This window comes from Chelonia mydas, chromosome 12 (genome assembly GCF_015237465.2).
Source record: "Chelonia mydas isolate rCheMyd1 chromosome 12, rCheMyd1.pri.v2, whole genome shotgun sequence".
Taxonomy (NCBI): Eukaryota; Metazoa; Chordata; order Testudines; family Cheloniidae; genus Chelonia; species Chelonia mydas.
Window position 1 is genome coordinate 36962987 of NC_051252.2, and position 503751 is coordinate 37466737.

General features: G+C 42.3%; 2 protein-coding genes and 1 long non-coding RNA gene across 30 annotated transcripts; 1 reads left to right on the forward strand and 2 right to left on the reverse strand.

Moving 5' to 3' along the window:
- Positions 1–5316: 5316 nt before the first annotated feature.
- On the reverse strand, positions 5317–27125 carry CA5A (carbonic anhydrase 5A). The gene is made up of 7 exons (XM_037877650.2): positions 26889–27125; positions 23433–23630; positions 17005–17123; positions 14346–14441; positions 14126–14188; positions 12060–12215; positions 5317–9688 (listed from the first exon to the last, which is right to left on the reverse strand). The coding sequence occupies exons 1-7, from the start codon at positions 27025–27027 to the stop codon at positions 9509–9511; spliced, it is 951 nt and encodes a 316-aa protein (XP_037733578.1). The 5' UTR covers positions 27028–27125; the 3' UTR covers positions 5317–9508.
- A 92-nt stretch (positions 27126–27217) lies between these two features.
- On the forward strand, positions 27218–448056 carry LOC102936124 (BTG3 associated nuclear protein). 28 transcript variants are annotated; one of them, XM_037877649.2, is made up of 21 exons: positions 27218–28020; positions 30637–30702; positions 78333–78483; positions 79186–79354; positions 81556–81650; positions 86132–86331; positions 114794–114916; positions 116336–116511; positions 156263–156502; positions 182050–182217; positions 186414–186461; positions 199029–199159; positions 203948–204019; positions 206830–206874; positions 290701–290844; positions 296498–296703; positions 303824–303878; positions 308804–308902; positions 369068–369133; positions 377552–377631; positions 381147–383582. In XM_037877649.2, the coding sequence occupies exons 6-16, from the start codon at positions 86246–86248 to the stop codon at positions 296567–296569; spliced, it is 1305 nt and encodes a 434-aa protein (XP_037733577.1). In that variant the 5' UTR covers positions 27218–28020; positions 30637–30702; positions 78333–78483; positions 79186–79354; positions 81556–81650; positions 86132–86245; the 3' UTR covers positions 296570–296703; positions 303824–303878; positions 308804–308902; positions 369068–369133; positions 377552–377631; positions 381147–383582. The 28 variants fall into 28 exon arrangements, with proteins under 28 accessions (XP_037733577.1, XP_037733565.1, XP_043382203.1 ...); XM_037877629.2 differs by lacking the exons at positions 27218–28020; positions 30637–30702; positions 79186–79354 and adding exons at positions 52890–53069; positions 298627–298688; positions 306217–306335; XM_037877632.2 differs by lacking the exons at positions 27218–28020; positions 30637–30702; positions 79186–79354 and adding an exon at positions 52890–53069 and having other exon boundaries at positions 381147–381618; positions 381872–381932; positions 382045–383582.
- LOC119563688 lies at positions 320195–330352 on the reverse strand. The gene is made up of 3 exons (XR_006285202.1): positions 328470–330352; positions 328036–328136; positions 320195–326374 (listed from the first exon to the last, which is right to left on the reverse strand). It is a non-coding gene; the product is annotated as an uncharacterized LOC119563688 (long non-coding RNA).
- Positions 448057–503751: the final 55695 nt, after the last annotated feature.

Here is a 503751-nt window from a genome sequence, read left to right on the forward strand (position 1 = left end):
CCAGAAGCAGCGGCGATGTGGCCAGGCAGCTCTGCACACTGCCCCGTCCGCAGGCACCATCCCCGCAGCTCCCATTGTCCACGGTTGCTGGCCAATGGGAGCTGCGGGGGCAGCGCTTGTGGCAGAGGCAGCATGCGGAGCCCCCTCTCTGTGCCTACACGTAGGAGCTGGAGGGGGGACAGGATGCTGCTTCCAGGAGCTGCATGGAGCCACGGCACATGTGGAGCGGGGTAAACTACAGACTCCGCTTCCCGGCAGGAGCTTGAGGGCCAGATTAAAACGTTTGAAGGGCCTGATGTGGCCCCTGGGCCATAGTTTGCACACCCCTGATCTAGTGCATTTAAAATTAGCCAGCTTGTGTAGGCATTGGGGAAAATAGAGCAGTTTCTTTACTGAACACTAGGTTTTGAATGCAAAGTATTTCTTGTGTAAGTTTAGACAGGCTATGTGACCCTGGGACCTGCCAACTGGCGGAGGGCACAGGTGGTGCATAGAGTTGTACAGGGATCCTGTGGGCCAGATACATGCAGTTCACCAAAGGGTGGCATGTGAGGTCTTTAGCAAGAGACGGGCTAGCCCACTGGTCATCATAATTATTGTGAAATGTATGTACCAATGATATTTAAGAATTATGTAGCAATGCTGAACAGGTTCCTTTCGGGCATGTGAAACAGACCTTTACGTTCCTGTCTGATCATACATGTATTGTCCACCTCATAACTCATGTCTGTTTGCCTACTGAGCCTGATGCTAATCAAATGATTAAAAATCAACAAGATAAAAGCCACAGGAAGAAGCAATCAGCAGGGCAGTGTCCTGTTTATGAATTAGGACTATGGGTTGTTAAATCATATCTAGGGGTATCAAGAGACACCATGGATCCTTCACTGAGGAGACAAGCTAACAGTGTGGTTGTCTTATGAAAAGAGCATCACACCCACCCTGGCACTAACATGGTGAAAGGACTTTGGGTGAGCTAGTTATGACAGTATCTTGTTAATTAAGTCTAGGCTTTATAATGGGTGTTATTTTATATGTAACCATTTGTTTCCAATACTTCCACTGGCTATTGCTTTAAATCTGTTTTGTTAAAAAAATCTATTCTTGATTTCTCTGTAAACATACCTAAGTGCTGTTTATTAAGCAGAGCAGTGATCTGAGGTAGAACTGGTAAGCTGAGGTGTACCATTTCTTTGGAAGCAGCAGATCCTGAGAGTGGCCAGTGGAACAGGGGCTGGAACACTCCAGGGAGATGCTTGCAGGGCTCAAGGGTTGGGGTGTGCCGATCACTGACCTGCAGAGTGACAGAGAGGCCTGTGAGGCCTAGAGGAGATTGCTTGTGTTGTCTGTGGCCAGTGGATTTGGGGAGGTGACCCCTGGTAGGCACAGCTGACACTTCTTCATGCTAAGGGTGGGTGGTAGCAAGGTGCCTCCCAACCTTGGGTATCCCAGAGAAGCATCACAGATGGAATGGGTTTATTGTGAACATCCACCATTAACTGGATTAGGCATTTTCTTTTAACCCCATCATCATGTGTAAGTGGTGGTTTGCAAATCCAAGTTTAAAATTAAAACACAAAACACTTTCACATCAAGATCTTATGTGCCAGCTTCTTGCTCCGAGCACAATATTTACAGAACTGCAACCATAGGAGTTTGTGCATGAACTGAACTGCTGTAATAGATACAGCTAATCATAACACACTTCACCAGAAACTAGCAGACAGGATCCAGAATAACTGAGTCAATAAGTCAGATGGCACATCGTGTTTTGTAGGGATGTACACATTTAGTTACACAGCTACATAAACAGGACCACTTGTCACTGGATTTATTTTACCATTGGTTTAGACTAAATTCTTACCTTGTGGAGTTAATCCACTTATATTAAGGAGTGGAACTTTTCCCCAAATTTCATGTCCAGTTCATTTGCATCAGTGACATTGTTTATCCTTTACCCATTGCCCAAAGCTTTCTTGTGCTTTCAGTGTGGGTTCCGAGAGCTCCTCCTTCATCCAAAATTTGCTCTATTTATTCCATTTCTATACAATCCTGGTCCTCTTTGGTGCACGGGGGACCTTGCTAGCCGCAGCGTAAGGACTACAGCATTTCTCCACCCTGTCAGCTAGGCATACTTATCTCTTTATAAGACCCCAGTGGAATGCTGTAGAGTGACGCTAAAGGCCAGTTCAGAGAGCTTATACTACATTACACAACGAATTTAATCTAATTACAGAAACTGAAGTTTGATATACTTAATTGGAACACTTAATTTAAGTTTACTACAGCTAAAGTTGAAAAAACATTTGCTTAATTAAAATGCATTGGCAAACTTATGCTTCATCATCATGTCCCGCATTAATACTTGCCTGTTGTGTAATCAGACTGCTTTAAAAACACTGCAAAACCGGAAACCTGAAAGTATATACGCTGTACTTCCTCTTGAAATAAATAGGGCGGGTCTGCTCTCATACCAGTATTTAAGTGTCGTTTGGATTTTAGGGTTAATTTTGCTGCTGCAAGTGCAGGTTACCAGCTCCCCTCTCTTTAGGTTAGGGATCACATGAGACAAAGTAGACTTGTTCAACAATCACTGTGGCTCACTTTAAAATAGTACCTTTTGCCTCATGGATTCAGAGCTACATAGTTGCCTTATTCTTACTGCACAGGATATTGCCCATTGATTCAGAATGACCATCAGCTTCTCTTCAGGGAAAGGTCTAGTGGGAGAACAGGATCTCCCAACTCTGACATCAATTCCTTTTGCAAGGCCCCAGTTCAGCAGGCACATGTCAAACTTTAAGCATGCAAGTAGCTTCACGGATTGCAATGGAACTATCCATGTTCTTAAAGTTAAGCACATGCTTGAATACCTTGCGGGATCAGAGCCTTAATTCTCCGTAGCTCAGTTTCTTCACCTGTATAATGGGGAGAACACCAACTGCACAGGGGTGGTGTTGGAATTAGTTCATACAATGCTTTGAAGATATAAACCAATATGTAAGGGCTAACTATTTGTATTACTTCTGACTGCTAACTTATTAGCTCTGTTCAGGTCTCCAAGTTATTCTGCAGAATCTTTGATGATGATTTGATTAACCAATCAATCCTCCATATGTTAATACTCAGACAGGGTGAGTTTGTCACATCAAAAGGACCTCCATAAGAAAGGCAAATAATGACCTGTATCGCAAGTAAATTGGCCTTTTGGTTATGAACACACAGGTTACTTCTATCAGGAAAACTGCCTTGATCATAAAAATCAGTTAGTCTACTGTAATCAAATAAGCCAATTCTCCAGAAAACATCTTGGATATACAAGTCTATTGTGTCTAATCAATTTCAGGCAGGAACAGTTAACCAGTATCTTAAATTTCCCGCTTTCACATCAACAAATGTATGTTTAACAAAATTAATTCAAATGGGAATCCACAATATCCATATGACATCTGAATCTTAAAGGTGCTATGGTATGGCAGGGTAGGACTGAAATTTCCTCATAGATTTCCTTCACAACTTCAGCTACAACCACCCATTTACTAAACTCTCTCTAGAACACTCCCACACCAGCATCTGTGTCCAGATACCATGATCAGCTTCAACAATGGAACTCTACAGATAACTATATATAAGAAACCCGTATATCACCACATCTACCTTCACTGATCCAGTAACCACCACAAACAGACTAAGAAATCAGTTATCTACAGTCAGACACTCAGATACCGCAGAATATGCTCTGAGGAGGAAGTCCAGGATATACACCTTAACACAGTTCAAACCACCTTCACCACACAAGGACACTCCACCAGCGAAGTAGATTCCACCATGGAACAGGCCACCCAAATATCCTGAGAGAACTTGCTTCAATACATAAATAAAATCCCCTGATTGCACAGCCCTAGTTGTCACCTACCGCCCAACACTGGAGCTCATACGGGCTATGTCAAACAATTACAACCCATACTCGATGGGGATCCCAACCAGAAAAATCTTTCCTGAGCCCCCTCCTTCTGGACTTTACACAATCCCTCAACCTCGCCACGCTCATCATCCAAAGCAAGCTCCCCACAGACTATGACACTCCACTTCGAAGCACCACCACATCCTGCCAGAACAACAGATGTGAAACTTTAAAACATATCTTCACTGCTACAGTGATCAATACTCCACAGTACACACCTTTCAAGATCCAGGGTTCCTACACATGCCAATCACAACACGTGGGGTACCTCATTCAACAGCCTCTATGTGGGTGAAACGAGACAAACAGTATGCTCTCGAATGATCACCTTCCTGTGTGAGTTCAAAGACAAGAATATTGTCACCTTTGGGTGAACACTTTTACTAAAGCAAACACTCTATACCTGACCTCTCCATCCTCATCATCAAAGGAAACCTGCACAACACCTTCAAAAGATGAGCCTGGGAATTTAAATTCATAACTCTGCTAGACACTAAAAATCATGGACTGAACAGACACACTGGATTTATGGTGTATAACAAACTACCCCTCCACCCTGAATTTTTTTCTCTTTTCTGGCTGGAGAGGAGTTAATAGGGCACTTCACCTTCAATGGTCCTTTGAAATGTGTGTTAACTACTTACACTAATAAATTTGTTAGTCTCTAAGGTGCCACAAGTACTCCTTTTCTTTTCACTTATACTAAACAATCTGTTCCACCTTGTATTTAGCTGATACTGTGAGAAAATCTGTCACACCTGAAGAAGAGCTCTGTGTCAGCTCAGAAACTTGGGTCTCTCACCAACAGAAGTTGGTCCAATAAAAGATATCATCTCACCCTCATGGTCTCTCTAATATCCTGGGACCGACAAGTCTACAACACCACTGCATATAAAGAACTGCAAAACACAAAATGTGAAGGTCAGGAAATTATGAGCTATAGCAATAATACTTAAGTATGTTCAGTGTTAACAAATATGCAATATTAAAAAAGGAACTTAGCTGACAGTTTCTTTAGGTGATGTCTAATGCTAAGTGTTGAATGAAACAGTAGAGTAAATGGATATTTAAAATGTACAGTCCTCCTTTCACACAGCTCAAGAGGACAACGAACCATTAAATATTCTTCAGTCAGTACTGCTTCTACACAGCCAAGTTCATTGTTTCAGAATTCCAATTCCAATACAGTTCAGTAGAGTCTTTCACAGCTTCACAGATCACAAAATGTTTGACATCTGCTTACGCTCTACACATGAAGAACCAGTTCATTGTTAGGGAGCAATTACATTATTTTATTGAAAGAAGTTTTGCAGAACTGAAAAAAACCTTAGTTACACAAATACACATGCAGATTCTCTTGTACTATTTTATTGTGTATATATGCACTAGTTGAATATTTTCAAAAAATACAGCAGCTAAGAACTTCTTTATATCAGGTAACTAAGAATAAATGCATTTATCCCAGGAGAATAAACCAAGCCTAAAATATTCCATGTTACCAGATGATTCAATAAGTAAATAATAATTATGAGCATAGGATATACTCATACATATGTTAAAATACACAGTGCAATAACTGCCAAGAAAATAAGTACAGATAATGAGGAACATAAGGTTAAAAAAGAAGGCTTTCAAACTTGACAGCAAATATGAATATTAAATAAGGAAAACCACTACAACGTTAGTTACATTATGAACACCTAGGATTACCAGGAAAAAAAAGGTCCCTTAATATGAAAAATGAAATTCCAGTACTCTGGTAGCAAGCAGACTTTTGAGAGATCAAGATAATCTCCCAGATAGGTATGCATTTCAAGGCAAGAAGAATTCTCTTCGCCAAGACTTGAGGTCAAAAACAATGCAGCTCAAGTATAAGTTAATCACATACTGAATAGTGGTCTGAGAATTCTGGAATGTAGCAAATATTTTGTTGCAAATACAGTCATTCTAACATTATGAAGCCACCAAACAGCTAGGTTTTTATCAGAGTGATATTTAACTCACAATAATACTCCCTGTGCTGAGTTTGCCATGTTACTGCACACAAGTTTGACAGTAAGACTGGACAGGTACTGCCCTGCAGTTACAATCCTCATTTCAGCCTTCCCTATCTTAATACCACTAACTCCGAGGTCATCTTTACCCTGCAGTAAATTAGTGCCACAGAAGTCCCCTCTTCCACCAGTTCCCAGGGGTATAAGCTGCATATTTCCAAAAAATGCGGAAACTTTTAATTACAGCTGTATTAAATAACTAAAATGGTCATCATACAAGTCAGAACAGAATTATATATTCACACCCCTTTACACTGTGATATCTAAAGTAAGTTAAGCCTTAAGATAACTATGTGGACATCTGTCAGACTTAATGAGCCTTGCAAAGTCATCATGAAATGTAATTACACACTATTAGCTAACACATCAAATCATTTGCTTTTTACCATGATGCTGGAGAAATGAGGGGAAAGGCTGATGTCCCTCTTGCTGCTCCGGAAAGAACAACTCTCCCTGGGTGAACACAATTTTGCAAGGCTGATATAATCACCATACACGTAAAAAATAAAAGTCAAGCTTCTACTAATTGCATGAACATGGGACAATTTACCCTGTAATTTAAATATATATTCTTTCTTTGCCACAGACACACAAAACCATATGAACATGTAAACACAGATGCAGACACAGTTTCACTACTACTTGTAACAGAAAAATCCCTGTAAAAAACTTGTTTATTGTGCTAAGAAAATATAACAACAGTCTTTAATATTGAAATCTGCTTCCAGATATTTTACACTCATCAGAGCATAGACTATCTAACTGAAACGTACCCCCTGACTGCAGCTTATCAGCTGCATAGCTAGCATGTGTGCACATGTTTACGATAGACCCCGAAGAACAAAATGTATTTTGCATCTATGTATATCATGAAAGCTGTATCAACTAGTGAAATAATCTTTGCAAATCAAAAGAGAACAAGAACTTGCTAATAACTCATCAAGGAAGCTAAAATGCTTAAGTCCTGGGTATGAAATTATCTAAAACCTGCAAAATCCATTCCACTGCCAGTGACTTAAAAAAAAAAATTTAAAGCAGTAACTAGTCAGAAAAGTAACTTAGAGAGGTGATTGTGGAGTTCTGACTTATTTCAAACTAATATTCACTCCGTTTTTCTACCAGAAGTAACCATTTTACAATCACTTCTCCCCACTATACCCATGTGAATATTTTAGATTAATTTAAGATACATTCAAATAAGATAAATTCATGGAGGATAGGTCCATCAATGGCTGTTAGCCTGGATGGGCAGGGATGGTGCCCCCAGCCTCTGTTTGCCAGAAGCTGGGAACGGGAGACAGGGAATGGATCATTTGAGGTTACCTGTTCTGTTCATTCCCTCTGGGGCACCTGGCATTGGCCACTGCCAGATGACAGGCTACTGGGCTAGATGGACCTTTGATCTGACCCAGTATGGCTGATCTTATGTTCTTAAGATTTATTTACTTATAGAATCCTAGTCATCACTAGCCTTTAAATGTAAATACAGCAGCATTAAGATTACAGAATACCGCAGTCAGCCATTTTTAACAGTTTAAAATATCACTCCCTTACTGGGAGAGTGGCCGTGATGGGGGAAGGTATAAAAGATACCTTTAAATGATTGATTTAAAGTTACTGTCATCTTCAAGTGTGGTTCCACTCTGAAAAGTAGTTGTAGGAATGGCATTGCTGGGCTTCATGATCACTTTCAATGAATCCAGGCCAAGCATGCTCAGTTTAAAGAGCAAAATGATGCTTTTCCCAGCTTGTTTGCACTGTTGTTCTAGCAGCGTTGGTCCTAGGACACGAGAGAGACACGGTGGATGAGGGAATATCTTTTATTGGACCAACTTCTGTTAGTGAAAGGGACACGCTTTCAAGCTACACTCTGAGTACCTTTCCCAGACCTGACGAGCAGTTCTTGTAGCTCAAAAGCGTGTTTCTCTCACCAACACAAGCTGGTCCAATAACAGATATTACCTCATCCACCTTGTCTCACTTTTCCTAGCTGTGAATCCAGCAAACTTCACCTCGTCTCCAAGAGTCACACTGGGATCTTTCATTCTCACGCATAATCATGCATATAAGTTGTTCTACAGACCAAATTATGCAAAAAGAAAAGGAGTACTTGTATGGCATCAGTTACTCCTTTCAGCCCCATGGTATTCAGATGATGCCCGCAGTGACATCTGTGCCAGCCACTGTTTTCAGTTACAGGTGACTGAAAGTTAATAAACCGTGCTGTTGATGATGCACAAGAAGGAATGGAATCCAGCTCAATTCCACCTAGCTGTGGGGGCTCTGAAGGGCTAACAGATGTGAAAACGCTTCAGTGCGCAGATCTGATCTGACTACGCACAGGAGAGCAGATCTAGGGAACGAGAAAAGCCATTTACACACACTTGCATTTTAGAATAGACCCACACTTTAAGGCAGATGGGGAAATTTTATTCTCAAGGCAAAAAGGCAATCAGCTAGAGGCAGGGTTACTGAAGGAAGCAGGGACAACACTAAGCCACTCAAATTAACTAGCCAAAAGCCCACACTCAAAATAAACAGAGCCTCCCACCCCTCCACCCCATCCCAAAGTGTTTTTGAATCAAATATGCAAACTTGAAACTCTGTCATAAGGCTCAAAATTTAGCATTGAAGGGCTAATGTACTGATCTCACTCACACCGAGTGACCTCAGTTATTGGAGTCTTTCCCATTTGCTAGCTAAGGTCAAGCTTTCTCATTTGTTTTCCAAAATGACTTAAACTAATCTACTCCATATAACTTCTAAGGTCTAAAGACAGACTTAGTTTCCATCAGAAATGAAGTGTTATCCATTTGTACACAAATTTCACCCACATGATGGACATTAAACAAAGTAAAATATACAAAGTAAGTGAAACATGATGAATATAGAGAAAACTATGGCTAGCAGAGGTAGATAAAAAAAGGCCATCTGGACCATACTTTAGGATCAGCACCACATTACTCAAGAAACTGTTTTCAATCTTTACAAAGTGTATCTATTTTCTTTTTGCCTATAGAAAGCGGTTTTCCCCTCCTCCCACAAAGTAATCCTACAGTGGACATGATCTGTTATCTATGAGAGACTTCTTTTTGTGCCCCCAGTTTGCTAGTGTTGCTCTGTTGGGGTTAGTAGTTTGAACAGAAGTCTTTAAGCAAAAGCATTTCATGAGATACAAACTAACCATGACATGGGATAGGGTGGTGAAACCTCACTCCCTTATTTTGCTTTAAATTCTGAAAATAACCCGATACATGCTATGAGTTATTGCTACTTGCTTTAGAAGTTTGGTAAAAAATAAGTATGTACTGCTACAGAAAAGCTGACCCACTGAAGGTGAAATGCCAAGCAGTAAATCCCAAATCCCTTCAAACGACTGACCATGAAATTCTATAGTGTATACACACACTACATACAGAATTTTTAAAAATAAAGTGTCTGTTAGTAACTTTTAGATAGTGTAACATGTACTGTCTCTTTTTAGGCTACCCTATGGGCTACGTAGGTGGGCATGTTCGCTGGGTCTTGTTTCAACATTCAATAGGTGGTGGTTTCGGAAGGATGAACGGACGGTCCGATTCATCAGTGGCTGAAGCGGGCGGAAGTTGTCTACCATCCTCTTTTCTTCCTGCCCAGCTGAGGTAAAGAGCAGCATTCGAAACTCCTCAAGCTGGGAATGAAAAATGGTGAATGAGTGACTTAGCAGTCAGAAGAACAACCGGAGTAAAAGGAATACAGGATCACTCAGGTTTGGAAACTATCAGAGCTTGCACTAAACTCAGGTACGGAGAGGTCTGGGCATTAACTTGCAGCATATCTTCACCACCTGCTGGTAAAGAATATGTTCTCAACTATATCAGTACAAGATATGAACTGCCAATCATCTGTCATCTTCAGGTGAACTACATCTTTATTCACTTTTTATTTCTTGCCAATCACAAAACAGCGACGAGTCCTGTGTATTCCTGGGTTGGATATGCACCACCTTTATATAAATCTTTCTGTACTTCAGCCTTCTTAGATTACATCCTGCCTGCAACTTCTGTCCTCCTAATTCAGAAACACACATGTTGATGCATGGGAAACAGTAAGTTTCAGCAACAGTCACAAGTGTTGCTGCTAGCTCTCAAAAACCAGGCATCCAGCAGATGACGTTTTTAGTAGTTTCTTTAAGCCCATAAGGGAATTAGTGACCTGTTCTCTGTCATTAAGGGATGGGATTTTTAGGGAGAGAAAGGGAAGAGACAATACAGAAGAGTCTGAATTGAAAAAGGAACACATTACACCTCAAATTAAAGTTTTCTTCTTTGCTCTGTTATACCTTTCTCTTCCTTTCAAGTCACTCTGTAACTCTTGCATTCCCCTTTGTGTAAAATAGAGCCATATGCCCATGTATACTCCTATTCTTGACAATTTGGAATTTCTGAATTTATTGTTGGACATTAACTTCCCACAGAGTTTGTATTGGGAACAGACAGTCTTGCCATGTGTCATTGTAAAACCCTCAATAACTTGGTGAAAATGAATGAATTTGCTTTCAGTGCCTCCTAAACTAGGAGGAATTGTCAGGTCAGATCATGTGTCATTCAAATGGCACATTTTCCCATTTTCCCTAGATCTGAAACAAATCACTTTAATTCAGAGTGGTAGCCGTGTTAGTCTGTATCAGCAGAAAGAACGAGGAGTATTTGTGGCACCTTAGAGACAAACAAACTGTTACTCACACCTTCTTGTCAACTGTTTGAAATGGGTCATCCTGATTATCACTACAAAAGTTTTTTTTCTCCTGCTGATAATAGCTCATCTTAATCGATTGGTCTTGTTAAGAGTTGGCATGGCAACCCCCATTTTTTCATGTTCTCTGTGTGTGTAAAAATATATATATATATCTTCCTACTGTATTTTCCACTGCATGCATCTATCTGATGAAGTGGGCTTTAGCCCACGAAAGCTTATGCTCAAATAAATTTGTTAGTCTCTAAGGTGCCACAAGTCCTCCTCGTTCTTTCTGCAAACACTTTCATGCCACAATAATTTGGCCATTCTTGATGCATGTTTCCTTCGATGGGTGGAGAATACTGAAGAGTGCCAGCGAAAATTGTAATTTTAGCCTCTTGCTGCTCCTAATCTCTGTGCCTCTTCTGCCAGTTTGGAACTTCTCCACCTCTATTTCATGCCAAAGAGCAGTATTAAACTGGCAACTTGAGGCACTACAATTAACAGCAGCAGGTAATACACAGTGACAAGAACCGGATGAATGTTAGAGCACTAAGTATAAATATCAACCTAAAACTGCCAAGTTCCTATTTGAGGTGGCTTGTAAATAGCCCATTTGTGGGCACCCTTTTTTTTTCTTTTTCTTTTTTTTTTTTCCAAGACTGTCGCTCTAACCAACTATTAACAAAACAATCCCTCAAAGGGCATTAAAAAAAGCTGATAAGCTTTGAGCTCACTGCACCTTCAGCAGTCAGAAGAAACCAAAAAGCAATTAGGGACTCTCCCCTTTTTTTTTAAATATATCCTTGGAACCGTGCACAAGGGGAAGGGAAGCAAGGGTGTGTGTCCCCAGTGCTCTGTAGAAGATTCTGGAAGTTTATAATACAAGTGCCTGGATTCCACAAGCATGAGCATGTATAGGCAACGCTCACTGCCACAGGAAGACACTGAGGGCAAGAACTTAGCAAGACTCCTAAAAGAATTAGACATTTCTCTGGATAGTTAACACTATCAAAAAATTTTGAAGAGCTATTAAACGTCATGCTTAAGCCAATTTCTTAGATCAGGATGAGACCTCTTTATGGGGCAGATTATCCCACATCTGCTACTGTGAGGTTCTTACACCTTACTCTGAAGCATCTGATGCTGGTCCCTGTCAGACACAGGTTATTAGACTAGACAGACCTTGGGCCAGGTGGCAATCTCTATGTCCTCCGCCTTACTGGTAAGTAACTTCTCTTTCTGTGGAGTGTTTATTTCCCCCTCTATCCCAGCAGGCAATAAACCATCTTTATTAAAAAGCAAGCTATTAGCATGATAAATACCTGATTTTGATCAACTTCTATTGGTGTCTTCTTAATAATCCAGGTGACAGATTCAGTAAGTGGTGGAGTGGTCAAAGATCCATCATAGGTCCAATAATCTGGGCATGATGGCACCAAACAGGAGGGGTCAAAGACATCAAACTCAACAATTGCATCCTAGAATCCAAGAAAATTCATGTATTAAATATTTTAACTTCTGAAAAAAAACCTAGAGGATATATTTGAAAAATCTAAACAGTGATAAGATTAGGAACAATACAATTTGTTATTATTGATTAAATGCTGTTGATATTATTAATGAGCAACCATAAAAAAAAGGTTAAGCCCTTAAGTCCACTTTCAAAAGTCCTGAGTGTGCTTTGACTTCAATCACAGGAGCAGAATGCTCAGCCTTTTGGAAATCAGGCCACTTACTTGGGAACCTAAAAATAAATACCTATTTTAAAAAATGTCAGCCCAAGATTATTTCAGTTTTATATGCTGAATGTGTATACACTCAGAGTTGAGCATTCTGTAGAATGTTCTTTTCAATGCACTGGAAGTTCTCTCTGAGCACGCTTGGTCAACATTTATTTAGAGGGGCTTTCATGGCATAAAATATATATATAAATATTTTTTTTCTCTGGAGAAAATTCTCTCTTAGAGGGTCTATTACAGGAAGAGATGAGGAGAGATTAATAAGACTGTGACTTTTCAGCTTGGAAAAGAGATGCCTCAGGGGGCATAAGATAGAGGTCTATAAAATCAAGACTGGTGTGGAGGAAGTACACAAGGAAATATTATTTACTCCTTCTCATAACACAAGAACTGGGGGGTCACCAAATGAAATTAATAGACCGTAGGTTTAAAACAAACAAAAGGAAGTATTTCTTCCCACAATGCACAGTTAACCTGTGGAACTCCTTGCCAGAGGATGTTGTGAAAGCCAAGACTATAAGAGGGGTAAAAAAAGAACTAGCTAAATTCATGAAGGATAGGTCCATCGATGGCCATTAGCCAGGATGGGCAGGGATGGTGTCCCTAGCCTCTGTTTGCCAGAAGCTGGGAGTGGGCAACAGGGGATGGATTACTTAATGATTACCTGTTCTGTTCATTCCCTCTGGGGCATCTGGCATTCGCCACTGTCGGAAGACAGGATACTGGGCTAGATTGACCTTTGGTCTGACCCAGTATGGCCGTTCTTATGTTCTAAGAGTGATTGCAAGTCATTGGGTTGATATATTTTCAGTACTCTCGGAGGCAGGTCAGGCATGGGTCAACGTAGGCTCAGGTTCAAGGACATTTGCAAGAAGGACTGGAAAACTTTCAATGTTGACACTGCGAGCTGGAAAGGCACAGCTAGCAACATGCTACACTGAATCACTGCACTTTATCAGGGAATCAAAGAGGTCACTGATAAAATGCGTAAACAGCACAGAGCCAAGAACCAATCCCTGCAGGATCCCACTGGAAACACACCCACTTAATAAAATCACCCTTAATATTAGCTTCCTGACTGCGAAAGTAGGGGCTGCAGAGACTTCAAAGTTATGCTCAGATAAGAAATCCTGACTGTAGGCTTTGATTAACAAATGTACACAGGAGAAAAATAATGGATACCAGAAAATCTAATATCACAGACAGTAACCACTGACTGTCTCTCTTTACAGCACTGAGTGATTCTCTGAAACAGTTGGCTTTTAGTTACCATGTGAACATTTTTTAGTAGTTTGGATTTGTATCAGAGGTCCTCAACCTTCAGGTAGGGAAAATACTAAGCATGTGTCATGCCCCTCTGGAAAGATACAGTCTACATGCTTTTCTTGATTCAGGCAGATTGGAAAGCGATCACATAAAATCTGAAAGGTTAGTGATTTTCTCTACTTGAATCCAACAACTTTCCCTGTAGTTTCAAAATGCCCTAACCTCAGTCCAGTCCCCAACCCACACACATCAATGACAGTAATAAAGAGTTTATTAATGCCTTGATGCTATCAAAATATTCTGTATGTTGATAAACTCACTAACAATAAGGATAGTGAGATGCAGTGGAATATTTAAACATTTCATTTAAAAATATGTATTACCTTGTGTTTAACTGCTGGTAACGCATCTACTAACTTCTGTAGTCCTGCATGATGAGCTCCCAGCTGCATTACACAGATATAAATGTGTAAGTCATCAAGAACACATTACAGAAATACCCACCACAAGAAGTTTAATAAAAAAAAGTATATATATTTTATCTGTTTTAATTTTTAAAAATTATATATAAAATGCATCACTACAGATGCAGTAACAGTTTACCTTCAAAAATACTCCTATGACAACCAAACCATTATTCTCCATGATAGCTTCTTCAAAGCTTGTGGACGTGACAGGATTCCAGTGTACTAAATGTAGCTGAAATACAAGTGAATGACAATTTCACACACATACACCAGACAGACAAACAGAATCAAAACAAATGCAGTTTCTCCTGGTCTCTGTCCTACATTTGACCCTTGACAATTTGAGATGTATAGCAGCTACCTTAAAAATCAAAAGCCACACAATGGGAAACAAAAAATATACTTGAAACTAGTATTTGTTTCTTTAGCTGCTTTTTTTTAAAAAAAGAACTAACCTCAGCCCCATACTTTGCATTTCACAGAAGACTGATTTGGTTTGTGGGTGACAGATTACAAGAGTGTTATTCAAAGGTGCAGAAGGAAGTTAGCTGCATTAGGCACCTACCTCCCCTTTGTGCCTTTAAAAATCAAATGGAAAATTTCTCTCATTATAAGAAAGAGATGAGAGATATAGAACAGACAGCTCTCCTAAGGTTAAATCCACCCCAGCCGAAGAGCCAGCCCAGCACAAGACCTATCTGCACAACTTTAAAGTGCCACATAAGCCTTATCAATAAGGAACTTAAGTCTTGTGCTAACTCTCTACATGGAGGTTAATTTGACATCTTATTCATAGTCTAGTTTTTAATAAATCTCAAATTACCAAACAAATAAGCAGACCCCACTATGGCATCATCAACTGGGGGGGAAGAAAGAGGAAGAAAGAATCATTTTCAAGTCCATCTCCATTTTCGTTGAATAAAAAGAAAATTATTTTCACATAAGTCACACTTTCCTCTCTGAGCCTAATGGGTATTTTCTCCCCTAGTCCCACCTCCTTTATTCACTGCTCTCTAATCTTAAATTTCAGAGTAGCAGCTGTGTTAGTCTGTATTTGCAAAAAGAAAAGGAGGACTTGTGGCACCTTAGAGACTAACCAATTTATTTGAGCATAAGCTTTCGTGAGCTACAGCTCACTTCACCCGATTGTAGCTCATGACAGCTTATGCTCAAAGAAATTGGTTAGTCTCTAAGGTGCCACAGGTACTCCTTTTCTAAGCTTAAGGCTTGTCTAGACTAGAAAGTAGTACTGCTTGAACTACGCTGATATAGTTAAAGCAGCAAAACATCTCCCCTCCCACATGGTGGATCCAGTTATACTAGTATAAAAATGGCGTTTACACCAGTTTGTAGGCTGCTGGCCTGTTCACTCAGCACAGGAATGACTGACACCATGCCCAGAGTCTGGTTCAGGCCCTTCCGAATAAGAACGTTCAATACAATTATCCCTTCCCCACTAACCCATGATCTCCTGAAGGATCCTTACTACTCCCTGTGACGCTCTGTACCTCTGGGGAACACCCTACACCCCCATGTTCATCTTTATAAAATGATTGTGTGGTATCCAATGGAAAGTTTGTCATGTTGGGTGTCTTCGGAAGGCTCATAATACACGGAGCATGGTTGTTAAATTATTGTTACAGTTATGTTATAATTTAATGTATTTAGTTATGAGGCTGAAAATGTATCCTCATGGCTTAAAGCGACTGAACCACTGATCAAAGGGGAGAACCTGGCTGAAGAGCAGCTAGCCAGCCTGTGGTGAGAAGCATCTAAGTTTGTAAGGACATTGAAAGTGTTAAGATCAGCTTAGAATGCTTTTATTTCATTTGACCAAATCTGACTTGTTATGCTTTGACCTATAATCACTTAAATCTACCTTTATAGTTAATAAGTTGGTTTGTTTATTCTACCTGAAGCAGTGCATTTGGTTTGCAGTGTGTCAGAGACTCCCCCTACATATCAATTTCTTTGTTAAATTGATGAACTTATATAAGCTTGCAGTGTCCAGTGGGCATAATTGGACACTGCAAGATGGAGGTTCCTAGGGTTGTTTCTGGGACTGGAGATATTGGCTAGTGTCATTCGCTTGCAAGTAGCTGGGAGCAGCTTACATGCCAGATGAATCCGTGACCTCCATGACAAATTTGCAGCCTTAGTTACAGTTTATTCCAGTCTGAGAAGCAAAATAAGCTCTACCAGTGTAAAGCACCCTTATACAAGTATAACTACATCCACAACAGAGTTCATAACAGTATAACCATCGGTTAAAAAATATCATTCTCAACCATCATAGTTAAATCGGTATAGCTTTTCTAGTGTAGACCAGGTCTTCGTCTCATCCCCTCTATTTTCTCTTCTACCCTTTCCCCTAAATGAGAGTAACACAATTTGGGCAGAGACACAGTCCTACCATCCAAAGCAGCATGGACAGTAACAGCAGTGACATTTTGTTGCATGCCAAGCGCTCATTCTGTGGCTTTCATTGTCTGCATTCAAAGAGTGCCATGTACCAGAAAAAATGCGTTACTGGAATTTTCATTCAAGTAACCAACAACCAATTTTAGGACCACGTGCTTTTCTGGAACGTATGGCAGCTCTCGGCTTATTAATGGGACAATGGCTGAACTTTGCTGCTAACTAGGACTGACGGTTACTGGTAAGCAGCAGTTCTGTACATTGACCACAGCTCTGTACTAGCTTTCTAGGCAGGATTAGGGCTGGAATCACTGAGTTCTAGCCTCCTCCTTGTGCAAATATCAGATAGGAGTACCGTTCAGCATTCCTCCCCGTACCTCTGCTGGGTAGACTTTGCTGTCAACCATGTGCTCTGAACCCCATTCATTTATGGCTCCCCAGTGGAAGTGGAACTGCTTTAGCCTGTAATGATTTTCCAAGGGTCCTCCCATAATTACTAAAAAAGAAAAAGAAAAAACAGAAAAACAGTTACATTTAGCTGATAACTGATTTAAAACTGCCTCTGTGACATGTGAAAATAATACAGCTTTCTTCTCTCCTTGCATTGTATTTACCCAGGAAAGCTCAGATGCAGCAACTGCTTTACAGTGATGTTTTCCCCTTGGTTAATTTTACAGATCAGTTCACTAAATCATCTCAACAAAATTGCTTGGGGCAAGTGTGAGACTTTAATTAGCCCACAGATGAACTCAAGCTAAAGTTAATTTATGACCTCCCATTTTATACAGTAAACAAAGCTTCTTCACCCAACTCCCTGCAAGGGAAAGAATCTTTACAAGTTCAACCAGGATTTGTCTGGCAGTCATGGTGGCTATACATAACACCTTCTCTGAGCAGGTGCATCAGAAGTGGTTCACTGGGTTTTCACTGAATATTTACATCATCAGGACTGAAAGACAAAAATAGTCTCTCCATCTATGACACGATCAGTGAAACCTGGAATTGTAGGAGATACTGGAATTTCTCAGGTGACAATACAAACCATGAATATCCTCCAAATTCTTATTCTTGTACCAATACAATTAGTACATTTTGGCAAACATACAATTTTAAATCTTTTTTAAATGTTACAGAAGTTTAGAAAACGTGACTCTGCAAGAACTGTGACTGACACACAATTTTAGAATATCAGTCCAATATTAAACTATTTCCAAAATGCAAGTAAATATGCTGATATTTTGTATGTTGAAAACAATTTGGGTGCTGATCAGGAAGAATCGAAACACTGTCTGCATATGTGCAAAAATCCAAAGCTTGTTGAAGTTAGACTGTATTATTTACAAGTGATATTTTGAATTGGCCTAGGTCACAATTGAATGTAATTCTTCTTAGCCTCATCTTTATTAAATTATTAAAATAGCAACTCAGAATTTAGTTTAAGTAGGCGATAGACTTTTTGTAATTGGTATACTCACCAAAACTCAAATTATGTATCTGGTTTTGAATTAACTCCTGATGTTTACCTTTTTTCCTGGTGGGAATGATTCACTGGGTCACTCCAGATTAAAAGACAGGATCCTCCTGATTCTAAATCCCTTTTTGCTAGTCACTAGATCATAGCACCTTCTAAATTACTGGTACCAATTACATCTAAAGGACTATTAACTAACATTATTATGTGCTTTACAAACTGATTTACTGATGTTAAATACATAGTACATAATTACTATTTTATATCAAACCACTATATGGATTAATTAATCCTAACCTCACTCTTGGAAGGAGGGGAATTAATTCTTTCCAGAGGAGGAGAAAACTAAGGTAGAGGGATTAAAGCCCAAATTTTCAGAAGTGACCAATGACTTTGGCTGCCCAATTTGTAAAACCTTGGGCCTGCTTTAAGCGAGCACCACAATGCCATATCATCCACTGACCTCAGTTAGAGTCATGAAAGTTCAGCATTTTTGAGAACGTTAGGCAAGTCACTAAAGACAGAGCAGCTGAGTGTCAGAACTTGGATTAGAACTCAGTCATTCTTGGATTTTAGTTCCATGTCCAGTCCACTAGACAATGTTGCTTTTCCAGCCATAGTTAAACCAGCCCAACATCTTGGCCTTGGCCTTCCAGAGTAGGTGTACTCATTTTTCAGAGCAAAATGCAAGACTCCCCCAGCAACCTTTCTATACACCGGGGGAAGCAACTCTAGAGGTCAGAGTACAGACCAGGAGTCACATGACTCATTTGTGCCAAAGACTGACTATATGACCACTGGCAAGTCACTTGTCCTCTCTGCTGCTCAGTTTCTTCATGTGCATGCTAACACTTGCTCACCTTTATACACCACTAGGATCGGGGGGAATAAAAGGACTATGGTCTTGATCCTCCAGCATGGAAGCCAATGGGAATTTTGTCACTGACTTCAATGGTAGCAGGATCAGACCCTATATAATACAAGGGTGTCATTACTAACAGAGATAGTGATTTGTTCACCTCCTGGCTAAAGGAAAGACACTTGAAAACAGCTGATGGAGCCATGTCTTTTTAAGAAGAATTTCATGCATTTGCCTCAAACTTCCACTCACACTGTAAAATCCTAATTATTTGTTAAAGGAGCAGTATACCACTAAGATGTACAACTTGACATTTAACTCATCCAACACCCCAAGGCTAGTTATCTCAGCTATTTCTTTGCATCAGTGAAAAACTGAACATTAGTTTTAAAATACATTAAAGCTTTCTCTCTTCGTTTTTTTAAGAGGTTCAGAGGAGACAGTAAAGCACAGTAAGTATAATGAGAGCGCACCGGGGGGGAGGGAATTAAGACCCCACTCCTATAATGACCTCCACACCTGATCCTATTTGTACATGTGCATCCGTGAGTACTTAGACTCATGCGAATAGCCCCATTCACCTACACAGGTTTACCCACGTGAATAAAGTTACTCACAAGCATGTCTATTTGCAAAATCAGACCCTTATGATGGACATGATAGATAAAGATAATAAACAGGGTTTACAATCTCTTTCCAGTCACTGACATTTTTCGGTTTTTCATGGCCTACAACAATGCTGATTGGTTTTACAACACCACACTTTAAAGGGACTCCATCTTTTTTTTTAAAGCAGCAGCAGCTTGTCTGAAACTTTTTTTTTAAACCTAGAAAGAGAAGGTGGATGAGATAATATCTTTTACTAGACCAACTTCTGTTGGTGAGAGAGACAAACTTTCAAGCTCAGACAGAGCTGTTCTTTAAACTGACAGGTTTCAGAGTAGAAGCTGTGTTAGTCTGTATCTGCAAAAAGAAAAGGAGTACTTGTGGCACCTTAGAGACTCACAAATTTATTTGAGCATAAGCTTTCGTGAGCTACAGCTCACTTCATCGGATGCATTCAGTGGAAAATACAGTGGGGAGATTTATATACATAGAGAACATGAAACAATGGGTGTTACCATACACACTGTAACGAGAGTGATCACTTAAGGTGAGCTATTACCAGCAGGAGAGCAAATACTTACCAGCAACCACACACCACACAACAGAACCACTAACCCAGGAACCTATCCTTGCAACAAAGCCCGTTGCCAACTGTGTCCACATATCTATTCAGGGGACACCATCATAGGGCCTAATCACATCAGCCACACTATCAAAGGCTCGTTCACCTGCACATCTACTAATGTGATATATGCCATCATGTGCCAGCAATGCCCCTCTGCCATGTACATTGGCCAAACTGGACAGTCTCTACGTAAAAGAATAAATGGACACAAATCAGACGTCAAGAATTATAACATTCAAAAACCAGTCGGAGAACACTTCAATCTCTTTGGTCACTCGATTACAGACCTAAAAGTTGCAATTCTTCAACAAAAAAACTTCAAAAACAGACTCCAAGGAGAGACTGCTGAATTGGAATTAATTTGCAAACTGGATACAATTAACTTAGGCTGGAATAGAGACTGGAAGTGGGTGGGTGATTACACAAAGTAAAATATTTCCCCTTGTTTATTCCCCTCCCACCCCCCACTGTTCCTCAGACGTTCTTGTCAACTGTTGGAAATGGCCCACCTTGATTATCACTACAAAAGCTTCCTCCCCCACCCACCCCCCTGCCAACGATGGTAATAGCTCACCTTAAGTGATCACTCTCGTTACAGTGTGTACGGTAACACCCATTGTTTCATGTTCTCTGTGTATATAAATCTCCCCACTGTATTTTCCACTGAATGCATCCGATGAAGTGAGCTGTAGCTCACGAAAGCTTATGCTCAAATAAATTTGCTAGTCTCTAAGGTGCCACAAGTACTCCTTTTCTTTCTTTAAACTGAGTAATGTTACAAGTCCATTTCCATCCAATAGATGGCAGTGGTGCATATAAATAACCAGTACATTACATACCTTTCCCACACTCTTCCGTCCGCCCCCCACCCCCCGACTTCTCTTCATTCTCCTGTTCCGCTTGTCTATAGCACCCAATGGCAGAGCTAGTCTCCTCTTTTGCAAGAGGCATGTTTTTGTCTCAGCTCAGGAATTCAGCATTTCTGTTTACCTTGGATATGCCCTTCTCTTTTCATCATTTTTTACTTTTCTTCAACATTTTCAATCTTATTTCAGCTCCATTGCATTTGTATCCATGTTGCTTTCACCTCTCTCTCTCTCTATTGCAGCTGAATGATAGAAGCTGGGAGGAAGATAAAGCAGAAAGAGAAACCAAAGATAGAGGAAGAATAAGAGAGTGAAAAGCAGACTGTGGGGGAAAGAGGGAGAGAAGTTTAGAAAGTTGAAAGGTATATAAAAGAAAATCTGCCCAACTAAAAGCAGAACAGGTTAGAGTTTTCGTGCACTAAGTACAGTACAATAGGATGGATAATGAACTTGTGCTGCATCTAAATAGTGCAATTATCCTAGACTGCTCCACTGTAACTAGAACACTAATAGAATTACACACTACACTGTAAAAACATGAACGTGCTACAGTGTGATTTCCTTGTTCAATGTAGACCTGGATGATGGATTAATATACAACAATATTACATTTGTGAAATAGTGACATGGGTTGTTATAACTTCAAAGAGGAACCTGGAAAGACACAGGGGTTTCAGAAATGGTGTACAGAAGTTGTAGCAAATGAGGTCTACACACGAAGTAGTTACATGACAGGCATTGCAATTTGGCCAGTAGAGACGTTTTAGTACGCACAATCAGTTTGGGAGTGACTTTAGGATCTTCTGTTCCCAAAGACAGAAAAAAGGGAGTGATCGTCATCAAATGACATGAGGTGTTAACACTTGCAAATCTCTGCTAATAGCAACTGAAGTGCAATGCACAAATGTTTATGACAATAAGGAGGGGCAGACAGGTGCTTGACACTCAATTTTGAGGGGAAATGATGGCTCAGAAGGACTGGATAAATAGAATTCCCACACTTCCCTCCATCAGGAGATCTGTTTCTGTGCTTGTAATAAGTGAGAACAGGGACAGTCTCCACTTCAGCATCTGAATCCCAACACTGCAAAAAAGCTTTCTGTAAGGCTATTATTTGGGCAAATTCAGGACTTGTAAATCTTCCTTTTCTTGTTAACCTGGGGAATCCAGCGTTCAAAGAACCCACAATAACGGATCTTTTTTATAACATTGTTTTCTCAATCCCTCTCCAAACATCAGCCAAAAAAAGTGTTGGTATCATAGAAATAAGATGTTTACGAATATAGCACTGGGACACCTTCCCCAGAGTTTTTCTGACAGAAGTATTAAAAGTGTGAACCTCCTAAGCTAGAGATGTTCACAAGCATTTTCCGCCTGCCCCACAAAAGAGTCAAGCCTTTCCTGCACTGGAGAAATACTCATCCCAGACCACCTGTCATTCTAATTGGGAAGGTCTGAACTCATCCAGCTCTAAATATTATCTTTCCACACTGACAATTTGGATAACTACAGCGAATCAAATGCTATCCAATATCTGTGACCAACTGCTACTACTTAACAGAAGTTATTAAATATTCTATTCATACCTAATTGTAATAGAAAACTGCACTAATACACTTTTGTCAAGTAGATTTTAAGAGGATCAACGATCAAAAACCTTCAGTTTAGCAGTAATATCTTGAATTTAAACTCACTTGAATTTTCAGTCCAAATTTAAAAAATGTATCTTGCAGAGATAAAGCATTTAGCTACTATCTATTGGTAGAGCTTGGAGATTTTTTTTAAAGCAACTTGATCACATGTATTTGCTTACCACATTATCAAATCAGCATTATTTATTTTCCTCAAGAGTTTACTCAGATTAAATAGTTCTAACAGAACAATGTACTCTTCAAAAAGGAACATGAACCTTGCTGGCTAATTATCTCAAATGCATTACTTTTATGTTAACACAAAGAGATAAACAGCCGGATTATTTCATTAATGTTTAATTCCAGAATTACAATTTTAAAATCAAGTACATTCATGCAAGCACTAGCTAAAAAAGACAATGAGATAAAATCAAAAGGAAGGACATAAAGGCTTGTGCAATAAGTGTAGAAGGTTTGCACAAGGCACAACTGAAGCCCTTAATACAGGGCAGAACCAATGCATTGTGATACTGATTACAATGAATCCTTGCTTAGAGAGAAGCTATTCCGTAAAAAGGGGAGAAAAGGCACCTTCTTTAGAAGAGGGTTATACTCTAAGTTGGTTTTCAGCCTTTGTTTTCTGATTCTTACTGAGAGAGAGAGACAGATCTTACAGTATGGCATGGACAGGATTTTTCAGCAGCAGACGGAAATAACACATTAACCTGATCTTGTTGCACTCCTTACCTGATTTGTCTGTGGAATCGTCAAATTCAACCTGGAATGAGTACCCATTATTCCAGATATAGAGACATGTGTCTGGGTCATAGTGGATTTTCAGGGGCGTCAGTTGAGGGTCGTAAACACTGTCTCTCCACTGGATGTTGATTGGAGACTGCCGAGTGCCCCCCGAAACTGAAAACTCGCTCTGCCAAAGCGGATGCACTAAAAGCAGAACCCAGAATCAGTCTCTAATGTGTTGTACAGAATTTATGACAGAATGTTAGATCTTTCTGGCAACAGAAAGTGCCTCAGAATAGCATATTCAAAGGCTAGATTCACATCAGCTGGTCTATAAGAAAATAAAGAAAACAGTACATTCCCACTTATATGACTCAGATTTACCCAGGGAAGTGTAGTAACTTGCTTCACAGCTGTATCTGTCACAATAATAAAGCTATTCAAAGCAATTTTGTTTTCTCTCATTTGTCAGGGATAAATTTTTCCTCAATTGCCAATAAATTTACATAGGTCTTCTGTTTCGCTACTTAACATATATAGAGCTGTGTCATGCCACTTTATTTTTGCTTATGTGTAGGCGTGGCAGGATTCAATTTTAATTTGGAACTATCAATAAAATGTGGATTTCAGGGGACACACTGAAATCAACAACAACAAAAGTCAGTCAGTAACAATCAGCATACCTGCAGGGATCAGGTATCACCCCCATGCAGGGAGCCCTCTGTAGCCCTGCTGATACAGGAGTGAGTGAGCAGGTCCATGAAAGCAGAACTACAGAGCTATGTTGCCTCAGGGCCGGTAACACCCATTCCTTGCAGGAACAAGGGGTGGGGGAGGCTGTGTTTGGCCTGGCCCAGTGGAGAAGAGACCCCTGGTCAGGACTGCATGGAGGATGAGCCCCCAGTTGTGGGAGAGGCCATCCTGCTGCTGAACAGTTCCTGCCAGGGGATGGCTCCCACACTCCCAGCTGGTGGGTTAGCGAGTGAGCGGGACGGTGACACCCTATCCCTACAGGCACAAGGTGAGGGGAAGGCTATGATCCTGGCCTGGTGAAGCACTGACTCCCCAAGCCAGAACTGCAAGGAGTAATCAGCGTTGTCATTGTCCCTGGGAGTGGGGAAGGCCACCCTGCTGCTGAATGCCTCAGTCCCCAGGCAGGAACCATTGAACAAAGGGATGGCCCCGTAGCCAGCGAATCCTCCTCCTTGCGGTCCTGGCCAGAGGTTTCTGCTATCCCCCACACCTTGTGCCTGTATGGATCTTGTGTCACCAGGCCCTCGGCCAGGCAGAGAGCCCTCAGCAGGTCTGCAATCACCATCCACAAGTGTGGAGTCAACTCTAGGCAGGAACTCTTCAGCAGCAGGTTGACCTCCCCTGCAGCCACGACTTGTCATCCTCCTTACCGTCCTGCCCAGGGTCACTGCTCTGCCAGGCCAGGACTTCTGCAGCCTCCCCCACACTTCGTGCCTCAGTGTTTTGGGCCTCTCTGCTGCACAGGGAGTCCCCTGCAGTCCCATGGTCAGCAATGCACTACCCCATCCCCCACAACTGTAAAAATAAAGTTAAAAATAGAAAAAAAAATTGAAAATTGAAAAAAATCATCACAATTAGAAAAAAAAATTGAATTCTGCCAAGCCTCCTTACATACCAGTATGACCAACTGATATCAGCTCAGCTCCAGAGGCAGCAGGTAAACTGCCAATTCAGAACAAGAATATTCTTTGGAGGGCTCCATAAAAACTGGGTCTTTTCCCATCACCCTCCTCTGTTTATGTGGCACGTGGCTGGAAGTGGATCCCTATTAAGCACTTTTAAAGCACTTATTACAGCATCATCACTGATCTCACAAGGTGGAATAAAAAGGCAGATCTTTGTGCCTGCAAGGAGCCCCACTAACTGCCTAGGCAGATCAACTCGCAGGATCGGGACCTACGCATGTACTCAATTTCCAGAGAATCAGATTCAACTCATGTAAGGAAATGAGAATCAGGAGGCTGACAAAACCTGCCTGGATCTGGGAAGTCGCAGGTGCTAAATGACTGAAGGACAGTGGTTCTCATAGTCGATGGATCCCTGGAGGTCCACCGACAAATTTCTGGTCATCTACCAATTGGTCTGAAAATTAACCATAAAAATCTTGGAGGTGAGATGGGCTCAGATACTTTATTTAAAAAAATTGTACAAATTTACCTGCCTTATTTTCTTCTATGTGAAAGGAAAGCTTAAATACTGTAACAGACCATTCACATGACAGGTGACTACACTGTTTTCCCTCCAGCCCCTCAGCAAGAACCTGGGCTCACTGAAGGTCACTGCTCCTGAGGAAGCTTGCAGCGCTGCAGCTCACTTATACATCAGCCAGTCCCCAATCAGGACCTCACCTCTAGAGCAGGGATTCTCAAACTGGGGATTGGGACCCCTCAGAGGGTTGCGAGGTTATTACATGGGGGGGTCACGAGCTGTCACCCTCCACCCCAAACCCTGCTTTGCCTCCAGCATTTATAATGGTGTTAAATATATTAAAAAGTGTTTTTAACTTATAAGGGGGGTCTTACTCAGAGACTTGCTGTGTGAAAGGGGTCACCAGTACAAAAGACTGAGAACCCCAGCTCTAGATGAAATGCACACATTTTTCTCCTATTATTGTTAACACTGTTTCTGGACACTGTAATCAGGAAAAAGAAAAGGAGGACTTGTGGCACCTTAGAGACTAACCAATTTATTTGAGCATAAGCTTTCCTGAGCTACAGCTCACTTCATCGGATGCTCAAATAAATTGGTTAGTCTCTAAGGTGCCACAAGTCCTCCTTTTCTTTTGCGGATACAGACTAACAGGGCTGCTACTCTGAAACCTGTAATGGGGAAAGTGTAATTAACAAGCTGCTGTAAATCTCAGCCACTTCCATGTAACTTATGAAGAACAGTCAGTCTATCAAAAAACGTGGAACTTCAAACGTGAGTTTAAAATTAAACAGAGACAGAAAAAGTGGTGATGTTAAACCAGACCCATTCTGCAGGAGGAGAAGAATGTTGTTTACAAGGGGGCTGAGCCTGCGGCTGCATCAGCCCAGGATGTGATGGGGGAGCGAGAGACCTGCAGCAGGGAGGCTGAATGCCTCCACCCTGGGTGTCGGGCCGTGCCGAGTGTGCGGGGTGCCCTGGAGACCCCAAGGGAGGGTGCAGGGTGCCCAGGGGAGGGGCCGGGGTGCAGGGGCTGCCCCGGGGCAGAGCGGTTCAGGGGGCCTGGAGGTTTCCAGGGGACAACAAGTGCTGGGTGCCCCCGCAGGCAGAGGCTGCGGCAGGATGCCGGGGGGTTACCGGGCAGCGGGTGCAGGGTGCCTCGGGGGGAGGTCCCGGGGACCATCCCGGGGAACGGGGGCCCCCGAGGAGGGACTATCCCGGGCCGAGGGGGGCCGGAGGGCTCTGGGGCGCATGGCCGGGGGACCCGGGGGTCGGACTCACGGGCGTCGCGGAGGCGGTAGGAGGAGCAGGCGGCCAGGCTGCAGGGCCTCGCCCCGCGCGGCGCGGCGCAGGGGGCCGCGGGCGGGCGGAGGCGCTGGGCCGAGGCCGCCAGGGCCCTTCGCAGCAGCTGCAGCGGCATCTCCGCGGGGCCGACAGCGCCGCGTCCGCCCTGCGCCAATCCCGGCCCCGCCGCCGGCTCCCCGGGGCCGGGGCCGGGGCCTGGCCCTGCCTCCGCCGGGCCCGCCCTCCCCGGGCCTACGCGGCCGCCGGGCCCGCCCGCTCGGCGGGCGGCCAGAGCCGAGGGCGGGGGGCGGAGCTGGCAGCCCCGGGGCCCTGGGTGGGAGCTCGGCGCCCCTCTGGCCTTATCCATAGAGTGTCTGTGCCCCTCTCTGCCGCCCCGCCTTGGCTTGTCCTGCCGGTAGATTGTCCGTCTGTCTGTCTGTCTGGCCTGGCCTGGCCTGGCCCTTGCACTCTCATTGTCTGTGCCATGTCTATCTGGCCTTGTCCCGAGACCCCCCCGTCTGTCTGTCCCTCCGTCTGTCCGTCCTGCCCCTAGACCCTCCGTCTGTCCATCCTGCCCCGAGACCCTCTGTCTGTCTGTCCCCGCGTCTGTCTGTCCTGCCCCGAGACCCTCCGTCTGTCTGTCCTGCCCCGAGACCCTCCGTCTGTCCGTCCTGCCCCTAGACCCTCCATCTGTCCGTCCCCCGTCTGTCTGTCCTGAGACCCTCCGTCTGTCTGTCCCCCCGTCTGTCTGTCCTGCCCCTAGACCCTCCGTCTGTCTGTCCCCCCCTCTGTCTGGCCCTGCTGGTAGATTGTCTGTACCCCCTGTCTGTCTGTCTCTGGCTTCCTGTCTGTCTGTCACTGGCCCGTAGACTTTAATTGCATGTTCCTCCATGTCTGTGCCTTTGATTCTCGCCGTGCCTACTCCTGTCCTGTTGTCCTTCCCTTTGACTTTTCCTCTGTCTGTCCTACAGTCTGACTCTGAAATAGAGGTTTTACACATTGCTGCATCGTCCCCCAGAATGATAATGTTGTGGCAGGTCATATCCCACCGCAGCGCAGTCTTGCTTCAACAGTTGAGATGCTTCCGTGCATGTCACAAGACGAGAAAGTCTGGACAGTCCTGCAAACGGTAGGCCAGGTAGCAGCCTTGCTGTGCCCCACTCCTCCAGCTTTAGATCTCCGGGTGCCTTACTGATGTGAATGAATTAATCCTCATAACTCCCTGTTACCAGGGCAGAAACTAAGTCATAGAGACTGTGATTCATTTGTTCTTAAAATCTCTGTTATACTAGCACTAGTGTAGCCAGGGCGCAGGCGCTTTAATCATGGTGTCTGCGGTGGAATAGGTGCTGCTCTGTAAACATGTATGAGTGCTGTATGTCAGGGGTTCTCAACCTTTTACTTTGAGTCGATGCCTGCCCCCCAAACATGCTATAGAAACTCCACGGCCCACCTGTGCCACAGTAACTGGTTTTCTGCATATAAAAGCCAGGGAAGGCGTTAGGGGGTAGCAAGCAGGGCACTTGACTGGGGCCCCATGCCACAGGGGCCCCCACAAAGCTACATTGCTCAGGCTTTGGCTTCAGCCCTCAGTGGTGGGGCTCAGGGCCCTAGGCTTCAGCAGCATGCGGTGGGGCTTCAACTTTCTACCCTGGGGCAGAGCGAGTCTAATGCTGGTCCTGCTTGGTGGCCCCCCTGAAACTTGCTCATGGCCCCTCAGGGGGCCCCGGACCCCTGGTTGAGAACCACTGCTGTATGTTGATTGCAGGTATTTACTATGTGAGTATATTGGTATAGTTTAGTAGGGAGCTGTAAGGAAAGACAAGCAAGAAGGAAAAAGATGGCTCAAAATAAGCCAGAAAGGTGTAGTTTGGGAGCAACCAGGCTGCAGGAACCAGGAACAGGGACTACACTGGGGTATTTGAAGAAATTAGTAGGGCTGTTGATTAATTGCAGTTAACTCAAGCGATTAACTAAAAAAAATTAATCGTGATTAATCGAACTGTTAAATAATAGACTACCAATTGAAACTTTAAAAATATTTTTGGATGTTTTTCTACATTTTCAAATATATTGATTTCAATTACAGCACAGAATACGAAGTGTGCACCGCTCACTTTATATCATTATTTTTGGTTACTAATATTTGCACTGTAAAAATGATAAACAAAAGAAACAGTATTTTTTAATTTGCCTCATACAAGTACTGTAGTGCAGTCTCTTTATCGTGAAAGTACAACTTACAAATGTAGATTTTTTTTGTTACATGACTGCACTCAAAAACAAAACGATGCAAAACTTTAGAGCCTATAAGTCCACTCAGTCCTACTTCTTGTTCAGCCAATCGCTAAGGCAAACAAGTTTGTTTACATTTACAGGAGATAATGCTGCCCACTTCTTATTTACAATGTCACCATAAAGTGAGAACAAGGTTTGCATGGGACTTTTGTAGCCGGCATTGCAAGATATTTACTTGCCAGATATGCTAAACATTTGTACGTCCCTTCATGCTTTGGCCACCATTCCAGAGGACGTACTTCCATGCAGATGACGCTTGTTAAAAAAATAATGTGTTAATTAAATTTGGACTGAACTCCTTGGGGGAGAATTGTATGTCTCCGGCTCTGTTTTACCTGCATTCTGCCATATATTTCATGTTATAGTAGTCTTGGATGATGACTTAGCACCTGTTCAATTTAAGAACACTTTCACTGCAGACTTGACAAAACACAAAGAAGGTACCACTGTGAGATTTCTAAAGATAGCTACAGCACTCAATCCAAGGTTTAAGAATCTGAAGTGCCCTCCAAAATCTGAGAGGGATGAGGTGTGAAGCATGCTTTCAGAAGTCTTAGAAGAGCAACACTACACAGATGTGGAAACTACAGAACCTGAACCACCAAAAAAGAAAATCAACCTCCTGGTGGCATCTGACTCAGATGACGAAAATGAACATGCGTCGGTCCGCACTGCTTTCGATTGTTATTGAACAGAACTCATCATTAGCATGGATGCATGTCTTCTGGAATGGTGGTTGAAGCATGAAGGGACATATGAATCCTTAGCACATCTGGCATATAAATATCTTGTGACACCAGCTACAAAAGTGCCATGAGAACACCTGTTCTCGCTTTCAGGTGACGTTGTGAACAAGAAGCGGGCAGCATTATCTCCTGCAAATGTAAACAAACTTGTTTGTCTGAGCGATTGGCTGAAGAAGAAATAGGACTGAATGGACTTGTAGGTTCTGAAGTTTTACATTGTTTTATTTTTGAATGCAGTTATATTTTTGTACATAATTCTACATTTGTAAGTTCAACTTTCACAATAAAGAGTTTGCACTACAGTACTGTTATTAGGTGAACAGCAAAATACTATATCTTTTGGTTTTTACAGTGCAAATATTTGTAATAAAAAATAAATATAAAGTGAGCACTGTACACTTTGTATTCTGTGTTATAATTGAAATCAATATATTTGAAAATGTAGAAAACATCCAAAAATATTTAAAATAGATGGTATTCTATTATTGTTTAACATTGTGATTAATCGCGATTAATTTTTTTAATCACTTGACAGCCCTAGAAATTAGCCCTGCATAGGTTATCATCAGGGTAGGTAAGACTTTAGGTAAGGCAGGTATGTACATAGACTGTTGTTTTAAAAAAAACTTTTTATCTAAATGCTTTGTTTCTAATGCAAAATAAACAATACTTTGTTAAGAAGGCTGTTTTGTCACTGTCAGAGACTCGTGAAGCATTGGTGCCTGAACTCACTTGGATCTGCTGGATAACAACAATTGATGCGTAAGGTACTGTAACTCAGGGCCCAGCCTAGGAGTAGGGGAATCGTGGGATTCCACCCTGGAATAAGTAAAGGTATGAAGCTCAATACCAGGAGGGGGTATGCTCAGGCCTAGTTTACACTAAAAATTATGTTGGTTTAACTACGTCAGTCTGGGATGTGAAAAATCCACACCCCTGAGTGACATTGTTAAGCCAACCTAAGTAAGTAAGACAGAGCTAGGTTGATGGAAGAATTCTTCCATCAACCTAGCTACTACCATTTGGGGAGGTGGATTACATAGGCCAATGGAGAACCCCTCCCCTCAGCATAAGTAGTGTCTGCACTGAAGCAGTGTAGCTGTACCGCTGTAGTGTTTTAAGTGTAGACAAGACCTCAGAGAGGCCACAAAGGGGACAGAGGTGCAGCCAGACCTGTAACCATGACAGTGTCATTTAACGCTGCTCAGAGCAGGTCTACATAAAATGGTTTAAAATGTCGGCAGTTGCTGCTGCCTGATCTATATTAGGGCCTTGGGCTGCAGGACTAAAAATTGCTGTGTAGACATTTGGGTGAGGGCTGGAGCCAGCGCCTGAACATCTACATGGCAGTTTTTTAGACCCAGGAGCCCAAGCCACATGTGCCGGAATCAGCTGACCCGGGCCAGCTGTGGGTTTTTTAGCCCCGTGTAAAGATACCCCATATGGTTAAACACTTGGCTTGATCACAGTGCTCAGCTTTTTGCAGGGTTGAGCCTTGAGTCCTTCTGATGAGACTGCCCTGTTACCAGACCTAGAGAGTTCTGTCTCAAGAACCAACTCCAAAAATGCTGCATCAGATAGTCACAAAAATTAAGAAACATAAAAGGCAGAAGCAATTTCTCAAGTAACCAGGTCCCAGGCTATTGTTGGTATCACTGGTTGTGACTAGGACCTAGAATTGCACCCAGAAGCAGAGATAGCCCATGAACAGAATAGAACTCAGGTGTGATATGCTCACAGTGCCCCAGCTCCCTTCACTCAGAAGGCAGGTAGCAACACTCAGCAACAGATTTAGCTTCAGGGTTCAGCAAAAAGGCAACTTAATCTCTTTCTGAAAGGTATGTGAAATGCTGTACCAAACTTGCCAAACTGGTACCTGTTGTACTACATTTTTTAAAATACCTTCAGGGCATGACTGAATCTTAGTATGTGTGTGTACATACCTAACCAAGTGGGCCCGAATTGACCCTTATTGGGGACTGGTTTCAGAGTAACAGCCATGTTAGTCTGTATTCGCAAAAAGAAAAGGAGTACTTGTGGCACCTTAGAGACTAACCAGTTTATTTGAGCATAAGCTTTCGTGATGCATCCGATGAAGTGAGCTGTAGCTCACGAAAGCTTATGCTCAAATAAATTGGTTAGTCTCTAAGGTGCCACAAGTACTCCTTTTCTTATTGGGGACTGTGGGCACTAATATACTGCAAACAGTACAAATTAATCAGAATAAATAAATGTATTTGCTACAATTTTTTAAATGTTATGTCCCACATGGGAATACATACTGCTCAAATGAAAACATAGATTTAAAAATCCTCAGATGTCTATTAATTACCAGTTGTGTCTATGGATGGTATATAGGCTTTAGAAGGCTATGAAGGGGCACCATTCTGCCCTCAGCTATGCCCTTGCAACTCTATCCACTTGAAGGGGCTGATGATATCGGTGCAGCAGATTAGAAGCTGGCCAAAGATACAATGTTTTAATTATTTGTCAATTGTCTTAGAAGTTTTATTCTAATGTAACTAAAAGGGGACACTAAATTCAACAGAATGACTCAGTGAGAAGAGATTAAAAGGACTGGGACTGCTCAGTTTAGAAGTGAGATGACTAAGGGAATATATAAATCATTAGTGGTGTAGAGAATGTGAATCAGGAAGTGTTATTTATCCCTTCACATAACACGAGAACCAGAGCAATTAAATTAATAGCCAAAAGGTTTAAAACAAACAAAAGGAAGTATTTCTTCACACAGTGCAGTCAACCTGTAGAACTCGTTGCCAGGGGATGTTGTGAAGGCCAAAAGCATAACTGGGTTCAAAAAAGAATTAGATAAGTTAATGGAAGATAGGTCCCTTGATGGCTATTAGCCAAGATGGTCAGGGATGCAGTGCCATGCTTTGGGTGTCCCTAAACCTCTGACTGCCAGAAACTGGGAGAGGATGACAGGATGGATCACTCCATAATTGCGCTGTTCCGTTTATTCTGTCCTTTCCCTCCACCCTTTGCTTTGTTTGTTACCTCTTTGTCATGTCTCATGTAGGCCCCAACCCTCCTCCTTGGGGTAGGGTCCTGTCTACCATCTGTCTGTTAAGTACCTACAGTACTATGTTGCTGTAGGAATAATGATGAATATTGTAGACCGAGAAAAGATCTAAATGCAACAGAACAAATCTCCTATATGTGTTATACCCTCTGAACTAGTGCAGTGATATTTGATTTCAATTTACTCTGTTATATAAGCATCTTTACTCTCTGGCATCATCATGTCCTAGATTTTTTTCACCTTTGCTGTTTGAGATTGATAGATTAAGACTACCTGAATGGCTTCAAATGTCTTTGAATTGTAATTAGTTGCAGTTGCAGGGATTTTACCAGAGCTATTTGAAATCACTCTTGAAAAATACATTTGGTGCTGATGTCAGAATCAAAAGCCTTAGGGAAAGCTTCTCACAGACGTTTAGTATCTTCAGAATTTACTAAAGAGGTGGGCTGCAATATATAGGGTAGGTATTGAGACTGGTGTATTATACTATTCAGACTTTAGGATCGAGAATCAATCATTGGTAAGATCTAATGGGTTCTAGTTTGACAAATTGAAAGCGGAAAAGTTGAAACACTCTTGTTATTTATGTTGAAGTTTGAACTGCCCAGAGCCATGTGTGCTGCCAGACAGTTATTATAACTTATACAAACTTCACAGAAAAGAATTTGAAAGCCTGATTCTAATCACAAGTAGAGCAGTGTAAATCCTTAAATAACTGGATTTACTCCAGATTTATACTGCTGTAACTGTGATTAGAATTGGGCCCTACATCTTTTCAATGATATATCAGAATTTGCTTTTGGCAGAGACAAAATAACTTGCACTTGTCTACAATTTCCTTAGATACTCCTGTGAAAAAGAAAATCAATAAGAATTTGGGTATGAAATTAGAAGAAAGAATATTAAAGTTAATCCCCCTATATTTCAGAGGAGTGAGAGGGTTAAAATGACAATTCCAGTTGGTTCTCAGGTTTATGGGTGGTCAACTTTCTTTATTCAACAGATCTTTTAAAATTGCTTTTTAGTGGAGAATCTTGGTTTGTTTCCATGGGGAATCCCTAGAACACACTGTACGCAACTCTGAAGCAAAACAGTGAGGACAGGATACCAAACATTTGGCAAACTAAACATTTTGAGAACCACACCCAGCTAGAGGGGAAAAAAAAATGCTAATGCTGAGCTGGTGGTGTACTTTCCATGGCAACACCTTCTAAATGGGGGAATCCACAAATAAACATATAACCAAAACAACATAAAGAAACATATAAACCTTGAGAAATTGTGGCTTTGCTTCAACCACTTGGATTGAATGTTAACAGAGAAGTCCAGAATGGGTTGATTTCTTTTTATGGCTCACACAATGAATGTCTAGATTTGCTGGGTGATAGCATTGATTACTTGGCTATGTTCCGTCATGACAAGGTGTTGAAAAGTTTTGTTGAGTTTATGTCAGTTTTGGATTATGTTGCAGGCCAGTTTATTGATGTAAACAGTCTAATGCCTTTACTTTTATCAAATGGTATGTAGCAAGTTCTGTAAGCTTGTTAGGAAAGCAGCAGCGGATTGTTAAAGGTTGAGCTTCTCTTTGCTTCCAAAGTGTGTGGTTAAGATAGGAACCTGATAAAAAGCAGGTAATTCCAGCTGGCAGGGTAAAGCTAATATGGACTTAATCTTCACTACAGATACACTGTTACTGAAATCTTCCACTCTTTATCAAGCAGGCTCAAAAACTTGGGGAGGTTTTGGATCTTGGACTAACACTAGCATGGGTCATTCAACATGTCTTCATAGGTGACTAGTAAAGAAGTTTATTTGTTAATTTATTTTGACTGAGAAGAAATAAAAAGCACCTGCTCACAAGCTCTGGGTGCCCTGCCAATTACAAAAACAAAATACAGTGCCATCAGCTGAGCTTTCTCCTCCAGCCGCAGCACCTACTCAAACACTGCCCTCCACCCCATACAGTGGCCAATACCTGAATTCACCTAGTCTAGACGTGATAAATCGACCCCCGAGCACTCTCCTATCGACTCCTTTACTCCAGCTCCGCGAGAGGTGCAAGCGGAGTCGATGGGGGAGCGGCAGCAGTCGACTCACCGCAGTGAAGACACCATGGTAAGTCGATCTAAGTATGTCGACTTCAGCTACGTTATTCACATAGCTGAAGTTGCGTAACTTAGATCGATCCCCCCCCTTACTGTAGACCAGGGCTAACACATACTTCAGAACATGCTACATACAGTAAATCAATTCACTTAAACTCTTTGAAGACCTAATAATTGATAAGGTCTGATCTTTCTGATTTTAAAACGAACACACCATCACTCTTCTTCAAACAAATGAACAATGCCTTAATCTTTTGTTTATATATGTTTTTAAATGGAATAAGTCAAGCTTCCTGAACAGTCCTGCAATACAGTAGAAAATAAAACTAGCAGGGTAGCAAGTACAAAACTTTTAAACAGACTGTCATCTTGTGCTAAGAAAACATCTAGAAAAGTCAGAAAAGGGAAAAATACTGTCATCTGACTAATTCAAACTGTGCACTAGAAATAAATTACTAGATTTTTTTGTGGATCTTTTTCTACATTAACAAGGTCTGGCGCTAAGCTAGGTTCTGGAGAGAGAAAGTATGCATTTTTTCCAGATTAAAAAGTAAAGGACGTTTTTCAATGCTGGTGAAAGACCTATAGTTACAAGTTGTGCCACTTGTTGAATGACTTATTCTGTCTGTTCTGAGAGGATTTAGTGCAGCTTTACTCACTGAAGTTTTCAGAACACAATAAACCAACTTTACATTTTCTGTTCTGTGGAGGACAAAACAAGGAATTGGCTGAAAGTAATTCAAATTCATTAGGGTAACATTGCACCTTAGATCCTTGTAAAATTATGTTATGAATTAATATGGAATTGCTGAGTGACAAAGAATCTTGCATGTTGTATGTTACATAAGGATTCCATGCTCTGGAAGATTTATACAATACAATAATGCATCACTGCATTTGGAGACCAATCTCACAATAACTGGCTTATTGAAATGCCAAGCAATCAATGGCAGAATATTTATTTTGTGGTTTCAGAGTAGCAGCCGTGTTAGTCTGTATTCACAAAAAGAAAAGGAGTACTAGTGGCACCTTAGAGACTAACCAATTTATTTGAGCATAAGCTTTTGTGAGTGAAAGCTTATGCTCAAATAAATTGGTTAGTCTCTAAGGTGCCACTAGTACTCCTTTTCTTATTTTGTGGTGTTACCTGCCAAAATGCATTTATGAATGAGGAACTATTAAACATCCGCATTCTGCTTTGTTTTCTGCCACCCAGGTAAAATAAAGCTGTTTGGTCGTTACGCAGGTGAATATAAAGAGTGCTGTTTGATTATTCAATTGAACAAAGTATCACCTTTCTCTATATTCAAACAGGGCCAAAATTGCACTTTCTGAGAAAACTCAACAAAACTAATACATTTACAGAAATGAAAAAAGTATTCTGGATGAAATGCACTTTCTATGTGTAGGGTTTTATTATTTGTTATTACCCTGTGACATGCTCTCCATACAAGTGATTAGACATGCCTACCTCATGAGGAGCCCAGCCGCAAGTCATTTGTAGATATGTTAATAGTATTGTATACCACTAAACCCCTTGTGTCACCCAATCTTATTTTGCATTTTATTAAGGAATTTAATGTGGATCTTCTATACAGCCCATTTGGGGGCTCTGTGTATTTCTATCAAACCCTGTTTTCTTGAATTAATAATTTCAGTGTTTAATCTGTATAAGCCTGATCCAGAGCTCTTTGAAGTCAATGAGAATCTTTCCATTTACTTTGATGGGCTTTGGATCAGGCCCTAAAAGTGGTTTCAGTTACATTTACAAATATGGCTTTCATGGAAATCAGTCAGACCATCAGATAGAAAAAATACTTCTTTTGCACCCTGTGCATGGTTACAATTTAGAATCATAACCAGACCAATGACACCCATTGGCTCTCACTGCACAAATACTGAAGAATGATGTTTTAATCTCACACAACCAGGAGTGAAGGAAATAGTCTAGATAACATCAGGCTTTTCCATCTCCAGTTTCTCTCATTCTATTATCTTTTGAAATTCTACTTTTGTTTTTTTGCAATCTCTTTTCAAGGTCTCAAGTTCCCTGTGTTGGTCTCTACTGCTATATTAGAAAGACAGTGAGAGCAAAACTTATTATTCTTATTGTCTGTGCCCCTCTTTGATAGCCCTCACTGTTGCTAACTCATACAGGTGTTCAGGGCACTATTTTAATCAAAATGAAATATACTCACATGCAGCATTCCTGTTTATCTGAGTGCAGGTGACCATGCTGCAGGGTCTTGCTGGCACCAATCGCTGCCCCCGAATAGTTTTCAGCTGCTTGCATAAATGTGCCAGACTAATTACCTTTATGCTGTTCATTAGTACAATCCTGGCACCTCGGTCAGACTTAAAGCCAAAACAGCTTTCAAGAGGCTGGCAACCTATCAACACAAAGCAGAGATAAAAAGCTATGCAAGTACAGCTTTAAGATAACCAAGTGATCCCCGATCCTTTTTATAAGCCATTCTAACTGCATGGTACACACCTTTTAGGGGGAAAAGAGACAACCACCCTGAACAAACAGTTAAATTTCAACAGCTCCCTGGTCTGGCTTCCTCATTGGTTGTAAAAAAAAATTTGGGGGGGCAGGGCTAGTTGATGATTATTCTGCATGTGCTTTTCATGCCTCTTTTTTTGTCTGGCTCTGCAAACACTGCAGATTTGGAGAAATCATTCTTGTCATATGGAAGGAAAGGTTTCTTATTCATAAATATTACAATTGCTTCAAAAATCTTCGTGTTCTGTTACTTTTGTGGCGTTAAATTGATCTTAATTTTGTTTTTATAAAAATCACAAACATGACAATTGCTTGTTACTCAAGCTGAGCAATTTAGAGAAGGCAACTGGGGCAGGGGAGATATAAAGCCCTTGCAGGAGAACAGATGGAGAAAATATTTTAATACAACATGCCATGCAGTGCAATCTGATGCATTTCAAAGGCTATGAATTTGTTCTTTAGAATTATCTCGATAAGACATCCCAGGAGAGGAGTAGTTTTGTAGTATCTAGAGACAAGGATGAGCTTCCCCAGAATCAAGGAAATCTCCCTCACTGTCCCTTTCATGACAGTTCAACCACTGTATCAGCCAGGCAGTACTGTTTCCATTTGGGGACAGATTTAGGATTTTTCCATCCTGTATTTTTAGGAATAAAAGCACAAACATTCTATTCCCTATTTGTATTCTTTCACATATTTTTTCCAAGAACTCTATTGCTTTATATGACATGACTGTATTTAAATCCCTTCCTTTCATTTCTTCATTTCCCCCTCACAATGCTCAATATTATGACATGGCACTTGGCTTCGGAATCTCTGTGGTGGTACTGATACAACAAGTAGCTTCTGGAGCAGGGTTTCATTCACGCTAGGTATGCAATCTTGGGCAAGCGTTTCACTTGGTAGTGGCTATTCATAATGTTATGAAGTAGCAACCAGGCCTGGATAAAGTGAAGCTATTAGAAACTGAACCCCCTAAACGCCTGATGGCACCTTTCATGGTTCTCAAACAAGTGCTTACAGAAATTACATGGTTATGTGCGTATTGTAAGGAGAGTTTCAGGAAGAATGTATTTATAACTGTGTTTAAGGAAGAGGAAAGGTATTTTCTGAGGAACGTTCCTCAGGGTAAAATAGAGTCATTTATGAATTGGTAGCAACTGTAAGATGTTGATTAAATTGTGAGGTCAAATGTGTGTTGCTTTATTTTGATCTTAGCCCTCAATCCTCCCTATGTTGCTGTATGTTAGAGTCTAATTAGAGGAAGAATGAAGAGGACCTATGTAGGAGACAATAGTCCCTGAGTTCTACCACGCTGTACTGCCCCCTCAATTTGTCGATGTGTGAAACTAAAATACCAAATAAATTAAAGTGTCAGTCTTCATCTAATGTAACTTTTTCCCCACAATAGGACCTAACCAATAGGTCAGAGAGCCAATGACTGGCATGGTTTCAGGCTCAGCTACTGAAAAATCAACATAATTCCACTGAAGTCCATTGAACATAGCTCCATTGAGGTAGATCTGGCATTTTGTGTGGCTGTATAACACAAATGGCCGTGCAGTTTGGATGTTTTGCAAAATCCTATATGTTAGTATCTACTTCTAAGCTTAGAGCTGCTCCCCAAAATGTCCTTGGCTCCAAGACCTGGTCAACAAAGTTTTGGAGCCAAAGCAAGCTTATTTTTGGCTTCAGCCAAATACGGCTTTGGTTAAGTGCACCAGAGTTTCCAATTTATGCTTCCTGCAGTGAGTCTAGTTTAGCAAGTGGGTTTAAAAATATTTGCTGATCTGTCTTTTCAGAGGCTTCTCATTCCAATACCATATTTTAATCTCTTTCCCAATTAATGAGTTAGATTAATTAATGTCTTCAAAGCACTTTGAAGATGGAAAATGCTACATAAGGACTCTTACTATTAATAATTTAAACAAACTTTCTCTGCAAAAAGGAATATTAGCAAAAGTAATAAAAACACATCTGACCTACTTTTTCTTATGTTTGTTTGCAAACTCCTTGCAGTTTTAACCCCACAAAACAATTGCTTCAATTAGTACTGTCCACTCATTATTTTATGATTAGTCTCACAAGATTTGGGGTTCTCTTTAAAGCTCCCTCCCCTCCCGAAGTCAGGGGACTACATGAAAATCTCAGCATTAATTTAAATAGAAAGTAAGTTTCTAGCCTTTATGGTTGTAAAATAAAGCTTGGAAAATATGACCACCCCCTGCCTGCGACTCAAAAACAAAAGGCAGATGAAAAGTACTCAGAATGTACTGGTAACCAGCTCTTGATTTTTAGGGGCTGACTCACAATTTTTGAATGCTTGGGCTCAGTAATATTTGTTCAATGCTCATTTTCCCCCCTAAACACTGAGGAACTGTATGCTAGGTCAGGCCAATAGCTTACCTATGACAATGCAGATGTAATAGGAACGGCCAAAATCTGCTCTTATTTACCCGAGTGTAAATTTGTAGTATCTTCACTGACATCCACCGAGTGCAAGTGAGAGAAAAATTTGGTTTATATATTTTGAAGCATAGAGATTCATCACAGGAAAATGAAAGTGAGGAATTATGAACTTCAAGACCTAAAAAAAAATATTTTTTAATTCACTAAAAGTAAACGTGAAGCATTTTTTACAAGTTTTAATGTTCTTTTTAAAATCTGTTGAAGCACCTCCTACTCGGTCTGGCTTCAGGCTAACTGATGCCTCAGTTTCCCCCACTCAGGTCGGATTCCTTGACCTTCCCAGGAAGGATACACTCCCATGCTCAAATTTCCTTCCAGGCACAATTTTATTCTTCAAACATAAAACTTTGGCAAAACCATCAAAACCGAAATTGTTCTTCTGCCCACCACAGGTTATAGATCCCAGGGACTGTTCCCTTTGCCTCTCTCAATGCTGAAAGAAAACACCCTTCCTTTCAGTCGCAGAATCATAGAATATCAGGGTTGGAAGGGACCTCAGGAGGTCATCTAGTCCAACCCCCTGCTCAAAGCAGGACCAATTCCCAACTAAATCATCCCAGCCAGGGCTTTGTCAAGCCTGATCTTAAAAACTTCAAAGGAAGGAGATTCCACCACCTCCCTAGGTAACGCATTCCAGTGCTTCACCACCCTTCTAGTGAAAAAGTTTTTCCTAATATCCAACCTAAACCTCCCCCACTGCAACTTGAGACCATTACTCTTTGTTCTGTCATCTGCTACCACTTAGAAAAGTCTAGATCCATCCTCTTTGGAACCCCCTTTCAGGTAGTTGAAAGCAGCTATCAAATCCCCCCTCACTCTTCTCTTCCGCAAACTAAACAATCCCAGTTCCCTCAGCCTCTCCTCATAAGTCAAGTGTTCCAGTCCCCGAATCATTTTTGTTGCCCTCTGCTGGACGTTTTCCAATTTTTCCACATCCTTCTTGTCGTGTGGGGCCCAAAACTGGACACAGTACTCCAGATGAGGCCTCACCAATGTCGAATAGAGGGGAAGGATCACGTCCCTCGATCTGCTGGCAATGCCCCTACTTACACATCCCAAAGCGCCATTGGCCTTCTTGGCAACAAGGGCACACTGTTGATTCATATCCAGCTTCTCATCCACTGTATCCCCTAAGTCCTTTTCTGCAGAACTGCTGCCGAGCCATTCAGTCCCTAGCCTGTAGCGGTGCATGGGATTCTTCCGTCGTAAGTGCAGAACTCTGCCCTTGTCCTTGTTGAACCTCATCAGATTTCTTTTGGCCCAATCCTCTAATTTGTCTAGGTCCCTCTGTATCCTATCCCTACCCTCCAGCGTATCTACCTCTCCTCCCAGTTTAGTGTCATCTGCAAACTTGCTGAGGGTGCAGTTCACACCATCCTCCAGATAATTAATGAAGATATTGAACAAAACCAGCCCCAGGACTGACCCTTGGGGCGCTCCGCTTCATACCGGCTGCCAACTAGACATGGAGCCATTGATCACTACCCGTTGAGCCCGACAATCTAGCCAGCTTTCTATCCACCTTATAGTCCATTCATCCAGCCCATACTTCTTTAACTTGCAGGCAAGAATACTGTGGGAAACCGTGTCAAAAGCTGCATCAGGGCCTAGTACAGGAGCCCATTTCCCCTCCCCAACTCCTCTCAGTTGATAGCCCTCTGTTCTTTACAGGGATCACCTGACACACACTCTCCCCCTTCCCAGCTGGGTCTGATCACTGAAAAGGACTGAATTGACCCAGCCCCTTAAAGGCGCAGATCACCTTGTTACAAATTCACTTATAACAAATGTGGTTTTGAATAGGAAATGTCTTTCCTTGCTGAAACTGGTTTTTGTTCATCATGCACATGTACTTCAATTTGTTATTGTAGGGTTGCTCATCATGAATGCAAAGCTGAAGGTGTTGGTTTTATGCCCTTTAATCTCATTTGCTTTCGTGTTCTACTGAGGTTGATTTATCTGTGGTATTTTTCTTTCTAAAACCTACTGCTTAGGGTGAGTTGTCTGCAGGGGTGAAAGTAATTTAAAGGACTTACTGGTACGCCGAAGTCTTGGGCAGGGGGGGCGAGGCCTCAACCGGAAGGGGTGGGGCCTTTAAATCCCCAGGCCCTTTAAATCGAGATTTAAAGGGCCTGGGGCTGCGGTAGCAGTGGCTGGAAGCCCCGGGCTCTTTAAATCACCACCGGAATCCCATGGTAGCGGTAGCGGCCGGGAGCCCCGGGGCTCGGGCAACAATTTAAAGGGCCCGGGGCTGGGAGAGTCCCGGGCTCCTGGCCGCCGCCGCGACCCCAGGGCTCTGGCAGTGATTTAAAGGGCCCGGGGCTCGCTGTGGTAGCAGCTTCCGGAGCCCTGGGCCCTCTAAATTGCTGCCAGAGCCCCGGACCGCCACCGCTACCCCGGGGCTCCAGCAGTGGGGCTCTGGCGGCGATTTAAAAGGCCTAGGGCTCTGGCCACTGCCGGGAGCCCTGGGACCTTTAAATTACCGGCTTGGGGAAGCTGCCCCCTGCCGGTATGGTTGACTATGTACCACCGGACCAGCTTACTTTCACCTCAGGTTGTCTGTTAATACATTGCTTCACTACCTGAGCCGCTAGCCTGGAATCAAGGTGCCTACAGGCCACATGAAGTCAATGAGAGTTCTGCCTCCAAAAGGATGGCAAGATTAGGCCTTTAAGCATGCTCACAGTTATGAGTGTTTGAATGCCTGCTGTGTCCCTGAATTGTGCGCAATGGAGACACACTCCTTCTCTTCATGGAAAACTGAAAATCTGTTGTCGTCACTGTCAATTTCACTTTTTCTGGGTGTACTTTTCAGATTGCACGGGGCAAAGCTGATGCAATTAATTAAATATTTGCTTTCTTTCAACATACAACAGGGTAGTGCCATTATGTAAGCCCCAGCCAGCTCCAAACCCATGATATTAGTCAGAGGAAAATAGTACCCGAATTAGGATTCCACTGGTTTGGAATTGTCCCACTTGGTTTAGGACTGAGAGAGGAAGAAATGTTACGAATATTCTTCTTCATGTACCAGGACTTGGAAACAACAGGTGCCCACCCACAGACCATACCAGCACTTCTCTGAAGCTACTATCTTTTTCTCACAAGCTCAGCTTTCATTCAGAAAAGAAGATTCAAGCTGTTATGGTTGCAAAGAAAACCTCAAAATAAATAAACTGAGGGCTTGTCTACACTTGAAACGTGACAGCAGTGTAGACCTGGCCTGAGTGTAACAGATACAGAGATGAGTCTGCGGAGAGTCTGGAACAATAGCTCTGCAAGGGCTGAACTGCCCCATTGGTATCAATGAGGTGTTAACTCAGATGCTCAGTGATTATAATTTGAAAGTCAACATCATTGGCTATTTAATTATGCATGAAAGAGAAGAGAGGGTGAGTCACAGATGTGCACAGTTTACTCTGAGTAATGTCCATGCCATAAGTAGGTGATGTTGGGGAGGTGCCAACACTTTTTTTCCCCCAGTCAAGAAGGAACCAAACCCAGGAACCCGGGAGAAGCCCAGTGAAACCAAGCAGCACCAACAATTACAGTCAGTATATTTGCACAACCTACTGTGAGCCATGTCTCATTAAGGTGATTAAGTACTCCTTTTCTTCTCATGAGTGGAGCTTTCTTGTTCAGTGTGATCCCTGCCATGCAGAGACGACCTGTACCTGCCAATGACGTTGGGGCAGAGTGAGGGCAATGGCTTCAGCAGATGTTACTGAGCATGCTCAGTCTGCGTGAACATGCTCAGTATAAGCCAAGCTGCAACTCTGGGGGAGCACGTGATCTGCCATCATTATTACAGACTGAATTAGTTCTATTAAAGTAATCCTACTCAATTAGTCCTATTAAAGTAATCCTGAGTCTTCAACTTTCCTACAGAGAGCTGGCAAAGGATGATATAAATTTCATTGTTCACAGCTGTTTCTCTCAGGCCTTGATCCTGCTTGGTATGCAATTGTGAGTGCAAAGATGTTGCACTCCAAACAAGCAGGAGTGGAAGCTAGATGCTGGCACAAGGAAGGGTAACCATGATGCTTAGGTTGTGTCTACACTGCCCCAGTTCAGACTCCGGGGGTGTGAATAGAAGTGTGCCCCAAAGTGCTGCATTGTACCTCGCCCATGTGGATGCTGCTTTGAGATTGGATTGATGTAGTCCTGTTTGAAGAGAATTATGTTAACGTGAACTAGCAAACTTTTAGTTCGGGCTGCAGCATCCATGCGGGGGAATTACAGGAAGCAGTTTGGAGTACATTGCTGTTCACAACCCTGCAGTCCAAACTGTGGGGCGGCATAGACAAGCCCTTAGTCTTCTGCACTGAAGTCTCAAGCCTTCAGCATACCAGTTTCTTTGTAAATAAGCAGGGTAAAAAGCTGGTGGAAACAAGGGGCATCCAAAGAGTTTAGCATTTCCTTCATTGGCCTCACCACTATTGCCCGGTAAAAGTAACCTCATGACTCACGTCCTTAACTCCCTGTACTAACTTCCCATAGAATTCTGAATCAAGCTCAGGGTCTCAATTCTTATCTTCAAGGTGCTCCATGGCCTGGACCCAGGACACCTAAAAGACCATCTAAAACTCTTGGATTAAGATCGCTCCTCTACCACAATGAAACTTTCCAGAATAACAGTACAGCTGGTCTGTGCAAGAGACAGAACTTTCTCCAGGGCCTATGGGCCATCCCAGACTGGAACGAACCCTCCCAGGAACTGATCACCACAGTCCTCACCATCTTCTGCTCCAAATGCCTTTTCTTTAACATTGCCTTCTCTAACGTATCTCTAAAAGCAAATAAATCCATACCTAAATCACTCCACTGCACATGATTCTTCCCACCCCTGGCAAGAGGATGAAAGAACAAACAACACATGGCAGATGTTGGTCATATTGCTTAATGCATGACTGGAAGTCCCTCAGAATCCATAGTGATATAAGAGCCTACACAGAATAAAACAGCTGCATATGTTAGCAGTGTCCTCATTAGCATGGGATCTGATTCCCCTGTGCTCCCTTCGTGCTCAAGACGTTGTTTCAAACTCAGCACTTTAGGGAATAGTTACTCGTGAGCAGTTATTTTAAGGGCACAATATTTTACTGTTAGAAAGACAGTTAAAGCGAAGGAAATAGACACTTAAAACAATGATCAGAAGAAAAGAAGCAATGGCTGCTCAAACTTGCTGGGTACATTTTAGATCTTAGGATCATAGAAATGTCGGGCTGGAAGGTGACCTTGAGCAGTCATCAAGTCCAGCCCCTTGTGCTGAGGCAGGATCAAGTAAACCTAGATCATCTCTGTCAGGGGTTTGTCCCACCTGTTCTTAAAAACCTCCAGTGATGGAGATTTGACAACCTCCTTTGGAAGCCTATTCCAGAGTTAAGCTACTCAGAGGGCACATCTTCACTAGCAACCTTAAAGCACTCTAGTAGCTCTAAAAAAACCCACCTCCACGCGGGCAATAGCTACCAGCACTGGGGCACTGTCTACATGGGCACTTTATAAGCACTGAAACTTGCAACACTCAGGGGGTGCTTTTTCACACCCCTGAGCGAGAAAGTTGCAGTGCTGTAAAGTGCCAGCGTAGACAAGCCCTTACAGTTAGAACGTTTTTCCTAATATCTAACCTACATCTCCCTTGCTGCAGATTAAGCCCATGACTTCTTGTCCTGCCTTCAGTGGACATGAGAACTATTGATTCCTGGCCTCTGCATAACAGCCCTTAATGTATTTGGAGACTGTTCTCAGGTCCCCCCTCCGTCTTCTTTTCCTCATAGGCATAGGTGCTGACCTTCTAGTGTGTTGGGGGGGGGGGTGCTCTCCCTGGCTCCGCCCCAGCTCCCCTCACTCCACCCCTTCCCCAAACCCCACCTCCATCCTGCCTCTTCCCGTCCCCGCTACGCCTCTTCGCACCCCGCCCCGCCTCTTCCTGCCCCCGCCCTGAGCACACCCCACCCTTGCTCCTCCCTCTTCCCCACTGCATACCCAGTGCGTCCTGCGCACCGTGGAACAGCGGATCCATGGCGGGCGGGAGACGCTGGGGGGAGGAGGAGTCACTGATGGGGAGCTGCCAGTGGGTGCTAAGGACCCACCATTTTTTTTACATTTCTCTGGTACCTGAAATCAAGGGGGCTACTCATGGGCAAACAGTTATGCATATGCATGTTTGCAGGACTGAGGCCTACGAGACTCAATTGCTGCTTAGGGTAAGGCCATGTCTGCACTCCAAACTTTGGTCCATGCAAGTTACGGTAGCGTACAGCTACCAGAGTTTGTACATCGCTCATGTGCATGTATATTTGGCCGCTTGCATTCGTGCTGCACATACTCACCAGGAGTGCTTGTATTGTTGCAAAGTGAGGTGCAAAGTCCAGTGTGACACAAGCTGCCATCTGGTGCAATGCCCTTTGGGAACTTTTCATAATGTGTTGTGGAATAGAAATGACTTGGCCAGGCATCTCTGAGAGCCAGCGATCAAGTTCCCAGCATGCAACTTTCTCCATCCCATAATGCCATCCAAGTCCCATAATTTTGATGCCTTTTTTTTTAATTACACAAACCCTTGCAGCATTTTTCGGTGTCCCCCACCTCTGACACAAGTATGGAGCCTCCAAAGCGCTGTAGTAGCCTCATTAACATTGCAAATCGAGGACACTTGATTATTCCGTTTTTCCAGACCTGCAAGAAGTACCATAACACCAGAGGACACAACAATTTATTGAAGGACAGTTTGTTGAGGGACATAGTGTGACGGACGGACAGTTTCCTGCAACATCCTGGGCAAACCTTATGGAATTAAGATAAACTTTACTGAACTAAATTAAACCTGATTGAATTAGGTTTAATACTTTTCTGATCCATTGTATTAAAAATACAGTTGTGTATGTGCTAGTGTGGAATTGTATGTAACTCCTCTAAGAGGAGGAGGATGCTCATGAAATTTCTCTGGTTATTAGCCCCTTTGAAGCCACCCTCTGGAGAGGTATGCTTATACTAGTTCAAACTGGATTCTCCAGGGACCAACAAACAAAGAAACGACTAATGGATCAATAGCCTGGCTTTACACAGTCTGAAGGACTTCTTCCTGATCAAGCAAATGGACAGGATGTCTGGTCCGCAGAGGGCCCCAATCCTTAGGGAAGGGTTGGAAGAAATGGGCCTATTGAGGCCCCACAAGACTGTGTGTGTCTGTTCTGAGCTGAAGCTGTGATGAACTTGAGCCCACAAGGAAACCCATTGGGTGGGGTGTTGAAGAACGGCTCCTGCAAGAACTCATGTTGGGGTTGGGGTGATCTCTGGTAAGCTCATTAGCATGCATGCAGGTTCTTTTATTGTTTTTAATATGTTTTCTCTGCAGTGCTTGTACTCTCAGAATAAAATGGGCTTGCACAGAAAGAGTTGTGTGGTAACTGTAACTGGGCAGTCACACTGTTAACCGTCTCTGTAGAGAAAGCAAGCAGCCCTGCTTGGGCAGCCTGTCTCTGCTGAGAATAACACAGTGATGGCAGGGAACCTGCTCAGCCTGGAGATAATCCAGTCAGAAGGGAGAGCAATACGTGTCTCCACCCAAGAGAGGTGATGGCCAGGGGAGCCAGAAGCCTGAGAGTGGGTGTTCTTGGTGGACCAGTGAGGGGAAATACCAGTGTAGTTGCCCTGAACTGGGACACATAATGGAAAACAATTCAAGGTTGTTGGTGGCATTCACAGTAGCTGGAAATGGTGAAGCGCCACTTCTGGGCCCAGGAAGCAAGCACTGACTGGTGGGATCCCATTACAATGCAGGTTTGGGACGATGAGCAGTGGCTGCAGAAATTTCAGATGCGAAAGGTCACATGCCTGGATCTGAGTGCTAAGCTCACCCACCCTCCCCCCCCGCATTGTCCTCCTCACTGTTCACAGTAGGGGTCTCTGTCTCCTCCAAGGTATCCTTGTTGGTCTGTGGTACTGGTGGGGTCTCTGCCAAGTATGGTATGCAGCTCGTTATAAAAGCAGTAGGTCTGTGGTTCAGTACCAGATCTATTGTTGGCCTTGCTGGCCTTGAGGTATGCCTAGCGCAGTTCCTTCACTTTCACGGAACACTGCTGCTGATCCCTGTCATACCTCTTTGCCTGCATCCCCTGTTCATAGATGCCAGTGTTTCTACATCTGGTCCCTAGCTGTGCTTGCACAGCCACTTCTGCCCACAGGCCCAGGAGATCCAATATCTCTTGTCTACTCCAGGCAGGAGCGTGTCTAGTGCAAGGACCCAGCATGGTCAGTTGGGCAGTTGCACACAACAAACGAGAGCTGCTAAGTGTGCTCACCAAGGTGGGCAATCAGGAAAAGGCATTTCAAAAACATGTGAGGTGTCTTAAAGGGGGAGAGGGATGGTCTCCACTCTTGTGAGCCCCCGGGCAGTGGAGTTTAAAATAGTGACCAGTGTCACAGGGAATGGGGCATTGTGGGACAGCTGCTGAAGGATTGACAGGGTCCATGCAGGTCATGCAGTATCTACACTCGCATTGCTTTGACCTCAGTAGGTCAACCGTGGCTCCATGCGATTGGAGAGGTGGTTCTACTGTGTCACTGAGACATATTTGAGCTTAGACACGTGCGCAAATAGGTCAACGCAAGGTGACTTACATTAGCCTATTGTAGTGTAGTTTAAGAGTGAAATACATTTAGCAGAGGTGTGGAAGCAGTACTGAAATTGCAGGAGACGCTGCAGGTTGCGATTGAGGTGCACTGACAGATATGACTGTGGGAATCCAGGATTTCAGTATCATGGATGTTTCAGATCAAACAGATGTGACTTAATAGTCAAGGCTTACGAATCTCATTAGCAGTCATAAGATGATATCATTACAGAGCTCTGTTTCAAAAATGCATATTATGTATTTTGTGACATTTTGATTGAACAGCTTTGCTTTTAACGTGCACCATATGTCAGTTCAATGTATTGCGACAGCACAATGTGCCTAGGACCATGTGTATGCTTCTTCCTGGGTGTAAGGTTTATTATCCAGAAACTTAATAAAGTTAACTCAAACAAAAATCTCCAAATATAGGTCATATTCAGATGCCATCAGTGATCCTAACTGCAAGTTCCTGACCACAGATTTTATGCATGGTCAAAGAAAACATCCCTAAAGAGATGTTGTAGCTAATGTTCTCCAGCTGCTCATATTCTCTTATCACCTCTTCTCTTTTCCGCCTATGTTGGGTTTTCATCTGCCCACAAATACCAGTTGTGAATGCCTGTCACTTGTTTAAACAAATGCCCTGGAAGAGTACATCTGTCTCTTTGGCAACCTTTGTTCTCCTGGTGCTGGTACAGTTGCAAAACTGTGTGCACAGAGAGTTAATTTTTTACCTCTGATAGTATGCTAGGCCTTGTGATTTTTTTAAGAGCAAGAAAGGGAAACTGATGAATGAGATACCAACTGGTGCCAGACATGGTGATCCATACTGGAGATGTTAGAGTAGCAATTTTCCCAGGAAGTTCTTCTCAAATGAAAGCTAAAACAAGGGGGAAATAAAACAGATGTAATCTGTGAGCAAATGATTTTTAATAGCACTGTAGATAAAAGTTAGCATCTCTCTCTCTCTCTCTCTCTCCAAAAAAAAAAAAAAAAAAAGTGGGCCAAAATTTGGCCTTTTGAGTTCAAATAACAAATCAGGTATTGTTATCTGAGTGGGAATAACAAAGCACCTTCTGGTAAGACACATTTGGATCTATATAAATAAAGAATACAATTAATATCCTGAAATTCTCATTCATTTTTCGCTCCTGTTGAAGTCTATTGGAATTTGACCCAAGTTAAAAACTGAGATCCAGATCAGGCTCTGTTGATCTGAGCGCAGAGGAGGTCTCCAAGGTGGATTCCCCCCAGCTTGCATGGAGGAAGTGGGAGGATCAGTTACCTCTTCCGTGTGTCACCATCTATCACCACTCCTTCCCATACCCTTCACTGGAATCCCTCTCTGGCTGTGTGGATACATATGAACAGGGAGAGATGTGGGTGCTGAGATGGCAAGAGTGAGATGGAGATTGCTGTATGACTGTCTTAACAAAAGCTTTCATAAGAAAAAGCAAATGGGCACTGATGATTATAAAAATCTAAAATAACACTTCCCAGTAAACTGGGCGAAAAACCCTTAATGGAGTTAATATACTTTTATACTACCACCTAGTGGCCACATTTTGTTTTCAATAATAAGAGGTCCTAGATATTTCTTTACAAACCCAACGCACAGGGAGGTATACAGGACAACAGAGCCACATTCAGCCAAATGCAGCAAGCTATTGTAACTCATCTGGTAGCTTTGAAGCCAAAATCAACGATGACATAAATGGTGGTATAAATAGGTAGTAAGATGGGTGTTGGGGTAAAGTACTGTAACTCGTACAGATTTGGCATTCAGTGGCTGTGCAAAACATGTGGAACTGATATGCCAAGGGAGGAGCAAAATAACTAACAGGAAGGTGTATGAGGGTGCTGCACAAATGCACCTTCTTCAGAGTCTGGCTGTGAGCTTCAATGCTCTTCTCATGCACAACTGTTTCATACTAGACATGCTTATGTGCTATACGGTTACTTTAGAAGAAGCCCTACACCCTGGTACCAGACACTTCTCTTCAAGGCAGTGATCTTATCAGTTCTCTACCTTCACCCACCACTAAGCCTGTCACACGAGCATCAGCTCCAATCACACCTCGGTACTCCTGGTGCACTGGTGCTACTTTTGGGGCAGCAAACGTTGCGACTGGGCTCTGCATGGTGGCCGCTGCTGTCATCTCTGCTCTTTGGAGCAACTCTTCTAGGGTCCCTCAGCTTGCTTGCTTCCTTCTCTCTCCTCATGACTATCCCCAATGATGCCTCACAGGTTTTCTTGCCTGTTGCTGTCTCTAACGTGCAGGTCTGTTGAAGTGCTGCACCTTTCCACCTGGCTATTGCTGCTCACTTCCTCCAGGATCCCCTTGCTTGAGCAGTGCATTGCACCAGGTCTCTCTGCCACAATAGCATGCAGAGTGCTTCTAACCCCAGAGCTCTTATTATCACTCTATTTACTATTGTTGCAAAGGGGCAGTGTGCTGCTGAAGAACAGAGCTAAGGATGGAGAGCACTCCCTGGGGCCAGTTCTTTGCTGCACCCTGGTACTTTAGTAGAGCAGGTGAAAACATCCCCTGGGTAACATTCCCCATGTGAGTGTGCCCCAGCCAGCAGTGAGCTGCTGCAATGCCCATATGCTTTCCTCTGCATTCCTAGTGCCTGGTGCAGGGAGAAACCAGACGCAGCAAATGGAGGAAATACTGGTGACTGGAACACATTGCATTCTTACTCTCCAGGGCTGGTGGATAACCCCTAAAGGGACATTTTTTTTTTTACCGGAGCTTAAACGAGAGCAGTCCTGCTGCTTCTCTGACTTATGCCAGAGCCCATCAGGGCCCTCAACAGTTTGAGAATATGGGGAAAACAAAGGTATTTTAAAGCCACCTTTGCCTAATCCCCAAGTCATGCTCCAAACACGCGAATGGAGCAATGGAAACCTAAGCCCAGTGTGTTATTTTTGCCAATTCCTACTGGCAGCCTGTCTTTCGGCAATATGCTGAACCTTGCTAAATGCTGCCGTTCTGTTGTTCTTCCCTCGGCACACGGTCAACCTGTGGAACTCCTTGCCTGAGGAGGTTGTGAAGGCTAGAACTATAACAGGGTTTAAAAGAGAACTGGATAAGTTCATGGAGGTTAAGTCCATTAATGGCTGTTAGCCATGATGGGTAAGGAATGGTGTCCCGAGCCTCTGTTTGTCAGAGGGTGGAGATGGATGGCAGGAGAGAGATCACTAGATCATTACCTGTTAGGTTCACTCCCTCTGGGGCACCTGGCATTGGCCACTGTCGGTAGGCAGGATACTGGGCTGGATGGACCTTTGGTCTGACCCAGTATGGCCATTCTTATGTTCTTATTTGTTTTTGGTTTTTTTTTGACGCAGCACAAGTTCTGCAAGATCCAATAACCTGCCCACAGGGATGAAAATGTTGGAGTTTCCTTTAAACACACATTAGGATCTGCAGTTGACTTACAATCCACCATTTGGACATGGGTAGACTTCTTAGGGAGACTTGGGAAGGGAGTGATAGAAGGCAATGTGTCAATATGTGACAGGCTTGATGGTGGAGGACCTATAGTTCTCATAGAGTTAGCCAGCCTGCTGCCAATTTTACAAGCTCAGTCAAGTGGCTCTTTGAATTGACAAATCTGAAGGGGTTTAAAAACACAAGACACAACACTGGGTTTTGCAAAACCCCTGCGATACCAGACCAGGAACAGAAAAATGGGTACAGTCTGGGTTTCCCGCAATAACCAGACACAGAAGCCCCCGTGTGACTCAGCATTGGTGGTTATGCATTAAACCTCACCGAGCCCTGTGATGAAGTCATGGGAAAATCTCCCTACTCCACAGCTCAGTGCGAGAGCGCCGCACAACGCGGTGCCAGTGTGTGAAAATATCATAATGCTGCACGATGATGTCATGTCACGTCATGTCATGATGTCATGATGCCCCAGCTCAAGGTGATGAGATTTCATGGACTCCCAAAATTCATCCCTCTGGGGGGACACGGGGATGTATTCACCCAAGAGTAGTACCTAACGGGCATGAAATGGGGCTAACTACCCGCCCCAGCTTTCACAGAAGACGATCCAGGGCTCCTTTGGACTACAACTCCCAGCAGTTACTGCGACACGTTATGGTACTACACCTCCCAGCCTGCCCCACGGGAGCGCCGGCCACAAGGCAGCGCGCTTTGGCTTCTGGGAGTTGTAGTCGACATTGGCCGTGCGGCGGTTAAGGGCGGTTGCGAGGAGGCTTCTCTGGGCGGCTGCGCAGCCTCCCGGGCAGGACGGGGGAAGCAGTGGGAGCGGCGCGGCGGCGCCTGCGCAGTGAGGACGCGGAGATCTCTCGCGAGGAAGGACGCCATTATCGCAGCCGCTCGACAAACACCACGAGAATTCGCCACCACACACGGTAACCGCGGCTTCCCGCGGCCGGATGGCTCGGGCCGGCTGCTGTTGGGCCCGAGGGCCGCGGCCCAGCACGGCTTCCCCGCTGCTCACGGCGTCGGCCAGGCAACCGGGCCGCGAGCGAGAGGCTCAGGGAGGGGCCGAGCCGGGGGGGGCTCTGCCCCCGCCCCTACGGTTTGCGGGCGCTGGCGAGTCTCCGCCCCTCCCCCATGGGGCTGCTGGCACCGTGTTGGGGTCTCCCCGGGGGGCTGCAGCCCTCACGTCCGGGGCTCTGGCGGCGGGGGGGGTGTCTCCGCCTTGACCCCCCTCCCCCGGCACTAGGCCCCTCACCGCACTGTGGGGGAGGGGCAGTTCTCTGCCTACCCCACTGCTGTCCCCCCCTCCCCCAGTCCTACTGGGAGGGGCGGGGCTCAGCCCCCCCAGGCCCATTGGGTTGCAAGGCTAGCATTGGGGGGGGAGCACCCTACATTTCTCCTTCTCCCATGAGTAGCACTATAATGGGGGAGCTGTTCCCACCCCCGGTTTTGTGATGGTCTTTCTGAGAGGGCTGGTGTGAGGCAGATGTAATCCCACCCCCACTCTCCCAATGTGGCGCACACACTGCGTTGCCAGTGAGTTTTTAGAAGGAATGGCTGTTTCTCTAGGTGCACCTTCTACCCCCATAATAGATTGTAAATAAAACTAGAGGGGGTGTTGGCGCCCTTTACCCACCCCAAGTGTCACTTGTGGACTTCTGTAATGGAAAGGGGTTTGGGCTTGCACATACAAACACTTGATTGCAAAAATTATGTAGCTGGGCATGTTGTTCTTCATGCAGGTGAATGACCTTTTCCCTGCTCTCCTCATTTGAGTTATTTTCTGAATCAGTCTGCACTTAGCCATCAGACATTTTTTTCCTCTTGTCTTTGGAATATTAAGATGTTTTAAAAGATTTTTTTCTCCTTATATGGTGAAAAGTATGAAACTTATAACCAAATATAGTCAATTAATTCTGCTAGGGGGCTATATAGTTTGTATACTCGTTTATTTTTAGTATTCCCAAGAGAAGAGTTTTGTTTATCTTTTAACAGAAGCACAAATTTAAAGGGGCATTATGAACTTAAAAAAAATATCATTTTCTGAAAACTGCCTACTATTTTTACTGATAACACTTCATATTACTGTAAGGGAAAGTTTAGAGCTTTTTTTTTTTTTGGCTACTTCTCCAATTAGTTTACTTTGTTTAACCTTCCTTTCTGAATAGTAAATTTCAGTTTAATTATAAAAGGAAAAGGAGTACTTGTGGCACCTTAGAGACTAGCAAATTTATTTGAGCATAAGCTTTCGTGATTAAGTGAGCTGTAGCTCACGAAAGCTTATGCTCAGATAAATTTGTTAGTCTCTAAGGTGCCACAAGTACTCCTTTTCTTTTTGCGAATACAGACTAACATGGCTGCTACTCTGAAACCAGTTTAATTATAGTTTCCCCTCTTTTTTAGGTCTTTCACACAACATACACAGAGAGAGAAATACTTAAAAAATGGCTGTAAAACAGTGGTTCTCAAACTTTTGTACTGGTGACCCCTTTCACATAGCAAGCCTCTGAGTGTGACCCCCCCCTTATAAATTAAAAACACTTTTTAATATATTTAACACGATTATAAATGCTGGAGGCACAGTAGGGTTTAGGGCGGAGGCTGACAGCCCGTGACTCCCCATCTAATAATCTCGTGAGCCCCCTGAGGGGTCCCAACCCCCAGTTTGAGAACCTCTGTAAAACCATCAAAATATGCAGGGATAAGGGTGGTACTTGAAACTATTTTTAAGTTTTGAACACCAGAACTTAAATTGAGTGTCCCTTTAATATTTTCTCTGAATAAAACAACCAATAAATTAATTTATTTAAATATGTATTAGATTTTACACAACATTCATTTAACAACTAAAAATTCTAATTGATCCTGAAACCATAATAAATAGCAAACTGTATTTTAGCCTAATAACTCAGTTTGCAATAATACATTGGAAGATGACAGGTAGAAGAACTTGATAAATTGTTAGGGCAATTAAAGATTGAATCCAGTTTTCATAGATGTGAACATCCTGCCTGTTTCAGAAATTGTTGTGCACATTCTGTGGATGTTGCTTTGCCCCAAAATCTAATTTATGGTAACTTACAGGTTTTAACATCTTTATGATCTTGTCAAGTTTAATTCATCAGGTGGCTGCAATACAGACCTAAAATTGTAAGGCTCTTTAAAATACTAGTAATGTTAATGCTTAATAGTATCACACTAATCCAGTGGACATTAATTTTGGTGTCTGATAATGTTATGTTTGATGATCAGGATTCAACCAGTGCGTGTTCTGCTAAATAATTTTTTTGAAATAGTCCTTGCTTATGTTTAAGTCTACGTTTATGTCAAGGAAGTCATGGAATCAGTGACTTCCAGAGACCTGGGTGACATTCTCTGCTTCAGCCCCAGGGATTGCGGGACTGAGCTGATAGCCAGCGGGGCCCTGGCAGGGTTCCAGCGACAGGCGATAGGGGGCCCCCTGCAGGGTTCCAGCGACAGGTGACAGACTCCTGAGGGGGCCCTCCTCAGGGTTCCAGGGATGGGCAACAGCCTTGTGCAGAAAGGGGAGGGGGGAAGCAGGGGGATGCCTTGGGTGAGTGGTTGGGTGTTTCTCGTTTTCTCTTTGGGAAATATGGCCCCCTTGCAGCTTCCAGCTGCCCTGAGCAGAGGGGGAACCCCATAGCTCCCAGCCACCAGGTGGCAGGGGAAATCATGGAGCCACAGCAGCAAAAGTCACAGAAAGGTCACGGCTTCCGTTAATTTTTGTTTATTGCCCGTGACCAGTCCGTGACTTTTACTAAAATTAACCATGACAAAATCTTAGCCTTACTTATGTTCCCTGGACAAAAATCACAGACTTTTTTGTCATGCACAAGATATGTTTTATACTGGTTTCCACTGATTACCTAAGGAAAGGTTAAATATATGAGATATGGATCTTCATACCCTAAAAGAGTATTCAGGGTTGTCCTGAGTAAGATCCTGATTCTACAATGAGTGCAGGGTAGGTTCAACCCACATTAACCAAATTTGCATTGACTTATATGTGGATATTGTAGGTTCTCTCTACCCCTTATTTTCATGTTGATTCATATTCAGATAGGAAAAAATTAGATGAATTCACAGAACATGTACATTCTCATCTTGTTTATCAGAACTTCCAAGCTCTAATATTTTTTTAATGAGGCATTGCTTGAGTTGGTATTTATGTGGTTCTTGTAAGAAATGTGTACATAAGGCTACTTCTCACAATAAAGTCAACCATTTGTTTTTAATGGGAAGAGATGGGAACTTCTCTGCATACACAGAAGCACATACAAAAATAAGACTATTCTAAAGGTCTGCAGAGTATTGCAGAAATTGAAGCAGGAATATATGCAAACCTACCAGCCACACATTTTTTGTTGTTTGAAGTAGTAATGCTGTATATACAAAACTCATTTCCAATAAAATCTTTTCTTCATGGGCGTAATTTCCTGGAATTTGGTACTTAGTTGCGATTTTAAATTATTGAAATTACTTATTTTTTATCTGTATTTTAGTTTAAAAAAGTAAAGATTCCATATTTTCATTTTCTTAATTTCTGTGTGAAAAAGGAAATAAACAATTTATTTTAATTCAAATGCAGGGCCTGTCTCACCACAGTTTAAGATTTTGATAAAGCTACGTCTAAATCCTTAATTTGCTCTGTTGCTGTGTTGCAGAACATATAGTAAGGCACTAGTCAGAATGCGCAATAAGTTTAAATTTCCTTATTTTAAGTACACTTGTATTCTGGTCTATAAATAAGACCATGTTTTGACAAATAAAATCATCCATTGGACAGAACCCTCTAATACCTTTCTGCGAAACAGTCATTTAAGGATCACTTGGAAGTCTGAACTTATTTTACTTTTGTTCTCTTACTGTAAATTAGAGCTTAATTATTTTACAATTAAAAATCAAATACTTCTTTATGTCCTGGGTGTGGATTTGTAGAAATAATAAAAATTAGGACTGGATCTGCTGCATAAACTCACTCATTGAACTTGTCTTCTAAAGATCAGTGAGTAACTTTTGAAAGTACATAAACATTCATAGGTTTAAAGGCTGTAGCTATCCTCTTTTTTTGGGAAGACTTATGAAGTGGTGTAAGCAAAATAGGATTGCCCTAGGAACATGACGTGCAATTCAGAAGCTGAGGAAGAACCTCAGCATGTTCTGCTCATGATTATAGATTGTTCTTCAATTTAATTATTTTGAATTATGTATACTTGGCAAGAATTTGAACAATACTCTTTTTCTCTCTGTATCTTAAAGCTCCGTGTGATAGTTACATCAGTTTCCTAAAGCTTGATGCCCTGAATAAACAATTAAACTACTTCCTTTTTGTAAAAAGAAAAGGAGGACTTGTGGCACCTTAGAGACTAACCAATTTATTTGAGCATGAGCTTTCGTGAGCTACAGCTCACTTCATCGGATGCATACTGTAGAAATTGCAGAATTTGAAATTGCATCCGATGAAGTGAGCTGTAGCTCATGAAAGCTCATGCTCAAATAAATTGGTTAGTCTCTAAGGTGCCACAAGTCCTCCTTTTCTTTTTGCGAATACAGACTAACACGGCTGTTACTCTGAAACCTTCCTTTTTGTAGAAATCAAGTGTTAGTTTGCAGGAAGTAAACATCTTAAAACAGGTTTCAGAGTAGCAGCCGTGTTAGTCTGTATTTGCAAAAAGAAAAGGAGTACTTGTGGCATCTTAGAGACTAACAGATTTATTTGAGCATAAGCTTTCGTGAGCTGCAGCTCACTTCATCTTAAAACAGTTCTTTTTGAGAATAAGGAAGGGCTTCGATAAATGAAAGTAACTAACTGACTTGTTTATAGTATATTATACAGGTTCATTACCATACTTTTTCTAAATTAGCTTGCTTGGAAGCTTGTATTAGAATGTTTACTTTTTCTAAAGTGCTAGGTCAGAAGACTATTTTAATATAGAAATTTAATAATGCATGCTAGAAAGAGAACAAAGTCACATTGCTCTTTCTGGTTGTGAAGCATTCTGATTGAGATGAATCGCATAAGAATAAAACATATTATTAAACAAATATTTCTCTCCGCTAGATGCGAGTGTATCCAAATCTGAAGTCTCTACAGATTTGTAAGAAGAATAGTCATTTTTATTAAAGGCTAGTTTCCTGAGTCAAATAAGACAACCTGAGTCAGTATTTATTACTAGTATAAGTAATGGTGTCTGTCCTCATACTAAGTGCCTGCTCTTTGCCTGATATGAACAACATTTCTCAAGGCAGAAACCTCCATGACACCATAATAAAGCAGCTTTATTAGACAGAGAGAGGTTTCAGAATAACAGCTGTGTTAGTCTGTATTCGCAAAAAGAAAAGGAGTACTTGTGGCACCTTAGAGACTAACCAATTTATTTGAGCATAAGCTTTCGTGAGCTACAGCTCATACAGTATGCATCCGATGAAGTGAGCTGTAGCTCACGAAAGCTTATGCTCAAATAAATTGGTTAGTCTCTAAGGCGCCACAAGTACTCCTTTTCTTTTAGACAGAGAAAGGAAAACTTAGCATGCAAGCTGAAAGTTTGCAGTACTGTGTGTGGCAGTGAAAAGCCTGAATTAAGTGTTGCATCTTACAAAGCTTCCTGAATGAAGCCAGATTCATGTATGGGTCTTATTCCTGGATGGTGGGTAAGGTCTTTCACTGAAAACACTGTCTGCAGCTCCCTTCAGCCCTACCCTTATAAAACGGCTGGACAAATATAGTTGGTCTGATGGGTCAGAGGGATGCTGACCGTTGAAGCAGCTGTGCCGTAGGCTTTATACATAGGAAGTGAGCTGTAGCTCACGAAAGCTTATGCTCAAATAAATTTGTTATCTCTAAGGTGCCACAAGTTCTCCTTTACTTTTTGCCGATACAGACAAACACGGCTGCTACTCTGAAACTTAGGACTCTGTGAGTGGTAATTATCACTTCTAATTTTACGAGGAAGGTAACTGAAACTTACTGCAGCTGTTTTCTGCACTAACTAGCGTTTCCCAGTGGTCTTCCTAGTTAGCTCAAGAAGGTATTGTTCCAGTTTTCCATCCTAGAATAAACACAGGCATGTATATAACCTTGGTGATGCCCATCTCTGTAAGGAAAAGGCTTAAACTTTTGATCAGCCAAAGATTAACAAAGACGTTTCTGGCCACTGTTGTAAGCTGGCAGTGAAAGAAGAGTTGATTTTAGTAAGACCCAAACAGAGATGGAAAGGTAGAGAATAGAACTTTGATTAGTTTTCCTTACGTGCTTTAAAGTTTTCACAAGTGATATTGAGTAGAATTGATCATTTTATCAAAAATATTTTTGAAGAATAATTCAATTTTTGATATTTTTTTATTTTTTGATGAAAAACTGAAAACTATTTTTTTTTTTTTTTTTGGAGGGGAGTTCTTTTTTGCAAAAAAACAAAACCCGCACAAAAATATGTCATGGGCAATTTTGATGATTTTTTTCCCCACTAAACTTCTTATAAAACATTATAAGTACCTTTTTTTTAACCAGAACTTGAACTATTGAAACAACATATACTGTTTTGTAACACCTGTTTTTCAACACGTTTACATAAAACTCCATTTTCCAGGTACTAATAAGCAATATTTATTGATCTGTGAACCAAGGTAGAATTTTCTTCTGCAACATTTATCACTTATTTGGTATTAGCTTTAGACTTCTAAGGCAAAGTGGTGAGAACCTTTGGTCTAAAGTATCCTCTCAGAATCTCATCCATTTACCCCAGTGGGAGGCAACCTGTGGGCCCGCACGTGACCCATCGGAGTAATCCACTGGCTGGTGGTGAGACAGTTTGTTTACACTGACTGTCCACAGGCACAGCCGCCCGCAGCTCCCAGTGGCTGTGGTTCGCCATTCCCGGCCAATGGGGGTTGCAGGAAGCGGCGGTCAGCACGTCCCTGCTGCCTGCACTGCTTCCAGCAGCTCTCATTGGCCAGGATCAGCGAACCGTGGCCAATGGGAGCTGTGGGCGGCCGTGCCTGTGGACTGTCAGTGTAAACAAACTGTCTCACGACCTGCAAGTTGCCCACCGCTGATCTACGCCTTTCTCTGTGGAAATAGTGTTAGCTTGCTACCATGACTCTATCCTTCCCTTCCTCTGAATATCACTCTATAAGGCTGGGGTTCATGTTATAGAAAGGGGTGAAAAATACGGGGTGGTTCATTTTAATGTGGCTGTATTGGAGCAGAGCTGTCTGGGGCAAGATCTGATGAAGAGGTGCATGACCTCCATGTGTGTTTCATGCCATCACCCATGTTTGGGGGCAGACTGTGCAACCTTTTGCACTGAGTCAGACCCTGACCTTAACCCTCTCCCCCCAGGATAAAGTTGAGGAGCTCTGCAAGGAAGAGTCCATCTTTAGAGTCCTGTCTTGTGGAGTTTTCCAAAAAGAGGCTGGTTGAGCTTTTATAATTAGGTAACAACATTCATTTGAACCAGACAAAAATACTGTCTGTTTAGTTTTCTACTGGACTCAACCTGTCACTGTGTTTGTTAAGCTGTATATTGTAAATGCTAAAATATAGAGATTTTTGTGTCAAAATCCTTACTTTGTTGTACTGAACCTGGAGAACGTATGTAGTGGAAATCTGAAATTACATCTGAAGATAATGAAGAATGTGGTAGTTTCTCTAAAACCTCTTCATAGACACTAGTACAAATACATTCCAATCCAATACAAAATAAAATGGTTTAATAAAATATTAAATAGGGATTTTTTGTTCAAAATATCAAAAACAAGGAAAGGCAACAAACAGATGTCATAAAATACCTAAGGTGGTGTGTCAGTTGTGTATTGTTTTTTAGCAATAGGAACAAAGCATTAGAGGAGAAAATAGGATTTTAAAACAAGCAGCCTACGCACACTTGTTGCCTAAAGTCCTACTATCCTTTGATGCTGAAAGGCAGGTTTGACTTCTCCAGATCAGCAGGTTCTGGTGTCTTTCTGGCTCCCTCCAAACAACTACTGCCTCTTTCTTAGTCCTGCCAGAGTTTCTTGTTCTTCTGTGCTTGGTGGTTCATAAGTAAGGCTGCGTGTCTGTCACAGAGGTCACGGATTCCGTGACGTTCCACAACCTCCGTGACTTCTGCTGTGGCCGGTGTCAAACAAGTTTACTAGAACACCCAGTAGTTGGAGGCTGATATGAAAGAGGAATTGGGGGAGCCCACAAGCAAGGTACAGGAACATCATCACTCTATTTACTATTGTGAGAAACCTAGTTGCAACTAACCTACCCCTGCTGGGAAGGGTGCTGTCCCTATCTTTCATATACAGAACACACATGCACTTCTGCTGGAAGCAAGATTGAACTTTCTCTTTTCCCACACCATTTTGACAGTTGTGGGTTCACACTGTCTTGGCTGTACAGTGGGAGAGGTCTTTACTACTTTTCTTTCTTCCTAGCTGTCTTTAGTGGTAGTGAAACTAATCAGTCTGGTTAATTTCACTCTGCTACCACAGTACCTAGGAAAGCTGTGAGGTGCTGCAAGAAATGGTATTGGTTATTCAGTAGTGGGCAGTCTTCGTTCAGAATTTATACCAAGCCCATGGCCCAGCAAGATGTTATGAACAAAAGGGTTTTTTTGAGTTATCGGCTTTGCAGTGAGATATAAAGTAAAGTTTGTAATCAAAGGTCACGTAATCCTTTTCACAAGAGTAAGAGAGTTAGCCTGGGTGTTCTGGCCAAGTTACCTCTGAGAACTGTTTTCCCACCTTATTCATTTTAGAAGTTTAATAATCTTTCCAGAGCTCTTACAGTACTTTTCATCTATACTGCTCAAAGTATCATCCCCATTTTACAGATGGGGAAATTGAGGCACATATAGGGGAAGTGACTTGTGTAATGTCACTTAGCAGTCCAATGGCAGAGCCAGGAATAGAACCCAGATCTAGACTTGGACTCACTTCGACAGATTTCAGAGTAGCAGCTGTGTTAGTCTGTATTCGCAAAAAGAAAAGGAGTACTTGTGGCACCTTGGAGACGAACACATTTATTTGAGCATAAGCTTTTGTGAGCTACAGCCCACTTCATCGGATGCATTCTCCTGAGAACCCAGGCCTCCTTTACCAGCTAGGCAATTCTTCTTTCTGCTGTTCTGTTAGTTACATCTGATACTCTTCCTGTGTAGAATTGCTGAACAGCTGTTACATTCCACCCTGCTTATGGCTGGCTTTCACTGGTGGAAATGATCCTTTAGCATTCCTTAACTATCTCAGATAGCTGTTGTGCTTTGAAATCCACTGAGGGTCACCAGAAGTACAAAATATTTTAAAAATAATTTAAATATTTAAACTCACCACTGCTTTTGTTGTATAATTTGTTTACACACATTGCGTCAATCAAACGAGTTTAAACAAAGTTTCACTAGGTATATCTTCTAATTCACCTAAAATGGTATTGTGGACAGGCAAGTCCTCTTTGCCATATGTTGTGGTTTACAACAATAAGGCAATAACAATGCAGAATTTGGGCTTAATTATATTAATGTTCCATTATTTGCTGTCTTGTTCCCACTTATTACCTCAGCCAAGAAAAAGTTAGTTTTTTAAAAAAATTGTAGAATTGGATCATCATTTTGTTGGGAATGTATGAGACCAGACCTTTCATCAAAGCAGTCCAAAATAGTATTTGAATTTATATCATGTATTCATAGCAAGAAGTGAGACACTGTCTCTTTTGATTCCCTTCTGCCCTGAGACATCTTATGACCACTGAGTTTCAACTGTGTTGTGTGTGTTAAACTGAGGATATTCCTTCCTTGAACACAAACCTCATTGATTTTAATTTAGTTGAATGAAAACATGTAAGTGGAAATTTTTTTACCTCTCATGCAGTCTGCACTTTGCATTCATCAAAAATGGGTTTAAAAATATATATGAACATAAACTTCAAAGCATATGATTCAGATTGATATAGATACATATGTCAAGCTGTCTAGAGTAGCTCCTGAGCATGAGTGCCAACCTCAGGGCAGATTGTCAAGGGACAGGGCACAAATCCCCAACTGTTTGTATGTTCTATAATTAGATTTCACCAACCAAGTAACAAGTGTGAACTCCTAAAGTACTGTAACAATCTTAATGTGGAGTCACAGACAGTCTCCTTGGGCACTCTGGTCTATCTTGCCACCCTGGCATGCCTGTTTTTATGGTACATGGTCCCTTACACCAAAAATCACAACAGTTACTTCCAGTCCCAAAGAACCAATGACTTACCCAGGTCAGTTGTCTTTAGTTTGAGATCTGAGGTACAATATTTGTAGACAATCCTATGATACCAACTAAATATTTATTAACTAAGGCCTTGTCTACACTGGCAAGTTTCTGCACAGTAAAGCAGCTTAAGTTCTGACTTCTTATCAGAGGAGGACCATTGCATTAATTGAAAGCAAACAGAGCCCTGCAAAGTAACAGGAAATTTTCTTAAACCTTCATAGTGCATCGTCTGCATCAATCACAATCAACTCCTAGCATTACAAGCACTGCACTCCTGAGCATAGCAACAAATATGAATGGCTTTCAGCTTCAAATTGCTGCCTCAAGGCATCCCTGATCCGTATGGCCCCACGCTGCGCCTCTCTAACACAAACCATTGAAAGGTTTCAGAGTAACAGCCGTGTTAGTCTGTATTCGCAAAAAGAAAGGGAGTACTTGTGGCACCTTAGAGACTAACCAATTTATTTGAGCATAAGCTTTCGTGAGCCACAGCTCACTTCATCGGATGCATACTGTGGAAAGTGTAGAAGATCTTTTATACACACAAAGCATGAAAAAATACCTCTCCCCACCCCACTCTCCTGCTGGCAATAGCTTATCTAAAGTGATCAGTATCCTTACAATGTGTATGATGATCAAGTTGGGCCATTTCCAGCACAAATCCAGGGTTTAACAAGAACGTCTGGGGGTGGAGGGGGGTTAGGAAAAAACAAGGGGAAATAGGTTACCTTGCATAATGACTTAGTCACTCCCAGTCTCTATTCAAGCCTAAGTTAATTGTATCCAATTTGCAAATGAATTCCAATTCAACAGTTTCTCGATGGAGTCTGGATTTGAAGTTTTTTTGTTGAAGAATTGCAACTCTTCAACAAAAAAACTTAAAATCCAGACTCCAGCAAGAAACTGTTGAATTGTAATTCATTTGCAAATTGGATACAATTAACTTAGCCACTCCCAGTCTCTATTCAAGCCTAAATCATTATGCAAGGTAACCTATTTCCCCTTGTTTTTTCCTAACCCCCCTCCACCCCCAGACGTTCTTGTTAAACCCTGGATTTGTGCTGGAAATGGCCCACCTTGATTATCATACACATTGTAAGGAGAGTGATCACTTTAGATAAGCTGTTGCCAGCAGGAGAGTGGGGTGGGGGGAGGTATTTTTTCATGCTTTGTGTGTATAAAAGATCTTCTACACTTTCCACAGTATGCATCCGATGAAGTGAGCTGTGGCTCACGAAAGCTTATGCTCAAATAAATTGGTTAGTCTCTCAGGTGCCACAAGTACTCCCTTTCTCTTTGCAAACCATTGAAAGATGGTGCCAAATCCAGACAGAAGCACAGGGATTTCACGGGGCATTGGGACAGGACCCAGCATGCCCCGCGACCCCCTCTGCCTTCCCACAACTCTTAGCAGCAGAAGAGGAAGAGATGCTCTGTGGGATAGCTGCCCAGAGTGCACCACTCCGAATACCACTGCAAGTGCCACAAGTGTGAACATACTATTGCGCAGGCAGCTGACAGTGTGAACACACAACAGCGGTTTCCTTTCAGCGTTCTCTGAGCGGTGCTGTAACTGCCGGTGCTGTAACTCTACCAGTGTAGACATACCCTTGAGTTATTTACAAGGTTAAAGCAGGTAAACATACGCGCCCAAATGAGATACAGTCTTACGCTCCAAAATGTAATAGTCGCTGATGTAATATGACAGCTCCGTATGTCCTTTAGAGCTAATCTAAGCGAAACATCTTGGGGGTCCCTTGCTTATGCTTAGAAATTTTCCCTCTCTGAATTCCAAGCAGCATAAGTGATAACAATTCCTCTTTGACAGGGATTTTTATACCCTTCCCTCAGCATTCAGGCTATGATGGGACTAAGGCTTGGGGGGAAGCAATCAACAAAGTCTTTTGTCTACTGATGTCCCACAATGGCTTGTCTGGCATCTATGCCTTCTATTGTTGGGGAGAAGACACCTCTTGTGGTTAGTTAGCATTTCACGCTTGGTAATGCTTCTCCATTGGCTGTGGGGATTTTCAGTCTTAGCAAACATTTTTATGGTTACAGAGCAAACATTTAAATGTTACCACATAACATGGCATACAGATCTAATAAGCAAGATCTTACAAGCATTTCATAAAGTCTAAACACTAAATTCACTCTTCTAACTCTGTCTGTTTTAACAATACTAACACAAAGGTGAGTCAGACTGCTTTTCAGCTGTGCATTTGTCAATATTCAGTGAGGCCCAGGGGCTTTAGCATTAGCTGGCACCGTTCTGCCAGCATCACTACATACGCACTGTTATTTTCATACCTTTCTGTTTGTTTGTTTGTTTGTTTTGTTTTGTTTTGTTTTGTTTTGTTTTGTTTATAGAGGTAGTCTAAACATCTTGGATAACCGAATTAAAATTTGCCCAGGCTGAACTTGCAGACAGGTTGTTCTTAGACCAGAATTCGCAAACGCATTTCTGAATAGGGGATGAATTAAATTATGAGTAAGATTTTTTTAAATCTTGGATATTTTCCCCTTTCCATGAACATTTTTTCATATGTGAGTACTTCATTTGGTCAGAACTTTAAGGTATGGTGAATCTCCCCCCTGCTGCCTTGTTGGTATATGCCGCCACCAACTTTTCTCAGAGCAGTATTGCTGAAATGTAGCCAACTTCTAACTACCCGTACTTTTATTTTTCATACCCCTACATAAGTACCCACAATGGCAACTACATTTGTTAGCCCAGGATGCCCCTTCAGGCAGCAAAACATTGTTCAGTGTTCTTTGAATGGAAGATAAAATATACTGGAATTGGTCCCTGAGGTGTCCACCTGGAGTAATATCCTTGTCTAGACCAATTTTCTGAAAATTAGGAGCAATTGTCAGTAAAGATTCTCCACCTAGTGGATGCAAGCAATACAACTAAATAACTACATCAAATTCTGTACACTGTATTAACCCTAGGAAGGGCTGTAACTGATGTGGGTGAGTAGCTCTTGTTTCATAGAGGTGGTCGATACAGAAAACTTACATTGGCATAGCTACGTCTCACAGGAATGTGGAAAATCCACACCTCTGAGAGACGTAGCTGTGCTAACCTAACTCCCAGTGTACTCAGTGCTAGGCCGAGAAGAATTCTGCTGTTGACGTCACGGAGGTGGATTGACTACAGCAATGGGAGAACCTCTCCTATTGCTGTAGAGTGTGTCTACATTGAACTGCTACAGTGGCACAGTTGCAGCCATGCTGCTGTAGAGTTTTAAGTGTGGACAAACTCTTAGGGTGTGGATTTTTCACACCCTTGGGAGATGCAGCTGTGACGATGTAAGTTTTCAGTTTAGACCAGTCCTGATTTGTTATTGTCCAGTAATGAAACCTATGGCTGAAGTTAATTAATAGCCAGAATAATTAAGTGTTGCATACTGGCTGCGGTACCTCAACGTATGCATAAACTTGGATTAATTTAGGCCTGGTCTAAACCTAAAACTTAGGTTGACCTAGCTATGTCACTCAAGGCTGTGAAAAATTCACACCCCTGAGGGACATAGTTAAGCCGACCTAATCCATTGTGTAGACACTGCTAGGTTGATGGATGAATTCTTTTGACCCAGCTACGGCCTCTCAGACGGTGGATTAACTACTGCAATGGAAAAGTCCCTTATGTCACTTTAGCAAAATTTCTATGCTACCATGCCATAGCAGCACAGCTGCAGCATCTGTCTGTAGACAAACCCTTAGTCATTCTGCACATACCTATCTCTGGGTATGTCTCCCTTAGAAACGCTACTGCGGCACAGCTGCAGCGCTGTAGTGTAGACACGTACTACGCTGACAGAAGGGGTTTTTCCGTTTCTGTAGAAAATCCACCTCTCTGAGAGGTGGTACCTAGGTCGATGGGAGAATTCTTCTGTTGACCTAGTGCTGTCTACACTGGGGCTTAGGTCGGCTTAACTGAATCTTTCAGATATGTGGATTTTTCACACCCCTGAGTGACGTAGTTAGGTTGACCTAATATTTTGATGTAGACCAGCCTTCTTTGTTCAAAGGCCTGGTCTACACCTAAAAATTAGGTTGACCTAGCTACGTTGCTCAGGGATGTGAAAAATTCAGATCCCTGAGAGAGACAGTTAAGCCAATCTAAGCCCCAGAGTAGACAGCACTAGGTTGATGGGAGAATACTTCTGTCTACCTAGTTCCCGCCTTTTGTGGGGGTAGATTAACTACAATGATGGAAAAACCGCTTCCATTGCTGAAGCAAGTGTCTATGCACTGCTATACCTTCAAAGCCACACTCTCTACTGTTTATAAAGGAATAAAACAGTTGTGTATTGTTCATTTTATACTATAGTTAATTGTAACCTATTGTCATTGTTACCCCATCAGCCGTAGTTATCATGGTGTCAGCTAATGTGACTCTTCACAATGATAGTTAAACATACTAACATTTTGTAATGTAGATAAGCCCTTTCAGTGTTTGGTTTAATAAAAATAAATAAATAAAACAGACATGGACAAATGGAGAAGTACCATGGGAGAGCATCCAAGCAAAGCTTAGTGGTGGGATACTGGGCAAAAGTAGAGTTTGAATGGTTAGTAAGGAGAGAAGGAAAAAGATGACCAAGCAAAACAGAGACTTGTACCAGCTAGGATGCAAAAGAGGGGAAATTATCTGAAAAGAAACAAGACAATGAACCTGAAGAGAACAAGAGTTTCTGCAGATTGTGGAGCTTTTATGGGTTTAAAACTGAATCAGTTTTATTTAAGTTTTTAAGTTCTGACTTCTTACCAGAGGAAGACCAAACTTCGAAGATCCTTTGCTATTAAGGCATCTATTTAATTTTTCCTGTTATCATTCTCAATTTTTGGGATTTGCACTGTAGCCCATCAAAACAGTGTCTGAGCACCACATGATCAAAGTGATATTTTTAGGTTACCTACTTGTCTTACGTTCACTTTCATGCTAATCGACACGTACATTGGGAGGCCAGATTTCTGTGCTCTGGCTGCAGTAATATGTTTCTATAACCTGCATTCCTCTCTTTTGAGTCTGTTCAATACAGAGGTTGAAAGAATTCTCAATGTCAGCTGTACAATAGTAGCTCATTCTTAAAGGATAAACTGACCAACACCTATGCATGAGGCTGTAATGACTCCCAGTTTGTCCCCCTGTCCCACTCACAGTTGCCAGAAAGACAGTAGAGAAGCATTAAATATAATGATTTTTTTAGTGAACCAAGTCCAGTATTATGATGGTGCCTGGCTTTTTGCCTACAGGATCTTTCAGGGGCATCTCATTACAGACATACATTTTGTTTTATTCTGTATAGGGATACTGAAAAGTATCTTTGAAATTCCTTAGCACTTTATAAACTTTCATATGTAAGCCCCATAGTCCTCGGTCAGTGGTGCAATATCGTTAGGTATGGCCTAACAGGGCCAAAAGCATTTACATTACAGTTTGGAAACTAAGAACTTCCTAATATCACATGTAATAGAGCTTGTTATAATTCTTATTATACATTGTAATATCCTAGTATTTTTATAATTAAACAGTAACAGTTGTGGTCCAGTTTAGTTACAGAATATAGGGTATAAACAATGAATGTTTTTACTTACCATTTTTGAGTAATGTGGAGTAGGAAGAAGAAAGGTAAAAGTTCAGAAATTTTAAGATGCGTTTTTTTCTCTTCATAGCTTACAGTGCAAGTCAATGCAGTGTAAAATCGGACTTTCTATTTAAAATACTTTTGAGGTTTCATATTTCTATTTCCAACATGTTGGTGCATGAAGTCCATAGGAGACTTGGCAGTTCTTCTGTTTACAATGCATTTGACCTTATACACTATTTAAAAGGCTTATTTTTATTATGTTTTACTTATTAATATGTTATAGTATGTAGATATATAATGTATTTTGTGAGGGAATTATTCAGTAGTGTAGGAAGACTCAGTTCTGGCTGCCAAATGGAGTGACTCTCGTCTAGACACAGAGCCAGACTTTGGGCTTATAAAGGTTTTGAAAGTCACAGAGGTGAAAGCCTGCGAAAAGCACTGTTGGGCCCTGATCCAGCAAATATTTATGCACCTGCTTTACTTAACACATGGTGAGTAGTTCCATTGACTTCAACGGGACTGCTCACAGTGTGTAAGGTTAAGCATGTATTTAAGTCTGTAGGACTGAGGCCTAAATCAGTAGTACCCACGCTGGATGCAGGGCAAATAAAGAAGGGGTTGACTGGTGGCATGGAGAAGAAAATATATATTTGCAACAAAAAATAACTATTTGAAAATGTGTGTTTGTGTTTATCAGTTTTTCCTCTTCATTGGATTTATTCTTGTTTAAAGCAAAACAAATGTAATTTAAAGTTTGGAGCAGGCAGAGGGGAAGTAAAATGTCACATTTTGGATTATATGGTAAATTGGAACAAATGTCCTCCTGTTACATACAATTAAAATATTGTAGCAGTCTGGCCACAGTGAAGTAGCACTCAGGAACATCAGCCAATATTTGCAGTCACTGAAACAGGATCAGCTGATGTATACATTTCATGTATTGAAACTCTACGTTTCTAAATCACCCTATTCATACCCCACCCCCCCAAATTAGTTTTACAAAGTAAAATTATGTTTGATACATGTTTGTATATTAGAAAGGCTGTTGACCACACACCTGTAACCTGTTTTCCCACAGATTTTAGTATTTTAAATTAAATTTAGCCAAAAAAGATAATGCAGTCATATACATTTACCTATAAATATTTGTTCTTAAAGAAACATGGAATGTAAACAAAAATAGTTCTACCCTTGTCAGCTCTGCCTGTTATACACTGGTGCTTGTTTACAATTCAAACATCACAAATAGGACTCCATGTATTTGTGAATAAATGCTTTCAGGTAAAAAACAGAGTTACCTCTCTGTGGGGTTTCAGGCAGCTCTCTGTCTTTGCCCCCTTTCCCATTTATGAAATTGCACTCTTCCTAATCGATTTCACTGTTGGAGTATCAGCAGTGATAGTAATAATGTTAAAAAAGCCCCAAAGCTGTTCTCAGCTCTGTACATTTGCCATCAACGGGCCTTTCTTCCCTCCCCCAAAAAATTTTGTAAACATAAATATTCTGTTAAGTTGAAAAAGAAACAAAGTGTGGGAGTCTGGAAGGTAAAAATACTTCAGATATTGGCTTCATTAGTATTTATTGTTAACCATACTTGGCTCTGTACAGAACATAGATTAGGTAAGGTCCCTCAAGAAGCCTACAGTCTAGGTATTGTATTTATTTGAATTAATAAAAATTGTCTCTTCAAGACTCTTCAAGTTATTTTATAGTCAGTCATTCTACATTGATCCAAACCCATTAGATGGAAAAACATCAAGGTGACAATATTCAGAAAATGTGTTAGGCCACGCCCAGAGGGATTAGGGTTGGGGTGGGAGGCTGAGGAGAGAGTGAGTCTTTAGAACTGAGGAACTGCCACAGTTTAGTTAATTCTTGAACAACAAAAAAATCACTCCAAATAAGATTAAAGTAATGGTTCATTGAACCAATCGAAAATGGTTGCAACCATTTCTTTTGGTTCAGACTTTGTCTCAGTTTCAAACCTTATACTTTTTTAATTTGAATCTTTATCTCAAGCTCTGTTAAATGAACTTCAGTTTGGTTTTCATAGCCTTTTGCTAAGAAGCGTGTAGAACTGAGGTGAAACCAATGAACTAGGGTACACTGTTTCCACGAAGTAAGCAGATTGGTGTGCACGAGTGAGGGGACTGGCACTCGAGTGTAACAACGTAGGATGTGTGAATTGCTAACCTGCAGAGGGAAAGAGCCCAGAGCAGAGCAGCCAAAAGCCACTAGCTGGAGACAGTTTCCTTTAGTGCGCACAGTCAGGGCTCCCTCCTGCTGTAAGCAGGTGGTAGTGATTTACCCCCGATACTTCAGGCAACCCCCAAAACAGTCACAGCCAGGAGCTCCACTTGCCGCTGTTTCTTTTCACCAGCTCTGCTCCCCTGTTTCTTGCCCCATCCTCCTCACAGATATCCCAAATTTTCCTAGACCTTCTAGCGCAGCCAAACATCCCCATGTTTCCTCCATGGCTTCCCTCAACACCCACATTCTAGCTCCTTTCCCCCCATTCACAATCCCTTTCTTCCACAATTCCCACAGTCATATCCCTGCTCCCCACCATGCTTCCTACTCTTCTACCACATTCAGCTTTTAAACACTGGCACATATCAATACTGATTCTTTCCAGATGTCAAGATGAATTCTGATCAGTGTTGATTTCCTCTGGAATTTGTACCTAACTTTATCAGCCATGCAAAGAAGAAGAAAGGAAAAAAAGAAAGAAAGGAGAGTGGGAGGGGATTGTTCCTCCAGCAATAGATCTACTTCAAACAAACAAAAAACAGTACACATGCTTACTTTGCAAATCTATATTACTACCGATTAGCAAAACCTCCTGGCCTAATGATCCCTTTACAAATTACAGGAGCTATTACATTAACTTCATCCATCTGTATTTTAGAAGGTGGCATTTCAAAAAATACTTGTCTTTGTAGTAGCACTTAGAACATGAATGAGTCACTGAGATGATTAAACCTAAAGATATATACTACATTCCTTGCCTTCCTGTATCCCAAGAAAAAATTATCCTTCCAAAATTTGGGGAAATGTTCCTAGATTCTGAGAGACAACTGTTATCATTACAGAGGAGTAACAGACTATTATATATTTTGATGACAGAAATTTTTAATCCTCTGAAGGTTAATAAATCTTCATCTACCAAAACTTCATAAAATTAATTTCACTTCAAGTCAATTACAAGTTTAATTTAGAGACTGAACTGTGTTCACTATCCTGTATCACGTTTAAAAAATCAAAAGGCAGAGAAGGGTGATCAACAGTTCATGGTGTTCAGATAACCACTTGCTGAGACAAAGTTAACAGGTTCAAAAGTACCTGACTGCCTTCTGCCATAGAGAAATACCCCAAACTGTCATCTTGTCAGATCTCATATCCAAAGGCTGCACGAGTGCTTGCAATGGGAGACTTTTAGGCGAAAATAGAGGATGATGCAGCAAACAGTCTAGTAAATGTGTACATGGGACCTTTTCCTCCTTATCCTATATACCTTTTATTCCTTGTCACCCAACCCCACCTCTCACTTGAGCATCTGTATCTTCCTACTGCTAGTCCCTGGCCTGCCAGTCAGCATAAAGTGTTCAATGTTTGACATCAACCTAAAATTTTATTTTGTTTTAATTTTTCCTGGTAGGGTTTGAGCAAAATCCAGTCAGACATTTTTGGATTAGTTAAGTGGGAAGAAACATCTTCTTCCACTATTAAATAATAGGCCATTTTTATGCACAGAAAACTTGAAAACAGATGAACTTAAACATAATGCTATACGTGGTTAACCCTCACTGAGGAACTGTAATTGTTTTCTGGAACTAAAGCATGCGCTTGCTCCCTGCTGGGAAATTCCAAGCACCTTAAACTGAAAATAAGCATTAATTGAAGTTTTTCAAATAGGAGAGTGGATAAAAAGAGATTTTTTATTTTTAATTAAATACAAGTTTCTTTTTTAAAAACAAACCTATTTGAAATTGACAACTTATGTTAGGGCCTAAATTCATTATAATCTATATTAAAATCATTTAAATTAAATGCAAAAAATAATATTAATCAGTATATGTCTGCTGGCAAGTTTTAAAGAAAGTCAAACCATTGAACTGGTGGAAGTCACTGACTGAGCACCAACAAACTATGGTTCCAGAAGTGCTAAACCAGCTTTTGAAAGCAGTAGGCTCTTCTGCAGGTGCAGAGAGAATATCTTCTTCGTTTCAGTTTATTCAGCTAGTTCAGTTCAATGACTATTGCATTCAAAGTTAAGCCAATTTGGATTTGTAAAAGCAGGAAAGCTTGTTGTCCACTTCCAATCTGTACATTAAAAACTAGGTGTAAAAGATTAAGATCTTCTAGTGACAAAATCTTGCAGGACAAGGTGACCAAAAACAATTACTACTTTTGTTTAATAAGGTCTTGTGCACCCTACACAGTTTCTTCAACAAAAGCCAGCTTTTGTCGATACAAAAGAGGATGTATACACACTAAATTTAATGCTCCTCCCACCAACTCCCCTGCTATGCTGACATAATAAAACTACCTCAAGGAGAGGCGTAAGGCTTATGTCGGTGTAGTTAGGGCGATGCATGTCTGTGTAGACACTACGTTTCTTACATCTGCTGTTGGCTGTCGTTCATGTCAATTTCATGGCTCTAGCTCCTGCCTTCTGAGCCAGGCTCCTGCCCAGTCTCTGTTCCAAACCAGGCCGCCATCCAGGCTCCTGGCTTGGGCTGCTGCCAAGGCTCCCCACTCCCCGCCGGGAACATGGCAGTTGACCAGACTCTGGGTGTGGATCTCCGCACTGGAGGCGAGAATCCCTGGGTGGCTTCCCCCGGCTCCCAGCTGGGAGTGCGGAGGCCAGAAGCCCAGGGCGGCAGCTGGGCTCCTGGTGGGGAAGTGCGTGGAGCTGAGCCCTGGCTCTCAATCCCCCACACTGCCTCTCTTCGTGCCCCTCTTCAGTCAGTGACAAAATCTTCAGTCCTGGTGAGGACGCACACCACCAGCAGAAGAAGGGTAGTGTGGACATCAGCCACTGCAGCAATTAATGCAATGGCTGTAAGTCAACCTAACATAGGTCAACTTGTCTACACTCTCCTTAGGAAAAAGCAATGAAAACCAAATTAAAGTTTATTTAACAGAGCTTGAGATAAAGATTCAAATAAAAAAAAGTATAGGGGCTTGGAAACATAAGGTTATAATTACAAGAAAAACAAAAAACACAATAGGTAACCTATACTTATTAACAAGTTACTTTCCTGTCTAGTAAGGTATTTCTCACCCACTGGTTCTTGCAGTGCTCGTCCAAGGAGGTGAGATCCGCTGTTCGTGAGACAACTCCCACTGGCAGAGTTATTCCTCTGTAATGGATAACCATTTGGGCCATTTCTTCTCGTATACAGTCACAAGCTATTGTCGCTTAGCCCAGGAGGCCGCCTCTTCGAAGAACTCTTCTGGGGTTCATTTGTCTTTATAAACCTCCCGCCTGCATCTACTCCAGATGGTAAACATAAGCCCCGTCCATGGATGTTCAATGTCCTTATGTTGATTAGGTCAGCTCTTCGACTTCCCCGTCTCAGGTGATAGGTTTCACTCCCAACAGATTTGAAACATAAATTCCTTCATGTCACATAGCTCTAAAGTTATTTTCTGTATAAATATTTCTCATTAACCATGACAATCGGCTAGTTCTTAGCTTTTAGCGGATACCACAAGTCACCCTCTTTGGTGAAATATTGAGAAGATGGTCGGACATGGGTAATACACGCGCTTGGGCCTGTCTGCGTTACACTGCTCCCTACCGGCCTGCTCAGGCACTTTTCTTATCATGGTGGCAAATCTTCCCATGCTAGTTGTCATAGTCTTGATTGTAACAGTGATTGTAAACAGCACATTCAGTGATCTTGGAGAAGAAAGGGAGAAAGGAAGTGGGGTAGTAATGGGAAAGGCAAGCAATAATGCTGTTGGGAGCCTTTATGCACCCATGCCATGGGGCAGAGCTACTAGGTTTACCTCCCGCTGCTCCGGGCCCCTGCACAGCCACAAAACCCCAGGCCACTTGCACTTTTCTGCTAAACCATCTTCTCTCTCCAAACCCCCCGCATATCCCCTCATGCCACTCTAGGTATCTTTCTCCCCTCTGTTATAGCCCTTTATTCTCTGCTGCCCACTCGGTCTCCTTGGCTCACCAGATGTCTGTATGGAGCACAGCTGGTGATGGGAAATAGGTAGCTGAGGTGTCGGAGTAGTTCATAGATTTTTAAGGCCAGAAGGGACCATTGGATCAGCTAGTCTGACCTTGACCTTCTGTCCACTATTCATTGGGTAGCTCAAAACTTGTTCTGAATAAGAGGAATAACTTCTCTTTTTATGTGTATAATTTTTAACGTTTCAGAAATGGATTCGGATTGGGACATTGAAAGAATGTGTGTGACATTTGGAGTTTGTGAGGACTGATTTTTCAACTCAAGGAGTCCAAAGAAATATTGGGAAAACAGCAACATTTAAAAATAGGAGCATTTTAAAATGTTTCCTCTGGAAAAGTTAATTTTACTAGGAAAATTGTGTAGAAAATTCTGTTGTCCACTGAAGACTTATTCAAAATTTGTAGACTAAAGGTAGGTTTCCAAAAGTGCTTAGTGCTGGCCTAATTCTTCTCCTATTGAAGTTAATAGGGGTTTTACCATTTACTTCAGCGAAAGCAAAGTTAGACCAATGTTGAACTCTTCTGAAAACTCTACCCTAAATTTAATCTTTTAAAGCATTTTACTCCAGCTTTAATTTCAAATTTCTGTGCAATTTCTGTAAAGTTACCAATGCCTCCATAATCCATGTATTTGTGTGTGTGTGTGTGTGTGTGTGTATATATATATATATATATATATATATATACAAATAAACATATTTTTCCTTAATGTTTTGGTGGAGGTTCTTTCTGAGTCTGGGGGCTCCAGACTCATGTTGTGCTATGCCCGGTGAAAATGTAGAAATGGTAGATTCTTGTTTGTAAAATACTATGCTTCATCATGACCTTGACCAGTTGCCTGTGCGCAATGTCTGATTTATTGAAAATATGTTTAAAAAGGTGAAAATTAATAATGTTATGAAGAAATATTACCATATATGTGTGCCATTTTATAAATTACCATATCTTGGCTGTTTTAATCCTTTATATTCATTAACTGCTAAAAGACATCTGTCCGAGCTAGGATAAAGTGGGGCTTTGTGCCTGGAATTTTTTTTTTTTTTTTAAAACGTATGCCAGTATTTCACCAGAACATGACACAAGAGGCTGGGAGTGGAGAAAGGAGGTCAGAAACGGGAAATTGTTTTTCACTTGCACTAAGGGAGGGCTTAACTAACTTGAACTAATTTTGTTATAACAAATGGATTTTGGAAGGGGAAAATGTGTGCATTGTATATCGGACTAAATTGAATTTAAACAAGTGAGTTACAGATCCCTTGAAAGTGATTTATAATATGCTGATGTATTCATAACTAGAACAGCACTGCTGGGCAAGGCTAAAATGAATCATGAAATATCACTGCTATCTAGTGTTGTAAATACGATTTTTTAAAAAAATCAAGATTTGACAGTTTGTCCCTTTTCTAATGTGTGGATTGAAAGATGCATCCCTTCAGATTAAGGGCAGGGTTCTGAATAGTACGCAGTTAGTGACATTATGAAACAGTAATTCTAGCACAGCTGTTTTATTATGTTAAGACTGGCCGGTTCCCAGGACTTCTGAGAAATGGCAAATTTAACTTGCCAAAATGGCAACCACATGCACTAACCTATTGCCAGTTTTCTTGGGCACCTTGCCATAGTCTATACAATCCCAACAGTTTTCATAGTGATCAGAATTTCAAATGAGTCAATATTGGCAGCAACATCATTTTGAGTAAACAACTCTGATATTCTGTGGCGTCCTCATTCAAAAGATACAGGCTTTTCTAATGAGCAGCTGCTGCTGCGGCCAATGTCAGAAGTCTTTGGTAACACTGTATTGTTTTTGAAAAAATTGCACTCCACCTGCCTGGTTTAATTGCTTTCGTGTGTTCAAGTGGAAGAAGGAAAGAGGAAAATGTTTATGCATAGTTGGATTAGATTCAGTGTCAAGGTTAAGGGATAAATTACCATTTCCATTGGTAAACCTCAAATTATCCTACTAGTATTCTTTGTGCCAGGTATTAAAAAAGACTGGTCTTCTGGCATGCATTGTCCATCCTTCTATAACTGTGGGGAAACACAGATGTGAACTGTTTCTATGATTTTAATTCAACTTTAGTAACCATATTAAGGAAAATCTTCAGCCTCTAAAGACCTTTGACAGAGAATTCTGCAGGAGAAGGGCTGAGAAATGTTTGGCTCTAGAATCAGGACCATGCTTTGGAAATAGATTTAAGCTTCATCAGAACTGAGCTGTAGAAATGCCAGGCAGAGGTTGGAGCCAAGAGAGTAAAAATTGAACTTTGGTTCAAATTTAGTTTTAATTAGCAGCAGAGAAGTCCCTAATCTCAGTGTGTGCTAACCACGATTTTTACAGATCCCACAGGAATGTCACAGTTGCAGGGACAATGTCTCCATATATGTTTGTACGGGGCATTGCAGAATGGGGGTGCAGTGTTGGTTTGGGTCTTTGGATGCTATTGCAATATAAACATTAAATAATGTACCTGTTTTAAAAAAGCTTGTAAATGAAAAGAACCCTGCAATTTTGGAATGTTATTCCCTTAGTAAAGAGGCCAAAGTGTCTTCTGTTTTATTTCTTTCTGTAAATGTATGTATAAGTATTGTTGTTGTTGTTTTTAAAAATTAAATTTTAAACAAAAATTATATTTAAAATAAAACACAAACACTTTACCGTGTATTTAGTGTTGGTGAATGGCACTGAAGTGCCAAACTAGGGAGTGAAGGGACTGTCTTTATTCACAGAAGAGATACAGCACATACACTGGGATAGTGCAGGGTTTCCTCACAGGTCCAGATAGGACCAACTCAGAAGTGATAGGGGTATTTCAGTCTTGGTCCTCCTTGGAGAGCTACCAAACAAAGTGGCAATTAATGGCAGTTGACTTTGTAGTTTCTGTGATATGGACATGTGTCCGCTAGGAACTGGGCCAGTATTTACCCTATCTATTTCACAAGGATCGCTGAATGTTCGTTAGGTGGCCATAACCAAACCAATCTGGATTTGAACCAGTGACCTAAAGGTGAAAGGCTCTGATTCTCACTATCAATCCTCTGAGCCACAGCTCCTTTTAAAGAACATGAATAAAGTATTAATTTACTCTGTGTGTTAACATTCTTTTTTTGCTGCTGTCTTTCAGGGTTGTACAAAGTGGCAGACCTCAGAGTGTGAGTTTGGGGCCTTCCGTGGTATTTGAGCGAATATTGTTGCCTGATTCTGAATGATGTCAGAACAGGATTTGGCAGATGTGGTTCAAATTGCAGTGGAAGACTTGAACCCAGATCATCCAGGTACAGTAGGGGGTAGCATTGACACAAGGAAGAGCAGTAAAATGTTATCTTCTAAATAGGGAATAAAAATCACTGTTGGGCTCATTTTACAAATTCAAAATGGTACAAAAGTTTCCTAGAGAATTTAATTCTGCCTTTAAAAATGAGTTTGTTAACATTACATTCCAGTAACTTTATCAACATGGCCTGAATTTTCCTTCTAGAACAGTTTTTTTTAACATTTTGCATTTAACATCTTTAAAAATAGAGGGCTATATCCTCTCCCTGTTCTTTGTACAGAAGTAGTTTTATGTAAAAAATCTAGGGTTAAACATTGCCTACAGTAAGTTTTTCTTCTTGCTGAGCATCTTTCTCAGGCTTTCCTCCAAATGAGAATTGCTACCCAACAAGTTATGAACCATAGCTTTATAGTTGGTGTTTATTATTTCTTCCTTTACATGATTGAAATTCTTTGTATTGTACCAAAGTGGTAGCAGATTGAAATCACCTCCAAAAGCATTATTGTGACATTCATTGTTCTTGAGAGTTTTTGTTAAGGGAAAATGTCAGTATTGGATACTAGTTATTGGCCTCAATCCATATATGGCCCACTGGAGGTAGTGGGTCTATGTGTATGTGTAAATGTGTGCAGGAGTGTTTGTAGGATTGTGCCCATAATTTGGGAAGACACTGATGTTAACAAGGCCCCATTCCTGCACTCAGAATCACATGGGTGAACGAACCTCTGCACTAATGAAGAACTCCAGTGAAGCTGTTTTGGTTCTGCATGTGTGCAGTGGTCTACCCATATAGTTCTCATAGCAAGACTGGGGACTAACTTTGGAATGCGGTATTAGACGATATGAGGAAGCAATGAAACACTGAAGACATTGTAAGCCTATTTGGTACACTTTTTTTCTTGTTTTTGTCTAATATATATATTTAGGACATATTACTTGTTTGCGGGGAGCTATGTTATTTATTTAACTTAGGTTTCTGCACGATTTATTAATGCCAAATGCATCGTCGTGAATAGATGTTAATATCCAAGTGCCTAGATGCTTTGATAGGTACCTTTAAACAACAAATGTAAATAAAAAAAATCTAGAATAAGAGAGGTCACAAAAACGTTATATTGGTACATCAGTACTTTTTTGATGAAGTTTTAAAAAAATGTGAGAGGTGTGTAGTATACAAATGTAATTTTATGTACTAGTGGTTATTTTAATTTATAGTATTAGAATTTGTTTGCTGTAAAATGCTATATCCATGAAAAAGATCTGGAACATTCTTGAATTTTTTCGAGTAAACATGGTTTTACATCAACATGAGGAAATTCACAGCTGAGTGTAGATCTTAAGAAGGCTGAATATTTAAAATATATTTCTCAAAAAACAGACTACAAATCCCGTAGAAATCATCGAAACATAGGGCTGGAAAGAACCTTGAAAGGACCCTGTGCTGAGGCAGGGCCAGGTATACCTAGACCATCCCTGACAGGTGTTTGTCTATCCTGTTCTTAAAAACCTCCAGTGATGTGGATTCCACAACCTCCCTTAGAACCTTATTCCAGAATTTATACTTAGAAAGTTTTTCCTAGTATCTAATTTAAATCTCCCTTGCTGCAGATTAAGCCCATTACTTTCTTGTTCTGTTTTCAGTGGACATGGAAACCAGTTGATCACCATCCTCTTTAAAATGGATCGTACCATATTTGGAGACTGTTATCCGGTCCCCTCTCAGTCTTCTTTTCTCAAGATTAAATATGCCCAGTATTTTTAATCTTTCCACATAGTTCAGATTTTCTAAACATTTTGTCATTTTTGTTGCTCTTTTCTGGGCTCTCTCCAATTTATCCACATCTTTCTTAAATTGTGGCACCCAGAAGTGGACATAGTACTCCAGCTAAGATTTCACATTTGCTGAGTAGAGGAGTACAGTTACCTCCGGTGTCTTACATATGACACTCATGTTAATGTATCCCAGACTGATATTGGCCTTTTTTGCAGCTGCATCACATTGTGGACTCATTTTCAATTTGTGATACACTATAACCCCCAGATCCGTCTCAGCAGTACTACCACCTAGCCAGTTGTTCATTATTTTGTAGTTGTGCATTTGATTTTTAGCTTCCCTAGTGTAGTACTTTGCACTTATCTTTATTTAATTTCATCTTGTTGAATTCAGATCAATTCTCCAATTTGTCACAGTAATTTTGAATTCTGATCCTGTCCTCCAAAGTGCTTGCAATCCCTCCCAGCTTGGTATCATCTGCAACTTTTATAAACATATGCTCCACTCCATTATCTAAGACATTAATGAAAATATTGAATAGTACTGGACCCAGGACAGATCCTGTGGGATGCCACTAGATATGTCTCCCCAGTTTGACAGCGAACCATTGATAACTAGTCCTTGAGTTCAGTCTTTCAACCAATTCCATCTAGAACACGTTTCCTTATGAGGATGTCATGTGGGACTGTCAAAAGCCTTACTAAAATCAAGATATATCATGACATGCTGCACTCAGCATTTCAATGTTGCTCTTTATGAATACGCCATTAGAATTATTTCATAATTTCTCATAATATTGAGATGATTTTCCTCATTCAAAAGTAAGCGAATTACCAGTATTGCAGTAGTTTCTCTCCCTTGAGATAAGCTCACCATTATTTTTTCTAGATAATTTACGTGAGATATTTAAGAAGCTAATATGCAACACATCATACTTAAGTTGTACATGGACATACCATATATGTACAGTGCTGGATATTTTCGTTAGTCCAGGTTATGTATTTTAATACTTAGGACTGACATTGTTTCAGAGAGAAATATGAGCGCATATAATGGATCAAATAATTGAAATATTCGGTGTTCAAAAGGTGCTTTTCTTATGAAGTGCTAAGTAGAGTGCTTACCCATTGTTGTTACATTTTAAAATAAATAAGCAAATAACTGCTCTGCATAAAGCTAAGTCAGGCTAGAGCTGTTTTTCTCTGTGCTGCTGGATTCTTTCAGTTAGTCACTTCACTGTCTTCATAATTTATTTTGCCCCCAGAATTGTGGTGTGACCATGCTTACTTTTGCTTGCAGTTGTATTGGAGAATCATGAGGTGACAGATGAAGATGTAGAGCCTGCTCTGAAACGCCAACGGATAGAAATTAACTGCCAGGATCCCTCTATTAAGGTTGTGATAATATACTTTTCTCTTGTTCAGAAGATCAGATACATGCAATTGCTTTTCTTTGGGGGAAAAAGTATGTTTAAAACAGAGGATGGATAATAAAATATTAACAGTATATTTAAATGTGAACTGGGAGGGAGGGCGGGTGGTTACCCTTTTTGGAAATGTTTTAGAATGATTATTATTTTAATTATTTATCATTATTTATATGACTACAGTGCTCTGAGTTATGGATCAGGACCCCAGTGTACGAGGCAGAAAAAACACAGGAAAATAAAACGGGCTTACAATCTAGGTGGTGGTGTCCGTAGTGATTGAGAAAGGAAGTACTGGGGAGGCTTTGGGGGGAGGGGGAGAAGAACTCATTTTAGCTATGTTGAGCTTGAGCTGATTGATAGATATCCTTAAGGAGATCGGAGAGAGAGAGGCCTAGATTCTAGCTGAGACAGATCTGGAATAGAGAGGTAGATCTGTGAGTCGTCAGCATAGAAATGTTAGTTGAATTTGTTTTGTGCGGATGAGGTCACCCAGAGATGAGGTGCAGAGGGAAAAGAGAAGGGGAGAAGTATGGAGTTCTGTGGATCCCGCATGGAAAGCTGTAGAGGGGGATGAGGAAGACCCTCCTAAGGACACAGTGAGGAAGTGATTAGAGGTAGGAAGAGAACCATGAGTGGAAGTCAAAGAAGCCAAGTGAGGACAAGATTTCAAGAATATGTGCATGGTTGACGTGTTGAAAGCAGCTGTGACAGGTCAAGGAGATGAAGATGAAATACTGATTTGAGCTTTAACTAGGAATATATCATTAAAGACTTTGGCGAGAAAAGTTTCAATGGCATGCAAGGAACGAAAGCCAGATTGGAGAGGGTCTAAAATGGAACTGGAGCGGAACTTCAGACAGTGATTGTAAACAGCACATTCAGGGATCTTAGAGTTGAAAGGGAGAAAGGAAGTGGGGTAGTAATGGGAAAGGCAAGCTGGGTCATGGGTGGGAGTTTTTAAGATGGGAGAGACTGAATACTGCTTGTTTGTATGGGGAAAGAGCCAGAGGAGAGTGAGAGGTGAATGAGAAGAATAAAGGGGGGGATGAGAGTAGGCATGAAGAAGATCAGGAGATGGGATGGGATGAGGTCACTGGGATTAGAGGAGGAGAGAAGATGAGAACCTTCTGCCTCCGTGACAGGAGAAAAGGAAAGAATTGTAGGAGGGGAAGGAAAGGCAAGCTATGTGGGAGGGGGAAAGTCTCATCAGATTTTGTCAGTTGTCTCTTGGAAGAAATTGGTGTGTGTTTTATTGGTAGGTAGCACAAACACTTATATGGCTTAAAAGCTGGAGGATTGCTAAGTACCTCATTATCTTCCAGAGCCAAATCAGCTCGGTTACCTTTTAAAAACTCTTTTAAAATTATAGTTTTCTTTGAATCAGGCCAGCCACATTTGACTTGATTTCCCTGTGCTCACAGACCTTCCCCACCTCTCCCACATATGTTTCTTATTGTTAGTGAGTATTGGTAATGTTTCAGTCTTGAGCACCAACAAACACGTAGATAATATTCTGCTGCTACACAGATTGGCGTATATAGTCTTACCTTCTTAAGATTGCCCTAGAATCTGTGAAGATCAGACAAGTCTTCCCAAATTAAGAGTGCAAGCTGGTCAGCAGCATTATCAAACAGTTCTATACTGCTCATTTTATACAATGTTTTCTGTAAGCTAGGCTAGCTGTGTAAATTTAATTTTAGATGGAGGCCACTAGGTGGCATGCTGGCTGTTTCTTAAAGTCAATTCAAGGCATATGTATTATCACTAGGGTTGTCAGTTAATTGCAGTTAACTCACGCTATTAACTCAAAAAAATTAATTGCAATTAAAAAAATTAATCGCTATTAATCACTATTTTAATCACACTGTTAAACAATAGAATACTAATTGAAATTTATTAAATATTTTGAATGTTTTTCTACATTTTCAAATATATTTATTTCAATTACAACACAGAATACTAAGTGTACAGTGCTCACTTTATATTATTTTAATTACAAATATTTGCACTGTAAAAATGATAAACAGAAGAAATAGTATTTTTTCAGTTCACCTCATACAAGTTTCAACTGTTTATTGTGAAGGTGCAATTTACAAACGTAGATTTTTTGTTTGTTTGTTTGTTATGTAACTGCACTCAAAAACAAAACAATGTAAAACTTTAGAGCCTGCAAGTCCGCTCAGTCCTACTTCTTGTTCAGCCAATTGCTAGGGCAAACAAGTTTGTTTACATTTACAGGAGATAATGCTGCCTGCTTCTTATTTACAATGACACCTGAAACTGAGAACAGACATTTGCATGGCACTTTTGTAGCCGACATTGCAAGGTAATTACGTGCCAGATAGCTAGACATTCGTATGCCCCTTCATGCTTCGGCCACCATTCCGGAGGACATGCTTCCATGGTGATGACGCACATTAAAACAATACTACGTTAATTAAATTTGTGACTGAACTCCTTGGGGAAGAATTGTATGTCCCCTGCTCTGGGTTTTACCCGCATTCTGAAATATATTTCATGTTATAACAGTCTCGGATGATGACCCAGCATGTTGTTCGTTTTAAGAACACTTACAGTGCAGATCTGACAAAATTCAAAGAAGGTATTAATGTGAGATTTCTAAAGATAGCTACAGCACTCAACCCAAGGTTTAAAAATCTGAAGTGCCTTCCAAAATCTAAGAGGGATGAGGTGTGCAGCATGCTTTCAGAAGTGCTCCAGAAAGTGCTTCAGTAGTGCTCCAGAAACTATAGAACCCCAATCACCAAAAAAGAAAATCAGCCTTTTGCTGGTGGCATCTGACTTAGATGATGAAAATGAATATGCATTGGTTTGCACTGCTTTTGATTGTTAATGAGCAGAACCCATCATTAGCATGGACGCATATCCTCTGGAATGGTGGTTGAAGCATGAAGGGACAGATTAATCTGGCCTGTAAATATCTTGCAACCAGACATGCCAAACCCACGAAAAAAATGCAGAAATTGGGCTTGAGTTTGGCTTAATTGGCTTGTGAGTTGCTTGTTGGCCAGTTTTTCACTTGTAGCTTGTTGCTTCTTTTTTTTTGATCGTCTCCCGGCAAGCAGGAGCAAGGGGGCGGGTAAGGAGGGGAGAGAGTTAGGGGTGCATAGCGGGCCCACCACAGTCCCAAACTGCATGCTGGGGGGATCTAGTCACATAGAGTGAGGTTCTTAGGGATTGGCTTGTTTTGGCCTTGTTTTGAAATGGGATTAGCTTGATTTTTGGCTTATTGTGAATGTTGGGGTGCTTATTTACCATATGAAAGTTCGCAACTGTGCATTGCAATGCCAACTACAACAATGCCATGCGAATGCCTGTTCTCACTTTCAGGTGACATCGTAAGCAAGAGGTGGGCAGCATTATCTCCTGCACACGTAAATAAACTTGTTTGTCTGAGCGATTGGCTGAACAAGACGTCGGACTGAGTGGACTTGTAGGCTCTAAAGTTTGATATTGTTTTATTTTTGAATGCAGTTATTATTTTGTGCATAATTCTACATTTGTAAGTTCAACTTTTATGATAAATAGATTGCACTACAGTACTTGCATTAAGTGAAATGAAAAAGGCTATTTCTTTTATTTTTACAGTCTAAATATTTATAATAAAAAATAAATATAATGTGAGCACTGTACACTTTGTATTCTGTGTTGAAATTGAAATCAGTATATTTAAAAATGTGGTAAACTTCCAAAATATTTAGATAAATGGTATTCTATTATTGTGTAACAGTGCGATTAATCGTGATTAATTTTTTTAATTGTGCGATTAATTTTTTTAATCACTTGACAGCCCTAATTATCACTGTTTAATTACATAGTTTCCTCCAGAAAAATCTTGCAGAATATGCCTTTCAAAAATGGATATATTTGCTTAGGAAAACAGATCTTGTTTCTTTCTTTGCATATGTCCAAGTTAGCTGTTTGATATAGAATTAAAGTTAGCTACACTTGTTGCCTTGAGGTTATGTTGTTTGTTTTAATGTATTGATATGATCGTTGTACACATTTGTAAGCAGCTAACTTTATCTTTTTGGGGAGATCTTATCAAACTTATCCATTCGTGTGTTGAAGCATGTTTATAATCTTTTCTTTTTTATGCATGAGAGCGAGCAAGATGTTTTGGCTTGTCATCTTAAACTTTGGTGTGGCAGGTGAAGTCACCTTAATAAGATGATTAGGTAAAAAGTTGTTCAGTTTGGATGCTGTTGGCTTCTAAATGAAGAATTACAGGAAGTCTGTGAATGGTAATAATGCTGCTGGATTTCATCAGTTTTAAGGATGGTCAAATTTTGTGACTAGAAAGGTTGATAGTGTCCCTTGAATTGTTTGCCAATCATATTTAGGTGGCTCTTGCTATACGTATGTTCCTTAAGATAAATTTGTAAGTTTCTAAAAATGGCTCTTTTTGCCTTCTCTCCTCCTCAGTCGTTCCTGTATTCCATTAACCAGACAATATGCCTGCGACTGGATAGCATTGAGGCAAAGCTGCTGGCACTAGAGGCTACCTGCAAATCGTTGGAAGAGAAATTGGACCTCGTCATGAACAAACAGCATAGCCCTATCCAAGTCCCCATGGTGGCGGGTTCTCCCCTTGGTGCTACACAGACGTGCAATAAAGTGCGATGGTAAGAAAAGAACAGGCCAGTCATCAATAAACCAATGTACCTTTTCAATACTATCCCAAATCCATTTCTCTGGCAGTACCAAGCTTTGCAGCTTTATGTATACCTGTCAGGAGCTTGGTATTTTGGTTAGAATGTAGAATTAATTCATCTTGAAGGCAATTGCTGTGCCAGTTCATGACGTTACTTCTGTTTAGACTGAGACTAAACATATCACATTGGTACATGAATGGCTTGGAACTATTTCCACATTTCATTTTGATTTAGACCAGACTGATTGATTCATCCTTCCTTTGGAAAAGTCGCATCAAATATTAGATGTGTTTTTTAAGCTTTTATTTCCTTTATTTTATATTAAAATGTCTAGTTAATGTGTTTATTGATTGTTTAGGCCATATCATTCTAATCACATCTCATTTTACTTTTATCTACTACAAATTAAACAGAATTGCTTAGTTACATGTGGCTGTTCCCTAAAAGTTCTCAGTAGAATAATATCTAGTGTTTATTTCTCAGATAGAATCATAGAGATTAGAGATGGAAAATACCTGTTAAATCATCTGATCCATTTCACTGCAAATGCAGACTTGACCTACAGTATATTGACTTGTGCATTGTCCCGTATGGTTTTAAATGTCTGAAGCATTGGTAGTCCACCCCTTCAGTTTGAGAATTAGTCCAGTCTAATAGATTTGACTGTCAAAGGGTTTTGTGTAATGATGAGCCTAATTTTTCCCCATTCATAATTTCATTCAGTTTTCCTAGATATGCTCCCATAAATAATTTGACCTAAATAATTAATCTCTATCCTTGTTTACAACTTTGTAATATTAATAGAGTGTTTTCATAGTCCATCTCCTCCTTGGTCAATTTGTAGCCAAGATAAACATATTTAACTTTGCTTTCATAAGTCAATTTTTCCAGCCTCTGATCGTTTTCATTACTCTTCTCTGAATTCCGACTAGTTTCTGAATTTTTTTCTGACCCGTGGTACTCAGAAATAAACACTACGTTCTCGGTGCACTAAAGCCTTATATAAAAAAGCTATTACCGCCTTGCTTCGTACTGTGAGGCCCATGAATGTACAGGTTAAAAAAACAACAACTTTGTCCTTCTTTTACTGTCATGTTGAACTGCAAATATCTGTCCAATTTTCTGGCCACTGACATGTCTGGTTCCCCTTCAGCATTACTACTTTATAAGTAAATATGTCTTTCAGCTTATATTTCCCCCAAGATACACACTTCCATTTTTGCATTTCTGGCCTGAGGGGTGTTTGCAGCTCGCATCAATTTAGTAATGGCAAACAGTTCATTAACATGTTGTTTACACTCTCTCTCAGGTCATTAATGAAGTTGCTAACCCAGACTGGACGTAATACTGATACCTTAAAAAACCCCCATAGATTCAGATATTTTACAGACAGAAGGAACCATTACAATCATGTGTTCATTCTTACTTACTGCATAACACAAGCCATATAATTCTGACCAATAATTCCTGCACTGAGCCCAATAACTTGTGGTGGAAGTAGAGTATATATTTTAGAAAGACATCCAGTCTTGATTTAAAGACTTCAGATGATGGATACCAGTTCCTTGGTAAACTGTTTCAGTGGTTCAAATGCATCTTGATTTCTAGTTTGAATTTGTCTAGGCTTCAACTTTAATCTACTACTGGATAGCGTGCTGGTCACACGCAGCCCAACTGACTATTTTGGGAGCAGTTGAGAGCCCAGTACTTTTGAAAACAGGCCGCTTATTTAGGTACCTAACTATGAAGTTTGGAATCTAACTTTAGGCACCCTTTTAAAAAAATTTTGGCCTCTGCTGCTTTACTGGCTATAGAAGTTACTCATGGGAGATCCGTAATTGTCAGGATTATTCTTTCTTTGAAACAGGTACCTCATAATTGGCTATGATCTTCAGAAATAATTGTCAGCAATAGGTAATTCCCTTAATAACTAAGCTGCATTTATTAGACTGTGGTCTTGTATGACAGGTGCTGAAATGTTGTATGTTAAAACATTTCAAGTATCCTGTCACCTACCCTTTATCTTTATCTATTGTTACAGGGACTTCCTTTCTTATTATTCAGACTATTTGTATATACATGTTTCTGTTAAATACAGATTTTTTAGAAAGAAATTCCGGGTCCTGTATATAATTTAAAACTGTCCCCTTATAATGGGCTTTATACACAAAGCATACATTTAAAAGATTTATTCACAAGTATGTGACCTGGTCAGGAACCTATTGATGGATATCCAGTGAGCATTATCCTTCATCAGTAGGTTTTTCTAATTATACTGTTTTAATTCTCTAATGAATTTAGTCTTCAACCTGAGGCTGCGTTCTCTCTCTAAGGCCATGCATGTTTGCTGTACGCATTCCTATGAAGTTTAGCAGTTAATCTCTCACTTTAGGATTTCAGATTTTTGTGTCTGTTTTTCTGGTAGTCTGAAAACATTTTAGGTGATAGGGCCCCTGCCACCCTGCTTCACATATACTTTTCAGAATTATAACTATGAACTAAATTATCTTAAATACTTTGTGCATTTGTTATTAAATATCAGAGAAAGTGGATTCCCAATCCAATGATTTCCAGCTAGTGTGTGGCTAACTAAAAGCTAATAGCTTCTTCGCTGCTCAGGGGAGTAGGTAGGGGGAAGAGTAACTTGGTATAGCTGTGTCTGAGTGTGTTTAAAGCATTCAGTTTGGTTTTTCTATTTTGTAGAATTACTTTTTTTGTCCTTTGATTTTAATTAAAGATAGTTAGCATAATATCCAACAAACAGAAGCATTCCCTCCATTAATTATTTTAATGAAATATGAGTGATAGGTACAGTACATCAACTTAAAAAAGTTTTAAATTTTTGACAGCAAGTAATAAATTTTTAGGAACATCTTCAGCTTTGTTGTTAAGAAAACATTGACTTTCCCTGAAGTTCAGTTCAATTTCTGGGCTATGTAACCAAAAAGAAAAATAGGAGTATATTCTCAAAGGACGCATGTATTTAACTTACAGATCATTTCTGCTTTAACAAATCTTCTGGAGAGTAGGTGAAGAGCTGTCAGCTAAATACCAGAGACTCATTCACTTGGAAAGGATCCAGACCTGGTTCTGAGCCAGCCCAGCTTTGTTAATAGCTGGCTCAGTTTCACTGTGATAGGATGTATCACTAAAGACCCTATCTCTCATCTCAAAGAAACTGGTTCCACTTGTTGATTATTTCTAATTAAAAACCTGCATTCACTGTTCTGTTGTAGGACTCTCTCTTTATGTTCTCCCCCTCCTTAAAACACAGATGGCGGTGGAGAACTTCCAACTTCAGTTGGTATTTCAGACACAGATTTACAGATTCTACACCTGAATGAGATCCTTCAACCCCTTTCTCCTCCTGCCATTACAGTAATACCAGTTCCTCCATTGTAATAAAACCATTGTGTGCTGATAGAAGAGCTATGTCAACCAGATGGTGTTACATTTCACAATATCTTAGTTGTGTGCCAGCAACACAGACTTTCCCTTTTCCCCCCAATAAATTCTTTAAGGTTATGATATCTCCTCTTTCCCCTCAAAGCAACTTTGAATGTTGTTTATGTATTTTATTTGGTGATTAGCTGCTTGTATTAATGTGATACAGATTTGCCAAAATCAAGGTTCATTTGTTACAATATTATATAGTAGAGTGTATAAATTATAAATTCACACATCAATTTTATTGCTCTATGATGTTTTGCTATTTTAAAATACTTGTTATATAAATTCGTTCCCTAAGGTATGTCGCTTTCAAGTGAGTCTAGGCCATCTTGTAATGAGAACAAGGGTGACTTGGACATGAGCTATTTTTTTTCCCTGAATCACCTTGTGGTGGCATCTGACAACTATAGTGAAGCAGCAGAGTTCATAGCTAAGCATCCTAGATCAGGCCATCCTAGATTATGATTTGGAATGTCATACTACCTGCTTCTGCTGCAGAGACCAGAACAAAATTACACAAGGCTTGTTTATAAGATTGAGTGATATAGTATAATCTGGCTATGCAACTGATGTTTTATAGAGCCAGGAGTTTCACTTATGTAAAAATTGGCAGCTTGAAGCTCAACTTTCTATTGTTTTCCCTTGTAAGCTGAACATACTGATTTATTGGGATAACTCATGCTTTCCTCCGTTTTTTTTTTAATGCCAATGTGTAGTTTCCAAGTTTTTAAAATTCTCATTAGGGAAATGAAGCAGAAGTTTCAAGGAGATTTGTAATAAATCACGGACCTCACTACATTATTAGCTTTCAGAGCAGAAATTTGTTGCATTCAGAATCTGAATCTGATTTCTATCTTTATTAAGTAGAACTTTTCCAACATTCTTTCTTGGTTTTATTTTTTTGTTTTGTTATTCTTGAAGACTTGCTGACACCTCTTGGGAAAACTACAAAATATTGAAAAATGACTATTTCATGTGCTTTTGATGTTTTCACTAAATACATTGCATAAAAACTGAAGTCTTGTTCCCACAGTTGCTCTGTTCCTCTTGACTCCCACCTGATGACACACCAACTAACTGCAGTGGAGATGGATTTGATGTTACTCTAAAAGATTATAGTCTTGGGTAGCAAACAAGCTGCATGAACAGGTGGAGTCTTGAGAAACAAAAAAGATTAATCTTCAGAACACTTAGTAGAAAGGAGCAGATAAAGAAGTCACAGAAAATCTGACACATGAGGAATTCTTTCTAAGCAGAATGTTACTGAGTTTTCCATGAGATGTTGGTAGGTTTTTAAAAAGGGACTTAAAGACAGTAAATACATACAAATAAGGCTTGCAATCATTAAAACTTAATAAAAAAGACTTAGAAAATATTTTCTTAATGCTTAGTGATTGCTGTTTAAAAATATGTGGTTTTCAACCTTATCTATGAAGCCAGGAATTTGATGGTTCCATAATATAACTGGTAATATGAATTAATCCCCCTCCATTTTTTTTTTTTCAAAATTAGTGGAATAGAAAGATGTTCTTAGGCTGTAAACAGAATTGTGTTTAACTGTGTAGAGCCTTAAAATAGCCAAGAACAATACTACAGTAATGTAATAAATATCTTATTAGTAGGAGAATGTGTATTGTTTTGGTGTTCTGAGTCTTGTCTTGTCTGACGTCATTCAGCCTCTCACTCGCTCTGTCCAGAATCTGACTGGCTCTCTGTCTCTGCCTTCATCATTTTTCCATAGTATGGCCATCAGCAATCCCTTACTTTTGAGGTAACATGCAACCAAAACTTTCAATAGCTCCCATAAGATTTTGGAGAATTTAAGGTAGTTCCTTCAGTTTGCTGTAGTGCAACACTTGATATCACTTAAACAGAAAGCTGCAAACTTGGAGCATGTTCAGACAGAAGAGAGGTGGTTCATAGATTTACTAACTAAATATACGGACCTGATAGTGCAATGAAACTCATGTTTGTATATCTTTTAAAACATGTTCCCTGGAAAAAGTCAACCTAGATACAGCATTTTTTTTTTTTGGTTAGCACCCTGGTGTTACCCAGTTTCTCAACTGGGTTAATCTAGGTAAAAGCTGTTCAAATGAATGGCTTCCAATCATACAGTGAAAAAAATCAGCCCATCGCTAATTGTAGTTTACCAAGATTTCCTTCTCTTTAAACTGTTACAAAGATGCTGTTCACACTGTAAAACTGAAGTTATATATTACTTTATCCTAGATCATAATGAAAACTTTGATTTGCCACTAACTTGCTACCAACACCTCTTCCCAAACCTCAAAGTGTCCAGTCGGTAGATTAGATTGCCCAGCATGTGAGATTGAGCTATTTGAGTTGGTCAGCCCTGTTGCTGTGCACTTGGATGAGAAGTGGAGGAAGTTCTCTGTTCTCTTTGTGGTGGTGGTGGTGAGTCTGATTTGTACCTGGAATTTGGCACACATGTAGACTGGGTGTGGTTGATTCTTTATCATAGGGGCTTCTCGTTAATTGGTTAATGATGCCGACTCCTGATTAAAACTACAAGGTTGTTATATTTTTCTGTACAGAACATGGACTGCAAGGCTAAATGCATTGCGCACCATTGTCAAAAGATCTCGAGTGACACCCATGAATAGGAAGATTTGCTCATGTTGACAAGGGAAAGCGGGTGGTGTCACCTTTTAAAAATGGAATTATTCTCCATAGTCTCTCCTCCAGCATACCATGTAGGTAGCATCTGTGAACTTAATTTTTTTTGTTTCCAAAAAGCAGTGTTTGTAGCATTTGACTAAGGTTGCTAAATAGAAAACAAAAACGGCATGACAGAGTTCCACCACTAGGTGGGATATGCAAACTTGTTTTTATTTGTTTTTATATGAGGTGGTGTTTGTCCTCTAATCAAGTAAAATCTGTCAACAGGGTGGGTTAGGTTTTGATTAATAGGATTTATTCTTCTAGTATGTATCTCCAGTGTGCCAACTGGAATGCCTTTTGGCTTTGGATGTCCCCAGTTCAAGGAGTTCAAGAACTATATTTCTGGACAAATGTTTCTTTTTGTTTTCAAGTTGTTTTGCATTCCAGTGATATGGAACATTAAAAGTTAAGCGAGAGGTTAATTTAAATGGATTTGCAAAGCATTGCAGCAAGAAAACAGAATTAGAGTACAGTTGTAATTCAGGAATAAGATAAAAGAATGTAAGATAAATTGCTGCATCGAAAGTCTTTAAGAAAAAACAAAACATGGGGGGAAAAAATCCAGTCTATAGAAACAGAATCTACAACTAGAATCCTAGGGAAAAAAGTAATTAAACTATATATAATATGAAAAAAATATATTTTCTGTCAACTACAATAGGAGTAACTAGCCTTACACACATGCTTATGTGCTTTGCTGGACTGGTGCCAGTAGAATCAGTGAACTAAGAAATGCAGCTCCCAGACCTCTGCAGTTCTCTGTCAACAAAACTGGTGTACAAACAAAGCTATTTTAACTTAATTGCGATGGGCCCAAATCTGTAACTCCAGCCTACACAGAGTTTCTTTTAAAAATCAGTGGGATTTTTACATGAAAATCAGCTCCTGAAACGGCATGATTGTTCAACCCTCATGTGAACAGTTCTTAATCACACAAGTCATCCCACTGATGTTAATGCATGGGAAAAGATTGGTTGATTGGGTCTATGATCTGTGCTGAACAAAATCTATCATGTTCATTTTAGGTCTGTTTGCAAAATGGGGGAATAAAACCAGTATTGCAAAATGGAAAAGGACTATCTTCAGTGTGAAAAAATAGATCTCCAAGTTTCCAGAATGTTACAAAAATAAAATGGGAAAAACCTTCAAAACTATATGGAGAATGTCTTGTTCTTGTAAGATAAATTGTATTTTTCATAACAAAGTACACCTTAAAATAATTTTCATATTAAAAAAAATTAAACCTTTTAAAAAATACAGTGCAGTTTAGACTGGTGAAGGTTAGTAGCATTATTCAGATGACTTTGGAAGAGAAGGAAGTTAGTGATTGTCCTTAGAATTGCAGCTGTTCCTTGGAGGAGTTTAATGTATATTTGTTTCTGTGATATTCCATGCCAGGGGAAATACTGTGGCTCCTAATAAAGGGATGGATGAAAATCCAAAGACACTGCAGTAGTAGCACAGTCATTCTTGGGAAGGTGATTGCATATTTGACAGTGCTGTTGGAATGTAAGGAAGGACTATTTTAATTTAGTCTTTTTGAAGCTGGTTAACAAATCAAAGACTGGAGTGCTGAGAGTAGTCGAGTTGTGTATCTTTCCCCATATCCATGTCACCCAGAATAGTAGAATTTTAGTTTCTCTTGGATTCAGTCTGAATGAATTCTTGGTCTAGTTAGTAAACTTCCTCATTTGTCACACGAACACTTCAGAGACATGTATGAAAAGTTTGATGTTGATTCTTCCTTTGGTGGATCTTGGAGTTACTGATTTATGTGGATTACCTACCTTGCTGGCCAAGCCACGCTGTGTGTCACGTGTGTGTATTCATGCTCCAGACGAGGTGGACCTGTATCATTCTTTGTACTTAGATGCAGCACAATTCTGCACTGAAAACCTTTTAGACCAATTCTTCTGTTTGGTTGTTGATATTTTATCATTCGTGCTAGTTTAAGATGCACAGAAGCACTCTCCTAAACTAGAGTTAGATCCTGATTCTGAATATTAGAGCTGGATACAGGTACTTCTGAATTTAACCTTTTCCATTTCCTTTATTTTAGGTATATGAAGTCTTCATAAATTCAGACTTAGTTTTTGTGTTATGAATTGTTGAACAAATACTGAAATGCTGTGTGTTTTATCATTAGTGTAGATTGCACTTCCTCAAGGGATTGCTCATGTTGATTCCAACTAGGTGTATGCACGCCACATGCACAGTCACCGGAAGGTTTTTCCCCAGTGGTATCTGTCCGGTTGGCTATGGAGTCCTCTGGAGTTGCTCCTTCATGGCGATGTATGTAGGTCCCTGCTGACCCTTCGCCTCTTCAGTTCCTTTTGCCACCAGTGATGGTAGGTAATTTGAGCAGCTCCTCTCTTGCTAACAGCCAGTGATCCCATAGTGGACTTTTTCTCCTTACCCGTAAATAGTTAAAAATCTTAGTGTGTTAGTTCAAATAGTCTTAGTTAGTTTAGACAAGTTTCGGTTGGGGTGTTCCGCCCCACGTTTCCCCTCCCGGGGACCGGGGCATGCCTTGGTCTCAGGGTTTCAGACCATGCGGGTCCTATCTGAAGCCTATGCCAAAGGGAGACCCATACGACTCCTGTCTGAAGTGCTTGAGGGAAGCTCATCAAACGGATAAGTGTAAGATCTGCAGAGACTTCTGACCCAGGACCAAGAAGGAAAGGGACTTTAGGCTGAAACTATTCCTCATGGAATCAGCCCTTCGTCCCCAGCCGGCACAGGCGACGTCCGACCCCAGGCCCAGAACTTCAGTGCGGAGTGTGGTCAACAACACCCACTGTTACTTCACAGTCCTCCCCTTTGGCCTCTCGGCAGCTCCTCGTGTGTTCACCAAGTGCATAGCGGTCATGGCAGCCTTCCTGCGGAAGTGGCAAGTGCAAGTATTTCCGTATCTAGACGACTGGCTAATCAAGGGTCGCTCCCGGGCCCAGTTGGAGGACCACATGAGCCTGGTGCGGATGACATTCTACAGACTTGGCCTCATTCTGAACATGGAAAAGTCAACCATAACTCCCACACAGAGGATAGAGTTCATCGGAGCTCTCCTAGACTCCATTCCTCCCAGAAGCTCGCTTCCTCACCATGGGTGCCATCATAGAGATTTCTCAGAAGATTCCCCACTACTACAGTGTGAAACTGCCTGAAACTGCTCAGACATATGGCTACTTGCATATATGTGGTCCAGCATGGCAGGCTGTGACTCCGTGCCCTTCCGTCTTGGCTAGCTAGGTGTACAGACCAAACTGAGACCACCTAGACAAATTGGTCACACTCACTCCTCCAGTCCCTCCGGTGGCGGCTTGACGCACAAGCAGTATGTGTGGGAATACCCTTCTCCAGGTGTCAACCATCACTGTCCCTAGTCACAGATGTGTCAGCGATAGGATGGGGGCCACACCTAGGAAGACTCAGGACCCAAGGTCTCTGGTCCCAGGCAGACCTTTTGCTGCACATCAATGTCAGGGAGCTACATGTGGTTCGCCTTGCTTGCCAGACGTTTCGAACTTATCTACAGGGCAGATGTGTATTGGTATTGATGGACAATACCATAGCAGTGTTCTATATAAACAGACAGAGTGTGCTTACTCCTCTCTCCTGTGTCAGGAAGCCCTCAAGCTTTGGGACTTCTGCATTGTCCACTCCATACATTTGGAGGAATTGTACCTTCCGGGCTTGCAGAACGAACTGGCCAGTCACCTCAACAGGTCCTTTCATGGCTACGAGTGGTCCCTCCACCCAGATGTCGCAATCAACATCTTCCAAAGGTGGAGATTTCCCAGATAGACCTGTTCACGACACGGTGCAACAGGAAGTGTCAACAGTTCTGTTCCTTCCTGAATCATAGCCTGGGCTTGCTCAGAGATGCCTTTCTTCTCCCTTGGAAGGGGCACCTGCTGTATGCATTCCTGCCCTTCCTGCTCATTCACAAGTTCCTGCTGAAGGTCCGATGAGAGGGAGCATCAATAATCTTGATAGCATCAGCATGGCCATGTCAGCACTGGTTCACAACGCTTCTAGACCTGTCAGACACGCCTATGACTCGGCCCCTGGTCCTGGCCTTGATGCTGCAGGACCATGGCTGCCTCCAACATCCCAATCTAGAGTCTGTCCACCTCACGACAAGGAAACTCCATGGCTGAATCCATTAGAGCTTGTATGCTCAGACTCAGGCTATGTCTAAACTACCGCGGTAAGTCGACCTACGCTATGCAACTCCAGCTACGTGAATAACGTAGCTTAGGTCGAGTTACCCGCGGGGTCTACACTGCGGGGGGTCGACGGAGAAACTTGGCACCGGTCCTGTGACCGATCGGCGGAATGGGATCACCGCTCACCCTCCTGCTGGCACCTGTCGCTGAGACGCGAATCCCCTCAATTGGGGAGATTTTACTGAAGATTGGCCCGCTCTGACTCCTGGTCCCCCTCTAGATCTCGGTACAGGTCAAGCAGTGTGAGGCATAGATTGCTGGTCTATCGACGCAGATCTGCTGAATGCCGAAGATCCCCAGGGTTCTGCAGGAGGAACTCGTCCCAATCGGACAGATTGGCGTCGAGGCACAGCGGCCGGCACTGCACTGAGGAGGGCCACCAGGCCAGCTGGTTATGGTCACTCTGCAGCGTTCACTCTGCTTATGACTCTGGTGCTGATCAGGAGTCCCTGGTAGCAGGACAGGCCCCAGCACCAGTGGTATTGTCGACCTCATTGGCACCGCACCTGACCCCGTGGCCTCTGGGCCAATGGCCGGCAGTGTGGTACCCCTGGAATCCTTGGGGGTTCACCCAGCCTTCCGAGGCCACCCGGTCAGTGGAGGGGGCCTCAGATAAGCCATCGGCTGCAGCATCCTGCCCTCCTCCGGAGGTGGAGGCCCCACCTGGGAAGACCTAGGGGAGCAGCCAGTTGGACCACCAGGGGATGTGGTGGATTCCTCGGCGCTGGCTTCATCCACCTCTTTGCCGGATAAACCGATTATGGGTCCCCCTCACCCAATTGTGCAAGATGACGCCAAGGCTCATCAGGAGCTTTTGAAGAGGGTTGCCTCTAACCTGGGGCTCCAGGCAGTCGTCGGACTCACTGTTCGACGTTCTTTGCTCCATGGCACCTGCTAGAGTAGCTTAACCCCTACACGAGGGGGTATCGAAAATAATTAATGCCCTATGGAAAACCCCCTCCTTGCTACTACTCATCTCAAAAAGGCGTGAGTGCAAAAATTTTGTGCCAGCTAAAGGCCATGAGTATCTCTATACTCGTCCAGCCCCAAACTCCCTCGTAGTTGAGGCCATTAACCAGAGGGAGAAGCAGGGTCAACCCGGGGCCACGCCCAAGAAGAAAGACTCGAAGAGATTGGATCTGTTTGGGTGAAAAATGTATTTGTCTTCCAGCCTTCAGTGGAGAGTGACCAACACCAAGCCCTCCTTGGCCGCTATGACTACAATATGTGGCAGTCTATGGCCAAATTCAAGGTCTCACTGCCTGAAGGGTCCAAGAAGGAATTCCGGGCGATTCTTGAAGAGGGCACGGCTGCAGCAAGAGCGACCCTCCCAGCAGCCCTGGACACAGCAGGCTCCACGGCTCACACCATGGCCTTGGCCATCTCCATGCGAAGGGCGTCCTGGTTGCTCCTCTCGGGTCTGTCAACAGAGGCTCAGCAATTGATACAAGACCTCCCCTTCGATGGCCAGGCCCTATTTGCAAAGCAGAAGGACAGTAAACTGCATGGCCTTAAGGATTCCCGCACTACCCTGTAAACTCTGGGGCTGTACGTTCCCAGTCCAGCCCGTAAGTGGTTCAAACCACAGCAATCTCAGGGACAAAGGAGTCAACCCTGCCAAGGGCCCCCCCCCCCCCGCCAAAAGAAGAATAGGGGCTACAAGCGCCGGCTGAGATACCTGCCTCCTCTCTCTGCCCAGTTGGGCTTGACCCGCAATAAACAGGGGGGCAAGCAAGCGTTTTGAGGGTGTGCTTGAGGGCGACCTACCAGACTTTACTCTGGATCCGTCTCTCCCGCTGTTCTCCAACTACCTTTTCTTTTCTTTTTTCTTCCCTGCATGGACATCTATAACTTCAGACTGCTGGGTCCTCAATACTGTGATAGAGGGTTATACCCTACAGTTTACTTCTACCCACCCTTCCCACCCCCCTTTCCCATCCCTCTTCAGGGACCCTTCTCACAAGAGTCTCCTTGCACAGGAGGTAAAGGGGTTGCTGCAATTGGGTGCGGTGGAAGAAGTTCCTCTCCAGTACAGGAACAAGGGGTTCTATTCCCGGTACTACTTAATCCCAAAGGCCAAGGGTGGTCTGTGGCCCATCCTGGACCTCAGGGACCTCAACAGGTATCTAAAGAAGCTAAAGTTCTGCATGGTCTCCTTGGCTTCTATCATCCCCTCCCTGGATCTGGGAGACTGGTATGCCGCCCTCGACTTGAAGGACACATACTTCCACATAGTGATCTTTCAAGGTCACAGACGCTTCCTCCGGTTTATGGTGGGCCCCCACCACTATCAGTTTGCGGTCCTCCCGTTTGGCCTTGCGACAGCACCCAGAGTGTTTACCAAGAGCATGTCGATGGTGGCTGCTTACCTCAGGTATCAGGATATTCAGATCTACCCGTACCTCGATGAGTGGCGAGTCAAGGGCAACTCCAGGTCTCAGGTCCAAGAGGATGTCGCGGTGCTGCAAGCCACATGCCGCTTCCTGGGCCTACTGGTGAACAACAAAAAGTCTGTTAGTTCCGGTGCAAAGGATAGAGTTCATCGGAGCAGTGCTCAACTTGACCTGTGCCAGAGCATTCCTGCTGCTAGAAGGGTTTCAGACATTGATGGACCTCAATGAAAGTGGAAGTCTCCGCTTTCCCCCTAACTACAGCCAAGGTTTCCCAGCACCTGCTGGTTCACATGGCAGAATGCACATACGTTGTCTGCCATGCCAGGCTCTGGATGTGGCCCCTGCAGCAATGGCTGGCAACAGTCTATTCCCAGTCCAGAGATCAGCTGGACAAGGTCGTTACTATTCCCCCGAAGGTACTGCGATGGTGGACAGATTGCATGACGGTCCTAGAGGGGGTTCCGTTCGACACCCCTTCCCCCCCATCACTCCATTGAGTTGGTACCGGATGCCTTGGACTTCGGCTGGGGTGCGCACCTCGGCGACCTCCAGACCCAGGGCATACGGTCCCCGGAGGAGATGATGATACACATAAATGTCAAAGAACTCAGGGCGATCTGCTTGACATACGGAGTCTTCCTACCTCACCTGTCGGTCAAGGTGGTGAAAGTCCTGATGGACAACACGGCCTCGATGTTCTACATCAGCAGGCAAGGGGGGAGCACATTCATCGACTCTCTGCCAAGAGGCACTCTGTCTCTGGGACTTCTGCATCAGCCACAAAGTCCATCTGGAAGCTTGTCATCGAGAACAAGCTAGCGGATCAGCTCAGCTGGGACTTCGCTCACCACAAGTGGTCGCTCCACCCGGACGTAGCCTGAATGATCTTCCAGAAGCGGGGACCTCCCCATGTTGACCTTTTCGCCACCAGGCTAAACAGGAAATGCCAGAGGATTGTTCACGGCAAGGCCTGGGCAAGGACTCCCTTTCCGATGCCTATCTCCTGTCTTGGTCAGGGAACTTGATGTATGCGTTCCCTCTGATTCCTCTCATCAGCAGGGTCCTAGCAAAGATCAAGAGAGACCAGGCATAGGTTATCGTGATCGCCCTGGCATGGCCTTGCCAGCACTGGCATGGCCTTGCCAGCACTGGCTCGGCACGTTCATGAGCCTGGCAGTGGCCCCTCCCTGGCCCCTGCCCAACCGACCGGACCTGCTGTCACAGGACCACGGGCAGCTCCTGCACCCCAACCTCGTGTCCCTCCACCTCTTGGCATGGATGCTGCTTGGCTGAACCTGGAGGAGCGGAGCTTCTCAGATGAGGTCCAGCAGGTCCTCCTGGGAAGCAGGAAGGTCTCGTTCACTTGGCCCGGTAAGTCAGTCTGGTTAAGGTTTTCCTGCTGGACGTTCGTGCATTGCATCTCTCCCTCGCGCTCTTCCATACAGTCTATCCTAGACTACCTGCTTCATTTGAGGAACCATGGTCTGGCACACTCTTCCATTAGAACATCTTGCAGCCATCTCCACTTTTCACCTACTGATCCAGGGGCAGACGGTGTTTTCTTATATGACGGTCAGATTCTTGAGAGGCCTCGAGAGACTCTTCTCGCAGGTATGGACCCCGTCCCACAGTGGCATCTTAACTTGGTCCTCTCCAGGCTCACAGGCCTGCCTTTTGAGCCGCTAGGCTCCTGCTCCCTTTCCCACCCGTCATGGAAGGTTGCTGTCCTGGTGGTGGTGACATCAGTGAGGGGAGTCTCTGAGATTAAAGCCTTGATCTCAGAACTGCCGTACATGGTATTTTACAAAGACAAGGTCCAGCTGAGGCCTCACCTGGCCTTCCGCAGAAGGTGGTGTCTACTTTCCATATGAACCAGAACATCTTCTTCTCAGTGTTCTGTCCTAAGCTGCACAAGACGAGTGAAGAGAAGCGGCTGCATGCCCTGGACGTCCGAAGGGGCTTGGCTTTTTACGTAGAGTGTACCAAGTCTTTCCGTAACTCTTCATTGCCACAGTGGATAGGATGAAGGGCCTTCCGGTGTCCTCACAGAGTATTTCCAACTTGTTCACCTCTTGCATATGGACATGTTACGATCTCGTGGGGGTCCTGCAGCTGCTGATTGTCAGAGCCTACTTTACTAGAGCTCAGGCATCCTCGGCAGCCTTCTTGGTGCATACCCCTATCCAGGACATCTGTAGAGCCACGAAGTGGTCCTCTGTCCACACGTTTACCACTCATTATGCCATCGCTCAGCGGGCCAGAGACGATGCTGGGTTCAGCTGAGCTGTGTTGCAATCTACACGTCTGTGAACTCCTATCTGCCTCCAGGGGTACTGCTTGGGAGTCAGCTAATATGGAATGGACATGAGCAAGCACTTGGAGATATGTTGCTCATGTCCATTCCCTGACCTGCCCTCCTTCCCCACTCTCGGAGTTTCCGGCAAGAAGGAACAGAGGGCGGGGGAGCTGGCGGCGCCCCTTATACCGCATCATGCGGGCACCACTCCAGAGGGCGCCAGAGCCGGTCCCCTACGGATACTGCTAAGGGAAAAACTTCCGGCACCGGTGCATGTGATGAGCACACACACCTAATATGGAATGGACATGAGCAACACATCTTGAAGAACACCAGTTATGGAAAAGGTAACTGTCTTTTCTTCTATTGTTGCACTAAGATGTTAAGGAGCCAAGTATGAGGTAATTAGGTGTCAGGATATCACAAGTCCAGGAAAACATATAACTTCCAATGTAAATGTTTAGTGTTGAGTTTCACAAGGTCAATTAAAATAACCACTTAATAACAAAAAGAAAAGGAGTACTTGTGGCACCTTAAAGACTAACAAATTTATTTGAGCATAAGCTTTCGTGAGCTACAGCTCACTTCATCGGATGCATCCAATGAAGTGAACTGTAGCTCACGAAAGCTTATGCTCAAATAAATTGGTTAGTCTCTAAGGTGCCACAAGTACTCCTTTTCTTTTTGCGAATACGGACTAACACGGCTGCTACTCTGAAACCTATCACTTAATAACAAAATTTTCATCTGCATTTAAGAGAGGAATACAATAATTTATACAAATATGTTGCTGAATGCATCTGTCAAAACATTTTGAGAAGAAGACCTGACTGAGATCTGACCTGGGTTGATTCACATTTCCTAAGCCAATTGCTATTAGTTAAATGGTTTCTAATGAAATATTGTGAATGGTTGTTGGATGATTCAGGTGGCAGTTTATTAATGATGGCTTCAAGCATTTGAAAGATTAAAAACTAAGAACAGATTGGAGTTGACATTTTTTATTTTGGGCTTGACTTTTAATCAGGTATAAAACAAAAAACCTACTTTTTAAAAGAAGATATTACTTTAATTTTTTTAATCAAATTTAATACTGTCCAGTGAAACTTTTCAGTAACATGAACTTAACATAAACCAGACTTAATAAAATCTCTGCAAGCTTTAGACTTAGACTGATTTTATTATTTTTTAAAGGAAAAAGAAATCTGAGAAAATAATCTTAACGATAAATAAAGGAATTTACAGAAGTGCAAAGGTCTGTTTTATAATGCAACACACAGATATTTATAATAGTGCACCAAGAAACAACAGAGTGCTGAACACAAACACACAAACAGTTGATCTTGACCTCTCAGAAATGAATCTAGTTTGGTTATAAGTGGCCTGAGGATGAAAATCAAGAATAAATGCCTCCAGCTTTCATTAATAAAGGTTTGGTAGTGTGACTGATTTCTAAGAACATACAGTAGAAGCGTAGAGATCAGGGTGCATTTGATTTAAGTCACTACTCAGGAAGGCTCGATTTAATCATGGTTTTCTGCATAAAAGTGCATTCTTGTTGGTTCTTACAACCTTAATACATATTCTTCACAGCTCAGATAAAGATAGATGTAGATTTCATTTTTAGAAGGTACACACTATGCATTTTTAAACAGTGATTTATTTTGAAAACTTTTCAGATTAGTTTTACAGCTATATCAATAATGGATGATTATTTGGTTATTTCATTTACCACAGGTAATTGAAGCAGATATTTATGAAGTCATTGGGAGGTGAACTATCTCCAGTTCAACAGGTTAATCATTAATATTTGGAGGATTTTCTTGCCACGCTGTATTAGGAGGAGAACATCGCCAGACAGACATTTAAATTGTTTTATTTAACTAAAACAACAATGTTATGTATTCTGGATTTTTTTCTTCAACAGCAAACATATAATATTTTAACAAATCAAGCATGTCTCCCTCGCTTCTCACATTTATCTCCAGACTTCTTCTCCTTGTCCAGATCTATTCTGCCCCCAACAATCTTCTGTTCATTGAACTTTTTGAAACTTTGCACTTTTAGAGAGAGGAAAGGGATTGACACTCTGTACACAGATTTGCAGAGGGATAATAGAGTTGAGGTCTGTTGTTTCTCACTTCTATATATTATTTATTTATTTAAAAACATTTTTGCTGTTAACAGGCATGTTATCTCAGAAGACACAAATCCACAGTTCGAGACCTGCAAAACTAAGCATCTCTGATGGGATCTTCTAGACTGAGCACTGAGTCCCACTGGGTAGATAGAAAGATTAACCTAAATAATCTATACAGAAGCCTGTGGAACCCCATAAGATTGGGTCCCTAATCCATGAACTATTGGAACTCATTTATAAAACTTTTCCTAAAAATTACATGAATATAGTGTCTCATACTGTAGAATTAGAATTTATAATCCCTATTCCATCATGAGATATCTTTGAGCTATAATGTATCTTAATTAAAACTATCTTTAGATAGGTTTTTTCCTCAAAAGCATTTTATTAAAAAAAACCCGATTTAAATAAAAAAAAATCCAATTTTTTTATTTAAAAAAAAATGATGGATTTTTATCCACCCTGGTAGAGATACAAAATACTTGGATTAAAAAACAAAAGCACAGGATTGGATCAGAGGATTTGTGGGTAAATCCTAGTACCCCCATCAATTATTGGATTCTGTGAATGTTAACAAGTCATGAATTTAAACACTTACATTAGCCAGATGTTAGATGTGACTGACTTGGGAGAATAGTTCAAGACAATCCCCTTCATTTATTAATTTGTTTCTTCCTCTGTCCAAGTAAATAGAAGGAGGAAGTTGTTCAGCCTAGTTAATGTAATTTTTATCTCAACAATATAAACTATTTAGAATAGTGGCTGCAATCCCTGTTATGTAAAATCATCAATAGAAATTGCTTCCTTGAGTATTTCTAAAGTGAAGAAGAGTGACTATTCAAGATAATATTATAATGTAGCCCTAAAAATTGTGATATACATTTGAAAGCAATACAGCCATATCTTGGGAGCATATGTTATACACTGGGTATTGATTGGGCTATAATATATTAAGTTTATAATAAACAGAAGGGGGCAGAAAAGCCTTATGTATTAATTTGAGCTTCCATCATTGGGAGTTTAGAATGTATTGCCAAACATCTTTATGAAAATGCAGAATCAGGTTAAGAACCAATTTTTAAAAGCAACCTTCCTTGAAATTCATCGTATAAATCAGGGTACTTGCAACTAAGGTACCATAAAAAAAGTGAATCAGAAGAGATCATGTTACCAAATCATGACTGAAGGGGATTAACTTTCATCCCTCTTTGGCGGGCATTAGGTGCATAATGTCCAAGTTGTAAATAAATGTGCAAATTATGAATTACACCAGAGTAAGGTGTCTATAACATATGTCACCCATTACAAATATCTGCCAGAAAACGAATGGTCTGATCTCCTAATTTAATTAAAGTAATATTTAAAGTTTAGGTTTCTTAAAAAAAAGGAAGAAGTAATATGGCCAAAGACGGTGTCTTTGGTGGATTTCATTTAATTTCTTTGGGAGAAGTGGATTCAGAACTTTAATGAATAGGATCAGACAGGACAACTTCAGCAAGGTCTGTACAAGAGATTGGTGTAGTGCCATATGCTTTAGTTGGCAGCTGATGCCATTTTAATGATACACTACCAAATGTAAAACACAGATTATTTGGAATCTGAAAGACTTTCCAAATAGACTTTTTCCTTTCTGTAGCACTGTGCGTTTTCATACATCTTTATCCCATTCTCTTTGTTCCATACTGAAGGGTGAAGTATGAGAAACTGACAGGAAAACTGCACATAACTTCTCTAAAAAGTTATTTTTGTTTTGAAACTGAGTACCTTAAGAGGTAGGTAGGTGTGCGTGTGTGTGCGTGCATACCTTCATGGTTAAATATGAAAAATAAGGTACCTTCCTATAATAATATCCGGGACTTATGTGGTTAAATTGTCTTTCTAAATACTGCACATATTTGTTATTCCGTCTTCATTCTCACACTCTGTCTTCAATTGCTGTACTTTTCCTGGTGCTTTCCTTCAAAGAATACTGTATAAAATTGTTTTTCCCTGGGTAAGTCAGTTGCATGGTGAGCTGTGCAGCAGACATTAAAACCGCCTGGCATGTAATTATACTAATGAGTCACTAAGTAGTATTGACGCTTTACACAAATCTTTGATCTAGGAGTAAAAATATTCTTCTAAAAATAGAATATATAAAAATATATACCAATGTGAACATAATGTTTAAAGCAAGTACAGTATTCATTGGGCCTTTTGTGTATTACCTTAATCCAGAGAAGCCTCATTAAACAGTTTTGAAGGAACATATTTAAAATTACACTCTGGATGTAGTGGGCTCAGGTTGTGCAACTGTTGACTTTTCTTATTTCTTCTCTCCTTGGTGTTTTTCTGAATACAATGGCTCCCTCTGACGATAACAGAGATGTTGGCTAAAAAGCCCTCAAATTGAGGATATTAATGGCATGACAGGAATAAAAATTGTCCAGTTAATGCAATACCATTCACTGAGACACTGGAAATCTGTGGATAATTTTGAAAAATAAGCACAGATGTAATCAAATTTATGTGAGTATTAGTACCCAAGATAATTTGTCCCTTGATAGGCGTATGTCCTTTTTAGATAATAAAGTCTGCATTACTTAGAACCATGGCTGTATTTTTTGCCCAGGAGAAGTCTGGGTAGTTAAAGTCTCCCATGAATATTGTAAACTGTAATTTCAAGATACCTTGAGAATTGGTGCAGGAATTTTTCATTTTCTCTCTTCTACACACTTGATGAATGATAACTTATATGTTCTGTGTTGCCGCTTCGGTTTCATTCCTTGTTTCTTTACCTGAATAATTTTGCTATCACATTCTGTTTAGTTGTATCTGTCTGACACTGCAGTTACTTTTGAAATCTAAAATGTGTAGCCACCGTTTTGCTTCTTCACTTTTTTTACTTGTGCAAATGATATGCATCTATGTTGATATTTTGGTTATGTGAATCAGCTGATAGGTTTGTGGCATGCCCATCAGATCACTTTTAGTTCTTGCTGTTTGTTGTACTCCTTGCACGTGAAGCTCTTTGACGCAGGAACTGCCTTTTTGTTATATGTTGGGCTCATAGCTATAGATTCAAAATGAGAAAAGGTTAAAAAAACTGGGCATGTCTAGTTTTGAGAAAAGTAGACTGAGGAGGGACCTCAAAATATGATAAGGGCTGTTACAAAGAAGATGGTTCTCAATTGTTCTCCATGAGAGAGACAAGATGGGTGAGGGAATATCTTTTATAGGAGCAACTTCTCTTGGTGAAAGAGACAAGCTTTTGAGCTACACGGAGCTTTTCTTTAGGTCTTTGAACAGCTTGAAAGCGTGTCTCTTTCACCCACAGAAGTTGTTCCAATAAAAGATATTACCTCATCCACCTTGTCTCTCTCATAGCTGTGTTTGGGCCCAGGATATAACAACTCTGCAAACAATTGTTCTCCATGTCCACTGAAGGTAGGACAAGAAGTAATGGGCTTAATATGTAGCAAGAGAGATTTAGGTTAGATATCAGGAAAAGCTTTCTAACTATAAGGATAGTTGAGCATTAGAATAGGCTTCCACGGGATGTTGTGGAATCCCTATCATTGGATGATTTTAACATGTTAGACAAACACCTGTCAGAGATGGTGTAGGTGTACTTGGTTCTCAGTGCAGAGGGTTGGACTAGATGACCTCTTGAGGTTCCTTCCAGCCCTACATTTCTATGATTCTGTGCTACCACAATAAAAACTATACTATTTTTAGGTGGAGACTAGCAAATATAAACACATCTTCTTTCTCAAAGGTAGTCCAATATTCTGTGAACCTAGAGTGCTCCTCTATGCTGGTCTCTCTTGTCAGTCGTTCTTTTCTCTCACTCAGTGAATCAAAGAAGTTCCTCTTCACTGTCCTTGTTTCACTCCAGTTGCCAGATTCCCAAAGTTATCCTTGATCTTGGCCAGATTTACAAAAGCATTTAGCATAGGTGCCTAGTGGGATTCATAAAAGTGCCTAACCTGCTATCTGTATCTTTAGGCACCTGAATATGTTTGTAAATTTGCCCTCTTATCCTGTCTTCCTTTTCTTGCCTTTTTTGTTTCCATATGGACTGTAATTTTTGGAAGTCTACCTTCATTCTGCAGTGTCCTCCACTCTTCTTATCATATATTTCCTATTCCAGTACCAGGAGCCAGTATACCATTCTGTACTCTTGATCTGTAATCCAGGTAAGTCTGGCCAACTCCTTTCCTATGAAGAATTATGTATACCTCTTCCTTAGTGGGAAAGCTGGTGAGGATGAGATCAACCTTTCTGATCCCTAGTGGCATATGATCTTCAATGGGCTGCATTACCTGGTCATAACTCAGAAATTTAAGGCTCAGGGGATGGTTAACGGCCATACATTTTTTTTTTTATGTTTGGGTCAAAGATTTAGTTACTTTAATTTTTACATTTATATATATAAAAACAGGTTTTGTTAACGTTAAGTTACAAGTTAGTGGTATATATTATTCTATTTTTGTACCCTTTACCTGACTGTACATAACAGTAGAATGTTAATAGTTAAAGGAGTTAATACAATTTCTGATTGTTTTAAAATAGCCCAGTTTTCTTACACTCTGCCTCTGTCAATTGTAACACTGTCCAGAGCTACTGTTTTTTTTTCTGTTTCTCTATATCACCACTCAAGAGCTGAGGCCAAAGGGTTCTTTGGAGACCACATATTGCTGTAAATTTAATTTTCAAAGCACTTCAGTTGTGTTAAAAATAACAGGAGTAATAAAGAAAATGTGTGACAGTTATAGTTATCGACACATGGGTATTTTAAACTCCATTAAGTAACCAGCCTTTTTTTTGGTGGTGGTAGTAGAATCCTTGGGTCCCTTGCACAATTATCTTACTATGGCTTAGTAGGTTACCGTTTTGAAATTTTCATTTATGATTGGTTACAGTGGTTACCATGACAGCGTGTTAAATGGCATCCCTCAGAGAACAATAAACCACAACAGACTTTGTTTAAACAGTTTTCCTCATTGGTTGGTGAAATTTGTCTTGAAACCAGTAAATCATCTCTGTGTGTTTGTCAGCCAGTTCAAAGGTAACACCGGCCTTTGTACATAAACTCTGCATAAATGTCTTTTGTAATTTGGAAAATCTCTGGTTCTGACTTATATATTTGAGCTGAAAATATCAGAATGCTTAAAATGTTACATTATGTTTTAATACATGCTGTTTTTTTATTTACCTTTTTGTACTATCAATTGCCTACACCTTCATAAATCTGTTAAATACATAAGTCGCTCTGGGATGATGGCTGGTGTACTTTGGCCTCTGTCTGTAAAGAACCTAATCATAAATGCTCTTTATAAAGTCCGGCATTCTGTGATACTCCAGATGCTAGGGACCCAAAGATAATTTTCAGTGACTGAACCCTTGTTACATTTTATGAATAAAATTATAGTTCTGGATGACAGTCAGGTGTGGCCGGGGGATGAGAGATGTAAATGACAAGAATCAGTTATTGAATGTCTGTCCATATGGAGCTTTTGATACCTCATCTTCTAGACATCAGCCTGATATTTTCCTTTACCTTGGTGCATGATGCATTCATTCTCATGATCTTTCCTCTCTGGGACTTTCGGGACCAGATTTTAAAAAAAAGAATTGAATTTGTTCATTGCTTTGCATCCATCCATACAGTAATGCAAATCCCCAAGTCAGGGATTTCCCCACTCACTGGTAGTTGGGAAATCTCAGGTGCACCTACAATTCCTGTCACAAAGATCAGCCTAGAGTAGAAGGACCCTGTGAATGAAAGCAATGTTGACCAAGATAAAAAAAACCCAGTAATCTGCTGATCAGAAGAAGTGAAAAGATCTATAAGAACAGATATTCTTCTTAAAGATGCACTCGGGTACCAGCGAAAGAAAAAAGATGTGGATAAAGAAAGTTAAATTTTAAAAATGTTTTCTTGTACCTTACTTATTTGTCTGCTTGTGGGTGCAGTTCTCTGATTTGTGCATGCATATGTGGGATTGTACATGCAGAGTAGGCTCAAAGAGTCTGTCAAAACGTGAGGCTCTGTAAGTCCCCCTCCGCCCATCCTACTTTCCTTACCAGTTGGAGTTGTGCTATAAATATCTCATCAGTCTATATAAGTGTGTCTAAGGATGCAAGAAGAGAAACTGCGTGTCTGAAATGTTCCTGTCTCAGTTTTTCCGTAACTCATTTCCGTCCATCTGGAGAAACTTTTGATCTTGTACCTTATGGGAGACGAAATGTCAGTTGGTTCCTACTGTTTTATTTTTCTCTCCTAATTAGAAAACTAATCTGGGAAGGGGAGAAACATTGGTTTTGGGGGTACCAAAAGTTATCTTCTTTTATTGTCTGCATTCTGTATGACTGAAAGGTGATTATCCAAGAAAAAACAACAGCTGAGACTGATGGATATGAGTCATACATTTTCCGAGTTAAGAATTACCTTTGGCAGGAACCTTCCTTTGCAAAGTGTACAAAGTTCTTTTGTGTGTGTGTTCTTTTTTTAAAGTCAGAGACTAAAATATAAATATTTGAAAATAATTATATTACTTGAAAATCATTAATTTTCATGTTCATTACTTATATAAATAATATTTTGTTGGGAGGTGTCATGGATTGTTGACTTGGTAAATTGTTTTGGTTTTTTTCCCCAATCCATAAATATGTATTTACCTACAGACAATGTATTTTTTTTTTTTGAAGGACATTTTTATTGTATTCAGAGCACCCAAAAATAGCTATGAGTATTTTTTTTCCATACTCCCTCAACTCCCTAATCTGTCCCCAGAAGTGTATATGCTGGCAGCATTGATAGGAAGAGTTGTCTCATTCTTCCTATTGCTAGTTGATCTTTCTGTATTAACACAGGAATAAACGTCACATTATTATTTGTCTTCATTGATGAATTTGTAGCTTCTGAAAAGCTCTGTCAGTTTCTGCACTGAATATTTAGTCTGTTTATTCTGCTTCCTTCTTAACTATGGAAGAGGAACAATTTAAAGAGGACTACCTAGAGATGAGAGGGAGCAAGAAGAAATTACAAAGAACCTTATAATAAAATTTTCCTCTTTCAGATCTCCTGTGGCTGGCTGTGCCCAGGATTTTCATAGAATTGTAGGACTGGAAGGGACCTCATGAGGTCTTCTAGTCCAGTTCCCTGCATCCAAGGCAGGAATAAGTATTATCTAGACCCTCTCTGACAGATGTTTGTCTAACCTGCTCTTAAAAATCTCCAATGATGGAGATTCCAGAACTTCCCTAGGCAATTTATTCCAGTGCTTAACCACCCTGACAGGAAGTTTTTCCTAATGTCCAACCTAAACTGCCCTTGCTGCAATTTACACTCATTGCTCCTTGTCCTATCCTCAGAGGTTAAAGAGAACAATATTTCTCCCTTCTCCTTGTAATAACATTTTATGTACATAAAAATTGTTATCATGTCCCTTCTCAATCTTCTCTTCTCCAGACTAAACAAACCCATTTTTTTCAATCTTTTGACCTGGTGTAGAGCTTGTTGGTAGTTTTGTAGGTATTGTGCAGACTTCTTCATGTTGTCCCTGAAAACCTTGATCTGAAGGTCCTGTTCTCTTCTAGATTTTTCATTTTTTTTTCCCTCTTGCAAGTGCAGAATTGAATCCTCGTTGAGAATGGTTCTGTAGATAGCTGTTCAGTATGCTGTGGTATTGTGATTTGTTTATTTTAATAAAAAAGCGATAGCATCTGGGAGGATGGAGGAGTGTTTGTAAAGGGGCTTGATTCCACAAACCGATCTATGAAGGCACACTCTTGTGCCTGTGTAGTGTCCCATGGATTTCAGTGAAACTCCATGCAAGGGGGCCTCCGGTGTAGAGCAACTTGCAGGATTGAGGCACTGGTGTGTAACTGTTGTCTCTTTAAAAAATCATTATGCTTGCAGATTGGTAAAGTGGCCTAAATCATAAACTCCTTTATCTCCCAAATAGGTAATTGCTTGGGCTTGAAAACATCAGCCCAGAATAAACTTCATCTGGTATAAAGTACAGCAGCCTACTTCAGCAACATGCATTGCCAAGAGCCCATCAGCCACTCTGGTGGCTGCCCTGTAGGATACTGATCTAAATTTAAGATCTCGATCAAGTTATTTTTGAGGTTCTGAATGGACAGGAACCAGGTTACCTAAAGGACGGCCTCATCCTCTGGACATGGATTGCCCTCAACAGCTCCGCTCCTCAGGAATGGTAGAATGCATTAAGAATTGTAAACTCCTTCATATTTAGGATCCATGTCAAATTCAATGAGTAATACCAGTGTCTTTGAACTAGTAGATGAAAGGTTCCTGTTTCCATGTTCTGTATCTACCACCAGTATTTCCTGGCACTAGATGGGGAGCTGCCTACTGTTATTCTGAAACCAGATGTAGCCTCCCCACACTGCTAAATTAGCCAGTTCCAAAGGGTTAATAAATCTGTGTCTGGATTATTAACCCTGGGTTAAGTGCTTGCAGATAGAGCCTCTTTCTAGCTTTTTTTGTTTGGTTTTGGTTTTGCTGTGACACAGTTTCCTTCCCAGAGAGACTATTGTCCCCAGCAATTGTTGAAGCAGAATAGCTATTTTGTTCCTAAAGGATAACATAATAGACACAATTTGGCAGCTTCTTGTTTATAAGGTTAATCATGGTAATTGTACATGGTGTCTGTATAAGTCTGTGTGTGCACCGAGATATACAGCACTTTTTCAACAAAAGCATGTTTAGAGGCCATACAAGGAGTATAGTGGCTTAAAATCTGAATCACCGTGCTTTCACCTCACTGCTTATATTCCATTTGACCCATTTGGCCAAAATCATCCCTAGTGTAAGCCCACTGATTTCATGGGCTTTTACAGGGGATGAATTTGGCCTCATACAGAAACACTGAATAAAGCAACAGTGAGCAAGCTGTGGTGCTATTGCAGAAAAGGTGGGGCAAACAAAAAACTGCAGTGTATTGACAAAGCAAAATTCACTGAGGAGCCAAAACACTATGTGGCTCTTAAATCCAATGTTAATGGCTTATATCAGGGTGTTTCTGCTCTGTTCATTTTTAAGTTGGCTTATGTTAACTAAATGCCATCAGGCACACTTTAAAATGCTCTTAAAAATGAATTAGTTATTTTTTTTAAAAATGGGTTTTTCCCATTTTAGATCAATTCTGAGTTCTAAGACTTTGGGGTGGTGGGAAGAAAGCCTGAGGACTTCATAAATAGAAGCTTAATTTTACTGCATTTATCTCTATAGCTGCAATTAATTATTCAGCGTATCCATTAAAAATTAAGCCTTGGTAAGTGACACTTTTAAACATGCATTCAAAATTTATTGAAAATGGGGGAAGTGATGATAAAAAGAACAATGTCTAAAAGAAAAATAAAATGTCTTGAAAGAGTCTCAATCTGTTCTTATAAACTTCAAAATATAACCATGTAGTACATATAAAAGATGGGAGAGGAAGGGAACAGAGACCGGAAGCAATGGGAAGGAGTGGGTAGAGCAGGGCTCTAGTATTGCTAACGTTCATGATTTTATTGAGAGTCTTATGATATTCAGTGCTTTCTTAAAACTGCAGCTGCTGGAATCAAGAGATTACATGAGAATCTGAGCTTTGTTAGATAAAAAAATATTCTAATTACATAGTCAAGGAGAAATGCTTGAAAATGTGACTTGAGTGCACCATAAACACTCAGAACCCAGAAAGCAAATTAAAAGAATTTCAAATGCATTATTTAAAACAATCTCATGATTTTAGGCCAGTCTTGTGATCTTTTGAGACCTGACTCATTTTAAATGTTTGGGGTTGGCACATACAAGTTCCAGTACATTCTGTACTTGTTCACAGTTCGATTAAACCCCCTCCAGAGTATGTGAGGTTCACAGGGCTTCAGATCCAACAGATGGTTGTCAATCTATAATGAATCCCATTTGTTATGGGCAACAGATACAATTATACATAGATTACACACACATCCTTTGGCAGTAGGGCTAGAATGCTGTTCTTTTAGCTCATAAATACAGAGTTCCATCATGGAGATAAAGAACAACTCCCTTAATTTACTGTTAGTTCTTGTAGTATGTGGCTTATCGTCTCTGTAGGCCAGTCATGAAAGGGGTGACATCACATGCATATGGAGACATACATATACACACACACATACAGTATGTTAGAGCTGAAATAGATAGAATACTGCTATTATCGGATTGCTCAGGTTATTTCTTTTGTGTGATTGTAATATATGTCAGACTAAAGTTAAGAAAAATGAATAAATATCAGTAATATTTTTCAGATGTTGACCAATAAAAACAATAGAAAAAGTGCGTACAGTATTGAGAAATTATGTAGTCTTCTCCATGCCACCCCAGCAGGGGAAAATATGTGTGTGTTTTAAGTGTACTGTTGAGTAAAATGAAAACATTTAGTTTTGCACACCAAAACTATCCCATACTTTTGAAAGATTTTGTAATGGCATGAGAATAATAGGATGATGATAATCTCTGAAACCAATTAAAATAATAAACTGCCTGCCAAATAATTTTATTTACTTTACCTTTATTTTTATATTAACCCAAAATTTTACCCTATGCATTTTTTGTTTGGATCATGGAATTCTTATCAGGTTTTTTTTTTTAACATTAAGTGCACACAAACAATGGTCTAGTCCCATCAGTAACTAAAATTAGAGTCTTTTCCTTTTTCTCTGTTCTGCCCCCATGTCCTAAAAAAAAACCAGATTTGTTAGAAGATCAGGTGTCTTCTCGGTTAAGCCCATCAGCTCAGTTTACAGCAGAATGCTTTCCCCCTCCTTTTCCTTTGGGGGAAATATTCCATTAAAATGTTGCTTTTTATTGTACTGTTGCCGGTTTACCTTACAAAATCTTCACCCTTGTAGTAATTCTCCAAAGCAGAAATTTGAGGGCTCTTAGTAACTTTTGTTTACAGACTTCCTCCTGATTATCTTGAGTTGGTAAATTCTTTATCACCCTGGAAGGGGTCACAGACTGTTAATAATTTCAGTGAAGCAGTCGGTCCCTTGGAACGGTATCGATGTCAAATATGTGGATTACAAGCTGTAGTATTTGATACATAGTAAATAGCTGTGATGTTGGGGGTGGGGGAGAAACAAACCCAGAAACAGCCTTTCAGTTTTAGTGTAAGAGTTCATTTAAATACAAAGACTGGGTTAATGTATTAAAAACGGTTTGCTTCTTTACATTCTGTTTCTCTCTGTTTTTGTCTTGCAGTGTTGTCCCACAGACTACAGTTATACTGAACAATGATCGGCAGAATTCAATAGTAGCCAAGATGGTTGGGCAGGAAGAGCCATTGAGCAGAACAGCGGATTCTCTGGAAAATATCCTTAGCAAGTTAGTAGCAACAATTGAAATCCTTCCCCTACACTTCATCATTTCTTACAGGAAAGCCAATAGGGGTCTGTCTACTGTAATTACAAGTGCAAAATAAGAACATCCTAGGCAACTGAACCTGTGGAAAAAATATTCACAAAGTAGTGAAAAGGGCCAGATTGACAGCCCTGCATAGCAAAGTCATCTATCAATAGAACAGGTACAGCGCAGTGCCTCAACCTTGATGTGGAGGGAGCATTTCTGAGGGGGAAGGGTTAATTCAGTCTCTTTGGCCCACTGAGTCCTTGGCGTCCATGCTGAGCTTTCCAAGAAGGGGGCCCATTGTGATGGGTTTCGCGATGTGGACTCTTGTCCTCTTTGAACTGTACTGAGACCTACCAACTCATTAACTAAAGGACATTCAGTGGCCATCTGTAGTTATCACTTCTGTTCTGGCCAAGGCTTGATTTGAACTAATTACTTGAAAACAAAGGCTTTGTATTGAAAACTGTTTGAAGTAACAAGCCATGCTAATTTAACAGTTATGTAAAGAAGTTTCTTTATACTTATTGGTTACATGTTGTGTATAGACATTTTGTTGATAACATTTTCAGATAGACTTAAACAGCAAACTACCTTCTGTGTAATTAACATTAGATAGTACCTATAAAGCAAGCCAAACAGCACTTACTTTTAAACAAATATTGACACTTACAAAAGGTTTTCATCTTCTAATGCATTTAATTTATTTGTGAATCAGTATGTGTAGCTTTTTCATGCAATTTGTATAACGTTAACACACGGAAATTTATTTTAGAAAGCTGGGGTTATTTTTAAAATTTCTGACATCTGTATAAGGACATGTCTCTTTCTATAAACTTCCTTAGCTCTTTTTGGAGGCTAATGGAGTCAGTTGGGATGTCTTCTGTTCATTCATGCCATACAATTAATAGAATATACATTTTATTTAAAGCTGCTTAACTGAATAGCTAAAAGCAATGGAGGGAAATTAGTCAATTCAGTTTTCTATAGATTGTCCTTCATCTGAACCAGAGGCAAATGGCTTTATTTTTATTTAATGTCCTACAGGGAGAAGAAGAAGAAACAAAATTCTTGTGTAGCCTCTTGTGTATTAATTTTTGTTACTATCAAAATATTTTTGGGTTTTATGTTAACTTAATTTGCAAAAATATAGTATGTATTTCATTACTTGATGTCAAACACCTGCTGAATGCAAACCGTTTTAGGGTTATTCTGCTACTGTAGTCTTTTCAGCTAGGTAGCTCTTAATCTAGACAGACTAGCTTTTACGAGAAGAGTCATATACTCAGTAAAAAATCAAGTTGTTAGTATTTTTCAATGCACTAGTAACAGTATATTACATTCTTTAAGTCTAGAATCATGCTTTGCCAAAGTGTGAATTCTTCTTTTCTTTCTCAGTGCTGTTCCGGGTCGTAGACAGAACACCATTGTGGTGAAGGTGCCAGGGCACGACGACAGCCACAATGAAGATGGAGAGAGCGGGTCTGAGGCCAGTGACTCAGTTTCCAACAGTGGCCAGTTAGGAAGCCAAAGTATTGGGAACAATGTTACTCTTATTACACTGAACTCTGAAGGTATGTGATCAAACTGTAAGGCCATTTGAGCAAAATGAGCAGGGTGGAGGAATGAGCTAAAATTCTATGAGAAGCTCTTGAGATCATGTCAGCAGTTCAATCCTTAAAGAACTGTGGAAAAAATGCTGAAGTGGCCTATCCTATAGGAATCATCAGAAAAAACTGAGTAACAAGCCAAAATAATCCAGTTTCCTTTAACTCGCTGTTCATTTTTCTAGGCGGAAGAGCAAATTAAGTGTATTTGTAATACTTAATAGGTATGCCCCAGAGCGCAGCCCTTGATTTAACAGACTCTGTTGTATTAGCAGTATAAGAACACTTAATTTCAATGTTTTTAAATTTAAAGTTTTGCAAAATGATTACCAAATACTTTGGTCCTATCTCAAAGTTGAAATAGAGAATTTGGGAAATAATTGCATTCTCTGGGAAGCATCAAAATGTACCAGTTCATTGCCTCCTGTAACTTATTATGCCATTCCACTGATGCTAAAGTCTTCTGAAAGTAAACAGTTATTTTGGAAACTCTAAACAGTTTTTTAACAGGAAATTTCTATAAAAAATGTATTGTTTCTAGGGTAGTTCTCTCAACAGTTTCACAGTTTTCTACAACCTCTACACAACCCAAAATCTCTGCAAAACAAAGACAGTGGAATATAACACTTTGAAATGTGTCTTTTGTAGACAATCTGTTATATCAGTGGTTCTCAAACTAGGGCCGCCGCTTGTTCAGGGAAAGTCCCTGGCAGGCCGGGCTGGTTTGTTTACCTGCCGCGTCCGCAGGTTCAGCCGATCGCGGCTTCCACTGGCCACGGTTCGCCACTCCAGGCCAATGGGGGCTGCGGGAAGCAGTGCAGGCTGAGGGATGTGCTGGCTGCCCTTCCTGCAGCCCCCATTGGCCTGGAGTGGCGAACCGTGGCCAGTGGGAACCGCGATCAGCCGAACCTGCGAACGCGGCAGGTAAACCGGCCCGGCCCGCCAGGGGCTTTCCCTGGACAAGCGGCAGCCCTAGTTTGAGAACCACTGTGTTATATGTTGTAAGTACTTAGGGTATTAAAATACAAAGTAAATGCTAGCTGCTATATTTTATGCAACCACAAAAATGTTGAAAATATAAAACAATTAGAAAGACGCATGTTTTAGGTGAAAAGTGTCATGTGAGTTAAAAAAAAAAAAAAAAGATCACAATAAATCATAGGTTTTTTATAATTGGCTTGATTAATCATGTCACTAATTTTTAAACAGAGGCCTGTAATTTGAACCTTAGACTATAGAGTCTTTTAATTAAGTTAATTATCCGCTAGCTCTTCTTTTATTGAATTCATAAATGAACCATTCCCTATATTTATTTCATATATGTTAGTTTGTGGTTATATTCATGCACTACAGGGCAATATATTAGTATTTGGGTACTCAGTTTATCATATCTTAATGCCTGATTTTTCAGAAAATGCTGAGCATCCACCCTCTGAAAAACAGGTCCCTTTAAGGTATCTTACACTGAGCACCCAAAACCTGAGGCTCTCAGAATGACTAACAACTTTTGAAAATGTTGGCCCATGCTATTTGGGGCAGGGACTGTACATCTTTTATATATACATAGGTTATGGTCACTACCAGAAATAAATGCATAATGTTTAGACTATTTCTCATGGAGTGCTTCTTGACTCTTCCAACCTCTGACATGCCTCCCGTGACAAAATCTGCTTCCAAAAAGTAGTCTGTATTGGGGGGAAAGGCAGGAGATCCGAATTTTGAGGTGCCCACATTACAAAATAGGCTGGATGAGGATAGTTTTGTCATTGCCATTTGAAAAATCAGGTCCTGTAGCAATGGGATTTGGAATACCTTATTTGTGCAATTGCTGATGTTTTTGGCAATTTATGTATGTAGGTATGTATGTGAAGAAATTGAGTTTCACTGTTCTGGTGTCTACAGAGTCAAATTCTTCTCTCAGACACATATGTTCATGTCTTATTGGCTCCCATTGTGAGGACATTTGTTCATACTTTGTGGATAAAATCATGTGGAGTTAGTCCCGAGCTGACTGCTTCGTTAGGGTGAGGGAATATCTTACAGGATGAATGCCAAGTCATCTGTTCTCAAGTTTCAGCCAGTGTCATTCTCTGAGATACTAGATGTGTTGTTTCAGAGTAGCAGCCATGTTAGTCTGTATCTGCAAAAAGAAAAGGAGTACTTGTGGCACCTTGGAGACTAACAAATTTATTTGAGCATAAGCTTTTGTGAGCTACAGCTCACTTCATTGGATGCATTCAGTGGAAAATACAGTGGGGACATTTATATACATAGAGAACATGAAACAATGGGTGTTACCATGCACACTGTAATGAGAGTGATCACTTAAGGTGAGCTATTACCGGGGGGGGGGGGGGGGCGGGGAGGGGCGAACCTTTTGTAGTGATAATCAAGGTGGGCCATTTCCAGCAGTTGACAAGAACATCTGAGGAACAGTCGCGGGGGGGAGGGGGGGAAATAAACATGGGGAAATAGTTTTACTTTGTGTAATGACCCATCCACTCCCAGTCTTTATTCAAGCCTAAGTTAATTGTATCCAGTTTGCAAATTAATTCCAATTCAGCAGTCTCTTGTTGGAGTCTGTTTTTGAAGTTTTTTTGTTGAAGAATTGCCACCTTTAGGTCTGTAATCGAGTGGCCAAAGAGATTGAAGTGTTCTCCGACTGGTTTTTGAATGTTATAATTCTTGACGTCTGATTTGTGTCCATTTATTCTTTTACGTAGAGACTGTCCAGTTTGACCAATGTACATGGCAGAGGGGCATTGCTGGCACATGATGGCATATATCACATTGGTAGATGCGCAGGTGAACGAGCCTCTGATAGTGTGGCTGATGTGATTAGGCCCTATGATGGTGTCCCCTGAATAGATATGTGGACACAGTTGGCAACGGGCTTTGTTGCAAGGATAGGTTCCTGGGTTAGTGGTTCTGTTGTGTGGTGTGTGGTTGCTGGTGAGTATTTGCTTCAGGTTGGGGGGCTGTCTGTAAGCAAGGACTGGCCTGTCTCCCAAGATCTGTGAGAGTGTTGGGTCGTCCTTCAGGATAGGTTGGAGATCTTTGATGATGCGTTGGAGAGGTTTTAGTTGGGGGCTGAAGGTGACGGCTAGTGGCGTTCTGTTATTTTCTTTGTTGGGTCTGTCCTGTAGTAGGTCACTTCTGAGTATTCTTCTGGCTCTGTCAATCTGTTTCTTCACTTTAGCAGGTGGGTATTGTAGTTGTAAGAACGCTTGATAGAGATCTTGTAGGTGTTTGTCTCTGTCTGAGGGGTTGGAGCAAATGCGGTTGTATCGAAGAGCTTGGCTGTAGACAATGGATCGTGTGGTGTGGTCTGGATGAAAGCTGGAGGCATGTAGGTAGGCATAGCGATCGGTAGGTTTCCGGTATAGGTGTGTTGGGTGTACTTCAGTTTTACAGTCCACGTTCTGGACACCTGTGTTCTTTCTCGCTGGAAAAAGCCATTGAGAAGGAGGCTCAGTCAGATAAGACTGAGGTTTATATTGGTTAGCTGGGGGAAGCAACTGGAAGATGTGGCACTGATGGCATTTGGCCTTCTGATTGCTGTTTTATTGTTTGTTTTCACAATGTGGAATTCTGATTAGATCACTGGCTGCTGCTAGATGATTTGGTAGGAGCAACGGCTAGGAGTGCATTGTCCATTTACCAATGCCTAGGAGGGTTGTGACTGTTCAAATGGACCTTGCGACTGTCAGACGTGCCTTTGTCATTTTGAGATTAGATTAGTGCAGTATGTTGCACGTGGGGCTACATCTTAAATACATCCAGAAACTAAAGCTGGTGCAGAATTTGGCAGCTCATTTGCTCTAAGCAGCATATGTTAGAGTGAGCATTTTACACCAGTGCTCCATGATCTGCATTGGCTGCCATTTGGTTTCTGGGTGGAGTTTAAGGTCCTGGTTTTGACATAGAAAGCCCTGAATGGCACAGGATCTGCCTACTACTCTCCTCCATGCCACATTTGTGGCCTGCAAAGATGTTAAATTTGGAGTTCCTTCGGTATAAAAGATGGGAGCTGCAGACATGGTATTCTTAATGAGGGCCCCTTTGTATATACCTCCACTGGAGCTGGGGGACTCAAGCTAGCATGCTAAAGATAGCTGTGTGGATGTTGCGGCACCAGCAGAGGCTTGGGATAGCCACCTGGTATCGGACACAGGGAGTAGAGTGAGCTTGAGCTCCAGTGGCTAGATCAGCTTCTGTTGGTGCTGCTGTGTCCACCCAGCTTTTAGCATGCTAGCATGAGCCCTGCTGAGATGGGTCTCTCTTCCTGGGCTGGGGGCTTGCTCCCAGCTGCAGTGTAGACATGTGCCTTGACTTTGGAACTCATTTTCAACTCCTCCATCTACTTTTGTCTGAGTATGTTGACCAGTAGAGTATGCTGCAAACTCTTTGTATTTTCCCTAGCTTCCAGAGAGCGGGCGTAGGATGATGAGCAAGGGGATTTCTTGCTCTTATTTTTTTACCTGTCTGTAATTTGTTAGGATGAGTTAGGTGCAATTGGTAGAACAGTAAATTATAACAATTGTATTTTTAAATATTGTCAAAGGCCCTAGAGGATGTGCTAAACTTTTTTTATTTTTTAAAACAGAAATTGAAATTAAAAATAAAATAAATATTTATTTATATTACTTAAGATTAATGTCATGTTTATGTGTTTGTTTTCTCCTGAAGATGGCCTTTGCAAAAGTCTAATGTAAGTCTGACTAGTTTCTGAGATGAGAATTTTGACATGCATGCACACTGTTGTCAGAAAAGACAGTTTGTGACATTGTAATGCATATATAGTTAAATACTTATAACAGCAAAAAAGTATTTAGTAACTCTTTCCTAAACTCTTGTCAGGTGGCAGTAAAATGTTGCAAAGACTGCACTTTCTGGGAAGAGAGACCCCCTGCAATTTAAATTTCAGTAATCTCACGTTTTACTGAAATTGTGCTGATTTGACAACTACTCAGGCTTTCAAGATGGATTTAATTTTCCTGGGTTTAGGGCTTTTTCCTGCAAGGGAATCTATCTACAGGAGAGGCTGATGTTGCTCAGCACCTTGCAAAAACCAGTCCTTTAATCCTCTGCTCCTTTGGAATGGCAAAATTCATCTTTTGGAACTACCACATTTTTATCAGCAAAATACAGACCAAATAGTTTATTTGTTAAAATTTCATACAGCTCTGTGTCAGTTATTTGTTGCAGGGACGAAGTTTCTAATACTTTATGAAAAATATTTGTTGTAATCTGCCCTCTTTGTCATGCTTGTTTGGCATAGGTTTGTACAGAGACAGACGTTGGCCTTTTATGTGATTGTTGTATATGTAAATGTAGGTGAAACAGCTAATTCATTAATGTGGCACATCCGATTTACTTTGGACCTTTGGTAGAATCATCCCTTAAAAATCTCTCTGAGATTTATGAATGCTTTGAGAAATGGATTAGCAATTCCCCCTCTGCCCCTCCTTCACTCCAAGATTAGAGAAAGCTTTGCTCAGCTGTAGAGAATACTAAGGAAACGAGTTTACCATATGTCACAGAAATTAAATGATTAATAAGAAAAGTTTTGCAGAATGATAGGTCTGTCTTACAGATTAATTTTCTTTAGTGATAAAAGCCAAAAGTTGCAGTTTACTCTTATATTCTGCAAAGAGCAGAATTTTGAATGGCTAAAGTTGTTCAGAGGAATCTTGAATGATCATAAAAATTTGTATTATTTCTTGAGAGGCCAGAATGGCACAGAACAAGTAAGCCTATCTAGTGGCAACAAAAATTATCTAGTCCTGTCTACTTTACAAAAATAACCATGTTTAAACAGGTTTGTGAAGTGTTATGGTTTCTGTCAAAGGATAGTTCCAGTCCTGTAGAGGGATCCACGTGGACTGATCCTTGTGGACCTGCACAGTTATAAGGGTCTGTCATTGCCCGTTTAGATGCCTTTGCAGGAACAGCACCCATATGATAACATTTATATTACATGTCAGTATGTACAAAAACCATGTTATAACCATGTTGAAGAGCCATGCTTTAGCTCTTGTAGATTACTAGACTAAAACATAGTTTTCCAATATGATTGTAACATGTTTTTTTTCTACCCACAGAGGCAAGAATAAACCATGTTAAACATAGTTTGGCCACAACTGGCTTTGAATATGGTAATTTATGTTGTGACAGTGTGGATAAGGCCAAAATTATGTCAAGACATACCACAGGCTTTCAAGATACATCACACGATAATCCTATCTGGGGGATGTTACTGTGCCTCATTCCTTGTAGCTTGTGATGCTTCATAAACTAACCTGGAAATGATTTCAAGTCACTATACCTAGAGACTCGGCACTATGGACCGGATGCTGTAAGGTGCTGAATGCCTCCTCAGAGGTAAGGGAACTTAGTACCTTGAAGAATCAGGTTCATAGTATTGGATAACCACATATTTAGGTGTTTGTTCGCTGTTTACAAAGGCCATTTTCCCCTACCCAATAGTCTTTCTCAGTCTTAGCAACACAGTTTGTGCTCCATATCTGAACAATCCAGTTATTACTAGAGGTACACTGAATCAAACCCCCAGATTCAAGAAGCTCCAAATCATGGGAATTTTGTAGCTTGTTTTTATTAATAGTGATTCAAAATAGTTTTGTATGTGCAGTAAAGGATATTCTTTGTTTCTTAATAAAACAGTCTGCTTTAAAAAAACTCATAAAAACCTAAGGTATTTACCCATAGTATAAATTCAAATTATTGCCTGCAGAATTTCAGTTTTAAAAATTTAGCAGTAATTTATATGAAAAAAGCATCTGAAAGTGACATGCTTTTAATTTGTATTTGTTAAATTTCACCCCTAAAATGGGCAATGAACACCCCTTAAAATGGGGCTCACAGTGGAAATACAGACAACTTAGTGAAATACAAATGGGACTGTAGTAATAAAACTGGCGCATATGAAGTAATTATGCTGTATTGAAGATAAAGCTCAACAACATGTGTTTTTTGGAGAACAATATCGGTCAAGAAATTCCCAGTGTGAGTCCACTTTAAACAGGCTGAAAGGCTTATTTTAAATAATAACCACTACTTTCTCATGTTCTTACATTAATCCCATATTTTTTGGCATAGAAAATAGCAGGTGCATCCTTAATTAGTCCACTAAGAAATAACATTCTTTATACTGAACTCATATTTTACCCCTCAGCTATTAATAATACTGTCAGCAAAGATTAGCCTATTGTCATTTTGAGTGTAGGCTTAATAAAGAGTGTGTCTTGTACGGTATATAATATCTTAGTTACAGCCTGAGTTTATCTCTTGGGAGATCAGAGAAGCGTGGTGTGTGAGGACTGGTTGTGTGAAGAGTACAAGGACATGGCGTAGCATTTTAGATTAAAAACCACGTGTCTGAGGATGGGTGATCAAGTAATGTTGATGCAAGTTGGAAACTTTTGTTCCAGAGTATCTCCTTTGAAGAGACTGCCTCTTCCAGAAATAATATTGTAAAAATAAATGCTGCTGATTTGCTAAGTGATTAAATATGGGTGGTGAATCAACTTAAAAATGGTGCTTTGCTTTGGGCCTTCTATTTCTGGAGTTTTGGGTTTAAGCCTTCATTTAATTCCTAAGTGAAAATAAGTTTGTGCTCACTTTAGTCCACATCAGAAAATCCCCCATTCAGTTTGGCACCACTAATAGTCTCCAAGTAGAAGGGCTTTAGTTTGGAATAGCAACTGTGGCAGTGCTGATGAGGGGTTAGGCTCACACCTTGGGTTGTGTGTGGAAGATGCACAGAAACTGCTTATGCTAGCCAGTGCCATTGATCTTTTTGCTTCCATGAACATCAAATGTACACATAGTTAACAAAAAAGGTTTAAAAACCTCCTTGAATCATTTACACTTATAGCTGCACAGTAATTTAGTTGGCATTGATGACTGATTCCCCCGACTGGAATGCTGTCACTGCTAGACTGAAAGATAGCATTTGTTGGTTCAATAGCACACCGATGAAACAGGCTTATATTATTGAAGTGCTTCTCTGAGTCCTTGCCATTGATTGAGTGGCAGTATAGCTACTAACTTTTTATTCATACCATTGAAAGGGAGAGAGATTTTAAGCTGAAGAAAAAAGCAGTCTTAGCATGAGGAAGTACTCCGTCAATATGTCTCCAGACTTTTGTGCAAGCACCTTTAAAATTATAGTAGAGGTCAAAGGAATTATTGCTGAATTGAGAAGCAATGGTGAGATGCAACACCTACCATCTATGCCTAGGAGAAATGAGAAACTTGGATAATCCGAATTTCCTTTTCAGTACTTCTGAAAAGGCCAGAAAGGTTTTTGAACAAACATATATAGTGCATCAACCAGAACATCTACTGTAGTTACAAGTATCAGATCTTTAAAGCTGCTAGTAATATTTTTTTTCTTAAAGATGAGACTTGTTGAATATGTGTACCAGTAATTCAAACTTCTCAAGACTTTAATGAGGGTACAACATCTACTTTTTAAAGTTTATCATCCATATGTTCTTTTTTAAGATATATTTTGAGTTGTGTCTGTGTCTTCTCTTGTCTTGGTTATTATTTTGAATAAAAATCCCCAATTAACTCACTACCTTTATCAGAAACTGAGGGGCCAGCTAGATTTAGCTGACATGGTTTATCTGAACAGAATATAGTTTTTTCCCCAATATTTAATCAATCTCTTCCAAAGCAAATTAAGCTTTTTAAACTGAATTCTAAATGAGTGTGTCCACATAAGGGACAGTTTAATTGATCCACATTAAATTCTCATTTTTAATTCATTTGGATTAATTTTCCTGAGTGTCGCTATGTAGACAAGCCCTAATATATCAGTGAAAACAAGAAACGAAAGTTATGCAAATTTTAAAGCATTGATTACATGTATCTTTAGGAAGACAAAATAAATAATATCAGCAATTACTCCATTTGAATAAATGCCAAAAATCATAGCAAAATCTCCAGTGGAATACCAAAAACATGTGATTGAAAGCTGCCTGTCTTTTATCCTGCCTTCTGAGGTTAAATCTTTTACAATCTTTTTATATATTATTTTACACTCCAGGGGGAGCTCTGTGTCAAGTGAACTCAACTAAAGCTTTTTTTGATTGCATCTAGTTTAATTTATAGACTTTTAAAAAAGAAATTAAAATGTTTCATAATGTTTGATGAATTAATATTTGTAGTTGATATAGACGTGAGAGGGGAACTGAAATATAAACTCTTTTTCTGTATGGTATTTTCTTATTCTTTACGTAATTTTTCTGTAAAATTGTACATACATTTTAATGAAAGTCCCACTCTGGTTAAAATAGATTGAAGTCTTTCTAGATGATATAGGTTAAAACTTCCAGAAATGCTGAAGTGACTTGAACCTAAATCTCATTTTCAAAACAGAGTTAGGCACTTAAGAGCTTATGTTTCATTGACAGTTAATGGGACTAAGGCTCCTGAGTGCCTAAAGTCACTTCTGAAAATGGAATTTAGGTTCCTAAAATCAATTAGCTGCTTCTGAAAATGTTACCTATAGACTGAAAGATGTATGTTAAACACTCTTTAGATCCATGACAGAGTTCGTTGTTACCCTTTCGTTGTTGAATGTGTGCTCAGGGTAACACAGAGCAGTATTTGGAGGAATCATTGGACTAGAATCGGCTAAACTGCTGGCTCTGTTGTGACTGTTTCGATTTACTTTACAGTTATGATGAGAAAAATGAACTGTTTTAGTCTTTTGCTATATGCATTTCTAGTTCTCAAGGTCATAAATATGAAGATTATATCTTGTGGTGGAAGCACATCAATGGAGTGTCCATCTGCAGTGAAGTGTTTTCATACGAGTGACAAGGTGATAGGTTGAATATTTGTCAAAAGTAGCATTAAATGTTCTTATAAATCCATTTTTTCCCTCTGAAGTATGGCTTTTAGATATTTGTTGAGTTACCCGAATGTTTCCATGTGCACACTGTTCCCATCTGCTTCAGAAGTCTTTTGGATAACAGTCATTCTCTGAATATATAGACATTTTTGTTTCAGCACAAATGCTTACTTAAAAAAACATTCTTATGAGTTATAGCATGATCTGTCAAGTATTAAACAAAACATTTTGCCACGCCAGCATTTATCAATTTGAATAGAGACTGGTCTTCTCAAAAGTTTTGGTGGATTAAAACCGAGTTAACGTTCATGAAAACCAACTCTTCCCCCCCCCCCCCCCCCCACTTTCTCATCAGGCACTGTACATTTTTCTTACTTTAAAGGAAACCTGAGTTTAAGTCTGTACATAGAGATCTTTTTCTTTTCATTGTTCTTAATTAAAAGTAACTTTTTTTGACAGTGCAGATTTTTTAAAGTGCATTTTGTTTTGTTTTTTAAAGATGAATGGTTAGGCGGGAGAGATTTTAGGTTGACACTAGTGATAGATAATGTGCCTTTGTTCTCTGTTTTGTTTAGCAGTCCAATATTATTGTCACATTAACATTTTCTTAAAGTTGTTTTGGTGGGCAGCATATTCTCAATCTTTGTTTGACTGTTGCAGCTTTTTTGTCTGAGAACTACTTTTAGTTAAAGTTTATAAAAAAAAAACAAATTAATTGTTCTGAAAATTCTCATTTAAGATTCCGGCACCCACTTTACAGTGTTCCCGTTTATCTTCTAACGATGGGTCAGAGACCCTCACCAACTGCTACTTACGGCCTGGTTGTGCGTAGAAATTCCAGCAATATATATGTTTAGGTATATAGTGCATTTACCCACACCCAGGGCCTTTTAGCTTCTATTAGGTAGGAATGGATGTGTGTCTGTTATATTTTGGGAGGGTGTTGGGGTGGCGGGGGGTTAAGGGAAGACTCATTTATCTAGGCTATCTTCTGGAAAGGTCCCCAAAGCATGGAATAAGTTACATTTCCTCCTTCTGAGTTTGTGTATCTTGACTACAGATCTGTGAATAACTGATATTTTTGACTTGCTGACAGTTCTGAATAATCAGAAAAAAATTGGTTTGGGTTGAACCAAAACTGAAGATTTTCAGAGTTTTTGGCAAATTGAAAAAGTCAGGAAAAATTTTTTGGGTTATTTTTAATAAAAGCAAAGGCAGTTTCTGAAGGAGACAATATTAAAGGCACAACCTCAGATTACCTGATGTGAAGGAAATATAGGAAGAATACTAAGAGCCCAATATTGCCTCATCAGGAGCTCTTTAATGACCTGAATATCCAAAAGGAATCGTACAAAAAGTGGAAACATGGATGAATTGCTAAAGAAGAGTACAAAAGAATAGCACAAGTGTCAAGGTTCTTTCCCCACTCTGAGCTCTAGGGTACAGATGTGAGGACCTGCATGAAAGACCTCCTGAGATTATTCTTACCAGCATAGGTTAAAAACTTCCCCAAGGTACAAACTTTGCCTTGTCCTTGAACCCTATGCTGCCACCACCAAGCGTGTTAAACAAAGAACAGGGAAAGAGACCACTTGGAGACATCTTCCCCCAAAATATCCCCCCAAGCCCTACACCACCTTTCCTGGGGAAGGCTTGATAAAAATCCTCACCAATTTGTACAGGTGAACACAGACCCAAACCCTTGGATCTTAAGAACAATGAAAAAACAATCAGGTTCTTAAAAGAAGAGTTTTAATTAAAGAAAAGGTAAAAGAATCCCCTCTGTAAAATCAGGATGGTAAATACCTTACAGGGTAATCAGATTCAAAACATAGAGAATCCCTCTAAGCAAAACCCTTCTTTGTAATTTTTCCATTTCTAATATATCTTTTTTGAGATGGAGTGACCAGAACTACATGCAGGATTCAAGGTTTGGGCGTACCATGGATTTATATAGAGGCAATATGATATTTTCTGTCTTTTTATCTATCCCTTTCCTGATGATTCCTCACATTGTTAGCTTTTTTTGACTGCTGCTGCACATCGAATGGATGTTTCCAGAGAACTGTCCACAATGACGCCAAGAGCTCGTTCTTGAGTGGTAACAGCCATCGTTTTGGATGTATAGTTGGGATTGTTTTCCAATATGCATTACTTTGCATTTATAATTTCATCTACCATTTTGTTGCCCAGTCACCCAGTTTTGTGAGATCTCTTTATGACTCTTCACAGTCTGCTTTGGACATAACGATCTTGAGTAATTTTTTATTATCTGCAAACTTAGCCACCTCACTTTTCACCTGTTTTTCCAGATAATTTATTAATATGTTGAACAGCATTGGTCCCAGTACAGGTCCCTGGGGGACACTACAATTTACCTCTCTCCATTCTGAAAACCGACCGTTTATTCCTAGACTTTGTTTCATGTCTTTTAACTAGTTACTGATATGTGAGAGGACCTTCCCTTTTGTCCCATGGCTGCTTACTTTGTTTAAGAGCCTTTGGTGAAAGACCTTGTCAAAGGCTTTCTGAAAGTCCCAAGTATGCTATATACACTGGATTACCCTTGTCCCCATGTTTGTTGACCTCCCTCAAAGAATTGTAATAGTTTGGTGAGGCATGAGTTCCCTTTACAAAGGTCGAGCTGACTCTTAGCCAACAAATAGTGTTGTTATCTATGTGTCTGATAATTCTGTTCTTTACTATAGTTTCAACCTATTTGCCTGGTACTGAGATTAAGTTTACTGACCTGTAACTGTCAGTATCACCTCTGGGGCCTTTTTTAAAAATTGGCATCACATTAGCTACTCTCTGGTCATCTGGTACAGAAGCTGATTTAAGTGATAGATTACATACCACTGTTAGTACTGCAGTTTCAGATTTGAGTTCCTTCAGAACTACTGGGGGAATACCATCTGGTCCTGGTGACTTATTACTGTTTAATTTATCTATTTTTTCCAAAACCTCCTCTATTGACACCTCAATCTGGGACAGATACTGAAACAAATTATTAGTCAATCTATTTGTAAGCACATAGAAGATACTACAGTTATGAAGAATATCCATCATGAATTTGTCAAAAACAAATTATGCTAAATCAGCCTAATTTCCTTTTTGACTGGGTTAAAGGTCTAGTGATTTCGGGGTGAGAGGAGGAAGTAGTAGACAAGATACATCTTGATTTTGGTAGGGCCTTTGACACAGTGCCACACGACATTCACATAAGCAAACTAGGGAAATGTGATCTAGATGAAATTACCTTAATGTGGGTGCACAATTAGTTGAAAAACCATACTGAAAGAGTAGTTCTCAATGGTTCTCTGTCAAGCTGGGAGGATGTATAGGGCAGGGGTCTGTGCAAAGGTCTGTCTTTGGTCCAGTACTATTCAATATTTTCATTTATGACTTGGATAATGGAGTGGAGAGTATGCTTTTAAAAGTTGCAGATGACACCAAACTGGGAGGGATTGCAAGCACCTTGGAGGATGGGATTAGAATTCAAAATGACTTTGACAAATTGGAGAATTGTTCTGAAATAAACAAGATGAAATTCAATAAAAGTGATAAAAGGTTTAGAAAACCTGATGTATGAGAAAAGATTAAGAAAATGGGGCATGTTTAATCTTGAGAAAACAAAACTGATAGGTCTTTGAATATGGTAAGAGCTGTTATAAAGAGGGCTGAGACAATTATTTTCCGTTTCTTAATCTGCAGCAAGGGAGATTTAGGTTAGATATTAGGAAAAAAATTCTAAACGTATTAAGGATAGTTAAGTTCTGAAATAGGCTTCCAAGGAAGATTATAGAATCCCCCTCATTGGAAGTTTTTAAGATCTAGTTGGACAAATGCCTGTCAGGGATGATCTAGGTTTACTTGGTTGTGCCTCAGTGCAGGGGACTGGATGTGATGACCTCTCAGTGTGCCTTCCAGCCCTACATTTCTGTGATTTCTAAAATTCTATGAAATGAAGGGCTAGTTTCACAAAAATGGGGAGATGGTGCCTTTCTTATTACCTTTTGTCTAATGGTTAAGGCACTCACCTGGGATGTGGGAGACCAGGTTTTGAATACCTGCTCTAGAGGAGGGACTGGAATCCATGGGTTGCCTCCTCCCAGGTGAGTGCCCTACCAACCAAGCTATAGAGTCAGTCTCACTTTCTCTGATCCAGTGACTATTAAAATATTTGGTACAACTTGGAACAGATTCAACAGGGGAGATTGGGAGGGACATACCCCAGAATACCCATAGCCGGGAGGTTAGGACACTCACATGAGAGCGGGGAGACCTGAGTTCAAGTGCCTCTAGTGTTCTCACAACAAATTTTTTGATGGCCTTAGAGTGCGGCCACCAACTCTTGCTGGTGGCCGTTATGACAGTTTTTTAAAAAAAATGTAATTGACTTTAGGAAAAGCAAATAAATATGTACATATACATGTCCAAATCCTTGTAATTTATTTATGAAGGGTTGTTTTTTTTTTTTTTTTTTTTGCAAATTCGATAACAACAACAATGTACAGTTGTCTCTATTCTTTACTGGACCTAAACAGAATAGAAACACAAATAAGGTGCTTTGCATGTTCTTATCTTTTTTGTTGTTGTTGTTTCTTTTGCTTTTTTGGTTGTTGTTTTTTTAATAGAATTGCTAGCAAGTAAGTCTTCTTCTGTGAAAAGTGATATTTGTATGTTTGTTAATATCACTTTTCACAGCAGCAGACTTGTTAACTAGCTGGGAGGCAGTGAAAAGCGATATTAACACAATACAAATATAACTTTTCACCCCAGACTTACTCAGCCCTGGCAAGCTGGGGAACAGATTAAGCCTCGGATCGGGGGGTGGTTAGAGAGGCATTGGAGGCCAGGGGCGATGGGGTGGATGGGTCAGGGACTGGAGAAGGCAGCGGGGGCCACAGGCGATCAGGAGGGTGGTGAGCCCGCCACCGTGTGGCTGCAGCTTGCCGCCTGCCAAGTCAGGGCTGAAGTCTGAAGCCTGAACCCCACCGCCCACGGAAAGGTGGGAAACTCACACTGGCTGTCTGCTCCTCCAGCGTTTGTGGCTCCAGAGTGGGGCAGGGCCCAACCCCTCCTTTCAGATCCAGGGGAGGAGCTGCTGTTTTGCCCCTCTCCCCAATCACCACCCAGGAGGCTGTGGCCACAAGAAAAACCTCTGGTAGCCGCATTTGAGAAATGCTGCTCTAGAAGCAGGGATTTGAGTCTGGATCTCCCATATCCCAGGTCAGTGCACTTACCACAGGCTAAAGGTTATAAGGGGACTATTGCCAATACCTTCCCCTCCAGTGGTTTAATAAATGGTGCCTAAATCCTCTTTTGGATCTAGCCAGAAAAATCAAAATGTTTTGTTTTGATAATCTTGAAATGGTTCATTTTGGCACTTCAGAATTTTTGGTTTTTTTCATTTTGACTGAAGCAATTTGTGGAAATTGACACAAATTCGCCAAATGTTTCAATCGACCTGAATCTGCATTTTTCGTCAAAAACTTTTGTCCAAAACATTTGTCCAGCTTTAATCTTGACTTCTTGACTTGATGCTGGAGGTGCAAATAGGGCCCGAGAATTCACTGTACTTAAGAATATGCTTAACTTTAAGCATATGAGTAGTCCCCTTGAAGTCATTGGGACTACTTATTTTTAAAGTTATGTGCTCAAGAGTTTTGCTGAACTGGGGCCTTAATTGGGAAGTAAGGTTTTCATTATACTCATGTTAGTCCCAGCTCCAGAGAGCTTACAGTCTGTATCTAATAGAAGGCTGAGAATGGTGTCTAGGATTTTAATGCCAGTACACCATAACCATAGCAGCATGAAGTTTAGTTTTTAAATTTTCAATGTAAAGACCCAAAGCAAACTGCTGGATCTATTCCCTCCCCCACTCCAAATTTTGTGGTGCTCTGGATGCAGGTATTGTGCTTTGGGTCTATTTCGACTGAAAAGATAATTACCTTATTTTAATTGTGGATGTTGACATTTTCATGGTTTGTAGCAGCAGTCATGACCTCTGGGTCAGGGATTTCCTGGCGGTTAAAGACTAGCTGTAAATGAGCCCAAAGCAAAATTAAAGTAGACTTGGATTCTGCACTGTAGCTGATCGTTAGCTGACAGAGCGTCTGACTTGAAGGTTATTATTGCTTAATTATTTTCTACTTATCTCTCTGTATGCTTGCATAAGTCTGTTACCACACCTTGGTCATAAGGTCTCTTTTCCTACACGTTGTAAATCAGTCACATTCCATTTATTGTTATTGGGTCATGTCCGGGCTGCATTACTTCCCTCAGGACTTTTATGTCTATCATGGGCCTTTTTCTTTTGCTTATGTGTTGTTTTCACTACTAGATACATGTTTATTTATTGATACATCCTCCCCTTTGGACTGTCTTTACATTCATCAATATGTAGCTCTCTCCTTATTACTTCCCTCCTTAGACTTGTTTGTTCAGAATCCTTGAAATAGCAATTTAAGATGACTGTCGGATGGGGATGGCATATCATAGAACATCAGCAAGTCCCGCTTGACAATTTAGTTTTTCCAAGTCCTCCTGTTGCGTTCTGTAACATATTTTCTGTTTCTGTGTATATGCTCATATCAACCCTGCACGTGTCACTGGATTTCAGACTAGGAAATTATATGATGGAAAGGGAGGTCTTGTCATGTAACTAAGTGGTGGGCTCGTTCTGAGCTGTTCTGCTATTCTCTGTGGTGCTTTTCAGCTATTTTCTTTCTTGCCCTTAATGCCTGGGCAGAGGAGCCTTTAGGTGATTAGTTGTGATTTGGCATCTGATTTTTCTGCTTTTCTAATGTTTTATGTTGTCAAGCTTAGAAGTATCTACGCAGACTCTGAAAACATTTCACCAAGTTGAGAAGATACTGTTGATGTTTTTGTATCTTTGCTGCAGCTAATCACAGAATTTATTTTAGCAATTGATTCCTCAGGTTTTCATGAAGTCCTTGCAAGTAGCTGCCAGGTATTTTTCTTCATTCTGATGTTAGTAAATGTGATGGTTTTGGTGTGTGGCAGTAAAGTTTCCAAGGAGTTGTCTTTCTCCTAGTTAAGTTGTAGCATGGCAACAGCAGAAACTTTCAAACTCACCAGTCTGTTCTGCAAATGCATTTGAGAATGTCATGGAAGAACTTCTATAAAACTCGTTAATGAGTGAGACGTATTTGTCAACATGAAGCGAAGCTCCAATATTTAAGAGCAGCTTTTATGTCTTGCATATTCTTTCTGCATAGAATCTGTAAGGTATGGCCTTTCCTTATTCATCCACACGGCTAAAACTCTCATCCAGGCTCTGATTATTTTGTGTCTCAGTTATTGTAACACCCTTCTCTCTGGCCTTGACAAAAGCAATCTTACCCTACTCAGTTCTGTCCACAATGCTGCAGCAAGGATAATTTTTCTAGTCACCCCTCTCTTTGCATCCCTCTACTGACTTCTTTTTTGCATCAAACATAAGACACTTGTCTTCACTTTCAAGGCCTTTCACAGTCTGTCCTCACCCTACCTATCCTCTCTCATTCACTGTTCAGATGCCATACCCTGCCTCTGACTGGCCCGTGATACCAGCCTCTGTTGGTCGCTTGTTAAGTTTTCAAACAAGCACCTTTGTGCTTTCTCCCATGCTGCCCTTCACATTTGGGTTCCCAATAAACATCTGCAAAATTAACTTATCTTCCTCCTTCAAAACCCTCATGAAAACTCTTTTTCTGTGGTCCCTCCAAAAAGCTTGACAATGGCTCATCCATTAGGTGTGCTGAGACCACTGCTTATCCTGCTAACCAATATTGTCTCATTGTTTTCTTGTGCTCCCCTGTCTGTAGCCATCTGTAGTTTCTTGCATTATAGATATTGATGATAGATTATTAGATAGTAAGCTCTTTGGGGCAGGGAGTGTGTTGTGAATTTTGTGTTGTGTGGGTTCAGTGCCCGGCACAATAGGATCCTGGTCCATGACTATGGTTTCTAAGTGCTACAGTAATACAAATTAAAAAATATCTCACAAGCTTTTTTGAGATTCTTTTATAGTCTTCCCTTTTTCTCCCTGTTGGAGATAGGAAAAAATCCTGTTTTTTTTTGTTTGTTTGTTTTTTAATTCCTTACTGGATTCCTTGTCTTTTTCTGTTTTGTTTCCTTCTTTATTTGTTTAAGGATTTAAAACAAAGTAGTCATATAATATTTAACTGGAGTGTATTGTGAGTCTGTATAACCAGATGTGGACTTTGCAGGGGTGAGGTGGTAGGAAAGGCCTCATAAGGGCCCTCTGTCCAGCAGTGAACTTCATCCAAATATTGTTCTTTTCCAGCTTGGAGTGTGCTGTCAACCATAGAAATGGGTACTGTAGAAAACATTAGATCCTCGACAGTTTTTAATTACATCATAGTCATAAGCCTAATTGTAAACAACAAACATGATTCAACATTTACTCTAATGTTAAAAACATAAAAGGAAAACTACAAGTGTTAAAAAATGAGGATAAACAGCCTTTTCACAGAGAAAAAATAACCTTAGGGTACAATTGCTCAGTTAATTAAATATTGAAATCTGACCATGGATTTTTGGTTCATATTGCTTCCAGACATAGGGACAAAAATTAATGAGCCAACAATGGTGGCCAACAATTATCGTATATGTCATGGTTATATGTCATCGTATATGTCTGTCCCCTTTCTAGTTTTTCTGAACGCAGCCCTCAGGTCAGGCCTTGTGCCATTATTCCTTCTGGGGTGATTTTCTGACTTTAGACTGGGCCCTGGGCTACAGTAGTACCCTGTGTATCAACCATTCGTATCCTCCAGGTCTGATTGAGTTCTGACACCTGTCGTTCTTCCTTTGGGAGTCTGTGACCCATTGTACACAGTGACAAAACAGCCTTTTAAAACCAAAAATAGTATTTATTTTGCAGTAGGAACAAAGCATTTAGAGAAAAAAGATTTTAAAATTGTACAGTCTACAGTTGTCTATCTTACCTGAAGGCTTATCATCTCAGGATGGTAACCTAGGCAGGCATAATTTCTTCAGACACCCCAACCAGGGTCTTGTGTCTCAGTCTGGTTCCCCCGAACATCTACCCCTTCCCATGGGAGAGTGTTACTTTTTAAACTGCCAGAGGTCTTTAATCTTTTCCTGTCCGGGCATTGTCTCTTAACAGCCCTCAAGTGTTTGCAGAGAAGTGGCTTATCTTGAGCCAGTCTTTCCTTTCCTGATTGTTTTCTCCAATAGCCCCCTATTAAACTAAACAAATATATTATACCATTACTTCCCAATAACCATACGAATGTATAGTATTAATAAATGATTACAGAACAACTCCAAATCTGTCACAACATAAAGGTGTGTTTGTACAGGTACTGTCACACAGATTTGTTTGTACAGATACTGTCTACTGTCTGTAGGAAATTCTGGTGTATTTTGGAAGGGTAAAATTTACAGAACCCCACATTGTGGTGGAGGAAAAATACTCCTGACTCAGTCGCTATGGAGATTTTACATCTTTGTAACAAACAGCAAAAGTACGTCTGGCTGCTCTGTACATACCAATGTTGGTGGAAAAAAGTGATTTACTGAATTAGGAAATTTAGGTAAATTCTGATGACATTTTTAAAAATAATGTAGCAGGACACTACAGATGGATTCACACATCAAGGACTTGATTTTTAGAAATACATGTGTGCAAACAAAGTGTGTCTAATTTAAACATGCAGTTACCGTGGTTGTGTGAACAACTTGGTCAAGTGCACATGCAAGTGGTCAATTCTATAGTTATGGTTATTTGCACTCTCAGTTGTGGCAGCTACAGACAAGTTGGTACTTGAATGCACAAACTATGTTTGTCTATACATTTGGCTCAGAAATGAAATACAACTATTAAGGAAACAACATTAGAAAATTATACTCTTGGTTTTAACATAGTTTTCACTTCAAAATTCTTTTTCATACTGAAATTCCATTTTGGATGTTTTAGGAAGCCTGAGGATTTGGAATGTGTATGTAACATTTTTTGGCTTCATACTATCTTTAGGCTTCTTTAAATTTGTTCAGTGTCAGCAGCTAACTTGCTTCAAACAAATCGAAGGATGTTCTAGCAATTCCAAACAATGCCCTAAAACCAAAGTTGTGAATCTCGCCTTTTCAGATGAGATTGCTCAGGTATAATTCTGGTATTTAACAAATACTAAAACCAGGTTTAGGCCTTGTCTACACTACCAAGTTTTGTCGACAGTAGTGATGTCGACACTCAAAAATCAGCATCATAAAAGTCGGAATGTCATGTTCACTCTTGCTCCCTCTGTCAGCAGAGCACGTCCACAGTTGGGGCACTATCATCGACAGTGTGAGCAATGCACTGTGGGTACCTATCCCACAGTCCAGCTCAACATCTTCTGTCACTAAGTGTTGTGGGAAAGCGGAGCAGATTGCGGCACATCTTGGGACCGTGCTCAATGTCCTGTGATGCATTGCTTTCTGTCACAGCACTCCATGGGCTTCCGGCTTCCTTTTGCGGGATTTTTCAACAGCCCTTCTTTTCTGTGTGCCCCAGCATCTTTTGTGAGAAGGAATGGATCCTGCACTGCTCTCCTATGCTCTGTTAACTGTCACGAAGACATCATGGATTGCAGTGCAGTTAATCGTGAAGTTCCTAACTGAAGAAGACTCCCAGTTGCCTGATATACTGTGTGATATGGATTGGAGCAATTTTAGATTGCTTTTGGCATTCACAGAACAGCTGCATAGGGCTTTTGGGCCGTCACTTTTGGGCTCAGGAAACAAGCACTGAATGGTGGGATCGTATCATCATGCAGGTCTTGGATGGTGAGCAGTGGCTACAGAACTTTCGGATGTGGAAAGCCACCTTCCTGGAACTCTGTGCTGTGCTCACCCCAGCACTGCAGTGCAAGGACACCAGAACGAGAGCTGACCTATCAGTAGAGAAGGATGTGGCAATTGCTGTGTGAAAGCTGGTGACTCCAGGCTGCTACCGGTCTGTCGTGAATCAATTTGGAGTCGGGAAGTCGACCATTGGGGCTGCGTTAATACAATTGTGCAGGGAAATTAATTGCATCCTGCTACAAAGGACGATGTCTCTGGGAAATGTGTGTGAAATAGTGGACAGATTTACAGAAATGGGTTTCCCTAACTGTGGAGGAGAAATAGATGGCACACATATTCCAATTTTGGCACCAGACCACCTTGCGATGGAGTATATCAATAGGAAGGGGTATTTCGCCATGTGTTGTAGGTGCTTGTGGATCACCTTGGGCGTTTCACTGACATCAACACGGGGTGGTCCAGGAAGGTGCATTTTGATGCCCTCATCTTCAGTAACACTGGCCTGTATAGAAAACTACAAGCAGGGACTTTCTTTCCAAACTGGAAGATTACAGTGGGAGATATTGAAATGCCCATAGTGATCCTGGGAGACCCGGCGTACCCCTCACAGCCATGGTTCATGAAACCTTATATGGGAAACCTAGACAGCAGTAAGGAGCGGTTCAACAACAGACTGAGTAGGTGACAATGGAATGTGCCTTTGGCAGATTAAAGGCATACTGGCGATGCCTTTATGGTAGGTTAGACTTTAATGAGGATAATAATCCCATGGTCATAGCCGTGTGTTGTACGTTGTATAATTTTTGTGAAGCTAAAGGTGAAAAGTTTGTTGAGGGGTGGAGTGTTGAGGCAGACCACTTGGCTGCTGATTTTGAACAGCCAGTCACCAGGGCTATCAGAGGGGCCCAGATGGGGGCAATTCGAATCAGAGAGGCTTTGAGGCAACACTTTGAAAATGAGAACCAATAATGTATATCTCTTTGATTGGTGCAATGTTACATTACATGTAGTTTTCCTAGGAAGTAATGGTGACATTTGGGGCCTTACATTCCAGCAAGCACATGAATAAACTGCCTGTGTATGTATTGGTAGTGCTTGCTATTTCAGTTTGCAGAAAGCAAATAAAGATGAGTTACCATTCAACAACTTTGCTTTTATTGCACAAGAAACAGCACACACAAAGACGCTTGGTGCGAAAGGAGGAACCTGGGAAGGGCAGACTTTCAGAGCTGTCATTATGAAAGTTGTCCAAGGGGGTGGAGTGAAGGGGAAACCAAGAAGTCCCAGCAAGTGGAAAGGACTGTGCAGGTGGAGTTTTGATAGGGGGGTATGGAAAAGAATTCTGAATGTGTTGCAGGGGAGGGCAGGCACACATCTGCTCAGTCTGCAGCATTATTAAGGACTTCAGCATCTGCATTTGCTCCTCCATTACTTTAATCATCCGTTCAGTAGCGTCCTTAAGAAAGTACTGATTTTCTTTTCTGTCCTTCCCACCACTCCTTGCGTTCCCTTTTCTCTGTAATGGAGAAGTGCAGTACGTCCCGGAACATGTCTTTCTTTGCTCCGTTTTGGGTGCTTTCTTACCTGGCGTAGATGCTCGGTCGGTGTGTGTGGGGTGCTCCTGAAGGCCACATCTGCCGAAGCACAAGGAACAATGCACAGAAGCATGATTGTTAAATTTATGGTCAGCATTGAAACATTTCAGTAACATACACGTTTTGTATCATAACAATCACTTTCTCACTGACCCTAGTCAGGCACACATCTCTGGTGAGCATGGTGAGTGTTGGCGGAGGGGGGAGGGCACTCCACAAGGGGAAAAGAGCACTACAAGAGTTGTGGTGCAGCTAAGTAGGGAAAAAAAGTCTAAAATTCTCCCACACTTTCCCACAGGTGGGGGTCATTCTAGCAGATATCTTAATAAGACAAGACCTTAATATTTAATAACTGCAGGGAAAGCAGTATCCTTTTGAAAACAGTCATCTTCATGAAAACTGATATGGTAAATTTTCAGCGTTGTTTATGTCAGATCAAATATGCAGATTCTATTGTTAATATGTGTTGTATATCTAATCTGCCATGCACACATCAATCTTGTGTTCAGAAAGGTACTTAGGCACATGCCTAACTCAAAACTGGTAATTCCAGGCATTCAAAATTCATGAGTCAGGCTCCCCAAAATAGTTAGATTTAAATAAATAAATTGGGTGCTTTTTATTTGCCTTCTGGTGTTTGAACTTTTAGTCGGCACTTGGTGTCATGTTTTCTCTGCAGCCATGAGGGCTAGAAACTTACCTTTTAAATGAAAGCCATGATTCTCATGATCACACACTTTCAAGAGCTGTGACTTTAAGTAAATATTATAGCAAGACACACATTTAAAATCACAAGCGTTGGCAACAATGCAAGTTAACTTGCAGCATCTGAGTAGTACTATTGAACTCATTTTGATGTACCTGCATACTTAAAGTAAGGAACATCTGGTTAAGAACCTTGCTGAATCAGAGCCACAACTGGTAGAACTATACTTAGAGAGATTTAAAAGGTATTTGTTGAAAATATATTTATTTTTCAAGCCTAACACTTTAGAAATTTGAAAATGATCTTTAAAAATATTATAAATAACTCTATTCTGTGTTCACATTTGTTTGTTATTGTAGGGTTATTTGTGAGTGTTGGGTTGCTGACATTGGACCTGATCCAGAGCCCAAAGGAGTCTCCCAACTTGACTACTGTGGGCTTAGGTCAGGACCATTGATACTTTTTTTTGGTTTATTTTATTAGAAAAAATAACACCATTTCCTGTCCTGCTTCTCGTCCCCACCACCATAAATAAATAAATTAAATTAATAAATGTAAAGAATTAGTTAGCAAAGAGATGATTTAAAAAGGACATCTTTGTGCTTCCAACCTTGTAAGTGTGTTACTTTAAGAATAATTTCTGAAGAATAGATAGGAAAGCATCTTGACATAACATTATGCATTTGTATCTGGCGAGGTACTTGGAAAACAGCTAATGACTTACAGATTATTAAATATAATATATAATAAATAGGATTTAACAGTTAAAATATGAGATTTATTTTCCTACAGGCACAGTAGCTTGACAGGTTTCAGAGTAGCAGCTGTGTTAGTCTGTATTGGCAAAAAGAAAAGGAGTACTTGTGGCACCTTTGAGACTAACAAATTTATTTGAGCATAAGCTTTCGTGAGCTACAGCTCACTTCATCGGATGTGCCACAAGTACTCCTTTTCTAGTAGCTTGGCAGTGTTTTTCGGAATATCTTTTTTTTTGGTTTTTATTCCATTTTATTTTTTGTAAGTGTTCTTCCTGCTCCTTCTAATGCAAGGCTTTGATAGATGGTTGGAAAACATAAGAAAGCCTAAAATCAGGAAAAGGCGATTGAGGTCTGTCCTACTTTTTCCCTATTTGTTTTCCACGTACCGCTTTGAAATGGGTACTGACAAATGGATCTTATTGTCCCTAAGCACAGTGGTGCTTCTTTCAGTGGCCCTTCTTGGTAATTTATTCCAGATGTTTAGAACAGTTTGGGTGAAAATGTTTTTCCAAAAGTATTTGTGTTCCCAGTTTTGTAATGTTGAGATCATTTTCCTTGGGTTTGTTTTCTTGATCGTTTTGAAGAGTTTGTCAGTTTCATAAATCTCTTCATAATGTAACGTAAAAACAATTAAGTCACGAGAAATTCATTTTTCTTGCAAAAGTCCAACAGCAAAGGAGCCAGTATTACAGTAGATGTTGGAACCAGTGTCGTGTAGAGAATCACAGAAGGGCCTGTGTGTATTGTATGTGGGATAAGTAATAACTAAAGCTGGCTAAAGAATAGGACCTCAAGGTTAATTTTCTTAGAAGTGGCACTTGTGCCATCTTCAGGGCTAGTTGATTGTGCCAAAGAAGGAGCTTGAATTCAAGGCTGAAAAATTGGTTCCAACAATTGGCTGTTTGGTTGGTGCTACTTTGGAGCTGTTTTTGTATCTGATGGTGTCTGGATGAGATATAACTTAATCAAACCACCACCAATATACTTGCAGAGAAGGACTGTTTGTCTCTTTTTGAATACTATATACCATAAACCATGCTGAAAAGAATACCGTACAGTTAGTGAGGGATAGCTAGTATCAGTCAAGGTTCACTTGTAAGGCAGTAGCTAAACAGTAACAGTCATTAACATTAAAGTTCACATTTGCATAGTTGTCTTCTTCCGTGCAACATCCTGGCTATAGCACCTATGAAAATGTTGAACTTTCCATTGTATATCTGCTGCAGAATTGTCTCTGTTTTTGAGAGAGGGAAGCCTCTCCAAATTATTCTGTTCGGAACCTGTAGTAAATTTCCTTTAATTCATATTTCATTTCTGTAGATGTACACACCTGTTTCCTGTTTGCTGCTTTGCTACATCCGCATGTTCAGCTAAAAGCATCAAGGACTTTTCCAGAATAATTACCAGTTCCTTTATTTTTCCTCATTACAGTGCTATAGTGCTTTCCGTTTAGTGGATTTATGTATTTTTTCTTTGAATCAGTTCTTCACTTCAGTACAGTTTTACATATATGTCTGCAGAGCTGCTTTTGATGTATAAGACCTCAACTATCCAAATTGTCCAAAATCATCCTTTCTAGCCTGCCATTTTAGACCTCAATCCTGCAAAAACAAATGCGCACTTCATTTAAACCGTGTGAGTGACCCCACTGAATTCACTGGGACTACTTATGTAAAGTTCAGCATACATTGAAGTCTTTGCAGGAAATAGAACCATAGAATTTAATCTCACATATGAGACTTTGTCAGATGTATGTTGTATTATCCCTAAAATTAATATCTACACATAATAGGGCAAAGTTAGTGAAGCATGACTTTTCCTTCTGAAATAAAGGTTGCAATATTGTATGCTAGTTAGAGCAAGAGACTTGGAGTCAGGATTCCTGATTCTAGTCTTGTCTCTGCTGTGGACTAGCCAGATCTTTCTCCACCTCCATTCATCCTAATAGTAAAGTGGAGATAGTAATTGTGGTGGGTTGGATCAGAGAAACCCCCTGGGAGCTGCCACCTGATGTGCCAAGACTACTTCTGCCCCTGCTTTCCTGCCCAGTCAGCTTAGGACTCCAGCATCCTGCCTAGTTTGAGCCAGATCTGCTAGCCTGCTGCAAACCCAGACCCAGGTCTAAACCACGTCCCCTAACAGCTGTAGGCTTAATTGAAAGCAACTTAAGAAGTGTTCCTGCCTTTAACACTCAGATGCCCAACTCCCAATGGGGTCCAAACCCTACATAAATCTGTTTTACCCTGAATAAAGCTTGTGCAAGGTAAACTCATAAATTGTTTGCCCTCTATAACACTGACAGAGAGATATGCACAGCTGCTCCCCCCCCCCCCCCGCCCCGGTATTAATACATACTCTGCGTGAATTAATAAGTAAAAAGTGGTTTTATTAAATACAGAAAGTAGGATTTAAGTGGTTCCAAGTAGTAACAGACAGAACAAAGTGAATTACCAAGCAAAATAAAATAAAACACACAGGTCTACGTCTAGTACAGTAATAAAAACTGAATACAGGTAAAATCTCACCCTTAGAGACGTTTCAATAAGTTTCTTTCACAGACCAGACACCTTCTAGTCTGGGCACAATCTTTTCCTCTGGTACAGCCCTTGTTCCAGCTCAGGTGGTAGCTAGAGGATTCCTCATGATGGCTTCCCCCTTGTTCTGTTCCACCCCCTTATATGGCTTTGGCACAAGGTGGGAATCTTGTGTCTCTTTGGGTCCTCCCCCCGCCCCCAATGGAAAAGCACCAGGTTTAAGATGGATTTCAGTACCAGGTGACATGGTCACATTTCCTGTGAGACCCCGAAGCCTTCATTCCTGCCAGCCTGACTCACAGGAAGTGGGGCCTGCAAACAGAGCCATCCACAGTCAATTGTCCTGGCTGATGGGAGCCATCAAGATTCCAAACCACCATTAATGGCCCACACTTTGCATAACTACAATAGGCCCTCAGAGTTCTATTTCATATTTCTAGTTTCAGATACAAGAGTGACACATTTATACAACTACAGTGACCACACTCAGTAGATTATAAGCTTTGTAATGATACCTTACAAGAGACCATTTGTATGAAGCATATTCCAGTTACATCATATTCACACTCATTAGCATATTTTTTTAAAATCCTATAGAGCGTCACAGTAATACCTACCTAATTTAAGAGCTTTAATATCCCTTCCTTAAAAGGTGCTATATAAGTATAAAATGCTGTTATTATATAAACCTTGTTGGTATCCTTAATGAAATTTCTTCTACCTACAATTCCTTTGTTTGATCACACAAATTGGGTTTACAGCCTTTCTGGAACCCTCACTCCCACAGAAAACAAATATAAATTAATTAATATGTTAAGAAATATATTACAGACCTTGAGGAAAACAAGCAATCATTTTGTACAAACCTCCCTCATCTCACCTTGCCATCCATTGCATCTAACCTGAAAGATGAACATTCAGACCCTTACTGACATGAGTAGTTCTGGATTGTTCAAAGAGTTCTGCTGACTTCAGTGAGGTTACATGCGTGAGTCAGGATTACTCATGTAAAGAAGAATTTGCATGACCAGCTCCGAGATTATAAAATTCTTGAAGCTGGTAGCTTTTCTTTGTTCTGTCTATGGAGTGGCCGGAACACTTATGGCACTAACAAAAAATATTAAATAACAGCTTTTGTGTGCCTGATATCAAAACTGATTTGTAGTTGGCTTAGAATCCAAGTCCCTGTATTGACTAATAGCTTTGTAACAACCATTTTCCACTACTTGAGGCACTCTCTTAAACTGAGTGTTCAATTTGCCTACTAAAGCTTTTAGTACTCTAGGATGAGTGTGGGGTTCAAATGTGCAGCCTTGTTAATCATTGGACCGTTTAACTATTTAATCACCTTCTGGTTGGCACTTTCATAATTCTTCGTCTTTCATTCTGAACTATTTGATTTAGGAAGATAAATTAAAAAGTGGGGGGAGGAAATATGCAAACTAGCTGCTCTATGTCTGTTGTGTTCACTTGTCTCTGAATCCCCAGGCCCTTTCCTCAGAGGATCAATTCTTTTATGTTTGGATGTTCCTGCTGATGTTACTTGTGCTAGTGAGTTTGCTTATTTCCACTTCCCTATTGTATCAAGAGTTTTACTTATTTTTCCCCCCTTTTTAAATTAGTCCCATTCCCTTGCATCTTTTTTTAATTAATTTGATTTCTGTTGGCACTTTAGACCAGGGGTAGGCAACCTGTGGCACGCGTGCCAAAGGCGGCAAATGCATGCCAAAGGCAGCACACGAGCTGATTTTTCAGTGGCACTCACACTGCCCAGATCCTGGCCACCGGTCCTGAGGGCTCTGCTGCTGACCTGGGGTACTGGCCGCTGGCCTCCTGCCAGTCAGGGTTCCGTCTGCCAGCCCCACTCAGCCTGCTGCTGGCCCCGGTTACCAGCCACCGTTCTGGGGGCCTCTGCTGCCGGCCTGGAGTCCTGGCTGCCGGCCCATGGCAGTGAGGGGTGCAGACGGGGCAAGAGGGGGCACAGCTCAGCAGCCCCACCTTAAAAATTGTTCCAGCGCCACTGTACTGGGATATTTTTAAGTCCTGACTTGCTGCTTACATCACTATCACACCACATGGAACAGCGCACTGCATTTAACGTTGAGATTAGATTGTACATGCAAGAACTGGAATCAGAATTTTCTGACAGATTTCAAGATTTCCAGAGATTTGGCCCAATGCTTTCTTTTCTAATTAAACCTGAAAAGTTCAACGAAAGCGATTTGCATTTGTCTGTATTTCAGTGGATGGGTGTTGAAGATTTCGAAATGCAGCTCATTCAGTTAAAAAGCTCAGAATTGTGGGCATCAAAGTTTGGAGATCTGCGGAGTGCACTTGAAGCTACTGAGAGAGATCATGGGGCCTCTATTCTGACCTGCTGGACGTCTCTGCCAGTGAAATTAAACTGTTTGAAGAAAATTGCGTTGGCAGTGCTTTCAGCATTTGGATCCACATACTTGTGTGAACCGGTATTTTCACACATGAAATCTGTCCTCTGTCCCTCTCGGAGCCGGTTAACAGCTGATCACTCAGAAGCCTGTGTGCAGCTTAAAGTATCCAAATACATACCAGACATTGGAAAACTCAGCAAGGAAAAGCAAGGGCAAGGATCACATTAAACTGATAAGATCAGCATTTTAATTTAATTTTAAATGAAGCTTCTTAAACATTTTTAAAACCTTATTTACTTTACATACAACAATAGTTTAGTTATATATTATAGACTTATAGAAAGATACCTTCTAAAAATGTTAAAATGTATTACTGGCACGCAAAACCTTAAATTAGAGTGAATAAATGAAGACTTGGCACACCACTTCTGAAAGGTTGCTGACCCCTGCTTTAGACTCTTAGATGTTTTGGAATGAATCTGCTGAAATATTGTTCCTTGCCTAATTGATCCTTAAATGATTTGCCCCAGTATTTTATATAGTTGATTCTTCTTGCCTGTCGAGGGTTTTAATAAACATTCTGCATTCCCTCACAGTCTGCCCTTTTTAAACACAAAAAATAATACTGCTGTACTTCAGCACTCTTAACACCTACCCTTTTCATTTTTCAGATGTAGTTCAGAAGTATGCTATGCAAAATGTTTGTATCAAACTTCAAATCCAGTTAGCCTGAGTTTGGGCTTGAGGCTTAGTATATTTGTGAATGTGGACAAAGGTTGTTCGCACCTCCCTTCCTTGGATGAAATCCTGTCCCCATTGAAGCCTATGGGGGTTTTGCCATTGGCTTCAGTGTGGCTAGGATTTCACCCCAATGCTTTTTTCTCTCCAAATCGAATCCCAGTGAGCCCAAAGGCACTTGCCTTTATGTCATGTTCTATTGCTTTCCCCAGTTCTTTGGGGATGTTGGATGGACTGTTTACTATTTGGGAGGCCACTGTGTATGGATCACTACCTTCTTCACATCCTAAAGGGACTTTTCGAGAGAGGCACAAATAGCTTGTCTCCCAATAGTGCAACAGGAGAGGGGCAAACACTCCTATGCCTGTTGCCAGTCTGTTCTAGAGAGCTCAGGGGCATGGTTTCCCTTTGATTTTAGCAGACTTTGTCAAATTTGAATGTCCAAGTGAATGCCCTGCAATTCAAATTGTAAGGTTGAATTTGCAAACTAAACCTGCAGGATTCTCAGAGCCTTGGAGTTTTTACAAATCAACTTATTTAACAAACAGCCGAACATTTAAAAAACATCACAGTTGTGACAAAACCTAGCAACCCTGTTCTTAGCTCACAATGCTGTAAGCTCTGCTTGTGTGCTTGAGAGAGGGGAGAAGACAAGATAGGGCTGTAGTATTATCTTTAATGCTTTGACAGTTGTGTAGTGTTCTCACTAAGCTGCAGTAGTCTGAGTTCTTGTTAACTTCTATGCAGCGTGGCTGTTAGCCCGAAAATAAGTTCCTAATAAACAGCGATATGTATTGCAGGATGTCAATCCACAGTTCAGTTAGGAAGTAAATAATAATAAAGATGTTTTCAAATACTGTATTCAAAATTTGAGCTGTTGCTTAGTTGCGATTGTTCAGGTAAATCTCTTGATATTGCTCCATGATTGGATGAACTGCAAATATTAGTGTGTGTAAAGGCTGCATAGGCAGTTCACAGAGTACTGTTTCTACTAAGCCTTGAACGCAAACTAATCCCATCTGGAGCTTCAGAATTTTCTCCTATTCGGTCCTCTGTTACTCATAATCTGGTCAGTTCTTATTGTGCAGAGTACATCTGGGCAAATAATGCAAAAAATTGTCCAAAAATATTCATTGTAATTTTTCAATGAATTCTCTTCTGATGTGTTCATGCACCTTTTGTGCATTGCTTTCAGTGAACATTCAAGGCACTGAGTTTTACTTTTAAATATTTTTTTTCCAGGAAATCTCATTGCACAGTTCCACGTCTGAGTATTGGCAGAAACGGAAATTTTAATTTGTGTACATATTTGCAGTTCATCCAGTCAAGGAACAGAAATACCATGTGATTTAAATAAGCTGTTGCAACTAAGCAACACAGCTCAAAATTTGAATGTGTGTGAACAAGCCATAGAGTAAAATATTTTAAAATATTATGATTATTATATACTTATCCTCCTATCTCATGGATTTGTGGGAAGACTATTGGTTAATATTGGTGCAGCACTTTCAAAATATAAAGGACTATTTAAGTGTTAAGTAATATTATACATACATTATATTTACATACTCTGTTTATGGTGTCTTGAAATATTTAGGTTACTGTGCATAAGCCTATGAAGTAGAGCTGCTGATATCCTTTGTATAGTGAATGTATTCTAAATTTGGTAGGGTGCTGCATCATGCCTTTCTTTGAGATCTCTGACAACAAATGGCGTTATTATTCTTTTTCTAGGATGAAAAAAAAAGCATGACCTGTTCTGTTTATACCATAAGATGCCACATCTTTTAGTCAGTTTCTTCATGCTGGCTTAAAGGCAGTTATTCTTTTAAATGTCTAAGCTAAAGTCGAGACTTTGAATTACCAAGAAACATACTGTCTCAGCTGGTAGAGTCTCAGAGGTATGTGAAGATGCATTTTTAAATTTCAGAGCATTCCACTTATGTGGTTAAAATAAAACTGCAAAATTAGTTGCTTTAGGCTTCTAAGTAAAGCCAGGGGAGTGTGGGATCTGAAGCTTTATTTTCTATGTATTGAGAGACAGATTTACTTTTAAACGTTTTTTTGGAATGTGTTATTGACACAAATTTTACAGGGTTAGTAGTAATTAGATATTGATAATACTGCCTAAAGGCAGGTATAGTGTAGGCTGGTATTGTGTAAGTTTTCTTTGCACAGCTCGGTTATTGGGTCTCAGGGCTGTCTTGCAACTAGGGCTAAAAATTATCTTTTTTGGAGGAGAAGAGGGGAATCTGATCCACACAGATTTGTTCAGCAAAGGGCAAAAAGTTCTGTTTAAATATAAGTGCTTTATCACAAAAGTGCCTCTGCAACGGTTATCCCTATACTGTAACCGGCCAATCGTGTTCAGAATTTGTCACCTTCAGTTCTGGATACCAACAGCTTATCCAAATTGGAAGGCTGGAGGTTTAGGCTGGTCTGTCCTCAGGATTTTCTTTCACTTCACCAATTTAATTCCCAGTTTTTAAGTCCTACTTGCAGCAATGCTGGTTTTGTAGTGTCAAAGCTCCTTCTGAGCAGAGGCTGACAGTCACAGCAAAATCTGTGCTGATTTTGTGATTTTTAGCAGTGCCCACTGGAAACTTATTAGAGACCTTCAAATTCATTTCACTTGTGATATCAAAATTAAATCTTTGTATTAAAATATGAAAGGCTGGTGCACAACGGCATTGCACCACCTAAGCCTTCACATCCTCACCCCAAAATGTTTATTTTTTACATTAAACCCAAGCTATATTATAGTAGACATTAGGATACTGAACATAGTTCTTGTGAGAACCGTCTTTATTGAATTCCTCAGTGACATATTAAAGCCAAATAAAACTAAAGAAACAAAACTCTCTAGCCAAATGTTTCTGCTGAATTCCTTCTTGTTTTGAAAAGATTTTTATTTATTTTTCCGATTACAGAGAAATAGACAAATGAGGCATAATAGCGCTCAGGAGTCTTTCCAGTGTTTAAAATGACCCTAATAACAATACAGATCCAAGTCAATAAGTGTAAAGTTGGATATAATAAAGGAAAGAGAAACTGGAAAGTGTGCATAACTTAATCAGCTTAGATTGTCTAAGCACATGACATTAAACAGTTTTCTGAGTGTATCTAAATCCACAAATGTTAATATTTTGAATGTTATCCACGTTTACATCTAAACAATTTTAAATAATGGCTGTTCAAATTACATTTAAATTCCCTAGCCCACCATGAGCCACTAAGTATGTGTCTCCTCTTTATGTCCCCAGTTCAGCAAGGTACTGAAGCATGTGCCTTATTTTAAGCATGTGAGTAATCCCATTGACTTTGTGCTTAAAGTTAGGCACACACTTCAATACCTTGCTGAACTTAAGCCTATACAAGTGCTTTGATACTGATGTGCATGTGTTTTTTCCCCTTAATATATGTGGGATCACAAATAAATGTTCAGTGATGGAAAAAATAGATGACGTTTATATACAGTATTCTGAATGGCTCACTTTGTAGTGCACTCATCTTCCAGCCTGAGGACTATGGGTTCATTGAAGTATACCGGAGCTATCTACTTCATGTAATTCAATTTTTGGTGCCATCCATCAGATGAGGCTTCAAACATAAGTCTCTTCTAACTATCTTTGATGGCTAGCATCCACATGGACATTAAATATATATTTTCCAAAAGAATACAGGAGAAACCCAAGTGCTGTAGCCAACGTTCCTGTTCTATGAATAAACATGTTTTATGTTTTTGTGTGTCTCTTTTTGCCTGTCACTTTTTTTGCTTGAATGTCTTTTGGAGAGCGTACATTTAAAACTAGTTCTGTTGGGTTCTTTTCTGTAAGGTTCATGTTATGTGACTAGTCCTGGATTTTAACAGTGCTTGTTTTCAGTCTGCGATGCTCAAGCATAAACCTGGTTTTAACTGTGGTAGGAGTGGAAGTTAATAAAGTCTGCACTCTAAAGTCTTTCCGTTAATCACTGCCACTTTGAACTCTTGCAGTGGCAAAGGAGTCAGCCTAATTGCTGGAGGTTTTTTTTTTTTTTAAAAAAAAGTTGAATCTCTTACAAATCTGCCAAAATATTATTTAATTTCTCTGGAGACAGGAGTTTATTTTTGTAGAGTAGGAATTGGTTTATTTTCAGAAGATTAATTCTGCTTTGTGCCTTTGTACTGTAGCTACCAGGCGTTTTGCTCTGGCATAAGTGCTAGAATTGCACCCAGCTTTGTTAGTAAAATAAATAAAACTATTCTGAATAATGGAACAAGTTAATTCTTCAAATATTTACATGGGCAGGTGTTTCACTTTCTTTTTCTTTGTTTTAAAGGGATGATTGATGGCACCTAGCGAGAGAGTGGAACCTAGCTTTGCTTCTAGTCTTATTGCTAATACTCATATATCAAGCTAGTTAAGGGAATGAATCCCAGAAGAACGAAGTGAGTAACAGTTAAGGGTCAACCATCTCCCTGTGCAGGAAAAACACACATGCACACACATCAGAAAGTATTCTACAGAGGCTGAAACGGCAGCAAACCTTGTCTGTTTTTTGTTCTCTTGACGCAAGGGTTTCTCTTTACGAAAAGTTTTAACTCCCCCACTCTGTTTCTACAGCAACAAATGTTTGTGCAACAGGTCCTAACACCCCTTTCACTCCACCTCTCTCTCTCACACACACACACATTCTTTTTGAAGCCAGTAGAGTCTCTGGTCACAGTGAGTGGCCAACTGTCTTGTGAGATGAAAGAAATTAACATAATATGGCTAAGAAGGATTTGAGAATGGCATTGAAAAGCAAGCTGCTATTCTATGCAGTAGAATGGAGCGAAAAGAAAATGTATGATCTTGAAAGAATAGTGAAGAAGAGCTAGAAGTTCTGATCGGTGTTATGAACTGAGCTCCTGAATTAGTGAAGAGAGCAAGCCAGACATAAACAGCATGTCTTAAAACTCTGTATTTAAAAGTAGCGATGAGCCTAAAAGTCCAGATCTGAACACCCCCCCACCCCCCACCAATATTTTGGAGAAGAGATTCAGGATCTGAATGTGGATCCAAACCTAAATGTATACACCTAACTGCATGCACACATAACTGCTTTGCCAATATTCAGTTACTGTATGCATCTAACTCCTCTGCCTATTCTGCTCCACCAGTAATGCCAGCTTTGCCCACCCCTTTGTTACTCTCACTTCAGCCCTTTCCATATGGAACACTCTCCTTGTGTACACATCTGTAAAGCCCCCTCCTTTAAATCCCCTCTTCAAGACCCACCTTTGCTGCCAGGCATATAAGACATTAACCAATTAAGAACAGCTAGGTTGAGGGGCAGATGGGGAGAGTTGCCAACATTTTTGTAAATATATAATTATTTTTAAAAATGTATTTGTATATTTGACTGTGTCCCTGTTCCTACATCCTTTTTGTTTCTTTTATCTTTTAAAATTTGGAGCTCTTAAGGTTAGAGTCGAGGGCTTTATATGTGTTTGTACAGCGCCAGGCATAGTGGAACCACTGGCTACTCCAATATACACATTAAATAATAATAATTGGTTAATTGCGTGTGTAGTTCCTGTAGTTAGAGTGCTGCCAGTGTTGGGAACTGAAAATCTGGCTTTTAATCTAAACTGCCTGCCCCTGTAGTATTTGTGTGCCAGAATCAGTCCCCTCTGAACCCCCTCCATTCCAACTCCATTGACCTTCATTCTTCTTTTGACTACTCCATCCCCTCATTCTTTCTTCCATGCCACTCCATGTGACTGGAACAGACACCTAACTCCCATATGGCTAGCAACCTCCCTGTCCTCTAATCCTCTCTGAAAACTCCATCGTTTCTATGATTCTTCCACCATTAACCTTTACTCTTACGTTCTCCTCTACCACTTGCATATCAGACCTTGGCAGATGAACTAAATAAAAATAACCAAAATGGACTGTAAACTCCTTGGGGCTGGGACCTTGTCTTATTTTCTATGGGTAAAGTGCCTGTTACATCTATGATACTGTATAAATAATAATGCATATGTGTATAATAATGATACTTAGTAGCTATATAGTCTGCATACAGTTTGAGTGTAACACAAATGCTAGCTAATTATTCCCCTGATTCTGCAAAGACTTATGCATGAGCTTAATTTAAAGCATGTGAATAGTACCATTGAACTGAAAGATAATTTAAAGTTAACAATGAATTTAAAGGTTTTCAGGATTGGGGCTTAGTATAGCAATATTATATGTATATGTAGCCTAAACTGCAAACTCATATGTGTATCCTGTATCTGAATGGTTGGCGGACCTTTTGAAGTGTCTAGTCAATGTATTTTGTAATGTTAAAGATTACAATAAGTGAATTTTTATGTACACTTTTATTAAAGATATAAGGCCCTGAAACACTAAAATAAATTTAAAAAGCACTACAATATTGTAGCAACTTTTTCATAAGATGCTCTGTGGTTCTGAAATAAAATTGTACTTACGGGGATCACTGGTATGAAAATAATAAATATTTTCTATTTTTTTAAAATAAGGAAAGGAAACAACATACGTGTTTTTCTAAGAGAAGGCGGAAAAACCCACAAATGACCTGTTAAGCAACAGAAACTTATAATAAAATATAAATGAAATATAAATGAACAATTCAGTTAAAAAGTTTAACAAATTAGTACCACAGTTGAATTTCTTATATTATTAAAAAACTGCCCAACTCACAGAGGAAATGCTGGTGATTGATATCATTGTGGGATTTGAATTGTTGTTCAGAATATTATAAGTAACATTATCTGTTGTCACAGATTACAGAAAAAAATTCCACCACATTATTTGTTTTTCTTTATATTTTGGCATAGTTGTGGAATTTAGATTCAATTACACTTTGGGTAAGTTCTAGTCAAACTTGAAAATACTCCGGCTTTAAGATAATCCTTTCCTAGGTTTTTCAGTTTTTCTTATATTGTCTGTTTAAAGATAGTATGACATGTTGATTCATCTTTAGATATTTGTGTGTTTTCTGTATCTCCTCTGTGTACTTAAGTGCATCGTATTCAGGAAAAAAAGCTTCTGGATAATTTCTCCTTATAAAAGCAGAAGATACTTCAGTTTCGGTATATTCTGAGATGCAATTTCTCTGTTAATTATTGGGGGTTGAATAAAGGAAAACTAATTACACTGTCAGTTTAATTTATTTGAAGAAATACTAGGCTGTTTTAACCCACTGATCTCTCATCACTGGGAGCACTTTGGTACCATTTCCAGATGTCTATCAGTCTCGCAGAAAGGTTTTCATTTCAAAGGCAGCACTCTAACACAGAGAAATGCAATAGCCTGACACATTCAAGACGATTTTGTTTGGATTGAATCAAAGAATTGCTGTAAACATTGAGCAGAAATGTAAAAGGGCCATTGAAGGTTCCACACAAGCCATTTTTTGTTTGGAGAATTTCACATTTACCAGTCCTCCTGCTATAGGATACAGAGGCAAAGGGAGAATCTATTGTAGTATTCTGAAAGTACAATGTGAATGCAAGAGCTGAAAACATTTTTCAGGGCTTATGGTATAGGTCAGCACAATCAAGTGCTGTATTCTCTTCCAAATTGTAAGCAATAAAAGTAGAGTTACACATAGTAACTTCTATAATCAGTACTACTAGTAAATTTTCATTATTCTGTGAATGGAAAAAGTCTTTGATTCATATATGCTAAGTTTCAGAGTAGCAGCCGTGTTAGTCTGTATTCGCAAAAAGAAAAGGAGGACTTGTGGCACCTTAGAGACTAACGAATTTATTTGAGCATAAGCTTTCGTGAGCTACAGCTCACTTCGATGAAGTGAGCTGTAGCTCACGAAAGCTTATGCTCAAATAAATTGGTTAGTCTCTAAGGTGCCACGAGTCCTCCTTTTCTTTTTATATATGCTAAGATCATTCATTAGCATGGCTGCAGATGGAAAGGTGCTTTATAATTGTTATGAATTATATTATTAGAAATATTTTTAATCATTTGAGCTAAATTGAAATCAGGCAGTAGAGTTCTGATAGCAGTTTATAGAGTAGTTCGCTCAAGTTTGCTAGATTCTCTTGAAAATAAAAACATAGAAGATATATTGGAAAATGAACACAGGCATACAGTCATTTCTCTGCTTTGCCTTCTGTGTCCAGTTTAATCATTAGTAGCAGAATATCTTTTCCTAATATTATTAGATGCCAGGAATAGTTGCATTCTGAACAAGTTATAATCAATCCGAGCAATTGACTTCCCTACCATAACACGCAGATGCCATCTTGCACATTGCAAAGTGTAACTAATGCATTGAAGGTTGGGGGTATGAAAAAAATGTAAACAAAAACAATTAGGGTTCTTCATTTTTCTAGACCAGTGATAGAAATATAAGAAACAAGCAAATTCATTAGGGAAAATTGGATTTGTCTAAATAAAAAGATAATTGGAACATTACATTGTGCTCACATTTTGATGCTCTACAAAAGTTTGATATTAACATTAATGGTTTATGTGTGGAGGTAAATATTTTCCTTTACTTACAGATATATGGCCATCTGATATTTCTGTATCAATACTGTATAATTTAACATTTATTTCATACTATCACTATTCATTGCAATAAACTTGGATCTGATACTTGCTACATCAGTCAGTCCCAGAGATCTTGTCTTAAAAGCATTCTTTAGAGCATGAGTTTCTTCCTATGTTAGATTTTATTGCTTGCTTCTTGCACAGAATCTAACAGAATGCAGGCTAACACAGTCCAATAGCTGGAAATAAAGATCATGCTTTTTCAGGGGTCACATAAGCCTATTTACCTTGAAAAGTGCTCATTCATCTAAACTTTTTCATGGTTAGCAGATGAATAGGATGATTATGAAAAACAGACATTTGTGACTTTGTGTATACCATAATACTTCACTACATACATGTCTTTAAAAAAATAAATCATATAGTTAAAAGATCTGTTTCATATTTATATTGCTTTCTGAAGATGTGTAAAAAAGCAATACAAGTGCTAGCATGGCATGAATGAATGGCATGAATCCCAAGTCAGTCTCTTTTATGCATTTTACCCCACTAAGCTGTGCGAACATTGAAATTAAATCCAAACAGTCTGTGTCAGTCATTATTGAAATGTTAGGCTTGACCACTGGGTTATTCCCCATATATTGTCAAGATTGTTACAGGAAATTTCATTTTAACTGGAACGAGCAAACAGCCTGGCTTAGCATCTCATCCAAAGGGACTGTACATTTCCTTGCAGCTGCATCCCACACTCCAGGTGTGACTCTGGTGTCCACACTGAACTTTAGTTCAATTTCTGATTAGTGGCTTGAATCCACAGACTTCTGGCACTGCCAACAAAATTTAATTTCCATTACGAATTCAGTGCTTCCCTTAGCTTAAAATGAGTATTTATTTTCCCAAACCATGAGAGGCCAGAGCAAGAGGAAAATCCACGGTCTTCTATTCAGGTATAGTGCTGGCAGCCAGTATAATGAATACATATTCTTCTGCTAATGACCTCACCCTTGACCAGGAGGAAAGAGACACTAGAGAGATGAATGGTGATTCATGCTCAGTGCTGGGGCTGGTCCTTTGGTAAATGACGTGTTTAGGAAATAATGCAGACTACCGTTCAGTAAGTCTGAAACAAAACAAAAAGTTTAATTTGAGATCTTCAGCTACAGTTGAGTGATTGTCCTTGGTAAACCCCTTAAGTAATTAATCAAGGAAATTACCCCTCATCACTAATTATTTATTTTCTCAACTGTCAGCCTTGCTTAAGCTCATCTTGTTGCATTGCTTAAGGGGAAAATTGTGATTCAAATTTGTGAGGTTGGAGGGACAAGGCTTACCAGAAAAGTGGCTCACTCTAAGATATCAGCTTCCTTACCCCACAGACTTGCCCTTATCCTTATCTTGAGGGGGCTGAATGAGCACGACTGAGGGTCAGAAGATTTTCTGTGTTCTTTTGCTCATTGGCCTCTCTTCAGAGACTGTTTAATTTCATTTGTGAGTTGGACATCTGGACCAAGACCAATTGCTCATTTTTTGGAGGCCACAGAACAGCTGTTCATGGTAACCACTTTTGGTCACTGCTGATGTGGGTTGGATAAACACTCTTTATCCATTACAAATCTTGTGAGCCAGCCAGTCACTATGAGCTTTGAAATAAGTTAAGGGAGAACATAAAGAAAATGGGAAGAGCTGATGATATTTATACATTTTAAATATAACTGTTGCAGCCTGTGCCATCACTTAGAATTTCCTCGTTCTCTGTCTTTAGAGGATTACCCCAATGGGACATGGCTTGGAGATGAAAACAATCCTGAGATGCGAGTCCGTTGCCCCATCACCCCAGCTGACATGCTGCATATCAGCACCAACTGCCGCACAGCTGAGAAGATGGCACTGACGTTGCTAGATTACCTCTTCCACCGGGAAATTCAGGCCATCTCCAACCTTTCAGGGCAAGGGAAGCATGGGAAGAAGCAGCTTGATCCGCTCATGATTTATGGTATTCGCTGTGAGTATAACCCGGAAGTTTTTGATCTTGTGCTATATAGAGAGATTTCCATCTGCTTTGTCTGACAATTGAGAGCAAAAGAGAAAAGCAGAGCGAAATCTTTAGAACCAAGTGTTCTAAAATGTTCGTGCACATTCCTTTTTTGGTTTATTTGTCTCAATATTTTTGGGTAGGCCTTCTCAGTATTGGCTAATGTTATAACCTGCTCAGGTATTTGTATGCATCTCTTGACTCCAATCCTGCCTCTCCTTCTCCTGCTCTCTAGTCTTCTCCCTTCCCCCTCAAAAAAACCCCGCAACAACCCATAGTAATTAAATTGTCCTTTGGACATCACACATTAGATACAATGTTCATTGCCCTTTACTGAAATAAGAGTGGGGCCCATTTTATTTATCCTGGTGCCATCTATCTCTCCAATTTATTTAGTCTAATCTCTGTATGAATAACCCTTCCATTGCTGTGGCACCTATGTGCTGTCATTAATTTAGCTAATTACCTCCACTTGCTTGTTGCTCAGATATTTCATTATCTGCTCCATGCTCTGTATTTTTTTGTGGTTCCATTTTGAATCTCACTATAGGAAGTACAATCCCTGAAAGATGATTGGCTGACCTGGTGACATTATTTTAGCCAGCAGCCCAAGCCTAGAAATACGGTCAGGCAGGTCATGCATCAATCTGACCAACTCCTCCTTTACTCTACAGTTATTTTGGTCTGCACATTTATTTTTAAATAATACATTTTTATGTGGCGAAGAGAGAGTAGCTCTAAAGAACTACAGCACATTATAACAAGTCATGGCCCAACATCATTTTTCTAATATCTACATTTTGTGAAGTGTGGTTCTGCTCTAAAAAGTAGCTTCATTATGTTACTTCTTGAGTTATTTTTGCATTTTATGCTCACCCCCCATGTAACACTGAGCATACTTTGCAAGGTTTTGATTTAACAGCAGACATTATCTTCCAAATAACTTGCTCTGCTCCCCTCCTCTCTATGGCACCAAACTAGCTAATCCTAGGGAAACCTCGCTAGCAGGCTAAGTGACAGTAGATTCCAGAACTTGCAGTCACTGGAAGTCCTAGACAAAAAATGCATCGTATTCAGAATGTGTTCAGGCGTCAGCTCAGATGTATTTCCCGTCGGGTGAGTTGTAGACAATGCTCTGCCTCCCTGCTTCTGCCACTCTCACTCTTCAGACAGACAGCTGAATGTAGGTGGCATGGTGGAACATAGAGGATGTTTGAAATTGCTTCTACTGTGGTGCTGAAGTGTGTATTGCACAGTCTTCTTCCAAAGAGCCGGGCTGAGACTGTCCATTTAGGTTGGGCCGAATCCTTTTCTCACTGAAATAATTGAAAACACTTGTCTTGACTTCACTGATAGCAGGATTAGGCCAATTATCTTATTTAGAAACATGTTGTGGGTATAGCTCTTATGCTGCTCTAGTGTAGGAGGCAGGTTGGGTCAGTCCTTAGAAACACCACATCCAAACTGCAATGCTTCTTTCCATTTACTGTGGTCAGAAGCATAATGATAGGGTCTGGAAACATAGAGAATTGCAGGTTTTAAAGATTGTTGTTATATCATGACAGTTTTCATTGAGTTTCTCACAGCTCATGGTAGGCTGAGTAGAAAGACATTTATGGGGAATAGTCTTGGTGAATATTCAAACTCTGGATTTGTTTTTTAAGTCATGAAAACATTAGAAGTAACATTAGAATTGTGCTCAGCTATCCCAAATGATCAAAATAAATTACATTCTGTCAGAGTTGGGTGTGTTTTTTGTTGCCGTTGCCACCAGACAGATGTTTTCTTAGCTTCTATTTATGGGAGGATCCTAAAGGACCAATTTAAATTAGTCTATGGTGGGTGTTTCCTAGAAATCTCTCAGGCTCTCTTTTTGGTTTAGGAAGCCACTCTGAGTTCAAACTGGTTCACAGGTACAGAGCATACCAGATGTAGCACATTTCTAGTTGAGAAATCCCAACCATGGTGGTAACTGAAATAATGAAAAAAATAATAATCAACTTGTTTTTGTTGGAAATATAGATACAGTTCACATTATCAAAATAATATGAGCTTGGATCTCAGTTTTGACCAATTGGAAACAAATGGGGAGTGTGGATTGTCTAGATGGTTTGGGTATAAATTCCAAGTGGAATAAACTCATTTTATTTTTTATCAGTATGTATCATTTCAAAGGGTGGACCTCACTCAAACTGAGACGAAGGAAATTGTAGCAGGCTCGCTGCAGTTCACACAAATGTTTCCCTACTTTAGGGAAAAGTTAAATACCATAAAGCATGTGGTTTCAAGATAGGAACTCTTAGGATGATAAAGAGTTCATATTGTTTCTCCTTGTCTAGATGAGTGTTAGGAGGCTATCACAGGCCTACAAACAGAGTTGCAATATATATTAGGGATAGAGACAGTTTTTTCTGTAGCTTTATAGGTAACTAAGACGTGGTGGGAGGTAGATTATGGTAAATAAAGTGTCTAAAATGTTCTTAGACGTGTGATGGACAGCCTGACTGTGTGAGTAAGCAGTAGGCACCTTGCTGATATGACACTATGGTTACTAGCAGCAGATTACTCAACCAATTGTTTGATGACAGCAGCCAAGTTGACTTTATAAGTATAGTTTACAGTTTACATTTCAGGCAAGGGAAACCTGCAAATGCCTTCTGAATAGTTGAAATTCTGACACAAGCTATAACACATATAGGGTACCTCTGCTATCCATACTGTCTAAAGCAGTGGTTTTCAAACTGGGGTACATGTACCCCTAGGAGTGTGTGAGCTCTTGTCAGGGGGTAAGTGAGAAAAATCCTGTAATGGTGGACAATGCATTTAATTTAGTAAGACATGGCAATCTAATCATAGATATATTATGACCCTATTTCAGATGCGGGTACATGGTAGACTACATTATTTGGAAAGGAATATGCAGCCTAAAAAGCTTTGAAAACCACTGGTCTTAGGTATACAGAAATACTAATGTTAACGTGGAATTATATGGGGAACCATTGAGCAACAATGAGCAACATTCCTGATTGAAACGAGTTTCATAGGTAACAAACTTTGAATTATGCATTCCTGAAATTATTTTATGTAGTTCACCTACAGAGTATTACAGTGGGAATAAATTAATGTACTGGGATATTTTTGTGTGCAGTTATTATTTGGAATGCCAGCTAACTTTAATCTTAACAAAAAAACCCACCAATTAGAGCATGTTTGAATTTTTCTGAGGAATTCAATACTGCATCATTATATTTCTGCTATGGCAATGCAGAGTTACATGGAGAAAGTCTGTGGAAAGTGATTGCTAATGAGCCTGATAGCACTGTTCCTTCTTCAGGAAGGACTGAGTTTGGGAAGTACACTCCTAATGGCCTCATTTTGTTGATGATGTCACCTGACTACTGTGGTGGGGAACAGTGGGCTAAACTAGAAATATCCTGTTGAACTTGCTGCACTGTGGCCTATCATTGGTTCACTCTGTAAGAGAAAACAGAAGCCTTCAAAGGCTTTCACAGTGTTGTTTGATCATGTATAAAATGTGTTGGTGGCTCTGTAAGGGCTAATAAGACCTACACATAATTTTGTTCTTGCAAATTTTGGAGACCTCTTCAGATACTTATGTAGTGTAAATGGTACTTTTTAAAGTTAATGAATGTAACACTATTATTTTCACAAGTTTTTATAAGGCTAAATAGGTTTTATTTGAAAATTTGTTCATAAAATGGAAAAAACAAAAAAACAAAAAAAGCAGTGTGCTTGCAAAAAGTGCACATGCAACCCCCCAAATTTAGGTGCGCAAACGGGATTATTGTAGCCCTAAGTGCTGTTTGTGTGTGCAATTACTGGATTTGTATATGCTAAGCAGGCTTTTGAAAATGAGGCTCCTTAAGTGAAAGTGTGTGATCATATTTTGGCAATATACGACTAAGCTGATATAATTTAAAAGGGAGATTCTTTGTAAAAGTAACCCTGATTGAAGTTAGGGGTACTTTACAGCATCTAAAACAGAGGTCTGTTGGCTCCACTCAGTGTCTAGACTAACATGTTGTCTTTGTTCTGCAACAAATCCCCATGCATCCAAAGAAAAATACTCTCCCTAAATATAGACTGTTGCAAGAATACCCACATACAGTGTGTTTAGGGAATCTGAAAATGATTGTGTGGTTAATGAGGCTTAAAATAACATAGCCAAGGCATCATAAAATTACTACAGCACTGAATAGGGGTATGGGTGCGAGTGTGGGATGTGGACTCTGGGAGGGAGTTTGGGTGTGGGAGGGCACTCATGGCTGGGGTTGGGGTGCAGGAGGAGGTGCGGGCTCCAGGAGGGATTTTGGGTGTGGGAGGGAGCTCAGGGCTGGGGTTGTGGTTGTGGTGTGGGCTCCAGGAGGGAGTTTGGGTGCAGGAGGGGACTCAGGCTGGGGCTGGGGGTTGGAGTGTGCGAGGAGGCACGGGGTGTGGACTCTGGGAGGGAGTTTGGGTGTGGGAGGGGGCTCAGGGCTGGGGTTGGAGTGCAGGAGGGGTTGTGGGCTCCGGAAGGGAGTTTGGGTGCAGGAGTTTGCAGTGCGGGAGAGTGTGCGGGCTCCAGAAGGGGGCTCAGGGGTGGAGCAGAGTGTTCAGGTGCGGGCTCTAGGAGGGAGTTAGGGTGCGGGAGGGGGTTCCGACCTGGGGCAGCGGGGTGGGGTGCAGGAGGGGGTTCAGGGTGTAAGCTCCAACTGAGCGGCACTTACCTCAGGTGGCTCCCTGTCGGCAGTGCAGCGGGGCTAAAGCAGGCTCCCTGCCTGCCCTGTCTCCGTGTGGATCCCGGAAGTGGCTAGCATATCCAGCTCCTAGGCGCGGGGGGGACCAGGCGACTCTGTGCAATGCGCACTGCCCACACAGGTGCTGTCCCTGCGGTACCCATTGGCCTCGGTTCCTGTACATGCTGGCTGCTTCCAGGAGCCGTGGGGAGCCAGGGCAGGCAGGGAGGCTGCCTTAGCCCCACTGCGCTGCCAACCGGACTTTTAACGGCCCAGTCAGCGATGCTGACCAGAGCCGCCAAGGGCCCTTTTCGACTGGGTATTCCGGTTGAAAACCGGTTGTCTAGCAACGCTAGTAATAATTCATAAATTCCCAGGGTGAAACCCTGTTCCTATTGAAGTCAGTGGTAAAACTCCCATTGACTTCAGTGTGGCCAGGATTTCATCCCTACAGTTTATCAATGATGCACTGAAAGAAATGCGAAGCTCTGCAGTGCCATATTCTCTTGGCCTCACCAGTCTGTAGGCCAGCTGTCTTTTATTGCTGATGTGTTGTTCCATAAACTCCAAGAAAAACTAAGTACAGCAGTAGGGTGGGAACTGAATCATATCATTGTCCTCAATATGCAGTTTGCTGCTGCTCCGTGCAGTAATACTGTGCTGTGTTTATTTTAAAGTTACATGAAGATCTAATGTCATCACTTAAGCATATGCCAATCATAGCTAGCAAGTTCAGGTCATCATGGAGATCTTTTTGTTCAAGTTTCATCTTCCAGTTTATCAGTGGAAAGCTTTTCCTCCCTTTCTTTTTCTGGGGAAAAAAATAGCCAACCAAATCTGTATTTAATAGAAAATATTTTGAAAAGTATAGCATGCAGAAGCTACTTTTTCCCAAATGAAGGCATGTATGTTTATTAAAAATTCTTGATATATTGCATAAGTTCTGCCACAACAGAAAGGCAGAGTTTATCTTTGGAGGTATATATTTTCATTTAGTTGTTTGTGGGGTGACGGTGGTAGTGGAGAAAAAGTTTTGGGCAAGTAACCGGAACAGTTTAAATATACTATGGCTTTAAGTAGCTCATTACTTCAGCCCTACCAAAAATGTAGGTATTTTCTGGTGAAACATAATCTAAGAATGTCAGCAGTTAGGACTTTCTTTGTTGTAACTGAAAATGTGGGCTTAGCTCTTATGCAGTTTTACGACAGCATCTGCAAACATGCTTTTTTTAAAAAGAAACCCAACCCCTAAATTTTTACTGTAGAAAGCGAGAAATGCAATAAAATGATGGATTGCTGAATTGCTTTACTTGTGATCTTAGAAAATATTATAAAAGAGGGAATTTGTTGTTGGTGATGAGCACTAGTGGAGTAGTAGTAGTGCCTTTATAAGTCACTTTCAATATTTCACAGTTCTTTTAAATTATCAAACAATATAGATAAAGCTGTTAAATGTTAGTTACTGCCTGAATGTGAAAAAGACTTGAGGTTTTGCAATTTTCTAATAATTTTCACATTAGCAAACAAGATAGCTATGAAAAAAATTCTATTATAAAATCCTCTCTCTTCTAGCTTGTAACTTCCTGGAAAATTTCTCTGTGTAGAAAGTTTAAGCAAAATCTACACAGCCTTTTTCAAGTTCTTTCTGAAAAGAAGTAGAAACTAAATCTGAAAAATGATGAGCAATACCAATGTCGCAAGTAAGGGCATTAGATTAAAAATGTCTGTGTAATTCTGCAGAGAACTTAGTACTGTTCTGCTGAATCTTGCCCTCAGCCTATTACAGCACAAACTGTTGCTGACTTCAGTTCATGGGTTAACGTTATTTCATCTTGAATACATCTGTGTAGAGATGTTTAAAATAGCATAGATCTACTGCTAAAATTGAAAACACAGATTATATGACACTATCAAAATATATGTAGGAAAACAGGCTTCCACATTTTTCATATTATGTTAAAGTCCATCTGAGAATATGTCTGATTCAGAGCTATGCTATAAAATGTCTTTTCTTTTTCACTTGGCATGTGACTGTTAAATTTTTTTTTAGGAAGGTCACACTCATACTATAGGAAAAGACTTGGTTACCAAAGTTTAGTCCTCTTGTAGGTCATACTTCTAATACTGGTGAAAGTAGATCTGTCTTTCTAAGTGACCAGATTAGCTCAAAGAGTTGTAAACATAGTGTCTGATAGAAAAATGAACTATAGGTTTGTCTGGTCGAGGAGAACTAGTGTGAATAGCTTAAATAGAATTAAACACCCTACTCCTTTACAAAATTCATTAATGTGACCTTTCTTCTCACGATGGAGAGGCAGATCACCCAAATCTTTGTATTAGGAAATGCATTTGATTCGTGCCTGATTGTGTAATTTGTGCCAGTCTGACCGGTGTATGTGTATAGACATTCATTCACATAACCCAAATATATGTTACAAGTTGTGCTGGTCTGAGCAGCTCATAAAATAAAAATGTATCCTGCCCCAGCTTGCTAGGCCATCCAGTGTGTGGAGAGGCCCTGCAGGTGAATTGTGTGCCAACTGCTTTTGAGAAAAACTGAGCTGTAGCCAATGAACTACACCAATCACTGGACAAAAACTCTGCAGAGGAGAGTGCAATGGGCTGAAGCAACTACTAAAACACTAGATGGCTATGTATAAGTGTTCTGCTGCATGAAATGGGGACTTCTTCGCTTCTAGCCACCTGCATAATTACCCCCACCAAACCTCTTTACTTGGGCATTGCACAGTTTACAGGGACCTCAAGATGGGAATCTTATAAAAGTGAGGGAAGTGATCAAAGTGATTCCATGTACTGGGATTTCTTTTGTAATTTTTTGGCCTTCTCAGGAAATATATTTGAGTATTATAAGCTGTGCATGTGAACTTGAATATCCAGTTCTATGACTGAGGAGGCTACCCTTTAAACATTAGCATCTTGACTGGGCAACAAGTTGTCATTTAAAATACACAGATCATTATTAATTTATTGTGTCAGCTTCAGCCTCTCTCTTTCTGAGGATTTTGGTCTTAACAATAACGTAAGTTAAATCACAAATGTTCCACAGGTCAGTTTCATCTTCAGTGGACACTGACCCCATGTAATATCAGAGGAGGAGCAATAGAAAGTGCTGCATTCACAGACCATAAGCCCTAGTACCACTGTGCCAATGTGACTGCTTTATAGGTTACTGCTAGTAGTTGCCATTATTATAACTATTTAATAAAGGGCTATCAAACTTAATTTATAAAATAACAGAAATAGAAAAGATCCCTAAACATTCTCCCTTAGACCTTCTCTTTACTCTCCCATCTTTTTTATGGTTTTTTGCACCCTTTAATTTTTCCCCCTCACCTCTATTTTTATGTCGTCCTTTCCTTTCCATGATTCTGCACTGCACCATGTGTGATGTCTGGACACTGATTCTATGCATTGGATCGGTCTCTGTAGTAGGATGGAATATAACCACAAATACAGTTTAAAAACACTTCGACCAGATAAAACAAATGTAGCCACAAGTCTTTCTTGGGCCCAACACGTGGAGCCGTGCATACGGCACTTGGATTCCATCAGGAGAGGTAGAAACTCAAGCCGTTCTCATTTTGTTTAATATCTTGTTCTAATAAAATCCTCATTAGAGAGCTTAAATGGCTCATAGAGCAATCTGTATTTTCACACCAGATGAACTGTGTAGGGTTATGTAGATGTGAGATAAACTAAAAATCTTGCTCTTTAAAGAGGGTGGGTACTTTAACTGGGGTGGATTAATACTGTAGGGAGCCCACTGTAGAGGGCCATATCAATCTTGTTTTAAAAAACATCCATCACACTGATTTCATCTGATCCTTAATTCCAAGATCACTGGCAAACTAAAGAGAGTGGGTCCATATTTCATACTTAAGTTCATAGCTGGGGTATTAGGGAGAATAATAAAGGAGTATTGGAAAAACAACAGTCCAGTTAAAAGATTGGGTACAATTCAAATTCACAGTTTTTATATCTAGGCTCCATTACTTAGGATACATTTTGATGTGATTTTTCCTTTCTTCAACCTGTGGCAATGACTGATCATTCCTTATTAGCCTCCTGCCTTACTAACAACCCTCTAATGGCTGGCACTACAGTAGAACCTCAGAGTTACGAACTCCAGAGTTATGAACTGGCTGGTCAACCACACACCTCATTTGGAACTGGAAGTATGCAATCAGGCAGCGAGCAGAGCCGGAAAAAAAAAAAAAAAGAAAAAGAAATACAGCACTATGTTAAATGTATACTAATAAAAAAAGTAAAGGGAAAGTATTTGACAAGGTAAGGCAACTGTTTCTGTGCTTGTTTCATTTAAATTAAGGTGGTTAAAAGCAGCATTTTTCTTCTGCATAGTAAAGTTTCAAAGCTGTATTAAGTCAACGTTCAGCTGTAAACTTTTGAAAGAACCGCCATAACGTTTTGTTCAGAGTTATGAATATTTCAGAGTAATGAACAACCTCCATTCCTGAGGTGTTTGTAACTCTGAGGTTCTGCTGTATATAGTATGTGGACATACATAAGGGGCCAAAGTAGGTTTGGACGTGGTGCTTTAACTACAGTCAGTTTACTGAACAGAAATAAACCTGGCAAAAAGGAACAAAGAAATAAAAGATGCACACTTTCTTTTACCAATAACCTTTCCTGTGTTCTAGAGTAGCCCTTTGAATTCAGTCTTTCAAGACTGTGTAATGCAACAAGTGCAGGCAGGAACTGATGTTGATCCAGATGTGGTGCCTCAGGATAACCTTTATGACTCCCACTGATGTGAGTTGCCTTCAAATATTGTAATCTCATATTACAGCTACTAGTTTCCCCATATGCCTTGCTCTTAAAGGTGCCACACACAGTAATAATAGTGTGTTTTGTGAGTCTCTGTCTATGCCAGACTCACAGAGTATCTGAGTCTGTTACAGCCCCAGCTATAGGGCGTGCGTGTCTGCACTGGTGAGCTGTTTTTAAGGCAGTGGGAAGTGCTTTTAGTGAAAGATTTCTTCTACCAGTAATGCTTTGATCTATGACTGTTTGAAGACACACCATTACTTCTGCCTGCCCCCTTCATAGCTTTTGCTGTTGTCAAATGCCATAGTCTATCTCTATGGCTGTCAATGTGTTAGGTCATGGCTTTGAGGTAGGGCAGTGCTATTATCTCCATTTTACATACAGGGGAACTGAGGCACAGAGAGATTAAGGGTTACACAGGAAGTATATGGCAGACGGGGAATTGAACCAGGTCTCCTGAGTCCTAGGTGAGTGCCCTAATGACCACTGCTCTGGTCTCCCTGTCTGACGAACTAGCTCCTTTTGATAGCCTCACAGCACCTGAATCATGGTTCACTCTTGGGTCATACTGTATGGATTCCCAGTTAGCAGTAGTATTTACTACAAAGGAGGACTTGAAAACAAAGGAAAAAGGAGGTGGAGGCAGTGATGGCCTTCTCAAATGGAGGAGAGTGCTGGTTAGCCTAGAGCCATTCAACAGATCTTTAAAGAGAAAGAGAAGAGGCACATCTTTTTGTTGCCCCCTACCCCCAAACAAATTCCATTATTTTTTGTAGAGTGTCTCAGGGAAGGGGGCTGATGCCACAATGCTGCTTTTTACAAACACATCCCATTCCTTACAAGGAGCTGCAGAAGTGTTGCTTCAGTTCCAAATGGCTCTTCCTTTGTAAATCAGTTAAATGCTGCCACATGGAGGGACGTGATAACCCTTTTTTGGGCTAGGCAAGAATATATGAAAGCATATCAGGTTTATCTCAGCACCACAGTTCTAATAAATGGCACCAGTGCTGGCATCTGCTTATAGATTTGATCTAAAATACTGTAATTTTATATTAGCTGCTGTTCTCCTCATTTACTTTTCCTGGACAGTTACTGTTTAATAAACTGAAATTAAGGCAGCAATTTCAAGAAATAAATTATTGGCAATGTTTTTTTCTCCCTTTCCCTGTTATTTTTCGTTACACTAATGGTGAATTTATTTTCCACATCTGAACACAACTGTTTAGCCAGTCAGTCATGAACATGATATCTTTTAGCTTGATTGCGCATAATATGCTATCAAGAAGCCATCCATTCATAGACTTATAGAAGCTAGAGATGGAAAAGACCTCTACTGTATTAGGTCATCTACACCCTCCATTTCCAGCCAAGGCAGGATTGTTCCATACCATCTGTTCCGACTCCAGTACTTTGGTCAGTCTAGTTCTAAATATCTCAAGTGCAGGAACTTCCCCCACAGTTCTGCTGGGAGGCTGCTCGTGTTGTAAAAGGCTTCAAACTAGGTTATGAACCTAAAGATAATTCAGGTTTAGTTCCCCCTCAGATTTTGCGTGTCACTCGTGCATGTACAAGATCAGTTTACAGCAGGGGGAACAAAGACTGTTTAGGAAATGCTGATGCCTTTAAACATGGGAATTGGTGCTGCACCTGGATGGCTGAGATGAGGAGGAGGAGGAGAATGCTCTTTTTTTTTAAATGAAATCCAGGAAGCTCTTGCATTTTTTTAAGTCCTTGTGTGCAACCCCCTCCTTCACTGCTCTTTGCCCACTGCATACTTGCTATCTCTAATTAACAATATGTAATGTGTTGCATCCAAAGAGCTTCTTTACTATACTGTGAATCTATCCATAGCCACGAAATTACAGATGGAATGGAAGTGTGTTTGTATCACAGTTCTAATCACTAATTGCTTTGCGTTAATTCTTCCGTATGTAGAACTTTTCTAAGGTAATGACTATTTGCCTGTTTATTTAGAATGCAGGACAGTTACTAGAGTAAGGGAGTGGCAATGTTGCTTTAGAGCAGTGGTCTCCAACCTTTTTTACGCCCAGGATCACTTTTTGAATTTAAGTGCAACCCAGGATCTACCCCGCTCCTTCCCTGAAGCCCCGCCCACTCCATTCTCCCCCCTCCCCCCTGCTCTCCCTCACCCTCACCAACTTTCACGGGGCTGGGGCAGGGGGTTGGGGTTAGGGAGGGGATGCGGGCTCTGGGCTGGGGCAGAGGGGTTTGGAGTGTGGGAAGTGGCTCCGGGCTGAGCCTGGGGCAGGGGGTTGGGGTGCAGGATGGGGGCTCTGAGTGCAAGCTCTGGGAGGGAGTTTAGGTTCGGGGGGGGGGGGGGGGGGGGCTCCGGGCTGGGGCAGAGTGTTGGGGTGCAGGAGGGGGTGCAGGGTGCAGGCTCTGGGAGGGGGTCAGGGCTGGATGGGGCAGTGGGTATGGGGTACAGGAGGGGGCATGGGGTGCTGGCTCTGGGAGGGGCTCAGGGCTGGGGCAGGACTGGGGTGCAGGAGGAGGTATGGGGTGCTGGCTCTGGGAGGGGCTCAAGGCTGGGGCAGGAGTTTAGGGTGCAGGAGGGGGTATGGGGTGCTGACTCCGGGAGGGGGCTCAGGGCTGGGGGTTGGGGTGAGGGCTCCCACCAGGCGGCACTTACCTTGGGTGGCTCCTAGTCGTCGGCACAGCAGGGCTAAGGCAGGCTCCCTGCCTGCCCCGGCCACATGTTGCTCACAGAAGGGGCCAATGTGCCCCTGTGGCTCCTGGGGAAGGCACTTGGCTCCGCACACTGCCCTTCTCTGCAGGCACTGCCCCCGCAGCTCCCATGGGCCACAGTTCCCTGTTCCTGGCCAATGGGAGCTGCGGGAGCAGTGCTTGCAAGCAGGAGCAGCGCATGGAGACCCCTGCCCTCCCTCCTCCCCCTGGGGCTGTGGGGGTTTGCTGGCCCCTTCCAGGAGCAGCATGGGGCCGGGGCAGGCAGGCAGCCTTCCTTAGAGGCAACCCTGCGGCACCACCGGCTTTTAGCAGCCGGAGATTGCGATCGACTGCTTTAGGGCATGATTCTGAGATGTGCTTAGGACTCTCAACCCTCATTGACTTCAGTGGGAGCTGGTGTTTACTCACTATTTCTTTGGCTCAGGCCCTGAATAAGCAAAGTATCCTCACGGTGCTGAATGGATTCTGGACAAGAAACCTTTCCTTAACTATCAAAGGCCTTGTAAATTATGGAACAATATTTTTATCGCAGGGTTTAGAAGACAGAAAGCGTCTGAAAAGATTTAATCCCTATTGTCACGGTGAGAGGAAAAGCAGTCCAGCCACTGAATACAGTTTGTTCAGTTGTGCAAGAATTAATGTACATCTCATATGGAAAATGCATTGCTTCATGCAAGAAAAGTTATGATTCCATGAAACTCATAAATTGAATTCCAGAAAGTTGCATAGCCATTTCTCTCAGGCTTGGAAACCTACACATTTCCTTTTTGTTTGTTTTTTGTTTTGAAAGGGTTAAACAGTGAACAATGGAGATGCCAAAGGCTGATAGTTCCACTGGTGGTAAAATGTAAATAAATTCATACAGTGTTCAGATTTCTGTCATGCCAGACCTTTCCAAACCCACAAGCTCCTTCGGAAGGGGAGAAATTTTCGTTGTTGATTCATAAGTTAGTTTTTCTTGGCGGCACATATGGTGGCTTTTGCCATCCAGATGGAATTTTGAGACACTGTGGAAAGGGCTTATGTAACAGGATGTCTCAGAAAGGATTTTAAATTATATATATTTTAAAGTGACAGACCTACATTTTTCCATCAGCTTTGCTGCACGTTGTGATGTCAGACTGAATTGTGCTGCCTTTTCCAGCATAAACATAACGGTTTTTGTTAATTTATCTTTCAATATGTGGATATCAGAAACTGTATAGAGCATGACTGTTGGCAACAGCTCTTCAGAATCAGAAATAGTTATTTTCACAAAGAAAGCATTGTCATTTCTGTTATAGGTGATTCCTCCTACTTAAACATCAGGCTTTAATTTCAAACTGTGGATTGCCCCACACAGCTGTAAATTCATCAGTTATTTAGTTTTGTTCCAAGGCAAAACAAAATTACATTTGAGGAACTCTGCGGATCTGTTTCTCCATAAAGATCAAATGCAGAAAATTAGCACTTATTCGCCCAGATCACAAATAGATGCTGTGATATTAGTACTTGCAGTTCAGTAAGGTAAACGTAATGACAGCACTTCGGGGGATGGCCTCCTTGAAGAATGCAAGTTCTGGCAGAGAGAGCTATGGTTACTCAATAAGGTGACAATATTTCCTTTTTGCTTGCTTGCTGTTTTAACAGAATATCTGGGGATGGCTAAGGCAAGCAACAGTTGAAGTCCCTTGTGATTCTTAACACTGTTTAAAAACCATTTTAGAGATGAAGACATTTTGAAGATCATTTTCAATCTACTATGAAAATGTTTATGAGCTATTCAGTAAAAGTGGCTTTGGTCTAATATTATAATTACAATTTATCATTGTTTAGATATAGTATACTAGTGTACTATAGTGGTATACATGGATGCAGGTTTCAGGTAAAAATATGTATTTGACAAAAGGAAATGAAATGTGAATCTTTTGTCCATTTAGAGGCAACTTCCATTGTGTGCCATGAATTCTTGGAGCTGCAAGACACACATCAGAGCCTGTTTGTGCAGGATGCTGCAAAGGGAAGGGTAGATCTACATGATGGAAGGGAGGGAATTTTTGTGTTTTGTAGGGGATTGAGCTCTGTGGGCTCTAGGGCAAGTGAACTGCTATTTAGTTTTATTTTGGTTCTTGTAACTTTTGTTTGGGGCACCTCAAGCCTTGGATAGATGCTCCTTTTAATTTCTCTGTAAATCAAAATAAATCAATATATTTAAAAAAATTTAACCTATGTTACTAATGAAACCTTGATTCATTGGAAATTTTTTTAGAAACATTCCAACATATTGGGAGTAGTAGGTAGTTTGCCTTTGTTTTATGTTAGATTTTTTTAAAAATGTGGATGCTGGCTCTTTTAATGTGTTAATATGTGTCTGTGTAAGAGTCCAGCAGGAAATGGGCACCAGCATTCGAGTCCAGTGGCTTTGGTTTGTGGTGTTTTGTAGCATAATATACCACTGACAGTGCATTCTAGTCCAGAACTAGGTGCAACTGCATTTCATCATTTTAAAGGGGGGAGGGAGAGGATTCCCATCTTGGGTTTCATTGCCGCCGCGCCCCCCTCGCCCCCCCCAGCCTTCCCACTTTTGCTTGTCTAGCTGTGGGCCCACTTTAAGTCAAAGTATTATAGTTTTAATTTATACCGTAGGCAGTTGTCTGGAGGGGGCAAGATTTCTGGCAATTAACTGTAAAGGATGAACAATCTGATGCCCTCATCCTGCAATTTGTTATGCCCGGGCAGCAGTTGCATTCGCCTGGAGCCTTGTTGACTTGAATGGAGTTCCATGCGGGTGCAGCTTGTCTGTCCTCACATAGCAAATTGCAGCCTCCAAGACTTTAAGATGGCAGAAGAATATGTTCCAATTGAAGCAGTGAAAACTATATATGCTCATTTCATCTAACGTGTATAGATACGTATTTCCGGAATTTTGAAAATTCTTCCTTGATTTGATGAAATAGTTTGGCTTTTATTATAGCTTCAGTTCAGCTTCTTGTGTGATCTTCCAAACTGTTAGAGCTCTATTTAGGTAAAATTTTCATCAGTAAATTGTCTGAACTGTCTAACAGTTTTTACAAATAGTTGTTAAAACCTGACAGACTATAGTTTAACATTTCATCTGGTTGTCTTTAATGTTGGTAGATTAAACCATTCCCTGTTGATTCCCAAGAAATGTTCTGACCAGACAGACATTTGGTTAGAGCTCTGTTTTGTTTTGGGAGTTCGGGCAAGAGAAGATGGTTTCGAGTTGGTTATGTTGAAATGGCTACAATATGTTTTATCCATATTTATTAGAAACTAGCATTTTCATTGTAAAGAGATGGCAGTGAAGGATAGGATGCAATGTCAACCCATCACATTGCTGAATTTAGGGACTTCTCACAGAATAAGGAACAGATGGTGTAAGGACAGTTACAGTTACAGCTGCATTATTGGATTTGGGGGAACAATGAAATAGACTAACAGTTGTATGTTCAAAGCTTTATTTGAAATATACTAATTTTTCTGCCTTTGTAGCTTTAGGGACATAGTTTCATTTCCCATTCCAAACATTCTGTAAAACAAATACAAATATAATGTTTAGGGTTCAAGTCCTTAAAGCTAACGTGCAAATCTGTGTAACCTCTGTAAATGCAGTAGACCGATTACCATAGTATCTGGACGGCAGCAAAATTATGCAAAGCAATATACCATACTCTCAGAAGGACCATAATCTCCACCTTTCCTACACTTAGTCCCCAGTTCAGCAAAGTACTTAATCACGTGTTTTGCTTTAAGTCAGTTGACTTCAGTGGGCTCACTCAAGTGCTTAAAGTGAAGCACATGATTAAGTGCTTTGTTGAATTGGGGCCTTAATGCTATTTGTGTGGAGGGTTTCTTTTTCTTTTAATGTTGGTTGATTTCTCTTGCTTTTCTCAAGGGAAATGATTCCTGGGTCACTCTGCAATATTTATTGTGGTGAGGATTGTGCAAAGTGATGGACTCTGCGTTTTGCCATGAAGTGACATGGGGACAGGTTCATTGTGTTCTCTAGTGGGATCATTGTGGGGTCTCGGCAGAGGAAGCATTGCTCTGCCAACTGAGAGTTTCCCTTTAAATCACATTTGTGATGCACAGAGGTAATGTAATTCTCCAAATATTGCCTTTTAGAGCTGGTAACCTCCAGTTAGAAAACGTAAAGCCACATGTCTGAAGGGAGCATTTAAAATATTTGATTTCATATGTCAAGATTTTTTGGTTTTGGTGTCAGCAACAAAAGGGTTCATAAACCTATCTGTAGCCACGTGATGGCATAGGACTTCCACAGTTTTTGAGACTATATTTTTAAATGGGCCCTGTATACAGTTTTCATTGTAGTGCACACATCTTGCACCCTGTAATAGTCTTTGAATAGTAAGCATGCTTCTTTGTTTGATATCTCTGGGTGTGATGGTTTTAAAAAAGAACCATGGAAATAAAATGGAAAACAAGAATTTTTACTCAGTAGCTGAGTCGTTTTAAAAAGGCCCATCTTCCCCATTTCTCTCTTTTTGGATGTGGGTTAACTAGAGAATGAGAACACTATTCTGGGACGTGATCACCTGATGTCATAACTGACATTTCCAAAGCATGTGCTATTGGAAACATTGCCAAATGTAGGCAGTTCTGCCACCTGGCCAAATACAACAGGCTAGCTTTTCCATGAATGTGCACATTTTTACTCTCTCCTCTTCCCCCCCCAAACTTGAACATTTTTGGGTTATTTAAGAGAAATATGTTGGCCTCCATGCTGTGGATGTGAAATATGGAATTTACAAAAAATAAAAATCTCAAACAAGCAAATAATGACTCTTCTAAAATTATTTCTGTATGGTCAGTGCATGACCACAGTTACACTTGGAAGAATTGAAACCTAAAGACACGGAACCAACTTTAGAGGTGTTTACTGTTCAGATATTAAGTATTACTCAGAATTTAGTTGTCACACACTATTATCAGTGCCAATGTTAGACTCGTTGAGGCTCAGGGCACAAACCAAGGAGTGAGCCTACAGACCAAGGCTGAAGCCTGGGCTGGGCCTGAAGCTCGAGCTGCCTGGCGTCACTACTCATCCCTCCAAACGTTCCTCTGCACCACCCTAGGGAATGCGCCACACAGTTTGAAAATCGTTGCTTTAGTATGACTTTTTTCCACTTTTAGAGATTAAATTACGGTAATACTCGCATTACATTTAGCTACAGTGACTCTCTAGATATGGTATAACTTAGCTTCGCTAGGCCCCCTGTGGCATGGGGTCCCGGGTAATTGTCCTGCTTGCTACCCCAACACCAGCCTGGCTATTAGTTTAGTAGAAATGACTCCAAATTTGCCACCTTCTATTAAAAAGAAAAAAGAGTTTTGTTAGCCAAAGTCCCAAATAATCATCCCACTTCACTGTTCCATGCATGCAGTAATTCAAAGCCTTAAATTGTTTGACTTACAGTTTTCATCTAATTCTAGTCAATTTTTTGTTTTTAAAAAATGAAAAAAAATTGTGCCTCTTTTAAATTTCTAGTTTGACAATCTACTTTTCCTTCAGAAGTTTGAAAACCATGTTGGAATTGTAAAAAGAAAAGAACACTTGACCTTTATTTATAGATTAAAATATATATTTATTTAAATGAATGAAAATGCACCTATCTAGTGGTTATGGGGTATGTGTATTTATTATATGTAAAAAACCCAAAATAGAACAAAAAAGAAATCCCATGGTAACTAGGATCAGTGGGCAGTCAATATGGAATTCTCTCAGATACCTGAATATAATAAAAAGATAAACACTCTTATCTTTATTTTCTAAACTATCCTACATTCAAAGAGCAAAGGTGGCATTCTTAATTGTAAGTATTTATAAATAAGCAGCAAAGGCTTACCAAGAATCCTTCTAATTTTATTATTAGGAAATTAAGCTGTTGGTATCAAGTTTTGTGTTTTAGGGGATGAAATATTGCATTTCTTCTTTTGATATTACAATTGTATTCTCCTCCTACATTTGTTCTTAAATATGTTCCTTTCTTTATAACTTAATGCTTGCTGTGGATTGCTTCCTCTGCTAAATGAATTCTGACTTTTAAAGAAACAAGAGGGCTATTCTTGTGTATGTTCTTAAAGAAACAAAAAAAAAAACTATCCACTTTTCTCAATACACTGCTCATCAGATTTCTCTAGAACTTGAAAGTATGTGTTGCTTTTATATGCAGACTGTGTACAGAATTTTTTTTCTGATGTTCATTGCATAGATATTGTCAGGCCATCTATAAAATCTTTCAAAACATTTTTTTCTGACCTACACAAACACGGTAAAGAAGAAACTTTCTAGTTTTGGAAATATGTTGAATCCTGTTTCATTTGAGTCATATTTTAACTTTTACATATATGTACCCCATATTAGAATTCACATTGAATCCCAAATTAGAATTCAAAACCAAACTCATACTCCAATCCAGGGTTTCCCCTCAAAGAGTTATTAAGAAACTCTTGTTTAGTTTTAGATTTTTTTATTTTATTTCCCGAGACAATTTATTTTCTTTCCTGTCTTTTGTTTAGTGTGATGGGACCATTTGTTTTATAACTTATTGCAAAAAATTGAAGACTGGAGGCAAACCAAATGGCTTTCTCTGTGTGTATTTCCAAGAACCCAGAAGTGCTCTATGAATCCTTTGTGCAGATCCCATGCTGCTCCTGCTGCTATCTGGGCCATAGAAATTGCTCAAGCTCTTAGCTCAGTTTTTTATTAACTTGTATTTTGAGTCTCACATGTATTTTATTTTAGAGAACTTTGTTTAGGAAGTGAGGTTCCCAAAGAAAGCAAACATTGGACCCTTAATGTTTAAAGACAAGCACATCCTTTGTTTTGAAAATTACCATTGACCATTCACAGCCCTAAAAGAAAGGATCTTCTGACAATACATTCATCTGTCATTAGATAGGTTATATTCATTACTCCCACTATTGCCTGTATAAGAGCATCTAGCCCCCAAAATACTGTTATTGCCTCCTTTCCCAAATTGGTGAATTGTAACTGTATTTCTGTGCTTTTCATCAGAATGGTTACATGGTTCCTGCATTTATTCAGAGATGGATTCAGTTGGAATCTGTACTCTTTAGACGCCAGAATGATTATTGTATTGTCTGAGTATTCTCCATGCTGCCTTTGTCTGTAGCTGTTCTGACAGAAGATTTACTGAGTGATCCCCATGCTTTTCTAGTGTGGACTTCGCCAAGTTAGGAATCTCATTCGCAATATCTTATTTTATTCCTTCTGTGCCATTCTCTTTGGAGGGTTGGCATCACAGAGTTGCAGTTTGTATCCACTTGAGGCCCTTGACTAAATGCTGGTCCAGAATGTAGTCAGTTACTGCTTGAGAACAGAACAAAAGATAGTATTGTAGTTTTCTCATGTTATTAATGCTCAAATTGCCATTATCTGTACATGAGTCCCAGGTACATCACATCCCTAATTTAAAAAAAGGAGTACTTGTGGCACCTTGGCAACTAACAAATTTATTTGAGCATAAGCTTTCGTGAGCTACAGCTCACTTCATTCGATGCATCCGATGAAGTGAGCTGTAGCTCACGAAAGCTTATGCTCAAATAAATTTGTTAGTCTCTAAGGTGCCACAAGTCCTCCTTTTCTTTTTGCAGATACAGACTAACACGGCTGCTACTCTGATCCTTAATTTAGTTATACTGAACCTTTTTGTTAGGATGAATTTATCCACTTCTAAAGGATGCCACTGTACTTCTGTTTACCATTTAGCTGAATGGTAAAAAATGTTCTTTGAGTGCTTGCTCATGTCGATTCCAGTTAGGTGTGTGTGCGCCGTCATCGGAAAGTTTTTTCCCTTAGCAGCACCTGTCAGGTTGGCTATGGAGAGCCCTAGAGTTGTCCTCCATGGCGGTGAATATAGGTCCCTGCTGACCCGCCACCTCTTCAGTTCCTTCTTACCACCAGTGACAGTCGTTGGAACTGCGGTCACTTGCTTCACAAGTGCTTCCCCTAGTCTTTCTTATTCATAGTTGTTAGTCAGTTTGTAGTTTTAATTATTAGTAGTTAGTTGTTAGTTAGAATTAGTTTTAGTTGGGGTGGGGTGTTCCCCCCTTGGGCTTCGGGGCATGCCTAGGTCCCAAGGGTATAAGCCCTGCGGAACCTGCCACAAGCCCATGCCAACAGGCGACCCCTGTGACTCTTGCCTTAGGTGTCTGGGGGAGGTGCATCAAACAGAGTGGTGCAAAATCTGTAAAGGGTTTTGGAAGCCCGAGAACAAAAAAGGAGCGAGACTTCAGGCTCAAGCAGATCCTGATGGAAGCAGCAGTTTGTCCTTAACTGGCCCTGGGCCAGCAGGATCCGGCACCAAGCACTTCCTTGCAGAGCGCTCCGGCCTCCGTGTGTGAGACAGTGCCGAGGAAGGACTCTGGCCATAGAGACCCTCGGCACTGGTGCTCCCCAGAATCACAGCCTGGGCTCGCTTGTGAACGCATTTCTCCTCCCCTGTATGGAACAACTGCAGTATGTGTTCCCACTCATACACAAGGTCCTGCTCAAGATCTGCAGAGACAGGGCGGTGGTCATAAAGGTGGTGCTGGTGTGGCCCCACTAACACAGGCACATCGCACTCCTGGAGCTGTTAGTGGACACCCCAATCACACTGCCCCACGTCCCAGACCTGATCAGCCAAGACCATGGTCGCCTTCATCACCCCGACCTCCAGTCCCTTCATCTCACAGCCTGGAAGCTTCATGGCTAAACCCCATGGAACTCAAGTGCTCCGAGCCTGTTAGGGAGGTCTTGCTCAGTAGCAGGAAGTTCTCCACCCGGGCCACCTATCTGGCCAAGTGAAAAAGATTTGCAATCTGGTGCGCTCAGGGCCGTACACCTCCAATGCAGGGGCCCATACCGCTCATCCTGGACTACCTACTGTACTTGAAACAGCAAGATCTGGCGGCATCATCTATCAAGGTGCACTTGGCAGCCATTTCTGCTTTCCATCCAGGAGCAGCTAGGCATTCTGTCTTTGCCAACCTCATGGTTGAGCGTTTCCTGAAAGATCTGGAAAGGCTGTACCCGCAGGTTAGACAACCGGTCCCAGTGTGGTCCCATTTGAACCCCTGGTGACTTGCTTGTATACCTATCATGAAAGGTGGCCTTCCTAGTTGCCCATATGACTGTCTGTCCATACCATTTGTAGGGCTTCCATCACCATGTTATTTAGGTATGAATTGCATGATCTAACTGCACACATGTGCATGTGTGGTTCTGAAAATTTGAGCCACAAATCTGTTCTCTCTCCCTAATTTAAAATCTGCTTCTTGCCTCCTCACTCCCGTTTAGCTTATGAGTGCAGTGGTTTACAAAATTCTGTCTCATCTGTGAGCTATTTCACTCTAAACAGGTATCCCCATCTTTTTCCAGTGTTTCAGTATTACTACCTGTTACATTTCACCATATCATCAGTGTATCCATTATCTGTTTGTAACAGAGAGAGGCCTCCTTTTCCTATCCTTCCTCAAAATGGCAAATTCTGAGGCATCCTTAATGTACAGCCCCATTACGCAACATCTGTTCCCATATGCTCTTGGCATGCAAGCACTGACTCCCCTACCATGAGCAGCATGGTGCAGCCCTGATCATCATGTCTCCAACAGCTTATGTTGTTTGATTCCTGTTTGTATAAAGTGACAGTTAGCCTGAGATGTCCCATGAATTACTTTGTAAAACTTAAACCTTGCCCTGCTGTATTATGCTGCCAATTCCAAATACTGTATACCCTTGCCTCAACCCCAGAATCCACCTACAATTTGTTGAGTTACCTCTACTGGAGGCAGTGTGTGACCTGAAGAAGTGTTTAAATGTATTTATTAATGAAATTTGAACATACTGAAGGGGAATATATGGAAATCCAGGGTTACAAGAGTGATTGCCACAGTATAGTATGTGACAGTGTATCTTATCTGGAAAGCTTTGGCACATAGTGACAGCTGAGATGTACTCAGAGTTAAAACGCAACTGCTTTTACTGGATGTTATTGAAAAAAATTATAAACCTATTTCTGTATATACAGCATATTAGTTTGTAGGGCAATAGACGACACTCAGAAAAACGTGGTCTCAGTGTTTACAGTACAGAATGTGCTTTCATTTTGCTGACACCTACGGAAAGGAAAATATTATACAGCAACTGATAGTTTCAGTCAATTTTCTGCCTCCTTTCTGAGACAAAATATAGTAGTTGTAAAATGATCTCGAAAAAGCATATTTTCTTGCTGTCAGTTGCCAGTGAGAACTTTTGGGACTTGCAGTGCTTCTGTAATGGGCTCTTTGATGCCAGTTCTTTCCTGTCTTTAGTTAGTTTGCCTTTGTTCATTTTCTGATTGCTCTTTAAACAAATATGCAGCTAATTTAGACCATCAATAAACAGAACCAGTCTTAAAAAAACGTAATGGCTTAATGCCTATAATAAACCAAATAGATTATATATAAAAGGTGATAAGATATGCATATGAATAAATGAAATTCTACAAGAACTTCCATTTATTTAAAAATTAAAAGAAAGCAGCAAACATTATAACATTTACAGCCTTGTAAATCTAGAATTTTAGCCCTTTCAGCCCCAATCTAGCAAAGTACTTATACACAGGTTTAACTTTAACCACACGAGCAGTCCCCATGATTTCAGTGGGACTACGCGAAAGCTTGAAGTTAAGCACATGTTTAAGTACTTCACAGGATCAGGGTCTTAATGGAAGGCTTGATGGTAAAACTAGCTGGTTGTTGAGAAGAGAGACAATTTGTGTCAAGAGAGGGGGCACAGGAAACAACTTTATATTAAAAACCAGAAATTTAGACTCAAAATAATGTTTTACATGTTGAGCCTATTAGATTGGGATATTCAGTTAAATATATTATTAGCAATCTTTCACTTAGCAAAGCCCTGTGAACAGGCCGATAAAATAAAAAGCACCAAGGAAGCCTAAAGAGAGCTTTATTGGTTAACAAAAATGGTTGTCTTTCCATTCTAGGAATTTTGAGTGACCTCATAGTCAGCTGAGATGAACTGGAAACTCCATTCTGTGTTGCTGGGCCTATTGATTGGTTTAGCTGAGAAGCAGCCAACTCAATTTTCCATCAGACATTGGACTAAGTCGTAGTTGTGGGTTTTGTATCATGACTCTTTCATCATTAAGGTAGTTAGATGGGATTTAATTGCAATATTGCCAAACCCAAAAGTTTAATCATGACTCAGCCCCTCAAAATCATGACATTTTAAAGAAAATATACATACCTTTTTTTGCCTTATAGTTTTTGAAACCTTAGAGTTTATTCTTTCAAGCTTTTTGTCTTCAACCGTGAGGGCTAGAAACTTCTTCTTCTTTTTTCTTTTTTTTTTTAATGAAAGCTGAGATTACCATATGATCAGATGACTTCAGGCAACTGGGGCTTAAAGAAAAACAACAAATATTGCAAGACTTGCAATAAAATCATGAGAACTGGCGATGCTGTATTGGGAACTAGTGAAAATGCTGATAATGCCTTATGTATTCCTTTTCCATTATTTTTAACCATACTGTCCTGGAAGCTGAAACCATTTCTGTTACAGTTGAAACACAACCCTATGTTTGGTGCTTGCTTCTTCTGTTTTTCTTGAAACCAGACCCATGTTTACTGCAAAGCTTGTGAACCTGGACTGAGTTTGCAACAAAACCAAACCAATGAGTTTCACTGGAAAATCTTTGTGCAGCTGAACTCACAGGATCCTTTTATTTTTACACAGTGGATGGGGAAACGAAAATACTCTGTTGAAACGGCTATATTAGGAAAGTGTAGAAAAGCTTCCTTAGAATGACCTGACTTGATAGCACTAGGAATACCTTCAAAAGGTCACTTCCTTCATCTTGCAATTCATAGTTAGGTGGTTTTGAAGAATCAGCAGACATGCTCTAGAACATTGGTTTTCAAATTTTTTTCCTCGTGACCCAGTTGAGGAAAACTGATGCCCGTGACCCAACATAATTATATCTTTTGACTGGAGATTTCATAAAATCATAGTACTGCAGTACATTCCAGCTTTAACCCACTTTACATAACTAACATTAGACACTAGCCTTAGTATGCCTATGGTAAGGAGTGTGGGAGGTGGCCCAGCGTAGGGCAGAGGGTAGGGTGTGGGGATGAGGTCTCTGTTTGGGGGTGAGGCCTGCAGGGCGGGGCTGGGGCAGAGGGGTTCAGGATGCAGGAGGGGGCTCAGGGCTGGGGCAGAGGGTTGGGATGGGGTGGGGTGAGGGCTCTGGCTGGGGGGTCGGGTTCTGTGGTGGGGCCAGGGATGAGGAGTTTGGGGTGCAGGCAAGCTGCCCCAGGGCTGGGGCCAGAAGACTCCCCCCAGCCCTCTCCCTGCTAGCAGCAGCTAGCTCTGGGGGAGGGGCCTCTCTCTCCCCCTGCTGGCAGGAAGCACAGCGTTCCGGGGAAAGGGTCCTTCTCTCCTGGCCCGGCAGCAGTGAGCTCTGGGGCCAGGGGAGAGGCTTGCAGCAGCCCTGCAAGCCCCAACTTGCTCCCCTCCCCAGTTCCCATCCACCCGCTACCTCTGTTCTCTCCAGGTCCCTGCTGCGTGGCCCTTTAGGGTTGCTGCGCAGCAACGATCGTTATAATTTGAATCAGCAATGTGACCCAGTGCCTGACGTTCTGTGACCCAGTACTGGCTCGTGACCCATACTTTGAAAAACACTGCTCTAGAAGGCTTTTTTTAAAAAAAACAACCCCCCCCTAGCCCCCCCCCCCCCACTTTAGCTTATATATCAGTCCTGGCATCTAGTCACCATTAGTTTTCTAGAAATTGTGGCTGTAGGGGAGGTTAAAATATAGTTTTGTCCACTTTTGGCCAAGGAGCAACTCATCTATCAAATTTTCAGTACTGTGCATCCCAAACTTGATGGTGCCATTTCCACAAATGCACATGCAAACTGGGAAATTGCATATACTGGTAGCCAGTTAAATACACAACTGATCATTTTGCACACATTCAGTTACTTGATTTGTGTGTGGTAATTTGTGTGATGGTTGCTGTAATTGCACACAACTGCAGTTTTGATAATCTCTGCCATCGAGCATCTCATGTTCCTTGAGGTGACTTTGGGCAATTATCAACAGATGCTATTTCATACAATGCCTTCATCTTCTTGAATGTGTGAGAGTCCTTGCAGCCCCATGTAGATAAGTGCATTTCACACAGAATATGGATTTATATTGTGTCCTATCCTTTTGTGTGTTTTTTCCTCTTTCTAGGTCACCTTTTCTATAAATTTGGAATTACAGAGTCCGACTGGTACCGGATCAAGCAGAGCATAGACTCCAAATGCCGGACAGCTTGGCGGCGAAAACAGCGAGGCCAGAGTCTTGCGGTGAAAAGTTTTTCCAGGCGAACGCCTTCCTCTTCATCTTATAGTGGCTCAGGTAAAAGAAACATTGGAAAAATGGAAATTTACCCTAAAAATTTCATTTGTCTTTCAAAATACTTGAAAATAAAATTAGCTTCTATTAATCTACATTTACAAGAGGCTCATATGTAGACCCTACAAATTGCAGTATCTTTATGTAGCTATAATGTACTATCTATACTTGAATATAAACTGAGAAAACTGATGATGAAATTTCAAGTGATCATTTTGGAATAAGTCTGTGGCTTGGTGCAGCTTTTCTTGCAAGTAGAGTTTAATGTTGACAAGCAGGTGTGTGTGTGTGTTTGTGTGTTTCTGGCAAGAGATGGAGGAAGGGAAGCCATCCACCAAACCATCAATAAATATGTTCTTGTTTTGAAATGAAAATTGTAACCGATTTCAGTAGGTAAGAAACGTAATAGTTTCAATGGGTTATAATGTCTCGACTCCTTTCTGCAATAACGTTCTGGTTTGATTGCCCCTTCCCCAACCCCAAACAAAAATGTTGGCTGTTTAAATACAAAATCCTCATATACTAATAATTTATGTGCAAGTTCATGCCATTATGTAGTATACCCACTACGTGGTAACCGATTGTTAAGCTTTTTAAGTAGAGGGGCTGTATATTTATCTGTGATTAAGATTCATAATAAGAATAAAAGAAAAATGAATCTTGTTAAAGAAGTCTTTTTTTCACAGTATGTTCATACAGTTTATTAGGACATGTTTAATTTTGTTCATAAAATATCTACCAGCCATCCTTAAAAATCTAGTAGGGAGTTCTGTGTTTCCACATAGATATAGGCATGAACAATAATACAATGAAAAATGTTGACCTAGGAAATATTCTCATGGGGCATTTTTGGCTCATGTTTATATTAAAAGCAGTGTTGGTGGGTGTTCGTACATCATATATTAAAAGCAGCATTTTGGAGGTGAGCCCAAAGAAGAGGAAGTAAGTTTACTTGCCTCCATGAAGTTTCTGGTTGCATGTTAACACTAACTGCTGTATCTTACGCAAAGAATGTCTAAATCTGCTTTCAATGGACAATTTTATATACTGAAACTTGAAATAATTTCCAGAATCCTCAGATTAAAACAACTAATCAGCATAATGATTACCATAAATTATATTTATTGATAGGATTTTATTTTGAGGCTCTCTTTCAAAACTGTTTTCTTTATATAAAATGCAATAGTTGTGGACCTTAGAGCCACATTAGCATGTACATATTGACTGGTGTTGGAGTTCATTATGGAAAGCTATTACTCATTAATCTGCTCGGTGAAAAAAGGACCAACAGTGAGATATAAAGCCCACAGCTGCAGGTTGAGGGCATTTTGTCCTCTAAAGGCCACTATATTAACTCAAGAGGCGGTAGTCTCCTATCTAAACAAAAACTGCACTCTCACTCTCCTATCTAAACAAAAACTGCACTCTCACTCTCTGTCTCTTTCCGTTATAGCCTTTAAAAATGTCTTTTTATCCTGAATGTGATAAAGTTCTACTGAAACATCTGCACGTTTAGCTTTCAGGGCAATGAGATTCTCTTTGCCAGTGGTGGGACACGGACAGTAATAGTAGCCTCCATCTTTGATAAATGTGGATGAAATGTTCCATGGGTTTCATGGTTTCTGTGTCTTAGGTGTTCCTCAGAACATGGTTGGTCCCATTTTCTGGGAGTGTTTGAGGTCCTGCGTGAATCCACCAGGTATCTTCACATCCAGGAACTGTGAAAACACTGTTAACAAAAAGCAGCAAACTCTAGTCAGGCTCTGCTGCTGCTCTGAAAACATTTATGGCATCCCAAGAACAGGTGGGAGCCGTAGTGTTTCACCTGAAGCTTCTCCAGCAGCGATTTGAAAAGAGTGGAAGAGGTATAAAGAGAGCAGGAAGGAAGGGATAAGAGGCAGGATGAGAGTATAGGGAAAAGGAAGGAGGAAAGTTTGTTTTTTTTTTTTTTTAAATTGATTCATGCAGTGTTAGGAGGGGGGAAAAAGATAACTTTTGGATGACAGAGTTGTAATTCCATCTCAGTGTTCAGGTAAATACATGAACCACTTAGGCTTTGCTTTTCTGGTATGACATCCCTGGAACCCTTCGGTTGAATTACAGGCCCATAATTCATAGGCTTCTGTTACTTATTATATACACTGTATAATGGATGTGGCAAAATTCCCACTGCCAGCTAGTAGGGAAAATAAATCATATTTTACAGCTCTGAAGTAATCTAAGGTCTGTATTTCACAGTTATGACAACATAGCTGTCAAATATGGCTTTTTAAAGTGTTACATATGAACCCAGACAACTTTTTATGGTAGCATTTGCTTCAGGGAGCAATTTAAGGTGAGCCTTGAATGGTCTGAAATTCAGCTACTTGAGAAACTCTCTCTTTCCCTATTGTTTGCCCATGCTGTTAAGAGAAGCTTGAGTGTTCCTTTAGTCAGGTTTTAGGATACAACACTATGAGAGAGATTGTAGGGTCTTCTCAATACCTGTCCTTCCCTCACCTATGGAACTCTCTTATCCTGCTTGTTTGCTGGAGTTGGTATATTACTGCTTTCACGTCATACTAAGGTACACCTGATTAGACAGGCATTTAGTTTAGAATTTTGTTCTGGGCTGGTCAATGAATGTTGCCGTTGGGCAACAATAACAGTAATGACTGGACTGTCTAGTATAGATGCTTCTGTTTGATTTAATTAAGTTGTAGATACTGTTAGGTGACTAAGTACAATGAGTGATGTATATAAATAGGTATATAATGTGTATTTTAATTAAACATCTGCCCTTTGGGTAGAATATTGTAGCTGCTTCACACAGGAGAGGAAGACTATGACTTGCATAAAAAATACATCTCAGGATTAGTCTGCCATCAGAAACCGTTCAGTTTTCTTTCTGTGTTCACTGTGATGTCATCAAAACATTCTGAAGAGTGTGTGGCCTTATAGCTCAGTTTCTTGTGGAGTATTACAGTTGATCTTCCTAAACAGTAATGAACAGGAGTCGTAATATTTGCACAGTCAACAATAATATTAATTATTATTTTCAATGCACACTTTTGTGCACTCAAATAAGTAACAAAGAGAGTCTAAGTTTGACAGGATGTGATAAGTGAGTGTCATAAACAGATCAGGAAAGTGGGGTGGGAGAGGAAGGACAAAGTTTACAGTAATATCTTGCAGTTAATCAATAAGGCATGGTCATATCTATATGGTTTCTTTAAACTAGTTTCTCTATGTTTCTTTTAATGCTTCATAGGCTTCATAAGACAAGGTGGGTGAGGTAATATCTCTTATTGGACATGCTTCTGTTGATGAGAGAGACAAGCATTCAGGCTTACAGAGAGCTCTTCTTCAGGTCTGGGAAACGGAGAGTGCCACAGTTGTCTTGTAAATATTTGAGGCAGGCAGCGATGCCGTCATTGTGAGGGATGTTGGTATATCGGGAAGTAACATCCATGGTGGAGGGAGGGATTCTGAGGGAGATGGTTAACATTGCAGAGTTTGTGGAAGAAGTCAGTTGTGTCCTGGAGGGAGATGGCCCTTTGTGTAGTGAGTGGTTTGAGGATGGGTTCTATGAGTGCTGATATTTCTTCAGTGAGAGTGCCGTGGCCAGCTATGATGGGTCTGCCTGGGTTCCCTGGTCGAAGGATCTTGGGGTGGGTTTGTGGGGGACGAGTTTGTAGAGTGTTTCTTGGAGTTGTTTGGGGAAAGATTTGATGATATTCTTAAATTCCTGGGTAAATTGTGGTGTGGGGTCTCTTTGATTTCCATATACTAGATGGTGTCAGACAGTTGTCAGTTGGTCTCATTAATGTAGTCTTCATGGTTGAGCACTATAATGGCACCCCCTTTGTCTGTTGGTTTTGATCATGACCTGGTGGTTAGATATCAGGGACTGTAAAGCTGTCCCCTTGACTTTGTGGCAGAACCGAGCTTTTAGGATGGATGTAAATGAGGTGAGAGAGGTGGCTTGGTTGAATAGGTTTGGGGAGCTTGTCTCATGCCTAGGTGGCAGCACATAGGAAGGCATACGGTATAGTAAAATAACATGTAAAACACTACCATTATGGTATTTAGCAGTGAAATTATTGTACTGCAGAAATTATAGTTGAACAGTAGCATGGACGTCCAATAGGTGGATGTTTTTCTTGACTATATTTTCACTTTAATATGTGTTTAGAGTCCAAGATACTTTTATCTTCCAGCCACAGATCAGTTTCCCATGATGCATACAGAAGACAAGAATGTTCGAGGTACGTATGATGGCCTTGTTCACTTTCTGTGACCAATTTTGGTATGGAAAACACATTTTTTTAATAACTGTTTGTTTTGTAGATCCCATTCAGCTCTGAAATACAGCCAACTGTCGCCCACCCCAAACTTGGTAGTACTCCAGTCCGTAGTGCAGGATAGCAGTTTAAATCAAATGCATAATTCAACCAATAAATAAAAATAATATTCCAGCCATGTTTTTCTTGATGTGGACTGGAATGTGGTAGAGTCTGATCTGATCTGTCAAGGTTAGCTGTTCATACAGTTCCAAATATTTTTAACATTTTGAGCCTGAATAGCTTATCTCTGTTGTTGATGATGATAACTAGCAAGCCAGCTGTATAAAAAGTCTTTTAGCTAGTGGATTTCTGGAAAGGAAGAACTGAACTTCAAGAATCTCAGCTTATGCTCTAATAAATTTGTTAGTCTCTAAGGTGCCACAAGTACTCCTGTTCTTTTTGCGGATACAGACTAACACGGCTGCTACTCTGAAACCAGTGAATAACATATGTGTTTCAAAAACAAATAGTTTTTAACTGAGAATATCACTGATGTATTTCTTTGCACAATACAAGGCATGTGTTGACAATTGATTTGGATGCACTTCTACCACAGCACATTTTAAAATTAGTTTTAGAATTTTGCATATCCTTTTGGCATCTTTTTGTAATTGTCACACTTGTTTTAAAGTTCCTGATAATTTTGAAGATCAACACATTTTCCTGTTGATCAGATCAGTCAACCTGTGGAACTCTTTGGCAGAGGATGTTGTAAAGGCCAAGACTATAACAGGGTTCAAAAAAGAACTAGATAAGTTCATGGAGGATAGGTCCATCAATGGCTATTAGCGAGGATGGGCAGGGATGGTGTCCCCAGCCTCTGTTGCAAGAAGCTGGGAATGGGTGACAGGGGATGGATCACTTGATGATTACCTGTTCTGTTCATTCCCTCTGAAGCACCTGGCATTGGCAACTGTCAGAAGACAGGATACTGGGCTACATGCACCTTTGGTCTGACCCAGTATGGCCGTTCTTATGTTCTTAATTAAGCAAAATGAATGAGTTTGGTTAAAATTAGTCAGCTTAAAAGCCACTATCAATTTATTAACGGCTAGACCTTTGCCCCTAGCCCCGAGTGTGGGGTTGTGTGTAACTGTGCTGCCCTAGGAGAAACTCTTGGGCAGAACTGTGACTCCCTTATTGTTCCCATGAGCTTCCAGTCTACTTTGGCTCCTCCCAGTTCGTACCTCTCCTCCATATCTTTTCCATTTACTTGTTTGCATAGGGGGGAGGGGACTAGTAGCCCTACTCAATTTATCTTCCTCCCTGTGCGTAGAGTAGCCATCTGAGCAGGCTGCCCAGTTAGGAGAGTGAGCCTTACAACCCCTTATTCCCCGTACTTCTGCCTTAGGCTGCGCCACAGTGTGGCCCAAAGGCTTTAAAAGCTGAAATGTCTCAAAACTGTTATCTGGGGAGAAATATTCTGCAAGTCTGAATATTTATTTTATTCCAAGCCCATAACACATCTCTATTTCAGTGTGATCACACCAGAGCACAGCATGTACACTGCCTGCCTGAGCTGCTCCTTACTCTGTGTGGGAGCAGCCGTCTAACAAAACACTGTGCATTTTATTCAGAGGAGAAAATAATGAACTGGGCACACAGTAGCAGCACCCTAGTGCAAGTCCCTCCAGAGCTGGGTGTAACCAACCTAGTGTCCTAGAGGAAATAAACTATACAGAAAGCTCATGTAGTACTCTAGGATGGGGAGCAATATAACATTTACCAAATAATGAGGGACAAATTGAAACACATTTTCTAAGCTTATAAGAAAGCATTGCAGATAATGGAGAGTGGAAAAACATTATTGACCCTTTCACCAGGTTCAAGGTGATAAAATAATTGTTGGTTTGTAGCTTTGTTTAAACTCATTGGCTGCCAGACAGTTAATTCTTCTTGATATCCCCTTGGGAAGTGTTAGTGGGGGTTCAGAAAGTATTATTTTGAAACTGTATTTTCTTTCATATTATTTCTACCAACTGATATGTGAAGTGGACGCACAGTGTCAGTTTGTCTGCATTGCAGTCCAGCTGTTCTGAAAACATCATTTAGAAGCTTAAAAATATTTGTGAGGGCTTGGGGTATGTATGTGTGCATGAGCATATACTATAGTCTCTGTATTAGCTGTTTTTCTGAGTTTTAGGTTAGTTTTTTTCCCCCTCCTGAGATTATTGATGAATCTTTATATGAATACAGTGAATGAAAGGCACTAATGAGGAAAAAGATCTAACGTAGAGCTGAATTACATACTGGTAATTAGCATGCAGTGATGTTTTTAATCACATATCTTTGAGGGCTGATTAATCTCAGAATAGCTTTCAATTATAAATCACAGTGTGTGTGTTTCAGTCAGGGGATACTTATTAGTACTTTTTTTTAAGTGCTGTAAAACAATGACATTCTCTTCTGTATGGGACATTTGCGTACCCTTGTTCAAAACTGGGCAAGCACAAAGCAATAGTTTAATACTTTTATATTTGGGAATGGCAAATATCTAACCCGTCTCACCATCATTTAAAACAATGTGTTCTATTAGTCCTGGCATTTCTTTTAAGAACACAGTGAATGAGCTGTTATACAATAGCTTTTGATGAAAATGCAGGCCCTAATTAATTTGTACTTTTATAATAACCAACCGTGTGGAAAAGAGCTTAATACATGACTGGGTTAGAATGCTTAACTACATTCTTTTTGGTGGATATGTGTGGTGGACAGGGCCAGCTCCAGGCACCAGTGTTCCAAGCAGGTGCTTGGGGCGGCAGTCAGAAAGGGGCGGCAGAGTTTCCGCAGTGGCGGCAATTCGGCGGCAACTTCTCCGTTCCACCAGCTGCGGTGGCAATTTAGCGGCAGCTTCTTCTCTCTCTCCTGTCGTCCACGGCGGCAATTCGGCGGCGACAGGTTTTTTCACTGCTTGGGGCGGCAAAAATGGTAGAGCCGGCCCTGGTGGTGGATGTATTGAACTGCAACCATCCATGTTGATGTGGGTTGTGCTGCTGAATGGCATACTCTGAGGCAGGAGACAAGGATTATACTGAGCGTGTAATTGTAGGGGAACTGGATGCATGGCTTAGAGGATTAGTAATGGGATCTAACATCTTTTATCTCTCGGTTGCTGGTCTATGTGTAGTTCAGGTTTGTAGTAACCAAAGCTGTTACCGTCTGACAGCTGTTCAGTGTATTATTTGAGATGAATTTGGTGTCAGTCTAGTTCCCAGCAGACAGGTACAAAACGTGCCACTATTGTCCTCCTAGTTGGCAGTTCCAGCAGACTGGCTAAGGACTGGGGTAGCCATGAAGACTGAACTGTTGGTGGGAATGTGGAGAAGCTTGCATGGTCATTGCCCTGCAGCATGTCCTATTCTGTGACCCAGTAGATGACTTCAGTCTGCAGAGCTTCTGATCTGGTATTTTTTACCATTACTGTAGTGTATTCACTTCATTTTTTAAAATTTGATTTCCTGAAACCTGTCTGGCTGTAACCTGGGTTTCTTTTTTGTGGGTCTGAAGAGTCCATTATGAGAATTGAATTGTTACATGCGTCCTTGTCAAAATGATCTGGGTACGTTCACATTTAAGGAGGTTGCATGTTCTTGAGTTGCATTCCTAGATGCTTGTGCTGACTATCATTAGACATGTTAAACTTTATGAGTGAAATGTTCAAACTGAAGTATTTCTCTGCTTGTGCAGTATATGACGTGACTAGCTTTATATCATATATCTTAAAAATAACAAATTTACTCTTGTCTTTTCAGTATATCACAATTAGAAGTTAACTGTGCTGACCCCTAGTCTGTGATGCCTAGGGCAGCATGAGACGGATACTATAGTTCTTAATCAGGCATTGTCAATGGGAGTTTTGCCTGAGTAACTATTGCATCAGGATACTGAAATCTTAAAAGTTCAAAAGTAACTAATCTCTAGACTAAATATGTCTAATGAAGCAGTTAGGAAAAAAAAATGAACTTATGCCTTTTCACTGCTTTTCCCCTCCCGCCCAAGATATTCATTAAGATTGTTCTATGTTTAATTGGCTGTGCAAGTTTACAGCAGTCGCAGGATTTATGGGCTGTGTAAAGTAATTGGAGTAGATTGTTGGGCTCAGGGAGAAATTGTATTCCCATATTTCATCTGGCACTTCAGTTTGAAAATGTCACCCTTTGTTGTGCTTGAGGTATTAATTGCAGTGGTCTGTACTGCTCTTTTCCAAGCCAGGCTTTTAGTTCTCAACGTGTGTGTTTTTGTTTCTTGTTTTTTCTGACAAGAGCCATACACATGGCTGCCAGAATAGGTTAAGCAGATATCCTTTTAAAAAACATGCATAGTTGTTGTGGTTTTTTTTGGGGGGGGGGGGGGCGCCGCAGGCGCAGGGCGTGTCAGTGGGAGGAGTGAATTGGGTCCATTTTTATTTCTGTGAATTGTCCAGGAGAGGGTGATGTAAGGTGACGTAGCCAGTACTTGGGCCCTTTTTTGGAAGGGTAGATATCTTTGATTTTAATCTGTTTTTCTTATTCTTCTTTTTCTAAGAAAAGAGTTCAGGCCACCCAAAACCGCCTTCCCATTTGTTAGTAGAGCTCTGATAGTGTTATGTAATAACTGTGAAGTGGAAGCGCACTCTGGATAATAATATGCAAATAAGCAGAGCAAGCGAAAAACCACTTTGCTCCAGAATCCAAACCTCCATCCCTTCTTGCCAAAACAAGGGAGCAGATCCTCAACTCGTGTAAATTGTCATAGCTCCATTGACGTCAGTGGAGTTATAACAAGTTTATTCCAGCTGTGGCTTTGCCGCCAGAGTTTTTGAAGAGAAGTAGAGATACACTTATGGTTTTTAGCTCCTATTTAAAATCAAATTGGGGTGTGAAGACAAATATCTACCAGTCTATTTTAGGAGACTACTTTAGAAATAAAGATGCAGAAACCCACGGGGAGATTTAAATAGAGATTAATTCAAAGAATGAATGAAGCAAAATGACAGTGGAAAAAATGATATGGGAAATGCCAGAGGTTTTTCCTTTGGCATAAGGAATGTTCAAATTGATCTGAGTTGAAAGTTAAATACACACATGCTTGAAACAGTTGTGAATTACATTTGTCAGACAAATCCTGTCTTCCTTTCACAACTCCTGAAGAGGATTAACTTTGAAAAATATGCCACAGAAACAAGTGTTTTAGTGGGGTGACTTTCTCAAGTGTTGAGGATTAGCCCAAAAAGATAAAGACCTTTTTAAGAGAGATTTACCTTTTTTTGGCTCATAAGAACATACAGTAAACACAAATTTTAAAGGGTCTAATTTTCAGTTCATGGAAAAGGAACAAGTCATTTATAACAATTTTCCATTTCATAACCCTCCATTTGTGAAAAGGTAAAAGCAGCATCTTTCGTTCAAAGGAGAACTGCGCCGCTATTGCATCTGATCCACCTGAAAAGAAAGATGCTGTGAAAATACCACATTGCTGCCATAACAGCAGCAGTAACTCAACTGTTCAGATGATGTCCAAGCAAATCCTCCATTCTAAAAACGCAGTGGAAAATTTCAACAGGAGAGTTCAGCTGTACAATTTCTCAGAGCCAGGGATTCTCTGTTATGTCAAAGTTGTAAATATGAGGCCAGATAGTTTACATTATAGTGATTTATAACTGTTGACATATTGTCCATTCAAGCTGTGTGCTATTCATGTTTGTGTTTGTTTTTTATGAGGAATGTTTAAAAATGGATAAATATTACTTTTGCCTGGTCAGAGCTTTAGGGGGAAAAAACAATTATACATAAAGGATGTTTTGTTTGTAGACACTGCTGAGTTCTCTTTTCCTTTCTTCCTTTTTTGTTACTAACTCTGGCCATTGCAATGAAGCCAAAGACTGGAGTCTATTTATAAGCAAGTTTGCTTCTTGAGAGATGTACAGTTCTGAATGCATTTGACCGCATTCCTCCCACTTCAGATTGAGCTTGGTATATGCAATTCTGACCAGCCCCTGTTTAAGTTTGTTGATGTAAAAATAGTTTTTAACATCTGTAAAGTAACAGCTGTACTACAGCAAATACAGGTCTCTTTGTATTACTCAGTTACAAACAAATTTCAATATTTCTTTAATGGGCTGCAGGCCTTGCTAACTCATGGATACTCTTGAGTTACAGGCTGTTCCTGGTAGGGAAATAAGAACATATTTATAATGGGGGTTTAAGGTTTTCTCTGAAATATAGTATTTCCCTGATATAATTATCAGTTCCAAGCTATAGGAAATGCACTTTTAAAATGTTGTTGAAGTTATAGGTGAAACATATTTCTTACCCCATCATTCTGTTCCATCTTGAGTCCAACAGTTATTGGGTGGAAGACTCAGGACCCAAGTTTCAGAGTAGCAGCCGTGTTAATCTGTATTCGCAAAAAGAAAAGGAGGACTTGTGGCACCTTAGAGATTAACAAATTTATTTGGGCGTAAGCTTTCGTGAGCTACAGCTCACTTCATCGGATACATTCAGTGGACCCAAGGTATCTGGTCCCAGGCAGAACTTTTGCTGCACATAAATGTCAGTGAGCTGTATGCAGTTTGCCTTGCTTGCCAGACGTTTCAAACCCATCTACAGGGGAGATGGGTGTCAGTATTGACAGAAAAGGAGTACTTGTGGCACCTTAGAGACTAACAAATTTATTAGAGCATAAGCTTTCATGAGCTACAGCTCACTTCATCGGATGCATACAGTGGAAAATATAGTGGGGAGATTTTATATACACAGAGAACATGAAACAGTGGGTGTTACCATACAGACTGTAACAAGAGTGATCAGCAGGAGAGTGGCGGGGACCTTTTGTAGTGATAATCAAGGTGGGCCATTTCCAGCGCTTTACAAGAACAAAGTGCTGGAAATGGCCCACCTTGATTATCACTACAAAAGGTCCTGTCAACCCCCGCCCCCTCCTGCTGGTAATAGCTCACCTTTCCTGATCACTCTTGTTAGAGTCTGTATGGTAACACCCATTTCTTTTTAGGGATACAGACTAACATGGCTGCTACTCTGAAACCTGTCAGTGTTGACAGACAGTACCACAGGGATGTTCTATACAAACAGACAGGGTGGTGCTCCCTCCTCTTTCCTGTGTCAGGAAGTCCTCAAACTGTGGGACTTCTGCATTACGCATTTGATACATTATACATAACAGCAGAACCCATTTACTCTGAACAGGGGTATCTGGTACTGGACCTTAGAGTAAATCATATGTTGGGCCTGATCAGTGACATCAAGTACAAAGTCTCTGATCCTTATAACTAGTACGGAGAGATTTTGTTTTTCCTTCAGTGTGGGTCCATTCGGCCCAGGCCAAATATTTGGTCCTGATTCCTGTGAAAAAACTTGTATTACAAGATACAGAAATCACATACCCATGAAACTTCATGAAAATTGTGAGCGAGTGTGTAGCTCACGAAAGCTCATGCTCAAATAAACTGGTTAGTCTCTAAGGTGCCACAAGTACTCCTTTTCTTTTTACGAATACAGACTAACACGGCTGTTACTCTGAAACCTGTATTTAAGCACTGACTTTCTGTAAATTAGGATAATAGTCAGCCATATGGCACACTGACCCAGCCTCCGTCAATAGCAGGAATAGAACCACAATTAGAGCATAATATGCAACAGTTATACATTATTTATTTTTCTCTTTTTGGTAGCTTTACTTGGCTGCTTTATTTATACTTTCTCTTGACAGTCTTTTATGTAATTAAATGTAAAAGTAATTTAAAGCTGCTTATTTGGAGTACAAAAACAAGTACACTTTCCACCAGATAACTAGATTCTAGCTTAGCCATATTGAGTTGGTTTTCAGCTTCCAGACTCAGGTTTAAAAACACAAATTTGTTGTCTTGCACTAGTCTGTTCATAAAACAATGAGTGTGAGAACAGATACTAATTAAATAAACTATTTTTTCAGAGCATTGCAGCTAAAACATTAGCACATTAGGATAAAGCAGGCTCTAGTAAAAGTAGCCGCCAGTGAATGCACCTCACATTAAGCAGGGCGGGGATGACAACTGTTTACAATACTCTGGCAATGTAAGGAATCCTCTTGAAGTGGATGTAAATGTAATTTTACACCCACTTTAAAATGTCTTTACTCACCTCTGGCAGTTAAGGAGTAGAGAGAGACAGAGTGATTTTGCTTCAGCTGCAGCTCAGAGTGGGGACGCTGACCCAGGGGACCAGAAGAAAGAGGAAGTTATATAAGTAAATGCCGGGCAGGAGAAGCCCTCTTTTACCTGGATCAGGTGGAGCAGCACCCACCCTCCCACCCTTGGAAGTGGTGAAATATCAGGTATGGTCAGGATCCATTCTCAGCATTGCACTAGTCGCTCCTTTCTTGGGGGAGCTGGGAAGGAATTTTCCCCTCACTTCCAGACTGGTCTAAGGAAAGTGTGTGTGTATGTGTGTGTGAGGGGGGCTGTTTCCTTCCCCACAGCTGGTTCAGGGAGGGGGGTTAGTTTGGGTGAACATGGCACAGGAATTAGGCTATGATATAGCAACTCATTATGTTGATTTGGGACGGATGTCCAGTGCAGGTGCTCCTCAGGGAAGGGATACCGTGATCTGATAAATGCAGTGGTAAAGGATTTAAAGGAGGTATTCATTAAAGGAGCAGAAACAGGATGGTTCAGGGCTCCTATGACTAACCCTCCCCCACCCTTCTTTATAGCCCACCTTAACACTCATTCGAGGATTGGGGGAGGGTAAGGTCCCTGCAGCAGGTGGGCTGGGGACCGGGATGGGAAAGGGGGAGGGTTGATGGAAGCACTCCTGTTGTATGTTGAGATGATCATGGAATTACCTGAACTATACACTTTTATTTGTGGGGTACTCCCAGATAATTAATAATAAAGTTGCAGCCTAATTAAACTACATCCAGTGTCTCCTGTCCTTCCTAAATAGCTGGACAGTGAGCACTATTGTATTAAAGATCATTTAGTGTTTCTAGAATAAACCTTCAAAAAGATTAAAGTGGAAGTTTTCCATTGTGGAATAGGGTTCCTTTGTTTTGTGTTTCAATAAATGAGCCCCCTCCCCCAACTGAGTCCTTTAAAATGAAAATATGTAGATCATTTAGTCATCTTCTGTGAGGACTAGGCTCATCTAGTCTTTATTTAAACAATACATAAAATGGTAAGTTATTAATATAAGAAAGCTGTCCACTGTACAAGTGCAGTAACATTTCATATCTTTAATATTTTCATTATGGTTATCTGTGCTAATATAGATTCACAGTGTCTCTTTATGGAATGCTACTGTGTGTGGCAAGGCGCACCCCATTACATTACCATATAGTGAAGAAGTCATTATTGGGAGTGGGAGGAGAATGGGGAGTGAAATCCACATTTTTAAGAATTTCCTCAATGTAAATTTATATGATTTACCAAAATAGCATAGAGAAAGTGGTTACAATCTATCAAGGAAATAAAATGCATTTAAGTTTTTAAATCCATGTTGACATGACTAGATAAATCCCTTATGGTTAACAATACTGTCTATATACATGAGACATTATGGTCTCAGTTAAACTTCAAAAAGTGCCCTCCAAATAATATTCTCACATAAAAGGAAGGAAATTCAGGACTGGTGCTGAATTTTAATCGTCCCTGTTGTGTTGGGTATTTTACGTTTCATCCAAATAGTAGATGATCTGACATACCATGTGTGCTGCAAGAACCATGTGTCACTGAGCTTTAACTAGCTGTGTCTCAGTTTGTGGGTGCACATAAAAACCTTGTCCCTATTCTCTGCCACTCTGCTCCATTCTCTTCTTTCAGAGAAGGATTCTTGACCGTATCAGTATCTCAGTATTGCTAACCCCAAATATTAGAAAATTGAATCAGGCTTCAAAAAAATTGTGATTAGTTAAAAATCATGGAATTAAAAAAAATACACCTGCAATTCTTTTTTATTTATCTTCTAGTTTTTAAATTTTAGGATACACTTTTCTCTGCAACCATGAGGGCTAGAAATTTACTTATTTTTTTAATGGAAGTTGAGATTCTCGTGAAATCCTGACTCTAGCAATTGGGGTGTTAAGAAAAATACACAAGACTTGCAATAAAATCACAGGAGTTGGCAACACTTTGTCTGCTTACAAGAACAGAACAGTTTAGTCCTCCATGTTGCAATACTGAATGCATTGCAGATATGATGTAATCTTCAATAGCTCCAGCCAGGCAATCCAAAGGAACAGCATGATTTGGTATATGTATTACAGAAAAAAGAAAAGGAGTACTTGTGGCACCTTAGAGACTAACAAATTTATTTGAGCATAAGCTTTCGTGAGCTACAGCTCACTTCATCGGATGCATTCAGTGGAAAATACAGTGGGGAGATTTATATACACACAGAACATGAAAAAATGGGTGTTACCATGCACACTGTAACAAGAGTGATCAGGTAAGGTGAGAGATTACCGGTGGGGGAAGAGAACCTTTTGTAGTGATAATCAAGGTGGGCCATTTCCAGCAGTTGACAAGAACGTTTGAGGAACAGTGGGGGTGGGGGGATGGGAATAAACACGGGGAAATAGTTTTACTTTGTGTAATGACCCATCCACTCCCAGTCTTTATTCAAGCCTAAGTCAATTGTATCCAGTTTGCAAATTAATTCCAATTCAGCAGTCTCTTGTTGGAGTCTGTTTTTGAAGGTTTTTTGTTGAAGAATTGCCACTTTTAGGTCTGTAATCGAGTGACCAAAGAGATTGAAGTGTTCTCCGACTGGTTTTTGAATGTTATAATTCTTGACGTCTGATTTGTGTCCATTTATTCTTTTACGTAGAGACTGTCCAGTTTGGCCAATGTACATGGCAGAGGGGCATTGCTGGCACATGATGGCATATATCCCATTGGTAGATGTGCAGGTGAACGAGCCTCTGATAGTGTGGCTGATGTGATTAGGCCCTATGATGGTGTCCCCTGAAGAGATATGTGGACACAGTTGGCAACGGGTTTTGTTGCAAGGATAGGTTCCTGGGTTAGTGGTTCTGTTGTGTGGTATGTAATTGCTGGTGAGTATTTGCTTCAGGTTGGGGGGCTGTCTGTAGGCAAGGACTGGCCTGTCTCCCACGATTTGTGAGAGCGATGGGTCGTCCTTCAGGATAGGTTGTAGATCCTTGATGATGCATTGGAGAGGTTTTAGTTGGGGGCTGAAGGTGACGGCTAGTGGTGTTCTGTTATTTTCTTTGTTGGGCCTGTCCTGTAGTAGGTCACTTCTGAGTACTCTTCTGGTTCTGTCAATCTGTTTCTTTACTTCATCAGGAGGGTACTGTAGTTGTAAGAACGCTTGATAGAGATCTGTAGGTGTTTGTCTCTGTCTGAAGGGTTGGAGCAAATGCGGTTGTATCGTAGAGCTTGGCTATAGACAATGGATCGTGTGGTGTGGTCTGGATGAAAGCTGGAGGCATGTAGGTAGGCATAGTGGTCAGTAGGTTTCCGGTATAGGGTGGTGTTTATGTGACCATCGCTTATTAGCACTGTAGTGTCCAGGAAGTGGGTCTCTTGTGTGAACTGGTCCAGACTGAGGTTGATGGTGGGATGGAAATTGTTAAAATCATGGTGGAATTCCTCAAGGGCTTCTTTTCCATGGGTCCAGATGATGAAGGTGTCATCAATGTAGAGCAAGTAGAGTAGGGGCATTAGGGGACGAGAGCTGAGGAAGCGTTGTTCTAAGTCAGCCATAAAAATGTTGGCATACTGTGGGGCCATGCGGGTACCCATAGCAGTGCCGCTGATTTGAAGGTATACATTGTCCCCAAATGTGAAATAGTTATGGGTGAGGACAAAGTCACAAAGTTCAGCCACCAGGTTTGCCGTGACATTATCAGGGATACTGTTCCTGACGGCTTGTAGTCCATCTTTGTGTGGAATGTTGGTGTAGAGGGCTTCTACATCCATAGTGGCCAGGATGGTGTTTTCAGGAAGATCACCGATGGATTGTAGTTTCCTCAGGAAGTCAGTGGTGTCTCGAAGATAGCTGGGAGTGCTGGTAGCATAGGGCCTGAGGAGGGAGTCTACATAGCCAGACAATCCTGCTGTCAGAAAGTTGCTTTCAAACCTTGAAGAAAGATGGTGTGCTGGCAGATGCTGAACAGGTGGATTGAGGATTAGAGAAGCTGAGAAAAATTAAAAATTTTGCTACTTGGATGGTCCATTCACCTTCATGACACTGCCTTCTGAGTTTCTTGTTGTAGCATAAATTGCATTTATAGCAAAAATACATGTGTAAATTTGTCATGTTTCAGAGAGTAAGCTATAACTAAAGCCTTTTTATTGTACCTCAGTTTGTAACCTGACCTGTAGGCTAGTAATGAAACTGCAGGCAAAGCATAAGGGTAACATAAACATTCTGCATCTGCTTACTCTCTGTTTGTTTGTTAGTTTCCTACCTATCCATTATTGCATGGCAACTGGCATGGAGATGTGCAAATGAAATAAGGTTGGATTTTGTCTTTTCTTTTTCTTTCCAGAGGGTACTCAGAGCACAGTGTCAGCATCTAATGAAATCCAGCCGAACCAGCCACAGGCCCTACACTATGCACTGGCTAATGCTCAGCAGGTTCAAATCCACCAAATAGGAGAAGATGGCCAAGTCCAAGTAGTATGTACTCATTCTTCATAATCTCTTCCAGTTTAAAAAGTCCAGAACACTGAACATTTTATTGCCACATAGCTCAGATTCAGCTCTTTCATCAAAAAGATGATTAGCTTATTCTCTCCCCCCCACCCCCCCGCCTCTTAATCATGTTTCAGAAAATCCTTCCCTCCAAATAGTAATCCATCCATTTATGATTCACATGTCTTCCTTTTTTTGTAAACTGCATTCAAAACCCTTTTTGGACATCTGTTAGCTGAATCCTTTACATGTGTGTTCATTTAAATGTATGTATATAAGCAAATGTTGTAAATATTGACGTTAAATTATAAAAAACCATGTTTTAATTAACTTAACATTTTGACCCAAATCCACAAAAGCCAGGAAATTTAAAAGTTAAGCCAGACACTACTGCAATAAGTCAAGCCATTGTGCTTTTTAAATTAATGGTGTTGGTATACTCTGAGGAAACTTTCCTTGGCTTTTGTAGTTTTATGTCACAATCTTAATGCAAGAACTATTTTGTATGTAATTAAATAATTTTAAAGGAAAAAGCAGAAGTGAGATAAAAAAGATATTGGAATATGTCATATTGTGGACCCCTAGCTTTAAAAATTAAGATGTTATTATCTGTATAACTGTGTAGCGCTTAGGAGCCCTAGTAATGGACCAGGACCCCATCATGCAAAGTGCTGTGCAAACAGAAAACAAAAAGTTGATCCCTTCCCCAGAGAGCTTAGTATAAGTATAAACCAAGAGAAGACATATGGAGACAGACAGAGGAGTACAAGGAAACAATGAGACAAATTTGGTAAGCATGATCGGCAGTGGTAGAGGGTAGTAGAGTGATGCAATGAGAGGGGTGACATGATCAAAGCAATGAGCCAGGAAAATGATCTTTGCAGTAACATTCTGAATGGATATAGTAAAGCAAGATTGCATTTGTCAAGGTCAGAGAAAAGGATTTTAGAGTAATTGAGATGTAAGATGATGAAAGCTTGAACAAGACTTGTAACTGTGAAGATGCATAGGAAAGGCCATACCGCAGAGGTGCTACGCACAAAGGATCTTCAATACATAGACATAGACATAGCTGGCTGTGAGGACTTCTGAGTTGAAGATGATACCCTGAGTGACAGTCAGGAGGGTGGTGTTACCTACTGTAATCAAAAAAGGAAGCATCAGGGAGAGGTTGCGTGGAGGGCAGGAGAGGGGAAGGGGAGTGGGAGATTAAGAACTCTGCTTAAGACATATTGAGCTTGATCTGATGCTAGGCATCCATTAAAAGATATCAGAGAGACAGGCCAAGATTTTAGTTTGGAGAGAAGGTCTAGAGTGGAGAAGTAGATCTGTGAGTCATCAGCATAGAAGTGGTGGTTGAATTTGTGTTTGTAGATAAGATTATCCAGACATAAGGTGTAGAAGAAGAAAAGGAGACCAAGGACCAGAGCCCTCTGGAAACTCCCTCAGAAAGTTGAAAAAGGGATGAGACAGATCAAGGACAAGCTGAAGAAGTGGTTAGACTTAGGAGGAGAACCAGGCAAAGATAGAGTCGAAGAAGCCAAAGGAGGACAAGATTTCAAGAAGAACAGCATGGTCAATGGAGTCAAAGGCAGCTGACAAGTCAATGAGGCTGAGGATAGAGTACTGATTTTGAGCTTTGGTTAGGAAGAAGTCATTAGAGACTTGGGTGAGAGTGAGTTTAGAGGAGTGAAAGTGGTGGAGGCCGAATTAGAGAGGCTCTAGGATAGAATCGGAGGAGAGGCACTCCAAACAGCAGGTTCAGAGATTTTAGAGATGAAAGGGAAAAGGGGTGGTAGTTTGAGAAGAAAATGGTGTTGAGGATGGGGGTTTTTAAGATGGCAGAGATTTAAGCATGCTTGTAATGTGAGGATAACAAGTCAGAAGAGAGTGAGAGGTTAAGAGGAGGAATAAGGGAAGGGTATGAGAGAGAGAGAGACTGAATCCTGGCTCTACGGGTTTGGCTTTAAGAAAAACAGCAGATACCCCGTAAGACTTGCCATAAAATAGCAAGGGTTGGCAACAGTGCATCAAGCAAGTCTTTCAGGCCTAAAGATTAAGGCAGAGCTCATTTTCAAAGGTACTAAAAACTTGCAACACTCATTGATTTGTAGATTATTATATAGGTTATTATATAATTCCATATTTAGTATTGCAACAGTCTGTAGCAATCTGTGTTATTTCTTTACGTAACATCAAGCAACTTTTCCGTGTTGTAGGGGAATTGCCTGGTGAAATAAAGCTGGCATAATCAGGGCCTGAAGGGAACACGCAGTGCACTCTGATTTTTCACAGGCACAAAAGTACCTAGGGACCCATTCTAGCCAACATAAATTAGAGCAACCCCGTAGCTACTGGAATTTGTGCCCCAGGATCAGAAGGGGGAAGGAGGTATGGCTCCATGTCTGTCCTCATTTTCTCAGAGGCCCTAAGTGGTGATAAACTGGTATAAACTGTTTTTTTATGATGCGCTGTCCTAACTTGTACAGCATTGTACAATTGGCTTGATGCAATTATGAATTTTCACAGCTTTCCTTGGAGCATCATGCACAATGGATGGCAAATCCTGTATTTCTCTGGAAAGGACCGTTTCCCCCAAACAGCAACATATCACAGGCTAATTGCTTTCCTTGAGGGTCTGTAGGCTAGATTTCCTATTGGAGTTAGTCTGTAGGCCAAATGATTAAACCTCTGAAATGTGGCAGAGCTGTAAAGAAACTTTCAAAACCAGAGGTGTAAACCCTCTTCAGCAGTAAGCTTGTAAAAGAGAAACCTCCCTTTGAGAAGCAGTGTTGTTTAAAAGAACTGGGAGTCAGGGTTATTGGGATCCACTCCCAGCTCTGCCATTGACTAGCTGTGTGATCTTGGGAATTCCTTTGTATCTCAGTTTCGCCATCTATTACAATGTATATATTAATTCTTACCTACCTCCCAGAGGTTTTGTGAGGTTTAATAAACGCTTGTAAAGCGTGTTTGAGATCCTTGCATGAAGAGCACTCTCGAAATGCAAATTACCATTATAAGATATGTAGACAAAAAGTCTGTAGCAGTAGATGTAAAAGGTAAGGGCATACCAAATAAAACTAAATTTTCATCTATGGAATCAAAGTTTAAATCTAACTTGGAGTTTGGGAAACCTATTGCAATCCCCAGTCAAAATCTAAACAATGCTGCTATAAATCTGGTCCAGTAGGTTCTGTAGAGAGGCCCAGGACCGCACCAGATGGAAACAACATTGCACTTTGTTCTCTGGAAAATGATTTGTGTAGATCAGGCTTCGGGTCATTAGCGGGGCATAATGCATTTGTGGTTACGCGCCCTATACAGTGTGTGTGAATTGCTGATGGCCTTCAGATTTCAGCATTGCCTATGCTTGCACATTCAGACACACACAAATATTTACACAGAAAATGCAAAAACCCAAACCGACAGTGCTGGGACTGGTCTGGATGCCCTGGAACTGCAAATGCAAATTTTGTTTGGGGGATAGGACTAAAAATAATTATTTCTTTTTTTGTGCTTGAATTGCTTAGGTGGCCATACTAAAATCATTGGCCTTGAAGGTTAACTACGTACCTGCAATGGATGATTGAACAAAGTCACCTTTTTTCTTTATTCTAAAAGAATTGCCAAAACTATAAACGCAGCATAATCACACCTTTTTAATTTTCAATGCTCTTCCCTGGGAACCTCTGAGAACTTGGTGTTAAGAAGGGAAAGCAATTCTTATCTCGACATGGATTGAGTCTATGCTCTAATTTTATATACAGTCCCTATTGTCAGTTTGATACTTTCAGTATGTTTTTTTTTCTCCCTATAAATAGCGGTTTCCTTTCAAAGGAAATGAAACTGTTTGAAATACAGGGATCTGTGTTTCTTTGAAATTCACATGCAATTGTTCTTGTGTTATAAAATAAGAAAGGCCTTTGACGGTATTCCAAATGGATATCTTTAATCTCAGTTTCATACAGGCATATTAAAATGAAAACAAAGCCTTATAAACTCCAAAGTAGGTTATTTAGAATCCAATTTTATCAGCAGGTAAATTACAGTAGCAAAAGGTTCTTTAGGCCAGTCAGGATACACAAGGAATTCTTTCACTTTCCTCCCCAAATTTTTATCAAATGGAATACTTGATTTCTTCCAGGAGTGATTGGTAAGGGTCATCAATATAAAGTATCAACATTATTAAAACCACTTTAGGGCCAGATCCTCAACAGGTGTAAAAGCTTGGCCACTATATATCCCTTTTTGTATTTAGCTCAGCTGTGGCTGCATTACATCTGTGACAGAAGATTTTTATATTTTACTGATATTATATAAATATTATATATAAAAGATTATATATTATATATAAAATATTTTTCTATTTTACTGATATACCTCAGGCTCTGATCCTGTAGTCTCTCTGAGTTGTTTGCAGGTTTGGTCCCATAGTTTGTGGATCAGTGAAAATTGAAAACTGCTCTAAGATCTTTTGAGGAGAGAGGCTCTCTATAAATGTAATCATTATTCCCATTTGTGTCCTATCCATCATTGGACAGTTAAATGCTTTCCCCACAAGGCATTCTGTTCCATCTGAACTTCTGATAAAAGAATGGAGAAATATGGATACACTTAATTTTTTTAAGCAATTTTTATACGTTTGTGAGTTTCAGTGAATTACTTCCCTCCATCTCCAAATACATAAAACTATAATGAATCTGAGATAATAGCATCTTCCTCTAGTTTTGATTTTCTTCTGATGCTTCTTGGTGTTTTCTTTTGTTGCGGATCCCACAGGGTCACCTCCACATAGCCCAGGTGCCTCAAGGGGAGCAGGTCCAAATCACACAGGACAGCGAGGTGAGCCAAAATGCCACATGTCATCTGAGTAGATACTGGTCAGAGACTAGGGCTACATTTCTTAAACCACTGTTCTCAGCAATGCTGAAATAAGCGAAAGAACCCGGTGAAAGTGGAACTGAATGCATGTGGTAGAGCCACATTGAAAGATGCCTCAACCTCAGCAAATGTAGCACACTCCTGCTCTGTCTATAGTTTTATTTGGCCAACCAAGGAATGCCATGTGTGTTTTGTATTAGCAAATTGTGGCTTATAGCTGATGTGCTTTTTAATGGGCTTCATGGGAGGCAAAGTACAGTACCTTCAGGGTACCACTATAGCTGCTACAACTTTTGTGCTTAACAAGTGCTGCAGTTCAGCAATAAAGAATTTTAGTAATGCAGCCTGCAGAATATGTCCAAAATACCTAATGGTGTCTTTCACTGAGCTGCAGAACTTACTAGGAGGATTTTTGAGATTCCTGTTAGTGAAAGTATTTAGAGAATGAAGCAGTTTCTAGAAGCCTGGCAGTGACTACATGCCTCAATTACAGTTCTATCAACCTCCTGTCATAAAAATAGTGCAGCGAAAAGAAAACTGATTCTCCAGAGTTATGGCCCCAGCCTTGAAATTATTACACAGGCAAAACTCCCATTGGAGCCAATCTGTCCTATGTATTTTAGAATGCATGAAATAATATGGTATACTGGGGTCCTTTGGTGAAGGGTATATTCTGATTCCCTGCTCTCTGAGCTTAAAATTATTACAATAAATAGGAGTGAGTTTTAGTGAAAAGAATTCTCCTTTCAGGGGCTGGATGGGGTAAAGAGAAACAAGAATGAATTTTCAAATTCTGTGGCTCCGAACCCAGCTGTGGTCAGGTGGATATTTGTTGTGAAAGAGTCTTCTGTGGGCATGAGGAATCACTTCAGAGACTAAACTCCATTGACCTCAGTGGGAGTTGCCTGCATATAAAGACTCCAGGAAGAAGGCTTATGTTTTAGCCAGGCGGTCTGAAAACATCTGGATTATAATTTATTCCAATATACACTCCTTTGAAAGAAAGTGGAAATGCAGCTAGTCCGGATGGATTGATTTAAATCAAGATGATTTAATTCACCAAGTGGAAAACCTTGATTTAAATAATTGATTTTAATCAACTTTTCCATTTGTTCTTCAGTTATTTTCTAAAGAAAGGTGCATTCTAATTGGTTGATATAACCATTAAAGCATGTTGATTTACAACTAAATACAGCCTTTCCACTAGATTTGTTACATTTTTTGCTATCTAGCAGGGTACACGATAACTATGTTTATTTAGGCAATTATATAGCTTAATATTTTTGGATTTCTATTAATTGTACATTTTAGTATATTGGAAAATGGTGAATGATATATTGCTTATTTACTAGATAATTAACTTCTTGTCATGAATTGTGTCAAGCTGCATTAGGATGGTAACTATAATTTAATTAAACACACAAAACAAAGTTTACTTTTATTAAAGAAAACAGCCTTAAATGTTTTGGATACATAAACTTTCTATGTTTCACTTTACAACTAAATGATTTCCTAAACAGAGGGATTAACTGTAGGCAGTAAATTAAACTATTTATTTCAGGTCAGACTGGGAACATTTTCAAATATGCCTAAGTGAAAGTGACTGGAGCTTAAATTCTCTTGAAAATGAGACAGTCACCTAAGTTACTTAGACTGACCGATTGTGCCATATTCATAAAGCTTGGCGTCAAAAGTTAAATGTTTTCTTCCTGATTCTTTCTTTATATAGAAAAACAGTCTTTAATTCAAAGTTTTTGATATTGGCTCATAGATTCAGCATATTTATTTTTTATTAAAATGTTTTAAGAGATTATAATAAATTAAGGCCTTGACATATTTTGTATTAAATTCAGATTTTATTTTAAACAGGTTTATTTTTAAAGAGAAAAACTTCTTATAATTTAAATAACAAAATAAAAAAATTGTTGATTTTTATCCACTGTGCTGGCAGTAGTATAGAGTGTAAAAAAGATGAAAATGAAAGAAATCGGTATGTTTTTCTCACAGATATTTGCCATTTTACCTCTTGTGCATAAAGTGTTTTGGAGAGTTTTTTCTTGTTTTGTTTGTTTTTGTTTCTTTTTCCTTAAACATATTTTTAAAGGACCTTTTAAAGAAATTAAATCGGAGTTTCTTTGTGTAATGAAGTTCCTTCCCTTTTCAATTTTCATAGCTAAAGGTCTTTTGCAAATAGTCTACAGCATTCAGAATCTTTGGTAATACGTGCCTAGGAAATTCCTATAATAGAACTCTTTGTTCACATTTTGGGTTGAGTTTTAATAAAGTGAAAGAAATGGCTGTTAGCACTAATGATAGCTTTGTAATAACAGACATTATATCCATTAGGAATGGCACATACATTTCAGCCAAAGATTTAAAAAATTACTCTACTAATTTTAGGATGACAAATGTTTTGAATTGTGCATGTTTGCAATTTTATAAAAATGAGGGAATATGAGAAGGGAAAATCTACCTCCATAAAAGCCATATAAACAGATTGCTACTTAATCATTTTACTATAACACTCTTTCCCCTCCACCTCCCCCCAAAGAACTGTTTTTTTAAAATGAGAAAATCAGTAAAGTAGTACAGGCATCCGTTCTCTGTGGTTAAAGTGCAGGAGCATTGTATTTGTGTTTTACTGCCAAAAAACATAGACCTTCAGAAGAATTTCCTAAATTAATAGATTTCCTCAAATAAATACACATCTCCTTGAGAAGTGCTACTTTATTACTAATTCGCGAGTTCTGTTTCTTATTCTTATTTTACAGGGTAATCTGCAGATACATCAGGTTCATGTCGGTCAAGATGGGCAGGTAGGAACTGATCCTTCTCAGTTTTAGGTAGTGTTGCTGTTCAGTCTTCATAATTAAATGTTACATATGGATTGACTTCATATTACCAAAAGGTGTTTTAATGACCAAAATGTGCGCAATGTCTTCTATTTAAATCTTTCTGGCATAAACAGAAAAAAATGTTAAGCCACCAGTTGATATTTTGCCTACTTATGATGAAACATTGTTTTCTATTTGACCAGCATTATTTCATCACTCATGCAATAATATACTTCATCCATATGTTTTATAATTTCTTGTCTTTGGCTTCTTCATTGTTGTGCTAAACTAGGCTGATTATCTTGTGCACAGGATGTTCCTTTTCAGGCTTTTGTCATTGACTGTCAGTGTGGCCATATGTGGACCATAAGCTATGCAGACATAAGAACATTTAAGTAGACGCTTTTGTATTGTAGGAATGTCTAGAGAGAGAGAGAGAGAGCGATCTTTCACATCTGGTTGTGTTCTTTTTGATAAGATAGCTTTATTAGGCACTTATGCTATGTGGAACAGGATGAAACTGAGTCTCAAGCTGCAGCAATGACTCTGCGAGATTGTTTGAATTAACATAATTTCCATATCAGGTGGAAGTGAAGTTGCTAACATCTGATCACAGGACATCCGTTACCAAATTATGTTAGGTTAAAATACCCACAGTAAAAAGAACTCATGTAAGGGAAGTTTTCTGTCCAGGCCACTTGAATGAACAACTGTTTTTGTTCATGCTGAATATTATAATACAAGCTGTGTTCAGATCTATGACCAGGGCATGAACTTTGGCAAGACACAGGCCACTTGGACTCTGAACCTCTGCGGAACTATTGGAACTCTCAATCTTTGGCCATTCCTGGCCTTTTGTGTGGTGAAACAACCTAACCTGTTAAAAAAAAATCTCTTTAGAAAATTAATTGTATGGATTTTAATCCGAAGTGTCTTGTTGTAGTACTATTGTTAGGCCACTGAAATAGGATAATATGGAAGTCACATGTTGGAACATTCTTTTTGGCATTTCACTACTTCCTTTATCCCTCATTGGCCCTTCTGCGTGCAACAAAATGCCAAGTAAAGTCTTATGGGAAGAAATAGTGCATATTTAACCCTGGATCTTTTATTTCTCTGTGATACTAACAAGGTGTGCAGATTATTTGCAATTTTCTGGTATTACAAACCTAGCGGTGTTATTTCATACCACATAGGGCACAATTTATGCCATAGTAAATGTTCTGAATCTCTGCTTCTGTAAATAGATCCAATACATGTCAGTTAAAATATTTTTATTATTAAAACAGTGTCAATTTACAAGCAAAAAGATTTGGATGATCACATTTTGCTGATGGTACCTATGCGGTGATGGTTAAGTGAGCCCATTAGAGTAGCATACATCCTGTGTGGCTGTTTGTTTCCCATGCTGGAATAAGAAGTTATGATGTGAATATGAGTTTTCAGGGCTGAACTATTTTTGAAAGAGTTCATGAAATTTTGTAGATCTAATAGATGATTTCTAATTGGTGGAAACTTAGAAAGGATAAATAAGAAAAAGTTATATATATTCCAGAATTAGGGTTGTATTACAGAAGAGAAGAAAAATACAGATGAATCAGTTTTGGCTTAATTAACGTCAGTAGTTCATGTATACTAGGGGATTTTTCACTGTTACTGGAGTTGAACACCATTGTGTTGGTAGGAACAGTTCTGGCCCTGCAGAAGTGATTGTGGCTACAGTTGGTTGGAAAACTTCTGCCTACATTTTTTTCCCCTGATTTCTTATTAGTTTTAGTTGTGAACCACAAATGATAGTATTGCAGACATCATTGACCCTCCTTTTCAAACTTCATTTTCACGGTATGTTACAGGATGCAAAACGAATAGTGTAGTCTTTTTATTGTTTTCTTCATGCTGCTTGTATTGGAATTCACAGAACTAACTGCTACGCCATGTGAATCACTAGGGGCTTTTGTGATAGGACAGCTTGCATATGTATCAAAGCAAGTACCTTCCCCTAGGCACCAGTATTCAATAACTTTTGCACTCTTGGGAATACTACTTGCTACTTCCTTTTTTCCTGCAATCTTAGAAGTGTGAACAAGTGTGCAATGGCTGGGGTGATACTAGCTCCATCCTTAATGAAATTTATGTGCCCCTGACTGTGTGCATATTATCAATGCTTTATTATTTAGATTGTAGAAGCATCAAGTGGTCTCAGTGAGGATTGGAGCTCTGTTGTTTCAGGAAGGAAGAATGGCAGCTTCGGGAAAGGTCCTTTTGTAGCATTGTTGATGTACACTGTGCTGTGTAATGGCTGTACCTGACATTTCCTCAGTCCTTTCCCCAAACGTAGTATATTATCTGAAGGTTGAATATGTACAATACAGCCCAAAATCAAACGGGAGAAGTAGTAGCGTGTGGTCTCTTCTGCTGGAGTACTTCTCAGAACATTGTCTGCTGTATTCTCCCAACTGTCCATCACCACTTAGAAAAGTGAATTTATTTTCCCCTTTTTGTTTTTGAGCTTTAATGCACCTTACCAGGGGAATTGAAGGACACCAGTAATGAGGGAAGTGAATAATTTGTCACTTTGATGGCTTTCAAGCTGGTATTGAATATTCTTGCAAACCAAGATTTTATTAGATCTTTTGTTTTGCTGCCAACAATCCCATTGGAGCACTAATCCCAGGCTTCCAGATTCCACCTATTAATGTACACGTTATTAGCACAAAGATGCAGGCAGACCTTCAGTGGGCTATCACCGTTCAGATACCGTTTTGTACTACAGCTTTCCTGATTTAAATTGTCACCCTGATCCTCAGGAAAGGGCTTTTATAGCAATTAGTCCAGGGTACAAAGAATAGGATTGTGCTAGCTCCTTATTTACTAAAACAAAACATAGTTTAAATCTACCATTAAATTTTATCTGTGAAACTTTTCCAAACTGATAGCTATATTTCAAACCTTGGAGAAGCTGGCAGTACTAGTTCTTTCTGCGTAATGTTGCCAGCTGTTTTTTCTTTTTTGTTTTGTTTTTTAATTTTTTGTTTTTGTTTTTTCCTGTTGAATTTTCTGTCTTGGTCGTTGCATTGAATTTAGCTCTTGCTTTTCTGGCATGACTGTCCATGGAACCAATGAAATCATGCCAGAAAGAACTCTCTACCTACACATGTGTTCTATTAGCTCAAAGTTTCATATTTCAGTGGAAGTTTAATAAAAATACCAAACTGCAAAAATAATTAGACTTTGTATTAACTAATAGCTTAAGTCCTCAGACCAATGGGAGTTTTTTTGTATTTGGCAGTGATTGTGGATTACCAGAAGTTTCCTCATTGTCTCTTTCTTTCCCTTGATTCCACCCCTCGACCCCCGCACCCTTCACTGCATTCCCTTTTTCCTTTTGCTGAGCTTTAGGGTGTTCTCGGTCCCTAAAGGTATTAGATGTATACATGCTCCACAACATATGTGAAGATAAGTCGATGGTGTTCAGAAACCCTATCCTATGTGTAGAAGTAGGCAGAAGTATAACACATTCAGCATTTCAATACCCCTTTATTTCATTTTCTAGACTTTTCTTTGTACATCCCAATGCCTTACCAGTTATCCAATTTAGGAAGTATTTAAAATGACACCAGAGAAATGGTTTTCAGCTAGTGGCTTTTAGTTTACAAACAAAACAAAAAGTTAATGCTGTTTTAAAAGTCAAAATTTGATTGAATTTATTCCTAATGAGCAGATAGTTTGCTATGTATGTAGGCTCTTCATAGAGGGAGCATACAAGAGGTTAGTTTGCTTCTCTATCTGAAGTGTGTGTGCGTGTGTGTGTGTGTGTGTGTTAGTGGCATCTAGAGAAGTAAGGAGAATCCAAAATAAACTGTAGAATCTGTCACAGGTTTAGTGAAGAGAAAGCTAACTACTATAAATTGCTGTCTATGTAATCTATCTGTTGTGTTTGTGTAAAATATATTGTATACGATATTAAGTATATAAATATAATATTTTTCTACCACCCAAAAATATGCTAGGCACCGCACAGAAACAAGTACAGGCATAGCCCCTGCCCAGAGGAGTTTACAATCTGAAACCAAAATAACATGCCAAATGAGGTAGGGAGTGAGAGGACCCTGGTGACATTAAGAACACATAGGTACTCAGTTCAGTGAGGCATGTATACACTGTAGTGGTAGCATTCATTTTTTTCTGCACTGTTTTGCCCACCTCAGTCACTCCTCATTGGCTTCAGGACAGCAGTGAGTTTAAAGAGTGGTTGACTGTGGCAAGGGAGGTGGGTCAGCAAACAGGTTTTTACAAGAGCACCTCAAGCATAAGGGATGGCATGGAAGTCACAGAGCTGATTTTTGAGAGGAAGAGACGAATCAGTGTCCTTGGTAGAGCAGAGAGGGTGATGGTAGAGTAACGTGAAAGGAGTTCAGAGTTGTAGGGATGAGCTGCCTTCTGGAGGTCAAGTTCAAGAAGAGTGTACATATCTATGTAATACATTTGTGATGTTGAACTGTCACGTTCGGGTCTGAACATCCCCAGAATGGATATGTGTCTGGTGTGCAGCTCAGACCATTTCTCACACACACTGCATATAGTATTTCAGTGTGCAATACTACACAGATGACAATATGTTAAATGATATATAGAGATACAGGACCTCACGACCAGATCTGGAACATCCCATGTGTTTTTGTATGATCTGCTTGTTATGGTCTGATGTGAAGGACAATCTATACATCTTTGTTAGGGGGAATGGAAGTAGCATAGGAGAAGGGGCCCCAAATGTTTAAAAGATATCTAATTTGTCTGCCAGTTGATAGATAGCATACTCCAATGACCATTTATTTCCGCTTAGCTTAAACCAAAAGGTAAATATGCTTGTTTATAAAGGAAATTATTTAGAAACCCAGCTGTTTCTGAGAAAATTGTAACCCAGTCCCGTTAAGATCTACTTTCTGTGTATCTTTTTCCCTCAGTGCTAATTACTACATGTTAGGTATCCCTCTTAACATGAAGTAATGGCACCTGTGACAAAGTTCCTCCTCTACCTTGGTGGGTCTTGCACTTACTGACAGATTTGCTCACCTCGGAGATTCACGGCAGCCCTCAATTTGGCCGTTTTCATGAACCCACAGTCCAGGTCGACTCCTCCTGTGTCTGACCAGGAATTGGGAGGTTTGGGGGGAACCTGGGCCCGCCCTCTACTCCGGGTTCCAGCCCAGGGCCCTGTGGAATGCAGCTGTCTAGAGTGCCTCCTGGAACAGCTGTGCAACAGCTACAACTCCGTGGGCTACTTCCCCATGTCCTCCTCCCAACACCTTCTTTATCCTCGCCATAGGACCTTCCTCCTGGTGTCTGATAATGCTTGTACTCCTCAGTCCTCCAACAGTCCGCCTTTGCACTTTCAGCTCCTAGTGCCCCTTGCTCCCAGCTCCTCACACGCACGCCACAAACTGAAGTGAGGTCCTTTTTAAACTCAGGTGGCCTGATTAGCCAGCCTTAATTGATTCTAGCAGCTTCTTGATTGGCTGCAGGTGTTCTAATCAGCCTGTCTGTCTTAATTGTTTCCAGAAAGTTCCTGATTGTTCTGTAACCTTCCCTGTTGCTTTCCCTGTTGCCAGGGAAAAGGGACCTACTCAACCTGGGGCTAATATATCTGCCTTCTATCACTCTCCTGTAGCCATCTGGCCCGACCCTGTCACACACCATATAACTGATTATTATCTCATTAAGATGCAATTTAACCTGTAACTCCAAGAACAATTTTTAATAATAATACAATTTATATTGATTTAAATTCTACTTTTGCTGAATTTTAGGCTATAGAACAAGTTAAATATAACCAGTGAAAATATTGGAAATAACCTTTTCCTGTCTGAAAAACATAATCATAGACCAGTAAGTAAAATCTTTTTTTTTTTTTTTAAACTATTTTACTAGGACTGTTTTGCCAGTTAGATTTTTTTCAGGGCTATGAAAGATCATTATCAGGCAAAATGTCTGATTTATATTGATTATACACAGTATATTGCAGCGAGGAACATAACATTTGCATTGTGTTTGTATGCAGCACCTCATTACCCAAGTAGCTAGCACTATATAACTTGAATAATGTGTGTGTGTGTTATTTCATAGCAAAATTAATTACAATAAACTGTTCTAATTCTCTTTTCTGAATACTCATTGTAATTGTTCATTTTGATACTGTAGAGCAGATACTTTTAATATGTATTAATAAGGCCTGTATAAACATTTTAATCATGCCTTGTCTTGAACAGCTGAAAGAACATGTACACAACAGGTATTGTTTTGTTTCAGATACTGGGAATTAGGCTATTATAAGTTCGTGTTGAAATCTCTACTTCAAGTCCTTTACTATGGCATTCTGCTCTTCCTCTGTGCCTCACTTCTGAGCAGCAGAGGGCAGTGCTGTTAAGATCATTGTCAGATGCATGTTTCCTTAGCAAAAGGTTGAGGAAAGGGGTGGATTTCTGAATTGCAGGCTCGGTGCTGCTCTGATATCCCCCTTGTGAACTGTCATACCACGGGACACAGAGACATTCATATTCATGTGGGGGTTTTTTTGCGTATGCCACCGACAGAGAGGAGTGTGAGTGTGTGTGTGTGTGTGCGCGCGCAAAGCCCTCAACTTCCATGCCAGCTGTGTAGTAGATTGTTGAAAAAGCTGTTTTCCTGTTTCAGCACATCTGCTTTGAATAATCTACACAGAGAAACAAACAGAATTGTTAGAAGAAAAACAACAAAATGAAAAACGCAATGTTGTACAGCTGGAAATTAGAATCTGTTAGTCTGGTTTTGAAAAAAATATAATGATTCATAACTGGCAATTCTTTGAGAATTGATTGTAAAAAGTTCTTGCAGATCTGCTTTGTTCTTCAGAAATGAAGGTAATGAGCAAAGCTCATTTACTTATCTGTGCTTTATACACATTTGAAACAAAAGTGTTAAGTATTTGCGAAAGAAAAATAAGGTTGCTTGAAGTCCTTGATTGTGATAATTTTCATTGTGAAGTGGTTTTTTTGTTTTAGTTTAGCTTGAAGACCATCCCTCATGCATGCATGCATGCGTGTGTATATATGTATATATTTATTGACATTAGTCCACACAGTAGAACAGCTGTTCCCCACATTGGGCACTGCTCTTTCAGGTCCTGTTTACCATCAGCATTCACCGAACTGCTTACATTTGAAACCTTAGCCTAGGCTGGTATAGTGGGATATTATTTTGCTGTGGAAATGAAATTTGGCAGATATTATAGCAAACTAAGACTGGAAAATGAATTTAAAATTAGTTTAATATGAAGATTTTTAGAATATTTTTCCATCTTATTTAAATGTGCTGTATATTGTAAGATATAAAGTACCTCTGGAAAAAATAAGCATGGTAATGCATTAAGACCAATATAATCTTTTTTCTAAAGTAAGAAATTGGTAATAAATATCATAGAAATAATAAATTACATCTTTAAATACTGCATTTAAAAGCTGTATAAAGCTTAAATATTTAGAAAAAAAAAGAAAGTTTCTGGAAGTCTGTTTTAATCATTTACATGGAATGATATCAATCACACAACACACAAATATTTTTTCCACAGTTAATAAATATTGATGAGGCAGGCAGTTAAAATTTGCACATTTGTACCCAGTTTGTAAAAGTTATGCACGTTTTCTATAATGGCAGACAAAGCACCATGAAATATTGTTCTGCGGTATAGTTACTGCTTTGGGATCATAGTCCTGGGCTCTGTATAATGCTCTTTGATATTCAGTTCAGCAAATTCTGATTTGACATGTAAAATGTCAACTACAGGTTATTAAATTTAATTATTGCAGAGCAAACTTATTTGTGCCTTAATAGAGTGGAAAATGTATTATATACCGTGATGGCAATCAGCAAGAAAATAAAAAGATGAGTAAAATGTGAAAAAAATAAAAGACGGGAGCTGGTACTGAGGAGGTATTAACTAAGCTAGATGGTACAGTATGCACTCAAAGTGTACACATAAAAGATATCAGAGAATGCTTTTGATTTTTGAATGGAAGGTACGGGATGGTATTGACTTACAGGCCAACTACAGAGTATATTTTAATAGGAATCAGAATGGTTGATTCAGTACACTACTAGTGCAGTTTTCACAAGTGCCTCGGTGACTTCAGAGCACCATGTTTGACTGGGCTTCAGCTCATCTTTTGCATTACCATTGTCAGGATGCAACTGGATTCTAAAGTGGTTGTGTAGACAGGACCACACGGAACCATGTCTTACCATAGGTAACTGAGTTAGACAATTCTCCTGCCGCCCAGGTATCCTTGAGAGAACATCCTAATGTGTGTTAACAACCAGATTACTTAAAAATGTTTGAGTTCTAATTATACCTTTATAACAATTATCTATAGTAAAGATCAGAGGTGGGTTGGTAGACAGGCCAACTTTGCCAGTGGTTACTGCAAGTCTGGGTTTCTCTGGGAAGAGACATCATTCCCAGACTAGTGCTTCTGTTTCTAGTTTCACTGTTTAGAGTCTGGTAATCTGTAAAATATTTGCCTTGTTTTTCTCCTAAATCACTTAACGAATGCAAAACTTTCTGAAATTCTTGCCAGACCGATACTTTATACTTTGTTACTTTAAAGTTTTGGGTTTTTTTCTGTTTCACTTCAAGAAAGACAAAAGTGTTTGTTTTTTTAATTTTGGTAACAGTTCCATCCCATTAATTTGACCACTCCTAATAATTTCAGTCACTATTTTTCCTGCTTATGAATGTTTTAAAGATGTTTGGGTATGTTTTGGAACTCAGCAGCACTGAGACAATCACTGTTTTTTTTAAAAGAAACCTAGCAATATTCATAACCTGTTTACAGAGGACACCAAAGCAATATTAGTTATAGGGGTTTTTTTTCTGCTCACTATTTCTCTTCTCACTGCACTAGCCCTCTCTTTTTTCTTCTTGTTACTTTCCCTGGAATGCACTACTATGAAGGAGTTAAAGGACTCCTGCTTCATTGTACCACATAGTCAGCAAGGTCACACCCTGCAGAACTTTATCATACTGTAACATTGTTTAGCAAACCCAGACTGTCTGCATTTAACTTTTTGCAGAGAGAGTTGCTGGTTTATCACCTTGTTTCCCAAGAAGATCATCCACATCCAGTATGTTCTGATAAGCCACCAAGAACATGCCTAGAGCAGGACAAGAAACACAACTGCCTGCTTTCAATAATTTGGGCCACTCCGTAAGTTGTAGCCATGGAAGCACTGATGGCAATCAGGTTACTACTTTTCACTCTGACTCTTTGCTGTTCATCAACAAATATTCCCGTTCCTCCTCCAAGAAACTGCAGGGGTGAATGGGAGTGCTTTGACATGGCTCAGGTCCCTCTTCAGATCAGACCTATGGAGTCATTATGAGCAACTGTTCCTCCACTTCCAGAGTCCTCACCTGTGAGTCCCACAAAACTCAGCCTTCTTCCCGTGTTATCCAGCTTCTGTCTGAAGCTGTTGGGAGAGTTGGTGAGATAACATGGGCCAACGTGCTGGCAATATGTAGATAACACCCAGCTCTACTTCTCCTTTACTTCAAATATAGGCAGCACAATTTCCCATCTTTTTTGATGCCTAGCTGTAATCAGCTGGCTAAAGCTGAATCTTAAGCAAAACAAAGATCATTCTAGTAGAAAGAAGGAAGGGCTTAGAAGAATCTGTCTCCTTTATGGCATCCCCCGTTATCAAGGAGATTTTCTCACTTGTTTGTCCACAGCCTTGGCACCCTTTGGACTTTTCAGTGTGATTGGATGCCTGCATAGCCATGGCAGTAAAAAATGATCGCTTATATCTGTCATTGGCCAAAAGATGATGCTCCATCTTGTCAAACTTAGGCCTAACCACAGTGACCCATGCATTTGTGATCTCTAGACTTGATAATTGCAACTTGTTATATCTAAGAATGGAGCCATGCACCATGGAAGCTCCAAGTGGTACAAAACAGAAGGGGGAAAATGTTGTCAGGCTACTAAAAAGCATATGTAGAGCTGAGGTGTTTAAAGAATACTAACCTTTTCATGTAGTCTATATTAAGCACAACAATAAATCTTGATGACTGATGAAAATCAGATCCATCTCTGGTCCACAGTAAGGTCTGACTATGTTGTTTTGTGCAGTGAGAATTTTGTGACATTTTAGCCAGATGTCTTCATATCAAAACCAGAAATCTTCTGCAACTCATTTAAGTGTGTTAAAACTAAAATGCATTTCTTTTTGTCTCCATCTCCCCTAAGACAATTGTTTTCTTGGGGTTTAGATTACATAGGATACAGGAAATACGCTTTTTAAATTTAAAATATAATGTAATATTCTGCACATGAAGAACACACTTATCTTTTAGGAAAGTACTAGGCGATTTGCACTGAGTTTTCAATCCCTTGCCAAATGAGTGTTTAAGATGCAGTAAGGTACGGTATGATTAATTGATTTTCTTTCTATCTCTATTGTTCATCTGGCTAATCCTTTTCATAGCTTCTATTTTTTGAAGCCAGCCACGCTAGGACAAAGTACTTATAATACTTTAAATCAGCTGAGAGAACATGCAGTAATTAGGGGAATAAGGTTCACATAGCAGGGCATATCATTTTGTGTTTAACATTATTTTAGAGTTGTAGAAAGAGAGAAAAATCCATACAGTTTGCAGTAGGGACTTTTAATGCTCTGTTTAGAGCTGTCTCAAGCAGGGACTGACATTCTAGGACTATTAAATGACCAGTAGGTGAGTTATTTTAGACACTGAAATCCCACAGGAACAACATAGAATGTTCTCAGTTCTGATCTCAGATGATATTTTTATTAGATTTTCAAAATCGGTGTGTCTCTTACTCTAAATAAAATTTAGTACGTGTATTTGGAAAAGTTGTCACTCTGGATTGCTCAGGCTCCAAGCCATTCTTTTTTAAGAATTAGTATTCTCTGTACAAAATTCTAGTGTTAAACTGCAAGAAGCATTTTAACTTAAACTTGTTTTTGTTTTTTCTCCAGCCGCCAGGGACTATTAGTAGATGATCAGTTCTTGATCAGAAGCTAACAGTTCATAATTTGTATGTCTTGAAGCACAGATCAATTTTACTCACAAGGATTCTTTTTTTCTTTGCTACATAGGCTAAGCTCAAAAGAGTCTTGAGTTCTTAATGATCAAGTTTTATAGATCACTTTGTTATTTTCATCTATTTTCCTCTGAAACACCTTATTCCATGCTTCTGCTGCTAAGTATTTGTGTTAAAGAGAACAAATGATACAGAGCACAACAGAAGGAGTAATTAAGTTATTTATCCAGTTGGTGTGATGTTTCAGTTCACTGTTTTGATATTGGGCTCTAGTAAAGACAGTGAAAAAGGGATACTGCAATTCCAAAGTACTAAAACAAAAGGTCCACTGTCTTCAAATCCACTCCATCTGTCCCAGCTTGTGTAGTACTTTCCAAGACTCCTGGGACTTTACTTCTCTCACTGAGTTGGTACTGCAGTGTTGTTTGCCAAAAATAGGTTGGTTCATTAGGTTGTCTGGTAAAAATGTTGAAGACGCCACAATTTGGTGTAATGCAATAAATTCAGACCTTGGTAAAGTTTTACTGCTACCAGCAAGTAAATATAACTAGTCTTATGAAACTTGAAGCGAGAAGAATACCAGCCAGTCAGTATTTTTAAACTCCAGAACTGCATATTTTTGTTAGGAATGAGAAAAGTATTACATTTCACTTTTATTAAAGTGGGGGAAGAGTGGTACAGCTCAGGGATATGAAAACATTATTGCTCTCTATATGCTGTAAGTGTGAACAAATGAAATGCCGTAGGGGTGGGGAGGGGACTCAACCTAGAGAAATCAATGAAATTTCAGACACATGTAGCACAAAATGAAGTCACAAAGGCTGAACCAAGAGGCAGTGCTCTAAAGTGAAGTGAATAAGGCTCATGTAAAAATGACACAATAACTCTCCATTGGAGTTTTGCCATTGACTTCAGTGGGGTCACATTTTGCCTCATAATGAATTTGTTTTATGTTATCTCAATGTGCAGTGATGTACTATACTGGCTTTGCAGTTTCTAGACCTAATGTGTATGCTAGTACACACATTATAGTGTTTGAAAATCAGGGGAAGGCTTAGGCTGAGTGCGTGGCTGGTTAGGGCACCATGTCTAAAGATAATAGCAATGGGTCCAAGAGGTCCCAAATTCCTCTGCTTCTCCAATTGTGGAATTTTGCCTACTTGGTCTTTCCCTCCCTCCCTCCTCCATTCAGATATAAAGACTGGTCACCTATAAATTGCAGTTGTGACCCATAATCCTTTGTATTGACAGCCACAATGCAAAGGATTGTGAGGTGCCCACCACACATGACTGGGCAGAAGTCCTATTAGACTGGATGAGGAAATGACGTGACTGGGGGAATAGATGAGTTGCTGAAATGAAGGAAGGGTGGATTTGAGCAAAAGGGTAGGGCCTCGAATCCCAGTTTTGCCTATGGACTCATCACACCTAGGGCTCCAGTGAAAATCAAGCCTCTGTCCTTAATCGCTCCCTCCCCAAGCACATGTACTCCTATCTTGTCCATGTATCTCTGTCTCCCACAAACCCCTACACACTTATCTGTCTCATTCACCCATTGTGAGCTCTCTAGGGCAGGTACTGTATTCTTTATTACTTGTTTGTACAGCACCTACCCACGGGCCCTACTCCTTGACTGGGGCCCCTAAGCACTGCTATAATACAAATAATAAATAATTTTAGTATCAACACTAAATGTTCTGTTGTTGCTAAAGACGTGATAGAAACACCATCTCTTTGGAATTTGAAATACAGAGTAACCAAAGAATGACCTCTTTGGAAATAAACAAAGCATGATTAACACTTGAACAATACGGATGGGATTTTCTAAAGCACTAGTAAAAAGAAAAGGAGTACTTGTGGCACCTTAGAGACTAACAGATTTATTTGAGCATAAGCTTTTGTGAGCTACAGCTCACTTCATCGGATGCATTCAGTGGAAAATACAGTGGGGAGATTTATATACACAGAGAACATGAAACAATGGGTGTTACCATACAGACTGTAACGAGAGTGATCACTTAAGGTGAGCTATTACCAGCAGGAGAGTGCGGGGGGGAAGGGGGGCCTTTTGTAGTGATAATCAAGGTGGGCCATTTCCAGCAGTTGACAAGAACGTCTGAGGAACGGTGGGGGGTGGGAATAAACATGGGGAAATAGTTTTACTTTGTGTAATGACCCATCCACTCCCAGTCTCTATTCAAGCACTAGTGTTGCCCTAACTCTGCTCCCAGTGAAGGCAGTTGGAATTTTACCATTTACTTAGTTGGGGCACAGTTAGTTCAACACTGAGCTTGTTTGAAAATTTCACCCTCAAGTCTCACCAGGAAGAGATGCACTGTGAATTGAAAGCATATCTTAGACCGTTGCCCCATTTTACGGACAGAATATGCTTAAAGGGGTACAATGCAAAGGAATACATGGCCCCTGCTCCATGGAGTTTTACAGTCTAAAATCACACATCTGTGAGGTTCTGACCAACTCCTTTAGGGTTGTTTAGCTTCTTTTACCTCCACTAGGATGGTAGTTGAGGACGCTCTGCATTTTGCCGGATTGAACAGTAAATGGGAAGATAAAATTATGCAGACTAGACTGGTCTGGAAGGCCAGAGGAGAAGTTAATGCAGTTTTTAAATATACTCTAGGTGTCTAAGAGTCTTTGTTAGTTAAGTCGATTAACACTGTTCTCTTGTTAATGACGCTCAAGATGAGAACTGTATTTTTTCCCTTCTGTGGGAGAAATTAAATGAGATTAATCATCACTGAAGAACAAAATAGAATAGAATAAGCTGCTCTTTTTATGTCTAAATTGATTGCTTTTAAGTATACATGTATTTGCATGGTTAATCATGGTTTGGGTCTAGCTGCACCTTTGACCTCTGCCTTCTTAAAGTGTTGTTTAATCTTAACATTGTCACAGTTTCAGGGTTAACTGCACCTATAGTCTTTCTCTGTGATCCCTTGAGGGCATGCACTCAAGGTTTCAGGCTCCAAGCTACATCCTCTCTTGGGCGCAGACCCGTATCTCTCTCCCTCTTTACCGGGGGTTTTAAGGCTGCACGGCCCTCTGCCATGCACTGTGACAACCCCAGCAAGCCAGTCAGCCTAAAGGCCAGCCCCCTGTGCATTGCTTTCTCTTCAAGAACAGTGACAATATTTTTACCAGTCACCATACAGCTTTTCCAAAGCAAAGGACATGTATTTTTAAGGCAAAAGCATTATGGAGAAAACACAAAAAACAATAAGCAGGTTTAAACCCACACTAAACATACCAGAAATCACCCATCAGTCTTATAGGACCCTAATAGGCTAAAGTCTTTTGAAACTTTCAGCACAGACTGGGGCCCCCCTATCACCTAAGCCCCTGTCTGTTTGTTGAATCAAAAGGAAGGCCTTGAGTCAGTGCAAGCTTATCCTTTTATATCGAAAGCTCTTTCTTTGTTTCTTAGTCTCTGGAAAACTCAGCCTGACATAGTATATGCAATTAACCTTAAGGGCTGGTACTTCTGTGGAGCTGTTTACAATCTCAGAAACTGTAGTAACCACACCCCACTGTTTTTTGGTTCCTGGAGTAGCTGTGCTAACTCTTGCCCAATGGAGTTGCATACAATCCCCGACCCACAATGATCCATAAAACATTCATAAACGTAATAATATGGTCCCCAAAAATACAGCATGGGGTTGCAATGTCTGTCACACACAAGGCGGAACAAGAGAAAAGGGTTTTAAAACAGCAAAAGTGTTACACACACACCTGTCTTACCAGAAGTCTTTTTATCTTCCACGTAGGGACCATAATAGGTCTAACTTCCTACAGACACCCCAACCTCCTGGAGGTCTGCGGTGTTCAGTCTATTCCCAAGACTCACAAAACCTGTCTCCTTCAGGGAGCATGTGTGTCTATAAATGATCCTCAGTCTTTTGATCCCCACCTTCCTGGGAGGGATGGTGGGGGTGATTCAGCCATGGGAAAAGCCTGGCTGGTGGGAGTGGGGAGAAGTGGAGGTAGCATATCACAGTTAATAGTTCTGGGTGTTTGTGGAGGAGCTATCATCTTCCTTCCTGGCTAGTTTCCTGACCACCTGATAGTTGAATTAACCCACTATGTGCATGCAGTGAACATCTTTACAATACTCCAACAAACATACCGAATTCCTAGATTATTACAGGCAACTCCAAATCTGTCACACATACCAAGGTTTGTGCTGGGGCTGTGGGTCTTGAACCGTGGATCATAGTATTCTTAGGAGCCAGTATAGTCCAACCAGCTACCCAGTGACATGTTAACAGTCATCTGAACTAGAAGTTCAACTTTGGGAGAGAACTGATTGGCAAAACTCCAGGGGTCCTGTTTGGTTCCCTGCTTCTATTTAAACCAAGCAGAGGAACAGGAAGTCATCTGTGCAGCTGGGTTTTCCCTGTTTAGGATGGTCTCTCCTGCCCTTCTTGCTGCCTGACTCTGACCTCCTGGTATACTGGCCTGGTCTGCTTCTGACACCTGCCTCTTGGTCTGCCCTCTGGCTTGTCACAGACTCTGATCTCCTGGTAACCTAACCCAGCCTGCCTCCTGACACCTGCCTGTCTGTCTGTCGTCTGGCTTGCCTTAGATTCCAATCTCCTGATATCCAGACCTGGCCCCACATCTCTTGGCTCCTCACTCCTGTACCGACCACAAGGTCAGACCGCCTGTGTCCTGGTCATGACAGTCTGCAACCTCCTTACACTAAATATTTACTGAAGATATTTACATGGATAACCATCTTTTGTGTGTCAAATATAGGGTGACCAGACAGCAAGTGTGAAAAATCGGGACGGGGGTAGGGGGTATTAGGAGCCTATATAAGAAAAAGACCCAAAAATCTGGACTGTCACTAAAAATTGGGACATCTGGTCATCCTAGTCACATAGCATGTCTTCTCCCTTATTATGGCAAAGGAGTGAAATGTCAGCTCAGTGCCACTAGTAGCCATGGTTGAATGCTGCTAGATGGAGTAATTGTAATTTGTTCTTTCACTCCCCAATCCAGCAAAGCTTTGTTTTTCAAGAGAGCTATTATTAAAAGCCATACCAACTCTAATGAAGTCAGAGGAGTAAAAAGAATTCCTAGAATGTCACAGAAAAGCTGACCAAATGGACTATACTGCTTCCTGTTGATATTGTTACTAGTAGTAGCATTAACACCTTAATATGTTTCCCATTTCTTGGAGCACTTTCAGTTTGCTATGACGTGTTAGTTATCCTTTGCTAAAGTAAATGTTCTGTTCGCTTTCGGAAATGTTTCTGTGCAGAATTTGGAAGCAAACATATTCTGAAGTGATGTAAGGACATTCTGCTTTAATGGAGTTTAAAAACTAATAACGCCTGTTCCATTAAATGCTTAAATCTTCTAGATTCATAATCATACTAAGGCAAATTGGTTTTGTTTTTTTAATTTTATGTTTTCCTTTCTCAACCATTTCTCCTTTGTTAAATATAAAGCAGAAGAACCTTCCTTGCAGTATCTTACTGTCTGTCAAAAAAAAAAAAAATCTATAGATAACAAAATTAGGCTACATTTACACTGTCCTGCAGTTCAGACTGCAGGATTGAATAGCAATCTGCACCAACGTGCTGCTCTGTAACTTCCTCCTATGGGCACGAATGAAAAGGTTCCTAATTCGCGTTAACATAGTGCTGTTTGGAGAGAACTTTGTTAACATGAACTACTAACCTTTTTGTTCAGGCCCACAGTGTCCACACGGGGGACTTGCAGCGCAGTACTTTGGTGCAGATTGCTATTCGTACCCTGTAGTCCAAAGTGCAGGGCAGCATCAGTGGTGCTGGAACCGTTCTTATAGTGAGGGGTGCTGAAGGCGGAAACCATTTTATTTGGGTTGTTACTACTTCAAGACGGGGGTGCAGTAGCACCCCCAGCACCTCTAGTTCCAGCAATTATGGGCAGCATAGACAAGCCCCTAGTCTTGAATCCCTGTGTGAAGGGACAGCACAAACTTTGGGTGAAGCATATTTTGACTACCTTGGTTCTCTCTTTTTGTTGCCCCCCTCTCACTCCCCCCACTCCCAAATTGTTTGCAAATTCCAGAAAAATCTTTATATTTTCTCTGTTCAATGTGCTTTTAATAAAAAGAAAAATCAGCAACCATGTAATAACAAACTAGTATGTACATGCAACAGATGAAAGCATGTTTGAGAAAGAAAATAGATCACTATTTAAAGCATGCCAGCGTTTGGAGATTTATTAAATTATTAGAAAAAACCTTGAATATTTTTTAACCTGATATTATGAGGTCTGATATACACCTCAATAAAGGCAATTGAGAAGTAAAAGCTAGGACTCCATTCCTAATTCATTCAGCCTACTGTGATGAGATGTTGTCCTATGTAAAGACACATAACATCCATCACCTGTTATTCTGAGCCTTTGTAAAACCTAGAGCTAAGAGAGTCCTATGAGAAGCTTCAGCCAGATCAATTAATTGTCTTGCTTTCATTAATTTGAGTCAGAGGCTTACATCTGTGCATCGAGAATATTTATTTTGGATTTTTTGCCAAAATTCATACAAATGCACATATTAACTCCAAAAGCTGAATACGTTAGCCGTGGCATTTTCTGTATTAAAAATATTTAAAAGATGTTTTTCCTGCTCTGTTGTAACCATTTTTAACCATGTAGCAGAGTTTGGTGTTGGTTTTATGGTGATATGTCCCAATTAAATAATTAGAGTGGATCAAAAAAGCTATATTTTTTGTGAATTTTGAAATAAATACATTTTAAAAAAATCTAATGGAATTTCTTAGTTTTTCAACATAACAAAATCCCAAAAGGTTTCAGTCTCTCTCCACACACACAGAGTTCTGACACTTTTTCCTCCTTTTTTCCCCCACTGGAAAAGGTGTAACGGGGCGGAAGGGGGGGGAAACACCCAAAAAATCTAACCCCTCAGGTTTTTTCAGTGTTTCAAAACCCAACAATTTTGACCAAAACTTACATTTTTTTGTATTCTAGATATAGAGAAAGGTTGACAAGTCATCTAATTTTAGTCATCTAATTTTTTTTTCACAACATGTTTTTAACAGGTGTAGAAATAATATTTTAAAAGAAAATTTACAAAATGTCACAATGTAAAAATGAGTAAGAGATGCCCTTTCTGTGGCTATGATTACGTGGCTCCATCTATCAGTGTGGTTTTATGGTCGATGTGATGTTACCTGCATAGTCACTACTGGAATCTCAAAGGAAGAAAGACTCAGCAATATGAGCAATAAGGCCCTGATTCTGCAAACATGCATATGCTTAACTTTACTATCATCAGCAGTTCCATTGACTTTAATGGGGCTACTCATAGTAGTAAAGTTAAGCAAGTGGTTAAGGGTTAGCAGGATCACAGCCTAAGTACAGTTTTAGTAATGCTGTGATGTGACTGAGAGGAAAGAAGGAGAGTTGTGAATTCATAATCCGCTTCTCAATGACCCTTGTAGGCTGACTACCGAGGAGCATTGGTTTCAAGGAATTTTGATAAATTCCTTTGAGCAGGTCACTTTCACAACAATACTTGTTGGATTGTAACAGCTGTGAAGAATGCCAAGTTTCAATGCATTGCCTTTGAGCTATAAACTTCTGAGTGCTGATTAACCACAATGTAGCTATGGGAGCTCTCTAGTAAACTGTTTTTATATTAGATAAGCAGCACTACCAGTCTGTAGACATCTTATTTGAAGGGAGAAATATTTGCATTAACAGATGTGTAAGGAAGAAATGTGCCTCTTTTTGGAGAGCTGAATGAGTATAATTGCTTAAACCAAAAGATAGGGGGTGAGAGAAACACTATCCAAATGTCTCTCAGCTAAGATGTTGATCAATACTACTGCGGATTGGTGGTGCTACAGGAAATGCAGTGGTTGCAAAATACAAATCAGCTTAAAATCATTTACTTAGAACCATAGATGCTATGAATAGTTTGCAAGCTAAAGGAACATTTTCAAGTCAGTACTGTAGTTTGGAAGTCCTGTCTTTCTACAGTTTCTCAGAAAGAGGTTACGTAGATAAAGAAAGTCTTCTGGTGAACAAAGGTATTTTGTTTCAGTGAACAAGAAGCTTTGCAAGCTAATAACCTTGCCATCTAGCTTCCTTCTTTGTTTGTTTGTTTGTTTGTTTCACAGCAGAGTGGCAATTTGAAGACATCTGAAAAATTTGCACTCCTCAGCTTCATTTGAAGACACTGGCTGTGATATTATTTTTCCAAACCATAAACCATGGTTCCTAAAGGATGTTATAAAACCATCATCCCCCCAAGAGTGAATGTATCGTGGCTGAGACCAGATCTTATTACTGATCAAAGAAAAATGTTGTCCCTCCATTCAGAAAATATATAGGAAATATGTTATGCTTAAAAATAAAGAAATAAAAAAGAATCAGGATGCATTAGAGGTTTTAGCCATAGGAATTAGAACCATGTGTTCTCATTGCAAAATAAAGTTAAGGTGATTGTTTCAGATTTTCATAAAAATTTGACCATATAAATTGCTTTGTTTTAGTTAATACTTAGCACAAGCAAGACTTTATTTTTTTGTCTCGAATTTAGAGGACGGCAGTATTTTTGTCTCCAGGACCTAAGAGCCTCTGTTAAATTTAATGTGATTTGATCATCTGATTCCCTTACACCCCTTTATGAATCCCAGCTTCAAACCTTAGTGATTTACCTACAAAAGCCAATTTTCATCCCTGTTATTCCAGTGTGTGCAGGAGCAGAGATGCTGGCACAATGCCATAATATGGTCCCAAATCATAATTTCATGCAAAAATTGTGACATTTGAGAGACCTGCAAGTAATATTAAAGATCAGAAAATGCAATGTAGTGTCAAGTTTTCCTGTGTTTTCGTTTCCTGTTTATTGTTTCATTGATTCAGTACTCATGTCATCTTGATTTGATTGCCTGTTTCTGACCGTTTTCCTCATCACTATAGTTAGTTTGTAGTCTTTAAAAAAATGGAACAGTTTTGTGCCGTACATTTAGACTCCCCCTTCCTTGGTAACAAAATGAGGACTTAAAATCTTTGCATTTTATGAGGACATAAACATGTCAGGATTCTACTCTCTCAAATTCATCAACCCATAGCATATTCTTGCATAAGAAAACCATATTTTTATTGTACTGTACCATCTGTAAAGATAGCTTTAAAAACATGACTATAACTAATATCGGAAAGGAGACACCAATAATTAGGGTTAATATTTATGATTGTTTTATACCCAGGAAGTTATAAATGCTGACTGTCAAACAAGGCAAGACTGGACTAGTTCTCTTAATTTTTCTTTTGAGCTGATTTTTTAAGTTGAAAGACATAACTCTTCGAGTTGCACAGAACAAGCTACATTGTTTTGCCACCTTGCCCTTTGAATGAAACTTCTCTTTGTGTCCCATTTCCCAGAAGACAATGATTATCTCTGGGTCTCTGCCATTTTCATCTACTTTTATCCTTCTTGAAAGAATCTATAAAGGGGATGATTCTTTAAGTGAAAATTCTTAGTTTCTGTTTTGTTTGCGTGTGGAGCTAAAGTTCCCAGACTGTTGTTAGAATAACTTCAGATAATCTTTATCTTGTATCTCATTATTATGGTGTTTTATATCAATGATACACATCTTTATAGGAAATTGTCTTCCTAAATCTAATACCTGCCACTCACAACAATCTTTTCCAACAAATTATCTCTCTAGCAGATTTTATTTATTAAGCCTGTTTAAGACACAAAACTGACCAGAACATACAGTATTTCACAACAGAGTAAACAAAGACAAGTTTGTGGTCACAAGTATCTGACATGTTCTCTCAGTGATGTTGGGAAGCATTGGATTCATGTTCTTGTTGTTACTGTGGCTTTTAATTCCCATTGCTTTCAGGCTCATTGGAGCAGTCAGTGTGAGTATGGAAGACCCCATAAATTTCTCAGCATTTAAAGTTGGAGAGTGAATCATTTCTTTCTTGGAACAACTTTAATAGACCCAACCCAATGAGAAAAATGTGTAAGACCACTTCTTCCTTTATTTGTTCTGTGTTTGAATGTTTTCTCCAAACTGTTTTTATCATGAATGCATGAGTAGTTTGAGAAACACGAGAAACTTTTAAAATTCTAACACTTGCAGAACCACAGAGTAGACTGCAAATCCTCTGCAGCACTTCAAGAAGCATTTCATTGTGAGCAGAGCTGAGCAAGAGCAGGAATTTCTGTCCTATGAGAAGTTATGCATTTCTCTGGGGAAAAAATCCAATTTGGAGCAAAAAATTGGAAATGCAAATTTCTTGAGGAACAGAAGTTTAAAAAAATATATTTTGAGAAAAAATAAAAAAAATTTTTTTCAAAAATTCCAGTCTGATCTCCCTGAGGCTACTAGGGCTCCCAGTTCCTTGGCAGCCCTCCTGGAAGGTTGCACTGGAGCTGGGAACCTGGAAGCATTTTGTCAAAATTGACATGTTCCTGCGGAATTTTTAGCTTGTGACAAATTGGCATTTTTCAACAGAAAAATGTTCCACTGGAAAATTTCCAACCAGGTGTAGTTATGAGTACTTTAAGAAACAGAATGAAGGTTCAACAAAGTTGAAGAAAAATAATTCATATCTGTCATATACTTAGTTCACAGATGCACACTTGCAAACTAGATATTTTTTACCCAGTTTCTGCAGTGCTTAGAAAATACTGGATTCCAGGAGTTTATTATGTATCCTTGTTGGAAAAACATATACAGCATTGTTCCTAGTTTAAAAACAACGAGGAGTCCTTGTGGCACCTTAGAGACTAACAAATTTATTTGGGCATAAGCTTTCCACTTCATCAGATGCATGGAGTGGAAAATACAGGAGCAGGTAGCAATGCATGAAAGGATGGGGGTTGCCTTACCAAGTGTGAGGTCAGTCTAACAAGATAAATTCTGCAGCTTCACGTTGGAGAACTGGAATTAATTTGCAAACTGGATACCATCAGATTAGGCCTGAATAAAGACTGGGAGTAGTTGAGTAATTACAAAACCTAAACCTAATTTCCCCAATACTAATTTCTCCCTACTGTTACTCACACCTTCTTGTCAACTGTCTGTAATGGGCCACTCTCATTACCACTTCAGAAGTTATTTTTCCTCCCTTGGTATCCTGCTGTTAATTGATTTATCTCTTTAGACTGACCTCACACTTGGTAAGACAACCCCCATCTTTTCATGTATTTATACCTCCTCCTGTATTTTCCACTCCATGCATCGAACGAAGTAGGTTCTAGCCCACGAAAGCTTGTGCCCAGATAAATTTGTTAGTCTCTAAGGTGCCACAAGAACTCCTCGTTGTTCTTGCTGATACAGACTAACACGGCTACCACTCTGAAACCTGTTCCTAATGTATTTAACTAAGAAGTATGTACAGTACAGGAATATTACATGGCAAAAACAAAGTGCAATTTATAACTCTCAGAGGTGACACAAACAGCTAGTTCACATTCATAGAATATCAGGGTTGGAAGGGACCTCAGGAGGTCATCTAGTCCAACCCCCTGCTCAAAGCAGGACCAATCCCAGTCAGTCAGGTTGTATTCCTGCTGCTGCTGCTTTTTCTAAAACATTATGGTGTGTTTTCTTCCATGTAGCAGGGAAATGACAATTATATAGCGCCTTGCACCTTGATGGATACTTTACAGGGTCGAAAGAGGGACACAGTCAACTCACTGAAGCGCAGTTTAATGATGGAAAGGAAAATTAGTCTCGTCAGGCAGGGATGCTGGAACAATGTGTAGAGTGGGGTACTGAGAGCCACTGAACCAAACTGTAAACCAGTGGTTCTCAACCTGTTTACCATTGTGGGCCACATCCAGTACTACCTGTATGGCCCTGAGGATGTCACATGGGCCTCAGCTGTGTGCTGATTGGGCCAGAAGTGGTCCACAGGCCGCATGTTGAGAACCACTGTAAATCCTGTATATGATGGAAACTACTTCGCACCCCTAGCTCCAGGACCTATGTGGTCAGGTGGTCGATAATATATCCCTACTGCCATATTCTTATTATTAGAGCATGGAATTACTATCCATTGAGATTCTGTGGTACAGTTCAGTTCATTTAAGATTTTTACTTCATTTGATTCTACGCTTTCTTTCACATATAGTGCCACTCCCCCACCAACACGACCTGTTTTATCCTTCTAATATATTTTGTATCCTGGTATTACTGTGTTCCATTGATTATCCTCATTCCACCAAGTTTCTGTGATGACTATTATATCAATATCATTATTTAATACAAGGCACTCTAATTCACCCATCTTATTATTTAGACTTCTAGCATTTGTATATAAGCACTATAAAAACTTGTCACTTTTTAGCTGTCTGCCATTACATGACCTAATTGAATGGGACTCTTTTTCATTTGATTGTTTCTCATCAGATTCCACCCACATTTTATCATCTTTCACTTACTAGGACATAGAGAATCTCCATTAATAGATCTTCCCCTGAGGGATGTCTCTGTCTGAATTACGTGCTCCTCTGCACCTGTCGGCTTTCTCCTGAGCCCTTAGTTTAAAAACTGCTCTACAACCTTTTTAATGTTAAGTGCCAGCCTTCTGGTTCCATTCTGGTTAAGGTGGAGCCCATTCTTCCTGTGTAGGCTCCCCCTTTCCCAAAAGTTTCCCCAGTTCCTAATAAATCTAACTAATTATATTTAACTTTTGAGTAAAGCACTTTTTTTTGAAGTTTTTAATATTAATTTGCATTTGTAAGTGTGTTTAAAAGTTTATTTTGTTTTATATATAAACCATTTACAGGGCCAAACTCCACCCTGGCATAACTTAATTGGATTCAGCAGATGTTATACTTGGGGATGAACTTGGGCCTCTGGATTCATATTTTAGCTATATTTTCATACTGATTTATGTTTACAGTGTCACGTATTTTTGGTTTGCATTCTTTAACGGGTGTGGTGAATAAGTTTGAATCTGTGTTTTATATAAAACAGTCCAGTGTAACAAACATCTTTGCTGGTTTGAAGGAAAGAGACTACGTGATATTTGATTGTGTGAAGGAAGGACAATGAGAGCAGGAGTCAGAAAGTATGCATTCTAATCCCATCTGTAATTCTAATCCCAGCCACTTGGTGGTTTTGGGCAAGTCATTTCAGCTCTTGCTTCAGATTTGTTGTGTGTATAATGGGAAAATAACAGTTACCTGCGTCGGGTGTTCTGCAGTGCTTGTAAATATGTAAAGTGATATATTTATGATTAGTATTACTAATATATGACATATATTTTTAGTAAAGAAAAACTAAATTACTATTATCCAGCGTTTGAGACTAGCAGTGAGATCTCTCAGTTTGAAATCAGTGCGTCCCACTTCTTTCAAGAGTTTTTTTTTTAAACAGTATTTATTACAGGGGCCTAAAAATTATACTCCAGTGATAAATCCTTCTTCTTTTTTTTTAGACAATTGGCATCAACTGCTGGCTGATTTAGAATGTTTCTTTAATGACAGTGTCTATGATCCAGCAGCGTTTGCTGAACTATTGAATAAACAAAGACAGATAGAAAAATTTGGGGGAGGAAAAGCTATTTTATTTTGTTGTTGTATTACACAACTTGTCTTTAGCGAACTACATGACTGATTTTTAATGCCGTATCTACAAAAATGCACCCAAGTTAAGTCCCTTTGTGGACTCCATACTATTTCTGGAATTTCATCACAGTGTCATCTATCTTATCTAAATTTAGAGGTGTTTAACACATGATAAATAAGTCACATGATGCTTTATGGATGTCTTGACACATCTGAGTGAGTTAAGGATAGAGGGGAAACATTATGCCTCATTTGCATTGCTACTGCTAATTAAGTTTCTCACATCCTGATTTAACATAGTTTTTCTGCATTTCATTTACCGGTTGTTTCAGAGGAAGAAAGGAGAAGTTCCAGGTTCCATAGACAACAGGTGGTAAATTGGCCAAGGCCAATTAGTGCATTTCGATATCATTAGTGAACTGCAAGCTTGTAGCCAAAAGCTAAACTGGCAGCAAATAACATACTGGCTAAGTATGCATTTTCATACCAGTACATATTTATACCCACACTGCACAGTTTAAAAATCCTTAATACAAGTTTCCCACACCCTGCATCAGCCCTCCAACCCCCTTGATAGTCCTCCAATTTGTGTGGGGTTGGAATATTTATTGAGGATTAAAGCAATATCTAAGTTTTAGATCATTTCATGCTGCTTTAAACAGTGTATGGTTTTAGATCAGTTTGAGCTGCTTGGTTCTTAGGTTCCTATTTTTGAAAATTTTAACCTAAAGTTAAGCTCCTAAATCCATATCTATGCTCCCAAATAAATAAGCTTGATTTTTAAAAAGTGCTGAGCCACGCAGCTGCACTTACTAAAATCTGTTGATCCCCAGCAACTTTTCAAAACAAGACCATTTATTTAGGAGACCAAATATTTGTTTAGGAGCCCATTTTTTAAGGTCCTTCTGTTTGAAATCTTGGCCTAAATTGTTTTAAACTGGAAAATATTTTATCATAACACAGCTTGAGTGGGGGGACAGCAATAGTGATGGCAAGGGTATATTTTCAGCCACAGATGACCTGCATCCAGGTTTACAAAGGCTGAAGAAACCTGAATGCAGGGCAACCTGGAAATTGTTGCCTGAGCTGTGGATTGTGTATTAATTATATTGATTACTTAAGAATTCCCAGCTAAGATTCTGGGGTTTGATAGGTTCTTGTCCCAAAATCAGGCCCGGTATTATTAGAATTACTGTTCAGCTGGAAACCCCAACATGCCTGGTTGCAACACTCATGCTTAGGAAAAACCTTCTGTATTTTGTAATAGGTCCCTCTTAGCAAGTAAGAAGTAAGCCCTGAGAAAGGGATAAGAAGGATCTGAGTGAAGTTGCATAGGTAAGGGAGGATATTCCAGGCAGAAGTAGTTGTCTGAGTGAGAGAAGGGAGGACACAACGATGGATGGCTTGGAGTCACTGGTGGAAGATGAAGACCAAGGCTCTGATCCAAAGCTCATTGATATCAATAACTGCCTTTCCATTGACTTCAGCGGGCATTGGGTCTGGTCCTTGAGAGTTAACAAGGCAATATGAGTTGATACCATGAGCAGGAAAAAAAGAGTAAGATGATCTATGGATGTAGGAAGGACTGTACAAGATTTGGAAGATGATGAATTTGAATGTGGAAGGAGATCAGTAGCTAGTGCAGTCATTCAGAGAGGGTTGACATTCCTGGAGCAGCAGGCAAGGAAGACTTTAGCTGATGCACCTTGCATAGAGTTGAGGGGTATGATATGAAAAATTGGGAAGGCAGAGAGAGAGAGAGAGAGAGAGAGGTTACAATGTAAAGCTGAGATCGTTACATGATATTTAGTTCCAGCTTCTTCAGAACCAACTTATTTATGAGGGCAACACTGCAAGTAGACCAAAGACCCCCATGTAGTGAGGCGCTCAAGCTTCCTCCTAGCGAACTGTAACTAGCATCAAATCTGCAACATTAAAAAGGAATTTCAGCAAACAACATGGTGCTGCTCTGGCATTACTTATCTCCTCTTATGCATAAAGAGGAGCATTAAAATAGATCAGCCACCATCAGAGCAAGAGACAGTGGGCCAAATTTGGCACTGGCACAAATCCTCTTGTAAAGTTAGGGCAATATCTGGCACAATATGAGAGACTAAGGACCAGGTAATAGACTGAGTAAATGCCCCTTTCTTTACTTCAGTCTCTTTAGTCACTGGCTTCAAATCCAGGAGCAGTTCAAAAAAGAAAATTAGCATTATGGGCTCATCTTAATTTTCAGTTTCAACATATGGCCCATTGCCACTCACTCAAACACAGTTGGTAGTCAGGTAAACATAGCTGCCAGTACAGAAAGAAACCCACCAGGTCCCTAAACTCTGCAGGGCTTGGTAGCAGCCGGGGGCCGGAGAAACCCCATCGTTATTTCTCTGTAGAAAATATTTGTGTAGGTCAGAGTCACAACACAAATATTGTGAAAATATTTTTACAGTGAAAACAGCCAGTTGTATGGTATATTTTTAGAAGTCACTGTGTGTCAGAACAAGAAGGCATTTTCAGTGTATGTAAAGTAAATAACCAGCTGTTCTCCAGCTTTTAAATACAACTGTGCTATCAGCAGAAGAGGTTATTTCTACCATATGAAACAATTAGTGTGCCCAACAAAAGCCCGCCAGGAACTTTCTACAATCATAATAATTATGTTTGTCTTGGATTACGATTTATTAGCTTTGAAGGATTTATTTAGATTCTCCTCTGTTTATCTGTTGCCAGAATGTTAAAAAATGGCCTTTCACGTATAATATACTAAGCTTGATGACTTAGTATAACTTTTCCATGGTTCATATTTTCTGTAGCAATAAATAAAACTTAAGAATAAGTTATAAATATTTTAAGTATGCTTTTGTCTTTCGTTAGGTCTTTATGATTTAGACTTTAATGAGCCAGCAAAAGTTTCAGTTGGAGCTCTTCAGTCTAATGTAAAAATGATTATTCAGAATTTTACTGCTGAAAAATAAGGCTGGCACTTTAGAATTAATCTTGTTGACTGCAAAATCCTCATCTATATCAGTGCCAAGGAAAGCATATGGTAACATAGACCCAACAAAGTTAGCCAAACTCAGACGCCCAGATTGGGGTTATAGGGTTCAACTGCCCCAAGCCTCCTGACTTCCAGTCCCATGCCCTAGCTACCGGATCAGATAGATTTGTGGTATCACAGTATCTTGTCTAGCACACAATGGGTACTTTAAGAAATAAACTTTTTTTTTTTACTTCTCACAAATCGAGAAAAGTAACTTTCTTTACTGCAGGATGAAAATGAACTCATGCAATTAGCCTCAACTCAAGAGGCTCTTGACATTTTGTTCGAGTCAAATCTGTATTTCATTTGTTGTCTGCTTTTCTTGTAAAATTTGGAAGCTAGTTTTCTGGACCAGAAGAACATGGGTGACAGTTGTAGAAATTAAACGAATGCAATCTGCTTTTACCAGTTTGTTGTTTGAAAAATGTTCTCAGACACACTCTTATTCTGTGACCAGATGCGAAAACTGAAATGTCACCATAGATGGGATTACTCTAATCTACTGCAGTTTTTTTTTTTTTAATTTGCTGTGTGGAGCATGTTATTCTGAAACACTTCCCACTGGAATATATTACTGATGTTTAGTATGTATAATGATTAAAAATATACCACCTAAGACAGTTTTATTACACTCACTAGCAATCAATTATGCAGTCATTGGATTAGTTTCCTACTGTTACCAGTCCAAAAGTAAAAGTGGAAATCTCCCCCTCTAAATCCCTTAATGTTGGCGATTGAATAGAATTTATTGATTTAGATTTCTTGTTAAAGATGGAGACTGAGTAAGACAGCGTGTTTTAAAGTAATGGTAGAATAAATAACAGAATTGTTTATGCACTGTTTTTGTAATCCACTATATACTTTGTTCCTTGGGTGACATTTTCATTGGTGACCTGCTTAATTTGTTGTTCTGAAAAATGCCCCATTACCAGCTGTCTAGAAGGTAATTGATTCAGTGAGATGAGTGTTTTCAATAGGATATTTGTGTAAAACTATGTTACTATTTTAATTTTGATTAATATCTTCATATGTAAAAAATGTCCAGACCTATACAGGGCAGAAATAGGGTTTTGTTGAGTCAGTGACTAAATGGATGGCTCGAATAAAAATATTATCTAACTTTCTAGTGTTTTTTACTGATTGATATAGTCTACTTAAAGGATTTAGAGAGAGAGATTTCCTATTCCTAATGTAGAACAGATCTTTTTAAAAATGAGATGACAGATTTCTGTTTTGATTAGATTCTCCAAAAGCTTTAAGTACTAGTTTTGGATTTCACAGATCACTAAGTGAGAGGAAATAGAAGTGAAAGAATTTTCTCACTAGATACCTCTGGAGGCTCATCTTAAATTCTTGTTGTTGTTGCAGAGTATGAAGTTCATATACATATACTCCATATACACAGAGAAATGATAGTTTCATTAAATCAACCTCATATAGTACCTTTATATTCTTAAATTTAAGATATTGACTATATGGTGATATATAGTAATTAGAAATTTATTTCTTCTGCTGTACCTGTTTAACAAAACTATTAGCGTGCAGCCTGCTTGCTAGAATTTTTAAACTTTATTTTTAAACCTATTATATATTTCTGTTTTCTGAAAAATATGACCTCTTATAGTGTCTGAGTTGGGCTCCCAACTACAGCTGCTGTATCTCAGTGGGCAATGTTTAAGTCAGTTCAGTATAATATTAACATTATTAATATGTAATTGGAATGAACACCCTGAAAATCTTAGTTAGCCTATAGAAATTTGCTGTGAGGAGGGTGCTCGTTTTTCATCAGGGATGTTTAAAATAAACCCATTTTAGAGAGAGGAATTTTTCCTAGCACTCATCTATATTGTGCCCAAAGATAGGTAAGAACATGGAATTTGTAAGGCTTCTTATGTACCATTCTGCCATCTGATATTTTGTTATATCTTTTAATCTGGAGTGTATTGTCAATTTCAAACCCCTCCATTTTATTTAAGATGGTGCAAATTTATTTAATTGGCGATGCAAATTTGCAATATCCTTTTTTAAGTTTCAAAATTGGACAATCTGCACCATTTTTTTGTTGTTGCTGTTGCAATAATCCAAGTGGGCTATGTGTATGTGTTTGTGTGTTCAATATATGCAATGCTCAGAAACAGTACACAGGAGTATTAGTGGATCGTTTTCATTTTATATATTAATGTCTATATACAGATATGTAATTTTCAGCTATTAAAATGAAATGTGGGCTTAAATTCCACATTCCGGTTCCCCATTTGCAGAATTCTTTCTGATGTTTGGACTCTGGTTGGCCATTTTTCTTAATTCACAAGAGCAAAAAAGAAAAGAGTAAGTGGATTGTTTTGGAAACATTTTATATTCATCTCAAATATGGCTTCATTTTAAAAAATATTCTATGCTCTCTGTCAAAACTTTTTTTTCCCCCTCTGACCTCTAGTCTGCTTTGTACTCCGTTCACCCTGCTATGCCTCGGTGTTGCAGCAGCAGCTGCTGAGGCTAATGCTGATGTATGGTTTGAAGAGTCCTGCAGTACCTCAGCACACCAGTGTGAGCTAAGGATGGAATGGTATCCTTAATCAGACATTTCTTAGCTTTGCTTGGTTTAAGATAGTTCCTGAATATTGGAAATTAATGTTATCTAATATATAAAGGGAGGATATACCTTAAGTATTGACATAATAAGGCATCAGCATTAGTAAAAAAAAATCCTGCAAGAAGAGCTAAGATGAAAAATATCTCATGTTATTCTACACTAAATCAGAGCAATTAATGAAAATAGTTTTTTTCCCAGTATTTTCTTTTGTACAGTCCATAGCAGATATGAAAGGAATGAAATAGTTTTCATTCTTATATATTCATAATTTTATTAATTTTTCCAAGTATAACAAATATACCAAAACACCAGATTTACCATAGTACAAAACATAAATAAAGAGTCTTAGGATAATTGGTTGGTTGATGATTTAGTTGGTGGTGGTCCTGCTTTGAGCAGGAGGTTGGACTAGATGACCTCCTGAGGTCTCTTCCAACCCTAATCTATGATTCTATAAAGGAAGGTGAGGGGAAGCGACATGTCTATCTTAAGGTCTGTGTTAATCATAAACGTCTAAAAAGTCAGCCCAATAGCTTTGAATTTTTCTGGCATTCCCCTTCTGCAGAATGCCAGTTGTTCTTTAGCTGCAAGGTCAGCTACATTGCTGAGCTGGACATCAGTGCTCAGTGGGGATCAACTTTTCCATTTTTGCAGGATTAATTTTTTCGTGACAAAAGTTGCATGTTGAAACCACGTTGCCTTGTTACCAGGTAACTTCCAAATATCAGGAATATATCCTAGAACAGAACTTAAGGGGAAGGGCTCCAACTTAGCATCCACTATCAAATTGGTCCTTTGACCCATGTGAGAAATTCTCGATACACGGGCACTCCCAAAACATATGAGCTAATCTAGCATCAAGGGAGTTACATTTTCAGCAATGGTCAGCATTTATGAGGCCCATTGCCACTAGCCTATGTGGGACAAGTATATCTGAAAAAGTGTCCTTTGGTGAATAAACCATGGTCTCAGGTCTATAGTTGTTTTTTGAACATTAGATACAATTGTGTTCCATTGAGTTGGAGATTGTTGTGTATCCAAATCTCTGTCCCAAGCAACTCTCAAATTATCAATCTTTAGCAAAGTTTTTTGGGCCATAAAATCGTAAAAGGATACTGCTGGATGAGTAAATCCAGGAAGTTTCCTCCAAAATAATAAAAGTTCTGGAGCTACTGGAGCTCCCAATACATCCAGCCCAAATACAGTCATAAGTGAATGCTTTAATTGAAGATATTTCCATTCACTGGAGCAGGGCAAGCCAAATTGTTCACCACCTTTGGCTGTCAGGCCTCACCCACTCCTCCATCCATGACCACTTGGCGGCATTCAGTGCCTTCCTCCCCCTGTGGATGGTTCTTCTGTTTTCACTCACCCAACCACCGTCGCTTCTTTCATGGATTTCCTATCAGTGTGGAAACCTACCTGCTCCTGAGACCTGAATCTCGTCCTCTCTGCCCTCACTGAGCTGCTCTTTGAACCCCTCACAACCTGCTCTCTTGCCCACCTCTCCATGAAGGTGATCTTTTCGGCGGCCATCAGGTCGGTGAGACAGGTTAGCGAACTGGCAGCCGTGGCGACCAACCTGCCCTTTACTGACTTCCTTAAGGACAAAGTCCTACAGACTGTGACTTCTTGTGAGTCCTCGCACCCAGCTCCAGGCTGACCACTGCTCGCTACTCTCCCATGTCTGGAAACCATTCAGGGACCATCACTTAAAGAAGAAGGGAAGATTACTTACAATAACTTGAGGATCTTTGAAATGTGTGGCCCCTATTCGGATTCCAATACCTGCCCTCCATTCCTTCTGATGTGGACTCCATCGCTTGCTGGTAAGAGGGACCTGGAGCGGCGTTGACCCCTATAACATCTTAAAGCCACGGGCGCACTACTCGGCCGACACACAACACACGTGCAGGTCAATGGACACTACTACAAGCAGTTCCAGCTCCGCAGCATGGTGTGCATGTGCACCCATGTCTGGAATCGAAGTAGGGACCACGCATCTGGAAGAACCTTCAGTTACAGTAAGTTACCTCCCCTCACATCTTTTTATAATACTTTCCTACTTGGATATTAGCTTTATACACTTGTATAGTGCTAGGTCTCTTTTTACACTATATCTTTTTAACTTGAAAATCATATATTGTCTTTAAAACATCTCTGTGTGAAAACACCTGCCAGATGAAGGTGTATCTTGTTTATTATTGTAATCCAGCAGAAAGCTGGGCCATTTTTACAGGAACACTTCTCAATATATATTTTCAAACAATTCACAGTCAGCCAGCCAACAATAGTCCTGGCATCTTTCAACTTTAACCTTGTCTTTCTTGAAATTCATTTAACAGCAGCAACGACAACATCATCGTCTAATAACTTTTAGAATCTTTCCCATGAAATGATTGCTTTGAAATTCATACGGGGAAAAGATATTAGGAGAGGTGGGAATGTTCATCTACTTCATATTTTATATGAATTTATATGCATAAAGCTGTGTGTGTGTATGTATATATACAGGAAAGTACTGTAAAACGATGCGACAAAAATTCATCCTGTTGCTTTCTACCTCAGGTCAATTAAAATCCATGAGATTACCACATAACCCTCATTTACCCAATGAATTTGACAAAAGATATAAAAATGGGATATGGATTCGAAGGCTGAGGAAGTTCAGATCCAGAGGCTTGGTACGGGCCCATCTCTTCATTAAACTACCAGAATGCTTAATCAAAGCCTTTTAAACAATGATGCAACTCAGTAGTGCAGAGGTCCCGAAACTGTGGGGTGCACCCCCCAGGGGTGTGTGTGTGTGTAGGAACATCTGGGTGGGGGGGAGGAGCCCAGGCCAACCCTCATGGGGGCAGGGAGCACCACCCAGGCCCCGCCAGCGCTGCTCCAGTCCCACCCCCAACCGCGTCCCTGGCTCCTGACCCTGCACCTGGCCCCATTCCCAGCCTCAGCACAGCACTGGTCCTGGCCCCGCCTCTGGCCACCGCTCCGTTCCCAGGCTGAGGGCGGGGCCAGGAGCGGAGATGCACGTGGCTGCGGGCCTGGCTCCTGGCCGCCACTGCAGCCCGACTGTGGTTTTGCTCCCGCCCCCAGCCTCAGGACCTGGCTGTGGCCCCACTCCCGGCCCCAGATCCACCCCCAGACTTGGTCCCCTTACCCCCATCCGTCCTGTCCCCCCCATCCCCAACCCGAGGCCTAGCTCCAGCTCTGAGGGAGGGGGGAAAGCGTGGGGCATGGATACGGGTAAGGGGGGGCATGACCCTCAAAAGTTTGTGGACTGCTGCAGTAGTGCATACTGAGACATCACAACAATGTACCATATTAGTATTTAGGAATGCACATTGCAATACCAAATTAAATCCATCCCCAGAGAATTATATGGAATGCTACTATTACTTTGCTTTTCTAAATATTTTATATTTATACACACAGCAAAAATGTGTGTCCTGTAACCATTTCCAGAAAGTCTTTGACCAGCTTTAATTGTTTGTCTCATATGAATGTAGCCTGATACTTGAATGGCTAATAATTGTATTGGTTGCCAAAATGATACCAACCTAATGAGCTGGGGTCAGTAGGGTTCTAATCCCAGAATCAGACACAACAGAATTAAAACTAATAAGTTCAATATCTTGTGGGGAACCCCAGCGTGTATGGCAAAGACAATCACAGTGAGGGCAAAGCAAAGTCTTAGTCACTTTTATTCACACAATGAATAAAGACAAGACAACTCCAAACCATATAAACAAATAGCAGTAATATAGTACTGGGGATTTCTTTGGTATCATTCCTTGCATATGCTCATGTACTTACATACTCACACCTTTCCTTGGGGATCTGATGGTCAGAGATAAAAGGCCAACTGGCCCTGGCATGCCAAATGAGTCCAATGATCCAAACCCCAATGCCCAAAGGTTGGTGGTAGATAATAACAGTGAAGAGCTGAAGGGTCAAGGATGGAAAGCTTCCCACCCAGCTACATGGTGACCTAGCCTATTATAGGCCTGGCATGAGGATTCAGGTGCCCAGCCTTCCATGTCCATATCTAACTTCCTAACCCTAGTAATGTTGGGGTGCCGTTATCCTATATTTAGCACATTAATGTTTTTTACCTCATTACCATATATGTCAACTATTGCTAAAGCACGTTTGTGGTTAAACTTCTGCCAATGATTTTATCCTAAAATATCCAAGTCTACTATCAGTTCAGTATTCCTGCAGTTGCCTGGCATCATTATGTACCAACTCCCCTCTTAAACAGGCTATTCCCAGTTCCGCAAAATCTAGGGTAACCGTCAGGCCATTTTACCTATGCTAAGGGTCACAGGCCTGCTTCACTCATGCTAACCTGCTTAAGACAATGTCTTGCAGGATAGAGGGCTGTAGGTTCCTTGTTTGACTGCTAAGTAAAATAAAAGGCTAAGCTAGCTGTATGGGCTACGGGGAGAATAATCTTAATGCAACAGACAAGCACACTCTGTCACTTCTCTTCTAATAAAAACGTTCCTTTCAAGCAAAAATGTTCCTGCATTGTATGCTAAAGCAAAAACAGAAATCTTGGAGCGTCTAGGTAGCTCAGGGAATTAATCCCTTATGGAAAACCCTTCCCTACCAGAATTAGTGGAAAATATCATTTAAGCCACAAGTAAAATGGGTTTGGTATTGACTAGTTCCAAGAAGCATCCTATTAAAGTCACAAAAACAACTGTACATCAAGTGCAGGTCAGGCAAAGGGAAATGTGGCCAAAAGAGGCCCATGACATCCGATGAAGTGAGCTGTAGCTCACGAAAGCTTATGCTCAAATAAATTGGTTAGTCTCTAAGGTGCCACAAGTACTCCTTTTCTTTTTGCGAATGCAGACTAACATGGCCGTTACTCTGAAACCATGACAGAATGTGTTAGATAAATATCCACTTTCAAAAACTGATCTCTGCCGTTGTTGTGCGTTGTCTGGCTTATGTTGTCTCTGAATAGATTCATAGATTCATAGATATTTAGGTCAGAAGGGACCATTATGATCATCTAGTCTGACCTCCTGCACAACGCAGGCCACAGAATTTCACCCACCACTCCTACAAAAAAACCTCACACCTATATCTGTGCTATTGAAGTCCTCAAATTGTAGTTTAAAGACCTCAAGGAGCAGAGAATCCTCCAGCAAGTGACCCGTGCCCCATGCTACAGAGGAAGGCGAAAAACCTCCAGGGCCTCTTCCAATCTGCCCTGGAGGAAAATTCCTTCCCGACCCCAAATATGGCGATCAGCTAAACCCTGAGCATATGGGCAAGATTCATCAGCCAGATACTACAGAAAATTCTTTCCCAGGTAACTTGGATCTTACCCCATCTAAAACTCATCACAGGCCATTGGGCCTATTTACCATGAATATTTAATTACCAAAACCATGTTATCCCATCATACCATCTCCTCCATAAACTTATCGAGTTTAATCTTAAAGCAAGATAGATCTTTTGCCCCCACTACTTCCCTCGGAAGGCTATTCCAAAACTTCACTCCTCTGATGGTTAGAAACCTTCGTCTAATTTCTAATCTAAATTTCCTAGTGGCCAGTTTATATCCATTTGTTCTTGTGTCCACATTGGTACTGAGTTTAAATAATTCCTCTCCCTCTCTGGTATTTATCCCTCTGATATATTTATAGAGAGCAATCATATCTCCCCTCAGCCTTCTTTTAGTTAGGCTAAACAAGCCAAGCTCCCTGAGTCTCCTTTCATAAGACAAGTTTTCCATTCCTCGGATCATCCTAGTAGCCCTTCTCTGTACCTGTTCCAGTTTGAATTCATCCTTCTTAAACATGGGAGACCAGAACTGCACACAGTACTCCAGGTGAGGTCTCACCAGTGCCTTATATAACGGTACTAAAACCTCCTTATCCCTACTGGAAATACCTCTCCTGATGCATCCCAAGATGACATTAGCTTTTTTCACAGCCATATCACATTGGCAGCTCATAGTCATCCTATGATCAACCAATACTCCAAGGTCCTTTTCCTCCTCCGTTACTTCTAGTCGATGCGTCCCTAGCTTATAACTAAAATTCTTGTTATTAATCCCTAAATGCATGACCTTACACTTCTCACTATTAAATTTCATCCTATTCCTATTACTCCAGTTTACAAGGTCATCCAGATCCTCCTGTAGGGTATCCCTGTCCTTCTCTAAATTAGCAATACCTCCCAGCTTTGTATCATCTGCAAACTTTATTAGCACACTCCCACTTTTTGTGCCCAGGTCAGTAATAAAAAGATTAAATAAGATTGGTCCCAAAACCGATCCCTGAGGAACTCCACTGGTAACCTCCCTCCAACTTGACAGTTCACCTTTCAGTAGGACCCGTTGTAGTCTCCCCTTTAACCAATTCCCTATCCACCTTTCAATATTCCTATTGATGCCCATCTTATCCAATTTAACTAATAATTCCCCATGTGGCACCGTATCAAACGCCTTACTAAAATCTAAGTAAATTAGATCCACTGCGTTTCCTTTATCTAAAAAATCTGTTACTTTCTCAAAGAAGGAGATCAGGTTGGTTTGGCACGATCTACCTTTTGTAAAACCATGTTGTATTTTGTCCCATTTACCATTGACTTCAATGTCCTTAACTACCTTCTCCTTCAAAATTTTTTCCAAGACCTTGCATACTACAGATGTCAAACTAACAGGCCTATAGGAATAGGAAATGTGCATTTTTTCCAATCAGTTTTCACGGTTAAATCATATCCCTACAAATTACAAAATCATAAAGCTTAGAACTTTACAAATATTAACTACTCCTTACAATGTCTCCCTGGGATAGGTGAGGGTTAGCTCTAAAGTGACACCGAGGCAGGAAAGTTCAGCAATTTGCCCCAAGTCACAACGAGAGTCAGAATTATAAAAGAGAATTTCCTGGCTGTTAGTTCTTTGCGCAGACCACTAGACCACACCTTTCTCTAAACATAATGGACTTTAACAGTAAAGCTCAGCTGTCAGAGTAGGTGTAGGGTTCAGCAATACGTAGCCACTTCTGCTTTTTTCCATGTAACTTGCTAAAAAAAGTTAGATTTAGGAATTTTCTATGGCCTGGCACGTTGAAATCATAGTAGTTTGTTCCAATTTACATGCACCAGGATCTATTTTGATACCCATCTTTCTTTTGATTTTTTTTTTAGTACAGTGATTTCTAGTTGTTGCTAGCTAAAAGTGTTCCAAGCTAGACACAGAGCCCAAGATATTCCTGGAAAATGATTCTCAGCTGGGAAGGCTTAGTTTTCTTGGAGAAAAGGAAAAACCTGAACATTTAATGACCCTAATTACTAATTAATTTTTAGTAGTTCCTGAGACTGTTGAAAATGTGTAGACATGGCTTCACGGATATGTTAAAATATTCACTACATGAAGCTTTTAGATAGCATGAGGTTTTTAGGTTTGTTCTGGCAACATTTCAAAAGGGTTTGTAATCTGATAAATGGAAAACGTGAGCACTGTTTGTGAAATGTACTTATATCTTACATTAGTACTTGCACTTAAGTGCTCTTGGCTTTCTCTTTGCTTTACACTTGAAAGGATATATTGTCCTTCTGGTACTAATAAAATAATAGACGGCTTGAGAGCCTGGTGTTTAATATTATATTACCACATATTGACATACATGTAGGTATTTGTGTACTCCTCTTTCACTGTGATTTATAGAGCAGTGGATTGCTTATTTATGGTTTAGTGACTCTGGTACAAAGCCAAACTCAGCAGTCGTTATGCACTGAATAGGTATCGTTAAGACTGTAAGCCTTTATATTAACACTAATTAGCCTCCAAGGTATTGTTGGAGAAAGGGTGAAACTGGCCTAGATATATACAGTAGTAGTTTATTGTTAACTATCCAATGATTTAATTGCATTTGGTTGAACATACTGTTCAGGGTCTGTGGCAAGTCCGTTAGCTTAACATGAGAGAGTTTTTTCAGTCCAAGCATTTTAAAAAAATACTATGGCGTTAAGCCAGCATCTGCCTAAATAAAGAGAGATACAAATGAGAGAATGGCAGCATTCCTCAGCAATGTCTTTGTCTGAAAAAAGACTTCCTGGATCTGAACACCTCTCCAGAATCTCACAGGAATTCTCAGTCACTCCATTTGTTTGTAGAATCATAGATATTGGAGATGGAAGAGACATATATAGTCAATCTCCTGTTGGTATCGAATTTGTTCTCTTCAGTGTATTCTCAAGAGCATCATTCAGTCCATTTTTCATAGGATGGAGGGTACGTTTTCTCCCTCCAATTATGGTTGCATTTTTGGCACTAGTTTCTACATTTCAAGAACAGGAGTGAGAGGAAAACCCGGAGAGACTTGTTTGGATGGAGTAGAATACAGTACTAATAGAGCTATAGCCAGGACTGGCTAGCCTCCAAGACTGAAAGTGTAAAATGGACTAAGGGGCTAATATTACAAAGGCACTATTAATACCAGTAAGTCACTTTTAGGGAACTCTGAGAGGGGAACAAAATGAAACTAGAGAGCTACCGACAATGGGCAAGAAGGTGTGTTACACAACATATTATGTATTCTGATAAAGCAGGACATATAACAACATATGAGAAAAAGTGTTTTGTCTGGGCATTGATTAAAATAATCTTCAAGATGGTCTCCTGTTGAGACAGTTTTATTCCAAAAAGAAACTCTATGTGAGTAATTATTGTGAAATCTGGCACCCATTTGCAGACTTGGAAGAATGACCAATAAACAAGGGCAAATGTGAGATTCATTGCATTTTATGAAGACTGGTGATTCTTGTAAGCACTGAACCTGGACCCAGTAGAGCCTACAACAAAATTTTTGTTTAAAATAGCTGCTGATAAACACAAAGATCAAACAATCTGGATGACTATTACGTAACCCTTTAGCATTTATATTTAAAATCACAATTGATTAATCTGTACAAAAATGTTTGAAATAGTGTCTTTGGGAACTGAGAATTAATACAGGACTGTCTGTCTGAGAACTGAGGGCTTTTTATGAATGCCTGCTGGAGAGAGAGCCATATCACTCTGTGTGTGTTTGTTTGCATAAAAGCAAGACTGGCTAATGGAGAGAGACAAAACAGGAGGTCATGTAGGACAGGAAACAGTTGATAGAGCCCTATATGATACAAAATTTGTATCTGATCCGCGATCTGCAAAAAATGATGTGCAGATATCACGTGGACATCTGCATATTTGCAGGGCCCTAATGATTGACCTTTCTAAGGGCCAGTTCTGCACCCATATTCACATTGAGTAGTATGTTAAGCTACTCAGTGAATAAGTTTATTCAGTGCTAGTAAGGCAGAACCTATGAAGTAAATATTCAGTAAAGACTTACTGATTTTGGAACATGCGATACTACAGCTGTGAAAGAGGTTACAAGTTAGTTTACCTAGAGCAGCACAAACTCCAAAGCCTGTGGTTATAGCTTTCTTTTAATTGACCTGTATTTTCAGCTAAACTGGTCACATTCCTTAGTAAAGTTCTGTGAATATCGGTTAGCACTTCATTCTCTTCTCTCTGTCGTAACATGCCCTGTTGTTTCAGGATAGGGCTCATTTCTATTCCCATCAAAGCCGATGGAAATTTTTCTATTGACTTTAACTGACATCAGATTTGGACTTGAAACCTTACACTCCATCTACAGATGCTTATTTGTTTGTTTAATATTTTTTTCTCTTTTGTGTATGCTCAGTAGTTTGCAGTTGGAAATCTTGTATTGTAATTGTTCTACTTAAATTAAATCAATATAAATCTTATTAAAAAATTCCCAGTCAGGTCTCCTTAAAGGAGTTTTCCTGTATTTCCCTCTTTCTCTGCAGTTAACAAAGTTCTGCAGTCCTTACACCCATAGCCGCATTCTTTCCTTACCTTTCTCCATCAGTTAAAAAGTTTTAACATTCCCAAATATTATGTGAAAATTCTCATGCAGTCCTTTGCATTTCCTCTCAGGATTCTGAGTCCAGGAATGAAATATGTGTGAAGTGCCCTTCGGGTTCTGGGAGGAGGTAGAAACTGGTTCAAATTGGCAAAAGGTGAATGTCTGAGAACATGAGATTTTTTTTAGAGTAACATTAAGAGAAATTAAAAGCATATTGAACTAGTTTACCTAATTGGCCAAGTTAGTGAAATATATATATGTGTGCACATAATATAAAAAAGTGAGTACAGTACAGGAAATATTTGTATTCTATGACAAATGTAGCCATTTGTTACTATTTTATCATACTTTGGAACTAGACTATAAAATGACTCCCAGGGCTGGAAGAAATATGGTTGTGAGAGTCCGATTGTGTCCTGCTATTCGCGAACCTGTACTAATTCAGCTATAGAATAAGTTGTAATGTCAAACATGTAAGATCACTAATTACGCAAAAATTAAAACCTTTTATTCTTATGTAATGTTCTACATACAGAATGCCACAAAGCACTAAAAAGAGGATGTTGGCTAGAGCAAATACTTTATGAATCTGGGTACGGCAAGTCTCAGAGAGACAGCACAGGAGAAATAACATGAAGATAGAACAGAGTTAGATAGGACTGAGATTTACAAGGATGCAGAGAAGTATTTTTACTGGCTAGTTGCTGTGAGGGGAGCAGTAGTAAGAGAAACAAAAAGTGATTGAGAGTTAGAGTGAAACGTTTTAAATCAAGCAAAGATTATACATATATAATTGATCTTTTTATTTAATTGCTATGAACTCATTTACATCAAGGCAAATGCTAACCCCTCTTTCCAAAAAACTCTTACTACTGTAGCCTTTTAAAATATTGCCGTATAAACAAAGATTCTGAGTATACACCAACACAGTGTACAATACTCAGTGCATACAACATATGCAGTGAAGAGTATCTTTCAATATTTAGAAAAATGAATGTGTTGTATATGTGGCTGCCTGTCAGCTTTTCTGAATCCTGTCTCCTGGGGTTTTATATTGATTTTTTATTATTATTATTTATTTATTTATACCTCATTCATTTTACAACTGTAATTTTAGTCGGTGTACCAGAAAAGCCAGTATTCAGCCAAATACAGAATTTGCTTTCAGTGACAGAAGGCAGTTCTTAAGTAACTTTGCAAAATGTTTTTGCAAGATTTAAGTCCTGAATAATCCTTGCGAGCAAGTATGAGAAATGTCGTACTGCCAATTTTAAAATGAAAGCGCTCTTTTTTTGTTTAACCGTCTTTGCTTTAAAAACCATTAACAAGTGTGCAATAGTTGCAGCCTCAGCCTCACTGTTCAGCAGTTATTGTAACTCCATTTTTTTACATTTTAACAGGCTGGGAGAGAAGACAATGAAAATAAATATGTGGGCTTGTTCCGGGGCCATGATGTCACAACAGTTTATGCATAGTATGAATGGATATGGCAGTTGCCTTTGAATTTGAAAACATTATGCAAGAGCATTAAAACATGCGACCCTCCTTAAAAGTCAGTGTATCACCACAACACTAGTAAAGTGATAATAAACAGCCAAGTTTGTGTGCAACTGGCCTACATTGGCCTGTGCATGGCACCTAAACTTTAAGTTATAATGTGAATAATGCCTAAAACGTATCCGAAACATAACATTAAAAATAATGTCAAGTATCGGGGGGAGCTGTGTGAGTCTGTATACACAAAAACAACAAGGAGTCCGGTGGCACCTTAAAGGCTAACATTTATTTGGGCATAAGCTTTCGTGGTCTAGAACCCACTTCATCGGATGCATGGAGTGACAATTACAGCTGCAGGCATTACTATACTGCACATGAAGAAAAGGGAGTTACCTCACAAGTGGAGAACCAGTGTTGACAGGGCCAATTCGATCAGGGTGGATGTAGTCTACTCCCAATAATAGATAATAATAGGAGGTGTCAGTTCCAGGAGAGGCAAAGCTACTTTTGTAATGAGCCAGCCACTCCCAGTCCCTATTCAGGCCCAAATTAATTGTGTTAAATTTGCAAGTGAATTTTAGTTCTGCTGTTTCTCTTTGAAGTCTGTTTCTGAAGTTTTTTTGTTCAAGTATAGCTACTTTTAAATCTGTTATAGGAATCTTCCTGGACATTCTATAACAGGTTTAACAGATAACATCTCTTACAGAACACATCTTCCAAGCCCGTCACACACGTTAACTCTCTTAACATCCTGCAAGGCAGTATTATTAACCTTGTTTTGCACGCTAGGAAATGGAAGCAGTGACTTGTCCAAGGTCACCAGAGGCAGTGGAAGTGCTGGGGTTAGAGTATGGGAATCCTTGGCTCCCTGTGCGCTCAAGACATGGCTTTATACCCCTGAATGTCTGGGTAGCTTATTTTCTGCTTCGTGTCGTCAGTTGGTGTAAATTGTCATGGCTCCATTGGAAATCATAAAAACATAGGGCTGGAAGGGACCTCAACAGGTGATCGAGTGCATTCCCCCGTGCTAAAGCAGGATTACGTATGCATAGGCCATCCCTGACACAACTTTGTCTGTCGAGGCATGACAGTTTGCACTAGCTGAGGATCTGCTCCCATGTGTTTTCCTTACACTTTCTTAAAATAGTATGAGCTTCCAAGACTGATTGTGCAATGTACAAGAAACTTCTCCTTTAGTTCTGCGGTAACCATCAAAGCTTTCAATTTGCCAAAAGATCCTATTGTAAATCAGGAAAGCAGGGCTTCAAGGGAGGTATTCTTCCCCAGGAAAGGAATAAGGCAGTACCCTTTCTGAAAACTCTCCTTATCATTCAGTATCATTTTTACAGACTGCGCTGTGAATCATGAAGAATCCAATTTAATCTACGGTATTAATAATGAACCTATTGCTGTGATATCTAGATTTTGATTTAAGCTTTTGATGGAAGCTCTGCTCCTGGATTTGACTTCATTCTCTGTTGGTCAGAGAGCATATACTACTGAAAATCTCTTCACCTGGCCCTCCCTTGCTCAGGACTAGTACTGGAAAAACTAGTCCCTTCCTCTTGTTGCGTAGGCACCCTCCATTTAGACACCCCCAATATACACACTTTGCTTTGCTACACTCTCAAAGATACTCCCGAATGGACCAACTCTACATAGTTGAGGCTGCATTAGAAAGCCCTTTAATCACTTGCAATCTATTCATCAGGTCGGGTTTTAGGCAGATTCCTGAATGTCACTGCATTTCCTGGTCCAGAGTGCAGGCGACTTGGAACTGTGTTTGACATATGATAATCTGTACTGTGGCAAAAGCACTTTCCTCTGTATCCAAATGTGGTGTGATTTCAGATGGGCCATAAGCATATGGTGGGAAAGTATAATTCAGTAGTTTGTGTTATTTGCTGTTGGGATTGAGGACCTTTACTTTTCTGTGCAATTATTTCAGTATGCCTTGTCTGCCTTTGGTTTGCTGAATGGTCATGTTTCTGACCACTCCATTATGATTCATTATTTTCAAAATGCAACATTTTAAAGAAGGTTTTAAATTAATGGGGAATTTTAAATGACTAGTTTATTCCAAATTTTATATTTATTTTACGGTTTTTTCTAATAACAGAGCTTGGCAAATGATATCATACACAATTATCTAAAATACAGTAGTTAATTCATTATGTCTCGGATTTTCAAAAGCCTAAGGGATTTAGGTACCCAAATCCCACTTAAATGCGTTAGCCAGGCATTTAAAAATGAGCCTATGTGTTTTCAGTACATCTATGGTGATGGGTCTACTTATGACTTATTCTTTCTGAGTTTCTTTAGGATTACATTCACTATTTACTACAAGTAAGTACTGGTAGTTTGAAGGACAATATTTCTACTGAAATACATTTCATTTTACATATCCTCAAAAGTCATACTTTCAACGTGACTGTAATTTCAGTGATATTTATTCCATGTATCATCCTTGCTTTACTATTATAACGTTGTTCTGTCTTTAGGATGTATTTTATTACACACACACATAGATGCACCTGCTGTATTAGGAAGTGCCAGTAGTATGGTTGCTCATGCAATTCTGTTATATGCATCTGCAACAACCTCCCCCACTTTAGTGTTAAGAATTCTTGAAACTTTTTTTAAGACACTTTTGCACCTCTAGTATTTGCTGCAGCCCTTTGTTTGGCTAGAGAGGATGCCTCAAGCTAGGGAAATAGCTTTTCTTTGTCGCAGGGATTTGGCTCAACTTTTGCTAAAATTTAAAGTGTTAAAAATAGCCATTTCCTTTCTCTCATTTGCATACATCACGAAAATGTTGGTAGCCATGCCAAATAATAACATATTGCTGCCAAAGCATCCACAGCCACTCTACTGGGAACACCTTGGAACAGCCACAATGGGGAGTTGTTACAGTTGTATATAACAGAATCTGTTTTACCTTTATTCTTAAGAAGGAAATTGCATATAAAAATTATGTTAAAAGAACATTATTTAGGTTCAAGCTCTGGAAAGTTAGGAAATGCCAGATTTGTGGTTGCCTGGGCAATCTTAATTTTGCCTCCTTGTGTTTCTGCATTATAATACAATATTTAATTACATGATCACATACAATTTTTGCCACAGGACCCCTGCTCCATTCAGTCCCTAGGATGAACACACAATGGGCAAAATTAAAGTTGCACAGGCAGCAGTAAATCTAGTACTTGTAACTTTCAAATGCTTGACTTTGCAACATAATATTATTTTAATGTATTTTAATATAATTGTATATACTGGACTGTAACCGCCTCATGGTGTCTCAAATTGTTTTTGTTAGCAGAGTTTTATGAGAAACAGAAGAGCTTTGATAAAATATATCATGCCCACATACGTTCAATATATTACATGTCAGATTGCTCTCAGTTGCTTTATATCTATAGGTGCCGACTCCATGGGTGCTCAGGGGCTCAAGCAGCAACCGAAAAAATAGGGTGTGCTCATTAATCTTTTGTGGGCCTTTGTGCCCAGATCGAAGCCCAGCTCTGCCCTGAAGCCCTGCCCCAAAGCCCCGCCCCTACTCGGTCTCTTCCACCTGGGGCCCCGACTGCCCTCACATGGGGGGGAAGAGTGGAGAGGAGCTCCCACTGGCAAAAACAAAAGTCAGTGCCTGTGTTTATATCCCTTGTTTCTTGTGCTCAGTTACTCATCCAGTTTCTTTACTTTATTCCGGTAATGTTAACCAAGAGTCAGCAGTAATAGCCCAAAGCCAGCAATTTGTGTCTTTTGATATTGGCTTTTAAGCTTCATAATTGAACTAGAAATATTTGTCTCTCATTAGCTGGCTGCAGAAATATTCTATTCATCTAGTAGTTGCCTAGAGCTGGAATATGAGACACAGAAAATGAACTTCAAGTGCCATTTGTTTTCAGATAAAATAGATACTTGCTTTCAAAATGTTTTGATTAAAAAATATCAGAGGCAACTTTGGAATATCTTCTCTCTTGTTTTTTTTGCTTTACTCTTTTTCACATAATTAATTTACAAGCTAATGAAAAAGGTTATGAACATAAGAAAGCTATGTACTCTGGGCCATAAATTACAAAGTCTGTAAAAGTAGTTAGCCGTGTTTGGTTAGATATAGATGAGATAAAATGTTATTGTGGTGTGGGAGAAGAGTGCGATAACTGAGACCCACCTGGAGTTCAGTGCTTGAGTCCAGAAGGGTCTGGATCAAATCTGTCCAAATTCCCATCTTTGCTAGATCCAGGCAGAACAGAGTAAGTTGCTCCATAGTATCTGTCAGCAGTCTCCAGCTGGAGGATGTAGCTTGGTCAGATATTTCATCAGTTCCTCTTTCAAGGTGTTTTGCTTTTTTGCTAATCCATACAGCTAAAAACGCTCCACCTTTCATAGTCATTAAGAATACCTACTGGCAATTCCATTTGAATAGCTGGTTGAGGCCTGTAATACCAGAGGCTACAATGAGACCATATTTGTATTTTAAAAACTCCCCTTTTATTACAAGAAAATGTGATTTGACCTTTCTTCTGACTCTTGCCTTTAAGCAATCTTTGGAAACAAGTTCAACCAGTCTCTTTCTTTCAAAATATTTTGTCAAGAGCCTCATACTCATATGTAACTTTGATGATTTTTTGCTATAACATTTTAAAAGCACTAACAAAATTCTTCACTTTTACAGAAGTATGCTAAACATTTTAGGAATAATAATTCATATTACTTATGCATCTTTTAAAAACACACCCGTCTCAGACCATAGGCACATGAGCAAGCAATATTAAATTGAAACATTTCAGATTGGACTTTGATATAATAAACTCTTCCCAGCCCACTGCAAAGTATATTTCAGCTTACTCCTTGCCGCCCTAACTCAGTCCCTTCGCATATGCAGCACGACCCCAAAATCATAAAACTCAACGTTAGACCAGGTTCCATAGTCTTGGACCCTTTGTTGAGAACATTGTACTGTAAGTCAGCTCCTGTTTAACAAGATACTCTTCAGACATTAACTTATTAGCCAGATGAATCAGAATACAGATTTTTTTCAAATGAATATTTATTAAAAATTGTAGTTTGCAGTGTTGTTATAGCCATGTTTGTCCCAGGATATTACAGACACAAGGTGGGTGAGGTAATACCTTTTATTGGGACCTACTTCTGTTGGTGAGAGACAAGTTTTTGAGCTACACAGAGCTCTTCTTTGATTCAGAACTCCTTATAGCTCAAAAGTGTGTCTCTCACCACCAGAAGTTGGTCCAATAAAAGATTTTACCTCAACCACCTTTGTGTCTCTCTTAACAAGGCCACCTAAAACAACAAAACAAACCCTCATGGTTTAAGTGAAAACTCCAAAAAAACTCTTGATTTTAAACTCTTGTTTTTAATAAAAATGAAAAATCGATAACAAAAAGGTGTGAGCAAAGGAGCTAAAAGCAGAATTCTTAAGGTCAACCAATTAGGAGTGTCAGTTCAGTCTTAGCCCTGTCTCTTTTTACAGAATCACACATGTGATTCTCTTAAGTACAGTCTCTACGCAAAAGAATAAATGGACACAAATCAGACGTCAAGAATTATAACATTCAAAAACCAGTCAGAGAACACTTCAACCTCCCTGGACACTCAATTACAGACCTAAAAGTGGCAATTCTTCAACAAAAAACCTTGAAAAACAGATTCCAGTGAGAATCTGCAGAGCTGGAATTAATTTTCAAACTGGACACCATCAAATTAGGCTTGGAATAAAGACTGGGAGTGGATGGGTCATTACACAAACTAAAAGCTATTTCCCCATGCTAATTTTTCCCCTTACAGTTACTCACACCTTCTTGTCAACTGTTTGAAATGGGCCATCCTGATTATTACTACAAAAGTTTTTTTTCTCCTGCTGATAATAGCCCACCTTAATTGATTTGTCTCGTTAGAGTTGGTATGGCAACCCCCATCTTTTCATGTTTTCTGTATACATATATATATCTATATATCTATCTATCTATATATATATCTATCTTCCTACTGTATTTTCCACTGCATGCATCTGATGAATTGGGGTTTAGCCCATGAAAGCTTATGCCCAAATAAATTTGTTAGTCTCTAAGGTGCCACAAGTACTCCTCGTTCTTAAGTACTGCTACTCATAGCTAACCAACAGAATCTATAATCTGTTCAAGAATTAAAGCCTTTTTGAAGCAGTTCACTTTGTTACAACTGAGTGAATAGCAGGTCTGCAATGGGTAGCAGATTAACATTTTATTAAGATTCATTTCTTTGCCTTTGTATTTTGGTTGTCCATGATGGGTTTTATCTAATGCAATGTCCCAAACTTGGGACACCCCTTGTTCAGGGAAAGCCCCTGGCGGGCCGGGCCGGTTTGTTTACCTACCGTGTCCGCAAGTTCGGCCGATCGCGGCTCCCAGTGGCCGCAATTTGCCGCTCCAGGCCAATGGGGGCTGCGGAAAGCAGCGCGGGCCGAGGGACGTACTGGCCGCCACTTTCCGCAGCCCCCATTGGCCTGGAGCGGGCAAACAAACTGTCCCGGCCCGCCAGGGGCTTTCCCTGAACAAGTGGCGTCCCAAGTTTGGGAAACACTGCTCTAATGAAATAACACCATCCTCATATTCATTTCCTTTTTAAATTCCATGAGCCGCGCCTTGGCTGTTAAACTGTTTTGGCTTCTCCAGTGTTAGATGCTCATTTGGTAAAGCAATAGTGTCAGAGTTAAACAACCTAAAATGTAATTATAATGCATTAAAAAAAACATACATTTTTCATTTTGTAACTCTTCTCCATCATAATCCTGTATGTTAGCTCTGCCGAATGAGAATTGCAGCAGTCCCATTTTATTCTATTGGTAATCCAGTAGCCACAAATGTGGAGGGCTAGGTGGTGGTAATCCCATGTCCACTTCATTCTGCCCCTTGTAAGCAGCCAGGGTATTGAAACACACAAACATCCTGCTCTACAAATTCTTTACAGATCTGTATTCTTGTCCGTTCTAATCATCTATCAGCTCACAAACACATAGCCAGAAAGAACAAATTGACAGTAGTCTCAGCAAATGGGACTCCTAGAAGTTTGTGGATGAGTTGCCAGCCTTGAATCTGGGTTAATACGATTGGCAACCCTGTCTTTGGGAGGAGCTGATAATGGGAAGAATTACCAGGAGAGCAGTTTACAACAGGAAGGGTCAAATGTAACCATCCTAATGTAACTCCACAGCAGTCAGTGAAGTTAAACCAGGGGTGGGCAAACTACGGCCCCGGGGGCCGCATCTGGACCTTCAGATGTTTTAATCCGGCCCTCAAGTTCCCGCCGGGGAGCAGGGTCCGGGGTTTGCCCCGCTTCAGCTGGGGAGCAGGGTCAGGGGTTGGTCCTGCTCTGCGCGTGCTGTGGCTCTGCATGGCTCCCGGAAGCATGGGCATGTCCCCTCTCCAACTCCTACGCGTAGGGGCAGCCAGGGGGCTCCGCACGCTACCCCCTGCCCTAAGTGCAGCCCCCACAGCTCCCTTTGACGGGAACCATGGCCAATGAGAGCTGCAGGGCCATGCTTCTGCATAGGAGCTGGAGGGGGGACATGCTGCTGCTTCTGGGAGCTGCTTGTGGTAAGCGCTGCCTGGAGCCTGCACCTCTGAGCCACCCCCCTGGACTCCAACTCCCTGCCCCAGCCCCTGAGCCCACTCCCACCCTCACCCTCCAAACCCCTCGGTCCCAATCCAGGGCACCCTCCAAACCCCCAACTCCTCATCCCCACCCCCATCCCAGAGCCCGCACCCCCAACCAGAGCCCTCAGCCCCTCCCACACCCCAACCCCCAATTTCGTGAGCATTCATGGCCCGTCATACAATTTCCATACCCAGATGTGGCCCTTGGGCCAAAAAGTTTGCTCACCCCTGAGTTAAACCATAAATGACTTTGCCTTAAAAGCTCAGATACTGAAGTGGGGCATACAGCTGAAGAGGGAACTGTCTGCTCGGGGAGGAGAAGGGGAGGTGTGCATGCACTTACAAAGGGGTAACATAAGACTTGATACACTGGATCTCTGCCACCAGAGGATCCTCTTATGCTGCTGGCTATTCTGAAGCTCCTTGAAGGCCAAAATCTGATCGTGCTTCAATACAAAGCAGTCATGGCCACAGGAGGATCTGGGCCAAAACTTTCAGTGCATGGGAAATTTTGGGTCTGTCAAACTCATGATTGTCTCTTCAGTCACACATAATTCAGCAGCATGATTTGTATCCTTAACATACAGACTGATTACTCTCTCACCCTATGGTTTGGAAGGTCAGGTTAATTGCTTTGTTTTCTTTGGATGGAAAGCTTGTGCTGTTATCGACCTACGAATAAACAAAAATTCATTTTCAGACATGAGCCCAAATACTTTTTCTTCCTTCTTCAGTTAATAAGCTTGTGTTTGAAGCTGAAGTCGAACTGCAAACTGTAGTCAAAATGGGGGAAATATTCTTCACTTTCTCTGTAATGTAGATGCAGTATTAGAATTTTCATACATTTATGCAAAGTACCCACATGGAAGACTTTGTGATCCAACCGTGCTTATATTGTACAGAAAGGTGTTGATGAAGCTGTTAAAACTCAGTGTGAGGATAGAAGGTTTTCCTGCTTCTGTACATCAGTTGTTATAGCCACATGAGCAATTTCAAGTATGGAACTAAATGTAGCGTCTGGGACTCTAGCTCCCTTTAAATTTTTCTCAATTAAGAAAATATTGAGAACTCACTTTTGTCCTTTTGATTATATAGTTTTAATGGAGCTGGCAGAGGAAATGCAGTGTGCAATTCAAACTGCTCTTAAACTGTCTTACAGTCTAGTATTTCATCAACGTCATGCCCATGAACTCTCAAATATTTACCATAAAATAAATTGACTCCATTGTACACTAAACTTATCTTTATGTACAGTAATAAAATTGTTTACAGTGTGTATTGCTTAACTGCAATAACATCATTGCTTGGCAGGAGGGTTTCTGATTGAATTTTTTCTTCGGTGTTGTAGATGATCTACCGCAGTTTCTTTGTAGAGTAGCCTGTTCAGAATCAAACACTCTTGGATTTCTTTTAACTTTTTCCACTTACATGTCTATTCTGAAGTCTGTGATGGATCATCTCTGCCTTTTTTATTAGATGCTTATTTGGATGGTATTCTTTTCAAAAGCTAAATGTACAAATGACTGTTAGAGTATGTGTGAGAGAGACCCCCTCATGTACATGGGCACATTTTCAGATTTGTGCAGTTACTGCAGTTGTGTGCACAACCTGTACTTTAATGTGTACCACAAGGTACTTTAATAGAATTCCATTTAGTAGTTTGAGATGTCCAAGCATATGAAAACTGCTTTCCCCTCATCAGTTAAGAAATTTCAGACAAGCACACAACTAAAAATCTACTTGTTTTTGAAATCTCATCCTTGCCTTGGATTTAGTCCTCATTGAAGACAAATAAATGCCTTTTACCTGTCTGAAGAATTTTTACTTAGCAGTAACGAAGTTGATAAGCGTATCAAAACATAGCTCTGCTCATTGAAGGCACAAAGCCCCAGATGCAGGCATGCATATGCTTCCTTTGTAATCTACATGGAATGGTGTGCAAGCAGAGAGAGAATAGGTCTCTGGTCTGTTTTATGTTTTGTTCTGTTGCTCAGTAGAGATCCTGAAAACTCCTGTGGGAGCTGTGTCATGTAGCCATTCTGTTGTTTCCTTATACAATGCCTTGATAGCTTAGAAATTCATTTGGAATGTCAGATGTTGTAGTCGTGTTTTACATAGTGAAACCCCACTGATTTGTAATGGTTCAAGGAAGTGCATCCATCTGTATGGAACTTGGCTCTACATTCAAAAGGATTCTTTGTAAATAAAGCTTGTAATGGGTATAGAACAGGCCTGCGTGGGCCCCTGCAAAGAACACAGTAAATGTCATAGTAGGCCAGTTCAATTATGTGAACAAAACGACAATATACTTTTACAGCAGTGGAAATTAGCACTGTGGCAAATTTTGAACCCAGTACAGAAATATCAAAGGTCATCAAAGGTTCATCCCATAGTATTTGCCTTGTTGTAAACATTACTTAAGGCTAACTTTTCCCCTTGCTAGAGAAAAGAGTTGGGTTGCCTCTTGATATTTCAGACCATGGTAATATTTTTTAATGTACAACATTCAGCAAAAGACCTAGCACAAATCCATGACATATAATCTAGTGTGTTGCTAGTCAGAATAATTTTCATACGTGTATTCAAAGTGCACGTAGGGTTTTGGGAACAGGGAAGGGACCTCAACAGGTGATCGAGTGCATTCCTCCATGCGAAGGCAGGATTACGTATGCATAGGCCATCCCTGACACATCTTTGTCTGTGGAGACATTACAGTTTGCACGAGCTGAGGATCTGCTCCCATGTGTTTTCCTTACACTTTCTTTAAAAAGTATGCGCTTCCAAGATTGATTGTGCAATGTACAAGAAACTTCTCCTTTTGAACGTTTCGTTTGTAGCTTTGAGAGTATATTGAAAAGTGACAAGTAAGGGTTTAATATAAATACCTCAAGATGAATTTGCCATCTGATTCTGGCCTGCCCCCAGTAGGGAGGCCCCAAGGAGGAAACCTTTGCATTGCTTAGTGGTTGAACCATCCTGTGATCCTCAGATCTTTTCTCTCTCACTGCGCGGGGACACCAGTTCTGCTGTATCTGGCAGATTCCACACTCATGGAGGGTGAGGCGAGATTTGCCCTTTAGGAAGTCCTTTCCAGCTGTCTGTCTGCACACTCAAGCAGGAAAACCCTACAGTTGTGCTCAGGAGGTTGCAAAGCTAAGGGCTAGGAATTTCCTTAAAACGCATTTTGTGGAAAATTTTATCTAAGGGTATGTGTACACTTGGAGCTGGGAGTGTGATTCCCAGCTCTTGCAGATGTATTTGTGCTAGCTCTCTTCGAGCTAGCGTGCTAGAAATAGCAGTATAGCCGAGGTAGCCTGGGCAGCAGCAAATAGTGGCGCAGAGTTTTGATTCCGGGTAAAAACCCATCTGAACCCCATGGGCATGGCTAGCCTGTGTCGCCACTTGCCATTACCGTGGCTACACTGCTATTTTTAGCATGCTAGCTTGATTACAGTTAGCACGACTATGTCTACACAAATTGGGAATCACACCCTTAGCTCCAAGTGTAGATGTAACATAAGTCTCTCACAAATCTGGGAAAGTTTCCTGTTCACCATGGGCAAGTATGTCCGTCAAGGCCTGCTTGCTGCTGTTGACTTTTAAAGTCCAGTTATTAGCTTGCTATATATACATACAACATTAGCTGCAGATGCCATGAGATGTTCAACAGTTTTCACCCTATAGTGTTTTAGAATTATTCTTCAGTGTGTTATCCTAGCATTTGAAAATATATAGGGGATTGCTGAAGGTTTTTGCTCTGGGTATGAAAGGAAGGAGGAGGCATTTTTAAGTTAATCTTTCCCAAAGCCGTTCTGCTACTTATCTCCTGCCTGTGTTATTGACTTCTCTGTGTGTTGCTCTTCTACATTGAGTGTATGATCTAGTTTCTAAGTCAGACCCATGGGACTGATCTCATTACCACTCTATGAAAATTGGTATGTGACAGCTGATTTCAAAAGGTCATGTGTGCTGAGCTCTCTCTCTCAGCGTATGCTTGGAATTTTCAAAATATTTTTGAATTGTTGTGACTTTTGTTACATCCAGTTCATACAAGTAATGAAAATAAAAACTGGATCTAGTAGAGGTCACGAGTTATGTAAACTCATATAAAGTGAAGTTTGGAGTCCTTGCATTTTTATTGCTGTCACAGTTACAACAAGATGGAACCAATTAATTTTCTTCAGGAAGACTTTGGTACATAGGGATAAGATTTGATCCTAGAAATGCTGTCTTATTTGGAAGGAAAGGAAAATGTGTCAAAATCAGACTTCCCTGGTCCACGTCAGACTGCAAACTTAGGGCTAAAATCTACCACTGTTATTCACAGAGAGTAATAATTCACTCCTCCAATAGGCTAAATGATTTCAGTGGAGTAGTTTATGGAGAGAGCATGGTACTTATGTCAAGTAACGGTGGCAGAATCTAGCCCTTCATATTTATTGATTGATTGATTAAGTCCAAAATTGTGTTGTGGTTTTCTACACAGATGTAGCATGTTCTGTGTTATATATGAAGGAAAAATGCTTTCTGTTACCACATACTATATGGAATCTTCATATTAATAGCATCTTGGCATTTTACATTCCCAAGGCAGTCCCAGAAACCATCTGAGAGCTGCAAATCTGGTTCATAAATACTGTAATTTGTATCAGGACCAGATTTTATCAAGTCCAAATGTTTTTATTCCAAAATGTTGAATCTATTTTAAGTCTTTATACAAATTTGTAGGAATAGCCCGCCATTCAAGGCCAAATTCAGAGGTGATATGTAAAGAGTGTACTGTAAGTTACTATGTGGGTACTATGTCAATTTTAAATTAAAGTTATTTACACATCAAGGAAGAAAGCGTAAGTTACATCAATTTAGGCTTCCTAAGACTTCCCTCATACCACTTTACATATCACCTCCGAATTTGGCCTTGGGATAATTTCTATATATAAACATATGTTACACTTACTGATAACATTATCAGGTTCCTGCATTTATCATTTTGAAGGCTACACGTTGTGAATCACTCACTTCTGCCTATCAAACGTGAGATTGTGTGTATATGCCAGAGAAGTCTATAGATTCAGTTTTATAAGTCCAATACCTGCTGTTTAGTTCACAGTTTTTCTGTATATGCTTCAATATGCTTAGATTCCTCATAATTAAACTTTTATCAGACATTTGTTCTTCCCACAGTCTGACTGGAAAAAGGTTTCATTCTGGCAGGACAAAAGATTGTCTAACAGCCTGGGGAATGTTACTACAACACACTTTTTTTTTTAATCATGAGAAAAACACTCTTTAAATATGTGTGTTATAAAAAGCTTGTGTTTTCGTTGCAATAGTAAAACAAATTAAACATTTTAAAAGCAGGCTGTTTATGCTGCTCTTGTGAGTTTCAGTTCTTGTCTTGGATTGTTTGGCCACACACATGCATGAGGTATAGTTTTGAGTGTGATTTTTTTTTTCAGTTCCTTCTCATTGATATGACCTTTCTGTATGTGGGTAAAATCCTGGTCAGGTTCAACTTAATACATACAAGTATTCCTGAACAAAAAAAGTGCTTATTGCATTTAATTTTAGGTTATGCACTAGTTTTACATTATCCCAGCTGGGTATTAAACTGTGTTACAGAACTGGCAGTATGTTGGGGAAAACCAGATGTGTACTCTAAGAAAACAATAGTTTCAGGTCCAGAGTTTTCATAGAAGTCTGCTTCAAATTCACACCCCATGTTGTTCTCCTTTTCCCTGAAAGAAATTGAATTTTATTCAAAAATGTGGGTGGTGGTGGTTGTTTTTTTAAGTCCAAATGATGATTAGAAAGTTTAACATGCATGCAAATGTTATCTGAATATTGCTTCAGAAAGAAAAGAACTTTGGTTGGCCCAGTGGCTCAGCTGGTAGCGAAATATCTTGCTCTGTGGGAGACCCTGTTTTAAGTTCAACCACAGGCCAGCAATGGCGTGAAGCTCCACATAGGTGAAGCTCTCAGATCAACAGCAACGAAGAGATGAACTGTGAGATTGCATTACGGATGGACGTTTCCTATTGACAGGCCACAGAGTAGTCATCAAGCTTGGTTTCCACTGCAGAGGAAAATAAATATAAAAGGTAAATGAGCAAATGGCAGCCCCATTCAAACTGTGTCATATGCTTGGGGAATAAGTGTGTTCTTGATAATAGGCACATGGTTGGAATCAAATCTGATGAACAAGGAAGAACCAATGCTCAATTACCTGGGCCAGCTGTTTTCTACCCCATAAATAAAGAGAGAGAAGAATTGTAAATTGTGAGTGTGTTTCCTAAATATGTTTACAATGAATCGAAGTAGTTTTCTAAGATATGCTGGAGGCGAAGTGCGTAAACAATTTATTTCTGCTCTTTTGTATTTAAAGCTTATGTACAGCTAGGTTTCAGTTATCAGTAATGTTAAAAATGCCTTACCATTAATTTTAGAACTTCATGGTATAGGCTTATATTGCAGGCAAGCCACAAAACAAACCTGAAAACCCCACCTCAACAAAGATTTCTCTTATTTTCTCGTCGTGAAATGTAACTGGGTCTCAACACAGATTTTTAATGGTCTGTATAATTCTTTCGTGTCAGATTATTGGCTCCAAGTCGAGGAAACTTGATTTAAAAAAAAAAAATGAAAACATCCATTCAATAACCAAGCCCTTCATTTTCAGAAATGGGTAAATATCATCTGTGTAACTGTAACATTTAGAACTTGACATATTCAAACAACTTGACTTTTTGTTAGGATTCATTCTGATTTTATTACTCTAAATAAGAAAGCGTATGTTTGCATCATTACAAAGGCTGGTGTGTGAAAGAAGCATCAATTCACAGGCTTCTCTAGGGTATAATAAACATTTGTCCCGCTATTGCAGTGTCTAAAGGGAAAGCAGATGTGAAATAAAATTCCTGAGCAAGGTTCTCTCCCTGATGGAGAAATTGAATGGAAGCGATAAGGTCCCACCTGAAGAGCAATGTGTGTGTGCTCAGTGAAATCTGAATGGAGTTCAGAGGTTCTAATAAACAGAGAGCAGTGATTCACACTAGTCTTAAGGCACCATTAAATCCCTCGGGGCGGAGAAAAGCTTCTATAGAAATTACCATTAATACAAGCGGGAACATCCAACTTAAATCAGTGTTTCAAAATGCACTTACTTCAAAACTGCTGTATTTAGATTATTTTTGATGTTCTGAATTTTAAAGTGGTCATTTTATTATAGTGAAATGTACATGGTCAGTTTATTGTAATGAAATACTATTTTCAAGTACACACATTTTATATACCCATATATAAATAAAATGTAGGTATTTGCAATATAATTTTAGGGTTTTTTTGCCACCATTGCAAAGTGAGTATATTTTCATTGAGCTGTTTACAGTGATACCTTTGTTTTTTTCTTGAGAAGTTACAGATAATTTACGACCCATCAATGTGTCTAAATAAAGTAGTTAAATTGGATTACATGGGATTTATTAGCATGAATTTTACTATCGAGCAGTAATCAAGATTAGAGCCAGAGTTAAGTATATAAAGTGTGTCTTCTATGGAACCTTTGTTTTGTCCTATTAGTATTGAAAACAGGCTTAATCTCCCACTTCTATTTCTGAATTACTGGGTTCAATTCCCCCTTTAGTTATTCTTCCATTGGTCTCTTATAGTCTGCTCTATACGTGTTTTGAGAAACCTAGGTATTTTTGCCAGATATTCTTCATTCCATAGGCCATTTGATAAGTGTTTATTTCCGGATTACATTTTGCTACCCTGTACATAGGATCTTAGATTTGTGTTTCCCTTTTTCTCTGAGGATAGACTCAGAACTGTAGCTTTTCTGCTTGCACAAACTGACATTTGTTTTCAACTTTGAGTGCTTTGAAGGTCCAAGAATTTAAGGGCCTCCTGTTTCTGTATAAACTGAGACAGATTGGATCTTTGTAACTGAGAGAATTGAGTTTTGGTCACCCTTAAATCCATTTTACTAAGACCATAACTGTGTCTTGGGTAGAAATAATTCAACCAGTGACCATATGTCCCGTTTTTGGGGACTTTTTCTTACATAGGCGCCTATTATCCTCCACCCTCTGTCCCGTTTTTTCATAGTTGCTATCTGATAACCCTAACCGTAACAAATGTTTCTCTGGATGGTTACATGGAATCCTTCTCTTTTGCGTTTATAGGGTAGAGGTTGGGGCCTTCTAGAATGTGACCTTGGCCACAAGAATCTCAGTACCATATTTTAGGATATTTTGTTAGGCTTGGGTCTTTTTGTAGTCAGGTACCCATTCAAGTTTTAACCAATGCAATTTAATTCAGAACACAGTAATCTGAATTGTTAGATTTAATGAGCAGAAAGCATAATTTTTTAATTTGTAAATAGCTCATGAAATTCAGATCCACCACACTGAAATCTGCCAAGCATCATCTCTGGCTGGCATGTTAGATTAGCTGCAACTGTCTGTTATACTTGAAAAGCAAAAACAAACGAGACAGACAGACAAGATACATTTTTCCATCGTTTAAATTCTGGATTCCAGTTCATGTATCAGCTTAATTGTCAGCCGTGAGATTGTGAAAGAACCTCTGTTTAGGCCGAATCTTCACTGGGAAGAAACAAAAAACCCCATAATCTTCAATTCACTCTACTAACTCATGTGAAAACTACTACCTTGTTTTCGCCATGATTTTACCTCGATTTAGCTAATTCAGGTTAACACACCTTTTTTTTCTGAGTGAAGACTCAGCTTTAGACCAGTGGCCTTGAACTAAAAACTTGATTTCTAGGCACTGTGGAATAATTCCACTTTCTTCACCCTTCGCTGCAAAGCATGTTTGATTGGTATAAAGGGAACAGTGTTGGCTACCTTTCAAACAACCCTAATTAAGATAACTTGGGTAGTTTTCAAAAGTACTAAACTATTGTAATGGTTCTTCTAACTCCCAAGTACTTTCTTATGACTTTCTCACACATTAAATAAGATCTCCTGATCCTGTGAGTTCATGTTCTGCTGGAGGCTGGAGTTAAATTTTTGCGGAGGTATTTCTTTCCACGCTTCTTGTGAAGAAGCCATCAGATGCTTTTGTTTCTATTTAAAATATAAATTGTGCTGAGTACATAAAATACAGGAGGCAGTATATTTATTTTCTTTTCCTTTGAACTTACCAGAAACATAGTACAATGGCTGTCCTGAGCTTCTGTGTACAGGAGGGTTATGCCACTGTCACATATCGTTTTCTCCACAGTTCTCCCAATTTATTATGAGCCTGCAGCATGCTGTAGAAACAATGTTTTGTTACCCTGACAACAAAAGCCCAACTTTTGGATGTTATTTTGCTTGTATTTTTGTAGATGCTGCCACTTATGATGTAAATTAAACATTTGAGGAGTTTACCTCTCCCCCCACCCCCTTTCCATTTTTCTGCTTTTTCGTTCTGGTATCAAAATTAAATCACAGTTCTGAGTGTAGATAGAGTGTTTTAGATTTTTAAAAGCCACATATTGTACGTATGTGATACTGGTAGATATTTGGTGACGAGGGCGTGCTAGTTTTAGGCTGCGCATTTGCTACAATTTTTTGTTTTGCTTTATTTAAAAGGTATAAGCCCCATTCAACTTAGCCTCTCCTCAGAATTAGGATCCAAAATTCTACAGATAAGAAGTTATTTTCAAAGGGACAGAATATTGTTTCCCATTGAAATTGTCTGAAGATTTTGGCAAATGTCCACACTTCATATTTCTCTTAAAGGGAAGTCCTTCAGTCTGCATCTTGAACTTCTGTTTTTCAGCATAACTAATCTCGTCAGGAATTTGATGGCTGGAGGATGAGACCAGCATCTTGACATTTTAGAACCCTATATACATTTATGGGGTTGGCTGGGACTTGCCATATAAAAAGATAAAGGGAAAAATCCATGACCTTAGAATACCGAGTAATCATCTCCCTCTTGGCTCCCTTACGTCACAACAAAAGATTTCCCACCAGCCAGACACTGTGGTGAGACCGTATAGTATATATATATACTATATATAAATATATAGTCTGTTCTCATCTTTTCGACTGCTACAACATCTGCATCTCTGATAACCAAGAGAGCATAAATCTTCAGATGAACTTTGACCTTTTGTTCAGGTGGAATATGGCCTCAGGAAGAAGGACGGCCATTAGGGTTGCCAGTTTTGGTTGGATGTATTCCTGGAGGTTTCATCACATGACAATCCTGGAGGGTTGGCAGCCCTAATGGTCATGTGGATTGGGAGTCTGCACTCATCACAGACTTTGAGCAGATAATTTTCTGTGCCTAAACTTCCTCCCCTGTAAAATATAAGGGTGAGTATACTTCCCTACCTCACAGGGTGTTTCTGAGCCCTCTTTTACTAATGTTTGTAATGCACATTGAGATTCTCCAATGCTGTAGAGACCTGATCCAGTGCCCTTTGAAGTCAATGAGAGTCTTTCAAAAGGCATTGATTCAGGCCTTGTATATGCAAAGTATTCTGACTTTCACCAACAGTTTGGCTGGTGAAATGTCCAGTACATTACAACACAGCATAAATGTTTTTTTGAGATATTTCCCTCACTGGGGGTGTCTAGTGAGAAAAGTCCATTCCCCCACTAGTATATCAGCAGCAGACAATAAAAAACAAGGTAAACCAGGTTCTCTAAGAATTTGTGATGAGTCAGATGCACAAATATGATTTGATTACAAACTTCTGACCTCAGAATAGCCTCTCTAATTAATTACAGAAAATGAGTCAAGATGAGGCAACTCTTCCTCCAGTAACAAGATAACATCCTAAAATTACAACCTCGCCAAATCACCAATTCATTATAAATAACTTCTCTGAGTCTGTGCCATCTTTATAATCTGATTGGAACTGTAAGTGTTTGTTTTGTCTTGTGTACAGTATTGCGTCTGCTGTGCTTTTTAGATGTACAGGTTGGATCTAACCCCCATAACAGTTAATGGAAAGACCCCTTTTAACCGATGGCAGTTGGATCGAGGATCAAGCACTTTGAGGAAACGTTTCTTTGTTTGTTTGTTTGGCAGACCTCACCTGTTGTATACATTGTTTGTGGTATACTGCTGCCTGACTGCAGTATCTATCAGTCTCTGGTGCTGCCTGACTGCAGTATCTATCAGTCTCTGAATAATAATAAAGAAGTGCATTTGATGCAGATGTGAATTACTCATGCATAAGATTTCTTGTAATCTCTCTGCATTTAGATCGAATGATATAAATCTTGGTTTAGACCATTATTTCATTGCAGTTAGCTTTGAATCCTTTTCAGACACGATAATAGTTCATAGAATATGTTTTCATTATGCTGATTACCCTTGTTCCTCCATAGCATGCAATTCTCCTAGGAGTTATTATTCTGCTTGGAGCTCTCAAGCCTGTACTGCTACAGTACATTTGTCATTTCCGTTGATATAGTGAAAACAGGCACTAAAACATATTTGACTGCCACACCTTTGTTTTTATGCATTTATTTTAGTTTAGGCATAAAGTACAAGTGGCAGGATGTGTTTTGGTACATTGGGCTGCAGGCTTTAAATGTCCATTATTAAATATTCTATCTCCTATCGTTCTAAATATTTTAGAGATTGGGCCAGATCCTCCAATTCAGCTGATCTTCTCTAGTTCAGTTCCTCAGTGCTAGTTAGAACAGCCTGAGTCCTGGTCTAATTTATGTCAGCTGACCAAAGGCACTGGTATCTGGGGATTACTGGGGCATAGGGATGTGCGCTTTTCCTTAGATAAGCCCCAGTATCACAGGCTGGGAGAGAGGATGACACAGGTACCACTATGGTGTTACTCTGGTAATGAAGAGCGAAACTTCAGATGGTTTGGAGAGCTACTGTGCACTGCCAGCCCAGCCCAAATCAGCCAGCAAGGACCTGGCCCACTGATTGTAACTGAGTTTTGGTAATTTTACTTCTTGATTGCTTTGTACAGTCTCTTCTGGTCTTTTCGGGGTGGAAAATTACTGGAACTAGCTTTAATACAGGAAGCCATCATGGGATACTTTCTTGTGTCTTTCAGTGTTGCGAACTCATTTTATCAAGAATCTTGCAATACTAGGTTATTTTTCCTAAAGTTCCAGTCTCCTGGAGTCATGTTATTTCATGAGACATAGTTATTGTTTTTAAAAAAAGTAAGTTTGTAGCCTTCATAGTTGCAGAGAAAAGCTTTAAACAAGTCCCCAGGGTATGCTACAAGTTCAAAAGCCAGAAATCAAATAAAAAGAACTTCACATTTACTAAATAATTTAAAAATCTCATGATTTGGGGGTCTTGTTTTGTAATTTTTAAATGTTTGTGGTTAGCAATGCCATATGTTACATACAAGTTAATATAGACAAAATGTCCATACTGTAGCTTGCACAGAGCCTCTATTGACTGTGGCTAGTAGAGGGTGACAGAACAGTCTTACTGTGTTGCTTGAGTTGCTGTCTTTTGGTTGACACATAAATTGATGTCCTAGCTGTTAATGGAATGAAAGGGACAAGTTTTCGAACACAGCTTCTGAAATTGTTGCTATGCAAATGGGTAATTGTATGTCATGCAAATGGTTAATTATTAATTTAACTACACACAGGTTGAAGAGTGTGCACAATTATCATGCACAGATTTATAAGTTGGTGTGTAGACAGCTGAAAATATGACCTAAACGTCTGGTGGCAGTGTTTGTTATAGTGGAGGTATTAATTTAAGCTTTTTGGGCAAAATCCAATTATCCTGCCTCCCACTAACTTCCTATTTGTTGTTTTAGTTGGCTATTATTCTGAGCTTCCTGTCCAAAACAATTGTGTAGCTTTGTTGCAAACTTTAGAACAGTGTTTTTATTCTAAAGTTATGGTTTGTTATCTTACACATTTGAAAACAAAATAGAAGTGCTATATGTCCTATCCAGAAGGTACTGGTACTGCATCAGCCATTCTTCTTTTTCAAAACGCAGCTCCTCTCCACATTTATATTCTATTGTTTGAAGCGGGGGGAGGTTAAAAACTACTATGCATTTTCCAGGCGATCATGCAGAATTAACAGGTCACAAAATATTGTTTCAGTTGATTAGAATCAAGAAAAGAGGAAAATAGATTGATAGATAGATGGATCTAATCCAGGGGTGGGCAAACTTTTTGGCCCGAGGGCCACATCCGGGTTGCAAAACTATATGGAGGGCCAGTTAGGGAAGGCTGTGCCTCCCCAAACAGTCTGGCCCCTGTCCCCATCGCCCCCCTCCCACTTCCTGCCCCCTCAGAATCCCCGACCCATCCAAACCCCCTGCTCCTTGTCCCCTGACCGCCCCCTCCAGGGATGTCCGCCCCTAACCGCCCGCCCTGGGACCCCACCCCCTATCCAGCCCCCCTTCTCCCTGTCCCCTGACTGCCCCAACCCCTATCCACACCCCCGCCCCCTGACAGGCCCTCTGGGACTCCCATGCCTATCCAACTGCCCCCTGTCCCCTGACTTCCCCCTGGGACCCCGGCTCCCCGCCCCCCCTACCATGCTGGAGCCAGCCATGCTGCCGCACTGCCCAGCAGGAGCGGTGGGCCAGAACGCTGGTGGTGCAGCGAGCTGAGACTGCAGGGGAGGGGCTGGGGGCTAGCCTCCCCGGCTGGGAGATCAGGGGCCAGGCGGGATGGTCCCACGGGCCGGATGTGGCCGCGGGCCATAGTTTGCCCACCTCTGATCTAATCTATCTACAACGTGTGTGTGAGAGAAAGAGATAACATGATAGAGAAATGTGTCTATGCTATTTCTATTTTATTACATTTAGGTTCTTATACCAAACTCATCTCCATGTTTCATAACTGTTCATGGTATTTTTAAATTAATTATTTTTCTCTCATTTGAATTATTTCCAAGAATATCTCCTTGTTTCTCAGAGTTATGATAGTACTACAATAGAAAAATAGAGCAACAAAATACTATAAAATTTGTAAAAAGGCAAACGTGAAAATGGATGAAACCTTACGTTTTGTGTTTAGAATATATTAATACTTTGAAGGCAGAAACATTATTGAATCAAATCCATATTTTCTTTGGAGCTCTATGCTGTAGCACAGTGTACAGTTTTATGTAAAGTAGTTATGGAAAATACCACCTTTGCTAAAAATTGTTGATTTCCAAAATCTGTGCTTGTTTAAAGCTAGATTCCAATAATGGATGAACTCACAAAATGTTAAGAAAAAGATTTTTAGTGTTCCTCTACTGCTATCATTAGATCTTTTTACTCCTTGGGTTGAAAATTAGATGATGTAGTGAATTTGTTGGTTCATTTTTGCTGTGGGGCAGTAGCATTTACATGTGGGATATCCCTTATCCCATCAGATCCTGACCATGATGCATGTTAAGAAGTGTACCCCCTTCCATCTAGATAGTTCCTTGGGATCTGAATGGAGGTCTAGGGGCTTTCCACCATCCTTTCCCTTCTGAACTGCAGCTAATTCCCCATATCCCATTTCCCTTCTCGCAGGGCTCCATGGAGTATTGCACTGATCTCTGCAGCTCTCCCTGATACCATTAATGGGTATTTTAGATTGGTGGCAATCACTCTGAGTAGTACTCTTACTTCACCAACGTAGGCTGAGAACTTTACTTCTGAGATCTCCTAGCCTTGCAGCACAAAGGGCTTAATAATCCATAGGCGTCTGAAACCTGGATCTCATGCAATAAGGTGTGCTACAGATATGTTAATATTCTTTTGAAGATGCATATGGTGAAAATACAGTAAGCCACAACATTCCAGGGTTTATCTAACTCAAACAAACTGCATTAGCCAAAAAAATTTGGCATTTTTTGGTTAAATTTGTATCATTAACCACAACAGCTGTGGTGTATGTTCTCTACGCTTCTTCAGTTGTTTGTACAGGCACAATCTCAAAGTAGACGTTACAGAATAAATCTATGTTGTAATATATGCTAAAAGTAAAAGCAGATGAGACGGATGTTTTATTATTTGTTATGCAAGGAAACTATACAGATAATAAAAATGCACTCGGAATTATTCTTCCCTCCTTTTTCCTCTCGGTAAAGTGGAAATTGGTTTTGGTTTTCATGGCATTTTGATTTGGCAATTCAAGAGTGGAACTCTCACTTAGATTATACTATACAGGTGTTAGCTAATAAAGTTTTGACAGATTTAAGGTCACTTTTTACATGGATGGATTCAAGACACTTAGAAACACACAGCAATGGGAGTTTCTCTCTCCTTGTGTGTTGGACTTTAATGTGCTCAATCTAACTTAATTTCTTATTTCATTGGCTTATGGCATGTAAACAACGAGTTGCAAATTTATGGCCAGATTTTGAAATTGAAATGAAAGAGATTGTTGGTGGAGTGAAGGTGCTACTCTTTGTGAGTAAGATTGTATGATGAATCTGGCCCTTAACTTCCGTAGGATATCCTGATCTTTAAGAGAAGTGTATTGCTGCTATATAAATGTTTCCAGTTCATTTAAATCAAGTATAGCTTTCTTGTAAAATACAGACATTTCTTTTAAATTCCCTAAGTGGTCTGGGACCTGGCTTTCTGAGAAACTACTTTTCTCACCATGCAGCACCACCACAATTGAGGTCAGATGGGGTGTTCTTGCTATCAGTCCCTAAGTTTGAATGTCTTAGGCTAGCAACAGGACGTTCTCAGCAAAGGGTCCTTGACTTTGGAATTCACTTCCCTGCCACTGATGCCAAAGAACCTAACTCTCTTACTTATGTGGGGCAGGGGGGTTATTTTTTGGCAGAGTCTTTTGTTGACTTTGGTCAGTGTGTAATGCATTTAGATATTGTTCATGCACTCAGTGAACTTTATCATGGGTGCATTTTATAAATTTAATAAGTTTGTGTGAATTTTGGCACTTCAGATAATACAGAAAGTGATTAGAGTGCAATCAGGAAAGAATTAAAGGATGTTAAGAATAATTAATATCAGTCAACATGGTTTTATGGATTAGGTCTTGTCATACAAATTTAATAATTTTTTGATGAGATCACAAGACAGAGTTAAGCAGTGACTTGATTGTGATCTACAAGTACCTATATGGGGAAGAAATTTGACAATAGACAACTCTTTAAGTTAGCAGAAAAAGGCATAACGAGATCCAGTGATTGGAAGCTGAAGCTAGATCTATTCAGATTATAAATGAAGCACAATTTTTTAACAGTGAGAGTAATTAATCATTGGAGCAATTTACCAAGGGATGTGGTGGATTCTCCATCACTTGAAGTCTTTAAATTGAGACTGAATATCTTTCTAAAGGATATGCTATAGCTCAAACAGAAATTATGGACTTGGTGCAGAGATTATGGGATGAGGTTCTTTGGCCTGTGTCATGCAGGAAGTCAGACTAGACAATGAAGGGTCCTTTCCGGCCTTAAAATCTACGAATCTGTGAACCCCCTGGAAATACTTTTACCATTGGATAAAAAACCCAATGTTGGGTTCGTACATATGTGTCAGAGGCTGTCGTTTCTTTCCTACAGATGCCAGTTATAGTGGCAATAGTAATGAATGCAACTTCATCTTGAAAAAATAAGGAATTACGATATTTAACTCTTCTGGAGGAAGTGGCAACCTTTCATATTCTACCTGTTTCCTAGGTCTTGGTGTTATCATAATAGTTCAGTCTCTATCTTCATTCACTCCTTTTCTGCTCTGCTGATGCTGCCAAGAGGTCAGTTTTATGGGAAGTGGACTGTGAAACCACTGAAATGATTTTGCATCAGACACCAAACAGCCATGAGATAAGAACTTTCAGTCGCTGATGACCTGGGTTGAATCTGAACCAGCGAGCTAGAGGTGAAAGGATGTAACATAGATCCCATTACCAACACCTGGAAACTCTACGCCTTTCTATATTGGGTTTGGTTTTAATGTCATACATTATTCTATGATTGCTCTGCTTTCTCCTTTGGCAAACTAGCAGAACACATTTCTCCACTGAAGTGAACAAAAAAGAAATTATTCTTTATGGATGGTAGAGCCTTAGAATTCCTCCCATTTGACTCACAATTGAGTTGACATACTGTGTGTACCCTTCTGGATTCCTGAATTAGTTCTGTATTGTTTGAGAACTAGATTGGATCAGACCTCTGATTTCTTGGAGAAACCGATTAATTTACAATGATAAAATAATAAGTTAATGTTGTAAAAACTGCAGCTTATCAGAATCTGATTGCTTCAGTTATATTCATCTACCTGCCCAGTAAATCTATTGAATAAACAACGTTTTGCTGGTACCATCTATACTGGATCTTATTAGTCTTAAGGCTCCATGAAGAAAACATTAAGACTGGAAAGAATGTGTTAATGGGTGTAATAAATCTTATTTAAGTGAGTAGATTTATCAGTTCAGCTTATTAATATTTAAAGAAACTACATGTGCTACTTTGAATGCCTTCATATGAGTTTTGCTATCATTGCAGAAGGAAAGTGCATGCCCATCTCAGAAAGATAGGCAGATGTTTCTTAAATATCTGCCTCAAGATTAAATGCAGCTTTCTATGAATCATCTAAACCTATACTTTTCTTCCTACCTTCAGGCCCAAACTGCCCTTTTAAACAAATTTATTAATTGGAATGTGTCATTGGGATCTTTCCTTTTTCCTGGGTATGAGTCTTTTCTTTTTTGCAAAATTTGCTGAAATACTTATTTGCCAACAACCGGCATTGCCGTATTTTCAGACATGAATATTCTATAAACCACCACCCTCTCACTGAATCAAGGTCTCATTCTTTAAAGGAACAGCATCTTTTATTGCATTGCAGCATTAGAAATATGAAGAAATGATGGAAAAATACATTGAATTCCTATTGTGTAGGCTATTCCTCTACGTGTTTGCCCAGGTTAATAAAAAAGCACAACACTACAGTAGCAAGAATTTGACAGAAATGAGGGTGAGTAACTTGTCTTTTTTGTGGAAACAGACTTTCCACTTTTCCAAAACATTTACCCTCTTTTGCAATTCAGGGCTTAGAGAGTGGCTTCATATAGTGTTGCTATCTAGAAGAATAATTTTCAGTGATAAGTATAAATCCTCTGAGAATGTGATATGTACTGTGCCAAGTTTGGAAACTATGCTGGAATGATTTCAGAAGAAACCAGAGGAAAGGTGCATTTTAATCTTTTTTTTTTTCTTGTCTTGCAGTTGAATTCTAAATTGGAACTATTAGTTATGGACTGAAAGCTGTTTTTAAATGGAAAGGAGGAGAGCAGAGAATGTAGCTGGGTTTTATTATTATTATTATTATTTATTATTATTTATTATTTAATTAATTTATTATTTACAATTATTTATTAATATTATTACATGCATTTGTATGGCAACCATCACCATGTTACCTGGCTTAAAATGAAGTTAATACTTTTTTCCGAGGTTCACAGAGCTAATACCCTACACATACCCGGTGCACAGTCAACTTCTGGAACTCATTGCTAGGGGATTCTGTGAAGGCCAAAAGTATAACTGAGTTAAGAAAAATAATTAGATAAGTTCATGGAGAATAGATCCATCAATGGCTATTGCCAAGATGGTCAGGGGCCCAGCCCTATGCTCTGCGTGTCACTAAATCTGTGACTGCCAGAATCTGGGACTAGAAGACAGGGAATGGATTACTCGATAATTGCCCTGCTTTGTTCATTTCCTCTGAAGCATCTGGCACGGGTGACGGTCAGAAGACAGGGTCCTGGGCTAGGTGGACCATTGGTCTGACCCAGTATGGCCATTCTTTTGTTCTTATCCTTCAGCAGCAAGACAGACTTAAAAAGGAAAGAGATGAGAAGAACATTGAGAGAAGACTAGATAAAAAGGAACAAGTGAGGCTGAAATTCAGGTCAAAGAGAGGACAGTGGTATAATACTGAAAAACTCTGTGTCTTTGTTATATTTCTAAGCAGCACACCCCCATAGATTGTTGCTGCTGGGAAAAGGGATAGTGTGGTTTTGTGTGTGTGTGTTGGGGGCGGATCTGTTTGTTTTGTTTTAGTTCATTTTATCTAATCTGCCTGCCTGTCTGCCTATTATGTTTATCACTATGGTATCCAGGTACATACAAAATTAAGTAAAACAATCATTCAGTCAATAAGACTGTATCCTATATTTTCTACCAGCACCAAGAGCATGTGCTTAATTTAAAAAAATAAAAAAGTTTTTCCTTCTGTCACCTTTAGGGTAGTTACTGGGGAAAAATGAATCTATAGAACTGGGTTTTATATCTTGTTCTGAAGTTGGTGAGATCTTTGCTCTTTCTCATAGTTGGTGGGCGAGAATTCCATAGCTGCTAATCAGCTGTAAGAGTCTTATTCTCCTGTGCTTGAGTCTTGTCGTAGGTAAGATCTTCTCCAGCATGGGGGCTCATGGTCACCAGGAGGGAATGGTAATCCCTGAGGTAGCCAGGGTTAGTCCATTGAGGGCCATGAAGATCTGCGTCAGAGCTTTAAATATCTGTGCATGAAAGCACTGTTAGCTCAGGGGCACGCTCACAGAAACATGTGGACCATAACCTGCCTTGGAATACCCACCTGGACTTCTAGTGAGGTGGCCAACAAAAGGGAGGGACACTGAGGTAGGCCCACTTCCACACTGAATTCCTGCCGCTGGCTGTGGATTTTCTGGTAGGTGCCTGCACGCTGTGCTAGCCTGAATTTGACCCCGATATTCAAAAATACTCTTAAAAAGAAGTTTGCTTAAATTAGTTGCAGGAAGAAAGAAAACTTTAAGACTCCAAATTTTTTTTAGCTTAGATAGGATGCTCCTAAAATATTGATAGTGTATTATGGTGATGGGGTCTTTATAAAATTTATGCAGTTATAGTGTATTAGTGCAGAGCCTACTAATGTCTAATTAACACTGAACATGTTTTGGCATTTAGCTTTTTTCCATCATAAAAGCTAAACATTTATGAAGGAAGAATTAACTTGTAGATGCCCATTGGCAAGCATACGTTCTGTATGAGATAAGCATTTATAAACACCATGCAATGTTATTTATTTATTTTTCAGTATTTGCTCAAGCATACTGACTGGTTGGTTTCCTTTCTTTTGTAAAAATTACCCCCATAGCTTTTCTGTTGAGGGGGAAAACATGCAGCCATTGTTTTAACTTCATGGAAATAAATTGTGAGGAATGCAACAAACAATTGTTCCAGCTTTCTAATCACTTGTCTTCTCAATCAAAATAACTCTACAGTGATGTCATGTAAGTCGTCCTAAGGTCAGTGGAAGGTAAGAATTATAGAATTGAACTGGTAGTCCAGAGATCCTATGAACAGCCAAACAAAGACTGTATTCTTATCATTTGCTAAGGTTTTCACACACAGCTCCTGATATCTTAGGGTTGTATTATTTAAAACCTTCAGTATTTTGTCTCTCTTTTTTAGCATTTGCGACTTTGGTGTGATAATTTTACTTGTTTTATACTTCATCCAGGAATTTCCATGAAATCTGCAAACACGTTAAAGTAAAAATCGGGCTGACTGAAGTATCCAGGCATTAAGATAAATTACTGAACTCAAGCTACTTTAGTTGTTTGTATTAGTGGGGAGCATGATCTATCAGTTAGAGAACAAGACTGGATTTTATTGTCATCTCTGTCACTGACTCTCAGTGTGACCCTGGGCAAGTCACTTCCCCTCTCTAGACCTTGGTTTCCTCATGTGTAAAATGGGGATAATAATATCCACCTTTGTAAAAAGCACTTTGATTACCTTGTATTAAAAATGCTCTATAGGCCTAATCCAAAAGATGGAAAGACTCCCATTGAGTTTAGTGGGCTGTGGATCAGGTCCTTTATTTGCACAGTGTTGTTATTACTGTATGTAGCAAGTAGAAAGTCTGAAGATAGTTCTTTTAGTATAAGCTATTTTATAATATCTTTTTAATTTCGGTATTAAGGCAGGGATATACAGTAATATAGCTGTAATTTTTTGCCTGTGAATGAAGAATTTTCTGTAATGCCTACATGGAAATTAAATGGGTGTTTGTTTAATATATTTCGTCCAGTTGAGTTTTCCTCTGAAGAGGGACTTTACTTCTCTGATTATTTGCATTGTTTTATGAATACAGTGTGGTGGCTTTTGTTCTGTTTGGTAGGTCCTCTTGTCATTTGATACAAAGAAAGTGTGAAGTCATGTGGAGAGGGGTCAAGTATGCTAGGGTGACCAGATGTCCCGATTTTATAGGGTCAGTCCTGATTTTTGGGTCTTTTTCTTATATAGGCTCCTATTACCCCCAACCCCTGTCCTGATTTTTCACATTTGCTGTCTGGTCACCCTAAAGTATGCTGAGCTGTGACTGAATTTGGATTGATCCTCTCTTTGGCTCAACAAATTGAAAATAATATACTGCACCATTAGTGCTGCAGTTCTAGGTTTTATTTCCAAGTTCTTTTTCAATAAATAGGGTGGGTCAAGTCAGGAATTTTCCATCTCCATTCTCATCCATTCGTGTTGTAATCTCAGAAGCAGGGCAGTAGTTTGAATAGAAGTTACAAGAGTTATTTTATTTTATTTAGAATATAATCTGTAAATATTGAAGACATTAAGAACTTTCCCCTCACTCCCCTCTTTGAAGTTCTCAGTCAGCTGGTTTAATTTAGGGTTGGGATTTTTTTTTTCTTGTTTTCACTTTTACTCTCTCATTTGTCCAATGGGTGTTTCACATGGTCAGTTACAGCACTTTCAGTAGTTAAGCATGATTTAATCAGATCTAAGACAACAATTAATATAATTTGTGCAGTGAGTGGGGAACATTAATAAATCATTGTCAGCATCTTTAATTCATAAATACCAGACTTGTTTTGAAGTGTTACAAACAAACAAACAGTGGTTGGGCCTGGAATACAAATGTGTAAAAAGGAGCACAAAAGAGTTTTATTCGTTGACTAGTTTTGAAAGAAGGCTGGGGTCTCACTTCCAAATGATAAAATATCCTAGCATGCTTGACATTGCGTAAGTAGCGTGTTGGCACCAGAATTCCCTTTTCTAGACCACAGAATGCACCCACTGTTGCATTTTTTTGACCAAGGCTTTCTTGCACTGTGCCATTCACCTATTCTCATAGCTATTGCAGGAATATATTTCAGGTCATTATTGGTTAAACACATTGTGCACAGTGTATTCTTTTCATCACCAAAATCCTCATTATCTTTAGTGTTGTCTTTGTTACTCTTATCAATGTGGATTAACAGTGAGGCTCCTAAATAAATATGATGACAGCAAGAGGTGGGAATTGAACTTAAATGCACTAACTCTATATACTGTATACAAAAATGAGTTCTGTAATGCGGAAAATCTGAGAAAAATGCAGTTGAATAGGAAAAAGAAAGTTCCACTTAATAAAAAAATTGTGATGGAAGGTGCATGTGTGTGGGTTCCAAAAAAATGAAAATAAAAATAAAATAAAAAAATCAGTGAATGGAAATGTTACAGTATCTTGTTTTAAGTATTTAGATATTTTAATAGGCTAAGATATACACAGAAAGCCATTCAATTCATGCAGATTTACAATAGGTAGTTAACAATGCATTATTACCATCAAGGAAACAACTTCTGTTTCCTTGTTTAATACTCCAGAGTGAGACTTTGGAATTTGCATAAAAGTTGAAGTGATAGCTGCCACAAGAAAAGGAGTACTTGTGGCACCTTAGAGACTAACCAGTTTATTTGAGCATAAGCTGTAGCTCACGAAAGCTTATGCTCAAATAAATTGGTTAGTCTCTAAGGTGCCACAAGTACTCCTTTTCTTTTTGCGAATACAGACTAACACGGCTGTTACTCTGATAGCTGCCACAGTTTCAGTGGAACTGCACCTGTATTCCTCCTCTGTGGTCCACCAAAGGCACCCCCTTCAGGTTTCCTGGTCCCAGACGGCACCTCTCTTGGGTGAACACCTGCATCTCCCACCCTTCCCACTGGGGATTTTAAGGTTACACAGCTCCATGCCTTACATGATGATATCCTTAGCAAGCTAAACTGCCTAAAATGGCCAGCCTCTGTGCTTTACTTTGTCTCCAAGGGCTATGAGTCTGAGCACTGCATTGCCCATAGTTATAAGTTACCACACAGCTCCTTCCAAGCAAGCACAATTATTTTATGGTAAAAGCATTACAGAGAAAACATATTAAAACAATAAAGGAGCTTACATGCATGCTAAAGAACTTACGAGAGGTCACTCCCAACTCCAGCCTAGGGCTCTAGTAGGTTTTAGTCCTTCAAAACCCACAGCTGGGTTTTTCCCATGGTTACAAGTTAATCCATCTTAGATCCAGAGACCAAGTTGGGCAGATCAACTGTTTCTTTATACACCTCAGTCTTTGATTGTGGCCTTCTGTAACAGGTAATCAGCAGACAAAGACCCTTTCCTCGTGGTGTAGCTTCACAAGGCTGCATTTTTGCATAAGCAGAGTTGGGGAATTTGCATTAACCTCTCCCTAGGGATTCCCAGGATTGTCCCAAAAGTCCATACTTGTCTGGCACATTTTCAATATAGTGTTTTGAACTCCCAGGCGGCATTGGCAATTTCCTGGGAAAAACTAGTTAAGGACAGAGTGCTGGTAAAATACCAGCTTAAACTGGGAATAATAAAATTATTATTAGAATATACTAATAAAAAGTATTGCAAAATATTTTGCAATTTGATAATAATTTTCCAGTAATATGAACTGTTTAATTTTAATTAAAAGAAATAAAAGAAGAGTCTCAATCTAAAGCTAAATGCTATTGAGTTGGCTACCTCAAACAGAAACTGAGACTTCTGAATCTGGGAATTCCCCTTCTTTGTTTATCAATGAAAATTTCAAACAAACAAAGAAGGGGAATTCCCAGATCCCAAAGTTTCAGTTTCTGTTTGAGGAAGACTGCCAAACTAACTGTCCAGTCCAGTACTCCGTCTCTTGATGTGGCTGGCTGGAGTGCAGCTGAACTCATGGAGTACAGTGAGCCAAATCCAAATATCTCAACATGAGCTAAGGTAGAAGACCACTTACCCTAATTCTCAGCTGTTTTGAGAAAGTTCATGAAGATGGTAAAGAGAGTTTTAGATGCAGAAATGGCAAAGAAAAAGTGATTGGGAAGGCAGATCATATGAGGAAACATTTTGTAAAGTACAGTGGGAAGAACAAAGGGACACAAGAATCACTGCCTTTGGCGAAACGTATGCAAGTATTAGAATCAGAATCTGAGGATGAAGGTAATGATAATACTGCATTACCATTGCCAACTACACCAAAAGAAAGTGAGATTCAGGTCAGCCAAAGACGAAGAGGAGGAATTGTCATGGTTTTTCAACCACAAATAGATATCTTTGTAACAAAAACAACTATAGAACTGAAACAAAGGATAGACTTGAAAAATGCAGAATTTTTATGGTGGTAATATTCTCTTTTCTGCTATTGAGCATACAGTTTTTCAAGCAATGATCAGCTGCCTAAGGCCAGGCTACAAAGCACCCAACCAAAAGCTGGTAGCCGGTGAACTGTTAGACGCAGTTACTGATGGCTTGAGGGTGTAAGTACACAATGAATTACATAGAAAAGCAGTTATACTGATACAAGGTGGCTGAAGTAATATGCACAATGACCCACTAATAGTTAACTTTGTGCAGATAGGGAAAAAAACTGGTTTACTTATCAGCTGTTGATATTGGAAGCAATAAGAAGATTGGAAAGTACTGTGCTACGCTGGCAAGAGAAGTCAAGGCATTACAAATAAACTGTATGGTTGTGTTCTTAAGAGCTACCTGACAAACAATTTGGAATTAGATGACGACGCTTTGGTTACGTATGGATGTGTATCACATTGGCTCAACCGACTTGGACAAGACCTTAGACCAAGTACTTTCATGAAACACGTAGATTTACAAAAGTATTTCCATAATCACCATCAACCTGGAGCCTGGTTAAAAGAATGCCTAGGATCTGTAAAACCTAAATTCCTGGTGACACATGATGGAACAGTCAACAAACATGCCTGGAAACATACATTAAAAATCAGCCCCATTCTCTCAGAATTGTGAGTGATCGTGAGGCAGAACTTGAAAATATAGTGACCAGTATAATTAATAATCAGGGAATTTACGAAGAAGCAAAGAACTTGATCAGTCAGTTGAAACCAGTTGTTGTGGCACTTGACAAACTCCAAAGGGATGCACCAACAATTGCTGCTGCATGCAAAGTATGGTTGCATCTACTGATAAATGAAGATCTTGCACCACACAAAGCAAAAGCACAAAAGAGATTTCATAAGGCAATTACTCCTGTACACGTAATATACAGCAATGTGATGTGATGTGCCAGCAATGCCCCTCTGCCATGTACATTGGCCAAACTGGACAGTCTCTACGTAAAAGAATAAATGGACACAAATCAGACATCAAGAATTATAACATTCAAAACCCAGTCGGAGAACACTTCAATCTCTTTGGTCACTCGATTACAGACCTAAAAGTGGCAATTCTTCAACAAAAAACCTTCAAAAACAGACTCCAACGAGAGACTGCTGAATTGGAATTAATTTGCAAACTAGATACAATTAACTGAGGCTTGAATAAAGACTGGGAGTGGATGTGTCATTACACAAAGTAAAACTATTTTCCCCATGTTTATCCCCCCTTTTTTTTCTCTCTCCTGCTGGTAATAGCTCATCTTACCTGATCACTCTTGTTACAGTGTGTATGGTAACACCCATTGTTTCATGTTCTCTGTGTATATAAAATCTCCCCACTGTATTTTCCACTGAATGCATCTGATGAAGTGAGCTGTAGCTCACGAACGCTTATGCTCAAATAAATTTGTTAGTCTCTAAGGTGCCATGAGTACTTTTTTCTTTTTGAGGAAAGAAATTGTCAGCTGCACAAGAAGAAACTGCAAGGCAGTGCTTGCTCATCAAAAATCCTGGCTTTCTGCCATATTTACCTGCATTTAAAGTAGAAGAAGCTCCATATCCAGAATCAATGTTTTCATCCATTATCAAGGAAGCAGTATCTGCTTATAACGTGGTTGAAGAATGCTGATATTCCATTTGGCTTCATAGAACTGGTGGTGCAATTGCATCAGTGTCCAGCAACTTCAGCAAGCAAACTTTGGATACATCAGTTCAAAACTGAGGAATAGGCTCGTTCTATTCCACTGCATCCAAGTTAGTCTTCTGTTGCAGAATGCTGCGTGGCCAAATGGACCTGGGCTGGTAGTCTGCAACTCTGCATGCTTCTGATTGCTTAATGCTTCATGCCTACAACTCTGCATTATTGTTGTTTTAATATACTCAGTTTTTAAATTTTTCTTTATATAATATTGAAAATTGAAATGAGAGTCATGGCATGCGTACCTTCCTTGAGAGAATACCAAGCCAAAATATATACAGACATTCCAATGTTCAGTATTATAATTATATATATTAGTATTACACCAACTGTAGTTTTATTTTTTGTTTGTACAATCCTCAGTTAATTTCTGAATCTACTGCCTTATGTAACCACAATTTGAATATCTAACTAAAACTAAGTGTAATATGGGGTGCATTTAATGAAACAGTTTTTAAAATAAAGAATGCCTTAAACTAGGACTAAGTAGTTTTCCTGGGGTGGTAAAACTGATTTTTACCTTGTAAAAACCACCTTTGGTAAATACCATGCCATTTCTGCTCCCAGGTCTTACATCTGTCCCCCCCAGAGAGGTTATATATAATCATGGCCCACAATAATACATAAACTTAATAAAATAAAGTCTCTCAAGGATATTGCTGAAAATTGCCATCTCTGTCACAATAGCATCACAGCATTTACACAACAGTGAGACTGAATCAAGGGAAAAATTGTGAAACTGTGTTATTTTCTGAAATGTTGGTTGTTAGCCATTAAAGCTGTTTATCCAGATGTTTTAGAACACTGCTATTTTATGGTTCTGTCTGTGAGATTTTATAACTTGGAAACAAAGGATTTATATGAGTGATTTCCTTAACTTCTGAATTCATGAAGACATTGCACAAATATAGTGCCAGAAGAGAGGAGAAAGTAATTTTTTTTTATTTTAGCCATTTATACTGACCTGTATAAAGTGACATTTTAAAAGCCATCATCTTTGGGACAGATATGGGTTGCAGTATTGCATTCTTTTCTATATGAACTGTAAAGAGCTGTCATAGTAACTCATTGGAGGCATAGTTTAATCTTAGTGTAGGAAAAGCTTTTCTGATTTAAATGCTTCTTGTGAAGGGCAGGTATTTGTTGTTATAGTGAGTGGAATCTTTGTCAGCCACGCAGATGGCTGCTGTGTTGTGATAGCCACGTTGGTCCCGAGATATTAGAGACACAAGATGGGTGAGGTAAGACCTTTTGGAAATTGGTCCAATAAAATATATTACCTCACTCACCTTTGTCTCTTTAAGCAGGTGGCTGATATTTATTCTCTGATACACTTAAAAAAAGTAAAAAGTCTGGGACTACCTAATCTCAAACAGTACTATTGGTCAGAAAATCTTAGAAGCATTACCTGTGGGACTGGTAACTGGTTAAAAGATAGAAAGCAAAGGGTAAGAAAAAATGGTCAGTTTTCACGAACAAGAGAGGTAAATAGTGGTATCCCCTGTACTGGGACCAGTCCTATTCAACATATTCATAAATGATCTGGAAAAAGGGGTAAACAGTGAGGTGGCAAAATTTGCAGATGATACAAGACTACTCAAGATAGTTAAGTCCCAAGCAGACTGTGAAGAGCTACAAAAGGATCTCACAAAACTGGGTGACGGGGCAACAAAATGGCAGATGAAATTCAGTGTTGATAAGCATAGTAATGTACATTTGAAAACATAATCCTAACTATACATATAAAATGATGGGATCTAAATTAGCTGTTACCACTCAAGAAAGAGATCTTGGAATCACTGTGGATAGTTCTCTGAAAATATCCACTCAGTGTGCAGCTGTAGTCAAAAAAGCGAACAGAATGTTGGGAATCATTAAGAAAGGGATAGATAATAAGACAGAAAATATCATAGTGCCTCTATATAAATCCATTGTATGCCCACATCTTGAATACTGCATGCAGATATGGTCACCCCATCTCAACAAAGATATATTGGAATTGGAAAAGGTTCAGAAAAGGGCAACAAAAATGATTAGGGGTATTGAGCAGCTGCCATATGAGGAGAGATTAATAAGACTAGGACTTTTCAGCTTGGAAAAGAGACGACTAAGGGAGGATATGATAGAAGTCTATAAAATCATGACTGGTGTGGAGAAAGTAAATAAGGAAGTGTTATTTACTCCTTCTCCTACCACACAAACTAGGGGTCACCAAATGAAATTAATAGGCAGCAGGTTAAAACAAAAAAAAGGAAGTATTTTTTCACACAACGCAGTAAACCTGTGGAACTCCTTGCCAGAGGATGTTGTGAAGGCCAAGAATCATAGAATCATAGAATCATAGAATATCAGGGTTGGAAGGGACCCCAGAAGGTCATCTAGTCCAACCCCCTGCTCAAAGCAGGACCAAGTCCCAGTTAAATCATCCCAGCCAGGGCTTTGTCAAGCCTGACCTTAAAAACCTCTAAGGAAGGAGATTCTACCACCTCCCTAGGTAACGCATTCCAGTGTTTCACCACCCTCTTAGTGAAAAAGTTTTTCCTAATATCCAATCTAAACCTCCCCCATTGCAACTTGAGACCATTACTCCTCGTTCTGTCATCTGCTACCATTGAGAACAGTCTAGAGCCATCCTCTTTGGAACCCCCTTTCAGGTAGTTGAAAGCAGCTATCAAACCCCCCCTCATTCTTCTCTTCTGCAGACTAAACAATCCCAGCTCCCTCAGCCTCTCCTCATAACTCATGTGCTCTAGACCCCTAATCATTTTTGTTGCTACAACAGGGGTCAAAAAAGAACTAGATAAGTTCCTGGAGGATAGATCCATCAATGGCTATTAGCCAGGATGGGCAGGGACGGTGTCCCTAGCCTCTGTTTGCCAGAAGCTGGGAATGGGTGATGGGGAATGGATCACTTGATGATTACTTGTTCTGTTCATTCCCTCTGGGGAACCTGGCATTGGCCACTGTCAGAAGACAGGATACTGGGCTAGATGGACCTTTGGTCTGACCCAATATGGCCGTTCTTATGATGGACAATAAAGAAGGCCATTGGATTATTAGTACAGAGCAGACATTGACTCAGATTAGTTCAAGGAAGGAATCTCAGAAGGTTATAATCAGTGGAACAGCCAAATTGGAAACCATTCTGCAGTTAATAGGACTCTAGGAATTTGGTTTAAAATTAGGGGAAATTAATATGTGCTTTTCTCCCATCTTGACCTCCACCGAGGGAAACAGGCACCTCTGATCCCCCCAGGTTTGCATGAATAGGAGGTGATAAAAAAGGAGATATTTCTGTGTTGTAAACACCTATACCACAATCACATTTTTATCATTCTTGACATGCTAAGAAAGAAACCTTTCCCTTAATGTCTGTTCTTTCAAATTTTGGAAAGGCAAAATTGAAAAGAAACAGGTCCCAAGAGAGAAGACTGAATTACAAAGTTACCCAACAGAAAGGTATAACATGAGAAGTCTGTCTCATTACGTACTCTGAGTAAATCCAATACAGAAGGACTCTCTGTTAAGCAGCAAGAAGTATTTCACGTAGGTATTGATATGGAGACATGGCTGATTGATTTTTAAATCACAAAGCTGTGTTAGTGCCAATAATCTTGTCAAAATTCAGTATAAAATAACATACAGGATTATATCCCCTCCAAATTGTATGCCACTAAAATGAGTACTGCTAAAGCTTGCTGGAAGGAATGCAATCACAAGGGTACTGTAGAACATACAACCTGGTGCTTTTCTAAACTTTGAATTCTTTTCATGTAATATTTCTATAATATAGATATAATGTAAAAGGGATGTAGCAGTCCAGTCACCCACAGTTATTTTGGGGTTTGGCAGTCAGCGATAACATGTACAATGTCAGAAATTGTCAAGAATTGTTGCTCTTGGCTGGTAAATACTCATAAATTCAGACCGTGAAGTGCCGCCAGTACAGCATATCACATGGTTACAAAATACATGGCATGGAGAGGAAATGGATAAATTAACATATTCCTTTAAAAACAAAATCAAGCAGTCTTTTTCATTATGGTCTCCTTTTCTCGACTGCATTTCAGCACACCCAAAATCCCCGTGAGATTCTGAAAATGACCCTTGAGGTCACTCTAGGACAGGGGTTGGCAAACTACGGCCCACAGACTGGATCCAGCCCGCTAGCCATTTTAAGCCCGCTGGGTCAAGGCCGCACCGCGCAGCTCAGCCCCACTCTGGCGCTCCAGCCGAGGCGCTGGGTCGGGGCTGCAGCACGCTTGAGGTAAGCGCCACTTGGAGCCTGCACCCCTGAGCCTCTCCCTATGCCCCAACCCCCTGCCCCAGCCCTGATCCCCCTCCCACTCTCCAAACCCCTCGATCCCAGCCCAGAGCACCCTCCTGCACCCCAAACCTCTCATCCCCAGCCCCACCCCAGAGCCCATACCCCCAGCCAGAACCTGCACCCCTTCCTACACCCCAGCCCTGATCCCCCTCCCACCCTCCGAATCCCTCAGTCTCCGCACAGAGCCCGCAACCCCCGCACATACCCTAACCCCAATTTTGTGAGCATTCATGGCCTGCCATGCAGTTTCTATTCTCCGATGTAGCCCTCGGGCCAAAAAGTTTGCCTACCCCTGCTCTAGGAGGTCACTTCCTTTTATCCCCACTCCTCTGTGGCCCTCCCCCTGGACACAACTGAGAAATCAAATTTTATAAAAACCTGGGCTAGGATAATTATTTGTTCTTTGTTCTCTGTTGTTGGTTTTTTGTTTGTTTAAATCTGCTGATCGGTGTGGTTTGAAAAGTTTATTGTACAAATTACAGCATATGGAAGCTAATTATTTCAGCATTTGGTATAGGTTTCAAAGAAGAGATTATTGGGGAGACATTATTGATTCGATATGCCCAAAATGTATTCTGACCTCTCACTTCTCCTTATCATAAAAGCACATACTTAAACTGTTCTGTAATGAGTAAGATGGTTTCTGATTGCTCAGAGCCAACAATGAACCTAACCTAAAGCAGTCAGCATGCAGATCTATAATGATTCATTGAGCACAAATATTCATTAGAAATAATCATTAAATCTACACATTTATTGTACAGTAGGAACTCACTGTAACAATATATTGTCAAAAAATTAATGTCTCTGGCTGTGAGAATGAATATCTTGGCTTTGTCTCCTTATTTATGCAGCAGCAAGAGACCATTCTTTTGTAAGAATGTTCTGTTCCGTTGACATTCTCACATAACTTGGCCAACCGATTCAAGGCCTCTACAATAGCCAATACTAGAATTATAACCCCTTCATTAGTTATCACCGCTGGCCCCAATAAGGTATTACATTCAGCACCAGAGTAATAGCTGTTAAATATTTTTGAAAATATATATAGATGTAATACACTTCCCTAATTACTAGGGCTGTCAAGCAATTAAAAAAATTAATTGCGATTAATCACACTGTTAAACAATAATAGAACAGCATTTATTTAAATATTTTTGGATGTTTTTCTACGTTTTCAAATATATTGATTTTAATTACAACACAGAACACAAAGTGTACAGTGTTCACTTTATATTTATTTTTTATTACAAATATTTGTGCTATAAAAACAAAAGAAATAGTATTTTTCAATTCACCTCATACAAGTACTGTAATACAATCTCTTTATCATGAAAGTTGAACTTACAAATATAGAATTATGTACAAAAAATAACTGCATACAAAAATAAAACAATGTCAAACTTTCGAGCCTACAAGTCCACTCAGTTCTCCTCCTTGTTCCGTCAGTTACTCAGACAAACAAGTTTGTTTACATTTGCTGGAGACAATGCTATTCACTTCTTGTTTACAATGTCACCTGAAAGTGAGAACAGGTGTTCACATGGCATTGTTGTTGCTGGCGTCGCAAGATATTTACGTGCCAGATGCACGTAAAGATTTATATGTCCCTTCATGCTTCAACCACCCTCCCAAAGGACATGCGTCCATGCTAATGAGGGGTTGTGCTCGATAGATCACAAAGTAGTGCAGACCGACGCATTTTCACGATGTTCACTTTAATCATCTGGGTCAGATGCCACTAGCAGAAGGTTGATTTTCTTTTTTGGTGGTTCGAGTTCTGGAGTTTTCACATCAGAGTGTTGCTCTTTTAAGACTTCTGAAAGCATGCTCCACACCTTGTCTCTCTCAGATTTTGCAAGGCACTTCAGATTATTAAACCACGGGTCAAGTGCTGTAGCTATCTTTAGAAATCTCACTTTGGTACCTTCTTTGCGTTTTGTCAAATCTGCAGTGAAAGTGTTTTTAAAACAAACAACATGTGCTGGGTCATCTTCCGGGACTGCAGTAACATGAAATATATGACAGAATGTAGGTAAAACAGAGCAGGAGACATACTATTCTACCCCAAGAAGTTCAGTCACAAATTTAATTAACGCATTATTTTTTTAACGAGCATCATCAGCATGGAAGTATGTCCTCTGGAATGGTGGCCAAAGTATGAAGGGGCATACGAATGTTTAGCATATCTGGCACATAAATACCTTGCAATACCGGCTACAAAAGTGCCATGCGAACACCTGTTCTCACTTTCAGGTGACATTGTAAATAAGAAGCTGGCAGCATTATCTCCTGTAAATGTAAACAAATGTGTTTGTCTTAGTGATTGGCTGAACAAGAAGTAGGACTGAGTGAACTTGTAGGCTCTAAAGTTTTACATTGTTTTGTTTTTGAGTGACATGACGTAACAAAAAAAACCCCCAAAATTTGTATGTTGTGCTTTCTCGATAAAGAGATTGCATTACGGTATCGTATGAGGTGAATTGAAAAATTCTGTTTCTTTTGGGGGCTGCAGGAAGGGCGGCCAGCACATCCCTCGGCCCGTGCTACTTCCCGCAGCCCCCATTGGCCTGGAGCAGCGAACCGTGGCCAGTGGGAGCCGCAATTGGCTGAACCTGTGGACATGGCAGGTAAACAAACCGGCCCAGCCCGCCAGGGGCTTTCCCTGAACAAGCGGCGGCCCTAGTTTGAGAACCACTGGTCTATGTTGCAAGTGAAATCAATATATTTGTGAAAATGTACAAAAACATCAAAAATATTTAATAAATTTCAATTGGTATTCTATTGTTTAACAGTGCAATTAAAACTGTGATTAATCACAATTAATATTTTTGTGTTAATCGCTTGAGTTAACTGTGATTAATCGACAGCCCTACTAATTATCTTTTCCAAAGTGATTTTAAGAATGTAAAAAATTGCAGATTTTGTGAAAATATGGCCTATGGCATTAGCAGTACTGTATATCCTTGTAAGCTAGGGGCATCGGACACCTGGTCCATTAACAAGAGCCAGTCATCCCTTCAAAGCCCTTCTCCTGCCCCATATCATGGGCTTTAGGATACATCTATAATAACAAATGAAGCCAAAGGTTTTTATGCAAACATAAAATCTAGCAGAAAAAGCCCCAGCTCTGGTTAATTACAACACAGCACTCTGGTCACTGGCTGCAGGGCTCTACCTCCTCTTCTCTTCTCACTGAACAGTTTATGTAGAGCTTCTGGGTTTCTTCTGGAGGTGTCCTTGGGATGTTAGTCCCCAGTGCTGCTTTATTACATTTATAGGAGACCTGGGCAGAGATCTTCCTCTGCCTATTGGGATTCAGGCAGGGCCTCTGATTCTACACCTTGATTCAAAGGCCACTGAAATTAATGGACAGGCTCCCATTGACTTGACTGGGCTTTGGATTAGGGCCACAGAACAGCATGATGTAAACACCAGTGTTCCATTTTGTTTCTCTCCTCAGAATGTTGGTGTAATTCCCACTAGACTAATGGGAATTGGGTGCACTCGTTACAAGGAAAATAGGTTCAGCAGTTAGTTATAGGAAGCAGTGTGTAAGTGCTACATATTATTACCTGTTAGAGGAACAGCCTCATTCTGTTTTTGTTAATCAAAGGTGGTTTTATTTTAATTAAAGAAATGAAACCTGGAGTATTTAGCATAATCCCTCGGGATGGTTTTGTTCCGTCACTAGTGCTGATACATTTTGAATATAGAACTGTTTTGTATCATAAGCAAAGTAAACGTTTCCAGGTATGTTGGCTGTTAACCCTTTCACTAAAGAACTGAAGGAATCCAGATTTTATAAAGCACAACAAAATGCTTCTGGCCTAACTGTCCTTCAGTATGAATACCATATTCTCTTGGAAACCCTTGCAATTTAACTTAACCATTATTGATGGATAGTTTTTTGGTGGGGTTCTTTTGTTGTCGTTTTGGTCTCACATCTGTTTTGTAGTTACAGATGTTTCACAATGCCTTTGTAATTATGGTTATTTACAGGATACTTTCTCTGTTGGTTTGTCTGCAGGTGTTACACGGTGCTCAGTTGATAGCTGTTGCCTCTGCAGATCCTGCATCTGGGGGCGTAGATGGATCCCCACTCCAAGGGAGTGATATCCAGGTCCAATACGTCCAGCTGGCACCAGTGACAGACCACGCTGCTACTAATCAAGTATGTATTTTTTCCCATTTGAAAGTACTTAAAAAGATGCAAATGCCTGTCAGCGTAACTATGTTTCTGTCCACAAATATTCCATTCCCTTAGGGTTTAGAATACGCAATTTCTCAACTCTAAAAATGTCTCCTAAAATGAGTGCCTCCATTTATAAACAGCCTTTGACTATTCCTGGCCTTATTCCTACCTCTGAGTCCTTGCTTGAGTGCCCCTAGAGAATAGTCATTTTAGTCATCATCATTTTCCTGAATCAGTAAAAGAGGAACACCAAGCTGATAGGACAGGAGGAAGATTTTTGCCTGGAGTCATATCAGGAAAGCTTCTTTCAGCCTGAGGTTCTCAAGTCCAGTCTTCTTGAAGGGTGCCTGCCCTTCCTGCCTGTACTTCAATCATTTTGATCTACTGCCTGGGTTTCCGACATCAGCTGCAGTGTTAGCAATTATAAGCAAGCACTTGAGGCTCTCTTTTAAAATGGAGGCATTATCTTTCATGCCAACATGAATGTTCGTGTAGCTGGCTGTAGAAAACTCTTGTTTTTCTCAGGAAATATAAAGATACTTGAACTTGGCAGTGATCTCAGGCCATCTGACTGCAACCCGACAGTCACTCACCAAGAGTACATGCCTAATTTTTCATCCGCTCAAAGCAGTGACTGATGCTGACAGCAACAAAGTGAGGCTGGTCTCAAACAGTGTCAGATTTTCTAAGGTAGTTGCTTTACTCCCAACACTGCTCAAAGGAGCCCAGAAGGAATACAAACTGAGCTGCCTGCCATATCATGTACAGTGTTATGACAGCAGTGCCACTAGCTGGCTCTAGAGTTAGATTTTGTCACTGTTCCTATTGTAAACCCCTATTTTGTGGGGATGTCTAACCTGGCTGCAAAATGGGCAAAAAATTGCTTTATCAGCTCTCTGGGAAAGAAAATGTTGCGTTTTGTAAGTTATGATGTTCTCCAATATTGTGTATGTGTATTGAAGTTTACCAGTTTGACCGGCGAGTTTTGGACTGTTAAGATTAAAAAATAGTTTCAGTTTACAAACCAAAGTCCTGATTTTTTGAGGGCCTCCTGCGTGTTGCAGAGCATCCTGGACTCAGATTGGAGTGAATGCAGGTTGAGGTTGCAGGAACAAAAGAGTTTTAAATGGCCTGACTTTCACATGAATTTTGAATACAGGGGTGTAATAAGCAAGGTCTGCTGCTGACAGCGTATTTTGTCATGAGTGGAAAGAAACCCTTCCCAGGTGTGCTGGAAGTGTGTATATTCAGAATGATGTGCGAGAGCCATAAGCCTTGACATGTAACCTGAAGCTGGTCTATTGTGTCCAGGAGCTTTCTGGTGTTTTAGTGCCACTGGAAAAAAAAAAATAGTAATTATACATTTTTATTTATAGATTCCCCTATGCCTGAGGGCCTCTGAATGCCAAAAGAATATAGCTAGAACTATGCCTTAACAGAGAGGGACTGTATGGCCCAATAAATTATCAAACCAATGTTAGAACAAAATATTCCTGTACATTCTCTACCCATAACGTACAATAAATAAGGACAAAAATAGTGTTTTTACTAATGACCACATGGCTCTTGCAAAGCAAGGTACACTTAATCTTAGGGCAAAAGCATCACAGAGAAAATATATGAAAACAAAAAAAGGTCCCATACGCTTACTAAACATACCAGAAATTGCCCATCTTCCACATGAGGAGGCTAGTAGTACAATATCCTTTCCAAGCCTTCAGCAAGGGTTGGGGTCTCCCCTTGTACAGAAGATCCCATCCATTTGCTCTCTCAAAATGAAGGCCCGGAGTCTGTTTAAACTCAGCCAAACATCTTTCTTTGTCTCTTGGTCTCTGGAAAACCAAGTTTGAACCGGTATATGCAAATCACCTCAGGGCATGGTACCTCTCTGGAGTTATTTACAGTCTTTGGTCTGGTCTACACTACAGACCTATATCAGCATAGCTATGTCGCTCAGGGACGTGAAAAATCCACCCCCTAAGCAACGTAATTGTAGCGAGCTAACCCTCCGTGTGGACAGCGCTATGTCGGTGGGAGAGCTTCTCCTGCCAACAAACCTACTGCCTCTCAGGGAGGTGGATTAACTAACATCTTCAATGAAGCCCTACAGCAGCACAGGTGCACCGATGCAGCATTTTAACTGTAGAAGTGCCCTTAGCAGCTCATCTGAGTCTGTTTTGAGTTCCTGGAGGAGCTGTGATAACCCTTCCCCATGGAGTAGAACACAATCCTACATAAATCATTCATAAATTTCAAACAACAGTCCCCAAAGATACTGCATGGGATTGCAGTGTCTTTCACAAATGTCGCAGACAATAAGCTTCTCAGTACGGGGCTCTTGCCATATTTATTTATTTTAAACCTTTAAAGTGCCATGCACACTTCTGGCTCTATCCAAGTAATAAAATACTGCTGCATCACACATTCAGAGGTGCTTGTTCATAGTAAATTGCCATTCCAGATCTGGGCCCCAGAGGGGTCCCATAAATCACTTCCCACTGAATTTGTTAGGGAGCCGTTTTTTTGTGACATTATCATCCCTCTCACCTATTAGATCTGACAGGCAGTTGGTTGTCGAGTCCAGCAGTAAACATAGGCATCTGTCTCCCACACGATTGGCAACCACAAAAGGAGTCACTTTCTTTCAGAGACACTTTGCACTGTGTTAGGTTTTTACATTGTGGCTAACCTCAGAGATTTATACCAAGTTGTAGATAAACTGAAAGGAATGTAAAACAAGAGGGGTATGGAAAGAAATGCAAAAAAGGCTAAAAATAAGTTCACGGTAAATATTTCCTAGTTTACACAGACTAAAAACTAAGGAGCTATAAAAGTAAATTAGTAAAACGAACCTAATATTTGCATCACCTTAAAATGTATGGATTACTTATGAACTCATAAACAAATAACCAGTTTGGCTGAAATGATGGAGTGGTCCTGCATTGCTGGAAATGAACTGATTGGATAAAGGGAAAAATATTAAATGCACATTTTAGCTCAGTAATGCAGCCGCAACATGTATTATTTATTTTTCCAGAAAGTTCTATGCAGAGATACTTTCGTGCTCTCAAACATTTTGAATCTGTTTCTGTATCCAAGCTTCTCAAAAGTGGCCCTCATTGTTGTCCTACAGGGCCAAAATCCAGCATCCTGCACAAATTCCAAGTTCAAAACATCATATGTGAATACCTACTTCAGGTCTCAGAGTAGCAGCCGTGTTAGTCTGTATTCGCAAAAAGAAAAGGAGTACTTGTGGCACCTTAGAGACTAACCAATTTATTTGAGCATAAGCTTTCGTGAGCTATAGCTCACTTCATCGGATACATGCTGTAGCTCACGAAAGCTTATGCTCAAATAAATTGGTTAGTCTCTAAGGTGCCACAAGTACTCCTTTTCTTTTTACTTCAGGTCTGAAAATCAGCCTCTAATTTCTCACCTTTGTGCCTTCCAAACTGTGCCTTATTGTTTATGGATGCCAGGTTGCACATGTAAAATTAGAGGCAGAAATGAGGCTCCTTTGAAATTAATCACTCCTTTGAGTTGAACTGAAGCAGATACGACTGCCCTGATGTTCAATACTAATTTCAGTTTATTCCAGCACAGTTTTGTACTTACAAGTTAATTTAAGGCACAAGTGTTAATAACTAGAAGTCTAACTGGTAATTTGTGCTCACAAATCAGGTACTTAGACATCTAACTACTAGTATGTCGGCAGTGCATTGCAGGCACAAAATTGCAACTGCATGTCCAAAGGTCGGGTTGACATCTGGCTGATATTCAGGGACTAGAAGTAGTTTGCATACTTTCATGTCCTGATTGTATTATTTACTTATAGAAACTCTAATGATTCTTGACATATTAATTTGCAAGAACAAAATGTGGTAATATCACATATTATTTTTTTTCACTGAAATCTCCTGATTGGGGGTCAAATTTTGGTTAACATGGGGGGGAAACCACACAATGTAAGCTCACTTGTAAGCCCTTCAAACAGTCTCGTACTTCTGGCCTGATATCCTGAATCCTGGATATATAGTCAGTGCTTGTGGTACAGATTTTTTTTCCAGGTGTTTAGGTGGTAGCTTTAAAGCTTAGCGGTTGACAAGCTGTTAGCATTATTCTCCTGATTGGCACTGTTATATAGGACAAGTAAATAAGCAATCAAATGACTCGTAGAATTCCACAGGAGAAAAAATTGTAGCTACATGTAATTACTGGCAACAGAACACACAAAAGCAGGCAAGAATTAATTTCACAGTGAAAGCTTAATTTAAGAAGAAATCTTTGACAAGTTGAACTTCACAGTATTTTTATTTGAATAAGCCACTACCATCCAGCAAAGTGTTTGGGTCGGAAAACCATTAGCTGTGTTTCACTCCTGGTTTCTCTGAAGCCCCATCCCAAGTGTTGACGCTAGTTTTTCCTTATTAGGAGAGAGAGGGCAGTAAATAGGGTGTCAAAAAGTATCTTTTCCTGTAATGGCAGTGTTGCTACTCTATTGCTTTTGCATCCTGTCCTGTTCCCAGAACATCAGCTAGCTCAAAGGTACAACTTATATGACAATCTAGGTTCACTTTGCTTCATGCAGAATCTCGGGCACAATCCCCTGAGGCTCTCCACGTTAGCTACTCACTTGGAGGCCTCGCTTGACTGGACCAATATGTGAATAACTCACATTCTTAACGCAAACATCTTTTTTTCTTTTTCTTTTTAAGAGTAAACCGGTTGTATGGGGTTTTGGTTTGTTTTTCTTTTAATCCTGTTCATACAGGTCTATTTCCTCTCTGTAGGAGTCGAGAATTCTTGGCCTCATTCTAGAGGGAGAAAGTTAATTTCCCAGAAAACACCAGGATTATTTACAGTACTTATATTCTTATTTGACCTTGTTTATTAGGTGTGAATTGTACTTAAATGTGCCTGTCTTGTGTTGTCTGAGAACCCTAGGAGGAGTATATAAAAGGGCCCATTGTACACGGTAAAGGTGGAATGCTACTGCGCTAAAACTTATATAAACTCCCATTTCAATTCCATTGTAGGCCTGATCCACACACATGTTTCGGGTTGGTGTAACTATTTTGGTTAGGGGTTTGATTCTTTTTACTGAAATAGTTGTACTGATACAACCTTTAGTGTGGATGGAGTTATACCAGTATAAAGGCGCGTTGTAACAGTATAGAGTATTCCCCTTTCTGTACGAGCATAAAGCACCTTCTGCCCATCTTTGGAAAAATAAACTCCTTTAATTTTGGACCCATTAGGAAGATCTGGTAATTAATTGAGATTTATATGTGGCCAAAAGGAAGATAATAAAATATTTAGCATCAAAAAAGATACAGTGTTTTAACAACACTTTGCATTTTTATTAGCTTTGTGTTTTTCAAAATGCTATACAAATGTGTACTCAGCAGTTTTCCCTATACTCCTGTGAGCCAGGTAAGTGACATGATCCCTTTCTCTCAGGTGGGGAGACGGTGAAGCAACTGGTATAGAAGGCCACACAGCAAGTCAGTGGTGGGGCGGGGATTAAAGATCTTGAGTAACTTGCTTTTAGCATCTTCTTTAATGCACTTGCATTAAGAAGTTAATATGAAGTAAAATATTAATTCATTTTTTTGTGTGTTTCTTTCCATAGAGCACAGATTCCCTTCAATCAACTATCCAGCCAGAAATGCAGATAGAACACGGAGCAATCCAGATCCAGTAAAGCAGGAACTGTGGAAGCTTCATAGATCCAGATGCCAGTGACCACAGTCAGAAGCTAAAGGCTGCCGCCCACGTACAACAACAGGAGAAAGGATGTGACCATCAGACTAACAGACATTTTCATTTACGTCTCCTGTAAATATCACTGTCCTGTTGGTCTGTTTGTTTTTACACACATGGCTAGATCCTCACCTGGTGTAAATCAGTGTAGCTCTGACTTCAGTGGAACTACATCACTTTACACCAGCTGAGGAGTTGGCCCTCTAAATATACAGGTTCATCCCTTAGGTATTTAAGGAAAAATATTCCCTCTATGAGAAAAAGAAAAACATCTAATCAACCAAAACATTAAAGCCAAATTAATGTTTTATCCCATCATTTCTTCTGTGAATCATACCACTGAATGTCCGTAGCTCTCTTATCAAACACATTGCTGCTTTGCAGTACGTGCGTTATCACATATAGAAAATCAAGAGCTCAAATATTTTTCATTGTTTAAATGGCTTTTTTTATTTGCTAAGGTGTTTATAACAAAAAAAGAAAATGTTTAAAAAAAAAACAAAACCCATACTGCAAGTATTAGCCTTTTGCTGGTGATTTCTGTTCAGTGTAATGAAAAATTGTATTTGCAAAAGACTAACAATTTTGTTTGTATTGTTGCTTAACTACTTTTCTAAGGAAAAAATGCTATCAAATGCTGTAATTATGCATTTCTAAAGAATCAAATAAATGTGTATTTATGAACAGTGTAGTTTCCCTCTCCCCATAGCCCCCCATTGTATATCCTTAGGTGAGAACACATTTTATGTTGGCTATTTTTATAACACTATAGCTGTGAAATATTTATAGATATCTGCTGTCTGTAGAGTCTGCTGGTAGTCTAGTCTAGTACCAAATTCAGAGGTGAGTCTAAGTAAAGTCTACAGGGAGGATGAGGTCTAGTCTTACTTTGGTCCCACCAAATAGGCATGACGCTGTCATTAGCCAAACCCCAGTCTATGGATTTGCAGTGGCATTCCATCATGGGAAAAATTTGGTTTGTTCCAATGTGAAACTTTCTGAGCTTCAGAGTCTGCAAATTGCATCTTACCAGTAAATTTATGAAGCCATTTCAAACCAAACTTTATGAGGGTTCCTCAGAATTTTTCTCCCTGGAGTGACTCCCAACTCCTGCCTCCAGCCCTGTGGGGAATGGTGCACTTTGTACTTTCTGTGAGCAATAGGTAAGTGGGTGTGGGTTAAACCTGGTTAGATGATTCGTTGTCAAGAATTTAGGCTGGGATTAAGTAAATTGGAGTTGGTCACCCGACTCCTTTAGTCAATCCTCTTTGAAACCCCAGCCTTATTCTGTTCATTTTTGCTCTTTTTATTGACTACATGGTTCCTGGATAGATGTTTTCTACTTAGGAATCTGTTCTGCTGCTGCCACATATGCTTTATGAGATATGAGGGTTGCTTTCTCAGGAGGTGTTGATCTAGTTATTTATTCCAATTACTTTATCTGTGTTGAGCCAGCTGAGTAGTGCCCTTTAGATTAAATCATTCTCTAAGATTTGTGATTCAGTAGTTCAGTAATGAGGTCTAATTTTGTAGTATTCATGATCTTGAAATCACTGATCTGTCTCTGTAAGAGACTTTCCTACATCCCTTTACATTCCTGTGGCACTCTGGGCTTACTCTGCTAAAAAGTTTCAAAAAATAGAGCAGGTCCACAGTTACCTCAAAGGCCACCTCTCCACCTGCCCCACCCCTCCAGGAGTGAAATATTGACCCCACTGAAGTCAATGGGAGTTTTCCCACTGATTTCAACACAGCCAGGATTTCACCCCAGATGTGTTTATTTAGTAAGCTAATTTAAAGGGAAGAGATATTGTTTTCAGGACCATTATTGGCTAATAGAGAACAGACCTGCTTGTGCGTTTCAGCCAATGAGAAAAGTATAGTTGTTTATTTTTGTAACTGAATAAGCTAGGTTCTTATTGACAGATAATATATTATATATCTATTAAAATGTTAGTGAATGAGACATAGCCACAAATTCTATTTGGCTTAACTTAGGAAAACATCCCTCCGGAGCTGTAGGCCTCAACACCCAAGATTTCTTGCAAATATTGTCCCTGGTAAGTAATAAGTTTACTGTAAGTTCACACTTTTCATTAGGATATTTGCTGAGGCACAAGTACAATACAAATTACCAGCCAGAATCTGTCAAAAGTACATTTACAACAGGTTAAAGAATATGGCTACTGGCCAGTTTCATTTTTAATAGTGCTTCCCAAACTGGGTGATGTTTAAATAACTTTGCATCCAAAGGGAAGCCTAAAAATACAGTGATTCCTGCATGTTTTAGAGTGGCTGTTTAATAAGAAAACACTATTTGGAAGTGACAGTGAAGAAGCTTGGGAAGGTGAAGCTGCTGGTTATTGAGGATAAAGCTACATAATCCTCCCTTACCATATTCCTGTTGGAGGTAAAACCTTCATGCTCTCCATCAGAAAGCGCTGCCTTTCCCCCCTGCTCTGAGACCTGAGGAAAACAACAAGTGCACATGCTGCATTGTGTAAACGCAGCACATATGCATTTAAACCATAGTGTTCTCTCTCTCTCTCTCTCTCTCTCTCTGCATTTTGCAGCTAGAGTACAAGATGGAGCCGATGGCAAAGGCTTGGTGTCAAGTGATTTTCCATTAACCGTTTGAGCACTGCACGCTTTTGGAGAGGATGAAAGTGATGATAGGTGTGTGTGTGTGCGCGCGCGTGTGTGTGTGTGTGCGCCAGTGTATATATATATCAAAGAAGAACTAGATAAATTCATGGAGGGTAGGTCCATCAGTGGCTATTAGCCAGGATGGGCAGGGACGGTGCCCCTGCCCTCTGTTTGCCAGAAGCTGGAAATGGGCGACGGGATGGATCACTTGATGATTACCTACTCTGTTCGTTCCCTCTGGGGCACCTGGCATTGGCCGCTGTCTGATCAGGGTGAGTGCAAATCACTTAAAATAAATAGGAAAAGAATATTAAGGTTCTCTTACGGATTCAGATATTTAGATTGTGCACTCCTAGAGGCAGGGACTATATCTTCCCCTGTGTTTGGCTAACACGTAACACATTGTAGGCAGTACCACAGTATAAATAATAGTACTTCAGAGAACAAGGGCGTCAGTGCTGGATCAGGTTTCAGAGTAGCAGCCGTGTTAGTCTGTGTCCGCAAAAAGAAAAGGAGGACTTGTGGCTCCTTACAGACTAACAAATTTATTTGAGTATGAAGTGAGCTGTAGCTCAGGAAAGTCTTATGCTCAAATAAATTGGTTAGTCTCTAAGGTGCCACAATCCTCCTTTTCGTAGTGCTGGATCAGATGCTTCTGTTGGTTGTTCCCTTTCCCCCAGCCTCTGTCTTTAGATTAGCAGGTCTTTGAGGAAGGGCCATCTTTTCTTGAATGTCTAGAAAGCAGCCGGTTATTCGTGGGCCCTACTATATACAAATAATATTAGTCCTGCATGGGAGGACATAGGATTCAATTCTAAACTGAGTTCCCCTCCAATGGACCCCTGCATCTGTAAAGAGCTGCAATGGGCCTCTGTGCCAGTGCAGTGGTCTGTCCGTGTAGAGTTCATTGCAGGATTGGGGCCATAGTGATCAAAAACTCTGTGAGGCCTTACAGTTTGCCTGGCTCTGAATGAGGCCAAATTAGCCTTGTTTCACTTTATTTATGTCCAAAGTGGTGGTGGCTTGACCTTTTAAGCAGGCCAGTTGGGAATGAAGCTTTCTTGTTATGTCTCCCTCATTATTTTCGGTCTCTGCCTTTTTAATAAGAAAATGGCTCTTTTCCCTTGCAATAAAACGTCTTTAACATCCTAAATTTTTTTTTAAATTGGATTGTTCACCATACTCCTTTTGTTGGGGATGCAGATATTGATAACATGTGACTGCAGTTATTCATAAAGAGAGAATGTTTATAACAGAGTAAGTCCTAGTCTTGTCAGCAACTCACCTTATGACCGATGGGATAAACAATGCCTGAATAGTGTTGTATTATTTAATAATCTTTAGACTTGAAGCTTTTCTGGGCAGAGACTGTGGATGACATCTTGGCCCCTTTGAAGTCAATGGGATTCTTTCCATTGCTATCAAAGGGGCCAGGATTTCACTGCTTCTATTCACACATGTCTAAAATTCCTACCACATTGTTGGTGCTATATCTACAATAATAATGAAAAATGCTTTGAGATCTTTTACCATTAGAGGCCTGATTCAAAACCCAGCTAAATCAGAGTGTGTCTGTCCATTAACTAATAAGGGCTTCTATGGTCCTCACCCAGCAAAGCATTTAAGCATGTGCTTAACATTAAGTATGTGAGTAATTCCATTGAAGGCAATGGGATTTGTCCTTAAAGTTAAGAGAGTGCTTTTCTGGATCACAGCCTTTTCCAATTCTAATACAACTTTTCTGAGAAGGGGTAACCAGAACTGCATTCAATAGTCAAGGTGTGGGCGTACAATAGATTTATATAGTAGCATTATGATATTTGGTCTTATTTATCCCTTTCCTAATGGTTCCTAACATTCTGTTGCTTTTTTGACGGCCGCTGCACATTGAGCAAATGTTTTCAGAGAACGATCTACAGTCACTCCAAGAGCTCTTTCTTGATGGTAACAGCTAATTTAGAACCCATCATTTTATATGTATAGATGTGCATTACTTTACGCTTATCTATACTGTATTTCATCTGCCATTTTGTTGCTCAAACAAAATGGCAGATGAAATATAGTGTAGATAAGCGTAAAGTAATGCACATCTATACATATAAAATGATGGGTTCTAAACTCTTTATAACTCTTTATAACTCTTTGTAGTCTGCTTTGGACTTAATTATCTTGAGTAATGTTGTGTCTTCTGCAAAGTTTGCTACATCACTTTTTACCCCCTTTTCCAGATCATTTATGAATATATTGAACAGCACAGGTTCCAATACAGATCCTTAGGGGACCTCGCTATTTACCTCTTTCCATTGTGAAAACTGATAATTTATTCCTAACCTTTGTTTCCCATCACTGCTTGCTTTGCTTAACGGTCTTTGGTGAGGGATCTTGTCAAAGGCTTTCTGAAAGTTTAAGTACATTATATCCACTGGATCACCCTTATTCACGTACTTGTTGACATCTTCAAAGAGTTCTGATAGATGAGGCATGATATCCCTTTATAAAAAGCCATGTTGACTCTTCCCCAGCACATTGCTTTCATCTATGTATCTGATAATTCTGTTCTTTACTATAGTTTCAGCAAATTAGCCTGGTACTGAAGTTAGGCTTACTAGTATGTAATAGCCAGGATTGTCTCTGGAGCCTTTTTAAAAAATTGGTGTTACATTAGCCATCCCTCCAGTCATCTGGTACAGAGGCTGATTTAAGCAATAGGTTACATTCCACAGGGTGAAATGCTGGCTGTATTGAAGTCAACGACAAAACTCCTACTGACCCTTGAGTGGGTCCTAGATTTCATCCCTTCTGTCTGCCTGTTTTAGAATTTTATACTGCTGCCCATCAGCATAGCTCTGAACACCTTGTATGTAAAACTGAACGCAATAGTGAAATCCGTGGAGGGCTTTGCAAAGTCTGCGAGCCCGTGCAATGTGCAACAGAAGCCAAAGGAACAGGAAAGGTGAGGTAGCTGCATTTAAACTTCCTGCAATAAGTCAAGCTTTTATGGTTTCTAATGGTGCACTAGCTGAAAGTTTCTACAAGTTGATTCAGAACTTAAGCTCAGGGATCAGAGCAGAGAATCATCTCCTGGTATTCTGTAATGCATCACTGTGTAAGTACTGAAGACAAAATGAAAACATCACAAAATGCTTTAAAATATAATAAGTAAAAGGAAGTTTTAGGAATCTTGGGACTGAGGTGAGATTGATCTCCACATCCCAGGACTGCATTTGCTGCGGGACCGGAGCACCTCTGAAGACCTACAATCTTTCTCTCCCCTTGAAGTCAATGACAGTTCAGACCTCTCTGCACTGGAAGCATCAAACCACAAGTGTATTAAAGTTTGATGGACTGGAGCTCAAGTTTAAACTATCTAAAAAAAAAAAATCTCTTTTTTTGATTTATCGCAGTGTCACTCTGTGCTGCAAAAGTGGCAGCGGTAGAATAGACAATGGCTCACCGTGTCTGTTGTAACCCAAACGACAGCTAAATTTGTTCCTTAGGTTTGGTTTTAGGCTATTAATCCTGTTAGAATCCCTTTAAAGTAGGGAATGCTTACCAAACCCCTGGTAAATACTTGTTTCAATCGGGGAGTACCTGAAATGCATCTCTCTGAATCCTGCTTGCTGCATTGGTGACTATCTGGTTCACAGAGCTTCTTGTGAGCTTTGCATTAGGAAGTGCAATGTGGCAACTAGAATTAAAAAAAAAATCCTTGCAGAATCTGATTTTAGACAGTTATTTCTTTGGTAATCTGTGTGCCTCTTGCATTTTTAAATGTCAGACATAATAATGATCTTATATTTATAGAGCTCCCTTTGTCCAAAAGGATCCTAAAGCACATTACAAGTTCTGCTGATTTAGACCAGCTATCTGCAGTCAAATTCATTTATTTGGATGAGACTGGGGATGTGAAAGTCATTTAGATACTCTGGGGTTTGGGGTAAATTGAGGCCTTTTCTTTTTTGAATGTATTGGTACAAGCTAAGGTAAGTGATCTCTCAACTAAACACAGTTTGACAGTACGTATAGGAAATGCTTGGTGCCCCACAAAAGCACAACTAATTAACAATGAACAACAACAATACATAAGACTTAGGTACAGCGGTAAAGAATCCTGCAACAAGTTGAAATTACAGGGAGAATTTAAGTGGTTGGAATGTAATTACCCATTTACAATTTGGCCAGAACACTGGGGTTAACACCCCTATTCTTTCAAAAAAGTACCCTGGGATTTTTGATAATGTTTTCTTCCGCAGCAGGATATATTTGGCTGGAAATGGACAAAAAAGAATTTGCTCTCAGCTGCAGCTTTACATGGGAAATCTTGATCAAGAGCAAATATTACATGTCCTTTGTTTTTTTTAAACAAGATGTATTCCAGTTGTGAAAATTTTCTCATGCTTGTTTTCTATGAAAAAGAAAAAAAATGCTTAAAAGAAACTGGTGAAGAAAAATGATTCTCCAATATTGTTTAAACAAATTTGGTTTTTTGAGCTAAATACATAGAAGAATAATTAAGAAAATGTGCTTAAGGTTTTGCTTATTGTTACAGATACTACAGTTATCCAGTACACTGGAAAAACCCCAGAACCTCATCTAGTTTTCAGGTAAAAAATGCATGTTTTTAAGTGTTTTAACAAACTGTCCAGCAGACTGGAGTGAGCCTGAATGACTATCCACTAAATAGCCTTTGGTGGAATATTTTCTTTCAAATTTTTAATTCAATTTTTAAACACAACAAAAATCTTTAAATAATCTGGTTGTGAAACAGATCAACAAAAGCTAGGAAATTCTGAGTTAAACCTGACACCTCTGCACCATTATCCATGGTGTAAACTAACTAAGGAGAGATTATTCACTTTCGCTTTGTGAGTCACAGTCTGAACATCTATGGTATTTAATTTTGAAAACAAAATCACTGCTTACCCCCTGGCTCCCCACTTTTTAAAGCCAAGCTCCCTCTATGAGTCTCATTTGTATTTAGGATTCATTGGCCTTTGCTTCCCAGATTGCCCTATGCATCATAACGTAGAACCTGGAATTGGAGCAGGGGACTGGAAACCAGAGGGACTTTCCCGTTAACCACTTCCAAAGGGGAAAAAATACCTTTCCTAAACTTATGTCTAAAAATAATCTCATTTTAAACTGTGAACTAGATATAAAATTTACTGCAGGCTTCCTGAAGAAGCAAGGCGAAGTTGGGGAGCTGGCCAGCACCAGCCCAGTGTGTGTGTGAAATACAAATTTGAACTGTCATTTTTTTCAACATACACATAAGCTGCCTAGATGCCTTTGTTGCCTGAATTTGGCACAGCCATGCCTCTCCCTTCAGAACTTCAGATTCCATTTTTAGCTGAACAATGCTGCTTTTTCCCCTCTCTTTGCCTGGATGTTTCTCCCCCTTTCTCAATAATATTTCTTTTTGAATCCGATGAAAAAATAGAACAGTTGTCACTGCATTGATCCTACCAGAGAAGTTAGGTCAACTACTTCAAATTTAAAAAAAATAAATCATAAACCCATGGGCTGCTGGGTGCCAAACAGCTTTTAACAGAGAAAACAGCTGTCGGCTTTACGTTGTGCATGGGGAGTGCTCTCTCTTGCTGCTTGGCGTATTTAACAGCCAGGATAAATGTCACAGCTGGAATGTGTGTGTCAGCCATTAATTATTAATATAACCAGTTTTGTATTTCCCCTGAGCTGCCTACTGTAGCAAAATTAAACCTTCCGAGCATCCCTGTTGACAATGAGATGCTGATAAACAGTAAATCACCTTGCACAGAGAAGGCAGCTTCTCTCTCAATCTAGGGTCTTAGATGGCAACCAAAATCATGATCTCAGGGATGGTCTTTCTTTCCCACACACCCCATTTCCACCCTTGCACCTCCCCATCCACCCAACTGTCTTTCTACTCCTAACTGAGGGTCACGCGCTTAACAACGACATACAGGAGTCTTAATCAGAGAGCCTGGATCATCCTGGTGCAGAGCTCTATGGTTTTGTCTCCCCTGCCCATCCCCCTGACAGTTCTGAAATTGCCTGCTCTCCGTCTGGTCGTGAGTGTCTGACTTGCCTAACTGCTGTTATTTAACAGTAGTTTTATTTTTCAATAATGTCACTTTAAATATGCAAATATCTCCATTCCAGCCACCCTAATCCTTCTGCTCTGATTAGCTCTGAGTATTTAAGTTTCTCCCTCTCTTTTGGCAGTGACTGAGTCGAGTGAGTGTGCACAACACCTTATAAATATGAGCCATCTTGGTGCTACAGATATGCACCTGACTAGCAAAGTTTGTTCTGGAATCTCAATTTTCCCAGGATTTGGCGGCATTTGGATCTGAGCCCCTTTGAATCTTTCCTGCATTAATCAGTGTATATTGCAGCACTAGCCTTTAAGGCCAGAGAAGATAATCTGAGAGGCCAGTTACTCTGTTCCATGTCCAGGGAAGCAAATGTAGCAGTAATTGGGACAGAGGAAGATGGTTCCAGTGAGCAGTTAGTGTCTGGGTCCTTTAAGGATCTGATAGCAGGAGTCAGTAGAGTGGCTGGGACAAGGGTCCCCTCTCTCCCAGCCAGCACAGACAGGTGTTAGTGGTTATTAGACCCAGCTGGGAAGTTCAAGAGACTGATTAATTGACCAGGTGCAGGTGGGTGACTCAAAAGGAGGCTCCAAGCTCAGTCAAGGGAGCTGCCAGGAGGCTGTTGAGGGAAATGCTCAGTCTGGACACATGCCCAAGAAGGAAGGCTGTGTAACCCCAGTATCCAAGGGGAGAGATTGCAGCCCTGGGGATGGGTAGGCCCCAGGAAGGAGGACTGTAAAACCATGAATCTAACAGGGGAGCTCTTGTGGGAGAGCAGAATAAATTAGACCCCGAGAGAGACGGAATAGTGTTTCAACAGCTCTGGGTATAAAGTGAGAGTTTTGCTTTGTTTTTTTAACTTCAGAGGGGAATTGAGGAAGGGTGCTTGCAGGACCATGCCGGGCCACAAGGGAGCATCCTGGGACAGCACCTGTCTATGCAATGTATAGTGATCATGTCCTCAAACACAGGGATAAGTACCGGGTAAGACTCAGAGGCGACTTGATTTAGAGTGTATAAGTATCTTTTTGGGGAGATAGTACTGGTGCTGAAGGGCTCTTTCATCTAGCAGAGAAAGACAGAACAAGAGTTAATGGCAGGAAGCTAAAATCAGACCAGTTCAAATTAGAAACTGAGTGTTAACCACTTAACAAAACTAGCAAGGGCAGTGGTGGGAGGTGGTTCTCCATCTCCTGATGTTTCAAACCAAGACTGGATGCCTTTCTGGAGATCTGCTGTAGCCAAACACAAATTGTGCTTTAGTCAAACTCAAGTTATTGGGCTTGATACAGGGACAAGGGGGTGAAAAGTAATGGCCTGTGATATACATGTGGCCAGGGTAGATGATCTAATGGTCTTTTCTGGCTTTAAACTCTGTGAGTCTATAAATTTACAGCCCGAGGGATGCTCAGCTCCACTTGTGTGATTAGGCCTTGATATGTGTGCAGCTCAGACAGTTCAGCTTGCGTAGGTTTTGCAGGACTCTTTCCCCTAATTTAGGAGATGGGACTGGAACCTCATGTCTTGGGATATGCAGCTCTAGGTTAAGCAAACATGAGATAGCGTCCTGTAGGGAACTGTAGCATGGTACTGGCCCTTTAAGGTTAGAGGAGGTAGTTACTCTGTTCCATCTGTCCAGGGCAAGCAGAGGAAGGCCTTGACTCAGTCATTTGGAGAAAGGAAGTTGGTTTCTGGGAACAGTCTGCATCTGGGAGAACACGGGTGTAGGAAAACCCAGACCACGGTGCCTTTAAGGGCCAGGGCCCAGGAGCCTTGGAGAATGGGCAGAGCAAGGCTCCCCTCTCTCCCAGCTGGCCCAGAGAGGGGCTTGGGGTAATTAGACCCACCTGGGAAGGGTCAAGTGGTCAGGTGACTGGGGGCTGGGTTACTCAAAAGAAGGCTGCAAGCCCAACCAGAGAGAATGAGCTATTAAAGCCAGGGTGGGGGAGGAAATCAACCAGGATACAGCTCCAGGCCAGAGACCTGTGTGACCCTGTAAACTGGAAGGGTGAGTTATATGCCAGGGAGGCCAGATCTTAAAGCCGCAGTCCCTAGAAGAAGGGCTGTGCAAATCTCTAAGCTTAAGGGGGGAAGAGTAAGCTGGGGAGCATAGGTGCCGACTTACTCAGATCCCGGGGGGGGCAAGGCGGGGCGGCTGTGTGTTCAACCCCCCGCTCCGCCCCAGATCCCACCACTTCCTCCAAGCCCCCACTGCCACTCCCACCCTGCTTCTTCCTGCCCCCACTCTGCCCCAGGCCCTGCCCCCACTCATATTCTGCCTTTTCCTGCCCCCGCTCCTCCCTCACCCTAGTACCTCCTGCATGCCGCTGAACAGCTGATCCATAGCAGGCAGGAGGCGCTGGGAGCGGGAGGTGCTGATCTGTGGGCTGGCCCATGGGTGCTGAGCATCCGCTATTTTTTTCCATGGGTGCTCCAGCCCCAGAGCACCCATGGAGTCGGCGCCTATGCTGGGGAGGCTAGTACTTAAAGGGCAGAGTCCCTAAGAGGAAGGCTGTGAAACCCTGAACTTTGGGGGTGGGAATGGGGGCTCTTTTGGGAGCTGGATGGTGTTTAATAAATTAGATCCCCGGAGAGGGGGACTAATCACTTAAAAGACCCTTTGCTGTGAGTAAATTATTTCTGGGACCTTGGAGGGAAACTGAGGCAAGATCCCTCCAGGGCCACTCCAGGCCCCAAGCAGGCTCCCTGGGATAGCACTTGTCTGCAGGGACAATCCTGCATTGGCTGGGAGATGGCCCAGATGATCTAAGAGGCCTCTTTTTACACAAGCCTTGATAATTCCAAAAGGGGAAGGTACAAATTGTAGCTGGGAGGATGCACTCTGCAGCCTCCGCTGTATGACTGCCCTAAGAACCTAGACACCCTTGCTGGATGTTATTCCGCATGGAAGCCACTGAGCTTGTATTCTCCAAATGGCCTGCAGATTGCCCTCAACATCCAGGCTAGGAGCAACCTGTCGGGCTAGGAGGAGCACTGTGATGGGGGATGCAAGCACCACACTGGGTTTGTGAGCTGCTATGGGCTCCATCAGCTCCACCCTGCTGCACCTGCCCTAGGTGTCAGGCTTGTAGAGGGTGGTTAAAAGGGGGGAGCCCTGCTCACTTGGGAGCTGACTGGGAGGGATGGCAGACTTCCAGCTCTCGCTCTGAGAGAGAGGCCTAGCTGGGGCCAGGAACTGAATGAGAGATGCTGCCTGCTCGACCTCTCTGGGGGAAGGTGGGCCTGGGGAGCGCTGCTGCAGGCAGTGCCCTGCGTGAAGGGGGCAACAGCCAAATAAACACCTTTTCCCTTGTGCACCCGACTGCAAGACACAGCAGGGGTTGGCCATGAGCCCAGGCCCGATTCTGTCACAAGCGCTCGGTGCCTTTTGCCCCCCTGCCAGGCAAGGAGAGGCACTTGGCATGCAGATAAAACCAGACTTTTCTTCATAGGCCCCCCGGATTTGTGGCTTGGCAGCTCTCACTTCCCGAGGACGTCACGGCTTATCTCGAGACCCTGTGAGGGGTATGGATCCATCCTGGAGGGCTCAGGTCAGTCATCCCTCTAGCACATCAGGTGGCTTTTCAGACTGGTTTACGGAGGCCCCTGCAGGCAGGTGTGGGGGGGAGCACGCCCTGCTGCGCTGCTCGTTCTTTAGGCCCATTTACTGGGACTCTCCCCAGCTGCTCAGGAAGATCTCAGAAAACATCCTTCCTAGGAGCTAGCATGTAGCGAACCACCCATTTAGGTGCTCGGGCCACAGACACCTGCCTAGGCTCCTGGCTCAGCTTACTTTGTGGCCATCTCAGCTGCAGTATGGCCAGAAGAAGGGGATGGGTGGCTAGGCTGCTTTCTTCAGCATGTTCAGTTAGTGCCTATTGAAGTGCTGAATGCCGCTGACTCCGGTGTCTATCCCCTGCCAGGCTAAAGCCTGGGCAGCAGAAGCGCAAAGTTCCCCAGCTCGCCCCCTGCTAATGCTTCTCATCCGTCACTGGGGTTGGGTGGGGAGCAGTGCAGCCTCTGTGTCCCATTCGGTCCATAGCCTTGACTCCAAGCCTGCCCTGGAGAACGGCAGTGAGGGCTGGTGGGGGTGACCTGTGGCAGGTCTCTGGTGGGGGAGGCTGAGAGGTTTCGGGCCTATAGTGGAAGTTCTAGCATTCAGGTTTTTCCTGTAAAGGCAAAATTCACCCAGATGCTCTGGGCGTGCACAAGTCCTTCCAGTGGGACTGCAGAGAGGGCCGCTACATGTTGTGTGTTTTGGAGGGGTCTTCTCCCCAGCTCTTAACAGGCTGTTGCAGAAGGGGTCAGTGCAGGGAGCCTGGGTTGTGGGGTTGCCACTAACGGACCCTTTGGCTCCAAATCCAGACGCCGGCAGGCTGGTGACAGCAGCAGCTATCCCGTCCCATCCCACGAAGCATCAGATTGGGGGATGCGTGGTTCCTAATTGACTAGGGCTGTGTGGGACCAGGGTGAATTTCATCATCAGTGTAAACAGTTAGTGTGATAGGTTTCAGTTCACAGTTGATAGTTTGTCGTGGTCTAGAATGGGAGGAGCGGGTTGGTACGGATTAATAACAAAACTCAAGACAGAAACAAGCAATAAAAAAAAAAAAAGTTCCTTGGCATCTGTGATTCTCAATGAACAAAAATCCCCGAAGGTCCAGCATTAAAAAGAGTTTTCTTGAAGCCCAGAGATAGCAAACGGAGCATCTGTGATCTTCCTTTCCCCGAGAATTCAGCCTTCCTGCTTCCTCTCTGTGCTGTCGCTGTACCCAAGAGTTTTCTGTGGGTGTTCACTCGACACTGCCAGCAGGAGGGAGGGGTAAGTGAGTGGGAAGGGGGTGGAGAGGGAATCCCAGCTTGGAACTTGAGACTTTCCAGCTGAGAAGGAAAGATTCAGAGATGCAGACGTAATTATACAACACTGCAATCAACTCCTGTGTCAAAAGAAGTCAGGAAAAATACATAAATAACTCCACAGCCACATTTAATATAGTGCAGGACATATATCAGTAATGCCACCACTTCCTCCAGGGTAAGTATAGAAAAGCTTCATGTCAAAAACGCTTGCAAATGGTTTGAATACTTTGAACTGGTTCTGTGTGGACTTCAGAAATTGAGGTAGCTTTAAATTCAAGCTTTTCTGGTACCAGCTCAAATGGAAACGCTCTAGTTTAGTGCAAGTTTCAGGCTTGCTTGCAAATAATCTCCAGAACGAAACTCTGATGTGGAAGGAAGACAAAGTGTAATCTATATTGTTTCCTGCTGTAAATTCAAAACTCCAAGTGGAGTGCCAAGAAATTGAAAAGCACACTCATTTAGTAGGAATGCAAATCTGTCTGTGATCTTTTATCTGCAAACGTAAGGGCACTTCTTCCTTAATGAATTTACTCCTCGCTGCAGTCAGTTGGATTGGCTCTGGGTACCTTCCTGCTTCAGTGTAATGAGCAGCATAGCATCAGGTAATCCACATGTTAGGATGATCTCTCCTGAAGCTGTCACTTTAAGGTTCTCAAGTGTCCTCCGTAAGTCTGGCGTAAGCAATAAATTTTGCTCTGCTGCATGTGTAATGTACGATAGCTTCTGTGATCACTGAGGCGGATTTGTGGTCAGTCCATTTGTCTGAATGATCCATAGGGGTTTTGTTGATGTAGGCAGAATAAAATGGCTGGAAGGAAAGGAGGGATGATTCGAACTAGATTCTCGGCAGGACACTCTCTCCCTTAGTTGGATGATGTTAGGAACAGTGACTTATTGCATGCTGATTAATACCAGTCTTTATAGAATGGCTTTTGATCAGTATGCTTCAGTTCAGAAACGGTTTCATGCTGAGGTATTTGTGTGTGTGTTTTTGTGAAATGCCTGTTTTCCATTATTAAACTGGGAGACAAACTAAGATGACTGTCATATTTTCCTAATATAAATTTCTCTTTCTCTCAAACCTCCTTGAAAACCATTAATTTCAGCAGGGTGTCCTGGTAATGCAGCTGTCAAAAAGCCACATGCTTGGAGGTGGGTTTGCAAGTCCTGTGTTTCCCTGGGTCAGGTCCTCACTGAAGGAAAGGATGGATGCCCAAATGCCCAAAGGATGAATGCCCAAATGCCCAAAGGATGAATGCCCAAACATGGAAGGGGCGGAAGGGTTGGAAAAGAAGGATGTACAATGTGGGAGGGGAAGAGAGAGGCTCTGATGTTGAGTCTCAGATGATGTAACTCAGGTGGCGGATGGGGATTTTCCGCCCATTTCCAATCCCAAAACATCATCCCTCTTGTCCTTCTGTTTCCTGCACTGATTGTTCTTGGCTATAAATGCTTGTCAGTTGCAGCTGTCTGGATCTAGGTTTGTTATTGATGTGAAGCAGCAATTTCTTACACCTTAGGACTAGCGCCCAGGGATCCCGGGAACCCAGCTGAATTCGCCTGGGGTCTGCACTCATTAATGAAACCAACATTTAGCCCAGGTCATGGGTCTGGAACCTTGAGCTGGTTTGGCCTAGGTTTACCTACCCCCCCCAGACCCCTTCCTTTAGACAGTAGTAGACTACTGCTCCCTTATCAATGAAGTCTTCCAGAACCCTGTATCCAACATGCCCATCACTGTGATGTCTGGGTACCAATATTCTGCAGGGCCTTCGCCTGCAACCTTACTGTCTTCCCACTCTGGTATGCTCTCCTCTGTAGGGATTTTCTGTGGCTGCTCCCCTCAATGATGAGTCTTCTGGGGAGCCCTGTGGTATGACCATCCCCATCCCCCTGATCCAGGAAAAGTCTTCAAGTGGCAGGAAGCACTTGGTCCCTTTGCCTCAGCAGCGACAGGAGTAGCAGTATACAGCTTCCCGTACTGAGCCAGGCCCAGAGACCCTCCGAGGTTCCCTGCAACGTTGCTGGGAGAACTCAGACCTACCCTAGCTTCACATTTGGAGCTTTGCGCTGTAGCTGGGGAATCCGTTGGCTGCTGAGATGTTGCTGGGGAAAGCCTTGACGTGCACTTAATGAAGCGTCTCTGCACCAGGCCCAGTTCAGGTGTCTTATAGCAGAATTGTCATCTCCTGGATGTTGTCCTGGTTCCAGGGAAGAGTTACCCCTCCAGGCAGCAGCCCTCCACCCCCAAGGATTCTCTGTAGGGGGAAAAGGCCAGCTGGCACCCACTGAAACTCTCAGGAGAGTCAGGTTGGAATTGTGGCAGTGGAGGCTGGTGAGTTGGGGTTACAGGCTGGCACAGATGCCAGCCCCAAGAAAACATGGAAAAGGCCAGGGATCCCAGTTCAGGGTGATAAACACAACCGTGTAATAAAGGAAACAAATCTGTCTTTCCGCCTTGCTCTGGAAGCATGTGGTCTTCTGCTGAGCAGGCCAGACAGATCTTCAACTCAGATGACCTTATGCTGCAGCAGTGGGGTGGTGGGTAGTCCTCAGTGCACAGCACCCTCCTGTAGTATGTGGTCAGTAAATCCAGTCCCAGGTAGAAATAGGCATTCTTGTCATTTGTACCCAGGTGTGTTTTTTAGCCTAGTAGAATTTGCCACACATGAGATTAGTCTGGGAAGAAAAAACCTCCCTGTCGTTTTGCGCGGTTGGGTGGCAGTGCGTCCAGAGCTAGTCTGAGCTCTAGTCTTCATGTTTTGGGAGCACTCAAGGCTCCATTACCACTAGGGTGACCACCTTTTCAAAAGGCAAAAGCGGGATACATGCAGGAGCTTCGCCCCCTCTGCGGCCCCACCCTCTGCTCCTCCTGTTCTCCTGAGGCCCCACCCTCTGGCCAGGCTGGAAGCCAGAGCTGGCCTGCGGTAAGAGCTGCCCAGGGACCCCGGGCTGCTGCGGGGAGTCCTGGACCCTCCACCTTACAGAGGCTCTCATGGAGTTCTCTACCATGGCCTGGCTTGGGTGGGGAGCCTCAAAGGGAAGAGGAGAAGCAGGGACAGGGCCTCATGGTGAGGGGGGTCTAAGGCCCACCTTAGCCCCCGCCCCCCCGGAAAGAGGCAAGTGCCACCCCTGCGCCTCGGGCAGGCACGGAGCAGCACCACAGGGAATCCGGGACAAATGCTGTCCCAGAGTCATTCAGCCTGGGACCGGGACTTGAACTCTGCATTTCGGGACTGTCACGGTGCGGGACTCACCCCTGCGGCGCCTCCTGATGGTCGTCCAGGGAATTAGCGTTCCAGCCTCTGGAGCGCCCTCTGCAGGCCGGTGTCCTGTTTGCCGCTGGCCCCCGTGTCCCTCCTGGACCCCGGTGCCCTTTTATCCAGGGTGCTGCCCTCTGGCAGTACCCCCACAGTCTCTGGGTCTCCCCTCCCCAGGGAACCCCCACCCACTATCCCCACCTCGCCTCAGTCTTTGGCTACTGCCAGTCACCATTGAGCCCCCGCACACTGGGGCGGACTGCAGTGTATAAGACAATCATCACAGGCAAGGGGGGTTTGGACCTGCTGCCTCTGCCTACCTTTGGGCTGCCCCCTGCAACCCCAATACCTATCCGGCCTTACCCTAGGCCTGCAGCCTGGGGGTTTCCAGGCCGGAGCTCCGCAGCTCCCTTGGCCTTCCCCCAGCCCTGCTCCACCTCAAGGTACTCTGGTACGCTTCCCAGCAGCCAGGCCCGTCTCCCTCTATGGCTAGAGGAGACTGTCTGCACCTGGCCACTGCCCTCTTAAAAGGGCCAGCTGGGCCCTGATTGGGGCGTGGCCACAGCTGAGCCTGCTTCCCCCAATCAGCCTGGGAACTGCTTGCTCCCAGCCACAGCCCTCTCCTGGGCTGATTTCACGCCCTTCAGGGCAGGAGCGGGTGACCGCCCTGCTACAGGGACTGTCCCGCCCAGTTTGGGCTGGTGTTCACCTTAGTTCGAATTCTGCCCGTACGCTGGAGTTTTGCTATAGACCAGCCTATTGAATCGTCTCTATTCTGTTTACCATGTGTTTTCAGCCTGTGACCCCCCCCCACACCCCACCCTTCGATGTTTTAAATTCAGCTGTTTTTATTCTTGGGGGCGGGGAGGGGAGGTGGCACAAGACCTAGTACTGGGTCAGTTCTTCACAGTAGCAGTGCTTGAATCGAGGCCTGTGGTGACTAAAGCAGTGACTCACTGGTCTCCCTGAGGTTGTGCATTCGCAGGGTCAATGAGTCACAAGGGAGGATACATTAGAGATGGGGAGGGGGGAAATAAACAAATGTTTCTTTGTATTTATTGCTTGTATAACAGTGCCCCCCAGAGACCCCAGCTGAGAGCTGGGGCCCATTGGGGTAGGTGCTGCACAGACGCAGGGAGAGACAGTCCCTGCCCTAAATAATTTATAATCTAAATAGACAAGACAAAGGGAATATTACCCTCATTTTACAGATGGGGAGCTGAGGCACGGAGCGATTAAGTGATTTACGCTAGGAAGTCTGGTGGAGCCAACATTTGAAGCCAGGTCTCCTGAGACCCAGTCTGGTGCCTTAATCACAATCCCTTCCTTTCTCTCGTTTCAGCGTCAGAATTACAAATGGAGAAGCCCTGTTAGGGCTCATCTAGTCCATCCTCCTGTGAGTGAAGGATTGTTCCCCGCCGTACATGTTGATAGTGGTTTTGATTGGATTAGTTTTAAATGTTCCCAGGAATGAGTCTTCTACTACTGTTGTCGTCTAGTTGTGCTCAGTTTTAGGAAATCTAGGCAGCTGAAATTCCCTTTCTCAGCTTCATCCCGTGATCCGTAGTTATACCACCTGAAATTCATCATATCCATCATGCTGGAGTTTACTGGTGCCATGATTTTTCATTTAAACGAATTGCTGAACTAACTTACTTAAATGGACAAGTGCAGTGGGCTGGGTCTCGGGAGATGTGGCTTCTATTCTGGGATCTTCCACTGGCTTGCTGGGTGATTTTGAGCAAGTCACATCACTGCGCTGTGCCTCAGTTTCCCCCTATGTAAAATGAAGATAGTGATTCTTATTCTTTTTGTAAAGTTCTTTGAGATCTATACTGAAAAACATTCTAAGATCTAGGTATTATTATATTCTTCTTGTTCCTGAGTGTTATTTTTTCCCTCCTTTAAATCTTCATACAGTGAATGCTTCTAAACACTCCTGCACTCGCTAGTTTTGTTCCTGAACTAAAATGTTGGAAAGGCCATTAACTGGGGACAAGATTTTGCACTTAGCCTTACTGTGTGTCTGTTTAGGAGCATGGTGGAAACAGACAACAATTCTCAGCCAAGAAGCTGCAGCCTCATTGGACAGACGTTAAATTTGATTGTTGTTCCTGGCCGCAAGGAACCCTTTGTAGAGAAATTCTCTAACAGTAGGTCAGGGATTCTGCAGTAAGTGGGATACATGGGTTGGTGTATGTGGGAAGCGTGGAGAAGGAACTAGCAACAAACAGAACAATTATTCATCCAAACTGGAACCACACTGAGTTATTTTGTATAAATCCTCTGTCACCAGGCCCAGTTTCAGATGTAGGATGCCTTATAAAAGTTTAAATTTAAGGACGCTGTGACGGATGGACCAAAGCTGGCTTCTCTTCACTGCCATCTTGGCAGAGACACGAGGGAGTGGCCAGACTAAAAGGATGAGCTTGTGTTAGAGAGTCAGGGTCTGTAGCTGAGGGCTGTAACAGATTCGCTTCCTCTGGGTTGGGCACGGGATGTGTGTGTATGTGTGTATGTGCAAGACACACTCACCAGTAGTTTACACTAGCACTCTTCAGAGCTGGGATCTTGGAACGTGGCTGCTTCTCAGCTTTCCAGAGAGAGAGGAAACCTCTAGTTGTTAATGCAGTGTCTTCTCCAAGAGGCCGCTCCAGCTTGAGCCAGCCCAGACTCATCTTTTAAAATAACCCTGGGGATGCTCAGAGCAGAACTCATCATTCTCCAGTACTTGGGCACTAGTTACTTGGCTGCCAGGTGGCAGCCGGACACTGGAGTGGATTTAGCCAGTTAGCAAATGTCTCCAAGCACTCCCCAGACTCACTGTGTCCCCAGACTCATAGCTGAGGCTGACTGGAGACCTTGTGTTCAGCAGGCTGCAAATTCTTCTAGGTGAGCCGATCTCCAGCCAAGCCAAAAGAAAATGTGCCATGATAATCTCGCTTGCACGGCCTCTAGTCTCAACAGGATCATCCAGCCCTTCCTTGTTCCAGCAGCAAGGGCTGCTGGGACTTTGTGGTGTGTGGGCAGTGTTTGGGTGTTATGGAAGCCAACTGCAAGGCATGCTGGGTAGAGAACTCTCTCTCCACAGTTGTGAGGATTTGCAGTTTCCAATAACCACCCTTACATGGGCCAAGAAGCCAGAGATGGAGCCACAGGCAGGTTTTCAACCAAGGGGTGGGGAGAGTGGTGGAATTGGGGGATATGAACTGAATTCAGTCTCAACATCATCTCCCTGCACTTGGCACCAGATGTGGGGAGAGCCTTGGCTGAGGAATCACTGATAGTGCTTTGATTGGTCAGGTTTGTGTGCATATGTGGCCCAGGGACCCCTTGATGCCAACTGGCAGAGGACACTGAGGGCGAATAGGATTTCCAGGGATCCCCTGGGTCAGATATCTGCAGAGCAGTTCTCCAAAGGATGGCATGGGAGGTCTCTACCAAGAGCCAGTAGCCCACTGGTCACCGTCATCATCACGAGATGTATGTACGGACGTTATTTAAGGAGTGATGTATCTGTATTAAAACTCAGGTTGTTACAGTGTTGGCGTTAAGGCAGGTCACCAGGAGGTGATGTGCCTTGGAAATGTTCCTTTCAGGGATGAGATAACAGACACTTGTCTTCCTGTCTGGCCTTTTGGGTATTGGATGCCTATTTGCATACTGAGCCAGCTGTCTCTTAGGGTATGTCTGCCCTGCAAGAAAAAGCACCCGCACAGCGAGTCTCAGAGCCTGGGTCTGCGGTCTCAAGCTTGTGCTACAGTGCTAAAAATAGCAGGGTAGATGTTTCCACTCGGGCTCTGAGAGCCACACCGCTTGCTGGGTCTCCAAGCCCAAGCGGGAACATCTACCCTGCTGTTTTTAGTGCCATAGCATCAACCTTTCCAGTGTCAACATACCCCGAGGGCCCATGGAAGCACAGAGCTGTTGATGGGTCATGCAGGTCCCATTTGGTGAATGCTGCCACTAGCAAAGTGCTCTGTGTAAAGTAAGAATGGACCTGAATTCTACCTCAAATCCTTGAATGGAGCTGTTTGTGGCTCAGTTAAATATATATCCACACATCTGTGCACCAGCCCTGAGTGGGAATATCTGATTATCGTGCAGGACACTATTCTGGCAGCATTTCTGACCTGCCAGAACAGGAGCTATTGGGAATCTTGGTATGGGGTGATGGATGGACAGGTCCTAGTTGGAAGATTGGCATATTTTAGCCCAAAGTAGGCATTGGTAATGGATCTAATCCAGGGCTGTGCATCATGTCTAATTTTCACAAGCCATGATTGGCAAGGGTCCTACCCTAGCTTCCCTGGCATGCCTGTGACACCCGTTAAAGCCCAGTGAGTATTTGAGTGTATTTGTGCCCTCAAGTTCTATCACTGTCAGGTTCAGGGCAGACAACCTGAGTGCACCATGTTGACCCCCCACTAGGAGACCCTCCCCTGTAGTTGGTCAGTCAATAATGGTAAATAACGAAGAGGAGAGGTCACAGATTCACAGAGATCTGGATCACCTAGTACACTGGGGGCAGGCAAACAATATGCATTTTAATATGGACTATAAGGTGGATAGAAAGCTGGCTAGATTGTCGGGCTCAACAGGTAGTGATCAATGGCTCCATGTCTAGTTGGCAGCCGGTATCAAGTGGAGCGCCCCAAGGGTCGGTCCTGGGGCTGGTTTTGTTCAATATCTTCATAAATGATCTGGAGGATGGTGTGGATTGCACCCTCAGCAAGTTCGCAGATGACACTAAACTGGGAGGAGAGGTAGATACGCTGGAGGGTAGGGATAGGTTACAGAGGGACCTAGACAAATTAGAGGATTGGGCCAAAAGAAATCCGATGAGGTTCAACAAGGACAAGTGCAGAGTCCTGCACTTAGGACGGAAGAATCCAATGCACCGCTACAGACTAGGGACCGACTGGCTAGGCAGCAGTTCTGCAGAAAAGGACCTAGGGGTTACAGTGGACGAGAAGCTGGATATGAGTCAACAGTGTGCCCTTGTTGCCAAGAAGGCCAATGGCATTTTGGGATGTATAGGTAGGGGCATTGCCAGCAGATCGAGGGACGTGATCGTTCCCCTCTATTCGACACTGGTGAGGCCTCCTCTGGAGTACTGTGTCCAGTTCTGGGCCCCACACTACAAGAAGGATGTGGAAAAATTGGAAAGCGTCCAGTGGAGGGCAACAAAAATGATTAGGGGACTGGAACACATGAGTTATGAGGAGAGGCTGAGGGAACTGGGGATGTTTAGTCTACAGAAGAGAAGAATGAGGGAGGATTTGATAGCTGCTTTCAACTACCTGAAAGGGGGTTCCAAAGAGGATGGCTCTAGACTGTTCTCAGTGGTAGCAGATGACAGAACAAGGAGTAATGGTCTCAACTTGCAGAGGGGGAGATTTAGGTTGGATATTAGGAAAAACTTTTTCACTAGGAGGGTGGTGAAACACTGGAATGCGTTACCTAGGGAGGTGGTGGAATCTCCTTCCTTAGAAGTTTTTAAGGTCAGGCTTGACAAAGCCCTGGCTGGGATGATTTCATTGGGGATCGGCCCTGCTTTGAGCAGGGGGTTGGACTAGATGACCTCCTGAGGTCCCTTCCAACCCTGATGTTCTATGATTCTATGGCTAAAGGGATACATCAAGGAACTAAGAATGCCATACTTAAAGGATGGGGGACTCTATCCTGGGAACAGTGACTCTGAAAGTGATTGGAGGGCCATGATTGATTATCAGCTGAATAAGGACTCCCAGGATGATGCTGTGGCATAGGTGCTGGAAGTAGGGGTGCTGCTGCACCACCTGGCTTGAAGCAGTAATAACCCAAATACGTGGTTTCCGCCTTCAGCACGCCAACTATAAAAATTGTTCTAGAACTAACTACACTGTGGCCAAAAGAGCTAATGTGATCCTGGAATTCACAAATGGGAATTTCAAGGAGTAGAGAGGCTATTTTACCTCTGTGTTTGGAACTGGTACAATAGCAGCTGGAATCCTGTGTCCAGTTCTGGTGCCCACAACTCAAGAAGGATAATGATAAACTGGAGAGGGGTCAGAGATGAGTCATGAAAATGATTAGAGGGTTAGAAAACCAACCTTAGAAGTGGCAGACTCAGAGCTCCATCTATTTAGCTTAACAAAGAGAAGGTTAAGGGGCGACTTGATTGCAGTCTATAAGTATTTACATGGGATACAAATATTTAATAATGGGCTCTTCAATCTGGCAGAGAAAGGTCGACCACGATCCAATGGCTGGAAGTTGAAGCTAGACAAATTCAGACTGGAAATAAGACGTACATTTTTAACGGTGTTGTGGCAGGGCAGAAGTAAAGCCCCTTGAATGCCCTGCCAAAATGCTGGCTAAACCCTGCTTTCTGGTAAGAAAGCCAGGTGCAGGGCCCAGGCAGCCAGCAGAGAGCCCAGCTGCAGGCCCTAACGAGGGCCGGCTCACAGCAATGGCTTGAGCTAAGTAGCAGCAGCTGGGCTGAGGAAGGGAAGGGCTATAAAAGCCCTGGAGAAAGCTTCGTCAGGAGGCTAGCCTGGGAGGGGATAGGAGGCTTACAGCTCTTTCTCCTCACCAAAGGCAAGGAGCCTCGTGGGCCCAGGAGACCCTGGGAAGGGTCTGAAGGGGGATAGCTGTTGGGGGAATTAAAGGGACTACACGGTTGCACTTTAAATAAAGACACAAGGGTGAAGCACCAAAGAAGGCATTGGGACTCTTTATTTGGCCGGCCAACACAGGGCACAGGCACGAGGAGGTGGAAGCCTGTGCGGAACCTGTGACAGGTGTAAGTAACTAACCATTGGAACAACTTACCAAGGGTCGTGGTGGAGTCTCCATCGCTGACAATTTTCAAAGCAAGATGGGATGTTTTTCTAAAAGCTCGGCTCTAGGAATTATTTTGGGCCTGTGTTATACAGGAGGTCAGACTAGATGATCATAATGGTTCCTTCTGGCTTTGGAATCTATGAATATGGTGATACTCCGTACATTGAAAACTGCATGACACTAAGCAGTAAATAATAGCTCCTTTATTCTCTGTTGCTGGCACTGAAATGTTAAAGTTGCCCATTAGTTTAGGGTTCTTGCATGACAAGCCAGGCATTCAAAGAAACTGGCATGTGCAAAAGTAGCCAAATCTTGCCTTCCCTTTTTTGTTGGCTTCATTCACTGGCTCAGCTGGAGGCCTCTCTAGAGGGTTTGCACAAACAGAGCTGATGCCTGGTGCAATAAGTGGGATTATCAGGATATTTACCTCCATGATCTCTTTACAACATGAAATGTTTGATGGGTTTGGGCACCAAAGCCGCAGGAATTGAGTTAAATTTTTTTGTCAGCCTTCCACTTGGTTCAACACCTTTTCCCAGTGGCCTGTTTCTCTCCTGTGACTGGTTTTAATTAACGTCCTCTTCCCCATGATGTGAATGGTCTTGGTCAAATTGCTGCCTTCAGATTGCTTCCATTGCCCCTCTCTGGCTAAATGCTCCCCCAAGATTTGCATGGAGTAATAGTGAGAATTTGTTCCAGTGTGGCTGGCTGGGTCATGCCTGCCTGAGTTTTCGTTTGCTTGGCATGATTTCTTGCAGCTGATTCTCTAGTCCTAAATTCTCCTACCAATGTATGTGATAGTGCAGAATGCTGTAGGATTTGACTGTTTCTATAGAACCTTAGAGATGTGAAATGCTACAGAAGAGCTATGAACTACGCTGGCATTTATCACCTGATTCTATACAGGTCAGAACCCTGTAATCTTACTCAGGTCCGATGACATAAAAATGATGGGGAAAAAACCCTACAAATATTAGCTTTGCTTTTAAAATGAATTTATTTCTGTTGCACTAATGCCCCTCTTTCGCTGACAGACTGTGATTCAGTGTGACCCGAAAGTAAGAACAGATCCACCTCCAATGTTTTGAATTTCAAAGTCCCTGCATCTCAGGCCATTGAATGTTTAAAGACAATTCAGGAACTAACAAAAGCTGCTGCACTTTTCTGCTTTTCATAGAGGTTTCCCCACAGGAATTTAATCCAGATATCATGCACAGAAATATCCAAAGGCTACTTATACCTATGTACAGGAGAGTAAAATTTGCACTTTCCCTTCAAAGATCCAATACCATGTTCAACCCAAAATACACCCGCTGTCTGTAGATAGTATAGAATATGCATGTGTTACATTACGTGCACGAAAAACTCTTACAGTCTGCTTTCCTTACCTCTCTATGTGCCTGAGCAGTGTTTGACCTCGAAGCTCTTCACCCTGAGAACAACCAGTTGGGAAATACCCTACCGAATTTTATAGAAATCTATCCACTTCCTCTGTTTTTTTAACCCTCATAGAATTGAATAGAGAATCCTTGCTGTCCAGTTCTATAGGATGGTCCCTATACAGAGGATCTCATCTTCTATTAATTTCTGTAGAACCCTACTAAGTTTCTATAAATCCCTGTTAAATTCGGTTGGTCTCATTCATGATTGTGTGCTGCCTTAGTGTTGGTGGGGCATTAACTAATGAAACAGGGTAGCAGAGTAGGCTGACTAGAAACATTTCTGTTGTAGAAAGTTTCTGTGCACAATCACTGGTTGTGGTGATAAAGGAAGTGATGGCTTCTCAACAGGTGTGGCATTAAGGATAAAAGTCCAGGGAGTAAAGGCTGGGGGAGGGGGAATTGAAGGGGGCTCAAATGCAGAGACACTGATTAAGAGTCCCTGAAGTCTCTTCACTAAGGGCTCAATCTTGCAAGGCACAGATCACCTCTAGGGAGGGGTTGCTTTACTCTCACCTCTCGTTGATCTCAAATGAATTTATGGGTGCTCAGCAGCTCCCAGGAGAAACTCCCCATCTTGCAGGACTGGGGCCAAGGAAGGCCCAGTAGTCATTTGTCAACTTTGCCCACCCATAAATACCCCTCTGATTCATGATGAATTAGAGAGGAAAAATTCATTCTATAACCATTGCCTCACCAGTGTATGTTACCTTATCTTATCCAGGGTATTCTAAGCAGAGCAGGTTGAAATATGTGAATACATTTTTTTGCAGAAGATTTGGGTATAACTTTCACTCTGCGGTTTTCAAAACGGAATGCATTTTTGTTTTTTTAAAATGCTGAGTTTTACAAACAAATTCTCTCCCAGTGTTTTGGGGTTTGTTTGTTTTTTTGCCTTTTGGTATTTTTCCCTTTCACCCCATTTTGCCACTGAAAAAGGGGGAAAGTAAGGGGAAAATCAAAAATCACTAATAGTCCACAATATTATAAGATTTTTTTTTTGTATTTGTCCTTTTTTTAAGCCTTTGGGATTGCAATGTCATGTGAAATCACTTTTTTGAAAGTAAGTATAATCTGCAACCTGACTTTCACACCAGTAGCCCAATGTATTTAATGTTGTCAGATGAATCTCTCCATCTTTCTTTCTTTCTCTCTTTCTTTCTCTTTTGCTATCAGAAAACCTTCCAATGCCAGATGAAAAAGAAGCAAGTTTTTTTCATTTCTTGCTAGATACATAATTAATGACATACTCTCGAAGTGGGAACATTTAGATCAGTTGGCTTTACCTTAAGTAAACTCTGACTGGAGTAAAAACACCCTTATAGTTGGGAAGAGTATAGTTCTGATTCCTTCTCCTAATGAAGCTACTGTGGGTCCTGCCACTGGGAGTCTGGTAATTAATTACAGTTTCTGACTTTTCTGTTTGAATGGGTTGGGATTTATTTGTAGAGTTTCTTCACAGCACTCGACTTTTCTTTCAGGGGACACTGGCAAATAATTTTAGGCCCCAGTAATTAAAACACTTTCTAAAAACGGATGCAAATAGAAAGTGGTGATTAATCTTAACTAAGGTAAATGAAGGGTTGCGGAAAGTAATCTGCTGCAGCACTGGAAGACCCAATGCTTTCAGCATCGTCCTACTCGGGCCAGGTCTACACCACAAACTTACATCGGTATAACTACATCGCTTAGGGGTGTGAAGAATCCACACCCCTGAGTGACACAGTTATACTGACCTAACCCCCGGTGTAGACAGCTCTATGTTGACAGGAGAACTTCTCCTGTTAACACAGCACCTGCCTCTCAGGGAAGTGGATTAACTACACTGACGGGAGAAGGTCGTAGTAGCATCTTCACTAAAGTGCTGCAGTGGTCCAGCTTTTTAAGCGTACACCTGCCCTCAGTGTGTGAGGACAAGAAAGTGAAACAGAAATGGAAAGTGCAAATGACTTGTTTATATGCAGTAGGTAGGAGGGCAGTGCCAAAGTAAAACATGAAGCATAGGGCATGAAAACTAAATTAGACTTTCAAACGCTTTGCATGGTTTTAATATTAAATCTGTGCTATGTGGAAGAATAAAACGAGTAAACATTCACTTTTAAAATTAATAATGCTTTTTGGGGGGGCATTTTGGTACCCTTCTGAAAAACAGCAGTGATTTAAAATCAGAACAGCTATGTCCTGCAGGGAAAAAAGAGCTTTGAAGTTTAGTCAGTGTGAATGCATTCATTGTTTTTCAAAAGACCTGTGTGTATATCTATCTATGTCTGTGTATACAAAAAAGTTCAAAATAATGCTTTATCACTTCTTTAAACACTTTGGGCTAGATTCATAAAGTACTTAAGCATTGCAATGCTTAACTTTTAGGTGCTGTACTGCCGAATGGAATTCACAGCCCGGAGTTAGGTGCCCAGGCTCCCTGTATAATGCACAGGGAGAGTTAGGCATCCAAAATGGGATTAACAGAAGCCAGCATATTGAGCAGGGAGCTAGCCAGTTGGAAATGCCCAGGAAGGGGTGGAGTCTAAGCCCCACCCATCAAAGAGGAAGTTGATAGTAATGAATATAAATCAGATGTTAGAAACTGTAGAAAATTGATAAGGGAAGTGAAGGCACACAAGAAGAAATCTATGGCCTGTGGAGATAAACTCCTTATTTTCCTTAAGTTATATTTGGAACAAAAAGAATCTTGACAATTGTATTGATCCATTACTAGACAGAAATAGTTGAATTATCAATAATGGTGCAGAAAAGAGAGAAGTGTTCAATAAATATTTCTGTTGTGTATTGGGGAAAAACAGATCATCTTGTCCCAGCATATGGTGATGGTTACACTCTTTTCATTCCTCTAGTATCTCAGGAGGATGTTAAACAGAAACTACTCAAGTTAGACATTTTTAAATCAGCAGGTCCAGATAACTTGCCTCCAAGAGTTTTCAAAGAGCTCTCCATGGAGCTTGTTGGACCATTAATGTTGCTTTTCAATAAGTCTTGGAGCACTGGGGAAGTTTCAGAAAACTGGATGAAAGCTAATGTGCTAATTTAGAAAAGGGTAAATGGGATTGCCCAGGCTATCATAGGCCAGTCAGTCTGACATGAGTGCAAGGCAAGAAAATGGTGCAGATGATATTGGTCTCAATTAGTGAAGAATTAAAGGAGGGTAATGTAATTAATGCAAATCAATATGGGTTTATGGAAAATAGATCCTGTCAAACTTACTTGATTTTTTTAAAAGATTACCAACTTGGTCAATAAAGGTAATAGTGTTGACATAATATACTTAAATTTCTGCAAGGCATTTGACTTCGTACCACACGATATTTTGATTAAAAAACTAAAATGATATAAAATTATGTGGCACACATTAAATGGATTAAAAACTGGCTAGCTGGGCTCAAAATGTAACTGTAAATGAGGATTCATAGTTGAGGGGAGTGTTTCTAGTGGGGTCCCCCAGGAATTGGTTCTAAGCCCTCTGCTCATAAACATTTTATCAATGACCTGGAAGAAAACATAAAATCATCACGGAAGAAGTTTGCAGATGACATAAAAATTGAGGGAGCGGTAAATAATGAAGAGGGCAAGTCACTGATTCAGAGTGATCTAGATCCCTTTGTAAACTGGGCACAAACAAAAGATATGCATTTTAAAATGGCTAAATGTAAATATGTACATGAAGGAACAAAGAATGTTGGCCATGCTTAGAGGATGGGGGCCTCTATCCTAGGAAGCCAGGGACTCTGAAAATGATTTGAGGGTCGTGGTGGAAAATCAGCTGAACAAGTGCTCCCAGTACGATGGGATGGCCAAAAAAGCTAATGAGATCCTGGGATTCATAACCTGGAATTTTGAGGAGGAGGAGTAGAGAGGCTGTTTTACCTCTGTATTTGGGACTGGTGCATTGGTAAAACCCCTGATGTGGACTTGGAAGGTGCATGTAGAGAGCTCTGTGTTACCTTGTGCCTGCCTGCCCTGAGGCTAGGTGGGGACAGCATTGTCAGTTCCTTATTTACAGATTACCCAGGGCTAACCACGTTCACCCATATCCTTAAAAAAGAGCAGAGGGCTAGATTGGGTGTTGCCCTGGGTTCACATCAGTTTGATGGTGTCAGAATCTGGTCCGGAGTCTCTTAATTGGACAGCCATTTGTTCTGCTCCGAGCTGCCTCCCCCATTACTGGTATTTCCAAAGGCTGGCCTGCTCTCTCCCTTGTGGCAGAGGTTTTCTTGCGGACACGCATTCGCACTAAGCAGATGATGATGAATTTGTTTCTACTTAAGAATTTTTTGTTTCAGTTGACACAACGGCGTATGCAGCTTCCAAAGGGAGTTATTAGCTGGCTGTGGGATTTAAATGAAAATGACTTCTAAATGCACGGTTAATCAGAGACAGCTGTTACCAACAGCACCAATGGCCTCACCTCTTTAGCATCAAATTAAAAATCATTAATAATAATCAGGGGAAATCCATGGAGGAAGCTGGCAAATTTCCGCCCTGCCAAACGCTTGCACCAGCTGATCTTGTTGGCTTGGGGGGACGGTGGACACCAGTGAGCTATCTCCAGGGACCGGGGCTTGTGAGTTGCAGCCAGGAGTGGGTTTGACTGAGCACACATGGATCTCGCATTCTTCAGGCACTATGAAAAGGAGCGTGAAATGAACAATCTTTGGAAAATGCAAACAGGGATGGAAGTGCAGAGCTAAGCGCTTGGCTTTGGGTTTTTTTCCCCTCCTTACAGAGTGATCTGGATTTCAACAACACAACTGGCATGTGAGCAAATGCTCTCCCTCTCTCTCAATTCCCTCTGCTTTTTATATTAACCTCCGTCAACTTGTCCAAGTTTGTGAGTAGAACAAAAGCTTTTTTCATGTAAAGTTAGGTGCTCGTTTCCAAATACTCTCTGGGGTGCCTCTACAGATGCCCTTGCTCCACACACATCATCTCTCACCCGCAGGCTTAAATGGGAACTCCATGCACCAGTCGAGGGAAGCGCGTGGCGCAGTCATTGCATCCATCCAAGGTTCCCCTCGATCTGATGCTCTCCAAGGAGGCATCTGCTCAGGGCTTGTCCTCACATGGAGTTGTTCCTGAATAACTCCATCTGCGGCAGTCTTATTCCAGAACAAGAGTGCCTTTGAAAATGGATTAAACTAAACAGGCTCAAGGCTCTCTTTTTCCGGAATAAGGGTGTCCACACATGGAGTTATTCAGGAACAGCTATTGCACTTGAAAGTCACAGCTGACCTTAATCGTTGTTAGCTTTCAAGAGTAAACAGAGTGAATGGAGGTGCTGTAAGGTTTTCTTGGGAAGATGGGATGCTGCAGAGCACCTGACTGTTGGATTCAGTTTGCAAAACAAACTCATTTTATCCAGGTGGCAGCAGTGTATATTGACGAGGAAAGATAGTTTTGTGGTCTCTGCCACAAACTCCCTGAGTGATCTTGGGCAAGTGGCTGAGGGCCAGATGTTTCAAGGTGGTGAAGCGCCTGACTCCCATAGAAATCAATTGGAGCACCATGCCTACATACCTTCTAAACATCTGGCTGTGAGGGCCTGATCCAAAGCCTATTCAAGTCAAAGCGAGCCTCTCCACTGACTGCAATTGGCTTTAGACCAGGCCCTCAGTATTTCTGTGCCATCCATAAAATGGGAAGAACAGTACTTTTCTGCACTCCTTCTGTCGTATCAGTTTTAACTAAAGCTCTTTGGGCAGGTACTGCCTCTCGCTACATGTCTGTAAATCCCATGACCTGGATCTCGGTCTGGGCCTCTAGGCCTCACACAAGTACAAATAATGATTGAGTGTGTCCTAGCCTGGGGAGATTGCCTTTAGATTCCTGACCCAGACTTTGTGATTACCAAAGAGATCGAGCCTCAGAGGTCTGATATGGAGCTAGTGCAGGCTCTGTTGACGCCCATGCAGTGCAGATGTGATTCGTGAAGCTCAGAGGTATGGCTCGTACTGGTGAGCCTCCGTGCGTTGATTTAAGGTCCTCTCTGTAACCAGAGACTCAACAGCACCCTCTTGTCTTTCCTGAGTTCCCAGAAGCACTGAGAACCTACAGCTTCTACTCTGTGCTCCAGGAAATCAGGCCATAACTTCGAATAGTGCAAGGAACTAAGACCAGATCCTAAAAGGTCCCCTAACTGTGGTTGAAATTGAAGGGAGTGAAGTGCCTACATACCTGTGAGGATCTGAGCCCTAGAGACCAAATGAGTCATTCTCTATCATGTGGAACTAGCTAACACTGCATTCCTTCCCCATTCCGCAGATGCCCCCAGCTTCATTCACTTACCTTGAGCTGAACACATACTGCAGGTGTAGGCTACCAGTTGTGACTCTTCCACATTGTCTGTTTCCCAGACTCCTCTAGCCGGGAGGAATGCAGCTTTGCGCCTAGTTAGCCCAGGGGAAAGAGATGCCGATAATTAGCCCTTCAGCTGCCAAATAATGCTATTATGCAAAGCACAGACCTCGTGCCATGAACTTCTGCTTAGGAATGTCCCTCCCCACAGCTTTAATACGTCATGAATAATATAAAGGAACAGAGCTATTAAACAGCCTCTAGGTGAACTAACAATTCCCATCTCTCTCAATGACATTCATCCAGGGAGCGAAGTTGCACTTTGTAAATGGCAGTTGCACAGTGGGATCCCATCAAAGAAGCTTGCAAACATTCAGTCCAGAACAGACAGTCCTTTTTTTTTTTTTTAGCGACAAAGACTTCACCTGAAGCATGTCGCCCTTGAGTGCCCAGATGCTGTCTCTCTCCAGCAGACGTTTGGCAATAAGGTTGTTACCTCTCCAGCCCCATTTCTAATTTGTCCCAGCAGGCAAATGGGAAAAGGCAGGAGGCCATCTGGATCAGCGGCTTTGCAGGCAGCACAATCTGCAGAGCAGAGTGTCTCGAGCAGATGTCTGAACCTGGAAGCAGCATCTGCAGGGATCCTGCTTCCACCGAAGCCAGGGTCGGTCTGCAGAGAACAGACTATTCCTGCGATAGACGTGCCCCGTGTGTTAGATGTATTTGCACAGATGCTCAACAGAGGGAGCAGGAAGCCAGGTTTCCCACCAGCCCCAGGGGAAATGACAGCCCCACCAGTTATGCTGTGCTGGGGCCAAGTACAGGAGAAGTGACAATGCCAGCTGTTGTTACACATCTCAAAGTGGGTGTGGCGGGTTAGGGGCATGTCCGTAGCTTCACCCTCATTCTGCACAAGCTGATGTTCCAGGTCTTGCCCCAGGAGTGGAGTCCATGCTGCTCTTGCAGGCACTGCCCAAGCTGCGTACAGGCAGATAAAACACCAAGCAAAACTCGGTCCAACCCAGCGAGAGTTCTGCCTAGTCTCAACCCACGTTCACTAAGATTTGGAACCGAACCTGGTGAGAGTTGGTCAGGATTCTGCCAGGAACCTCTTGGAGAAAACTTGGCTGGGGCTGCTGAGCAGAACTTGCCTGAATCTGGGATGGACGAAGAGCCCTTTGGGCTGCATATCCGGAGGCAGCCTGTCCCAGAGTCTAGAGCTAACAGTCACCCTCTCTGTAGCTTTGGTGTGACTACACCTGCCCGATTCAGCTCTCACCACAGCCCTGATCAAAACCTCTCTGTCATGAGCTGCATCTAGAGTGACCAGATATCAACTGTGAAAAATCAGGACCGGGGGGGTGGGGGTGGTAATAGGCACCTATATAAGCCCTGAATATCGGGACTCTCCCTATCAAATCAGGACATCTAGCTGCATCAAACCCTAGCTGCATCACAGGCTTTGGGCGTCAAGCTGCTATACACTGATAAAGCTCTTTGCTCCAAGCTGCGGAGTCACTACTCAGCTGTTGACCCTCTTCCCCTGCATTTTGGGGTGAAACAAACACATCCTTATTTTTGCCTTCCCCTTGGTTCTGCCTCTCTCCCTATTAACTCCTGGCAAAAATACCCCCAGCCCCGGGCGACCGTGTGCTGGCTCAATGCAGCGCTAAAGGCGGTGCATGTCGATGTCTGTGCTCGGCTGCTTCTGCCATCTGGAACTGTATGTGTCTCTCTCTTTCTGTCTCCTTCCCAACTAAGCTGAAAACACGTTTGTCCTTCTTTGCCCAGGCTTGTAATTTCTCTCTTCTCCGCTACTATTTGGCTTCACTTGGTCACTGTAATTTAGGCCCACGTGCTCTCTGCTGTTCTAGGAATTACAGCCCAGATAGTCAAATGGTGTTTAGGTGCCTAACTTCAATTGAGCCTCACTACTCTGAGGGGCTGGACCTACAACCCGGGAACTATTAACGTGGTGCTACTCACAGATCTCAGGCCACTTCACAGAGTTTGGAAAGTGTATTTACCCCCATCTTACAAATGAGGAAAGTGAGTCACACAGAGCTGACGGGACCTGCCCGAGGTCACACAGGCTGTCAGTGGTAGAGTCCCGAGTTGAAATCTTTGGATGCCGAGTCCCGTCCTAGCCTCGGGACGCCAAATTCGTTCATGCAGGCAAACATTTGGAGGCTCTTTTGCAGCTATAACTCTTTAAAACAAATTGCCAGGTGCTGTCTTGTTTCTGGGGATGCAGAGTTGCCCAGTTGTCCAATGTGGCTCATGCTTCCAGAGTAGGGTCCTGAGAAAGGGTGAGTTCCTGCAGCATGCTCTGTTCACAGGGAAAAAGAGGCAGGAGCTCTCCAAATTGCTAACCACCCCCCCCCACCCCCCCGGCCATCCCAACCCATTCATTTGCCTTCTGGCCCATGATGATTTTGCTGGTTTCGCTCTACAGCTGATGCACCCCTGCAAGGCACCGATCCAAACGTGCCTTCTGTTTTCAAATCTGATGGAGGCAGAACCTAGTGCCTGGCGGGCTGCAGCCTGCTGCTGCAGCCCATCGCAATCTCCCAGTAGGCAGGAGAATATTTAGCTCCCAAAGCAGAGAAACAGAAGGCAGTTTACTGCACATAGCCCTGACCTGTCATCCGTTTCCGAGATACAAGTTTCCACGGTGGCTCCAGAACAGTCATAGATGCCTGGATTTTAAAGCTAGAAGGGACCATTATGACTCTCTGATCTGACCTCCCCCCGACACACCAGAGATGGTCACACACAGATTCCTGCATCAAGCCCATTTCATGTGAACGTTCTTTAGCAAGACATTCGCTCTGGGTTTAATGATTTTAAGGGGCAGAGAATCCACCCTATCCCTGGTAACCGACCCGCCTCTTGGAAAGCGGCTCGAGGTGCACAGTGTCTTGTACGGTAGTGCCTCAAGCTGGATAGTTATGGCTCCAAGCACCATACCAGCTGCATACTTCACAACCCCCATGTCCTTGTGGGACCCCTGGAGACTCAAGGAACAGAGATGAAGTGACTGGTCTGAAGTCACACACGGCGTCTGTGGCAGCACCAGGAATTGAACCCAAATCTCTGCCCAAGGCATTGACCCAAAGCCCCTCCTTCAAATGCTTGGAGATTTTTCTCCTCCTTGAGGGGGGCAAGGGGAATCACCTTTCATTTTCTCTCTCACCTCCCCCATGCAATCTCTTCCTTGAAAGCCTCCCCCAGGTCTTTAAACAGCCGGAAGATCATGCCCAAATAAACATTTCTTTAAATGCATGGGTGCCTACTCTGTGGGTGCTCCAGGGCTCAAGCACCCACCCCCCAAAATAGGGGGTGCTCACCACCCGCAGGGCTGGATGAATCTTTTGTGGGTCCTGGTGGCTGGACTGTGGCCCTGCTCTGCCCGTGCTCTGCCTTTTCTCCCTGAGGCCCCACCCCTGCTCAGCCTCTTCCCCCCGTGGCTGCACCTGCGCTCCGTCCCGAGACCCGGCCCAGCCTCGAGGACCCCCGCTTTATCCTGAGGCCCTGCCCCCGCTCAGCCTTGAGGCCTCGCCAACCGCTTGCCCGGGGGGGGTGGGGGTGGGGAATCAGGGTCGGAGAGGAGCACCCGCTGGCCAAAACGGAAAGTCAGTGCCTGTGTTTAAATGTTTCCAGCATTCTGGGGCCCAGTCCTATGGGGGCTTCTTCCCTTCCTGCTCAGGTTGCAGGGGAAAGAGGCAGCCTGGCCTTGTCTCTCTGCAACCTTGCAAATAAAAAAAAAAATACCCCCCCTTCCAAACCATGTGCCTGGAGCATTGAGTGATTCTTGAAGCCAACGGTCAAGACAATAACTGCCTTGTGAGCTGCTTCTAAGCGAAGTCCTCTGAATAGCTGTGTAGACTGGAGCTCTATCATTGCTCTAACAGGTTACTGGTAAAAATCCTACCTTTGGCTGCAAATGCACTTTGCTGATTGCCAAGGTCAATGCAATCATTTAAAGATTAAAATCTTCAACGAGCCACTCACTGTCCCTGCCAGCATCAATGCACTTTGCTGAGTGTCACCCCTGGAAGGTTTTCACTGCTAGTAGGGTAATGGGGAAATGCTCCCCCGTGTAGCCCTGGAGGCAGTCGCACACTCAACAGTCCGCAAACAGTTTGCTGCCTGAGTGCAGCTCGGAGCTCTGCGCAGAGGAAAGAACTGAATGCAGCCATCTCTCCATTTATGTTTACCATATGATGTCTCTAGCAATTCATCAGTCTGCACAATATGAATGGAAACCTATTAACTAGCCTTGCAATCAGCTTTGGCCCAGATCTCTCAAGATCTAGGCCTTTGTGGGAATCACAGATGGTAAAGCTAAGAAAGATGCTAAAGAGATCATGTAGTCCCTCTTCCCAGGGATTAGTATGGGATTGTTCCCTATGGGACGCTTTCTAGTGCTTAGTCCAGTCTACTTTTTGAAATCCAAAGCGATGGGGCTTCAACAAAGCCCCTTGGGAGATCATTTCACCGTCAGGGCACTGGCAATGGGAAGATGCACGTATACAATTAGTCCTTGTGCTTCTATCTGCATGAGTTTGAGCTGAGCCTGAAATAAAATGGAGATAACTTCCTGTAGAACTGCTGTTGGTCTAGGCTGGGATTTTGACGGTCTGAGTGCAGCTTGAAAGGTATGGAGGCTGTGATTACACTTGGCTGCTTATCTTGGCTATCAGAACTGCCTGGGTGTGGAAGTCTCCAGAGGGATGACTCTCTTATGTCACTTCAGCATTTCTGCTTCTCACCTGAACTGAGACGTGCAAAATAATGAGGTGGAGGAGGAAGCAAACTGTGTGTGATCTCTCATTCTGGGAGAGCGGCGGAACTTTGCCTTTGCCGCTTGTGAGTTCGCAGATGACACTAAGCTGGGGGGAGAGGTAGATATGCTGGATAGGGATAGGGTCCAGAGTAACCTAGACAAACTGGAGGATTGGGCCAAAAGAAATCTGATGAGGTTCAACAAGGACAAGTGCAGAGTCCTGCACTTAGGACGGAAGAATCCCATGCACGGCTATAGGCTGGCGACCGATTGGCTCAGCAGCAGTTCTGCAGAAAAGGATCTGGGGATTACAGTGGATGAGAAGCTGGATTTGAGTCAGAGTGTGCCCTTCTTGCCAAGAAGGCCAATGGCATATTGGGCTGCATTAGTAGGAGCATTGCCAGCAGATCGAGCGCAGTGATTGTTCCCCTCTATTTGGCACTGGTGAGGCCACACCTGGAGTATTGCATCCAGTTTTGGTCCCCGCACTACAGAAGGGATGTGGACAAATTGGAGAGAGTCCAGCGGAGGGCAACGAAAATGATTAGGGGGCTGAGGCACATGACTTACGAGGAGAGGCTGAGGGAACAGGCCTTGTTTAGTCTGCAGAAGAGAAGAGTGAGGGGGGATTTGATAGCAGCCTTCAGCTATCGGATGGGGCATTCCAAAGAGGCTGGAGCTTGGCTGTTCTCAGTGGTGGCAGATGACAGAACAAGGAGTAATGGTCTCAAGTTGCAGTGGGGTCTAGGTTGGATATTAGGAAACACTATTTCACTAGGAGGGTGGTGAAGCACTGGAATGGGTTACCAAGGGAGGTGGTGGAATCTCCATCCTTAGAAGTTTTTAAGGACCGGCTTGACAAAGCCCTGGTTGGGATGATTTAATTGGTGTTGGTCCTGCTTTGAGCAGGGGGTTGGACTAGATGACCTCCTGAGGTATCTTCCAACCCTAATCTTCTATGATTCTATGAGTTATGTCCCTATCCCTCACTCATGCCAATAACTCTTCTACAGCATTGCACCAGCCGCATACCCAGGATATTACGGAATTGTCCCCTAGACGGCTCTTCCCTTGTCCTGCGTGAAAACAGCATCAAGTGCACACCTCCTCTTTGCCTGCTGCTCAGGTGGAAGGAGACTTTGGGGAAGAGGATGTGGGTTCTAGTCCTGTCCTCACTGTGAAATTTAACTGACAATCCGAGATAGCTTAATGGCTGCTCTCCTTCCTATATTAAACCCAGCAGGGCTGCATCTGCCGTGACACTCAGAATGGGGAAGCAAGGGCTAAAGGTGGAGAGAATGGCAGGACACGGGCTGTGAAGGGACAGAATTAGGGAGGCCATCCCAGGTTCTCCTCCCCACTCCAGCAACCATCTTTTTCTACGCTCTCTCCCTCACTTGCCGCCCATGACTGCCTCCAGTACTCTAGTCCCCACACAGGCTTTCCCAGAGCCCCCAGTTCCTTGCAAGCCCCCTGGCTTTCTGAGGCGTGCGAGGTGTGGAACACCTCTGTCTCACCAGCAATTAAATGTCACCGATGAAGTGCAGAGAACTTAGCAGCTGGGAGCCAGGTGTGACTTTAACGGCCATGCAAACGCCGAATCCCTACCCCATCCCCAACAGACCTGGACTTAGCGCCCACGCTGTCCTGGTCATCAAAACTTACAACACAGCATAAACCTCAACTTCTTCCTAAATCTCTGGAGATTGTTTCCCTCCAGGACCATGCAGGCCCACAGAGCTGTTCCCACCCCTTTCTCTATTGTGGTTGGAGCTAATTGGAGCCATCTGGCAACATGAGCCAGGACTAGTTACCCTGTTCCTTAGTGCAGGGGTTAGCACTTGGGCCCAGGCTGACTCCACAGAAAAGTGCAGCGGTTCTCAACCAGGGGTACACAGAGATCTTCCGGGGGGTACATCAGCTCATCCAGTTATTTGCCTGGTTGTACAATAGGCTACATAAAAAGCAATAGTGAAATGAGTACACATTTCATAGGGACAAGGCCTTGTTTATACTGCTCTATATACTATACACTGAAATGTAAGTACGATATTTATATTCCAATTGTTTTATTTTATAATTATAGGGTAAAAATGAGAAAGTGAGCAATTTTTCAGTACTAGTGCGCTGTGACACATGTATTTTTATGGCTGATTTTGTAAGCAAGTAGTTTTTTAAGTGAGGTGAAACTGGGGGTGCGCAAGACAAATCAGACTCCTGCAAGGGGTACAGTAATCTGGAAAGATTGAGAACCACTGCTACAAAGGGTGGTCTGTTACCGCCCCTTATTCCCTGTGTGTAATCTTCATGGCTAGTCACCAGCTCGCTGTTCAGTGAGGCTTGTGCAATTAATTAATTTGATATAAGAATGCAATCATGGGCAGCGGGTATTTCAGCCTCCCCTGCCCACGCTCTGCTCTGAGGCCCCCTCCTGCCTCCCACTCTTCCCCCCGTGGCCCCAGCCCAGGTGGCTCCTCTTCCCCGAAGCAGACGGTGGCACTCTGGGGCTGGGGGCACTCCAGCGGGGTGGCTGGTGGTCTGGGCCGGCTGGCAAGCCAGGACTGGGGTCAGCTGTGGCGGGGCTCCTCTGGCCATGGTGGGGGGCTTGGGCGTCCGGAGGAGGGGGGGCAGGGCCGGGGGCTAGCCTCCCCAAACAGGCAATTCACACGCCGCCCATGAATGCAATGGGCTGGTTTGCGTTGGGTCTCCCTGTCTGCAGAAAACTTGCTAACTTTTTCCCCCTGTGTGCCAGTTGCTCTATCTGCTGTGTGGAACCACGGTCTGGCTTGGGAGACTTTCCAACAGGCAGAGAACAGGGATGTCTCTGTTGGGGTCTCCCATGGCTTGCAAAGAGCGAGGGGTGAAGATGGGCATCGACTGGGTTCTGAGTGGCTGGATATAAGAGAGGCTGAGCATGCCCCTCCCTGCATGGGGGTTAGCGTTTGGCTTTTGCCTTGCAGACAGTACAATGGGCTGAACACAGGAAAGACAAGGGGGTGGTTTAGGGCTAAAGCATAGAGCAAGGGGTCAAGAGACCTGGATTCTGCTCCCAGCTCTGCTGCAGGCACTGTGTGACCTTGGGTGAATCAGTTAGGGTCCTATTTTCTTGAAGTAGCTTCTAACTTTTGGTGCCCCTTGGGACACGCAGGGCCTGATTCTTTCAGAGGTGCTGAGAACCCACTGAATTCCTTTTGAGATGCTGGATGCGTAAGACCTCTCCAAATCATGTGCTAGTTTGTGAAGTTGGGTGCCTCAGAAATTAAAGACCCCCAAATTAGAGGCCACATGGGGCCTTAAGGTCCCTGCACCTCAATTTCCCCAAATGAAAAATGAGATCTGGAGAATGAATTAGTGTTTGTAAAACACCCTGAAGGTCCCACAACAGAAGGGGTTTTATCGTTGTTATTAGAGCTGCAATTAGGCAACATGTGCAGATGAACTTTTAAACTAGCACCTCAGTTTCATGCAAATGTCCCTTAGTAACAAGGGCTCTGATTTTCTATGGAAGCCAAGTGAGTTAGGTGCCCAACGCCCACTGTAATTCAGTGGGAATTGTGTGCCCATTTCTCTTAAGCTCTTTGGAAAACCACAGCCAAAATACCCTGGCAGAACCATCCCTCAATGGAATTCTGGTGAAGTCTGCAATGGCACTTTGATCCAGAGGCGATGGGCCTGTTGGAAAGGCCTGAATAGAGAGTCTCAGTCCAGTTCCCCAACAGCCAGTTAATCACAGAACTAGCCACTCCAGCTGGCAAGGAGCAGCCCCAGCAGCGTAGCTAAGGATTGACTGACCACTGGCAGACAGCGGTGTTCTCTCTCAGAGGGGTGTTTGCTCCAGCCAAATGCTGAGGCATGTTGATGGAGCAGGCTTATGCATGCCAGCTAGCTCCTGATCCCTCATGTTTGCAGGTGTGGCCGATGCGGGAACTCATACTGGTGCTGCACCTGTTCTTGGGAACTGGCAGTCTCCTTGGCTGCTGGTCTGGCTCCTTTCACCAAAGCTTATCTCCATATGGAAAAAGTGTGCTTTAAAAACGTTCCATTGGTGGCTTTCTACAAGCAGGCCAACTTCCTCCCTTGTTTCTCTGGGGAGTTGTTTCGCGCTTAGTGGACCAGGGACCAGGGTGCCTTATGTTTTGGCCTCTACAGGGTCTCTGCCTGGATGTCTGGTCCCTCCTGGGGCATAGGCCATGCTGAGCACTTGCTATTGCTCAGCTGGGAGAATTGTAAAGGAAGAATTAAGCATTTAAGCAAACAAAACCTGGAAGCTCTGATGGCCTTTGGTCAGAGGAGACACCCTATTGTGGCAGGACACCATGTTTTCTGAGTCCTGGTTGCTTTGCCTGGCTGAAAGATCCTCTAGCACATCTTGGATTTTAGGACAAACTCCTCCTACCTGGGCATTGAATCTATTTATGTCGAGGGAAGCGATGCTGATTCAGGGCAAACCAGCAAAAGTTTTTTTTTATTTAAAAACTGGCAATTCTTACGTGCAGTGGGGCAGAGAGTGCTTCAGACATCTCTTCTCTCCTTAGCCCGAACACCCGCTTCCCTTCTGGTGATAGGGTGGCCTGCTCAGCGCACGCCTGTGGACTAGCTGGGATGGAGCAGGGATGGATTATAACAGAGGTGGGTCCAGGCTGAAAAATCAGGATTTCTGAGCCGCCAAAAGTGCAGGAGCTTTGGTTTGGGTCCCTTCCTTGGGCCCTTAGAACATCTTGTCCTCCCAAGAATGACTGTGGTGCAGCCACAGATGAGGTTGAATCACCAGCTGAACAACTGTAATTTCGGCTGGGGTTATGGCTTACAGAGAAAGCACCAAGGAGAGAAATCCAGGCCATGCTAGGCCAATTTATCTAATCCCATTGCCCAAGCGGGGGAGCAGTATTGGTGGTCAGTTGTTAGCTTATTCTTCAGTGCCAAGGGTGGAAGATAGATCTACACCTTGAGTACTCCCCACTGGCTACCCTTGTTACTTGTGTGTGTGACTGGGCTTGCTCCAGGGTTCTTATGACTCTGACCCCTCTCAAATGACTGAGGTTTGAAAATTAAGGATCGGTCTTCAAATACTTGAAAGGCTGCCATAAAAAAGCTGGAGAAAAGTTGTTCTCTTTTGCCACAGAGGACAGGACAAGAGGCAATGCGTTCTAACTCCAGCAGAGCAGATTTAGATTTAAATCTCAGGAAAAACTTCCTAACGGTAAGAACAGAAGGACAGTGGAACAGATGCCTCGGGAAGTCATGGAGGCTCCTTAACTGGAGGCTTTTAAAAAGAGGCTGGATCGCCATCTGTCTGGGATGGTTTAGACACAACAAATCCTGTGTCTTGGCAGGGGGTTAGATTAGCTGACCCTTGTGGCCCCTTCTAACCCTATGGCTCTATGATTCAGTCTCTTATTACAATGGGTATCTGGGTGGTGGCAGAGTGTTAGGATGGTACTTTTCAGTGGATGAGGTGAAAGGGGCAGGAGTAGACAGCTCAAGGTTGTGTAAGTGGCATATGTCTGTGTGTGTATGGAGGTGGGGCGGGGGGCTGCCATATTGAATCTTCTTCAGGTCAGCATGACCCAATGGGAAGGGGGCTGGACTGGGAATCAGGAAACCTGGTTTCTAATCTTGTCTTGGTTCTGATTAAGGGCAAGTCAAACCTCTCTCTGTGCTTCAGTTTCCCCATCTGTAAAATGGGGATAATGCTACTGACCTTTCTTTGCAAAGTGCTTTGAGATCCACAGCCCCAAAGTGCTGTCCATGAGCAAAGCATTGTTAATCGTGGTCAGTCCATCCCACTGTTATTTCATCCCTGTACCGAAGGCCAGCCAGCGTGAGAGCCAACAAAAATGTGGCTGCAACACAGTCACAGACCCAGGGCCTCTGGGAGTCGGGAGGGCAGACGGCCGGGCAGCCTGACAAATGGAGAGAGTTGCATCCCTGTTTCGGCTGCTGTCATTTTGTAGCACCAAAAAGCTGCTCAATGTGTATAGCTTGGCCCTGCTGCAAGCGTAATCTGCAAGCGCTGATGGGTTTAATGGTCCCAGCACGACATGTGAAAGGGGACAAACTGGAAATGAATGTTAATTCTTTACTATCCACCTCTTCGAAAGCACTACATGAATGCCAGAGCTAACGAGTCAGCCCTGCCTGCGTCCCCTGCCCCCTTAATTGCCTCACTGCGTGCAAACCGAGCTAGTTTCTGTCAGTGAAAGACATTTTGTGTTATCTGCAAAGCATTTTTTAAACCAAGAGGCATGCAAGATAAGAACAGCAAAATATCATCCCTTCCAAGTGCTGTGAAGAAGGAGAGGGGGCTGTGGGTGGGGAAGCAGGGCTGTCTCCCATGCCCAGGGATTGCCAAGTATGTCCTGACTAAACACAGCGAACAACTAGTAAAGAGGAACTGTAGGGCTCTGAGGAATTGGATGCAAAGCCCTTCACCTCTGGATGACTGGATCGCACCCGTCCCCAGTTTGGTAGTGGTCAAAAGATGTCACTATCTGATAAACAAGATGCTGTTTGTGTCTACGGAGCAGGGGTGGCCAAACGGTGGCTCGTGAGCCACGTTCGGCTCTTTTACCATTAAAGTGTGGCTCGTTGAGCCCCCAACATGCCCCCCCCCACACCTACCAGACTGGGTTGGGAGCTTAGGACCTCTGACTTGCAGCAGCGTGGTGGGGTCTCAGGGCTTCTCCCCAGTGGGGACGGGGGGGTCTCAGGGCTTCAGGCATGCATCAGCTCTCGAACGTCTGAAGATTGTCGCATGCGGATTGGAGGGTCAGTATGTTTGGCCACCCTGCTTTGTGGTATGGTGCTGGGTGCATTTATAAACACCGTGTTAGATCCTGGAGAGGTCTGTTTTCTGGTTTATGTGAAATTAATCTGCTGGCCTCAGCCTAGTTCGTACAGGGCAAGTGTCCATTTCACAAAACCCCGCCGGAACGATTAGCACTATTTGGGATCTTTGTTGAAAGCCTCAGCAAACTGGCCAAGGAACATCTGAACGTTGGAGGCTGAACTTTTCATTCATCCTTAGTGGGTTTCTTTCCCCCCCGCCCCGGGCTAGAGACGGGCTGGAGTGACAGAGTTTGGATAAGATTCCATTTCCCCAGACTGGGGGATGATTAGATTTCGTGTGGGGATGCAGGTCCAGGGTTGTATGTAGGGAAATGGGCCCTGCATTTGCCCGGGTTGTATCTGCTGGCTCGACAGAAAGTATCCCAGGCTGTCAATACAGCCCCGTTCACCAGCACTACATTCACTTAGATTTCTTAAAGGAGACATCTGCTCAGAAAGCTCATGAGCACAAATTTTCTCAGGGGACATCCTGTCTCCAACCAGCCTGAAAATACGCTGAGAATAACTCTTGGGATGAAGTGAGCTGTATCTCACGAAAGCTTATGCTCAAATACATTTGTTAGTCTCTAAGGTGCCACAAGTACTCCTTTTCTTTTTGTGAATACAGACTAACACGGCTGCTACTCTGAAACATAACAATGAGGGTATCCCAGGAGCTTTTGTCCTCCTATCCCTCCCCACCTTTCATTGCCCCCGTTGCCGTTCCTTGTAGCTAAACTTAGGGCTCTGGCGGCCAGAGCGTCTCTGAAGAGGAGGGCAGTGGGCGACCCCAGGAGGAATTCTGGTTGTTGCAGACAGAGACATGCATGCTGGAGAAGCATCTTCATTGGAGAAGCCGCAGTGTTCACTCCCCTTTGTTGCAGGCCAGCTTCACTGATTGGGAAGGAGGTGTTGGGGTCACGACTCCACCCTCATCCTGCCCTCTCCCTATCTGCTTATAAGCAGCTAGCACCCCTGGAGGCATTAGCAGAGAGGAGTCAGCTTGTGGCATGCGGGTGCAATAAACTAGGGGAAGCTCCCTGGTTCCTTTTACACCGTCCCTTGGGGCCATTAGATTGTAAACAATTGTGGGCAGAGACCTGCTATTTCAATGGGTCTGCACAGAACCAGGCTCCCTGGCAGCACTTAGGAAATAATAAATGGCAAAGCACTGCGTGTGCTAGTTAGAAATCTTTGCTGTGCATTGAAGATCTCCCTGCTTCTCCCTGCCACCCCAGCACACAGCAGAGCCTTTCCTTCCCCTCCCATTCCCTCCTAGATCTGTCTCTCTTGGAAATCTGTCTCTGATCCTGTGCAGAGACGGCCCCCCACTGGAGTCTTTTATCTGATCCTTCCTGAACGCTGGATAAAATGGAGCCTGGATCGGAGCCGTTGCTGAGTTTGCTCTTTTTTTTGCAAAACCACAACCTGACTGATGAAGTTTTGCAACCTCCAGACATCTCCCAGCTGGATGTAGCTAGTTCCTGGGGCCTGTACCTTGCCCATTCCTGCAGCTGTTTCTCAAACCAATTGCAACAGAGCCACCCCAGCTCATCATCTTCTGCATAGGTTGCAGGGGGACAAGAGTTTAATGATGTGACCTGGTCCCTTTTATGAAGACCACACCCAGCAGGCCGAATTCCTGAATGCCCTGTGACTACTTCTCACCAGCTACGTTGGTGCAAAGGGGTTGCAAAGAAGCCACACAGGGCTCCCAAGGGATAACCCTGGCAGAGTTCCTGGTGCAGGAGGTTGCTGTGGGGAAGTTCAGGAGTTGGAGCAGACATAGCCAGGGCGTCCCTATGTTCCAGCTTCTGTAAGGCCCGTAGGCACCACAGCTGCAGGATTGGCCTCATGACGATAAGGGAAGCGCAAGCTGCCTCTCCTTTGTTTCTGTACCAGATTCTGCACCACAAATTGGGCCCAGAGGATGGATTCAGACCTGCTTTTTACCCACCTGGTGCCTAGCAAGTTTTCCACCATCCTCTCCATGCCTTGCTGCAGTGGCCATTTGGTTTGCTCTTTAGAGTCAGTAGCTGGTGGCTGTTGGTGTTAATATCCTGCCAAAGACAGATGGATAAACAAGCCTTTGAGAGCTCTGTGTGTGTTGTCATCACACCCACTGAAGTCAAGGCGTCGGCGATAAACACTGTGCAGCCTGGCAGAGGAAGAGTCTCCCCTGTCCTATGCACCGTACACATGGGTCTGATTATAAATGTGCTTGCCTGGGTGTTGTGGCTTGGAGAGTGTAACATGCCCCACGCAGACAACCACAGGCTGGAGGAACTGCCTCTGCTGGCAGGTCTGAGGTGCAAAGAGAGGGGGTGTGTGTGGGGAAGATAATCCGTTCCATCAAGCAGAAATTGTGAGGGGGGCGGGGGGAAGATCATAGGGCTGTTTTATTTTAATTTCAACATGGCATCAAAAAACTGTCCCAGGCCCAGCGGTTTGTTCGCAGCTTATCATCATCCCTTTCCTGTCACGTCCTGTAAACAGGCCAAACAGGGAACCAGATGTTGGACAGGGAATGCTGTGAATGAAACCAGCGAGCCATTCTGCTTTCTCCTTTCAGACTGGATCTGTGTTAGCTAAACTCCCTGGGCCTGACTCCCCATTGACCTGCACTTTGTGCAGTCATTTACACTAGTGCAAAGGATGTGAAAGTGGGTGTAAAATCGGGGGGGGGGGGGGAATGAGTCTCAGCTGATGGCGTTTGAGGGGAGGGAGAGACACTGGTTACATTTTCAGCCTAGCAGATCAGACTGTTTGGAAGGTGATGGTCCACAGAGCAGGCAGGGAGAATGGGAAGCTGCTTTTTCAAAGAGATTGGACAGTAATGCAAAGCAGGAGGGATGTTTCTGGTGATGACATTTATTTTTACTGGCAAAGACTGTACCACTGACAGCTCTCTACAGCGGTGCTGCTCCGAGTTTCCCACGTGGACAACTGCTATGATATTCTTCTTGCCTGTGTTCTGCTGGAGGCATGTTAACTGTGCGTGGGTGGGAAAGGTTTCGGATTTGCCAAACTTGAGTTGACAAACAGTTCATCTGATCTTGTATCTTTGCCCAGCAACAGCCACTGTAATAGGATTCAGGTGAAGGTGTAACATCCAAATCTTATTACTTTATCATTTATACGTTGCCACAGGGGCTCCCGCCTGATAATGCAAATAAGTGCATAGCACTATATACCACGGAGGAAACCACTTCTTTGAGGCCAGCCTGCGATCAGCTAGGGTTTGCTTTTAACAAGGCCTCAGCATCTGCATCTCCTGCTGAAGGCAACTGGCACTATTTTGAAAATTCAGCTCCCAGGAGTCCAGACTCAAGAAGATTGATGCACTGTAGAATTTGTATCCTAGCATAATCCCAGAAGCAGAACTGGCTAAAAAAGGGAAGTCACTATGAATGCTTCTGAGGGTATGTCTATACTACCTGCCGGATCGGTGGGTAGCGATTGATCCAGCGGGGGTCAATTTATCGTGTCTAGTCTAGACGCGATAAATTGACCGCCGAGTGCTCTCCCATCGACTCCGGTACTCCACCAGGGCAAGAGGCATAGGCGGAGTTGACGGGAGAGCATTAGCCGTTGACTTACCACTGTGAAGACACCACGGTAAGTAAATCTAAGTACGTTGACTTCAGTTACGTTACTGAAGTTGCGTAACTTAGATCGATTCCACCCCGCCCCCCACAGTGTAGACCAGGCCTGAGAATTGATTTTCAAAATTAGCAAATTTCCCCCCCATTGTTAAAACCCATTACACTGGGAAAATCCATCTTAGATCTTATTGCGTAGCATCCCCATGCTGCCGCCATTACAGACAAAAAGGGTTGGACTCCAAAAGGACAAGAAAAAGCCAAGTTGTTTTCTTTTTATATTTACATATATAGATTTGTAATGTTGCTAAATTTATCACTCAGACCAAGGTAGCAATTTCTGAGGCCTGAAATAGAGAATCTGGTTCTCTTTTCCTCGAAACATGGCTGCGTTCTGAAAGCCATGACATTCAGTTTGCTCCCTGTATCTGCTCACCTTCACTGCACGTTAACATATGCTCAGCAGACCTGCAAGCTCACCCGCAGAATGTGCAGCGTGACCTCAGTTAAGAAAACACTCCGCCTAATCACCTCCAGATCTGCCGCCGTCTTTGATCAGCTTAAATATCAATCTATCTTATGGTATAAATATGTAAAACATCCTTTTGTTTCCACACTGGATGCAAATAAATCATTGCTTAAGTTTATGCAACAGCGAGGGAGTGTGGGGAGGGGTAGCGACGGGCTCATAACTCATGAGAGGTGCAGACTTGAAGGTCATTACTTCATGAATGTTGATGTTTCCTTTTCCACCAAGTCCCCGTTCTGCATTATTTAAATATACCAGATCACCCACCCTAACCGCAGCAATTGTGAACCGTGCTGTCAAATGACATTCATGTGCTCTCCGACTTAACGTTTCGGATGAGCCTGTTTTCAATATTGCCATGATGCATGGCATTGGCTTGGTTAGTGTGTATGTCACCGCTGCCCCCTGGTGGGAGGAGTATGTCAAGACCTGGTCATGTCTGTTACAAGTTCTCACTTCACCCAGGGAGGTGGGGCTGCTCCTCTCGATTCCTCTGTTATTTTTGAAGCTGGTTATGGCACTGGACTTGCCAATGACTGGCTGTGTGACCTTGGCCCAACCACCTCACCCTTTTTTCTCCTTCCCCTTCCCACCCTTGCTCTGTATTATCTGTTTAGATTCTCAGCTCTCCATAGCAGGGACTGTCTCTTGGTATGTACTTGTGCAGCGCCTTGCACAATGGGACCTCGATCTCAATTGAGGCCTTTACAATGTACAGTGTAATACAAATAACCTGTGCAACAGGCTGCTCACCAAGATGTATGTATATGTACCAAGCATAGTTACATTATAGTCTAGTTTCAGAGTAACAGCCGTGTTAGTCTGTATTCGCAAAAAGAAAAGGAGGACTTGTGGCACCTTAGAGACTAACCAATTTATTTGAGCATGAGCTTTCGTGAGCTACAGCTCACTTCATCGGATGCATACTGTGGAAATTGCAGAAGACATTATTATATACACAGACACCATGAAACAATACCTCCTCCCACCCCACTCTCCTGCTGGTAATTACAATAATAATGTCTTCTGCAATTTCCACAGTATGCATCCGATGAAGTGAGCTGTAGCTCACGAAAGCTCATGCTCAAATAAATTGGTTAGTCTCTAAGGTGCCACAAGTCCTCCTTTTCTTTTTGCATTATAGTCTAGCTTTTGCTTTGGATTCATTTTAATTGTGTGACTGTTGCTAGAGTTTTCCCTACACTTCTGTCCCAGGCCCTAAGAAACCCATTCTTATGTCCTGGTTGGAGCCCACTGAATTCCTCTATTAATATTACTCAGCAGAAATTCCAGTGTACCTTCACATCGGGTTCAAGCACCTGACAACAGGATGACTCTGCAGAGTAGGCTTAAATCCCCAGAGTCTGCCAGACGTTATGCTGATCTTCGGTTGAAGCACAGAGTTAAGCCCCTCAGCATGCAACAATTCCCGTGTGGTATTAAATCAGCTTATACTAATATCTGGCAGGAAAATTGAGTACAACACAGTCAGCTGTTTGGTGTACTACAAATAAAGCCCTTGTATCAGGACATTGTATCAGGCTCAATGTCCCCACTTTGTTTCTGTCTGTACATAATAATCAGTGACTGTTAGTCTGTGTCAGCTGACCTCTTCCTTGGATCAGACCCAATACTGATCCAGCAGTGCTGCTGGCTGTTTGATTGGAAATAGCAATTTGTGCTTATTCATGCCTCTGTTTGTACATCTTTCATTTTGCAGCCTGTTCCCTGCTAGGAATAAATACACCCTACATTTACCATATCAGAGAATTGAAATCAGTGCCAGGAAGCTCTGTAAAAATATAAATCAACATGATAACTGATCATTAGGGAATCTATTTTAATGCTGATCCATAAACCAGGAAAATAAACAGGATCTCTTTCATGTGTGGGGGAAAACTGAAATCCCTAACCAGGTCACCTAAGATTCCATAATATTTTTTCACACGAGAAGGGCCTTCAGGTCTAGTGTTCTGCCTTAATTCCTACTTGTGTCATATATTCTACCTACATAAATTCCCCATGCTGTCGCTGGGTGTTCTAGAATCCTTCACTTCCTATCTTAACCTGTAATGAGGCATGCTTGATATTTTCAACTGGCTGATACAGCCACACACACACACACACACCCCACCCCCCGCAAGGGGGCTGCATTCTGGGCAAAATGATTCCCATATGTAAACTTTGTGAAAAAAGCAACATCAGTAAATAATATTAAACCATATTTCACTGGTGTTATTGTTGCTCTCAGATGTCCTATAAAGAGAGCACAGAGAGCAATACGGAGATAAGATACTGTGCATAGAAGAGTGCAACATGATTAATGAACCTCTTGTCCCAGTGTGTGTGATAGGATATCTTGTGCTACTGTCCTGCATCAACAGTATTTATATATCACATTTTTCTTATTTTTCTTATTCAAAAGGTATTTGGCTGTCTCTCATGGTTCAAGGACAGATGTGAAGCCTGGTGAGCTGAACACCAAAATCTGACATTTTTCCTGACTGAATTTTATTCTTTGACCACAAAGACCTTTTTCCCCTTCTTGTTCGTTTGTTCCATTTTCTTACCTTTGCCCTGAGTTTGTCTAGGCTTCCAGTGGTGTCCATGACAATTAAAAGCCCAGTTTATCAGCATCTGCTAATATGGCAGCACCAGCAGCTGGCTGCAAAGGGGCTTAGGCCTTTCTGGTTCCAACCGTAAAATGTACCATAGGGAAAATCTGGTGACACTGGCATTCGGTTCCTTCCCTTGCAAAAAGTCCAGAATGAAATGAAATCCTGTGCAATGGTGCCATTTGACCTTTCCTATTTCCTGGGCATTGAGTTTTATTTGAATTTATACCTTTTTCTCTCCGCTGTTTCCTTGGCTGCTTAGCAGCAAGCTGACAGGTATTTGCCTTTCGTACAAATCCGTCCCACCTCAGGTACAAGCTGCTGCCTTTGAACTGAGCTCGAGAGCCATAAGTAATGGTGTGTTCGTTTCACATCTGTTCCCGACTTCTATTCTTCTCCACTTGCGATTGGAGTGTGGAGCTGACCGTGCATAGGTCGTACTTTGTACTAGCTTCCCCTCTTCCAGGGCGAGGAGGAATTCACCCTGTTTTGGACAGGCTTTTTGTTCATGCTGGTTAATTCTTTTATGGCTGATCCTGTGACACCTTGTGCAGCTGGTGGTGCTTTTACGTTGTAGAACTAGCACTGAGCCCGGGATAAGAAAGGAGCGGTCTGTGCAGTACTGCCCTGCCTTTAATTCCTCTTGCTAGGTCCATGTGCCCTCCAGCCAAAGAGTACAAGAAATGGCTTGTACCAGGCTATATGCAGTGATGAGCTGCCAAAATCTTAACAACGGGTTCCCTCCTCACCCCACGAGGGGGTCGTTGCCCACTCCCGCCCCCGGGACTCCTGCCCCATCCAACCCCCCCGCGTTGCTTGAAGCCCCCCCCCCAGGACCCCTGCCCCATCCACCTCCCTCCCCTGTCCCGCTCCCCCCACTGATCACATCAAAAGTGGCGCCTTAGGTGCCGACTCCCTGGGTGCTCCAGGGCTGGAGCACCCACGGGGAAAAATTGGTGGGTGCAGAGCACCCACCAGCAGCTCCCCACCCTGCCCTGCCCCGTGCCTGGCCCCAGCTCACCTCCGCTCCGCCTCCTCCCCTGAACCCACCGCCCCACTCTGCTTCTCCACGCCCCCCCCGGCCGGCTTCCAGCGAATCAGCTGTTCGGTGGGAAGCTGGGGAGGGCTGAGAAGCAGGCCGCAGCTTCCCACTCAGGCCGAGGGTGGCAGAGGTGAGCTGGGGCGGGGAGCGGTTCCTCTGCGCCCCCCCCCTCCGGGTTACCTGTTGCGGCGCGGGTGGCCCTCCTCGCACCCCCGCCCTCCCCCCGCCCAAGCTCACCTCCGCTCTGCCTCCCTGGGCCTGAGCGGGAAGCCGCGGCCTGCTTCTCAGCCTGCCCCGGCTTCCTGCACGAACAGCTGATTCGCGGGAAGCCTGGGGGGGCGGAGAAGCAGAGCGGGGCGGCACATTCAGGGGAGGAGGCGGAGCGGAGGTGAGGTGAGCTGGGGCCGGGGATGGGGTGGGGAGCTGCCTTTGCACCCACCAAATTTTCCCCTTGGGTGCTTGGCTGGAGCACCCATGGAGTCAGTGCCTAAGGCGCCACTTTTGGGTGGTTAAATTTAGAAGCCCTCGTGGAACAACTGGTTCTAAAAGGGCTTTTAAATTTAACAACCCGTTCTATTGGCAGGAGGGATAGCTCAGTGGTTTGAGCATTGGCCTGCTAAACCCAGGGTTGTGAGTTCAATCCTTGAGGGGCCCATTTAGGGATCTGGGGCAAAAATTGGGGATTGGTCCTGCTTTGAGTAGGGGGTTGGAATAGATGACCTCCTGAAGTCCCATCCAACCCTGATATTCTATGATTCTATGAACCGGCTCCAGCTCACCACTGGCTGTATGCCACCCATTATGGACCCAGCGTGGATAAACCTGAGAAGGTTCACAAGCTTGGGCTGAACCTTTTAAGATGTCTTTCCTCCTTCCTTGCAGAGGAGTCAGTGGGAATTTGGGTGCTCAGGCCCAGAGATCGGTTCCTCCAGCCCTTGAGTGTCTGTTTTATGGATGAAATTAATCCCAGGGCAGAGGACCTGCATCAGGTTCTTTGCACCAACTACACCTCATTTAGAGTGAAATTCACCCGTGCAAAGGAACGATACCACTAGGCCCCACTTAAATCCTCAAAATTGGGCTTAAAAGAAACTTAGCTGATGTGTAGACCGGCTGTTGGCCCCGTACAGAGGGGTGAACTTCAGCCTTCGCCGTTAGTGTCGCGCTTACATGTTGCATTGCATTTTTTTTCTTGTATGAGCCCTGGGCTGAATTTCACCTTTGACCTTGCACAGGTAAGTCCCTAAATCAGCCCCACATTTCAACAATCAAGCCAAGCCCTTTTCCACCAGCAGATTTTACACCGTGGCATGAAACAATGGAGCCAGTTACTTGAGTTACCCAATCAGCTTGCTGATGTAGGAAACACAACCCGGACTGCCATTACTTGTTCCGCCCTGGGGCGAGAGTCATGGTGGTTGTTTTTTCTTGTTGCTTTTTTTACATGGAAAAGACAAAATTCTTCCAATATTGTTCTTATCTGTTGGGCAGTTGCAGTGGTTCTGTTGTCACCGCCAGCTCACAAATCTGTGAGCCTTTTCTCTTGCAATCGAGATGTTTGAATACCAGAGATAAATATGTTACCATGTATTTCCTGTGTTGGAAGCATTCTACCCAACTGAGCTGGGCTGAAGAACCTATTGTTTCATTTAAAGATATCCAGCGATTTGCTAATAGACATGTGAACCTCGATAGCGGACACAAATGCTATTTGTTTTAGGTTTCCCAGAATTCAGTTTGGAAGGCGTCAGTCTCCAAGCATTTTAACTACTAGCTTAGGGGCTGCAATGGGAACAAGGATGAAACATTTCATGGCAAAACTTGTTGGCGGGCTGAATCTGATCCTGCAGTGGTTTTACACTAGTTTACACTTCCTTTGACTTCAGTGGCGCTACTCCTCATTTATACCAGCGTACATGAGGTCAGAATTGGTCTGTTAAAGGATCATAATAGCTTTTTAGAAAGTTGGCTACTCAGGTAGCAAAAGTGCTTGACTCTGGCCAAAGTCTGTCTCTTGGTGGTGACTTGTGGCAGGTCATGTGCCAGGCCTGAATCAGGCTGATGGAGCACTTCAGTTTTCTCAGTATTGAGTGAGAGTTTGAGGCTTCGATAAGCTTGTGCAAAAATGTCCAGTGTGGACTGAAGGTCATTCTCCCGTGTGCACGAGGATGGCACAGTCATCAGCATGCTGAAGATCAGTAATGGATGCCCTGAGGACTCTAGACTTCTAGCAGAGGCATCGAAGATTAAAAAGCACCCCCATCCATTCTGTACTGAATGTCAGCTTCACTGGGGAGGCAATCTTTAGTGAGGACCAAAATGACCGCTAAATAGATGGAGAAAAAATCGACAGTGAGATCCAGCATGGCATCCAATGCGCAAGTGCTTCCTTCGGGAAATTGCTCCGACGTGTTTGCACAGACCGTGACCTACGGCAGGACACCAAGATCCAGGTCTACAAGACAGTTTTTGTTCCTACACTCCTCTATGGATGCGAAACCTGGGTGACCTATTGACAGCACTTCAAGAGTCTGGAGAGCTACCACCAGCGATGCCTCCGGAAGATCGTTCACATCAAGTCGGAAGATCGCTGCACTAACATCAGCGTCCTCACTGAAGCCAATGTCACCAGCATTGAAGCAATGATCCTCCTGCACCAAATGCGCTGTGCTGGACATCACGTGTGGATGCCAGACTCTCGCCTCCTAAAACAAGCCCTCTACTCTCAGCTCACCCATGGTCAGAGATCCCATGGTTGTCAGAGGAAATGCTACAAAGATACACAGAAAGTGTATCTCAAGAAAACTGATGTGGACATCACAAGTTGGGAGGTGCAAGCCTTCAACTGACCCCAATGGTGCCACAGCCTCCATCAGGCAGTGTCCTGCTTCAAGGAGAAGCACCTTGCCCTTGAAGCTGAAAAGAGAAAGAGAAGGAAGGAAAAAGAAAAAACTTTCTCCCAGCTGGCCCACCAGGAAATGTCTGTACCGACTGCAGTTGGATCTGTGGTTCCAGGATTGGACTCCTGAGTCATCTCAGGACCCATATGTAAATCCGTGGTAGAGATCATCCTTGAATCAAGGGATCACCGATGATGATGATGATGATGAATAGCTTTTTAAAAATGTTTGCTGCCTTGAAAAAGGAAGTTAATGCCTAAAAATGAAACTAAACTGGAAAAAAAAGTAGACTTTAGTTTGGGTGACGTTGCTAAGCACAGTGACCTCATTTTCTCCTATCAGGGAAAAACAAGATGAAAGACTGTGAAGCCTGTCTCGTCCAAGCAGCAATTTGAAGTGCAAATCAGAGGAAAGAATCTGCTAGCGCTCTGAGATCCAGAGCACAAGGAGACTCCAGAGAACCCAACGCCCATTGACTTCAATAGGAGTTTGCCTCATAAATACCTTTTCAGGATCTCAACCCAGGTTCTTTTTCTCTTTATGGATGGAGACTTCATGCATCTCTTCTAAATCTGGGGACATTGAAGAGGGCTGTAATTAACAGAGGATTCAATTAACCCATATGCAGAGGCCAGCACAAGACCTGTTCACCACATAAGCCCTATTTTAATGACTTAAATGGGACTGCATTGGAGTGTAGGCCTTGAATCTGCACAGGGGAGGATTTCACTTGGAAGAAACTATAGGAAGCCCTCTGCCAGTTGCTCCAGAAGGTAATGCTGGAACCATCATTCTGACCCTTGCTAATTTTGGGGAGGTGTTCCAAATACATATCCCTGCAGATTGACCTTTCCAGAAGAGAAACTCACCAGTTCAGATCCTTCTCCTTTGTATTATATTTCAAAATTTCCCTTCACCACTCAAAAATTACACCCAGATGGCAGGTGAGTGGTGCATTAGCTGCCTCTCTGTTTTCCAAGGAGGCGTGTCAGTACCATTACTGCTTCCCGTTCTCCATACGGATACATTGATCGTCTCCAGGGACCTACTCTTCCTCTCATTGATAATCTCAGATGCACTCTGCCTGGGGATTGCAAAAGTGATTTACCCCCCCTGCCCCTGCAGCTATCTATTATATCTATCTCACTTGTAAGGCACCTGTTGTTTGCATTTTGCAGCCCCGTGCCTTCAGCAGATGTGCTCTTATCACCCACCTTCAAGTGGTGGAGGTTGAATGGCAAATCCTTTTTTTTTTTTAATGCTGCTAATTAGAACTCTTGCTTTATGGATTTTATTGCTCACATGCAAACCTAGACAGGAAAACTATTCTTAGCAAACATCTGCCCAGCTGGCTGGGTTCTCTATGGCATTGGCTGGCCCTGGTGAAGCCTGAGAGCATTACAGCTGCCTCTGCTCCCTTCATTTCTGGTCTACATTCCCCTCTCTGCCACATGGCGTTTCACACGTCCTGTCACTGGCTGCTGCTGTATCTTAACCTATTTGTTACCCATTGGAACGTAACCAAATTGCTTAGTGCAAAGAGCCCTTCATCCTTATATCATGGGCAATGGAAGGGGAGTCTGGGCTTGTGCTGCAGCGTTGCATGGGGAAGGGGCGTTTTACATGGTCTATGGATGGTAGGTGCTGGCCAAAAATAAGAGAAACTGAAACCTGGGATGGGATCTTTCCCCTTATTGTAGCTGGGCTGGGCTGTTGCCATCAATCCTTGCCTTCTCTTCACCTGTCCTAATGATACCATCTCTCCTCTGCATTTTAGGTAACTCTACAGTGGAATATATATATATAACTGCTTTCACAACTGATCTAAGGGCTGCGTGATTTTGTGATCAGAGCGTGGGTCAGCGAGTCAAGAATATTGGATTTTGTCTCCTGTCCAGTGACTGATTTGCTCTGTGACCTTGGGCAAGTCTCCTAATCTCTTTGCCTCAGTTTTCCCAAGCTGTAAAGCTTGGTTAATATTTGCCTCAATCACAAAGGTGCTGTCAGGGTTCATTAATGTTTGTGCAGCCCTTGGAGATCCTATTGTTAGCTGCCTTCCTCCATTTACTATGCTTTGGCTACCTTTGCTCTGCCCTGATCTATTACCCATCATCATCCTGCTGCAATTCCCTCACTACGAGGGAAGGGGCTGATTTCTGTACAAACTTCAGATCTGCCCATTACAACCCTTGTGCATGCTTAAGGTTTGGAGTGCATATGCTCCTCTATCAGAGGATCTAATCATGTGCAGAGGATAGTACGTATCAGGAGTGAACAAAAGATTCAGTTCCATTGGGATAAACACCCTGAAGTTGGAATTCTTATCCAAACCTCTTAGGCCTGCAAAATTTGGGTGGAGGAGGCAGCAAGGTCGAGCGTGTAATGTGCAGGACTGGACGTCAGCACCTAAATGTCTCAATGAAACGTGTAACAAATTCCTTCGTAAGAGAGAGATGCTTTAAAATCATGCCTTAAAATAAATGCAACATGAAAGATTCCCACTCCAGAGGAGAGAGACATGGGCAGCTCTGTCTGCTTCTTGGAATGAGACCAAACTAAATGTGAGGCACTAATTGTCTCGCAGCACTCAAAAGATCACTACATTAGAAAGCTCCTGTAAGAATGAAATACTGACCTGTGCTGGAAGAGAGTGACAGGTTCTTGCATTCTCCATGCAGGCAGAAGGAAAGGAGAATTGGATTCCTGCGTGCATAGGGAGTTCAATATTTGTTGCTAAAGGTGAGGTTTCCAAAAGCCTCTGAGAGTTAGGAGCACAGTTTCCATTGACTTTCAGTGACACTTGTGCTCCTAATTCTCTTAGGTGCTTTTGAAACAAATCTTCTCCTAAAGGCTTTGACCCAACTGGATAGAAAATTTCAACTAATGGCTGTACATAGCACACCTATCTCTGGTATGTAAATACTGTGCAAGGTTTAACAGCATGATAACAGCTGCCCTAGCAAGGCCTGTTGGTCTATTTCTCCATATTCTCATAGTTCTCAGTCCAGGCTGTTGGGTCTGAGTGTATTATTAGTTCTCTGCCCTGCTCTGGATTCATTCATGAGCTGTTATTATTGAACACACTCTTGGGGTTTTTTCTGTTCTGTCTCTTTGGGGAATGCTATGTTGAAGAGGTATTGATTGCACATTAAAATTCATAGGAACTGATTTTATTCCATTTATATTGTAGCTGTTTTGATTAAATTTAGACATAAATACTGGTGATTTGCCCCTTTCTTTTTATAAGAAAATATTCAGGTTTCCGTCGTAGATAGAAAGCCTGCAAAAATTCATTTCAGATCAGGAGAGGCTTGGTCTGAACAACTAGACAGGTGCAAAACAAAACTTCAGAGATGCAACCGGAGGAAATGTCTGTCTGTGTGTGTGTCAGTGAAGGAATTATAGAAACATGGATATTTAAAAAAAAAATGTTTTGAAAATTTACTATTGGGCAGAGATTTGTGCTGAGAATTACTTTTTATTATAGCTGATTTATTACCCCGTGAAAATGGGCTTTACTCTTGGAAAAATGTATACTGCGAATACCAGAATAGCGCGATCCAGTTTCCATAGGGCCCTCCAGCATTCATGTAGAGCGTTTTCACAAGAGGTGTCACAGCTGGTTTCCACTGGACCACTTTTTGCTAGGGAAGTAGGAATCTTGGCAGTCGTGATTTTTGTTGCTCCTCCAAAGGCAGACTTGACACCGTTAATGTGCCATGAAAGGTTTCTCCATAGGAATTGCACGTCCTAAATTGAGCTGTGCATATAGGATTGAAGAAGAGCTGTCATCTTCTGCATTTTAAAACGTTTTTCGGTGTGAGGTTCTAGGCTCTGCATCCTGTATTCCCTGCACGTGCCCAAATCATTGATGTAGACATTCAGAGTCCGAGGAACACAGTGTAACAAAGGCGATTACAAAATGAGCCTGTTTATAACTTTATTGCAATAAAGATTTAAGATGACTCCTTGCAAATGTGTTAAATGTAAGGGCAATAACTGGCACTCTTCTCAGTGTCTTGAATGCATTAGAAAAGCAACCTGTTCGGTGCCCTCTGATTGGCTCACCAGTTTGCTAAGAAGTTCATTTCAAATGTAGTAGGTAAGGTTATAAAGGTTGCCTCTTTGTTAGCAAGACAGTATAATCTCCTTGATGAAGATAATATGACTCCAGTGGGACGCTGGTTCTGATATGAGTCCCTGCTTGTATTAATGACTTTTAGGGGTGCCACTAACATGAAGGAATTGATTGTATTTGGGGCAGGGTTAAGATAGACCAAGGCAGCATTGGAAGGACAAAATTATAAAGTGTGTCTAAGCTCCCCACCCCTATCTATACTATGTCTCCACTACGTCAACATCTACACGTGGTTACAATACTGATGATCACAGCTGGGATGGACCAAAGAATCTAGGCTGTTATTTTTCTACTTAATGGATCCTGAGAAGCCCAGGACGCATGGGAGAAACTGTTCTTTCTCTCTTCTGGAGTTTGGCAGAAAAGGAACAGGATTCAGCTGAGGCGGAAATGTTCTTAACAGCTGCTGATCATAAAGGATTTTACAACTGATAAGAGATTAAACTGCTTGCTGCCCAGAAAGTGGAGCGAGGTGGGGAAAGGCACCTCTGTGCATCTGCAGTTGACGTGCAGTGTGGATACGTGAAGCAAGGACTGGTGAAGAAACCATACTAAGCAGTTTTGTAGCAGAGGGCTGCGTTCCAACTGCAGAACGAGGCCAGTTCATTTTACGAGTCATAAGTATGGCCTTCCTTGGGAGAGGGTGAACGGTGTCAATCTTTTTATTGATGAAAAGTGGGAGCTCTCTGGCAGGTCCTATGGTGTTACACCATTGCATATGGTGTGTGCATAAGATATACTTCACTCTTTTCTAGAGGTGGTTGGAAAATTTTGACTTAGCAAAAAAATCAAAAAGTGAAATATTTCAATTCAGTAATGCAACTACTGTGTGTTATAGGACTTATTGTTTGGATGCTTCCTGCTCCCGTTCTGTTCTGTGGCTGGGCTCACTGTCTGGGCTGCCTCTCTCATAATGCACCATGGTCTCCCATGTTGGTGAAGGGAGGCTGTGCAGCTTGGAGAACCTGTTAATGGTGCATCATGGGAGATCTAGTCAGGCTGGGGAGCCCATAGAAAAGAATGGGGACAACTGACCTATAGCTCTCATGAGCCACTGTGGCAGCATATAAAATAAAAATATTTTGGTTTTTGGCTGAAAATTGAAAATTTTGGGATTTCAAGCATTTACTTTTTTTTAACAAAAACCTGACATGTTCCACAGAAAGTGGATGCTTTTCAAGAAGAATTTCATTCTACTAAAACCCCAGTTTTTCATCAAAAAAACAATTTCGGCAGAAACTTTCGCCCAGCCGTACTCTTTGATTCCTTTGTTGGTGTCGCTGTGGGCAGGATGGATGGAGGAAATGGGTTTTACATTTCCTTACAGCATTGCTGAGATCTGCATGCATCCTGATCTCTTCTAGATGCGAGTTTCAAATTTCTGGGCCAGTTGCTGAGAAAACTCCATCTCGTGCACACATGAGCCTCATTCTTGAATGCAGTCCCTGTGGAATACAGATATCTTGGGAGGTCATAATTGAGGACAGCGGAGTGGCCTGTAGCTTACTAGGGCCAGTCTCATAAAAGTCTTCGAAGGTGAGGACTTTGAATTTGACTAGATATTTAGTGGGAGGGAGGCCGTGCAGAGAGTGGAGTGCTGGGGTGTTGTGTTGGGCAGATGGGTTGCTGGTCTAAACCATCAGTAGCTCTTTTTAAAGGTCAGTGGTTTCAAACCTACATGTGACCTGGTGTGTCTTTTACTGTTTTAAAAAATAAAGGAAAGCTGCTGATGCTTCATGGAGAATTTGAAAGACGTTTTCTTTTGAGCCGATTCAGCTGTAGACACTTCCATGGAAAGCACAACTTTCTTTATTATGGGTCCTATCTTGACTTCAGTGGGCACTTGGTCCAAGGGAAGACTACAGGGTTGGAAGCGTATCAGGTCATTATGTCCCATGATGTGGATGCCTTGTATCAGAGGTGTTTGCTCGGGAAATGGATATACAGTAACATCACACACCAGAGAATCACATCTTCAGGTGAGAGATAAACTCGATGAGCAGATGGTCATGTAAGAAATAAAGAAGCTGCCTACGCACCTGGTAACCTTAGCAATAGAGAACAAGGGAAGAGAAACTCAGAAGGTGAAAGGTACAGTATATCAGCAGGAGTGGTCCTCAACTACAGACTAAGGGCCTGATCCAAGTCTTTCCATTGACTTCAATTAGAGTTGGATTGGACTCTGTGCTGTTTGGTCATGTCAGGGGTCCGGAATAGCAGTAGGCTGGAGACTAGATCTGACCGCCGTCTTAGTTCATAAATTTTTGCAAGACTTTTGCCAGAAGCTGGGAATGAGTGACAGGGGATGGATCACTTGATGATGATCTGTTCTGTTCATTCCCTCTGGGGCACCTGGCATTGGCCACTGTCAGAAGACAGGACACTGGGCTAGATGGACCTTTGGTCTGACCCAGTATGGCTGTTCTTAAATGGCACCTCCCTTTTCTACCAGCTTGAATGATGGAAATATCGAGGGCTCAGCTCTTCTCTTGAGATTTCTGGCTGAATTTGATAAAGTCTAGCCCTTTTTTATGGTTTTGGCTCTGTCCTAGAACCAACACTGTTGACAGGTTCAGGCCCAGAGTCTTGACTTTCAGATCTGAGGTCCTGACTCTGCTGTGTTCAAAACAGAATGTCTTTCACAAGGTTCCCGTTGTCCCTTTAATGTGCAGAGCAGCAGCAACATAATGTATTTCTTCATAAATATGCTGTTGGGCTTATCCTTGAGGTTTCATGCACTATACATGACATCTACACTCTTGTACTAGGCCTTGCTTGTTTCATATGGTGCCTTGGGATGTCAGGCATGCAACCCACAGTAAAAATGTTATTGTATTGTATAGAGCAGCCTTTGATTCAACTCTTTTTTGTCCTGTGTGTACAGGGACTCCCCCGATAGAAACTTAACTTTGAATTTGGAGAAACTCTAGCATCTGGGGGAGGGAACTATCACATTCTTTAATTTTTTTTCTTAACTGATTGCTTCCCATGCCTCCCCCAACCCCACCATTCCCACCCCCTTAACTCCAGATTAATGATATTTTGCTGTGGGCTCCCGGATATTATGATGAAGTCTTTTTCTATCTGATCTGTAACTTACCTTCTAATATTAAGGACCTGATTCTGAGTGATGCAGCCAGGGGAGGATGACCAGATGTGGTTTTGTACTGTCTCGATTCTGGCCTGCTCCAGAGGGCAGTGCAATCTGTGGCATAAATTAACCCACTGCTCGGTGTTGGTCTAATTTATGGCAGCCTCCTGAGGGCTGGCTGGAGGCTGCATCACAGCCTGGAACCTCGGTAGCAACATGTACCCCATGCCCACGCAGCATCTGCACCAGCAGAAACTCTCTCCAGCCCCCTGAGGCATCTTCCTGGTCCCCATGTGTTGCCAGAGCAGAGTATAGGGCTGCATATGGAATCTCTCCCAATGGAAAGTGTGCATGCTCAGAAGCTCTGAAATCCAGGCCTAGCAATGGGAGCAAGTCACCTCTCCCTGGGAGAGCTAGTCAGTGAGGGAATCTGCTGGGGTCAGTTAAGAGCACAAGAGCTGAATGGAGGTGACAGAGTAGTGCCTGGCTTTCTCCTCTTGGCGGTGTGCTTGGCTGACTGCAAGAGCTGGGCTGTGTGCTGCTCCGGAGGGAAGGGATTCTGCGCAAGCTGGCATGCTGGTGCCACTGAGGCTAGCTGAGACGGTGATCTTGTTTCTCACAGTTAATAACTCCCTAGCACATATAAATGAGACACATCTGGGCTGGATGGGCCTTCTGGGATGTCTTGTATTGGTGCCAGCAGGCTGACCAACTGTTCAAGCCACTTGGGGGCTAACTCCTAACTCAAAAAGCAAATTTACCATCTATTTTGTGGCCTGGCACTTCTTACATTAACCTGCAGCATGGAACTTCGGACATATTCCCAGCTATGTAACTCAACTTTTTGACACCAAAGACGTTTACAGAGAACATTGCAGCCCGCTCTGGGGTGTAGCATGGCAATTGTTTAACAGCCCACAAGAACCCCTGACTCTTTATGTAGGCAGTAAAATAAACCTCTGAGCCTAGCAAGATATTGAAGGCTATGGGGGTATTTATTACCCCCCATTTTACAGATGTGCCCTATGGGGGAGCTAAGGCGAGAGGGTAAAGGATCTACTGAAGGTCATGTGAAGAGTCCTTCTGAGAGTGGGATTTGACATCTATAGACCTTGGCTTCCACTCCTATGCTTAGTCCATACCCTTGTCTGATATTTAGCTAACTGGTCTGCAATTTACTGGTGTATGTGTAAAAAGAAAAGGAGTACTTGTGGCGCCTTAGAGACTAACAAATTTATTTGAGCATATGCTCAAGTACTCCTTTTGTTTTTGTGGATACAGACTATCCCGGCTGCTACTCTGAAACCTGGTGTATGTGTGTATTTTTTAATCTTCTGTTTATTTAAGGAACACTATCTTGCTGGACGCTTCCCAGGTTATTGCATCCAAATTGAGTAACTTTTAGATTTGCTAAACTTCTCCAATTTCTCCATTAGCTATTGTCTGAAAGCACTGTTTGGTGCCAATCCTTTGGCCCTGGAGCTGTGAATTCTCATCACATAGCCAATTGTGACCCTATTTCAGAGGAATATTCCCTACTTTATTAGCAAAATAGTTATAATTTTTCCACTCTGTTCCTGCAAGAAACTCTCCGAATCCTATGTGTTTTGATGCTGTTTAAAGGTGTCTGTATTTTTCTCCCCACATGTCTCTCTTTAGCTTTCAAATGTTGGCAGGTGGACTTGGTGAGCCTCCAAGTTTTATCATTGCCAGATGCCGATATTTATTCTCTTTTTGTTTTCCCAATCTTGTGTCCCTGTAAATCTGATTTAGGACAACAGCTTTCTTAAACTTAAATAATTATGTAATGTCTCTGCTATGTACCACACTTACCTTCTGCTTCTTCGGTGTCGCTCTGGAGAGGGTCCGCTTTCTTTCACTAACAGTTGTCCATTTTGTATAGCAATAAAACAAAACAAAAATACCACCAAACCCACTATTGCTCCCAGTGAAGACAGGTGGATACTGAACAAAACACACTATCTGTGTCACATGTGTGAAACTTGGTTGACTCGCCCACTCCTGTTTCCCATTCTCTCTCTTGTGGTTGGGAGACAGCGTGATCCATGAGATAAGGCACTGGACTGGGAGCTAGGAAGTCTGAGTTTTCTTCTCAGTTCTGTCAATGATCTGCTGTGTGACCTTAGACAAGTCACATCAGCTGTCAGTGCCTCAGGTTCCCCATCTACAAAATGGGACTGAAATGACCATCTCTCTTTTTGTAAAATCTGTGAGGTCTATGGCTGATAAGTGCTCTATGGGCATCATCCGAACCCCATCCAAGCGAATGGAAAGGGTCCCATTAATTTTTAATGGGGTTTGGAACAGATCCCAGAAGAGGTAAGTATTTTATGAATTCACTCTTTTTATTAGCATGGCTCCAGCTTCCACGCCGGTTTTCGTAGCTGCCCTTGTCTCTGACTGCACTGAAGTGAAACCCCTTGATCAGTTATAAATGAATAGTTTAATGAATTATTTCGGGCTGTCCATCTCAAAGCAGTAAAAGTGCTCTAGGCTGACCTTTTACAGTTGTACATTCTTATAGGGATCCTTAATTTTCAGACAATACAACCACACACCAAAGTGGAAGCCACACGCCTAACTGGAATAAGGGCTCCCCATGGGAGTTAGGCACTTCTGAAAATCCTAACTGGCATCTAGATGCATCTTTAGGCACCTAAATACCTTTAAAAACCTGCCCCAAAGTTCTTTCTGTTTAAGGTTCCTCTGTTGGCCCCAGGGCATCTTTGCAAACCTTCCTTATGGTTTTCTGCAAAGTAGCTGGTGTCAATTTTAATCCATCAAAGTCTTGCTTAATTAAAGTCACCTGATGCAGTTATTTCCCAATCCTTCAGTGTTTCCTTTTAAAAGTACAGGATGCTAGCTCCCTGATCTTGTGCAGTCTAGCAGCTGGAGAACACTAACACGGCAAGTGGAAGCAATTGTTTTTTCATAGGAAACCATGGCAAAGCTCTCCCTAGCTACCTCAAACCATGCACACATTCAAGCTGCCTGTGGTATCATGTCTCAAGTTCCCCTTTCTCTAAAGTTTCCTCAGAGTATAAGAAAGATTGGGCCTTTTTCAATGTGTTATTGTATCCCTAGCAGCAGCCGCTGTAATGGTGTCCCTAGCCTCTGTTTGCCAGAAGCCAGGAATGGGTGACGGGATGGATCACTTGACGATTACCTGTTCTGTTCATTCCCGCTGGGGCACCTGGCACTGGCCCCTGTTGGAAGACAGGATACTGAGCTAGATGGACCTTTGGTCTGACCCAGTATGGCGGTTCTTATATGAATTTTTCACTAAACCCATACCAATTTGATAACTAGAGGGCACGTGTTTCCTTCAGAACAACATTCACTTCCGGGTACGCTCTCATTTACTTTGGTCTTGTTTCCGTTGTTGGGTTTAGTGTGCAGGCGCTGGGCGCAGGTGCTGGCTGGTCATATGCAGGAGGTCAGACTAGATGATCGGGCCTTAAACTCAGACTCTCTAGAGAAAACAAAATCCCCATCTTTGAGGATGGTGCCCAGGGAGAAGGATGGTCTCAGAGCTGATGCACAGGGTTGGGTACTCAGAGAGCTCAAGTGAGTTTCTGCCTCTGTGGAAATGAACAGCCAAACTTCCACTGGTGTCAGTAGGGCCAGGATCTCACCCCTCAGTCCTGCTCCTCGCTCTACCATTGACTGTGAAAGTAAATTGTTTCCCCAGTCTGAGCTTCAGTTTCCCCATCCATAAAGTGGGAACAATCATATGTACCTCCCAGGCACTGGGCAGCCTAAATCAGTAAATTCTAACGTACTTAGAGATGACTGGGGGGAAGTGGGTAGAAGTGGAGAGTATTATTAAAAGGGAACAAGGGAAGTAGAGGGAACAAGAGTAGAATGTCTGAGCCTGTGTGTTAGAGGGTTTGGGCTGGCTGTGAGAATAGACGTTAAAAACCTCAGTAGCACAGTGCATTTATTCTGAGACGCTTGATTTCCGGAACCTGAACCCATAACGTACAGGAGAAAATCCCGCCTGGCCCTAAGAGGGAGACTCTGTAGAGCACAGACAGTGGCGAGACTTTACCTCCCAAACATTCTTTTGGTGTAGCGGTGCGAGACTCACCGCCGTGGCGCCTCCTGCTGGCCATTCTGGGATTAGCTCAAGCCCTTCCGCAGGGCTCCCTCCTCCGGTGGTGTCTCTCTCGCCGTTACTCCTGTTTGGCTGTCCCCACCACTCTGGGACCCACGTCGCTCCCCGGACCACAGCGTCCTCTTCTGGGCACAGCAGGCCAGGGAGAGACTGCCCTCTGCTCTGTTGAGCAGCCCTTTATATATGGCCCCTGCTGGCCCTGACTGGCTGCTGCAACAAACCACCTCCAGATTGGCTCGCTTAGTGAGCCCTCCTCTAATTGGAGGGTTCTACGCAGGCTCCCTCTGGCCTGCTTTAACCCTTCCTCTTCCTGGTGTGAGGCAACTGTCCCACTACAGTGTACATTGTACGTCTGCAGTGTGTCCAGAGTCTAAACGGCTTGCTTTCATTCGGCTTCACATTAAAGAGCATGAAAGAAATGTGCAGACCAAATTTGATAAGATTAAGGTCCAATTGTAACATATTAGCATCCATTTTCCATAACGACCTAGGAATGCAATCTCGACGGTGAGATGGAAGTATCAGAATGTCATTTTAATGGACTCTGCCGCTGAGAAGTCACAAAATGATTCTGTTGAAATGGGATTTTAATAGACTTTTTCCCTGATACTCGCCACAAAGGCTTTTCTGCTGCAAAAGGTGCAGCAGTTTGTATGAAGATTGAGCTTTTGTGGGCAGCCTAGTTCACATGTAATTGTGCTGTTGACCATTCAGTAAAAACTTGGCTCTAAGAAGCGCCCTTTTAGGAAAGGAGTTTTTTCTTAGAGATGAGAATTGAAATGGAACATTTGATACTTAAATGTCTCTCTGTTCGCTACTCCTTTACCATGCTAGCAACAACAAAAAAGAAAAGCGGATCATTGTTTTCTGTAAGGCCAGGTCATACTAAGTTTTACTAGCTTGTTAATTTCAAGTTGTTAATTTAAAGTGATGCACCCTTCACATGCAATGGTGAAGCCTAGAAATGCTCTTTGTTTGACTTTTGAGATAATTAGCTAATACAGGGAGATTACGATCTCTGGAAAGGATACTGGGCGGGGGAGGTGGGGTGAAATGTATAATAAAAACAAAAATGTGGACATAAAATTGATGCAAATGGGAAAAATAGAAAAGTCCCTGCAAAACACAGGAAATCAGATTTAACTGCTTAATGATCTGCATTCAAATAGGCAGAGATCTCTGCCGGGCTGTTGAGTGGTGTTCTCATCTGGGAGTTTTTTGTCCTTCAGATATATTGTAGCAGGTGAGCACTGGTTGCTACCCTTGGGTAAATGTTTTCTTTGTCATATTCTGATGCCACAAGAAGCACTAAGGTGAAAACTGTTGGAAACAAAGTTGGAGCAGGTGTGTGAAAAAATCAGGTTTTTTTTGGTAAATTTGGTGCCTACTTTTATGTCCGTAGGCATAAAAGAGGGTGTTTGACGGAGCTGGCAGGCATGCATACAGATAGTTATTATTGTTTTTAAGATTTGTCTTCTCAGAAACTCTTTTGTTCTAAATAAATAACATTTCCTTTAAGGAGGTGCCTGGCCACTGCTTACCTCTGTCACTGCTCCAGGAGAAAACAGAGCTACAGGTGCTGGAGATAAGTCTGTAAACGTGACTGATATGGAGAAAGTAAATAAGGAAGTGTTGTTTACTCCTTTACATAACACAAGAACTAGGGGTCACAGGCAGCAGGTTTAAAACAAACAAAAGGAAGTATTTCTTCACACAAAGCGCTGTCAACCTGTGGAACTCATTGCCATAGGTTGTTGTGAAGGCCAAGACTATAACAGGGTTCAAAAAAGAGCTAGATAAATTCATGGAGGGTAGGTCCATCAGTGGCTAATACCCAGGTTGGGCTGGGATGGTGTCCCTAGCCTCTGTTTGCCAGAAGCTGGGAATGAGGGACAGGGAATGGATCACTTGATGATTACCTGTTCTGTTCATGCCCTCTAGCACCTGGCATTGGCCGCTGTTGGAAGACAGGATACTGGGCTAGGTGGACCTTTGGTCTGACCCAGTATGACTGTTCCTTTGTTCTCAAGTCAGACCTGTTGAGGTAACCGTGGTTAATTACAAGGGGCTGCGGCCCAGGGCTCAGTCTGAGAATGGGAGAATCACGTGATTGCATCCTAAGAGAGGTGATGGCAAGGGCTGTAGGTTTGTCACGGTGGTAAAAATGTCACCATAGTGTGACTTTTCTTTGTCTGCCTGTGTCCATGATTTAAAAGGCCATGCAGCTAGGCAGAGCCACCCTGGGCTGTGTCCCAAATGCTTTTGTCACCACAGGGCTGCTTTCAGAGGTTCACCTATTGGGGGTGGCAGGTGGTGTTCCCAGTACCAACCTCTTTGACACTTTTCAGGTTTACCGGAGGTGTCTGGGGGGAATTTATCCCACCTCCTTGTAGCCTGAGGGAGTCTAGTCTGTGCCCATCAGAGGAGATTCTCGGAAAGCAACCAGCTGAAAGCAACACAAGCGCTCCACTCCCAGCTCTGCATGCGCTGGTCTTTCCCTGTGTAGACCTCATCTCGTTACAGTTGAGTGCCCAGTTCTTTTTCTTCTGGACACCCATAACATGCACTGATCTGAGGTCTCTGTGGAAACAGTGTATCCAGTTTACTCGCTTCACCTCAGTTCAACACAAGGCACTCAGACAAGCTTATAGGAAACCCAAATGGAAGTTTGTTTAACAAAGCTTGAGAAAAAGATTCAAATAAAAGCCAGTAAAAAGGTTAGGAAACAGAAGGTTACAGGTAAAAGAAAAACATAAAACTCAATCTATAGCCTATACTTATTAACAAGTTACGTTCCTGGCTAATATATTTCATTCAGGCCATACAGTGCTTGTCCAGTCCAGAAACTGGGATCCGCTTTTCATGAGACACTGACTAGCAGAGTTTCTCCTCTGTAATGGATAACATCCTGTGCCTTTCCTTTTCCTCTTATACAGTTCCAGGCTTTTTGGCTGTTTTCATAATCAAACTGTTTGATTAACTTCAGCTCAGCCTTGAGGGTCCCCTATTCAGAATCATTTCTCGGGGTTCTCTTGTCTTTATAAAAGCTCAGGCCTGCACCTGGTCCAGACTGTAAACCCAGGGCTGGGCTGGGTTGAAAGATTTTGATTGATCTCACTCTTGAATGAGTTAGCAGAGATCCCACCTGCGTCCGGTGACTTCATCTCCAACAGGTTGCTTCATCTCCAGCAGTTTTGGAACATAATATTCCATGTTTTGCATATCTATTAAAATATTCCTCACACAAACATCTCACAATAACCATGGCAATCAGCTAGTTTTTAGCTTTCGGCAGAGACAATACTCTTGGCAGTGTAATTTTTTTCATATATCCCTGGATTAAACACGCCAAACATACTTTAGAGAAAGGGGTGATGTTGATTCTTGGATTCCCATTGCTAGAAATACGAGTATCAAGGGCTTCCTGGGATATCGGGAGGATGATCAGACACAGGTGAAATGTACCGCTGCCTGGGCATATCTGTGGGTTTTGATGGGAGAGAGCAGCTTTAATTTCCACTGGGGGCTCCGTGGGAGAGTCACTGGCAGAGGCTGCAGCTGGGATGTGCTTAATTGGCTCAAACCCTAGCTGGCCACATCACCTTCCCAGTTGCCTGGCCTGTTGAGAGAATTTCAGAATGCTTTGTTTGGATTTTTGACCTTTTTAAAACCTTTGTTGCAGTCTAACTCGGTTAAATTTTGAAGCAGTCATTTTGAACTGGAAAATAGGAATTTTTCATTTCAAACATGTTTCATTTTGACAATTTCAAAACTTTTTCCTCAACTCTTTTTCGAGTTGGGAAACAGATTGAGACTGCCACTGTTTTGGTTTTGATGCATCAACGTTCGATGAAAAACGATGAAGTCAAATATTTCCCAGCCAGCTCTCCTTCTGTGTCTACTGCTAGTGTGGTGGGATCTCCTTCCTAAGTAAACCAATCCTTGACTTCCCTACCTAACCTGGACTTTCCATTGGCACAAAGGTTTTATGGGGATCTGGTTACATGAAAACAAATCCCTACCCAAAACTGGAACAAAACATGATCGTATTTTTTTTTTTTTTTTTTAATCTATAACTGCAGTTTTGGCCCTTGGAAACCAGCGGCAGGCGGGAGTGATGCAGTAGCATTGACGCTTGGTTGTTAACAATTCTGGAATGTCAAGTGTGGCAGGCAGTGTGGCTCAGTGAGTAGAGCAGGGTTGTGGGATTACAGACATTTGGGTGCTGTTTTGGCTCTGTCGCTGACCTGATTTGTAGCCTTAGGCCAGTCACGTCACTTCTCTCTGCTGACCTCCTTTTACAATGCTTTAATGCATACTATACACTGCAACATTTCTTTTTTTATAAGGGTGAAGACAGCCTTGTTTTCCCACATACTTTTAAAGACCTTTCGAAGCATGATGGGTTTTTTTGGTTCTTTGATCTTCGAAGAAGTATTGGGTTTGCGAAAGGCAGCGGCTTCCAGTTTCTGTATAAAACACCCCATTCGTCAAAACCTGCTTTGGTAGCGCCACTGAATAATATATCCGTTCCTGTGAATAGCTGCTGACCAAAATCTTGCTTCAGTTGCTTGGGTGGAGGTTTGACTCTAGCGAGGTTCTGTCTGTTAGCGAAATGGATTTCGAAGCTGTGCAGTCTGTCGAGGTCCCACCCACATCCCAAAAAGCCATTTGTGTTCAAATTTGCTACCAGGCAGTTTTTATCGTACTAGCTGATCATTGCAGGATGTTAGGCGGTCAGCAGCGAAGAGTTTATCAACCATTTTAAGAATGGATGGGCATCTATTAATGAAGGGTATCAGTTTGTCAGATGGTGCTAAAAGATTCTGCAGATGGGGTGCTGTGTGTAAGAATAAGACAAGTGTTTTCTTGGGATGAGCAGATTTTCTGTTGTAGTCTCTTTGAAGTGCAGGTGTTTTAGAATAAGATCGTAACAGTCATAGGCAGCCGCTTCCTATCTGTTTTATTTGTACTAGGGGAGTGAAATTTAATCCAAAGGACATTTATATTGAATTTCTGGAATATCTTTTACTGGGTGGGACACTCATGGTGTCTAGGGAAGAGTCCTGGCCCTGGAACCTACCGGAACAACTGTCTGGAAATTGGACTTGATGCTGTTTTGCACTTACAGCATCTTCCATCTGTAAATCTCAAAGTGCTTTTATTGGAACATTAAGGAATTAAGCTTCCCAGTGCTTCTAGCCTCTCCGTCCTTGAGTTTGATACTGTATTTGTCATTGCGAGCTGTTGGACTGGTTCAAGAGAAGCAAAACACAGGCAATCAGGAGGGAGGTTCCTGAGACAAGGAGTAATGGAATTTCCCCAGCCCAGTGTTCTACAGCCTTTGTGTCTCCTCCACATCTATGTCTTACGCAGCTGACAAATATTCCTTCCCTTGGGCACCTAGAAGAGGGAAAACTGAGCTAAAGTTAACCTGAGACCAGGTGCCATCTGCTCATGTATACAGTTAATAAGAATGCACCCTATTGTAGTACATGTGGTGCTGTTAGGACTGGAAAACTAGAGCTGAAATAGTCAACGTGATTTTGTTAGCTTTTTTCCACACAGCAGAGCAAAGGGTTACTCAAAGCTCCATGTATCTGTATGTGATTCACCACCATGCACAATCTCTCTGCCATCAGAACATTGTATAAATTGCCTCTTTGAATAGTAAGATTTTCATTGAAGTCTTATTCGTCTTGGATAAAGAACAGTTCAAGCACATTTCTTAAGTCTTGATTTCATTAACACGGTAATGCAGTTCATCAGAACTCATAAATATTTATCTTTAAAAATTCTTTGCACAATTTCAAAAACATTTCCCATATTTTAAGAGGAGGTTTCATGTTCTTTATTGTGCAATTACCTTTTCTTTCCATAGATACACTGACAAATCTCTCTGATGGCCATAATGAATGGGAAGCCATGTTCTTTTCCAGGCATTTCACAAAACCTGGCATCTCATGTTTTCAGAAGCACTCCCAGAGGGGGAGTGACACACAGGGATTCCCCTGGCGCATGTCATGAGTCAAAAGGATTTGCAGTATTGCCAACCACAGCCACGTAAAAATCACGAATCAGGAGCTAAAAATCATGAGGTTTTTTTTTTTTTTTAAACAAATAAATTTTTGTGGGGGAGTTTTTTTTGGTTATTTTATTTGGCTTCTGAGTCTTTAGAGGTGCCCTTGGTTCATGTTTGCAGGCTTTTCTCTGCAGCCATGAGCCTTGGAAACTTATTTATTTTCATAAAGCTGAGATTTCCACCTAATCACATGCCTCCGGACACTCAGGATTTATGAAACACATTGAATATTGTCAGATGCATCCAATGAAGTGAGCTGTAGCTCACGAAAGCTTGTGCTCAAATAAATTTGTTAGTCTCTAAGGTGCCACAAGTATTGAATATTGTGAGATTCATGATAAAATCATGAGTTGGCTACACTGGGCTTGCTAAACATTGATACATTAGGGCATCCCCCATGATAGATGCAGGGCCTTTCGTTTGGTGCTAGGGACCAGCAGGGAGAAACTGATGGCCCGAAGAACTATTTACAAAGACATGAAAATAGCAGTGGGGGAATACACAAAATGTGAGACGTTCATTTGGGTTACGAATCCAGACCTTCCTTCTCGGGTACGCTACAGCCCCTTTGTATTGCTGGGGCTATTCTGGAAAACCAGGAGCAAATTACAGTTACGCCCACTTACACATCCAGAATATGGAGAGGGGCCTTACTGTAAATGAAACTCAAGCCCCCGACGTTCCGGATGTTTCTTTCAACTCCTCTTGCAATATTCCTGATATTTTCTGATGTTGGCCATGTTAAAAAATAAAATGGAAACAGCCTTTCTTGTGGTTCCATCGCTTCAGCAGGACACAGAAGGAGCAGAGGCATCATAAAAGTGGGGTAAAAGTTCCTGAAAAGAGATCCATCTATTATACGTATAGATAGATATAACTTGAGATATAAATAAATCTATACATTAACCAAACTTTTATTAGTATTAAAATGTTTGATATTTAAGCAAAGTTTTTAGAAAGCTTTGGATTTTACTCCAAATAGGCTGCTCACTTTAATACATACATACTTTTGTTTTAAAACATAGATTGGGGGCGGGGGGAGGGCAATTGAGTATTTCAAATTGTTATAAAAATAGTTTTTTGATTTTTTGTTTTTCACATTATGAAACAGATTCCCTGATTTAAAGAATAATTCAACATGTTATTGAAAACTGGGTAACATTGATCACAAGTGGTTCAATGGAAAGTTGTTTGGCAGAGCGGGGCTGGTCACTTTTTATTTTTAATTATTCCCCCCCCCACACTTTTTTTTTTGTTTTCCTGTCTTAGGTGGCCTATTGATTCCAAGCACCGATTCCATCCTGAATGAAGTCTTCTCCAGAAGTCCTGAACCAGGTATTTATTTCTTTCATTTTATTTACATTAAAATGCCAGGCCTGATTCTGCTTTCACTTAGCCCAGTGTATCTGCATCAAATTCAGCAGCATTACTCCTGGCCTCGAACCTGATCCAATGCCCATCCAATCAATGGAAGGAGTCCTATTGACTTTGGAATTGTGACTTTGGCATCCTATGGACATTGTGTTTGTGGTGTGAGAGAGGTGAATGGAGCCCATTGGTTTGATCCCAATTCTTTATTTGCAATAAAGTGGCCAGTGTATCTGTCTTCCTAGCTGACAATTGCAGGAATTCAATTATTCTACAAACCCTATTAGTATATTAAAGAGACACATCAGCCAAACCTATTTGTGTTATATTTTGCTTTTTATTGTGTTCATTAAGCAGGAACCCTTTTATTATTAAATAGTTTGTTCCAATTTGTCATTGTGGCAGGTGGGGTTGCTCTGTAATCCTCACCCTATGGGACCAAATGTGGTACTGCAGGCATCCCCACCTTACTCTGTAAGTTTTGGCCACCCTGACCCTATGCCATCAGCTCGGCGTCATTTTGTTATTCAGTTGTTGAGAGACTAGCAACTCATGATTTGGCTGTCTGAGCCTTTGCATAAAGAAACAAAATCTCAAATGCAAACACTTTCTTGTAGTGTTTGGAGGCAAGGCCCTGACCTAGCCTTGGGGTTCTGTGCTAGCACTGATGAACTTCTCTGTTCCATTCTTCCCCAGCTCTGCTCCTGGAGAGATGCAGGCGAGCCTTCTTAACTGGCCTGCTGGCTCTTGATTGGTCAATGTTTCCTCAAGGCCCTTCTATGCCCCTGGAGGACTGTCTTGTTGGCAATCTGGTCTGAGTGGGTTTTCTTTGAGCAGAGGGTGTCGGGGGCACCAATGCCTCCACCAGGGGGCAGGAAGGCCTGATAGACCCTCTCATGGTCATGATTCAGAGTAAAATTACCGTGGAGTAGCTTTTTAATCGTTGCAGTAGAAATTGCTCTTTTTATTTTCCTTTGTGATATTGACTGATAAATGCTAGTTTTAAAATAATTTTAGTCAGCGATACAGTGTTTCATTCTTCAGCTCTCATATAGTATTTCATCTACAGGCCTCAAAGCACTTTGCAAAAGAAGGTGAGTATAGTTAACCCCCTTTTCAGATGGGGAAATTGTGGCACAGAGGTGAAGTGCATTACAGGAGATCACACGGTAGGTCAGTGTCTGAACCAGGCCCTCCTGTTCCCTGCTCAGTGCTCTGCTCTCTGTACCATAGTGCTAATAATTGACTGCCCTTGAATGGTGCTGACTATACACCTGCAGTGTCGCGGAATGGAGCAGGGACAAAGTAACTTTCTCTGCAATGGAAAAAAGCGGCACGGTGTGTGCAGTTGAGAGCTAGATTGTCATCATGGAAAATGCCAAAGGGGTGTGGCCTCGGAGCATATCAAGTGCCCCCTCCATCCATCCCGGAGAGTAAGAACGACAGTGTTAATTGATTCATTCAGTGTCAGCGAGACGCGATGAATGTGGGACAGGCCACAGAAAGGAATCCTTATTTCCTTATTAACAAGGGTGTCCTTAGAATCTTCTTGTTAGCTTCTAGCACTGTCATATGCCCTAACAGGGGAGCCAGCACTCCTGTCGACTAGGCACCAGTCGGTTCCCCTGGAGCAGGCTGACTGGGGATATGCAGCTAATTAGCTGATTAGGCTCGGGGGCTGATGAACCAATTAGCATCAGCTAAGGGGTATAAAAGAAGAAACAGGAAGGCAGTGGGGGAGAGTGGACCTGGGTTACCAGAGCACAGTGTGCGCAGAGATCCCAAGGAAGGGGGACCTCCGTTTCTCTCTGGCCATGTGGGAAAGGGCTAAAGGACAGGAAACACTGTAAATACCTTTGCTACACAACACTGTATTGGTGCAGGTGATGGCAATTTCATGTCAGGAGCGCTGGAGCAATGTGTGAAGTGGGGGTGCTGAGAGCCATGGAACCAAACTGTAAACCCTGGATAGGATGGGAACCACTTCAAGCCAAGGGGTGCGGGAGCACCCCTAGTTCCAGCACCTATGTTTCATGTGTGTGTATTTACATTCCCACTTGCTGGAGAGTCTGAGAGGTGTCTGGGGCATCAGAGGGTGGCGATGGAGTGTGCCCTGTTACAGGGCCATATAACTCCCTCAGTCCCTGTCTGCTCATTTTGGTCCACTTCTTGCAAGCTGCAGGGATGGTGTCTTGTGCCCGTGCAGAGCCCCATAGACTTCCCAGATGCTGCGTATCATAGATCAAATGTGTGGAAGAGGAAAAGCCCTGCCCGTGTCTCGAGAAATCCAACATTTCTAAAGTATTTGAAATCTTGTTGATTTTTGTCATCCCAGTCCTCAGTCTCCTTTCATCCCGTTAAAGTGGGGGCTGGATCACGTTCTCAAGTGACCGCAGAGACCCTGGGAGGCATGGGAAGTTCTGATTGTGCAGTTAAGCCATACTGAAGTACTTCACCTACGCATGTGATAGTTTTCATGTGCCCCTTCCTGGTGTTGTTTTTACTGTACATTATTTATAACTCCGCTAACATAGAAATAAGTAGAGCTGCAAGCATACAGCAACAAGAAACAATCATCTGGGTAAAATTCGCCCCTTTGCAGAGGGCCAGCATAAGAGCTATGTGTCTCTTTAATGTGGGACATATGTGGTGCACAAGCACTGAGCCATCCATTTGCATAAGAGTCAATGTCACGCTTAGTGAATATTCTTCCACATAGAAACTGCTGATCTGCTTTCCTGGTATGGGCGACTCCCTTTTCTGTGCTTGTTCCCCAATCGATTCAGATGAACAAGTTTGCATAGCAGGAACATTCATGGGAAATCAAAAACACAGAGTGTACTTGTGCAAATAAATATTCACAAGAGGATTTACATTCAAAGTGCTTGCACGACCATTTTGGAAGGCTCTTCTTAGAACTCACCAGATAGATGTGTTGAATGTTTACGAATGTTTGTGGGCAACTAGCAAACAGAAAAAGTCAGGGAGACTCCAAACTGAGTAAGCTTTGATCACCATGGCTGCGAAAGAAATGACAGTATGTGGCTCAGGTGAGTAACTGGCTGCCATGAATAACAGAGACTTGTAGCGACTAGTTTGTGTTTGTAACAACCACAGTAGCATTCCATTTTTGTAGGTAAATTTCTGTTAAAGCAAATGAGTGGGGAATCATTTCCTCTTTTACTTACATTTCAGGGCTTTGGTCTATGGCTCTGCTTCCCCATCACAAAAATCTAGGGCAGGGTAAGGCAGGCAGCTGCTGTCAACACGTGTAGCTAGAGAAACACAGGAGCCTGAAATTGGGACTTGACAGGTTTAAAAAAAAGTTTTCCAATTCATGATGATTGGGTGAGCTAAAGTGGGGGTGCAAAACGTGCAGTTTACACGCTGTGGCAGATGGAGTGCGTCACAGGTAAAGCAGCCAGCAGGAGCATGTACCTTTTGGGAACCAAGTCTGATGTTAGTTTTGCTAGGAAAAATCAAAAGTTACTACTCAACTCAGTGCAGTTAAGTAGAATTTAGATTGTTGCGACTCAGATCATAATCTGGCCCTATATTTATTTTCTCTCTGTGTGTCCCTGCTTTGCATTACACCTTCCCGTTAGTTGTTTTTCTTGCTACATCCCTTCCACTCCTTCAGCACTAATTTTTCACACACACTGGATGTTAAATCAGGACGAACTATGCTACTTATTACTGATACCTTTTTTCTGTCCAGTTTACAAATTCATCCCTGGTATCATTCCAAGGCCCCTGATTTGTAACATTTATATCAGTGTTGAATTTGACGAGAGAGGCTTAGATCAGTTTGGTTAAGAGTCAAATAAGTATTCAAATGTTAGGTTTCTTATCCAGACAGAATCAAATCTCTGAACCTTTTGAAATTCTCAGCACCACATGTATAACCATTGGTTTCTGCACGGCTGATTCCTCTAGCAAAATATTGGTTGTAATGCAGAGTTCATTTTATGTCTAAATGCAAGTCAGCTGCAGTGCAGTAATCTTGAAAATGATAATATTGATTATTGTGGTGAAATAAATGGTCTGACTCTGCAAATGGAAATAAGACTGGGAATTGGGATCACTGGAGTGGAGAATTGTTTAAGATATGAAAATGCTGAATTAATTGGCAGCTCTGATTCTAGCAACACAATTAGTTTATCCAGAGAAGGTCTAATTATTTGGGGCTAGCACAAGTATTTTCCCTTGTAGTGCATGATTCATTTGTGTGTGTTATCCCCTCTGCTACAGCACACTGCCCTCTGGTGTCCAGACAAGAGATGATGATTAGAGATAATAGAATCCTTTTCTGTGGTAGAAGCAGTTTTGGAAAGTCAGCAACTGTCTTTGTAAACAAGACAGACTTGTTACTATGAACCACGTGCTGCTTTAAGCTTTTTCCCAGTCGTTAATAAAGCATAATCACTTTATATAGTATGTGAAAGTATCTAAATTTGTGCCCCAATGTTGAAATACAAACAGATTCTGTCTGTTAAAACCCCAGCAGCTATACTGCGTGGCTCAGGATAGGTGCCTTGTTTGGGGATTACAGCTGGGTATATTATAGAGGGGATGCATGTAATTTGTAGAGCTTTGGAACAGAGGAACATTTAGTTTGATAAGGAGAGTCACCATTTGCCTACCTCTAGTTATATTAACCCTTGGTAGTCTCGCCTATTGATATGTAAGTCTTTGGAGATTATCTCATATGAAATCTCAATTATTTCCAGATCTATAGATATAATGCTACTCATCCTCATAAACCTCAGTTTTGCTGACAGTGTCTGGAAATGGCCTCTCTCATCAAAGTTTTCACAGTGCAAATGGAAAGAAGCCAAATATTTTCAATAGAAAACACTGGCTTTTTTAAAAATTTCCTCTTTTTCATGGTTGTTCCTTGAATATATTTCATGCATTATCTTTAGTCCATCAAAGTACATGTTTAATAAAGGTCTTACATTTCTTCCTGTATCTGACCATCTAATAATGGTTCTGGATGGCATATCCTCATTTCCATGGCAACAGGCTGTGGTGAAGGTGCAACCCGTGGTGTTTACAGTGAAAGGAAAGGATAAGAAGGAGAAAGAAGGCAGTTTGAGACTAATGCCAGCTATTTGATCCACAATGGAAAAGATATTTAAGAAATAAACTAGTATATTTTATATTGCTGACTTCTTCTTGTAACTATATGTTGCATTGCAGTAATGGTAAATAGCACTGTGTTTAAATATATCATGGAATAAGGAGGGTCTTGTGGTTAAGGCACTGGACTGGTAATCAGGAGATCTTGGTTGAATTCCTTGTTTTGTCACAGGCTCCCCGTGGGACCCCGGGCAAATCATTTAATCTGTTTGTGCCCCAGTTCCCCATCAGTAAAATGGGGATAACGCTTCTCACCTTGCAAGGGAATTTAAAGATAAATGCATTAATGTACAAAATGCTCATATACTGCAGCAATGGGGTCTGCAACTAAGGGTCTGTCTCCACTGCAGTTAAAAACCCGTGGCTGGCCCCAGTCACTGACTCTGGCTAAGGGGCTGTTTTAATTGCAGTGTAGACATTTGGCTAGAGCCTGGGCTCTGGGACCCCACAAGCGGGGCAGGGGTCCTAGAGCTTGGGGTCCAGCCCGAGCCCAAATGTCTACACCACAATTAAACAGCCCTTCAGCCCAAGCCCCGTGAGCCCAGTCAGTTGACTCAGGCCAGCCGGGGGTGTTTAATTGCAGTGTAGACATATCCTAAACAGACACATATTTTCTAAGCTTTCCCTGGCACTGAAATTGCTGTTGAGCCATTATTTCATATTTGCATAACAAAGACTCTTAGCCGTTATTCTTAAAAAACAAAACAACCCAACCAAATAACCTATGTACATGTGTCTTTCACGTCCTCTTTTTATCTTCTGCTAAGTAAAATGGATGATCTTCCCAGTCAGTATGAAACATCAGAAATATTCCACTGTGTGCTGGTTGGAAGGAATATAGTTGGGAGAAGCTTTGGAAAAGTAACCAACCAGCCTCTAATCTGTGACAATTTCAGCACTGAATTGTAAAGATGTACAGTAATTTATTCCAGGATTCCAGTGAAGATCAGCTATTTTATGAGTTTGCTGATTTTATAACTAGCGAAGAGCAAATTTCTGGATGCTTGTCTGACTCAAACTTGGCTTTGGTATCTCCATCACTGGCTATAAATTAACAAGTAGACTGGAAGGATAGTTGAGCTTTGTAGCACTATTTGGAATAAAATGCTACCTATCTTTATTTTTAAAAAATGCCAACACACACGGATTAGAAATATCAGAGTGGACTTTGGCTCATCACATTATGAAAGTTCCTATACATCAGTTCATTTTGGGCAAATTGTGTCAGAGTTGGGTGTGCTTTGGTTATGCCTCAGTGCAGTGTACGTACATCAGTGTTAGATTGTTGTGCAGTGCCATGAAGGTATAGTCTACTGGGTGGGCTTTCCTTTGTGAACATAGTTGGAAATAATTACTCAAGGAGTAGGACTCAGATACCTGCCATGAGAATAATCTTGTTTTGCTGACCCCATCCAAGATTGACTGCTACGAAAGGAGGAGAGAGGATTCCTGTGTTTTTGGAATGCATTAAGGCCATATGTATCTGGCTGGATTTATTTAAGCTTCTATGTGTTGGAAGAATGTATGTAAAGTAAAATAAACATTGACTTGGGCATTTTACAGAGTGTGGTGCAATTTGCCTGATTTTTTGGGAAGGGTGATGCCTTTGGATGGGGGATTATAATAAGCGGACTGGTTCCCTTTGAGTTTACTTCAGTTGCTGAGATTGATGTCCAGAGAGAATGTGCTGAGTTCAACCCAAGAAAGGTGTAAATTAACGAGAATTGTATCTAGCTTCAGGCCTAGTTCACATGGGTGAACCTCCATACCCATGCTGAGTCCCAATGGAGCTCTGCAGGAGCAAGGATCTGCCTATAGTGATCTCATTGCAGGACTGGGGCCATCACTGTAAGTGACTATGTTCTCTTTGTTCACTCCCATTTTACCTATAATAGATCTGTTGGCACAAACGAGGGCTCCTGATCTAGCTTGTTATGTTGGAAGGTGTTGGCAGCTGTTATTAAGTGTGTCTTTGATGTACGGACAATCACAGACCTCTCTGAAGCTGATGGGAATGCTAGCTACCCTTGACTCTAGCTAAGTAGGAGAAGCAATTAAGCTCCTTTTATGGAATAAGATAGCAGAAACTATGGAGCCACCACCCAAAGCACTGGCTACATGGAAGGCCTGAGGAAGAACTAACTCAAGGAGAATAAGAAGGGTTTTTCTGGGAACTGATTGCAAATACAGGGGCTGGGCCATTGATAGGATTACAGCTGTGTGTCAGAAGCAGCAAACAGCCAGAAAAGTAAGGAGAAAGCCATAGAAGCACTGGTAGCATGGCCCTGAGAGAAAGCCAAGCGAGTAATTCTTTTGGGCAGAGTGCTGGCTGGAAAGGTTGTCTTGGAATTGTGAGCAACGAAACTGCCTGCTGCTGTTTGTCCCTGCTGTGCTCAGGGAAATGGGAAGTTGTGTTCATTCTTTGCAAATAAACAGGATTGCACCAAGCAAATATCAGACTCATGTGAAAAATGTGTTCTCTAAGTGAAAACAACCCAGCAACACTCTGAATGTAGGCTAACTGCTGGGGCAAAGAGTTTATCTCTGGTATTTATTCCTATAATGTGTCTGAGTGCCTCACACACCGCTGCGATACAGAGGGGAGAGCTGAGATACAAAGAGACTAAGTAACTTGCCCAAGGTCAGACAGGAAATCTGTTGCAGAGCAGGGAACTGAACCTGGCTCTCCTCAGTTCCAGGCTAGCATCCTAACCACAGAGCTGTCCTTCCTCTTTGTCACAACAAACTAGTGTGCAAAACCTAGCCCTCGTGATCAGCTATGAATATCCAGTGTGGAAGCACGTACAAGAGGAAAGACACATTGACTAAAGGGGCTTGAAAAGGGGTGGCTATAATAAACCAGGAGTTTAAAGTGATGGAAAAATATTTTGGGCCTGTTCTTTTGAATGTTGATTTTGCTGGTATGTGGCAGTGGCTGCTGGATGGATGCTCATTTCTCTGTGTTTCCTGTCTCTTGTGGATTAAATGAAGAAATTTAATGTCCCATAGGACATAGTTTTTGTGTTTAAATGCAGTAAAGGCAATGCCATATTAACATAATCAGCTTTCAACAAATGAGCGGACACACAGACTAGAGACACTTCACTGCAATATCGTTTTAATTACTAAGAAAAAAATTACATTTTACAAATTATGATAAATTGAATTTTATTGCAGTTCATGTGAGGACTTATTTTATAGTAAATTACATTAGACACTAACAAAATCCTTTCCCCCTCTAAGGTTTATTTGAAGCTTGTTGAACTTTAACTGGAAAAATGAGCTGTGAATTGACTCCGAGGCTTGCAGAGGCAGTCCAAATGGTGGTTTGTATATACGGTTTAGATTAGTTCAGTTTAATTCCAGATTGCATGCATACATTTCTAACATCTGTGAAATCAAAACCAGACACTTCTGCTTTATTAAAATAGAGCTTCTCATGTGTCCCTGCCCCTAGTTAATTTGTTAGGATTCAAATACTGAGTTGTGCCTCTTTTGTTTTGGAGCAAATGTCTTCCCCCCCCCCCCCCCCCGTATTGGTTCAGTCTAGTTGATAATCTCTGGGCTCTGACAACTCAGACCTAGCTCCTGAGCCTGCTTGCAAGCCCTACGATGGAGTGGGTGGCTTTTGTCATAAGGATGCTGTGTGTTCGCGAAGAACTAGAATGAAACCACGTGGCGACGTTACACATCAAGTTACACATCACCCTCGTGCCAGTTGACTCACTAGTAGCATGCAGCGCATTCCAGCTGGCCAGCAGTGAATTTCCTTTTTCTTTCTCCTGCATCTCCCCATTCCCATTCCCTTGAGCAACCCATTTGTCCCCAAAATCTGTCTTTAAAAAAAAAAAATTTTCTTGTTCCTCCTCTTTTTTTATTGTGGCTGTTCAATTTACTTTGTGACTGGCATTGACCTTTGATTTGTCTTGGGGTGGGGGGAACCTGCATTTAATAAATAGGTGAAACCTGTCTTGGTTCCGGTCTGACAGGACCAAGTTATCAATTGCTTCAAGGAGGTGGCGTTTAAAAAAAGAGGGTACAAAGAGTGGACTGAGACTTGGGGGTTTGGTGGGGTAGATACTTTGTGGTGATATCTCAAGGCAGTGGGATGCTTAATACAGTGCAATATATAGTACAATGATCCATAATCCTTAATAATAACCAGATAGCCTCATTACTTAGGTTTTGGGAGGATGTAATTCTCTGTAATGTCTCCCAGGGGAGCAAGGTTGTGAAACTGATCTGTGCCATCTTGGAACTCTTCAGTAACTCATTTTAAAGAGCTTTGCCTATTCTCTGTGATTTACACCACACCATTCCCGAAGGTCCTGATGCAGCAAATCCCTTCCTATGTGCATCAAACTGGGGCCTAGGGCGCTGATTTCCACTGAACAAATACTGAGGATTTGCTTTAACAAACCAGACCGTTGAGACACGGGAGGCTCAGTCTGTTCAGTTTATTGAGATAACTTAATCTTCCTCTGTAAGTATCTCTGTGGCAAGAAAATTTCTGAGAGCAGAGGGCTCTCTGATATAGCGAACAAAGGCATCATAAGATCCACGGGCTGGAAGCTGAAACTAGATACATTCTGGCTAGCAATAAAGCGTGGATCTTCAAAAGGGAGGGTAATTAACCATCGGGACATATTACCAAGCAATGCGGTGGCATCTCCATCACTTGAAGTCTTTAAATCAAGGCTGATCTTATTTTTAAACAACAGCAACAAAAACCCGACTCGAGCTCAACCACCAGCCATGGGACTGATGCAGGAATTACTGGAAGAAACGATCTGGCCTGGGTTATGCAGGAGGCTGGACTAGAAAGTTGCCACAATGGTTTCTTCATAGATTTTAAGGCCAGAAATCCAGTATTCTTCCTTTGGCAATGGCCATTACCGAAGACTGTAGAGGAAAATGAGCCCCTCCTCACAACCGCGTGGCAGTGCACTTAACCAACTGTCCAGTGCTGTACCTGAGAGGAAGAGATCCCTCCCTGATACCTGCAAATAATTGGTTTATGCCCTGACGCATAAGATTTGATCACCATTCTAATGCCAGTGGTCTTACAACAAGGGTAACATTACAAGCAGTGGATCATAGAATCATAGGCCTGGAAGGGACCTCAGGAGGTCATCTAGTCCAGTCCCCTGCACTGAGGGCAGGGCTAAGTATGATTTACACCATCCCTGACCCGTCTTTATCCAACCTGCTCTTAAAAATCTCCAGTGACATAGATTCCACAACCTCCCTAGGCAATTTATTCCAGTGCTTAACCACCCTGACAGTTAGGAAGTTTTTCCTAACGTCCAACCTAAACCACCCTTGCTGCAATTTATGCCCTTTGCTTCTTGTCCTATCCTCAGAGGTTAACAAGAACATTTTTTTTTCTCCTTCCTCCTTGTAACAACCTTTTATGTACCTGAAAACGGTTGATATGTGCCCTCTCAATCTTCTCTTCTCCAGACTAAATAAATGCATTTTTTTCAATCTTCCCTCATAGTCATGTTTTCTAAACCATTAATCCTTTTTGTTGCTCTTTTCTGGACTTTCTCCAATTTGTCCACATCCTTCCTGAAATGTGGTGCCCAGAACTGGACACAGTACTCCAGTTGAGGCTTAATCAGCGGGGAAGAATTACCTGTTGTGTCTTGCTTACAACACTCCTGCAAATACACTCAGAATGATGTTGGGTTTTTTTTTCCTTCTCCAGCAGTGTTACACTGCTGACTCATGTTTAGCTTGTGATCCGCTATAACCTCCAGGTACCATTCTACAGTACTTCTTCCGAGGCAGTCATTTCCCATTTTGTATGCATGCAACTGATTGTTCCTTCCTGAATGGAGTACTTTGCATTTGTCCTTATTGAATTTCATCCTGTTTACTTCAGACCATTTCTCCAATTTGTCCTGATCATTTTGAATTTTAATCCTATCCTCCAAAGCACTTGCAACCCCTCCCAGTTTAGATGTTATCTTGGTAGACAATGGGCCAAATTTGTCAGTGGAATTATACTAGGGATGAATTAGGTCTGTTGCAGGAGAGGATCTGCAACTATTTAAGTGTGTTCTATTTATCTTAAAGTGTAATTGACAATACTTATGTGCCCTGCACTGATTAAGAGGGAAGAACTAGGTTAAGACAGTCCAGTGTTTCTAATCTTGAACATACTGTGCAGTGTGAATAGACAGCAGGTTTATGCTTCCATTTTAATTGCATTCCCTAAAAAAATGTTGAAAAGAATAAAATAAAATTATAAGCAGTTACAAACATTTTCAGATCCAGTGGCCACATCAAACATACGCTGGAGGGGGGCTGTTTCATATGAGCATAATTGCATATGCACGCAGTCAGCTCAGCCTTCCCTCCAGAATGTTAGAAGACAAGAGTTTGTGTACAATTTATAATAAATTATTCATCCCTTTTTTTATTAGCATCATAATTGGTTTTTGCGGTAGCCCAAGTGAATGCTGAAGCCGTTATGAAAGCACAGAAATTCCATAAATAATTTTTCCAGGGTTTTTTTTTTTTTTCATTTAGTTACTTCCTGGATTTTTCCCACTCTTTGGATTTGGATGTTTTCGGAGAGCAATGCATGTATTGTTTTCTGTTCTGCAGGTAAAAGGCACAAAACATTTTCTCCCCCAGCGTTGTGCACTAATACTTGCAGTGCTAAAGAAAGATGAAAACAGTTTAGTCAGAGAGGATGCCAGTCCTTTCCACATACACCTGAGAGGAACACCTAACCTGTCAGCAGCTATATCCAGAAGTATTCCAGTGCTCTGTCTCCATCCTGGATTGAAATTCTTAGCAGTAACCTCCTATGTTTTTATGTCAACAGAGCCGCAGATTTGAGTGTCTCACACTCTATGTGTTTGGCAAACTGTCGTGCCTTAACACTGCTGAGGTCACTGTTAAGGGTTTGCATTAGAGCGCAAGTTTGATGACGTTGGGGTATGTATTGCTTTCGGGCAGCTGCTGCTGATGGAATTGAAAGCCTCATGGAGTGTTGGAGTGTGTAGTTGACAGCATTATACGCAATATGAAGGGGAAAAGGAATGCACAAGTCTTTCCCCTTAACTTCTTATTTTCGGGCTTTTCGGGTTTTGGGTGGATGAAGTGTGTCCTGATGCAGTCTTAACTGTCACTAATTAATTTGAGGGGCTCCCATGAGATCACTAGGTCACTTAGACTACATATTAATGGTCCTTTAGAACCCTTTCCTTCCCTATCATTTCACAGTAAAGTAATAAACTTGATTTTTATTTAACGTAGGAGGGCGAATCCAACTTCTATGGTTGGCTGCTTAAATTGTAAGTGTAAATGGCAACTTAGAAGTTCAGTTCCTTGTTTTGCATGCTTTGGGGGGGTCCTTTGCTGTGCAGATGTGGGGGTTGTGCACGCAGTTCTTGCATCGACATTTTTCAATAATGATCTGCCGAAGAGTAAAATTGTAACAAAACCTTGTGCCATTGTGAGTTTGGATCCTATCTGATTCAGCACTTTATTATGTCTCTGGTGCCCCAAATCTAACGTATCCCAATGAAAGTGCTCTCTGTCTTTCAGCATAGAATAAACCAGGAAGGTCTCGGTTAAGCAGTGTACTTAAGCATGTGCCGAACTTAAAGTGAGTAGCGTATAAGTACCTTGAGGCTAGGATCCATATCAGCTTCTGGCTCTTGCCAGAGCCAGACTGGTGCTTAACAAAGTCCTAATCCTCACCCGTCTCATCTCTCTAGTTTGGGTTGTATGCCGTTTGGAGAAGGGACTGCACTTCCCTCTCCATGTGCGTGCGGCGCTGAGCCCCCTGCCAATGCTCAGTAAATTCAGCATGGGCTCGGGAACATGGTCAGTTTCTGCAAGAGGATCTCCTGCTACCTACATTTCCCAACTGCAGCAGACATGGTATTTCTACTTGTGATTTTCACTGTAGAGGGGTGGAAAGTAATATCCTTGCTTGGAGCTGACCCATCCTTCAGTGAAAGCTCTGGGAGGTCTGTTTATTACCAATGAGTGACATGCTGAAATCCTGACACAAAGTACTTATGTTCCAACGTAATTATTGACTTTCTGCCAGGGAATGTGCATGTCCTCCCAAGAGCTGTTTTCATCCATGCTGTGACAGACACACACAGACACTCTCTCTCTCTTGCTCTCTTTTGAGCTGCCTTTGAAGAAGCAAGAAAGGAAGGGCGTAATGTAGGTTGGACCACATTGCATGAATCATTGCTTAGCCATGCAGCTTGATTTGGATGCAGGCATGCTGACGTGAGGCAGTCCTCTGGCATTTCAGTGGTTCTGTATCAATGCCAGAAGATGGCAGCCCCTGGAGTAGCAAAAGGTCTCCATTCCAGGGCATCCTGGCTTGCCAAGAAGTTGCCTCTCCAATATCAATCAGAGCGGGAGAGAACATGTAGGAAAGATGGCAAACCTTAAACTGAGTGATGGAGCCCAACCCTTTCTCTCAGGTGTGGGTACATGTCCTGGATTATTTGTCAATGGAAATTTTAAAATAAATGTCATCCATATTTGCCTAGAAGCAAAAGGTTCATGCGTGAAATGTATTGCTTGTGTAAATCCTGGTGCACCACAGAAAATGGTGGTGCAAGGGATAGTGGCGACTCCATTAATTATTTATTAATTAAATAAAATATTAATGGAAATAATTAAAAGTAAAACAATAATTAAGATAATGCAGACTAGCAATATCACCTGTACTTGTTTTATACACCCACTGAATACTGAATCACTGCTCTATTCGTCTTCACCCTTTTTTTTTTTTTTAACCAACAGAACTTGCTTTCTGCATCAGGTGTTGAACATGGGTTGGTCTTGTCTCCACCAGTGGCTAAGCCTGACTGTGTTCTACCATGTTTGGAGGAAGCAGGTAGCTTTGTTTGGCATCACATTGCAACTATTGACATGGCCTTAGAAGTGGAACATGCAAGGCAGAGCGGTATGACTTGGCTTTTGGGAAGAAGCAGAGGGAACCTCAGAATTGATGGAATTCAGTGGTGACACGTGCTAAGTAATCCCACCTCGGAGGAAATAATTGAATTGTTCCTACACTTTTCTGTGTTCTAAATGTACTGGATCAACTCAGGAGAAAGCCCTAGATTTCTTTTGTGGACTGCTCCGTGAAGATCTCAGCTCGATGGACAGCAACGGTAGCAGAGGAAAAAGAGGTGAACAGCAATGTTAGGGTTCATTTGGAACAGAACAGAGAATAATAGGGATAATGTTATAATGCCATAATATAAATCAATGGTATATCTTCCGCTGGAATACCGTGCCAAGCTCTGTTCAACTCATCTCAAATGAGATATAGCAGCATTAGAAGGGATTCAGAGATAGGAGATGAAAATAGTTAGAGAGAGGAAAATTCAGGAAGAGCGACGGAACAAATTGGAACTGTTTACTTTAGAGAGGAGGTGAACACGAGGAAGAAAGATAAAAGCATAAAAACAATGAAGGGTCTAGAAAGAGGAGAGCTGAGAAAGGCAGACTAGCAGTTCTCTAATTTAAGAGCAAGGGGACGTTCAATGATGCTGAAAACTGGCAAATTCAAAACTGATAAAAGAAAATGCTTTTTCATACAACGTGTGATTAACCCGTGGAACTCATTGCCACAAGATATCATTTAGAAAGATTCAAAGAAAGATTGGACATTTATATGGATAATGAGAATGTCTGTGCCCCTGTGAGGTAGGGAAGTAGTACCCCTATGTTAGGTGTGAAAATTAACCATGAAGCAGTCATGCCAACCAGACCAAAGTCAGGCTAAGAGAGGCTGCTGGGAAAGTCTGAAAGTAGAATGAAGGAATATTTGTTTAAGTTACAGAGAGTGAGAAAGAAGGGGAGGCTTGCATTCCTTTACTTTGTACCAGACCTTGAGATACAGAGGCGCTGTTTTCCATTCCCTGTTCTTGTGTTATGTCTGTTTTAACTCCTTGTCTCCTGGTTGACACCCATACCGATAAGAAAGTTAGTGAAGCATTACGATTTGCTAAAAGTTATCTGCAATAAGGGGGTAGAAGTGCATGCATAATAGAGAAAGAGGATTTTAACTAACATGGGGGGCGTGGGCTGCTTTATGAATAAATTTGTGACGTGACGGAACCGTCTATAAAAACCTATTAGTTTACTTAAAGACAGCTGGTTCTCTTTGGAGACGGGCTGCTCTCTATTGTTGTGTGCACTCTTCAATAAAGAGCTTTGTTCGGACCTTGCTGGTGTTGCCTGTCTCTCTCCGGTCAGACAACGAACCGTGCCGTCTGGGGTTCGAGTCCTCGACACCTATTTTACAGACCGAGGACTAAGGCAGAGGGACTTAGTGACTTGCCCAAAATCACATAGTGTGTCTGTGGCAGTACAAGGACTTGAGCCCAAGCCTTGGACTAGTGCCCTAACCACTGGGTCTTCCTTCCTGACTGACGGGTGTTAAGAATAAGCTTTGTCTGGGGACAGGTTATCCCACAACTGTCCATCACAGAATTTCTTGCATCTTCCTCTGAAGCGGCTGGTTACTGGCCAGTGTGAGAGAGAGGTTGCTGAACTAGATGGATCTCTGGTCTGATCCAGTCTGGCAATGCCGTGCCCCAGTAGCTGTCCTTCTCTAAAGGGGCATCTCTGGGAAGGAGAATTTAAAACTAAGCAGCTGCAGGAAAAGTTTTTTGATTTATTTACCTGATATATGGCCCTGTAAGTCACTGGGATCAGAACGTGGCTCTGTCTTGCTGCATACCACTGAACAGCCTCTATTGCTCACCTGTTGCTACTTCTTTCCCTCTCCTCCTATTTTCCGTCACCGTTCGTCTGCCTGTACTTAACTGTCCCCATTCTACAGCCAGGTACATACCTCAGAGGTTAATGTCTGAGGAAACATAGAACTTCAGAAGAGTTGAAAATCAGTTTGTCCTCTCTCCGTGTGCCTGCCACAGCCTGAGTTCAGGGCTGGAGTTTGTCTTCCAACAGTGGACGGTATTGCAGCTACCTACAGTCATCTGTCCTTCACTGTTTAAAGAAAGTTAGCAGTGATGCCCTGGTTCGATTCCAGTTTGAATAATTACATTCAGTCAAACAGGAAGTGTTGATGCTTTGTAAGAGCAGGGAACTGAGAATCAGGTGGTCTAAGAATGAAGTGAAGAGGACGGGAATTCCGGATGCCTGGGTTCCGCTGTTCTCCTTGGTTAGTCTCTCACTGCTATTGAGCTGGACAAGGAGTCTGGTTTTGCAGTTTAATGCTCCTTCGTCAAAAGTAATGCCAGTGTGCAAAGTGAAGGACGTCAGTAGTCATCAAGGGCTCGCGTAGTTTCATTAGCTGAGCTGCGTGATAGGCTTTTGCATTGCCAACAAACCGTCTTCACTGGTGTTTGGTGTGAAGTTACGTAATATCATCTGCCCTAGTGATATACCAGAAACCATAGAATTATGGGGTTAAATCATGTTGTGTACTGACCACCCCATCCCCAATAAAACCATTACATTGTAGATCAAGGTGGGACCTTGAGGTTTTAGATTTCTTAGTATCCAGCTGATCAATTGTTTAGGTTTTTTTAATTTCAAAATATTTTATTTCTATAGGGTGCAGTGAGGCTGAGTGGAGAAGGAGAAATACCCTAAGGAATACTTAGGCACTTGCAAATTGAGATGTGGGGCTATTACAAGGATGCGTGGTGTGGTGGTAGAGAGAAATCAAATGCCCTTAGTGATTGAATTGCATGTTTGTGTACTAGTAGCAACAAACAACACCCCTCCCCTCCTTGCAAGGAGTAAACGTAGCCAGAGAAATGCCGACCGGTAACAATTAGAGTATGACACGTAGCGGTGGGTGGTAAGTTTTGCCACAAACCCTGTATAGTGGCCAGCACATAGTTGTGTGGTTCCGGAAACAGACTGGAATGTTTGATTGAGAAATATGGGTCATAAGCTGCCTGCTGGTGCTGTCTCCCACTACGGATTCTATGCCAGTGCTATAGTATCCTCTAGCGTCGGAGGTGGCAGATGCAAGACTCCATCCCCGTAGGGCAGGGGAACGTAGCCCCCTCCTGGGAGCTGCTCTCCCCTCCTTGCTGATCCCCACGGTACAGGGCATGCCTTACATGCCATTAACCCTATACGCAGCACACAGGCATGGGCCTTTACTCTCACATGTGCGATTACATCAAAACGTTCAAACCAAGATGCCTGAGCTTAGTCTCCTAAATCTGTATATAGGCACTTACTTGCTGTACTTGTGCTTTTCCTTACCCCTATTGCATTCTAATTCAATAACAAATCATTTGACTGGCTGGATTCTGAGAGATTTCCCATATCTGAATGGGACACGGATATCTAAATCTGGCATGTACTTGGACACCTTACTATAGGATTTGGGAACCTAGCCTCCAGCAGCCAGATTAGAAAAGACGCCTAAGAGAGAAAAATGCCCCACTGCCATTACATTTCAATGCGACGTGAGTGCCCAACTCCCTTAGGCTCTTTTTGAAAATCCTAACCACAGAGCGTAGGGTGGTGGTGTTCTAAACAGATCAAACCAAAGGATGTGTGTACTTGACTTTCTAACTCTTAAGCACACTGGTTTTTAGTGCTGTAAACTGGTGGCCAGACATGCCAGCTAGGGAAGGTTAAGTAAAGCCTCAAACTCCAGGTCAGTCCAAGTCCCTTTGCTCAAGGCTGGCTTTATTAACACCAAGAAGATTCCAACTCCAGAACAAAGGAACACACTCCATTTGGTGACAGCCACCAGAATCCTTTCCAGCTCCCAGCAAGTTGGGAGGGGAGGAACAGGGAACACCTCCCCCTTAGGTAGCAGCTGCTCCACCAGCTCCCTGTTTGCTTTCATAGATGCACATGGGGAGAGGAAAGAATTGAGACAAGAGCCCACTGCATAAGTGTCCAGCTCAATGGGTAGCCCTGGCAAGACTTTAAAACACTGGACTTGAGTATAGTTCTCTCCACCAAACTGATGTTTGTATTAAATTCAAATGTGTCTTCAGGACATTATTTCACTTAGGAGCAGGCAAACCAATGAATAATGCACTAGGGTCATCAAGACAAATATTTGCAGAAGAGCTGCTCTTTACACAACCCAAACACACACTGTGACCAGATGGAAAGGTGGCGTGTTATGTCCCAGTATAGCAGGGGTCGACAACCTTTCAGAAGTGGTGTGCCGAGCCTTCATTTATTCACTCTAACTTAAGGTTTTGCGTGCCAGTAATACATTTTAACGTTTTTAGAAGGTCTCTTGCTGTAAGTCTATACGATAGAACTAAACTATCGTCGTATGTAAAGTAAATAAGGTTTTTAAAATGTTTAAGAAGCTTCATTTAAAATTAAATTAAAATGCAGAGCCCCCCCCCGACCGGTGGCCAGGACCCGGGCAGTGTGAGTGCCACTGAACATCAGCTTGCGTACCGTAGGTTGCCTACCCCTGCAGTATAGTTTCTCTGCTTGGTTTGGTTGCTCCCAGTTGAAACGGCATCTACTGAAGATGCATTTGAATGTAATACGATTAGGGCCTGGCCTACAGTACAGACTTATGTCAGTATAACTGTGTCGCTCGGATTTTCCACGCCGCAGAGTGACACAGTTATACCAGTCGCATCCCTGGTGTCGACAGCGTTGTGTTGACGGGAGGGATTCTCCCGTTGCCATAGCTACTGCCTCTGCAGGAGGTGGAGCACCGATGCCGGTGGGAGGAGCTCTCTTGTCGGCGTAGGAAGTGTCTTCACCAAGTGCTTTCCTGGTGCAACTGCATCGGTGCAGCCTCCAGAGTGGTGCTAGCTAGGATGACGATCGCAAGTGGAGTTGGTCAGAAAAACGTTGATGGAACATTTTTTCATCAGAATTTGCCAGTTCTTCAAAATTGAAACGTTCTGCAGGACCATGGAGATTTTGATCAAATTCCAGCGCAAACCTGCCTGCTTTCCTGCCAACTCACCCACTTGACTCCTCAGCAGCCTGCCTGGCTCCCAGGCCTCCTGGGTCCAGTGCAGCCCACCAGACAGCTCACGCTGGAGCTGGGGCACCCAGTAGAGCTGGGTGGAGAACTGTAACTTGATTTTTATAGAGAATTTTGAAGGTTTTGGTTTCCGTTCTGAACTGGAACTAAACCCGATTTAAGAATCTTAAAATCCTCCATGAACACCAATTACCATTCTCCACCCAGCTCTAATTATGAGGGCTAGCTACCTTCCTGCTTCAGGACATAAGCTTCTGCTGAGCTGAGGAAGAAAAGCTACCTCGGGTTACAGAACTGCAAACCTAGGGACATCCTTGGGAGATGTCCCTACATATTCTGTTGAAGCATTGTGTGCTGCCCACTCACGAGAACAGGTTACCAGAGTATGGACCATTGGTCAGTTCATAGATTTGAAGGCCAGAAGAGACCATTATAATTATCTAGTCTGTCCTCCTGCACAACATAAGCTGGAGAATTGTGGTTCTTCTGCCTTTACATTTTATGCAGTATTATTTCTCCTTTTGTTCTTTGTTGTTGTGATTGGCTTAAGCCTAGTTTTCTTTTCTTTTTCAATCCAGTAATTTGTCAACATGTCAGTGAATAAGAATAAAATTTACTCAGGGCCAGGGCAATACTGGGAGAAACAGCAATGTCAAAAGTTGGGCATCTCTTTTGTTTTAGGGGAAAGGAAGGCTCAGATCCTGAAACTAATTGACCTGAACTGGTAATTAACGGGTTGTGATTTACAAAAAGAGATACTAAGTAGGAGGCTCCGAAATGCTTTATTCAGCAAATAATAGGCGGTCTGTCTGTTAGATTTCAGGTGTCCTGGAACAAAAGTTACATTGAAAATTTATTTTTATTTCCATTGTCCTGCTCTGAATGCAACACTGTACCGTTTCTACTTTAAATTAGCTCTCAGGCATTTTATGTTTGGGGTTCTGGTCTCATCCAAGTACCAGCATGTTAGCCAGGCTAAAGTTCAGTACCTGGGTTAGGAGTAGGGTGACCAGATTCCCAATTTTATAGGGACAGTCCCAATTTTTGGGTCTTTTTCTTATGTAGGCTTCTATTACCCCCCACCCCCAGTCCTGATTTTTCACACTTGCTGTCTGGTCACCTTAGTTAGGAACCAGAGCTAGGGTTTGGTTTGATGGCATGAAATCGCATAAGATTTCTATCATCCTGGATAGTATCCAAGTCAGTTTTGGAAAACCAACCCCTCCTGGTTTGGGGCCTGATCCGGAACCAAAATTGAGAGGGCAGATTTGGAGCTGGGAGTTAAAAAGTCTTACGGGGAAGGGAGAAAGGGTTTTGCTGTTGGGTACACTATGGAACTCCACCGCCCCTTCCACCATCACCCAGTGATGACAAACGGGAGTGGAGGAGGGGCTCCCTATTTTTGGGTCCCCAGATCTGCACGTGCCTGTTCAGTTCTTGTCCCAGACAGAAGGGGCACGTTTCCCAGGTCTGACTGGGATGCAGGATATCGTGTATGATTTCAGTACCATTAAACCTGAACCCTAACTCTGGCTGAACTTCTAACCCCAGAACACTGAACCCTGGTTTGGGCCTGCCCCAGCGCTGAAGTCTGCCATCTTAGCCTGTCTCCACTATATACGTTTGATATATGAAAGAAAGAGACCTTTCCAGGCTAGAGGCTATATTGAAGCATACACATGCTTTTACTCCCTTGGCGCTTGTTATGGGAAGAGGGAGGGAGGGTTCGTCAAATAATTCTTCTGATTTTTGCCAGAGTTCCTGCTTGAAAATTACTTAGTGGGACAGATTTTTAAGGACCTGATTGTGACTGGCCCTTGCACAAATGTTCGGGATGGTGGGGGGGACATGAGTAACCTCACCCCTCTAGAATGCCCTGCACAAGTACCAGTCACAATTGCAGTCCCCACACTCAAAGTGCAAGGACACGGATAGTGCAATCTACACTCTGGCCTGTGTGCTGGGTGTCTTGGTGAAGCACTGGTGAGGAGGCACTGCACTTCCCGCTTGTGGGTCAGTGCCTAAATGGCAGTGTTTGGCCCAGAAGTGAGTAGAGGGTATTTGTGTTGTGGTGGCACCTAGCAGTCCAAGTCATGGATCAGGTCCCTACAGTGCTAGGCACTGTACAAACACAGAACTCAAACTGTCCCTGCATCCAAGAGCAGCATGTGGACCTGCTGCGTGCATACTTTAGAGCATTCAAGCTATGTGCATATGCAGATAGGTCTCAGAAACCCATTCACTTGTTTGTGTACCTTCTCCATCTCTGCGTGCATATCCAGTAAGTGTCCATACAAAAGTAGGTGTCGAGGCGCATGCACAAACTATGCCCCTGGTCGATAAAAGCCAAGAGTTAGATGTTCGTCCATCCATCTTTTATCTGGTCCTGGGTTTCGGAGCACAGGGGAAAGTGCATAAGTTTCTTTAACTGCTGCTGAAGTTTCCCCCCCCAGCAACAGCTTTTGTGCTGGTATGTGCCTGGTGGTTACACAGACTGTGAGGCAGCCTGTGAATAAATAACAAAAGACGTGCGGCCAAAGAGCTAGTTGCATGCCCATGTGGTTTAACTTTTAAAAAGCCATCCATCTATTCTGGGCTTACCTCCCAGTAACATTGGCACTGTCACTTCCAGAACCCGGTGGCTTATTGCTTAAGCTTGTCTGAGAAGGAGCAAATAGGAGGATCTCATGCTTAAAGCAACTTCACTAAGGCATAGCAATGCTATTGTTTAACATTATGAAAAATCTGTGGGTGGATAGCTGTCCTTGCTGGCTTTCCCTTTGGGTCTCTGGTATTTTGCCAGTCCATTATAGATGAGTCAGAACTAAAACCAGCACAGGATGCTTACCAGAGAGAGCTGATTGCTTTTATTGGAAAGTGGGTTTATGAAATGGGGAATCTGATTTAGCTGATACCAGGTTTTGATTTTTAGTATTGTGACTTATTTGCATTACAGCAGCACCTAGAGATTCAAACCAAGATCACGGCTCTATTGTGCTAGGCAGCAGCTTTAAAACAAACAAGGGGAAGTACTTCTTCACACAATGCACAGTCAACCTGTGGAACTCATTGCCAGGGGATGTTGTGATTGCCAAAACTATAATGGGGTTCAAAAAAGTACTAGATAAGTTCATGGAGGATAGGTCCATCAGAGGCTATTAGCCAAGATGGTCAGGGATGCAAACCCATGCTCTGGATGTCCCTGGCCTCTGACTTCCAGAAGCTGGGAGTGCATGATGGGATGGATCAGACAATAATTGCCTGTTCTATTTATTCCCTCTGTAGCACCTCGCATTGGCCAAAGTTAGAAGACTGCATACTGGGCTAGATGGACAGTGGTCCAACCCAGTATGGCTGGTCTTAGGTTCTTATATATTCTTATGCTGAACGTACCCAAGGTAAGACACAGCGTTTATAGTCTAAATAGACAAGTCAAACAAAGGGTCAGGGAGAGGAAAAAATATTATTTCCACTGTACAGATGGGGAACGAAGAGGCGGAGAGATTAAGTGACTGTCCCATGGTCACACAAGGAGTCTGTGGCAGAACCAGGAACTGAACCCAGATCTTCTCAGTCCCATTCCAGTGCCTGAAGTGGGTTCTATTTCAGTTGGCCAAGATGAGTCTGACTCTTAGAATTCCGGGCTGGCTCTGAATTCTCCTGAAGTCTGGTAAGATGTTTGTGCTTCCAAGAGTTTGGAGTGATCAAAGCTAATTGTTACCAAAAATGTAACCAGGTTTGACCAAAGCAATGGCACACTTCAAGAAGGGTAGCTTTTAGAGGCTGACCTCGTTCAGTCTCAGTGACATTCATCTTTTGCTTCCCAATGCAGCTGAACCATGTGGGTGTCCTGCTAACTTTACACCTTGTTGTACTTTAATCCTAGACTCATGGAAATGTAGGACTGGAAAGGACATTGAGAGGTCACCTAGCCCAACCCCCTGCCCTGAAGCAGGACCAAGTAAACCTAGACCGTTCCTGACAGGTGTTTGTCCGACCTGTTCTTAAAAAACTCCAGTGATGGGGATTCCACAACCTCCCTTGGAAGCCTGTTCCATCATGGCCAGCCTTGTCTCAAGCATTGCCGATGGCTGCTCCATCTCACTATAGGACAACCATTCACTGCTATTGTTGTTTTTACAATCAGTATAGCTGATTGTAGAAACGACCGACAATTTCATCGTGACTTACATGGGAGATCACTCTCGGAGAGCTGTAGGGCAGAGGAGAGGTATAAAGAACAGCTGAACCTTCCTTGGGGAAAATGTTAGACATTTCAAAGCCATCCTGTACGTTGCATCCACTGGAGTTCTCTTCGTCGTGCCTTGTTACAAAGGACATTTTCATGATCAAAGTGTGTCTTGTTTTGCCCTGACTTGCGTACCGTACAGCCCCACTAACGGCAATGGGAAATTATTGGATATAAATCAGGGCTGAATTTCACTCAAGGTCTTTGTTTCTTTGGCATTTCTGCTTATTCCCCACCTGAAGTCATAATCCTCGTCTGTCAGGTTGTCGTCATGTCCTCAGTAACATAATATTTTGATTGTTTTGTGTTGAAATGACTGTGTTGAAATGTTTTGATGTAGTATTCTAGTCTATATTATAATCCAGTACAAAATAAAAATGTGTAAATGGAAACTAAATGTTTTGGTTGACCCAGAACATTTTTTCCCCCAGAATTTTCCTTCACAGAGAATTTTGATTTTTTTCCCCATTCTGATTCAGAACAAAGCCAGATTTTGAAATCTTGAAATCCCGTGTGAAACAGAACGTCCGTCCTCTAGTCTTTAGCTCTGCATCTGCTTCAGTCTGCATCTTGCTCTGGCTGGTAAGGAGGAGAAGCTGCGAGTGTTTGCAGCTGTATCGGTTCAGGTGGCTGTCCTGTGTCCATTCCACAATCCTGGTTTCAGTTCCAGTGCTGGACACACGTTATTATTAGATTATGCTTGTAACTAGGGACGCCAATGATAGACCAGGTGCTGGATACACACATAATGAAACGATACTTCCTTGCGCCAAGGAGTTTACAATCTAAGTATTAGATGCTTCCAGAGTTCCAAAATGAACCGGTACCCCATAGGTGTAAGGTGCACCGTGTGCGAATGCCCCAGAAAGGTTCTGTCTGCAGCAGTATTGCTGTGCAGATGAGCTGAGGGCCTGACCCAAAGCCAAAGGGAGTCTTTCCATTGACTTCAATCAGTTCTGGATCAGAGTCTAAACCACTGCAAGGACAAGAGAGTTGCTTGCCCGCTGTGTGGAAATGACAGCCCTGCTGTGGTTTCCTGGCTTCGTATCAACACAGCATTTTTATTAGATTAAGGCCCTTGGGAAGGGAAAATCTGAAAGGGTGGGGAAACCTTCGCTTTGGTTCACCAGCTCTATATGCGCTTTTCATCTGGTCTGGTTACGATCATCATCCTGGGGAGTAACTGACCATGATGATTACTCTGTAGCAGCTCCGTCTATGACTCTTCAGTCATGCAGCTGGATCAGACTTACAACAAAAACAACCTCAGTTATCCTATTTGGATGTAAAAGTGGGAGTGTGTTCCATGAGAAACAGTGATGCCAGAACGTAGAGGTCAATGTTGCTCAGTGTTTCTTGGCAAGCGAAAGCACCGTCATGTGGAAGCAGGTGCCTGGGGATCCACATACGGGATGAGATGAGCTCCAAAACATGACTGGAAATAATGGCACGTGGGAAGGTGATTGAGCCAGAGAAATATCGCAGAGCAGCACTGGGAGGCAGCCAACTCACCAGCAGCCCCCAAAACCCATCGGCCACCCTCATGTGCAATGAAGTCATTAGAAGCTACACAACTGTTTCATCTAGTGTGGGTTGCCAGGGAGAGGACAGCTGCCCCTCAAATATGTGAAGGCACCAGTGAGTTTCTGTGGTGCACCAGTGGCCATGTGTGAAGACAAGTACGTAAGTCTGGTGCTTAAATGGACGCTCTCAGTACTGAGACCCCAGACACTCTTGGATCAGTATGTAGAGCCGGTGTGTTTCCTTTGTTCAGGCAAAAGGTTTGATCCTGCTTTTCTTGCGTGGAGGAAAAAGTCCTTAGTGCCTTCACCCCAGGATTCATGAGGGATCCTACAGTAACAAACCAGTCTGCATAGGGGTGCAGGGAAACATCTCTCTAAAGGAACAGACTTTGGTTTCAGATATTATTATAAGTAACAAGTGGAGAAAGTTATGTTCATAGAAGTATGGAAAACACCATTGGCTGTGTTCTTTCAGACTGATTTTTAACCTCCTTTGATAGTATGATGAGGTCAGGGCACAAAGTTTTGAGTCTGGATTTTCAGTGTCCCAAGGTTCAGGGGTGTTTGGATCATAGGTGGGCTTCTCTTTTAATCTGCAGTGATGGAGGTTTAGGTTGGACATTAGGAAAAACTTCCTAAGTGTCGGGGTACTGAACAAGTTACCTAGGGAGGTTGTAGAATGTCCATCACTGTAGGTTTTTAAGAACAGGTTAGACACACAACTGTCAGGGATGCTCTAGATAATACTTAGACCTTCCTCAGTGCAGGGGACTGCGTTAGATGACCCATTTCAGGAAGGATATGGACAAATTGGAGAAAGTCCAGAGAAAAGCAACCAAAATGATCAGAGAGCTAGAAAACGTGACCTGTGAGGGAAGATTGAAAAATGGGGTTTGTTTAGTCTGGAAACGAGAAGACTGAGGGAGGACATAAGTTTTCAAGTACATAAAAGGTTGCTACAAGGAGGAAGGAAAAAAAATTGTTCTCCTTAACCTCTGAGGATAGGGCAAGAAGCAATGGTCTTAAATTGCAGTAAGATAATACTTAGTCCTGCCTCGAGTACAGGGGACTGGTCTAGAAAACCTCTCGAGGTCCCGTTCAGTCCTAGGATTCTATGATTCCATTAAAGTATAACCTTGTCTCCAAGGGACAGGACTGGGGGGTGAGGGTTGCAAACCTGGACAATAAGTGGAGCTCTTTCTACTCTCCTGGAGCAATCCAGACAGGCTTGCCCTGTTGTCCAAATGGCTGTGGCCCCATGTAATGGCCTGTAATGCAGTTTTGATAAGTTTCACATTTTGCTCTGAGAAATCTGCAGCTTTTCATTGTCACTCTCAAGAACTGGATCCACTCTGAAGTGCAACAATACATGGAAAATGGAATATTTTGCTTATTAAAGTAAGTTGGAGTCCCATTTTAGGGGCTGGCAACCAAAACTCTGAGAGCCTAAGGAGCTGGAGAGCATAATGCCGCGCCCTTCCAAAAGAAACCTCGGTGCGTGCCAGTTCTTTTATTGATATTGTTAAAATAAGTTGAGTACATTAGAAGGTATTATTAAGAGCGCAGAACTTAAAATATATCATTTTTGTTATTAGGCCTTTCTAAGTGAGGTGTCCTACTGCAACCAGATAAGCCGTCCCATTGCTGGATTACATGCTGGAACTTACTGGAAGCTTTTTGCCACAAGAATTTGAGGGAACAGATTATTTTCAAGAAAATAAATGGGAGAAAGAAGAAAATAATATCAAAATACATAACCTCAAACCACACTGGAGAAATTTCCTGACAGAAATTCTGTGTCTCATGACCACCTGATTATTTCTGCTTATATTAGGGGTTTTTACGGATGCCCTGGAGGAATCTCAACTAGCTGGGAAGGGTTTGGGTGGGGGGGAGGGGGTCAGCTGCACCTGGAAGCTTGGAATCTGGAGTCAGTCTCCCCCCTCTTGCATTCCACTCTTTTTTATTTTGCGGGAAAGAAAGCAAGGGAAATCCTGAAGGAGTCCAGACATTTTGAAGAAGTGTAAAGTAATTGACCTTACTGACTGGTCCATAGTATTTAATGTTTCATGATTTGCACCATGACGTGAACAAATACTGACATCGGGGAAAAGGACTCCGGTGTACTAGGGGGATTTCTAAATGAAAAAGCAATTAAAATGAGACTAGCCAGCTAAGTATTAAGGCAAGGAGAAGAGAAAGCGGTCATAGTTAATACAGCTGCCCACAGGATGACTGGATGTCAATGTCATCGGATACATTGCAGAGGGTAAAGTCTCTATGCCCAATTGGATACCTGCAGTAGGGAAAATACAAGGGTTACACTTTCAAAGTTGGGTGCGCCCGTACAGGGAGATGTGTGAGCATGTAGCAGGCTTGTGTGCACAATGTATGTCCAGTTTGACACCCAAGTGGCATCTTCACATACATACTTGATGTGTGCGCGTGTATTGGGTGTTTGTGTTCCTGTTCAATAGGCAGGAATTTGTGTGTGCTGTGGTACATGCCTCACTTTGAAAATGTGGCCTGTTGTTTTGGCATTTGAATGTGTGTAGAAAAGAGCGGAGTGTTTATCTTTGAACTGGAAACGGAGAAGGAAAAAATGTCTGACAGGTTAACAGGGGGAGAAGTGATCCTAGCCCCACACACTCCTAGCTTAGGGTAAGAACAGCGTGAAAGGCTGGTTCGCGGAATAGTGCTGCAATACAGAAATACTGCGATACTGTCCGGATGCTGCAAGCACAAAGCAGGACATACAGCAAAAGGAGTTGGAGATGAGACTAATTTGATCCAAATGGAGCTAAAAACATGTCAATGGAAATTACGATTATCCCATTGCAGGGTGCAATCCAGACCAGAGTGGGGTTGTGTTACCACCTTCCCTGCAACTTCACAATGATTTGCTGCTGTAGCTCCCAACCTGGGCCTCACACAGACAGCTAACAGCATGCAGCTCACACCCTTTACCAATTACCATGCCCCACGACTGATGCCACCACGGAAAAGGGTTTGTCTTTCTCCCCTTACAGCTAGTCTCAAATCATGCCCGTTTAGTATCTGTAATTTCTAGACTCAAATATTCCCGACGCCAGACAGAGGTCTCAGTCCTGAGAAGTATCAAAATAAATATCGTAGCAGTGCCCAGCTGTTTTACGTGAAATACAAAGTGGTGGTTTATAGCTGTAAATAAATGGGTTGGGGAAATTTTCAGACCACTTATGTATGCAAAGGTCCAGGAAGTTGTGAACGTAAATTAAAAGCAATGAGCATGTACCTTTAAATGCCTGCTTGTCTACAAAGGTCTATATTTCCACAGAAAGGGTTCATTGACTTTCAGCATTTTTCCGTCAGACCACATCAGACCTGCCTTTGATGCTTTCAGTCCCTGCAGCTTGCCTACAGCAGCGAACAACTATGAAAAGGATGCTCAGAGCCTGCGCAAAGCCACCAGCTGCCAGTGTCTTTCTGGGTCTGCCAAAGGGTGATCAGGCCCTAGAGTGGACTTAACTAATTAGCAGAGTCCCCACGCCTGTGGCCGGGTTTGCCAGGTGTGTTGGTGGCATGTTGCCACGGCTGCGTTGCATAGAGCCACCACAAAGGGTCCCCCTCTCAGGAGACCCACAAGGGAGTGGCTCGTTTGCCACATGGAGAAGGGCTGTGTTATGCGGGTCTTAGCAGGAAGTTGCTCTTTGCATAGCGTACATTGCTCAGCTCTGTAGCCGAGACAGAAAAATGAAGAGCGGGACTGAAAAGGCAGTGAGCGCAGGGCTAGTTTATTTAGCTACGAGACAGAGTGAGTATTGCTGGTGGATGGAGTGAACCAGATGCTACGTCTATGCTACCTTGCAGTTCAGACTCAGGGAGTGTGAATAGCAGTGTGCCCCGAAGTGCTGAGCTGTGGGCGCAAACTAAAAGGTTCCTAGTTCACATTAACGTAGTCCGGTTTGAAAAGGATTCCATCAGTGGTTCCCAAATTTGTTCCGCCGCTTGTGCAGGGAAAGCCCCTGGCGGGCCGGGCCGGTTTGTTTACCTGCCGCGTCCGCAGGTTTGGCCGATCGCGGCTCCCACTGGCCGCGGTTTGCTGCTCCAGGCCAATGGGAGCTGCTGGAAGCGGCAGCCAGTATGTCCCTTGGCCCGCGCCAAGGAACCTTTTAGCTCGTGCCCACAGCGTCCACATGGAGGAATTACAGTGCAGCACTTTGATGTACACTGCTATTCACACCCCAGTAGTCTGAACTATGGGACATTGTGTAGACAAGCCCAGAATTGGCGGATTCACAAACACAATCAGATTGGTGTGGTGTTTAGATGCTGCTTGTAATTGTTAGAACTGGGAGCACTGGCTGTTGGGAGTCTGAATGGGGGGAGGTTGAGGAGGCGGAGTGAGAGCTACCGAGGGTGCAGCAGCAGCTTGGTAAAAAGGTTTCCACTTTAAAAATAAAGTCTTGTTGAAGTTTGTTAGTACCTTGCCCGGTTGCTACAACAATTGGTATGGCCTGCAAGATTTCAAGTGCAGAGAGAATGGTTCCCAAAGAAGGCTGTTTATTCTAGTCATGTCCAAAGCATCATGGGAAAACCGTCTGATAACAAAATACTGTCCCCTTGAAAGAGAGTCCAAAAAAGAAAAGATTCATTCAATGAGGGTATCTAGGGTCTGCAGTGTACATATTGTAATTTACCAGACGGGAGGGCAGCTGTTCTCTCTATCATGGCAGAAGAGTCATGTCCCATGGACATGCATTACTGGGACAATTATGTACATTAAATGCAAGAGCGGGTAGGCCAAAAATTGTGTTTGTTTCTCTGTCAGTTTTCAAATGCTATTAAATATTTTGTTCCTAGCAGCTCTTTGCACCCCTTTCTCATTTCTAAAAGGTCTGAGGAGGTCATCTAGTCCAACTCCCTGCTCAAAGCAGGACCAACCCTACTAAATCATCCCAGCTAGGGTTTTGTCAAGCCAGACCTTAAAAACCTCTAAGGATGGAGATTCCCCCACCTCCCTAGGTAACCCATTCCAGTTCTTCACCAGCCTCCTAGTGAAATAGTGTTTCCTAATATCCAACCTAGACCTCCCCCACTGCAACTTGAGACCATTACTCCTTGTTCTGTCATCTGGCACCACTGAGAACAGCCAAGCTCCAGCCTCTTTGGAATCCCCCTTCAGATAGCTGAAGGCTGCTATCATATGCCCCCTCACTCTTCTCTTCTGCAGACTAAATAATCCCAGTTCCCTCAGTCTCTCCTCATAAGTCATGTGCCCCAGCCCCCTAATAATTTTCATTGCCCTCCACTGGACTCTCTCCAATTTGTCCACATCCTTTCTGTAGTGGGGCCCCCAAAACTAGACACACTACTCCACATGTGGCCTCACGAGTGCCGAATAGAGAGGAATAATCACTTCCCTCGATCTGCTGGCAATGCTCCTACTAATGCAACCCAATATGCCATTAGCCTTCTTGGCAACAAGGGCACACTGCGGACTCATATCCAGCTTCTCATCCACTGTAATCCCCAGGTCCTTTTCTGCAGAACTGCTGCTTAGCCAGTCGGTCCCCAGCCTGTAGCGGTGCATGGGATTCTTCCTTCCTAAGTGCAGGACTCTGCACTTGTCCTTGTTGAACCTCATCAGATTTCGTTTGGCCCAATCCTCCAATTTGTCTAGGTCACTCTGGACCCTATCCCTATCCTCAAGCATGTCTACCTCTCCCGCCAGTTTAGCGTCATCCGTGAATTTGCTGAGGGTGCAATCCATCCCATCACCAGATCATTAATGAAGATGTTGAACAAACAAAGGGGGCTGTGTATGCCATGGCTGCCAAGGGCCTTCATTTAGCAGAGCCTGCGCAGTTCAGTTGTGAATCTGGGTATGGGGATGGCACTGTGGAGCCTGCTGTGGGGTGCATGTACCCTTACGTTCTCCACAGCCAGCTATGTGGCGGGGTTCCTTGTGCGCACGTGCCCCACCCTGCAGAAGAGATTGCCTGGTGGATCCTCTCCCTTGTAGCTCCACCAGTCATTTCCCCAGGTATGGGGCATGCAAGTGGTGGGAGGCTATTCCAGCCTAGAGGCTAGAATAATGGCATGGGAGGAGGAAAGGTTTCCTTCTTCCCAGCCGTTCACCCCCTGAGGAACTCCTCAGCACACAGTCTGACTGCTGGAGCAATCATTGTGGTCAGAGCTTTGGCCTCAGTTGTTTCCCACTAAAACGTGCTCAGTTTGCCAGTGGAAAAAAAATCCATTTTTCTAACTATCAAGCCCAAAAGCTCCCCTTGGGCTCAGAAAATCCATCTGTGTCTTCCTGCCTCGGATATCCTCAACAGTCTCTGCAATCAGATCTGATGTCATCTCTGCAAACATGACCATTTCGCTGCTGATGCACAAATGGGAATAGAACCTGGCTTGCTGCATTGGTAGACACATGTAAGGGCAAGTGGCATGAGAAGTTGGGACTCTCATCGGTCTTTCTCTGCAACTTTCTTGTAAACAAATGGATGCTTCGCTTTATTTTAGTCAATTCCTCTATCCCAGTAGCACAAGAAAAACAAACAAGCGAGGCAGGGAATGTCTTTTGTTCTACATTTGTACAGCCCCTAGCACAACGAGTTTGCATGGTGTCAGTATTTTTTTTAAATATTTTTATAATTCTAAAATGATTAGGCTAATTTTTGAGGGTAGGGAAATAAATTACTCCTGGCTTTGAGGTGAGGGTTTGAACTGGTTCAGAAGGACACTTTGTCACTGGTGTGAGGTAGAATGGCACAAGCAGGGTTAAATTCTCCTGGGGTAAGCAGGTGTGGCTCCATGGACTTTGTTGGAGCTGGAGTTGCTGATGTGGTGATTGTTCCCTGAGACATGAGCCAGTGATCACCTGTGTTTGTTTGGGGCAGGTGCTCAGTCATTATCAGAGTTAAAGATCCTGAAAAAGGGGCTTAGTGTGGCCAAGTTGGGAGGAAGAGAGAAAGGAAAAATAGAGAAGAAGCTTAATTATGTCCTCGATGCACAAGATAATACTGAGGGGTGTCCCGAGCAGCTCAGAGACAGGGTACCTGCAATACATCTCTTGCAATTACCATGTTTAATGACTTGTCTACACAGGACACTCAGGAAGATGAACCTGAATTAACTTTTAAAGTGGATTGTTAGACTGCATTAAATGCCTTTGTTCAGTCTTATTCAGAATTAAAGGGGCCTTAATTTGATTTTGCTTGATTTAATTTGGAATTAATTAATTAATTAAACTAAACTAAACTAAACTAAATCAAAGGAAAGCCGCTTCCATTCTGAATAAGAGCATCCAGTCAGGGGTTTAATGCAGTTTAACTAATCAGTTTTAAATTCTCACCTTTAGTTCATTTGGATTTACTTTCTCGAATGTCCCAAGCCCTTAGTAAAGGATATAGCCAGGCAAGTAAGCCACCTGCTGTTAGGTCACCCTGTGTAAACTACATAGGAATTGCCTTAGGGGATCAGACCAGTAGTCCATGTAGTCCTGTACTAGATACTTCAGAGGAAGGGGCAATGCCCTTTAACTGCAGGCAATTATGGCCTAACCTGCATCCTCCCTTCCCCCGCCCCCAGGGAAAGTTTGTTTGTTTGATTTTTTTTTTTTTATCCTGACCTCTGTTAGGCAGTTATATCTCTAAGGTACTTATACAACCTCCAGCCCTGTAGTATCTGAAAAGGAGGACTTGTGGCACCTTAGAGACTAACAAATTTATTTGAGCATAAGCTTTCGTGAGCTACAGCTCACTTCATCGGATGCATTCAGTGGAAAATACAATGGGGAGATTTATATACATAGAGAACATGAAACAATGGGTGTTACCATACACACTGTATCCAGAGTGATCACTTAAGGTGAGCTATTACCAGTGGGGGGAGGTGCGGTGGGGGGGAGGAGGGGGGAACCTTTTGTAGTGATAATCAAGGTGGGCCATTCCCAGCAGTTGACAAGAACATCTGAGGAACAGTGGGGGGTTGGGGGGGGATAAACATGGGGAAATAGTTTTATTTTGAGTAATGACCCATCCACTCCCAGTCTCTATTCAAGCCTAAGTTAATTGTATCCAGTTTGCAAATTAATTCCAATTCAGCAGTCTCTCGTTGGAATCTGTTAGTCTCTAAGGTGCCACAAGTCCTCCTTTTCTTTTTGCAAATACAGACTAACACGGCTGCTACTCTGAAACCTGTAGTATCTGAGCAATTCACAATATGTATTTGTCCTCACAGCGCTCCTGTGAGGTGTAGGGCATGTATAGGTGGGGAAACTGAGGCACACAGCAACTAAGGGACTTGCCCAAGCCACAGGGAGTCTGTAGTGGAGAGAAAGTAGGGCTAGCACCGTAATGACTAGAACCATCCTGTGCCCTGATACAAGTGTATTTTCAATCTCTTCTAAAACTCCCATGTTTTTAAAATGCTTTTTATTATAATCCTGGATATCTTCACCATCCATATACATGTCCAGTCCATTTTTGAATTGTGTTAAGCTCTTGGCCTCAGTGATATCCTGGGGCAATGAGTTCCACAGACTAAAAATGTACATTGTGGGAAAGTTAGAAAAGACTGCATGCAGCCATGAAATTGACGTATCTTCCGTGATTAGCCTTGTCAATAGTGCAGACACCACCTTGGATCTTAGTGGTTAAAGAAAGAAGGGCCAGCAGAAAATAAAAGGGCTGTGTCTGTTACTATTTTCATTTCTCTGTGACTGTGTGGTTTAAACTCCTAATCCTTCATATTACAGCTTTGTTTTGTTTCCCTTCTATCCTGATCTAGGGGAAAGCTTTTCTCCTCCCAGTTGAGCCAGATTATCAATGAGGAAAAATGAAGATGTTTTCTTAATCATAATGCATTCTCTCCTTATCCCCTGCCAGTTGGGTTCCCTTGCATCGCTGCTGCTGCATATTTCTGGGATGCAGCGAGATTTCTCCTGTTCTTTGAGGTTTGCTGCTATTTGCTTGAATTTCAAACAAGATCTTCAACACAAATGTGCACACGGATTTAATTGTGAAAAGAGCCAGCACAGAGATGAACTGTCTCTGATTCTATTTTGTTTATATCCTCAATGCTGTTTGGGAAAAAACATCCACTCTCATTTGGTGCAATCCGCTTTAGATAAGACTAGATATGTTTTGTCTCTGAACAGTAATAGACAACACTTTTGTTTCTAATTGCATTTTATGTATTTACCAAACCTAATGAATAAAGGACAAAGAGCTTCAGCATGGAATTCATATTTTTTTCTTAATTTCCTGAACCAGCTGTTTCATTATCAGCTGCTTTGTTCTCTATAGTCCGGGTTCCAGATGTGCTCGGAATTAAAGTGTCAGCTGAATTGGAGTGAAATGCAATCTTATTTTGTGTTGATATCCACTCCTTGCAGTGAGTGCAGCCATGGTGAAAAGCGCCAGGTAGCACAGCTTCAGGCCTTCTGTTCATCCACAGCGCTGGTACCAGTGGGTCAGCTGCAGTGTAGGCATCCCACATATGCTGCCTCCTGTCAAAGTGCCTCAACCTTGTGCTGGAGGGACTTGTGGTCTCTCTGTCAAGGCATTCCTTGGTCTCTCTGCTGAGAATGCCAGCAAGGGGGGCAGCCTGTGGTGCTGGTTTCAGTACTGTGGGCACCAGTCCACAAGGAACTGGAAAAAAGACTCCCCAGTTCACTGGACATCACCCACCAAACATCAGTCTGATGGTAACAACTTTTGGTTACTACCACTTTGGCTTGGATTTGAGCTGGTGATCGGCTCCAGACTCCATTACCCGTTCTCTGAGCCCAGAAAAACAAATACTTTCTGTGGTAGATCACAGAGGAGAGACTGGGTGGGCTGGGGGCTAGAACCAGCCATATCAGAGTTCTGATTCCAGTGGTTACACTCATGTTCTGTGTGTCTTTGGAGCAAATCTCTTAACATTGCTGTACATTGTTCCCCAACCGTAAAATGCGGGTAACACTGTAATGTCGCCAGAGCGTTGCAAGGATCAGTTGGTTGGTAAAGTGCTTTAAAGATATAAAGTACAATATAAATGCCAAGTATCCTTAATGACTAGATCAGGGTGTGGGCAACCTGGACTCCGGGATTCTATTTCTGCCTCTGCAAGCTAATGAGTGTTAAGCATTATTATATAACTCTTCACAGAAAAAAAAACCAGATATGCCATAAAAAGGCCAGTATCACTTTCTTTTAAGGAGTTCCATTTTACTATTCATAACACACAGAACACATGATGGTAATTAAATTTGGTGTTACCAGGAACTTGAGAACATTCGGGGTAGCTGCCAACAAGTACATGGCATGCGCCTCAGTGAATTAAATGTTATCAAGACAGGCTGTACTAGGGTAGGCTTTGAAGGCTTCAGTATCTAGTGCAGGCATCAAAACTTGGTCAGGACAGTTTAACTCGGGGGAGGAGGGGAAGAAATCCACCCTCTGCCCCCAAAAAACAAGTAGCTTCTTATGGATCCAAATCCCTGCATCCAAACACTCCCATGGCTCCGTGTGTACATTCCAAACTCGATCCAGATCAGAATTTTAGAAAACACTACCAACTTTATTGTGGGCCAATCCAAAAACCTCTCCAAGTTTGGAGCATTCAGAATCTAACTCTGGAAGCATGGGCCACAGATTTCAGGAGGTTTTGAGTTCTAATCCAGATTCTGCCCCTGATTGGCTCTGGCTTTGGTTCACATCCCCTCTTTCACTTGTCTGTAAAATGGAAATTAGGCTAATGCAATGCTTACTTAGCTACCTCGTGGAGTGTTGTGAGGATTAACTAGCCAGTGGCTGCACTGTGCTCTGAACACACAAAGTGCAAAGTGTTATTACAACCAGTATCGGAATTTCATAGCTTCATCCCATGTTTGCTTTTTCGCACATGATGTTCGAAGCTGGTGGCACATATCTGATGATACCATGCCAACCTGTGTTGGAGAGTAGGAAGTAGCTATAGTGCGGGAATCTATGTTAATTTACAGAAGTAACTCTTGTCCTTTCTTTTCCTGTTGCAGTAAAATCATTGTTGTGTTCGGGTGAACAAAGTGTTAAAACTTATTGGTAAGTGACAGAGGAGTTCACTCCATTGCTTCTTATTTTCCATCTATTTTTCCCAGTTCAGCTGGCTCCTTTGCTCATCACCCCTTTGCTCTCTTATGTCTTTGGGATACAAACTGGACCTTGCTCTAAACAACTTTAAATGCATGATTATTACAAGGTGGAATGAATCATTAGGAGGTGGAATCAAAAACCTTTATCAGGAAGATCTGCTGCGACTCCTGAACCAGGACAGCAAAACTGGTTATCAGTGTCTCCAAATGGACTGATAACTAGTGCTAGTTGGAAAATGGAATTTCCATCCTATGAGAAATTCTGACATTTTGGGGAAGAATCCTCCTGAATCATGATGAAAAGTCAGTTTTTTCCCCCCAGAATGGAAATTCTGAAATACTTCCCTTTGGAGACACTGAAAAAATTCATGTTGATGATTTGTAAGCATTATAATAGAATATTACATTCTTCATATACTATATAAATATATTAAAATAATAGTCAACATGAAATGAAAGACTGCTACAACTTTGAAATGAAATGAGAAAGTCAAAATGAACCATTGAAATTGTCATGTTCCCACACAACATTTAGATTTTGATGAAAGCTACATTTTCTGACAAAAAAAAACCACCCTGGTTCATCAATTTTTTTGACCAGCTCTATTGATACCCCTAAAATGACATTACATTGAAGTTATGTTACTGACTCTAATACATGGTTAAACAAAATCTTTCTCCCTTTTGTCATTGGTCCTTTGCTTCCTTCCCATTCTCCTCCTAGTCCTGTCTATGGCTTTGGGGCGTTTTTTAATCTATACTCTAATTTCCACAGCCCATGAACTCAATGGTTTGAATTTTAAATTGAGACAAACAAAAGAGCAGGTAGGCTTTGGTTTTGCAAAATCTTACTAGTAGACACATCTCTTAGTCCTCTGTTGGCCAGAACTGCCTTTAATCCCTTTATTTAGCCCCCTCCCCCGAGCTCTGATTGCCTCATTTCTGAGGCTGTGAATATGTGTGTGCCCTGCAAAATTTCCTGCCCTTAATGGAAACTTTCTCTACAGCTTCAGAAATAAATACTGTCTAGTAACTAGTCTAGTAACTGCCACAGTCTTCTGGATGTTTCTGGGCCCTTCAAGCTGATCTGCTGTGCTGTCAGTATGTGTGCAGAGAGACAGATGATTCAAACAAAACTCCACATCTCCTTCCCATGGCTACTTCTCCCTTTCTTTGGACTTAAAAAATCAAATGCTGCAGTATAAAGCATGTAGGTTACATTAATAACTATAGTTAACTGATATCTGGTTGTGCCACCTTTTCTGTTTGCCTGACCTAAATGTAGCAACATGGGAATTGGGTGGAGGGAATTAAGAGTTAGGGAGTAGTGTCACAAAAATTGGAGAGAAAGGATGACCTAATGGTCAGAGTAGGAGACTGGGAGTCAGGACACCTACGTTCCAACTCCAACTCTAGCATTGACTCGCTTAATTGCTTTGGACAAGCATCTAGCATTGTAGGGCTCTGGGCGCATTCACAATATAAATGATAGAAACAAGAAATGGGCCAGACCACATAACCTGAATCTGAACTTAAGGAAAGCCTGGGTCCACATTTTGCAGATTTGGCTTCTCTCTCTTGTAAACATTGTGAGCATGGGCATTTTTTGATGCCTCTCAAAACTTCCAGATTGGATAATGCTATCCAGAGAGAGCCTCTTTTTCAGTATCTCATAATTTCCTGAATCTCACAGACGGGCAGCAGTTTACGAGCACAAAAGTTAATGATTTCTCTACCATCAAAAAATGCGTCTCTTCAGTTGAAATGTTGGCGATAAAGATTTGTAGGGCGGGGGCCAGTTCCTGCTCATCTTAACAAGCTGTCTCCAAATAAAAGATTTGTAATTCTAAGCAATTAAAAAAAAAACCTCTTGAAAAGAATCAAGTAGAGAGCTTCTATATTGCTGTTTTCTTCCAAATAATATGAATTCCCAAGCATTGCTGAAGAATAACAGCATAGCAGATGTGAATAATTTAGATATTGAACAATAAACCTTTGATCTACATATTTGAACGGGACCAACTTTGCTTCTATGGAATGCCTCAGACATATTTACTTCTACCACAGCAGAGTGTTAATACAATAAAATCAGAGGAGAAGATGTAATATTCTGTGACTTTTAGGCATTTTGCATTTCACTAACAAGTGTGAGAAGCATGGCCTTTGGTATAATGCTAGGTGTCACAGAGCTGGGTGGTTCGTTCTGATGTGTTTGATATATGCTGCAATACATAGCTCAACACAAAATGGCATCATGACAGTGTCATGGCCGCCATCTTGCCCAACGCTGTGGATTGAACAGGAATCCTGCAGAGCTAGTTGCATGAGTTGTTACAGCTTGAGCTAAAGAGCCAGATTACATAGCTGGAGCCTGTAACAGACTCATATCTTCTGTGGATTTGGTACAGATGGGGGTGTGAAACACATGCTAACTAGCAAGTTACAAAAGTATCTGACATTACAGGCCTGAATTGTCTGCCTCCGGATGCACATGTGTGCATACACCTTGTTCTTCCCTGCTCCGTGGGGTCAGTTCCCTCCACCCCTCATGCACTTCACAAAGTCTTATCCAGAATCTGTGTAGGGAGGGGGCCAGTGACTGGGTGGGATTGAGGCACATGTGAATGAGCCAGGGATGAAGCTGGAGGCAGAACCCCTCTGGTCTCATGGAGATTCCCCAGAAAAGATAAGATAGCTTGGGCTGTTTTATCTTTTCTGCCAAGCCCCAGCAGGGTCCTATGGGCCAATGGCTCCAATGATACAGGGTGGGGCAACCAGAGGGACATGCCAAACTTAAGTCTGACCATTTGACTTCTCCATTTCCGCACCATAGAATGAATTTGGGTATATTTTTGTTAGTGTTCTCACTGACTAATATTGGACTTGTTTTGTAGCTGAGAAAGTGACCGTAGACTCTTTTGAAAAAGACTCTGACCGTGAATGTATCCCACGTGATTTCTGAGATGTTAGTAATTTTTTGCCTTTACTGTGAAAGATGCAGGAAGCCTGGGGGGAAAAAAAGTTTGCCTTCAAATTTCTCTAAATTTGTTATTTTCATTGTGTTACCTGCTTAAGCCAACAGCTGCCTCTTCCTAAACGTAATCTGAAATCTTTACGGTTGTTCACCGATTTTTTTGTTGCCACTTATGGGCATACTTGTTACAAATGGATTTTGAGGCTAATTTTTGCAGTTTGGGTAATCAGAATGAAAAAAAAAAAGAAAATTAAGCTTTCCTTCATGTTTATATGTGGCACATGGTTGGATCGCGTCTAACCCTTATGGTAGATGAGATTTGCTCCAAAAATTGTTTCCTTTTATGTCTAGCGCAAACCATAGAGACCAAAATATGAACTTGTGAACTTAACTCTATGAGCATTATTAGAAATCTTGCATAACAAAAAATATACTGAATACCAAATAATACAGTATGTGGTTATCAATCAGTGTATAATGTAAACCATTCTCATGTGTCGCTCCCAGGGATACTTTTAAATTTGCTTTGGATGGTTTTCTTCATTGGAACTAGTTTAAAATGTTGTTTGCACATATGCCAGTCAGCTCCTTAGTGTTTGTAGGTACAAAAAAGATTATGTTAAAAAAGGATTAATTTTATATATAATTTTATGATCTATATAAAAATATCAGTCCACTGCTTTAGAAATAGTTAATGGGAAAGATGTTCAGGTGGGAGTTCACTTATCACCCAGGTTTGTCATCTGTGTCTGTGTCTGTTCAATTTGGCATCGCTCAGTAATGAAAGTCAATTTGTGGTCCTGTAACTTCTCACTCGTGGACTAGCCCATGTCGCAAAGCCTCGAGAGGTCATAATGCTCCTGATTAGGGTGATGAGGATGGTCTAATAGGAGCAGCACATGCTGGGTCTGATATGTAGTGCAAAAACCAAGATCACTTTAAAGTGAAAGGAATATGTGTGCTGATGGGAAATGGAGGATTGGTAGCCCCAGGGACAGAAGTCTTCTCTTTATTTGCAGAACGGCACTGCGGGCTTCCCCCCTGCTACCTCACCTTTGTGCTTCTGTGTGGACTGGGAAGGACCCTGTCTGCTGGACGAAAGAAGAGTTCAGTCTCTGTGGCCCACCCAGACCTTGGCCTCTATGCCAAGACCAGCCAACAAGGGGGCCGAATGTGACTGTGATTTCTCCGATGTGCTGTTGGTAGCTGCCTCTAAGAATCAGCTGGGGGCTATCTCCTTCATCTGAACAACCCTCAGATGGGAACAGTGTTTGGTCTGTGCTAAATTTAAGCCAGTGACCTAGATGTGAAGTCCATCACTCCTCCACCATGCACCATCTTCACTCCCTATTCACCTTTTGAGAGAGAAGAGGTGTGTACTCGGATAATTCAGTTTTCCCCTGCTTTTGCACCAGATGCTCGGCTGGTGTAAATCAGTGTCTGAAGTCAATGGCACTGCACTGCTTAACAAACAGCCCTTTTTAAAAAAAAATCCTGCAGATGGAATTCTCTGTAGCATAAATTTCATTACTTAAAAATTTTGGGCTGTGGTAGATGAATGCTAAATCCAATTACGAAAGAAACCTGGAAAAGTACCCAGCTATCTTTTAATGAAAATCTAACCATTTAGTTAAGCTTTCATCAGACGCTTCAGATTGCACAAGGGACCAGTGAGTCTGCAGCTGAGGGATTTGGTGGATCAAAGAGAATCCTAGTAAAATTTCCTACGCCCAGCTGTTTATTTTGTTTCTGCTATTGCTTATTAAACCTGAGCTGATTTGATGGGGAAAAGGCAGGATGAAGATGGTTTAGCTGTTTTAACCACCTGCATGCTGGTCATTTTAGGAACATCCAATGCCCTTATGGGCTATTGAAAGGATCAGGTATTTCCTAATGTCTCATTGATGGTAATAGAATGTTAATAGACTGAGAGCAACATAAAATGGGCAATATTCAGCTCGCTTTCCTCCAGCGGTGTTAACCGTAGTCATTGGTAAAGTGCTTGGATGAAAGATGCTATTGGGGACCAAAATGCCTTTGCCATTATAAAACTGTCGTCATGTGGGAATTCGGAGTTGTTGATGTGCCTCACAGGCACCTGAGTTAAGAGATTCTTGTTTATTGGTAGCAGGATAGGGCCTATGATATGGTTGTGCAATTAGGATTGTACTGGAGGGCAGTGACATACATACACCGCAGCCACTATATTTTATTATGAGATGGGCAGGTCCCTCTGGCACGGTAACTTTGGATTACCTTCGGTTGCTGATTGATTAGAACTGAAACATTTCACATTCTTTGTGTTTACAGGTGACTGTCTGTTTAACTGGAGATGCTCAGAAAATTTAGCAAAAAGCAGAAAATATTTTACATGAACATTTTTGGAAAAAAAAAAAAAAAGCTTCCCATTTTCTAGCCAGTTCTAATGTTAACCTCCCATCAGTGCTTCCCTTTCTTCAGCTGACTCCAGTCTTTAGAGAGGGCTTTACCCATTCCCTCTCCTTCCTGGAATGCAGGGTCTTTCTTTGCAGATGGCATTTGTTTGTACTGTGGTTACTGTTTTGAAGAAATTTTAAAAAATAATTCCTTTTTTAGGTTTTGGGGGAGGACTTAATATATATCTATTTACACTTTGCATACACTAAAGCCATCACAAGCTATGCACGGCTGTAATCAAATCTCTGTTCCAATCAGATAAGAGCTGAGATTTTGAGGAGTAAGTACAGACTTGGTTTTGCTTTGACGAACGGGGAGTTTACAAAGGTATAAACAAAGGAGCATGTGCTGAAAAACGGTAACATATTTCTATACTTTCCAAAAGACCTGAGCCATAACCACACAGGGCCATATTCACAGGGAATGTGTAAGTTACACATCAGTAAGTGTTCAAGTATCCGCAACAGAGTCATTAAACGCAGAGGGACTCGAAGTTAGTGTAAATTAAAGCAGGTGGTGATGAAGCAGAGGTGGGTGCGAAGACCAAAGAGTCTTGACTCTCAATCTCCTGCTCTAACCGTCTTTCTTGTCAGTGATGTCCCCTCCATGTGAAATTCCTGAACTGCGCTATTTAAAGACTGGCTGTTCCATTCCCTTATGTTGCCAAATGCCTCTTCCCTCTGCTGATCGTAAGTCTTCCGGCTACGATGGTAATGGCTGTGGTAAAAAAGGAGAATGGAATGTTGTTTTGGTCCCTACTGAGTTTTGTCAAAGTCTTGCCAGTTTCACCTCACATCTTATAGAAAACGTATGTTTTAGACGCACACAGAGATAGAAATAGAGACAATCCGAACATCAAGCAGTGCATTAGAGATCTCCAGCATATCTAATTAAATAACATTGAGTCGTAGAAATGGAGGACTGGAAGGGGCCTGACTAGGTCATCTAGTTTCATGACTGATTGAGCAAACTAATGCATTGTATTGAACTGCTGTTGGTTTTCAATCTTTTGACCCACAACTTCTGTTTTCTTTTTGGTTGTTTTCCCATATTAGGGGAAATCTGCACTTTTCCTCTCCGGAGGCAGCATCTGGCACAGTTTGCCTCCTGACTTTGCTCTCTTTGAAACCTCAATGTAGAGAAGAGAAACTGGATCAGTTTGAAACCCTGTGTGTTGTATCATAACATGGGGCATCAGAATAGCATTTAAGATCTCTCACTGCCTTGAATAACTCTTGTTTATAATGGCTGCTTCCAGTAGTTCAGAATCTGTTCTTCTCAAGACCTATTGCCAGTGGCAACATTTGTATGCTTTGGCATCTTTTAGTTTGGCATTAATGAAATGCAGCTGCATGGTTGGACTAAATGATGCTTGGCCAGGACTCCGTATGATCAGGTCTCTAGTGCCCTGGACTGTAATGCAAAAGTCACACACTGAATTCCCTGGATGGACTAGGACTCAGAAAAGGAACAGTAAGCTCTGTTAAACTGCTTCCTTGCCTCCGTCTGTTCGTATCTGCTGGAAAGATAGTCCAGAGTTCAGACACAGGATTGGGAGTCAGGAGACTTGCTGGGCCACAGAGTTCATTAGTCACCCTTGGCAGTGTCTCTGTATTTGGATTTTCCCCTCCTGTAAAGCAGAAATGGTACACGACTGCTTCAGAGAGTTGGTGTGGAAACAAAATTAACAGAAGTGTGTGTCCAGCACTCTGACCTATAGATTCAGAGATGCAGCGATAAAAGCTATAGCTCAGATAGAAGTAATGGGCTTGATGCAGAAATTACTGGGTGAGTTTTCTATGGCCTGTGTTATACAGGAGATCAGGCTAGATGATCACAATGGTCTCTTCTGGCCTTAAAGTCTATGAAGCTATGAACCTTCAGTAAAAGAAGAACTTTAGGGATCATAGAGGTGGACTAAGACTAAACGCTATCTGGATTTACTGAATCCAGTCACTGTTTAAGATCAGGCTTCTTTTGAGGAACCCAGTATTTGGCAATAAATTAATAGGAGATCCAGGAATGCACCCAAGAGTCCCTGCAGGAACCATAATGAATCTACCCCTGAATAGCAGCCTTGTACCCTAAAGGCTGGACTCTTAACTCAGTGTAGGAACAAAACTTCCCTATCATTTAAGGTGTGCATGAAGAAAAGGAGGGATGGGATTTACACACCTCAGCAACTGTTTGTTAGGCTTTGGACCAGCCATATCCTGCATTTGATCCATGCATGGACCTTGCCCTGAAAGTGAGGAGCATGGTTTAAAGCTTAAAAAAAAAAATTGACGGCATAAAGAATAGTGAATGATGCCTGGCCTGGACACTGCATGCACATCGACAGCTAAGAGCATGAGCCCCAGCATTGCCATGCTCATCAAGAGGGACTCGTAGAGGGGTGCCCCAGGAAAGAGAACATGAGCAGCTTCTCACCCCAGCCCGGCTATGGCATGGCGAGTCTCGTTCTCCTGAGGCAGTGGGAGGGAACAGAGGGGTTATAAGAAACAGCGGAAGGAGGGTAATGATATTCCATGTCCTGGAAGTAGTCTGAGAAAGTAGTCTGGAGAAGAAAAGACTGAGAGGGGACATGACAACTGTTTTCAAGTATATAAAAGGTTGTTACAAGGAAGAGGGAGAAAAAAATGTTCTTCTTAACCTCTGAGGATAGGACAAGAAGCAACGGGCTTAAATTGCAGCAAGGGCAGTTTAGGTTGGAGATTAGGAAAAACTTCCAAACTGTCAGGGTGGTTAAGCACAGGAATAAAATTGCCTAGGGAGATTGTGGAATCTCCATCATTGCAGATTTTTCAGAGCAGGTTGGACAAACACCCTTCAGGGATGATCTAGATCAATGTTTCCCAAATAGGGCCGCCGCTTGTTCAGGGAAAGCCCCTGGTGGGCCGGGCCGGTTTGTTTACCTGCCGCGTCCGCAGGTTCGGCCGATCGCGGCTCACGCTGGCCACGGTTCGCTGCTGCAGGCCAATGGGAGCTGCAGGAAATGGCACGGGCCAAGGGACGTACTGGCCGCCGCTTCCCGCACTCCCCATTGGCCTGGAGTGGCAAACCGCGGCGAGTGGGAGCCGCAATCGGCCGAACCTGCAGACGCGGCAGGTAAACAAACCGGCTGGGCCTGCCAGGGGCTTTCCCTGAACAAGCGGTGGCCCTAGTTTGGGAAACACTGGTCTAGATAATACTTACTCCTGCCACGAGTGCAGGGGACTGGACTAGAGACCTCTCGAGGTCCCTTCCAGTCCTATGATTCGATGATCCCTCTTCTGATACAGAGGGACTTCCTAGTCCCCGCATAGATCCTCATAACCTGCCTCCCACACAGCAGCTGTGCGGCTTTTGCCCCAACTCTTGCATGCCCAGTGCAAGGGACAAGTGGAGCTGTGTCTCAGGGAGTCGGGGGTGGGGGTGGGGGCAAGGTCAAGGTACTGATCCACCACTGGCCTTGTGAAAAAGCCACACAACCTGCAGCTTCTCTTCCTTATCCTGTATACAGAGCATCCCACCTACTCTGAGGCCACGGGGTGAGGGCGCTGGCTCAGGTCAAGGCCCTGTTTGTATCAGCCAACAGTATCTGCAAGGCTTTTCCCGAGGGTAGAGGAGAGCGAGAGGGAGTCTGGAAGGCTTTGGCAGTCTTCTGGCTTTTTTTTTTGGTCTTAATGATTTTTCTCTGTTTTGAGCTGGAGTCTTGCCTAGAGGTTGTGTCGTCGTTGTTTGTTTGAAGGAGTTAAGAAATCAAAGGGCCTTTGTGCTCCTCGCCCTTGCTGAGAAATGGAAACGTGCATGTGTTTTGAAGTTTTGAAATGCCACCAGTGAGCCTCATCCATGTCTGTTTGCTCTTTATTTCAAAGTCACATTTAATTAAGTATTTTTATTGTTTAGTTGAAGGAGAAAGATAAACTTCTGGAAGTGTTTTTCAGACAGATCAAACCGCAAAGTTACCTATTTCTTTTTTCCTCATTCAAACTTTGTCCTTTCTTAATTCACTTCCTGTGTCCCACACTGTAGAACAGAGAGCTGAGCCCATACTGTATCTTGTAACCTGTAGCCAATAGCCTTCTGTCCATTTGAGCATCTGAAGATAAATTACTGACAATGAGTCTGATCTGTTGAAGTCATTGAGTTTTCCATTACACACCTTAAGAACTTTATGCATGTGCATAGTCCTGTTGAACTCCATTGGACTATGCATATACATAAAGTTAATTGCATGCCTAAGTGTTTGCAGCATTGGGGCCTTAGTTTCCAAGCACAGTACTGAATGCAGAATCGTTCGTGCATGCAAGAAAGAATATGTGTATGCCAATAGCAATGTGCATGTGATTGTTTGTGCAAATAATCGTGTGTGCAAAACTAAAGGTTTAAATTTAGAGATCAGGTTTAGGCTCCTTTTGAGGACCAGACCTTTGGTAATGATAGTTTTCAAATTAGTGACCCTATTTACAGCATATTTATACATTCAGAGGTTTACATGGTGAAAGTGGAGGCATAGCCTGCCCTTCAGCGATGGCTCAAGAATAGTGCTACTTACACACAAGGATGGCACCCAGGGATTGTTTTAATTGAATATTGTCTTGGGATGTGTGGTTTGAGACTTGGAGTTTTGTGTGGGAATGATCTTGCTTTTAAAAACATTTTGTGCCTTTATAGAAATGATCTCAGGAAGCAACCGCAGATGACTGGTTTTAAAAGCCAAGAGAGGGATTTAAAATGTGACCAGAGGGCGTAATTCTCTCACCACGTGCTTACTTTGTTACCGTGAATGGCAGTTTTAATGCATTCATGAGGGGTGAATGGACCTCCCCCCCAAACATTAATTTAATTACAATCAATGCCTTGCTATATGCTGTATGTATACTATATACACCAGATGCTACAATGATGGGTACTTTAGAAACTACATGTGATAATGATGCCACTGTAGCAAACCAAAAAGGATAGGGCCAGATTCTCTCCCCATTATATCTCTGCCTACCCGTGCCCACAAAATGTTGACTTGATTGTGGTAGGATTGGGAAACTTTGATGAAAAATGTGAATCTGTTTTAGTTTATTTGTCAGCCATTGCAACACATTGCTCAACATCACCTTACTGTGAGATCAGGCAGAACTATAAGGATGATCCAGAGGACAGGGTGCTAGCCTGAGATGGAGAACATTTCCCTGTTCCCTCACAGACTTCCTGTATGACCTTGGGCAATGTCTACGCTGCAACTAGATATCCGTGGCTGGCCCCTGTCAGCCGTCTCGGGCTCGCTGCAGCCCAAGCTCTGGGACCCTCCCACCATGCAGGGTCCTAGAGCCCAGGCTCCAACCTGAGCCCGGCCGTCTACACAGCAACGAAACAGCCCTGCAGCCCAAGCCCCATGAGCCTGAGTCAGCTGGCACAGGCCAGCTGTGGGTTTTTCAGTGGTGTGTAGACATATCCTTAGCCTCTCGGTTTGTCATCTGTACGGTGGGATTAACAGCACCGTTCTACCTCACAGAGGTACTGGGAGAACACATACATTAAAGGTTGTGAGGCGCTCAGATACTCTGGTGATGTGGGTCAGATAAGTACCTCAGACGGACATAGACCAAGTTGGTCGCTGGCACTCACGCCATGACAGGTTGCATCGTGCTGGTCTGAAGTGATAAATATCTCTTAGTCTATGTCTACACCTGTGGTGGCATGTAGAGTACATACATACATGCAGGCCGGGTACCCAAAGCAGCGTAGACCATAAGGCGAGTAGAATAGAGACACGCCTAGGACATACACGCTATATGGCTCTCTACATGTGCCTCCCATGTCTACACTGCTATGTTGAGTAGTTTAGTGTCCCGCTGCACAGGGCCTTTCTCAGCTACCTCCTCCCTCCTAGAGCCTTTCACTGCAGCACACATCTACACACCGCAGTGTGCATGCGGGCTGCTTTTCATTGTGGTGTTTAGCCACACGTACCCTATGTACCGCCGCAAGAATAGACAAGGCCTTCTACAGCAAACTGAGACTCCACTTAAACCAGTTCATAAGATGGTGACTCTGCAAAGTTCAGATGTTTTAAAACTATGTGTTGTTTTCCCACGGTGAGTTTCTCTCTTCGCTGCTGGTAGCACAGAAGACGTCAGCTGGGTTAGCAGTGAATCAGATAAACTCCATATGGATATGAGTAAGCTTGATGACTTCTCAGTGAATCTCTCCCTCTTTGGAAAAGCTCTGGCCTGGATTAACTTGGTATTTACCATTCTAATGGAAAGGCACTTATCATCCAAGTGTGCCTGTCAACTAGAACTGTTCAAAAAATTTCACGTTTTCAGCATTTTGATGAAAACTCTTCACTAAAAATGTTGACAATTTTTCATGGTAACTTTTTGACTCACCCTCCCCCCTTTTATTTTTTTTTCCAGCTCTTCTATCATAAATTGCTGTAACAGACTGGCAACACTTGCCTGAAGCGCCCTCTGAGTTGACATTGATTCTGCTGGGAAATGATTAAGTGGGAACTGCTGACCTACTAAGGTAAGTGACTCATCACCCACATGGATATAAGGGAAGTGGGAATGGAAAGAGAGAGGATCTAGGGTGTGGGCTGAGTCATCCTGAATGAGGATCCCTAGAAGAAGCAAGTGCTGGATAGGAAGTTTGAGCTGAACTTGTGTTCCTGTTAATTTCTTTATTAATAAAGATGCACTCTTGGAAGACCTCGTTTTAAGGAATATTGGGAAAGGCACCTGCCTCACAGTTACCTTCCTCTTTACTAGTTCTAATACTTGAGTACCCGGTTTGAGTGCAGAACAGCACTAAAAGATAAGCCCAGTCTATGGTAGGAAAGCTATTTGTGCTTGAAAGTGGTTTTTAAGCCACTGATTTAGGGAGAATCTGCACTGCTGTATATAGTGTGCAGAGTTACTGAGAGCTTCTAGAATCATAGAATATCAGGGTTGGAAGGGACCTCAGGAGGTCATCTAGTCCAAGCCCCTGCTCAAAGCAGGACCAATCCCCAACTAAATCATCCCAGCCAGGGCTTTGTCAAGCCTGACCTTAAAAACTTCTAAGGAAGGAGATTCCACCACGTCCGTAGGTAACGCATTCTAGTGTTTCACCACCCTCCTAGTGAAAAAGTTTTTCCTAATATCCAACCTAAACCTCCCCCACGGTTTCAATGCATTAAGGCCATGTCTACATGGGGACAATCAGGAAAGTGAAGTCAATGGACATAAATTAAAACACATTAAACCTCCATGTAGATGGTCTCAAACAGGAGTCAAGTGGTTTAGTTCACTTAATCCCAAGGAGGGTTAACATGGGGTTGCTAATGTGCTTTAATGTATGTGCATTGACTTGACTCCTTTAATTGACTTGACTTACCTTAGCTTTGCTGAGTGTCCTTCTTTAGACAAGTCTCCAGGGTGAAATTCATTCCTGTACACCCTTCCCCCAGGACAACCAAGAGTGAATCTGGTTCTCACCTTGGTTCTGGGATTTGTCTGAAAGCTCTAAAGGGATTAATAGAGAGTTAAATGCATTTCTCCTTTTTCGATTCAGTTATTATTCATCTAGGCTGCAGCTCACCTGTGCAGAGAGACCCAGCACCAAGCCAGTTCACCATTTAAGCCCCTAAGCAATGCATAGGGGTGAGATCAGCCTGAGTAGCTATTCTCTTCAATGGATGTGTCTACCCTGCTTGGGCATCTGCCCCACCAACTCCAGCTCCCAGAGTTCTGTCCTAACATGAGAAAGGGCTGGATTCTTTGGGAGCGTCACTTTTTCTGTCACCCCAAAGTCCTGGTTAGGAATCTGACTGCGTTTTTCCCAGCATGTCACACTATATAAACTATGTTTCATTAGGGCCTGGGCTCCACATAAGGGCATATGTGGTGGTTATTCACATGGGGGTGAAATTCATCCTCGATGAATAATAATAATTAGATCAGAAAAGGGAAAACCACATAGAGCTGTTAAGCTCAAATCCCAGAACCACGGGTGACTAATAGATTTGCTCTTCGGCAAGTTGAACATTTTCTATTTTTATTATTTGTTTGGGTGAACCAAAAAAAAAAAAAAAAGTACAAAACCCCAGACTGCTCTGTGCCGACTTGAGTCATGAAAACCTTTTGCAATTCCATACCGTTCTCTGGACCCAGCCACCAGAGCCCTGGGCTATAGTGATCCAGGGCTAAGTTTGAAGGAGTTGGGTCATTTCACACTTTTGAGTGGAAACTATGTGGAACATGACTGAGGGTTTATGTGTGTATGCACACACACACGCACACACACACCACCAAAAAAGGCAAAACTTGATGATTTGTACCAAGTTACTCTTTGAGTTGTTAAGTTTGCTTCCAAGGGAAATTCTAAGGAATTCTAATCTATGTAAATAAAATTTGGACAGAAGACCCATGCAAACTCCAAGGAACCAGAGAAACAGCCCAGGTCTGTACAGGTCAGGGTTTGAGTTTCTCCTTCAAAAGTTGATGTATACCAAGGCTCCAATTCTCCATGCTGGCGGAGTCCTGTTGATTTCTTTGGGACGCTGTGTAGGCATAAGCATCGTGAGTGCATCCAAATGCAAGCTCAGGGCCCGAATGTGTTCATGAAGAAGGGACAGTTCTTATATTTTTAACAAAATATAATCTCCACTCTGTCCCTCTAATCAAAACAGTTGGGATGAAACCAAATATTGAAATCTCAGAACTTCCTGCAGGATGGAAATTCCATGTTTTCACCAGCTCTGTTAAAAAGCATGTCCTCATTTTTTCCTCCTCAAATATCCCTTAAGTTTCAGATATTGATATATCCAAAATACATATGACCTCCTGAACACCTAACACAGCATAAATAACCCAGCTTCTTATGCTGGTTTAGTTGCTTCCCGTGCTATCAGCAGTTGCAAGAGAAACATGAGCCTTGATCTCAGGGATGGGCAGGTAAACAGTCACTCACTTGATTCTTAAAAATGTCTTTGTTTGTAACACAAGTAGCAGGATTCTATTCTGAACCAGTTATTTGCTTTTCTAAGGAGGCAGTCTGGCATCTGATGAAAAGCACTATGTAAGAGCCAGGTATTATTATTTCAGAGAGAGAATCTGCTCATCCCAACATTGAGTAGACTTCCCGCGGGAAATGCTGTGGCAACATTTACACTGAGCCGATTCTTCTTTACTCAAAAGGGGGGGAGGGCTTGGATTTTTGTGAACAATTTTTGTTTATTTAAAAAATTTCCAGTTTTTTTCAAAGAGAAACCGAGGAAAATTTCCCCAACAAATGACCCCTTTCCCCTGGGAAAAGAAAAAGAAAAAGAAAAAAAAAACTACTCTGTTTTGAACACTGAAAGACAAACAGGTTTGAAATTTCCCTAACCTACTTCTGGATTTTGCAACCAGCTTAAGTTCCTTTTCACAGGATTTCCTGCAGCCCCCAGTACTGAAATTCATATAAAGGGTATAGGGTGCTTCTGTTTTCCAGTCAATCCGACCCACTCCCAATGTACCACAGCCCAGCCCAATTAAACCCAGTGTTTGCAAATGAGTTGCCATGTTATTACATGCAGTTGCATGACTCAGCCTGGGAATCTTTGATGCAATTGTAGCTATTGCTGTCTGGTTAAAGATGACTGTATGCCCATGGGGTGAAATTCACCTCTTCACAGAGGGCCAGCACAAAGTGCTCCAAGATGTTAATATCCATTTTAAGGGCTTACGGGCAGTTAAGTGGTGTACAGGGGCCTGTGCTGTATGTGTTCGGTGCTTCTTAAACCTGTGAAGTTCCTCAGTCACCCTGGATTTGTTACATTATTATTATTATTACTTATTTTGAATAAGAGGACAGAGCCTGGGGCAAACTGCCCTGTTTTGATTAGTACAGTGTTCTGGTCCTGGAACATATAGCATATGATCTGCGAATGCACTGCGAAATGCATGTTTGTTTATTTATTTATTTTAAACTAAACTGGGTATTTCTGTGCCTTTATTCTGGGCCTGGGAGCCACCTGGCAAAGCGGACAGTGTTGAGGGCGGGAGGCCTGCCTTGACCACTAAACCACTTTCCAACCGCCTTTCACGCTGGCTTTGTATTTTAAAAAGAACAATTTAGCGTTTAATAGTCCCATAAACTCTTTAGTGTTGGGACATTAAAAGCTGTTCTGGCTTTTGTCCAGGAGAGACATCAGATGTGAGCTTGTTTCCTATTTCTGATCCTGGGAGGAACCCATACCGCTGATGTCGTCATCACAGTGCCTTTTGCCACCAGCAGGGGGCTCCAAAATTTTCACTGATGAACTATTATTTCAGCACAACTCTTTTGTCCGACCGTCTTTTGGGTGAGATATAAAACAAAGTGCTCCATACCTTATTAAAAGTCCCCTGCTGCTATTCAGAGAAGCAGGAGTGTTGGTGCTGGTGGGCCAAATTCTGATCTCATTTACGCTGGTGTCACTCTGGAGTCGCTCCGATTGACACCAGTGGAGTTGTCTGGGTTCACACTGGTGTAACTGAGATGTGACTCTGGCCCCGTGACCAAATGCCATGTTAAGTGATTACATTCTGCATATGCACAATTTTGATTTGTCTGGGGTATTCTTATGTGCTTTCTCTCCTATTGTCGCTTTGGTGGTGTTTTTGCATGCTGAGAGGCAGCTGCTACATTTCACTCCAGAGGCGGCTGCCTTTTATGGAAAGGTGAGCTGATCTGTGTATATTTAGTGGAGATCTGTGACACTGGGAAAATGGGATGGTAGGCAAAACTGTGACACACAAAGTGTACACTTGGAATTGACAGCCATGAATTGTGAGCTATACCTTCCAAGTGTATAGCTTGGGAAGTGATTTGGCGATCCTTCAGGGTAAAAGATGTGAGATTCTAGCACTGCAAATATAATTTGGTTTCTTCTTGCTCTGAAATAGTTCCCTCTATTTGATCTTTCAGACTGCTTTGCTGAGCAAAATGGGTGAATTTTACTTTGTTTACTCTGTCTCGCCCAAACCTAAAACAAACCCTAGACGTTCATATATATCTCTTTCCAACCACGTGTGCTGTGATGTTCTCCTTTTCCTTTTTTCAATTTACAATTAAATTGAAGTGTGTCCAAAATAGATCTTGGGTGATATTATGTTGCCAGCATGACTCCCTTCTAACAATCATTGCAGGCTCAACAAACAGTCCTCAAGCAGACACATGGTATGTTGGAATGGAACAGTACGAGCTTCTTAGTTATTCAGGTGTATTTTTCAGGTGCAACCCAACCAATTACAATGAAACTCCTGAAACCTTTGGCAAGATTAGTAAAATAAACTCTCTCTATATCAGCCAGTGGTTTCATACTGCGAAGTTTGCTTACTACTAAGGAGAGGCATAAAGAGTACCAATGGGTGAACCTCCAGAGATTGTTTGATTTGGATAACAACCCATCAGTTTGGATGATTGTACAAAGCTTATTCAAACTGTCAACCTCTTGTATCTGCAAAGTTGGCCTCGGACTTATGGAATGGCCTGAGTTGCATAGTTCTGATCTGAAGAATTAGAATGCCCCCAAACTTGAAGTGGTGTTGGAGAGCCTGAATTTTGGTTTGGTCTGTGGTAGAGGGCCAAGTGGAAAATTGGGCCTCTATGTTTATATCTCCAAGATATTGGGCATGGACCATTGGATGCTTTAGACTTTGTGTGCCCCCAAATTAGACACTCTGAGTGATCATGCTGTTTGTGCACGCAAATAATTGACAGACACAGAGAGGCAGAAATCACATGGGGAGACTGGATCAGGGCTAGAAGTTGAATTCAAATCTCCTGAATCCCAGTCCAGTGCCTTAACAATGAGGTCGTCCTTCCTCTTAAGTTAGATACCTTTGAGAATTTAACCGGAGTGGATGCAGGACTACAGTATTCAAGCCTGCATGTTAAACACCTAACATTTCTGGAGTGTTTGGAGCCAGAGTTTTAGTTGTGCCTAATATAGACTTAAGGGACAGCTGTTAAATTTGAATCTGAATCTTGGGTTTGGATTTCAGGTCCAGCATGAGAATATTTGGATCTGGGCCTAGGTCCATCTCCCTTAAAAATGTGGAAAAGTTTGGTGATAGTGCGGGGAAGACATTGACCACGCAGGCACCTGGGAGGAAAGACTGAATGTGTCTTTGGATAATAACTTCTGAGCTTCTATTGGGAGTCTGTTCTTGCAAATCTACATAGAAATATCCCGGCATCTTTCTTGTTTTCATAAACCCCATTGTCAAAATGCCAGAAAAGGTATTTTGGGAATGAGAAGAGTAAATGTTTAAAGTTCAGAGTCAGGCACTAAAGACAAAATTCCCGTTCAGTCCAGTGTTTTCATGTGAAACAGATTATTTAATGTGGGATTCTTGCAAGACTTTCCCCTTCCAAATGCTTGAAAAGCCACATTAGTTCAACTCAAAGGAGACAATCTTTGAAGTGTCTGACATTCTGTGCCTGTATTTACACTGCGGAGGAATGGGCCAGCGCCAGGCAGGTAAGCAAACAACCAGCGTATCGCTTCTAATGGACAGAAAGATGACAAAGATTTCTAGTGGTTTTTTCCCAGTGGCAAAGCTTGTGGCATTTTGTTCTGACTACCGGAGAATTGCCAGCCCCACCGGCTCAGGTTCACAGCACAAGGCCAATGGGATTTGTCTTTTTTTCAGCTGCACCCACACCTGATAGGCAGCATTGGAAATTGCAGCCATATAACCCTAAGAAAGTAACAAAGAGGTGAGTAAAAAGGAGCCGTGGGTCGGAGCCCAAACCCCAGCTCCAGACACTTGCAAACGTGGGGAAAGTTTGGGTCCAGAACATCATGCTTCGGTTTGGCTCCTTTGTTTTAAGAAGGCCCACCCATCTGGATAGCAGATTCTCTACTCTCCTTCTTTCACTTGCTTGGGGTTCAGATGAGCTGATGCCAGCCCTCTGCACAGTCGTGAATTTGACCCATTGTTAATGGGGCTTTAGGTTTCCCTGCAGGTTGGAGGCTTCCTTGTAAGCTTTTTCTGAGAGGCATGGCAGAATGGTTCTCTCTCTCATACTACGGGAAAGTGTCCCTTCTTAACCTGAGTTTTCTAGATTCCCTCCCATCCTCAAGTTGATCAGCATACAGTGTTCTGACCTCCAAATCTAACTGGTGCGTCAGACCAAGACAAGCTGCTCGTGATGCCTTATGGATTTCCAACCCATGAGTCAGTTAATGGAGAACATACACTTCTGCATTGATGGAGCAGTGTTTTAATTGACCACTTGTGTGCGTGCCTGGATAAATGAGCCATAGTAGGAGTCTGGGTTGTTTTTGTTTCTTACTGATTTTTAAATCATTCACCATTTTTGTGGTGGTCTGGAAGTTTGGGTGGAAAGGCGTCCAAGAGCTGTGCATTCCATTTTGATTCATGAGGACTCTCCAAAGCACACTCTTTGCAAGGATTTTGAGGCTCCATTTGTCAACATTCAGAGCTCCCATTGATTTGAGCTGGAGTTCTGTGCTTGGCCGGGCCTTCCCATGTATAGGTGGTGGGGTCCTCAGAGGTGGGGCCTGGACAGACTGAGAGGCAAATGAAGAGTTCCTCCAACAAGGAAAAATGTAAAAATTACAAATTGTAGAATCATAGAAGATGAGGGTTGGAAGAGACCTCAGGAGGTCATCTAGTCCAACCCCCTGCTCAAAGCAGGACCAACACCAACTAAATCATCCCAGCCAGGGCTTTGTCAAGCTGGGCCTTAAAAACCTCAAAGGATGGAGATTCCACCACCTCCCTAAGTAACCCATTCCAGCGCTTCACCACCCTCCTAGTGAAATAGTGTTTCCTAATATCCAATCTAGACCTCCCCTACAGCAACTTGAGACCATTACTCCTCGTTCTGTCATCTGCCACCACTGAGAACAGCCGAGCTCTGTCTTCTTTGGAACCCCCTTCAGGTACTTGAAGGCTGCTATCAAATCCTCCCCTCCTCCTCCCCCCCTCCCTGTTCTCTTTCACAGATTAAATAAATTGTCTTTCCTTTGGGGTGGGGAGGCCTTGCCCCCCATTTCCCTGGGAACCCTGTTTTGTGTCTGGCCAGAATCTGGGCAGCCCCAATACGGATATCAGGAAAGCATTTGGATACCCCAGTTGTTGGTGCCGATAAAGAAACCAAATAGAAACTCCCTCCCCCCGCAACCCCACTTATTGGTAGGTAAAGTCACTGAGAAACTTCAGAAAGTGCAGAACATAGCTGCCCACTTACCTAGCAGGATTACTTATAGGGTGTATTGTACTTGTGCTCCATGGACTGCACTGATTTCCAGTTTGTTTCTGGGCTTAAGGTGATGGTTTGCTCTTCATCCTTTCTGTCTCTTGCAGCTTAAAAACCAGCTCTCTATGAGTTGAGATCTGCTGGGCTGCTGAAGGATGACAGTTATTCATCTTGCGGGGTTGGGAAATGGGGTACTAAATAGAGGGGCCCTTGAGTCTGAAATCCTTTCCCTCCTTGTTCCCTACTTAGTTTTACAGAACTAGGGTTTGTTGATGATCGGGTCCCAGAGCAAGAGCTATCTCTGTTCTTAGGCACTTTCTACTGGGAGGCTTGAGGGAGGGGGAATATAGGGAGTTCATTATTATTAATTAATATTGTTCAGCTCATGAGCATAAGCATGTGGCTTTGATGGTTTTTGGTACATGCTCATTGAAGCCTGTAGAACTGCATTTTCATAAACTGGGGAAATAACCAAGGTTTGTATGTATTTTGAAAATAAGGCGCTCTGACATGTCTTGGGAAGTTTTCTCCCTGTGACATATAGCTCAACTTATACGAGAGGTTACTCTTTCTAGAGTTCCCCCAAAGAATCCACGAGCCTTTGGTGTTAGATCCTCAGCTGGGGGAATTCGGGGAGCTCCACTGAAGTGAGCGCACACAATGCCATTCTCTGTTTCCTAGACAAACAATTTTGTTACCTGGTTTTTGTTGGCCACTTGGGTTGTCAGTTGAGACAGGCTTGAGTGGATTCACTTTTGTAAACATGCAAAGATCCCTTGGCTCCCTGAACTCGATTAAAGAAAGGGAGTTCTGAGATTCAAGCATTATAGAAGACACGTAGGTGCCTGGATACTGCAGTGATAAGGCATGTATGATCAGCCAGGTAGATCAGTATTCTAGACTGTAATAGCATTGCACAAAGTGAATGCTCTCCTCTGTCTGGCGCATGGCATTGTGCAAATTATCGCCCTACGGTGCAAATAAAACATATGGAAATAATAGGAGAAATGGATCCATCTCAGGTGCAAATTCTGGGGCTAAACCCTGTTTGCTATCATTTACAGTGATTTAGCCCTTTAGTACTTTTGAAGGCAGCCTCTGGAAATTACTGACTAATCTTAGTGTTTTTGGATGACTTGGGCCAGGAATCCTCCCACCGAAAAGCACTGGGCTTGTGTCTCGTGTTTATAGATTCTCAGCATCGCATGCTAAGGAAGGGCTGTGCTGGTTTATAGAATGGTTTCCCAGTCTCAGGAGCATGAATGGGGAAGTGACAGGTTGATTATTTGCACTCCACGGCAAACAGCTATGTTGAAAAGTTTTTCATGTAGCTGCGAGTAGCTGGGATGGGGGGAATCTTTAATAATCTCAGTGTCTTAAACATTCCAACTCAACCAAGGGTTCTATAAACAAAATTCCTAAATAACATAACTCCCTCCCCCCACCCCCAGACACACACACACACTACATTACCATGGGGACGTGTAGTTCAAAATGCAATGACATTTCGTTTCCCTCTAAATAGATATGACATCTTGTGAATAGTACAAATAATGAAATCATGTGCTTATAGCCAGCTGGTCTGCCTGGACTTCTTATGTCGGAGTCTGTCTGAAATAATATTTACCCTTTGATAGGACTTTGACTCCCTCCACTAGACTCTCTCTCCCTTTCTCTTTTGGCTCCTCTTTTTCTGGGCGTAGTGCCTTGTGACAATGTGGTCCAGTGAACAGAGCACTAGATTAGAGATCCAGGTTCTAGTCCATCTCTGCCACTGGCCCGCTGGGTGACCTTGGGCAGCTCACTTCAGCTCCCTGTGCCCCAGTTTCCCCATCTGTAAAATGGGGATAATGATACTGAGCTGCTTTGTGAAGGGTTTTGAAAACTGCTGATAAAAAGAACTATGTAACCGCGAGGTGGTATTGTTATTCTGCGGCCCCATCTTTATATTCTACGGCAGCTCAACCTCTGAGGACTGAGAAATATTTCAGTGGTTTCAGTGATTTCCACATTAGGCTGCAGGTGCCTACTTCTCTACTCCATCAAACGACTTCTCTGATTCCCCCAGTTCGGTCAAGTTTGCTAGTGACTGCATCTCTCTTTGTGTGTCTCTTTCCTTGACAGCTGTGTTGTATCTGTCCATGGCTATATGTTTTAAACTCTCCAAGACAAGGGTTTTGTGGTTCAGTTAGTGTATTTTACATGTTGTAAACCACTGCCTACAGTTATCTTTATGGTGTAGAAATAATAATATACAGATATTGCTTCACCTGCCTCTGAAATGTGACGGCCTATGGAGTGGAGTGTGGAGGCTGCTTAACAGTGCACAGGAAATGAAGAATTCATATGCGATTTTACACATGCTGTCAGATTCAATCTTGAAAACTAAAGCTAGTTGCAGTATTGTCAAGTTTCAGAATCTGAATTTATCAAGCAGTTTGCAAGAGCCTTTTCACCCCCGCTGGTGTTTGCAAGTCGATGGCTACGGGTGTGATCCTGCACCTCGCTACAGATTTCACAGAGTCCCCTTGTGCAAGAGTAACTATAGGCATGTGCATAGCTCGTTGCAAGATAGCGCCCTAATAGCTTAGGGCCAGATTTTCAAAGGTATTTAGGGACCTGAAGAAGCAGACAAGCGCCTCGTGGCATTTTCAAACGCACCTAAACATCTAACTCAATGGGAGATAGGCATCGAAATACCTTTATAAATCTGATGTTTGGTGCCTGGTCCAAAGCCCATTGACATCAGTGAGACTTCAACCAGCTTTGAATCAGGCCTGCAAGGACCAATCCTGTTCCCACAAAAGTGAAAGAGGTTTTTTTCCCCCACTGGCCACAGGCTCAGGCTCAATGTCATTTCCTAAGAGCTATAGCTTGGCTTGCACCAAAGCCCCGTATCTGAAACCTCTCTCACGTTGGAGTGTTCCAGAGCAGAACATAAATTTTGTAGCTCCATCCTATTTCCATGAAGAACGTGACAGTAAATTCACCCTACAAACAGAAGCTGCCTTTTCTTTTCTTTATTTCTTGCCGTGCGTTCCCTCGCTTTGGTGCTGAAATCATAATCGGATGCCTCTAAAATGATTTATTTAGCAAAAGGAGCAGCCCAATTATCTTTCTGTACGTTAGGCAGAAGTGACACCATTTTTACACTCGGCAAAATAATGGTGTTTTTACACCAATCTATCATGCTTAAATGGATATACATGCCCAGTTTTTATAAATGGTTACGGACCATTGTTTTATGGTTCTACAAATTTTTTTGCGTCAAATGGTTTCTTTTTGGTATGAAATAAAATCACATTAATTAGCAGCAAGCTGGTACCATTCCAGAGCTGGCGAAAAACTTCAGGGCAAAGCCCGGAGCTCATGGGCTTTGGAACTGGCACCAAACAAATAAATAAAAAAGAAGAGAACAACTCCATAGCGAAACATGTGGTTGCGCTTTTGCCTCATTTGTATTGTCAGCCCAGTGATTTACACTGGATCAGATTCGTTCCAGAGCATGAGAGCAGATTAACATGTTTTTTGGAACAGAGGGGAGAGATATTAGACTTTTCCTAGAGGTGCGGCACGCCTGCAGTTCACTGAAGAACTGCTTTCCGTGAGGAACGCGTTCTCGCCCTGACCCTGATTTGTGGCCGCTGCAACGAGTGCAGCAGGTTCAGAGTCCGATAAAACTTTGCTGCTGCATCCTATGCAATTCAAAGTCTGTTTTTTAACTTTGAATGTGCTCTTGGCTGGCCAAAAAGACTCACCAACTTCTGGACAGTCCTTCATTTGCCTATGTTTTTTTAAATAAAACTTGATTTCCACCAATAAGTGGCTGGCCAAAACCATCCTGTGCTGTGAGCCTGGCCCTGCATAGCGCGGCCAAAGGGACAGTTTGGAGAGCTCCCTCTTATTCTAGGCTTCATCATAACTTGAGCCTTTCCCCATGACAGCAGCGCATGCAAGGGGGAGAGAGACACAAACCTCCTGTTCATTCTTTCCTGAGATCCATAAAGATGTGAAAAGAACGGGAGGACTTGTGGCACCTTAGAGACTAACCCATTTATTAGAGCATCAGCTTTTGTGGGCTACAGCCCACTTCATCGGCTTCATAGAAGATGGGAGTTATCTTTAAGCGTCACCTCCTGAGGCATGCTGGCAGGGTGTTGTGCGTGTGTCTGTGTGCAGATAAATAAATAGCTGTGTGTATATGCACACACACAGCACCTACGCTCTTGTGGTAGCACTAACTTATCCAGGATTCTCAAGCTATCTGTGCTAAATTGACTCTGCAATTTTTAAGTGAAAATTGTCTTAAGCAAAACAACCCTTCCAAACAGCTTCCTCCAGAAATGATTGTTTGGAAATCTACAAGTTTCTCTCACATGGGTGAGTCACTAACACTCTCTGAGTCAGGCCCCCTGACAGCTCCATGAACATGACTTCATTGCTATAGATTTAGACTTACTGATAACTGAAATTTTCCCAAGAAAGAAAAATAATGACAGTGGAAGTCAAAAGAGTGGGAGTTGCATATTCATCCCGATGCCAGTGAAACGAAGAGTTGAATAAGTGATTCACATATGGGGGTGGGGGAGAGGCGTGCTAGCATATATCGTTATGCTCAAAAGGTACATGGGAAAAGAAAAGCACGAATGTGTAATAAAGATTTGCATAATTCACGGAGACTGTGTTCGTGTGGGCGCATGCATGTTTGGTTGTTATCCCTTTGTTTAGTAAAATAATGGAGAACTTTGATAATGTGTAGGAAGACAAATTCAGTCATGTGTGAAGGTCCTCAATTCTGGATCTATGACAAGAACATAGGGCTAGTCTGAATAGCAGAGTGTGCTTTCTTCAAACTCCAGTACATATAAATGGTGGAATCATGTCTAAGAAGTAGCATTACAGCAACCAAGTCATCAGCAGCACTCTGAGCTCCCAAAAGTTCTTCTCATGTCTTCCAACTTCCATGACTGGACTGGTTGCCATTCACCCTCATAGTCTGGTGATTGTGTTTGGAAGATCAGAAGCTCCGATGCAATTTTTCTTGGAGGATTGGCCTGTCTCACCCAGCCACCCGGTAGCATGACAATACTTTAGACAATCCTTTCCTTTAGTAGACCTTTTGCTTGGTCATTTCTTTCAAAAATATCTTGAGGCAGGCAAAGCACTTTGACCCAGATAACGCATGTTGCAGATAATCTTTCCAAAAGTCGTCTTCTGAACTTGCTAGATGTGTGCTGAAGAAGTTTCGCAGAGGCTCAGATACCTTCTGAAGAGAGAGTAAGCAAGGGATAAAGAGTAAAATAATGTGGTGGTGAAGGTGTAGAAGGTTTTCAGTCCAGTTCTCCAGGTGGATCTCAGTCGAAATATAATTAGGCACTTGTCTAGATCACGAAAGACACGCATTGTCCCTCTTTATCACGTGTAGATTAAAGGCCAAGGACTGAACTGGCCATAGAATCTTAGTGGCTCCTGTTTCTCATAGAAGTGCTTGCACAAAGGGGAGGGCTCACAAAGCACCGTGTGGATACGTGTTCAAAGGACAAATGCAGGACTGTGGTCTCAAGGGGTTTCAGTCCCAAAGACTTGCACTCTCCCCAAATTCCTTAAAACAATACTATTAAAAAAACCAATGCAGCAGGTGTAAATGGGATCAATGGAGAGCTTTCTGTTTTCGGACAAAAATGTTGATTGTTCCAGCCCCTTTCTCACTCTGGGGCCTGATTTAAATAAGATACAATCAGTAACAGGCATAGCTGTTAGAGAAGAATTCCTGTTTAATTATAGACTAATGCAAATCATACAAAACAAATGAAGTGCAACAGATGAGAACATGTGGCTGCAAAGAGGATCCTGAGATGAAGGTGTTGGTACAATGAATCCTTCTGGATGCCATCAGCGGAGAACACAAAGTGAAGCCAGATGTTAACTATTGTGTCCTGGCTAAATTCCAGCTGTGTGCTTAGTTAACTTTCTGCCTACCTGTAACTCCCCTGGAACAGCTGTTCCAGTGTACTTCGCTATATTTCTTGCTCCAGTCCTTTGAGTTGGCATCACACAGCTGTGATGGGATGTACGTTTTATAGAAGGAGAGGGAAGTTGCCTAGGTCATCAGAGTCAAGCTGAGTTGTTTGTACTTCTGGCTTCGGGGGTTGTTTTTAAATAGCATTATCACCTCTACAGTGAGTGCAAATAGGCTTGGCAGGTGCCATTCCATTGAGAGGAATGAGTGGAAATTCTTGCCCATGTTGGCTTTGCAATTTCACTCTGGGGATTTTTTTCTTTCTTTTTAATGTTAAAATGTATTTGAGGCACTTCAAATTCAAGATATGTCTGAATTATAAGAAGGACAACAAAGTGGAGACCTCTGGATGCTACCCTCACATCCTTAATCCTTATCTCTTTGCTGTCAGTCCATTTAGATCAATAAACTATCACCAGTAATGGGCAGTAGTCAGTTCTTCACCCTGCAGTAGGCAGTTACAGGCAACGTATCCTCTGGGAAGATTCCCTCCTAACCACTCCATAGTTAGATTTCAGAGTAACAGCCGTGTTAGTCTGTATTCGCAAAAAGAAAAGGAGTACTTGTGGCACCTTAGAGACTAGTTAGAGACTGGCTTGAGTCCTGAAGCATGAGAGTCTATATCCCTTCTCCAATTCCAAACTTTTTTTGTAGCATTTACTATTATAACTCTTGGTATTATCATTCTCCACAGAAATTTCTAATCCATTTTGAATCCTGCTAAGCTATTGGCCTCAGTGATATCTTGTGGTGGTGAGTTCTACAGGCTGATTGTAGCTGTGTGCAAAAATGTTTCCTTTTATCGATTTTGGATTTTTCAGCTTTCAGTTTCTGTTACGGTCCCGTTGTTTTGAATCATCCCACCATGAAACTGGAGAATAGAGGCTATGTGATCAGGTGTACCAGGCATTGTCTGCCCATCAGAGGCCCTGCTGCTTTGGTATATCCTGCCATACAATGGTGTCCTTTTGAAAGAGAAGAGCAGCAAGTTAAGACCTCCAGGGGTTGCATAGGGAGGCCTCTCAGGATCATCTTCTGGCAGAACCAGTGGGAATTGGTCCTCCAGTGGCTAGAAGGGCTAGAAGCAGGCAGTGGCCAATCTGGGCCAAGTAGGCCAGATAAAAAAGGCTGGCTGCTTCTTGCAAGGGCCAGTTCTGGGTGATGTTGGAATAGGAGAAGACTCTCCCTATCTTCATCCAAGAAATCTGGCCTGGTCAGGGGCCTAACTCGAACAGCATTTTGGTTGGCCCACCGACATGCTGTTTGAATTTGCCCAGGTAACCATTTTCAGTTAAGTGTTAATTAATTTTCTGTAAAACTGAGGCCAGCCCCTAACATGCCTCCTGGGCAAATTCAAACTCAGGAACTAATCCACAGTAAGTACCTTATTTGAAGAATTTAGCCTCTTTCTGGTTGTGAATTGCCTATGAGCAGTTAGGATAATTGTGAATAATTATCAGTCTCTTGATAGTTTGCGAGCCATTCATTGTGATTATTGAGAAGTAGAGTGGCATTGGTTGGTGCTGATTGGGCATATAACATCAAATGATATTGTTTCTTTTCCTTGATTGGATGGATCAGATGTGTTTGGTTTTGAGCACGAACACTCACATTGATGAGTCTGAACTTTTTCGTTCTGTGTTCTCTAATATTCTTTTACAATTTATTATTTCCATAAACATTGCCATCACGAAACACATTCACAGGCAACAAATACAAAGTTACAGTAAGTAGTATTTTATTATTACTAATATTTATATTGCAGTAGCACCTAATGACCACAAGCAATTTGTGCCCCATTGTGCTGGGTGCTGTACAAACATATGACAGTCCCTAATCTTAAGTAGTGCCTAGAGGCCCAAACCTGTTCTGGGTTCTATTGTGCTCGGCAAAGCATGTGCACATAGTAAGAGACAGTCCCTGCCCTGAAAAGCTTATAAACTAAATAGTCAAGACAGATAAAGGGTGGGAGGAAAAACAGAGGCACAAAGGCGGGTGGCTAGGGCTAGCAGGGGCTCAACACCCCCCAAATCTATCTACCTACCAGCTCATCAGCTGCCAGCCTCCCTGGTACCTATGTCCAGCTCAGCAGGCAGAGTCCTGATGTGCGCCACTTGACACTGCAGTGGGCTCCTTGAGCCTCCTGCTGGTGGTGAGACCCAGTGGGCCGGACTGGGGAGCTGGAACCAGGCCAGCACTGCAGGCCAAAACCGAATCACTGCTGCCTGGGCTTGCTCTCCAACCCCTGGGCCCAACACCATGGGACAGGAGGAGCCGGAGAGAGTGTGGGGCTGGGCAGGCTCGCTCTGCAATCCTCAAGTCTAGTGGGACAGGAGCGAAGTTGCTACTGCCTAGTGTGAATGCAGATTGGTCTCACTCTTCAACCCCCCTGGTGGGGATAAAGCTGGCCCTATGTGCACCCCCCGGCTCCCCGCAACAATATTTTCATCCACCACCTGTGGGTATAGGGAGGTGAAGTGACTTGCCCAAGGTAACACAGCTGGTTAGTGACAGAGCTGGGACTAGAATCCAGGTCTCCTCGCTCTATCCAGTAGCCTGCACTGCCTCCCGAAGTCAAGGTCCGTTTATTTCAGCAAATGTTGGTGGGAGCTGTTTTGAGGCATTTGCCCTGCTTTGCGGTAAATGTGTTGAGCTTCCTGACAGAGAAGTGTTGCTGTAGCCTGAGCTTCACAGACCGAACTCGCAGGGTCACACGCTCAGGCCCTTTCTGAGGCTACACCGAGCAGTAGCATCGATGTGGAGGTCTCGTCCTGCTTGGTGGGGGGAATGATGACCGGAGGAGGCTGGAGATCAAAGTGAGGGAAGAGTAGGCAAATCTCCCTAGCTGTGTAGCAGTGCAGTGAATCCCCTGTGGAGCAGGTGGTGCATTGACAACGCATCTTTCCTTGCTTGTGCACAAATCCGTGCTCTAGGAGAAGATACAGGAGACCACTGACGCAGAGAATTCCATCCAGGAATCCAGTGCAAAACATGTATACGTTTGCCATGCTTTAGGGTTGCATTTGCATCCCAATTCTCCTCATAAGGAGCATGTGAGCAGCTTGTAAACTGAATGTATTTGCTGGGCAACATTATTCGAGTGCAACACCCCTTGAAGTCCTTGGGGTTCTATCAAGTGTTTCTGAGAGGAAAATTTGGCCTGAAGCGTGTTCATTAGTCAAAAGCTGGCCCGGGCTCTGAAATGTGGTCATTAGCGTTACTAATTCCATGATCAGAAAAAGAGAGAAGAAAGTAGAGTTAGCGTTGGTAATCACTGTGTGCATTTGCCAGGAGGTTTCATTAAAAGATAACAGATGCTTCAAGGATAAACTAGATTTAACAGTTCTGTGGGATTATTAATTTGTTTTAAATACATCTGCTACCACTGAATACTGTAGGACTACAGGCCCATTCATAACTGTGGCTTCAGTTATGCTAACAAACAGATTATGTATATTTTCCTACTGCTGAAGAATTCACGCGGCCAGGTCCTTGATAACCCGCATGTCTAGGGAATGGATAAAGGACTATGCATTTCAGTGACTGCCATAGGGTGTTCAGGCCTTTGGAGGCTTATTATTCTGGTCCCAAATCTGATGGCGTGACTGATTCTGTGCCAGTTTCTACGTGGTCAAAGCAACTTCCAGAGAGCTGCTGCATATCCAAAGCCCTGAGTGGGTGCACTCCTCGATCATTGAGACAAAACTAAATGTCCAATTACACTTTCTCTTTGAGTAGTGAGGGACCAAAGTGACTCTTGGTAGTACCCACACAACTTCTCTTTCTCTGAGGAGTAGGAGAGCAGGCAGGCTGGGAGCTGTAGTCCATTGTGGCAACCCACGTTCAGATTCTTGTCTTCTGGCAAGATGATAATAGGGGAATACATCTAAATGCCACCTTTCTACAGACCAGAGACCTGGAAGGAGCCACTGTCTCTAGATTGCCTTTCCGGGAAGCAATGAGCGTATAAAGCAGAAAGAAACCAAGTCTATTTTGTAGTCGTTTTTTGAAATGGCTCTGAGAGTATTGGAAGATGCCATGAGACTGTGTAGCTTTCACTCCCTTTCAGAGCTGCTTAGAATAAAGATACCCAGACAAAGGGATTTTTTAAAATATTCATTTATTTATTTACTTCTTGTTAAGACATTCCAAAGACGTTACTCTCAGTGTGGGGCCTGTGGTGCTACTGTATAAAAGACACAAAAGACACCTGGCTGATTTGCATGGTACTTGGCTTTACCTGCAAGTTAAATTCCCTTTGCAGTTGTTCTTTTACACCATTTTTTTCTTTTACAAAAGGCTTTTTCTCTGACAGACAGCATTTGCCTTTTATGACTGGGGCACAGGTTCTTACTATGTATCTGGCTATGTGGATTTGACAGCTGCTTCTCCAACCTGGGAAACAAATGGGAGAGAGAAACTGATTTTGTGGATCTTTGCTTCCAGTGTACATGGTCTAGCATTTTTTTTTTAGAAAAGGATGAAAAAAGCGGTGGGGAGTGCTAGCAGATTACAGATATGCCTCAAACCAAACCTGCTGATCTAAACACCTCCAAACACTACTCAGTTTTGACTCACCCCTTATTCAGACAAATCTCCCATTGGGAGCGATTGGGAGTTGACATACATTGGTGTAAATCAGGAGTCACTCCTTTGAAGTCAGCCAGAGTTAGAAGTCTGAGTACAAGGGTATGCACTCTGGTTGCTAGCCTGAGCTGAAGCCCTTGCCACCAAGTCTACGCTGCTATTGTTACCAGTGTTAGCTAGATTAAAGCTGACACATTTATGCCACCCCGTCCTACAATCACACCTGCCACTTGCAGAGTAGGCATGGCCAAGGAGAGAGGTGTGACTGGGGCCAGGAACAGTTTGAGACTGCTGTCTGCCAGAGCCTCCCTGAGGGAAGGTGGGACTCTGGTGGGACTATTGTTTGATTTGTCACCTGTGATGCCTGCGGGCGCTGAGTCCATCTGCTGTAGATGGTGCGCCGTGTGATGGGCATGACAGCTTCCTTCCACCCAACAGGGCACCTGGCAGTGGTTGGTCCTGAGCTCACGGTGACCTACTCGCAGCTCTGTTATTTCAGTGGAAGTTATTTTGATTGTGGAAGCAACTACAGGCTCCAAGCAGGGATCTGGGCTCCATTGGGCTAAGCATTGGACACGCACAATATAAAGTCCCTGCTCCCAAAACTTGCTTTCTAAATGGATGACGAGTGCCAACAAATGGGGTGTGTGTGTGGAATGGGAGGGCAGGGAGGGGTAAAGACAAGGTAACCATGATCTCATTGCAGCAGGCATAATGAGCAGCGGTTTTGGCTCACTCATTGCCCAACTGTGGTCGCGTGTTATTTGTAGGGATCAGTGTAAGGAATGAAGGGGCTCAGTACTTCTCAGGGTCAGACCATTTTAAAGGGCAAGGGGAACATTTAAAAAAACACTTAGATTCCATTTTCAAAAGTGACTTAAGCACGTAGGGCTAAACTTTCAGATATACTTAAGAGCCTAAATCCCACTAGGCACCTACTCTTATTGAAATCAATGAGAGTTAGGAGCCAGAACACTTTGGAAGATCCCAGTAGGTGCCTGGCTGCACCTTTAGACACCTAAATACCTTTAGGAGTCTGTCTCATTTAAATTCAAAGGCACGGAGGAGCTTAAGTCCCATTTTCAAAAGTAGCTGAGGCCAGGCCTGCAGTACAGACCTATATCGGTATAATGATGTCGCTCGGGGTGTGCAAAATGCCCCTGAGCGACGTAGTTAGCCTGACCTAACTCCCGGTGTAGACAGCACTACGTCGGCAGGAGAGCTTCTCCCGTTGCCATAGCTACCGCCTCTTGTGGAGATGGATTAGCTACAGCGATGGGAGAAACTCTTCACAGCGTCTTCACTAAAGCGCTACACCTGTGCTGCTGAAGCATTGTACGTGAAGACAAGCCCTTAGACACTGTTGAAAAATTCCCCCTGAGTCTCATTTAGTTACCTATTCAGCCTGATAATGCATGTTTTTACCAGCAGAAAGATATCCCCCCTGCATAAGTCATGAGATATATTTGGCCACGGCTCATTTTAATGGAGGCTAACGTGTATTTAGTTGTGGATTTATGTTTTTCAGTTGTATAGCTTCTGTGATATCCTCAATGAAAGCAATACCTTCTCAAGAGCATGAAAGGATTAGAATCTTGAAAGTTTTGGTTAAACCCATAAAGAGCTACATCTAATAGGCAGCCAGCACACAGCAGGTACCAGGCACTGGATGCCAGTTCCCAGCTATAAAAACACACCACTTGTACAGTTCACGCAACATGCACAGATGCACTGTAAATGGCTGCCAACAGGGAGGAGGAGAAAAGGAGACCATTTGGATGAGAGAGGAGAGGAGTTGTGCATTTCTTCCCAAAACAAAAAAAGGAGCTCGATATGCAGGCGAAGCTCTTCTGGCAACAATAACATATGGATGGGAAGCACATTAGTAGATTTTCCTAGTCTGGAGTGTGCAGATGTTACTGCGTCCACTGAAATCATGGCAAAAAGCATACAGCATAACTCACCTACTGCACTGGCGCAATTTTGATCTCCCCCTGTGAAATCAAGACGGATTCCACTGAAGTCAATGCAGTTGCACCAGTGTAAGCCAGAATTTAGGCCCTACTTATTCTGGTCCCAGGAGTGGTATTTTGATAGGTAGAATATTAAATGCTGAAGATGGACCTGGATCAAATCTCTGGACTTTATGGAAGTTCAGAATTAAACGCAGACTTTACAGCTGCACCCTATTGTCTCTGAGCCCAATAAAATCCTTGATCTGAACCAACCACAAGGCCAGCGAAAGTTTAGATCTAGATCAGATTTCATGGCTTGGAGCCATCACTATTTAGCACACGCAGTATGGTCCTGACTCTCCTCTCACTCAAACTGGTGTAAATCAGAATTAAATCAACTGAATTTCCCCAGTGGTATAAAGCTGGTGTAATTGAGAGCAGATTAGGCCCAAAGGATTTCTTGAGGAGGAAATGAACTCCCCTCTAACCCTGACCTAGACTGAAAGGTCATCCTCTTTCAGGAGGAGCTTTGCTGGAGCCTGAGACTCAATTCGGACTGATTACCACGGCATGCTGCTGGGGAGTATGAAGCTGAATGATGGCTAGTTGTGTTTCAATCTCACCCCGTTCTTGGTTTGTTAGGAGAGCTGATGCAGCGAGGAGTGGAAATCTAGAATGAACTCACACAGGAAAATAAATGATAAAAGCCCAAAGCATGTTATCACCTGGGGGTGAACACTTTTCACAAAGCGATCACTCTATATCTGACCCATCAGTCCTCATCCTCAAAGGAAACCTGCACAACACCTTCAAAAGATGAGCCTGGGAGCTTACATTCATAACTTTGTTGGACACTAAAAATCATGGACTGTACAGAGACTTTGGATTTATGGTTTATTACAACAATCTAACGCCCCCTTATTTTGTCCTATGACTGCACAGATGTTAATGGGCTTCCATCTTGAATGGTCTCTCAGATTGTGTGTTAACTACCTAGTCAAAACAATCTGTTCCACCTTGTATTTAGCTGTGACGCGCCAAGTGTCTTTCCCAGACCTGAAGAAGAGCTCTGTGTAAGCTCGAAAGCTTGTCTCTCTCACCAGCAGAAGTTGGTCCAATAAAAGATGTTACCTTCTCTCTCTAATAAAAAAGAAAAGAGAGAGAGAGAGAAGAACTTAACCGATTGAGGGGCGACACGTGGACTTCTCCTTATGATAGGATCACTTCTGTTACCTAAGTTAACTAGAGCCAGGCCAGTGGGAGCGCTCTCCACCGAGATACTGGCATGTGCTGGTTCATGGCAAACAGACATTTGCTTGTACGGTAACTCACTCTTTGACTTCATGAAGGTGGATGCAAATGATGTAGCTCAGATGGCAGCAGTTTCTGTCTGAAAGGAGGGAATGCTGTGTGCTGGTTAGAGCGGATGTTTGGGAGGTGATTCATCTGGGTTCTGGTACTATCTTGCTGCATAATGCTGGGCAAGTGACTTAATCTTCAGTGCATTAGTTACTCCATCCACAACACGGGAACAAAATGTGTGTAGTATCCCTCGACATAGAGAAGAGACGGGACTCAGGTGTTGTAAACCCAACAGGGATTCTTTATTCGGAATGCTGGATGCACATGGGCCCAGGTAGCTTGCGGACTGAGGAGCACAGTTTATACTGCATGGTGTTGCCACGCAGGGTCTGCCTGAGTCCTGGCCCATATTAAGTCATAAAGAAATGGGTTGGGGACTGCACTATATCTACCAAGCTGGGGAGATGTAGTCTGGTGAAGGAGTCTGCCTAGAGAGGAGAATGGGGGCATGAAGCTTCTGAACTCAACTCCTGTGGGAGCTAAACTCCCATCCAGACCAGGGCTGCTTGTTCAGCTACAATGATTCACTCCCCACACACCAGCTCTGTGGCCTCAGGAAGTCATGAGATCTCCTCGTCAGCCTTCTCCTGGCGTTGGCCAAGGTGGCCATCCAAGATGCCAGGAGGAGGCTGTTGGACGGGGGGGCTGCTCTGCGACTCTGGGGCCTATTTCCGTTCCTCCTTTAGATCATGTCTCCGGGCAGAGTTCCTCTGGGCCGTGTTCCCTGGTTCCCTGGACGCCTTTGAAGAGCAGTGGGCCCTGTCCAGGGTTCTCTGTTCAGTGTCCTGCTCTGGCTCCCTGATTATGACTGTGACCCTCACTCCCATCCCTGTTTTTTCATTTGTTGTCCCCTTGAATTGCTTGAGGCCTGGGTTCAGTAGCTCTTCCCCTTAGGGTGAGGGAGGGGCCAGAACTCAGTAGGTACAATGGCTCCCCCTTCCAGCAGAGCCTGCAGTGACAGCCCTCCAGCAGGCTGCAGCAGCCTGTCCTGGGCAGGGCCCAGGTCAGATGTCCCCAGGCACAGGTACTTCACTCTCCTTACTGGAGCTGCAAGTTAGTCTGGGAGCTTCCTGCTGCCTCGTGGCGTTACAGATCCCCCGGGCTTCCAGCCTGCCCTCGAGCCTGTCCCTTCTCCTGCCCCAGCCTTGCCCAAGGCTTGTTCCAGCCTTTTCTGTGCCCTGCTCCAGCCCTGCACCTGCTTCCCTGACCCCCAGGCCCAGGACTGACTCCATCCTAGCTTCACCTTCGGCCTGCTTCCGGACTCTATGATCCTGATTTCGCTTGTCCTATGGACTCTGACACAGTTCTGACCCATGGCCTCTTCCCGGAGCCCAGTTTCAGCACTGCCCTCAGCCCAGTCCCGACTCTACATACAATTTTGACCCTTGGTACCTGTTCTTGACCACTGCTCCAACCACCAGGTCTGACCGCCCAGAGCCTGCCATCTGTGAGGCATCACTGAAGCATTTCTGAACCAAAATTTTTGGTTTTCAGCTGAAATGTTTTGTGCTAAAAAGCCAAAGTTTTGATGAAAATGAATTTTTTTTTTCATTTTCATCAATATTTTTCATGGAGGAAACCCCCACTCTCCCATTTTCGAACCATTCCTTGTGTAAATCTTTGTGAAACATTTATGTTTAAAATCGATTCTGTCTGCAGACAATATACTCTCGTCTCTGACTAGAATGGCTTTCAGTGTTGTCCGTGAGTCATCAATGTTCCTTTTACTTTTACCATATATGATAGAAAAAACACTCCTGACTGATCTTCTCAGAAGACACAAACAAACCTGGTATTGCTTAAACACCACCAATAAAAATTTGCTTAAGGTTAGAGTTTGGACAACCCATAATAACAAATACAGCCTCCTGTCTCAGGGTTTTGTACCCGTGTGAGTCACTATAGTAACCTCAGGCCGCCTTGCTCTCTATTAGATTGCCAAAGCAAACTCTCTAATGGAATTCTTGGAGTGTCAGACCCTTCTCCCATCCTTGCACGAACTAGCACACTAGATATGGCTCCTGAGTTGTTGGTTTTTTTAATACTGCAATTTCCTGAAGAATAATCTATTTTTTTCAAATATATTTTCATAAAAAATACTCTCAGGATCAGTGCATTTCAAGTCCTGCCTCCAATGGAACGAACTCCTGGCATTTCCTTGTTGGTTATTTTTGCATGAAATTATTAACGGCGTGTTTGAACTCTCTGGTGTTATTATTTACAGCATCTCTGTGTCTCATCTCTCAATAGCCATCCGTCAACTTGCTCAAAGTTTGCTGCGTGTGAATTGATTGATTTAGTTCCATATGCAATAGATTGCTGTGTCCATTTGCTTTTGTTCTTGGACTATGCCAATGGAAATGCTGCTGGAAAAAATTCTCCAGTCGAAAAGAGGTTAGGTGCCTGATTATTGGGATTCTAATTTGCAGGAGTTTAGTTCCACTGGTTTTTTTCTTGGAGATCTTGCTGTTTTCCCAGATGGTGGAAACATTGTGTGGTCAAGCCTGTCAGCCATTAAAAAACCCTTCAGAAACCAAACCAGCGTGGCGCCAGGCGTGCCATAAGCATCTAGTGGGAATCGCTCTGATCTCTATTTATAAAAATTCCCATTATGCAGTACAACAAGGCAGGCTGGTAAAGCAGATACTGTTTCCATAACACTAGCAGCTCCTTGACTAGTAAGTATTGGGTGGTGAGTATTTGGAACTGGTGCCTTCAGTTGGATGGAATCAGACTTGCCCAAGTGTCTAATTGTAACAGACTTGAAGAATTCTCCTCTGCAGCAGCCTGTGCCTTTTCCTTTTTCTTTTCTGAAGAGTGAGCAAAATATCATCAGTTTTCCTGTCTTCCTCATCAAAATAAGGGTTGGGCAAGTTGATTTTGTGTCTAGGCTCAGTGCTTATATGTTGCTTTTATATGATCAAAGTGCTCTATATGTTCCACTCCAGTGGCTGGGAGACATTCAGAGACCTATTGGTATTCTAGCTGCTGCGATGGAGATTCTCTTTTAGCTCAGTTACTAGAGGTCTCTGTTTCTGGAGTGGAAGGTTCTGGGTCGTAGCCTTCGTGCCACACGTTTGTACCATCTCTGCCCCAGTTTTCCTACCTGTAAAAATAGGGATGATAATATTTACCTGTGTCATGTTGCATGGGTCAGTCAGTCAGTGTGTGCCCCGGGCTTTGAACATGTGACGTTCAAAGAGCCAAGTGCTGCCCTTGGATGGACATGATCTGGCACCTGTTGATTTCAGTGGGAGTGGCACATAGCCAATTAGTGCCTGATCCCATGCCACTGAAGCTTTACCATTGGCTTTAGTGGGCACAGGATCAAGCCCTGAATGTAGAGGGCCAGATACTGATTTTAGTGAATACCGATGTAAATCTGGAGTAACTCCACTCAGGCTAGAATGTGCTGCTTTGAACTGTACAATTCATTGCACATTAGGACAGTGTCTACATTTTTTGGTTGAGTCCATGGGATTTCTTATTTCCAAGACAAAGTACTTTGCGTAGTTAAAGTGAGTTCCCTTTGAACAGATGTGGCTAGTTTGCAAGGACTCTTCCTCCCAGAGTTCTGATCCCAGCCTTATATGCTGAGCTGGATTTGAAAGCCCAGGGTTCAGACATTGTTTTATGGCGCCATGAGAAGGTGTGCCATGAAGGCTTCATGATGTTGGTAGGTTGTTGTGCAGTTGGTTAATGTGAGTATCCAATGCTTGAGAAATCAGTGGAAAATAAAAATAGCTTAGTAAATGGCCTTGTAACTATATAGTGTCCAAGTTACATTGCATTAAAGCACCATCCATCATGCGAGTTTGTCTCTGAGTATTCCCTGGGCATGCTGTCCAAAAGTCCAAGGAACTCCAGACACAACAAGTAATTCCATCTGCCTGCCGTAAACAGAGTGAAGCAAGCATCTTGGCTTTTAAACGTAACCCATCTTGAAAGAAAGCAAATACAATTGACAGCGTTCTGTGTGACTTGTTAGCCTGTATTTCTGCTGGATTTTTCACTTCTCTAGCAGCTGGGGCGAATGGGAGGAAGTATTTAGTAAAGTCAAAGTGGTGCACTGTTGTGTTTAGGTGTCCTGTGTATCGCACAGGACTGGGGGTCAGGGAGATCTAGATGTTAGTCCCAGCAATAGTGTGAACATAAAAGAGGAGTAAGCAGTTTATTAATAATCACACTTTACGTTCAACAGAGAGTGCCCAGTTATCTCTCTAGGTTACTTATCTGGCCCCCATCACCAGAGTATCTGAGCACCTCACACGCTTTGATGTATTTATCCTCACTACATCCTTGTAGAGTAAGAAAGTGCTATTATCCCTGTTTTACAGATGGGGAAACTGAGGTACAGAGAGACTGAGTGACCTGCCCAAGGTCACACATGGGGTCTGTAGTACAGCAGGGAATTGAACTTAGGTCTCCCAAGCCCCCGTGTTACCAGCTGTGCCCGTTACCTTGTGCTATGCTCGTTTATTAGGGTTACTCTTTTGGGGGGGGGGGGCGGGGTTCTGTAATTCTATTAATGTTCTGCTTATGCCACTTGTGTGTTCATATGGAGCTCTTCTCCTTCCCTCTGCAAGTCCCCTCCCAATGGAGCTATCCTGCAGGATCAAGGTTCCCCAGGACTGGGTTCCTGATGAACACGTGCGCGCGCGCACGCACACACACATACACACACACACACACACACACACACACACACTAGCAGAGTAAGTCTGAGCAGATCGGTGAATCAGCACTCTCCAGCTGATTCCCTTATCTGTCCCTGTACTCAATGGGCTGGTTAAGCAGCACTTTCAGCTGCCCCCCCTTATGTGCCACACGTTCAGCACGTCCCTGTCCCCACTTTCGTGTCACAATTGTACCGGTCGTAACCCACTTGATGAGCCAACTCCACAATATTTTTGGGCGCTACAGGGATCTTTAGCTTAGGTAAAAGAAGCATTGGTGCAGAGTAAATGGGGGAAGCTAAAAACACAAAAGAGTAAAATTCAGAGAGAGAGAGAAGCAACCAGCCCAACCATAAAAGTTATTTATTGAATACGAGTACTAACTGCACAAGGAGAGCCTAAACAAACACAACAGTTACATTATTAAAGGGTACTACCTGAGGTAGGAAAAAAAGCAGAGAGGGAGAGAGAGAGAGAGAGGGATCTCACCCACTCCAGGAGGCTTGAACTGGTCGGGGTTCCCAGGTGATGGTGGTAGCTCAGGGTCCTGAGTGCTGGAAACAGGCAGAGCCCCCAACACGGTCAGTCAGGAGATGGAGTCCCGGTGGAACTGATGCAGAGTTTGTATCCATGCATCAGAACACTGACTGGAGGGTGAGTAGGGATTTTTGTGGAGAAAATACAATGGTTCAAGGGAGAGCATTAGATTTGTTTATAGGTAAACTGATGACTTAAGGGTTTTCTTTAGGCTAGACAATAGGAACTGATCACTCTGGGCTATGGGTGGTGTTTTCTTCCAGGGAGCTCACAATGCAACTAGGCTCTCAGTATTTTGGATATCAGTCAAGGATTTATTACTAGAATTGGTCTGATAATTGCTGAGCTGGGTGTGTGCAGGCGTAGGTTCATTAACAGCTGGAGCAGAGACTCCCATGATGCAGTGCATCCCCTCTTTTCTGGTCCCAGACTTCAGTGCGGTTCTCTGTTCTTCATTCTTTATGCTAATCCCTGTCCCATCTTTCATGCAGATGAGGCTAGGGGAGTTGTCTCTGTTCTTCATTCTGTATGCTAATGGAGATGTCTTAATCTTGTCACCCTTGTCAGGAGGGGTTTAGGTGTGTCTCCCAACGCCCTTCACTGCTCTCTTCAAGCCTTTTCTCTGATCGGTTTTGGTTCAAGCAGAGGCTGGTGCTGGGGGGGTGTCTTTCATGAGTCAGACAGGCTAGATACTGCCCCCTGGTTCCCCCAAAAAACAGAGCTGACTGGTATCACCAGACTAGCACCCGTTAACCACTGCATCAAGATGGGATGTGCAGGCCATTTTGGTGCCTCACTGTGTAGCACTCCAGGGTGCCCCTAGGAGGAGTTCCTATCAAATCAAGCCACTGCTTGGGATTTTAGGGGCTGATTACCAGCCAGGGTGGCGAGAGAGGTAATCCCAGTTTGGAAGTAAAGTGGGGGCAGCTGCGCTGTTCAATCTGAGGACTTTGCAGAGGGGTGGATGAGTTGTAGGGCTCTGAGACATGCACGGGGCTTGTGCTGACCACAGTCCTGGGCAGGAGCTTCCCTGTTGGGTTTGTGCCTTGGTTTTGTGTGTTTGAGTGTATTGCCCGTAACCCGGCTGGGAGGGATCCATGGAGGGAATGCAGCCAGAGAATGCCAAGTTTGGAACAATCTAGGCTAAACGACAACCTTTCCAATAGACACCCCACTTGGAGTGTTCAGCCTTGGGGCTACCCAGTCATGGGTTTAGAGGGACATCAGGAGTACAGCGGCAGCCCTCTCCCACATTCATCACACCTGTTGTTGGCATTTGTGTATACGCTGTGTACGGGGACAAAGGAAGCTGTGTGGTTCTGCCTCCCCAAAGCATTTGGTGGAGCACATCTGATGGCACTCAGGAAGTTCATCAAGGGCGTATGGCTTATCTACATGTCCGTCACCCAAGAATGGGCTGATCTGAGCACTGTGTGAAATCACAGCCTAGATGACCAGGGCATGATGAATTATTATTTGTCTTTTGGTAACACGCAGTCAGGATTGAGGCCTCCTCCTGCTACGCAGTGTACAGCAAGTTCATATCCTCAGGCACGATTTAGAATTAGCCGACTACTTATTTATTACTATAATCTCATATTTGTATCACAGTACTCCGAGGTTATGATCAGGATCTGGACCTTGTACTTTACACAGTCCCTGCCCTCAAGAGCTTCCAGTCTAAGGCTCTATATCCTGATTGCAGACATTTGGCTCTGTGACTGCAATGCGCTGCCCTATCCCTTCCATCCGCAAACAGTTAGTTTTCCTTCCTGTCACCATTCATTTCAGCATCCAGCCCCTCTTCGTTTATAAAGGCGCTATTAGACTTGCCCTCGGCTGTCTCCCTCTGTTCCCTCCACTTGCACTGTCGCCCCTCCTTCCATTCACACCGTCTCTCTGCAGCTCCTGCCATCTGGAACGGCTCCTCTGTATCTCACTGTCTCATCTGTTGCTTCACATCTCAGCTGAAAGCCAATCTGTTCTCCCCTGTCTGTGCCTCTCCCTTTCTCTGTACCTCAGATAGTCCTACTGAGCACTGCAGCTGTATTGTCCAGCTCTGTAACATGTCTTGTGTGGGTACATTTGCTCTGAAATGTGCTATGCACAGTGAAGTTGTATTGTACTGTACTTGTACTGTACTCCAGGTAGAATCAATGACTTGCTGGCAGCCTCTCCCCTGTATTCTACAAGGGGCTGGGTTTCTCTGGGGCCCTCGGTCCTGCCTCATCTCACAGGCACACAGTGTTTTTTATGTACATGCACCCTGGGGAACTAACACCTTCAGATTTTGTACACACAAACCTCCTTTGGACAAGTGGGCTTTGTACCTGACAGTTCCATCACCTGTGCATGCAAGTGTTAGTCTCTGTCAAAGCTCATGTGTTCAAATGGAGGCATGGGCCCAGAAATCAGCCCCCATGTACCTCTTCAAAGAACATAAGAATGGCCATAGTGGGTCAGACCAAAGGTCCATCCAACCCAGCATCCTGTCCTCCCAACAATGGCCAATGCCAGGTGCCCCAGAGGGAATGAAGAGAACAGGTAATCGTCAAGAGTTTATTGGTATCTGTAGCTCACGAAAGCTCATGCTCAAATAAACTGGTTAGTCTCTAAGGTGCCACAAGTACTGGTATCTCAGTGTAACTCTCTGGCATCTTACTGCCATATCTACAGTGGACCTTTTATTTTTGGTTAGTGTTGGGCATGTGGAACTAGTGGTGTCATCATAAAAATACAAGTGAGTAAACTAGCCTAAACTAAATTCCATATCCCCGAAATGAGAAGTGGGTAAACTCATGTTTACCCTTGACTACATGACTATGTGGAACCACTGGAAGTCCTTTCACACTGTGGCTTTTGTGGGACTCCAGTTAGAACCACCTTCCAGATCTTCTGCACGCTTGTGGTAATTCCGTGCACAAATGACTGTGCATTAATTATCTCCACATGCCAGGTGGATCCACAACTATGATTTTATTTTTGTGCATGCATTTGCACACCTTAAGTACTAGATGCTTATGTAGAAGAGAGAACATTTTAAAGAATAGAATTCTCAGATGCCTGTTTCAGAATGGCTTTGACTTTTCCCGAGTGCAGTGAACACAAACAGATCTCCTCAAAGGCCAGGGTGACTGGGAAATTATTAATTAGGTAGTGAGTGAAAGAGGAGATTGCAGTGTTTGGATTTCCTTTAAAGATCATTATTTTTATCCTACGCTGACATAGCCCAGCACAGCCCAACACAAAATTTCCATTTGGGCAGAACAAACACAGAGAGAGAAGTCCTAGAAAGATGGAAAGAAAGGAGATTGTTGCATATTCTGAGAGAGATGATGGTTGATAAAGTTTAATCAAAGTCTGGACACTTATTTTAAAAAACAAAATGAAAACATATTCCCCCCAAAAAGTGAAAAATAGGAATACAAGAAGTGATTTGAGAACAAGAACCAAACTGGATCTCTCCCAAACTCTGGAAGTGAATCCAAGTCAAACTCTTTTTTTGAGGCCACTTCCATTGTCTTTTTTCTATACCCTTCTACACTTATACATTTCACCCAGAACAGAAAATTCTAAAATCTCCCACAGAGTGTACTGAAATCTCTTATGATCTATCCAGCCCTAGTTTGCAAATCAGAGTGTTTTAAGACCCAATCCTGCAAGGTCCAGAGTACCTTTGGCTGCAGTGGACCTCAGTGGTTGTTGAGGACACCTAGAGCGTTACAGAAAGTACCTTGCAGAATTGGATTCGTAGGTAGTTTGGAGAAACATTCACACTTTGGGGTACTTATCTAAGACAAACATCCCGACTCCTTTGATCTTCACTGATCAATAATAAAAGTGATAACAAGAAAAGAGATGTCTGTCTGGAAATAGGTCCAAGATGCAAAATTAAAATCCATACCTAGACTTCAAATATGCAAGAGTTTTGGATGATCCTTGGGGTTTGGTTCATGCCCTTCTCTTTATGTTACCTTGACCATTAAACCAAACCTCGTTGTGTATGTTGTTTCTTTTAGGTGCTCAGGAGGTTTCTGCTGCCATTTGAATCAAACTGCAAATGATGATGCACTTATGAAAAGAAAAAGTAAATCATCCAGTTGGACTGTGCAACGAGCCCTTAGAAAAAAACTGACTTGAAAGGTATGTGAGGTTTAGAGTCTGGAGAGTACCGTAGCATAGCCGCTGAGGAAGTTCATTTCAATTTGGAAGAACTGTTCAGTTCATCCGACGTTTTCCCCTTTTCTGTTCACAACTTTTCCAAGAGTTTGTGTGAGCTGGTATTTGGGGAATGGCTATTCCATACTTACATGCTGGCAAAGATATGGGTGTAGGAGTGTGGATATTTGCCATTCGTGAAAGAAACGCTTGTGCAGTTCTATTACATTTGTCATCTAATCAGAAAACAGAAACAACAGCATGTGGCTAAGGTGGCCAATTGTGCACCATGAATAAAAAATAGTGATGTAACTGAAGTGAACAGTGTGTGAAGAACTCACTGGCTGAGATTTTTTTGCATAAAGGTGTTGGACAGACAATCATGCCTAGTAAATAAATTAGTCAAAATCCAAGCCTGTTAATGGGTAAGTTGTGAAAAGGAAAAAAGGGTAAGACTGGAATAAATTGTCTGCTGCTAGAGATCCTCCCAGCTCTAGTGATGTGCGTTCCTTCTGCACAGTAACAATGTGCCTTCCCCTCCCTAGCCCTTTCATGGCAACCATCCTTCTGGGAGGCTTTCAACCTTCCCCTAATTAGTATCACAGTAATGAAGCTTGACTTAGAAAATATTATTTTGTCTTTGACGTGCTTTGCAATTTGATATCAGAACAGCCTGACTTCTGGACAAATGAGCTCCTCTAAGGGACAGGCAAGCCAGCTCACTTTGCTGTCCTAGGAGATCGCCAAGTTTAGGGAAAGCATTGTGTGGAGATTAAGGGATCTGTGGCAAGGAGCCAGCCGTATCCAGGCTTCAGGAATTGCTCGTACTGGACATACTGTATTAACGATGCTGGATTATGATTACAAACAAAAATACACTATGAATAGACAATACGTTGCTACCCTCAGTCCTCCACAGGTTAATACCAGCATTTCCTTCAGCCAAGATTAGCGTGCAGCAGACTAGTAATAATAATAGTTTGCATACATGTAGCCCTTTTCATCAATAGATCTTTTATCTCTAAGGCCAGTTCTTAATTTGTGCCAGGGCTGAGCCCTGTCACCTCTTGGCTTGGCAGTTCATAGCCCTGGCACCTCTCGGCTTGACGCATCAGTTATGAATGTTTGAGCCCCAGCACTTCTTTCATTACAAATTAAGACCCGTCTCAGGCCGTACTTGAATTGCAGGATGATTGTCAAAACCCTGCGGCTGAGTTGTGGACAAGCCATGGAAAATTCCAGAAAAGTAATAATAGACCTCATTATTTGCAGTATTAAAGTCCATTATTATTTTTCTGCAATTTTCTGCTGCCTGCTGCCTGGGGCTCATAGCCGGGGGCTCCCACTGCCGGCCACCCGGGGCTGACAGTGGGGGCTCCCGCTCTCAGACCCAAGGCGGTGAGGGCTCTCCCTGTCAGCAATGCACACGGCAGGGCTCCCGCTGTGAGAACTGTGGTAGAAGCCTAATCTTGCAGAATCCACAATATCACAAGTTAAATATGAGCTTAGTTATTTCCGTTTTAAAGATGGGGGTAGCTGGGACCTAGAGAAACAATTTGCTCAAGGTCATCACAGCAAGTCTGTGGTAGAGTGGGGAATAGGAGGGTTATGGTGGATAATCAGTTTCCAGCGTGACACTGTGGTCAAAAGGGCTAATGCAATCCTGGGATGCATGAACAGGGCCATCTTGAGTAGGAGCAGACCGGTTATTTTACTTCTGTCTTTGGCACTGGTACAACTGCTGCCAGAATCCTGTGTCCAGTTCTGGTGTTTGCAATTCAAGAAGGATGTTGATAAATTGGAGAGAGTTCAGAGAAGAGCCACAAGGATGATTAAAGGGTTACAAAACCTACCTTAGAGTGATAGACTCAAAGAGCTTGATCTGTTTAGCTTCCCAAAGAGAATGGTAAGGGGTGAGATTGGGAACGAACATTTGAAAAAGGGCTCATCAGTCTAGGCACAGCCTCTCCAGAATGTGGGGTTATCCAAACAGCAGCGAAAAGCTGGTGAGCCCATGTATGACTGCAGCCCTAATTACCATGAAACCGAATCCTGGATTCCTTTGTGTGACCGTGCGAATGCTTCCCTTTGAGGGACGGCCTTTGTTTCTATAGAAAACACAACGTGGTGAGTGATGGCAAGGAAGAGAAAGAGGCTTTTAGTACCTTCTGCAGGAGTTTGCTGGCTTTTGTTTCATTTCAAAGCTTTCCTCTCCTGCAGGGTTGGAGGGAATTTGCCAACATGCAAATCTGGCTGTGGTCCTTGTTGTCTTTCCCCTTTCACACCTTCCCTTGGGCCAAATTCAGAGGTGATGTAAACAGGTATGAGTTACATGTCCTGGGGACATACTCTGATCTCTGCTTCAGGCTGTTGGTGTAAATTATATCATAAACTGGCCCAGTGAGTGTAGGTTCTGTATATAATGAGATAGGGGAAAGCTCAGATTGTTTCAGGAAAAACCACCAGCAGCAGTGTGTGTTTTCTTGTAGACCTCCCTACACTCTCCTGGTGTTTGCATTTCCTGGGCATGTGCATAGGCACTTACCCATGTGTGACTTCCACTGGCACTTACCTTGTCTCTAAACTGTGTGTTCATAGAGATGAACTTTGCAATGGCAAAGTATTTCCCGGAGGTAAGTTCATTTTGTAGGATAATTTGTAGTTGGTCTTGGTAGCAGGAAACAAGCTCACAAATCCATTGTCGGGAATCACTAGGAAGAAATGTGTCTCCTCTGGGTAGGCAGGGAGATTCTTGAGATTCTTGTAATCAGACAGCCTTCCTGTTACCCTGTCCACATACTATTGTCACAATACTTAGCAAAAAAGGACAATTAGTGTGGTGGTATTTATCTTAAAGTCTAAGAAGAGGCAGCTAAGGTGTAAATAATACAGGTGAAGGCCTGTGGCCATGCAGTGGGAACATCATTCGACACCTATGCTATGAGAACACTTCCTTGTTTGCTTTTGAAGCCAACATAAACATGCGCGGATGAGTGATTTGCACAGCTGATGGGAAAATGTCTGGTGTATCAGTAACCTGAGTCACACCCCACTTTGGATCTGCTCCAACTCCCAATCTGGCCAATGGGAGTCTTTCTATTGACTTGAATTGGAGTTGGATCAGGTCCCTAATCCCCACAGGACACTGAGAATTTGAGGTCCTGCCAAGAGCACCAGAACCTTTGTAGAAGTGTGTGTATGTGTGTGTGTGTGTGGGGGGGGAACCAATGCCAAAGAGCCCCCTCCCTCCTTGCAGCTGGCTGCTCCTGCCCTGAGCTTCTCTCTTCTGTCACCACAGCAGCCCCTGGTGGGCAAAAGGTGTAATTGCAGTGCCTCCCTGGCAGAATCTATTATTTTGCTGGGGGAAAAAATCTGCAGGGGACATGAATTATGCGCATATGTTTCTTTTGTTAAAAAGGGAGGGAGGGGCATGGCCTCTGACCCCCCTGGTTCTGGTGCCCGTGGGGCCTGCTACATAAAGGCCCAAAGTTTCAAGAGCAGCCTCTTACTTTGCTCTTGGATAATTGTAAGAGGGTACCGGATGGTTGTGTCTCTAGTGACCAAATATGACAGATTTTTTTTTCCCAAGGCCAGATGACAAAATGGCCAGAAGAGTGTCTCTTGGCTTTCTGTTGCTTTAATTTCTTGGCACCACGTTAGCAGATGTCTAAAACTAGGAATCCTTTTCTTCTCCAGCTGAAAAAGCTTTTACAGCAGGTTAAATGTTGTGTCTAAGCTGCCTTTCAATGGTTTTCTGCAGTATAAAGTGCACGGGAGTGGAGTGTGGTTTAATATGTTTGGTTCCTTTGGAACAGGGAAGCTTTGAATGCATGGACTAGTTACGTATTCCAGACATGAATTGTATTATCCTGCCGTAGGTTTTTTAAAATAAAAATAGGTTGGCTGAACAATGCTAACCGTTTGAGCGCTTGCTGTATGATGAGCAGTGACTTGAAATAATGTTTACTTAACCTACAGTGACAGACTAAAACTTTATTGTTTCTAATTTTAATACATATTTTACATAGGTGAGATGACATTGTTATTAAAAATGAAAACATTTGTTGATCTAAAGCATAAATGGACTGTAGCCTGAAATCCTTTGAAGTGGTCTGTCCTTTTCTTGATGTAATACACCTGAGCTTGTGAGCATAAACAGGGTCCACTGATCCCGTGATATGCATTGGGGCCAAAACCCAATATATAAAATTATCTTAAAAACAAAAAACAACCGAACTTCCTACTTCATGTTTGTCTTCAGTGCCTGCACTCACTCTGGGGAATAAGCTAGGACCAAGTTTCATAAGTACAAGTTTAATAAGTGCAGCTATAGACTGCCTTGGAAATGCTGTGCTAGGCAAAGTTAGATTGCTAGGTGTGTTGGTATGGATATATGGCTTAGCTTGAGCAAAAGTTTGAGGTATATCCAAACAGCAATAATTACAGCTCTGAATGAGCCATAGAAAATGAAAAGACAGGAAAAGGGGGAGGTGACGTGTATTAGAGGTTAGCATGAGGTCTAGGGGTTTTTTTGTGTTGTTTGTATTTCAAGTTCTACAACAAAAAGATGCCTGCCCAAACCTTTAGATGACCTGCCGTACTTAAAATTGCTTACATCATGCAATAAATAAAGCAACCCTCAATCAAGCTTGCCTCTGAGCTATACCAGCTGCAATCGAGTCATACCATAAGCAAGCCAAAACCGCTATCTGCTTCAGACCTCGTCTCTGTTTGCACATTTTGCTGTTAATGGCTTTCACTGGGAGAGAGGAAGGATAGTCATGCGGCTGAGGGTATTTGGAATCAGATCGGAGTTCCATTCCTGACTTCACTGTATAACGTTGGTCAAGTTACTTCACTGCTCTGTGCCATAGTTTCCCCATCAGTAATAAGAGGATAATGCTTATCTTCCTCAGAAGAGTATTATGCAGAGAAGTGGCTGGATTTTCAAAGGTGTCAAGAGTTTGCCCCCCTTTTTGACTTTATTGGGCTTTTTGGGTCTCAGCACTTCTGAAGATCGGGACATTATTGTAAAACAACTGGAAATACTCGTGTGGAAAGTCATAGTGCAGTATGGGTAGATATAAGTGCAAAACACATATTGCTGTTGATGGCTAGATGATCTCAGCTGAAGACAATTTGGAAGTGCTCATTTCACCCAACTGACAATACCCAAAAAGCGCCATCAGTTATTTCACTGGGTACAGCAACATGGAACACTCATGGCCAACCCTTCCAATTCCCCGCGGCATGAACATAGCACGGGGCTGAAGCTATAACTCTGTGTCTCTGTCTTTTGCACAAAGTTAGCAGCCTAATGTTGATTGTGGTTTGGAAAACACCTTCGTCAATGATATGGTCCATGGGTTCTCATCCTTCTTTTCTTTATGGCCAGATGAGATGGAGGGGCCAGGGCCCAGAAACAAGGGGAGGAGGATGTGAAAACCTTGTATTATAACGTTGAGTCGTGGTATGGAAAACATTCATAACTGCTGCTTGTGGGCAGTATGTCCCTGTTGGACAGACTCCCACAATACTTGGGAATATACATGACTGTATATCAGACGTGTCCCAGATGACTGACATAACAAGGCTCCAGCCCTCCACTTCTCTGAGGGGAATTTGTGATCACGGAACCACTGTAAATATATGACTCGTACTTTTGGCAGCCTCGGCCAAAGAGCACTCTGCATTTATATTTTGAGAGGGTTTTTTCCCTAATGTTCTTCTTTGTGAACTTGTATGAAACACATCCCAGAGCCAGGAAACCTTTTAAGTCTTCTTCCATCTGCTTCTTTAGTCTACAGCACCCTGAGGTCTACAGTTAAAGTGTGGGAAGCATGTGTGCGTATGTCCTGATGTTCCATGATCAAACAAAGAAGTGTTTATTTCTCTATATAGGCCCCACTACATACACACTTGATTACAGTGTACCTTCCCTGTGGAGAACATAGCAAATATTAAAGGGCTCTTTAGTCTAGCATAGAAAGTCAGAACAAGAACCAATAGCTGGAAGCTGAAGCCAGGAAAATTCAGATGAGAAATTAGGCACACATTGTAAGCAGTGAGGGTGATTAACCACTAGAACGAGCTGCCAAGGGAAGCGGTGGATCCTACGTCTCTTGATAGTTTCAAATCGACGCTGGATGCCTTTTTGGCAGACGTGTTTTAGCCAAAGACCAGCGATCATCCTCCTTTCTTTTTTCTGTTACCACGGTTGGGTAAGGCCGACTTCTGTTGGTTGCTTGGCTTAGTAACGACCACCAGCCACCTCAAGTGTAAGCCCCTTTTACTGATGGGGGACGGAGGCACAGAGGGTACATCTACGGATGAATCAGCTGACTCGGACTCGCAGGGCTATAAAATTGCAGTGAAGATGTTCAGACTCGCTGGACTCTGAGACTCTGCAGGTGGGGAGGGTCTCGGAGCCGAAACCTGAGCCTCTACACTGCAATTTTATAGACCTGCAGCCCAAGCTTAGGGTGGCCACCTTTTTAAAAGGCAAAAGCGGGAAGCAGGAGGCTTCTGTGGCTGCCCCCATCCTACTGCTCTTCCTCCCGAGGCCCTGCCAGAGAGCAGCCCCTGGCCTGTGTCCCCACTCCCAGGGCAGGTGGAGGGTCTGGGGCTCCCCACAGCAGCCCGGGCTTCCTGGGTGGCTCTTACCACAGCCTGGCTCTGGATTCCAGTCTGGCCAGGGGCAGGGCCTCAGGGGGAGAGGAGGAGCAGGGGGCGAGGCATTGGGGGAAGAGGAGGAGCAGGGATGGGGCCTTGTGTTGAGGGGATGCTAAGGCCCACCTCGGCTCCCCCATCGGGAAGAGGCTGGTGCTGCCCCTGAGCCTCAGGCAGGCATGCAGCAGTGCCACAGGGAATCCAGGACAAATGCTGTCCTGGAGTCATTCAGCCTGGGACCAGGACTTGGACTTTGTATTTTGGGACGGTCCCGCCCAATTGGTGACTGGTGGTCACCCTACCCAAGCCTGAGTCAGGCTTTGAGACTCAGTGACTGGGAGTTTTATGTCAGCATAGATGTACCCAGGGAGGTTAAGTGACTTGCCCAAGGTCTCACAGGAAGTCTGGGTTGGAGTAGGGATTGAAACCAGGGTCCCCCAGGCTGTAGGCTGGTGCCCTAACTGGACAATCCTTCCTCTCAAATTTAGTAAAGTAGAAATTATTGTGCTCAATACAGGAGTAACTGAACGCAATTTTATGGCCTGTGATATCCAGGAGATCTGACTAGATGATCTCATCGGGGTGGCAGGTTTGTAGAAATTTTGGTGGTGCCCAGAACCTGCCCCTGCCCAAACTCCGCCCCCCCCCCAACTCTGCCCCCCACCTGCCCAAGGCTCTGGGAGGGAGTTTGGGTGGGGGAGGAGGTCTGGGGTGCAGGCCCTAGGCTAGGGCAGGGGATTGGGGTGCAGGTTCTGGGAGGGAGTTTGGGGATGGGAGGGGGTGCAGAGGGAGGGGTGTAGGGTGAGGGCTGGGGGGTGTGGGGTATGGGAGGGGCTTAGGGCAAGAGTAGAGGTGTGGGGGTGAGGGCTCTGACTGGGGCTGGGAATGAGGGGTTTGGGCTGTGGGAGGGGCTCAGGGTGAGAGTAGGAGTGTGGGGGGTGAGGGATCTGTCTGGGGCTGGTGGGTTTGGGGGGTTAGAGAGGCTTAGGGCTAGGACAGAGGGTTGGAGTGCAGGGGGATGAGGCTCTGGCTGGGGATGAGGGGTTTGGGGTGTTGGAGGGGCTCAGGGCTGGGGCAGAGGGTTGGCGTGCAGGGGGATGAGGGCTCTGGCTGGGGCTGGAGATGAGGGGTTTGTGGTGTTGGAGGGGGCTCAGGGTTGGGGTGTGGGGGGATGAGGGCTCTGGCTGGGGCTGGAGATGAGGGGTTTGTGGTGTTGGAGGGGGCTCAGGGCTGGGGCAGAGGGTTGGGGTGTGGGGGGATGAGGGCTCTGGCAGGTACTGGGGATAAGGTGTTTGGGGTGTTGGAGGGGCTCAGTGCTGGGGCAGAGAGCTAGGGTGCAGGGGGATGAGGGCTCTGGCTGGGACTGGGGATAAGGTGTTTGGGGTGTTGGAGGGGCTCAGGGCTGGGGCAGAGGGTTAGGGTGTGGGGGGATGAGGGCTCTGGCAGGGACTGGGGATAAGGTGTTTGGGGTGTTGGAGGGGCTCAGGGCTGGGGCAGAGAGTTGGGTGCAGGGGGATGAGGGCTCTGGCTGGGACTGGGGATAAGGTGTTTGGGGTGTTGGAGGGGCTCAGGGCTGGGGCAGAGGGTTAGGGTGTGGGGGGATGAGGGCTCTGGCAGGGACTGGGGATAAGGTGTTTGGGGTGTTGGAGGGGCTCAGGGCTGGGGCAGAGAGTTGGGTGCAGGGGGATGAGGGCTCTGGCTGGGACTGGGGATAAGGTGTTTGGGGTGTTGGAGGGGCTCAGGGCTGGGGCAGAGGGTTTGGGTGGGGGGGGATGAGGGCTCTGGCAGGGACTGGGGATAAGGTGTTTGGGGTGTTGGAGGGGCTCAGGGCTGGGGCAGAGGGTTAGGGTGTGGGGGGATGAGGGCTCTGGCAGGGACTGGGGATAAGGTGTTTGGGGTGTTGGAGGGGCTCAGGGCTGGGGCAGAGGGTTAGGGTGTGGGGGGATGAGGGCTCTGGCAGGGACTGGGGATAAGGTGTTTGGGGTGTTGGAGGGGCTCAGGGCTGGGGCAGAGAGTTGGGTGCAGGGGGATGAGGGCTCTGGCAGGTACTGGGGATAAGGTGTTTGGGGTGTTGGAGGGGCTCAGGGCTGGGGCAGAGAGCTAGGGTGCAGGGGGATGAGGGCTCTGGCTGGGACTGGGGATAAGGTGTTTGGGGTGTTGGAGGGGCTCAGGGCTGGGGCAGAGGGTTAGGGTGTGGGGGGATGAGGGCTCTGGCAGGGACTGGGGATAAGGTGTTTGGGGTGTTGGAGGGGCTCAGGGCTGGGGCAGAGGGTTAGGGTGTGGGGGGATGAGGGCTCTGGCAGGGACTGGGGATAAGGTGTTTGGGGTGTTGGAGGGGCTCAGGGCTGGGGCAGAGGGTTGGGGTGTGGGGGGATGAGGGCTCTGGCAGGGACTGGGGATAAGGTGTTTGGGGTGTTGGAGGGGCTCAGGGCTGGGGCAGAGGGTTGGGGTGTGGGGGGATGAGGGCTCTGGCAGGGACTGGGGATAAGGTGTTTGGGGTATTAGAGAGGCTCAGGGCTGGGGCAGAGGGTTGAGGGTGCGGTGGGGGGGTGAAAGCTCTGGCGGGGGGTGTGGGCTCTGGGGTGGGGCTGGGCTGGGGATGAGTTTGGGGGGCAGGCAGGCTGCTCCGGGACAGGGGCCAGAGAGGAGCACTCCCCCCAGCCCTTTCCCTGCCGGCAGCAGCGAGCTCTGGGGGAGGAGCCCCCCTTTCCCGCCCCCCCCCAGCAGCACACTCCCCCCCACCACTGTCACTGCATGTGCTCCTTGGGCCCCTCTCAGGCCCAGGAATCTCCCTCCCCTCCCTGTGGTGGGTGCCGGGGGGAGCTGCATGCGCCTCCTCCCCTGCTGTCGCCCCTGCCTGTAGCCTCACTGGGGGCGAGGGATGGGGCTGCCCCTTGCCCAGCGTGGGGCAGGAGCGGTGACTGCGGGCGGGGGCGCCCCTGTGCTGGTGGAGGGTCCCGCCGGAAAAGGGAAGGGTCTGAGGTGGAAGGGCAGGCCCAGTCAGTTTGCCCTGGCAGCGAAGATGGGGGCACTAGGACTCTGCGGCAGCCGTTGCTGCAGGGAGGCAGCAGGGAGCTGCATGGAAGAGGCAGAGGCAGGGATGCTCTTCTCCGGGGCCCAGGGGCGGGGAGGGGGCAGCAAGCGGGGGCTGGGGGAGAAACGGTGGGGGGGGCTGCAAGTGGGGCTGGGTGTTCCAAATATGGGTGGGGCCGGACCCCGGGGCTCTGAATATTGCTGGTGCTAAGGCACCACGTGGAGATAGAACTCGCCGCCTATGGATCTAATGGACCCTTCTGCCTGAAGCCCTATGAATCTGTGCATCTAGGCCATTGCCAGGCTGGCAAACCCTTCATTTTATTTTTAAAGTTGCAAAGGATGAGCAGGAAACGAAGTAAACAAAGGTCACATTTGTGCTGGAAAGGATAAATGCAGAATGTCGACTGGTTCACTGCAGATATACACACACACCACCCGGGCTGCAGCATCACACGGTTAGAAATCAATTGCCATTGTACTTAACTTCACAGCCACTCAGAGCAGCTGTGTGTGGACCTCTGGCCTGCTGTCAGGCATATGGTAACAGGTGTTGGTTTTGGTTGTGGGCAAGTGGATAGGTGTTGGGCTTTTTTTTGCTAGCATAGCTGTAAGGCGGTGATTAAATCACACCAGGCTGTGAGCCCTCAAATATATACCTGTGGAAGTGAGTGCTGTTAAACATCACAAGTCTCCCTGGAATTGAAAGCATCTCCCGAGTATTCATATTGGGAGTCTGACCACTGGATGTTGCTGAGCTCTGACCACTGGAGCATGCCTCTTTCTGGCTCATAGTCCAGTGGCGCCCCTTGTGCATAGTGGGACACAATCCCCATAGTGAATTGCTTACAGGCTAAACAGAAATACAGACCCTGGGCAAGAGGGGAAACAGGCACAGAGGAAGCCAAGTGGCTTGGCCAAGGTCTCACACAGCAAGATGGTGGCATAACCAGCAATAGAATCCAGGTCTGTGATTCCTATCTGTCTTTGGTATGTATTTGGCCCCCCCTTACCACAGTATCTGTGTACCTGAGAATCTGTCATGTATTTTTCCTCATGAAACCCCTGTGAGATAGGGCAGGGCTATTATGCAGATGGGGGACTGAAACCTGCAGAGGGTACGGGCCACATTTTTCAAAAGGGGCCTACGTGCCTCTTTCCCATTGGTTTCAATGGGAGCTAGGCTCCTCCTCACCTTTGAAAATCCCAGTAGGTGCTTCTTTGTATTTTTAGTGCCTAAATATCTTTAAAACCCTGCCTGTTTCTTGCCCAAAGTCACATAGGAAGCCTGTGGTAGTGCAGAGAACTGAACCAAGTTTCCCAAGTCCTACTCTAATACCCTACCCACTAGACCTATGGTTCTCAAACTTTTTTTTCACAGACCACTCGAAAATTGCTGAGGGTCTCGGCGGACCACTTACTGATCTTTCCAAATGTTGTTTGTACCCTTAGCTAACTATTGTAAAGTGCTTTGGATAAAAGCGCTATATAAAAAAACCTTAATAATAATGAACGTTTTTTTGTTCTACAACTAAAAGCACGCAACTCATATTTTAGTATGAGTCATCTTACCTTTCTAATGCAATGGATGTTCCCTCTCTCCCCAGCTGCAGCAGCCCCCAAGCTGGGGCTGGGAAGGAGGGGGGTCTCTCCCCCGCCGCAGCAGCCCCTGAGCTGGGGCTGGGGAAAAGGGCCATCTCTCCCAGGTGGCCGCAGCCCTGGAGCTGGGGAAAGTCACCTCTTTCTCTGGCCGCCGCAGCCCTGCACATCGGAAATTCCCCCCACCCCCTCTTCTCACCCCACTGCCCCCTCCCACCTACCCCTTATTCCCCCCAAGGCCACCACCTCACTTTAAATGTGCATCTTCTCCAGTGTCCAGGCACCTAATTAGTGGAGCCACGCCTGCGCGGCTCCACTAATTAGGTGGGTGGCCCTTCATTCTCTCGTGTGCGGCTGCCCAGGTGCGCACCTTAAAGGGAACCATCCGCGGATCACCTGAATGGAGCTCGCGGACCACTGGTGGTCCGCAGACCACAGTTTGAGAACCTCTGCACTAGACAACACTAACTTTCCCAAAGCTCCCTTTCCGCAACGTTTCCACTCTGTATACATCCCCATGGGCACGTAGGCTGCAATAGAGATCAGGTACAGTTATGCTATGTAACCTAATCAGCATGTATGCAGGCACAGAAGCCATGCAGTGCTGGGAGGACACATGCCTGCACAGGTGTAATGTGTCGCTGTGCATCTTTCCTTTGAGAATGCACATGCCCGTACCGTGATGCTGCTTATCATCCCATGGGAAGACATGTTGTGAATCATATAATAATCCTGGAAATATCGCTTTCCTGTTTCTGGGAAAAGTGTAATGTCGATGTAACTTGAGCCTGTGCAGCTATCTGATTGCTCAGGTCTACGTGCGGTAAGGCAGGGATATTTCTAATATTACGTGAGTACCTTGTACATTCTGGTCTGTTAGCAGATATGCCCTTAGAAACGCAATGCACATCAAACATTTATTATTGTTGCTGTTCGTCCTTGGTTTGGAAGTAAAACCTTTCTAGCTGTAAGTGACAACACCAAATCTGATTAAAGAGCCTGCAGTTTTCCTCCTGTCAGGTCCCTCATATACCTCCAATGCTTTAGAGTTATCTATTTTCTAATACACTAAGTAACACCGCTAAAACCAGAAAAAGGAAGATATATCTTCCTGTAGTCTGCATTAATTCCACTTTAGACAAGTGCCTACACTTCCCTGATCATTATAGTTGAAAATGTAGTGATTATTGGCACATGCCTTCTCTATCAACAAGTTCTAGGATTGAAATAATTTAGTTCTCTGGGCCCTTTAGGATCTTTTTCTAAACACACCTTCCTCTCTAGTTCTCAATCTGAATGATGCTGCCTAATCTAATCTGTAACTAATTACTAAAAAATAAACCAACTTAAATCGTCCTGTTCACTTGGCCTGTTAGAACTTTGCCAAGATTTCTTTTTTTTATTGGGTGTTGAAATATATACTTGACTCATTAGAATGTCAGCTCAGATTAGCCTCATACCTTTCAGCTGTGTCTGGTTTGCAGAGATATCTGATTTAAAGGGGATCTGCCAAGCTTTCACAAAAACACAGTTCTTCCAATATTCCAAATCAGTACAGCAACATGGGACAAATCCTGATATCCTTCCGTGTGCACAGCTCCCATTGACTTCAGTGCGTTACTCTCCTAGGCCTCCATTCAACTTTTCTGCCCCTGGGAAAGTACATTCAATATATGGAACTCTTTCCCTATTATGCTGGGTTGTTTTTGACAAACAGCCCTTTGGCTCCGACATCTTCAAGACAGGGATCTGTAGAGGATATTTCCTTTTGGGGGAAGGGTAATTATCACTCTTGATGTTTTTTTGAAAGCCTTTTCGTGTAGATTTCTGTTCCCCACCATCCAATTTCCGTTTGAGAGTTGAGGTGGTACCATACACTGTAGTATGTTAAAACTACGTCAGAAAAGCCGTGAGCAATGTGCATTGAGGAGATATATGTAACACGGCTTGGTGCTTAGTACAGTGTGTGATGTAGGATTCCCAGGAAAGGAATTATCACAATTACTATTTATCTTTTGGAGGTCTGTAACTGTTTTTGGTTTTAATAAGAAATCCTTATACAGGTAACCCCTTCACCCCGGCCCCTTTTTTCCTCTTGGATTATAAAATAAATAGCATCTCCTGAAAAATTACAGAGAAAACCAAAGAGGTTTGTAACATTTTGCATATTTCTTTAAGTCCTGGAGTGGGATTCAAACCTATGATGATCTGGTCTAGAAGTGTATCCTGCTAACTGAGCCACAGTAATGACTAAACAGATAGCCAGAGCAATCATTTGTTTGTACTAATTAAATGTCACTTGTTTAGCATAGAATTAACATAATACAAAGACTGAGCAAATCACTGGGGATAAAAATGGGGGACTCCTGCGCTTGCAGAGTGGAAATGGACAAATAGAACCCTGTAAAATTTCTTCCATCTCTAATTATCCTTCTAGTTTATTATTTAAAGCCTGTCCATTGGGGTTCTCTAAGAGTGGAGCAGACAAAATTTCAGGCTGTATTTGCACAACAAACTATAAAGTCTCAGTTAGTAATTATTGTCTAGTAAATAAATATATTAAGACCAAGTTTTAAAGTGCAGATAATGGCAAGTGTGCTAAGGAGGCATAATCTAACAACGAAATCTGACCAACAGGCACTGGGGAAAAGGCAAAGCACTTCCTACAGGAGTCCTCATCAGGGAGACAGTCTGTGCATTCGATCAAAGATTGCAGCTGGTGGTGCTGAATCAATGTGAATAGGGTCAGCTAGGAAATGAGAGACAAAACTGAAATCAGAAGCACCGCTCAAGGGCTTTTCAGTTACTTGTACAAGTTTCCATTGATACTTGGCAGTTTCTCTAAAGCAACGCATCTAGAAGATTTAAACAGAGAGTTCCTCCTTATGTGCTTAATATCTGGCTCCTGTTTTACACTGCTGCTGGCCTTGAGGGGAGCAAAAGTGCTAAATCACAGGCCGCATGGCAAGTAGCAGCCCTCTTTGTTCCCACTCTGCTGGCCCAATCCCGTTCTGCTCTTCCGCTTCTGGGGGTTTCATCATTCTTTATGGAATTGTTCTTAAAATCTGATAAGCAGACACTTGGCTCAGGGTGTGTTAGTCTGCAGTGTAGCTACCTACTGAGGATCAGCAATGCAATCAGTCTTCTTGGTGTGTTAAGACTAGATTTTATCATAAGAAGACAGGTTCTGGGCTTGCGGAGCGTGCAAAAACAGTAGTTGAATTAATGCAGGTAAAGGCTTCTGGTGAACAGATTAATTCATCTTAGCAGCTTTGCTAGTGGAGATGATCCTTTGTGACTGAACTGACCGCCCAAGAGGAATTCATCTGTGCATAAAAATTGTATGTGCTGTGATGTTTTCCCTCTCTCCCCCACCTTTCATGTATCACATGTTGTCTTAGATTGTAACTTTTTCAGGGCAGGAACCATTTCTATCTCAGTTTGTACAGTGACTAGCTCAGTCTTAATTGGGCCCCCTGGGTGTTACCATAATATTAGTAACAAATGACAGTACTAGCTCTCACTGTGCCCCTAAAATGTCCCCATGAAATGCTTTTGGCAGTAGAATTGGGTCAGAGCTAAAAAGTTTAGATTCCAGTCTGGATTGAAACCTCTCCAGAGTTCTAGGCTTCCAGATCTAGGGTTTTCGCTTGGGTTCTAGTAGAGATGACATACTTACCTGAAATTCCTCAAAGTTCGAGTAACTTCACATCTAAACTTAGTCTGGACCTGTCTTTCTTGCCAGGCTGAGTCAGACTATTGGTCTCTGTCGTCGACTCACTGCCAACAGAGGCCAATTGCTGACACTTTGGAGAAAAGTGGAAAGTTGCCATGGTATACTTGATTGTCACTGAAATGCCACATTTTATATTTATATATATATATATATAAAATCGGCAACTGCAGGAAAAAAAGGTGTTTTAAAAGATTGATTAAAAGCCTGTTTCAGCTTCACATTGCTGATTTTATTAGAATAACGTAACATCAATAAAAGGAACAGTGCAGCTTCAGACCAAACTGAAGTTGCATTGATCAGATATTCATGCTCTGACAGTTGATAGGAGTTGGGGGGGAGCAAGAATGGGGATTAAAGATGCTTGCTGTTTTCATCAACTTTACGAAGGCATTTGATTTGATTTGGAGGGATGTTTTATGGGAAATAGTAACTTCATATGAAGTGTCAGATAAGATAACTGCAATGATAAAAGCTATGTATGAAGACTCTTGGGCTGCTTTAAGAATTGGAAGAAAATGGTTCAAGTCAAAGTTTGGTGCAAGACAAGGGAGCATGGAATCATCATCACCTTTCATCGTGTTCTTAAACTGGATGTTAAGAATGGTAGATGAGTTGCAGAGAGTGACACTGGATGATCTCAAATTAAGCTCCTTAGGTTATGCGGATGTTATTGTACACGTGTCAGAATTTGCTACCTTGGAAAAATGGTGTAGTTGACTTACAATAAATGCCAAGAAGACAAAGTGGTTGCATCTTGTAAAAAGGGCAATAGATGAAATGTTGAAATCCAGAAGCGGTGAGGTCACAGAATACGTAGAATCTTATGTGCGCGGAGGATCCTTGATCAGAACCGATGGTTCCATTGAGGATGAGGTTAAAAGGAGATGTCTCTTAGCCACAAGTGCTGTGCAGAAATTATGGACTAATAAACACATTATGTTTGGTACCAAAGTGAATATTTATCAAAGCATTGAACTACCAGTATTACTCTATGGTCTAGAAGCAGCTGCATTAAATGAAACAGACATCAGAAAGTTGGAAGCAGTTCTTGGAAACATGGCAGTGTCAAATGGAATGATTTTAAGACAAATGAAGTTAGAAGGAGAGTAGGATGTGAAATCACAGAGACTGGCTGCAATCAAAAAGATTCTGATAGCAGAGATACTGCAGAAGACACACACAAGATAGGATTGCCAACTTTCTGATTGCAGAAAACCGAACACCCATCCCCTGCCCCTGCCCAGTCCTGCAATTAGGAAGGCCAAAAAAGAATCTGAGGAACAGTCAGCCAAAGACACAAAAAGTAATAGCAAATTTTTTTAAAGTACATCAGAAGCAGGAAGCCTGCTAAACAACCAGTGGGACCACTGGACAATCGAGGTGCTAGAGGAGCACTCAAGGACGATAAGGCCATTGCGGAGAAACTAAATGAATTCTTTGCATTGGTCTTCACGGCTGAGGATGTGAGGGAGATTCCCAAACCTGAGCCATTCTTTTTAAGTGACAAATCTGAGGAACTGCCCCAGATTGTGAGGTATCATTAGAGGAGGTTTTGGAACAAATTGATAAATTAAACAGTAATAAATCATCAGGACCAGATGGTATTCACCCATGAGTTCTGAAGGAGCTGAAATGTGAAATTGCAGAACTACTAACTGTAGTCTGTAACCTGTCATTTAAATCAGTTTCTGTACCAGATGACTGGAGGATAGCTAATGTGACACCAATTTTTAAAAAGAGCTCCAGAGGTGTTCTCAGCAATTACAGGCTGGTAAGCCTGACTTCAGTACCGGGCAAACTGGTTGAAACTATAACAAAGAACAATATTGTCAGACATATAGATGACATAATTTGTTGAGGAGGAGTCAACATGGTTTTTGTAAAGGGAAATCATGCCTCACCAATCTACTAGATTTCTTTGAGGGGGTCAACAAGCATGTGGACCAAGGGGATCCAGTGGATATAGTGTATTTAGATTTTCAGAAAGCCTTTGACAAGGTCCCTCACCAAAGGCTCTTAGGCAAAATAAGCTGCCATGGGATAAGAGGGAAGGTGCTCTCATGGATTGGTAACTGGTTAAAAGATAGGAAACAAAGGGTAGGTATAAATGGTCAGATTTCAGAATGGAGAGAGGTAAATAGTGATGTCCCCAAGGGGTCTGTTCTGGGACCAGTCGTATTCAACGTATTCATAAATGATCTGGAAAAAGGGGTAAACAGTGAGGTGGCAAAATTTGCAGATGATACAAAATTACTAAAGATAGTTAACACCCAGGCAGACTGCAAAGAGCTACAAAAGGATCTCTCAAAACAGGGTGACTGGGCAGCAAAATGGCAAATGAAATTTAATGTTGATAAATGCAAAGTAATGCACACTGGAAAGCATAATCCCAACTATACACATAAAATGATGGAGTCTAAATTAGTTGTTACCACTCAAGCAAGAGATCTTGGAGTCATTGTGGGTAGTTCTCTGAAAACATCCAGTCAATGTGCAGTGGCAGTCAAAAAAGCAAACAGAATGCTGGGAATAATTAAGAAAGGGATAGATAATAAGACAGAAAATCTCATGTTGCTTCTGTATAAATCCACGGTACGCCCACATCTTAAATACTGTGTGCGGATGTGGTCGCCTCCTCTCAAAAAAGATATATTGGAATTAGAAAAGGTTCAGAAAAGGGCAACAAAAATGATTAGGGGTATGGAACAGCTTACATATGAGGAGAGATTAATAAGACTGGGACTTTTCAGCTTGGAAAAGAGACAACTAAGGAGGGATATGATTGAGGTCTATAAAATCATGACTGGTGTAGAAAAAGTAGATAAGGAAGTGTTGTTTACTACTTCTCATAACACAAGAACTAGGGGTCACCAAATGAAATTAATAGGCAGCAGGTCTAAACCAAATAAAAGGAAGTATTTCTTCACACAACGCACAGTCAACTTGTGGAACTCCTTGCCAGAGGATGTTGTGAAGGCCAAGACTGTAACAGGGTTAAAAAAAGAACTAGATAAATTCATGGAGGATAGGTTCATCAATGGCTATTAGCCAGGATGGGTAGGAATGGTGTCCCTAGCCTCTGTTTGCCAGAAGCTGGGAATGAGTGACGGGGGATGGATCACTTGATAATTACCTGTTCTGTTCATTCCCTCTGGAGCACCTGGCATTGGCCACTGTCAGAAGACAGGATACTGGGCTGGATGGACCTTTGGTCTGGCCCAGTAGGGCCATACTTATGTTCTTATGCCCCACCCCTTCCTCGAGGTTCCACCCCTGCCACACCCTCTCCGAGGCCCCTGCCTGCCACTCACTCCATCCCCTCTTTCTCCGTTGCTTGCTCTCCCCCACACTCACTCATTTTCTCCGGGCTGGAGCAGGTGGTTGGGGTGTGGGAGGGGGTGAACAGCAATGGAAACGGTTACGTTAGGGTGAAAGAAGAAGAAAGGAATAGGCTTGCTTTTTTAAGCAATGATTCTCAAAGCATTAGGGGAGCACAGTAACTGTGAGTGCATGTGCAGAGAATGGTGTAGTGGAGCTGGTGGGAAGATGCAGGGGTTTTTTCCATGAACCGATTTTGACTTTTTGTTGAAAAACCAACAAGTTTTTGACCAAAAAACTGTAAAGTTTGGGGGGTTGGGGATTTTTTATTTCTTTATTTTTTGGGTGAAAAGTTGACATTTCTGTGAAAGTGTCCACTTTCCAGAGGAAAAAGAGTAGTCAAAACCCAGTTTTTCATGTAAAAACTATTTTGACAGTAATTTTTCAACCAACCCTACCACATATATATCTGCAAATACCTGATTTGTGTGCACAAGTTAGAGGTGCAAATAAACACGTGTGCCTTAATTTGCAAATTTGGCCCCAGGAGGGACGACCAAAAAAAGCTCAGGTTGACAAGTGGGAATGACTCCAGTATGGATGGCTGTATATTCTTTAGGAAACAAAATCTCTAGGCGGTCCCTAACAGGCCATTAGGATTGTAGGTATAACCAATCAATCATCTTATTTTCCATAGCTCCCTCACAGCAGTGCAATCCCTCCCATCCACAGAGCACTTTATAGCAACTAACCACTGGAATATAAGTGCAAAGATTGGTGTAGCCATATATTTTACACTGGTGACATTCAATAGACATGGAGGTATCTTCTGCAAATAAAGCTTCTGCTAATAACATGTTGCCCTTCTCTAACGCCTTCCATGTAGGACTTTTTAACTATATGACAAATATTAATGGATTTAGCTCAGTAACACTCCTCTTAAGTTATGACCTTTTTACAGGTGGGGAAACTGAGGCACCGAGTGGTTAAGTGACTTGCCCAAGGTTGCAGAGGAAGGGGCAAATTCATCCTTATTATGCAACTTCACAGGTTTCAAGAGGAATTACACTAGGGATGTTTTTGTCCTGAAGTCCGTGGCAGAGTCAGGAATAGAACCCAGAACTTGATCATTAAGGGCAGGACGGAGCTGTCTCTATCTATCTGACTCTCAGTTGCGCACTTTGACCTTAATGCTATCAATCACACTAGTAAAGTGTCAAGTTGCCTGGAAATATTGTATAGCTTTTCAGACTAATAGAACTGTTCAGTTAACTGTTAGCAGTGCATTCGTGGCAGTCACAATCCATTCATGCCCATACCAGCACAGAGATTAGAGTCATTTCCTTTTCTTAGCTGAAGAAAATCTGACCAGATAACTTGAGCACCTGACAAGGATATTTTAGCTCTTTTTCTATTGGGTGAAGAAAAGTGTTCTTCTGGCTATCTGCTAATCAAAGGGAGGCACTGATTTCTCAACATTAACAGAGAGGTGGGAAAAAAAGGGCAAAGGAGATTGATTACTCAAGGAAATGCTGGGAACCCGCTGTACCTAAAAGTCAGAGATCCATAAGCTGTGTTACTGCTCTGCTACCATCACGTTGGGGTCCCTGTAAATGTTTATGTGGTGGTTGTTATGCTAGAGGGGCCTTTAAAAAACCCCAGATATCACATTTTTGCAGCGGTTTTCATGACCACTTGGTGTTATTTTTGTCCCGGTGCTTCTAAAAACTGATGAGAACAGCCAGGAATGAAGCTTGGGCTTGTGAGGAATCACAGTCGACAGGGTCAGTGTTTCAGAGGCCCGTGCAATGGGTGAGACGTGCAAAGTGAACAGCCGCACACCTGTCACATGCGGCTGACTCCTACATTCGTGACTCCATGTGTGGGGGTGCATTCTGCATGGCTTCATCTAGGGCAGGGGCCATGGTCACTCCAGGCTAGTACCTGCCTCCAGCACTGTCATATCCACCCACAATGCTTCCCCTTTCCTGACTGACCCAACTGTGCATGGGCTGCGTGTGGTATTCCTTCCTTCCTTCCTGGATCCTGTTCTACAAATCTCTGGCTTATTCCCTGCAGTGTGGGTTGAAATGCAGCATGTGCTCTCCAGTGTCCAAATAGAATTTGGATTTCACTGTCTCTAAACCTCAGTTCCATTGAGTTTTCTTCTTCTTTTTTTTTTTTTTTGGATTAATTATTAGCTTTCTATCCCAAGAGCAATAATACTTGTTCTTGATGGAAGCTCACGGCAGCCAAGTTCTTAATATAGCTCCTCCATAAATATATTCTCCCTACACCTACATTCTGAAGCCTTCCGCTCCCAATCCTGAGTGTTAACAGAATGTTTTTCTACTCTAAAATAAAGAAAAAACGTGCCGCTTTTATCCTGTGGCACACAATCCCTGCCAGTGCATTTGAGCTAGAGACACCCCACTAATACCCGTCTCTCCTGCAGAAGGGACCAGGGACAATTGCATCGTGGAAACAATTCTTTGCTCAAAGGCTTGCAGCTGGCTTTAGCCACATGATCAAGGGAAAGGCCCTTTCATTGCAAATTAGTTTGACTGCAAGGCCTGGTATGTGCCTTTGTTGCTTTCCTTGGCATACCACATCATGTGTCAAGCCAGGCAAGGGCGCTGGGGCAGTCGGGATATGTGCTGGCGCTGAAAGAAGGGAGACCTCTGGGGCTGCACAGGGCATTACTAACCCTGATTGCAAAAGCTCTTGGCATACCCACAGGTCAAGATTGCTGGGTTTCTAGCTGTATCGTTCATTTATGGGTTGTAATGACACACATGGAAGATGAGATTGTTTACAAACAGCAAAGAAACAGTTAGAATCTAGTTTCAGAGTAGCAGCCGTGTTAGTCTGTATCCACAAAAAGAAAAGGAGGACTTGTGGCACCTTAGAGACTAACCAATTTATTTGAGCATAAGCTTTCGTGAGCTACAGCTCACTTCATCGGATGCATTATGCTCAAATAAATTTGTTAGTCTCTAAGGTGCCACAAGTCCTCCTTTTCTTTTTTAGAATCTAGTGTGACTTTTATATTAGATTTAGGGAAAACAAGGAAGAACAAAAGTAAAGTCTTTGAGAGAGAGAGAGAGAGAGAGCATTCATTCTCTCTCTCTCTCTCTTTTCTGGAACAGGTTGCAGTAATGCTGAAAAAATATGGCTGCTGCTTCTGAGGCAAAACCAAGTTCTTAGAAATGTAACGAGTGGTGTGCTAGGGGGTGCTGTCACTTTTTAAGATGTCTCTCCAACTGTGTTGCTGTAACCATTGTTCTCTGTGCATATCTAAACATTAGCCTGCATACTTCTGTCTTCCCGGCCCCTTTTCAGTGATCCTGCAGAGGAAAATGGATAAAGGAGGAGTACCCCTTTAAGACTAGGGCATGATGGGAACCCATTCTAAGGTGTAAAACAGAAATTGCTCAGTTGGGTGGAGGCTGTGGTGGGGGAGAGCTTGTGAGAAGTGAAGGGACCTGGAGGCTGTGTGTGTCTGATTTTTGTCTCTTGCTTTTCCTTTGCAGCGTTTATTTTTAATATTAATAAACTCGGATTGAGGTTATGTATTTGCACATCTAAAGTCCTTGCTTTGTTTGCTAAGAGCTCTGGGATCCTGATGACCCCCTGTCACAAGCAGTACACCGAACACCAGTGCATTGCAGGCCTAATCCAAAACCCACTGAAATCTAGAGAAGGACTCCCATCACCTCCACAGGCTTGGGATCAGGCCCTCAGTGCATTACAGGCACACAGCTGCAAGCACAGCACGAAGGGGGATGAGCTGAACGCTTCAGACCTGCATCCAAAGTCCTTGTGTTTTCTGGATCTTTCCAGGTTTGTCTCGTGCTAATCCAGAACGTCCGTACGGAAAATATGTAATTTATTACATAGAGTCTCTATGCTGCTCAACAGCCGGACGGAGTTCCCAGACACAGTCCGAGAATGTGAGACACCACCTTCAGCGTGACTGCCCCCAAAGCCACCCTGCCCAAGTTAATTAAGGTTTCCCCATCAGCTGAAAACTGCTGGCCTTGAAATTACAATTGTGTGTGGCTGGGGTGTTTTGTGACACCCGCAGCTGGTACCATTGACCTACCCCATGGATTTTGTAACTTCCCCAATGAGCTTGTCCCCAGTTCAGCCTCAGACCCACCCTTTTTGGATGCTGCTCAGTGATTTGAAGGTGGTGGTGGGGAGAGCCTTAGAAGGCAATTGGGAGCCACCTCCAAATCTTTTCTTTTCAGCAGATATTACAGGATGTGATCATATGTAGTGCTCCCAAACACGCCATGTGGCTTGGGGGTCTGGAGGCTTGTAAGTGGAGTTTTGCTCTCATGGTTCTTTATAATAGCCCCAGAATAGAATTTCCTTGGGTGCATTTTGAATTGAGAGGGGACTATCCAGAAAGGTTTCCATAAGATGTTCTTCTGCCAGCCCCAGGCATTCAAATGCTGTTGTCTTACTGCAGAGCAGCAGCAAGGGGTTACTGCCGTTTTGCTGCTTTTGCAGACCAACGCAGGAGACTGTAAATTAATTGGGCTGAAGTTTTGTTACTGAAGACCATTCAGAAGGGTTTTCTCCAAACACTGGGCTGTGGAAGTGACGCAAATGGGCACGATCCAAAGCCCTTTGATGTTAATGGAAAACTTCTATTGACTTAAAGGGCTTTGGATCAGTCCCATGGATGGCATCCAGGACTGTGGTTAGTATTGTAGAATCAAGTGGTGTCAACTCTATGGTCCGCCAGTGTACCACAGCCCTGGTTTAGAAGGACCTACTGTAAGGGTAAGACAGGAATTCGGTCACTGGCCTCTACTCTCACCCCCAGTAAATCTGCCAGTTGTGATGGTGTTTTATTGAAATGTGGACTCTTGCCCACCGGGAAATGGAGTGAGAACAATATTGCCCTATGTAGGTCTTGCTCATTTCTGGGAAGCACTCCATGCTATCTGGTAAATGTGGGGTGTTTGCTGGTTTTGGGGAATGTCACCAATCCCGTTTGAAGGTGACCATTTGGGGCCTGCTCCTGCTCCCATTGAAATCAGCAGCCAAACTTCCATTGCCTGTGATGGTTGAAGGATTGGGTCTGTTGTGAAGGTGTTTTAAGGTGTGGGGGGATTGGGAGGGGTTTTGTTGCTCAAGATGGTAATCCTTCCATCTCAAGCTGTGATCCTGTCACATGTCATAAGTTAAGCAGGGTCGAGCATGCTCTGTTCTTAGCTGAGAGAACTCCAAGTAATGCTAGTGACTCTTCTGATCATTAGTGGACGAATACCCCAGCATTGGACAGGATGGCACCATGCTCCCGGACAATCCCATCTGTTGCATAAAACCTAGTACTGAATTGCTGGTCACTCATTAAAAGGCCTTTTTCTCTTGTTGGGTGGAATCATGTTAATAAATTCACATCTTCTTGAAGTCAGGACTGCCTTAGAATGGGCCACTAGTTCTGAGACCTGGCTTTCTAAGGGTGGTACAATGTATACCTAGGCAACAAATGCAACATATGTGATTGTAATCTGGTCTGCTCCTTGGAGGCATAATGGAGACACAAGACTAAATAGCTGGTGCTTTAAATGTAAGTATCCACCATTACTGTTTTGTAGCATCATTGTATTAACAGACCCTTCACAAACATGCATGTATTAATGACTTCAAACATTTTTTAAATGTTCATCAAGATAAATGAAACAAAAAATGCGTGGTTGACAGCTTTAGTAATTCAATATTTTGAAATGTTTTTTAAAATCTATTTTTAATAACTTTCTTTTTTGAGCCAATAATCCACAGCCCACCCTGTCTGATTCTGCTCCTCTCAGCTTTCTTTCTGTTTAAAATAAAATAAAATCCTCTTCTCTTTTAACAGCTGCATTCTTACTTGGTGTTTTTTATTTTGGAACAGGATTATTTGCTTCAGATGGGTGGGATTTTACATCAGGAACTCTAAGCATTCCTAGTCCTTCTCACTACATTCAGCCCTCTCTTATCTCCTACTGTAGCATTTTGGAATGTGGAACCGTGAGGGCAAAATAGGACTGCTGATAATTATCTCAGGTTTTCAGTGCAGAGGTTAAAAGCAAACATGTGGGATTGTTCTGGATATCTAGGCAATTAGAATCTTTTCTAGGTGATTAGATGCCACGTTTACCACCAGGGAAAGTTTTCCAAAGGTCTAGGCTAGGATGTGGTGGCAGCTCCAGTGCTTGAGTGATTTAACATTAGACTTGATTATATACTGTAGTGAACATTCAAGCCTTGCAGGAGATTAGAGATAATGAGGTCTCTTCCATCTCTAACTTCTGTACCACTTTGGTATTTGTTTTAATGGCCATTTTATACATGTGCCCTAATCTGCAGTTATGGAGAATGTCACAGAAAGGTTATGTGTGTATCTGTATGGTAGATGAGACTGATCTTCAAAGTTCTGATCTAGATGTAACATTTCCTGGTGGTTGGAGATGAGGCATCTGGAAGGTTGGTTTGACCCATTATGAAGAGAATGGTCAGCCATGAGGTTCCTATCCATATCCCAAGGGCCAAGGAGCAGGGTGGGTATTTGGTTTGGTCCCATCTCCGCAAAGTGTGTAGAGAGGCATGTGTACATGCAACATGACCAAGCAATGCTTGCTGTGGACCTCTTTGTTACATCGGTGACTGATGAGATCTGGAATTTTGGCAAAGCCCCTTTTGTAATATTAGGGGTCTTTTGAGCCTTTTCACTAGTACCTCCAACATGACAGCCAGGGAAAGGGAAAACTGAAAAGAAAACAGGACTTCAGAAATCTGGCTGAAGCCCAGTCCGTTGTCAGATTCTTACTGCCAGAAAGATTTGGCAATATCTGTGCAAGAAAATAGGCTTTAATTTTGCACCGACGTATCCAGAGTATGTGGGGGACAGTCTGACTTCTGGTTTTCAGGCAGTATTGCTGAAATAACAACATGCACAAAGCAGACCCTCTTGGGCCAATAATCTTCAATAATAGCTTGAGTGAAAACTGGTACTTGCGTATTGGACAGGTAGTAGCAGCCACTGGGGTAGATGAATTTTGTCTCTGTGGTGTACTTTGCTCCTAGAGTTGGGGAGTAAATAGGTGTAAATAGTCCAAGAAATGCATGCTTTTCTCATGTGTGATTTTTAAAGCATAGGCTACTGGCTGTTGTGTAACAGGGTTACTCTGGCTGGAACTGTTCGGATGGCTGTTTAGGGCCTCTAAAACATTCTCATCTGGAAATAGAGGAAATTGAAAAAAATTGATTTAGTTGCAAATTAAATGAAAATACTTTGTTACCGTTCGGCCCTATTGCAGTTGGCATCTTGGGTGCTTTCCTTTACGATGTCCTCTTTGATTTCTCCTGACCTGATTCCTGTTACTCTGAGTTCCTAACTTTGCCTACTTTTGCTGAATGTTTCAGAACCATAAACCTGATTGATTACTATGCTCAGCAAGGTGTTGAATTATTTATGGGTCTGCTGGGATCCCCGGACTTGCCAGAAACAGGCATCCAGCCAGTGAGGAAAGGGGCCAAATTGTGAAGGGGAAAGCCTCAGCACACATTGAAATTGACTTGAGGAAAACAGAATGTGTGGTTGTTCAGTATTGTTCTCTGCAAGATCTCACGTACGCATCCAAATTGGTGTCCTATGCAGTAATGTTCCAACTGCAATGGAAAAGGCCCTAGAAATTCTAACAGTGGTCTTGATCGTGGTAAAACACTATTAGTGTCCAGGAAGGTCAGGCATTGTGGCATAAGATGAACTTAGTTCTTGATCTTTCAGGTCTAGAAAACGGTGCACAGTCAGGATTGTAGCGTATTGCAGCTACAACCGGCTGTCTCCGTTCAGAGGATGCTGCAGGCCAGGACTGAGGTGCATTAGTAGAGCGGTGTGGGAGGGAGACCTCAGATGAAATAGCAGGAGGCTCTCGTAGATCAGGAGTGACGTGCATTGGCAGAGAGGTTCGTATGTTTAGGAAAGAGAAGGAGTACAAAAGGGCCAGATGCGTATGAAGAGCGGAAGAGCAGGGCGTGTTTAGGCCCTGGGTGAAATGCTTTGGCAGAACTTCCCATGGAGACGTGCCGGACTGCTAGGACTGGGATTATGTGTGGAGAAAGAGGAACCAGAAGGCTGGGGTGTGGGTCTCTGGACTGGAATAGCATAGAATGCGGCAGGTCAAGCCCAGCATGCGTTAGGTACAGCAGCTGCCCATTCTTCTGCCTGCCTCGAGCCTGCACTGTCAGGTCTTTGCACCAAATTCCTACAAAACGAAATAAAATCGTGAGAGAAGTGTAATGAAAGCAGTTAGAAAATTAGAACAGTGGGTGGCTGGCTTTCCTCAGCTGTTAAAGCCTTTAATTACCCTTTTCGAGTTCTAGTCCTGTTTGGATGCACAGGCTTTGGGAGGAAACGGTGAAATAATAAAAGCCATTCATAAAGTGAGATGGGGCTGCATAATCCCGACTCCATTTGTTATTCCATTTGTTAGAGGGGGGTGGGGTCAGAGCCCGAGTTTTGGCCCGAGTCTGTTGACCCAGGCTGGGAGGCTTGCTGCCACAGGCTCTGTAGACATATCCATAGATGACTGAAATGAGAACAAGTTGACTAAAGTCTGAAATGGCCACATGAGTTAGGAACAACGGGTCAGATTCTTTCCTATGGTCTAGCCCCTTTGCTCTGAGCTGTCCATTCCAAGGTCCTGGATAGCTGCTAGATCTCCACAGCTACGGATAAACCCTGTGTGGCAGAATCCCTAGCTAGCGTAGTGCCAGAATAACCAGGACACCTGACACCCTCAGCAGGCCCCCTTGCTGAAGGCGGCCTGGCTGGAGTACTACCGCCCTGTGGCTATTCTCAATCAGTGCAAAGGCTTCTTGGGGTCTTAGCCAGCCAATGTAATTTGGAGCAGACCCCAGGCTGCTCTGAGGAAGGCCAGGGCCAGCCAGAACTGGCCCCAGAATTAGGCTGTCACAGTTGGCGCCTGTGCAGCATGCCAACTAAGTCATGCCCAGCGGACAGTGGACGCGGCTGAGACTCTAGCCCAGTGAAAGGATGAAGGTATCCCATTTAGTCTCTCCAGCCTGATAGTTCTGAGGCTGATTGTTGCTGGGGCATTTTGCCTGGATTCCCTAATTCCAGATGAGAGATTTTAGATAGATTGGAAGCTTCTGGAGCTCCTGCCCTTACGAAGATTTATTATGAGCAATTGCAAAGAAGATTTCTCCTGTTACTGGCCAGGAAGTTTGAATAAAACAGAAAATCTTTGTTTCCACTTTAAAAGTTTTAAATTGAAATGCTTAAAAATACTTCATCACTGGAACAAAGCTGTGTGTTGCCTGTTTTTGTTTGTTTGTTTCTTCTTCCTGAGTGAGGCACTGCCCGGAGGATAGACAGCTTAACCAAAAAAATAAAAATAAAATAAAATAAAATCTTTAAGATGACATTTTGTACAGGCTGGAATGATCCATTTGTAATTGCTGTTATCTGCTTGGTTTTGCAGCATTGCTGGAACAAGGTATGCCTCAAGGTGCCATTTCTACTCCCCCCCCCCCCCCCCCGAATATATTTTTAGTGTTAGTTACAGTGGTAGATTTCTTGAATTAACATTTTAGTTGGGAACATGAGAGCTATGGTCTAAGGAGACAGTTGTTAGCAATATACATCTGTATTCTCCGTATATGTTGTAATGGAATGGCTAATGTGCATGGACCAATGCCCTCTACTGTATAGAATCCGAAATTCTCCACCCTGTGTCAAGGGGCCTTTAGAATTCACAGTCATTTTCCTTCAGATCAAGAGGCTAGAGGCCAGTGCTTTTGAATAGGAGGATCTGAGTTCTATCCCTGCTGTTGCTATAAAGTTTCAAATGGCCTTGGTGTGCAGTACTGCGACAACTTGGAAGGCTTAAATGGCCACAGGTTTGTTACAATACCAATTCAGTTCAGGCTGTGAAAGCTGCCTTGTGGATCATGCATATGGTAAATGATGATAGCTGTCAGATTTGGCTTCAAGGACCAGATAACCTGGACGGGACCATTTTAGGCCTCCTTTAAGCAGTATTTGGAAATGTGCTGGCCATTTTCAGGTTACTCTAGAAAGCAATAGGTTTCAAATCCCAGTGCAAAGGGGGCTGCGGTGTTGCAGTTAAGGCCACATTAACGTAATAGCTGATAAAGCAAGGGAGCACTTAACATTCCTATACACCTGCCCGTGGGAGCTGGAATTGTAAATGAGCTTCTCTTAAATGATAAAACACATCACAGAATTGTTAATAAAATCCTCACATTAATAATATGCGTTGTGCCTTCATTCATCTTGGTGCCACCATCTTGATTAGCCAGGCTGTTAAGTTAATATTTATTTGTATTCCAGTGGCACCTTGGAACCCTAATCACAGACCATTGTGCTAGGCGCTGTACAGACACAGTACAAAAAGAAGGTCCCTACCCCAAGGATCTCACAGTCGTCCAACTGTGGTAAGGTGTGAAAAGTCACCTCTTCTTTCCCAGCAGTGTCACCCAAATGCAGTGAACACTCATCCTACCGCAGGCTGTGGCAGTGGGGTAATGAGCTAGCTATCTGCCAGCAGAAGTTTGTAATCCAAACCACATGGCCAAAAAATGCATACATTAATCAAATGTGAGTGGCAGCAACACTCATTGAGGGTGAGGCCCACTCCATCTACACGAAGCCTGAGTTAGCTGGGCTCGATGCATGTGAGCAGTTGGGGAGATGAATTCGATCTCCCTTAATCCAGGGCCAGAATCTGGTGCTACTCGGCAACTCTCTTGCAGCTGCTCTTTCAGCCTATATGCTGGAATAGCGACCAGAGTTCCTCTGTACCAGTTGTGTGAAGGTACTGGGGGCAATGATCTGTCGATCTGCCTGGATTCACAACCCCTTTCTTCCCTCCTTGTGGCCTTCTGGGTTGCCATGGAGACTCTTTCTGGGGTGTATAGGGTGTGTGTGTAAGCACCCATGGGGGGCTGCTCTGCCATTCATTGCCCCACGCAGTCCTTATGCAGAGATTAAGTGGTACAGAGGTAACTGCCCTGGCCCTCCACACCATGTGTGAATTTCACCCTGAAACATCACAAACCCTGCTATGCTATGTTCCTACGTGTCATTTATTTTAACGCTGCTCCCCAGCAGGGATGGTGTAATTATCAGATTCATATCGCCAAAGCTCACCGAAACCACAGGTTCCAGTATCAAGGGAGGTTGACTCAGCCCTTCATCCTTTTGACATACAATAGAATTCCCTGGAGTTTACTCTGTGTGTGTGTGTGTGTCTGTCTGTCTGTCTGTCTGTCTGTACTTGTCTGTTTCTCTTTCTTTGTCCGTCTGTCTCACTGATGTGAATGTGAAAAACAAGTTTATGTTGGTTACTCTGGACATATTTTATAGGGGCAGGAGTTTGCCCAAATGTCACTGGACAAAATCTCTCCATTGTTGTTTTACAGCATCCTTTGGATTGATCAGCTATTTCCCTTCCCATAATAGGTGTCTGCATTACTCCGGCATTGAGTGTACAGAGGTTGTGAAGCACTTTAGAATGAGAGGTGGTATAAATCTGTGAATTATGATTGCTAATAAAAGGTCTTTATTAACAATAAATTCCTTTTAAATAAATCAGATGCAGATACAAAATAAGAAACCCAAAGTGGCACATGCCATAAATTATCAGCAAATATTACATGCAGCCTGACAGGCACAAGAGCATAACATGCTTTAAACAGAAAAAATGAATATCTTATAAAGGTGAAAAATAAAGAAGGTTTACTGGGTTATATGCATTTGTGTGACTTCACTTCTTGACTCCTTTTCCCATTTACAGGGTTAGGGATGCTCGTGATTCTTTGCCGCTTCTTCCCGTCCATGGCACAAGTTCATAGGTCTTGGAGTTCTTGTCCTTTTCTCTTCAAACTTCGCTTAACAGAGTCTTTCCATTGTATCCCAGTCTTCCATGTCCTTTCTTGCTATCCTCTTTGTCCCACGCTTTCTTTGCTGTTCATTCTTTTGCCATTCTTATCACATGTCCATCTCAAATGTGCGGCTCTCCGGTCCATCTGTAACTGAGAGTCCCAAGTTCATCTTATCCCTGATTTCTTCCACACACACTCTGTTTATCCTCTACTTCCTACCATTCTCCTCCTTCCAGTTACAGAGAATCCACCATTTACTTTAGTTCAAAGCAGCAAGTGACCCATGCCTCAGGCTGCAGAGGAAGGCCACCTCTTGCCCCCCAGGAGTCTCTACCAGTCTGACCTGGAGGAAAATTCATAGGCAAGGCCCTGTATACTCGCAACAAGCTGGACCTGGCTCCTCTTGCAAGGCCCCATAGTGTTTGCATCACCCCAGTACTGATTCCTGGTGCAAGCGCTGAAGAAAGCGTGGGCATCCCTTTGGGCTTGTGTTTCCTCAGAGGTAGCTCAGGCCTGTCTCTGGGAGGGGACCTGTTTCCTTCTTCCTCTCCATGCTATAGGCAGGGGCAGAGTGGCTTGAAATTCTTTGTGGGGCATTGAACTCCTTAGGTCTTCAGCTGCCCCACTGCCCCTGCTTAATGGAAGCTTCGTCTGAGGTAGGCCTGGATAAAAACAGCATCACAGAGTTTCGGGCCAGAGGGATGAGACCTCCTGTGTATCAGAGGCTGCCAACCCCCCCTGCATCCGCACACTAAACTCAGCAACAGAAATGAGACCAAAGTAAATGAGACCCCCAGGAGACTAGACTATTATGTGCCACAGGCAGAGAATCGGCAGGACCGAGGTGCACCAGCGCTGGAGGTCCACTGCAATGGTCGGGAAATGTTTGAGCACTTCTGAATTTGGCTCGTAGTTTTTACTGGGAATTTTGCCTGAATAATTCTTGAGTAAGAACTTTGGCATTAGGTCCGTGGGTTGGCTACAGCCAACCAAGCAAACATCCTTTTCAAAGTCAAGGGAAAATTCAGAGATGACTTGCAAAGAGAAAATATTTTTTCATTTCTGCTTTTTGATGTACAAAGGGCTGAACTAAAAATGTCAGTTCTGCTTCTTTCTTCACACTAGAAATACCGGTGGGTGTTTTGAATCTTCCCCAGAGAGGTTTTCCCCCAGCTGTGCGGTAGGGGGTTGAGTTGAATAGGTGTTGAGAGTTTTAAGAATTCTGACCATAAATTCCTCCCCCTCTCCCAGTTGCTCCAGTTTCAATTTCTTGTGAGGTTATAAACCGACCAGTTCTCCAGTTGTCCATAGAGTTTCAGGCTAGACCAGACTTGTAATTCTAATATAAAAATGAGCAAACTTAACTCACTTTGGCCTATTTTATACATCATAAAGAAGGTAGAAAGGGTCACAAATGCAATTAATTTTCCTTTGTGGGTCAATTTTAACCAAAGCGCCATGATAGGAACAAAGATGCAACAAGAGTAGCCCCCCTTTAACAGCTGTTGAGCCTGAGAATGAAATCGTTAGGTAGTCTGCATTCCTGATCTATTATACCGAGAGAAGCACATTTTTACCTGGGCTTGGGAGCTGCCAGCTGACATGGTGCCAATTCTAGATGCCTGCCATTAACCTTAAAACAGTCTCACATTGTTGGATTAATGAGTCACCCTTGTATCAACACAGAGACAAGCCAAGCATATTATTTCTTCTCAGGGAAATTACTGGAAAAGACAATTCCTTCCTTTTAAAATCCCACTTCACCTCCAGTTTTGGCATCCGGTAGCCAGCATCAGCTGTTACTCTGCAGCATGCTGTGGGTTTGGGCAGGGCTTGTCTGAGGGATAGGGAACTAGCCCAAACCTGGGTTGGGGGCGAGTTTGCTTCTTAAAATATACTCTGACGTCATGGCTCCTTGGTAAGGAACACAGTTGGTGTCTGGAATGGGAATAGGACAGGCTGGCACTTCACCCAGAGGAAAATAAACAAAGAGGTGAAGCCTTCTATTGAGTGGGACTCCCAGCCAATTAGAGAGGAATTTGTTTCACGTATCTGCATGTTTTTCTTCTTACCTATATTAAGGTCGAGTTGGTAATCCTCAGCCTCTGGTTGCTTACTATATCTATAGGTATAGCTAGATTAGATTAGATTAGATAAATAGATATTTAAGGAACACTAAGACTGGCCAGAATGAGGTTGGGAACCCTAGCAGAAGGATTGTCTGTTGTAAATGCTAGGCACTATTACGGTGTTAGGATGGATTTAAAAAAGATTAATACTTTTGCTAGGCTGGATCTGGAGACAGCAGACGCAGTCCTGAGTGACAGGGAAGGAGAATGTCACACATGGCCTTGTTCTTCTAGGTTCTCAGCACCTTTCTGGAAGGTACTGAGCACCCTCAAACCTTGCAGGATTTGGCCCACCGTCTTGCAGGAATGGCCTCTTGTGAGTCAAGGAGCAGCTGACTTGGGAGAAGGGTTTCCGCTGGGCAGGGGAAATCAAGATTCCACTCTGAGATGGAAGTGGAGAGGGAGGATCCTAGAAGAAACAGACGGATCTATTTTTTCTTCCACCCCCTCTGCTTGCCAGGTTGGTGTAAGACTAACTCACTACATTATACTGTATCTCATTCCTTCAGTTGTTATGTTAGGGCATAAGCACTACCATCTAGGAACAGACTGATCCTCCCTCTGTCTCAGTTGTCTGTCTCCAAGAGTGGCTGATGCCAAGTGCTTTAAAGGAACATGCAAACCTTCTATAATGCACCTAATTGTGCTATCCAATCTGTGGGGGGAATTGCTTCCCGACCCCAGCTGGTGCATCTGTAGGCTGTATGCGAACATCATCTTGATCTAATATTCATTTGGAAAAAGCACACATCTCTGCATGTCCAATAATGAACTCAGAGTAACTTCCCTCATGCATTCACCTTTTGAACATGCTCTCATGTCTTGAATACTCTTTCTATGTGTCTCTAGTGTAGCAAAAACAGTGACTTGTCCATGAAATAAACACAAATGGAAACCTTTCCCGGGAGATCTGGGAAGTGAATGGTGGAATGTTAAGATATGCATCTTATGCACTAAGGATTATATCCTCCTCCACAGGCAAAGTCTCAAAATGAAGTCAACAGTATATTCAAAGTAGCATTGCAACATTTACAATAATTAGAAAAGCACATGCTGAAGGGGTGGGGGTATTGTAATGGGATATCTAGTCTGTCAGCGATAGGTTACTAGTTCAGCTCTCATCTAAGGTTCTAATGCTGAGGTTTTTATTAAACCCAAAGAGTCTAATTTGCAGAGATCTGAGCACACAATCCATCCATTGACTCCAACTAGAGATGGGGGTGTTCCGCCCCTCTGAAAATCAGATCACTTACTTTGGTGCCTGAATGTGGAGTTAGCTGCCTAATTTCAGGCATCAAAGTTCTTACTCCACCTGCATTTCCATTGGCTTCTTTGGGAGGAAAGCTGCAGTTAAGGGCTTTGAGTTGGACTCTCAAAGGCCCAAAGTGCACTTAGGCTCCCAACTCCCACTGTCTTCCAGGAGGCCTTTGAAAATCTCCCCCTTCACCATCTGTCCCTCGGCTGGCGGTGACCAGGTGCTGGTGACTGTTCAACAGCTTGAAAGGAATGGCTGGTGGTGGGGATCTGAGGTCAGGTCCTAGCGTGGCAGGGGTCCAAATAACAAAAAAAATTACCAGTTCTGTTGGAAATATCAACAGACATCCAATAGGATGGGAGACTCATCTATCCATTAAGGGCATGGTCCCTTCCAAACAGGGATGAGGTAGATTTGCAGGGAGCAGTAGGTGAGAGAAACTTGCAGAACCATTGTCCAGGATGTACCCATTCTGCAGCCAAAGAGAAGTCACACTTTAGGAATGTTAGTTTGGAACAAATTTGACCCACATGTCAGTAAGAGAAAAGACTGGATGAAGTTTCAGGTGGGAAGCAAGAGGGAAGGAAAGTCCCCTTATTGTAGCTGATCTGGTTCACCCACCACCTAGCGTTTATGCTGATTGCTCTATCAATGAAAGACCTGCCATGAAAGAACGTACACCCAATGGCAAAGCAAGCGAGATTTGTTTGCTGACTCATGTGGCAAGCAAGGTCATGGAACTGTATTGTATATCAAAGCAATGTTAATATTAGGAAATTCCATAACAAATCATATTTTCTCTTGACCTTTCCGTTTCTGGAAATGTAGACATAATAAACAAAAGTGGAAGGGATGAGCTTGTACTGAAATATGAGCATATGGTAGAGTGGAAAATAAAGAAAACAAGGAAGCAATTAAATGCACAACGAAGGGAATTAACCAATATGCAATCCATTACATATTTATTTATACTCAGGGGCATAGCAAATAATAATAGGGTTTCCACAAGGAAAATGGCCTCTGTTCCTTATTTAAACACCCTTATGGAATCACAGCAGTTACAGATGGAAAAATCCTTTCTATCTCCTTGTTCATTCGGGGTTCTTCCATGCAGGAGATTTTCTAGTGCTTTTGTCTATGCTTATAGAATGGTTATGGAAATGCAGTTTCTGCAGCATCTTAGATTGTAAGCTCCTTGGGACAGGGTTTGTGTCTTCATATGTGTTTGTACAGCGCCTAGAGGAATAGAATTCTGATGCTGCTTGGAGATTCTGGGCAGTGCCATAATAGAAATATTAAATAACCACAGCTGTAAGAATTAGCTAGAGATGGGCAGGAAGGAAAATTGGATTTGCTTTTGCCAGCTCTCACTGATCAGGTTTCAGTTCTGCAAGCACAAATTCAAGGGCCGTTGGGCTCTGTATCCCATGTGTGCACCCATCCTAACATTCGGCGGAGAGAGTTTGGGGAGGTTAAATAGGTTTTGGTCTAGGCCAGTATTTCTCAACCTTTTTTATACCAGGGACTGGCTTGCTGCCAGAGAGACCTCAGAGACCAGCGCTGGTCCACGGACTGGTCATTGAGAAACACTGGTTTAGGCCATCTGTAATTGGCTGATTTGAAATGTAGTCCCCAGGTTCAACTCACCACTGCTCATGTGCTTAAAATTAGGCAGCTGCTTGTTGAATTGCGGCCTAAGTGTCTAGGTAGGTAGTCTGATTTTCAGAGGTAGTGAGCACTCGTAGCCTCTGATGACCTTAATGGGAATTTCAGATGCTCAGCAGCTCTGAAAATAAGACTACTTTTAGGTGCTTAAATATGTGTTTGGTGGTAAACTTGTCAAAAGCTTCCAGTGGGTTCTTAAGTCACTTGAGTGCTTTCAAAAATTTTCCCCTGGGTGTCTAACTTTAGGTACTCAAGTCTGAAACTTTTTGGTCCTTGTCTTTGACAAGACTGAAGTCCTGCTTTGGAACTGCCCACAGAACCCAGATGTCTCAAAGCTTGGCTCCTCTCAAGGCTGGCTTTGAACTGCTCATGACGCTGGATGTGTTACTTATTGCTTGCCATTAAAGGCATCTTTTCCATCTTGCTGAGTTGCTTGATGGATTCCAGCCTCAATGTGGTCTTCTCCGATTCTGCTGTTTGTCGTTGGGAGGCTTACATCTCACACTAAAGGTTGTTCCATGTCTGTGGTTATACACGGAAACATTTCCAAGTCTTTATCCTATTATCTCTGGAGTCCCATAAAGTTTGATTTGAGGACATAGCTTTTTTCCCCATTTATCTCTGGCATTTTGGTTGGCACGGTGCTATTTGTGAGCATGATCTAAATTCTTCTAGTCTGGGTGATGCCAATGTAGCATACTGTTTGTTCCCGTATAAAAAATGATCGTGATGCAGTTGACATAATTAACGAGTTTGCTGGAGCGGGGTGAGGTCTCCGTAAGGATAGGATATCTGTGCATCTTCTCTTTGTGACTCAGAATTGTTCATTGTTGGCCCTTCTCGGGATGCTAATGGAATGCAGAATTTCCCTTTTACATTTGGGTCTGGATATTATTATACCAAAAAAAATTATGATCCCTAATCTTGGTTTATTTATGGACCTGGCTTCAGCTGTTAAAAACCCTGTTTCAAATGTGATTAGAGCTGCCTTTTGTCAGTGAAAAGCTTTGGCATTCGTCTGTTTCCCTTTGGATGATTCTCCTATGGCCATCATTATCCTGGCTGTTTTGATCTAAATGGGTCTGCACTGCATTTGAGCCTCTGCTTTGTTAATGGGCAGCCACCTTCATTCCTGAAAGGCCAAGGAGACAGCTAGAGAAATGATTTTCAGAGTCAGACTGCCTCCCATTTGGAGCCATCTACTAGGAGGCATTTACATTGCTTGTGGGATTAATTAATTAGTTAGTCTGCACAACATTTTGGAGGTGTAAAATGTTACACAAATGCTAATTGGTGTTAGGTGCTTTTAGTTATTCATCATTTATCTCTAACTATGTATGACTATCTTGCAAATAAACAACAACAATCCACCACCAAACAAACAAATGAAAAAACAAACGGCTTAATGGAATCTTGTGGTTGAAATATCAAACATTCGTGAACATATGGGGAAAGTATGGTGGGGTTTTTTCCTCACTTGCCAGTTACAAAAATGATATTGCTCCAACTTTGATACATTCTCCCCCCCCCCACCCCCCCCCCCCCCACACACACTTTGGGCTCAGACAAAGCATGGAAAACTTCAGGTAGAAAGGCATTTGAGAACATTATGAGAAATTGAAAAGAACGGGGTTAGAACAGAATTTGGAAATCAACCTTAAGTAGAATGGGTGCTACCCAAAGGCATTCTAGTATAGATTCAAACTTTCTATCTGTCTGAAGTACCAATAGGGCCTCCATCACACTAGTACCTAAGCACCTCACAGTCTTTAGTGTACAGCACTTATCTGAGGCAGGGAAGTGCTATTATGCCCATTATACAGAGGGGAAACTGAGGCATAAACCAGCGAAGTGACTTGCCCAAGACAGTCTGTGGCAAAGCAGGGCCTTGAGCTTCAGTCTCCCCTGTCCCAGGCGAGTCCTTACCCACAGGACCATCCATCCTCTCTGCTTTCCATACAATAAATACCATCAAGTGCCCCCTTTGTTCTGCGAGAGAATGTTGCTTCTTAGAGATGCATCAGAACCCAAACCTTGGATCCAAAGATCTTTGAATTTTGGATAAGTCTAAATCCAGATTCCATGGTTGAACCAAAACCTTGGCTCCAAATACCCCTGAACTTTGGTTTGATTGGAATACTTGCCTTTTGAGCTACTTAATACAGAAATTTACAAAGTGGGGAGCGGTTGCCTTCCTTTTCTGGGGCTCTTCTTTTCTCCGTGTTATGCCACACCACTCCCATTGTGGTAAGTGAAAGTTATGTCTGTGTCAAAGGGAGCAGAGACTCCCACCTGTATGCTAAACATTCCCAGAAGGATGTTCGGGTACTTTAGTTGCAAATGTTGATTTAATAATGTGAAGACCAAGCCAACTCAATTGAGTCTTTAACTGTGAGGAACTTATCCCAGACATGCTGTGCAGTTAACAGTGATTCTTGTGGCTGAATGCCCATGATGCTTCTGTGCCCAAATTCTGCATTTTTATTTACTAACCTTAATATCACAGCATATAATTTATCCACGCTCCAGTGCACTGGCATAAAATAGAGATGTCAGCTCAAGCAGTGACTACACAGTCACAAAGGGGCAATTTAGAAAAGGTTCGCAGATGGAGATGCATTTCCCCATGTGAAAACTTCTTATTTACGCAGTCTGGTGTTGGATCCAAACTGGAGGTATTAGCTTCTTACCTTAGATGGACACACAATGTCACTTCCTCCTCCACGTTCGATTACACCATGATGGCTCGATTGGATGCCTTTGGGAGCATCACAAACCACCAAATGCTTCAGAAGGGGAAGAATTAGTGCCCAGGTTCAGGGAACACAGGAGAGTATAGGAGTCTGGTAATGAGGTAGGGAATCTTTCATCGTTATCTTGCTGCTTTGAATCCAGCACAGGTCAGTAGAGATTGAAGAACATTGCTGTCTGATGATGGTTTGGTGGCCTGCATGAAATGAGCTGGTGGCTCTCCCTCCCAGTCCTAGCAGGAAAGGTGTCACATGGCAACTAGCTGGCAGCCTCAATAGAGAGGCCAAGGCCTGAACGAGGCCTGGAGACTGAACACATTTCCCACTCTCGAAGGAGGTTCCCCTAGCGTAGGGTCAGCAGGGGGCGAAGAGGGGGGAATACAGAGAGGATGTAACTCAGGCCCTCCCTGTGTTGTTAAATTACCTTTTTCTATTTCCCGGGGTTTTTGTTTTATTCCTCCCATTGTTTAGAAACTTAAAAGTAAAGCTCCTTTCTCTGTGGCCAGTCTTGTTCTATAGGGCAAAGAGCTTTGTGCCCATGTTGATGCAAAGCACCATGGCTTTTGTAATACCAGCCGACCCCGGTCATCGGCAGCTGGGATTGTATCTGGGACCTCTGGAGCTTAGTGCATGAGCCTCTGCTGCATGAGCTAAAAGCCACGTGGCTCTTAGCTAAGGCTGTAGCAGACTCATTAATCTCTAAGTGGTGTCAGTACATGGGACAGAGCACCACACCCGGGAGGTGTGTGGGTTACACTGTCATTTGTCGACGTGTTTGTTTATACATCACGGCTACAGCTGTTGCTAAGAAGAGTGTGAAGACCTCTGGGACTTATTGTTCCCAGTTCGATGTTGCAGACAGAGCTTGGAAGCATGCATGTTGGGGTGGGGTGGCTTCCTTTTACGATGCTCCCCAAGGGGACAAAAGTTGCTTTTCGGTAACATGGTGGTGTAATTTCTGTGTCATTTGTTGCCTTGGGATGTCACGGAGAAAGATATTGTGGCTGGATGTTAAAAGGGGTGGGGGGATTTGTGCCCATATTTGAGCTTGAGATCTGAAGCTATGGTGGTGAGATGGGAAGATAAAATGTCATGCTTCAGGCCAGGAGGTGATTTCCTATAGGTATCAGGAATGAAACTCTCCTGAATGTACAGCATTGTACAATTAGCTAGGGGTATTCTGAAGACATCAGGCATTGGCTACCATTGGAGACTGACCACTGCAGTAGATGCATTGGTGAACTGACCCAATACAGCAAACCATGTGCTCTCACCAGTCTCCTAAACAAAGGGTTCTCGCCATTTGTCCTAGCGTGAACCACCGCCTTTTCCAACAGGGATCAAAGAACTTCCCCAGGGGAGCTGCAGCAATTGCTCACCACTGGAAGTCACGTTAGGAGAGTACGGAATGTAATCTTAGCTGTTTTTAATGCAGTTATTTGGCAGCTGGAAACGAGGAGGCGCCAACACCAGATGATCTCTTGGCAGGCAACTAGCAAATACTCTATGAACCTCTATTCGGGAAGTGCTGGTCCAAAAGACATTGTGATATTGTCTCTCTCTAGGGGCATGGGGCGTGTGTGATGCTGTCCTCTATTGGCTGGCCCATGGAGAAGCTGAGAGACTTGGGTCAGCTAAAGGTGATCTTTTAGCTTAGGTAATAGAAACCGATGTGTTGTGACAATGAAGAAGCAAAGTGTTAGACTGCTAGTTCCTGCTTTCCAGGGGTGTGTGGTTTATTAACTCATCGGGACTGATTCTCTATTGCCCTATACCTTGTATATTCATTTACGCCCATTTACCACTCTGATCTGATAAAAAAAAAATTACCCATTTTTGCGCTGGTGTTCATGACCGTACAAGGAGCCCAGCAGCAGCAAATCAGGCCCCTTGTGGCTGTTGTCTGTTGGATTATCACAAAATCAGCCAGGGAAGCCAAAGAGAATTCATAATCACTCTTTCACCCTTCTCTCTATACCATGTCATGGCACCGATTAGGATCTCCTGCCCCTGAACTACCTGGGCTTAGAATCACCAGGTAAGCAGCAGATTCAACCTCACCTCTCAAGGTGTTCCAGCGCAAGCAACCTCAATAGAATGATACAGTTGAACTATCTGGAGCGTGGTGTTCATCAAAGGTGCTCCTTTGGGTCTAGCTTGTCAGCCCCTGTTCTGTTTTGCTTTTCCCTGTGCTCAGTTATTGTCTCCTTGATTTAAAGCGGACAGCGTTAAGTGTTCCTGTCCTCTGGGAGCATACCAGGTAAACAGATCATTCGTTTATTTTTGTGACAATGACCCAATATTTTTTTTTACATAATGATTTTTTATTGTCAGGGTTTTGGGTTTTTGCGTGTGGACAGTTTCTTGGCCAGCGTGCTTTGCAGGTGCCCTCATTAGGGGTTAAGCCAAACACAATCTCTTAGATATTCAATATTCCTTCGTGGCTGGAACCCCCGATGGCACGTGCACTAGTGATTGAATCCAAGTACAGCTGTGTAATGCTTTTCAAATGGCAGGCCCTGTAGGAGAGAGCTGCTGAACTCCTCACTAGTGAAGTGACTTCCCTGGCTTTTCACCTAGAGGAGTTGATATAAAGAACAATCCACAAGAAGGCACCATACAGAGTGACTATAGACATCAAAATGACTTCAGTACAGGTGAGCAGTGTCACTTATTGGACAGAGCACTAGACTGGGACAAAGAAAACTTGCGTTCTAGTCCCAGCTCCCCTAGTGAACTGCTGGGTGATCTTGGGCAAGTCATATCACTGCTCTGTGCCTCAGTTATGATGCTAACCTCCTTTGTAAAGTCCTTTGAGATCTGCTGATTCTCCATATACTCTATAGAAATATATATATTTAGGTATTAGTAATATACTTTACATAAGTATGAATTAATTAATATACTCTGCGTAAGCATTAATAATAATATTCTGTATCACAGTGTGGGTCGTTAAGTTTTCTCTCCTATTCAAAGTCCCCCTGCAGTTTCAGTTGGATGTCACCTTCTTCATCTCCTCCTCTCCCAAGCGGTTGGATAGCCTTGCTGTGCGCTGTTAAACAGCTGCCCAGCTCTACCCCAGAGAGGGCTGCGGTTGACCAGTGAGGTGACATGATTCCAGTGTAATCAATAACATAACAGAGAATCTGTACCCATTGGTTTTTAAAAGGATGCTGTCAACCCATCTAGTGAAAAATGGGCCTTATTTTTACATTGTTCTCAGGTGAAGAGGATCATCCTCCAGATTCTAAATACATAATTTTAAGACCAGAAGGGACCATTAGATCATTTTTGTCATTTTAGATCATTTTGCAGGCCATAGAATTTCATCCAGTTATTCCTGTGCTGAGCCCAGATCTCTTGTAAGTTTTATTTCACCTCTCATTATCCCAAATTTATCACAAAGTGCAGTGGGAGCAGAATTAGGCCAACACTGAGTGCTTTTGAAAATCCTACCCATTGTGTTTCACTACACACCTTGGTTTGTTTGTTTTTTAAGAAGGATGGGAGGAAGGAGGGGGCCAGTTCCTCAGGGAATGGTGGAAGGGTTTCTTAAAGGATCTGCCCTACACACAGAAGTATTCCACTGAAAATGCTGGAGGAAAGGAAACAGAACGCTACCCCCACCTCTTCCCGCCCCTGCTCCACCCTGCCCCCTCTCCACCCCTTCCCCCAGACCGCCGCCCCCTGCTCTTCCAATACCCTGCCCCCATTCCACCCCTTCCCCCAGACCGCCGCCCCCTGCTCTTCCAATACCCTGCCCCCATTCCACCCCTTCCCCCAAGCCCCCGCGCTGCCTCTTTCCAGCTTCCGCCTCCTCCCCTGAGTGACACCAGGAGCTGGCGGGGTGGATCGGGGTGGGGTGGGGCAGGGTCGCTCATTGCTGCCAGTGCCAGGCCCCCTGCTAACCCCGCAGGCCACCCTGGACCCTGTGTCCCTCTAAAGCGCAGGGCCCCCCAAAGCACGGGGCCCAGGGTGGCCCCTGTGGATGGGACGGCTCTGCTTGGACCCGTTCTGGGCACCACCAGAAATTATAGAAAAACCTGGCACCCATGGTCCGGGACTGAGACAAAAGCATTTGCTTAAATAGAGCGACATAACCTTTAGTGAGACAATGATAATGCTAAACAAACCAGCTCCACCTCTCTGTATGATGTGCAGGGAACTAGCTGCTGTTTAATATTAACACCCTGAGAGCGACCAAGGGTAATAAAGACTGAAGCTGATGGCATTACACGAGGGAGGAAAACCTTCCTTTCCTATTCAGTCTAAAAACCCCAAAGCTGGGGCGGGATTTTCAAAGGGTACCTCTCCTTAATGTGCCAGAGGGGGGCGCTGGAGAACCAACAGAATCATTCCTTCCTTCTCCCAGTGACTTGGGATCTAATCACACCTCTTAGAGATGGGCCCAGGCCAAAAAATTTCAGGTGCTAACTCTCCAGGGCGCTCAGTTTTGGGTTTTGGTTCAGGCTTTCTCTCTAAAACCCATGACTCTTGTGTGACAATCTGTTCTCAAGGCAATGCTAGTGCTGCTCTACAAGGATTCTCTACAGGCATTTTCACCGCTTAGGGTTAAGAGGGAAAAATTGAACCCCCCACCCCCCACCCCCCGAATGCTTTTGGCAGAAAACCCATGCACCTTACATGCATCTTATTTGGGCTGATCACCAGTGCCTGTTGTTACTGTGTTTGCTTCCAGATTCCTTTCTCGTTCCAAAGGGGTCATTAACTGGTTCTTTTGCCTGGTCCAGGAATCCATCCAGCTTCACCAGTGTGGAGTAATAGGTAGGTAGGGAAGGGACAAGGCTATGTGTGGGACTGCAGGCTGTCAAATGAGTCAGAAAAGGTATCTTACAATTTTAGGTGGAATCAATTGACCTGATTTTGCTTTTTATTGAATATATTTAGAGGGGGGAAACAGCTTACCTCACATTTTTGTAGCTCTCATTTCTATAGGGCAGATTTTAAATAGCCCCAACTATTTAAAAAAGAAATTGTACATCGACTAAAAGCCGCATGGTGTTGTGAGTTCCCATAGGTGGCAGACCAGGATGGCTGTACAGCTCCCTAACTCTATTAGTTACCTATGGAGATGCCTTTCCAGTGTTTTGCCTCGTGGGGTGAGTGGCTTATTTAAGCATCCTGCATTCAGAAATGAGGAGCGTTTGCAGCCCTGAACTCCCTTCCCCCAGTGCTCTCTGGGACAATCTCTCACTCGTAAATTTCCTACTCAGCAGGGCTCATTTGTGCTGTAAACTAATTAGGCAAGTGGTCAAATATCACAAAAACCTTTCCTCCCGTTAGAGACCAATAACTGTCCAGACTGGGCGTTGAAATGCCTCATTAACAATGAACGGGGGGGCCTAAGATTAGTGGGGGCCTGCTTCCCAGGATCTGTGCTAGAAAAACAAAACGTCATCTCAACAATGCAGGAGGTTCTAACCCTAATCTGCTCCGTTGCTAATGTTTTAAGTGCCAATTAGCTAATCCTGAATTACACCTGTCTGGATTGTGACTATGCCTGGGACATTGACATGGCAAGAATTGTTTTTGTTTGAAAAGGAAAGGAGGAGTTCTCAGGTTACAGTGAGTGGAGGAGCCTATCCATCTTCCATCAACTTCATACCACCAGTCCTGCAGGCTCCCTTCCATCCTTCCCTCTTACTTCTCCCTTGCCCCCTTCTCCTTCCTCCCCTTCTTTCAGGCCCTCCCTGCATTTTTCTTTCCATTTAGCTCTGTTCCGGTCTAGAGGGATTCTTATACTGCCCTCATCACCACAGTATGAAAGCGCCTTGCAGCAGTGCCTTATGCAAGGTGACTAACATCTGTGGCACAGGGGTTCATCCTCTCTCATCTCCTGCCTTAGAGAGAATTGTGGGTGCAGTGGAGATTTCGCTTTGGTAGGATTGGGGTTTTGGTTTGTTTTAAACATTCATGCTTCTGCTGTGTGTGTGTTGGCGAAGGCAGGTCGGAGAAATACGCCTGGTGGGCAGGTCCTTAGATAATCCCCTCCCAACGCTCTATGCCTGAAAAAAGATATGAGGGGATTTGCATAACATTTGCAAGCCCTCACTTGGCTTGTTTGTTATATCTCACCCCCCATCCCCTTTGTCTTGTCTATTGAGATAGAAGGCCCCCCTCCCGGAGAGCTTACAATTGCTTGGTTTGTACAGTGCTTAGTACAATGGGTGCTCATTCTCAGCTGGGCCCCCAACACGACTGTAATACAAATAATAATCGTGGAGACTGACTTCATTCTGCGACACCGGCTCTGCAGAAGCCCAAGGCCTGAACCTGGGCTCAGTGCCCTTTCCACACTCGTTTATGTAAGCGGGGTAATGTGAGCGGAAAGGGTATGCTTAAGCCTGGGTACAGGAGCGCTAAAATTCACACACCCTTTGCCTGACCCATAATGCCTCTGTGTAGGATTCCTGCAGATTTGGATGGAAGACAGAATCGGGGTAGGCAGTTTTTTGCCCCATGACATCCCTTCCGTCTGCAGCTTTCCAGGGATCTGTCTCTCACAGGGTTCATCTGTGGTCTGCATCGTTGGAAGATGTGGGTGCCGCCCATGAGTTAAGACACGTGCGTAGGCATAGCAAAAACCAGAGTTTGGCTCCCAGTTTCATGTTCCTTTTCAGATTGTTAAAGCAGGGTACAAACTGGGAACCAGGCTCCGGCCTCGGGTTCTCACAGCCATGTCACAAAAGAGTGCCACTAGCCAGAGAATCAGAAATGCCAATTGGAATCAGAGACAAGCTGGGTGAGGTGATATCTTTTATTGGACACGCTTACGAGCTACACTGAGCTCTTCTTCAGGTCGAGCTCTCTGTAGCTGAAAACCTTTTCTCTCTTCCCGGCAGAAGTTGGTCCAATAAAAGCTATTACCTCACCCACCCTGTCTCTCTAATATCCTGGGACTGACATGGCTACATGCAACGGTTGGAGTCAAAGACCTATTCTATCTGGGGGACAACTCCAGCGGTATATGCCGCACACTACGGCCATTTACTTTTTGGGGCCAGATTTTGAATACAATGAGCTGTTTAGTGAAAATGAGTTCCTGAGTCATCTACTTATCTTGTCGATTCCCCACCTAACCCCAGAATCCTGTGCTTGCGACATGAAGATATTGCAAGCCAGTTTGGGGATTTTGATCAATGATGCATTAATTTATATGCTAGACACACTTGGACCCTGGCATGATGCAACATCTAGCCGGGGGAGGCGGGTGATTAACCTAAGGTTTTCTATAATGCCGTCCTAGCCAATCGCTGACACACTGTTTAAACCAATCAGAAATGCATGATTTACAAATCAGGCAGAGGTAAAGCGATAGTTCTTCTGCCTAGACTTGCCTAGTTAAACACACTTGCCAGCCAAATCACAGAGGCAGAACGCACACACTGCATTCTTTGGATGCCGTCCAAATTGACATGTATGAAAAAGAGACATTATTTACTGCCTAGCCAATAGAGGGTGTGTTTGCTCAGAATCAATATGTCACCTGGATGACTTTTTTGCCTTAAGGAACAAAGCAGAGCAAATGGCAAATTCCTCAAGAAAAGTGGCTTTTTTGGAGGGGTGGGGGCACGTTTCAGATTGCCAGCTGCAGCAACTTCCAGATGTGAGATGATGAGTGACTTATCAGATCTGCAGCCCCTCCCGTTTCAAGGTCTTTAAATGTTATGCTCCTGCTCTACAGTCCATCCCAGAAGGCTAGTTAACACCTCTGCACAGATGTGGCTGGGTGCTGATGGTCCCTGATTCATTTGTTTTCAAAGCAAAAACTCACTCATGGCTGTCTGAAAAATCAGGGAAAGGTTTTTTACATGTAATAATAATGTTAAATGGACCAAAAAACCCACCCCCTATAATGGACTTTCTGAACCTTTGCTGATTAACAAACAAATTGATTCAGCCTGTAGTGTGAAATGATCCTTTCAAGGGTTTTAGAGCACAGCCACGTGAAGTAACAGGAGAGTTCGCTGCAGAATTTAGGTTAACAACCCAGCGATTTGGAGGAGAGAGAAATAGGATGCTCTCCAAGTCTATACGGACGGGTAAATTCATTCAGGATAAGACCTCTTCCCACCTACTTTTCAGTACCATTCCTCACCCTCATGAAAGAGTCTGAAATGTTCCTTTGACTTGTTGACTGTTGTTTGTTTTTACCGTGTCTTAACTCTGCTTTTTCTGGTCATATTGGGACTGGCAGAGCTGCACCAGCACTGCTGAGATTTTTTTTGATTGTTTTCTTTTTCCTCGCCTTTCTAGTCTCACCTTCCCTTCTTGTGTTTGGCTCTTCAGCTCATCTTGGTTGGAAAGCTTTAGGGAGGAGGTGAGTCTTGAATTGGGCTCAGGTTTTGGGCATGCTGGATTCCCTCTGGTATGGCTTCCATCATTTAGAGCGCTCTACCGAGGACTTTCTGACCTCCAGCATTTGAAAGTTTTACCCAGGGCACCATTGCTGTCATGGTGGTAATTCCAGTCTGACCATTGGCACGGAGTGCTGCAAATCTCCTTCTGGAAATTTCCGGAATAAGGATTTCCTGCCCCACAGACCCTTTATCACATGGGTATCCCCAACAAAAGCAATTGGACTCACTTGCACGAAAAAGGAATTCTGACTCATGCAGAATGATGATCTTCATGGTGATAGTATTCAGGTTTGGACCTTAAAGTCACAGACCGACGAGGTCTGGATAAGCTTCAGGTGCTTATCTAAAACACACCAAGATCCAAACCCTCTGCAGTTCACTCAGCACTAGGGATTATCTCTCAAAATCCAGGTTGCTAAGAAACTCTGCTCCTTCCTCCCCGTGAGGATCTAGCCACAGTGATTAGTGTGTCCGTCAGCCTGGATTGCTGAAGCTCCTTGAACGTGGGTGCAATGCAGAGGCTTGTGGAGACTCCAGCTGCCTGCCTCAGCAGGATGAGGTGCCATGAGCGCATCTGCCTTGTGCTCTGCTCTCTCTCCACTGGCATCCAGACTCTTCGAAGTCCAAAGCCTTGGTCTTGATCTTCAAAGTCACTAACCTGGCTACACCAGTGACTGCATCTGTGACCTTCCATGTCAGCTTGACTACGGAAGTTCAAAAGCTCTTTGAGATGATGAAACTTACAAAGCTCCAGATGAAATGCATAAAAAGCTCCATCAGTTATGGAATGAACTTTCCAAGGAGGTCCAGGTAAAGAGTGTGACCACTTTCAAGCAGTATGGCAAAACCCTGATATTTGACCAAGCACTCCCATCATAACTTGTGTGATGATTTTGTCTATCTGTAAAAAACATGTGTGTGGGTGTGAAATATAATACAATTCTTCAAACATAGCTTCTCTATCTAGGGAGGCGAGAGCAGCAAAAAATGCCAGGCAGATTTAACCTATCTAGGAAGCACTGCGATACTAGGCGATGTGTATTAAGAAATCCCTGTAATAAATAAAGAGCTAGATTAGAGATGAGAGAAAGCTGCACAATTCAGGCCTGGATCTGATCTTCTCTGCAGTTCCTGGGTTTTGGGTCAGTCCATTAAAAATATTGGCTCCAGCTGCCCTGTTCAGATCCAGATCAAACTTCCCCAGAGTTATGCAGGATTAGGAGCCATGATTTGGGCTCAGGCCCATCTTTAGTCTTCATTAATAACTTCCATATAAAATCTATTCTGTTTAAGAGACACAACAAGATTTTTCTAATTTCCCAGTACCGCCAGCTCAACATAATCTGTGAAAGTCCAGCTGTTTGTGATGCTTTGAATCTCTTCTCCAGCACCAGCAATAAAAATTCTGGAATTTGAAGTTGGCTAGTATATTTTGTGGGTGGTGTGTGAAGCAGAACATAATCCAGGTTTCCTCTTCTGCAGTTCTATTGGCCTCTGACAGTAGCAAACACTTTTTGGGTTGGTAAACTGTAAGCAGATGATTCAGGAGACATGCAGGCAACAGCCATGGACAACAGTAATAAAATAAAGGGCTATTTTCAGTCACTTCTGACCATATCCATACTTTAAAGGAACACTGTCCAAGTTAACAGGCTTCAAATCTTTCCCCCCACCTCCCAAAATATCTTATTTGACAGACCTCTTCCTCTTACACGTTGCATTTCTCCAGAACCGTTCACGCCAAGATTCTAAACTGCTTTGCAAAGCCAGGTAACATAACCAGTCAGTTTTTTTCCCCTTGATAAAAATGAGGGTTTGATGACAAGATTTTCCCCTGAAAAACAAATTCTGTCCAATTTTTTTCATGTTTTAACTAAATTTCTAAACAATTTTTTAACTGGAACTTTCAAATTATTTTGTTTCAGAATGCTGGGGAAACTCTCAAAGTTTTGAAAAAAAAAAACTTCGCTTCTATTTTTCACTGCAAAAAGAGGGGAAACCGGTTTTAAATAAAAGGGAGTGAGAAAGATTCTTGGTTTTCTCCGGCTCTTCCACTCCTTTTTCCAGTGGCGGGGATAGGGGGAGGGAGGAATTTAAAAAAAGGAGAGAGAGAGAGAGAGAGAGAGACTTTCCCCACCAAAACAAAACAAAATTTGAAATGAAATTTCATTTTCAGATTTTTAACCAAAATATGTCATGAAAAGTCCAAAACAAAATGAAAACGTCCCCTCCCAAAATGTTCATTCAGCAGAACAGTCCTTTTTCACCCAACTCTAGTAAGGCAGCATCCTCTTTATAGACTGTCATTGCTGGCCAGAGAGAGTCACACACCCAGCCAGTGGCACTCGAAGGCGTATGTTCCTGTTCAGTGCCCTGTCCACTGGACCAGGAGCTTCTCAGCCATCTCTATTATGTAGAGTGGCCACCTGTCCCGTTTTCGGCTTGTGTGTCCGGGTGCCATTGAACAAGCCCGAATGTCCAGGTTTTTTTAATCTGGGGTGGGGGGGGGGAAGAGGCGGAGAAGGGGCAGGGCCTGGGGAAGAGATGGAGCAGGGACAGGACCTTGGGGGAAGAGGCAGCGCAGAGGGTGGGGCCCCAGAGGTCTGGTTACCAGCCATTGGAAAGGTGGCAACTCTACCATTACGGGTGTGTGACAGAGTGCTGAGAGCCAGTAGCTGATCACTTCCTTCAGGATTAATTAGCTCCTCCAGGAAATGCCTGATGGAGAAGAGTACTTACCTGCCTAAGCAGTTGATGGGGTTGATGAGCAGAGGAGCTGGTTACCAGCTGCGGAAGCTAGTTAAAAGCACAGGAAGGCAGTGCAAGGGGGGGCGGGGTGGATATTGAGTCTCGTGGAGCCAGGAGAAAGAAAGGTCTTAGGGTGTGAGGATCCTTCCTTTGAGGAAGGGGCTGAGGGTTAGGACAAGCTGTTGCATGGGATTGTGATGGTGGTTTGGTGAAGGTAATAACTAGAACTCGCAGAGGTGATAACCACTGTAAAGGTGTCCAACGCTGTTAATGAGGGATCTCAGGCCAGGAGAGAAGCCTGTCTTGTCCAGGCTGTGCTCTTAAAATCCCAGCTGGTAGGATGTACAGTGCAGATAGAACAGAGATTCCAAGGCCAGAAGGGACCACTGGGGTCATCGTGTCTGACCTCCTGGATAACACAGGCCAGAAAACGGCCCCAAAATAATTGCTAGGGCATCAGCTTCTGGTGCCCTGTGTATGGATTGTACTGGTTGTGTTCCTGTTGCGCATGCTCAGCATGGGCTAGTTGAGTCTAGGATCCTGAGCAGATTCAGACTGAGCTGAGTGCACTTGCGGCTGAGCTTGCTTTTTTCTTCAGTGCCCCTTGTCCTCCTGCGTGCTTACCTATCATGATGTGTTCCCCTTGGGCCACCGCCTCATCCCTTCCTCCCTGCCAACTAAACGCCAGATTCCGTCCCTATCCCCCTCTAAAGCTGCTTGTTCTAAGGGGTAGGTTTATAAATGTCCAGCTTGCTTCATCTTGGGGAACTTCTTCATTCCTTAGCGTGTGTTACTTTTAGGATTTCCTTGAGTCTTCTGCATGTTTTGAGCTTGTTCAGTGCATGGAACCTCTACTGAGGTTGATGGGACTGCAGTGTGGCTATGGGATGGGACTACGTAGAGTGGCTGCAGAATCAGGCACTAAACATGCCACTGGAATCTGCATACTGCACTCCTGTCAGGAAGGGGCTGGGAGACAAGCAACACTCGGTTAGATTTACAGTTTGGCCACACGTGCTGCTGGTTGTGGCTTACAATAATGATTAACGTCACTGCCACAAGATACATTGGCTCTCCACGGTATGTGTCTCAGCTCTAAATCAAAAGGGCTGGAAAGGAGCTGATACAAGATGTCACAGCTTCAACCTGTCTTACACTGGAGCTGAATTCACAGCTGGTACTTAGGAAGTTCTCCCAGCCCCAGGTGCTCACAGTGATCCATCCAACCTTGATTTTACCCATGCTGATGAATCCTTGGTTGAGGCTCTTGGTTACGCCATGGCTGTTTCTTGGAGAAGTATAAAAGCAAATGGGAAGGGAATGATTTTACCCAGGTAGCTCTGTCCTGCAGACCATACTGTTACAAGGAGTGGGAAAGCAGTGCTTATAAGTACTGTAAGAGGCAGAGTATCTGCATTATAGGCTCATTTACATCACTTTAGTGCTGATGGAAGGTACCTCACTGAGTTAACACCCCTGGAAGCTTGTTCTTTGTTGTTAGCAAGGGCAGCTGCAGGGCAAATTTTTGCTATTCCAAGTTTTGTAGAGAGTTTCACACCTGCTTAGTCTGATTTAGTACTACACACAATGTAAAATGTGTGTAGATCACATTTTCCTGTTATATGAGTGAAAACCTGGAGTGACTCCATTTGATTCATGGTACAGATGTGTGTGAAATAAGCACATGCATGCATCTTGGGCCCCTCCCGCTATCCCTACCAGCTCAGAGGTGTCAGTAGAGTTGATCTGGTTTTACACTGGTGTAACAGAAAAGAATTTGGCCCCGGGATTTTACAATCACTTTACAAGATATACCCAATCTCTCAATTCACTTGTCAGGAGAAATGTCTGTAACAGTAGGGCTTTATATTGTTGTGTAAACCACAGACCAAAATTTTGGTTTTTGTAGGGGGGAATTTTTTCAAAAATAAAAACCTAACAAATAGAAAAGACTTAACGAACAGGACAAAAAGAAAACCCAACAGATTCTGGAGATGCCTTACAATGTGCTTCTGTCCTGCTGGAAGCCTGGGTTTCAGGACCTGATCCTGCACCATTGCAATCAGTGGGAGTTTTGCCATCGAGTTCAGTGGGTGCAGAATCGTGCCCTCAGTAGCACTGAGGTGGTGAACGACAACCGGGAATCAAAACTGACTGAAACCAACAGCGAAGCCGTCTGGTCCAGTTTCACTGCCCAAGCTGGGTGAAAGGCAGAAATTGAACAGACACCACAAAGGAAGCACGAAGTCAGTTAAACTTGTAAAGTTCTTTCATTCTGAGATGTTATTAGTAACACAAGGAAGGGGAAATATAACCTGTTGCCAAATTCGGTCAGTCCTAAAGGTACAATAATGGCCCTCGGGTATTTTTTTAACTCAGCAGTATCCCTTTAATTTGGACGGTTGATGAGATTACTCTATCTGTTGCCATCTTTGCTCCTGATGTGCTGCCCTTTGGAGGAGGTGGAGGCTGGTGTTTACTGAAGCAGCTGCCTGTTGGCAGAGGAATCTTATTAGTGTGTCTATGCTTGAGGAAAAGACTGTTTATTTTCCCAACATTAATAGTGATCCGGTAGGAGGCACGGGAAGGGAGCTATCCACTGGCCTTTATTAAATCCAACTTTGTGTAAAATACTAATCATTTTGTAATCAACTCTGAGCCTGGTGTTGGAATTGAGCAGTTCCCCCAGCATTCTGCAAAGCTGTCTATGCTGTGTCTGTTAGATCATTCGGATAAGGGGAATTTAGATGCCAATGTGAATATCCAGTTGTTGGACGTTCCTTTATTTTTCATACCAGTAATTCTTCAATGACTTCATTCCACGGACTGTGACACTAGAGGGAGATTCTCTCAAGGAACTTTTGTTCTTATTCTGTGGCCACCAAGAAGATCTCTGTGGTGCACGGTACTCTATGGGGGTTGCAATTTGAGAGCCACTGTATTATACAAAAAGGATAAATTCTTCTCCTATATCCTAGGGTAAATGCTGGGTAAGTCTTCTGAAGTCAGTGGAGTGACTGCATTTACACTCAGGCAATTGAGAGCAAAATTGACTCAGAAGTGGGTTCAAGCCATCCAGTTTGGATCCAGGTTCAGATTTCCAACACTCTAAAGTTCCATAATGAGGTTTTTATTCAAGCCCTCATAAGGGCAGGGGCCACTTGCAAAATTGGAATTTGTGTTTGGGTTTGGATTTTGAAATTTCCCTCCTTCCCATAATTCCATGGTGCTCTGACCTGGTATTTTAGTTCAGGCCAGTCTCAGATTAGAGAGTAATAAACTAATATGTCTGTTCAGGTAATTGCATGAGCTGTTGTCTCACATACAAATGGATCAAACATAGTGCTGGAAGAACTGAGGATCCGGAGGGTCATTTCAGAGCAGCACCCAAATCTTTGCACGTGGAGCTGTTTGAACATCAGAGGTTTTGGTTTGCCATGAGGTAGTGTTCTTGTGGGTTTCCACCCCAAGTTTCATTGAAGTTTCCAGTTCAATTGAACCCAAATACTTGACCCACACGAAACAAACCCTTGCTTTTCATGGTTTTAGCAGGAAACCGTATAATCCTCTCCTGTACCCCTGGAGAACAGGATGGGATTCATAGGAAACGTGGCCCAGGTTTGCTTGAAAGATTCATGGTCATCAGCAAAGTTCCTAGAACAATAGTTCATGTGAACAATTCTCCATAATCAAGTTCCCTAAGCAAGTGACGCTGTTCGGTTTCAGAGTAGCAGCTGTGTTAGTCTGTATCTGCAAAAAGAAAAGGAGGACCTGTGGCACCTTAGAGACTAACAAATTTACTTGAGCATAAGCTTTCGTGAGCTACAGCTCACTTCATCGGATACTGCATGCATCTGATGAAGTGAGCTGTAGCTCACGAAAGCTTATGATCAAATAAATTTGTTAGTCTCTAAGGTGCCACAAGTCCTCCTTTTCTTTTTACTGTTGAGTTTGTTACAAAGGTTGGCCTAGAACCGGTCCTGGACCATGATGCTCAGATCTGGATAGAACTCCTACAAAATGCAAAGTAGCTTGGATCCGAGGTTCTGGTTAAACCTGTTATAGAACTAGGGACCAACTGCTAAGTCTGAATATGAACTTCTCCACAGTGGATTTGCTCATTGGTCTCTTCTTCCAACCTTCTCCAATGCCCCAGAACCCTGTAAATATGCAAAATCGGGCTGGAAATCTCACAAGAACCAACTTTCTTATGGAGTTTTGAGGGCTTTATTTGGTGCTTCTAGTGAATTTGGAGATACCAGGGAAATAGGATTTTCCTGCATTGATTCAGTGCTCCAGCTTCCGGAGGAACCTGGCAGAACAAAAGACGCGTGAGGGTTTATGGGATCAGAAGAGATCTGGAGAACGTGTCTGAAATCATCTTCTAATTGAATGTGGTTTCTTTGAAAGCCAGGTTAGCCCCTCCACCTTCTTCCCCTCCACCCCCAGGCAAATGTGCTACTGCACGAGGAATGCAAGTGAGTACAAGGAATGCATACAGCATAGGGCTATCTGGAAACGAGGAACGGAAAATAAACAGACACTTGTGGAATATTTTTTCCTCTACGGAATAGGCAGCTGCCAGGCAGAGTTTGATTCTGAAGGCCTGCAGGAGAGATCTATGTGCCTTTTGTTTCTACCTTTTTGAAAATGTTTCCATTACGACTGCAAGTGAATTAATGTATCCAGCTAACAGCCCATCCGCCTCCTCTGCCACAGCTAATTAGCCATCGGAGCAGAGATTGCTATGGATGTCAGACCCCCAACATGCAGGTTAGTCCGTGCTTTTGGGGAGTTTGGCTCAACTAGAGAGAATGGTTCTCTGTGTCAGGGACACTGTGGTTTCAGGCTGGGCTGTGATTGCTTGGTACTATCCCTGTTTTTGTCATTTGCCTCCTTAGGCCTGGGCAGTCACCAGATGGGGCCCAGGTGGAAGGGAGCAGGGGAAAGAACCCTGAAATACTGCAGGGATGTAAAGAACTTCCCTACGCTATAATGTTTCTGAGTGTCTTCAGGCCAAAGGGAATTGTCTCTGAGCAATGACCCTCCTGCTGCCACCGTTTTCCACTCACCTCCAGCTTCTCAGCAAAGGCCCACTACTGCTTCCCTGGAAATCCATGGGAGTCAGTGGGCTTTAGACCAGGCCTTAGGTGCTTAGCCCCCTCTCAGGATCAGGGCCTTTGGGGCTCAAACCTGTGCCAAGAAAATGAATAGGGATAGGGGAATGCTCATGCATCCCAAAGTCATTTATGCTCCATCTTGCCTGCCATGAAGAGTGTCAGCTCTGCTAGGATCACGTAATCTAGGCTGTGCTGTTAATGAGGCTGCATGTTGATTAAGCCTCAGCCTGGAATGTTACCTTGGCTAGGTCTCTCCCCGTGATGGTCAGGGAGCGCTGCCAGAATGACAGGTCCAGGGAAGACCTGGGAGGCTCCGTGTAATGGTTTAAAATAAATACCAGCCTCTCCTGTTAGCAGGAGGGGTGGAGAAAGGCTGATGGCAGATGGCTCTGAATTATTCCACAGCTCCTCCGTGTGAATCTCAAAGGTGTCTCATTTGGCCCAGCTTTGTATCTAAAACCAATCATAAGCTGCAATGGGGGTGGATTGCACTAGAGAGTCCATTGTGGGTAATTGCACAATTAGACTGAAGTGTATAGGAGTGACACGACTTGAGAGCTCCAGGGTCAGGGCAATATCAGGAGTGAAAGGGCAAAGGACGAGTCCAGCAGTCAGGCGTGAGAATGGGGACATCCAGTGTTAATCTTAGTGGTACATTTCCTGGCTCTGCAGGGATGCCAGCATAAAGAAAACAGGTGACTTTCAGGACTGTTAAACTCCCTGCTGATTAGGCCTCAACTGGAGTGTTGTGTCCAGTTCTGGGTGCCACATTTCAGGAAAGATGTGGACTAATTGGAGAAAGTCCAGAGAAGAGCAACAAAAATGATTAAAGGTCTAGAAAACCTGATCTACGAGGGAAGAGTGAAAACACTGGGCTTGTTCAGTCTGGAGAAGAGAAGGCAGAGAGGGGACATGATAACAGGTTTGAAGTACATATAACGTTGTTACAAGCAGGAGGGAGAAAAATTGTTCTCCTTAATCTATGGGGAAAGGACAAGAAGCAAAGGGCTTAAATTGCAGCAAGGGCGGTTTAGGTTGGACATTAGGAAAAACTTCCTAACTGTCAGGGTAGTTAAGCCCAGGGAGGCTGTGAAATCTCCATCTCTGGAGATTTTAAAAAACAGGCTAGACAAACATCTGTCGGGGTGGTCTAGATCCTGCCATGAGTGCAGGAACTGGACTGGAAGACCTCTCGAGGTCCCTTCCAGTCCTATGATTCTATGATTCTCTCTCCCTCCGTCCCTCTGCTCTTCCCCAGTGGCTTTGATCTGTCAGTTCAGCTATACAGAGTTTGGAATATACCTGACACATCTGGCTATTGTCCACTGATTCCAGCCCAAATCCCTTTG

Bases quoted from the DNA above. Each gene is read 5' to 3' on its own strand.
- LOC102936124 (XM_037877637.2), top strand. From the start codon at position 78,414: ATGATGTCAGAACAGGATTTGGCAGATGTGGTTCAAATTGCAGTGGAA. The intron at 186,462-199,028 runs GTACGTATGATG...TTTTCTTTCCAG, and splicing joins AGAAGACAAGAATGTTCGAG to AGGGTACTCAGAGCACAGTG. The intron at 206,875-290,700 runs GTAGGAACTGAT...GTTTGTCTGCAG, and splicing joins ATGTCGGTCAAGATGGGCAG to GTGTTACACGGTGCTCAGTT.
- CA5A (XM_037877650.2), bottom strand. From the start codon at position 27,027: ATGCCGCTGCAGCTGCTGCGAAGGGCCCTGGCGGCCTCGGCCCAGCGC. The intron at 14,189-14,345 runs GTAAACTGTTAC...TGTGTAATGCAG, and splicing joins TCATAGGAGTATTTTTGAAG to CTGGGAGCTCATCATGCAGG. The intron at 12,216-14,125 runs GTAATACATATT...CTTGGATTCTAG, and splicing joins TACCAGCAGTTAAACACAAG to GATGCAATTGTTGAGTTTGA.